This window comes from Calliopsis andreniformis, chromosome 1, assembly GCF_051401765.1.
Source record: "Calliopsis andreniformis isolate RMS-2024a chromosome 1, iyCalAndr_principal, whole genome shotgun sequence".
NCBI classification, from domain to species: Eukaryota; Metazoa; Arthropoda; class Insecta; order Hymenoptera; family Andrenidae; genus Calliopsis; species Calliopsis andreniformis.
In genome coordinates, this window is record NC_135062.1 from 10,105,576 (window position 1) to 10,682,291 (window position 576,716).

Below are 576,716 nucleotides of genomic sequence, written 5' to 3' on the forward strand. Positions count from 1 at the left end.
GTTCGCTCTTCGCCGAGCACGATATAAATTAAAGCTATCTGCCAGATGGATTTCGATTTCTTTCAAGCGCGGAGCGATTTCTGCGCTGGAAAAAATGGGACGCTCAACTTTGCCTGAACTTCGTTCAAGTATTTCCAGGGGACGAAAGTAATCTGGAAGAATTTTACGATGCTTGACGAAAATTTAAGGGTTGCTAAGCATGATCGACGACGATTTTCGTGGACTGGATTCTGAAGAGTAATTGACTGTTAGTACTTTAAACTGGCGAGTGTTTGTTTAAGTGCCGTGTTAATTAATGGGAAATTTTTGCAGGAAGTTTTCTAGTTTTCAAGCTTTTAACTTTGCAGATTTTTGGTATTTCAAATATTCAATATTCAGATACTCAAATTTTTAAATTTTCAAATATTCAAGTGTTCAAAATATTTTAAGTATTTAAAATATTCAAATGTTCAAACATGCAACGTTTTCAAATTGACTAATTTCTCATTCTTCAAATTTTCAAACTTTTAATTCTTCATTTTTCAAATTTTCAAATATTCCAAATTTTTGTCCTCTGAAACTATACTTCATCCAAGAGTCAATCTATCACATTAACCTCACCCTTCCTATTTCTAACACGATCCCCCTTCCTCCCCCTTGTAACGACAAGACTACGTCCAAGAAACGACGACTCTTTCGCTATAGCAGAGGCGAGAATTCCATCAACCTACGCAGTGCAGATCGATAGCCAGACAGCGAGCGGAAGACGCGTTGTCGGAACGATGACGAGACGAAATTTCCGAAAGGGTCGTCGGTAGAGAAAGAGAGAGAGAGAGAGAGTAATAGTAGAAGAGGGTGGCGAAGGAGCGCGTGGAGGCGGAGAGGAGAACAGCTGGCGCCTCGTTGCACTTTCGTCGAATCGACCGTACGCGGCTTTGTACGCGTGCACAAAAATTCAATACCCTCGCAGGCGTTCGTGGAGGAGACAAACACCGAATAAAGATACGTACAGTGTTCCTCGATGTAGGCTCGCTTAGAGAATTAGGTACAACGAGGGATGTGTTTCTTGAAGTTATAAGCTAATGGAGTGTTAGTGACATAATGAGAGTTTAAAATTCGTTGTTGTATCGTCATTGGACGAGACTGTGTGTTTCGCTGTAAGCTTGTTGCTTATAGGTATTCAGTGATTATGAAAAAATTATTTTATGGAGACGAGGTTTTGTTTGAGGACTCAGCTTGAATTGCTGATAAGAATAAAGTAGAGTTCTAATAGACGAGTTTATAATTTTTGGGAGAAAGTTTCTAGCTTTAGACTCACTGTAGACTAGTGAGCTGTGAGTCTATAACAAGAACTCTTGAATCTTTAATACGAGAGTACTAGACTTCCAGTACCTGAATTGTCAGGAAAGCAGCCTTCATTATGGACTCATTAATAAGTTATGAATCTATAGCGAAAAACCACTTGCATCTCTGATAGGATTAAAGTAGAGTTGCAGGACTCAAGGTTCCAGAAAAATAGGTATTGTATACCTGAAGTTTTTAAAGAACTGTGAGCCTACAACGAGAAAACACTTGCATCTTTAATATGAGAAAAATGAGACTTCTAGTAATCAAATCCTCAAGAAAGTACACAGTCCTGACTATATAGACTCGTCAATTAACTGTGACTCTATAGCGAGGGGCCACTTGCATCTCTGATAAAATGAAAATAAAGTTCCAATACTCAAGTTCCCAGAAAAGTAGGTACTGCCTGCTATACCTAGAGTCTTTAAAAAACTGTGAGCCTATAACGAGAAAACCCTTCCATGTTTAACACAAGGGACATTAGACTTCCAGCACCCGAATTCTCTATATACTCGTTCTCTCAGCATATACCCTGAATTCTAGTCTCCTCTATAGACTCGTCAACGAATCGTGGGCCTAAAACCCATCAATACCTGCATCTTTTTAATTCTAAGTGACACCACGTCTAAGAACCGCCTCGAAGGTCGCCCAATCGCGCGCTGGCTAATCACCGCGCGGTCGAATTGGCGGTCGCCCAACTGATCTGGAAATCGATTGTCTCGAAAAGGAAGGCTCGCTGGAGAAAAATGTATCGCGGCAGTTTCGGCCTATTTCTGGACGAGGAATCGGCTGGTCCGCGCGCCACCGTGTATATCCCGACCCCGAGAATATTCTGGCGGCGCGGCGGCGCAGGTTTCGTTAGCTCTCGCTTCTCCGTTTTTTTCGATGGGCCGCGGCTCTCGTCGCCGTCTAATATTAATTCCAAGCGCGCGGAATCTCCGATCTCTTTCTGTTGGCCAGCTGGGCCTCGCACAAGCCTTCTGGGAACCTGCGTCCTCATCAACCAAAGAATCCGACCACGGGTGTACGCCACTCCTTCGGTATAAGCTCGTTGCTAGGTTCACTACATCCCGTCCCATCCCCCCTCTACCCATTCCACGCTACTCCAAAGGGGTTGAAACTTCTTCGGAAACCAGGAAGACGTACTTCTTGGGAAAGTGATGAGAAAATTTCTATCTGCAAAATTTTTTATTATAACTACTTCGGTGTATTAGTATGAAATATGGAGTGCTGTACAGGGTGTTCGAAATTCATGGAATTAGTTGGGTCAGGGAGATTCTACTGCTCAATATACGACGAAAATTATGAAGAATGAATTTACATGGGAGGCTTCGTTTTTAAGTATTTATTTGAGAATTAGTCGAGTACGAATGCAGCTAACTGTTTAATAACTGGTGTTATGGGTTTCACTGTAGACTGTTACTGTGACTGATTTGATACAAGCATGCTTATTTATGATTAGGATACTGTTACTGCTGACTGGTCTCGATCAAAGCACCTGTCTAGAGTGAAATTTGAAATAGCAGTTATTAAGTACTCGACTAATTTTCAAGTACATTTTTCTTGAACACGAAGCCTCTCGTGCAATTTCGGTATACTATATTTTAGCCTTATTTTGCGCCATAGAATCTCGCTAACCCAATTTGTACAATGAACTTCGAAACACCCTATGTATCTAAAATTTACTAAAAAATGTAAGGTCCAATCCCTTGCATTCAGAGATTCACGATTTCGCCATCTTAACGCTGCCTCAGAAACGACAGTCGCAAAAATAATGCTAATACGTATAATAACAAATACTTTACATAATCGAATATAAATTGAGAGGTTTTTACTCCTCACAATTTCCTCAAGTTTTCCAAGAAATCGCGTGGCCGTTATCGCGTGTTCTCTCTCGTCTTCGTTCCTCCACTCGTCCAAGCAATAAGAAACGCCCTGTATATTGAAAGGGAGGGATAATTGCTGGCGACACGTTAGTCGGTATCTCGGATGCGTGGCGCTTCTTTTTTCGTTTCTTTTCCGAATGAGAAACGACGCCGCGGAATTCTGCGCGTCTCGATTCGTTATTATCGCGAACCTGTATCGAGCAGTCACGGCTGGCTCGAACTCCTTTGTTTCACTCGAGTTCAGCGTCGCGGCGTATTATCGTCGCGCGGGGGAATTTCGTGTCGACGGTTTTGCACGCGGTGCGCGTAGAATCGTTCGCCTCCGTCGCCACGTTTTTAACGCGTCGACGACGCGATCGTTGCCTCGCGTTTTTGGGGAATAAGGGCACAATATTTTGGATCTGAACGAAAAAAGAAGTGACGCTAAAGTGGTACTTTAAAGTGGTACTTTACTTTAAATTGGTCTTTAAAGAGGTCTTCGAAGAGGGACGAGAAAATTGGAGCGAAATTATTGAAGAGAAATCGAGAAAATTTGATGAGAAATTCGAGTGCTGATTGACGTCGACGTGGAGTTCCCTAATGACATTTTGCAGTCACTCTTGGAACATGCAAGATTTTTGTGAAAGAAATATTTGGTGGCTGGTAGAGACGTATGAATGAGTGTCTAGAAGAAGGATGTATGTTAGAAACTTTTGGAAATTAGTATTTTCGTGAAATGAGACGCGTACAAATTTGTGCTTGCAAGTATTAAAGTAGATACTGGTTGAATTGTTATTTAATTTTCACAGTAGAAGAGGGGCTTCTGTTGTACCAGCTGCTTCTTAATTACTACAGTGAGCAATGGGTTGTGTTTATGGTTTCTTGCAAATTTCCGTAAATTACGAAATGCAATATATGCCCTTCTTCCAGACAGCCATTTATTGTTTGTACCTATATAACACAAAGATGTCTCAAAGACATCCAGATCCAGTAGAATCCTAAAGACGTCTTTGAGACGTCCGAAGTTACAAATCAGTACATCTTTAGGACGTTTCAAAAAACATTCATAACACGTCTATAAGACATACATTGTGGAATGACATCAAAACACCCAAATTATGTCACAATACATAAGACGTTCAGACATAAAATGGACATAAAACAGACATCTTCAAGACGTCATATGCTACCTGCTTGTACAATACTAATATATACGTATATTGTAATAATATTCACGCAATAACTCAGCATTCACAAACCAACATTACCAGAGGAAAAATACACTCGAGTGTTTGAACACATACGAGGAGAAAACCTCTAGCCTCGAAACCTCCCAAACACTTCAACACCCAGAACCATCTCAATCTCGATGCAGACCGAACCCCCCATAGAACTCTCCTCAAACAAAGGCAAACAATAGCCAAGAGATCCACGGTCGCCTAAAACCATGGACACTTTTTCGTGCAGCGAAACGGAGGCCTGGCCGCTCAGGAGGCGGGAAAAAAGAAAGAGAAACCGAGCGCAGTCGGCGGGTGGAGGGCACGATTATTATTCGGGGCCCGGTTCCGCTTATCGTCGTTTCCGCAGCGGTAAATCCCGCGATAAGGCCTGTTTTTCGCGGCGCGTCGGCTCGCGCTAATTCCGGCATTGCGCCGCGGCAAAAATGGCGGTGGACGGGCCGCTACCTCGAAAAAAGGAAACGCGTAAGGAAGGGAAAAAAAAAAAAACGAGGAGCGGTGGCTCGCGAGTCGGCTCCGAGCAAAAAAGCTCCGGGTACACTTTCGCCGACCTCGTGGTGGCGAGCGAGTGCGCGCACCCGCGCCCGCTTCGACTCTCGCGGCGACAAAGGCTGCTTGATTCAAGGTCCCACGCGCACACACGCGACCATTCGCCGGATCTCTGTGCACGTATAGAGGAGACCGCGCGCGCGAACACAAATGCACACGCTCGTACGAGCGCATGCCGACATCGGCGTGACCTAACCTCCGGGCGCCCTGCACCTTGCGCCTTGGATTTTGGGGGATTTTTAGCACTGACGGAGCCTCGAATTTCGAGTTCGAAGAGATTTATGTACGAAGATTCGAGCTGCTTTCAGGATGTTTCGATCGTGGGGATTCGAATCGCTTTGAAGATGATTCGATTATGGAGATTCGAGACACTTTGAGGATGATTCGATTGTGAAGATTCGAATCGCTTTGAAGGTGATTGATTCGATTGTGAAAATTCAGATCAATTCGAGGACGATTCGATTAGGAAGATTTGAATCGCTTCGAAGATGATTTGACTGTGATGATTCGAGTCACTTCAAAGATGTTTCGACTATGAATATTTGAATCACTTTGAAGAAGTAATGATTGTAAAAATGGGGCCTTAATTATTGAATAAGAATAAATAAGATGATTCGATTATGAAGATTCGAATCACTTCGAAATGTTTCAGTTGCCATTGCTATATACTTTGAAGGGCTTTGGTGGGTAAATTGATAAAGGGAGGATACAGTTCTCATTGTATCACCAATTAGACGAACTTTTACTTAATGAATCTTTGCCGAAAATAAGTTAACACGTGTTCGAGCGTTTATTCGAATGAGCCTTAATAATTAAGACATTTGCACGTAGGATTTGAATGACAGAGCGTGGGATGTTTGAGAGAACTGAGGTGTGGAATTGGAGTCCTGGAAATATGAGGTATTTTATAGATAACAATGTTAAACCTTTCAAATATCTTTTTCCTAACACGTGAAGAATTTGAAGACCTACACCATATCGCTTACAAATAACTCCTTGTAAGTACAAGAATCACAAATCAAAATACAAAAAGAAAGAGTCTCGAATCCCCTCAACCCGTCTCAGAATCATGCTAATGAGTTACTACCAAAACAGAATCTGGAGCATATTTACCACTCTCGGGAGTACGAGAATGAAACGCAGATCGAAAGCTGAAACAGTAGCACCAAAGTCACGCAACGTCTCGATATCACGCAAGAGGAACTCCACTCGAATCGAATCAACCTCAAACATCACCTCAACGATCCTCGAACGAAACCTTCTCCACGAGCTCCGTGAAAAGATCCCCGCGGCCCCAGAGCTCACGATTCGAAAAAACCGAAAGGGGAAAGAACTGTGAGAATTATTCTCCGCGTAGGCTACCGTGGAATAGGTCCCGCTCATCGGTGAAACGGTATTTACTCCCTCGTTAAGTATCGATAAATAGCAAAGAAAGAGGCCGAGATAACTGACGTCATCCACTTACTCGAGTCATAACAATACTGTTTTTGTAGCAGCCGATTACTAGCATCGCCTGCCGACTATAACTTATTCATCCGCTGAAAGCTACAGCCTCGCATACTACGCCATTGATAACCTCTCTTTGATGCGAGTGCAGTCGCTGTCGGGAACACCGTTACGAGCACCGCGAGCCGCCGTTCCGCCGATTATCGATCCACGCGATTCGTCGACGGAAACGAGCACCAAGGGAACCGGTTCGACGTACGGTTCGCCCTAAACCGCTTCTCTAAACACGTTGTCGATCCTTCTCGCACGAGAGCCAGATGATAATATAATGAAAACTGGATAAAAAGGTAATGAAAGTATAAAGAGAGGCGAGACTGGATGGCGGAGTGGATTCTTTCAGATGCTCACTTGTTGCTACTGTCGGGGCTAACCCTTTGAAGAGGACATTTTCTTTTCTGAGGGCAAATAGAATAAATCGGCGGTTTTAAGAAAGGACAAGTCTGAAAGCACGATAAGAGTTCGTAGAAGGAGATAGTTCTGTACGTCAGAGGGAGACTGATTCAAGTCTATTTCTTTTTTTAAATTTAGTTTCTAGAGGATCTTATTGCTTTTACTAATGTATTGTATTTTTGAATTTTATTTTGTAAGTGTGTTTATTTAACCCATTCTCGAGATGCGTATTTTATAGATATTGTGTGTAAGATGTGTTGAGAGATTTTCTGCGATATTGAGACTCTGTGGCGTGGAAGTGAATTAATGAAAACTTAAAGACAGAGTGATTTATTAGGTTATTGTTACGATAGGCTTCAGGGGGTTTTTAGTCTTCAAACTAAATTAAAAAGTCGTGCACGATTTTATCTCGTTATTCTGCGCGAATGGGTTAAGATATAAGATAAGAAACAATAGGGGAATTTCCTAGGAGAATTTCTTGTATCTACTTCGAAGATATTTAACAAGAAAAACTAAAGCTGCACGTACCCATGTGCCACTTTCCTTCAAGACGATAAACAATGATATTAAAATGAGATGCAAGTCCTTATATGTATAGAATTAAGATTCAAAGCTTATAGAGTGAGTATCTTGAAAATATACCTCTTTTCTTCAAAAGCTTAAAAAATGAGGTTAGAATAAAATGCAAGTTCCTTATATCCACAGAATTAAGATTCAAAGCTTAGAGAGCGAGTATCTTAAAAAAATACCAATTTCCTTCAAAAGACTAAAGAACGACATTACACTAAAATGCAAATTCCTTATACAAGGTGATCAGTTTAACCAGAAACTTGACAGCACTCAATGCTAACAGCATTCAGAATAAATGTTGCCAACACTCGAAGGGTTGCCAGTCAAACAGATCACCCTGTATCTATAGAATTAAGATTCAAAGCCGAGAGTATCTTGAAAATATACCACTTTTCTTCAAAACCTTAAAAAATGAGATTAGAATAAAATTGCAGTTTCTTATATCTACAGAATTAAGATTCAAAGCTTAGAGAGCGAGTATCTTAAAAAAATACCAGTTTCCTTCAAAAGATTAAACAACGACATTACACTAAAATGCAAATTCCTTATACAAGGTGATCAGTTTAACCAGAAACTTGACAGCACACAATGCTAACAGCATTCAGAATAAATGTTGCCAATACTTGGAGGGTTCCCAGTCAAACAGATCACCCTGTATCTATAGAATTAAGATTCAAAGCTTAGAGAGCAAGTATCTTAAAAAAATACCAGTTTCCTTCAAAAGATTAAACAACGACATTACACTAAAATGCAAATTCCTTATACAAAGTGATCAGTTTAACCAGAAACTTGACAGCACACAATGCTAACAGCATTCAGAATAAATGTTGCCAACACTCGGAGGGTTCCCAGTCGAACAGATCACCCTGTATGTATAGAATTAAGATTCAAAGCTTATTGAGTGAGTATTTCGATATTGTAAATGCGTGACTTATACTATTTCGCCTTACAAGCAGAGATACAAAGACAGTCGATGGCAGAGCAGGTTTTCCCAGGTAGCAATCCAGGGAGCTCACTTGTTGCTGCGTACCGGCGTCGAAATCGCTCGGACGGGACGCGGGTCCCGCGTATCGGTCGACGCGACGCTTTTACGGCACTGCGTACCGGTGTCCGCGCGGCAGCCGTAGTAAACGAACGCGCTCGAGTGCGCACTGATTCGCGCGCTAGCGCATACGTGTACGAGCGCTCGCGCACACAGCCGCCGCGTCGTCGTAAAACGGACCACAGCTGGTGTGCTGCGCGACGCTACTCGTCGTGCACCGGGTGTCCCGTTTGGAAAGGGCTCGGGGAAGTTGAACCTTAACCCTGGGGACACTGAGAGGGCACATCGACTCCACAGCTCGAACTATGGAATTTGAGATGTACCTTTTGCACGAAAAAGGCTCAAACTGAGTCTCTACTGCATGTTATATGACGAATCCACAACTCGAACTATGTTTAATTTGAGATGTACCTTTGGAAGGAAAATTCTCAAGCTAAGTCTGTACTACATGTTATATGACGAATCCACAACTCGAACTATGTTTAATTTAAGATGTACATTTTGTACGAAAAATTCTCAAGCTGAGACTATAATACGTGTTATATGACGAATCCACAACTCGAACTATGTTTAATTTGAGATGTACCTTTTGTACGAAAAATTCTCAAGCTGAGACTATACTACATGTTATATGACGAATCCACAACTCGAACTATGTTTAATTTGAGATGTACCTTTAGAAGGAAAATTCTCAAGCTGAGACTATACTACGTGTTATATGACGAATCCACAACTCGAACTATGTTTAATTTGAGATGTACCTTTGGAAGTGAAACTCTCAAGCTGTGTGTACTACATGTTATATGATGAATTCACAACTCGAACTATGTTTAATTTGAGATGTACATTTTGTACGAAAAATTCTCAAGCTGAGTCTGTACTACGTGTTATATGACGAATCCACAACTCGAACTATGTTTAATTTGAGATGTACATTTTGTACGAAAAATTCTCAAGCTAAGTCTGTACTGCATGTTATATGGCGAATCCACAACTCGAACTATGCTTAATTTCCTTAGTCAAAGACGATTATTGAGTATAATTCTGTGGTTGTAAAGCAACACGATCTAAATCGCATGTTTCTGTTTTTGAGACATTAGCGTTTAAAGTTCTCGGCTTCAATACTGTTTCGAACTCGTGTCTTCTCGAACCCTTATTTCGAGACGAAAAAATTCTTTCTTCTTTCCAAAAATATCAATTCTATACTCTAAATATCAGTTACCATTTTACTGCCACTTTAAATTCATTAAAAATTCAGCGATTCTACCTTCAGAAAGAATTCTTCTTAATACATTTTCAATATTTTTACCCCTTATTTTAAAGTATTTCTCCTCATCTACTAAATATCCCTAAAATTCTGTATATTACTATCATTCATAACTGCATAACTTATTATTACTCCAAATTATATAAAAATCACCCACATATGATCGACATATCAGTCAACGTGCCAAGAAGTTAACTCGAGTTCGAAAATGCGACACAGGCTTTGCCTCACAACCCCAGAATTACGTACCACCCCGTATACGACCAGTACCCCAGGTATCCCCAAATGCACGCACGTGCGCGAGCACGAAGGCCCGTACTGCGCCTGCGCCCGTGCGTTTTCACGCGACATACCGCAAGCGAGTACGTCGTCGACGCGTACTCGCGCGCATCGGCCGATTGCAAGCGACGACCGCGACCGAAAGCATCGTCAACGGTCTCAGAGAAACGGGGAGAAGTCGAGGGACGATCGACTGCGACGTCGATGACGTCGACGACGTCTACGAAGAAGACGCGTATCGAGAAACGGCGTCGGTGTATCCTCGTCGAGGTGCGTAACGGTTCGAGGTGGTGGAGCGAGTTGGTGGGGGTAAGGGGGGCGGGCGCAGTGTTAAACCCACCCACACAAGCACATGATATCGGAAATGATATAAAATTGCGTCGAGCGCGCCGCTGATATTTAAATTGGTTCGCTAAACCACGGATTAATGCGCGCAACGACGTCCGACAGCCCACGCAGCGGGCTTCGAAAAAGGGCGCGTCGGTGAGGGGAGAAAAAAAAATACGCGGCCCGCTGAAAAATGCTCGAGTCGAGCTCAAAGGAGGAGCAAAAAAAAAAAAAGAAAATGAAGGATAAGCGCGCACTCGGGGATCGTTTGTTTCGAATGTTATGCAGCGGTGGATTCGCGAGAGCTAAGCGAACGCTCAATTACTGAGATTCTCTTTTAACTGGGTGATTGCCGTGGAGCTTTCTCGCTTCTTACTGATCTGCTCGTTTAGGATGAAAATGTGGACTCGTCGAGGAGTGGATAAACCATAGTTGCAACGTATGAACAGATTATTAACCTTGGAATGGTACACTGGGGACTCATGACCTCGGGAAAATTTACTGATTCTTGTTACTGTGCTGCAATGTAATTGAGAATACAAATGTCCTGTGATTTTGTTTAGTATTTGAATTTGATAACCTTAAACTATGTACGCTTGGAAGTACTTCGGCGAGTTTTTACGGAATTTTTTGCATATTCAAATTGTGTGAAAATTGTGCCATGCTTGAAGAACCCAATGTGCCATATGGGAGTCCGAAAAAACAGTGTGCCACTCCAGGGTTAATAATCCAAAGCTTCCACGTATAATTTTCCCTCCTATATCGATTGTAAGTTTGGCGACACGTAGCAATGTTTGCTCTGTACCAATATTGCGACATAAATTGTCATCACGAATGTGACTCATAAGACACGAGGTTAACGAAAAATTGTGAGTAAACAGTCCTATAAGATTGACCGTAGAATGAAGCATACCCTACACACTTTCCTCCTCCAATTAGTATCTAAACAACGAGGACATAAACAACCGCGAAGTAATTACGATGACCACACAGCGGGGATATTAAAAATATCTTACAATTAGAGCGTTTGAAAATTCTGTACCCAGAAAAGTTGAAAAATATGCCTAGGTTGTATTTTAGAGGAACCTTGCCTAAATATTTGACTGTTTTTCTGACCGAACATGTGTCGAAAGGAATGGAGGACACAAGTCGTTCACGAAGGTAACATCTTGTTAACAAGACCATTTCGTAAGTTGGAAACAAACGATTTTGGAACCCACGTTTATTAGCACCTTTTGCTGTCTTTTTACAGAGTATCACGACGTTTCTGAAGCTCCCTAATGTTTTTTAACACCCTGTATACGATGCCCGATTGGAGTAGATCGCTGGAAACGCTCGTCGATACCTGTTCCTGGACGCTGGACAGGTGTTCGCGTGGTCTGCACGGCTGCGAGCACCGTGTATTCCGTTTCTTTATCGCCGCCGACTCGAAACCCTAACGATACTTCGCCTAGCGATAGGACTCGAGATACCTCGAGGAATTTCGAAACACTTTGAATATTATTGGAGTCTCAATCATTTTTAAATTGATGGTCGAAGTGAGTTACAGATATGTGTTTTCTATTGTTTACTTGGTGTCCTGCGAGTATGGGTAATTATTCAAATTTTTGAAATTCGATTGATATTTGTGGTAATTTAAAAATGCGAGATTCTGAAGTCAAAAAATTGTTAAGGATAACTTTGTCTCAGAATTTCCCACCCCTTTCATTGTTTTTTTCTCTTTTTCTAATGTATCGTAGTGAATTAGGGATTCAAGTGTATTTGGAGTATGATGTTTTTTCGTTATAAGGTCAGGACTTGCTGACTTTCTACTGTTTATAATGATCGACAGTTCGTAACTGAAATACTTAGGATTAGAACTCTCGCCTTCCTGCGATTTTCAAGTCTCAACTATCAAATTAGTGAAATAGTAAATAAGATAAAACGATTGAGAACACTGAATATTATGTCAAATATTAAAACTGTGCTCAAACTTCTGTAAAAAAGAATTAAAAACAGTATTGACTAAATTTGCACTACTAATACACAGTATTTTAATTCAACCGCATCTGCTTTATAACTCCAAACTCCAATAAGCACAGAACTGAGCTTATATCGAGAAAACCATATCACTCAATGATACAGAAGCTACAACCGCTACACTCCTCTTAACCACTTCCCTAATTAGAACAGTCAAAACTGAATCCTCCAGACATTGAACTCACAAACCCAAAGAATCCTTCACGAGCAAGCTCGCGAGCCTCCACGTAGCAAACGTTTCACAGAACCTCGCGCATGCACTGCAACCCACTCGCGACTAATTGTAAATAACAACCACACTCACACATCCTCAATCGCCCGTGTTATCTCCTGTCTCCATTGAACAACAATATCACGAGAATTTAGGCGCGAATCGAACTGCGCACACTCTGTTCTACGCGTCTCGGATCGGCAAGGAGAAACGTAAGGCAAACGAAATAGATTAACCACTCTAATAGATTCCCGTATCGGGGGTCGCATACTAATACGTGTTTATCAATCGACGAGCACAGAGAAAAATACCCGATAAAGTAGCCGCCCGCTGTACTCCGTACACGAGGAAAACAACAAACGATCGTTTCTCGAACGTTCCCTCGCGATCGACCTTCGACTGTCGCGGGGCCCAACACCGTCCTCGGGCCCAGATCTATCGAGAACGATTCGCGTCCAACATCCACGGGCAACCCTTTCGTACCATCGCCGACCCATCTACGCGCGTTTTCGACAGCTATGACCGAGCCGAGCCGACCGACGAAAGAGAGGCTCGCACGGGAACGAAGGAGAGCGAAAAAGAAACGAATCGAAAGGAGCGGGTAAAAGGGATACTGTGCGTGCCCGTAAATCTCTTGGCGCCCGTTGTTCTCGCGGTCCAGGACGTCGGTTCCTTGTCCGTTCCGATCCGTTCCGCCGTTCCGTGGCCCGAGTAGGCCGAAATTCGCCTCCCCCTCCGGGCCCCCTCCCAGCCGCCGTCTAGCGCGCCGTCACAAAAAAGAAGGTACACCCACAGGAAAGGGAACCGAGGGAAAAAGGAAGGAGAGAGGCGCGGAGAGAGAGCGAAAGAGAAAGGGGAATTGATCGCGTTCGCGACGGCGAAACAGAGAGCACAGGACTGCGTGTTTCGTTGGAATCGAAGGACTCGTCGATTGAAAATGTTTCGCGGATTAGCGTATCTAGAGACGCTCGAGCTAGAAGGAGAGATGATAGATGGGTCCTCAGTCTACACGTGAAAATCCCCCATTGTTCCCCAACGCTCGCCGTGTTCGATCGCGTGCACACGTTGACTTCATCCCGTAAACTGGAAATTGGCCGTGATTACGGGCCGTTTTCCCTTCGTGCACAAACCACGCGCACAATAGCCCTGGTGCGCGTGTATACGAGGGTCGAATCGCCGCGTACGTTATCCTCGCGTCGTGCTCGAGCCGTGGCCACACAATATCCCACTTCCGATGCCACTGTAGCGTGCTCGGGCCGGCGAGTTTCGACCGTGGAGCTACTCGAAATTTGGAAACCAGCCACGCGGCTGTGTCGCACCTCTCGAGGAACACACGCGCGAACACACGTACGATTCCCTTCTTACTCCGTTTTCTTCACCAGACACATTGGGGGCCCAGAGAGCTCTGTACACCTCCGAATGGCACACTGCGGTCACGGAGCCGATAAATGGTATTTACCAGCGCGGCTGGCGGGTCAGGTCTCACGGGCGATCGAGGCGAGAAAGCAAAATAAAAGGACCTCTCTCCGTGGTTCGGTCTCGCGTGTGCTCCTATTGTAGGCTCTACGATCGCGTTTATATAGAAGAGAGAGAATGGAGCGTTTAAGAACCTGTTTCCCATACACTACGCGTGGTATCGGCTTGGCAAGCGTCCGTCCGAGCCTCGAAAACACACCGGGAACCTCCAAGGGATGCAACACTTTGGCGCGTCACTCCTCGTCTCTCACCGACGACACAACGCGTTTTTGTCTGACGCACCGCGCGAGACTCGTCAAGCATTCGCAGCACGATGCGTGCACGCCGTGCTCGAGGACACTACCGTGCATCGCCGCCGGCTAGCAGGAGGCGTTGACGGCAATGGTAGTGGTGGCAGCGGTGGTAGTGGTGCCGCTGGTGGTGGTGGCGGCCGCGAGACGCTGCCGGTGGTGGTGGTAATGGTGATGGTGGTGGTGATGGTGGTGGTGGTGGTGGTGGTGGTGAGATTGTGGTAGAGGTGGTGGCCGATGGTGATGGCGGTGGTGATGATCGGACGCGGCCAAGGAGGCCAGGACGACGGAAACGTTGCTGGCTACTTCCGCGTGCCCGTTTTCACCTAAACCCTAGCCCCTGCTTTCCATCCTGTCCCTCTTTCCCTCTCGCTTTCGTTCGTTCGCTCTACACGTGCCAGCGCGCAGCGTTACGAGCGTCACGAGCGCTACGACCATGGCGACGATAACGGGGCACTGGTAATTGGAACGTATCGGGGCATCCTCCACGCATCGCTACATCCACGGAAACGTTAACTCGCGGGACTTACCCTTCTCCTCGGCTCCTTCGGTTGGCCCCACTGTCCCCGTCTCTCCTCGACCGCCGACCGTGTCTCTGCTCTTCCCCCGACTGCTCTCTCGCTCCCGTCTGTCCCCTTCCCTCTCCTTCTGACCGACTCGAACGACGGAAAAAGGAGGGAAGCAGAGAGTGAGAAAGAGAGGGAGTGAAAGAGGGTGAAAGGGAGGGATAGCCGAACGAAAGCGAGAGTGATCCCTCTCCCTCTCGCCGCACAACTCCGCCCGTCGCCGCGCTCGCTGTCGCCGCACTACCGTTGCCGTTCCGCCGCCGTTGCGTTCGAAATTTCAATCGGGGCGGGAAGATTCGCCCGCGAAGAAGACCCACAGGACCCCTCTGCCGCTGTCTCTCTACCGTACACGAGCCTCTGCTCACCTCCACCGAGCCTCGATCCAGTACCATAGGCGTACAGGGTTATACGCGCGTATAACCCCCGGGGTCAGCTGTCCCTACGTCCCCGCGTTGCACGTGGGTCGTGATCGCGTCCTCCCTCGATCAGCCACTAATCGTCGCGCGTCGATCCGAGAAAATTCGCGGGCGTCGTGTCCCTCGACTTGCTCGTGCCTCTAGTCACACGTATACACCCACACGCGCACGCTCTCTCTATCTTTCTCTCTCTCTCTCTCTTTCACTCTCAACGATTCACTCACACGTCTGCTCCTCGGTCCCTCGCGCTCGCAACGGGCCTCGTTCGTGAGAGGAGCTTCTGAATAAAGCGGAGCACTGCTCGCGACGGGATCCCGGGGGCGAGGTGTGCGCGCTAAACGTGGCGCGCTACGAGCAGCAGACGAACCGACGACATCAAAACACTGTACCTTTGGTTCGACGGACTGTCCCGTGGTGAGTGTGCTCGCCGCGCGGTGACTGTACGCTCCGAGAGTATTCTTTGTCCGTCCGGAGTCGCAGCTGCCCGCGTTTCGGCTGTCGTGCGCTGCTCGGGCCCGCTCGGCAAGCCTCGGGTGTCATCCCGTTCGCCATGGCGGGAACCCAGGATATACCCAGGACCATCGGTGGAAAGGGAAAGGGAAAGGGAAAAGGGAAAAGGGAAAGGGGAGGTCGAGCGTACGCGAGTCTACACGTGTCTCTCTCTGCTTCCTTCTCTCTCCCTTTCTCTCTACCTCTCTCTTTCCACCTCTTTTATTTCTGTCCCCGTTGCTCTTTCGGGAGAATGGAGGAGAGAGAGACGGGGGACGGTGAAAGAAAAGGAGAGGCGAGTTAGTTGACCGAGCACAAGACGGAGTACGAAAGATTTCGATAGGACTCTCGGGTGGGGGCAGACCGTCGTGGCGGGGAGGTCAGAGGGTGCGCAGGCGCACTTCGACGGGCTGCAACCCCTCGCGCGATGCCTAAGCAACAAGGGGATGCTGCGAACCTGCTTCCAACGCGAAGCTTTCGCCTCCTTTCTTTTGATTTTTCTCTTTTAGCCGACGGCCCGCTCCTGGCGCAGTTGCGCTGGTACTCTGGCAAATTGGAATGGGTGTTTATTGGGATAAATATCCATCGGGTTTGCGAGGAAATAGCGAGTAATAAATGTGGTCGGTTGGGAAAGTAACCGGTTGCATGGTGGAATGGGAGGAACTCCTTGTGTATAGAACACAGGGCGGAATACTTTGATACACACTTAAATAATATATACTTGAACACAGAATGAATGATAGGAACAAGAATGAAGTGGATTAATGAGATGAATATTCCTGGATTTTCCTTAACGCGTACACTGTATAGTCTCTCACTTTCTATATACTCTTTCAACATGGTCTGTCTCGCATTTTCTCTTCATCAACTCACTCTCCTCAACACTAATACACTTTCAAAACACAAATATTTCATTCTCTAGATAGGACAGTCACATATAACATTTACACTATAAACTATATAATATCACTCTAGACAAAGGACTCTCACTCATTTCAATTCATTCATACTCCCACACGCATAAAATCGACACTCACACTTCTGTTGCTCGTTTGTGGTAATGTAGGAATCAACACTGCATATGGAATTCTAGTTTACAAATCTTTGAATCTTTAGATTCTCAAGTCTACAAATTTTCCAGTACTCAAATCTTTAACTCTCAAATTTTTTAAGTGCTTTATGGCATTCCTTGAATTTCAAAAGTGAGATAAATATCTCAATACAAGCTCTCGTTTATTTAAGTTTAACCCACCCTACAAAATCACCAGCAATTCACCCACTATACTGTTGGTTATCACTATCTCACACAAGGTTTCCAAGAGCAACGTAGCAAAGTTAACCCTCCGTACAGACATTAGGACCATCTTCGCAATGAAATTCAATTCTTTTGTAACCTGCTTCCGAATTTCTATTTTTCCCAATCAATCCTATAAACACTTGACTCAAGTTCCAATAGTACTTCAAAATACAGCCTTCAATAAGTACCCCAGAATTTTTTTAGATTTATTAAAAGCTTAGAAGAGAAAAATGGAGTCGCGAGAAAAATGGACCCAATGCTCCCACGAAAGGTGTGAAAACCAAGTGTGCTCGCGTAGGGTTAAAAAAGAGGGAAAAAACAAAAAGTTACTAGCTATGGGATCAGCAACGTGTCGGTTCCTCACGCTCGAGCAGGTCACCTTCGCAGCCGCCGCGCGAAGGGTTAATCAGGTTCAGTAACCCAAATTTCAGAATGAACGCCCAGCCACAAAGCGGGCAGAAATGACAGAGGCAGTTTCCCGCGTGTCGCCTGACGAAACGCTTTCCGTCGCCTTCCCGTGATCTCGAGCGAGGAGCGAGGAAGGGTTGCGGGTCGCCTCCAGGCCCGAAAAGTCGTTGATATCGAATCCGAGAGGCTCGTCGAAATAAATCGTTAGCGACAGGACGAAGGGGGAAACAGAGGAAGAGCCGTCGTATCTCGGCCACGCGGATTGGTTGACACGGGCCACGGGGAGGCGAGGCCACGTTTTACGAGCTTTCTTTTACGAGTCCCGGAAAAGACACTCGGTAGCTCGCAAATTGAAGCCTAATGCCGCGGGAAACGGGCCGATCGCGACTTGCGCGGAACGAGGGACACGAGGCTCCTGGGGGTGAAGGTCGATCTGGGATGCTTGAACTGCTCGGAGTTTTGAGACTTGGGAAGATGAAATTGGCGGGCAGAATATACGCGAAAGAAAATTGGCAAATGTGATGAACATGAGAAATGGAATCTAACTTGGAATGAATAGAGTGAACTTAAAAATTATTAAGCTGGGTCTACGTTACATCTTATGTAATAAAATTATCTAACTTTTTAGAAAATGAAAAAAAGATACGTGGATAACATCTAACTTGTCTGTTTTCTTAAAAGTTATATAAGTTTGTTATGTGACATGAGGTGTAGACACAGCTTTAGACTTTTCTGTTTCGTTTTAGGAGATTCGTCAGAAGAAAGAAAGATATAGATGGAACATTTCCTTGTTTCGACCTATTTTTTTAGGATAATTTGTGCAAGATCAGTCTTACAAATTTTATTAAAACTGGATTTATATTAGATTTGATTTGATTTATTAAAAGAAGGCTGAAATTGTGAACACCCACTATGTTAATCTTGCACACATTTCCTCAGAAAAAACTGCAAATACTTCCTCCATATCTTTCTCTTCTTCAAAGTTAAAAGACTCTCATAAGTCACAAATTTTCAATCTTTATTTAATTTAATTAAAGTTGAACCACCTTTCATATTTTCTAACCCTATTTTAGACCTTCTAGGATTAGGAGCACAAGTTCTTTTGTGAAAAACAATATGACATTGAAATTTAAAAATTCAACAAGAAAGAATTTTCTAGTCAATCGAAGATTAAACATTAATCGAAGATTCCTAAGACACTACCCCTGTTAAGAAATGCATGAGGGTATCCCTTGGTGCTAGTACTCAGACGTTTATCCAAGGTGTCCACGCAGTGTGCACCGCAGATAGGGGCTGACTTTTTTTTTTAAATAAAACCCTTGTTACTTGTGATGGGTGCGGGTACATTCAACTTTTCAATTTTTTCAACTCTCCGCTTAAGACAGATGTCAGCTGAGATGTAGCGCCAAATACTTTGCTTTCCACAGCTCTGAGCCCTGATAATGAACCTTAGTCAAGAACTTTCAAAGCTTTCTGTGAATAGGATCACAGTTTCTAGCTTATCAGAAGTAGAACACTATAGGGTTTTTTATCGCGATAGCCTCGTCACTCGTTACTAACAACAATAAAAAAGAGTTTATAAAGTATAATAGTGGCCTTTCCAATCCCTCATTAGTCAAGCCAAAGCATTTATACCAATTGATGTGTTATTAATGTGTTAAAAAGTTAAAAAGTTTTTAGCTTTTAATACAAAAAGCACAAAAAGATTAAAAAATTTGTCTATACAATTTTCTTTACAATTATGAATAATTTTTTTATAAAGAACTAGCGTATTATGCTATGTAATATTGACATCATAGAAACTGATGGTTAGTTCCTGTAATATCGATTTCTAAAATTGAAAGAAGCTGACAGTAATAATACGACGCAAACAGAAGAAATGAGTCAATGAATTCATCGACGAGCTTACATCGAGTGAAGGCTGATACAAATATCACAGAACATCTCAGAAACTACTTCTCTAGGCGAAAACCTTCGCTTCTCATCTGACCAATAAACCTGTCGCGCGACAGCAATCAGCTCGAGTCGCACGCTTAATTACCCAACTCATCCCTTCGAGAGCAGAGACGAAACTCCGCGTCGAAGCTCAAAGGGTTCAGAAAGAACTTGTAGCACCGTATAAACTTCCCCCGCGGAGTCTCTTTGAAAAAAAAAAAAAAAAAAAAAAACAAGTGAAAAGCGAAGATATGTAGAAAGGGGGAAAAGAGGAGCACCATTTATCCCGAGCATCGCTGCGAAACGATGCGAGGCTTCGCTGACAATCAGTGGAAGGTCCTCTCTCAGCTGATTTTCCCATGTGCACGACATTATATAGACGTCGAGGGCTCGTTTGATCGAGGACGCGAAAAAATCGTGCGGTCGATGGTGGCGGAGCATCCCGTCCGATTAACATAATAATGGCCCGCGGTGTGCACTGATATAAATTAATGCGTATTCTTCTAGGAAGAGGGTCGACGACACCATCGCTACCCTTAACTGTGCACAGTGAGTCGAAAAAATATTCGCACAGTCTAATCTCTTCGGGAACACTGTCATTGCATGTGAACGTTCGGATTTGCAAGTTGAAAAGAAAATTATAGAAACATTTATTATGAATCTTTCTAATTTTCTTTAATTAAAAGATTCTAAATAAAGAATTGTTAGCATAGGACATAAAGAAAGGTTATTAATAAAATCACCTATATCGACCAGCCAGAAAAGGGACAAAGTGGTTAAAGAGAAATATAAGTGAAATGTGTAATAGAATCTTCTTTAAAGAGAAACTAATAGGTATAACTATTTGAATGTAAAGATTGTCTAAGCTGATGCAGGCCACTTAAGTATCTCCTCTGTTTCTAGTAATACCAAAATCTAACAAATTAAAAAAATAACTCTACGCAAGAGATCTTCTGACAGCTTCCTTGACGTTCCCACGTTTATCGATTTACTTGAAACTCTGTATGGTATGATATACACCATGGTATACAGCAATTAATGTATACTTCAAGGCAAGGAAAAATTAAATTGAACATTGCATTACATTGAACATTTTAAGATCTTTTTAAGGTCTCTTTCTTACATTCGTTCAAGACTCAGTATGAGCACACTGTATACGCTGAACAAGAGCTACTATATATTTTCTCCTTGACACCAAAGGACTTACGTCCGTTAATAAAGCCTGATTGTTATTAATATTTATTCATAAATATTAAAAATATCGAATATGAAAAAACCCCAACAGTTCCAGACTCGCGAGGCGCGGCCAGCCCAAGGAGCTCTCGCTCCTCGCAGTGGCCGTCAACGTCAAGCAACAACAGCGTCGTCGTGCAGAGCCCATTGTGTCGCGGCAAGTGCTCGAATATGTTTTATTACCATGGTACAAGACTCTCCAGGGTTTCCTCCCCTCCCTCCCTTGTGCTCGCGAGAGGCAGGGAATCGAAGAAGTGGAGCACTCGGAGGCGATCGCGCGATCCGCTGGACGAGGATCGAGGTAAAGGATCTTGTTATTGTTATTTATGATACGATCGCGCGGAGGGGGGGAAAAAGGAGGGCATCGGTGGCGATATCGCGAGGAAACGCTGGGAGGAGGGAGAGGGCATGCGGTGTATATTTCATAGCGCGTCGAGAGATTTCGCCAACGGCGGATCCCCAGACTTCTCCGCCACGAAATTCGCTGGAACAGATGCGACTACGGCCTTACGTACAATGACGTCGAAATAAATCAGTTTATCGAGACCAGGTAGGTGGGAACCGTGTGCCTACAGTGGTCCGCGCTGGGCATTGTGTCGCGCTCGATCAGTGACTCTCAATCGTCGTGGTGGATGGCGGCTTTGACGGGCGACAAATGCTGGCGCATCTTGGAAGAGCCCCTCTGCGGCGAGCACTCGCGAGATTCCGTCCCGACGAGAGTTCACGGGGGAACGCGACGAGGAAAGCTTTTGTTTCCTTCGCGGATCCTGCGCTGCGCTAAAGGGAGCGTGATGAACGCTCTTCTTGCGATGAGCTGGGTACATGTTGGTGATTTCTGGGCTATCTATTCGCTGGTATTGCTTTTTGCTTGTTAGGGGTAGCTAGGTGGAGACGTTTTGATGACGAAGTGATCTACTTCTGAAAGTACAGGAAACGGGGCAAGTGTAATAATGAGGGGGAGGATAGTGTCGGAGTCTCTAATGATGTGTTTTAAAATTATTCTTCGTGTAAAGCAGGTAAATGGTGTGATTAGATTTTGGATTTTTATGTAAAATCAAACTTCTACAGATATCCATGTTTTAAGAAACAGTATTTGGATAAAAGTCTGGGTTAGGTTCTTTGTGCACCATGATATCTACTTTGATATTTTATATACCTAAGTAGTTTTGTAGATAGTGTGCATTTTGTATATTCTACTCTTCTATTCTATAAAAGCATACAAATCCGCAACCTAGGTGTCATACATGATGCAGTGAATTATTTACGAGAAGATCAGTTTTCTTAAAAATTCCTCAGATATTCTCTTCTTCATTGAAATTTTAAAATTTGTTAAAATGGCTTCAAAAGTAAGCACTGTGTGACATCCACTAACTTACAATATTATTTAACAATACAACTAATTATGCAGGCACATTTTTCTATTTTAAGCGAGATATAAACCTTCTGAGTGGATCAATTTCAGTTTCTTCGAATCAAGTATTCAATTCTTGAAACACTCTTTTCCCTCTTCTGTTATCATTTCAGTAAACAGTGAAACCTTCTTCAGCTCTTCCCCAGTAATACCTGATTAACAATATTAACATCAGTCACAGTCGCTAACAATTCCAGTTAGCTCATAATTGGATCGACGATCCTCAAAAAGCAGGAAAGGCTCCTGCAAAGAGAAACCCTGGCGCGAGGCTCGTTCCCCGTCTACCTGACATTTAGCTTCGGCCATCCCGACGTATTTGCCATAGGACAAAATCCGCCAGAGAGATTTTATCTGTCCCTTGGATTCTTTCCAATATCGATCGGGACTGGGTCGTGATGTAGCAGCTGCCGAGCTGCTCGCAAACTTCATTAAGATCGAGTATCATTTAATAAGTTCCGTAGAAGTACAATCACCGCGTATTTCCTTCGAGCTTGAACGAACCTCCGCTGATATTAATTTCCACGCCGAGCAGCGTCTGGGCCTGGGTAGAGCAGAACGAGTTCTGAATCGATCTCGAATCCTCCACGAGTCATCCTCGCCATTTCGCTGTGCATTATCCGAGTCCACCCAGTTCCACGGAACGAAATCACCGTAGCCGCGGAGGCATCGAAATCTCCCGAGAGTTTCGAGTCGAGAAAATTCTCCCCTTGTGAAAATCTGGCCGATCTCGGTCTCGATTCGCCGCTGGGAAGCTGGCTGGCTTCGATTCTTGCGAGGCGCGGTCACGCACGACGTCGCAGCCCCGCGTGCCATGTGCACGGGACAAACACAGTGGCGAAAGCAGCTGCAACATCGTGACACGCGTCTATTGTCGCTGCTCCGTGGCATCGAGAAATGAAAAATCGACCCCCTCCCCTCCGCTGCAGACCGATTCACCCCCTGACAGTAACCCCGTGGGCCTGCCCTCTTCGTCTGGCCCGCGAGGATCACCTGGACCACGGGAGACTCTTTTTGGGAAAATACGGGCCTCGAGGACGGGAAAATGTGAAATCTCTTCGCATTGTGTCCCGTTTCTGTGTGAACTCTGCTTGTGTCGATTTCTGAGGTTCAGCCTGGATCGTTAAAAGTTGTTTAAAATAGATTGTCGAAGAGGAAATAGTACATCTACTATTTCTAAGAGTACGTCGATTTCTGAGGTTCGTCCTAATTCGTTAAAAGTTATCTAAAGTAGAGTGTCCTACAGTGACTCAAACAGCTTCATGATAGTAAGGCTGTGGTTACAGTGGATGCATTTTCTGAGAAATATGTCTGAATTTGTCTTGCTCATATGATATATTGTTAGGACATATTCCTCAGAAAACACATGCACTGTAACCACAGCCTTACTCAAAAAGTTGTGTCACTTTTAGAATAACTACTTGTGCTAATTGTGAAGACTGCAATAGTGTATTTTTTCTATTATTTATCTAGTTTCTAGTTTTTATGTTTGAAGCCTTATTCAGTTCTATTAAACTGAAAAAATCAAATCTTTATAGAATTTGAGTGTGTAAAAAGTTACAAAATTCACATAATATTCAAAAGCATAGAAAATATTTAAAAAGTAGTAAAAAATTGTAGCTTTATATTCAGGTTCCTTTTCTCGAAGTACGTTTATAAAAATACAAAATTACACAAAAATCTGTATTTTATTTCAAGAAGCATTATTACGAGTCGTCTGGCCTCACGCCAGTGATCAGGTCAAAGTTCATCTCCTCCAATTGACAGAGTATAGTTACTCCATGGATAAGCTCTCAGGATGAAACTCGATAAGTGGAGGCGAATCGATGACGCAAGACGAGCGAAGGAACGACAGGGCCGAGCGTTTCACCTCTAACCCTCGGTTGATTTTCCACCGCAAAGGGGGCGGTCAACGCCTCGACGATGGAAGAAAAGAGCATTTAACCCCTTTCCGATGGGGCACCGCGGTAATTCAGAGGCAGGCTACTCTAGTGAAGAGGGCACGCGCTGGCTATCCGTAGCCGCGGGACCCTCGATTCGGCTGCGCACCTAAAGCAACCCCTGCACCCTCGCATCGGGGCCACTCCGTCGGCGAATTCACTGACTTTCCAGCGGCTGCGACACCCTCGTTCACCCCTTGGCGCAAGGTGCCTCTACTCGACGTCCTGACCTCCGATCACTTGTCACTATTGTGTAGGGAATCATGTAATTCACTCGACTGATACGCGATATTTTGGTCTGCTTTATCAGCGATGCACCGAGGGCATTTAACGCCCTATATGGGGTCAGTGCTATGACAGAAATTGCTGGGATCATTGGTATTGCTTACAATGGTATCAAATCCATGACTTTTAAATCTTCCATTCATCATTTGGTAAATTTGGTAATGATATGACTCTTCATCGATTTCGACGATTTTATATGTTATGAATCCTTTAGACATTTAGGAACACTGTAAAGCGCTTTAAACATTAACATGGCGAGCTTGTAGCTAGCTGCCTTAATTTCCAATAGAATGCAAGACATTTTCTGACTGCATGCATGTCCACGTATAATAAGGATCAAAAGAAGTCTAATGCATTGCTCTCTTTGTAATGATAACCTGTCCAAGATAACAGCTTCTCCTTTCGCTACCGGTGTCACGGGCTCAACTTTTTGAATCTGAGAACGTTGCATTTCAGGTTACAATTAGAACCAGCGGTCCAAAGTATCAGGATCAATATTTTCTCATACTTAGGCAGGCTCATCGTTCCTCAGAAACATCTGTCGTCCCATAGGTACAGGGCACGCGTACCTCGTCCAGCTACTGGGACAACTACTGTGTATTGTACCACCTTCCACTGACATTCGCCTTCGCCACCGTTCTATCCTTCGTCAAGATCCAAATCGGTGACTTCAGGAGTGATCTCTACCAGTTTTCGTTAAGAGTTGTACCTATCAGCAAGTAGGTATCTCGGACAAACCTTTGCTAGGAACATTAGTGTGGAGAATGGTACTATAATAACCATATCAGATTTGAATACTGGGTTACAGAGATGATGTGAGTTTATTGTGGTGTTTTTATATTTACAATTCTTTAAGTAATTGTTCTTGAGGTTTCATTATTCATGTCTGATTGTAATTTTCGATTTTATGTACTGTACAGTTATTATATGTTTTCTTATTAAAATAGTGAAACTTTTAAATCTTTGAATTGTGAAATATTTGAATGCTTAATTTTTCAAATTTTCGAATTTTTAAAGTTTTAAACTTTTGAATCTTCATTTCTTCAGATTTTTCGTCAAAGTTTCAATTTAAAAAATTTCAAATTCTTCCATTTTCAAAACGTCAACTTTGAAAGTTCAAATTTTTACAATAGACTTTCGAATCCTTAAACTTTCAAATTTTCAAATTGTGTAATTTACAAAGCCTTAATTTTTGTTCAATTCCTCCATGAAACATTACAATTGCAGTTTAAAGATGCTAACCTGAATAACTCACACTCCTTTGCTTGCAAATATTTTACATAGTTCTTCTTATAACTAACCAACTAATTACAAATAATTATCAACAACAAAGACGAATCTATGGAGATCACGAAAAATCTCACCATGACAATTTCCCACTGAATTTCCAAAATCTGCCAAACAGTAACTAAAATCCAATAATCACCTATTTAGTGACTGATGAATAAATTCGATGTTCTTAATCACAAGCCAGCATTGAAACGAAAACGTTCTCAGCAATAAATTTACCAACTTCCTCGCATCTGCGCGTTTCCTATCGAAACAAGCCTCACCCATGATCCTATGATCCTTCGATCCAATAACCGATGTGCCTCATGCAGGCGCTGCGAGTCTCCAGATGTCACGCTCGTCGAATAGGAAACGCAGCTTTGATCCCCGTGCTGCTCGCCACGGAGAGAAACCGATCGAGGAGCAAGAAGACGAAGGGGAGGAAAGTCGAAGATCCCAAGGAAGGAACGAGGATTACTTCTTTTCTGTGGGTCAGTTTTTGCAGGACGAGGCGCGTGCCCGATCGAACAGGGGGAGGCGCGCTAGGCGGGAAAAATCAGAGGGCAGAAAGCTAAAGGAAGACGGAAATTTAGAACAGCTGTTGACACACTCTGGCCCAGGGAACCCTGAAAAAATCGTCGACCCCGAATCGCTAGCCAGCTAATTTCTTGGGGTACCTGCGCGACCCAGTGGCGCGTGAAATATGGATGGAACTGCTTTGGACGAACCTTTTTGGGCATCGAGACACAGTGAACTATTCTCTGGAACATGCCTCCACATGGAGGTATACGTGGTGTTAAAGAAAGAATGTTTAAGACTTTAAGGGCTTATTTTAGCTGCTCACTGAGAAGAATAAAAAATGTCTAATCGATGTAGGTCCTAAGGTTGTATCGACAACTTTGAATGTACTTCTGAATCATTCCTTTACTTACATCCTATGTATCGTGGAGACGAGACACTGATAGTGAATCTTTTCTATCTGCGTATTCCTGGACATACTAGAAGGTTTCTTAACTCGTATAAATAAAGAAATAAATTAATAAATATTCATAGATAATAAAAGTCGATTTTTCGTCGAAAGGATTGACTTCAACACCTATGTATGTTAATTACACACTTTTTACTCTTCTCAATGAATACTATAAACCCTCAAAGTCTTGAACCTTTTTCTTCTAACATCCTGTATACAGTTAACTACGATTTTTTGGACACTAGGGAAATATTCGCGAAGAGGCAGGGAATTCTGTTCCAGGAATTGGAACTTAAAAATTCAAAAGCAGGAAAAATAAAGGGACTTTGAAAATTAGATCTCGAGAGCTAGAAAAATTAGATCTGAGCTACAGTTAATAGGTTAAAAATGTAGACACTTTAGAAAATGATTAGCTCTGCCAGGGTAAGTTACGTAGACGTTTTAAATTTTACGCAATTTTGTGGTGAACTGCGTGCTTAAATTTAACGGATACCGTGGCCCAGTAAATCCCATATGGGGTGGAAATCGACACAAGACTTTCCACCTCTATTCACTCCCCTGCCCATTTCCGTGACATATAGATATTAACTTTCCGCGGTCCACTGAATGTTTCCCATTTCAGGAAATCGGGATAAATTAAACGGCAGAAACGTTTTTGTCCCCGTAAACGCGCTCGCCCTTTGGCTGTAAGCAACCCACGATAATGTTCTTCGAAATTTTTAACGAATCGAAACACAATTGAGACGTATATTTAGATTGTTTAGTCCTTTACGCTTGAACAGTGGCTGGCCTCGAAGAACCGAAAGTTTCGCCTGAACAGGCAGCCAAATCGACGATGCTTGATTCGCAGTGGATGTAAACAAAAATTTCAGGGGACACAAATAAACTGTTCGAGGGGATCGAAACTCTGAAAATATCGTGTGAGTTCGGTTCAGTTTGTTGTATGTAGCTCTGCGAGCTGGACTGGAAATTTGTGTACGAAACCTGTTCGAATTAATCTGTACAGGACCACAAACATCGTATCCCAAAGCCGACGACTGGCGTCCGTGACATCAGTCACAGAAGACGGAGCAGGGTAAAGGGTGAACGAGGTGAAAGAGAGCCAAGAATCATGGGCATAGTAGCTAAACTGGTTAATTGAACTTGATGGACACGTGGAGAATGTGGTGGGGATATGATAAAAAATTTGTTGGGAATAATGGCTCTGGGAATTTTTTTAGCACGAATATTTCTGCGGTCTTTTGAAAATTGTTCAACGCCATAAAAACTTATGATTTCGAGGTTCTAAATATTCGAAGTTTTCAACTTCTGAAATATTCAAATTCTAAAATGTGCAATTATCTTGACTTCTAAATCTCTGAATATTTATTAAAATTTGGAAATACTCAACAATTCTAACTTCCAAATTTTTAGATTTCTTAAACTTAACTCTCAAATCTTAATCAAATTGCCAAATCATGTGATAAAGATACAACAGTAGAGTCTAAAAAATTCTCAACCAAACGAACTCAAATATTCTACAAGAAAGTTTCCCAAAGTAGACACCATATCATCCTTTCGCATGCTTTCTATAACTTAGAATGTAGGTGGACATTAAGTATTAAGGGTTCGACGCGGTGGTGGAAAAGGCCAAGCGTATCTCCAAATGTACACGTTGGAATAATAAAATGTAAATTACTTTCCACTTTCTACTGCTTTACTTAAACCTACCAATCCCAAACTTCCATTAATTTCAATCTCAGATAACAAATACGTCACATATTCCATAATTCCCCCCGAAGCCCCCAGAAACTAAAAATAGAATAATTCCTACACCTCAGTCCCCAGCTCAAAAACCTTCCAAGGCACATTATTCTACAAACCCACGTAAAAATTGAGATCCCTCAAAGGCCACTCAAATCCAGCCCACGTAGAATCCTCCAGCCCAAGAATAATCATGTCACGTTAGGCCCAGAAGGAGGACGTAGGCAAGAGGCGGCGAGAGGGAGGCAAAAGTCGCGAGCAACGGTAGTCTCGGCTAGTCGCTCTCTCACAATCATCCCCAAGCGGGCTACCTCTTTCCTGTGCGTGCGTGCGCTCGCGCGCGCCGTGGCTACGTCCCTTCTTCTCCGTCAGGAGGTTCGTCTCTACGCACTCGACTCGACGCACCGTCGAGCGGGAGTCTGCGATCAATGCGTGGCACTGGCATCGGTCGTCATGGTAACGGTGCGCGCCACGCACAGCGAACGAACGATCCGCCTCGATCGTGCGTAAGTGCGTGCTCGCGTAGCCCCGCTGCCGTCGCGACGCTCTGTGTGCGTGCCCCGCGACCGTGTGTGCGTGGACGAGCGTACGCGTGCCTCTCTGCACGCAGGAGCCACGCTACGCGTCGCGCTCTACTACTTGCTTGATCCTCTAGCTAAGGATCCCAGCTTGAATTTTTAGAAACCTAGAAAACGAGGGCGAGGATCCTTCAGGAGGATTAACCATTTGCGCTCGCAATTTTTTTCTTCAATTTCCTTCCCAGGAACTGCTTTGATGTTATTTTAACCCTTTGCATCCCCAATTTTTTGTCAATTTTTCTTTCTGGAAACTCTGTATTGTTTTAACTCTGTAATTTTCAATTTTTTTCAGGTTTCTTTTGGAAAACTTCTTAGGTATTCTTTTAACCCTTAGCGATTCCAATTTTATTTTCAAAAATTATTTAAGTATTTTGAATCTTCTAGCGTTTTAAGTCAATCTAAAATTAGTTGTCAAATATGACTCGATAGAGGAGTACCTGTGAAGAAAACTAATATCGAGAATTTTTGGAAAGAAAATTGAAATTGCTAAGCAATTTTCTTCCCAGGAACTGCTTTGATGTTATTTTAACCCTTTGCATCCCCAATTTTTTGTCAATTTTTCTTTCTGGAAACTCTGTATTGTATTAACTCTGTAATTTTCAATTTTTTTCAGGTTTCTTTTGGAAAACTTCTTAGGTATTCTTTTAACCCTTAGCGATTTCAATTTTATTTTCAAAAATTATTTAAGTATTTTGAATCTTCTAGTGTTTTAAGTCAATCTAAAATTAGTTGTCAACTATGACTCGATAGAGGAGTACCTGTGAAGAAAACTAATATCGAGAATTTTTAGAGTATTTCTCTAGAGCAATTTAAAATTTATTAAATACTTTCTCTAAGCTAACCTGAAGTTAACGTGGATGTGAACTCGCGAGAAAAAAGAGAGTAAACACTATTACGTTACTGTAACTTATGTATGAATTTCACATGTGACTGATATTTTGAAAATTTACTCGAGATTTAGATCCTGCAAAATATTACAATTTTAAGTTGTTCAAATCTCTAAGAACAAGGATCTAGTTTCTCCCACTAATAGCAAAAAATCAAGAAAAAGTGATTCAACTGTCCCAGCTTAGAACTCTGTACCCACAAAGAGAGGTCACGACCTGGACAGTCGCTTGGATGATCTCAGACTTAAAACACGATGTTCACGAGATAAAAATAAATAATCCCACATTAATCAACAATTCCACCAAAAAGAAACAAAACTCAAAATGACCAGCTTTCGTTTTAAATACGAATGCAAACCTTCTAAATCAACTACTCTTAAAGTACACCTCTACTTCCTCCAATACTTGAGAAGTCCTACCAACCTACCAGTCCCAAAACCCTAAATCTTCCCATAAATAACAAAACCCAAGGACTCCCAAAGATCCCACCCACGTCCCCATTAATATCCCAAAACTAATCTCCCATAAATCCAAATCTACCAAAAAATTCTCCCCAGAAAACAATTCCCTGTTCCAACCTGAACCCCCGAAACCTTCGATTCATCCTTAAGCAGCCTCCTTGTCTCTCCATCTCTCGTTTCATCGTTTCTTAAACGGTTGCTCGACGCATGGCAACGTACTAAAAATAAAAAAAAAAAAAAATTCCTCGATTTTTCGCGCGTATATGTGCACGAACACGCAGAAACGATAGGATTGTAGGCGTTACACGTGCGTAAGCACGGTTGCCGCGAGCGCAAGCGTGCGAGACACGCACACAGAAGATCCTGCGAGCCGCGAGGAAAGTCGCATAGAACCGCGTGTACGGAGAGCCGAGGGAACGATCGATGCCCTGCAAGCTTCGAGCGCGGCAACGAGCACGTGGCACTTGTGTACGTTCCTATATACATTGCCCCTGCGTACACACCTCCACGCGGCCGAGGAAAAAACCGGAGGAGAGAAGGCGAGGCGTTGGTTGTTCGGCTTCCGGGATGCTGCCCTTATCGAGCAAGGAATACGTGAAACTGAATTTTCTACGATAACGCGTACAGAGACACCTTGGAACTATTTTGGCATTTGCAAAATTGACATTCTTCATTAAAGTTGAAGATTAGAAAAATCTGTATCAGTGGTGAAGCTTGCAAACGTAAGCTAAAAATAGAGGACTTCATTTTATTGTAGCTTGATTTATCTTTGAGTAAATCTACTTGCTTTGGTTTTGGTCAGAGTACAAGTGTACCACAGTGCAATTACAGTTTAGGTATATTAAACTGGAAGAATTCCCCTCGTATCTACTTACATCTCAGTCCCCTAAACTTGCACCTAGTGAAATGTTAGAATTGATATTCCTCAACAAAATTGAAGATTTTAAAAATTTGTATTAGTGTACCTCGGTACGCTTGCGCCTAGTTAAAATTTCAAAATTGCATCTCAATTTTCTTGAAAATAACACAGAAAATAAATGGTCATACAAATCTTGCAGAAGTCTCCTGAATAGATTTAAGTAGAATAGACTTTTGTAGGATCTGTTATAGACCTTTGTAGAATTAACAAAGGTAGCTTGATTGTAGTAAGAGTGTTGAATTCCCGTATGATTATACTTTACAATATGACATAATTCGGTAAAATTTCTATTTATAACACTGATTACGACTAAATATTAAGCTAATCGATATAACAACTCGTAGTAAGTGCAACTGGCGTACACGACTGTGGTATAGTCTATGTAATAGCGTATCCTTGGACATTCTTAGACATTATACTAGACTGCACTACACTTTATTCTAACTCTCAGATCAAATTCAGACTCATCTATAGTATAGATGATATATGATGTAGTATATGATGATAGATTTGTAGTACAGATGAGTCTGAGTTTGATCTGAGAGTTAAAGGAAAGTGTAGTACAGTCTAATATAATGTCTAAGAATGTCCAAGGATACGTTCTTATATAAACTATTGAATATAGTGGGGAGAGGATGACTAAACTCCTTAGATAACTATGAGTAAGCTTGACAAATTTATACTTTGATATAAAAAGTGAAAACAGGAGTGACTAGTGTGTTTGTCTATGACACAGGGCTAACAGAAGGTTGGTCATCCAACAAGAGCAGCAGTGTTAAATTTTCTCTTATTGATTTTGTTAAACTCAGGCCTATTAGAATATTTTTTTAATTTTGTGAGAGACTTCAGTAAATTCAGTTTAGCATTTTTGTCCGTGTGTTTAAGGCTCGAAACTTGGGGACTTGTAATGCACACCTGCAGAGAAATGCAGTATATACTGAAAACATTTTACTGTTATTCTGCACTAAAGCAAGCGCAAAATGGTCAAAATTATCTGAAGATGCAAAAAACTCATTTTCATATTTTTGTGGAGTTACTGACTTTCTCCATAGTTGGACAGTATAGGTACAACAAGCCTTGTCAATTCTGACGATTTTGTTAGAGAGTTCTCTGCCACTTGATGTTCTTCTAAATATCTTCTTCCTATTTATTTTAATATTCTAATTTCACCTAAAGAATAACTCTCCTTAAAAACTCAAAAACTATTACTCACAGAGAGTCTACAGATCTCCTAGGTTCACGGAAGTCAAAGTTCACTGTTTAGTGAAGCGTTCGTTGACAATTGGAGGGATCAGAGCGACCACATTTGCGTCTTGACGACGATGGTCGAAACATTGATGCAGACGATGGTATTTGCAGGGTGAGACCGAAATGGCATACAGCGGAAGGGTCTCTGGCAGAGGGCGAAGAGTGGAGGCGTGTAACAAGAGGAAGAGGACCCTACCTAAAGCAAAACACAAGACCGCGGGATATTTCGGCTAAGCGGAAAGGGTTTATGGAGAATTGGGGTATCTCGTAAACTTGACCTATCTGACCACGCGCTTAGGACACTTTGCACGGGCGTCAGAGAAGCGGAAGTGGGTCAAATTAAGTATTAACGAAACCCTAGCGGAACCTGTGAACGACGGGGCCCTGTTTTCATCAACTGGAAAATGTATGCCACCATAGACTGCTGCAAACAGGTGGGAACTGAATAGGTAATAGGTATCTGGAATGAAGGCATGTGTTACGAATTTTCGAAATTCGTTTTATTAAGGAACTGTGGTCAGTATGATCTGACAATAAGCAATAGGTTAGCAACGTTTTTTGTACAGTGATAAAAAAATGGAAGAAGGGCGTATGTGACCAAAGTCACTGATTGTGAGTAGTGACTTGTGATTGGTTGCATCCTGTTTCGTATTTTATTTTTTAAAATGGAAAAAGGACGTATGTAACAAAACTGTTCCTTCACTTGCGTGGAATGAATGATTCTTCTTTAAGATTTATGAAATGCAACATACGCTCTTGTTCTAGACATCTATGCAACTATTAGCAACTGGAACTGAATAAAATATCTATATGTAAGTCAAAAAATAGAGAAGTCAAAGGAAGAATAAAAAACAGAGTCAAAAAATAGAGGATTTCGTTTTGTTGCACTCTGACTTATTCTTGAGTTTTACTTCCTTTGATTTAGTCACAGTACACGTGCACCAAAGTGCAATTACAGTTTATGTATATTAAATTGGAAGCATTCCCCTCGTATCTATGTACGCTTCAGTCCCCTAAACCTATGCCTCAGTGCACTTGCACCTATGTAATTACAATTTCAAAATTGCATGTCAACTTTCTCGAAAACGACACGGAAAAATGGTTGTACAGACCTTGAAAAAATCTCAAGTAGATTTAAACAGAATAGATATTTATAGAATCTGTTATAGACCTCCATAAAATTCACAAAGGTAGCTCAACTACAGTAAGAACAGCTTCGTTAAATCTCCAAAATCTACTCTTACAGGTTCTACTAAACTCAATCCATTTAGAGTACATCTGTAAATTCTACACGAGACTTCAATAACTTCAGCTCAACAATTTTTCCCCAAAACCATCAAACAAAAAATTCCATTCCACCTTCGTTTCATTTTTCAACACAGAACCATCACCCTCGAAACCACCCCCTCCCCACCCCCAGCATAAATAATCCCGAACTCTAAAGACTCGCTCACACGCTTCCACCCCCGCGTTCCTCGCGAGCTCGCCTCTCGTTTCGTCCTCGAAAATCGATCGTCCGAATACTTTTTCCAGGAAAATCCGTTCGAAGGCAATAAAGCCGCGCGTCGACGCGCCTGCAGAAGCGGCAATGGACGAGCGAAAGGGTTAGCTCCGAGATTAAAAGGAAGTCAGCCCCTCCGCCCCTCCCTGGCCCCCTTCTCGTCTCTCCATCAATCACAATTATATCCTCTCTCTCCCCTGCTATCGTTCATAATTACTGCTCGTGACTTTATCCCGACGCTCGACGTCGCTGCCGCGCTGGACCATTCCGCTCCGCTCCGCTACGAGCGAAACACGCCGATAAACGGGGGACCAGCTGATACGAGCGAGAGAAAACGCTAAAGGGACGGTGCTCCAAGGGGGAGAAGGTGTCGAGGCGACTTTAGGCCTTTTTAGAAACCGTCCCCGCGAAATTGAGCCGCGGGAGCGACACGGGGCGAGAATTTTTGAAGTGGGGTGGAGGGGAAAAGGAAAGTTCGCGGGAACCGTCCGAAAGAAGGAAGAAAAAGTTTCATTCGCTTCAGGGCGCGAGGAATCGTTCCAGCGTCCCTTCGATGGCGAAGAATTCTTGGCTGACTTGGAAGGGGTGAGGCTCCTGAGCGAGTATGTCAGTGGAGTTCGGAAGTCGGAGAATTTGTCGAGGATGTTCGTTAGAGGAATCGGTGACAGCCGAGAGAAAACTGTTTCTTCCTTTTTTTAGGGTGCGGCAGGAAGTCGAAGAAGAATTCCTTTGTGAGGTGCTAGGGGATCTTGTATCTACTGATTTTGCTTCATGTTTTGCCATTAGTTTTGGGTCTGGGACTGAGAGTACTTGAAAAGGGTACTTGACCATATTTGTTTTTTGCACATTCTGGGGGCATAGTGTGTCCATTTTGTCTGCAACTATTTTTTTCACTGTTTTAAGCTGAAAATATTCTGAAATATCTATTGAAGTCTCTATTTTAATGCATCACTGTTACTTGAGTAAAATCTTTATAGGATTAATTAGGAAGAATACCAATTCCCTTTAAAGATATTCAGGAGTAAAGATTCACTGCAGACAAAATGGACCCAGTGTGCCCACAAAGGATTAAGATACTTTTGTTTTATTATCTAGAAAAAGTTTGAATAAAATCGCTGATTCTACCACTGTGCCCTTTCCTCGTAAGGTTCCAAGTTTTTTAGAATATCTAAATTTAGTTAAGCTCTCTGACCCAAAGCTTGATCACTGTTCCTAATGTGTAAGGGTTTCCGCGATCGGGGTCGCGAAATTCGGGGAACGACAAGAGGGAACGTGGAGGTCGTTCAATAAGAGTCCACCGTTACGAGTTTCCCGGAAGTTCGGCTATAAAAGTGGTTACGATAGAATTTCCGGCGTACAGAGTTTAATATGGCGCAGTTTTATTCCCTGACAGCGGCGGTCGTTCCTGAAAATAACTGTATATGTTACTTTCGCTGGGACTTCGTTGGCATAATCAAGACTGGAAAGGAGAAGGGACCTCTGGTTGCGTTTTATGGAAAAAGAAAGAACACGAAAATCGCGTTTCAGATAGTCGCGAGATTTTTTCGTTTCCCTGAGTCTTCGGCAACGATGAGGTAGTAAGAAATAAAAGAGAGCAATAAGTAGAAGATGGGAAGAAATGGCACGACAAACTTTATCCTGCATAATACAGCGGACATTGAATCTGTAGAAAATGGGGTGATAGGATGGAAACTGAACCTTGGAGGAAAAATATTCTGTGCTTTTAGGCTTCGTTCAATGTTAAATAAGAAGGTGCTAAAAATATTGTAGGGACTATTGCATTTCGATTTTTGTAATCGAGGTTTAGAATATTTTCTAGAGAATCTTTTCTTTCCAATTTTTTGGATCTTAGTGTTTTCAATCCTTCAAGTTTATAAATTTTCAAATCTTCAAAAGGATTCAAATATTATTTTCTAATTTTTTAGGTTTCAAATCTTTGAATTTTTAAATTCTTAAATGTTACACTCTTAAAATTTTCACTACCCTTTTTCACCTACAGCTTTTTATATCTAAGTAGGTGTTTTCTACTGTACTATGTTATCCAAATGGAATGATAACGAAAATAATAGCGAAAAGTAAGTACAATCCCAAGCAGAATTTCACAAAACAAGAATTTAAAAATTTTCAAACTTTCATTAACTTTCTCCATTTGTAAAACTCTCGAAGCTACTTTTCACAGAGCTAATGGGTTATCCTATCCAATCAGTGAGATCAAAAATTTAATCTTGAGTCTTAGGAGTCTTGGAAGTATTGGTGTCTTGAAAGTCTTAATAGTTTTAGAAGTTTTGAGAAATTTAATAGATCTTAAGAGCTAAGCAATAATTCAGTATCTTGGAAACATTTCCAATACGTATTTTTGCTTAAGTAGTACCTACTAGATATTAACCCATTAAGGCACAAAGTTACATAAATGCAACACTTCTTATCTCAGACAATTATATCTGCAGTTGTAAGACAAAATGACCTAAGTCACATATTTGTGTTTCCAAGATATTGGTATTTAAAGTTTTCAACTTCAATGCTGTCTTATTCATAAGTGAAAAAATTCTAATGTCCCTTCTTCCCAAAAATACAAATCTCAACTTAGGCCTTAACTCGAATTTCTTGAAAACGTGACACGTCATTTCATCTTACAGCCCCAGATCTACGGTTTACAAATACCGATGAGAATAACTCAAACTCTGACATTACTTAATCTAAATAAAAAAATGTAGGTATTTCATGCGTCTCCAATAATGTCAAAGTGTCTTCCATTAAAAGTAGCTTCAATTCCACGCGTTCTGTGCGCAGCTCCCGACCCCAAGCCGAGCAAAGGTGGCGCGTAAACTCACGCCATCCTCCAAGATGAATCGTGAACCAGAAACTCGCGTTGGAAACTCGTCGTTTCCCGCTCGTGACCGCTTCTCGAGCAGCGAAAACCTCTGCACCGCGCAGGATAATTGCGTGCGCTGATATACGGTTGGCCTATTACCACGAGAGAATGTAATATATACCTTCCTCTAGGAGCCGACCTCACCCCCTCGCTCTCTGTCCTCGTCCGTCGCCGAGGGCAAGCCTCGCTCCTCCTCCATCGCTCGCCCTTCTGGGGGTGCGTGCGCGGCCGCGCGCGCCCTTCGACGCGGGGTGCGTGCGCGCATATAAATGGAAACCCTTCAAGTAGCCTCGGTACCCGCGTTGCCATCCACCTCGTGCACGCGTACCCCCTCTGTACGCGCTCTTGGATTACCATGGAGCAGGACAGAGGGGTCGGCGGGTCGAGGGGTGCTTCGGCGACGATAGTGCTCGCTGTAGCGATGGGCATTCGATTCCACCTCGCGCGAGTTCGCGAGCAATTATTGGTAGAGTCGATCTTGTTTTGAGGTAGTATTGGGTCAACATAAGCGTCTCATATTTTTACTATGGATGTTTATGGAAATTTCTATTTTCGTAAATACTGTTTCTTGCATGGTATTTCTGTGTCTGATTTTTTTACTATGGATATTTATGCAAATTCCTATTTTTAGAAACAATGTTTCTTGTTTGATATTTTTATTGTGGATGTTTAGGCAGATTCTTATTTTTATAAGCGTTATTTCTCGTCGAATATTTCTATAGCTACTATTTTTAGTATGAAAATTTATATAAATTCTTAGTTTTATAAACACTATTTTTTACCTAATAGTTCTGTATCTATGTCTATATCTATAGATAGTCTATAGAATATCGATCTATAGATAGATATGTTAAATATCTACAGATATTCACCAAACTCTTCACTGAGCATATAAACTTAAACTGAACTTAAAAAAAAAGGAAACTTTAGGACATCTTACGCGAAAAATCAAATTCCTCAACTTTCAATACCAATCCCGCTGAATTAAAACTAAAAACCCTCTCACCAAAATCCTCAGAATTTCCCACTGCCTCATCCACCGCAAATTCTTCTTCCTTTACACGTTTCCCTATTCTCTGAGCAGTCAATACCTCCAGCTCGTTTCGAAATGACGCCGTCGCAGGGAGGAAAGGACTCGCGTCGCCTTGAGGCCATCACTAGAGGCAGCCAGGACGAGGGTGGGAAGCGCGTAGAGCACAAGTGCACGCAGATAGTCGATGTAGGTGCGTTGCACGAGCGCTTACGTGCCTAGAAATTCACCCCTTTTTTCTGCTCTCTCTCTGGCAGGTGGCGGGAGAGGAGGGTTGCCGAGGGGGGGTTGTCGAGGCAGGGAGGGAGGGCCTCGAGAGTGAATACGGCACACGGAGCGGCACGCACAAGTACACCGTTTCGCAGAGTGGAACGAAATCTATAGCACGCACTTACGCGGCCGTATATGCGTGTACGCGTACGCGGCCGCCGCACCCCGAGGACACCAGCGGAGAGCTTTCAATTTTTCCTGCTGCCTTCGCGACCAGCCGGAAGCCGAGATTCTCGCGGAAGAATACGCGCCATGGGCGTAGACTAGCTCTGCCCCTGAAGCCTTGTTCAGATTAGTCAAGTTACTTGGATTCGAACAGCTTGATGTCAGGCTTGCGTTCACGCAAGTCAAGTTACTTGGATTCAAGCGGTTGGAATTCGAAAGTAACTTGGATTTAAGCTGCCAAGTAAAAATAATAAAAATGGCGTCGAAAGAGGTGGTACAGCCTGGTCATTTGGTTATGTATTTTTCAAACGAGATAATATGCACTTTTGACAGCTTCTTTGAGGCTCACATATTTGTCGATTTTACCCTGTGTGGTACAGTATACACCATGGCATACATCAATCAATGTGTATTTCAAGGCAAGGAAAAGTTAGAAGGACGTCAACTTTATTTGAAGCTTGAAAGGATATTTCAAGTTAAGAACTATAACATGTTGACATTGTATTGCTTTGAATCACTTGCATTTAAATCTCTTGAATTCAACTAACTGGACTAATCTGAACAAGGCTTTACGCACTATACTGTGCAGAGCTAGTAGGTTGCATCCGAGATACATTTTAACACCATAATTTTGTGTCATAATTGGACAAAATATTTAGACAGTCTTATGTAAGGGAACCACTTTGCCTTGTTTTTTTGCATGAGCAAAGGTATGTGAAAAATGCAGAAAAATTATTTACCAGTGTAGATATTAATTAACACTCACAGGACCATCGATCAAAAAATTACGCAGACAATCACCAATGGGACTCTTTTTAGACTCCAACCCTTCTATACTAATATTTACATATAAATGCTTATTCACTATTTTTATTTCTGAATAATTAACTGAAGCATACATTATAATATTTTAAAAAAATTTTCATTCAAAATATTGAATTAAAAATCTTTAATTCCTGGGTCTAAAAAGTCCTAGCAGTGTCTCTGTGAGTGTTAACAAGCTCCCAAGGATCCAGTTGGCACCAGGGCAAAAGGCGAACCTCGGAATCCGCGGAGGGTTGAAAACTCGAGCGATCGTAAAAGCCGCGCAAAAGGGTGTGCGTGGCCTCGCGGCGAGAAAATTCCGCGCATCCTGCGCGTGTCTGACCTCCTGCCAGTTATCCTCCGTCCCCCTTTCTCCTTCCTCCCAAGTTTCTCTTTCTCTCTCCCTCCCTCCCTGCGCTGGTCCTTTTGATCCTTTTTGTGCCAGTCGCGACGCGAATCCAGATACTTTTATTTGGCCGCTGCGTAAGGTCGTATTCGCGTCTCGATGTACACTGGTTAACCTATATATCTCGCTCCGTCCTTGATAACCAGTTACGCTCTCCCGTGAATCGCTTCCCGTTTTGCGCGATATTCTTTCACCGTTGAATGTGGATCGTTTGTAAATCGGCCCTCGACTCGGCCAACGAGTTTCGCCTCTTACGAGCGAGCGGAAGTCGAGCGTTCGAGCTTTACTGCTTTACTGCGTTTCTATGAAAAGCATCCTTCCTTGTTTGAGGAATGGGGAATTTTTGAGTTAATGAATGAAATGATGTTTTTCTTTTTTTTGTGTGTGGGAGGGTAGTTGGAACGATTCTAGGGATTATTTCATTCTTAAGCACTATATGAGCTGTTTATTATGAAAACTCAGTTTTCTTTATCGATTAGATATTTAAGATTTTGTGGTATAGATGATTGAATAAAAGCCTAATCAATTTCAAATAAATTTTTTTTCTTTTGAGAATGGAGTTGCTCTGCTTTCATAAACAGTTCTTACGATCAATGGTGGTCACTTAGTAGCTTGGTACGAAGTGTACATACGCATAAGTGCAATAATAAGTAATATTGCGTATTAGTAGTCCTAAGGCATGAGTTTTTATTTTACTTCATGGCACGAAACGTGTTAAAAAAAGGTAAGAATGTTGAGACGCAAATATCGACCTCCAGGTAATGACGTCGAATGCTTTTCGACGAGAAGAGCAATTTTAAGTTTGGACTGTGGTCGATGGTAAATGAGTTTGTGGATCACTTTGCAATTTCATGAAGATAAATTAATATTTATCTCGTGATTAGCTTCGATTACACTAAGGCAAGTGTACCTAATACTTGAAAGCACCTAATACTGGACATTAGCTATCTCCTTCAATTAAATGAAATGCAACAAAGTTGCCAAACTGCAAAGTTGATAGCAGGGAATATCCTCTTTACTTTTGCGGCTTGGTTGCTTTGTTGCGTTTCATTTTTAACAGATATAATTAATGTCCAGTATTAGATACATTTACCCTAATTGATCATATAAGTATCACCCCGAAAGAAAGGGAAAATAAAAGGTGCTTTTCTACTATGTGTTGATGTACGATTTTAGGAAACGCGGTTTGTGGTGTTCTAAGAATGAAGATTTAAATTTCTGGGTACATAGCGACATCTAACGACAAAGAGTGGTAAGAATTTTTGTACCTATAGTTGATAAATAAACGTCCTTTAGATGTTCTTATGTTTTTTTTTAAATAATTTTCAACAAAAGCTAATAATCTTATGTTACATGCTTAGGCTTATTATTAGGTGTGATTTTATGTTACACCTTCAGAAAAAATTCGTTAGTCTCTTTGCCATTTTAGTGTCACGTCCTATGTTACCTATGGTAGATGTGAGAATTACACATTCGCGGGAATATTTGAAATTTGAATCGATTTTAGGAATTTCAAAACATGTGACATGTAACACAACCTTGGATAAAATGATAAGGCTGTTGTATATATCACCTGTGTTTCGAAATACGAGAAATGTTATCAATTCTACGCATGCTTGTCTATATTATCTACACTAGAGTTTATACGGCAGTGCTTTAATGGTAAGTACAAAATTATTTAAAACTACTGATTCTCATAAATATTTAAGTCTACTTAAAACCAATCAATAGAAATAATAAAAATCTACACTACATAAAACACAGATCTACAATAAAAAAAAATAGTTGAATGAAAAAACAAAAGTCACTCAAGTATTAAGTAAAAGTTTAGTTAAAATAATTACTCAAAATCCACCGACGATTTCAGTTTAAAAACTGATTCTCCTCCAACGCTCCTCTAAAAATCTTCGACCTTTCAACTTTTTCATGCACCCACGAATAATCATCATAATCAACGTATCATGAAATATCTGTTCCCCATCTGTCTTTCGAGAACTTCATAATACTGTGTAAAGCGAAGGTCATCCTCGACTGAAATTCTTTCTCGTATCGCCATTTTTCACCCCTCAGCACAGTTCATGTCGAATAATTCGCTATAATCTGGCAAGAGCAGCCGTGTGGAAGCCAAAATATGTCCGTATAGAGTTGGTTCCCGCTTCCTTCCAGCGCGATTAATCTCTTCTGAACGTATTGCTGCTGGCACCTGCTGGTGTAGCCCGCTGGAACCGAGCAGATACCATTGCACACGTTCGTTCTGCAGAAAAAGGAATTTCAATAACTGTATCCAAAGAGATCGAAATGCAAAAATAAAATATAGCGTGGCGAGACTGACGTGCATCTTTCGCTCCTCACAGTCTGTGTGTACTTTCGATTTTGGTCCTGAAGGTTCACCACGTACATCCAGTTCCCTTGATTGTTTAAGGCGGCTCTAGGTGTGATGAACTGGGCCTCGGTTGGACAAAGAGGAATGGCATCGAGGTCAGATTGTCTCTTCCTACGAATCTTCTCTAATTTTCCGTATTTTAGTAATGGGTTCTCGTATACTGTACGTCGCTCAGGTTTGCTATCCCTTGCGTACCTAGAAGTGGAAATTAAGAACGATATATTCAGAATCGATTGAAATTAAAAACGTGGAAGAGTCAGAAATATATAAGTTCTAATGCAGTTAGGGACTATTCGTCATTCTAAGAATTTTATGCAAGTGGAATTACTAAGTTCCTCAAAAAAAAATGGTAACAAGTTACCATTACTGATACCACATTAGTTGAGGGTTGAAGACACCTAATACCTAATACACGAAGGACTTTGGAACCATCACTTATAATAGCTCCAGTACTTTGGAACCAAATATCATAAAATTGGGTGAATAGAAACAAAACTAATAATATTATTTAAATACTATTAATACTATTTTAGTAGTACCTATTTACTGTTCCCTAGAATTATGTTTCTATTCACCCCATTTTAACCTGCTCAACAAACGCTCCCTACATTAAACTCCACTAAAAATAAAGTTTTCCTTTTCCCACTCAGAGGTTCATTCTCGCCCACTTCCTCCACTTCTCGATTTCCCAACGCAAAGCCCCATCAAAGTCGTTCGTTATCCTTGAACCGCGGGTGGAACAATGAAAAGACCAGCAATGTAGAGCGTGGTAACGTTAAAGAGTATTATCAGAACGAACGTCCAACGCGTCTGAATAATCACCTGTTTGCCCACCATGTTTGACCCTGTCCAAACGAGTTCAAGGATTGCCGCTGAGGATAGAAGGGTTGATTAGTGGGCGAGCGTTGGTTGCCAGGATGGACAGGATACTTGACAGACGGCGTTCCGCCAGACAGAAATGGATTACTCTGCGGCTGAGCAGGCGTCGTGTATCTGTAACTGTGATTAAGAACGAGAGGTTACGGTAGCCTGGATGGCTTCGGCGTGGATAACGACTCGGGGAAGATTAGCATTCAAATTACCCATTCTGGTCCGTGTCGTTAGACGGAGGCCCATAAATTAAAGTCGGCTGTCCTCTCAGAGGATACTGCGGCGGCAGAAGTGGTAACACTTGCGAGTGCAATTCTGGCTGGGCTTGCGGGGTGTAATCATAACCTTCGGTGTAATCTGGGACCGACCTTGAACAGAATTTAACCTTCAGCGATTTTGGGGGACGTGGATTGACGATGATTTGCAGATTTTTTTGGTAGTACGGATATTTTAAGTTGTCAAGTTCCCAAGTTCTCAAGTTCTCAAGTTCTCAAGTTCTCAAGGTCTCAAGGTTTCAAGTTCTCAAGTTCTCAAGTTCTCAAGTTCTCAAGTTCTCAAGGTCTCAAGGTCTCAAGGTCTCAAGGTCTAAGATTCTCAAGGTGTCAAATTCTGAAGTTCTCGAGTTCATAAGTTCTCAAGTTCTTCAGCTTTCTGATTCTCACGTTCTTAGTTACACTCAAACTCTCAAACTCTCAAACTCTCAAACTCTCAAACTCTCAAACTCTCAAACTCTCAAACTCTCAAACTCTCAAACTCTCAATGTCTCAAAGTCACAAAGTGTCACAAACTGTCAAACTGTCGTAGTGTCGAACTCTCGAATTGTCAAACTGTCAAACTCTCAAGTTCTTAAATTCTCAAACTCTCAAACTCTTAAGCTTTTTTAAGCTCTGAAGTTCTCAATCTCTCAAACTCTTAAGCTTTTAAGCTCTGAAGTTTTCAATCTCTCAAACTCTTAAGCTTTTAAGCTCTGAAGTTCTCAATCTCTCAAACTCTTAAGCTTTTAAGCTCTGAAGTTCTCAATCTCTCAAACTCTTAAGCTTTTAAGCTCTGAAGTTCTCAAACTCTTAAATATTCAAATTATCTAATATAAACTTCTACATTTTTACATTTATTAATTTTCAGAGTCTCCATTTCTTTGCAAAAAAGATTATTCAACTGGGACAAGTTACAATTTTTTTTTCAATTTACATTAACCTACTGCCTATCAATCGAACGACCAATAGCAATAAACGTAATATTTTTTATTTCATTAATGACATACGTGTGAATGTTGAAGTCGTCCTCGCTCTCGTCTCTCAGCGCAGAACTGAAATCGAAGCTGCATTTGTCCACGAGAAATTTAATTAGCCGCCTGTAACAAAGAGAAAACGACTGCTGATAGGGATTAATGTAAATCGAGGTGATGTGACAATAGCGATAAAAAAATAGGACAGTGTTAGTTTTTTTTATGCATTCTCGAGACGATCTCTGACCCAAGATGCAAATCAGCTTCGACATTTGTCACAATGTTGAGCCTACTTGGTACTCGTAATTTCTTGGTCAAACTTTAATAGAATCATTCTACAGGGAAATAAAAAATTGTTTATCTTTCTCATATATTATTCATGAATTCACGGAATACAGGTTCTACGACCTATCGAGGCTTCACTCAGTTCGTTTTGTAACCATTCTTTGGGTACAGTGATCGAAACTGAATTCCATTGAAAATATTCTACTTTGACTATAGAAAAGATGATGTAAGAGTAAAATTATTGTTTTGCAAAGTTTGGAAATCGAAAATTTTTCAATTTTCTTTAAAAGAACACAAATAATATACATGCTTAAAGAAAAGATACCTAACGCTCAACGCGTTGATTGCCATGTCACCCATATGTGGGAAACAATTTTTACATGATTGCAAATAACAAGAAGTTACACAATTATGAATGATAGTAATATACAGAATTTTAGCAATAGTTAGTAAAAAGGAAGAAGCCCTTTAAAATAATTATGAAAATGAATGAAATATTTTTTTTTAAATGTGTCATCACTGCCAAAGTAATAGAATTTTTAATAAATTTAAACTGTCAGTTAACATGTTAGGAAAGGTAAGAAAACCACTGACATGTACGTAAGTTATTATCAGCAATCGTTAATTCCGCGCACAAACACGGCTCGACAAGTTAAAATTTCGTAAGGGAACATGTTAAGCGTTCACGCAAACATATCAACGAATTTCGAGCGCGTTGACCACGCAGCACAAACCCCGGAACTTTCTCCGCAGTGAAACACAGCTTAGAGATGTGTCTCGATGTTTAATTCATGGTCTGCGCCTAAAAGCTGATTTCTCGCAGACCGACTCTATTCAACCGTCGTCCTGCTCACAGGCTGCATCTCGATCGAGCTGCTTCCTGTGGACACGGTTGGCCGACTTTCGAATAAACGTAGTTTGTCAATGGACGGAAATCAGGGGCAGCCGTATTACCATCGAATCCCAAAACACATCCATTTGCTCTAAAGATCCTGTCTGATTAACATATTCAGAGTCCTGTGACCCATATGTGGGTCATGTGATTCAATTTTCTGTAGGTACTAGAAATGTCTACAGAAATTTTATATCTTTTAGATTTCAGTCAAGGTATAAATTGAATTCTTTGTTTTTAATGTAAGACTTACGTGGGCTTGTTAAAAACAGTCACGAAATGTATAAGAACATTTTGGACTAATGGTTCTAGGGTAAGTGTCGAGGGATTCACCACAGCCCTTTTACTAAAAGACATAGCCTTCCCCACTTCGTAGCCAGATCATCCAGCAACAATATTCTCACTCTTTAGTAATGTGACATCAGGTCACTTGGCTTTTGCAAACGCTCGATCTTCTGTTAAACAGTTATACGACACTTGGTAGCTAAAAGACCCAATGTAGCCAGTAGCCATTGATCGACAACAGGACTGTTTAGTCTCATTCTTCTTCTTTCATGACCCCACACCCTGAGTCCTTATCATAAACCCCTCAAGGCTAGCCATCGTTCGGTCATCCTTTCTCATGGATGACCAAGGGTGAAGAACGTCTACGTGATTGTAGGATCCCGAAGTTTCGAAATAACCGGAAAACAACGACAATAGGGGGTATTAGCGTTTCCTGTTATGCATTCTGCGACGCCACGTGTCTCCATGCAATTGCATCGTGGAAGCAATGCCAGGAACTCGTTCATCAACGATGAATGCTCGCAATCAGCTCATTAATTGTCGTCATTTCCTTAAGTCTGCTCCAATCCTTCAAGGACGAGCGTAAATAATAATTAATAATTATTATTTGAATAATTATTATTGAATAATTATTATTCCAATAATTACTAATTATTATTCGATCGTCTGAAACGAGCCATCGATACAAATATTAAAAGAAAAGTAGTGTTGCCATTTCTGAGTGAGTTTATATTTATAAATATTCCATCAAGTTCCTCTGTCCAAGATTTATATGCGCAGGAATAACTTTCTCATGGTTAGCATCGCTGTTTCATTTCACGAGCTATGCGGAAACGGAGGTAGAATTTGATTGTGGTATGAGAAACTAGCTCTGACTGCGAACAGACGATCGATTTAATGGTAAGTCTTATTGCATAGACGAAACGACTCATTCGATTCCGATTAAAGACAGACAGGATGCATAATAAATGAAGTGTACGTAAAGAGAAGTTACTTATATTTATATACATATGTGCTAAGCTCTAGAAATGTTAAAATTTTCAGAATCCTCTCGCTTATAATTAGTTGAATTTCTACAATACATTAGTCAGCATTTAACGATATCATAAGATTCTTATTCCCCGCCATATTATCGCAAAAAGAGAAGTTACTTATATTTATATATGTGCTAAGCTCTAGAAATGTTAAAATTTTCAGAATCCTCTCGCTTATAATTAGTTGAATTTCTACAATACATTAGTCAGCATTTAACGATATCATAAGATTCTTATTCCCCGCCATATTATCGTATAGCGCTGGTAGATTACACGCTCCTTTGCAAAGTTGGCACGTACCCAAATGAGGGTGACTTCTTGCTCCCGTGCATATTAAACCAGAATCAAGTGAGGCGTCTCTATGTACATACTACCTTTACGCATTGATAGAACACCGAATCGCAGGAGTGTCGGCTCGTAACGGTCCCGATAATTATCTAGCAGGGTATGACCGCGTCAAGGCCACGGTCACGCTACGATGATCAAGGAATTTAAACGTGTCGAGACGGACGTAACGATCTTATTTTATTACGTATCTCCTTTTACGTAACCATTGGTAGCTTTCAGATCGGACAGCATTCGATGCAGGAAGAAATATGTGGAGCTAGACACGACAACAATCATTTTTCTGAAGAACCAAACGACATCAGAATTATTTCATTTACGTATAGAATAATCGATTAAGAAAGAATTTAGTTCCTAGTTAATGGTAAAATGAAAGTACAGTATAAATTGTGAATAATACAGTACACTGTTTAAAGACTAAAATTGATCTCACGAATTATCATAGTACTGTGGAATATTCTTATTCTCTAAAAACATGGAAAGAGACACATTCCATTGTGGAAGTGCAAATATAAAATATTCATAGAAAGTTGAGAAAACAGAAGACCCAATGGAAGAATAACAGTCACGAGAGATCTCAAGGCGTTCGCCAGTCGATTCTTCGCGCCACTTCCGGTACCAGGAAACTCTTTCTCTCTCCACGAAACTCTTTCGAATGTGAAACAAAGTGATGCAAGCAAATGACGATTTTGAAGGAATGGAAGCGATTTCGCGTTCACTACCCCTGGACTTTCCCTGCCCAGAATTCCTCTCGATACACGCGGTCAACTAATTCGTATGCGAAAATGGGAATCAGAGCGCGGTCAGGAATAACAATGGTTCTACGTTGAACTGTATTTTTGCGAATTTCTGCACGAACCAAGGCTTTTTTTAAAATGCATGAAACATTGAATGATCGAATTATTTTGTGGAAATATTCGATTTTGAGAAGACTAAAAAAGGAATTTTAGTGATTTATTTGGGAACTTCAGAATTTTTTGAAAATACAGACAACCCTCTTGATTAACAAGAAGGATCTCTCTAGGGGTTGAAAATTTCAAGATTTAAGAATTCAGAATTTTTGAGCTTCAAAATGTTGAAATTTTGGACTTTTGATACTTTGAAAGTTTGAAACCTTGAGACCTTGTAACCTTGGAACCTTGAAACCCTTGGGAGCTCCTTGGAAACTCTTGGAAAACCCTTGGCAACCCTTTAGAACCCTTGAGAACACCTTGAGAACCCTTTAGAACCCTTGAGAACGCCTTGAGAACGCCTTGAGAACCCCTTAGAACCCCTTGGAATCTCTAGGAACTCCTTGGAACCACTTGGGATCCTTGGAAATCCCTTGAAACCACTTGGGATCCTTGGAAATCCCTTGAAACCCCTTGGAATCCTTGAAAACTCCATGAAAATCCCTTGAAACCTCTTAGAACCTTGGCATCTTGGCACCTCCAAGCCTTGGAACCTTCAAACTTTGGAACTTTAAAATCTTGAAATTGTAGAACCTCAAAAATTTGATACTTCACAAATTTTAGATTACTATTAACTATCGAAAAATTTCCAACTACTTAAATCTCTTCTCCTCCTTAATTTGCCACTAAATCTCGATAAACAGTTTCAGTAGCCAACAAATGATCTCATTCCATCGATTGCTTCGAGCGATCACTTGATCCGAGAATGAACAGTGCGCGACCGATACCTTGAAACGATAATGTCCCGTTCTTACGCAGCTGTTAACAGCCTGTATTATCATGCAAATGCGATAATAGGCCTGACATCATAGATCTGCGATGCGGTACCCACGGGCATTGTTCACGCGTAAGTGGCACACGATGGATCTTTTTCCGAAACCTTGCAAAAACGCGTCCGGTAGCTCTTACATCATTGCTACCGTTCTGTTTTTGATTTATCGCCGCCGTCCGAGCGAGGCTATCTATCAGAATCTATCTTAAGATTCCAAAGAGACTCGATGGAAAATCTTTCCATCGTTCCTTTTTGTGATTTAATAGAATGCTGACGCAGTCGAGTTCGAATCCTATTGAACGAGATCAATTCGTCATTAGAGTAAAATATGGTCGATCCAACTCTGACGAATGTTGCATGCAAATGAGACTGTACTGAACATTCTGATAATATCGAATAGGTTTCTTAGATACAATCCCTTGACTGAAGCCTACTTAAATATGATTTTATCATTGACTGGAAATTTTATTATTATTTTGTGTTGCTAGTGACACACTATCCATAAAATAGATTTTAATTTAGGAAATGAGTTTACATTTCGACTGAATAGTAGATCAGTTTTTGCTCAGCGGAACACCATAATTAAATGATGCAACAAGGTTCTTGCAACCTGGAGATTAGTTTTTCTTGCCACTCGTTTAAATCAGTCCAACTTACCGAGGATAGTGATCGGGACTTTCACAGAACGTCTGTCCTGGCTTTGCGCAATTGGGAGTGTGCCCTGGAGGTGCAGGAACAAAAGGTTCATAGTGAGGTTGACCAGGACATCCGTACTCGAGGCAGGGAGTGGTGTGAGCGTTCACCAAAGACACCTGAAATCAAGTCGATAACTGTATCAAAATAATAGACCAAAATAATATTTTTCCTATATATTTAAATGAACAGAAAAATAATGTTACAGTGAAATTATTGAAGTCTCTTGTAGAATTTACAAAAGTACTCTAATAGGCCTCAGCTTATTAAAACAAAGGACTATAACAAATCCTACAAAAGTCTGCCTTGCTTACATCTACTTAGGAGACTTTTGTAAGATCTGTATGACCATTCTTTCCGTGTGCAATTAATATTCCTCAAATCTGGTTGCAAGAATACTCCAAAAGGGAGTTCTCGGTTGGGAAACATCTTCAGGAAAAAGTGCTATGTGGAGAGAAAAGTGATAATTGCTTGAAAATAAGAGGTTCTATGCGCTTAATAAAGGTATAGTTTGCATAAAATACCGATCGAGAGAGATTGCAGCGGCTGATGTAATCAGAGCGTTATTTCTATTAAATTTTTATAGGGGGTATTAGGAGAAATCTTGAGTTGGTTGCGATATCCGGGTGAATCATGCTTCTTTCAAGTGGCTTCATCGCCCAGTAGCATAGTATAAACGTAATGAGTACAAGTACAGTACATAATGAGGTAATTTTACTTTTCGAGAAGTAACGAAGCTTGCAACTGTTCCCATATCACTAATATTGCATCCACATGAAACTCTTAATTAGTTATTTACTTTTGTATCTTAAAAAAAATCAAGCAGCAATTTTATTCTCACATTTACGAAAAATAAAACATCGTAAATATAATTAAGAAAATAGAAACTCATTATTTAAGTACTAAAACTATTTTTATAAGCAAAACCGAAGAACTTAACTTTGTTTGAATTTCTAAATATTACTGTACCGTGTGTCTACTCTGAATATACATTTTGCCATTTTGCATATTTTTGCATTTTATGTGCAACATCTACACCATCGCAAATTTAAATTTTCCATAAATGCATGAAAATCAGCAATCCAGGGATAAGGATCGCAAAAGTGCAGGAAACTCCGTAATGTATTATCAAGATAATCGCAAAATACACAACAGAAGCTACCATTCATAAATCTGTTTCCATCGGCCTATTTTTGGGTTCGAAATTTCGAAATAGCTGGCGCTATCTGATGCAGCCATTAACACGGATTTAAGCCTGACGTAATATCCTTGTGCAGCAGCGTTTAAGAGCTTTCTTATGCCACTTTCAATTGACTCACCATATGACACAGCACTGTTTTTCAGCGATCCCAACATCGTGGAGGCACTTTCGTATCGACGACAAAAGATAGTCGAATTATGAAATTGAGTGACAAAAAGATAATATTAATAAGAGAAATGGCACTCGATCGATGTTCCTTTCTTTTAGAACAGGAATAAAATACCTAAGATGAAGACTTAACAATTTTTAAATTAAGAAGATCACTTCTTTCAATTCCAAATTGAGGAATATTTTCAGAGAATTTTATAAAATTGATTTGTAAAGGTTGTCAGGCTTAATAGAGGATATTTATGCATTTATTGGACAATTTAAGAGAACTCATAATAAACTGTTTTAATCACTTAAAAACATCTCTATAATCTCCTAATACCAACTTTATTGAACATGTACCTATAGAAGCATTGAAACTACTTTAACCTGCTGTAAAAAATACTAAATTTCAAATGAAAATGATTTTAAAAAAATTCACTAATAGAAGATAAAAATATCACAAACAATTCATAATTAGTAGATTACGGATCTGTATGCATTTATAGGAAATTTCAATATGCAAAAGAGTGCAGTATGCACATAATATACAAAACTACACAAAATATCGAAAATTAAATACATTTTACAATATCTGAAGATCGAAACAAATTCTCAATTAAACTTCACTTCTCTAATCGCGTTTATGATGACAAGAATTTGCATAGACATCCGTAGTCTACTAATTACATTTAAAAACAATATATGAAACTTTTACTTACAATTATCAAGACATCCAGAAACCGTCTCATCTTCGCTCCAAAGCTGTGCCCACCAAACGTCGGCCACTGTAACAAGTTCCACTTGAAGACGCTCCTCCAGGCTTCGAACGATCCTCCAATCCTGGCGCCGCTTCTCAATCTCACCCTCTTCGATCACGATCCAGGTATTACGCCTCTGCCTCGACGCCAGTGGCAACGTAACTCACATAACTGGTGTCGCGCAGGTCCCACGAAGAAAGGAGTCACCGTGGCAAGATAAGCGAGCCGTTCGTGGAAATGCGCGCCGGTGTCCGCGAAAGGATGCACCTCGCAAGCTAGACGGATCACGGAAACGTCGCTGCGTAATCATCGAGTCACTCGCGGCGCGATTCTTGACAGGTATTGTCGCCCGCGCGAGAAGATAATAATAGATCCCGTCGCGCGTGCGATTAATTGTCTGACAGCGACGCGATTTCACGACAATTGCACTTCTGTGAGAACTGGGAGGAGAATACAGGATTTCTGTGTTACGAACTCACTGTTTGACAAGAACTTTGGACGAGAAGTTAGGGCTAAGTAGAATCCTGGAACTTAGGATTAAGTGGAGTTACATGGTAATCGACACTGAGACAGTCATTGACAAGTTTTGTGAATTTCAGTTAAAATTGAGGGTCTATAGCAGAGGGTGTTTGAAGACGGGAGTTAGAAATTTTAAAAGGTGATTCTACATGTTAAAATAGGAAGAAAGCGAGAGTGATGAAATTGTACTTGAGGTAACGTTTCAAAGTTGTTAATTGTTCTAAAAATAGCTATAATTCTAGTGAAACATGTCTGACTTGGGACTTATTCTACTGCTTGGGTGCATTGGTCAAGTCAGATGTGGAGTTAGTAGAATAAACTCCGAGTCAGACACAGTGAATTTAGTAGAATAAGTCCCGAAACTCATACAAATTAGTAGAATAGGCTGTGAGTCAGACACAGAGAAAGCTGTAAATCAAGCACAGACAAATTAGTAAAATAAGTTTGGAGTCAGACACATAAAAGTCAGTAGAATAAACCCCAAGCCGCAAGCAGCTTTTTTTACAATCAATAACTGGAAAATGAAACCTAAAACGCAATTTCGTCTAATTACATTTTCGCCTTATTTTAACATATAGAGTCATCCCTTCTAATGCCTGTCGTTAAACATCATTTATACTACTGTATGCTTCCTATAATATACTATGAATTATTTATGCAGCAAATAATTTACTAAATCCTGTTCAAAGTGTCGATTACTGAATACTTTCTTTTTTTAACAAAATAATTGTACCGAGTAGGTATATCAAATTTTTCAAACACTGTGTTAAAAAAACATTGACCCTTTTTAAAATGACGTCTATTTTGAGTCAAAAACGTGGAGTCAAAAACGATATTCCTTGCTCATATTTTTCTGAGATCAATCTATATCATATGGTACATCACTTTTTTTTAATCAAACAAAAAAGTGTGAAAAAATTGAAAGTGACTTCAAGACACAAGGAGAATACGAAGGAGCTTCTTAACAAGAAAATGCTGTAAACTGTAAACATACACACACCTGAATTTCGTCGCAAACACAATTCAACAAAACTGTTCGTCTATACTTTACAAAATCCCAAGTCACAAATCTTAAGAAACCGCAACACAGAACCACCAGTGACAAAAATGACAATAACTTCCCCACGTGGGAGTACAATTACAAATTACAAACACCACTGACTACTAACAGCCATTAGCCCACTTCTACTTGGTCACTTGTACAATGCACCTATGGTTGCCAGGCAAAACGACACAACTCGTATAACCATCTCCAATATCCACTTCAAACTTCCAAATACCTTAATTCTGTGCAATCTACTCTCATTTCTTTTTTCCTTAACTGAATCTTCTTCCACCAAAAACAGCATTAGAGTTCTACTTCACAGGCTTCGATTAAGTCATACACTCCAGTTGGCGACAGTGACTCATGTCCTTTTGCCTGGCAGCCCCAGATATGTCCGCGTATCTCGTTTCGCGTGGACCAGTCGCTATTCGTCCGTGATTTGACGCGCGGCGATAGCTCGTATTGAAATGCGGATAAGTCGGTGTATCTATACCCATGCCCACGATGGTACCCCTTCCTCGGCACGTGCACAGGTCCCAAGCGCATGGGTACGTGGCCCAGGGTGGGGTCCACGGGTGATACATATACTTTCACTGACGTACGCGGTCGTCGCCGCGCTACGACCAACTGACCTTATACGTTGACGAGAGGCCGCCTGTTCTTTTCCTGAAAGGTGTCGTCGGAACGAGATCAATGAAATCGTGTCAGCGGGAAGGACGACGACTTGTCATTTTCTTCCTTCGTTTGTTTACGGGGGGCAGGGTGTGGATTCAAGATTGAACATTGCGTTATGAGTACGCGTGGTTGTGAGACACAACGAGCATAAGTCATTTATGTGTTTCTGTCGAGATAATTACCATCGAAGTCTTGAATATTAATTCTGTTTTATGGAGTTGTTTTGTTGTCGTGTGATGTAGTATTAGTATTCTTTATTAGAAGCTTTGAAGGTTTCAAGGTTCTTCTGTTGGTTTGATTTTCTTCTGACTGAAAATGTACAGATCTTGGGTGAGAGATGGAGCAACATTTTTGGAGATTGTGACTTATGATCGTCTTGTCTTATTACTGTAGATGTGGATGTTGTTGTGAGGACCCTGACGTGAACTGGTTTTTAGTAGACTATTCTTTATGTCTGTTACAGTGACTGATAATGTTGTATAAGGAATGTTCTCTATCTCTGTTCGCCTTCACTTAGGCTTGCAATAATATTCTTATTTTTGGAACATTTATTATTTACAAGTTGAACTTACAAATAGAATACTATAAGCAAGTTATAGGTATTTAGAGACATCACAGTCTCTTTGGTATCTCTATTTCAGTAAATAGTTACTAGCTACTCGTTATTCATGAATAGAGGGTGTTAAAAGCAGTCTTCAAGTTTTTCCACTTTATCTTGTGGACTTTTGTGTCTGACGACTGCATTACCGATCTAAAGATTTGAGGTCTGAGTCACAGACGATTATACAGACATTAACGAAATATATGAATTCATATACATCCTCGATGATGCCAGTGACTATAGATGCTTTTAAGCTCCCCATCTTCGTGTTTTCGAGGGGTCATGAATCTATGCTTGGAGAACAAGCGCCATCTGATCCATTTCAGTATAAAAGAATGAAACACTTCGCACTGTAGCAATCGAATATAGCTTGACAGTAAAAGAAGACTGCCTGTTTTATCAGTCCATCTTTTACCTTTGTGTGCAGAAAAACTACATTATTCGCTCTGGTGAAGAAGTATATATATAGCCACAGTAGAGTATACAGGATAGACTGGACTTTCAATGGACTTCCGTGCCTTACGTTCTGAAATACCGACGGTTTGAGAAATCACTGGCTTTCGAGCGTCCTCTGCGATTTTTTAGCGGTGGATGTAGGAAATGTATTCTTTTCACGCTGAGAGTGCAGGCAAACGAGAAAATATTCCTACCATACCACCCAATGTATAAGGTGTCCCATTAAACTATGCTGCTTATTTATCCCTATAATTTCAATAATAAGCGAAAATGCTATTTACAAAAAATATGTTGTTGCAGAAAATATATACCAGAGTAATGATATTTATTCTAAATAAGATGCTTATTTTTTTATCGCTAAATTCAGTGGAGTAAGGAATTTTATGTAAAAGTACTAAGAAGCATTCACTGATTCCGAAATAGTTGTATCTATGTTATAGTAATCAAGATATGCTTTGGATTACTTGGTACACCCAAAAAATACGAAATTCCAGCAAAGAATACGAATGGCTTAATAAAAGTGGTAAAGAAAAATGATTGAAAACTTTAAAGGTAGGTAGTACACGAACCACGGAGGCTCATGGGGAGATAGACGAAATTGAGGGTCCATCAATCTTCATTCGCAAAAATCTTGAGGTCTGAAATCTAAACTGGTAAGCCAAAGACATCTGATCAACGGTCAAGCTGTTAGTGGACAGAGTGGTTGAGAGTAACCCAAGGTAGTCCATGACAATCCAGGAAGTTCTTCCAGAGGATCGCCAGGACGATTCACACCCGCTGGAAACTCCGAAGTGACTGACCAAAACATTGTTATCCCTCGGACAGTAGATTGTTTTACATTCACATACAGAGCCAGCGGTCTCAGGGTCACTTTTGACCCAGAATTTGCCGTCCGAGGGTTAATAACAATCGTAAGCAGTGACTGGTGCAAGTTATTAACATTTATAATTGCTAGGTAAAGAAATATTAAGAAGTTTTCAAGAGTACGATAAATAATATACGAAAAGTTAATAATTTCCACATTTGTTAACTAAAAAGACACAAATGCACACTGTGTGTGATTGTTATTAACAACATGTGTGCCAGAAATTGTTGCTCGGGTGAGTATTTTATGAAAAATATCAATTTCATGCCAAATATTGTTCGTTAGATCGGTCTCGAAATTCTAATCAGCCGAAGAACTTCTCTGATTGGTTTCTCATCTTCCTCGAGACAGCATAAATACCCCTGCAGGAGCACGAGTGTCTCACTCGCCGCGGGTCCTCCGGCGGGTGAGGACCTCCCTGGGGACCCTGGAGGGACTCCTGGGCCTTGGACCACCCTGGACCTCGGACCACCCTGGACCCCTGGACACCCCTGACCACTGGTCATCGGTCAACTGGCCACTGGTCATCTTGGACAACCGGTGAGTTTTTGCTCAAATTTTGAAATTATTTCTACTGTTGCCCCTCTTTTCTGGTTCCTCCTTTTTTTTATGTACCCCGCCCCCTGCCGGGTGAAGTGTTGCGCTTTATCTATATATTAGTGTTAAATTTTGGATTCAATGGAATCCAGCTACTATTTCTACTTCTTATACTTGTCTTTCAATCATCTCTTTGGCTTACTAGTCATAAGTTTGAATTTTTAAATTTTTGTAAAGGGAGATCGATGGAACTTTGATTCCCTCTGTGATTTTTCTGTATGGGTCTCCAGCACAGCAACCTCCTCGTGGTGAGACCCGGGCCGGTTCTGTCCGGGCCAATGGCTGTGCCATCGTTGGGGTATTTTTGGGGAGGCTCCCCCAGTCATTCAAATTAACTTGAAGCTTGAAGAACGAAGACGTCGCATCCGCCGAGGGATTTCATTTCCATTTCTAATTTTTAACATTTCAGGGTTTAGCTAAACATTGAACGAAAGTATTAAAGGAAGAATTAAATGCCAACGTCGTTCAGTTTTGTTTTTTGTTTAAATATGTTCTGTCTTGATTCGGGGTTCGAGTTGTGTCGATCATTTCTCATGTCTGTGATATTCCTAAGAAGATTCAGTAGATTATTCAATTATATTTTCTCCTATTTCTTGCAATGAAATTTTTCATTCTCTTCGAAGGCTATGGATCCTCCGATCTATCCTCTATCATTCTGTAAAAGGCATTCAGCACCCATTGCTGATCCTAATGTTCATTACTTTAGCGATCTTTCAATTTTATTACTTTCTAGGATTTAGGTGAACATAATATCTACGTTAAACGAAGACACAGCATCCGCCGAGGGACATCATTACTTCTATTTTGTAAAGGTTTGCCTACATTCTATTGCCTTTGGGGAGGCTCCCCCGTTATTGATATACTTCTCTTGATTTTCTTTTACTTGTATGCTGGTTTACGCTTTCCTTCTTATGCAAATAACACTCAACGAACGAAAAAATCGCATCCACCGAGGGATTCCATCGCCTCTTGTTTTGACACCTATTTAAAATTTAGATTCTAAGATTTTTGTAAAGGGAGATCGATGGAATTTCGATTCCATCCATCTCTCTATGGGTCTCCAGCACAGCAACCTCCTCGTGGTGAGACCCGGGCCGGTTCTGTCCGGGCCAATGGCTGTGCCAACGTTGGGGTATTCTTGGGGAGGCTCCCCCAAGTATTGATATATTACTCTACATACTTTTCTTTCGCTAGTTCTTTCTTTACTCTTTACTTGAAGATTGAAGAACGAAGACGTCATATCCGTCGAGGGATTCACCGCTTCTAGTATATAAGTCTCAATCGCATAGAATATTTTTAAGACCCTAGTTCTAAGTTTCCATTGTAAAGTCACTGTAACACTGCCAAGTTGTCATTTCTTAGCTCTCTTTGCTCGGTTACTTCCTCCTCACCTTCTGTGAGGAGGTCATCTGCTTCTCTTAGTAGAAGCAAATGTCCAACTGTGGAATCGGCGGTCGATGGAGCTTGCTCTTCTTCCCTTGGGGGTTTGTGCTAACGAGAGACGATGTGGACACTCGATGGTGTGTGGTATGACACACTTGAAGGTGGAAACCCCACAGTGCAGTCAGGCAACTGACTGGGCTGTGAGGTGCCAGTCGCCTTCTCCTAGTACCCGCCTTCAAGGTGGAAGGACTCGCACCACCGATTGTCTATTTCATGGTTGCCTTACGCGGTAGACTCTAAATATTCTCAATCTCCCCTCAATGATTACTTGGCACTTCTCTACTTTAAGGTCCAAGCTAAAGATATGGATGGAACTTGACTTCCATTTATGCCTTTGGCTTGTTAGTTTAAGATTTTTGTAAAGGGAGATCGATGGAACTTTGATTCCATCTATCTCCCTGTGGGTCTCCAGCACAGCAACCTCCTCGTGGTGAGACCTGGGGCGGCTCTGTCCGTGCTAATGGCTGTGCATCTTGTATTAGATATAAGTGTAGTTAGTTAGGGGTGGTTCCGCTCATGTTTCTACGATCATTGATATGCTTCTATAATTCGTCCCTTCTCTCTTTCCTGCATGTCTCTCTATTCTCTTGTAAATTTTATCACTGGTTATAATTATCATTCCTATTTCATTTACATAAAAATCACTCATCGAACGAAGACATCGTATCCCCCGAGGGACTTTATTTGCACTTCTAATTTTTAACATTTCAGAGTATAGAAGAACACTGAAGAAGAATTCAATGAAATGCTACCGTCGTTCCATTCTGTTTCCTGTTTAAATATGTTCTGTCTTAATTCAGAGTACGGATTGTTCTGTCAATCCTTTCTTATTTCTGTGATTAACATATGGGTCTCCAGCACAGCAACCTCCTCGTGGTGAGACCCGGGCCGGTTCTGTCCGGGCCAATGGCTGTGCCATCGTTGGGGTATTTTTGGGGAGGCTCCCCCAATCGTTCATATTAACATGAAGATTGAAGAACGAAGACGTCGCATCCGCCGAGGGATTCACCGCTTCTAGTATATAAGTCTCAATCGCATAAAATATTTTTAAGACCCTAGTTCTAAGTTTCCATTGTAAAGTCACTGTAACACTGCCAAGTTGTCATTTCTTAGCTCTCTTTGCTCGGTTACTTCCTCCTCACCTTCTGTGAGGAGGTCATCTGCTTCTCTTAGTAGAAGCAAATGTCCAACTGTGGAATCGGCGGTCGATGGAGCTTGCTCTTCTTCCCTTGGGGGTTTGTGCTAACGAGAGACGATGTGGACACTCGATGGTGTGTGGTATGACACACTTGAAGGTGGAAACCCCACAGTGCAGTCAGGCAACTGACTGGGCTGTGAGGTGCCAGTCGCCTTCTCCTAGTACCCGCCTTCAAGGTGGAAGGACTCGCACCACCGATTGTCTATTTCATGGTTGCCTTACGCGGTAGACTCTAAATATTCTCAATCTCCCCTCAATGATTACTTGGCACTTCTCCACTTTGAGGTCCAAGGAAAAGGCGTGGATGGAACGTGGCTTCCATCCATGTCTTTGCCTCTCTAGTTTATATTCACTGTACAATTGTCGAGTTGTCATTTCTTAACTTCCTTTTTTGATACTTGTTCCTCATCTTTGGTGAGGAAGTCACCGCTGCTTCTCTTGGTAGAAGCATGTGACCAACCGTGGAATCGTCGGTCGGTGGAGCGTGTTCTCCCCTTGGGGGTCTGTACTAGGAGTGACGCCACAGACACAGTAGGGTGTGTGGAAAGACACACTCGACTGTGGAAACTACACGATTCCGCCTTTTGCACATTCTCTTTACCAGCCTGTCGGAATCAGGTCTACTTCGGTAGCTCCTGTGTGGCAGCAGGGAGCAATGGTCAATTGACTGAATCGTGTAGTGCCGTACGCCTCTCCGACATACCGGCCTTCAAGGTCGTAGAGCTCGCACTATCGCTCGTCTATTTCACGGTTGCATTAGCTGTAGAGTCTAATTTAATCAAACCATTCCTAATGATAACTCGACAATGTCCTACTCTAAGGTCCAAGCTAAAGGCATGCATGGAACTTAGCTTCCATTCATGTCTTTGGCTTGTTAGTTTAAGATTTTTGTAAAGGGAGATCGATGGAACTTTGACTCCATCTATCTCCCTGTGGGTCTCCAGCACAGCAACCTCCTCGTGGTGAGACCTGGGGCGGCTCTGTCCGTGCTAATGGCTGTGTATTTTGTACTAGATCTAAAGATAAGCCTAGTGTTGTAACTTGTTTCTTTTGTTGGTGGTCTATCATTTTTTGTTAGTTTTTGGGAAAGCTCCCTGAATTATTGATTGTATTTCTCTTGATAGTCTTGGGATTCTTCGATGGTTTTCTTTTTACTCTTTAGCTGAAGATCGCTGATCGCATCCGCATCGCAATCCACTGAATTGCATCCGCCGAGGGATATCAGTGCTTCCTTCTTAGAAGATTTTTTTAATATGTTTTTAAAGGGAGATCTGTGGAATATTGATTTCATCTATTTCTCTGTGTACCTGCTCTCGTAGTAACTTCCTTCTGGTAAAACCACTGACCAGATAATAATTATCTAGTCGGTGGATATATATATAAGTTTCTTCACCACATTGGATAATGTAGTTGCGTTCTCAAGATGAATCATAAAACAGGCATGTCTGTCGATATCGCAGTTTTCTGTGGATAGAGACCTACCTTTACACGGAGGTCTCTAGGACCCTCGAAAACAGGCAGTTTTCATCATCAGTAGTCACTGATGATGCAGAATAATTTCGTGTCGGTATTATAATTTGAAGTCTTGCCACTGATAGCGCTGTACTCTTATTTTACACACAGTCGCTAACGTTGAGCATGACACAAAATGATAATGGTACAGAGAAAGCATTGCTTGTCCAATCTGTCCTTTGTACTTATCTATGACTCAAGTAATGATATTAGGCTCAGAGAATGTAGATGTATAAGTATATGTGAATTACAACTTACAAAACTACAGCTTTTAAGATAAAAAAGAAAGTATTTCTTCAATATATCTACTTGGGAAAAGCTAGAAATTAGTATGTTTAGTTCATATATTTCCTAGTGTACTTCTTCATTAAATATTCCCACGATGTAATCTGAAATAAGAATTGAAATAGTATTAAATCAAATTTCACTATGTTTCACTTTTCCAAAAAATCGAAATCTAAATGTAACTTTTAATAAATTTCCTTTACATGTAACAAACGCTCCATTTCCTGTAACAGAAACTTATGTATTTGATTAATCTATGACACATGTATACTCGACTTCAGAACACAACTGGCCAAATTAAACTGCTACTACTACCACCACTATTATACTACTACTACTATTACAAAACTAAAGCGAGCACAGTGACAAAGTAGTAACAAAAATGACTCCCCATCCTCGGAATGGCAAGCCATTAGTAGTTTCCCTTTTCTTATAGCAAATATGCTGGGACTCTTCGGCTTGTAGCCACTTCTTTCTTCGAGCGGTCCGCCCACCTGTAACTTAAGCCTAAGTGCTCGAGATTTACCACCAAAACGAGAACAAATTAATGTTCTCAAACTTGGCTGCAGCACGAAAACAGGACCATCAGTTGCATGGTAGCCTAAGCTTCCCAGGAAATCTTTGTTCCTGTTATCGTGCAGAATCTCGATCGCAACGTTCGAGCCTATCCTTCCGACCGCGGCTCAGCGACCCTAGTGCAATGTCGCTGAATTTGAAAAGTCGAGAGCAAATCTGAGGCCATGGCATGCTCCAATCGCGCCAGCTCCACTCTCAATTCTCCAAATGGATTTAACCCCAGAGACAAGTCATCACGCGAGAACGCGCCTACCCGATCGAAGGAACTGTGATGACCTGCCCTGGCCCTACCTACTTACATCTAACATTCACACCAGAAGGTAAACTACCTACCTATCTAATTGATGCTTCAATTCTATACTTAAGAAATGGCAAAACAAGACATTCACACCAATCGCGATCACGCTTCTCCCCCCCACCCACGACTCTTTCACTCCACGGTTCTCACACATGATACTCGAGTGCAAGAGCCTAAACTAGGGAGGACGTCCCGGGACGCCTCCGTCACCCGAGCTTGGCACAGAACAAATCACACTCTAAAGTACGTACCATTTTCCTGAAATCGACTGGCAAAGGCTAACGACCATTGCGTGTGTACGTAAACTACAAGAAAGGTAGATAATTGATTTATGATGTAATGACTTGAATTGATAGCTACCATAAAATGTAACTTAAAATAGTTTATAGTATCATGAAATTGTGTATTATATTATGGATATGATATGTAGCTGTGTTATTAAAATTTAATGCACATATTCCATATAGTGTTTACTATGGCATTAAAGATCAGAAAAGAATATGTACACATAAACACTATTCAGAAAAAAGTCCGACGTAATTCCACGGCCTAACCACACAGATACACACAAGTGGAAATTACGTCGTGCACGATACATTAGCACAGTGCCAGTCGCTGAAGAATATTATTAAGATCTTATGACTAGGTCATCGTGCCCCATCGCCTCCACCCACCCAAGTAGCACCTGGGCACGTGAATGAGTCGAAGGCAATGGGTACGGGATTGGTACCTGAAAATCCTGTACTAAAAGGAGTGATTAATATAAAGAATCTAGCGATTTACTATTATCTAACACTTTCAGTTCAAGTGATTTAATTTTATTAAGTTTCTTTAGTGAGACAGATAACTCTACTTTTTATTGAATTTAGCAAAAAAGAGACTCTACTCAAAATTCTCTTTACTAAAAAAATGACTCTATTAAAAAAAGATTATTCTATGTATATTGTGATCAAAATTTTATTTTAAAAATGTTCAGAATGTTAAATTAATTTCAAGTGATTTCGTAGTCAAAGTAAAATTTCTAATTAAAAAAGAAGAAAAATTGTTTTTCATGCTTATTACTTGACAACGAAATCTACCTGTCGCGAAATGTCTTCTTGTACATATATAAAATGGAATGCATTTCGGTATCAAACGATCGAATCTTTATGAAAAAGAATAATGCTGTAGCATGCCTTTGAAAACTTTAAATTAAATAATTGTACATCTATTTAATAGACATTCGTTCTTATTAATATGAAAAAGTTACTTATACAATAATCACTACATTATGATTGCATTTGTATATGTATCTTGTTTCATATTAATCTACTAATATACTTCAGTATTCTTTCAGTCATAGATAGTTATAAATCAACATTTATACTATTTTAATCTTATTACTATCTCAATGAAAAACAAAATGTACAAGACGACCCTAGCCTGAGCTAATAAATACACAAAAAAAAGTTACTACTCACGAGTATAAATATACCCGCGGTCACTATGCTCGCAACAAATAAATACAACCAGTCACCCGTGCCGTTTCGGACCTTTGCGTCCTACGACATGATTGAGTGACCAGAGGAATCATAAACATGCGTTACCTTAACACCCACAGGATGAAGGCAGCTCGCTGAATTGCTCAGGGGGTGTCTGCTGAGTCTGGAACAAAAGAAACAAGAAATATTGTATAGCAAATTGTTTCTCAAATTTTTTAACTCTAACCTATACATTTATAACTTTAATTTTTAACATTCATTTAAACTTTTATTAAGAAAAAATAACACTTACATTTTTCTTCTCGTTTTGTCACCCGAACTCGCCACACGCAGGAACTAGTTGAAATAGAATCTTGCCAACTCAGGAACTCGTTTTTTATTCGTTAGATGAAGAACTGAAAGTAATTTGCATATTAATAAATATAGGTAACTCAATCCACAAACATGATAGGCAAAAATATTTGTTAAAATATATAATATTGTTTACTCACATTGGTTTTCTTTATTCAACCCATTAGCCAGTAAATACGTATGTTGTATTTATGAAAATCCCCTGGAAATTCTATTTCCTGAATGCAAATAGTAGAGACAGATCCGCCTTTCGCTTTTTATTCCCTTTCTTTCACCTGAGCATTACAAATATTATATATTACATTTTTAATACATTTATCTTTACTTAATGTGCACATAAATAAATTTCCTCGATCAAAAATCTTAAAACATTAATTGAAGTCGACAAGAAAACGATTACGATGTAAGGAACACAAAAATAATAGTAAAATAAAAGGTAACAATTCTACACATCATCAACGTCGACTATACAAAATCGAATTGTCGAGATTTACCAAGTTCTCACTTAGTTGCATTATTCCACGTGAATTTAAATGTCAAAATATCAACACTGCTATTCTCTATTGTATAAAACTACATACAACGAGAATAACTAAATTTGGTACACTTAAATATCTTTACCAGTAGGATGCGTGTGAGAAATTTACAGAACACGAAACTACAGTTACGCTCACGTACCTCTATTTCCTTATTTCAGAGTCTTCTTCATCGCACAATTACATAGAAACACAAAAAACTGAAATATTGAAACTACACAAATCAAAACTGAACAAAATGAGAAAGAATTAAACGTTTTTTCTATAGAAAAATATAGGAAAACTGAGAAACGATCTTTAACTTCTGAAAAGACGCGAAGAAACAGGCAAGAACGTGCTTCCGCATGCGTACTAGCAGTGATGGGACTACGCATGCGCAGTTGAAATCACGTGATTACTGCTGCATTTGCGCGTAACTGTGCAATCACGATTAAAATATCTAATACCAAACCTCAATAATTGGTACATTTCACAGATATATCGAAAGTCACACGTAATTTTATTACATAGTAACTGAAATGCCCTATATATTCCCGAAATATACAAATATCTGACAAATTCGCCAACAATACTAGAGAAAGCTGTAAAAGACTTACCTTTACGATGAGCTCTGTGCTGCGACATCATCCAGCTTGAAGTGACCTGCGCACGCAGCTTCCAGAATCCAAAGAACAGTATCATCCATTATGAGGAATTCTCAAAGCGAATTACTATCACCATCTATGCCGACTGTATAAAGCAAAATATAAAGATTTTCTTAATTTTCGCTTTGTCGCGTTACTGAATATAAAAATACATATTTAGTAATGTATATTCAAGTATACAAAACTATATTTAAGACTAAAAATCGCGAGCATTACTGATTACTTGTACAACTGAGAGACGAGAAGGCGTCACAAATTTTTCAATCACAAATTGAATGTCGAAATCATCAATATTAAGTTATCTTTTTTGATAAATGCGTAGTAATATCTTCAAAATAAAGACACGTACCTTTCACAGCTGTCAGGAACCACCAGAAATAGGATTAAACACTTTTAGCATCAAAAAAGGTACACACGTCTCACCCACAATGCGACCATGAACGGAATGCCGGCGCGCGCAATTTGAACACGAAGATGGCTACCGAACTGTCGACAATAATGGCGGGATAAAGCATTTATTTGAATGCAAAACTGATGTTGAACATCTTTCTCATAACGAAAATATGTAACATATTTTAATATAACGAAATTATTAGTTTATCTATTAACATATTTAAATGTTGACAATATATTCTGAAGATAATTGCATGATAATTGGTGATAATCCTATAGTGTATTCTTAATATTAGAAAATAGGGATTTTATAGCTATAAAATAGGGCTAGACGAAGCCCTAGATCAAGGGCAGAACAAAAGGCTAAACAAAAAATCATACAGCTAGAAAATGGGACTAGATAAAGAGCTAGACGAAGGGCAAATCTTTGTGAAAATGAACGACTGAAGTGTCGCTTCGATTGAAATATGGTATTTCATTATCTACTGATTTTGATTTTATAACAATTATTCCTCTATTATAAAATTATTATTTTTAATGTCATTAATTTTAAATTAATATCTTATTGTACAAAATGTACATGAAATAAGAATACTCAAAATTTTAAAGAATTATCGCCACCTTTAGTAGTATAACTAATACAACTAAATACCTAAGGTAGATGCAACTTAAAACATTTCATTGAGGTGTCAAATTATTACTGAAATATTATAAATCATTTAATTGATACGATTTCTTCTTTTGTACCTCTGACCCTGCTTTTATTTCTACTGCTACTTTTATTTCAACGTCTGCCTAAATCACCAAAAAATTTAATATCTTCTCATACATTTCGTTTATGGCTATATCTAAAATCCTCCTAAAACCTGAATTTTCGCTAAAATTAAACATCCCAAAAGTACCTAACATTAATCTCTAATATTAAACTATCGTTCAAGTAGACGTAATCGATGAATTTCTATTAAATGCACCTGTGAATTATATTCCCGATATCATTTCACTAGAACATATCTATGTTTGTCATTAAGTCAGAGAAGTCGGGTCATCGAGCATCGACCTGGATATCCGGCGATTGTAAGCGTAAGTCCACGTAGATCTTCTTTTCCCACGGAATATTATCTGACGAAAACACGAATCGCCATCGTGAAAATATGCTGTTACGTAGCTGCATCACTTCCGGAATTCGATGCAAATATTGTGTCACAAGCTACACAATGTTAGTCAATGTCGTTCGGAATTTTTTAAATATCATACCTCAATGAATTTCCACCCTTCTTAAATAACTAAAGCACGAATACAGGAATGGCAATTCGTCTGAACAAAGCGGGAGTCAGTTCTTGCATTACATAAAAGGATGATTTCGAGGAAGTTGAAATTTTTGAAAGAGAAATGAATTTTTGGTAATTCATCAAATTAATTAAACCTCTGCACAATATGGTCCAATTTTAAAAGTTCACGTAATTATCGCGGGATGTTAATTACGAATTAGTACGGAAATGACCATTTCCGCACGGCAGACGTAAATGCAAAACGGGATGGCAAGTGATAGGTGACTGGGTCAAGGCAGAAGTAGTTCTGCGTCTGCGATGACTCGTAACAATTTTTTCTTTCTTCCTGCTTTGGATACTAACAAAATTTACTATTATTTGGTGCATTATTCGATACAAATATAGCTACTGATATATGATACCTTTTCCATCTCTAACATGTATTTTATTCCACATTCAAAGCAAAATTATGCGAAATATTTCTTAAAAAAACATTCCTCCCTTTTCTTGCCCAAATAAATGCAGAAAAATATTATTTCCATTGATTCTGAATCTCTGAATGTCCAATAGCTATTTGAATAGGATTTATATTATTAGACTCAGCTAACGAAAACTTTCTCAAACCTCTGCATCACTTTCTTTCTGCCATGCATCAATGAACAATGATCTCTTTTGCTACTCAGTAACAATTGAATGGCCACTGAACAATATTTTAGATTATATAATACCTTGGATTATCCACTTTTAATGGTACAATAGTATGGTATGGTGCCGTTTAAAAAAATGGTACAACATTTAGAAAAATGGTACAACAGGGTCTCAAGAGTCATTTTAGTCAATGAATCATACGAATCTCGGACAAAATTCAAAGAATTGAAAAATTCGGGAAAGACGATCGGACGAGACATAAGCGGCATAATCAATGATAATTATCTATTCTAATAGAAGCGTGGGGCAGCTATTAATTAGTGTCGTGAACTTCTACCTCAAGTAGGGGTAGACGTAGAAAGGCCTGGTTATAAAAGAGATCGCGCAGCAACTTGGCCAACCAGTTCGGTGGTGGTTCATCGGACAAGAAAGTCGACGTGTGAGTGGTGCAGAAAGGTGGGTGCCAGTAATTTCCTCATTTTTCTTCCCAGTGCAAACTAAACTTCGCCGTGCTATCACTTACCCTTCGGGACCTTGTGCTGTGACGTCGACAAGTGACCATTAATCCTGTGTGGAATCGTGATTTACTCATTCGAAAAATTTATTCTTTGTTTGAGAACCACCTGAGGAGAACATTTTAGAGATCCAAGTATCGAAGAATTCATAAAAATTAGAAATATTTGAAAACCTATGTAATTTTAATTGGATTCTTTCTTTCTAGTCCTTATCTCTTACTTATTACTTTTGTTTATCAGGGTTCAGCACATTTTGATTCCACTTGTCGTTTAAGTTTTCTATTCTCTTCTGAGTCCATAAAAGAGAAAGTCCTTTGGACCTATACTTCGTCTTCATGCATCAATAGAATACATCTTGCTTTCAGATAAAATCAGACATGTCTACAGCTGGACCAGAAGTAGTCACCGGATCTGTGGCCGCCACTGCGGCCGCAGGATTTTCGGCAACCACAGTCTTCCTGTCGCTGCTCATCCCAGCTCTCGTTCTCTATTACATTTACTTCAGGATCTCCAGGCGCCACATGATTGAACTTGCTGAAAAAATTCCCGGACCCGCTGGCTTACCCCTTATTGGAAACGCTGCTGAGCTTATTGGCAGCTCTGACAGTAGGTTCTCAATTGATCATAACCCAATGTATATTCAAAACTCTAAAGAAATTTGTTAAGGAACTCTAAAGAAATTTTACAAAGATTTTAAAACAAAAGCTTGGAACAATGCTAAAAAAATTCAGAATAAATTCTAAATCTATTTTGACAAAATTCAAGAAAAATTCTCACAGAACTTTAAAAGATAATTTGGAAATAATTTGAAAGAAACTCAAAAAAAATTCTAAGAAAAAGCTCTGAAAGAATTCTAAAAGAAAGTTGTAACTCTAAAGAAAGCTAACAACTGGAAGTTTGCAAGAATTCTAAAAGAAACCTAAAAGCATTTTATAAGAAAGCTATAACTCTATGTAGAAGAAATCTTATTTAGTATAAATTGAAGTGACAAGGGATGTCGATTACTATTAACATTAAATTTTGTTGCATTGCAGCCATCTTCCAAACTGTGTACCAGAAGTCCTTCGAGTATGATTCAGTTATCAAGCTATGGGTTGGTCCTAAATTGGTGATCTTCTTGACCGACCCAAGGGACGTTGAGGTGATTCTCTCTAGTCACGTGTACATCGACAAATCTGCGGAGTACGCTTTCTTTAGACCATGGCTTGGCAATGGACTTCTCATTTCCACTGGTGAGTTCTTCCTGAATAATCAGCAATTCCTCTACTATGGAAAAAATATCAAGAATTCCTAGACCTCGAGGAATAACACGATTACAGGCACCCTTTATCTTTAAAAAGAATAAAAATATTAGGTTCTGCCCGATTTCTGCATCTTTTTTTACTCAAAATAGGACAGAATTCTCTGGCAGGTTTAATAACACCGTCATTATTCACAAGAACCATTTAGTTAACAATTTTAGACAGTAGACACAAGTTTAGCAGATACATTTAGCTCACAAGAACCATCTACACATATTCTCCCTGAACCAGTCAGTCAAAAAGGAAGAAACTTAGTGTTGTGTCACTGTTGCAATAAGTGAACGACATGTGATATAATATGTTGCGGATGTTTACCAAGTATCCATCGAATTTCACCTATAGCAAGTGAAATTACATAGGCGAGCAAAGAGGAAAACGAGAAAACAGAGGCGCTGAGGAGAAAGAGGTGTCTCTCGCGAACCCTGGATGCAGTTTCACTAATCGCATGCGCTGTTATCGTAACTTTCTAGTTTCCGTCATGATAGTCGTTTTTTCAACTAATGACACTCTCTCGATCATTCACTCGCCCAACGTAACAGAGCATACCGATACGTAACCATTCTTGCATGCACCACCACCTAAATTGAGCATCGCATTGGCGTAGACCTTCCCCTGCACCCTTTCCTATTTTCTGAAACAGGTCTTCGAACTATGGGACCAACTTTCGGAACAGTTGTTTATGGATATTCATACCTTGTCTCATTTGGGAGGCACATCCATCGCTAAAGTGTACTTTTAAATTCTATATCATAATTAAAATGATAGGCACCTCTAGATGCCAGCAGGAGCCAAAACTTTGTAATATTTAGATTCCTTATATCTGTGATTGCAAAGCAAAAAATTCATATACTATACGTGCTGTTTAAATACTGTACTATAAATTTTTGGTGAGCAAATGGTTTCCCAAATTTTATTCAAGGTGTCTAACACTATCTACTTCACCCTATTACGCTATATTTGATCAAGCTCTATTAACCTTTGAAAGTAATTATACATTCACGAAGTTGTAGCGCCGTTACGGCAATGCGATTCACGTGAAGTGCAGTTTATCCGTGAAAGTGTAGGAAGGAAACCCAGCTACAGTGTCAGCCTCTCACTCTTACCTTATATACCCCTGTGTATCTAGTATCCAGTAATATCTCGCTAAAAGCTGTTACTTAATCGACCCTTCCACTTTCTTCTTCGCTAAACGTATTTTCTCCATCGACTAATTAAAGAAGTACCCACATTTTCGCTGTGTTATACAATCCTCGATTCACCTCCTATTTCATTCGAATCATAAAAACACGAGGATTCAAATTTCCAGGACAAAAATGGCGCAACCACCGTAAACTGATCGCCCCGACCTTCCACCTGAACGTGCTCAAGAGCTTCATCGACCTGTTCAATGCCAACTCCCGTGCTGTTGTGGAGAAGATGCGCCAGGAGGGCGAGAAGGAGTTCGATTGCCATAATTACATGTCTGAGCTTACTGTAGAGATCCTCTTGGAGACCGCCATGGGCGTCTCGAAGGCTACGCAGAGTAGCGGCTTCGAATATGCCATGGCCGTGATGAAGTATGTGTTTACGCTTTTCCTAGCTCTTCCGCGAACGCTTTCTTTCCTCCTCTTGTGGGAAAGTTATATGAGCTAATAATTGCGTCTTATGTGCTGTTGCGCAAGAATTAGAAAACGGAGTCATTCATCGAAAACTTTCTACTCAAAGGAAGATTTTAGAGGATTCGGGTGGTTTTCGTTGTAGCCTCGCGATTTAATATTAGCAATAGGTTAATAAGAATCTAAAGAGACAGAATACCATTTCGTGGATTGATCAACACATTCACTACTGAAAGATGTCACAATAACGAAAAGAATAATAGAAAATGCGATAAGTGCAGTGTCTCCTCGTTAAACGCTCTCTTCTCTGATCCCAATAAGATACTATAACTGGTATTGCGTCTCGAAGGTTCTCTGAACAAAAACCATACCTTTAAACGTTAAACCGAATAGCAATTAATTTTTCCTAACTGATTTCTAGGATGTGTGACATTCTTCACCTGCGTCACACGAAACTCTGGCTCAGGCCCGACTGGCTGTTCAACCTGACGAAGTACGGCAAAGACCAGATCAAACTCCTGGAAATCATCCACGGACTGACGAAGAGGGTCATCCAGCGCAAGAAGGAGGAATACAAGAGCGGAAAGCGTAACATCATCAACACCAGTGAACAGAAAGGTGACAGCAAGGTAATGTCCCAAAAAACGAAAACAAAAGGAACATTCTGCTCCCCGTTTCATTTTCACTTCACTGAACTTTCAATTTCAGAACACCACCGTCGTAGAGGGTGTCTCTTTCGGTCAGTCTGTTGGTCTGAAGGACGATCTCGACGTGGACGATGACATCGGCGAGAAGAAGAGGCAAGCCTTCCTCGACCTCTTGATCGAGGCTGGACAAAGCGGAGCCGTACTCAGCGAGCAGGAAGTTAAAGATCAAGTTAGCACGATCATGTTCGAGGTAAGATTTCAATGATGTCTATTATTCAGATGGTCTTCTAGAACAGAGCAAATGTGAGAAACTGTATCGTTTACCAGGGACACGACACGACCGCCTCTGGATCCAGTTTCTTCCTTTCCATGATGGGCTGCCACCCAGACATCCAAGAGAAAGTCATCCAAGAGCTGGATGAGATCTTTGGAGACAGCGACAGACCCGCCACTTTCCAGGACACTTTGCAGATGAAGTACCTCGAGCGGTGCTTGCTGGAGACACTCCGAATGTACCCACCTGTGCCTATCATTGCACGTGACATTAAGACAGACTTGAAATTGGGTTAGTACATTATGATACATTATACGGAAGGAATCACAAAGTTTAGCTTAATATCTTTTTCCTTATTAGTTCTACTTTCTAATTCAGATTCTTCTAATCTATTCTGACTTTAATGAGTTAGCCAAGGTTTCACTGCAATGAAACACTGTATTAACATATCCCATAAATAATGCTCCTGAAAATTATTTATTTTTATTTTTAATAACAGCTCTGACGAATATTATACAGAGAGTCCAAGCTCTAGCAAACAACCTAAATATCTTCTCTGTTTTTAATAACACAAAATGTTAAAAAACTACACAAAAGATTATTCATTTATGATATTTCACCTTCGAAGTCTTTAAAATCATGACGAACGATTTTCGTGTCATTAGAAACAGAGGAAATATTTAAGTGGCTTGCTTCATCATGGACACTCTCTATTGTACCTATTAGAGCATTTCCTACCTACGAGACAATCTTCGAGTCTCTTCTTTAAACGATTCCTAACTTTCTAAATCAAAATATAAAACAGGAAGCAATATTACTTATGGAATGACCATGAGAAACGTTCTAATATTTGCAACTAAATTCCAAAATCTTCCAGCAAGCGGAGACTACGTCGTCCCAGCCGGTTGCACAGTGGTCGTCGCGACGTTCAAACTGCACCGTCAGCCCCACATCTACCCCAACCCCGACGTCTTCAACCCCGACAACTTCCTCCCCGAGAACACCGCGAACCGTCACTACTACGCGTTCGTCCCATTCTCCGCTGGTCCCCGATCCTGCGTGGGCCGCAAATACGCGATGCTCAAGCTGAAGATCGTCCTGTCGACAATCCTGAGGAACTTCCGCGTGAAGTCGGAGATCAAGGAGCCTGACTTCAGGCTGCAGGCCGACATCATCCTGAAGAGGGCCGAAGGGTTCAAGATCAGGCTGGAGCCTAGGAAACCAATGGTAGCCGCGACCGCTTAAGACGTGACGTAGGGGATTCGACTGTAAAAAATGTCCTGAATGAAAATGAAGGACGATTGGCGGGTATTTGACGAGTGGCAGACGCGCGTGCGCACACTCCAGTCTCGCTCGGTCATTAGGATTGTATGTAAATGTTGTATATTGAACGACGACTGTGTAACGCGTATAGTTATATATAATATGTTTACTTACGTTGATATTTATCGTATGCAATAAATTATGCAGCCTTTGCGCTGCGAAATCTGAATACAGTCGTTTTTTTGTTTCGCCAGACCCGTCAGCCTGCCCTCTCACCTGTGCTTATTGTTACGATTCCGAGTCGTTTTATGTATATAGCGATTTGCATGAGGTCGTGCTTAGTAATCGGTGAATTGTCTGCGACGTAATAACGTACGGTTGTCGAGCAGTCGGTCGAAAGAGCAATAACCGCTGTAAGAGCGAAGTCCTTATGTAACGCGGAGGAAAGTAGGAAGGAAGGCTGATTTAAAACGGTTGTTCAACGTCATCGCTGCGGAAGACACAGAAATTATTCGGCATCATGACCACGCGATATGATAACAGGCAACAGTATGACGTAGTGGAATTTTTAAAGAAGAGTGATTACAAGGAATCGTCCAGCGGCTCGGAGAGCAGGAAAAGCGAACGAGGAATGTGTCGACTGATGAAACTGAAGACTCTGCCGCAAGCTCAATGGCACGAGATGGACAAGGTTATGGCCGATTTAAAGGACACCCTCCCGGATATCAGTCGCAAGGAAGTGAGAAGGTCCTCCTCCTTGACACGCCAGCTCGAGGAAAGCTCCCTTTTTCGGGGGATGAGCGATACTTTGTGAAATATTAGCAGTTGTATGTACCCTGTATGCTCATGGAAATATGTAGTTTCTTGAACAATTTGAAAATTTGAATATTTTTATGTTTCAATATTTGAATATTTGAGAACTTGAACATCTTTAAATTTGAATAGTTGAATATTTGGGAGCTTGAAAATTTTTAAACTTGAGTATTTGAATATTTAAGAATTTGAAAAATTCTTAAATTTAAGTATTCGAATATTTGAGAACTTGAAAATTAAAAAATTTGAATATTTTAATATTTGAGAACATGAAAACTTTTAAATATTTGAAAATTCGAAACTTATCGAGTTTGGAAATTTCTAAATTTCACTAGCTGAAGATTCAAATATTTAAATATTTGAAAACATGGAAATTTAAATCTTTAAAAACTTGGTAACAAGAGTATTTGAAAATTTGAAAATTTTCAGATGTGGAGCTCTCCTCGTTAATAAAAGAAAAAAGGCTACGAAGCTTGCTAAAAATTCCTTTTCGATTCAATTTCGACTTATTTTTCGACTGAAACAGATTTTACAGGCCCTATCACGAAGCAATCCTCTTAGAACTCGAGGAAGAGGAATACGAAGAAGCAGGCTACCACATGAAAGAGCTGCTGCGGCTCGACGAAGGGATCAATAAAAAATCGTCAGATGTGATAACATTGCAGAAACCATTTTTAAAGGACCAGAAGGATTTCATAGATCGACTGAAAGAGGGACTAGTCAAATTTGAAGAAGCCAGGAGGAGGGGTATCGAAACCAACGAATTCTTTCGGTATTAACATTACACTCATAATTTATATCGATCAAACGAATGAATTACTTTTCCAGGAGATGACGTAACACGAGCAATGTCTCTTTTAGACACTGCTGTGTTTTTCCAGTTGAAGACCTGGGAATGGTGGTGGCTGGCCGAACGTCTCTACCAAGCTGCTCTCTTCGCCGCCGAAAATATCGAGAATGATAACAATTATACTGTCAGCATGACGCGTTATCTATACGGTCGATTTCTGTTTCAACAATGTTGGTTGCGAATCTCTCAAAAAACTGCTACAGGACAATTCCCAAACACGAAATTAATTTTTTAAAAATTTGGACAGAAATATAAAATATTTTAATCATTAGGTACATTTTTTAAGTAAAATTTAGAGTTTCTTTACATGTATAAGTACGTGAAAACTGTATATTTTTTATATATTTCTTTCCAAATTTAAAAAAAATTAATTCAGAAATTGATACTGGGAAACTGGGTCCTTTATCCTACGTTTCACTTAGTGAATCTCTTAGACTGAGAAAACTATATAATTAAAAATCAGTACAGAATCCGCAAGAAGCTCTAGACTACTTGGACAAGGCTCGCCTAGCATCAGAGAGGAAACCATGGAATGCTTCAAAAAAATTAGGAGAAAAACAGGCTTCCGTCCACATAGAATGCAACATCCTTCTATATAAAGCTCTCTTGATCCTCGTTCGGAAGGAGCGACCCAATGATCCTCACTCGGCTTTGAAATCCTGTATCGAAGCTTTAGAAAGAGCCACAGACAGTAAATTCCAAATTTTTCAACTTGAGATTAAATACAGAATGTTCTACGTAGATGGGAGAAATTTTAAAGTAAAATAAAAAATATGAACATCTGCTACTGAACGTCCTATCGATCCACCCCCTCATAACAATAAATCCAATAATAATAAAAAATAAAATTCGTCTAAACTTATACAGGTGGCAGTAGCGAGTACGTAAACGGGGCTTTATACGAGCTGGGAAAATCCTACGTCGCAGTGAAGGATATCAAACGAGCCTTGCAAAGTTTCTCCAAGTTGCTAGCCCTCGCCAAGAGGATACCAGATGTTGAAGGAATCTGCAACGCCCACATGGAACTAGCCTTTGCCTACAAAGTAAATTACTTGAATTCCACCCATCGATAGTTCTCACAAAATTTGTCTACATTTTCACCATATAAGGTGTCCTACTTTAATTTTCCAGGGCACATGTCTCAAAAAATACTTTGTTTTAAAAATTCTTAATTGACTTCTGTAGGCTTTTCCAAAGTCGTGGCAAAGTCAAATAAATGACAGCATATGTCCCCCTCGAAACCATACAACTTTTGTCTAAACCATTTTTTCATACCTTTCGTATTTTTTATGATATTTACCCTGAGAAATTAAAACGGGATACCCTGTATATCTGCAGCAATTGGACGACAACGATCACACAGAGAAACATTTGCGCATGTTTCGAGAGGTGGCCGAGAAGTTCGACCTGTTCCAAAGACTCGCCGACGCCCACTATTACAGTGGCGAGCATTATTTGAGTCAGGTACATAAAAAGAAATAAATCGACCACAGCGAGTACTTTTCTAACTTATTTACGATAACTACGATAGTACAAAGGCAACTTAAATATAGGTTACAGCGGTGAGGGTGTATAAAGAAGCGGTACAAATAATAATCGCTATTTGATTGGTGTCTTAAATGGTTAAATCATATAATATCCTCGCCTCGTAAAGAGGAGATAAAAATGAAGGGGGTAATTGAAGGGTTTGCGACAGTAGGGAGGTAGCTTCACTTTTTATACAATTTTTGTCATTTATCTTATCCTTTTATGGTGCAATAAATAGGCAGCTCATATCTTGCACCTCACTCTTGATCCAAAGCTTACAAGAACTCAGTGCCATTAAAATTTGCAAAGTTTAAGGACGTAAAAAGATGACATCTAGTTTCACGATAGACTGAAACCAGATGATTCTGGTTGACGTACAAACTTTAAAAAGAATTTGAAAATGCTTTCACCTTATAAAGTTACATTTCATTACACCATTAGAATTATAGTGTTATTACTTCTAAAAACATTATGAATCATATTAATTGCAATCAATCTAGTCGCTCTTTAGTGAGTACATTATTCTTCCCTCTTTGGCACAAAAAGGAGGCAGCTCCGGTGTGTAAATTATATTTATTGGAAGGGAAAGAAAAGTGTCAATTTTGTATTACTCGGTACAAAATTCTAGAGATATTAGTCGACCGATGAGCTTATCGTAGTCCTTGATTTTGAAATAATTTTCCTCGATCCAAGTCATCGAAACGTGGAGCTCCCTCCTGATTGCAGCATCCCTTCAACTACTAAACGCTAATATTCACTCGCTTAGAACAAACTGGACCTGTCCACCGCGCATTTAGAGAGTGCTTTGGCTCTGTACAACAGGCTCAATTTGTCGCGTGAAGCTGACCGCGCTAGAAGCATCGCGGGGATCTCTAAAGGTGACCTTATCTCCGACATCTTTCTCGAGTGATAAAACTGTGAAACAGATGAATTGTACGAAATGTATTCGGTCCGGGAGCTGAATAAATAGTTTCTACTTAATGTAACAGATCTATCGTAACAACTTATCAAACTGATTTGCTAAAGTTGTTTTATAAAAATCGCTCTGGTATATACATGCTTCATACGCAACATTTTTTCGCCCTGGAAAATACACTTCTTGCAGAGAACGCAAAATGATAACATTCGTCAAGCGAATACATTTCATACAGCAGGTGCTCAGCGAAACGGAGCTATTTTAGAAACGTGGTCTATCCTTTTATTAATAATTTACATAGCTAACAAACGTGTATACGCCGTGTCACGCGAGCACAGTGCCTCCCCGATATAAGCTCGCTGCTCGGCGAGTTTATCGTGTGGAACATTCTCTAGATCAATTTACGCTTTTAGAGTCCCACTTATCACATATGAAATTCTGTGCAACAGCGCACAAATGGAAAACTGTTTCTACATAATTTTAGGGTGTAGCAAGTGCAACGAGATTATAGCGAGGGAGTGCTGTGTCGCGTCATGCAGACACTTTGCTGTCTTAAAAATACAAATAGACGTAGAAATACAATCGTTTCAGTACGCATCTGTCGCGTATGGTCAATTTAAAAGAGATAGAAGGCTCTTAAAGACTTCTTCCGCGCAGGGCAAGAGAGAATCGAGGAGTATTTTAAGATGATCACGCGCTGCGGCGAATACGATCAAGAGGCGACGATAAAGCTGTGCAAGTGGAAGAGTTCTAGGCAGATCTTTTGGGCCCTGGAGGCAGACGGTAAAATACAATTTTGCACCCTTTCACGACAGAGACGCTCCTCCATTCGCCAATCATCACGCACTCATCTACGTTATGTACACGTTTCGATAATCCTCTGATCGATTCACGATTACATGGCACACTCATTAATAGTATTTTTAATGCTTATTTTTTGTTAGACTTTCCATTATATGGGATTATATATATGTACATCAACTGTCTTGGAATTGCTATCTTCCAAGTGGCGTAAAAAATTCGTTTGGGGGACAAAAAGTGTCCGATCGCTTCGATAGGGCGAATTGTATCTACTCTTCTGATCGATGACTCAGTTTTAACACGAACTTATGTTTCAGATGAGAAGTCGGAGTTAGAAGTACCGTGCGAAAAGTCAGAGGATACGATCTCAATCCAGTCGTTTTTGAAGGACTGAGTTTCAGAGTTTAAAGAAATCTTATGATATTGACCTTAATGCTACAGGTATTTTTGTTTTGTATTTATAACGCAAACTATTAGCGGCTGTGTCTTCTTTTTGCCATTTTCTAGTCTTTTCTCGAAGATAGACGCTGTATCTTTCGTGACGCAGGGATAAGTGAAATTTGAAATTTTTTATATCAAAAGGGTGGTAAAGAGATCAATTTTTAATTACCAATTTTTATGAATCCTCTGAATTAATGTTTTAAACCTTTTTCAATTATTAGTGGATCATAATACATTTTCTCAAATAAATCTTTGCAACCCTTAAATACTGAATGCTGTTCGCTGCAACTCTGACTCGAGAAAAGCTTAGACAATTACATGAAACATGAATAAATGGTCCGACACTAAGTAATACTTGGAACATATAACGATGGACGCTCATTATGTCATTAATGCACTCGACATTCTTCGTTAAAATAACGATATTGTTCGTGATACACGTCAAATTCATACATTTGGTTCGCTTATTTCAATTTTTAATCCTTAACATCGAATTTAGGATTGTACTTATAATGAATACCTCGTGCAACCCTCTCTATATAACAATGCAATTCCTAAGAGGTAATTAATAAAAATTCAAGAGGACTGGGAAACGCAAATATTGCAGGATTAAAAATTAAGCGACAAAACGACAAAACGAGCCTCGAATAATTTTCAAGAATACATTGCACACGAACGATTGTACAATTCTAAAATATCTTAGATTAAATATATAACGGTAATACATAATACATAATTTTCCATCGACATCTTCGTTTATCAGAATGAGTCACAATTCATGTTGAAAACAATTTGTATGTAATTATTACTAATCTTATTACATCCTAAGTCTCTCACACAATCTAGACAATAGATAAACAAATGAATGGGTCTTTTTAAAAAATGAGAGTTCCTAAGTAGAAATACTACTAGGAAAATAAATTGCTAAAAACCGAGGACAATGAAGACAACACAGAATAATTGACAGTTAAATTTACATGTTTTATATTGTATTCAGTATGCAAAGGTAAATTCCTTTGCTACCTTTACTTTTTCTACGTTAACTTTTTACAGTTCTATATTTATTTATTTAAAAAATATACACTGTAAGCAATGAGACGATAATCAATCGCTAAATGTAGCGAGTGCTAAAATTCATTTGAGAAAAACTCATTCACTGAAACGAATTGTAGTCAATTTAAAAGCAATTATCCTAAAAATATACGTACTGATACTCTTAAGGATTTATCGTACATTAAATTCTATTCTACAATTATGAATACTATGACAACTGAATCTCTTTTCCCATTTATGATTTTATTATCTTTATGATTCTCTAGGCAAAAAACAAGAAAAGTAGTAAATGAGAATTTTTTTTTTTAATAAAGTACTTTCTCTTTATAATATCATGTTATATTCCTTTTTGATTTTTATTCTCAATATTTCCCACAATTTCATAAGAAGAAACAATAATCATAAACAAGATCTTTTACCAAAAAGTTTGTTGCCAATTTATAGCAAATGATGTTTCTTCCATTATATATGCCTTAAAAATCATACAGAATACTACGATCTACACATTTTATAAAAATTGTTCGATTAAGATAAACTACACTTTGTACAATAGATCGCGTGCATGCCAATTCTATTATTCGTGTTTTTACACACGCATATATCAAACACCACTTCCTAAAAAGAAACTACGAAAGGAGAAAAAACACTCGTATTCTAAAATAAGATGAAGAATATATAACTATGTACTTTATATATGACAATTAAACTATTCAATAAATGATAACGAAATTAGCAATTTTGGGTAACGGAAGCAGCTAGAACTGAAAATCTGTGTGTAAATAAAAGATAATAAAGAATTATACCCTATGTTTATGGACCAAAATGTGATGAATAGGCTGGTAAAAATTAATCCGAATCATTCTCATTCCCCACAGTAGTACTGTCAATTTTTAAAGACGGCATGTCAACGCTATTTTGTATCTCACGCGAAATATTCTCCAAAGTTTCTGCCTCAGCGGCTTCGCTGTCAGCAGCCGCGTCTGCGACGTCTTGTCGATTTTGCACTTCGGCGCTTGCCAAGTCGAGGACCTCTTGCAAGACTTCCGCTGCCACATTAGCGGAGTCGCTGGTCGATTGTTTTCGTTTCGAGGTGTTCAACTTGCAGGCATCCTCCTCGATTACTTCGACACCATCCTTACCATGGTCTACATCCTCTGCCAAGTCTACCTCTTCAACTACTGGCTCTGACTCCATAGAGTTGTCGCCATTTACTTGACTAATTTGAGTATCGTTATTGTCGCAGCATTCCACGTCTTCTACAGTTTCAATCGCTGTTATTTCCATTACATCCTCTTTATCGTTATTAGCGATCACCTCCATTTCGATCTCAACGTCCTTCTGCTCGGTTTCGTTCTGTTCATTAGACTTATGTTCGTCCACATCTTCTATTTCTATAACACTACTGGTGTCTTTACTAGATTGAGATTTATTTGCGTGTTCCTTGTCAACTGATTCACTGATCTCTTCTACACAAATCGTTTCCTCTTTGCTCTCGCTTTCCTTTTCTTCTGTATTTTCCTCTGTTTCTTTGTCGGCTTCCTGCACTCTGGTTTCCTCCTCGGCTTCTTTTTCTCGTTTTTCTTCTTCGTCTTCATGTTTTTCTTCTGTTTTTTCCTCCTCCTCTACTGTTTCTTTTCCAAGTCTTTTTTCTACTTCATCCACCGTTTCTTCTTCAGTCCTTTTCTTCTTTTCATCTACCTTTTCTTCTTCCTCTACTTTTTCTTCGTTCTCTCCCTTTTCTTTATCCACACTCTTTTCCTTCTCCTTCTTTTCCTTTTCCTTTCCCTTTTTCTTTTCCTCTGCCTTTTCTTCTTTTTCTACATCCTCAGTTTGACTAAGTGAAATATCCTCATTTTCATCAGATTTTGCAGTACTTTCTTCCGCAGCTTCGCCAGCACTTCCATCGTCAACTTTATCGCTTTTTCTTTTACCCCGTTTAGTACTATACTTTCTTGAACTACTCTTCCGCGGCCGACCTCTGCGACCTGGCGACTTGGCTACCTGTTTTGGACTTTCGACTTTTTGTGGTTCCTTTGCTTCCGCTTCCTTTGCTTCCGCTTCCTTTGCTTCCGCTTCCTTTGCTTCCGCTTCCTTTGCTTCCGCTTCCTTTGCTTCCACTTCCTTTGCTTCCGCTTCCTTTGCTTCCACTTCCTTTGCTTCCATTTCCTTTGCTTCCGCTTCCTTTGCTTCCACTTCCAGTGCTTCCGTTTCCTCTGCTTCCACTTCCTTTGCTTCTGTTTCCTTTGCTTCCACTTCCTCTGCTTCCGCTTCCTTTGCTTCCGCTTCTTTTACTTCCACTTCCTTCGCTTCCGCGTCCTGTTCTTTCGCTTCCTTCTCAACTTCCTGACTCTGGTCATCGTCGGTCTCTTTAATTACAAGTTCTACATCAACAAGTTCTTCACCTATATCTTTCTCAGAAGGAACCTTATCTTCTTTCTCAGAACTGATCGTTACGCGCTCGTTTTCATTAGAAGTACTCGCCTCAGGCATTGTCTCGTCTTCGTCGTCGTCTACCCTGATCGCTATGGTTTCAGACTGATCTTCGGATTGATCGTCAGCTGTCTCGTTCGACTCCGATGTTTCTTTTGTCGCACTTTCGATTACGACTCTCTCCAATTCCAATTGTAGCTGTTTGTAATGAGTTAATTCGTGCGTCAAGCCCAGAAGTTTGTTTGCGTAGGTAATTTGACATTCTTTACAAGTATACACTTTACTTTCTTCTTCTACAGAATCTTTATCATCAGGCTCAGGGGATTGCAATTTTGGCGATGGTTTTGATTCCACTGGAGACTTTGATACCTTTCTCGCCAATCTTTTTCTTCGCGACCCGCTTTTGCTACTGCTGTCAGTATCGCTGCCTTTAACGGCTGTTAAATCGATCGTAACGGGCGAAGCACTTGAAAATCTTATCTTCTTTTTCTGCACAGGCTCTTCGTTTGATGACGATTCCTCGCTTATGCTAATATTTTTTAAAGCAGTATTACCCGCTAAAATTGTCTTTAATTTGCTACGATTACGTTTACCATCAATATCTGCGTCGGATAAGGACGATTCTATCGTTCGTTTAGATCTAGTTGCACGTCCATCGTTTATCTTAACAGGATCCGAATCAGAAGTTTGGCTAGTAGTAACCGTAGTAGCTTTTCGATCTCTTGATCTCAACACAGGCGCACCCTCTTTTTTATCCAAAGACACTTCTGTCTTTGGATCGGACTGCTTGGAATCTGTATCGTCTGATTTTGCAATAGTTTTCAGTTTTTTACTTAGCTTATCCTTGGCCTGTATATTTTCAGATCGTGCACTTCTTATAGGACGCTTCTGACCTTGCCTAGTCACACTGACTTCAGTGTCGCTGACTGCTTTGCGAGATTTACTTTCCTCTGTTGAATTTGTCTCTTTAACTGCTTGTGGTTTTTTAGTTTGAACTTTTTCTTCGACTTTTTGAAGCTTTTGCTCTTTCAGTGCTGTGTCTTTTAATACATCTTTTAGGAAAACTTTACAGGACCTGGTTTCTGTAATATTTTGCTGTTTCTCAACTTCTTCTACTTTATTTATTTTCGACCAACAGCTTTTACATATAGTTTTTCCTGTTTTTCGAACTTTATGTGTATCCTTATCAGCTTCAATCAAAGTATTGCATTCGTCACAGGTTTGAGATTTATTGTTCTGAGGTTTTGATTGTTTCGCACTCAGTTGTTTGCTGCTTACTTTGTTTTTCTGAGATCTTGTTCGCGTCATTTTTCCTGATGTATGATCTGAATCTTCTGATGTATTTGAAATTATTTTAGCAGATTCAGTGGTAGTAGTTTTACGACTTACTACAGCGGTTTTTATCTGTAATTACACAAATAATATATATTACACAAAACTCATTTAAATTTAATATTCGACATCATCTATAAAAAAAATTACCTTGGGAAAAGTTGAATAATCTATCCCTTCAGTGATTACATCATTCAATTTGGTCGCAATTTCTTGAGATACATTTTTCAAATCTAGCAGTACATCCACTTTGTAACGACAAGACAAACATATAAATTTGTAGTCATCTTCCTCAATCTATTAAATTAATTCAAATATTTTACTTTTCATTGTTTTAATTCTGAGATGTTGCATTAACTATTTGAATACTATATAATTATAGTAAATTTCTATATAACATGATAAAAACGAATTACGTCCAGGGAATCTACAATACTACTAAATAATACACTATTCATAACACTTATTAATAACTCCAAAAAAATTGTTTAATAAGTTTAAAAAATCACAAGAAACTGAGTATTCAGATAGTTAATAGCATGTTTAATATTGACGTTAATATATGACATATCTTACATCATTGCTGAAAGCTTTTTGTATTTTGTCAAATGAACTGTGTTTTGAATTCTTATCTTTATGTAGGTCAAAAATATATTCTTTTTTTGGGGATTCAAAACACAAACTACAGCACTGCTTGCGTTTGGTCGTCCTTTCTTTTATAGTATCTTTATATCTTTCTACAAATATACTACACTGATTTAATTCGTACACACATTTGTGACATAATTTTGTTGGTAATTGATCTACGGTTGGTACCTATATAAAGAAACACTAATTATTTATTGTTGATATTATATAAATCAGATACAAAAATAATTTTACAAAACAGTAAACATAAGGATAATATTATGTGCAACTGAAAATAGGAGTTACAACATATTCCAAATAAATAATATAAATACATGTGAAGCAGAATATATTTCAATTCATTGCTCTGTATCACATTTAAGAACAAGTTCATCTCTACTTCTCACGCTTGTTTTGTTTTAAATAATAAAAACAAGTCTATTAAAAAGCATTAAAATATTTTCATTACAATTATATTTGCACTGTCCAAAACAATCAAAATGTATATTCAAATATAAAAATTCAATAAACAAAAAAAATGACAAATGAAATGAAAGCAAGTATCAAGAGTACTTACAAAAATCAATTTGGTGTATACTTAAGCCCTTAAGGTTAGTATTGAGAGGTTAACCTACAGAATATTAAAATTAAACATACATTCTTGTACTCTGTAACAAACGGACTCATTGATATCGTCAAACATTTCAACAATACTATAATTAAGTAATTTCTCCTCTATGAATAACATAATACGTGCAAATTGCTCGAACAAATATTTACGATACACCTAATTGAACTAGATAACCTATTACAAACTAAAGATAGCGAACTTGTTCTTTTTAGAATTAAGATACAGAACGATCAAATCAATAACATCTTGTTAAATGTAAAATTTACTGTTCTACATGTGATAACTACCGATAAACGTTTAAACATTAATCAAGCTGAGAATTAATCGGAGTTAGTATGCTCCACCATAGAGACGATTCGCGAGAGTACATAAACAGTAGGTGTAAATATATAATGCACATACCTTAACTAGCGAGCAAGTCTCGAACTGTTTGTGAAATACTTGTTTATTATCGGTTGTAATGTCCAAAAAGACGCCTTCATCACTCGCACAGAGAAAACAGAATTGACTGGGCATACTGATGGCCGAGATTGAATAAACGAAAATATAAAACTATCATAAGAAACCTGTACACATTCGACTTTAGAAAAACTACCGTAAATTCTCAAAAAACCGTTATGCGTTTTTTGGCGGTTAAAGCGAAGACGCGAACGTTACAACGTAGTATATTGGCGGTATTTGTAAACCGTCATGGCGTCCTTACAGTATCGATATATCGCGGAAGCATCCGGAACGACTCTCATATCGATAAAAACCGTTTTAAATTTGAAATGTGAACGTTACCTTCCAGACATGAATTTTCTTAGAATTTATCTTTCTTTACTTAGGTCTGCTGAAAAATAAATGGCAATTGATCGTTTCTTTAGAGTATATTTTTTTTCTTTTTTTTTTTTTATTAAAACGATCGTAAAACATGCACAATATTTGTGATAGCATCCGTTTAAATCCCTTTGGAAGGTCTTCTAGTCTAGACCTTCGAAAAAATCGATTTTTTAAAGTATCTTTTTAAGTGTTTGAAGCCTTGGAAATATTAAAAATTTAATATTTCTTGAAGTCTCTTTAATAAAAAGTCCCCTTTTGATCAACTTTCGGTATTTTTTTTCTTCTGTGGTCCCGGCCATAGCTATATCCATATTTGGCATGAATATAATTAGTGTCTTCGTTCAAATTAATCAACATATTAATATAAAACAGAGGCGATAACTTTTTTTTAATTGTTAACTCCACTTCTGAAACAAGCTTCTAAGTAACACAATTTTTTGATGTTCTAGACTAGGGGACTTCCTCAGTTTGAATGCATTTAAAAACATGAATCTATAAAAAAAAAACATCTGTACTTTTGCGCTTCTAGTTTACTGTTCACGCTGAGTCCATTTTTCTATAGAGAACAGATCGAGTATAGATTCTTTTTGCTCTCGAAATTGTTCAATTCGGGCTTTTAAGTCTTCTATAAACAACCTGAGAAATAGACGTAAAACCGTTATTTAACAATTAAAAATGAACAACTTTCAATCTAAAACAGCTAAATCGATTGTACGCCCCATCACCTGAGAGACTCAGCCATGTCCCTGGAGAAATCGAGAATGCTTTGCATGGATTGGATTTGGAAATCCGCAATTCCCAATTTAATCACAGCATTGTTTTGATTTTCTGGCTTTACCTCCTCCACTTTCTTTGGTGGCTCGGTGGGGTCTTTAACACCAGTCATTGTACTTATTTGCTAAACAAGAAAAGAACTTCAATAAAATCTGCACATTAGCCAGAAGCTTGCTTCCAAATAAACTGGAATAAAACAAATCACAGTAAAGTCGCATTGACAGAAAATCGAAGTTTCATGCGGCACTTGTCTCTGCAGACTGACCCGAGAACTGAGAGCAAAAATTTCATACTATGACGTATTCAAATTTGCCGCGCCAGTTAGTACGCACGAAGGTTGTTAGAGGTTGACGCGAGGTGAAGGGTGGAGGGCACATTTTCGTTCGTGCCACCTTGGGGCCAAGGTTCTCTAAATTCAGTCAATATTGAAAAATAGTTATTTTTGTACACTTATTGATCCCTGCGACGCAGATATAAATAATATACATAAATTCGTAAACAGTCCTTATAAGCTCGTGTCAGACTAGTACAATAAAAAATCATCGAGAAAATAGAATAGATTTATCCAACTCGAATATTTCTTTCGATGTTTCTCCCTTTTTTCCCGTCAAGCTGACACGTTCGCCGATTGATCCTGAACGTGTGTCACACGCACACAGAATTTTCCTCAAGCGATACTGTCAAGTGCGAACACTACTGCGATAAGAGCTCATCTTGGTCGTTCGTTTCCATGAATACGCACACGATACGCGATGCACACGATAGCCGAGGGCCTCTCGGTGTCGTTTTGTAGAGGGGACATATTTTGATGGTCTGAATCACCGGAGAGCCGACCGTCACCGTGTAACTGCGACGAAAGCCGACTAAAAACGCAGCAACAACGTCTCCTGTTGTGCTTTGCAACAGCTTTGCAATTTCTATATTTAGCGACTGCTTCTGTACAAATTATTGTTTTCGTCCTTCTACTCGGCTCAACATTGGGACTATCTATCGAACTCCGAGGGTTCGGCCAGTTTCTGCGCCTTCGCGGTTTCACGCACTTGCGCGTGCAATCACCGCGGGAAAATCACAACGTTTCGAACGTAGATAGTCGACGTCCACGAAAGGGCAAGCTATTCTCCTTGTTCTGTTTCAAACAGAGCTTGAAATTATGTACTAACAAGCGTAATAAAGTAATTTCTATTGTTTGAGTGTATGATTTAGAAATAACGATGGATTATAAATATTGATCTTAAACGCTGGACTCGTATATGACGATTTGAACAATTGGTTTCTTCTTTGGTTGCGCATTGTTCGCGGTGGCAGCGATATCACGAAGTACTGCCTCCACTGCCTCCTCCCACTCTTGGTCCTTTGAGTCTCCACGACTGAGCGAAGCTGACCACTTCAGACGCGGCATTGATATCACTGTCAATACTTTCCTGAAATTAATAGATTTGGTCTTCTTGTGCTTCTAATTTTACTGTAAACGAGGTAATAATTGCCTGAGATCTGAATGGAAAGCGGACATATCACCGCCAGCCTGTTCGCCCAGCTTCCGAATGGCTTCAGCCAAAGGTCCGCTGAGCCTCTGCAATCTTCTCCAGGACTGCGTGTACTGTCGTCTAACCAGCTCGATGATAGTGCTGGTCAACGCCAGACCGACCAGAATGTAAAGTGTGCACAGTAACGTGTATTTCGGCTTCTCTGCGTACGATCGACGATACGAAGCGTAGCTATAATAAATGTATAAACACGCACTGCGCGGACACAAACATCATTGTACCATTTACCGAGGCTCCATGTGTACAATAAAGTATAGTTATCGCGCTACGATGTTTATGTTTCATGTACATACTCACACTGTCCTCGACAGTTCTAGGAATGAATGACGGTTGTAGTAATGTTTGTTACTTACTCGGCACTAGATCACCGAATCCTATAGTAGTCATGGTCACGAAACAAAAATAAAAGCCGTCGAAGAAATTCCAGTCTTCCTCCCACAACATAAACATTCCCGCTCCGCAAGCGAGGTACAAAAACAAGAGAAGGATCGCTGCTACTGCGCCTGCGGGGAAAATATAACAAATAAAAAATTGATAATATACAGGGGTCCCAGAAATAGGTGGCCAAACTTTGAAATTGTTTTTTGAAATACACCAGAACTTTTTGAGCATCTTCGACAGCGTCTGAAGCGTCGATTTCAAGCGCGTATTATTCCATAAGGAAATCATTCCCAGAAATTTTGTTAGATAAGTTCTTTGGATAAGTGTTTTTAAAATATTTTCTCACAAACAAAAGCTGTTTTTATCTCGAAGAGGAAGAGTTTGTGGACCTATGTCTACATGACCTCTTTCATCCTTAGGAAGTGTAGAATACGATGTCATGGCCACATACTTTAGGGATATACTGCATCAGTTTTGCAATAAGAGAATTATGTGATATTAAAAGGGTGTCTCGGTTTTCTTAAAATTACCAAGGGATCGCCTTCCAGTAGAATTCGATGGCACACAAGAGAAAGAAATACGAAACGGAAGCTTTGATTTGATGCCTAGAGCGACTTTAACCACAGCTGCAGCGAATAATTTTCCCCAGTCGGCAATCACTATCAATGTTAGTGGTATGCCAACGAAAGCAAAGAAGATGCAGAATATTCGGCCCCAGTTGGTTGAAGGTACAACATTTCCATACCCTAAAATGCATTCAAACAATTGATCTTGTGTATTATATAGTTACATAATTCCTCATTATTACAGAAGATGTTTCCCAAATCATAGTGGAACTGAAAAATAAATACAAATGAATATCTGAATATCTGAAAATATTACTTTAGAAAAAATATCTCTTCCACCATAATTTCGGGAGCATCCTATAGAATCCTAATTCTATTCATTTGAATGAATTATATTACCAATCGTAGTCAAGACAGTGCTTGCAAAAAAGACTGCTTGAAGAACGCTCCATCTTTCAGTGACAATCGGCGGGAGATCCGATAAGCTTCGATCTTCTCGATCAATAGTATCTGCTACAAAACTTACCAGAAGACCGCCTTGTGCTGCTTCCTGAACAGCTTCTTCGTAAGCACGTAATTTTATGCTCACCTACAAATATCCTTCAATAAGATAATTTCTAATACTATTCTTACTTTATCAATAGTTTGTATCTTTCATTAATAACAAGCTTACTAAAGTTCGCAAGTTTGAAACATCAGTATTGTTCGAAATAGAGTCAACGAACAAGTGTCTCTGCATTCGTAAATTCGCGCGCAAATTTTCCAGGCGCGTTAATTCCGCCGGAAGCTCGATGTGTCGGAAGACCTGAGAACAAATATAAGAATGACTTATGGATAAGAAAGATTATACAATTTTCTGCTATATCAGTTATGCTTAAGGTGCGTTAATGTGTGTCATCTACAATATGTATTAGCAGTTCTGCCAGTGAATAACGAAACGCGCCCTTATAGTGATACGATTTATTTAAAAAGTTTCAGGTAGAAGAAGTATTTAAAAATTATTTTTTTCTCAGCTCGCCATCTAACGGTGATAATAACGAACTAAAAGGCAAAAAGGAAGTAGGTATAAAAATTGTGTATTTGTGAACCCTCCCTAGTGCAGCAGGTGTTTTAGTTCACAGATATTGCCACTAGATGGCTCGTGTTGTAAAGAATAGATTTTGAGGAATTAAAAAATTTTTTAAAATTCAGTTCGTGAATAGATTCGATCTCATTAAAGATATGAGGACGTCATATTCTGTAGAATACCTCCTTACTATGTAATACTGACAATATAATACTAATAGTATATCTTTAGCTTAGCCAAGATAAGCATGCAGTTTTCGAACGTAATTTTTCTGAAAGACGTCTAACTAATCTGGATTAAATACTTAAACTGATTACAGAAAGAATAAACTAAATATTAAGTCCTATAAATATTTTTCCTAAGAGATCTATTAAAACAAATATTTAACGATATCAGCGCAATCTCTAAGACGACTTTTCAACCCTCTTGAATCTCAAGTATTTGACAATTAAATATCGTTTGTCGTCGATACTTGAACTGTTCAGATTAAATTTCAACGCGATCATTAATCACCTTCCATTCTTTCCAAGACCTAAAGAATTATATTATAACATTAAAACTAACATTCGTAAACGTTCGTCAGAGGAAGTTTGTGATAATCTCGTCGGACCGTGCGATTGGCCCATTGCTAAAAATAAAGATATCCACTGGAAGTCCAAACTACTGTTATCTCTAAAAATATGGCGAACCGCGTAAACTTTCGTAAGTAAACAATCGAGAAAATTCGTGCATTCGTTAGACATTATAATAGAAATAGAGTGGCCGTGCATAAAATTCCTTTTGCAAATTTTTAATTCTGCAAAAGTTAAAATGACATAAAGATGAGGACACTTTTAGTTAAAGGAAGATATAGTCAAATACAAGGAAAAGAATATTTAAAATTATATTAATATTTAAAATGACAAAAATATGACGTACCAAACCACCAACCGCTGTATACAGCATAAGAGCAATTAAAAGCCCAACATGACCAGCGATTGACTTCATTTTTTGTACATGTTCTTCTCGCAAGATTCTTTTCTTCTCCACTTTTTCGTCTACTTTATCGTCTCCTTGGACAAACTCCACAGATAGATCCCCAGTTTTTGTCGTCATTTCTATGCGCGCTGCGTGCAGAATAACGTAACCACCTCAGACTCCCAACGAGAACTGATCAGATCCACTCGAACCTCCTCCAATAGCTGTAGTTATTTCCGTATTGAAGAACGACCGAAGAGTAAACTTAAATCTCTCACTGATGTACTATCTTTTTATATCACGCGTTTAAAACGCGAATGGCCACACATCACACGCCATTACGCCTCTGATTTCTTAATTCATTGCTTTTCTACTCTAAATTCTGCATCTTCTGCGTTTTAATTCAGTCAGCTTTTAACTGATATTAATTTAAAAATGTAAAAGCTGTAGAATTAGTAGCAAGCTTATAGAGAAGAAATACGTTTTGGCGCCAATATTCGAAAATATATAATCATGAACTATGTATTAACATTGATGAAACCTATACTGATAATTCCTTTAGCGTCATATTATTTATACAGGGTGACTCAAAGCCACTGACACGAACAAAAGAGCCGCGATTTTAATTTAAGTAACAAGAACAGTACAAAATATGAGGTAAAATATGTTTTATTTCAGGTTTCATTTTCGATAAAATTCACAAAATTCATAAAATTCTCAAACACCCAGAACGTTCTTCATATCATTTATTTTAGGACACCTTGTATAACCTTGACTTCAGGAGCGTATCGCTTGGAATTAGAGCCCCTCGGTAGTAATTTAAAAAATATACGTTAATAAATAATGAATTAATAATATCGTCGCGTACTATTGAATTAACTGATACGAAATGAGTATAGAATTCTATTTTTCTCCACGATATAGGTTTCAAAACAATATATTGTTGCATTTGATGCATATTCGATAATGCAGTACTACGAAAGGATTCTGATCGTTACGATCGAGAAAAATCCATTAAGGCCGAAGAGCGTGAAATTTCAAAGGAAAACAGAAACAATCACCAGATAATTGAAACGAAATATACAATGTTAATTGGATATTAAAGCTGTGACCAGGTTTAACGGATAAGTTTTGTAAGTTTGACGCAATTTACTCTTGATAGGTTACAGATTGTTATTGATGAAAGTGAAGTTTCGAAATGATCGAATAACTGTTAAAAGATTACAAATAATACTGCTGCAATTTACACATGATATCAACAAATAAAAAATAATACGATTTTGACAAAATTGTCAAGCCTACATGTATGAACTCTATTTACTCCAATCTGTTTATAAACATTGAATTAATAATATTTACTTTCTCTGTTTATAGTAACTTGCTAATATAAAGTATTTTATTTTAATAAATAGTTATGTAAATTAAAGGCTGTAGCAAGTCTTCTATTTGTTTGTATTTTTATTATTGTTTATATTTTCAGATCATGACAGCTATAAGAATCCATGGTGGAATTGACATCTTAAGACTTCCTGTTAACCAGGAAGAACATGTCTTTCCACCGTGGCACATTAAATACACACAATCACACATATTACATTCTAAATGCTCAGTAAATGAAGATGGCTGTGAAGACAAAGATGGTGACCCTTGCCAATTCTGCCAGTATGATAAATGTGATTTATTAATTATAGGACCATAGAAGATTTGTATTCTATGATCAGTTTTATAGTTTCAGTCGTACTTTAGAACTACCACATATGCCAGACATGGTATTTCCAAATAATATACTCACTTTAAAACATCAAGATGGTGCTACTATACAGTTCAACGCCTTGGACGCTTTAAAAACTGTCTCAAATGGGAAAATTAATGTGCAGCTGGCTTGTGCAGAAGCTTGGAGAGAGTCTAGGTAAAAACACTTACGATTTACTATTATTCTTTATATTTCATTATTCTTTTAAATAAATATGATTCTAAAATAGAGCAGAGAGCAAGAAATATCTGGAAGAGAAACTAAAGCCATTTGATTGGACGTTCACAACTCCTTACTCCGGTACAATATCTAATTTCAAAATTGAAGAAACTAATGAAAGAATCGATGTCGATAAACTAAGAAGAAGGGACAAAATTTTGTTTTACCATGATCTAACTCTATTTGAAGATGAACTTCATGATAATGGCATTGCTGTTTGTTCTGTAAAGATCGTAAGTTGATATTCCCTTTAATAAAATGATAAGAGAAAATAACTTATTAGATTTTTTATAATCTTTCTTATTAACTTGGACAGCGTGTTATGCCAGCTAGCTTTTTCATTTTGTTAAGATATTTTCTAAGAATTGATGGTGTAATGTTAAGAATAAACGATACTCGCATTTATCATGAATTTGGACAAGACTATTTATTGCGAGAATATACATCGAGAGAAGCTAAGGTTGAAGAAATACGAGTAAGTGCTTGTATATATTTAGCATCGATATTAATTGAACTCCATTTTTTAATTACTCAATTTTGCGTAGGTACCACCATCCCTCTTTACAGAACCAAGTGAAATAGCTCCACATTTGCCCTTAACAAAAAGCTGCTATCATAAATTAATCATTGATTCAAATAAAGCAAAATCTAACGAAATTAATGAAGTGAGTAATAAAACAGGAGCAGATGATAACGCTGTTAGTAGCAGTACAAGTAAAATCGATAATTCCGTTACTTAAAACCAGCATGTACGTGTAAAATATCGGTGACCACTATAAATAATCGAGCATCTACACATAAAATTAAAGATCCTTGTGATTCAAAGCATAGAACGATCTAAAACTTATGTGATATATAAGAACATTATGAAAGCTCTGATATTCAAAATTCTGTAATGAAATAATAGTGGAGAAAATTATTGAAATTACTAGAAGGTGTATAACACATAAGTAAAATATACTCGTTCTGTTTTATTATGGAATGCTAAATAAAGGCCTTTTGAATAATGTACATGTATTTTCTCAATCTTTTCCTTTATTAAACTTCCATATTTCATAAATAAAATCATTAAAAAACAGTATAATTGTATCACATACTTAAGGCACATGTTTGTTTCTTCCATATCTATGATTTGACCAGTATTTCTATGTCTTAAAACTTTCATCGTATCTTTTTCGGACCACAGTATTCAGCCATGAATACAATTTTGCATTATATTTATGTTCATCTATACAAGTCACTTTATTTGCAAGAAAATTTAATTTTGAATTAGACAAATGGCTGAATGTAATTTCCTCTTGTGGCCTACCGCCAAGCATAAAATCAAGAGTACAATATCCTATAGCATGCACATAATCACAGCGTCTTACATATTTACCCAATAAACCATTGTTTGTTTCCATTGCCCAATTATGTTCAAAGATCTATATAAGAATTGAATAAAATAAAAAATCTTTATACTTGTACACACTATCTGAAAACATTTACTTACTGCCATATCACGTATACTTGTGCCACAAGGATAATTGAACCTTGGTCGTGGATTTAGAAACCGTTTAGGACATTCTTTATTTTTCAACAAATTGATATCTATTGTTTTTGCATTTTTTCTATATTTTTCATCAATCTTCATTCTCATCTGATTAGTTACCGCAAAACTTTTCTTTTCATAAAAAATAGTAATAGTCCCTGTTCCATCATCGACTGCAAGCATGTTTCATAAAGCATGTTTTACTAATCCATCAATGTCTTTATTGCTTAAAAATTTATTGACTGAATTTACCCTGATACTCATAGTATCTAGCATCTTCAGAAACCCCCATCACAAATCCCAATATTTCAATTTTTCCTATCTTAATATTAGGCATATTGAGGGGATGGAATTTTATTAAATTATCCTCTAAGAAAGGCACAAATCTGTTTAGCTCCATTATCAAGAAAGGTTCGGAAATTGTTATTCTACCTAAAATGTTTATTATAAAGTTTATTAACATAAATGTAAATCAAGCTTGAAACCAGGTGCATCGAATAACGAATATTTGTCTGTTATAAAACCTTTGGTATTTTCGAAGTTTTTGAAGTTAATCCATTCTTTTTTCTCGGAAAGGTACAAGGGATAATCGTAGTCCCCACTATAAGAAACGAAATCTGGGTCCATTCCATTTGGCAGGTTTGTCCACTCATTTATATCCGACATTTTTAAGCTATGCTTTTTTACGAACTAAACTGTCGAGATATTAACCCTTTAAGGAACTTCACACTGTATCAACAATAGTCAATGAATACAACGTAATAAATTAAATACAACAAACAACAAGTAATGTCAGAAAAATGGCGGGAAAATGTACGCGCAATAGAAAGCCATTCAAAAGACTCCAAACATCGTTCTTAACTCGGTTAAACTTCCCATGTCGATACCAGAGTGCGCTGTCAGTTCAATTGTAAAACCTAGCTGCAGGTTGGCTTTAAATAAACGATAAAGGTAAGTTTGAAAATCCATTTAAATATAATTAGAACTAAATTCTAAAACATTAATGAACTGTAAACTATATTAACTGCGTTAAAATTGATTTATTAAAGCAAAATGAATTACAAGTTATGAAAATACATTTGCTTGATTAATTAATACAAAAGAATTGTTGCAACATAACTTCCATTCATTGAGACTATCGTTCACTGTAATCGTAATACGCTAGTAGCCATATCATATCGCGTGCACTAACATGGGATCAAATCTCGTGTGCATTGTTCCTTCACATACCGTTTGACCTTGGGAAGGTCACGTCTGTTACACGCACCTTGCATTCCTTGGATCCCCCGCGTTCCACTCTTTGTGGACACAAGCCTACTTCGATAAGCAATAACGTTTCATTCTCCCGCGAGTCAGCTAATAATCCATGTGCCTCTCGTAAATTAAACTCTACGCGCCATCTGTTATCTACTGCAGTCAACGACTTCATTTTAAAAATTATTTAAGTTCGCCGTCTTATTCCATTCTCTTCTAGCACGAGCTTCAAAGTACGATGAGGTAAAGAAACATAGGTAATGTGAAATAAAATATAAGTAATATAAAGTTAAAATTCTTGACTATATTAGAAATTGATTGCTACATAGTTTGTGTAGTGTGATACAAGAAACTTTGCTCCAGAAGAAATACATTATATTACGTATTAGAAAGGAAAAGGTCATCTTCTGAATGTTTCAGCGTGTGAGTGAAACGAAGAAAGAAGATGGCGCTGCATTCGATTCCCTTCCCGCGAGGAATTTGAAATTTTTCAGCGATCATCGTAAGTTTCATAATCATAACATTTTACTTTCATTTTTCACGTAGCATTAACTTTTTGTCTCGATAACTTTTATGTGAGTAAAATTATGAATGATCAAACTTAAGTTATGCCTCTGGTCTTCAAAATAAGACGAAAATCAAAGATAACCTAAATTGTGTTCGAGTCTTCATTTTTTAATAATTTAAGTCCTATATTCACTAAAAATTCTACCATATGGGCAGTAATTTTAACTTTAAAACATAATTTTTAATTACTTCATGTATTCCTTATGAGCGTTTAAAGAAAGTAGTAACTATCATAGTCATTAACTTAAGGGGTTAGGGTTAGACTACTGTGACATTCTCAAAAACAGTGGAGCCTTTGGAAATTAATTGTGGAAAAACTAAAAATGCATGTCACATATCACGAGGTTTGCATTAATAATGGTGTCATTCGGTTTGCTAAGTTACAGATGCATTTTACCCCTTTTTAATCGCTAATAATTAACACATTCAGACTTAGTTCTACAATTTTGTAATTTTTTACAGTGATTCCTAGAACCAGGGCGAATTAAAATTTTTATTTCTCTATACTATTATATTTTTGGGGTTCTGCAATGAAAGAAAAGGGTGTGGAAAAGGGGGATCGTATGTATTACCCTTTAAATTTCCTCCCACCGATGACCGAATTACTAATAGAATATTGCCTCGAAAATTGACCGAGACTAGGGACCCTATCTGGTCAATTTTTAAGGGTAGTAGATCTAAGAAATCGCAAGTACTTATATTTTTCCTCCATTGAGTCCAAATAAGATAGAGATATTTTACGCAAGATAGGGAGATCCCACAATAGTTTGTCAAAACAAACCTCTTTCTATATAAGATAATGGACCTTGAATACATTTTTTATATCTTGGATTGTATCTCCAAATATAAATCCTACATTTCAGATCTCAATTGAAGCCTTAACTCGAGTCTCTCCAAAATACGACACAAGTCGCTTCGTCTTACACAGCCACAGGTCTATCTCACGCAAATAACACTACAGACTCGCTCCACGAAGTCAGTCCCAAAAACTGACGTCAACAGCGACGGTCGATTTCGAAAACATAATCCCGAACTAATTTCCAAAGCATCACCGTATCCTTGAACATATACACATTGTTCACGAGCGGTTCGTTTCTATCGCTGGTGTCGCTACCTCGCACGCTACCACGATGCGTAGGTGTTTCCGGCCGGTTGAAGCACGGGCATCTGCTCGGTCTCTCGCGCGCAAGAACGTGTGTGTATGTGAGAGAGAGAGAGAGAGAGAGAGAGAGAGAGAGAGAGAGAGAGAGAGAGAGAACATGACAAGAGGAAGGGAGAAGGAGGAGAAACCGAGGGAAAAGGAGAGAAGGAGAGGAGTAAGATACACGGAGAGCCCGTAGCGAGAGAGAAGCGAGAGAATAAGGGAGGCAGGCGAGGCAAAGCGAGAAAAATAGAGCCCGACAGCGGGCGAGCGAGTGGGAAAAGCAGGATGCGAGAGGGAAGAATGGCGAACGAAGGGAGCGAGAGAGAGTGGGCGCGCGAGTGGCGAGGGTGACGGAGAGGGGGAAGGCTCGGCCGGAAGCAGTTACTCGTGCGATGTAACGAAAATATCAGGCGTCCGTTTCGCAATCGGCCTACCCGCGTTCGTCGAGTTTAATATAGAACACTCGCACGCCCTTTCGCGAAAACATCACGCTAACGTCGCCCGAGCGCGCGCTGCCATCGCGTTTATCGTATTAGAGCGAAAATTACTCCTCGTACTGCTTCGATCGCCCTTAAGCCTCGTCGGTAGGGTACCTGCTTCTGTCGTATGGTAATTTTCGGGTAACTTCGGGTAACCGTGGCTTGCACCGTTGCAGACGAATTTCCTCGCGTTGGCGGGACGGGAGTAGACTGTCGATCTTCATGCATTCAGGGGAAATTTCAGTAGGTAAAATTGTAAGGGGTCTTTAGAGGGTATTTGGCGATGTGTCTGTGCCTTCGAATTAAAATCGTTTATTAGAAACTGTATTTTTATGGGGAATTTTAGGATTCTTTTTTAGTTGTTTGTTTGTTAAGATGCAAGATGAAAAAAAGTATTACGGTTTTGGTGGAGGTTCTTGATTTGATGAATGATTTGAAGCAGAGGGCACAGGATATGGACAAGTAACCTAGTGTGCAAAAGTGTACTAAATGGGAGAGGTTAGGTGTATTTTGTGGCAGTGTTTCTCAACCTTTTTTAAGTTACTTGCAAAGTGAAAAAGTCTTGAATTAGATTTCATTCCTTTCTAATTATATTTACCAAAATAGGAATTTGCATAGATATTCATTACTCGATATTCGAGGATTTATGTGATTCATTCAAAAATTAGATAGAAAAGAGAAGTTAAATAGCTTTGAAAGGTACTGAACTATGAAAAGCTGAATTCATTAATTATTTTGTGCATCAATGTTACATTAGACACAAAATAAGTGATAAATTCAACTTTTTAAATCTTCGACTCAGACCACTTTCATAATTACCAACACGTATTTTATTCCACCGAGCTCAGAGGACTCACCCTTGAGCCCCAGTAGACTAATCGATCACATCCCATCGAAAGCAGCCGCCCCCAAGCTTCTTCGCGTCCCTTCGAACCTCTCGGTTGACGTTCCGTGACCTCGCTCATTCAAATCCCTTTCTCTCTCTTTCACGCCGATAAATAACCGCGCAACGTGTAACCGTGCAACGTGGCTTAATCTGCCCTGCACGATCGTAAATCATATTTACCGCGGGCATGCCCGCTGCCATTCTCCCGGTGGATCTCCCTCGCCCTGTGACCTTGCCTCCTCCGCGATCTTGACGCGACGATTAATTCACGCGACGGATCCCTGCGTACACATAAAATCCTCGTCCCGCCGTTTAATTCGTCCTCTCGATGAGACTCGCGGACCGTGAACGCATCCGGATGCCGCGGATGCCACGGTCGCTCGAGTGCCTCCAAAGTCCACTGTTTCCTCGCTATAGGCTCACTGTTCTTTGGAAGAGCCTCCGTAGCCAGGGACACGTTTCTGGAGCCGACCGTGGCAGAGGAAATGGTAGCCATTCCTATGAGTAGACTGCAGATATTTATGCAAATTTTCGTAAATACCTACACCTCTACGATCTTATTCAGGTTTCTATTATATTATTATATGAGAGGTATTCAAAAAGTTCCTTAGATTTTGTCAGAGAAGCGTTTATTAATCTACGAGTATTAATCTGTTCACCTTTGACTCAATTTGTTTGCGTTCGTATTTGATTTTATATTTGAAGGCGTTTTTGAAGATTTTTGAAGACTTGTAGACGTAATTTGAACGCCTTTAAGACGTCTTATGAATGTCTTTTGTGACGTCCTAAAGGCATACTAATTTGTAATTTATTTTCAGACGTTTCAAAGACGTCTTTTGTATCTTTTTATACTATCTCTAAGATGTTTTTAAGACATCTCTGCTATATAGGATTATTCTTCCAATCCAGATATGGAATTAATTCTGTAGTTGTAAGGCGAAATGACCTATGTCACATTTTCGAAAAGCCTTAATTAACACTTAGAATATAGAATTTATATTTCCAGAAAGAGAAAAAGACATTAAAAGAATATTTTCATCTAAAAATAAAAGGTTCAAGAAGACACAAGTCCATGAGACAGTGCTGAAGCTGAAAACTTTAAACGCCAATATCTCTAAACCAAAAACATGAGTCAGGTCGTGTTGCCTTATAACCATAGAATTCACTCTTCACTCCCAAATTCCGCAGAGGATCGACGCTCGCGGATTTCCTCGACGGTTTATCGGCGTCTCGCGAGGAGGATTTGCGTCCGTCCTCGTCTCACCTACCGGCGCGAAACGATTCAATAGGGCAGGTTCGCGGAACGAGACACTGGAAATATCGTGCGATTCCCGGAACACCAGGGGCATTCCGTGAACATCGTATCAATCTCGCGATACTTCTCTCGGGTCCACGCGTTATTGGATCGGTATTTTTGCGTCGCCGGGACGATGCACTTTGACGAGTGTTGGCACAATAGCTGGAATCTAGTAGATTAGGGAACATGGGAATGTTGCTTTCGATGCTTCCATCGGGCATTCGAAGATTGATAGAATTTCGTAGAATTTTTTGAGAAATATAGAAACCCTCTGAAGGTGCCAAAAGGAAATACACTACTGTGCATAAGTATCCAGACAGCACACGACGTCTTGAAGACGTCTATTTTACGTCTATTTTATACTTGAATGTGTTACGACATAATTTGGACGTCAAAAATATCCAACAACGTAAAATTTAAAGATTTGTGAAATTTACATTAGACGTCTTAAAGGAATACAGAGAAGGCACACTCTACATAATTTTATAATTTTGGGAATTTAAATATCAGCTATACAAGAAAGTTTTATCGCTCTTGAAACTACAGTAAAATGGCTTGTATTTTCTAAATAAAATAATTTTGTTTCACAATTCACAGTAAGTCACCCTCTTCTACTAAAAACATAATCTACTAACCTCATTTTTATAAAACTCAGAGTTTTTATTACAATACAAGCGATCTTTTAACTTCAAAAACTAGAAAACTATCTTCGTCACCTAATAAATTAGTAATTTACATCGCAGAGCGAAAGTTCATTAAAAGTGATAGGTTAAATGGACACTATTAAGTGTCCATTTAATTTACATTAGACGTCTATTAAGTGTCCATTTAATTTACCAAGGTGTACATACTTATATATTCTGATTCTTTTAGTTTAAAACAGTTCACTAGATTATTACCAAAGACTTTCTCTCCTCGTCGAAGAAAAATCACACGAGTAAAATCGAATCGAAGGTGATCGCAATTTCGTTCTTCGGACGTTAAGCGTTCCCACTGATGGGAGACTTCCGGTGCTTCCTGTGCTCGGGACGCAAGGGAAACCGTGGCGAGCTAAGATCGGATTTAGGCCAGATTCGCTCGACGTTCCAGCCTCACAATTGGCCCTTTGTGGCCCCTCTGTTTATAGTCGTTGCCCGTGTAGCGTGACAAGCTGCCTCTCCTTCGCGACACCGTGTCACGCACGACTTTATCTCCACGCTTTTACGACTGTTCTTCCATTAACGATCGTATCATTATCGGGATATATCGGAACGTTAAAGCATGCCACCGAGGATCGTTGAAGGAAAATGTTTCACGACTATACATTTTGTTCACTTTAAAGTGAATAATAAAATCGTGGAGTGTATGCACGCTTTTTTTATATGGAGTACCATCGAATGGAAAATTTGACAAGTGTTGCTGTCCCATAAAATAATGGTAATTCTAAGATCAGATGGGAAAATCTAATGTGTCATGATTTTTTAATTTTTTAATTAAGTTACCACCTTGCTTTTTTCTCAAATTACGTGGGATCTAGACGTGGGAAACTACAAGATGATCAGTTTAACTGGAAACTCTGTAATGGGTACTTACAACGCTAACAGCATTTAGAATAAATGCTGCCAACACTGAGAGGGTTTCCAGATAAACTGATCACCTTGTATATGATATATAAATGTCATATTTTGCAAGCTTATAAATCTTACTTAAGTACACACGGAAGAATGGATATCTGGATTTTGGAAAAAAGTCATATATGAGGCATTGAGAGCAACAACAGATTAAGCCCACTATGTACTCGAAAAAAATCGGGAAAATAGGTGATCTAAATTATGGAGTGTCTTTGTAACAAATGAATGCTACTAATTTAATTTTGAAAAGAATATGGCTTAATCCATTTCTGCACTCAATGTCTCATATCAGGTTTTACCATCTGACTACAGAATTAAAAATGCAAGGGGAATATTTCTATCTTCTCCTTCTACTTCTAATAAATAGGAAGAATATCAAGAAACTTATAGCGAGTATTTGCTTGCTGTCCCCTCCCCTCCCCCATTGTTTTTCTCCTGTTTCCTCTGTTCGAATCCTTCGACAGTGACGACAAGACGAGCTATCAAGCGTATCATCCGCGAGTTAATTTGCAGCAGGGAATTATCATCGTTTGCACGTATGTATGTACATTGTACGTTAGGGGAGAAAACTAGTTTGAGGCGGGAAGAAAGGGTTAAAGGACGCGTCCGGTAGCGTTGACTTCTCTGAACGCGGCTCAACGAGTCGTCCGTGGCAAGGCAAAGCAAGGCAAAAGCGAGCCAGGCCAATCTTCCCTCGTTGATGCGTTCGCTCGAGCGAGGAGGGAGGGATAAGTAACCGGAGGCAGCGATGGCCTCGAGACGCTTCGGATCCTCTCGAACTAACGAAACAGCTACGAGATTACATCGAACTTCACCTTTAGACATTTTTGTGAATTTAGTATCTTCAAAGGCCGCTGAAAAAGGGACACGATATAAATCTTATGGACTGCAAAATTATGAGATGTGTTAGGATTCTGAAAATTATTGTTGAAATCTGCGGAAGATTCTTTTGGCAGAGGGTTGATAAGAATCTGTTGAAAATATCGTCAGGAATTATTGTTAACTCTTCGTGGACGATCCAGGTCCTTAGTGGCTCAAGTGATACTATGTGTTTTTCAGAATTTGCTCTGAATTTTTATTTTTATTGGAAACAAATTTTACACATTTAATATAGTAGAGACTTTGAAAACTATTTTTGAATTATTACAGACTCTTTTAAAGACCATAACAGTGAAAAAATCAGGCTTGGAAAGTACCTAGTTTTAGGGAATTTAAACTAAAACTACTAGTTTAGGAAAGTAAAACTAAAATTACTAGTTTTAGGGAACTAAAACAAAAACTAGGATGGAAAAATGATCTAAAAGTAGGTTAAAGAAGTACCATTCAAAGTCCCTACTATATTAATAATAGGGGCCGAGGAAAAGCTTGTTAGGTTAAATTTGTAAAATTTGTTTTCAATAAAAATAAAAAGGAATACTTATCCGAATATTAGCAGTTTCTCAAGCTCAAATTCAAATAGAAATTTCTAAACAAGCACCATTAAAATCGTGCCAGATAAAACATAAATCAGTGCAAGAGCCTCGCATATTTATTCTTCATATCTCGATAGTTAATTACTGACCGATATTTCAAGAAATGCGCCAACACCTGGCTTTCTCCTTGTGGAGAAATAATTCAAATAACGCTCAGCTCTCCTTCAATGCTCGGCGTGCATCCGAGTCCTGATACATCCTGGTAAATACTTTAAGAGACACATCGCGCGATGAGATCATCACCTTGAAGCAACGTGCCGCGTCTTGCTATTACGTCGATGATTTTGCGATCATAAAAAGCAAGAAAGTATGAAAAATATGAGGGAACTTCCGTAGTGTTACCGTAAAACAGGGGAAGAGGGAATGTGAATGGTAGATACTGCCCACATAACACAGGACGTCTATTTTATGTCCATTCTAGGCCTGAACGTCTTATGACATAATTTGGATGTATTAAAAACATCCAACAGTAGGACTTAGAAACTTGTGAAACTTGTGAAAATGTCTGAACGTGTCATAGACGTAATTTGGACATTGTTAAGACGTCTCATGAATGTCTTTTAAGATGTCGTATGAATGTCTTTTAAGACGACCTACAGACATACTAATTTGTAACTTCAGAAGTCTCAAAGACGTTTCTTGAATATTTTTAAGACTTTATTGGATGTCTTTAAGGCGTTCTTAAGACGTCTATATAGGTGTAGATAGGATCACCTGATTTCATATGAATTTTCGATCTTAGCCAAAGTGGTCATAACTACTAACTGAATCGACGTATCTCCTATACAGCTTGAGTCACGCAACTATATCACTTGAATTTCCTTTAACCTACTCGTTACATGAAAAAATCTTTCACACAAAAATTTATTAGTGTCGAGGGTATGCTCCCTTTTGATATATTTCTCTTGACACCAAACAATTTTCGTTTGAAACACTCTGTCCTGTGAGAAATAGTTTACAAGAAAATCTAGGTGATAGAGTTGCGAGGTCCACCCTGTATAGAAAAAAAAATACTACTATGTCAACGCGTGTCTCAGGTGCAACTTCACCAGCTCTGCACGGTGCAAATACAATAGGGAATTTCTATGGAGTCGAGGATCCGTGGCGACGTTCGAAGCGAGTCGAGGCTGATTCGAGCCCCTTCGTACGGCTGAATCGTCTCGAAAACTCGCAACGGAGGGAATTGAATGGCCATCGCTAACCGGATGAAGCCGCAGGAAGAGGGAAGAAGGGGATCGTGTACAGGTCTCGGCATCGAAGGTGGAGCCGAAGGGGTGGGGAAGAGGCCACTTCCGGTCACGTGACGACACTGGACCAGCCAGCCTACCACTTTGCTCTCTTCTTATTTTCGGCTCGTCATCCCTCCCCTCCCTCTTTCTCTCCCTCTGCCCTCATCTACCGCGTCCCCTTCTCCCGGCGTCATCATCGTCGTCTTCTTCTTTTTCCTCTTGATTAACTCGAACCGTCACGAATCGGTCACGAACAAGTGAAACAGATGGTGAAACCTATTTCCCTTCATTGGAGCCCTCCTTCTTTCTTTCACTCTTCCGTGGTACCGTATTTCCTCGCTGTAGGCTCGTTTGTATATTTCCTGTTGTTTGAGATTGCTTAGTGGAGTTTTATTTGAGAACAATGTTACTTGCAACTTTGGGGAGATTAAAAGAGGGTGAATGGCAAGAAAATCATCGAATGTAAGTAACGCATAACTATTTTCCAGAGCAATTATTCGAGGAAGAATAATTAACTTTCATTAAGTAAAATTACTTTTTATGTCTGTATCATGTATTTAGTGATTAATCTTCGCCTAAACTCATAAGCAGTTTTTTTGCTTCTCCTGGAAAACAATCTTTTTTAAGTTGTGTCACTTTTGAAGTACATGTGCTATAATATTGTTCTTATGAATCTATATCGAGGAAGCACCGAATATGATATGATGAGTAGTATAAGCTTCACAGTTTCTTTTAAACTCTTCGAGGTTCCCAAATTATCCAAATGATATTAATTTTGACTTTTGTTGAACAATATAGACAATAAAATTAAACTGCTACTGTGATAATCGATCAGAAGAATTTATTGAAACTGAAGTAATCCGAATAAAAATTCGTCTTAATGATGCTAATATAACGGGTGGTCAAGAAAAAATGAATTTATATATTACATGTATTTACACTCATAGGGTGATCTTGAATGTATTGCAATAATCCCAATCGACCAAACAATATCTTGAATTCTAATTCATATGCATCGCCCATTTTACAAATCCCATATTAGAACCAATTATAGACTCAATTAAAAATCGTATTACTTGCTAAAAAATAGTAATACACTGAAACACAAGATATTTTTCAGTCGATCGCTAACGAAAAGGTACATAAAAAAAGATAAATCATACTGCCAGAAATATTTGCTTACTAACTTTATTAACAATTTGCCGGTATAAACCTGAATCTACTAACAATTAGATAACAACATGTGCGTCAACGCATTCCTATGGACGTAAACGAATTCGCATCAACCGAAAATGAAATGGAATTTCTGACTTCTGTTTCGTTCCTTTTTTTCTCCCCCTTCATCCGCCACTTCTTCACCTCTCTCTCTCTCTCTCTCTCTCTCTCTCTCTCTCTCTCTCTCTCTCTCTCTCTCTCTCTCTCTCTCTCTCTCTCTCTCTCTCTCGAGTTCTCGTCGTCGCTGATACATATACACGTATATAATAATATTATCATTACCATTAGCGTTATCAAACGTAGGGACGTGTTCAGTTTGAGGCGAATTTGTATCGATCGTCCATGAGGGGTTTGGGGCGGGTTTCTGAGGGGTTGGAGGAGAGGTTAATACACCGAATCTGGGTACGTTTTCTCGCTTTCTTTATACACCGCTTGCTCTTTCTCTGTCCCCCTTTCTTTCGAGTTTTCTTTTCTCTTTTTTTCCTATTTTCAGCGATTGTACGTCCGTGAACACGTGATATTTGTATATGATATTTAGTATCGTATTTATATATCGATATTGGGCACTCCACGTGACTAGGATTTCGTGACATTTTGGACCTTGGAGATCCTCCAATTTAGTGACTACTATACATGTATTATCACGTATTAATTAGCGTTTTAACTTCTGATCGCGGAAAAAATTCTATTTTCATTAAGTGGAGTATAAGAAAATGAACTGGTCAAAAGTTCCTTCGATTCCAAATTTGAACTTGTATATCATTGTCCTAAGTGTGAATTACGAATTAAAGTATAATCGAGTATCAAAATTGGCATTCTACATCGTCACGAGAGTGTTCCAACACCGACGAGCGACAGAAAAGAAAAGAAAAAGAAAAAGAGCTGACAAATGAGTAAACATGTGTGTGTCCTTAGCCTCTTCACATTTTCAGACAATTCTATAAATCGATATTAGGATCGAATCGACGCAAAAGACGCAATCTTGGCCGTTCCTCGAAAGCTACTGTCATCCAATAATGTTAAACAGAAAATGCATAAATATATATATATATATACGTATGTATGTATGAATGTATGCATGTATATATAATATTTATATATATGTATATATATATTTACAAGACATATACAGAGCGTAATAGAGTTAATATTAATAAAAACTTGCGTTCGCTTGGCGAGACACGCACGCATGGGCGCGCGCGCACACACACACCACACACGCATACCCTGCACACCACTCGCACATATGACACATCCATAGGCATGCACAAAACACGTAAACGGGGATTAAGCCGAGCATAATCCCCCATTAAGCATTTTGGCGATCGTTTCTTCGTGGACCTCGACGAACATCCACTTCCGGTTCTCCATCGTCAATGTCCTATCCTTCTACAAGCTTAATTTCCTTTCCGTAAATGAAGTAAATATACTCTACACTTTTACTTGCACTTTTTCTTTCATTAGTTGCAGTTTTAGAAAATTAATTGAAATCTTCATTTGAATTCTTAAAGAAAAATTGTTCACGGAGATTGGAAGGAAGTTAGAATAACTAACTTTCGCGGATGTTGTCGGGATCCACGTCAGTTAGACGTTACTCCCCCTCCTTTGCCAAGAATATTCCTCTCGGTTCGTGAAAAGGCCATTCGATCGACGAGCACACCTCGAGGCGAGTTGATAGTCGTCTCGCGGCGCCTTCCGCGTGTTCCTCAACCGGAAACGCCTGAACGTGGACACAACGGGCGAGGATCGATCGTCGAAACGCTTCGCGACTATCCGACGCGTTCTCGTTGCCACGCAGCTCGCGGCCGAGCGGTACACGTGGCAACGAGCACACGCCAACGCTCCGTTTCTTCGCGCTTCTCGCTGCCCTCTTCGCGAAGGACGAAGTCGAGCGAGCCACCGGAAGAAAACCCCTCCCGTCACGTTTCCGAGCGGATACCTCTTTAAACACAAAGCCACGGACCTTCTGACTCGCTGTACAGTACTCCCTCGCTATAAGCTCGTTGCTACGTTAGTCGTTGAATTTCAACGAATTTTGCTTGCTTGGATTTCTGGGGAGAATAAAGTGAGGTATCTTGAAGATGAGTTAATGTGATGCTAAGACAGTGTATTCTCTGTAAGATCGTGGACACTGAGTCTATATCGAGAGGATATGCCAGTTTGAGGGTAGATCTCGCAATAGTCTCGCTCACTATAAGCTTGTCAATTATTCTTGAGACTATTTCGAGGCAATGCAGTACGAACAAACGAATAAACAGAACAGTGCCTCTCGTTATAACCTCATGAGTGTACTGTGAGTCTATACCAAGAGAGCACTACCCTGATATGTATGTGTGTATATATATGTGTATAAGAATACCTCAAAATAATTTTCTTTGCCATGAATTCATTCCTCAGCCACGAGCCTATATCGAGAGAAACCTGTACGCTTTCCCCATCGCTAATGCACGGTATTCGCTGAAATCTCGAGAGCAACTCGATCGTTTCCCTGTCACGACCAAAGGTTCCCCGCGACTTGCACGAGTATTTCGCTATCCAAGGGCGGAGGATAGCTGGAATCGAAGCTGGGAGAACGAGCGAGCGGCGGAAAGTAAACGTGCACACCTTCTCGCGTGGGAAGCGTTGTTGCCGTGTAATTAAACGCCGCGCCTGCCTGCGGCGGCCTCGAGGCCTTTGGCTAATTATTCCAAAAATTCCGCCCCGAGAAGGCAATCGTCGAAGCGACGAGGAAAATGATCAGCAGTTCCTTCCACTTCCGTTGACTTCTACGCAATATTAACTCCCTCCCTCCCCCCTTGTCCCCTCTCTTACCATCGAATATTAAGGACGCCCACACGACTAGATAATACTGGAAAACTGAAAAGAATCGACTACTGTTAAGCGTACGCGCGAGTAGGACGACAGAGGGATAGAGGGTCAACTTGGCACGTGGGATCACTACTCGCTATAGTCTCGTGACTCACCAGGAGTGATCTCATGGAAGAGTACTATACGAGGGGTCTAAGAAATTGAATATAAATAAGCCTCTTCTTTTAGAATTTTCACATTCCCTCGCTTTTGAAAATATATATTACTAGAATTTAGAATGTTTCATAATTTAATGATTTCATCATAATTTAATGATAATTTAATGTCATTAAAATTGTAATTTTGTTAAGTGTCTTTTTATAGATGTCTTATGTCCTATTAGAGACGAAACTACAAGAAAATGGAAGTAATCTTGAGCTGGGTTCTCTGAGAGTACTACCGAGCTTATAGCGAGAGTCTTGTATGTAGACCGAATATGAATGATTTTTCAATGGAAGAATTACGAACAATCGTCTTAAAACAAGTCGAAGAGTTGACACACCACATCAGAGCTTAAATTCTGTTTCCCCTTCCTCTCTCCTTCCTCTCCCCCTCCTTCCTACTATCAAAACATCCCACTATCATACTAAGCGAGCAAATTTCACGCACGTTCCCCAAAATCCTTCCCAACTCCCCCCCGAAATATGTTTCCACCTGTCCCCCGTTTCTCGTTATACGCTCGCCCACGCGTCGCGCGCTCGCGCACGCGGCTCCCCTCCGTTTCTCCCCGTTTTCATTCTTTATTACACACGAACGCCCTGTCGCTCTCACGCAGAGCCGAATACGCGTGCATTATCTCGATATCTCGATGCCTCGGTGCCGCTAATGCTCGATACATGCTCGAGCGTTAACGAGTATGAAAGCGTGTGTATGTATCCAGCGTGATCGTGGAAGAGGAAAACGCTCGGAAATGACGGACAATGCTTCTTTTCAGAGCACCCTCTCCCTTGCTCCCTCTTGTGTCTGCTCCCCCCCTTTCCCCTCCTCCACCCCTTTCACTCCCACTCTTTTACTCTCTCATTCACTCGCGCAGTCATTCTCTGTCTCTCTTGTGCGATCTTTCTTATCGTTCCTCGATTCTTGCGCCTTTTTTGTTTCCATACGAAGCGTTAGGCGACCGGAAAATGGTTACCGAGGTGATCGACTCGAACTCGTTTGGAAAATGGCGTGCTCGAATTTTCATTTTTCTTTTTTTTTCTTCGCTCATCTCGGATCGAACAACCTCGCCCTTCTCCCTCCGCACGGTTAGTCTCTATAGTTTACTCGGCGACGCAGCCACGAATAAATTAATCGTAGAAAAGTTTCCTCTTTATACAAATGTAATATACAATATACATGTCTATAGCCTAGGCGCGTGCGCGGACTGCTCACGTGGGCGCTGCCCAATGGAACGGTCCCCCGGAATTGGCGCGGTTCTTTTTGAATTCGAATTCCCTGCTAGAGTGTAATTACGTTCGAAGTCACATGAGATAGAAAAACAGTGCTTTGTATGTTTTCGGGAAGCTTGATCAGCCATTTTTGAATCGCTACCAATGCTTCTAGAAATTCCTCTATTTTTACACACTAGATTTGGTAACTAAATTCGAGTCCCCCATCTACTATCTCTTTTTATTTCTTCGTTTTTAATAAGAATTCTGTGAAGATGTTTGAGACAATATGAAGATCGCGAACTTAGTTGCCAGATTAGTGTCTCGTATTAATTAGAGTGCTCATGTGAGTTCGAACACCATCACAGGTTGAGTACAAACACGTATCTACGTATTAAAATAGAAAATATTCTTTCTAAAGAAGTAGTAAAAAGTGTCTCGCTCGAGAGGGGATCATTTTGGCGACGCCAACGCGAGCACCCCGTGCACGTCTACGCACACACGCTCACGCAGAGTAGACGAGTGCACGCGTACATATATACGTGGTCAAATTGAATATACTCCGGACGCTCCCCGTATTCAGCTCCTCTCATTCTCTGAACCATTCATCCCCGTCCCGTTCGTTCACCGTGTGCGCGCGTACTATTTATGTTTAACCGTGTACAGACCTATCTATACGTAAGTGGTATGTCTCTGTGCGTGACGCGCACGCTCGCGTACCTTTCATCGTCACCTTTCTCGCCCGTTCCCCTCCTCCCTCTCCTCTTTCCTCCTCCCACACACGTCCTCTTCCTCGCACACAGCCACACACCCTCTCACGCTCTGCACGGAACGTGCGCGCGCATGGAAGAGAAAATAATAAATAAAACACTCGCGACACGTCAGACGTACAAACACTTGAACGTCCTCGCACTTTACGCGAACAACCGTGCGTTCGATCGACTTAAATGCAACTGCTTGTACTTGATTCTCTCCCCATCTCAGCGTCCCTCCATCAGAACCACCCTTTATCTCTATACAGTCACCCTCGAGGCTCCCACATTTCGATCAGTCTATCAGAGTTCAGGAGTGACGGGGTCGAGCAACCTCTTCTCCGGGTCCCTCGAGTCCCCGATGTCGTTGGCGATGGGGTGGTGCCTGCCCCCAGCGTTGTTCCCAAGGGTGCTGGGGTTGCACCTGCACCCCTGAGCGGCGTGCCGAGCGTAGCAGAGCTCGCAGAGCGCGACGCAGCCCTTGAACGGCCAGTAGCAGAGGAGACAGGGCATGACGAGGGTCAGGGCGGTCAGGCAGGCCCACCTAGAGGCCTTTCTGTTGCCTGTACACGAACAGGGCTCGTCGGCGCAGCTACCCGCCGCCTCCCCGTCGATTCCTCCCGCGCCACCCCCGTCCACGCAATGGTAAAACAGTCCCTTGACGCAGCACAGGCAGGACGCGTAGTCTAGGATCGTGTCCGCAGAGCAGAAGCACTTATTATCGCACAACCACTTGCTGGGCAAGGGGGGTGGCTCGCGGCACGACTCGCACCTGCACCTGCCGCAGAAATTGCACATGATCGACAGGCCCGCGGGGTCGTAGGTCCTCGAAGCTAAACTACTCGCCGGCTCCTTGGTGAACGAGACTGGCTGCTTCGTCACCGCGTTCGTCGAGACGCTGTTCGCCGTGGAGGCAGCAGCGTTCGCCGCTGGGACGTTGGACCCAGCACGAAACGCCTGGTGGGCCCTCGAGGCGTGCAGACGATGGTGCGTGCCTGCGACGTCCAGGCCCTTCTGTCGTTGATGCCTTCGATCGAGCTTCGGGCAATCCCCGCTGCGCTTTTCATCGTCGAGACGTCGGTCCTGGGCCCAGCAGTGCTTGAAAGGGGCCTCTACGTACTCGTTGATGGTCCTCTCGCCGTCTGGTCGAGGTACAGTCAGGCTCACCTCGCCGATGGGACTCCTGGGAGGCGTGTCGTTGGATAGGAACGGTCTGGGACTCGTCTCAGCGTCCGTGTTCCTGGGCCTGCTTCTGAAGGTGCTCGATAGGGGACTGAGTGGCGCTGTAACCGGGGTCCTAGGGTTCGAAGGTGGCGTCTGGGTCACCGTGGTCGACAACGTCGACGAGTTGACGAGCTGGGGCGAGGCGACGTGCACCGTAGGCAATCGTGGCGGTGGAAAGGGTCGGTTGTGGTCGTGGACTCGGGTCGGCTGGGCGACCTGGTGGACAGCGTGCTCGTCGTCGACGGCGTCCGCGTCGAGGATATTCTCAGCGATTCCGCTGGTCTGCGAGGAGGGTGGCCGCGAGAGCGGCTGTATCGCATTGTTCTGCGACATCGGCCGACCGGGTCTCAGTTCAAGATGCTCGGCTTGGTAACGCGCCGCTGCGTCCACCACGCGACGCATCCGTCTCTCCTCCTTCTCCTTCGCCTCCAGCTCTTCCTCCCCCTGCCAATTGTTCGGAATATGGACACCAGCAGCGGTCTCTGCTCCTCCTCGTCCACTTTCCCCTCTGCCGCCGCCGACTCCTCCGAGCCGAGTATCTGACGGGACGATCCTTGCTGATCCTGTTTCCGTTGCTCTTGCTGCTGATGGGTCTGATGACGGCGATGTGGAACCGCGAACCGATAGAGACGGTGCCCGCTCGCTAGCCCATTGTTCGAGGGACCTCGGTGTGCCTGGACTCGATGCGTGGAGATGCTGCTGATGCTTCCGCTGATGCTGCTGCTGATGCTGCTGACGATGAGTTCCTTGATTTGGGGTAGTGACTGTCGCCTCGTTGATCCGCACTGCCCAGCCCGCGCGAGGTGGTGGCACTCTCGACAAGGGCGTTCCATTAGCGAGGATGGTGCTCGGTAATGCTCCGCGTCCGCTTCCTCTCGCCCTCGCGACACGCGCTTCATCCCCACCTGGAATTAGAAACAGTCTTTCGTTAGTACAATATCCTTCTATTTCTGTTCTCAAGTTTAGCCATAATTTAGGTAGGTATCTACTTGTACTTCCAATCCAAGTGGCAATACTTAGTAAAACTTGAGTTAAAATTAGGGAAATCAACATCGAGCAATATTAGACAATTGGTCGCTTTTATTAAAATCGTTTGCTTTGCACTGCCAGGGCTACTTTCCATTGTTTTTTTTTATCAAGATTCAAAACCTGGAACTTCAATATCTTGAAAATAGAAATCTGCAACCTAGGCCACTTTTCCTTACAATATCAGATAATTATTTGTAAGATTTACAGATCCTACTTCTTCTCCTACTTAGATCGAATACCTATCCTACTGTAATCTATTACAACTGTCTAATAAATGTCTTTGGGGAAAAATTATTCTACTCCATCTCCTCCTAATACCACTAATATAATAAAGTGTACTCGGCGAGGTAAGAATGATAATGAGATAACAGTGGGTAAGAGGTCTCCGTTAGAATTGAATAGGAAAAGTCGAAAGCGATATTCGGCACGAATCGCGAAGGATGTCGTGAACGAGGCACGCTACCTACGTGCCAGCTTCGAGGTAGGTTCGCTCTGCGTGTACGTGGGCGCGAAACGTTCGGCGCGAGTGGGCGCTCGCGGCCTGCGTGCACTGGGCCCTCTTGATTCAGTGGTCACCGGCCCACTCGAAGCGCCCACAGTTGTGTGGAAGAGCCGAGCGTTTTGTTCGGGCCCGAGATCGTGTCCTCCACGCATACGTGCCAGTACTGTGCTTGCATAGCACCAGATCCAACATTTTTCTACACTTTTGTTTAGAAAAATTGGGGAAAAGGTTCGAACTCTCAATTTTCGAATTTCCAGATTTCGCGTAGGTTGTATTTCTTGGGAGTTCTAGGGTGAAGGGAAATGAATTTCATTGGGTCTGGATTGCGTAGATTCTTCTGGGGTCTCATGGTATATACTTTGCGACACTTTCGTGCAGAAATGTGGTTGATCATCAATTCGAATGGTATGGTAGGTAGTATGTGGTATTAAATATAGCTATTTGTAGTGATTTGAATATTGAAATGGCGAATATTTGAATATTTGAGTTTGCAGCAGTTGAGAGTTTTCAAGACTTCAGAGTTTTTAGTATTAGAGAATTTTTGATTGTGGGGAGAATTTAACATTTGGGAATATTCAATATTTAGGAGTATTCAACATCTGAGAATTCTAAATTTAGAAATTGGGATATTTAAAAATTTCCAAATTTGTCACTCAAAATACCCATCTAAAATCTATAAAAATGAATTCAGTACACGTACTACCTCCACCAAAAAGTGTTCAATCCAACGCAACAGTACGAAATTACTCAAAATGATTGTACTTTATGAAACGTAAAATGTATTGCATAGTATGAATACAATACATGCAGGAATATTAGAAAGATTTGGTAAGCTAGTATTTTCCATTCTCAAACACTACAATATTTTTGAATAATTTCATATCGTTGCGTTTGGTCGAAAACTTTTCCCAGGGGTAGTAGAGAGCTGGGACCAAATTCGCGGGTCTTTTTAGCGAGGGCGGAGATCTCTGTGGCCAGCAGCAAGATAGGAACGACGCGTATGTATTCATGGTGGATGGTAGAGTAATTGGACAGGCAACGAAGGCACGGAAACCCGATGACATTAAATCTGCCTGGTAATCCGTTCGGCGCGGTTCGACCCACTCTCTCGCGAGGTCTACAGAACTGGAAGAAACGACGTTTATTCGCACAAGACCGATCGCGCGTCCTACACGCATCCGTTGTGTAGGTAACCAGGCCTGTAACGACTTCGTCGGCGCCCTGGACCTTACGAAACCCTATTAAACTTCCTTATACCTTGCTATTCAATTCTCCCTATTTGGAAGGCGAAACTGTCCTCATTTACATCGTTAACATGTTCCTTCTTCCTCCTTTGGCTATTTTAAGAAATATACAACACTCACTATGTCGACTCTTTATAAGCTTTCTTACCACCTTTGCATGTGTATCTTTGATTCTCATTGAAGATGAGAATTCATTTATGTTTAGAGCTTCTTAATTTCGGTTCTACTGTAGTAGCAGATAAGAATTTAATAAAAGTGAAACGAAATATTATATACAGTCTTCACTCGTTAGAGGCTTGTCAAGCTTATATGAGATAGTATATAGATATGCTTCTCTGAGATCAATTACTGAGTGGATTGCTCATATTCATTTCTCGAGAAACTTACTGCCGAAAAATGGCATCAGTATCTATAAAAAACTGATAAAAGTAGAGAGAAACGTCCTTATAACGAGTACCTGCTCCAATTTCAGACACAGTGATTATACAGGTAAGAAATACGAACTAAATACCATGAATAATCAAGGAACAGTGGAACCAAAACTATCTATCTTCAATACCATTTGACTCTGAAAACGTATCTCGTTATAAGCTCCGAGCCTATATCAAGAAGACCCTGCTCTATATCTACCAAGCAAAATTTAACTTCTTCAAAATAGTATCAAGCTCCAGTGAATACAGCACCGAGCTTATATCAAAGAAAATCTACATCCTAATACACCACTAATTGTAAAGGTGGTCCAAGTGAAAAATCCAAAAATGTTGAATTTATCGCTGACTTGCTGTAGAAAATATACATGTGATAAATGAAGGTTTCTCAGATTTTCGACTATTTTCACAATTGCCTGGGCATTTAAGTGCACGAGGGTCTCGTGGCACTCGCACGCGAATCCACGCAGAAGAGGGACGCGTGGCAGATACGGGAGTACGATCAAGCGAGCATCGAATCCACGGAGGCGACTGCACACGGGCGTGTTCGTGAAGAAACAGGCGGCCCATTCAGAGAGAGAGTGCATTCGGAGAGGAATGCGCGAGCTATCGCCCCGACCGACTGCCATAGGTCAGAGCTTTTAGTCGCTCTCTACGGACGAGCGTAGATAAGAGGAGCGTTCTGTGAGTTTGTGCAGCCGGTGTACGTCCACCGAATCTCTCTCGCTCTTTATCTTCTCCAGAGACAACACGCTCCCCTTTTATCATCGCCGTATTGTTGTTCAATGATACAGATCCGCTCGCTAATGGCTTTCTGAAAGCTTCGAGCTCGAGACTTCGGAAGTCTGTGATTGCACCGTAAAATTAATCGTGCTCCTACTATTCTGTTAATTACGTGGACAGTTGGACGTACACTGTCAAATGGAATCAATGGAATTGTTCTTCGAATTGACGCTTCGAGTGCTAAGAGAAGCTCGTTGCAGAGTCTCTCGAACACAGGGTAATTTCTGGTTTCTTTTAAATCCCATTATTTGGCTTTCCGTGGCACCTAGTAATTCACAAAAATGGTTCTGATCCTCTTTTTTATAACAATTATATCTCTGATTTTTGTCTTCTTTTTTATTTTTCCGTTGACAATGTTTCATGTCTTCTGATTTTATTTCTCCTATTTTTTTTAGAACCTGTTTTCTTATAATTATATTAATTATATATTTCTTATAATTTTCTAGATCTCTTCCTCTTTTTTAAGTACTCCTTAGCTACCTGGAGCATACAGTAATTATGACTTTGAATAAAAGTAACTCATTTGTACACCTATTTAATTTGTTATGCAACCTTTCATCCAGTAGCTCTTCTCATTATTCCCCGTCAATATCATTCATCATTGTGTAAATTAATGGTATTTGTAATCGTATATAAATAGTCATCCATATATTGGGTGACGTGGCACACAAAGTGCTGAACAGAATATGGGTTAGGTACTTTATTAAATACGTAATATAAGTAACAGTAGACAATTACATGTAAGATTCATCTATTGCAATATCTTGCAACTATTTATTGCTATAGAACTATAAAACTACTCTGGAAAGTGTACTACGCCTACTCTAAAGATGCAATACACCCATCAAACTTTATGCAAACTCTAAATCCTAAACTTCTGTTAAGCTTAATACAAAGACACATCAAATTTATCTCCCACGAAAAAATTATGAATATTAAATTCATTCTATACACTCATACCATACCACTTAACAGTATCACAAAATTCCCAGAAGCATTACGAATTTCTAAGGATATCTACCATTCAGTAGAATAATGAAAGCAGAAATTTTCATCGAAACGGGTAGAGTCAAAGGCGAAAGGAAGTGGCTCATGCACGCAAGGAATTCGTATTGTCACGGTAGAAATGATATTTGCGCGTAAGTTGGTCGGTGAATGAGCGTGCCTTCCGAGTAACGATAAGGTAAGTCACGAATCAATTTGTGAATCACGCCGCTGGCATATGGAACGGGCACGGTTTCGTAGAAAATTACCAATCACGTAATTGTGACACGATGATCGTTCCTCGCCAATACCCGCGTCGGCGACGATGACAACGACAAAGGCGAGGATGACGGCGATGATGATTCGCTAGTTTCAAGTTCGTTCGGCGTTCCTTTATTGTTTTGTCGCGTGCGAAATGATAACGAGAAACGATTTCACTGTTTGTATACCGCGGCGTGCACGATAAAATATTTCAAGAAAAAAAAGGGAGATAATTGAGGCGAATGAGAGCTGCTTCTTGATGTGAAATTAGTGTAGGTTTTTTTGAGTATAAATTTGTGAAAAAGGAAGCATTCGATGAGCTGGATTAACGCTTGTTTACAGAATACAAATTCGTTGCAGCCTCGCGATTGGTTTGGTGGGAGAAAATTGTCAACGATTTGGAGAAAGGGAAGGACATAAATATTTCAAGCATAGATAATGAACAGTCTGTTGAACATAGGAATATCTTTTTGTTGCATTTGAATGTAAATTTAATCAGTGTAGATACTAGCTATTTTAGAACAAAAGATTATTTACATCTCCGACAGGATGTTCCAAATAAAGTTTGACTGGCTGTCATCTGTACGAAAAACGATAATAATTTTTAAACTACGTTCCGGTACTGATTACGGCTTAATTCGCGACGGAAGTGCTCGCGATAAGACCGGACGTGCATCCGTTCGGTTGAGTTATCTGCAACTGCGGTTTAAACGATACCACATCTCGAAGAACCCAGATTTCACATACTGTAATAACCAACTTTATTCAGTTTCCAATCTCAGTTACTTTAATTTTATTGAAATACTTTTTTAAGAAGTGTGTAACGCGTTTGCTAGAAGCTTTGGATGTGCAGAAGGCTGTATTATATAATCACGTGTAGAAATGAAGGAATTAAAGAATGAAGAGATGAAGAAATTAAAGACATTGAAGGAATGAAGAAATTGTAGAGCTGAAGAAATGAAGAACTGAAGAGATGAAGAAATTAAGAGATGAAGAAATGAAGAAATTGAAGAACTGAAGAGATGAAGAAATTGAAGAACTGAAGAGATGAAGAAATTAAGAGATGAAGAGATTGAAAAGATTGAAGAGATTGAAAAGATTGAAGAGCTTGAAGAGATGAAGAGATTGAAGAATTGGAAGAGATTGAAGAGCTTGAAGAGATGAAGCGATTGAAGAGATGAAGAAATTGAAGAGATGGGAGAGATGAAGAGATGAAGAAATGGAGAAATGAAGAAATGAAAAAATGAAGAGATGAAAATGACGAAATGAAAAAATAAATAAAAACAAAAAGATGAAGAAATTTAAGAGATGAAATATTAGGGAAACAATGAGAGTAAAAAATGAAGACACAGAAAAATAAAAAGACGAAAAATAAATGAATGAAGTGCATTCTCTATCCAACAACCACACACATCCACGACCAACCACATCTACTTAATACCACCAGAACTAGTTTTTCCCAAACCTCCCTTTCAACGAACTCCGAAACCCCTCAAAACCTCCAAAACCACAAACCAACTTTTCCCCCAGACCTATCGCTCGCGAGATAAAATTCGAATTCCCGCGGTACAGTGGTAATCTCCAACGTCACTCGAGTGCCTCCCCTAACCTCTTTCTTGAAACGCTCGCTCCAACCGCCCGTCGATCCCAAATCTTAATCTACGCAGGGCACCGAAACAAACGGATCGAAGACTTACTGAAAATTCATGGGACTAACGAAAATCCAGAAAAGAACGTGGGCTCGCCCACGCCGGGGCCGACGTGATCCCTCTGTGGAGGCGTGTCTGGCCGTTCTCGCAGCGCGCACGCGCACTCAGCGACCGCGACAGAGCTCCAGAACGACGATTCCGTTCCAACGGATCTAGGTACGTCCTCGAATTCCACCGGACGGCAGCTGCTCGTCGCCCTCGTCTCGCCGCCCTCCCGCTCTCATTTCCCGTCTGCCAAATACTTCCTGGGGACTGGACACTGTGCCCCGCTATGCACCCTCTCACACGTCACGCGCGCACCGTCCATGCACGGTACAACTCGAGTTTCCGCTGAGTCCGCGACACACGCGTGCCGCCGGCTACCATGCTTCCGCCGGAAGTCTTTCGATCTCCCCTTGGAGAGGGTACACGCGTGCCAACTGTTCCCACTTCGCGTATCTGGTTGCGTTCCAGGAGCTCTGGGGCAGAGGCTACCTCTGGAAAAGCCACTTTTCCTTGGCGAGATCGCGTGGATAGGTAGCACGCGACCACGACACGCGAGAGTATGAATGGGCAGGCGATCGATGCGATGGAAACGTCAAAGACCGAAGCGAACGCGACGGTGGCTGACGAACGACTGACAACGGGCCAGCCGCGAGCGAGTCGAGGCTGCCGAGAGGGGGCACTGTGGTGGGGACAGCGCGAGTGCCATTGGCCGAGGCGACAGCGCCAGAGGAGTGGGGCGTGCAGCGGGACGCAGGACGTGGGTGAGGAGGGGGGGAAAGGGAACGACCGAGAGGCAGTAGGACGTAGCGGGCGGAGAGGGAGGGAAAGCAGGAAGAGAGAAGGTGGGAAGGAAGCCATGAATGGCGACAGTCGGCCGTGGGGACGCGGGAGGAGAAAAAGTGGAGACAACGGCGAGAAGGAGAGAGCGAAGGTAGCGACGGGAGAGGGACAGAGAGAACGGGGGAGGGACGAGGCGAGGGGACGGTCGAGTTCCGTGCACGGTATGCCATCTGGCGATATCGTGGCCAACGACTCGTTCGCAACACGAAGCTTTTTATGAATGGGCGGAAGCTATCATTGAAGCTTTAGATTGAATGAAAACATTACCTATGTCGTCACACCGTGTATACCGTCCGACAGCGTCGCCGCGGCGACACTGACGCCCGACGGACGTCGGGCCATCGAGTCGACGATGCTTGTGCCACGATTTTCGCCTCTTCTTTTTTCTTTCTTTTTTTTTTTTCTGACGAGCTCGGAAACGTGTTATCGCGCGTTACGCGGAGAGAGATAGCGTTTTTCTTTGCGGAGACGAACTTGAGAGATGAATATGATGGGATGAGTGATTATACGGTTGAGGAGGCTGGATGTTATTCTGCTTCTATTTTTGCGCATTCCTGGCCATCCTCGACGCGCTTAGATGGAGGCGTAGAATTGAACGCCTGAAGGCGAGCTAACGATAAATGGATGAATACAGATGTACCGTTACGGTTGCTAACGCTACCATTCTCGAACCGAGGATCTCTGTGGCTTATTAAATAATCGGGTTGCATCTTTCGGCGAATCTACTTAGGCTGACCACGCTCGTCCATTCCACTGAGCGAAAGCACTTGGACGCTTATGGTGATCGTTAGGTTAAACGGAATCTCGATATGAAGTGTGTCAGTATTGTTCTGCGAATATTTCAAATTGTCGATTGGTACCGTTAATTTTGTATCGCTCACGTACTTATCTATTAAGTGTTTGTTAGTATGATTTTTGTCACGGCTAATTAACTCTATATGATTATAAGAATCTCAGAGATACTTGAGTTTGAGATTGCAATTTTAGAATAGATACTAACTCTTTATCACCTACGTGGTGTCTCAATGAATTTTTACTCCATTTTTGGGTATTTGAAATTTAATTCTCCATTCTCTCTGCGCTAGTAATTCATCGACTCGAGTATTGGAATACTTCACAAATTTTTCTTTTTTGTCCTGAATGAGTTTACTCATTTTATTGTTCCATTATAGTTTCTAGCGCGGAAGGAAAAGCTGTGAAAGTTGGACGGTTCGCGGTGCATATAAGAGACTCTGTAAAAATTTCATATTCCAAAGAGGGTGAGCGCGTTTCAAGAGGAAACAAAGCAGGTTCACATTCCCTTCTGTGGTAACCATGCTATGCAAACAATATCACCTATGTTCTCGATCGGTTTCACAATTGTCAGGCTACTTGGGATTCTCATGCATACACGATTATGGAAGAGCACAGACTTAACTCGCTTTACTGTTGCAAATAGTCACATGAGCTTACAGAGTGCGCAACATACTGTTTTGAGGTTAGTTTGTGGTATAAACGAGTCGTACTGGTTTCATCAGAAGAACAAGAATTGTAGAGATATGGATGAGCTTATAACGAGTATCAATTTTAATTATCGAGAAAGTTAATGTAGACCTTCAAATAAATCATGAAAATAATTGATAAATATTTTTCGTCGGACTCGAATGTATACTGTTCACACAGCAATATTTATTCCTTATAGACTCACTGTTATCTCAACTATTTCTCAGAAATATCGATGCACGTCTTAAAAGCAGACCTCCAGCAAAGAATACACTGACTTGACAAGAACACAGTCCGTACACTCTATAATCTCGCTGCTGGACTCACGAGCTCATAACGCGTAAACCCTATAATTTCCTAATACTAAAAATGCAAGACAAACATTGAAACCTCAAATCCCCTACACATTATCCACTCCCTATAATCTCACGACTCCACCAATAACGAGCTTATACAGCGCAGTAACCTCATCCCTACGAAAACCTCATGTCTCTTCACTGATACACATTCACCTCAAGGACGAAAGTGAAGCAGAGAACAAAAATAATCCCGCGAACGAAAGAAATCAGCTACGAGCCTATAACGAGTGGAACGCTCCGCCAGGATCATGGCTGAATGAATCGACCTACGATGCTATCGAGGAGCCTGGCATGTTCACGGTGCAGCGTCGATTCAGCGTGAACAGCGTGAACGGTAAGCGTGCGGCGTACTACGACGCCGAGGAATCCTTTCGTTCCGTTCGGCTCGGTTTTGCATCGAGGCCCACCTCTACGAGCGGGTCGTTCGATCGTGCAAGGCGAGTCGAAGTGGCCGAGCGAACGAAAGGACGAGAGAGGGCGCGGATAGAAAACGGAAGGAGAGGAAGGGATAGGTCGTCTCGTTCTGCCGCGTTACGCGCTTCTATATTTATCCCACTCATTAATTCTGTCCTCGTCGTGCACCGTTCATTCATTCGATCGTCTGTCCCTCTCCCTCTCGACTATCGCGCACCGTCGATCGTCGTCGTGGTCGCGTCTCTCTCTCCCGCCACCGCGTACGCACGTTCATTCATCTCCCTCTCTGTCTGACCGTGCCACCTTCCGTCTGTCTCGCTTCGCCGCCTGGCATCCCTCTCCCTCGCTCCCGTCTCGCCACGCCACCTTTCCCTCGCCGTCCTTCTCTGTCCTTACCCTCGCTCCCCCCTCCCATCGGACCTAGGAAAGACTGTCTCTTTTCTTGCCTCTCTGTCGCAGCGTGCCCCGTCCTGCTCGCGCACAGGCGTTCTGGTTCGTTCACTCAGTCGCGCAACTAGTCACGTCGCTCCCACTCACCCGTACCCCCACCACCGACACACATCCGCACGACAGATGCCAGTAGCGTAGCTACAAAGCTCGTGGGGAATTTCGGGGGAAATCGAGATGGGGAGTTTCAGGGTTGATTCTTTTGGGGACATTGCTGGGGAATTGGGATATTACCAGACGAGAAGGCTATCAGATGTTGCAAGTAGAAAATTGTGTTTTTTGAAGAGAAGGAAATATTTGTGGTTTACTTTTCTAGGTTTCATTTCAAGTAGAATTTTTCATTTTCTATGTTGTTTTCGAGCTGTGACTGAGATGTTTGTGAGTGGAAAACGGAGTGCATAGGTTAGTAGAGAACCGAGTGATGTGTTCTAGGTACAGTTAAGCCAGGGTCCAGCGAATTATGCTGCTAATTATCTATTCATCGCGCGGGTCTCGTCGATCGTGTGTCAACGATAGATCCCACAGGGTTGCGTAACACCGCAGTTCCGGGTCGCGGTCCTCGCGTTGCCATACGAAAACTAAATAGTGCAGATAAACGGCAGCTATCGCGTTCGAAGTGTAATATTTCTTTCGGTGTATCTCGCGCGTCGCATCGACAGCGATACCGTGTCCGAACTGCATATACTATATCGCCTGCTTATCGCTGACAATTGCCTTCAGACACGCGGAACGATCTTCGTGCGCGAATTCGAGCGTCTTTACCTTCCATCAAAGACACCTATTCCTTATTCATATAGTGCCTACAGGAGTCTGAATGATCAATATCCTCTATACACTGAACGACCATAAACGTTACTAGAATAAGATTAAAAAATAGGGATACTTTGCGTATCCAAAGTGTCTGAAAAAAAGCTTAACCTCAAAACCTGAAATAGGCACATCTTCCTCCAGCGCTGGATTAACCTAATTAACAGCAAAACTTAAAGTAACCCAGTCTAAGGAATCGCTAAATAGGTCGAAGATACTGAAATACAGTTCACTTAAAAGTGTGTTCATATTTCGAGCAGGGCACCCAGGGCTCCTCGCCACGCTACTGAAGCGTGGAAAGACAAGCGCGCAGGAACGCTAAGCGAGGCGAGCGAGCGAACAGCCGAGTAAACTTTGACGAGGGCTTGGCTCGCCTCCGAGCAAACATCTGCGCGCTAAGAAGTTTCTGTATAAAATCAATTCTAATCCGCGGCCGCGATACTAAAAGAAGAATGATCGATCGTTGGCGAGGCGTCGTTGAAAGTTCACCCATCGAGGACGTGGTTCCCAACAAAGAGTCTCTTGTCAACGGTACGAGCACATAACGGGGGCAAGCAAAATGGACAGCGAAACGTCGAGGCGCGAGGAGCATTAGGAGCGAATGGGTGCCGACGCGGTCGACTTAATACAGCGAGGGACGTCTCGCGAGAACGAATGGCGTGTACGCGCGTCAAAGCGGCTAGTTTATTTCGAGCGTTTCCGATTCTCGAGGGAGTGGACGAGAACGGCTTCGGGCGAATTTGAATCGAGACGATTATAGACACTACTCGATATAGACTCGCGGCGTGTTAGTAATATGGAGCTTACAGAGTGTCATAGATATGGGTTGACTGCTGTCTTTACTTGACATAGAGTCACGAGTTTTTACCAGCAAATAGCTTATAGCGTGTAGCTGAATTGTAGACAATATTCGATATAGTCTCGTCATTTCTAGCTAACAAGAAACTTGTACAGTCTAATAGATATGAAATGATATAGTCACGTGGCTTCTAACTGTCAAAGAGCTTATAAAGCGTAACACGTGTCACTTGAACTTTCAAATTACTGTTCAATATAGTCTCATAACTTGTTACCCGCATGAGGATTGCAGAGTGCAATGAATATGAATTAACTGTAGTCACTAATCGAAACAGTTCTGTGAACTCTTACTATTGAGGAGCTTATAACGCGTAGTCAACAGATATCTGACATCAGTTTATGCAATAGCGATTGGAGTCAATTTTCTCGAAACTGAGACTGAAGAAAAGAAAAACATTCCAAGAAACAATCCTCAGAACTAGTAACGAGCGTATAGCGAATATAAACACCGTAGAACACCACACGGAGGAGAACTGATCCACCGAATAATTCGTTTCTTGAGGATGAATCGAGCCATTCTTACTTCGAAACGGAATTGCCGCGAAAATGAGAAAAGTGAGCGTGGTGGGACAGTGGGAAAGAGAAAGTTGACAGCGATCCAAAATATTTTTCTTTCAACGGGCCGTGTCGCGCGAAGCTCGTCCACGCGAGCGGGATAAAATTAGAGACGCTCCGTGAAGTTATTTTAATGAGAATTCTGCTTCTCGCTGTGTCAAGATCGCGCGGCTCCGAGCGGGGACTGCTATAGTGGTCTCACGATGCGCCGCGAGCTCACCGCGTTGCTATCTTTCGAACGGGGACTCTATTTCGCGACAAAGTCAAGGCTCTAACGCCGTGCCGTCGATAAACCTTCATTTAACGTACCATTCATTGATATCCCCGCTCTCGAATCCATCTATCAACGATTCGATTCCGCGAACCGCTTCGCCGAACGGAAGCGCACGGTATCGACTCGCTATTGACTCGCGCGAATCACGTGCTCTACGGTCAATTGAAAAATTCAATCGTCACGAAGAGACGCCGCAGGCCCCATTGAACGTGGCTCCATTCATTAACATCTGTTATGAACGAGCCGATGCTGAGCGAATCGTCTCGACCGAGGAATCATTTTCGTAGGTAGAGAGGCAGGGAGGAGGAGGGGGATGGCGACTGCGAAATAACAGGCGACTACGTGGCAGCGACAATAAGGAAATGAAGAAGCATATTCGCGGCGTCGTTTTCCAGGATGTTGCGGCTTTTTGTCACGTCCGACAGGGAACGCGCGCGCCCCACGCAGCGAGAACCGAGAACGTCGCGACAGATGTTTCTCGGGCTACGGTGTTCGACTTCCCTGCTGCAAGCGAGTGTACTCGGAAGCTGCTCTCACTGCCAACAGTCTCGATACAAGCTCGACGCTTGGAATCAATTTGGAGGTCAGAAAATATGAGAAACTTCTTCTGAGGTTCGTTCAGGTGGCAGCAATTTCGATTTACCTTCTCTCAGAGGAGGATCAGAGGTAAAGTGAAAGAATACCTAGTTTTAAGAAAATCGTTCAGCTCATATCGAGGCTATGATTCATTTATTTACGGGAGTACACTCTTTGGTATACATAAATTAATAATTATCGAGGGTGAATGAGGTAACGAGCTGTTACGCATTAAGCCTAGAGTCAACTAACTCGTGACTGGTGTTATATAACTGTGATATAATAACGAGAATAACAGACATAGTAACAATGCAGACATTAGAGAGTAGTAGATAAAAGTTTGATAAGATCAGACCTAAACTTGGATGAGAGAGAAAAAAGTGAAGCGATCCTGAACGATTATTAACATTCATAATTAACCTATTGATAGAGTTAAATCGACCATACAATGTTCCATATGGCTCTCCACGAAGAATAATATGACATCTCCTAGATGTCTATTTATTTCTTATTTATAAATGGGATAAATCCTTTACAAATAGTAAATTTGTATGAAGACTACAAATCAATAGAAAGTAAAATTTAGTCAAAGAACAATGAATAAAGAATCTGACGCTTAAAACTACCGAACGATGAAAGAATATCCAAAAATTTACAGAGCTTCTTAACATTCACAAAAATTCTATTAACACCATTGCGTTTCCCGCAAGGCGTATAATGATATTCCCGTAACAGAAGTGTATGATGTCTAGTGGACGCGATGGAAGTGCAGAAATGGAATAAATAAAATAACTAATACAACCAAAATAGAATGAATTCCCAGAATACCGTTCCTTTCCTCTCTTGTAACAAGTATCTCTTGTAACGAATAGCGTAAACGACTCGCAAGGCGTTTCCGCGCGGGCTGCGAAGCCCCTCGAGGAGACACGGTCGTTTACGATGACACCGAGTCGCAGGGAAGAAATTTCGAGGAACCCCCGAGGTAGAGGCGAGTCATTTCCTCACAAAAGCGAGGGAAGGAGGGAAGACAATGGGAGACGGACGGATCCCATGCCTTCTCGCGTCCCGTTCGAAGTTTTCTGCCACCTTACGTTACCTGTTCCCGTACCTGCAACACCAGCTCGCTTCGCCTTTATCCCCCGGCATCGGTTTCAAATTTAGAGCGCAATAAAATCATTCGGAGGGGTATCGTATCTTCGGAGGGAAAGAATGGCTGGCTTTGCATGATTTACGACAGCGATTAACCTCACCGAGCACCTTCCTGATCGCTTTAAGAAGATAACCAATCGTTTATTTGCCGCACGCCTTCCGCTATCGCTCCCGCAATTATCGCTGGTTCCTCCTTTATATTGTCACTTGCGTATCGTTTACAATATCGCTTTCGGCCCGCGCGAGAACGGGATACCTTACGCTCGTAAATAAATTATGGTACCCTCGGGGTCACCTCGGAGCTAGGGTACAGTGGAGTTGCTGTTTATACTCGATGTAGACTCGTCGCTATTTCGATTTACTTTTTAGGTTACCTTCTACTGTGGGCTAGGAATCTTTCATCTGTTACATGAATAATGATAATAGAACTTAGTATTAAAATAGAGACAACTCATTCACCTCGAGGAAAATTGATTTATGTATCTATTCGAATGTTATCATTCCTAACCTCTTTATGTACAATTTTCTTCTGTAATGTTGTCACCTTCGCTGCCGACTTGAAAGGGGTGACTATCCCAAACTGCCAACTACAGAGCTCCCATTGAGCCAACATAGACCCCTCACGCGATGGTGCGTGATCGGTTACTTGCGGAGAATTCGCATCACACGTCACCGCGTAATCGGCAGCGAAGATATTCTCAAGATCACGAGTCACACTCGTCAAAGTATGGCAAAGGGTTGGCAGTATTCTTTAAACAATTTTTATAGCAACGTACAGCGTGATCAGTTTAACTGGAAACCTTCTAATAGTTGGCTGCACTTACAGTACTAACAGTACTTAGAATAAGCGTTGTCAACACTCAGAAGGTTTCTGATCACCCTGTATATAATCACTATTCTAAACAGTACTCTTCATCCAAAATAAAGAAGACTAAAAAGCCATTCACAGGGACGCCATATCTGCTATCACTTACAATCATATAGTCAATAACTAACACCCTCAACCAATTTTCATAATATTCCTCGTCCCCACCTAGCCTCTTTCTCATCCTCTCGTCCATCGTTCAAGCAAAGACCACGTCTCTCGGACACTCTGCACAGTATTTCTGCGCAAGCCAGTGATTTCACGTAACGCGAATGTGGTAACACCGGCTATAAATTTTCATTCTGCGAGTCCCGCGCGCAATTACGCTGGAATCGTTAACGAACTTTTCTCGTGAGATCGGCGGGGCAGGAGCGTCTCGTAAAACGTCTCGTCGACGAGAGGCACCGAGCACGACGACGAGTGGGTGGTTGGGCGAAGATATCCTCGGCCATATGGTGTCCACATTCCATCTCTCGTGTGCCAGCTCTGCCTGCCAGCCAGTGAACCTCCCGCCTCGCGTAACGCGTGTAATTCTGCGTCTACGCGACGAAAAAAGCATCCTTGCTTTGACAGGAGCCTCTCCCCTTCCCCTGGCCACCCCTGGCCCAACCTCTTGCACGATCCCATCGTCGGCGTGGAGGTTTTTGCCGAGAACCCTGTCGATTTCTCGTCGAGCCCACGGGTCATCCGATACACTGCCGCCGACAAAAACGATTTCGTCGAAAGAATCTGACACCGATTGAACTTCCTCTTTACGGGGAAGTTCAATCATTCTGAGAAAGTTTCAACCTTCCTGCTAGCGATTGCTGAGAAGCGCGTTTGGTGGCAGGAAACGAGGGACCAGGTGAGAATTTCTTTGGGGAAGGGATACAAGGGCTCACTCGATGTAAGCTCGTGAGTATTGAATATTTGAATTCTATTTTGGGGAGGTTTCTAGGGATTTTCTTTGAGATATGCTTTTTGTGGGAGTGTTCGGTATGCTATTAGTGATTAGTAAGAGTGTCAGTATTGTACTGAGTAGTATTTATTGTATAAAATAAGGTGCAAGAGGTGATCAATGTCAAAGTGATAAGGGTAAGAAAGAGCTCAGTGATTACTAAAGATAAGGAAGTTCTTTTTAAACCAAATAAAGTGACTATTTTCCCTCGTGGAAAATAAGGAAAAAAGAAAATTCAAAAGCCAATAGGAGTGTCTTCGAGTCTACATCAAGGGACTCGACCAAGAAACTTCTACATCAACCTCAACATAAATGTAAATCCTACAATATAACTAAAAACCACAGAAGCAAAAGGAAAGAAATATCCACGCAATCTCAAATCCACCACTACTCGCTATAATCTCATCCCTCCACAAAACAAATTCACCACCTCGACACATAAATTGCCTCGACGCTCAGAAAACGTTAAATACGTCATACAAGCTCGTACCCAATCCAACTCACGAGACCACAACGAACAGTGTTTGCACGAAGTAAATAGAATACATATCGAAGGTTTCGTGGCCGACTGGGAGCTGATTATCCAACGCGAAGAGGTCCGTATTATCAAATGCGCGGTCGTGTACGCGCGTGAATACGTAAACTCACGCTTACAGATAAATACGAGCCCACGCAGCCGCGCGACCCACACGCTCCTTCCTCGCCGTGGCACATGTGTGCCTCTGGCCCTCGTGCACTGTTGAAAAACTATTTTCGACGCGCGAGCATTATGCGTGTACGCGCGACTGCCGCGCCGGAAACCTCCGTTTTACGCGCGTAAACATATTGCCACGGCCTGCGTAAGCCACACGCGATATTCAGACGACGCAACGAGAAACTTTCTCGCGTTAACAGTTCAAAAGTAGGGTAGGCACCCTTAAACCATGTAGACTTATAGACACGGTGTGAACAACTTCCCTAAAGCAAAGATGAAATATCCACGTGACGTCACATGTGGACAAGATGTATAAGCTATGCTAGTACGATATAACCTACCTATGCAGTTTCAAATGAGCGATGTACTAATGTTTCAAGCGTGAAACTATTTTAACCTTTGACTTGAATGTGTTGTTCATTTTTGTAAGAAATAAATATATGTATATGTATATATTTTTTAAAGGATGTAATATAGGATATAAAGTATGTTTAAATAAAGTATGTTTAATATATACAAATAAGTATGTTAATGCATTTCTAATTCTTCTATCTGATGTAGGAAAACTAAATTAATAGGGTATGTTTTATTCTTCAAATTTTAATTCATAACATGATTCTTTGATCTGCATAATGCTTCTAAAATCTTACTTTTTAATTGTACTTTGTAGTCAGTGCAAGTGCAAACCTCGACAGTTTTCCTCGACACTGAAATTACAGCCTACTTTGACCCCATTTTTCTGGACTCAAATCTCAAATTTTCCGAATGAATGGCACTCGTATAACTTTACAGGAGGAGTGACACTATAACTTCTAACCATTAATTTTTCTAAACTAATCATCCATCTGGGCAGCTTCCATTGTAAATGTCAAAGATCGATGAAAATCCAGCTCGAATAATCGACGCTCTACTGTGGTCGAAGAAATAACCGAGTGTGCACAGTTAAACTGGCCACGCTGTGCGTAGTAGCGCGTCAGTGTGAAACGACAGCCCCGCCACAGTGTTGGTGTTTGCTCCGTGTTCTGCAGCATCATTCCTCATCCGGTATATATCAACGTCGATCTCGCTGGCATCGCATTCTGAATGAAACCACGTTCGAACGACCGTACGTACGAGCGAGCGGACGGTCGGGGCGGATGGACAGGCAGACAGATGGACGGTCGAGGGGGTCAACGTTCCGTTCCCTTCGCTTCAAGGACGGCCAGAGAAAAGTCAAAGAACGGTCGAGCGTAGGAGCGTTGACGAGCCGCGACAAGGGAAAAGGGAGGCGAACGATCGAGCTTTTATTTCGGGGATAAAGCCTTTAGGGGACTGAAAGCGATATGGCCTCTGTAATGGATACGGATACCTTCGGGGATATTGGCACTTTTGACCTCTGACGGGGGAAGGTCGCCGAATATCTTCATTTTTAGTGTACGCGAAAGCTCTGAAGATTCTTGTAGATGAATAAAGCTTGATTGCAGACTGGGATGCAATCGCTGAGACAACAATTACTTTTTCTAATCCTGATGGATGAGACTTAGGGAAAAGAAAAATGGAAAGGAACATTTCTTTGCTTAGATCTAGTTTTGTTTAAGGATAATTTGTGCAAGATCAGTTCTTCCAAGTTATTAACTCTTTAAGGAAGTTTGGCGAGTATACTTATCATGTGTAGGAATACTTGCCATTTTATTATAATTAATTCAAAGGGATAAAAAGACAGACGATATTTTGATCAAACTCGATCATTAATCTAACTCAATTTTTTTACACAACTTTCATAATTATTGGCACATTTGTAAAGTATAGAAAACCTAAATAACTTTCCTTAGAAAAAAACTCTAAAACATGTGAACTTCTTCCTTTTCCTTCAAAAATGTGAATAATTTAACTCTACTTCTCTATGAGCTCTCTACAAATTCAGCACCTTTAAACCTATACCTCAATCCGAGTCGTGCAACTACAACAACCAGGACAAGAGTGCCAATTATTTAATTCCATTTAAAAAAAGAAAAAAACAACAATAAAAATAGATTCTTAATCTAACAATACATCTTGCTACACGTAAAAATAAAAGGGAGGTCAGAGTATTAATGAATCAACACGCAAGAATAATCGGTACCCTTACCCCACTTGCTGGTCACTGAAGGGCAGCCTTCAGGGTCCTCGTCAAGGAACCAGCAACGCCCGAGAGAAAAATGAAATAGAAATGTACGTCCGATGACGTGTATCGAACGAGTTTCGAAAAGCTCACGAAGAACGGATCGCCCCGTTCGTCGACCACGTGTAGGCCAAGAATCGAGAAGAAAAGGAAAGGGGACGAGACGCAGGAGGGAGAGGGGTGGTCGACGAGGCGAGGGGGCGAAAGGGAAACGGCGAAACGCGTGGTTCTCGTTCTCGACTCGGCGCAGAGGTCGCGCACCTCGATTCCCCGGCCATGTATCGCTGTCATAGCCGCGGTCTGGCCTTTATCGCGGCAATTCGTAAAAGTGTTCTGAGCGATAAAGACTGCGCCGTTCCGCGCGATAGAGGAACGCAGCCATGTGGGCCAGGCCGGGGAACAGAGCGCAGAAAAAGCGGTTTCGAAACCTCCACCGACGGAATCGCCTCCTTTGCCCTCTCTTTTTAAATGCCTCTTCGTCGAGATAAACGGCCACCGAATACGCGACGCTGCTCGATCGAGAGATCGATAGATCGAGTTTCCAGCGATGCAGCGCGATAGAGAGAAAATTTGAAAATTAATCAAGCAGATACGATGGACTGACCGAATAAAAAAATTGGAGTGCTTCTTGTCTTTGTATAATTTACTCTATTCGCGTCGGACGTCTCGATATAAGCTCGCAGTTATTCTAAACATTCCTTATCTTATCTTCGATAAATCGAAAAGAAGTTATCCCAAGCGAGAATTACTAGTATCATGGTGTAGAAAATTATCTCTTGTTTATGTTTACAATATTACTTCTTACGAAGTCGCGTCTAGTTATTTTGACGATTCTACTTCGTGAAGACTTTTTCTACTCCTGTTTCGATTCTGATAACACAGAAAGTGTTATAGTTGTCGACACTTAGTTTGGCCTTCGGAAATTATTACTTATTCCTTATAAGCTGGCTAGCTTATGTTCGTTTTAGTTAAATATAACAAGTCAATGTTATTATCCATAACGAGTCACTAGGCATTATTTATGTATTTATTTATTTCATTATTAACGAGATATAATACAATCCTTCGATTCACATATTAGAGTGTACAAGTAGGAGAAATATTGATGCAACAGTACATATACCTACAGAGATCCTACACTAAAATAAATTTCCAGAAATATTTGAGAACAAAAATTATTTTCGGTTTATTAATGGTTTTCTTCACACCTACTATGAAACTTAGGAGATTACTTTCGTCCAAGAATTGGAAATAGTTATTAATAGGAATATTTTACTACAGCATCCCCCCTCTCCGCGTTGCCCAGCACAGGGCCTCGCAAAACTTGAATCCGCCCCTGGGAGTCACTGGCTTATATCAAAGCCACTGACTATGTACTTGTTTCGATGGATTTTTCTGATTCGTTGAAATTTATGCACCTAAGCTCGGGTTAACGAATCGAGGATGTACCATCGAGGAAGTCGCGGCTCGCGCGGTGAAATATCTCTTTATCGTCGCCTTACGTAACCGATCGTTTTACGGTTCGTTTATGAGCGCATCATTCGTGGCCGCAATAAAGGTATCGCGGCATCAGTGGCTTCAGCGACAGTGGCAATAAATTGATTCGCCGGGAGGCTGAGATTCGTTGAACCATAAACCGAAGCGAGTCCTCTCCGCTGCTTTTCCCTCCCTTTCGTCCTCACCGCTCGACTTCCGGTCGATCTTCGATCCGGACACGACCACGACACACGATATCCTCTTGGCAATAAACCAGCCCCGATGTACGACTCTCGCGTGGAACACTTGCAGCGAGAAGACTCGGCAATAGTTAGCGTTTGCTCATTAATTACCTATTGGCTATAGTTATTCAGGAGCTTGTGTCACGTAGGGCTTTCACTATCCCTGGCAGCTTGGCTTTGGTGAAAGGGGAATTAGTCATCGATAAATAAATTGGAGTCAGAAAGAGGATTTCTAATTTTCTACGTTTCCACGAGAAGTCTCCTGAAAGGCATTGTTTCTAATGCTTTTCAGGGGACTTCTTAATTTTTCATGATACTATAGCTTCAACTTACTTGGGCAAAAATTGTTTAGTTTAATCCTCGTACGAGGAATGCAGGGTCACTTTGAAATACAGTACACAGTACAGTATAATAAATTCATTTGTAAGGTAAATGTCTCACTACCTGGACAACCTTTTCAGCTATTTTTATACACTTCCAGATACTTGAAATGCATCTCAGTAACTGAATATACATACTATTTTATGATACTACTTCTTGTTCTTTTATTAGGTACATTAAAATTCAAGCTCAGAATGAAATAAGATTAGCATTTTTGTTCAGGTACTAGGACACTTACCTTAAGAACCATATAAAAAATACATTTCTCGCATGTATCAGGTGTACAACAAACTAAAAAGAAATAAAGTACCTAATACTCAAAATTTCTATATAATTCCTTCCCAAAACTAATTTCGAATAAAAATTCTATTCCTAATTCTATTTCGACTCAAAATGGTCCTGGCATTAGACTTTAAATTAGAAGGAACAAACTCCACTTAAGCATTCTCCACCTCATCAGCACAAACCGAAACATTTACCCATTTCAATTTCTTCCATCCTCAATTCCACATCCCTCGAACGAATTATTCCAGCGTCGTCTGAAACACGAACGAAAAGAAACAGAACTCGAAACGCAGAAGAAAGTTAACGACGATGATTGTCGAGTTGACGGCACGATCGACGAGTCAACGAGCCAGGGAGAAGAGATCCAGCGGAGAGGAGAGTCGGGATCGAGAGGAGGAAAGGATAGACGGGCAGCGATCGGTCGGACCGGATATGACGCGACAGCGCATAACGATGATCGTAGATTGCGTTCGGTGGTCGAGCAGGAGCGAGTTGATGAAACGATGACGGACAGGGAGGGTAGAATACGAGCGACAGAAAGAACGCTGTGCCGCAGAGAGAGATAGGGGACGTGAAGAGGCTAAAGAGAAGCACGAAGAGAGCAAGAGGGGAGATCAAAGACGGAGGAACTGAGAGATAACGGGGTTGGCAAACACCAAGATAGCATAACGGCGGTGTTCTTCTGTTAAGAGGAAACTGGGAGGGGAGAGAGAGGCTTGCTCCGTCAAAGGACGCGATCGGAGTGTCCGGAATAGAGCTGGGATTATTCGAATAATTCAGTATTTGAATACAGAATTTCCTTGGTATCACGTTTCTTAAAGATTGAAATTATTTGGGGCGAAGGAGCCTCGTCACTCAGAATTTTTTGGAAGACCAAAGTGGGATGCAATGAGCATGAGCTGACCTCTGAAACATGACCAATAGTATTTAAATAAATTTTGTTAATGGAGGAAAGAATCTATGTCGAGGAAACATTTTATTTTAGGAGCATTTGAATATTAAGATATCCAAAAATGTAAGTTTTTAAGACATCCATGTAGTGAAGCTTTAAGATGTCTTATGAACATAAATTTGGCAAGTCTTTAAGACGTTCAGGCATAAAGTAGACATAAAATAGACGTCTTCAAGACGTCGTGTGCTATCTGGGACAGCAATCCAAAAGAGAATCGAATTACAGTGTTTCCACGTCTCCCACCCCCCGAGTTTACATCCAGCGACACGTTCCTAAAGTCAACTCATATACATATTAACCCAGTCTCTTATCAAAAAACACGAGTACAGATAGAGCACGTAAGCCTCGTCTCTAAATAATTTCAAGGTTCAGCGCATAGGTACTGATCGCGTTGAACTCGAGTGAATACCGTACTTCACGGAAGTCCCGAGCCACGTTTCCCATTAGAGATTCAAATACGTCTCCAGAAGCATCGTGAAGTATCGCGGCAGTGGGATAGGTCGCCGAGCAGCTCGAATCGAGATTACCATATTATGGATATTTCCTGCTCGAGTCTAGGGGCTCTGACAGAATGCCCCAACGACGAAGAACGGGTGGAAAGCGCATGGAAGGCGCACCATTTAGAAACGTCTCGATGCATCAAGCTCGATGACCGTACTATCGCTGCATAGCAACGACGAGTGGCTGGCGGATGATTTAAGCTGGCTACGACACACCGACCACTCCTTTTACGACTTTGCACGTGTTCCCTCGATTCGTTATTCCGGGCACGTGTCGCTCAAGGACACCGGGCGTCTTCGACGATCATCGCCGGTGCAATCGGCGGCAGCGCTTGTTCGTCGAGCTGCGCCGCGTTACATAAGAACAAAACAGATCCACCGACCACTCGAAAACGGAGCCTCAAAGATCGACGACTGAAGATTGCGAGATGTGGGCACAAGAGAGGCGGTGTTCGCGAGGAGCGTGCACGACTAGAATTTTTAAGCCTGCAACCATTCATGCGTCGGCTGCCGCGGTTTTCGTTGCTTCAGACGGGGGGTGGAAGCAAAAGGGGGAACAGCGAAGAGCGAGGAGTTAGTAGTTCGTGCCGAGCAGCGTTTCAAAGCAACAGTATCCCCTCTCGGTCGTCGCGGGGAGAGAGTTCGGTTTTCACATTTTTCTAGACGCTGCAGGCGCATTTTATCGATGTTTATCGTCGGTTCTATCGTTATCGAGCTCGAAAGGAAAACAAGACACGTTGGTTTCCAACAATACGAGGTATCTTCGCGATAGAATGAATATCGCCGTCGCGTATCTCGAACGTAGCTCGAATTATTCAGCGAGCGATACGTTCCACCGAGAATGTCGGAAAATCACGTTTCGCATCGTGTTTTACGTCACTGGCTTCACCTCGTCCCTTAGGAGGAAATCACGTACGCGAACCGAATGACAATGCACCGACAACCACCGACGAACCGTAGTCTTTGTCGTTCTCGTCGATCGTATGTGCATACTTTTCCAGCGATTCATAATCGTCGTGCCAAGTATGATCGATTTCGATTGTAGTCTACTTTCTCGTGACTAGGACACCCCTGGAGAGGGAAACGAAACATTTCTGGCGTTGTTATACTCAACTATGGTTAACTATACTGTTCTCGACTATACTCAACTATAATGTTCTATACTGTTTCTAATTATAATAGACTGTACTTAACTATACTCAACTATATTACCAACAATTATAATTAACTATACTTTCATTAACTATACTCAACAATATTCTCAACAACTACGATTAATAACACTCTCATCCATTGTGTTCAACTATATTGTCAACAGTAAATGTTAACTATACTCTTCTCTACTATACTTAACTATATCGTCGCCAACTATAGTTAACTATACTGTCGTCAACTATATAACCAAAAACTATAGTTAATTCCAGGGGTGGACAATTATACTTAATAATGTTCATTTATATCATAGGCAACTATAATTGACGCTATAACTATATTATATTATATTCATATAATATCAATCAATCAAACAAATCAAAATTCATATAATATCAATCAATCAAACAAATCAAAATTCATATAATATCAATCAATATAATATTATATTCATATAATATAATATACTATAATATAATATAGTGTATATAATATACACTATAATATAATATACTATAATATAATATAGTGTATATAATATACACTATAATATAATATAGTTGTATAATATATAACTTATATAATATATAACTATATTATATTAACTATATTATATTGAAGTATGCTCAACTGTGGTCTACTATGTTTAAACATATTCCACACCTCGGGTCGATGATTCGCTTCAGCTTTTAAAACCAATTTCAAGGCTTTACAAATAGAAGGATCGATAATGATATCAGTCCTCCCTGATTATCGCGGAGAATGTTAATGAATGAGGATTCTTATCGATTCACCATCATTGAATCGGAATCACCTAATCAGGCCGAGTCACCTTTCGATATCGCATATTTCAAGGCTCCGTCTGATATGGATAGCGAATCGCAAATGCGTCGACCAACGCGAAAAAGAAAGAAGGAAAACGGAAAAGTTTAGGTTAACTGACATAACAGGAGGTGGCCACTTCGATCCATAAACATTTAAAATTGCGATAACACTCGAACGGTACGATACACGCGATTCAGGAATTCGATAACGAAATTCGCTTTTTTCATTCAGCTTCTCGAGGATGATGTCAAGACTACCACGCACGCTTTCATAACTCTGTATTTATTACGAGATAGCGTACGATCCTTCTGTGTTTCGTATCTTGATGAGAAACGTCTACAAGACTTGTGCAAAATTGTTCGAAGCATTTTGCATTTTAGAGTACCTACGACGAGCTCTCTCTTTTCGATTGTGGTAGTACTGATCCTGGAATATTTCTAAATAAATCTAGCCTCTCTTTGAGCCCTAGTTCCGAAAACCTGAAAAGAATACCTAAATTCCTAGATATCTAAATATTTAGAATATCTAGAAATTTGAGCATGATTTGACAATGTAGAAATGTGAATAGCTAAAAATTGAAAATAATTTCCAAGAGAGTATTTAAATTTTTGATTATTATTATTAAATAATTCCCGAGAATGTGGTTAGCAACACCAGCATGGTTCGCTCTGTAGAATTGGGATCACGGAAGACCAGGTTGAACCTTAATCTTTGTGATCGTTGAGCCAAGCATAGCGCCAGTCAAGTCACTTACCTATGCGCCACGCGTGGAAATCATGGTTTCATTCATGCCAGACCGAGACTAACGTACACGTACGCGTGTGTGCGATCATAGACGCGTGTATCTGTGTCACGACGCGCGTCATCGCGTCGATATCTTGCCTCGCAAGTTGCCGTGCAAATCGCCTTATACAAGTTGGCTCGAAAGTATGCTCGAGGATTATACAAGGTGCTCCAAAAAAAAAAGATTAGCACCTACATTGCAAAATTCCCTAACAAAAAAGTGACAACAGCGACTGTGAATAAGCAGAGACTCTTTATAAAACACAATACTCGCTATAGTCTCATCTCTGATTATCTATAACGAGCTTATATAGCGTAAACCCTTCGAAAGGTCGATAAAAGAAAACAGCAGTGATTTTTAAAAAAAGATTGTAATAGTAAGAACTGACGAATGAGCACATAGCGAGTAATACTCTACAGGTTACATACTCTAAAACAAGTGTCACTGTTTTCTCAGGGCACCTTATATCTCGATCCCCGTCTCAAGGTTTCCCAATCAAAAATTCAATCTTTCCTGTCCTCCTCGGCTTATCTCGTCCACGACTGGTCAGCTCGGAATTAAAAACGCGCCACACGGTCCCTATCGCGTGTATCTAATCGACAATTACCTATAATCAAAGCAACGCGTCACATCTCGTTTCCTGGTACACGGAGTGACTCGGCTACAACTCGAAACGATCGAAGTCTCTCCCATTCAGATATCGACGCTCTCGATTCATCGCTTCGTTTCATTATGGCTACACGCTCGACCTTTCCGCGTTTCGCGAGGGGAGAGAAAAAGAAGGAAACGTTCGACGGAATTCGAGCGAGCGGCACCGTGAATCGGCCCACATTTCCAACGTGAGAAAGAGAGAAGGAGAGCTTCTTACGTGACGCATCCACGCAAACGCGCGGACGCATGCGCGGTGAAGTCGTCCAGGTACGTCAAACCACACCGAATGGCATTCATTGCTATTACCGTCGAAGCGAATGGACGCGCTGGTGTTGGTGAGCGAGTCTCGCGCGTGCGCATGCGCCCTCCGCTTACCTCGAACGGAGAACGACTACTCGTGGGACAGATTCGATTACTCGATGAAAAGTTTCGCTTGAATTTAGGTTTCAGGCACTGTGAAAAGGATAGGAAGTATTGGAATACTCAACGAAGATAGATAGACAGTGTTTTTTAGAATTCTAGACGAGGGAAGAGCGACATATTCATGCAAAAATTAATTTTGAACAGCTGTTTTCATTATAAATTATATTGCAGTGGAATCTCGAAGTTCGAGTTTTAATTCAAATGTCGAACAAAACATTCGAGAGCGATGCTGCTTTGAAACTTGAACAGAAAGTCGTAGAGTCATATATCTCTTTCAGTGGTGGAAATGTTGCTTAATAATAGTGTAATAAAATAGATATTAACGAACCACAGCCCACCACTAGTGCATTCCACGCTAAAACTATTAATTAAATAATCATAATATGTACACCATTTTTTATGTACATACTATTACAAATGAAAATATAATTATCTACTGAACCTGTTTCATAAATATGCATTTACCGATATATAATCTTCGATCTGAAATAATCACTTAGTATATTTCCTATAGTGTCAAGTTTCAGCGCCTGCAACGAATTAATTTAATTTACATCATTTCAAATAGGGAAAATTTCACTCGAAAGTCGAACCATATCCTGGCACACCTTATATTGGAGCTTAGAACTGAATATAACGAAGATTCTATTTCGAGAGAATACGTACTATACTATACACATTTTTCATCTTGCACTTGTTCATATACTTGGCATAATTTCGTTACTTTTTCTAAGCTTCCTTATAGCAATAATAAACACAGCGAATAGTCTATCTAGAAAGAATACTATACTATATATATTTTCCTTCTTGCTCTTGTTCACGCACTTGGCGAGATTTTGTTACTTTCTTGATAATTATTTTACGGCGACAGTGAATGTATCCAAGAGTCTATCTCGAGAGAATACTACACGAAACGAAATCTCCCGAAGCCTGATTTACCCCGAACGAAAACTTCGCTGGCAACTAATTCTTAAGCAACAACTCCAGCGAATACCATTCACGCCCAGCGCATTCGTAAGCAGCCACGATAAGCGAATGCTTTCCGCGAAACTATAGGCAAGCCGCCTACGAGGTCACCGTTCCCGTCGAAGGAAAGCGACGAGCGTCGCTCGGAGGAGGATGGAAGGAACGCGGCTTACGTCGAACGAACGTGTGGGCCTCGCGAACGAAAAGACGACGACGGGGCGACTTTCTCGCGAACTTTCTACACCGGTAAATTTCATTCACTAGTTCCTCCCCGCTCCTCCCGACCCTCCCCTTTCGACTCGCCCTCTTTCTCTCTCTTTCTCTCTCTCTCTCTCTCTCTCTGTTTCTCTTTTGCTCTATGAAAGCGTAGTGTGACTCAATACGTGGCGAGTCACGCTCGTCGATGAAGTTGGCACGAAGAGATCGTTCTGACCTCCCGTACACGCTCCGAATCGTCCTGCACGAGGCTCGTGCACGCGTTCGAGCCGAGACTAGATCGAGAACTCGAGCTGCACGAAGCTGACGATGTGTTACCGCCATTTGCGTCTACGCGAGAAGGTTCATTCATGATATCCTATTAAGCCCTTCCTTCTCGCGATTAGACTATTTAACGACTAATAGAAATGTCTATTTATGTTTGGAGCTCTCTGCATGTGGCTAATAATTAATCAATTCTTCGTGAAAACACTCAAATACTTTCAAAACAGTGGTACTTCTTAAAGCACTAACGCATACAGAATTTAAATTAGATTTTGATCCTGTGTGATGTGTAGATATGTGGTTGGGTGAGGAAAGAAAGGGTGATTTCTCGATATAGGCTCACGAGGCAGAAACGAGTTTGTCGTGAAGAGTTTCTGAGAGAGTCAATTTCTGTGTGTATTCTGATTGTTAGGAAGACACATTTTCGCAGACGAATTATGTTTTAGGGACATGAATGGTTTGCGCGATTTTTGCTACGCCGTCTACGTATACAGTATACTATACGCCCTGAAATTGCGAAACCTTTTGTAAATAGGCTTGCCTCGACCGGTCGACAAGGGTATTAGATTCCAGCCGGGACAATGGGAGGAGGAAACAGGAAGCGACGAAGTGGGCATCGATTCATGAGAAATTGGAGGACCGCTGGAGGAGGATATCCTGCATTCGAGGGGCAGAGTGAGAGATATAGTTCAGTTATGTGAGAGAGAATGAGAAAATTGCAAAAATACGGAGTGCTGCACTTTACTAGTAAAATTCGGTCGATACTTTATTGCAATTTGATTGATTTAACGAAGGAAAGTGATCCTACAGAACAAGGTTATGTCATACTATTCTTATAAAAAATTAGCGAAGGAGTTGGAGTGAAATTGCAAAAAATGAATTTAATAGAAGATCGATAGAAACAGTACCTACTCGTTATAATCTCGTAATGAGCTTACATAACCCAATATCAACGTTATAAAAGAAATGCACTGCTAAGTAGTAACATAACCCCTTAAAAAGTGGTTCGAGAAATTCTTTTAAAATAATTGAATTTCTCACTTATTTCCTACATCTTCCTACTAAAACTAAAAGTATTCTCGCTTCGTGCACGTGCAATTTTTAAGCAGCGAAGTCGTAGAAGTTCGCTGGAAATCGCGTCGACCGTAACCGCAGCCTAAAGTCTCGTTCCCATTAATCAAATTACTTAACCTCAGCTCCCTTGAATTTAAGTAACTCGAAACTACTTCACCAATATGAACCTGTTACTTTATCCTTCCAGCTTTCAAGTTTCAAGTCAACTAAATACTAAATTCACACTAGCAAATTACCTCCAAGTTTCCTTTTCAAAATCGAGTGACTTAAAAACTAACCTAACCTAGATCTAAGCAATCTAAAACTATATATCCAATGAAGCAACAAGGAGGAAGTTTTTGTTCCCCTCAGAAAAAGTCGCCACTTGTCGGCAACAAATGTCGCCTTGAAATTGAAGCAAACCACAAATGTTCTTGAGATTATGCTGTTTCTATAAGTTGGAGTTGATGCAAAACATTTTGAAGCTTGAAGCATATAGTAATAAGAGGCAAGAAGATGTTCCTCACTATTGTTTCAGTGGAGACATAGCTTAACTCTTGATTGGTATGGTGTCAGTATTATAACACAATGCAATAGAATCACTGCCATTTCATTATCAATAATAATTAATAATAGATTATTTCAGAAACTTCACAGTTTTTCAGGTCACTATTATCGATGAGTAATTCACTGATATTTTACACAGCAAATACAGTAGGAACTCGATTATTCTAAGTACCACGAGATTACAAAATTTAACCCTGAAGCATTCTTTTGATAATTAGCTTTATTTTCTGCATCAAATTACTATTACTTCAATATCTAAATCTTAACCTATAACCTACTCTACACTCTTACTATTACAATGCGCAACAGAATAACAGTAGTTTAAAATATTCGAGCCTCTATTAATCGAGGTTCCACTGCAGATAATAACCCTTTCAACATCTCACAAATTATCCAGGTATGCGCTACCCAGAAATACCTCGAAAACTATTCGTATTCACAGATACTAATCAAAACCACCATACTTTCCTAAACTCATTAAAACACACATTCCTCCTCAATGTACGTACTCTCCACTATACAAACTTATTTCCTAAAACCAAAGCTCCATCACACGTGCCTAAATTCTACTAAAACCAAACCCAAAATATCTCCCCAATCTATCGTAGACCTATTTCCCTCGAACTCCACGAAACCGATACATCAGCCTCGAGATATACCAAAGAAATGAAAAGTGAGTACACCTCTCTTAACCCTACCATAACCACCATACTCAATGGTCACTTTCCACGCAGGAGGCTAAGAACCAAGGAAAAAAAGAATACACCACTCACCGTTTCGACTAGGGGGCCGTGGGGGCGCAGGATACTGGGGCGGCGTCAAGGGTGGCGGCTGCGGCGACACTCGCGCAGACGATGAGGTCGTTGAGCCTCTGGACGCCGGTGGTAGAAGCGTCGTCGACGTGGTAGTCGTCGTAGCCGCCGTCGCTGTCAGCGGGTACGTGGTGGCGGTGGTGGCTGCGTTTGCGGAGGCGTCGCGGGTGCGGTGGCCGAGTTCGCTCGAGGCGGTGCTGCTCGTGCTGTTGGACGGCCAGGCGGGCCGCCGCGGTGGCACCACCGGGGGCGGCTCGTAGTCCAAGGTATCCACACTTTCGGCACTTCCGTTTCACCTGACCCTTTCACCGCGAGCCGTCTCTCTCCTCTACTCTCCCGAAATCCTCACTTCGCGCACAAACTCATTCAAGCCGGGCTCCTCTTCCCTCGATCTCTCGACTGTTGTCCCCTTCACTGTTTTCCCCCTTCGCACACACTGGCCGCGGTCGGCGGCAACGGCGGGGCGGGCACGAGGCAGAGAGGAACGGGAGACGCTCGAGAAACGGGTCGAAATTCCTTGCTTCCTTCCTCCTTCGCTTCCTGCTCGATTCTCTTCACTTCTTCCTTCACTGGCACCACGTCACAACACGCATAAACACATACCTCTCCCCTTCTTCTCTCTCTCTCTCTCTCTATCTCTTTCTCTCGAGTATTTCGTAGGTGCGAGATCGAGAGGAGTGTATCACCGGCGGACGCGAGGACAGGAATAAACTCGCGAGGCTAATATCCTGAGGTTGGGCCGCCGAGTTTTCCTATTAATCGGTTACAGAAGATATCTCTCTCTCTTTCTCTATCTCTCTCTCGTTTTTCTACACCGAAGAGCACGACTCCGACTCTCCGGGCACCGATGAACGGGAAAAGAAAGACGGGGACCGGCACACACGGTGGCTCGAGACGACAACGACGGACGACGACGGTCGCTCGAGAAAAACACGGCAGGCAACGAGGAGAGACGAGGCGACACGATGCGGCACGAGACGAGACGAGTCGAGCCTCGGGACAGAAGGACAAGATCGGGGGCCCCGAACACACACCGCGGCTTCCTCTCGCGCACTGGCCACACACACGGCAGGGCTGGCTGGCTGACTGAGCTGGTCGCTTGACTGGCTGACTGGGGGGCTCTCTCTCTCTCGCGGCAACGATGCTGCGTTGCTCCGCTCCCTCCGTCTCTCTCTTTCCTTTCTCTCTCTCTGTCCCTCTCCGTTCGCCGCCACGGGGACGCGTTTCTCGCGCGCGAGCGAGACAGAGAGAGAGGGACGAGGGATCGCGCGGGCGCGGGAGCGAGACAGGCCTGTCCTGCCTGGCGAAGGGTGGGGGAGGGCGAAGGGGAGGGAACGGACGGAGGGGAGAGAGATAGAGAAAGAGAGAGGGAGAGAGGCAAGAGGGCGCGCGAGCGCGCCGCGGCCCAGAGAGAGAAAGAGAGCCGAGTGAATCTCGCGTAGGCCGTCTGCCAGTAAACAGGCTCCTTCATTCACTGCTTATTTTATACGGGCGGCCCCCTATATGCTCCACAGAAATAGCCACTTCTCGCTCTGTCCTTGTCGCGCGCGCATGCCACGGCCGGATACGTGCCCTCGCCGCCGTCGCTGTTTCGTCGGGAGATTCTTCCTCCTCTTTCGCCTTCCCTCTTTCTCCGTTTCACCGCCTCCTCGTTCCTGTCTCCCCTTTCTCTCGCGCACTCGCATTCGTGTCACGCGGCTCGCACCTCGGACAAGAGTACTGCCCTCCGTGGAAAAGCGACGAGCAGAGCGGGGCCTCGCTCGGTGATCTGCTTCACGAGCATCCCTTCCCCCGCGCAACGCCGACGAGCGCCCTCTGCGATCGACGAGCTGCCCCTATTTCCTCCCGATACCCTCCCGTGGATCGTCTATTATTCCACCCCTCGCTGCCTCCGCGCGTCGACAGACCGCCCGACAGGTGCGTGACAACCGTCGAGCGTCGCCCCCGCGATCGATCGCCGACTTCGATCCTTCCCTCGACGCTTCCCTCGGCGCTCCTCGGCTCTTCTCGCCGTTTCTCGTCGCTCCCCTCTCGCTCTTTCTCTCTTTCTCGTTCCAATCGGGTCCACGTAGTATCCACCGCCCGCGACACTCGCCACTGGCTCCTTCCTCCTCGCCCCCGTGTTTTCGACCGATCGACCGTGTCGATTCGATCGATTATCGCACCGTCTCCAACGGATCGCAACGGGCCACTCCTACGAGCGGTGCGCCGCGGTTGCCAGCGTTCACTGGTTTTCTCGAATGGCAATCCTCCGCGCTCGATTTCCCCGCGATAGCTTGGCGAACCGTGCGCTGGCGCGCGCGCTCGCTCCGCTCACATCACGCGTCGAGCGTGAGCGCGTATACAGACGCGCTCGCGCGTATACAGACGCGCTCGCGCGTATACAGACGCGCTCGCGCGTATACAGACGCGCTCGCGCGCGCGCGCGAGTGGCAGGGTATATTCGTGGAGCACGGTCTCCTCTCTCGCGTGTTGGGCAGAAAGAGAGTCGGAACGAGTCGGCTGGAGGCAGGAAAAAAGAGACGACGAGACGGTTGACTGAGGGGGGGGAGAGAGAGAGGATGAGGAGGAGGACGAGGGGAGGCAAGCAGTGGCAGTGAAGGAAGACTGCAGAGGAAGGAAAGAAAGGAGGGAGGAAGAGGGTGGGAGCAACGATCGTCGTGCGCGAGAAAGAGAGAGGGTGGGAGAGAAAGAGAGAGATGGAGAAAGAGAGAGAGAGAGGAGAAAAAGTTCAGCTGGCCTCGGCGGCCATGCCGCTGTTGATCGCGCGAGCGCAGCCCAGGCGCGTACTCTCCGATCCGCGGAGCCACCAGTCGACTCGCCTTCTCTCTTCGACCGTTTTCCTCTTCCTCGCTCTCCTGCGTCTTGTTTTTCGCTCCCCTTTCGCCTCCTCGTTAATATATTCCGAACAGGAGCCACCGATAGCACGTACACACGGCCACGGTCCCCTCGATTCTTCCTCGTCGTTTCTAACCTCTCTCCCCGTCGCTCTTTTATTTCTCTCCTTTCACGCTCTCGTCCCTGTGCCGGTCGACGATCGGATCAATCTCCTGGCGTCGTATCCATCGATAGGTCGCTGCCGATCGCACCCACTAGCGTCGACGAGCACACATCACGAGCGTGTCCCTCTGTGTGCGTGTACCGCGGCGCACCAAAACGTGAGACGCGAACGAGCCAAGTTCGACGCCGTCGTCGGACGTCGGGGCCGGAAGGGGGCCCCTTTTCGAATTTCACGCGGCAAGAACGGGCACGTTCGCTCAGGTGAACCGGAAGCAACGCTTATATGCGCACTCGCGACTCCTCTCGGTCGGGCTCGCTCTGTTTTTCCCCCCTTCCGCCGCGCGGCGCTCGTCTACTGCTTCTGTTTTTGTTACTCGATATACCGTTCGTTTTCGCAGGCAAGAACGGTGACGTATCTCTCGGTTTTGAGCCGAGGCCGGCTGCGCTCGACGCTGCTGTGGCGTTCTAGCCCCTCAGCTCGTTACAAACAGCCGAGAGCCAGCGGCCCGTCGTTCCCCGTGGGTGGGGTGCGCGTCGAGCGCATGCGCGCTCGATCCCTCGACGCACACCACCACGGGCTGCATAGCGCGACTCGGGATCGTACACGACCACTGTTGCGCTCTGTGCACGTGTACGACGTGGCGAGCGCGCGCGCGGGAGTACCAGCGAGCGCACACGGCGTCGACGCGACTTCACCGCGCCACGAAAGCACCGTGACGCCTGCGATCGCCTGCCCTCTCGCCCCTCGACCCCCGTCCCGAAGCCTTTGATGCTCTTCGTAGCTTCGTGGCCCCGTCGCGTATACCGTACCCCGCGAGCCAGACGCGATACTTCATTCATGCTCGTATTGTGCGACCAGGGCCGCTCCTGCTGCGCGCGGGCCCCTCGCGCTTTTCAACTTTCGCGCGGGTTGGGTGAAGGCTTCTGCGGGCCAGCGCGAATTTTTCGCGACGACAGTGAATTCGTGGCGAATTCAGAAACAGATGTAGGAATTAGCATGAACAGATAGTAACAACTGATCGTGGCTCTGCAAGAGGCTGATGCTTTTATCTTCCGATATTCCTGTCATTTCATTCGTACCTTAAACATATTTATTTTACTGTTTCATCAGTTTTACGACCACGCTATATTTCTGGACCAACTATGCACGTTTACGGACGCAACACCCACACAAGGGAGGTTTCGCTTTCGAATTCTGCACACGCCTGGGGGCACTCGATTGCATACCAAAAGTTACTTAACTCTTTGAGAACTGAATTCTTTTAACTCCACTAAAAGTAAATATATTGCATTATGTTAAACCCATTTTTAAGAATAACATATATACGTAACAATGGACATCGAACATTTTTAAATACAAAAGAAAAGGAATCACAAAAATTGCAGATTAATTATAATTTCAATAATGATACAGCACCAAGACTACAGACAGTAATGCTAAAAAAAATAAATATTCTATTATTCATAAATTTAAATAAGTTAATATTACGTGCAAAAAACGTGATTCTCGGTAATCGTTTGTTAGAGTATAAACTCTGCTAAAAGATTCGTAGTTAAATAAATATTGTGGTGGTCTAAGTATTAAGGGATGTTTAATAAGTCGTAATAGAGCATTAAAAATTAAAATTAACGCAAGATCTCATTGAAGAATATTATGAATGGGCCTTCTTACATAGACACAAATGGCGGTGAAAGAGTCAGTATTAAATTATATATTTAGCACTTCGACTACCATTACTGCAATCAATATGCCGTTAATTGTACTACAGCACATCTGTTACGAATTGTTATAACGAAGGTCGTAATAAAGCCATTCATTATCATCGACTGTCATTATGAATGGTAATCATCTTCGTCGATTCTTGGAGATACATGAGAAGAAAAAGGAAACAGAGTGAGAAATTATACATATGGTACTTATCCATATTTCTGTGCCTTTAACTTAAAATCATTTTTTAAGAAAAGAACTTTTATTAAAAGTGTAAGTAGTACTCTTTTTTCAATCATACATGCTAATAATAATATGGTACTTCAATGGCCTTTATTCAGAAATATAGATTCAGGATGTCAATTAAAAATTTAACTCGAATTTTCTGAAAATGTGACGTAACTCGTTTCGCCTTACAACCACAGATATGCTGTATACAGTATCTTATCTGCACACTATTGGGACTCATCCAAATAAGTAAATAACCTGAAATAAAAACCTAATTCCACAGCTTATGCGTAAAAGTTCTTTTTCACATACAATTTTAATTTTTAATCCAAAACCACAGACGCATGGAAAGGTACCCCACCTTCGCCTCGCTCAAAGAATTCAGTTGCACAGAGTGTTACTGGCCCGTTTATCTATCTGGTGATTAATACGTTGACGTTTTCGTTCATTGAAAGACGGACGGTTCTCCGCTCCACGCGCTCGAAAATCTTCGTTCAGGTGATCGAACGTCGTAAAACCGATACCCCTCTCTGCGTGTGTACTACGAGGCTCTCCCACATGGGTCGGCGGGGCTCGGTTCTCTTCGTAAACGTACGCCGACTACATCCTCTTTCGTCCTCGTCGTTCCCCCTTTACAACCCGTACGCTCGTCCTTCTCCTCCTCATCTCGTCTCGCTCGGTTCGCGCGTTTTACACGTAAGTCGTACCGTAACTCCGCGCCTCTGTGTGCACACGCGCGGTTATTTATGCGATGGTGTGCCTGTGTGGCTCCATGGAGTACGCGCGCGCGCGCGTACCTCGTCCCTCTCCGCGCCTCGCGCGAAACAGCGCGAGCATAAAGCGTCTCTGTCCTTCTTGGTTACAGGATGGTCTCTCTTCCGTCCTCAATCAGTTCGATTATCAATCGAGCACGCAAGTCCTCGAGTCAGGAATATCGCCAAAGACAATTTGGCGAGACTCCTGTAAATGTAATCATTGTGTGGACGTTGCGTCATGACATTGCTATGGACAAACGTTGCTCTGTGAGATTCTGGATGTTGAATGTAAAGTGTGGTTTGTAGAGGAGTGGCTTGTTGATGGGTTTATGGATAGGATTGCAGTTTTTGGGTGAACTTGTGGAGCAATAGCACAGCGTGGGGTAATTCGAAGTATGATTTGGCGAAGCTTATTTGGTGAGTTAGAGTCTGCTACTGCTAGGATAAGAGAGTTGTGAATTTTAAGGACTTCGATAATTATATAGACCTCGATACTTGCACCCATATTCAGTCCACATATCTCCAATAACCAAAGTTCCACTGTATTCTTCATCAGAGTACTTAGTACCATTTTTCTTCAAGCCAGAGGCGAATTAAAATGCAGAAAATATCCTTCGCGATGAATTATAAGCAGCAATATGTGACGCGGTAAAGAAGGATCAATTTAAAGGACGAAAATGGGAAAGACGACCGATGACGCCATAAGAAGCAACGAAACATGATCTAGAAAGCTAGAAACGAGACCGGTCAAACTCGTCGTCTAATAACGTTGCACCGGTCTCTCTGCAAATCATGCTCTCTACGTACGCGCATAAACGACCAGCTGAGAAGACTCAAGGTTTTCACGGAATGTTCGTTCACTTCATAGCGTCTGCTGCTCGTGGGTTCATCCGATACACCGACTGCAAGCACAAGTGTGAAGCCATTATTCGCGATTAACGGTTGCTGTCTCGAAGGTTCGCGATCTGCTTGCGTTCTTTCCATACAGATTAAAATTGGAGCTAAAAAAAGTGGAGTAAATAGCTGACTGTACTAATAAGAAGATTAAACAGGTGTTAAAATAAATATCTTCTGATCAATTCTTGTCTGATGCGATGGGATCACAGCATTTACACTAACTCGAATTTTTATTTTTGGTATGAGAAATGTTTATAGGCGACTTGCAGAGATTATAGACTGCGAATTTTGATGCAATTTCATGTTTTTGTAAACGCAGTTGAAAGAATGGAAGCTAACAAAAATTTGCTTCGTCTTTTGAGTATTATAATTTGCATTCTATTTTTCGCAGTTCCTATGTTTTTGAATATTATATGCCTTCTGTGACTTTTTACGTATTTCTGTTTTCGTAAATACATACAAATCCCTGACGTATTAATGAGATGTAAATTTGTAAATTTCCTGTGTTTTACATACTTACATACTAGGATATTAAATGCTGCCTGAGTAGGAGGCGTAATTAGTTTAAACAAACCATAGAACGGAGCATAAAGCAAAAATCGTGGTTAATGAGACGTAAAACGCAAGTCCAATTAAGGCGCCGTTGACGTAGCAGCCAGTCTCTGGTTCTCGTTTCCTCCCGCGCTACCTCGCATTGTTATCTACCTAATGGAAACCACGAATTTCTAATATAAATACACAGTAGGCGGGCGTGGCGATGCGAATCGCGTGCACCACTTCCTCTCAGGAGGATATCCGGCATGGAAACGCTACGTCCCACCTCTCTTCTCTCCTTTCCACTCAATTTAACGCTCTCTTCTTTCCTTCTATGATCACTGATCACCTTTCGTAGCGTAGCAATATCACAAGTCCATCCCATTCATTTTGCAAATGGAAATCTCCTAACAGAGTTTTCAAAAAATTTTCTTTTGGAGATGACGCTTTGGAGACCCATAGTGAAATGAGTGTCTCATCTTACTAGAATATACAGGGTGTAATGAATATAACCTTCGATATTTTAAGGGGTGGCAGGAGATCCAAATGCATTACTATTACATTTTGAAGGGAAATTGGACACTACGTTGTAAATTATTTTGTGCTATAATTTGGATCTTCTACCACCACTTAACCTTAAAATATCAAAAGCTGCATTTGTTACACTTTATGTATTCTCTCGTTATTAGTTTGTTGGTATATTCAGTGTATAGAGATTCTCAGTAATGGTTGGCAGACATTTTCAAGCTTTCAAATATTCAAATTTTGAAGTATTCAGGTTTTCAAATTTTCAAACTTTCAAGTACCCAAGTTTTCAAGGTTTTAAGTATTTAAATCTTCAAATTTTCACATAAGTATAGTATAAGTATTCGAATTAATCAATTTTTACAATTTCCAAAGTCCTTTTATTTATCTCAATTTCCCAACTGAAGTTCCTAGAACAAATGTCCCCATCTCTTCTCGACACTGTGAAACGAGCCTATATCGAAGAAACGCTGTGCGTGCCAATCGTCACATCCAGCACATCATCAAGATTGCGAAACAGATTGGGGCCCGAGGACATACGAAGAAAACGGGAAGACGCTCTAAGACTTATACGCGGTTTTCTACGCCATCGGTTTCAGCGGTTGCAGAGGTTAATTGCCTAATTAACGTAAGGCGTTCAGGGAATACGAACCGAGCAGCGGCAATGCAATACTCTCGTGGCGACGATGGCGAAAGTTACCCTCGTTTCCCGCAACTTTGTCCTCCCCCGTTTCCTTTACTCTGCACATTGTTGTTCAGCTCCTGTTCCCTATCTCGTAACACTTTGTCGCTGTCCTGTTCCGTTCCCCTTAGCAATCGTTCCGTTGCGACCGCGTAAATTCGAGCAGCAGAACCTCTGGAGGCAGCCCCATTCCATCACGTGAAGCCGCGGCGAAAACCGTGAGCGTTTCCGCGAACTCGTCGCTAACGAGTCTCCTCGAAAGGGATGAAGAACGTCGTCGCCTTTGAAGACTAAATTCAGAATTGACCCGGGGACCACGCATCTGGATCCAATGGGTGTTGGCCCTTTCTGTTTTTTGGCACGACTCGTCTTGAGGGATAGGAGGTGGGTCGAGGTTCGAATGGGAGGAAAATCTGGGCTTGAAAGAAGGATGTCGTAATGTGATTTGATGGTGGATCGTTTGGGTGAAGAGTGGAGGAAGGAAGACTTCTATGTTTCAATTTTTAACACTTGGTATTTTCTTATATGAAGATAGGGTCTGAGTTTGAGTACAGGTTTCTGAGAATTGGAGATGAGGAGACTGGAAGAAGTGGACGAGAAGACTTTGAGGAATGGATGCGAGAATGAGTTATGAATTGGCTGATTTTTAGGATAGATGGATAATATATGGTGCTTGAAGATTTTTAAGATACTTAGAAAGTATGTTAGGACAATTTTTGTGTCTGAATAGTAGAATATTGGAATATTCGAATATCTGAAGATTTGAGGACTTGGAGATTTGAAAATTTGTAGAATTGAAAATTTAATCATTTGAGGGCTTAAGAGCTTGAGGACCTGAAGAAACTAGTACAAAGATCCCTGAGCAACCCCACCTAGGTACACCACTCGTAACAGCTAGCCATTCACTATTTAACTAATAAAAAGAATCCATATCGAGCCATTATTCCAACAAACCTCACCCAAACAATACTCGAACAGTTTGACCTAAGGCGACAGAGTCAGCCATGATGACAGGGGGGCGAGCTCGTCTTATTCTCACGATATCATTTACACACGGGGGCATCGTCAAGATATAGCCATGACGCAAAACGTCTTGGCCGATCTTAAATAGGCTGTATTAAGCTTGTTGGATGGCTGAGAAACACTGGTTTAGCCTATATTTAAAACGGGCGGCACGCCGCGCGTATCTCAAGCGCGCGTTCATTAATGCGCTTAAGTGTGCTACACCCATTTAACCTTACGCCTGTTTACAGTTCCCTGCCTCCTCCCTCGCCCGTCCAGTCCACTCTCGGGACGATTTGTAACCTACGACATGCTAAGACACATTTCTGCCTTTCTGCCATCGCGACTGACCATGGAGCTGGCCTTGATTGAGCCGCTCGTCGGAAAGAATGCCGCTACTGAAAGCGCCACCGCTCCTCGGGCTCCTTATTACACATTTTCATCGAAAGTTTGCGATTAAATGATCTGCAGTGGCCTTTGGCGGGGATTCTTTGGGTACACGACTGTGGAGCCGCGGAGCAAACATCGATAACGAATTTACATTGGCACGGGAGGATGATAATATTGATACTGTGGGGGCAAACAAGGATCCAAGCCTTGCGACTGTTTGATCGGGAGATGAAGACGTGATTGGGTGGTTTTGTGTAATGTGTGAATGTGAGACTTTGTTTGGCGAGAGAAGAATGTGCGCGGTGGCGGATGGATTATGTTATGTTGGATGGGGAAATCTGTTGCTGGTTGGGAAGAGAGTTAATTGTATGATCAGTTGTATTATTCTTTTGTGTAGGCTTCGTTGGGGGTAATTAAGTTTGACTGTGGAAGTTTGAGAGGTGGCCAGTGGTACCTGAAAGGGACTTGAGATTGTGGGATATTTGATCGCAGTTTGGAGACTGATATGTCTATAATTAATAACATTGAGCATATATATATTATTATATTCTCTATTTTAGTTAATTTTACACAATTTTCTCAGTTCCCAATTTTACCCAATTCCTCTAGTTTCCAATTTTACTCAATTCTCTCAGTCTTAAATTTGATTCAATTGCTTCAGTTCCCACTTTACCAAATCTTCTTATTTCCCATCATGTTACCCAAAGTTACAATTTTAAACTCCTCAATCAATATTTCCCAATCCAAGAACATAAATATCCTCCAAGCGAAAATATCGGTATTCAAAATTATATGTAATAAATGATATGTTCAATCGGAGCTCACGGTGGAAAAAGATCCAAGGAAAACAGATTACATAATACTTTCCTCAAACGACACGCAACAGCACTATTACAGCTATCGACAGGCCAGTAACGCCACTGAATCAATATCGTGGTGGCTGGCAAGGCCAAACAACCACGGGAAAGGCTCGTTCAGATTAGTCAAGTTAGTTGAATTCGAGTCACTTCTATTCAAGCAGCATTATATCAAGTTTTAACATAAGTTAAATTACTTGAATTTAAGTGAAATACTAGATACGTCAGTGACAGTAGAATCTTCTTTAGATAATAATATTTCTTTATGAAAATTTAGAATAATATGGACATCTATAAATTTGACTCCTGATTTTATTAAACTCAGGCCTGTTAAAAGCTGGATACACTAGCGAACAGTTCACAAACTTTTATCAGACTTATTCGATTTTTCCAGAAACACTAGGAATAGTATGCACACAGATACGCTAAAAGACAATTTCTAGAAAATGGAATGTCCTTACTGTTCTTGGTGTTCACAGAAAAACCGAGTAAAGGTGACAAAAAGTTCTCGAATTCTTTGCAAACGCTAGTTGTGCGCTGGTGTAGACCCAGCTTTAGAGTACTTTTATAAATCCTACAAAAGACTTCAATAACTTCAGCGTAATATTTTCTTCGTACATGAAGATAGTTGATCAGATACCTACATATTAAAATCCAACACATAAATACAACATTAAATATTCTACTTCATGCAGGGTTCTACTATAAGATAAATGTCCCAATACCTGCACGCTTAAGATATCAAATATCCCAGTAAGTAAACAACCTAAAACTGTATATCCCAATACTTCACTCATAAGGTCCCAGAAATGGAGGGTACCATTTCATAACACTAATCTTTATTTTTAACCAGGTTACCTAACACATTAGAATCTAAGCCCAAATTTAAATAAAATAAACATTAGTGTTTAGATACTGGAACATGATCAACTAGACATTTACCTTACCTGCATTCAAGTCACTCAAATTCAAGTCGCCAGACTAATCTGAACAAGCCTGAATATTCGATTTCGCGAATCGGGAATCGCTCGATGACGGGTCGCGTTCATAGGTGATCGACGAGGCGACAGCGTTTTTCATGAATAGCGCCGATAGACCGTGGCTGCGAGGTCATCATTCCCATCGCTGAGCACGCACAGCGTGTGTGGTGGCGCGGGCACGCACGCACGCACGCACGCACGCACACGCGGCCACGTGTGTTGCGTATGGACGGCTCGCGCGAGGACAACCTGCAGATGCATGAATGACTCGAAATGACGTGTGTTCATTGAGCGCGGCTTGGCGTGCCGACTTGGTGCTCTCGGTTGCTCCCAGCAAGGACACGACATATTTTCTGGTTCCGAGTAGGAAAAGATTTGAACTGGACTCGATGACAGCCGTTTCGTTCATTCTTTGGGTCTGTTGTCGGGTGGCGAAAACTGATGTACTATGATTTTCTGATTTTGCAGCGAGGCTGTTTTAAAGGTGGGTAGTTTAATAGGTACAGACGTGTCATGAGTTGCCACTTTGATATGGATTAATTCATGAATTTACAGCAGGAAGTGAGTTTCTGAAGTCAACCCATCTTCATGGTAGACCAGTTTGCAGGTATGCAAAGAAAACGACTTTATGTAATATAGGAACATAAAGAATTCTATGCTAGTAGTTAAAGGTTCAATGTTCGAAATAAATGAATCAGAGTAAAGGAACTTCTTGATTAAAATAGTTAGAATAAGGTGCTTGTCTCTATTTCTGTGCCTTCGAATTAGAGCCATTTATAAAAAAAGAATTTTCTAAATCTTAAATGTTACTACTGTTAAACTTAAATAATAAAAATTATTCCTGCATCTATTTCATACTTCCTCTAGAGCTCTTTTTCTCATAAATGACTTTAAAGACACAAAAATAGGGACAAGTGTACAAGTACCCCAGATAAATATAATAAGATGCAAATCTATAATATAGAATTACCTAAAAAACACATAATATATGACTCATAATTTTCCTCACAATCACAAATACCTAAAGCAAAAAGCTTATACCGAGTGAACACACTTGTTCACAGCGACAGCTCGTTTCTACCCTGTAACTAACTAACATAATCATATAACGAGAAGTATCGATGACGCTGCGATACTGGTATCAATAAGCGAAACGAGAGATCAGGGAAGAGCGTTTGAAGGAGAGAGCAAGAGAAGGCATCAAAGGAAACGAGCGCGTAGTAAATGAGCATAAACTCAAAGCTGCGTTGGATAAACCGATTAATCGCCTTACATAAGTCCCAGTTCGAGTGCTGAAGAGAACACGTACGTGTTCCTTCGACACAGTCGATGTCGGAGGATCGCCGCGCAGGCTGCAGCGGAAGGAGAAAAGGAACACGAACGCGACCGCTGCGGATGCGTTTCCTGTTTCCTCTGCGGCTGTGTGAGCTCGCGCGAGCATACCACACACGATAGCCTCGTTTCGTGCTCCTCCTTCGCTAATTATGTTTCAAATTTACCGATCTACTGGCGAGGAGGAAACGGAACAGTTATACCTACCATTAAAAAGTTAATGAGACATGGTATCTCTCTCCTCGCTGGAATCTTAAGCATTCCGGATTCGGCGGTCTTACTTCGCTTGCCTTCCGGTATTCTGTCGCTGGAGCCTGCGCTGTTAGACCTCGTTAAAACCTTCCCTATCTTCCTTGGGAATTCTGGAACCTTCGGGCTAAGAAATCTCTGTGAAAAGAAAATGGCACGGCTCTGTGAGAGGATGGACTTTATGAGAGAAGGGAATATCGAGATGTTGAGCACCCTTGAGGTTTTTCTAGGAATCTGTTTTTTTACAAAAAAAAGGGAAAACAGAGAGGCAGCAAAATTCTCGGGAAACTGAAGAGCTCATAAGAAGAACAACTATTGTTAAATCTTAACATTTCTTTAACACGTTCATTGCCAAGTGAAATTCACTAACCATTCTATCACTTTGGCAGCGCTTATCAACTTGAAAAGAAATTATTTTTCATTCATTTTTGTATACATTCTACAGTGTTCTTCTTTTTTTTAATTTTGTACTTTAATGTTACTCACACTGTTTTAAAAATTATCATCTTTACATGGACTATGTGTCAGTCAATGCGTAAATAAAAATATGTACATTTTAATGGTCAGAAATGAGGTTCAAAATATATTGGAACCATGTGTGCTATGCTGAATATTTTGTTAAAAGGAACATAAAACAGTTGAACAAGAATGAAAAATGACAGTATTTTTTTGTCCTACCTTCGAAAAAGACAAAAGTTGACATGGGTTCTTTCTTATTATGTGTAGACTGGATTTTTATGTAATTTCATACTCCCATAAATACAGTTAAAAAAATGGAACCTGAATATAAATTTACTTCATCTTTTAAATACTACAACAATATACAGTAATATAGTAACTCTACAAATTCCAAATTTTTATAAATGCGTAAGAATTCACATATGAGCTCTTCAATTGTTTACATAAGAAACTGCTCTTTGCAAATGCAAGGAAAGCTGCTGAGTACTCAATTTTCCTCAAAAAAGTCAGCCATTAAAAATACTTCTTCCCCTGCATTACTGGCAATAATTAAAATAAAAGAACATCGAAGTTTGTATAGCAGCATCTGCTTCAATATTCGGACGACAATTCGCATCTCGACAATGGCTCGAGGCCTTCAAAGTGCTCGAAGCAGTGCAGAGATCTAAACATATCGCAATTACGCATACTGTAAAATGTTTGACTAATCCCGAAGCGTCGAGGAGCGAGTGAAGAGTTCAGGAGCGTCGTGGACGGGTAAGAAGCGCGATGGAATGCCGATCGGATGGTCGATCGTGCCTGTTATTTCATCTGGAGAACCTCGTGACACCGTGCGCTCCGAGTGGCGAAAACAAAAACAGGAAGAAGGTTACGCTGATACACTCGAGTGCAAGTGTCTGGTCAGTCGATTTTTTCTTTTCTTGTGAAACTTGTGTAGTCTTTATTTTCATCGCGATAATATTCGCTCCATTATCTCTTATACAAAGTGAGTACATATACAAAACACTTGAGGCTCTCCATACATATATATATATATATATGCTATATATGTTATATATATATATAATCAGGAATATATATATATGTATATTCGTTTTCTCCCTCTATTCGTATGTTATAGAATTCTACAGATTTCGTGTATGCGTTTGACTCTCCTCTCTCGCTCTTCCTTTCTCCCTACCATACTCTCTTTCTCTCTTTACTTATCTCTATCTCTCTTTCTCTCACTCCCATACACACATTCATCCACTCGCTATCTCTCTTCTATTCCCTTATCTACACCTACACCCCTTTCTGTCTCTCTTTCTCGCCTCCTCCTCCTCCTCCTCCTCCTCCTCCTCATCGTGCGCGCGCGCGCGCGTTCTCGTGAACGACGAAACCGGAAACACGTCGGGGACTTTATGCGATACACGCTTCTGCTTCCACGAATCGATCGTGAGCACCGAGCGACAGTCAGACGAGTTGTGACCTCGGCGAATTCGTCGACAGTAATTATTACCGTTTTTTCGCTTTTCCTGTTTATCATTTCGCCGTCTACGCGCACTATGTCAACGTCACTGGCGGACTCGGGACAGGCCTGCCTTGTCATGGTCTCCTGCTAGTTTTTTTTCCTTTCTAAACGTCGATTATAGTCGCCGCGCTCAGCGCTCCTTCGATATAGGCTCGGGGCCGCTAGCTGTGGGCGTTTAGAGCGAGGAATGTGTTTCTTTAATTTACGTTACTGTGTAGAAGCGCTTGGACAGTTTCGTATTATTGGAAATGCAGAAAATACACTTCGAGTAGAATTGTGTGATGCAGTTTTGGCTAGAGAGCTTATCTTAAGTGAGTTTTGTATGAGATTTAAGTAAACATTGTGTGAGGTTTACGAGTAGCGATGAGTATAACATTTGATATCGATTAGTATAAAAAAGAAGTGTATTTTATGCATACAGTTTGAATAACGTGGATGTGTTCAAACACCTGTACACGGTAGCGTGGATTAAAGGAACCTCAATAATTGTATAGACCTCGATAATTGTATAGACCTCGATAATTGCACTCATTTTCGGTCTGCATATCTCTGATAACCGATGTTTCACTGTATTCTTTATGAGACTACTTGTTTCCTTTCTTTTTAAGGTCAAAGGCAAATTAAAATCGAGAGAAAATTATTTATGATAAATTATAACTAGGAAAATGTCACGCAAAAGGGGCTCCTTTGATGGAATGAATTTTAAATTGTGGAGAATACAACAAAGAGCTTATAAAGAGAGAATATTAATATTGCACTAACTTATTTGTTGGCCACAAAAGTAACTCAGTTATAGAAACGAATGTATTATTAAATGACACACGTTTGAGATCCACAGAAATGAGTTTTCTATGAATTATAGTACCACCTCGCTATAGACTCGTCAGTCACTCTTCCCCTTACTTAAAATCCCCTTTTTAAAAATCAATTACCAATACATGATCTGACCTTAATAACTGCCTCATTCTTCATAAGCTTGTCTCTGATGATCACAAGATGGTATTCAACTCTTCAAACACTAGCCACAGCGACGAGCCTATATCGAACAAAAACTCTACATCGTTACCATAAAGAGGAGTGAATAGAAACTGTGGGGTGAATAAAAATCGTAACTCTAGGTGACAGTAAATGCCATTTAAATAGTAGCACTACTAAAATTAGCGTTATACTTAATAGCATAGAAACATAACTCTAGGTGACAGTAAATACTACTTAAACAGTAGCTATTAATACTATTAAACATAACACTAATTTAGTAGTATTTACCATCACCTATTACTGCCAGTAAATTAGTATTATCATTAATTGTATCGACACGAATTAGGTAGTATTAACACCTACTATTTAAGTAGTATTTACTGTCACCCAGAGTTATGTTCCCATTCACCTCATTTTACGATAACTCTCGAATCCAAACCTTGAAAACTCTCACCTTCGACTCCCATTACTCTACACCTTCGTCTCACCTTGTCCACTATCCCCGTCACTACCAACACTATCAACTGCCATACCAAAACAAGACAACCTTTCCATCCTCGAGTCCCCCTACAAATTTTCTCCCCCTCTCCTACAACCCTGATGAAAATTTTCTCCCCTAGAATCTAGGGCCCAGGTAATTTTCTTACCATCCTAGGTCTCATGCAACCCAAGAACATAAGGGAAATATTGCACGAACAGCTCGTCTGTCACCAGCGAATAAAACGAAGCGTCTGACGCAAGATCGATACGTAAAAACGTGGGAGGAGGGGGGGCAATCGTTGCGGTCGAAACCACGAGAGGAGGAAGAGAAAGAAAGAAGGCGGAAGTGTCCCCTCATTCGTCGACGTCTTGATTCGTCGAAGGAGCCGAGATGGCAGGAAACTAGGAAACGCTGAGGACTTCCTTTGCTCTGCAGGGGCGCAGACTCATGAAACCGATCCCAAGGCCCTGTTTTCGCTTCCTCCTGAACGGTTGCTCGGGCAAGACTCTGGATCCTAAACTAAACATGCGCAAACACCGACAAGCTGTCTTATTCTACTCTATCTAACCTTCTCGTATCATGAAAATAATCGGAACTTTTTGCGCGATCCACCTCCCTGTTTGAGCTAGCTTCTGTCTAAGACAGGACTACTCGGTTGAATGTACATATTTAGGTAAATTCGACTGGTCTGTGTGGTTCTATTCCCTTCGTTAAGTACTGAGAGATTCTAGGTTACTTCTGTCTAGTGATAGCTTGGCAATGGACACTGTACACGTTACTCGTGGCAAATGGTCACGTCTAACTCTGGTTAGGCTCGTACGACTTTCGATTTCGCCTGTGCTGCTGAACCCAAAGGGACTGTACACGGTTCGAGAATTTAGACATGCTTTTGTGACTGAACCCCGCGGCGATTCGCGGTTTTGAGGGGATGTCGGTTTGGGAGCTCGAAGCGATCGAAGGAATCACAGGATGAAGCAAGGCGTGCCGCGGTTATTTGCGTAATATCAAAGAGAACGACACAGAGAGATCGAGAAGTTCGACGTGTATATTACAAATCGAGAGATAAACGATCGACAACGGTGATCTGATGCGGATCCACGGAGATGCACGGGCTTGTTGTCGATCGAGGGCCACGCCCCGCTAGCTGTCGGTCCATGGAGCCAGCGATGGATCCTCAACGTTTCCGACATCACGTTCAGCAAATCCTAGAGTATCTGGAAGAGCTTCTTCAGTTCCACCATCAGCTGCCAATCAGTTTTCACCAGGTCGTCTCTGAAGTACTCTTTGCAGGCGTCTATACTCTGTCTGCTTATCTGTAACAGAAAGGAAAAGGCCATTTTCAAGTCAGAATTTTGATACTCTATATAGAAGAATATAAATAAAAAATCATTTGAAATTTCGGGGAAGAGGAATTTTAAGTCTGAGGTTTCTTGAAGAAGCTACAGTATTCTAGCTTCATTTTAGTTGAAAAATTTCAGTTCACATTTAAAATTTGAAAGAGAATCAAAAAAGTTAATAGATCCGCTGTAATTATATACTAAAATAAAAATTCTGTTTATTCTATTAAACTAATCATAGTTCTATGAAATTCCTGTTTCAATAAAACAGATGATGTCTTAAGACAAAAACCAAGAGGTACTCAGCTTAAAACAATTTTACATACTCCTATAACATGAAAGTGTCCAAATACATATGCACAATAGAAAATCCTGAATAAACTAGAAAAGTAGAAAATTTTCAGAACAACTGAAAAACGATTAAAAAAGAAATTCTCCTAAACAGCCCCAAGGCAGTGTCTGCCGCATGCCACACGTTGCCCAAAAATGTTTCATCAATGGGATCGCGCCTTAAGGCCACTGTGCCTCCTAACCACATCTAAAACACGAAAAATATAGTATCGAGCGCGTAAGGGGAGCGGGGAAATTGTCAGTGCGCCAAGTCGTTAGGAAGACCGCTCTCCGGCATCGATCGTTCTCTCTCCTCGTCTAGGAATAATTTCCTTGAATCGGTTTTCGCGAGGACAGGCGCATGCTCGCGCACACACAGGTCCATTCACTAACGTAACGCTTTACAACTGTTTCCGCCCCCACTCCCGGCCGGAAGTCCCGTTTCATTCATGGATCGGTCACAATGGTGGTTTTACGCGGCTATTGAGGACGCCTGCCTCCCGCCACGCCCCTGCTACTTCTCCCCTCTCCCTCTCATTCTCACCACCCTCCCCCATCCCTTCCTCCTCCCTTCCTTCCTCCCTCTCTTTCTTTCACGCGTGCACACACATACACCGCAGCTCTTCCTCCGTGTATAATTCTTTGCCTTTCCTCCTCTGCCTCCTCCTGCCTCTGTCTCTTTGTCAACGCACACGCACACACGTGGCACAGTCTCACTCTCTCTCTCTCTCTTTCTCTCTCTCTCTCGGTCTGTCTCTCTCTCTCTCTGTCTGTCTGTCACTCTCTTCGTGCGTCTGGGTACAGCTGTGTGCATTATCAGTGGAGGGTCCTCGTCTATGGATCTTTGCAGATGCTTCGATATGGACGGTTAACAGAAGAGTTCGATAGCTTGGTGACTGATGGGACATTCGGCGAGGTAAATGTACCGACACCTGGGCGCTTGAGATGTCGAATGTACAATGACGAAAAGTAAGTGGACAACATTTTTAGGTAATTTTGTGCACGTTCTAATTACGCACCAGTAACTGAATATACTACTTTAGGAGACTATTTTTCTGTTTCTTTGCTAGGTACTATTCGTGTCCCATGAGAAGTCTCCTGGAATGCATTGCTCCTAATGTGTTTCAGCGGACATCTCGTGGAACATGAATGGTACATTAGAATTCAAGCTTAAAATTAAATAAAATTAGCATTAGTGTTCCAATAGCGGGACACGGTCTGCTCTTTGGACATTTATTTTACGTAAGTGTGAAGTGTTCGCTATAGGCTCGGTGACGGGTTTGAGGCGAGGGATATGTTTCTGGGGTTGCTGAAAGTTGTGTGCTGATCGTGTGAGAGTGGGTTTGTTAGAGAGTTGGAGATTGTAGTAATTAATTACGAGATACGGTGAATATAGCGATGTGATTACTTATAACGAGGGAATAGAGTACCACCACATTGCACTCATTTGCTGTGTAAGCATTATTTATTACTAAAAATCGTGATTTTATGAGAAATAGTGTAATGTCGTTATTTGGTGCAAAAAATGCACCTGATTAAAAATGTACTCAATTAATTTAAGATATCTACCTACACACAAGAAAAAGAAATTTCAAATTAACTCCTTGTCTGCAACCTAGATTCTTAATTTTTTAAAAACCATTTTGTTTATGAATTTTCTCCTGTTTTGTTTAAAAAAATCAAGGTAACATATAACAATAAAAACTACTGAATGATACTCTAGCAACTTGGTGGAGTATTCTCAAGAATTCTCAAGAATAGTTTGCAGATGACATAAATAAAAATAAGTCTGCACAAGAAGAATTTAATAGTAAACTGAAGTCCTCATTACTTAAATGAAAGTCTGACAAGAGAATTCTAATAATTAAATGAAAATAATAATACTAAACAATTTGCAATCTGAAAAGAATCACAGAAAAATACAAAACTGAAAATTCTGCTTCAGCTAAATGACCATCCCAAAATTGTCAGTTTTTATCTGTCCCCTTTCTATTCGCTTGAAAATTGGCAGCTGAACCCAGCGAGTACGTGCCACGAAGGCAAATTACGCGCGCAAAATCGACGGCCGACGAATCGTCGTGGGAACAAGGTGATTCCGTGGAATCGATTCTAGGAAGCGAACGGTAACGACGACTTCCGCTCGCCTTGGAACAGCAGAGAAAGACGTCGAAGCCAGAACGGGCCTGTGCACGCGTGAAACATTCGTATAGCTGTGCTCGGGCGCGCGTGCACAACCGGAAAACGCAGACAGAGTAGGAGGAAAGAAGAGTTGACAATGTGGAGCAGCGAGCATGCTCGAGAGTCTATGGCTACGACGTTTCTCTGTGGGCGGACAGTGGCCCACTGTCGATGGAACGAGGAGCCTTATCAAAATTCAGTTTTCAAGCTGAGGCATCCAGTATTGCATTCGTGTGTCCATTATTGTTGTGAATATAAATGATGGCGTTGCCTCGAAGCAGAAACTTGTAATATTGCGTCTGGGCGTGCAATATTATTACTGCACGTTCTAGAGTCTCCTGTTTTAATAAAAATAATAATATTACTCGTGCAATAATAATAATAATAGTATTGCATGTGCTAAAAGAAATAATATTATTATTATTTCAACACAGAAGTTTCCCATATTTCATATGCACGTTCAATATTTAAGTAGTTTTAACTCAAGTTCTTAATCGACATGCACAACACAGAAATTACATTTCCAAAAAGAAGAAAGAGCATTAAAAGACTTGTTTCGCCTAAAAATAAGAATTCAAGAAGACCCAAGCACATAAGACAGTCTTGAGGCAGAAAACATTAAACGCCACTGTCTCGATAACAGAATCAAACGACTTAAGTCGTTTTACCTTACAACCACAGAATACAGCTCCTGCCGACTTGTGACATAATTTCAAGAAGCAGAGGTGAATCAGCGACGACTCTGCAATGAGTGGAAAATACAGAACGAGCTGTCGAAAACAAAATCAAACTTTTTTTTTCACAAATTTGTTTTTTCGAAAACAGAATCAAACGACTTAAGTCGTTTTACCTTACAACCACAGAATACAGCTTCTGTCTAGTTGTGACATAATTTCAAGAAGCAGAGGTGAATCAGCGACGACTCTGCAATGAGTGGAAAATACAGAACGAGCTGTCGAAAACAAAATTAAATTTTTTTTTTCTTCACAAATTTGTTTTTTCGAAAACAAAATCAAACGACTTAAGTCGTTTTACCTTACAACCACAGAATACAGCTTCTGTCGACTTGTGACATAATTTCAAGAAGCAGAGGTGAATCAGCGACGAGTCTGCAATGAGTGGAAAATACAGAACGAGCGCATTCGATTCGGTTCTCTCACTCCACTCCGATAAAGTCGAGCCTATCAGACGAGGTATTCCCTCGCCTCCGTTAAAGTATGCTGCTCGTCGATTCGCAGCCGACATCCAAAGCGGAAGGTCGAAAAGAAGGAGGCGAGGGAGGGCAGGAAGAAAGGAACGGAGGTTCTGCGAAGAGCGGAAGTCGACGGTGGACGGGCCCGATCGCTGCCGGATGTGCATCTTCCTTTTTCGACCGGAGCCTCGCATACTGATGAGGATCGTTTCCGTCTCGCTCGGCCGCTGATTTTGATGAAACTGCAAAGCTATGCGAATCGCCGGCCAGAGGGGCAAGCGAGAGGAGGGGCAGAGGGCGAAACGTTCGTTCCCTAGCTGAATTTTATCGGGCAGACCACCTGTCGATCGAATTCCTTTCGAGGCAGCTGCCCATCGAAAACGCTGAAACGTTCGCTTTTCGAATCGTTTACTTTCGGATGGGACAGGCACTGATGACGAATCGATGCTGCTCCTTCGTTTAAGCTACGTTTACATTAGGCAGCTTTGGGTCGGCCGATTGTGTCGTTCAGAAATAGGAAAATGGGTTCAGACAGTTGACCCAGTAGTCGATCAGTTAATTTACTTTTCGCGGGAAAAGCCTTCATCGTGTGACTAAGGAAGTCTAATTGGATTCTGCGCTAGTTTGGATCATAGAATCAATGAATTTTGGTTACTAATTTGTAATGAATAAAGAAAGAAATATTGTAGTTCTGTGAGAAGCAAACTTCGATGATAGTAATTTCTTTTTTAAGAGGCTAGGCTTACCTTGCTGACGACAAAGTCCTTCTCATCGAAATGACGGCCAAACATTTTCGGCGCCTCCCCAGGTATCGGTTCGATTTTCACGCAGACCTCTTGACCTTTCCTCGCCGACTCCACGGGTTTGTGATTGTACTCTATGCTCGTGACCATTCCCAATTCCACGAACTGAAAAATAGAAACCATTCTCTCTTTAATACCATTAGAAGACCACTACTTATTTGGTAACTCTAATTTTACGGGCTTCTATTGAATAAAATAATAATACAGTATTTCAAGTAAAAGACCCAGTTTTCTAAACTAAATCAACTAAATTAATTTTTGTTAAATTTGGAAAGAAATATGTACAAACTACAGTCTTTATATTCACACGTAAAGCAAGTCTTAAATTACATTTAAAGAACTGTACTTCATACTAGTTTCTTTCCAAATTCTTAAAAAAATTAATTTAAGTAGCACCCAGAAACTGGGATGGGCATGGAAACTGAGTCCTCCACGAAGCAGAGCCCAATTTCTTATTTCTTCCAGCATCAACGCATTCTCGATCTCAAATGCATTTAAAATCCTCTCCAACTCCTCCCATTTTATTTAAAAAAAAAATTTCGAAAGCCATCTCGAGTTTTTCACGCCGCAGCCTTTCCTCTCGATCCACGGCGCGATCGGTGTGTCTCGTTGCGTGGGCACAGCTCCGCCTATGCATTCCATTCCGCGGCCGGAAGTCGAGAGAAAACCGAGTACCTGAGCATTGCGCGTCGTCAGGGCCGCCACGTAGGTACGCTTGCGTTTCGCTGTTGAATACCGTCGAGGATCGATGGACCGAGTAGGCAGATATATGTATACGCGAGCACGTAGGCTGCTGGATGTTGTGGGTCGATGTACACGGTGTGGCCTCCAACTTTTTCCAACATTTTCATGCCTCTAGCCCGAAGGAGGCCTTTTGGTAGAGGAGTTTCCTCGAAACGAGGAATCTTTCGAAAGACAGACATTGCATTGCTTAAAATCACGACGAGGAGTCGCTTTAGGAGCTTAGAGGATCGAGATATGAGAAACCCATTCTTCTGAAATCAGTCTAGGTACCAAGGACTTCGATATGCTTGCTCTGAATTGTGAATTATGTGAAATGAAAAAATAGTTCATAACCTAGAGTCACTCAGAGCCTCAGAAGATTGAGATATGAGGAACTCATTTTTCTGAAATCAGCTTAGTTACCAAAGACATAAATCTGGTTGCTTTGAACCCTGGACCAGGTGAAAAGAAAGAATAATTCCAAGAGAATTTGAGTATACCATCAAGCTTCTATCGAGACAATACTGTATAAAGAAGATTCAGACTGTGAACGAGTTCAGGCAACAGTGTCTCGAAATTCACGATCACCCTATAGTCACAGCCGAGGCGACATGGCTCGAGCATGTCGTTTAGAGTCTCGTTATTGCGGTAACACACCTGCAGCCGCAAGAACACCAAGTAGGCGACAAACCCGGACGCAAGTTTGCTCAGAGACACGCACAGATTACCGCCTGTGTTTTGAAACGACCCACGATTAGGGGCGATTAGCGGCTGAATAGCTTAGGGGAGTCAGAAACCAGCAGGTTTCGCTTAAACGTGTGTAAAAGTAATTCTCGCTTTGAAAATCCTCGCGTTTCCATGGTATTGTGGGTAGACGAAGCAAGAGTCGATCGATGGATCGTCCTCGTGCGTTTCGACAGAAGAGGAGCAGCCTACAAGTTCGTCCCCTTACAACGTTCACTCCCATATTCTTCTCGGTTCGGTTGCTCTCTGCCTTCTTTACTTTTATGGTGCTGCGATCGTCCGATTTTCGACACTCCAGCCACCTACCAGTCAACATTACCATATATACATAATTGCGAGCGCAATGCTCTCCGAGAAAGTGTCCGAGGAGTCTTTGGGTACCGAGTTCTGTTACACCAGACTGCTTCTTATGGGCCAATATTGGCGTTCAGGCCCTTTTATTGTGGTTTTGAGACGAAATTTATCTTTATGTATCTTTTTAGAGTTCATATAATGGACCAGGCTAAATACCTAAACTCTCAAAATGTCAAATGTCTTAGTAAAGCTACGTTTATATTAGACAATTTTTCTCTCTTTATCCTCTCCAAGGATATCGAAAAAAATGATAGCATGCTATTTAAAAAAATATAACCTCAAATTCTCGCGATAAAATAACCTTGGAAAAGTAACCTTCAACAGGTAACATAATGCCAAATTGACTATAACTAGGCTATTGGACTATCACATACTCATTTGAACGCCATTTAGAAAAACAGAAGTACCATTCACATGTCTTCACATGAACATGACCACACGACAACTCCCTTAACACCAAAAAATGTTTATCCAAAAAATGTGTCCATTACTCCTACAGTTCAAAAGATAACCACCGTAACAATTTTTACTGGGACACCCTGTACGTGCAGACGCTAATCAAGAATTGAGTTCTGATCAGCAACTGGGTCCTCGACTACTTACGACGCGGTAGCGTGCATGCGTCTTCCTTAACGAAAGGGTGAAGCGCGCTCCCAAATCGAATCGAAAAGGTAACACGGTCCATCATGCCCCGTAACTCGATTCCCTTGTTTACGATGCCGAGCAACGCGCCACGAAACGCCCTCGTCCGCGCGTGTACCCAATTCGAGGCGAGCCATTCTGAATGGATCTAAGTTTAGTAAAGCGACTCGAAGGCAATGGCAGCCGATGTGCTCGAAGAATGCGTATCACGGTCCAGCGGATAGAAACGTGAACCCCGTGGGTCGTGCGACGAGATGGACAGACGCACAGTGCTCCCGGATGGCGCACAAAGAGGAGAGAGAGAGGGAGAGGGAGAGGGGGAGAGGCACGACGGAAATTTATGTTGAGCTAATAGCACGGACTTTATAGTAATTACCTACGATCCTTCTCCCGGTCACTGTGCATCGTCCTCAGAGCGGAGGCGCGCAAGCGATTAACCTCGAACGCCATCGACTCGATTAAGCCTCGATACGTACGCGAGATCCCTGAAGAAGTTATCCCGATCTGGTTCAGTTATCGCGATCAGTTTATCGAACGAAGGGGAAAAACTAATTTACCATCGACGAGCGATTCCTCCTTGCACGTGCGCAACAGTCATCTACTTGCACACGCGACGGAACGATTTTCGATTGGCCGATGCTTCTTTATCGCCCCTCGGGAATTAGCTTTTTGTTGGTATTGATTTACGGGGAAATTGGTAGCGCGGGTTTTCGAGATACAGAGATTACGGTCGGAGGTAAGTTAATGGTGGCATAATTTAAATAGGCAACACACGCGAAGAGAGAGATGATCCTTTTTCGAGCGGTTTCTTCTGGTTTCATTCGATTTACTTGTGGGAGATCGTACTGAGATTGTGTTAGGGTACGTGCTCACCTGAGAGTAGATACGATTATGGTGAGCTGATAGAGAGAGTTGAATTTTAGTAGCACAGAGTATTGAGTAGTTGTGGAGAGTAACTATGTACTAGGGAAGACTATAATCATATAAAGTGAGAGTACACTCTGACGCAGCTGTTATAGAAAACTTTCCAGTGGGCACGTACGAACTTTTATGTCTCAATGTTCATTTCTGTGATTGTAAAGCAAAACGATCAAAGTCACATGTTTTTGTTTTCGAGAATAGACGTTCAAAGTTTTTAGTTTCAATACTGCCTTGTGGACTTGGGTCTTCTTGGATTCTTATTTTTAAATAAAAACGATCATTTAATTTTCCAAGACACTTTCCAAGTTGAAATTGAAATTCTCTTTGTTTAAGTTATTATAAATAAAAAGAATAAAATTCTTATTTTTAAATTATTAAAAATCATGAACTCTGTAAGTCGAATTTTCGTATGTTAAATCTCTCTTGCTCGAAAACTTCGATAAGTCGAAGCCTCTGTAACTCGAAAATTTTCTCTCTTCCCTTGACATTCGAGTTATCGAGGTTCGACTGTATTCAAATACAGTAATATTTGTATTCACCTCATTTTACAGAGCCACCTATCCACCATTCACAAGGCAAGACAGACAAATGATGAGGCAAATATCACCGAGCCGAATGATAAGATGTCGAAGGGGAGGTGCTTATTCGCAGAGGGACGATGATTTCTACGTTTCCCCTGTTCGCCTGAATTTCCGTGAAACGACGCCGAGAGGAAAGGGGATAGCAAGGGTGGGGCGTTGGCGTACTCGGTAGCAGACGTGGCGAGCACCGTGCGAGACGGGAACCGGAAGTCTATTTTCGTGTGCCGCACCGATTTAGAAAGCTTTATAGTTCGTACGAGCCTGAGCGGCTAACAGCCAACCCGTCGTCGACGTGGCTCGCTGCTTTGAGCGCACGCACAAATTGAGATTTGTGCTTCGTTCCATTTCCCCTCCCTCGTTGCCACCCCTTCGTTTCCTCTGTGTAATCGTAAAAGCTCGCGAGATATCGATCCCCACGTGGCCACTCGAATTCCTTGGGAAACAAGGACGATGGTGCTCGATAGAGGCTCAGACCTTGCTGACGAGTTCATATCGAGAATCACATTTCAATGGTCAACTTGTGCTCGTAGTAGCACACTGAAAGACATAAATGACAGTAAGTGTTGACCTAAACAACACTTTTGTGCTCCAAATAATATCAAGCTACAGTATGTAAGTGCTCGTTGTAAACTCGATACAAGTAGCGCAATTATATCTCATCAAGGGTGGAGGTGAATGAAAATTCTGAGTAAGAGTGAATAGTAATAAACAGAAAGAAGAATAAAATGAAATCAAGCTACAGTATCCAAGCTCTTACTGTGAGCTCGCGATTCGATGCAAGCAACGCAGTTGGATCTCATCAAGGGTGGAAGTGAAAGGAAACTCTGAGCAAGAGTGACAATAATTAACACAAACAGGAATAAAAAGAAACCCAGTAATGGGCTAATATTAATGAATTCCTTTCTATAATCTCCTGACTCATTATCAAGAACAAACTCGTACACCGTAAACATGTACCTCTGAAATCATCCAATGTATGAACTAAGCCAGGTTTTTAATAACACCAATTCCAAGAAACCGATAAAAATCTACAAGATAAAAGCAAGCTTACAGCAAACAAGACTAGCTTACTGATCGCCTCGAGAATCTACCAGCCTACTATCGCCAGCTTTTCCATTCACGGAAACCTGAATGAATCAAGGCAGGAAGAAGTGGGGGAGTCATTCCAACGCGATATTCGGGAGCGGAAGTAGCGTTGTCGTATCGCGAACGCGGCGATAAGCGTTTCTTCCCTCGTAGCGCGAGGATTTCCGCGTGGCGTCGGTTTCGTCGACGGAGCGATTATCGTCGTTGTTCGTCGTTAGCAAAATTAATCGCGAGCCCTGGGTAAAACGATCTACTCGACATTGGAAACTCGACATCCGGCCAATCCCCTCTTCTCACTCTCTCTCTTTCTTCACTCCAACACATTTATCTCTCCTCCACCTTCAGCTTCTCTCTTTCCCAAGCTATTTCTCCTTTTTCCCCTCTCCTCGTCCGCTACAATAGCAACGTTAACCAGCTGCCTACTTAGAGGAGCACAGTGGCCGAGAGAAGGAGAGAGACGTTAGAACGAGGCAGAATACTCGCACACAAGCGCGTCGACGCCACTTACTCACCAACCACATCCCGTCTTTCGGCCTTCCGGCTTGCTTGTAACTTTCGTGGAAACGCCTCTGGCTTCCTTCCGGTCGTTTATCACTCGCTAGACGGTCTAAACGAAGATACGCTGTCGCGCGTATGCTCGTTTAACCCCCCCCAACCTTCTGCCACTCGACACCCTTTACTCTTTCGCTCGCTACACCCTTTACCCTCTCCCGTCAAACTTTTTCCCTTGCTTTTTAGCTTCTTTTCATTCCTACGCAAGAGATCTCCGGGACATCTCCTCCGCTTGGCGTGCCCTTCTTCTACAGATCTCGACCTTTTCTCTAATTTTAGACGGAGATCGGCCCGTTTTCGCGGGATTCACACGTCTACTCTACCCTTCTGGGGATTCAGAAGACTGTGGGGGGTTACAGGAGGAAGGATGCAAAGGAAAACTGGTGAATGAGTTTTAGATGTCGGTTTTCGTTTGGAATTGTGGAAGATTTAGGTAAGTGTATGGTAGGATGTCAATAGACTGGTTTAACTCAAAGTTACGTAAACGCAACATTTCATTCGCCATTTTTTTTTTAAAGAAATTTACGTTATTACTACGTGCTACCTACTATATTTTGTTTTGCTGTATGTTTAGTATTTATTTATAACTGTATGTTAATTGGGATTCCTGTGTATATAAATAAAAATAGAATAAAATTATTGAATTCTGCTCTCTTGTGTTATTGTTATGTTGCGTTTACACAAGTTTGGGTTTTAATGGATTAATAGAGGAGGCAAATGTGAACTATCCACCCTACCATACTTAATTTTGAAACGTGAATTCTTTACTTTCACGTCCCTAAGTAGACTTTTCTTTAAAAAATTGTAGAAATTTAAACGATTCCGATTTCCTCTAAAAATTTTTTTGCAATTACAATTATGTAGTTGAAGAATAAAGCCTCACATTTACAGAAACCTTGGCACAACTTCATGTCCAATTTTTTATTAACGAGTTATTCCACTTTGAATGAAGTGTGTTACTTGAAATATCAAGAATACAAATTAACTTCGACTACTCTACTTCATTCAAAATGAAATAACGTGGCAATAAAAAATCGTACACGAATTTTTATCAATGTTTTTGTAAACGTGAGACTTCAATCTTCAAAAAGGTAGTGATTTCGACAGCAAAAAAAAATTGTTAAGGAAACTAGAGCCGCTTGAATTGTCACAATTTCTTAGGAAAGAAAACTATCTTCACCTTTTTACCTGCTTTTTAGCATACAAACTTCTCGATAAAAATTCAACTTAGGGACATGAAACTACAGAATTTGTCCATCAAAATGACTCCAAGAAAATCAGTCCACATCTTTCCACGAAATTACAGTTACTTAAAAGCTGACAATATTTTTCTCCAATTTATTACTTTCTACACTCACTGTACAATCTTCCCAGAGACCATCAAGCCCATACCGAATAAAACACTGCAAGAAGACTTCGCGAGTGGCTCGAAAGCCCGCGAAAGGATGAAATGTAATTCTCGATACCGGAACCATGAATATCGCGCTCCGTTCGCGTGCTCATTAATTAATTAACCCTGCATCGTTCCCGCTCGATGGATCCTTCTCCTCCTCTCGGCGCTTTAATTTTCTACTATCAGCGGATTCACCAACGCGCTCTGTGCCGTTCGACGCGGAGAGAAGCGAAGAGGGAGGGAGAGGGAGATCGCAGAGATCCGAGAGAGCCGAGAAATAGAAGGAAGAAGAGAGATCGGGAGGAAAATAGAAGGAGAGGGAAAAGGAAGAACGTTACGAATGGCCTTCCGCCGGAAGGGGACTCACACAACGCCACGGAGTTTCTAGTTCCTGTCGCTACGACCGCGGGACGGGAATATAATTCGCGGCGGCTCGAAAATTTCCTTCGCGTTTCCTTGATATAATTATCGTCGTACGTCGAACCAACGACCGAGCCGACAGGAAGTCGCGTTTAAATTTGTAACGCCGCTGGTTCCGCTAATTATGTCCCAGCCATTATCGTATTAAAATAATACGCGCTGGAACGATTGTTGTCACTCGACGGAGGCTCGCGTCGATTTGGCAGTCGGTGACAACGATGTTCGTGTCGAGGGAATATTTATTTGGTTTGAGGTGGCACTCGATAGAGGCTCGCGATGCGTGGGGTTGGTTTTTATCGTTTGAGGTTAGGTTATCTATGTGTCGATTCGTATTTAGTTTAGTCGAGATGGGGCTGATGAGAAATAAGAGTGGGTAAAGAGTGGAGGAAAGTGGGAGAGATTATAGAGAGAGTGTTAATTCATTTTTGCAAGAAATATTCACAAAGGGTGGAATTCCTGATGAGGAAATTTTCTAGTATTCTATCTAAAATTAGATTAGTCTTCTCTCTTGTATTATAGGTACTCGATATAGTCTCGTGGGGTTATAAACAAAGTATAGGATACTTTAGACCACAATTCATGAGGAGAAAATTTTCCACTATTCCATCTCAAACCAGCTTAGTCTTCTCTTTACAAATGCTACTCGCTATAGTCTCGCGAGCCTCTAACCACCACCACACAAGAATTCTGAAATAAACCTATCTATCAACAATTTGCATTTATTTGACCAAAACTGAGACTCAAATAAAAGAAAAGTAACTCGAAGAAAAACAATAGGAATCGTCGCTGAATACAATATAACTTGGCAAGGAGTGTTCGCAAAGTTGGAACGCCCATTTCGACGAAACCCATTTCTTACGAGCGTTCGAAAGAGCAATGTAATTTTAATCCCAGTCTAACGTAATGGTGAGCAAGGGTTATCTAACCAGTTAATACGTGCAGTAAATTGGGGGGACGTTTTTGCGAACGAAAAAGGTATCGGAAAGCGTAAGATCGGGAGCATAGACGAGCGACGAGCGTGGAACACGAGCCAGACGGCCGCTAGAAAAAGAGGAAATGAGACAAGGCGAAGAAAAAGGAATGGTAGAACGGCAAGAAAACGGCAGGCTAAAAGAATCCGCCGGATTTCCGCTCGACGTTAAAGCAGCTATCGAGGCCATTGCGCAATCAGCGTACACGCCCGATAACGACGGAGGCCCGAGGAAACGCCTTCGATCACGTTCACGGGTTTTATCTTGGATGACCGATCGACAAATTTCGATTAATTAGAGCGATAACTAGCCGCTGATGAAAATTTGTTAAACCTGCAATAGTATCTTCAATACAATATAACAGATAATAATAGGTATTGTGAGAATAATTATTATTACTCTAATCGGATTGACTCGAAGTCACTAGTCACTAATTATTCTGAGAGATATAATCGCGAACTTCTTTAGAGTAATTACTCGCTATAAACTCGATGGAATATCATAATATTTACGATCTTTCATTTTTCCTCTGGATTACTTGCACTTTATTTTAATGTCAGCTTGGATAAAATAAGTAAGAAGTATAGTATTTAGTTATATTATGGTAGGTGTGTATTTAAATTTAATTCGTTTTTATCACAGATTTTGGGACTTGAGAAACTCACAAAATATCAGGCCAGAATGGTTAACCCTTTGAGAATTTGTTTTGAAAATATCGATAAAAATAAAATAAAGTATGTTTCTTTAAAGAATTTAAAAAAATCATTTTTTTACCAAAATTTGCAATTTTATTCAGCTGTTAATGGGTTAACCTTCTGTGGACGCATGTCTCCACTCAATATAGACTCACCAAAAACCATTCAAAACTGAATACTCGTATCCCCAAAAGGCTAAATTAAAGTTCAACCCTTAAAACTGATACATAAGCTCCCAAAATCGATAACAGCTGTTTTAAACTTCCTGAGCCATCTCGTGTAAGCTCACAGCAGCAGCTGATCACGAGCTTCTACCATGGACAGTGTCTCCTAATTACAGACACTAAAACTGAAAGCTCCAGATCTTTTTATGTATCTTTGAAACACTTCGGGGCAGAAAAGATCGACTGCAAACAGAACCATTACAAATGGTAATCGGATTTTAGTGAATTTCGACCGTCTGTCGGGTCTGAGAATCGGGGCACAGATTCTTGGATGAATTCCGAGGACAGCCGATGGCCCAGCAGCGCATGGAACGAACGAAATTCGCGCGATGCTTGCGGAATCACGTACGGGGGCGTGCACGCGAGCCTCTCGTCTTTCTTTCACGATCCTATCTCGTTCTTCTGTTCGCCGCGATGTCGCAGACCCATCGGCGGTTCGTGCGCGGTACACGGACCTGACCTAAGCCAACTTGGCTCCGTGATGTCCCAACATCCGGCTCGTATTAACGTTCGCCAAATAAAAAGTGTTGCAACGACGAATCGTCGGAGACACTGGCTCCATTCAATACATGCGCGATTCTTTATCGCGCAGACGTGGAGCACGTATCGAGGTTGAAACGGATTAACACGTTCACTGCCGTGTCGTCCATGTATGAGCTGATCGCTGGACAAAGTGATTAACTTTACTTTCTGAATTTTTTAGAATTTTAGTGCCAAGCCTTGATTTCTTAAATTTCAAATAAATGTAAATCTTCTTGTTTGGTGGAGTTAATTCTGCGGTTGTAAGGCAAAATTACTTTCTGTTTTTGAGATATTAATGTTTAAAGTATTGAGCTTCGGTATTATTTTATGCACGTATGTCTTCTTGAACCCTTATTTTTAGTTAAAGATTCTTTTAATGCTCTTTTTTCTTTCTACAAATATAAATATTTTATTTTTAAATTGGGATTGCTATTAATGTAACAGAATTTTTAGTGATCATGGCAGTCAATGTTTTAAAGTGAAGGGGCCCAGTATGATAAGTACCTGTTATTGTAAGGGAAATGACGTAATAGTCGACCATGTCCTGTTACCTGAATATCAACGATAATTTTATTTATCTGTGCCTGAGAGCTAACATAAATTAAGTCCTTTTTTATTATTTTTCACGAGAGCCGAACAACAAATGCATCTACCCATTTCTTAACATAGTATTTGAAGTACTTTGTACCATTAAATTTCCTCCACTTATAACATACCTTAACTAAATTCCAATTATTCTAATAAAATAAAGAGAAAGCAATAAGATCCTATAAAAAACTTAATTTTGAAAAAAATGTACTTCACTTAGCCTGGCTCTCAAGTACAATAATCTCAAGCCTGAATTCTAGTATAACTAGAAACAGAAAATGGTGTGCTAAGCTACTAGGGCGTCACAACTTAAGTACATATCAGAACATGCATTCTCAGATTGTTCACTTATTGACACATCTATCTCACAGGTGTCATACCATAAGCATGAAAGCAATATCACAGTCCACCTATCGAAAAAATAGCATCGTCTTAGAAAGAACATTGCTCCAATTGCACAGTGCATTCGCCAGATGCGGTTTGATAGCCCCGACAAAAATATCCCCCTTGATCGAGGACTTTCTACCGTAGGAATTTCAGTTGAATTTAAAAGAAAGGCCGAAATGCGTCGAAGAAGCAGGGTAGGGCCGAAAGAAGTGTACGGTTTGGCGTGGACGCGTGGGCCAGCGACGTGGTCGGAGCTGCTTTCTACGCGCGGGCGAGAAATGCTCGTTGCACATGCAGCCGGACACGCGGATACCCCTGCAACGCGGCTCGATACGAATTTTACCGCGTTTGCTATCACCCACATACGCTTCGATATTATTGAATCGCATAATTTATGCGGCATTTGCATTCGGAACGCGCATAACACCACCGACACTGACGACTCGTCGTCCCTTGCCTTTTTTCCCTTCGGCCAATTTTCAGCGGACACGCCGGATTTCACACTTTGCATGTGGTATCCTTTGAGGCAGAATATGTCAGTTATATATCAGCATTACGCTCGGGCATGAGGGTCTTTATGTCACAACGTGTAAAAGTAAATTGAAATTGGCTGCTCGGTGGCGGTTTGGGAACAGCAATCGAATCAAGAGGAAATCAATCGTCGCCGAAAGGTTGAAGTATGACGTTGAATGTGTGATGAGAATTAGAAAGAGAGGACAGTGGTGTAAATTCTTCTGGTTTTAGTAGATTTGTCCCTGGAGAGACTAATCAATAAACTTGTACTTTCTTCAAATTGTTATTATACCTATAGTAACGCTCAGAAGTATTAAAACAATTTCAGTAGTTTGGAAAATTGCAGATTTATTGGTAGCAACTGATATTTATTGCTTAGACTAAGCATTAATTACTATTGCATAGAGTAACCGTTAATTACTATTGCTTAGACTAACCAGCAATTATTATTATACATTTAATTTTAAGATGCAATAGAAATACAAAACAAATGTAAAAAATAAACATCAGTTACTACAAAGAAACCTGTATTTTTCTCAACATATGACACCGCAGGAATACTTATGAGTAAACTGCGGATATTTATGCAAATTCAAATTTTTCAAAACTGAACATAGTGTATCTACGTGAAAAATAAATCAACAGGTCTTAATGGCGAAGATTTCAGCATCTAAAGTTTAGCAATAATATTTCGATAACATTTCTGTAATATTTCAGTAGCATTTCGATAACATTAAAACTAACAGAAACTTACCAAAAAGTCAAAATAATTAATAGAGTTAGAAAATGCGATAAAAATTTTCATCGACTTTATTAATTATTTCAGCTTCTATATAAGTTTCTACTGGCTTTAATATATATCGAAGTGTTAAGTATTATTGCTAAACTTTTGATGCTAAAATCTTCACTATTAACCCCTAGACGTACAATTTTCTTTCCTAATATTATCACCTTTGCTGCCGATCTGGAACGTGTAACTATCTTAAACTGCCAACAGTAGAACTCCTATTGAGCTAACATAGACGTCTCACGCGATGGCGCGTGATCGGTTACTTGCGAAATCTCCTCATCACGCATTACCGCGTAATCGGCAGCGAAGGTATTGTAAAAAGTACACGAGCCAGACTCGTCAAAGTACAGCGGTTAAGACCCATTCGATAAAACGCTCGGACACGTGTCGATTTATTTTCCACGCAGATACACTACGTTCAGTTTCATCGAAATCGGTTATTGTCTCACGGTGCATTCTCCTCGTGAGATATTGTCACCAATCGCGAGCGTTCTTCGAGCAAACGCCGTGCCACGCAGGAAACTCTTGAACGATCTTACGCAAATAAAGGCCGACTATTCGGAGGCGAACCTTTTGCCTGGTAAATCATTTCGGGGCCCGGCACCGTGGGCGTCGGCTCGCGAGAATATACATGGAATTTTTGTTTACGGGGAATTCGCGGGCCGCTAATGGCATCGCGACGCCTACGGGACCGAAGGCTAGGCAACCTGTAGCGTTCTCGTGCTACCGCGTAAGGCGAGGCTGCGAAGAACTACTGCCCACTTCACTCCTACGGGAGAAAGAGAAGGAAACCGGCTGCCGATGGGACACCGACTCGGCCGATCCCTTCCAATTTTCGAAAAAGGGGGAAAAAACGAGGGAAGGTACGTCACGCGTCGAGACTTACACTTGCTCGTAAATCGCAAGTGTTTCTCATGCGCGATAACAATCGTAATGGGTCTAACGGTGGTCCTGCTTTCCTGTGGATCTGTTGCGTCAAATGGGCATGGTGCTAGCGATACACGAGGTGTTTCGAGTACCTGTGGTTATAAAGGTGCAGCTCCACTGAGGCAACGACGAGCAACATTCTGTCGCTTATTGTTGATGCAAGTTTCAGGAGGCTTGCAAGCAACTGTGGCTTATGGAAAGCTGGAGCTACAGAATCCAGGGAAGGTTTGAATTTTGTAGGCTGCGTTTGTTGTCTATAAGTTGTCCATGTATGTACGTATAGAGAGAGTTCGTTTCAATGTATAAAATTGGACGACAAAATGTATGGATTGAAGAAACACTTCGTTGTGTTGCAAAGGGGAAGAAACATGAGTGACAACATTGTTACCAGTAGCTGAAACATGAAGGAATTACGGGAACAAGGTGACTTTTTCGAGAAACACGAAAGAGCAACAAAATGTTGCTACTTGTCTCAGTGGAGCTGCACCTTATGGCATGGTTTATGTCACAGCTTACGTTGGAGCTAGCCATGCTGAACGAAAAGCAGCAACAATATGAGAGTCTGGTTTTGCAGTTAATAAAAAGAGAGCACGCAGCATTGTGTCTCTGTATCCTTCTTACACCTACATTCAAAACTGAACCAAGTGTCCACCTGTACACAATGTTTCCTCAATATATGCTCACTACTCCACCGGCTGGTTTATACTGTTGGACACGTTTTCGAGGCCAACTCATAGCCATTGTATCCCACCTTGGTCTTCCAAAAAATTCTGAACGAAAAGGCTCGTAAATAAACCCCTTTAGCTCTAAACAATTCGAGTCTATAGTAAATGTAACAGCGAGTCTACATCCAGGGGCTACTGTATTTTCCAAACACCCTGTAGCATGGTATCAGAGTATCAAATAGGAAACGCGTGACGGTCGAAAAATCGCGAGCCAGAGGATATCGGTCGAGTCGGTCACCGTTCACACCTACGAAGAAAGAGAAAGAAACCCGAGGAAACCGCGGTGTTTTATACGCATTCGGGGCGATCGATCGACCGACCAACTGGATCGGCGTTATTTCCCTCGAACGAACGGGTTCACCTACGCTCGCGAGCGTTCAGGTCTCTGAGAGCAGCCCCCTTAAGGATTCGACTCGAATTCGTGGCTAATCGTATTCCAAGTCGCGGGGACAGGCAGATCACGTGTCGTGACGGGACTCCCGATCGACTCCCTGCGCGTTTCCACCTTTTCCCTCTCGCGCGACGCAATTACTTGAGTTGCTCGGAGACTGGGCCCCCTTCGATTTCGTATTCCTCGTCCGCGGTGATAGGACGACGGGAGTGATAACGCGAGAGGCATTCGAGGCTTCAGGGAAAAATAGAAAAATACTCACGTCTTTGCTGGGCACGCAGAGAGGAGTTCCCTCTTTGACGATCCCTGCCTCCACCATCACGCCCATCACGATAGGATCTCGGGAGTTGAAGATGTACTGAAATAGAAATCACAGGACCATTCAGAGCGGGATCATGTCGACTCAGAAAACGGAAGCTCTAACCCTTTAACCCTTTCGTGACTGAATTCTTTTGGGATGAGAGAGAAGCTTTTTTTATTAGATATTAATAGACTGTGGGACTTTAGACGTTTATGGGAATTTTCGATGTTCCAAAAAATACAGAATCCATAGAATATACGAAAATATTGTAATGGTTGTGGAAATAGACTGATAAATCCATATTAAAGAGGGGAATAATTTGATAAGTCAATGAGAAGCTCAAAGTTATTGAATATGTAGTTTTATGGCACAACTTTGGCTACACCAGATTTCTTTTTGTGAGATTGATTTAGAATACTTCAAACTTTAAAATTACTATCTATAAAATCTAGGAAATGTGACTTATCAAATTTTCTTTTTAAAGAGTTGATTGATTTAATCCTAGAAACTTAGAAACCTATTTAACATGCACTTCGAAGTAACTTAAAAATTCTTTTTTTTGCTGTAACCAGAAATCAGGCCATGCAACTACCTTCCCTTAGGATGCCCAAAGAATGGAAAAAGAATTTTTCGAACATAATAAATATTATTTTAAATATTAAGATTTTTTAGGCGCTTGCAACCCTATACAGTTTCCAAAAGAATATACACCTATATACTGTGCATAAAATATAATATAATGACTCACCTGTGGCAAAATACGAAGTTTGCAAGGGAAGACAGCAATGTGTTTGTTTTCATCTCGTTTGCGCTGCTTCAGCTCTTCCCTGTAAGCAGTAAATTTGTCGAAGAGGTGGTAGATGATGTCCGCCTGGAAAATTTTGACCCCGAGAGAGTCGGCTAATTCCTGAGCGTCTTTTTCAATTTTCACATCGAAGGCGAGGATAGTGGCGTATCTGTAATAAAAAAGACGCGTTCACCAAACGATTCTCTATAAACTGGATGGATCGTTGATATCAAGTGGAGCCTGCAAGCACTCTGAACTGATTACTTTATTTTTACTTACTGACTGTCGTGCTCCAACATAATGGAAGCCTTCATGACGTCCTTTTTGACGACTGGACCGATACGAATTCCTGCGTACTGTAACAGAAACAGAGGATATTGAAGATTCAGGATTGATCAGAATAATTCTGAATTTAGAATAAGATAGGTGACCACAATTTCGCCATGCTAATGATTGAAGCGTTTTACAGTGTTTTTAAATACCTATGTAGTAAAATTATCAACTGCTTCATGAGACATTTGATAATTTGATATTAGAATAGACTGAGAATTTTTATGCAATTTCATATTTTCATAAACACAGTTTAAGAAATGGAACCTAAATAAAAATACTTATTATAATTTGTTACTCCATTTTTCGAATGTTCTATATTTTAAAAATGGGCAGTCTACTCATAAAGTTTAGGGTCTTAGGCCTAACTTCCTGACTTTTAGGCCCTAATACTTCATAAATTTCTCATGAATGGAGGATTTAAAAGCACTAGCGAAATTGTGCTCACCCATCTCATTTATTTCTCCAAAAATTCGTGAAAAAAGAATGTGGAAAGTTGTTCCTGCATGGGAACTCTGTATTAGAGGGCAAGCAGAGTTCCGTGCGTGGAAGGGAAACAAAATATTAAGGTAAAACATAAACCACTGTCGCCGTAACGTAAATACGGCGGAACGGTGCGCGTGCAGCAAACGTGCGTCTGTTTGGACGCAAAAATAGCTATTCAGTGACGCATGCTGCACGGATTCGGCTGGTCGGTGCGACGAGACGAGACGCGACACGTAGAAATAAACGCATCCACCCACAGGACACACGCAATCCATCTCGCGGATTCCGATCGCGAAAAACAGAGTGATTGCATGTACCGAAAGCAAAAGGGATGAAAAATGAATAGAAAAAGTACCAGAGCGGCCAAATGATCAGTACAATTATCAATATTGATACAACTGGTACAATATGAATATTCTTTATGAATATTCTATTCTGTAAATATATTTACTTTTGCTCGTTTATGTTAAAAAAAAGACTAGAGAAGTATACAGGATTTTTATATTAAAATGTATACTCAAACTTAAATGTAAACGATTTTACAGAACACTCTGTATAATTGATCATTATTCCTATCTTCCTATAAATGATATTTTGTCAGAGATTGTAATTTTAGCACTTCGATAAAAACGGACATATGTCAGCATTAGCCTCTGTTTTAGCGTTAAACACGAAGAATTTACATATCTGACACGATCCACAGATGGACCCCACAGGTGTGTTTGAAGATATAAGAATAGAAGAAATGCAATCTAAAATAAAATTCCGTGTAGTGTTCAAGTCCCACGAGAAGTCCCTTGGAAACCATTAGGGGTAATACTTTCCAGGAGACTTCTCACAGAACACGTATAATACCTAAGTTTGCCCAAAACGCTCGAACTACTTTAATCTATCGAAATCTGCACAAGTGTCTCACGAGAAGCCAAAATGCGATTTCTATCGACTCACATCCTTCACTCGACGCTCTGTGCCCCTTAAATTTCATGGGACAGCGGGCACAGAGTCAGCGAAATCGAAGACCTTTGCGTAATGAACGGAACGGCGATGACCGAGGTTGGAGCGTGGGAGGGAAGAGGGTGAGGAAAAATGCGAGCCAATTAAAAGGCGTTGCCAGCCGATAAATGAGTCTGCTCACCGAAACGCCGATAGCTAGTCATGTTTCATTGATGAACGGTGAATCGCGGCACCGTCTGTTGGGAAAAAGGTGAAAGAACCGGTGCCACGGCCGGAGGAATGAATGAAAAAGAGTGAACGGAAAAAGGAAGCGTGTAGCGTAGAAAATGGTGGTCAATGAGAACGGGAGGCGTTGCTGGGAGACGCAATTAATCACGCGTCGACAAATATCAACTTTCATACGTGTCTGAGGGATTCGCTTATGAACGTGCACTTCTCGTCACAATAATTACTATCATCATCATTATTATTATAATTAAGATGGCCTTTATCACAATCGTATGCTAAATACAGCAGACTCGACAGTGTCTTATTTACACGTTTCTGTGGCCATAAAGGGAGGCGATCTAAGTCTTTTTAAATATTTGAAAAAGTTTCTACCTATATCAAAGTCTACTGGTATGTACAGACTAGGATACAGTTGTTTATAGAGATTATAGAAGAACGAGATTAAAATTTTTTACATTTTTTTGGGGTTTAATCTAGAGAAAATAGTTCACTCTTTTTAGAATTATTTTTTTTTAAGAAAGATTTCTATGGTTTTTGAGTTTATAAATAAGGACTGAACTAAGCAAACCACATTGGTGAATTTACTCGATGAGTTTCTACACTTCTTAGGTCTTTTCTCGATTAGGTAGAAAAAGGATTGTTATTGTCATCATATGTCTACAGCAATGATTGTATCCCAGTCTCTATCAGTCTTATGAGATGGAATTTGAATTTCTAAAAGAAGACTATGGAAAAAAAGAACCTTTCCTTTCCAGAAAAAGACAAGAATATAACTAAATATTGAATACAATTCCATAATATAGAGCTCAAGTTCAAAACTAGGAGCATCAGTATCTCCTCATCATAGACTCATTATTATTCCCCTTATTCCTTAAAAACAATGATGCACGATGCGCTTAGTTTCCCTCCCCATTCAATGAATCAATAACACAAAAATGAATCGCAATTGCAGAAATGGCCACACTTCCCCCTCGAATTCCTACAAACCTGTTACTGGTAACGAGCCACAATATTATAAAAAATAATACATAAAAGACGATCTTTCTGCGAGAAGAATAAAAGTCCGATAGTCGTCGGGAGGGATCGAGAGAGGACGTCGAACTCGTTCGCGACGATTCGGCAATAGGCTCGTTCGAGCGGAACAGATGCTGTATCGAGGATGAAAAAAGGGTAAGAAGAAGGGAAATAGAAGGGAACAAAAAGGGAGGAAGAAAAGGGTGACGAAAGGGCGAGGGGTAAGGTGGAGGGGAGGAGGAGAAAGCGGAGAGAAAGAGACGGCGTTCCATGGAGAAAAGACGGACGACAGATGTTGCCAGCGAAAGAAATGCTGGCACAAATGGGAGGAAGTCGAGAGGAAGAGAGAGAAAGAGGAACAGAGGGGCCCGTCGGAGAAAGAGGGACGCTTCCGGCATTAAAAACCGGCCAGCAGGGCACGGATCCTCTTCAGCTTCTCGTCACGACTCGCGGAACGCTTCCCGAAGGAGACTCCAATCAATTTAGCAGAATTATGCTCTAAATATTACATTTATCCAGAAATACTATCAGATTTTACTGCTGATTTTACTGCTGGCAGGGCTATTAATTATTGGGGCTGCTTGATGATCGTAAAAGACGATCGCTAGAGACTATGGTATATGAATTTATCTCCGATAGATCCAGGAGTAAATTAATTTTATGCGTATTCGAGGATCTGAAGATTTGAAAAGCAGAAATCGCTCGACTTAAAAAGACGAAAGAAGTTACTCTAGGGCAAACCACTTCAAGGGGTATTCTGATCTAGAAACTTAAAAATGAATGTATAAAATTAATTCTGTGATGGAAACGCCTTGATAACCTGATGCTCCTAAAGAAATATATATTTAAAAACACTAAATATGTAGCCATGTACTATATCTACCTCTAATATTAAAACAAAAAAATATTTTCAAATTATCCACGTTATTCGATGCTAAAAGGAAGTGAACCGAAACAAGAACAAGATGATTTGAGAAAATTAAAATCCTAAGTTCATCTCTCCATAAATTATTGACTAAAGAAAAAGAGAATACAATAAGGATTAGAAACAGAAAAAGACGAGGAATATGTGTCCAATTTCTACAGAAACCGATGAGGAAAACTGGATCCAGGGTTCAAGCTTCGAAAAATGAGCATACGAGGCTTGTACTGATAGCCCCAAATGCTCTGATAACTACATTTGTGACCGCTACAAATTATACTGAAGCTGATCTGAGTCACGTCGCAACATTCTACTGTGTCCAGTGCTAGATACCCTTAACAATATATCAGAATTCTGTACCAAAGTTTAACTAATACAATAATACTAATTATTCTGTTGCTTTATCCTAAACTATGATATCGTCAACTTATAAATAAAACAGCATACAAAGCACAGAATATTATTCTTTTTCTTTTCATTTATTTAATAAAAAGTTTAAGTGTCTGGTACTAGAGAAACAGCCTATGAAAACATTAAGTGTCTAGTACTAGGGAAATTTCCTCTATAAAGATTCGAAGCGATTTGAAACGATTCGAAGCGATTCGAAGCTCCTGTTGCTATCACCACCTGCCGAAGCGGGTTCCCTACGAACGTGAAAACGGCAGCCAGGATTCGTAGGATGCCGGTAGACGGCCGACAGAGCGTGCACTCGCGTGTCCGCGCTCCGCATATCCGCTCCCATGTCCCGGTATAGCTGCTTATGTACCGCGGTTAAAAACAATGCGAGGAAACGAGCCATCTTTTCCTGCTGCAGAAGAGAACCGAGCTGCACCTCCGTCCGCACGTCCGTTCGTTTGTCCGTTCTCGTCACGAGCCGCGGATGCAACAGAACTAACCGTGCCAGCCGAGACTCCATGGACGCGCGAAAAAAATCGACGCGTTCCACTTTTATCTTGGCCGTCTTCCCGCCGTACATTTTTACCTAGCCGCCTCTATCTGCTCGTAGAATCTTGCTTCCCTTCGAGGAATCCTCGCGGAGGCTCCAGCTAACGTGTATGACTGGGTACTTGAGAGAAAACGCAGCAGAGGTTCTTGTGGAACAGTATTCTCTTGCTGCTGGCTTGGGATTTATTAGCAAGAAGGTTAAGGAAGAAAGATATCTGCTTTGGGAAATAATTGCTGGGTTGGTGGATTGCTTTTGGATTATTATAAGTGAGGATGATATAGGAAAATTGAGGAATTGAGAGTGTAGGTAGTTTGAGAAGAATCCAAGAAATTGTGGATTGATTGTGAGCTTATATCAGGAGAGACTCCAGCTCATGTGTATGACCGGGTACTTGAGAGAAAACGCAGCAGAGGTTCTTGTGGAACAGTATTCTCTTGTTGCTGGCTTGGGATTTATTAGCAAGAAGGTTAAGGAAGAAAGATATCTGCTTTGGGAAATAATTGCTGGGTTGGTGGATTGCTTTTGGATTATTATAAGTGAGGATGATATAGGAAAATTGAGGAATTGAGAGTGTAGGTAGTTTGAGAAGAATCCAAGAAATTGTGGATTAATTGTGAGCTTATATCGAGAGAGACTCCAGCTCATGTGTACGACTGGGTACTTGAGAGAAAATGCAGCAGAGGTTCTTGTGGAACAGTATCCTCTTGTTGCTGGCTTGGGATTTATTAGCAAGAAGGTTAAGGAAAAAAGATATCTGCTTTGGGAAATAATTACTGGGTTGGTGGATTGCTTTTGGATTATTATAAGTGAGGATGATATAGGAAAATTGAGGAATTGAGAGTGTAGGTAGTTTGAGAAGAATCCAAGAAATTGTGGATTAATTGTGAGCTTATATCGAGAGAGACTCCAGTTCATGTGAACGACTGGGTACTTGAGAGAAAATGCAGCAGAGGTTCTTGTGGAACAGTATTCTCTTGTTGCTGGCTTGGGATTTATTAGCAAGAAGCTTGAAGAAGAAAGATGGTGGGTTGCTTTTGGCTTGTCGTAAATGAGGATGATTAGAAAGACTAAGAAATTGAGAGTGTAGGTAGTTTGAGAAGAATTCGAGACATTGTGGGTTGACAGTGAATTTACATCGAGAGATTCAATATTTCAGAGAATGAGTCGATGAGTCGAAGAACAATACGTGCAAATCCAGAGTTAGCCATTTTCAAATATTCTCGAAACTATATCTAGAAACTGGATCCCAGGATACAGAAGATAAGTGGACTTAATATATTCTAATTTTGTGGTCCAGATATATGCACAGAACTACTAGTCGAGATCAAATATCTCAAACTCTGGTTTCTAGACTTGTACTGTTCTTCAACTCATCGATTTATGTAATCTTAAGGAAACATTCTGTCCACGTGTCAGGATAAAATCCCACTGCTGCTCTCAAATCCCAACTATTTTCTTCTTAATATACACTCCACATATACCCACTAATAATTTCTAAAACATCTCGACTTGAAAACATTCCAAGATCCATCATCAATCATCTCGATCTGAAACTTTCACTCATCTAAATATTGGCTTCATTCAGAGCCGAAAAACATGATTTTCCACGTGGCTGTTCTATTGTATAAACGACAGTAGATAATTATTAATCAATACGCGTTGTCCATCGTTCCAAGAAGAACAGCGCGTGTTCCGGTTAAACTATTTATTCGATCCTGCTCGCCTAAACAGGACGAGGACAGGAAGACGCTCGGCAAGAATCTTCAATTCGCCAACGCCATCATAATCGGGCGGATATGCGTACGTATGCGCTCAAAGCTGAGGCAAAGTGGCTCGCTTTACAAATACGCTTTCGCCTTGCAAAATCAACAGCTTGCGTCAAAACTCAATAATCTAAAGAGTACTCATAAAAGAAAATGTAGCTTCTAAAGATGATTCGGAATTTCGAAAGCTATTACGTATTAGCAAACATTTATATCTCATTATCGAACGATTGCTACTTTGCATTTACACTTTATGTATAATTTGAAGTGTATCAAGAGTTTTTAATTTTTTAATATTATTCTTTTTATTACTAGCAAGTTCAAATAAAAACAAATATTAATAAACACGCGTGTATACTACTCGTTTCAGATCCTATCTAATGATAATTAGGTTTTAATAATTAATTAACTCTCGAATTTTAAACGAATTAGGTTGTATCGTACTTATAACCTACTATCCTTATATCTAAACAATTATTTTAACGAATAATATTAGTCATTATCCTAAAAAAATTGTCAGAATAACTCATGTTAATTAAATTAAAGCTAATGATTTGTGGGTTAATACACCAATGCAAAACTATGCAATTGAATGACACACCATACATTTTGTAATAATAATTATTTATATTTTCTAGCGTTTTTTTCAAAGTTACGTTATACTTTACTTATAAACCACTATTTTTATATTCAAACCCCTATTGTAATGAATAATATTACAAAATATTATTATTTTGTACATCTTCTAAACTATACCTCGTTTCAAAAAATGTTTTAAATAAAACGTCCACCTAGAGAAAATTTGTGATCATAAAAATATCTCCCCCGAAACAGGGGTTAGTTTTATTTAAAATACTTTTTAAAACCACCTATAGTGTATCAGATAATTACGCGCGAAGCTTCAAATGGGTCACCCTGTACATATTATTTAAAAAAATAAAAAAAATATAAAACTCGATTGCTCAAAACTAATTACTTGGAGAACAGGGTCTAATTGTACCACCTAATTCAGTGTCACCCTGTACAGAGTGATCAATTTCCCTGGAAACCCTCCAAGTACTTGCAGCACTTACTCCAAATACTATTAGCATTGTAAGTGCTGCCAACACCCATTAAAGGGTTTCCAGTTAAACAGATCCCCCTGTGTACCCTCACCCCTCAGCCATCGCCAAAGAAGCAACAGGCAAATTTTCATCCGTGCAAAGCGTTCCTGGCCCAGTGCACGGTCCTCTTTACCTCCTCTCTGTTCCAACGCTTTACGAATCGACCGACAGTCCAGGACATACAGACGCACGGACAGACACACAGGGTTACGATTCTCGAGTCGTACACGTCCGCCCGTTCGTTAGTCGATCCGTCCACCCACGGTGCTTTTGCTCCGAGTGTGGGCAGTTTCCTGTACGTTGGTCACGTATTCCTTTTTCCAGCCCACACGCGTCCGTGTCCCTCTATCTCTGTGTGCTGGCACGCGAGAGGGAGAAAGAGAGGTCCCGAGAGAATCTCCATACACACCGTGTGACCATTATCCTCCTTCTCCTCGAGTGGCCAAAGGGCAGGGGAGACGGAGAGGGACAGAATCGATAGGGCAGATAGGCGAATAGACGTGGTCGTCAGGCGAGGAGCGCAAGAGATGGACAAAGGTGGCAGAGGTATGAAGACGCGCGGCGGGCAAAAAGAAATGGTGGTAGAAAAGTCGAAGGTAGGCAGAGATAAAGGCAAAGGACAGGCCTCTCGGAGGGAGAGGGAATTCGCGAGAGAGAACGGGATAGCCCCCGCTCCGTGGCGCATGTAAAAGTGCATACAGGCGCATTGCGAGCGAAGTGACGAACGGAGCGTAGCTGCGTGCGTGTGTCGCGTATGCCAGCGATAATGCGTGACGTCACGGGCCACGTGATCACGTACGATACGGTGGGGGAAGCCCATTCATAATCCGAGGAAGGACAGGCTTAAGGCCGTTTCGGACGTTACCTCGAGCCGAACGTCGTACAGACTTTTTCTCCTTCTTTCTCGTCGCTTTCTGCTCCTTTTTCTTTGCTGCATTATCGTGTACGAATCATGGTCGACGTATCGGTGGTAGGGAACACGGGAGCTAGGGATCTCGACTGCCCCTCCCTCGGCTCTTCCCGTCTCATCAGCCTCTCTCGCTCTTTCCTCATATTGTTCTGAACGAATTAATAATACTGCGAATTCGTGCTGGCAGCCACGTCAGCTGCGATTTCGCGGGCATGCTTGAATGAGGAAAGTCCGCTATCACGTAACGGGGACATCTTCCTCTCGCGCGAATAAAAAGGCTACGCGGTTGCTTTTCTCGGAACTCGCGCGCGCGAAATGTTCCTAAGGAGTTTAGGAATTCGTTCGATTTCTTGGGTGAATGGTGGGAGGTTCCCAGGGAAATTAAGAAATATGTGGAATTCTGGGGAACTTGCGTGGATGAATTGTGTACGCACAGATTTCGTTCGTTGGAAATTCTCGTGAAGTACAAAAACTCAGCTTCTGGAGATTATGTCATGTATCAGTAACTGATATTTGCTTTGTGAGTAGAATGAAAGAAAATGGGAGACTTGCTCAAGAGAAAGTAGTAGCTAACAGAGATAATTGAGAATTTTGGTGTACTTGCATCAAGATTGAAAAATCTGAGGCTTTAATACGTCGAATTTGCTCTCTTTAGTAAATGGTAATAGCTTTGACTGAAATGAGGACTTTCCTCAATAAGAATTAGGAGATATTTGGAACTCTGAGGAATAAGCATAGCTACATTGAGTATATACAGATTTCACTCGTTATAAGCTCTCATAAAATGCAAAATATCCTGCTTCTGAAGATTATTCCATGTATTAATAACTGATATTTCTTCTAGCTCAGAAGAAAGTAAAGAGTAATAGAAGTAATTGAATTTTTAGGGTTTTTTGGAGTTGCTTGCACTAACATGGAAATATTCGAGGTTCTATACGTGAATTCTGCATTTGAAATGCAAACGAAGTCTGAAACGAAGTTCAGAAATGACGATAATATCATGTAACATGCAAGACACCCTGTGGAAGCTTATAAGGCGTGCCCACGGATGCTCAACACGGCTGATAGCACGATGGATCACAACCACAAGCACCGTATGCGACCAATGAGTCGTATCCTGCTAAACTGTTAAGAAGGAAGTGGTTCGTTGCTGCTCTTCTCTCTCTTTCTCCCTCCATCTCACCCCTCTCCCTCTCGTCGTCTTTTTCCCTCTTATCCGCTCGCAAACTCACCTCTCTGTTTGCTCTAACATCTATCTTTCTGCTCTGATCGCGTCGCTCGTTCCCGCGGTTACGCTTTTGCTCGATGCTTCGCGGTTCCATCATTGAACACGAAGATCGCGCAAAAGAAGTAGATTAAAGGGAGACACCCTGAGGCGTCAAAAAATGAGCAACGATTTTAGACATTTTTTTCATAAATAAATAACCAATAAAAAATTTAGTCTTTTGGGACAATATAAATGTAAGTACTAGGTTTATTTTTCAATTTTTTAAAAGTAAAAGTATGACAAAATGGCGAAGTTATTCGCTGTTCTCTTCGGGTAAAATGCTAGACAAGAATTGAGAGATCTAAAATAAAAACCTTCTGCTGATTGACAAACTAGAAATTATTATTTGACTTTCTATAAACGATTAAAGGTGATTTTTTGGAATAATAACCATTGTTTTTTACTACAAACTACAATCTTTTCGACAATTATTAAAATTTTTGAACAATTGTATGTTACATTGTAGACAATAGTTTCTAGCGTATGAATCAATAACAATCTTGCATTTCAGACCTCCCAGTTTTTATATAATATAAAGGTTTCAGGAACAGCAAATAACTCCGCCATTTTGTAATATTTTTACTTCAAAAAAATTGAAGAATAAAACTGAAATTTACATTTATATTCTCAAAGAAAGACTACACTTTTCATTTAGTATTTACATATGAAAAAAATTCTAAAAGATTACATATTTTTTGACAACTCAGGATGATATTTCCTCTTAAATGCGTAAAGATAATTCTCCCAGAAAAATTCGTTTTCTATCTTACTAAAAACTATCAACACCCTAGACGCCAGTTTCAGATGTTTTTAGCGCATATGCCTTCAGAAATTTCTATTCTAATTACGAGGTATAATTGCTAATATGTTTCGGATTGAAGTATGAAAATTAATTATGGACTTAAGTTGACGCGATTACAGTCTTAATAGTCATTTCTCGCTTTGAACAATTAATTTCTAATTAAATACTAAATACTATAACGTAAGTTAGACTTACCGGGATCTTGCTGGTCCTAAGGAAGTCCAGTAACGCCTCCAGCGCTCCTAATGTTGAAGCCTGTACATAAACACCACGTTCAGCGAGCTTAATGTTCCCGAGAGCACTGGATAATTCCTTCGCGATTTCTTCCTTGAAAAAGTCCACTTCATCTGGCTTCTGGGCCACTTGAAGATTCAGTCCTGTAGGTTACAAAATACTTACATTTATATCCTCAACATTATCCTAATGACATGTAATTTCTTATTTTGCGCATTTGAAGAGCAAAATATTTCTGAACTTCTTTTACCTGCGATTGCTTTTTCCAAGTCTTTTGCAGCTATTTTTACTCCTTGTGCAGCTTTGACCTCACGATGCTCAATATACGCGTTCTGTGAGTAATAAAAAAATAAATGTTATGAAGTAGAATATTACGAAACTGTTATGATTAAAAGTATTTCTGTTCCCTCACCTTAACTCTCAATTCCTTTAGAGGTTGTGGCATGAGAAGCGAACGTATTTGGGTGACTATGGGACCGTCAGTACCAGCAACAATCATTGTGTCACCTTCTCTTAGCATTCCATTGACTAGAATACAATCTATCGTAGTTCCAAGGCCGGGTAATGCTTTCACTTCTAAAACTGTAGCTTGAAGCTCCTCGCTGTACATGAGTCTTTTGGCTAGCGGACCCTGGCAAGCGTCGACAATTAGGGCCAACAGATTGCCCATACCTTCACCTAGACATAAACATTAATTTTATGTAACATATTAACTTATCTCAAAACCACTTAGGAAATGAATCTGTCGATATTACCTGTAATAGCGCTAGTGGGGACAAGGGAAACGTAACTTCTTGGGTCAGGATTTTCGTAAAACAACGCGGCGTTTAAACCCTGTTCGGCGAATTGCACAATCACGTCTTTTGAACGTCTTTCAAACTCTCGCTGCGTGTTAATGGCTTGACTTTTTACAATGTCGTGGATATCTTTTCGGTTCATCGTTTGCCAGTCGTATAATCTGTAAAAATCATGAGAACAATATTTTATGATCGTTTAAATTAATTTATAAATTATATAATTAAAGTTGATACCGAATAGCTCACCTGTCGATTTTATTTAAAGCTACGATGAAAGGACATTTCTTCGTTTTTAGTAAATTAATACTTTCTATAGTTTGTGGCTCCAAACCGTGCATAATGTCTACTACTAATATTGCTATATCACAAAGAGAGGATCCTCTGTTTCTTAAATTACTAAAGGACTCGTGACCAGGAGTGTCTATGATTAAGAGCCCTGGAATCTTGAATTTCTTTTCGGCAAACTAAACAAGATAAGACGATTATTTTTGTCACTGCTGACTTAAGAAAAAAAGTACACTAAAATAGAGATAAATATACTATAACTTACTCCTTTGACGTGTCTTGTTGATTCTTGAATGGCTTCGATAGGTACATTTGTTGCACCAATTTGTTGAGTGATACCACCTGCTTCACCATCTTGCACATTTGTCCTTCTTAATTTATCGAGAATTTTGGTTTTTCCAGTATCTACATGACCTAAGACACAAACTACCGCCGCTCTGAGATTATCCAGCGACTTCTTCTTATCTGCTTCTATCCTTCGAAGCTGTATTCGTTCTTTGACTTTTTCCTGTTTCCTAGCTGGTAACTTATCTTCTAACCCACTATCATCGCTTTCCTCAGTGTCCGATTCACTGCCACTGTCACCACTCTCAGATTCACTTTCCGAAGATTCTTTTGCAGCGATTTCGGTCTGTGATTGCTTTGGTTTTTCTGGTGGAAGAATTGTTTCCTTAACCTTTTCAGGAGTTTTTGGCACATCGTCTGATTTGTCTGCCAAAATATTTTCGATTAAAGTAAATTTTGTTAAAAAGTATTCTTGACAACGTAATTATGTACAAACAATACCTTCTTCTTGTTCGTCTTCGCTAGTTTCAGCATCCCAAGAATCTTTAACATCGTCCTTTTCTTCGGCTTCTTTTGGCTGCTGATCAACGATTTCCACTTCAACTTTCTCCGCTTCCGTTACACCGTCACCCGCCTTATCGTCTTCTTTTTCATCGACGCTGACCTGTTGCTTCATTTTGTGTGGTCTTACCCGTGTCCCTGAATCCACACATCATTTCTCAATGATTGTAATACTTGTTTAGATGTTTTTTAAAGAGCTGATTTGTAATTACCTGGTCTGGGTTTCTTTTCCCCTACGTCTGGTAAATCTATACCTTGGGCTTTAAGTGCATTGATCATAGCTTGAGCTCTTGCTCTATCCTGTTTCTGTTTTGTTGTTAAAAGCTTTCCTTCTGCTTTTAACCTCTCTTTCCTCTGTTTTTCTTTGAGTTTCTTTTTCTCTTTACGTTCCTGTTCTAGTCGAAGCTGCTCCAAACGCGCTTGCTCCCGTAGTTCTTCCTGTCGTAACCTTTCCTCTTCTTCTCGCTTCAACCTCTCTTCCTCTTCTTTTACTTTCTTTAGCGCTTCTTGCATAGCAGCAATCATCTTCTTTCCAGGACCTTTGCCTATTGTACATATCTAATTATACTAAATGTGGACATCAATTAATGTTATATCCTAATAAATACAATTCATGACAAATTTACTATGTTAAAGCAAGGCTACTGAACTACTTTTTACCTTTCTCCTTCTCTTTCTCTTTTGGCTCCTCCTTTGCTGCTTTCTTCTTTTTCTTCTTCCCATCTTCAGCTTCAGGTGCAGCAGTATCTGCTTTTTTAACTTCTGCTACCTTCGCTTCTGGCTGCTTTTTCTTAGTCTCCTGCTCTGCAGGTACTGCTTCTGGGCTTTCTGTTTCGTCATCCTCTGTCTTTTTAGCCATTTCCTACCACAGTAATATAAAACATAAATTATATTATTTATGACTAAATAAAAAATAATAAGTTAAAACACTTGTTACATACTGCTTTCTTTTGGGCAAGCTTCTTCTGCTTCTCTCTCTCTTTCTTTTCCTTCTTTTTCTGTGCAGCAGTTTTTACAGTGCCACTTTCAAATTCATCATCAAAGTCATTTTCTTCAAGAAGTGCATTAGTCTTCAACTCTTCTTTAATGTCAATTATGTCACCCTTATCCTTTTTCTTACCACCCTTCTTTTCTTTCTTCTTCTTGTCCTCATCTTCTGCTTTTTGCTGAACAGGCTCATCTTTAACTTCTGTTTTCTGTCCAGAATACTCCAGTTCCAACTCAGCCAATACCTTTTCGATGTCATCATCGCTATCATTGCGCTTTCTTCTGGCTAGTTATAAATAAGAATTTATAAATCATCTCCTCATTTCCTTCTAATCATCTTAATATATTATATAACAAAAAGTTATCAAATATACACATAATCTATGTAAAATTTGCTTCATAAGACTTCAATAAAATACAGTAGATACAAATCAACATTGCAAAAGAATTGAAACTCTACAGATATCAAACTTTCTACACATTTGTTTCTACTATGCTGCACTAAAAATTGGTCTGCTCTCAAATTGTCAAATACAAGATTTATTCATTTACCATCAAACTGTTATGTAATTAAAATATCACAAACATATATGTACAAGATAATCAAATGTCATAGTTTCCTCATAGAAAAATTCTAGACCAAATTTTACGCAAATCACGAGAACACCTCCTGCCATTCATACTTTCACTACTCCATTTAAAACTGTGCAACTTTCACTTTCGACGATTTTCGACAATCGATATACTCACCCAATGATTTAAATAAAGTGATGTTCGACGCGTTAACCACACATCATCCATAACGAATTTACATTTATCGGAAGAAAGCGCTGACTTATCTAACGTTACCTTCGAACGGTTATAAAATATGCATCTCAAAACCAGCATTACGATTTTCAAATAGTGTCAAAAATGTTGATTACCTGTTACTACTTTGGAGCAAAGCGAATGCACCGAGGTTCGATCTGTCAAGCTATTGGCGCAACGAGAGAACTAAAAATACGTTATTATTCTTTCCGTATGTAACGAGGAAATTGGTTAAGTTGAGGTTAACTTAAAGCAGACGACACCTCTCCTCTAAGAACGAAACGCTGCCCGTTTGGTAAAAAATTCCGAACGAACATATGGATTCGAAGAGCCGCTATTTCGATGATTAGTCCACGATACGCGTGAACGAAACGCACGTCTATTTTCTTACCTTTCTTGCCTTTCTTCGGCTGAGATTCCTGCATCTTAATCCAGTACCAAGACTTTCTTTGTGTACGTTCAGTTTACCACGGGCTTTCCGACCGGCGCTCCAGCGAAATTCTTTTCGCGATGAAAATCGAATTTCGTCTTTGAACGTGCGACAGCTCGAAACGGCCACAAATAACTCATACGAAATCGGCAAATCCCTCTTTCTTCCTTCAACCCGGTTTGCACGGCTGTGTGCACAAGTTAACCATTGTCATGCAATTCTGTGAGATGCACAAACTTTAAGAAGCTTCAAGCTTATTCTCCATCAGCGACAAATTGAGACGTAATTAAGTTGCATAGTTATTGATTAAAAATTTATTCATTTAGATCTTAGAAACGGATTTTTGACTTTTATTTTAGAAAATGTTATTATAGTAAATGCATATGTGACATCTTTTATGGTAAAAATGATAAAATATTAGGGAACGTAAAGACTAATTTTTATGAAAGGAATGGCAGCTCTTAAAATTTTCTGGAAATTTTTTGATGTCAATAAGAGTTTGTTTTTAATAGAAATTTATGAACTGAATTAAATTATATATTTAAATAATAATAGTAATGATGGTACTGGATCTTTTCTTAAATTTGTACGTAAAAAGCGAATATCCTCCTCGGTACTTTTAATACTACGTAGTTCATGATTAAATGATAGTGAATCACGCATGCGCTGTTGAAGTAAAAGCTGACAACTTCCGCAATCAGGTTGGGTCTTTTTCTTTCATACCACGACCAAGATGGTGAGTGAGTGGTGTTTAAATTATTTTTCCGTAATCTGATATTACCGAAGGCATCTTACGATGAATGAAATATTAAAAATGATTACGACTTCATTGAATATTCAAAGAATTATTATCTAGATTTATTATTTTCCTTCCGAAGTAAATAATTTCATATTGATTGTGAACACTAGCCGTGTGTCGTGTAGCGATAGATTCCAAACATAACCTTCGCGATGAAAATAATCACACAGTTTCACAAGTTTCTCTACTTATTAAGTCGTGTTTATTTATTATCTTTCTTTTAATTAATAGTCCACACACAAGAAGAAGACCAGGAAGCTTCGTGGTCACGTCAGCCACGGTCATGGTCGCGTAGGTAAGACAATGTGTAACACGAAGAAATAACAGAATTTTGTTTATGTGGTTATTAATATTACAAAAGTCAATGTTTTAATATCAAATTACGGTATTCTATTTTAGGCAAGCACAGGAAACACCCTGGTGGACGTGGTAATGCTGGTGGTCTTCACCATCACCGTATCAACTTTGACAAGTACCATCCTGGTTACTTTGGAAAGGTAAGCACACCTAGTTCTTTCGATTTTTTTTTTCATAAAAAGCCTACAGCATGTTAAATGATGATTTTTAATAATATTATATTTCACCGGCGAACTGAATTACTTTGAATGCACTGTATATTCTGACAACATGGATAACTGTTAGGCATATAGTTTATAGGAATAATTATTCTTTTTTACATTCCTGGTATTTGATTTTCTAGCTTGGTATGAGAAATTACCACTTGAGACGTAACACGAAATGGTGCCCCACCATGAATTTGGACAAGTTATGGACGTTAGTGTCAGAGCAAAGGAGACTTAAATATAAAGACTCACAGAAGAAAGTACCAGTAATTAATATTGTCAAAGCGGTAAGTTTTTAGATGTGTATTTGATGTGTTTTTAGATATGCATTTGAATTTGCATATTTTTATATATTCATCTTGATTTGAATTTATACTTATGGTTTTGAATTTTATTTTTCTTCAGGGATACTACAAACTTCTAGGAAAAGGCCGCCTTCCTAAACAACCAGTCATAGTTAAAGCCAAATTTTTCAGCAAATTGGCTGAAGACAAAATCAAGGCAGTTGGAGGTGCATGTGTCCTCTGTGCTTAAATATGCAGGTATTTTACTTATTTAAATCATTGTAAAACATACAGAATAATTTTCTAAATTCTTTTTTGTTCCAGGAACAGAGACCTTGTCAAATCAACCTGCTGTACATTTCACAATATTTATATTCTTAATAAAATTCCAACCACAGAAAAAAACAAATTTCATAAGATTGTTTCTTTTACTTTGTATGTCTGATGATGTATGTTAATAAAATAGAGAACTTACATTTTTTGTAATGGGATTATAACAGAGTATGGGTATATTAACACACAATTCTTTTTTATGTTTTTATACACAAAATGTGCAGTGAAATATTTAGTACACAAATGACTGATATTTGTACATTTCAAGAAGAATGTATAATTTAGATGCATTCTCGAGTCTCGTAATTTCTTAAAAAATAATTATGCTATGTGTGGAGGTGGTGGAGGTATTTGCATGCCTGTAGCTAATAGTGCAGGTGGTGGAGGTACTGGATTGAACATAGGAGGTCTGGGTGGTGGTGGTACTGGTACCATAGGTGGCCCTAAACCAGGTCTTATTAGAGGAACTGGAGGTGGTGGTACTTTGCCTACTGATGGTTTTTCGTTCTTAAATGCAAACTGTAGAAAGAACTGTTTAGTATCTTTGTTCCAATGTGTCCAAAACTTTCCTTCAGCCTTTTCAACTTCTCTACTAGGAACCTGAAATATAACATTACATTTTAGAAGACATTGCTCACTATGCTTTTACAAATATAACATTCATAATTTACCTTGAAGGCTATAGTTTCATAAGGTTCTGCAGCAAACAATAAATACTGCCATTTACGGTCAGGTGGTTCTACTCTTTGTTCATACGCTGACATGAACCTGTGACGTGGAATAACATTGTCTGCAACTTCTGGGTAATCAACTTGAAACAATAAACTTTGTTGTCCAGATTCTGGATCACGTTGTTTAGTTACTCTGTATCCTGGTCTTCCGATTTTCACAAACTTCTTTGGTTCTACTCGAGGTTTTTCAGGAGCAAGTGTTTGGGGTGCTTCCTTTGCTTCTTTAGCAGCTCTCCTAGCCAAATTAGCCTGATGCTTTTTGCCCTGAGTATGGGCCAAATAGCTGCCTTCGTTATTATGAAGCGTCAAACATAATTTGCATTCGTAAGAGCCTAAATGATTTTTCATAAAATATGGATCTTTATTTAGATCGATAGTTTCTAATGCGAGTTGTCGTAAACGTTCTCTTCTATCTCGATTGCTCTCAGACCAAGAAGCAACACCTCCGCCTCCTGTTTTGCCTCCTGGACGATTTTGAAAATCCATTTTGGATTTTTAATTTATCTTGTACACTCAAGTCACTTGAAAACAATATTTACTATTTTTTCGTATCTAATAAACAACATACAACGTATCTTTGTGATACAACTAGGTTAATGCAAGGATAGTAACTTTTATTTTTTACTCAGATAGTGAAGCTCAATGGATTATGTTAACAGGTATGTACAGAACCCTCTATTGAGATAAAGTTAAACTAAAACACCACAGGCGGTAAATTTGAAACATGTATTTGTTTAAATCCTCAACGACACTTTAAATATATAAATTAGAAATTTTACGATAAAAATATTAAAATATGACAATGTGTGGTCAATTTTCGAATAATTCTTATTTCGTCAAAAAAATTTGAGAGTAGTGGTTTTTGAAAATACAGTAGACGAAAGTTTACTATACACACGATCGAAATACTGAAATTTTTATTACAAAATAATTTTAGACGTACAATACATTAATATTTTTGACAATGTCATGTATAATCTGTTAATATGATTGTCATAATTAAACAATTTACACAAGTTAAATAAACATTCAGAAGAACAAGTACTTTATGGCACATTTTATTTGTAATTAACTTTTATATAATCGCTTCATTTATTATCTTTGTTGGAAGCACAAGTTTTGTATTTTATTATAAAGTTGGCGCGAAAATTATGTGTGATACACGTATTGCCACCTTCAACGTCATAATGAGTACACAAACTTCAATTATTTACATTGTTTTTAGAAGGTATAAAAATATAGTTTTGTGAAAATGTATAAATATCTTAATCTTATAACTATTTACAATATTATAGAACAAGGAATGAATTATAATACTTAATGTAGTAGACCCCTGTTGAATATTTCAAAGTAATCCAATATATTATTTTAGCGACATATCCGAAAGAAACATTTTTGTAATCGTTTCATAAACTTCTTTCACTGTCTAAAGGTTTTATAAACTCCACTAAATCAACTGGAATGCTTTCCTTCACAACTCTGTACAGAACGTTATGTACATAGAATATAAATGCAAAAAACTTAATACTTTCACAAAGCAGGACAAAGTAAAAGAAAATGGAATAATTGAAACCTGAACGCACAAATTTTAAGTGCTAGATATGCAAAATATAAAGCAATTACTTTTTCTCAATTATTAATATTTCAATGTTTCTAATTTAATACTTTATGTTTACATAAATACTGTCACTATTATCGATTAATGTTCACGAATAAGTAAATTATAGAAATTCCATCAATTTAGATACTCTTGAAAGAAAGCTTTGAATTAACATAATAGTTTCACGTCAAAAATGTAAAAGAAATGAGGTCCTCACAGGTTTACATTCTTCTCCAAATTCAACTGCTGATTGGAGTACATTAAAGTGTACCTTTGATTTATTGTTTCTTGTAAAGAATCAATGGGTTTCAAAACACACGTAGCCTGTGCTTCTTCTAATTCCTTTACTTTGCTTTCTAGGTCTTTTATTCGCCGACACCGTGAACGACATAGATCTTTCAACAGTGTCTTTTCTTTCTCCAATTTTACTAGTTGCACGTGACCCTATGAAATTATTATTATAATTAATATTGATAAACACCAGTAGGCCTTTCTGCATGTTTACTTACATCGACTATTTCTTTATGGCTGGATACTGTTTGACAACCTTGATCTCTTCTATTTATTCGCCACCTTCTACATATATCGCACTCCCACGCGTTGATATCGTTCATAGCCCTCTGAAGTTTTCTTACTTCAGAACTAAGCTCTGCATTCTATGAAAAATGAAGTGATAAATTATGTTTTTAATTAATTCGTCTGAATACAAATTTAGAAAACAACTATTTTACATACCTTTTTACGATATGTTAATAGAAGCTCCTCGAGTTCCTTGCATTTTTGTTGGTAAGGGAAGTTTTCACTTTGGATTTGTATTTCCAATGTTGCAATTTGACCATTCTTTGATACTAATTGTAGCTCCAAGTCCTGAATTTTCTTCCTCAATATTTGACAAGTTTCTTGGTTTTCATTTACGTCTGTCTCAATCATCATATTTTCTAAGTGTCTTTTTTGATTGAATATTTCATTCCGACTATGCCTCCTTCTGTTAACTTCGATCGCTGGACTTACTGATCTCGAACTGCTGCTGTTGCTTTTTACTTCTAATTTATTCTCGTATTCGTTAAGCTTCGCCTGTAATTCTAAATTCTCTTTTCTCAACGTAGCTAAAACTTTTTCGTTGTGCAATTTTATGTTTTCTGCTTGTTTTGTATCAATCTCTGTTCTTGCCTTAAATGCTTCAAGTTGGTCATGAAGTTTCTTATTTTTTGCTTTTAGAGATGTTAGCTTTTCCTCTAATTCATTAACTAATTTATTTTCTATTTGATGAACATACAGTTTATCTTTCAGACACGATATTTCTTGATCACGTTTGCAGATAATTGTAACGTGCTCTTCTAATTGACTATTCAATTCTTTATTTTTAATAGATATGTCTTTTAGTTGACTTATATATTCTTTAATCTCTTTATCTCTTTGGTTTAATAATATTTTAGTGCTCTCTAATTCTAGTGCAACCTTATTCTTCTCTTGAAGAATTGTCTCATGTGTATAACATGGAACGTTTTGCCTAGATTTGTAAGATGATAATGTTTTCTGTAGTTCAATATTCTCTTGGGATAATAATTCGTATTGACCTTTCACATTAACTAATTCTTTCAGAATTTTATTTTTACTGTCCTGAAGTTCCGCTATCCGATTACTCGCTCCCTCTAAGTTACTTTGCAATCTTTTGTTTAAATCTCGTAGATCCTCCATCTCTGCTTCTGCTTTTACTTTACTCGTACTATTCCTAATCTTCTTTTCTAATTTTGTATTTACGTGCTGCAAATTTTCATACTTTTCCTTCAAAGTATCCAATTCCTCTACTAAAGCTATGTTTTTATTGTTTAATTCATTCAACTGTTTATTCAATCCGTGATTTTTTATTTCTTCAGAATTTAATTTATCTTTAATAATTTCAATCTGTTCTTCTTTCTCCATTTTTAATTTTTCTATTTCTTCTTTATATCGCTCTATACTTACCTTTCGCTCCTTAACTTGGTCCCTCAACATTTCATAATCTGGCATAATAGTTTCAAATTTAGTTTTATATTCAGACAGCATGTCACATTTGCTTTTCAAAAGTGTCGTGATTTCCTCGATCCGTGAAGTTTTGTGTTCTAATTCACGATTCACTTCATTGTAAGCTTGGGTAAGTTGCTCGAAGTCAACATTTATTTTATGTATAGTTTGATTATTCGTCTTTAACTCGATTGCATTTGCTTCAATAATATTTTTCAGCTGCTTCTCATTCGCTTCAAGACCTTCCATATTACTCCTTAATTCCATATTTTTTGTTTTATAGGTTTCTATCGCACCAAGCAGATCTTCTATTCTTTTCTCATATAATTCTTTTTCAGATTTTAGTTTAAGCTGAAGTTCGATTTCCTTATTCTTGAAAGCTTCTTGTAGTTCCTTCTCCCTTTTTTGAGCAACAATAATTGCTTCTTCCTGTCGAACGTCCACTTTGTATTGTTTGTCGAATTCAGCTTGCAAATTATGGTAGTCAGTTTCAAGTGCCTCCATTTTTTCTTTAAGTATTTCCTTCTCATATTTGCATTCCCTTAACAAATGTTCTAACTGGTAAATCTTATCTTGCTGTACTCTATACATATCCTCTCGTTTTGTTAGATCTCCTTGCAGCTTCTCGATTTCTGTTTCTAATTCTTTAGACCATATCGTTACACGTTTCTCAGCATCAGCACTTTGTCGCTTCTCATCTTCTAGTTTCTGTTTATCTCTCTCAAACGATGCTCTCATGGTTTTAATTACCTCTTCTTCCTTTGACATAAGCGTCTGTAAGAAAATGATAAAAATTTCATTGGCGTTCTTATTTAAAAAGTTCATAGAATTTACTTTGTATTTGAGTGACGCCAACTCTTTAATCATCGATTCTTTAATGGTATCTAACTCTTCTTTTAACTTTTTGTTATCGTTAATGAAGGTTTCTTCTTTATTAAAGGAATGCTTATTATCTTCTTTCATTTCATTGAATGCGGACTCAATTTTTTGCAACTTTACAATTTCTTGTGTCAAATTATTATTTTCTTCTATATATTTGTTAACTGTTTCATTAATCTTCTTCAATTTTATTTCAGTCTCTTTTGTATACTCTTCAAATTTCTTGGTAATGGACTCAAATTCACTTTTACTTTCAATTATCAAATTATCTTTGGACTCAGTTACTTGATCTTCTAGCTCTTGCAGTTTCTGCTTCAACACTTCTTTCTCATTTTCACTTTCTCGTAAAAGGTTTTCTAATTGACTAACTTTCCCTTGTACTTCTTTGTATAGGTTTTCTTGTTTGATCAAATCCGTCTGAAGTTTTTCTATGTCTGATTTTAATTCGTGAGTCTTCTGTATCGCGCGGTTCTCTGCTTCTGTGATTTGCTTCTTCTCGATTTCCAATTGCATATATTGCTTCTGCAATAACGCTAATTCATCCGCATGCTTGCGTTCGCTGCTCTCTGTAGAGATGGCTAATTCATTTTTCTGACTTGTAATCGAATCCAATTCTTCCTTTAAAGACGAAATACAATCGTTGAGGTCATCGATTGTCTGATGTAATTTAACGATTTGTACATCTTTGTTTTGTTTCTCGACTTTTAGGTCCTCTATTTCTAGCTCCAGTGTTAATCTTTCACTCTTCATTTCTTTCTCTCTTTTAGAGAACTCCTCGACCTCTTTACTCATATTTGACAAATCATTCTCAAGAATTTGCGCTTTTTCCATTGCTGTAGCTGCTGACATCTCGCTGCTCGACACCTTCTGTTGTAGTTCTTCGTTAATTATTTTTAATGCATTTATTTCCTCCAATAAACTTATTTTTTCTGTTCTGAATTTAGTAAGCATCGAAGTAAAGTTGGTACTGTTTTTTTTCAACTCGTCTATATCGTCCCTAACTTGATCGATATCCTTTTGAATTTTCTCAATTTTACATTCATTTTTACTTGTATGCTTTTTTGATTTCGAGTCTTCATCGGTGACTTCGTCATGAAGCTTTTCAAGTTCGTCACACTTCTCTTTATACAACATTGACAATTTATCACGATCATCTTTTAATACTTGCAATTCGTTATTCAAGCACTGAACCTTTTCTTCCACGAAACTCACATCCATTCCGTTTGCGAAGCTAGCATTTAAATCAACAAAGCTTAAATTTAGATCTTGATTAACTTTTATTTTCAGTGCTTCAGTATCTGCACACTTACGATCGAATTTTCTTTGCAAGTCCTCCAATTTATGATTCAAAATTTTTGCTTCCAGTTTTAGGGCTCTACGACTGTCGTTCAAATTCTTCAGATGGGAGCATCGGCTGCAGGAAGATAACTTTAAGTCGCTCAGTTTTTTATTCAGACGGGTCAAATGATCAACGTTGCTTTGCAATTCTATTATTTTGTTTACTAACGCTTCATGGTCTTTTTCTTGCAATTCTTTTTTCGTATTTTCATTTGCCTTTGTAATATCATCGGACACGATCGATGAAAGTGATTTTTCACTTCGTGAGTTATCCAAATCATCTATAGTCTCGAATAAATTATTCGAAAATGTTGTATTTTCGTTTGACAACGTCGTTACTCTCATTTTCAATTCTACAATCTCAGCTTTCAAAAAATTATTCTCAGTTCTTAGTCGTTCTACATCGTCTTCTTCAGAATTCACATTATTCATCAGAGACATTTTATTTTTCAGAACGTCACACTCTTCTCTTAACATGTCGTTTTCTTCAATTTTATCCATCAAATCAGTAGAAAGTTCACTGTTTTCTGCTACTAAGCACTCATGTTTCTCTGTAAGCAATGCAAGCTTTTCTTTATAAATACATTCATGATTAAACAAAAGTGACTTACTTTCTTTGATACTTTCCAGTTCCTTATTTTTCTCTTCGATTATGGCAGATAATTCAATATTTTCTGTTTTCAATTTCTCAATTTTCTCTTGATATTTAACAAGCAATGGCTCGTCACTTATTGTTTCAGCCGTTTTTGAAGATATCAATTGCAACCGATCATTTAAAGTCATCAAATCACTTTCTAAATTAATTTTCTCGTCTGTAATTTTCGAGATGCGGGCGTAAAGTTCATCGATCGTTTTTTGAAGAGTTACTTCAGCTTGTTTCGAACGTTCTTTTTCCACAGATAACTTAGTAGACATATCCATGTTTTCATTTGTCAATAAGTAAATAGTATTTTGCAATTTTTCTACGTCTGATTTGAGGGCTAGTACATCATTCTTTATTTCATCTACTTCTTGAATTTTTATCGTTAACTCATCGGCTAACTTAGCTTTGTCTTCTTCTAACTGTTTTACTAAGTCAGCAAAATGCGTGTCCATTTCGTTATCAATAGAATTAGATGAAATACATTCTCTTTTGGATTGGTCCTGCCAAAAAATATAAGATTACATAACGTAAAAATATATACAGATATGTTATAACTAAAGATAAATACACTTACAAATGCATTACAGTGATTTTCTTCACAGATCAATTGTTTCTCTAAAGTTGTAAACTCACGAAGTTCGATAAGATCTTTGGCCAAATCCGAGATATATTGTCGTAAAACATTCTTCGGTGTAGAAGGAGAAGTATAATAACTGTTACAAGCAAAAAAGTATACCAAAACAATACAGAATAACGAAGATTTAATTTTTAAACAATAAAATACCTCAAAGTTTGTACACATGAATCTTGTTTCACAGGAGTTATACAAGAACTATCACTCTTAGGAATATCATTCGTGAAATCAATATCCTTCTCTTCAATACTGTTTCCATTTTCTTTAATTTCACTACCTGATTCAGACTCAATTAGATCCAACTCGAAATCTGCGAAAGCTGTTTGGAATGCTGAAAATGAAACAATAAACTAATGACACACAAATACATTAATGAGAAAGGCTGCGTAATATAATAAAATTACTTTGATTCATGCTTTTTGTACGTGGTTTTTCAGGTGACATTTCTTTTATAGTAGGTAGACTATATCTAGGTTGAAATACAGGAATATGCTGTTTGGACGTCACAGAATTAGGCTTCGGTTGTCTCTTTCTTGATTTACATTTGAAAGATTCTTCAAAATTTACATTACATCCAGAAACAATTTGATTTTTTAATAACCTTATACGTTCTTCCAGTAAATAGTTAATTTGATATTTTTCTTGCAATTTCGGCTCTGTGTTTTCTAGTTGTTTAGATGAATTCGCATTTTTTCCCTTCTAGTAAAACAATTTAAAAGTATTAAGATGTGCGTTATTCTTATAAAAATAATTTAATACAAGAATTCGGTAATTAATAATATAGACCTGTAATTCTGTTTGAAGCTTAATTAACTGTTTTGTATAACGATTCAGTAACGATTTATTAGATGTGTCCTCATTATAATGTGGATTAGTTTTAATATTCCTTACTTGAAGTGCAAACCTAAAAAAGTATAAAAAAAAAGAAAAGAAAATACTTGAGTTAATGATGGCATTGGGTTATAAATGGCATTATAGTAATTAAGTACTTACAATAAAGTGTGATATGTCTCCTCCAAAGCAACAGGAATTACTGTACATATCATTACAGCCAAAGTATTGCCAGCTATTGCAGAGTGCAGCAGTTCTGTTAACTTGCTCTTATGACAGTCAATGTCCTTTTGATCACTGTGAGATTTACTAAGTTGTACTATTATAGATTCTAACGTGAATAGAGATGTGTTAATTTCATCTTTTTCCACAGCATCCATTTGATGCGGTCTTTCAAAACCAGCAAGATCTATTAAATCTAATTGTGATATTTGTACAATATTGTTAGAATTTCCACTAACTTCTTGACTCTCAATTGTCTAAAATGAATGAAAACTAATTGTACTGATAGAAGAAGATTTGGGACATTAAGTATTTTACACAATCTTACAATTCGAAATATGTTATGACCACTAATAGGTCTATTCCTATTAGTTTGTCTTATCTTTCCATTCTTGAGTCCTTTTTTCATTACAGATAACATACTGCCCAAAGAATTTGTGACTTCTTCTTTGCAATGAACAGTTACACGTTCATTATCATCCTTATGTAATTCTAAGTTATTTCCATTTAGATTCAGTAGATCATTTACCTTTTCATCATGGATTTCTAGATAAGATACCCTAAAACGATTAAATATCTTTATATTTGAATTATTAAATATTAAATTGAATTATTAAACGTTGATCAGAGATTAAGACACACACAAACCTTAGTAAAAATTCACGTTCAGTATTGCTAGCAATAATGTCAAAGATATAATTAATACTGAGAAATATAATTCCTGGTTCTTCTTCAGCACCCACCATTGTATAAGTTTTACCAGAATTAAACTGACCATATGAGAATATTGTTCCATTAATACCATTTATAGCAGCATTAACAATTGGTTTTACAATAATGTCAAATATAGTAGAATTGGTTGCATCCACATCAAAAACATTATCTAAAAATACAATATTAAAACATTCAAAATTCACATTCATTTGATTTTGTTCATAGAATATTTCTACAGTACATATACAAAGTCTTAAATGAATATAATCCAACACCATTTAATTATGCTGACACACATTTTTTATTAAGATTAATTCGGCAAAAAAAAAAGTCACAAATGATGAAATAAGTTTACTGAATATGATATGCATATTTACTTATAACCACATGAATATTAATGCCATTCAGTAAATTATAAAAATGGTTTCCAAAGTACTGTAATAAATAAAAACAGTTGTTTTTTGATTGACTAACTTAATTGAATAACAATTTATATTTTTCTATAAGAAAATCAGGTAGATTTCCTGTTTCAACACTTTTTAGGATTTCATTAAAAATCTAAAACTTTGCAAAAACAGAAAACGTGTTAAATATTTGTCTCTTTAATTTACACTTCCTCAGAAGATACGTCACATGATAAAGACGATAAATAGGTTATATCTCGATGCGATAAAATACTTGTAACAAAACGAGTATTTTATATTGTAGAATACTGTAGATCGATTCTAGACCTACCAAAGTGAAATTTATTATCCTCTCGTTCTCTCATATCCGGATCTAAAGAAACAACAGAATTTTCTCTTGCGACCCATTGTATCGGCAGATTTTCGTCTTTCTCGCATTTATTCAAAGGCCTTAACCTAATTGCCACTTTAACATTTTCCGACATTATTTCTACAATATTTTGAACGAAGCAGCATGAAATATTCGACAATTAGCCACTTCGTTCTTTAATAAATTCTGCGTAATTCAATCATCACATACTGCTCGACGGATCGCAACTGCCATTTGAAATGACTGCTGCATTCACATTTAAATTCAAATTTTTCGTCACACGATTGGCTCATTTGGGCATACATTATGATAAACTAGAACGTGATCAGAATAATAAAATTGAATTCGAGAGGATTATTTTTAATAATCACAATTGTTTATATTTTCGAAATTTCCCATCAAAAGTTAACAGAGTTGAATACAATTCTTGAAAATTGTATAGAAATTTCTTTATTTGAAATATTTTTAAATTTAAGGTCCATCCTATTTATCAATCGACTGTCGATTCGATAGTCTCGAAATCTCACAAGAACGATACCGACAGCGGTGTCTGCTACTGTTGACTGATAACGTTCTGTTTGAAAACTTTAATTTATTGACACCGAAAAATATTATTACCTCTGCATTTTTAATCACGACAAATTTATTTACAGACCTTATGCCATTAGCAATGTATAATATTAGGAACACGTTCTGGAAGAGTACTTTCTGGAAATTGACCTTTTAAATGCTGAATAGGTTAGTTCATTATAGAGATCATTCTTGATTCTGTACTTGATGACACCCATTTAAAGAACTGTTTTTGGAAAAAGCTTCAATCGAAGTTTAAAATTATTATATGGGAAATTTTAAATTGAAATAATTGCAAATATTCTTATTTTGGGAATTTAGGAGGCATAAATGTGATAATGGATCGTAGCAAAGCAGGAATTGGTAGGGGTGCAAAGAGTAAAATAGCTCAACACCCCTCTGATTTATTTGCACTTGGATCCAAGGGCTCACGAAATGAAAATTCTGATGCTAAGAGGCCAGGCGTTATTCATTCTAAGCCAAGTAGTAGTGCAACGACTTCTGGTAAAGACAAGCTTCATTTTGATATAGTTAATAAGAAATAAGATATTTTGCTACTTCTTAGTCGTATGAAATTATATAGGTAATGATAGGAAAAAGGAAGCTCCATCAGGATCACTTCAATCTCTTCAATATATTCCTCAAAAGAAGCTTAAGCTAACGACACATGTCACCCATCCACGACCACCATTTTCAAGTGCAGAAGCTTGGGAATTGGTAGCCATAGATAGTGACCCAGCAGATTTTGTTCCAATGGTTTTGGAAGCTAATGACAATGATGAGGGTGACAAAGTAATAGGCATAATTTGTGGAGCTGTTAAAGTACTTAAAAATCAAAAATGGAAGCCTGATACATTAATTTACATGGGATTATTGTATTTAGCGAAAATTCGTCCATCTATTTTTTCAAATGATTGTATATTACATGCATTGTCTTCACTGTTGAAGAGGGATCAAGCATATAATTTTAAAACTAAGGGAAACCCATTGGTTCCTGTACTTGCAGCCAATTTATTAATGAAAGGATTTCATGACAAGAGAAATTGGCCAGAAATTTTTGTGAAGGTAATTTACATTGAAGCTTTATATATTTTCATTATGCATAACTTTCTACTTTATTTCTTTTTCTTGCAGTTGTACATTGAAGATGCATTGGGAGAGAGGGTATGGGTTGATCACGAAGAATGTAAAGGTTTTGTTGATAATATTTTAACTGGATTTAATACACGACATCCACCGAAAAGTGTTTTACAACCAGAATTATCTGTTCTGACGCCACGCGATTGTCACAGCCCATCTACGGTGGATGAAGAAGACCCAGGATCTTCGTCTGTACAATTTTCTGGGGATAAGGAGAAAATAGAATTTCCTGTGACTCCTAGATACGCTCATTGTATAGAGAATATAGAATTTATTGTACTCGAAGCTATAAAGGAACAACTGAATAGACGGCAGCCAGAGTCAATTACAAAAAACTTTTTAAAGTTACTGTCTTCAGCCTGTGGTTTCGTAGAAATTAGAAACATCGCGGTTCCAAGACTAGAGGTGTGGTTACACAATCCCAAATTGATGAGACCTGCTCAAGAATTGCTAAGCTACATCTGCTACAACTGTACTTCTCATACACAAAGGGATGTCGAAGTGATAAGTCAATTAGTGAAGATGAGATTGAAAACCAAAGCAGTGATTAATCTGTATCTGAACGGCGTGAAAGAACTAATTGGCTTGCATCCTGAAAACTTAGCCACTATTCTAAAACACACGATTTATAACGAATTATCCAACGCACGACATCCATACAATATGCCAATGCTGGGTGTGATGTTTCAAACTTTACCAGAACAGTCGGCAAAATTACTTGCCGAAATATTTCAGGATTTATTAATGAACAGGGAAGATTATCTTAGACCTTTGCGTGCCTTGCTCAGAGAAATAGTGCGTGTCTGTCGACACGATATTAATCTACTTACCTTTGCGCGCACATTAATGGCTGAGAGACAAGATATAGCACAGCAGTTGCTGAATTTTGAATTCAAAGAACGAGTTTTTATATCTATCGCAGATTTATTGTGCTTATGCATGTTATTGGCTATCAGTCCACAAGTTAAGGAAGCAGCAGCGTTGGCGCAAAGAGGCGACAAAAAAGAAATAGCGTTGCTGCATCAATTTCAGAATATGGTGGCAACAACACAGAATGAAGCAGTATTGTGGTTACAGAATTCAGCACCTCAAATGTATGGTATTGGTAGAAATGAACTCCTTCATGCCTTGCATAAAATCTTATTACTTGAATCACCGGAACAGTACTACAAGTTGGATAACTGGCCTCCTGAATCGGATAGAGTGCTCTATTTGCGTCTTGTTTCTGATGTTCCACTATTGCAGAACACATTATTGCGGCTATTGTTACTTGGTTATTCAAAAAAAGTATGCATTTCATTGATTTTTGTTTTGTATGCGCTTCATTTCTATATAATTGAGGATTTCACGTGCTATGTGTCTAGGAAAATGGTATTACTCATTCAGAGACATTAGATTTGGTGGACCAATTAATAAGACGAGCAGCAGCTAATTCTACAGAGAGTTTTCCAACGTTACAAGCGGATAAATTAGATATAATTGAACTGATTTTCAATCTTTGTATTTATCAACCACCGGGGACGATAAATATACCGTCAAAGTATGTAAAACTATTTATTTTTGCATACCATAAATGTAATAAAGTACTCAATGCATTTCATTCTGTTTAGTTATGTGCCACCGACTTTGGCGATATCTAACTTATATTGGAAGGGATGGATAATGTTGTTAATATTGGCTGCTCATAATCCATCAACTATAGGTGCTGTCGCTTGGAAACGATATCCTATCCTACGAACTCTTATGGAAATGTGTATTACTAAGTATGTTCTAAATTTTATATAACTTTTGCATTTTTTTTAACTGTTATAATACTAAAACATTTTTCAATCTGAATTTATTTTAACGAGATGTTGTATTCTAGCCATTTCCAATATCCTCCACCAACGATGGCATTACCAGAGGTCATAGAACAAGAACGTACAAAAGAGTTACAAGTTGAAGCTATTGAAAAACAAGAAATACTTGAATACGAATCGCACTTAGCAGCTGCATCCACTAGGATACAAATATCCGAACAAAACAGTCTACTATTATCACAACTAATCACTATGGAACCGACTGGAATTGCTAGAAGACCACCTCCAGCGGTACTAGAACAGATACAAACACTGAATGTGTCTCACAGGTTGGGACACTTCCTCTGTCGGTCTCGAAAGCCAGATTTCCTTTTGGATATTATACAAAGACAGCAACAAGGCTCATCTCAGAGCATGCCTTGGCTGGCAGATCTTGTGCAAAACAGCGAGGGCTCGCTCAGTCAATTACCTGTACAGTGTCTCTGTGAATTTTTGTTATCTACTAGCACACAAGCAGTAGAAAAACAGCCGAGGCAACAACAATTACTAGCTCACCTTCAAATGCTACTAACTGATCCAGAACAAGATAGACAACACGCTTACGAGGTGCTAGAATACTTCCTAAGAAGGTTGAGTAGTCAACAAACTAATAGTCGTCTTCAGGCGATCACTGGATTAAAAATGGTCCTGGGCTCGATACCCACCGAGGAAGAGTCTATGGATATTGATGGAGAAAATGAAAAGTAAGTTAGAAAATTAACCTTTCATAGACTTATCGTAGATTGAAAGCTAAAGTGAACTTTCTTTGCAGGGAGCTCTGGCTGATTCGCAAGTTACCATCTATACCTCACTTCATGTCGGTAAGATCACTAGTTTCCACTGCCCTCCGTGGTGCCTGCCAGGTGGAGAACAATCCAGACCTCGTCCACGCTTACATATCATACCTTGCTGCTCATACGACAGACGATGAACTACCTGATTTAACCGATTTAGCAAACGAGATATCTCAGTTAGTGGTGGAACGGAGCACAATCATAGCAGCTATTTTACCACAGCCAGATTGCGATAATTCGCAAGCTAAGCAAACGCTCCACGCTTTCATGGCGATCTTCTGTAATTATTTAGAGAAGGCTCGATCCCCTCGAGGAGAAGAATATACCTGGTCCGAAAGTCAAGATCAAATACTAGTACAATGGAGTACAGGAGAGGAATGTACTATGCACATTCTGGTAGTCCATGCTATGATAATTCTTTTAACGTACGATTCGTCTGACGATGATGTACTTTTTAATGTCCTGCTCGAAACGTGGTTTCCATTGAACGCAGAACCACCGAAGGCTTTCCTTGTCGATACCAGCGAGGAAGCTTTACTCATACCAGATTGGTTGAAGCTGAGGATGATCAGAAGCAACGTGCCACGTTTAGTGGACGCAGCTCTTAAGGACTTGGAACCACAGCAGTTAGTTCTTTTCATTCAGAGTTTCGGTATTCCTGTACCTTCGATGAGCAAGTTGCTTCACACTTTGGACGCTGGGGTACAAATCGATCCCGATTCAGTGGGCGAAGCGGTTCTGGATAAGACATACATGGCGCAATTAGTTGAAGTTCAACATAGAAGAGGCGCTACAGGGGGATTAGTTTTCGTGCAAATTCTGCAATTGATGGAACCACAATTGCCTGATGAAAATCCAGTGAGCATTGGACAATTGCAAGAACCATTACCTCCCAGCGCTATGGTTCAAAAGCAGTCGGTCATACAATGCTCTGTTAAAACAGACGTTCCACATTTGATCAACAGACTGTTTATCGAGAATATACCTATGAATCAAAAAGTCGATGCGTATCGTCGACTACACAAAACTTTGGCGAAAGACTTGCAGAAATCTTCTAAGGAAAGCAGTGCAGTTGTTCTGGCTATACAACACATATGCAGTGTGTTGAGTTCGATGCAAGTGAAACAGTTTCTGGCTTCTCTAGTCCACATGCCACAATATTCGTGCACTTTGATGAGGATAATATTGTTGCCTTTGAAGAAGACGTCCACTTCGAAACAGGTAGTCGAGTTGGCGCGCAATATGTGCGTCAATTTGATACAATTAATAGGTGAGGTGAAAGCACCAGTTCTATCAATTTTAAGGGACTTTGCGAACGTGCAATTAACTAAAACGCCAAAGAGCATGGAGTTGTCGATTTTAATGCAAAATCGAGATCCTGGATCTATTTTGGAGAGTGCAGATCCAGTGAGTCTTGAAGTGGTGGGTCGTAAATTGCTAGATATTTGTCTCAAACAACAGAAGACTGATGTTCTCGTCGAAGCAATGGCTAGATTATTAGTAAACGATAGCAACGAAGGTGTTCTAAAGCCACGAACGGGTTTATTAATAGACTGGCTTGCTTCTGTGGAACCAGAGTTGATTGGCACATGCCCTAATTTGCAAATGAAGCTTCTGTTTGGAAAAACAAAAATACAAATGAAAATTGATAATAATGTTATAAGCTCGCATTCTTTTAGACCGTATTTATTAACTTTACTAACGCACAGAGCAAGTTGGGCAACTTTGTACAAATGTATCAAGCACTTGTTAGATAAGTGTGACGAAGGGTAAGTGAGAAATAATTAATTACATGCAATTATTATGATATGCATTTCCAACTCCTACTGCTAAAAATAATAGAATATTATTATTACAGGTACGATCCAACAGCTGTTTTGGACTTCCTATGGGCCTTAACTTGCAATCCAAAGCTTTGGCAAGGCAGAGATAAATTTACACCAAAACACTACGTTCCAGAAAATATTTTACTTTTAAATGAAAAACAGTTGTTAACGCTTGTAGCATACATTGTTGCGGAAGCTGTAATCGTATGTAATTGCCAAACTCGAAACTCTGCGCTATCTCGAATGGATTCGCGACTTGACTTGTTATTGCATTGTATCTCCACGGATGATCATTTCGTATCTAGTGTTGTAAAATATTTGGCAGATCGTATGATGAATGATTCAGAGTAAGCTATTAGTTAACTCTGATACAATATGTTGCAGTTTTCTATGGTTCTTAATATTTTAATATTTTTGTTCTTAGCGTGGATTCTGATATGGCACACCAGTTTTTATTACACATGTACATGAAAATGCCCAAAGTGATCTGTTACTTGGATACTTTCCAAACGAAAAAATTTGTTGGTGGAGCAAAAATTACAGAATGGACGGGTTCTGTGCTGGATTGCATGAGCCACTCTTTGATAACTGCTCTAGCAGCAACGCCAAGGCAGAAATCATGGAATTCGAAGTCCCAAGATTTCGAGCTATGCGCCAGAAAAATGGCTGCAGTGCATCCAATTTTAATGTTACGACAACTCCCAATGTTAGCGTCTTCTTTGATGGGAAGATGTTACTTGGACTTCGGTCAATTTAGATCTGGACACCATTTGAATCTTTTTCAACAAATCCTGGGATTGTTGGAATTATTGCAACCACATTTGTTCAGCGAAGAGCATCAAGTTGCTTTGGAAGATACTTTGGAAAATTACTTCCAATGCTTTCAAGTACGTTGAACAATTAAAACATTTAATAATTTTTAATAAACTTGATACTATCTATTTATTCTGTTTTCAGAACTATGCACCGATAAAGGAATTTATACCACTCTTGAACAGGTTTGTTACATTACTGCAAGCGTACATTTCTTACGATCCACAGCGGGCATTGAAGTATCTGCAGAAGCATGCTCATATTCTTCAGTAAGTAATGCCTTTGGTCTCCTCTAATGAATTTCAGATATCAGCTTACACTTACATGTAGTGAATTGCAGGTACACTATCCAAATTTAGTTACGCTTAGGACACTCGTATCAGGCATTCCAGTGCCAAAGGAAGGAGGTGACGTGGAAGAGGTTTTAATTACTATACCTCCTACACCACCCCCTTCGGAATCGATTATTCCACAACATTGGCCGTCATTGTTGTCTACTCTGTTGAAACTCCATGGTGAAGGTATAGTTGAGTCATATTTTTTATAAGAATTCTACTGTCAATTTTTACTTATACTGTTTAGTAATTCAATTTTGTTCGTTTCAGATGTATTTAATGCTCTTCAAGAGATTGAACACTTATCATCTCGAAAGCCTTCGGTCTTAGAACCCATAACAGACAATATAGCGGAACTGCTCGTGTCTCCGCAGGGTAATATAAGGTCCCTTGCTCATACTTTATTAGCGAGAGCCTTGAAACATCGTCCTGCATCAAATGCAAATATATTATCCGCATTCCAGAGATGCCTGGATAGTCCTAGAGCCGATGTATTAATGTCGGCTTTAGAAAAGTTGCCAGAGATCGTACTTTGTATGCAAGGTGAGTCTTCCTTTTTGTTAATTTTATTTTGCTTCATGAATTATCGCATATTCTAACGAATTGTATCTTATTATAGAACATGCATTACCATTGATGCAGAAGGTATTTGAATTAGGAGTAAATTCCAATGTGAATACTATACCATATATAAATAAAACCATTGCTTTGTTAAATATGCAGCAAGGTTGTTAATATCATAAAAACTGTAATTTTTTATTTTGTATAAAATAAGATTAAAGATTTTTTATAAGAAAAAGGCAGGGTCGTTGCATTTGTTTTATTTCCTTGAACTATTGCTACATTCTTGCTCAAAAGTTTATCAAATTACGGTATATACATTTAGTATGATATATACATTTGTATATTAACAGAGTTGTCTTATTATAAAATAATGTTACAAATATGTACATGTGTATATCAAAGAAAAGCTTCTGGTGGTACATTGTTAACTGTGTACATGTTCATAAATGTTGTAATAGCAGATCTTATATCCCAGTTAGCTTCCTCAAGATACTGATAACAGAACTTCATGTTCATTGTAGTTAATTCATGTAGAAATGTTAATAGTTGTTCTTTTTCAGAAACACTAAACACAGTTGGAATAAACTTTGGTGCACCTTTAGTATCAAATCTCATTTCACTATTTCCTGCCAAGTTAATGTTAGCTGGTGTTCCATCCAAATAACACTGATCATTAGTTATGCAATATTCATTATCTTCTTTTCTTATAATAATAAAAGTCCGATTGAAAAACATTGGTGGACATGGGATTTCTCTAAACGAGAACAATCCTTGCACAGAGATTGCTAGATAGTTCTGTCCATCACACAATAAATCCACATGAAATGATTTGAAATTGTGTATTGTAGGTGGTTGAGTTTTTAGTGCAGAGATGATTTTCTCTGGGCCCCTTAATAAAAAATCTTGACACTTAGCATAATCAACAAATTTAAGTAAATTTCTATTTGTGACAAATGTCTTGGTTATTTGTTTGTGGACATAATTTGTAACTGGGCCTAATGTCATAGAATACAGTGCATCTCTGTCATACAAGCCATTCATCACTTGTCTATCATCTTGATCATATAATGTAAAATAATGTTTCACAAACTGTTTAATGAGGCAAGTTTTTATACCATCTCTTAGATAATTACTTTGAAAATTAGGAACAAATTTTTGTTCTGTATCTATTACAATTCCATCTAACTTTTGCAAATGAGGAAACACATTCTTCACTGCTTGTACATAATCCTGGCACTTATTATATTTTGAGCATAATGGATTTCCATCTAGCCAAAGTTCACTTATCTTAAATTCACTGAAGTATCGTAAATATTCTACATCACCAATTTCATTGTGTCTCAGATCTAACTTAGTCAAATGATAATTGAAAAACTTTTCAAAAAGGATAATGGCTGTGATTTTGTTATATCTTAAACTTAACTCACGAACAGGTAATCTTGAATCACGATTACTACTTAAGATTCCTACTTTAGTGCATCTTAATACAAAATGCAATACTTTTGGTAAAGATATGGGACAAAATATAGAGCCCAATGACTTTTCATTCTCAAAATCGTCGAGATTTAGTACCTTTTTTGTAGGTTCATATCTGTAATATAGTGCTTGCGATATTACTCTATTTGGATTTAATAGAAACGTATGGGAATCTAAAAAACCCAAAATAATATCAAAGTGTAACTCTTGTCCATTAGGAAGAGTTACACACAAACCTTGTTTTACTAAATTTTCTATAGCATTAGAACTACATTTTGCCAAGAAAGTCCTTTTATTTGGACTTTCTTCTTTACAAGCGACAGGCAGTATGACTTCAGATTCACAGGCTATAACAATACTTCTCAATACTTCTTTCAGTTTGCATTTTCCTCCTCCAAAAAGAATAAATTTATGCCACAGGTCCTGACGAGATGCTAAAGTTGATTCTTGACTGTTAAAAGTCGGCTTCAGATGCGTCAATCGTATCGGCTCCCAATCTTTCTTGCTTTCAGGCACTTCTTTAGTTGTCATTGTTGCCGCAAAATTTACGCGTTTGTAACAAATAGCAGCTAAAGTAATTAGCCGATCATGAAATTAAAATACTATGGAACTATCTGACTTACAAAATTGATTTACAAACGAAACAATTTTGAAGTGTCAGAGTGTAATCATAGCAAAATAATTCTACATAACTATAAGATATTTAAACGCTGATTCTATATGTTTAGTGGAACACATAACAATGCAAGATTTACTTGGCTGAAAAATTCAGCTCAAAGCAAATGTTTTTAAGGGAAAATACATTACATATTTTCGATCAAATTTTCTGTTAAATGTTTATTAACATATATTTTCTAAACATAAATGATGGAGCTTATAGATAGGTACCTATACTGATTTTATTGAGAGATTTTTGCAGCGCCATAGATGATATGTATTAGAAATCAATTTTGGACAATTATTTAAGTTGAATTATGATTTGCAAAAACTAGTGATATTATTTTTAATTGAAAAAAATATAAATACAAATCGACCAAACATTTATTGCTAATAGATGATTTCCTTATTCAAAATTTTGGCGCTAAAACTATTTACAATGAAATTTGTTCTAACTGAAGTTAGATCGGTATTGCAGACATTATGACACGAAATCCCATAAAGTGATCCATCTACTCTATACTTTGTTTATGGTTATATTTCCAAGAATTAAACATGTGGAATACGTTGTGGGGAGCATATGAAATCTCAGATGTCAGCACTGGTATGATTCATAAGTGGGATGGGCGTAGAGAATGTTTTTCTACGTGCTGTGTAATCAATTATAATAAAATAATTTATTTTTTATTATTCAAAAAGCTGTTTTTGACTACATAACAAAATGACAAACATATTGCACACATTTCTGTTTATTCTATGTCTCATATCGCAAGGTAAGTTGGAATCAAAATTTTAAATTACTTACGATTGTTTATAGTGTATAGATCTTTGTTTAAAATTGAATTTTTCTCGTTCATCTGTTCTTGAAAATAGATATTAGTGTAAACACAAATAGATTTTAGTGTAATACACAATTTAAAGTATAATTAATAAATTAATATTATTTCAGTAAAGTACGTGATACAGTGTTAACATGATTTTAATGTAACATTTCTTTCGTAATTTATAATGTATGAATAAATCGTATTTTTATAAACATCTGCATATGTATCTTCTAGGAAAATATTCTCTACAAGACTCTTCGTGTCAGATTCCTCTAGTCATTAGAGGATCATGGTTTTCATGGGAGAATGGCAGGAATACTTTAACAGAAATAAATGCTGAAACAATGACAGGCCGTGGTTATTGTGTAAATATGTTAGAAGAATATCACGTTAATTATACATTCGTATTTAACAATAACGTATGCTATCATTGTGTTAAATTAATTGTTAGAACAGTAAATGTCTTGGAAAAACTGGAAGGTAAGAACTTATAATAGATTAAACTAAAACAGTGATAAATGTTTGCAAATTATTATTAATATTCATGGTTCCATGTTTCAGCATCTTGTGTGAATTTGCCGAATGGTGTTGAACCAACTGTAGAAAATGTGTGCAAGGGATTACGACCTGATCAACAGTTAATAACATTATTTTCAGAGAACTATGTACCTGTGAATTGTAGATCATCACTAGAAGGTGTTTGGCAATTTGCATACCAGGTAAATATTTGAAATAGCAAAATCATAGAACATCCACCTTATATTTTTAGAAGAGACTAATTCTCCTTTATCATTACAGAATCGATTCAGATTCACAGGAGAATGTAATCATCCAGATGCACAAATTCGGTCATGTCAAACTGCAGGAACACAGTTTCTAATAACTAATCAGAAGTTCAATATAACATACAAACAATGTGCTGGCATGAAAGATACATTTGATGGAGGTAATATTTTCATTACTTAACTAGATTCTTCATCATAAAATTTTTGTGACAATGTTTCACAATCTTCATAAATTTTTCAGTGGTTGAATACAGCTGCTTGGGAGATTGGTTTGTAGATAAGAATCATTTCTTTGCTGTTGCGAATACAAAAGAATCTAGGAAGGACGAAAAATATCGATGTTTCCTTAAAAATCGTGATGACGATCTTTATATTGGTGTATCCATTACTGCAGAATGTAATACATTGAAAACGGTAGAGAAAAGTCCTGAACGTTTGAGAGTAACACCTGTTAAAGCTGAGGTAGTAGAACCAGGATGCAGACTGCCAGAAGATATGAGTGGACAATGGATAAATACTGCTAACATCGATGCAGATATTTTCATTAATGAAACACATATAATTGAAACGTGGTATCCAGATGAAGGTCGTTACAGACGTACAATTTACGTTTGTCGCGAAGCAAGAGATACGAGAGTGATGATGGCTAGACTGACTGTCGATGGCTGGTATGTTCAATATCAGTAACAAACTTATATTTTACTATACTTTAATAATCGAATTTATCATATTTTCAGTCAAAAAGATTATGTTTGTTTCGATTTCGTACGCCGTCATCATAACATTATTAGATATCGACGAGGTATCGCGGTTATTAAAGATGATTTCCATACTGTTTGCTCCTGGGTACAGTTCCCCAATAAAGAAGCTTGGAAATATGACTTATTCTTAGGTTGGTATAATTTTAAGGAAATATAGTTCTAAGTATTAACTTTATTCAAATTTTGTGTGACTTTAGCAAGTGATCCAGTCCCTGTACGCTGTCCCGTGGCTGGTAAATACATGTTCAATCAGAAAGGAGATGTTCTTTTTGAAACTAGAATATTGGGAGGCGTTACGTTATCTCCTCGACCAAATATCTACTGCAAACAAAATATTTCAGATTTCTCTGTATGTGACACTGATCAGAAAGAAATCGCTATTGATGAGACCTACTGTTTATCGGTAGATCACTTGGGAAGACCTGTAGATATCTACAGTAAGTTTAAATTATCAGTTTTAAATTAATGAACCGTGTAATTTATTTTAGATTTAATATATTAAATTTACTTGTAATATTTAGGTCTGCCGGATTATAAAATGAAATGTATCGGGTTTTGGAAGGAAAATCTGAAGTCGTACTTGATAACGTATGACGAATTAGATCCTTTCAGTAAATACCGTTGTTGGGTTTATCAAAGGGCTGATTTAAACAAAGTTCTTATGTCTCAAGCCATTGGGCCATTCTGTGATCTTAAACAAGATGTTACGAGTAGTAATTATACAGAAGGAGCTGCAGTTGCATTAGAACTACAGGTAACTAAAAACATTTGTCGTCTTTAAATAATATTTTAATTATTCTACAATACGAATTTTTTAATTTAGGAATACGAAAGAGAACGTGATCAGTGCCCAATGTACTTTGATGATGGCACTAACCCTTGGGTAGTTTCAGAAAATTATATTAAAATATTCCATTATGGTAGCGCAGCTACCAAGATTTCATTTTCATATGTCTCTCTGAGTTTAGTAATTAGTGTAATGATCCGTCCATTTCATTTAATTGATGCATAGGATTCTAGTAACTCTATGGTTTAAGTGCATCCGTCCATATAAGAGTATTAGCAAAAGTTTTAGACAACTAGATATTCAATGCGAGTCAACGATTTTTATACTGTTAACTAATTCCGTCCATTTCTTGTATATAGATTTTATATATACTATTTCATGTTTTACAATGCACTTATGTAATGTGCATTACACGTCACGAATATATTTTTTTTATATATTTTAAGAAAATATGTTTAATGCATGTTACAATATTAAAGTTAAATAGTTTTAAACAATACGTGAATCAAAGTTAATCATGAATTTTAGAATTTTATTCATGCTTAGACATATCTTACAGAGATCTGTAACCTAACAAATATTCTTATGAATATTTTTTTTTATGAACATTTACAATAAAGTACAATTTTATATAGGATTAAATGTTACATTAACGTTATCTTAGATGTTTAAATCTATCTTATCTATGTCTAAATAAAACATAAAATAAAAAGTATATGAAGAATTTATTTCGTCCAGCTGACTTTTGGTATGTCAAAGTGTTCTGTTAAACTATCCAAGTGTCTATTAAATTCTTCTACCCGTTGTTTGTGTGTCATTGAGGCTTTTTGTTTTATCCGTTCAGTTTGCTGCAAATAAAGTTATGTAATCAAGTATACTGACGTTAAAAGACTAACTTCTAAGGGAATTAAATAATTACCATTTTTTCTTGCATTTTTTGGAAAGCAATTTCAGCTTTTGTTCGTTTGATTTCTGTAGTCTTGGGTTTTTCTTCTTCTATGATTTTTGTCATTTCTACCAATTTCTTCTTTTTTCCTTCCTTACTCTTTTTCCTAATTAAACAAATAAGCAATTACTGAGTTGTTTAAATAAAAGAATAATCTATAATACCATTCAAAACTCGATAGTTGTCAAATTAAACATAACCTACATTACAAACAGAATCTGTCAACTACGTACTTTTTACTTATGCCTTGATCATTCTTAAGTTTCAAAAGTCCTTTCGCTGCATGTGCATAAGGATCGTTGTCTGTCGTTGGCGACATCGTTCTTTCTTAAAGAAATATTCACTTGCCAAATACTTTTGCTATGTTTTTAGTTACGCAAAATATAGTTACACTCCCATTGACTCCCATCAACTAACATACAACGCAAGACGATAAGCATAGACGATACATACATGAGATTCGATATCGAATATATCTTTGTGCAACATGAATGTATGCATACATTTTATAATTTCATAAATGCTCTCATAATAATGGATAGAGTCATAATCTTACTTATATCTCCACTTTGAATAGAAGTATTATAAAAAGGCAACGACTTTAATTCTAGACATTTTTAGAGGTGACGACTTTGGACTTAGAAGTTTTTAGTGGCGTCCCCTATGGGCTTCTGCTACACAGTTTATCGGCAAGGGGTGCGTGGGTGGAAACTAAACAAGGCATTTGCTAGATGGCGCCACTAGAACCAAAACATCAGGACCATATTATTAAAGGTCAGTGCATTAATCCTTTTAATATCCATATAACAGAAGTATCTCAATAAAAGCCGATACATCTGCTAAGAGGTAATAAATAAACGAATTAGTATTATTATTATTAAACTTTGGAATTGGAAGACAATAAACTGGCTAATTTTCTTAATCAGTACACAATATTCATATGCACATCTCGCACCAGCAAGAAAAGTAACACAGTTCGAAAATTTCGAAATCGTTCAATTTTATCTGATTTAAGAAATATTAATAATTGACTGATAGTAACAAAGGACGAGTATCAAAGAATATAAATATAAAATTACGAACTTGAATTTGGCTATTGTTTCCTAAAATTTAATTTTCCGAGCAATATTATTTTGTCTAACAATTAATTCTGTTTACTGCGCACAAACAGTCACTTCTGTCGTGAATATGTGATATGTACATCTCTTCTAACTGTTGACTGCATAATCATAAAATGCATTAGCGTTCATGGTAAGGGAATGAGAGTCAGGCATATAGTATAAATTTAAATAAGTATATTAATTTAATCACATTACAGTTACAATCACACATGTTTCTTTACATTACATACGCAGAACTTTCTACTTCTCGAAATAGAAAAGGAAAGGAAATTAGCTGTCTACAGGACAAGAATTACAAGTAAATCGAAGAAACCGGATACGATCATCTAAATCTCATTTCCGGGACTAGGAGACTGAAAAGGTTTTGACATGCACCAAATCGTTGCCATTCATGTTCCATGTCCTTTTACGTGGATTTTACGAGTTTTCGTGTAAACCCACAAATAGAAATGCATAAATTATAAGCAATGCAATTTTAGTTTCACGCTGAGCGGAATCGTGTTGAAGGGTAACAAAAAATTGCGATGTGGCCTCTTCATGACGAAACAGCAACGGTTTTTTTGGCTGCAGCTGTGTTACCATCTTTTTCTTTATTTCTTCAATCGCGATTGCTCTTAGGTTTGTTTCGGTCTTACGTTCTTCCTTCGAACATAAACATAAAATACATAAACTAAAATATCGTTTTTTTAGAATACTTTGAAATTCCCTCTTCGTACATATCCTACAAATACTGTCAGTAAGGGGCAGAGAAATGAAAAACAAATTAAATGAAAAACAAATTGAATGAATCTCCGTATCAAGGTCAAAACCAGGTATGAAATGGACAGGTGTCATAAACTTCTTTTACGAAGTTAACGAGTTCAGTTTACTTTCAGAGGCCACATTCTTCGCCCGAAATTAAGCTTTCGGTGGATTCGCTTCCACTGGCTTTTCCACTTCTATGATCTCCGTGGGTGGCGGCAGGGTTGGGATTTCCGGGTATTCAAGTTTTGCGCCTTTCTCGCACTCAAAGATGGGACAGCAGTCGGGGAAAGGAGCAGTCTTGTTCGTCTTCTCCGAGAGTTTGCATTTTGGATTCGCCTTTGGCAGTGGTCCACAATCCTCGACGAGTTCGAATAAGCGACCAGAGTCATCGTCGGCTGGTACGCAAGTGGATCGACCACAGAAGGGCGTCAGGTCCCAGGATTTAGTTGGTTCGATAGTGGCACATTTCGTCGAGGCGAAACACATACCAGGGAAATCTGTAAAAATATTCTTCGTTTTATTTTTTTGCACTTTTTGTAATCAGTAAAATAATTATATTCTAGGGCGATTTATGATCTTGAAGAGCCATTAACATCGCAATGGTGATAGTCTGAGCGGTCGTGTGAGTTCCTGAATTACGTAAATTATATTATATAAACCAGATATCGAATTGATACGTTGCATCAACTGGAACAGTAGATTTTGTTACGTAACGTGGTAGTTATGTATGCGACGACTGTCGTAAATCTTTTCTTTCTGAAGAAAGGTATCAAAGTCTACACGAAACGTCCTGCGAATTATTTGTGAATTTTCGAAGAACAGGAAATATGATACCAATTAGTCTATTAGTTGATGGGATATCTGTCTAATTAAGAAGTAGTTACGTTCAACCATAACCACAGACCAAATTTCGAATATAGAAATTACAACCTGTCGTTTCTGCGTTTGAAATTTGGTCACTGGTTGTCGATCGATTGTGATGGTTGAATGTGATCGTTCCCTTAATAGACTACAAATTTCTATGCATTTACGAGAATTTGAATTATCTAAAAAGTTACAGTATTTACAAAAGTTTACACTTGCATAAAAATGCGCAGTCTAGCGATTAATTTCGCCGCGCGTAATAGGTATTTCCCGTGGAAAGTACATCGTAACATCCTTCTGTTGATGCAAATTATTCAACGTGCACAGTATCTAATTAATTTCTCCTGAAACTCGTTCCAACTGAACTATCGTTGGATTTTCACTGTCTATCGCGATGATGTAAAAGTAAAATCTCATCCTACATGGGCAGCGACTTGTGCAGATTGCATTTCGTCCATTATTCCGTTGCCGCTGTGCATACTGCGTGGACGAATGAATTATTTGAATGGCTACCTGTACATCAAGGCGTCATTTTCTAACATGCATGTGCATCGAAGCCAAACTGTCTTAATGAGCGTCGTCATGCCTTGTAACATGTATAATGAATACAAAGACACGGCAAAGGAAAGGCGTACTATTGTTGTGCTTTTTTTGTGTGCAGGGTGATTCAGAAAATTAGGAGGCCTCCTTAGTATAGGCAACCGGCTGCGTCAAGGTTTAGGTTTTAGAAGGCTCTAGAACTGGCACGATTTAGGACCTAAATCGTTTGTGTATCTTGATGTGTCGAAGACGTTTCATTCGGCGACCAATCGCGATAGACACTTCAAGGAGAAACACTTTCGCTGTCACACGCCTCTTATGCAATTATCGCCAGCTCTGACTGAGTCGGTCTGTTACACTTCGCCTCTTTTTTTACGTTCACTTTAGAATTGGTGAAGATGTGAGAAAGCGTGAATTTGAGAAATTTTGTTTCTACAGAGACGTTTGAGAATGTCTTACATTCGGTATTATTTGCACAATTATGTGTTATTAAATCTTCTGTGTTAAATTAGAGAAAACACATAAAAGAAGAGAAGAGAGGGAAGAGAAGACACAGAAGGAATGGAGAACACCTAGTTGTCCACCGTCTGCTCATTACCTTCTAAGAGCCGCAATTTATTCAAACAATGACGTGTCTGTTACCGTTTTCTCAATGCCATCGTTACACCTAAGGCTTCATCCAATGGGTGTCCACACCAACGCCAAGAATTGCTCACGTTTTTTATGGCACTGGTTCTCGTGGGACACCTGGGCGATAAAAAGCAGCTCTCGAAGCTCTGACAAATTATGAAAATGTGACTTCAAGTCGCATGCACAATTGCAAAAGACGACCGAACCATTGCGAAAGTGAGATATAAGTATGTAATTTCAGTTTCTCCTCTATGGGGTATACTTTTTCTTCCACCTTCCAAAGACTTGGATTATCGAATGCAATCGATATTAATTAATTCGTAAAAACACGATTTGGCTTCACGGTTCGCCGTACAATTTCACCAATAACATTATAAACCTAAATACTTCCGCAAGAAACTTTAATTTGAACGCTATTAGCGTGGATATGAGGTAGTTAACTCAAAATCACTGCGATAATTTACTGAATTCGCTTACTTTTTGCGCTCCGTTGTATCGACAGCGTACATTTGAAAGGAAGTCGTAGATCGATCAGTAATTCGCGCGTGAATAACTGCATCACCAGGAAGAGTACCACAGATTTTAAGGAAGTGACAAAGATGTGATTTATAGTGGACATCCCGAGACTTTCACTGACATTATGATTAATCTACTCAGTAGTTTCAACTTTCATGTTCAAATCTAAGTTTTGCTTTTAATCTACGATGCCTACAATAAACTTAAAAAACCAGGTAAATTATAAATGCCATGAACATTTTTTCTTTTAAAAATACAAAGGCTTATTAGTAAATATAGTAACAGAAATATTGAACACAGTATAATTGCAATTTCTAACAAAAAAATTCAATTGCAGATGTCTACTGAAGATGGTTAGCATTTCGCATGGTTCTCGAGTATCAGTCTGCATCGCTTTTCACCTTGCAACCACAAATCCATCTTAATAATGTTAATTAAGTAGTAGCAGCTCGCGATAAGACGTAATTATGCCACTCATCGTTTATCTATTCGATTGAGAAATTCACTGATCATTTTGATAGATACATGATATTTTCTCTTAATAACATATAATTTCTCTCGTCGCTGCTCAGTCGTGCGTGTCCCGCTGAGGGAAATAAAGTAACCGCAAACGTTAGTCCTGTAATCACGTGCGAACTACTCGACACGAGGAACTGCGATCGAAGGGTGAACGCTTCTCGAAAGTTCGACGGTAAAGGGGAACGTGTGCATTCGGCTTCCTTCACGAATTTTTTGTAGCGTCCCACTTTCATCGACGATCTGGCTCACAGTCATGGTCCTACTTTAAATGATCATTCTGCTTCGAAACTGTTAAGCTGAAGTTATTCATGACCGAAAAACTTAAGTTCTCTGATTTTATTCCATTTTATTTAATTTAAGATTTATTATTCTAAAAAGTGTTACAAAATAGAAGTCTGTGTACACCATCGTGCATAAGTATTTGGACACTTTCATGTTATTGGAAATTCATGAAATACTTATACTTCTTTATTTTAACTAACAAAAAAAAGAAATATTCAGAGGCATACGTGATCATAAATATTCCCGAGGTCACAAATTAATTGCAAAACAAAGAGTACCAGTCTCCTCTTTTGCCGAAATTTCGCAACGCGCTCTATTCTCGTTATCCTTATTCCACGCGCGTATAAATGACCTGTGTCCTCAGTATCTGAGCAACACCTGGGACACGCGACACAGCGTACATAAAAGTACGTAACACCGTGTGCGGCCTGAGGCAAGCTATTCGATTATTCATCGGAATCTAGGTCTGGAGCGAAAAATACGGGCAATCTGGGCCATGGCGTGTCGCGTGAACCAGACAAAACAAGGACATTCTGGAGAACCATTTTTGCTAAACCAGATCAGTATCAAATAATGGAAAGGCATTAAGAGTTGAAATAGATAAGCTTCTTTGATTTACTTTTTATCTCGTCACGCATACGTACACGAGTTACATGATTCATCGATCATTCGCACCGCTAATTTCCATTTCCTTTTTTTCAGGGTTGCGGTTTTGCAGCGTGAATCCTGATCATAAGAATTGATATCAATTTGTATCGCATAATCGACACGAAAGACGCCGTTTAGCACCTCGTAGCGTAATTAATTCCAGGGTCGCGATCGAGGATTTCATAAAAGATGATTTACCTTGAAATAGTCCGCGGCCATATAAAGGAGAAACCGAGAAGAACCAAATGAATCGGGTTTTCGCGGAACATGGCTAAGAAGAACTGGAGTTACAAGTGTGAAAGTTTCACGCGTGATCTTAAATCAACTACCGTTTCCTAGTTTTCTTGTCGCGTGACAGGACAGTACAGGATCGTACAGTACTGCTCAAGTTGTCCAATTATGGAGGAAAGCAGTATCTACTAAAAATATTTTACTACAATTTTGCACTAAAACAATACGTAAAATGTTGAAAATTATTCGAAAATAGGAAAAAAGTCAATTTCACATTAGTCTGTAGTTACTGCCTTTCTCTATAGTTGGGCAGAGTAGACAAGGAGTGATTATGTTTATATAATAAGTAGTCACGTCTATTGTGATGGATATAATCGTCTGTTTTTAACACTTGGATTCCCGCGTCGTTCACACGTGGGTGACAGTATTTATATGACTATGAATGATAATGGACACAATGAGAGAATAGATTAACACAATGACAGAGTGAAAAAAGTGGAAAATTCTTTGGAAAGTCAAAAAGTAAAAAAGAAAATTGAACTATCAGATTGATCTATTAGACTGATATGTTTTTTAAGCAATAATAATCATGTAGCATTCTTAAAGACATTTCACGTTTCGAGTGGGTTATTCTTAAGAAAGCTGAATGTCTTCAGACAAGAAACCTAAAGTGGTCAAAATCGTCCTACTTTCTGATCCACGATTCTCTCGAATGAGCGGGACCCATTCACCTTGACATTCGTTTGAAAGGAAATTTCCATACGATCACAAATACCATCGAATGCGAATTAATGCAAAGAGCATAGTTGCAAGAAGAAAGTGGGAAGCGGAAAGCGGGAAGTCCGCTTAATTTCGAATGCGACACTGATTAACATGTTGATCGAACAAGGCTATGCGTCTAACTGGTTCGAAAATTCTAGTTTTTCCATTCGAAAGGTGGGAAAATCCGTCGAGCCTTTGCAGGAACATCGACTTTTCACTAATTTCTATTTTGTAAATATAAGTTCGTGCAACCACGTGGCATCAAGCTATAGCCTGCCACAGAATCGTGTTGTTCTTCAGTTAATACATTTTTTAATAACTATGAAATACTATGTTTGTCATAAATAAGTTAAAGCATAGGAGAGACAATAAATTCGCAGGTTTCTTGATATAACAATCTAACCAACAAACTAACAGATTAAATAACCTATTCTACTGCTTTACACGATTAAATAATATGGTGTTTGATCACACCGAAATGATCACCCTCTACTATAGAGTACATAGTCGAATTTAGTGAAATGAGAATTATTTTAAAACTAGTACAGATTTATTGCATTTCAGATCTCATGCAGCTCTTAATTTTTTCTTCTCTTCAAAAAATCATACAATACCATGATTCATTGTTCACCAGCTGATGCGAGAAACTGCTAACAGTGTTAACGAGATCTCCAGTTAAAGAAGATATCCGTTATTCATAAAATTGTTTTTTTAGGGAAGAGAGAAAGAGAGACTCACCGCGAAGAACGTCTGCAGGAATGAGCCTTCTAAATGTTTTAGGACGTTCTTCCTCCTTCTCTTCGGCGGCGAAGACGACCGCGACAACAAGCAACAGGATCGGAACGAGCTTCATGATCTTAGGGATGATACGGAGGAGAGGAAGGAGAGCAAGTACCGAGAGTCTGTAAACGTGGGAAGGTGAGAAAAAAGGGCCTTCGTGTACCGATTAAGACTGGTTGGGCCTGATTTCCGTGCAGGCGTTTTATAGTCGTCCACGAGGCGGGGTCCCTGTTGTCCCACCACTAGACATTATGGTCTCTCTGTCTCTCACCTCATGAACCACCAGTCACCAAAGAATCGTTCACGATCGAAGGCAGGATCGTTGGTGAGCTCCTCCACGACGATCACACAAGTGTACCTCGTCTGTATGTACTGACTATGTCTAGAATAGACATAGTCTATTCTATGCCTAGACGGTTCTCCACGCATGAACATACTTATACTAACGAAATATGTTAATCGAATTAAGATTCATGATAAATGCATCCCACCTCACTTGGCGAAGTGGGCTACAATTCGATTTACAGGTTTTTTTCCATCCAGTTTTCGGTTCTCTCTTGGCCCCCGCCTCCTGGGATACATATCTTCACTGCTTAATTAAATTAAATTTATTCTCTCATTTGAATCAAATAAATAATACATGTCGCTTGAGGTTTATTCAAATACTTAAGCTTGGAGGTAACAGTGTCAACGACGGAACTGGAGTTTTTGACTAAAAAGGAGTAAACAATTACGAAGTCAACTGGTGCTGTAAAAACTGTTGAGTAAACCCTGGGGTTTACTAGTAGACCTGAATAAAATCCACGAGCTGTGAAAACAGAATACTTGAAAAGAGAAAAGTAGTTGTATCACTCCAGGAAACACATGGAATCCTAGAAAATAAGGATATTTATGCTGTTGTGCATTAAGAGGACTTAAGTTATCAAGAAAATCATATGTGTATATATTTCTTGTAGATTCTAGATGTATTGACTTTGTCATGGCGAACAAAGCCAACATTTATCATTCATATGGACAAGATGTTGCGTGAGGAAAGCGAGCATGGGCGAACTTGTTTTCTTCTCATTCATCACTTTTTACACGTGACGACTGTAACATTCTCCTGACAAGCGCAACTGAATTTCTCATCGCGATTACGATGCTCACAAAGTGTATCGCGAGTAACGAGGACTTGGCATGGAAGCTTCTAGGGCTGAACCACTTTCGCCATTTTCTTAAAATAACTCATAACTCATAACTAGTGTAAAAAGTTAGAGAATGTATATAATACTAGAAAGAGTTAAAAATATGAAAATCAGAGCAAATTATAATATTTGAAAGATCAAGTTTTTATTTGCGTCTCATTCCTTTAATTGTACTTATAAAAATATGAAATTGCATAAAACTCCGCAGTCTACTCATAATAATCGCCAATTAACGGCTTTGTATTTTGCACGTAGTAATCCCTGAGCGAGTTAAAAAGCAAGAAAACCGCAATTAGACCACAGCACCGAGCACAGACTTCTTTTTCCAAGCATTTGAAGCAACAAATAAGGAGAAATAAGGATCGATCGAGCTTACAATTATTAATAACGCTTACATAATGAGCTTGACCGATGTTGTAATCGGATGAATAAGAAACTAGTGATACACCTGTTGCTTCAGATCGGTAGCAACGGTCGATAAGTTGGCAACGCTCGTTAGAGCATATTTTATTCATCTAATTTGTAATTAAAAAGATATTATCGCCAAACATGGCTGTGATCATAAAATCATACGGCAGGAAAGTGAAGAAGAAAGGGAAAGTTGCCTACTGGCATCCTTGCTCCAAGTGAGGAGGCTGTAACCTTCTGAATCACCGTCTTGGAGCAAGTTCGTGGTATTTCAAACGTTGAAGACTCCTTTTCGCAAATAGGCACGTGTCGGCGTAAACAATCGTCTTCCTTTCCTGGAAACGAGATTCGAGGGTTACAATAGCAAATATTTATACCGGTATTTCCTCGAATCGTTGCGTTTCTCACATATTTCCAAAATGACCAGGTTTTAGTTCGCAGTATCCTTTCGACCGCAAGGAGAGACAAGTCAACACTCTGGTAGGGCAAAGAGAAAGGTACGAGGAAGAAAAGGTAGACATGCATTCGTTTACTGCAACAGTTTAATGTCATCTTTAAGAGGTTTATTTGTTTGTAATTGCTTTTCTTATCTTGTATAGTCTGAAATAACTGTCTCTTTCATTTTAGTATGTTCATTAACTAGAAGGAGTATCTCTTTACAGCATCTTGTTTATTACCAATTACCTTTCTTCAATTTTAACAAGGTACATACCTCCTTATGTGTCTTTTATGTGTTTCAAAGTTTTAGAGTAAGTATCTGTATAATTATCTAGAACAAGAATACGTGTTTTTAAATATGGACTAAAATCACTGTGTTTTGGTAGGCAAAAAAAGATTATGATAATCTCTATAGGCGTGCCTCGGTCTCCACCTTCGTTTTCACGTCTCCAGAGCAGCCTCTCCTACTTTGGCCTTGGCCTCCACTGGCGTGGTAACCAGAACTCTAGATCCAGCTTCCATCGAGCTGCAACTTCCGCTCAAGCTTCGCTCAATGTTCGCAATTTTCAGGTAGAAACTTAAAAACTAACAAGCTTTCGTTTCGTTTTTTTTAGATATCATCTTCGCAGTTTCCTCATTCGTCTCGCCGACCGTTTCCGTTCCAATCTCCTGTTCAGATTTCACCGCCAAGAATGCTTTTACCTTCGCCTCGCTGGAGCTTCCTCCAAAGCTCCTCCTCTCACTTGCATTCGAAGCACTCACTTTCTCTTCCGACGACTCTCCTCCAACACCGAGTTTCTCGCCAAACCAACGAAAACGCCACATACGTCTCTACGACTTTAGACCTTGTTCATCTGAAAGAGAAGAAATTCGTGGATGAATGTGTTGTATACTGGCAGCCCTTGTAAGTTTCAGCAAAGAGTTTCTCCTTCTCAGAATTCTAAAAACTCTAGGATCTTACCCTGAAGGTTCTAAACCACTGATTTGTAGCGACACACTTTCTGATAGTGAGATAAAGCTCCTTGTTATGAGTCACAATTTAGGACAACCGGATATCCTCGTGTCATTGCTAGATATCTTTGGTATTTCTTTTATTTTATCAGCAGTAAATATTGATCTTTGTTTTATTTTTAAAGTTGGAAAAATTTGTGTCACTTTTTACTATTTTTACAGAGAACGACAATAGCTCTTCATCTCTACGAAAAAGGACAAGACGGACACTCCGAGTCGCTGACAATATTGTTGCAGGTCTGGAATATCAGCTTCGACATAAATTACGGCCAGTTACCTTGTGTGACAGGTTTGACTACATTAATGAGAAGTTTCCAGGTTCTCTAGATAAGTACTGTCAATTTCATTTTATACAATAGAGGTGAAAAAGGTACTAAACTTAGAATACTTATAGAATAGTAGTATCAATTGATAAAAAAGTATTCAAATTTTTTATTTCTTTTTCATTTTCAGGATTATTTCTCTTGTTTTAATTTTTAGAGCAGTTTCAGAGCAGTAATCTGAAAAGCTTAATTGCAAATTAGAATCTTTATAATATTTTTTTGACAGACTAGTTAAAACTTAAAATCAGTGTATTATCACTAATCAAGCGCGCTTAAAATACGGTTTATCGTTGATTTAGTGAAAGGGAATGCCGCACGTGATTTATAATGTGTATAGTCTCGAATTAATGCAAATTTTTTATGTCAACGTCGGAGGACTCGTCCAATCCAATATTATTCTTCGTGAGCGATAACAGGCTTGTTGTCGAGCGAATATTTTTAACTAAATAAACCAAGAGAAGCATTTGAAGGGTGGGGGAACAGAGAATGTCCACTTTTAGTGATTAACGTTACATCAAACTTACTTAAATAAAATACAAGCAAATTAAAATTGACTTATTGACTAATACCGTGTTATGAATAATATAATTAAATTCATTGAACTTTATATTATTTACTGGTGAATTAAGTTACTATACATTAATTTTCACAAAGAGCTATCTTAGGGCATTTCTTATTTTTCCCTTTACCTTTCATTGCAAATTTTCTTCTTCGTTCTTAATTGCAATAGTCGGATACTTGCAAAATATAAAAAAGAGAATACAATAGAATTTACTGTCGACAGGTCAGGAAAGTCCCACGAATCTTATAAAAGATACTCGCATTTGCAAGTGATCTCAAGTGAGCAAACTCAGCGCGATCGCGATGCAATTAATCTAATCAGCGAGAAGCGTACGTGAGAGGGAGATCCAACGAATCATCGAACGAAACGGAGTAGAGATCGTATTACCGAATACGACGATCTTATCGTCGGCCGCTGGTTTAGAAACTGGGACAACTGCTATAGATTATCCAGCTAGACGAGTAGATAAGACTAGTCTTCTAAAAGCTTTATCTTCTGTCATGGAATTTCACGTGTCTGCGTCATACGAAACTCGTTCTGAACTTCTAGTCATTCCGCTGCTTCGCTCCGTCGTCGATCGCGAAAAAGTGAAAGCAGATCGCGTGGAATAATCCCTGAATAGTCATGACGATTCTTTTTATTCTTCTCTTCGTTACGATCAACAGACACAAAGGCGCCACGCAGAGCGCCACGCGTTCACTATCCACGATTTATCATTTAATCGTCGGACGCTTTCAGACAATAAATTTCACTACCCTTTTGCGCGATCTTTCAAGATTCTATCTTGATTTGATATCATTAACTGTTATTACAGTATCTTCACAGTTGCAATTACTGGCAATTAAGGTAATTGAGCTGCAGAGTAGCTAGTGGCTAGACTGGCTACTCTCCAGCCACGGGATATAATTCTATGTTCTTATGTTCGTACGATCCACGGTTCTCATAATAGATAGGACTGTCGATTTGTCAACCATGTGTCAACAATGCTACGCGTTGAATCGTGACACGCAAGTTGCAGCAACGATTGTAAAACTGCTTCTATTGCGCCAGCCATCCAGTTCGAATTCTGCCCATCCTCTTCCGGTCTGACTCTTCTTGTCCTTTCGTTGTACATACTTTCGGCACATTTCCACCGATGAGTCATCGCTACAATACGTTGCCCTCTTGTCGTCGCTTCATGCAACTGTGCATCTCGATTGCTTCATTAAATAATATAAGACCTTTTCACTTAATCTCCGCTGGACTGAAGTCCACGTGAGTCATGTAATAGCTCGCGGAAAAGAATTCTAGTAAACGTAGGTGTTTCTCTGGATATAATTAAGGCGGAAGCAATGAGAGGCTTCATTAAGAATAATACGATATGTTTCAAGCGTGCATGTTGATCTGATTGTGAATAAAATATGTGCAAACGTGAGCGGTTTTCCACAGAATAGAATAGGTGGCAGTGAAACTTTCCCACGAGATGTTTTTCCGAGCTTCAATGTCAGAGACGCAATAATTGGAGGCTGGAGTGGTTCTGTTTCATTTTTCTTTTGTGCCAAGGCTACTTTAGCGTTATGAATCAGGAACTTATAATTGAATCGATGAGTTGAAATATATGAGACAGTATAAGTCCAAAAATCACATTTTCAGATATTTCATACCGCAAATGGCTGATTTTGGACTTGTTCTGGCTTTCAACTCACCGATTCAATTATATGGACTTTCTTTGCAAAATTCTTTGCTAAGAGTCACCTTGAAGAAACGCTTTTCTAAAAGAAAGGAAGATTTAATTGCACCATCTCGATTAGCCTGTAAAATCACTACAGCATTATTAGAAATCACTGTATTTATTCTGTTGGAACGACACGGTGTTGTGTTGACTGAATATTGTTCTTCCAAATGAATCCACAGATGCACAATTAAGGAGTAGCCTCCGTAACTGCAATGTTACTTTTCTGACCACCAATCAACCACTTTACAATCATGTAACTTGCCCTTGGCATAATTTGAATTGTATTATTACTTCATTGTTAAGTTCTGAGAAACTTCTCAAGTTACTCATGACAGAGAAATTAATACTGTCAGAATAGTTCACAGGTACCCCATTCTTCTATCATAAATATATGAGATTAACGACGTTCGTGTAACGTCAGAAAAGCGCGCATCCAAGTGTATAACTCATACATTCAAAATTGCAAGGTGTAACGATTAGTATTTAACTTTCTACTATGCTGTTAATTCAATAGAAATATTTGACTATTAAATTCATGAATCAAAGCAAAATATATTATGCTATCTTTGACAGAAATTAGTCTTACTATAAATATATTATAGGTATTTAAATTAAATAACGACAGAATGTTTTATAGACCATTACAAAAGAAATAAACTTGTTTATTCAATCAGTTATATACATATATTGTTTACTTTATATCTTAAATACATGCATAATATTATTCTAATTTTCAAAATATGGCCTAATTAAAATTAAAGAAATTTAACTGCAAATGAACGTTCTCTAAATTTGTTGTATACAATGGAAATAAAAAAAATCTGTATTAGAAGTGGAAAAGCCGTTAAATAATAACAAATTCAATTATGATAATTCACGTTTTATCATACATTTATATTAACAGTTATGTTATGTACACATATGAATCATTCGAGTTATAAATACATATTATATACAGTAAGCTTGCATTATAATGAGATTTGTAAAATATTGAAGTTTGTATAAAATGAGCCCAAATAAAAGCAAAATTTATTTATTTGAATGATTGCTAAATAGAATGCTTGACATTCATTTAAAATAGATCCACGTGTAAATTGGGTTTTGATGTAAACATTTTATTTATTTATCTACCTACATATACCTACTTATTTTAATGCGACTAAAAATTAATTTTTCAATTATACTAACACATGCCATTCTATATCTCGCTTAAAACTGAATATAAATTCATGTTCTTACATGATAATAAACCTTAGTCTCGATTCTACTATTCTATTTATTGTAATCACATCTTTTAATGTAACACATACACAGAGTGAAACATTTTTCCAAGTTTTAAGTTAATTTTAATTAAAAGTTTCCGTTGACGTTGGAACAGTAGTTTTATACTACACAAATGTAACAATTTTCAAGTCAAATATCCTAACAAGGAACTCCTCAAATGAAAGATAAAATCATCAAATGTATAGTCAATCGAATTGATGCAATTGTTAAAAGCATTGGTATTCGTTATGTTTGGAGTGATTGAAAGTGATGTAAATATTTTGTTATTCAATAAGAATATTTCTTGTTTTATATTAAAAGCGCCAAGCTAATGCAACAGTTAGGCATACCATATGAACAATATAAACTCGCTCTAAGGATAAAGCAAACAATTCCTGTCTGCTTATTTTGATTTCTAATTGTACAATATGAATATAAAGAGGGGCTCATTTACATTGTTTCATATAAAACCTAACATACACTGCACATAATGGAATTGTTACAAATTATGATTCAAATTGATTCATTTGAAAATGCATGTATCTCAGAATCTATTTTGCTATTGAAAATGTGTAGTGGAAAGATTCCAATTTTATTACAGAAAGATTTCTTGAAAGAAGAGATGACGACATATACAGAAACAGAGAAATATGAATAATGAATATCCTCCGGTAAATGTTTTTCAATGTATCAGAAAAGATTGATAAGTTACATGTATTTAATGACTAGTGGTTTAATAACTTGTCTACATTTCGTACCTTATATAATGTAACAAGGGATAATTTAATTAAAAATATATATGTATATACTACTTACATATATATAATATTTATATCTATATTTATATACACTTATACTACAAGAATATTAAACCGATTTTGTGTATATATCTTTAATAGAGAATATTTCCGAAAAATAATAGTAGAAAATGTTTTCCCGTTACTTAAATTTGCATTGCGTTTTTAATATTATCTTATTTATAATGTTACACAATATTCGAATGAAATTAGGTGATAGAATCTACGTACTTCAAGCTCATTTAATAAAACTTTATCAAAATTGTTAAGTTCATTATAATTATTAAAAAATATTTCACCATGCTATAATCGAATCTATCACCTAACATAATTCGGATAATACATAAAATAAGCCTCAGCATTTTTAGAATTTTTATAGATAATGAAATAGCCATGGGAGTGAATCTACTATCTATATCTTTCATATACTTGTATTAAAAACAAATATTTAACGTGCAACGAACAATACCGTAGTATAAACAGCAAAACAAGACTGATTCACACTACAGTAATGAAAAGTGATATACTTCAAAACAGATGTTCTATGCTATTTATTCACAGCCTATTTTGTCATTCTGGAAGACTTATTATACATATTCCCTTTTACTGTAAAGCGTCATCTCTTCTATCATGTAGGATTTATGATTAACTCTCAGCAATAGAATTACCTTAAGACGATAAACGTAAATTTTATTCGATGTGTGCAAATCGTTCCTGCCAAATGTGAGTTCTGTGTTGACTGGTTAATATTGGATTAAGAACACGTTCTATACAATTAATGCGACCTCTAAACCGTTCTCTGTCTCTAGCCATTTCCTCCCATGGACCTCTTCGAGCAGCTCGGTAAGCATAATCCCATTGCACCATTACGTGAACAACTGGATTTAAATTGAATTTAACCTATAAAGAAATATCATATTGTTTATTATCTTGAACCCAAAACAAGCATTTCCAAATCGTAAATGACTAATTACTTTTGGAGCTGGAGATTTTCTATTTTCGCGTTCATCTTCCTCTTCGTCTTCACTGACTTGATCTGTATCGCTTTCATCAGAATCATCATAATCACTTTTGTAAGCTGCTTCAGAGCCAGTTTCGAAAACTATACAGTAACTGTCTTCCGAATCGATAGAACTTTCGGACATTAAACGTGGACGAAACATGCTTCTCTGCATATTGTACTTATTTTCAAAACAATCATCGTAATATGTACTTGACCTTTCTGTACATTTAGGTATGTGTTTCTTACGCGAAGAAAATTTAGGTATTCTCTGATCACCATGGTTGCGTGCTTTTAACTTCTGGACATTTGGCTCTACATCAGCGATTGTGAACATTATGTGTGTAACTGGTTCTGTACATCCATCTACCGTATCTTCGTCTAAACTATAGTAGTCTTCTAATTGTTTATTTCCTTGCGTACAATATATCTCCGATTCTTGCCAATTTCTAAAGTCGTTTTGTATATCTGCTTCAAGCTCGTGTTTAATGCGCTCTTTTCTATGCCTGGTTTGACTTACTCCAGAGCGTCTCAGCTGTGATTTCGCTCGACCTCGACCTCTACCTTTTGCCACTGTATTCATTTTTCTTCTTTGCTTCGGAGAGAGCGACGATCGTTTAATTGTTACATCTGATTCAATCGAATCTGTTTTGTAGAATCGATTCGTTACACTGTCACGAACTCTCTGCCACATGTTTGTTAACATATTTGATGTTGTAACTTGTACTGGTTGCATACTTAATGTATTTGAATCAGATTTCGAGAGAAGAGGTTCTTCATTTATGATTACCGTATTATTTATAGTATCGTCAATGCTATTGGGTATTTCATCCTTGTTGGAAGTAAGCTTGTCAGAAGTTTCTTCATAATTACCAACATTTTCTATGCGTGTTTCATGTCTATCGTCTGAACAAATATGGTCGAATAGCTTTGTACTTTTTTCACTTGAATCTTCAATTGGTAATAAATAGTTACTATTAATTGTTTCGTTTTTATCGTTCTGTGTGCTAATTGATTCTTTTTTATCAAATCTTGTTATGCTTTCGTGTGTATGATCAATGTAATTATAACTGAACAATAAATTTTCTTTTGAATTTTGGTTAAAAATTGTATTTACATATGGTTTATTTTCATCTAATATTTCACGAGGAATATGTTCAAGTATGTTTAGAGACTCCTTTATAGGGGAATTGTGAATAAATATATTATCGGTACTTAACATTTCCCTTTTGGATGTAAAATTTTCGAAAAGTTCGTGCGAAATTAATCCTTCATTGTGTACAACTGTTACTGATAATGGATAATTAATGCTTGCTAGGACAGAGGTAGACATTTTGGAGATTTGTCCACAAAGTACATTCCACGCATTAAACACACTGTGTAACATATTCTCCTTCTTTGGGGCTGACATGTTACCTTGTCTTTTCAATGTCTCGTTCATCGAATACATTTCTTCTGTTGCCATTTTTGAAGGATAATACTCTACAAAATGAAAAGCCATGTTAAAACATACAATATTATTGTACTAAAACTGTTAATCATTTTTAGAAACTACACATATATGTATAACTGAATTCCATACCTTATTCAACGCACTGGAACACCTCTACCACCTCTTTTAATTCTCATAAATCTCCTTTGTTGCACTAAAACAAAATCAATACATTAATAACAATTGGTTTTGAAATAGTCTAATTAATAGTAAGAAAACTGTACAAGATATTCCAAAAATAAAATATCTAATTTTTAATTACTGATATCTCAAACAAGCAACTGCAGATTACAAAACACTAAAAACTTCCTCATAATACAAGGAAATTTCTTGTGTGATATATTCTAAACTCAAATATTTATAAAATATCTATAGAAAAGATCAATGTGTTTGTAATACAAATTAACTAGACTTGCTAAACTGAATTCTGCGGAAATGATCATTTGAACTAAATCTGGAGGACTAAATATATGATCTCACTGGTAAAATTACTTTGACAGTTAATTTGAAAATACATCATGTTACAATATTAACATTTTCAAATCTAATAATCTCAGAATGATAAAACTTGCATTTTACCATTCTTGGAAACATCACATGAATCGATATATGTATAGTATACAACGATGCGGTCACGCCGTGGATTTATCGCGCACATTCCAGAGGAAGGCATTAGTTAAATATTGAAGCTTGCTTAACGACGGAATTAGTGAACTTTCGAGAGTTCGACCCTGTTAAAAGATAATGATACGAAGAGTTCGATGATATTAAACGCGAGAACGTAACTGTTCTACTATGATAATAGTTTTTCACGCATACATACAACAAAGATAGCCACCACAGTTGTGACAACCACAATCGCGTAGAAAACCTTGCTCGCAATATGACAATTGATTCTTGGATGTACCACACTTGTTGCCTTTAAATAAACAATTGTCGATGAACGCTGTTACTTCGGGCACGATGCTTCGCTGTGATTTCTCGATAATTTCAAAGGATTCCATTGTAAACTGACACGTTATAGGAGCACACATTTCAACGATAACTTTCAAGCGGCCATTTTCAACTGGTTGATACGCAGAGCTCTCGTGAATCACGCGTGGAGGGGCGCTGTTCAGCGCTGTTGTAACGACAATCTGCACGTAGCTATCGTCGAATTGATGATAAAATTGCCGAGTCAATATTAAAGAATATAAAATTAAACAATCGCGTTGCTTTCCGAAAACGACTTGCAAATTTAGTTTACTATAATTTGACTGTACATTTGGGGTAGATTAATTGATGAGAAATGAATGTCAAATACAGAACAGATGAAAATTAAATTACATAATTGTTTAGAGGTATTAAATGGGTTGATTCATACGCTTACTGATGAAACTTTTCATTTTTTAGCAGAAATCCATTTGATATTGCGACTGATGAAAACCGACGAATATATTTGCACACATTTATTTTAGTTTAAATTTGAGTGAACGTGAGTTATACGGAGATTGGAAAGAAAACTATACAAAAAGAAGAACATCAGATACTTAAACAATTTGTACTAGCCTTTATTTTAAACGTTTCGTTAAACGAATACTTTTAATAACATTTAAGCGCATAGTTTTGGCAGAATAAATTTACAATATAAGATGATTTATTTGTCAATACAAATCAGGGACATAAAAAATAATACAATTTGTAGAATTTACTACTCCAAAACAGAAAATATGTTTACAAGTACTGCAGACCAATGCCAAATTGGAATTGTTGCAGTATATCGCTTCTTAGGAATAACAATGGCATAACTAAGTTTAGTTCGATTCTTGCGGCGTTTCCAAGTTTCATTGCAATACCACCACCGACTGAACACCGAACGTTTTCCGTGAAGATCTTCATGTTTTCCTTGTAATCGTTAGCTGAAAATAATCCAAGTTTTTATTTGTCTTCTCGCATTCCTTATATGATCATCTTCTCTTTTTAATATATTAAGGAACTAATTATACATCAGAAAATTGCTTACTGAATTTGAATGTAAAATTGGAAACATTTCCACCGTTGATGAAACCATGTAACCTGAATAAATCACCAAGGCCGTGGCGACCAGGTCTGAATGGCAGTGGCGTGTACAAATGAAATGCAGCCGCCCAATATGCATCGCCACCTATCGAATTACCCTCTGAACGAGGTCCACAGCCTCTCATATCGAATCCTCTCAAATTCATTGGTCCACCCAAAAAGAACTGATCGATAATGTTTATTTTCATATCGTTGCTAATCCCTCGAAGCAATCCAGATTGAAGACCCAGCTGGAAGGTCTGATGAAATCTTCATAATAATATGATTTGTAATTATAATTAAGAAGCCTAATTTGATTTTTGAATTGAATGATACTTGCAAGATATTCGTGGGGTGTCCAATTAGTTTGCATAATAAGTTCATTTTTCACAAAGCCGATATCTCCACCGAGGCCAGCCACTTCCGTTGAAAACTGTACAAGGCTTCCCGTAGTGGGGAATATTAACGAATTTCTTTTATCGATAGAACAGATGTGTTTTAGTGCGGATTTCAAACTTGGACCGCACTGTTCGCGAACGAAGAAAGACGTTTGTTTGGTAAAACTAATTTTCCTACATGTAGCTTCATACTGTAGATTATGCTTCAATATACCTGCCCCATCTGGATTAAGTGCAATATCTATTAAGAAACCTTGGTCACGTTGATTGTAACCAGACCATGGGAAATCGCTGGATGTATTGAACACACTGCCAGTTACACTATGGAGAAAATAAAAAATGTAAGTAATAAATTCGCTAAATTGTGGAAATAGAAAAGAATTTACATACACTGTGTGAAGCCAGCTGTCAACAAAGGGTTTAACAGCAGATATATTTATATTAGTGGAGCTTTTTGTACCATGCGAGTATTCCATTTGAAGACGTTCTCCTCGTCCAAATAAATTGGGTGCTTTAGCTCCAATAGTAACAGAGCCTTCATTGTTTCCAACCATAGTATTAATATGACCTGTTAGACGTCTCATTTCACGTACAGTAAAGGTAACCTGAACAAAAAAAGAGTATAATTGAATGTTTCTTAGAGGAACATCCTGTTAATTTTTCAATAAAGTGTATGTCAATGAACTGAAAGGAATTAAACCTGAGAAATTATTTATTTTTTGTTGAATTAGTGTGTAATTATATAGACCCACTTCAACACCATCAGGAGTGGCATGAGGCCCTTGACTGGTATCAATGTAAATTCCAATACTCCTGAAGCATCCTATAGACTCTAGCTTTCCCTTTACTTTATAGGCACGTATGATAACATCATGATAATCCTGAGCCTTGAAGAGATCTTGCACCTGGGCTTTTACAATATCATCTTTTGTTCTTATGAGCCCATCTATATGGATTTTATCCACTCTTACCTACATAAAATAAGTATTCTTTTAAAATCTATTTCACAAATGATTCAAATTTGTTATACTTATTTAAATCATAATTTACCTTTAATGCTTGCAAATTGATGGATTTAATATCTGTAGGCTCATCTTTTTGAAATAAATCTCTGTTCTTATTAAAAGATGAAGGCTGAAAGTAAAAAAAATTGAATGATCACGATTTAGGAAAATGTAATGCTTTTAACTGTAAAATATATAATTCATTTACAGTGTCACTGTTCATTGTAGGTTCATATCCTTCCTTAGGAATGTTTTCATTTAAACCTTGATTTACGTTTCGAAATGTATTCGCTTCCTAAAAAAAAATAAAACATGTAAGAAGTTATTAAAAAGTACATGATAAGTAAAGAAGACTAAGTCATGGAAAATGTACAATATACATAAACTGACGTGTTAAAAGATCAGAGCCAAAAAACAGAAACTTAATATAACTTCTAAGTAAAGGAGAACAGTATAACGAATTATTATTAGAAATTACTCATGCAGTAAATTAATAGTCTTATTTCTAGGTTATACCATGCTTCCTAATAATAAGTGCTTACCTTTGCGTAAACCGTTCCCATTTTTATCGTAATTAATTTTGGTCACTATAACAAGGAATTACATTAAAATATTGTACCAAATTTTGTCAAGAATCTTCAATATTTGTCAATTGAAAAAAATGTAAATTTTTCAAATCAAATATTCGGGATGATTGGGGACTGTGACAAGCGGTTCGGCATTGCCATCACCGGTGCAGCGACAATGCCCTCTGCGGTGCTGCGCTTTTGTTAATGTAACGTAATTTAGTTTTTGTTAGCACTGGTACGTAATAGTACGTAACAATTCAAAAATGCATTTGTACTATTGAACGTAAGAACAGCCAAAGATTCAGATTTTCACCTAACCCGGGCCGTTTTCGTGAAAAATGTGCGTTGATTTTCCATCCTTTTTTAAATATACAATTCAAATTTTATCACCTTATCTTTAAAATTTATGAAAGAAATAAAAAATTAGATGAGGTAGATCTTGCATATTTTGATTTTTTTTGAAACAATCAATCAGTGTTGAGTAACTTTTACAACATATTAATATTACAGCTATAAGTTTTATTTCGCAGTATACATATAACTTTCTTATAATTTATATTATAAAACATAACATTTGATAAAACATACAAATAGAATAAATATACATTAATTGCATACATTGCATGTTATCACTGTCAATTGGACTTTGTAGCAGAATACACCAAAATGTATTCCTTTGCTGTAAATATTTGAAAATGTATAATATATTTTGCAAAAATCATACAGTAGAAACTTTCATAGTTTATGTGTAATAGAGGTAGATTATGCTATGAGCAGAAATATATATTACTATGATATAAAAGAAAGAGAATAATTAGATTTTGTCTTAGTAATAGTCCATAGAGGAATATAATCCATTAAGTTCACCTTTGAGAAACAGTCCCGTATAATAACATTATTACTTACAGGAACTTTAAAAAGAGGAAGACTTATAAATCTATTCATACAATTAAACTTTCAATCAATATAGTAAATTTACACTATAGAAGAGTATATATAAATAATATAATTTATATATGTATATAATTGTAACAATAATAATAATAATCTTCAGTTTTCTATTTTTTATGAGAACTTAGTTTCTACAATTGATAGAAAATGCAATAATTTTCACATGAATGTTTTCGTATAGGCACATATATTCTTTCCATTTAAATTATTTGACATATCTTGTTGCATCTTTTCATTCTGACTTATTTAAGGGATATCATATGATTCATATAGTCTTCTGTCATGAAAGATTAAAGCTTTGTAGAATGAGAATACTTCCTCCTTTTTAAATATATAATCTTGGTCAATTAGCGACACTAACACAAACAAAATTGATTAATGCTGTCTTTTTTATTTTTTTTGTTGTTAGTACTACTGTTAATAGTGCTTAACTTTTCTCACACTTTTCAAATGAGTTCTTCAATTATACTTTGATAGAGAATTAATAATAATTGACACATATTTTTGTGACTAGCATCACAGTTTCCGAGCCCATATACATATTATATCCATTAAACGATATTATTTTGCGTTTGTCACGACGCAGGTGGACCAACTCGTGAGTGTGTATTAGAGGGGGACACAGGGCTTCCATGGATCTCTAAATCAAATTCAGAATTCGATAAACTATTCCTCATGACTCTGTTCCAACGATTTGTACTTTCGTTATAATGTTCATGGACTTCTATTTCGCCAGTAGGCCTCCCACAAGCGCGAAGCGCTTCTTGTTGGATAATTATTTCATTAGTTATATACGCTTCACGCCGAATTCTATCACGTAACTTTGGATTCATATCGGGAATGCACCATCGCACGAGTATCATTACCAGAGCAACGATATTCTCAAATACGACAATAAAAGCTAGTCTAGCAGCTAATACGTGCCAAAACATGATCGTGTATTGGTATTTATTCGGCGAATCAGGAGGTTCCCTGTAATCTGGGTATCTACATATTTCTACTTGTTCGTGTAACGGCTGAGTACCATTTTTTAGATCGCTTGTATTAAATTTCGAAAGAGAGTGCTCTAGGAAACCTTCCAGAGAATAATTGTCAGAGACCGTTATCCTATAAACTAATCTTGGTATGAAATTTGACGTAAAAGCTATGATGAATGCATTAGTTATGACAGATAGTTTAGAAATGGAATCGAGAATACGATACCATATACCTATATCTATAACACGTTGTCCAACTGGCCTTCGGTACATTATTAATAATTTTTTTGCATCCAGTCGCATTTCAAAGACGTTATTCAACAATGCAAAAAAGGGCGCTAATGGAAATGCAGCAACGAATATAGTAACAAATCCGTATTGTAATATCATTTCTAAATACTCTGGAAACAAACTTCTTGGGCCCCATTCCACCAATTTGTAATCTTTAATCCATTGGAGATATTTTCTAGTAGTGGCTTTCTTTTTTCCATCTTCGGTTTGCATTCCAACGTGTACTTTCAAAGTATTTAACCACTTATAAAATAACGGGAAGAGCATTTCTAATATTGTATTCATGGCTTGTTTTCCAACCATGATAATACTTAATTGTATACACAATTCCATGAGACAGCCACCAGGACCACATTCTTCTTGACGGTATTCAAAGAAACGTTTATAATTTCCTGGATAGCCAACAAACTTTCCCTTGAAAAATGCTATGTAAAATATGGACGCATAGTAGTTCACAAATTCGAGTAGATAAATTTTTAATGTTAAACTATCATCGAATTCGGTTTGAGTTCGCTGAAGTTCGATTTCTGTCAAATATTCAGCCAACCAAACGTAGATCCAATTGAATACAATAATGCAGCATAAATTAATACTAGCTGCAGTGGCTGTAGTAAAAAGTATCGCGTAGCTTGTTACCATAGGATGACCATAAACGCTTAATGCGGTTAAAACGGACATCCTATAGAGAACAACGCCTAACACAGCGGCCATTGCAATTGCGATCTGTAACGTGAAATGCAATTAAAGGACACTATGGTTATGATTTAATTCTCATGCTGCTCATACTTAAAATAAACGTACCAATAATAAAACAACAGAAAAGCTGAGAATCGTGGCAGGTACCCTCATTTTCCAGAACGGAACCTTTGGTTCTTCTGTATTTGTTATGATGTTAAGAGATTTCTTTTTTATGTGCGCTAAGCGTGCTAAGTACTGGGGCCGAGGATGTTCCTCTTGAGCATCTAAACCAGTCAAGTCCCATCTGTGAGTTATTTCTGCTGAATATCTTTTCCATAATTCCAAAAATAATGTTGCTAGCGAAAGAAATTTATCGTTAGTAATTTATCCTAATTCCTATTACGCTATATTTGTTATAGAGTTATCATTGTTCATATTACGTACCCCATAACGACATAAATATAGAAAAAAATACAGTAGACGGATTATCAAATAAATAAGTAATTCTCGCGTGTAAGCATGTTTCCTTCAGATCCCAATATCCACAGATATGATCACACAACGGGCACATGTTAATGGTACCGTTACCATTGCAAATATCTTCGCTTGGTTCGTTAGAGTACAAAGTTGCGCAACTATATATGAAACACAAAAGGCCAACTACACTGGCCGGTATCAGCATATGCGTGTAAAAACCTAGCCAGGCGAAGTAAAGACCGATTTTTACTCCAAAGTATTCTTTAATGTAATCCAAGGGCTGATAATGTAGACATTTCTTCAAGCTTGCCCATTCAGTGTATAAAAGGTATCTCATACAATCTGGTGTTTGTAGATCACCCTAAAAATAAACAAGAAGAAATATTATATTCAAAAATAGGTTCTTATAAATTTGAATGTTAATAATTGTTAAAGTGTTTAAGTAATGGTATTTCCTTTCGGTTAGTTTAATTGTTAAATTTGTAAATGATGATTTAAAGCGTTGAAATACTGTTTTCTCAGCTTTAAGTTTTATGCCTAAAACAAATTTAAACCCTTTGCCATAAAATTAAAATGATAGTATATTAACAATACGCCTTGCTATATAACCATTCAGGTATAGAGGGCATGAGGAATATTAAGAGGGTTTGGACACAATGCAAAGGATGGCTTACGAAGGCGCGAGCTTATTGCTCTATTTAAACCATTCCAAACAACCCCTAAAAGAAGGGAATCACTTTTATGACACTCTTTCTTCGTGGTAAATAATAAGGCGGAGTAATTAAGGGGGAAGATTTTTCTTGCTGATAACGATAAATATGTACACAGTGACTATAGGCATAATGTACAATGTTTTATGTGATACTAAAATTAATGGTTTTCAAGTTATGTTTCAAATAATTCCTTAGGACCTTCTTGAGGTATAAAGAACTCTAAAATAATATATAAGTAAGCGTGTAAGAATGTAGATAAGACAATTCTTAAAGATGTTAATTTTTATAACTTTATGCCTGTAAAACAGGGTGAATTTAAGGAAAGATTACATGTCCAGGTAAAGTATTATTGTCATCCGTATCTGTAATACAGGACTTTCGAAAGGGGGCAATAAAAGCCCGGGTGGCCATATTGAATAGCCATACCTGAGTATTTTGGGTTGATAACTGTCCCCTTCTTATCTCAATAGATAGTCGAAAGCGGATTAGGGCATGACACGAAAATCCTATAAGCTGTGTTTTGTTCAATGCGAAGTCAAGCAAGGTGGTTATATTCGAAGTGGAGAGGCAAGGCGGTGCTAAATTATTATATATCCTCCTACGAAAACGCACAATAGATAATCAGCTGTTTGGAGGGTGTGAGCAAAGGTATACGATGGGAAAACGGAAAGCAATGGTATAGTTTCAGGCGCATCCCTGTCCCTTAATAACCATGAGAACCTTTTCCATGAATATAGCCTTGTGCATAATTTAAAACGAAAATGCAGATACTAGTAGAAAATTGTACACATTTCGTGAAATTTTATCTTTAGTTAACAGTAAAATAAAAATTTTTTATTAAAATCATATTTGAGTTAAAAAATGTTGAAAAAAGCAAAATGCGGCTTACATCGTGAAGTGGATATGCGGCAATATAAGCTCTGTCTGATATCAATCTTTCTATTCCAAATGCAAAATCGTCGTTCTGAGATTCAGTAAATCTGGTTCTATCTAAGATGAACTGTACAATTCTGGCACGTGTTGCGGCAGTGAAAAAATTGGGCGACTCTAAGTCAAACAAATATTCCTTATCACGGCTGTAAACTGCCGTGAAATTGTGTTTCAATGTTGGAAAAATGGTTTGGTCAACATAATATTTTTTCATAATTCTTTTAAACATCGAATTAACTTCATTGATTAACGTGTTGCTACGATTTTCGGGAATTATTAGACCAGGTAATTCTTTCATTGGTAGTCTGAGTTTCAATATTTCAGCGTACCGTCTTAGTACTTCTCGTGGAGCATGAATCTTTATAAAATGTAGACCATTTGGTTCAGCTTGCTCATATTCTAATTCTAAACCTTCTTTTTCCAAATTCTTTTCAAACACCTACAAAGTGAAAAATATTATTAAACAGAACAAAATCACTTAATTATAGACTTACTTACACGTCTATATTCAGTGCTACGGTATGTTTGTGCTCCTGCATCATATTCATCCCAGACAATGATAAAGTCAATTGTACGAATTTCATCTCGAAAATATAAACTGAACGCTGTTCCATAATTTGATGCCTATGGGAAAACGTAATTAATAATGTGTAATCAATAGTATCATATTATTCAAAATCATTTTATATAATTAAACTTACAGATCTTGAACCTCTTCTATTTTGTCTCAAATCTGTACAACTGCCATCAATGACTGTTTCAGTGGTAGCATTAATGGTTGACAGATCATCGCTGCTTCTCTGCTGAATATCTTCCATAGAGATTGCACTATGCATACTGTTTAAGCTACTCATACTTTCGACATTGTTGTACAATGTATTACGAACACTTTGATACAATGTTTGTGCGGAACCAGAGTTCAAATGACTTTGTACTGATTGATAACGGCTTGGTTTAGGTGTTTCACTTTTACACCTTCGTATCCAAGGTACAGAAACCTCTTCATCGTCCTCTTCCATTTCGAATTCAATTGATCAGACTCAAATTCAAATCCTACTTATTTAAATTAAACATGTACAGCATGCAACTAGCAAGCCAGATAAAAGAAACTCATGTACTTATGCCAAATACTGTAGCATAAATATCTTCTACAAATACATTTTAACCAATACTCTACGCTATAGTTTCTTAAAAAACAAGTAATACAATAAAACAACTATTCAACAATCATAGTCATACTATTATCAAAGAAGGTAAATGAAACAGCAACTTTAAGCGTGAAATAAAATTAAATAATAAGATCAATATTTCGTTTTGTAATTTTTTACATGGAACCACAATTTTTATTAAATTGATTACATTGGAAGCGATAATTAAAATGTGCAATATTCTTACAGAATTCTCGTAACATTTCCATCGAGGTTTTTTCAGTTCCGGATGCTGTTAAGATATGGAGCAGGAAATTGTGCATCTGCGGCGATATGTAATTCCATCGTGCACACGGATTTAACCTTTCTCTTTTTACACAATGTTTGTTGTGTGTTTAATTAACTCATTTAATTTACAATATTTTTAAGCACATGACGTATGCTACCATACTAAGTTCATAGTGCAAGCAAAGAAATGTGTAATACTACGGATACGTCATGTATGCATGAGTCGCGTTGCTATACAAAGAGCCCAATAATGTGCTAAACCATCACGCGGTCAATATAAATTGGCACTATAATAGAAGTGTTCACTTGTGACACAAACAGTTTCAACAAGTAATAAAGAACACTTTACATCTAGTAAATAAATATTAAACAGTTTTGTAAGATAAAAAATTATTATGAAATATAAACTGTTCGTTTAAAGGGGTTATACCACCCTATCGGTTTTGAAATATTTTTTCTAGACCACCAAAGTGGTGTACTCCCTTAAAGCTATTTAAAAAAAGGTATTTACGTATATCTGGCTTCACAGTGAACGTATTAGTACCCTTTTATTGGCATAAGTAAAATCAATGTTAACATTTCAATGTTTTAATTTTTTATTACAGGTTTGAATTTATTTCATATGGAGTATAAAATTTTTCTTTGGTGTTATGAGACAGATTTCGCAACATTAAGATCTTTTTACTCTAAAATATACATGAAAATTAGTATTATATTTATTATTCTTATATACTAGTAATAAATTGTATCTTACAAAGATCTCAATGAAAATTCATATAAACAGAATATATTACATTATTTATACATTATATAAAACTTTGATTGCATTTTTTGCAAGAGTCTTTATATTTTTTTTAGTTATTATATCATATATTTTCTATTATGTCCAATTATTCCAGTCAGATCATACTTCTTGCATGACCAGAGAATTGAGTTCATCTTCTCCTGGGCAGAGTACAGAGTCAATATTGTAGAAAGCTGCATGTAGAGTAATTAGAAACCATGATACTCCTGAAAATAAAAGTTGTACTATGTAGTATGCCAATATTTTAGAATGCAAACAAAATTTTTAATACTATTGTATTTCTTTTATTTACCAAGTACCCAGAAGAGAGCTGCACCAGCACCTACTAGATAAAATATTGGCAGAGAACAGATTCCAACTAAAGAATACACTTGAGCTAATGTCAGTTTATGGTTCAAGAGCATGAGCTCCTGTTTTGCATGACGCTGTGAAACTTTATAACAAGTTCCCAGGGAAGCACCAACGGCAATCAACAACAGAGGTGACGTAATCCTATTATTTAATCAACGTTATTATACAAGTAAAATTACTTCATGTTTATAAAAAGAAAGAGTAATAGAATTCTTACAAACAATATATAACTAGTCCAATAAATACAAATAAATAGTTGCTCTGGAAGTATTCAATGTTTCTCACAACCCTTTTACTTAATCTTGGTAAACTGGGTGGAGGTCTAATATTGCTTGTATTGAGAAACAAAGACCAAGGTCTAATATTAGCTTTTCTGTGTTCAATCCATTCGTGAGCTTGTGGATACCCTATATGACTCAATGAAAGTTGAGGTATCTGTAGAAATTCAAGCCTAAATAATAAAATATGTTTATTATAAAAAAAATGTAGACTTATTCCTTTCCCTTGGCTTATACTATAAGATCCTATAACATTTACTACTTTTTGAGACTATTATTTGCTATAATAGTCCCTCATATAACAATTAATGAGCAAAATCTGCTCAAAGAACAACGAAAAATCAAGACCTGCTTTTCTTAACACATTAATAACCTTTTAGACATTTTCCATATGTCCTGAATACAAAATGTCTTGTTGACAAGTGCACAGGAAATAGAAACTGTGACAGCAAATAAAATTAGGATTCCAGATGTGATGACAGTTTTAGGAGCTATTGACAAGCCAAAGAAAAGGAGACATTTTCCATCATTAACAATATCAGGCAAGGCAAGACTATCATGACTTTTCTTTATAAATTAGGCAATAACTGCATGAAGTTTTGTTTTCGACTATTAAATTCATGTTTCGTCATTTACCCATTGCCAGATTTTTGCTTTTGCTGTGGCGTTTGTATATCGCCGTCAACCTCAATCTCCACTTGTGCCATTGTTAATACTGTCCTCGAGATTTCGGGAAACGATATTTTTGCAACAAGGAAACGACTATCTTTCGGATTTGCTTTCTCTTTTCACGCGGAGCCTCGTGTCTCTACCGCGAGGCGTTCGCAACCTCGTTTTAGAAAAAACCCGTCGTAGGCAGTCAAATTCCCATCATATCGCGCATCAAACTACTATGTTACCCCCACCATCGAGGCAGCTGACACTAACACAAGCGAACGCTCGCGTGCACGAACGCTACAGGTTGCAGCTGCTCGATAAAAATTCTTCCGCTGCCTTCTACGTGAAACTTCTTTCACGAAAAGGGCTCTTTGTTCGGTCAAGGTAAAGAGGCGAAAGATTTTTCTAGCTTCGCGTAAACTCGGCCGAATTCTTTTTAACAGATGTAAAGAAACTTCTCATCGCTATATTCCTCCTTGGTGCGTAACAATATATTCACTGCATGCTATTCATCGCGTTTTTAATCGAATATTTCATCAAATTCGACGATCATCGGGAAATCAGAGTACAGATTATCTTGTCTGAATTTCCCGATCCCTGCGATTTTCAAAGCGAACGTATTTCATGAAAATTTCAATTTTTCGTTTAATCCTCGTCGTACCAAAGTCGACGTAATTTGTTCAAACTAATACAAATGCGAATTCTGGGAAATATTTAAAGAACTCTTTCGAAATAGCTCGTAATCTGAAAAGCATTCGTATTCCCTTCAGTTTTTCCATTCATTTCATATAAAGCCTATAATTAAATTACAAAGAATAATAACGAGGCATGGTTTTTACAGAAAGCATGGGATTTTGCTGCATGAGGTCATCGATGTAAAAGGGGATTTGTTTTCATCGACAGTCTATCGGTAGATCGGCCCGTTTCAAAGCGTCCTTCGATTTCTGCCGAAATCGCCGAGAGATCGGGCGTGATACAAAATTTTTAGAATTTCACTGCGAATGCTCTCACCCTTGGAAAGCGTGCGCAGATGACGCTACTATGTACGACCATTGTGAACAGGGACAGCCAATAGGAGAGCGTGTTACATCGAATTGAATAGTCCTCGGTTCTTAAGGGAGCTTCTGATTAGTCGGGAGGAATTTCCCAGGAAACATCGGGCCACCCGCCATAACGAACGTAGCGTGGTACGAGCGATTGTTTGAATGAACGTGTTCAAACTTAATTGACAGGATTCTCTAATTAGTAGCAGTTCTAGCTTTGGCATACGCGGCGTACACGGGACGTTTGTATGCACGGCTACTCACGGTGACAGTTCAGGAGCCATGGAAGTCGTGCAGAAGTTGCATTTCGAGGCGTGCGATATTCAGGACGAGGAGTTGAATATCAGCTGTCGCACGAACAGCTCTGGTTGCGATGTCGACGATATTTTAGACTCGTCGGCGGAGGACCTTGGATGTTCACCGCCGTTGCAGCCGAGGAAGTTGTCTTTCAGCAACACGATGGATTGTAGTGACAGTGAGAACAATCAAACGGTGCAAATTGATAATAGCAAAACTCCGATCGGTAGCGTGACAGGTTAGTACGAATTTGAATTTTTGGCCCCCGCGTGGTGCTGTTTCTTACAGATATCTGGATTGCGATGTGTTTCTAGAGGTATTGTTTATTGTCACGTGGATTTTGTTTGTGAAAATATTTTGATTCGGAGTTGGAAATTAGTCTCCAAGACCGTGATGATGATTTGAGTATCCACATTGCATGTCACCTAGTTTTTGAATATTTAGACTGTTTTCTAGTATTAATTCTTACTTTTTATATTGTTTTATTCTAGCTGTGAGATCTTTTGAAGCATCCGTGTGAGTTATATCATGTTTGGGTATCCTGTTTTGGATTCTATGTTTACTCACATGCTGGTGCAAACAATAGTTTTAAGAGTTCTTTGTGTATTGGTATTGATATTTAGGGTGGTGGAAGAGTTATGCATGGTGTTAGAAAATTGATATTGTTTTTAGACAATTGTTTTGCATCATGCATATATGAGAGAATAATTGAGAAGTAGTCAGTAAACATAATGGAACTGTGTACTGATCTTATCTCAGATTCTGTTTACTTTTGTATTAATAAAGACATTAACATTGATATATATAATTCTATGAATTTAAGATTAAAATAACAATAATGGAAAAAGTATTTTGGCAAAATTTGTATGATATTTCATACTTATTGACTTATACTGATTTAACAAACATCATACTTTAGATAACACTTATTAACAAACTAACTAGAATGAAGTATTATATTCTTTTTATTTTTTATGTAAAATTACTTTTTTACATATTTTATTTTAGATATAGAGTTTTCAATATGAAGAAACATGGATCTGATTGCATCTGATTGCATCTGATGCTTTGTTAAAAGAACACTTTAATTTGAAAATTAATTCTATTTCAGTCACTTTATTTTATTAAATAATTAAAAGATATTAAAACAAACATATATTTTAACCCTGTTTCAATGTCAGTCCTTAATAGTTATTAAATTTTGTTACCTTAAAAGCAACTTTTTGTAAAATAACAGCTTCATTGAAGAAAGATAACTAGTACTTTTAAATTCCAAAACAGATAAGAGAATAGTTTACAGAAGTACATATAAATTAGGAGCTGTAGAAAGTATAAAAAACATAATGTAATATTTCTTAAATACAGAAATAATCAGAATGTGAAAATAAGATTGAGGTTTAGACATTAAAGGCTTGAATATTGATGTATTTTTAAATTTCTGTTACATAGAGTGTTGTATTGTCTAAGAAGTAATATGGTAATTATTTGTGATAATATTTATTACAGGGACATCAAGAATCAGGATTCCCTCTCGTGAGAATGTCTGTACACAAAAGATGTCTATGGCATGTAGTCCGCCATATAAGCGTGTTAGAGCTTTACGCTTATTTGATTCTCCTGCTACACCTAAAACTTTAATGGAAAAAAGCACAATGCCTCCATTCCCTTCTAAATGTACTAGATTGTTTTCATTAGATAAACCAAGATCCTGTAATTACCAGAACAAAACGGACAAACCTGCTGCAAATGTAAATCCTTTTACCCCAAATGGAATGTTATTAACTGCAAGGAAACGTACTAGATCTAAACGTAGTCTCAATGGGTAAGTGAAACCATGTATATGAATAGAATCAAGTAATTGTCATATTTTACGTAATATCTCTTTTTCAATGTCAGTTCACCTGATATACAAATTCCACCCTTCGATTTGGCCGATTCGGACGATTCGGATAATGAAATAGAACAAGCGACGAAACGTGTAGCATTGCAAGATTCTAATATTCCAAGATACCATCAAGAGTTCCACGAGCTCGGATTAATTGGCACAGGTGAATTCGGTTCCGTTTATAAGTGCATTAATCGATTAGATGGTTGCACATATGCCATTAAAAAGAGTATTAAGCCTGTTGCTGGGAGTATTAACGAAAAAAATGCGTTAAACGAAGTATACGCGCATGCTGTACTTGGTAAACATCAACACGTTGTACGATATTATTCAGCTTGGGCAGAAGACAATCATATGATTATCCAGAATGAATACTGTAATGGTGGTAGTTTAGCAGACGCTATCGTGAATTTAGAAAAGGAAAACAAGCATTTCACCGAAGCGGAAATGCGGCAACTTTTATTACACGTCGCTGAAGGTTTAAGATACATTCATAGTATGCAACTAGTGCACATGGACATTAAGCCTGGAAATATTTTTATTTCGAAAGAGAAGAGGCTACTTGCAGTTAACTACGATTCAGCGGATGACGGTTTCGACGAAGAAGAAACGATTGAAGAAGAAATTACATATAAAATAGGCGATTTAGGTCATGTTACGTCGGTTAATAATCCTCAAGTGGAAGAAGGAGATTGTAGATATTTACCAACAGAAATTTTGCGCGACGATTTTAGTCATTTACCGAAAGCTGACATTTTTGCTTTGGGACTAACCGTTTATGAAGCAGGTGGTGGAGGTCCATTACCTAAAAACGGACCCGAATGGCACGATATTAGAAATGGAAATTTAAAGGAGTTACCGCATTATAGTCGTGACCTTAACGAACTACTAAAAGTAAGTGTTTTTTTCATCATTACAGAATAAGTATTATTTTGATTCAATTTTATCAAGGTCAAAGCTGGATAAAATTTATAGAAAAAATATTTCACATAACATTTTAAATAATTGTCATTGAAATATTTTATTTTCAAAACTATATGTACAGTCTAAAACAAAATAGATTATTTTCTATTTACTATTTGAAATAACATTTTACCCAGCTCTGATCAAGGTTTCTAGTAAAAATATCTGAAAATTTTGAGGTTTGTGAAAACTTGTACTTTAGTCTCATGAATGTACTTATTTTGATTATAGTTAATGATTCATCCAAACCCTGAAATGAGACCTTCAGCGGTATGTCTAATACAACATAGAGTGTTATGTCCTTTTGGAAATAAAACGAAGGCTCAACTTCGACGGGAATTGAACGCGGAAAAGCTAAAGAATGAAATATTATCGAAACAACTACAAGAGGCGGCTAAATGTTTAAAAACCATTGCTCCGAATGTAGCAGCCATAAACAGTACAATGAACGCGGGGGGCTATAAGCTGAGACCAACGCCAACCAGAACGTCATCTCGGGTAGTGGGTAAAAAGGTCAATCGAAGCAATAGCACTACAAACTTCTGAATCTTCTCTGTGTTATATTTGTGTCGAACTAAAGGAGGGGGAGTAAAGGTGCTTAAGGAATAAATGATTCTTTTAAGTGCCTTGACATTGTGATATGAATATAAACTCTAGTTTATAAGTTAAAAAAGTATGATCGATATTTGATAATATGAGAACGGAAGAATGGTATGCAGAGTGAAATTGCATGATAATCAATTGCTAGCGATGAAGATATAACATCATGTTGTTAAAATTATCATCAACTATAGATAAATATTTCAAACAGGTAATATCTTAAATATTTATGTCTTACAATTTCATCGCCACTTAAATTCTGTGTAGATGGGTAATACAGTAATTGGATACTGTTAATCTATGTATATTGCCTTTAATTTTTGTATGTAAGATATAAAGTTAGATACATAAGCTTTGTTATCAGTGTTCATCATTATTTTACAAAGTATGTAAAATGTAACGGAATCTGTCTATACGAAGAACAAAAATAATTTTATTGCATAATTCACTATGTGCCTTTAATGGTTTTCTTGTTACAACGATTTTTACTTTCTCACTTTGTACATTCATGATATACATTCATTATTTTACAACATTACGTTCTGTTTTAGTCCAATTCCCAGTATTATTGAAAGAGAAATAGTAAAAAAAGGAAAAAAAAAGTTTTAGTATGAGTTACTAGTTAATGTTTTGACATATCATTGTGTGATAAACTTCCGTTCCCTTTCATTCTTTGTTTGAAGATTACAGTAGTAATGGACAGAAATACTAACAGTAAACTGTGACAATTTGTTACAAATGCATTGTATTTTTATAGATAGATGTTTACTTGTAATAATAGATCAATGTTGTATATCGTCTAGTGTTTTACTACTCATACTAATGTCTGTATTATCCATCATTTGTTAATATCAGGTTCTTGTCGAATTGTTTGATTTACTGTTTTCTTTTTCTTTATTAATTGAACTTTTCATACTCACAGATAAAAGACTGCTGCTTTGAACATAGTGAACTGATTAATTTTTATACTTCTTCATATGTATTCAATAGTTCTTAAGGGTATGTATATTTTTTAATCTAATAACGAAACATTTATATTATTCAACACCTGTTCACATATATTTTTGACGACATAGGAGAATGTTCGTCTCTTTTTTTCTTTTTTTTTTTTAATAGAACTGATCATTGGCATCCTAGAACTTCATCCATGTATACTTCCTCGCCTTAGAACTTACAATTTCACTCTGTATATAGTTTATACAATAGAGTAGCTCTTAAAAATCACATGTGATTGAGAGAATAACTCTTCGAACGTAAAAAGTTTTAAGTTTAAATTATTTTTATATTATTTTTTGTAGTCCTATTGTCTTTGGCATGCTCTGGTATTATACAATTGGTATTATACAATTTTCTCTCGTGTTTTTATTATATATATATACACATATTGAATGAGTACTGGTGTATAATAATCCGCGTTTCTAGCGTAGATGGTACTATCAATTAGGTGTTTCTTATTTTATTCACTAATATAAAATTCGCAAAAAAGCCAATTACTTCGTTATCAAATATATGTTCAATTTAAAAGTATTACAACAAATTTTTCACATTTGCCAGATTATTATTGAACTTTTCTACTTCACTTTTTGTTTTGCAACATGTTCTCGATCAGGAATGACTAGGAATAATGGTTTATTACAATGTAGTGAATCTAAAGTTCTGTATCATATGAATACATTAAATGAAATATCGTTTTTCGTCGGGTTGCTAATAAAAAAGATCAAAGACATTGTACCTTAATATAACATTCTCGTGTCACTGAGCATGCTAATATGTGATCTTTTTATACCTACGTTACTCGAGACATTTCAATATTTATATTAAAGAGGGTATTATAGCATGTATGTAATGCTTTGCATTACTATTTATACAAATTGAAAGAAAGATTTGGTGTTAAAAAGAGAGATCTGTTTTCATATCATTAAACATTTTCATTGTAGTTTGCGTTACAAACTACTTGTCCCTTTTTACTTGCCATATAGATTCGATCTTTAGAGAAGGTCCACTGAAAATTGTCTGTTAACGTTGCCGAAAAGTGTTGAAGGTAATGCGATCGAATGTTAATTCTTTCGAGTCTTGTAACTTATGTGTAACTTCGTTTACAAACCAATGTTATGTATTTAGTCATAGTCCGCGCTATATGTATAAAAGTTACGAAGTTTTGTAAGAAAAGAAGATGTGAATAATTGATAAAAGGAGCAGTTTAAGCTCCTAAATGTGTTTGCCAGGGAGGGTGGACCCCGACTTATGGCAGCAAGGTGTGTGGTAATGTGCCACATTTACAAGCACTGTGAACTGTTGTTTCATTAATCTTATTATTAATATTATTATATTATATTATTAATATTATTATAATAAATGATAATTAACAAACTGACTTTCTTTAATTCATTTTCACATTTTTCAGGAAACGCATATGTAGAAGATCTAAATAGCCAAGCATAAAGTTCTATCAATAGGACTTGAACAGTGTAATAATTAATTTCAATATTTGGCTCAACTTATTTATATCTGAGTTCTAATTCCAAATTTTAAGAAAGAGTATGAAAATTATTTATATTGATAATTCTGCTATCTTAAAGAGTATAATTTTATGAAAATCTCGTAGGGAATTTAATATCTTAAAGACTTTATTAAATATCTGTTTATATCTTCATAAACGAAAATCTATAAATGCATATGGCCACGTTAGAAGGATCACCCTATATAGAAGTACAATGCAGTAAAGCACGACGCGTTGCTCGTATCTTGTATCTAAACACTTGAGCATCAAATGCAACAGTCTTTGAAACAGTCGACAATTTGTATACGATAGCTAATTGTTCTTCATATGTTTGAAACATTTTCGAAAAAATGTTGATAAATTGTGACGAAAGTGAAACCATTTATTTTTCATAAAATTTTCAAAATTGAACATCAATTAGTGTACATGAGAACGTGTAAATACATATACATGTAATAATTAAATTTTAACACATGCAGTTATATTCGATTTGCACAAGGCACTGTTCTTAATAAAATCACAAAAAAGTGTTGATTTTAATTTCACTTGTTTGTGATTAGTGATAAGGCTGAGTAATAATTCTATTTGAACACATGCAATTTTATACATTATAAATTATAATGTTAGATATTTTTCACATCTTATCACATTAAGAATTTTATAAGCAAGGCTTCAACTTAGATGCATTTTTCCTTGGATTGATATTTAATTTTTTTCTACGACTATTAAATAACATACTCTTACAAATTATAGCAGCAAGCTATTATAGAATAGAATAGTTTCTATGAGAATGATTCTAGGTACTCACGAATCTCATTATAGTATCATAGATATTAAGATATGCTTGTTTTACGTAATTACATATTTATACATTTTAAGCATGTTGAAATAGGAGTATTTAGATATATAGTATTTCATCCAAGCGTGCACGCACAAAATGTTTTAAAGGAGACAATGCATGAAACTTTCCTACAGAAGAGCCAGAAAAAAATGCTACATTGGCTGTCTTTGCTCATAGGCAGATACACTCTAAGTTTCAGAAAAATGGTTCGAACCTTCTTTACTATTATTAATACTTTTTCATTGTATAAATCAAATCTTCTTTCTATTTACATTGTTATTTAAATTCCAATATTATTGCTTTTGAAGTAGCTTCAATTTTATAAGTAATATTTTAATTATTACAGACATGCATTAAACTAAATAATAATGTATCTAAAATATATACCAGAGGTTCAACGAAAAAAAAAGCAAAATGAACTTTTATATAGATATGGGTATTTTTTAATAATGCTCCTATGCATGGTATTTGCAACTGTTAAACCACACCTGGGTAAAACAAATGGTATTTGTAACAAAATGATGCTTCTGTAATTACATTTCCACTTCTTTTTGAATTTTACTAATTTAATATTCTATATTGCAGGCCTTTTAAATGGAAATATCATCATTCGATATTTTGCTGTGCCTTTAACATATTTAGAAGCAGGGTTATTATGTGATCCAAAGACATTATATTCTACATTAAGCAATGGCTACTTGCTAGTATTTACAATGACTTTTATATATATATTAATGCCTTTTCTGATGAGAGTTGGAGTATGTTTGCTGACTTATGCAAATGTCAACGTATGGCTGTTAAAAGGAATGGAAGTAAGCAAAGATAAACATGCTTTCAACCCAGTAAAACTATAAATTATAAGTATTTCTATTCATTCTTCTCTTTAAGGTACTTTACTGCATGCCACCACCATTCAATACAAGTATTGTTCTATGTCGATTGGCACAAGCAGATTTATCAACCAGCATTGTCATAACTTTAGTTTCTCATTTTGGAGGACTATTTATATCTCCTATATTACTCTACTTTGTGGTAAATAATATGTTTCTGTAATATTACAAACATTCTTTACATACATCTGTTACTTTGTTTTTGTTAACAGTTAGGTGCATCTACACCTCCTCTGGTTGGTGTAAATGTTAAAGAAACGATTTACAGTACAATTATACCATTACTCATTGGTATTGCGATTCAAACTTACATTCTAAAGTATGACTTTTGCTTTAAAATTAAGTCACCATGGTTTTCTCAAGGATTATTATTAGCCACAGCGTATCACTGGTTCTGCGATGCTGTCTCAGTAGATGCATCATCTTTGCAGGCCACTGATATATTATTATGTGTATTAATTGGTAAGTGTTTCATTATTGTCCTATGTAACTAACTAAATGTTAAAGTCACGTCTGAACGTCTATATGGCAATATTATTGCACATATGTGTTTAAGTGTGTCGAAGGATTAGTATGCGCATGGTTCTTCTCAATGGTATTAGTATTTTTTATGTTCAAGCTTGCGTGGGACAACTGTTTGTTAGCTGCTTATGTTGGATTTTGTGCTCTCGGTGGTTCCCTCGGAACATCTTACTAGCTGCACTTTTTACAAGTACTCACAAGTCAGTTGGTCTTGGCAGCTGGGTTTTACGTGGTGCTTATCATGGTTCAGCTCATGGTCCAGCAGTGAATTTACCATTGTCCATCTTACCAGTCGCACAAGTACTTTTAGGTAGTTTATTAGCTAGTTGGCTGTCTCCATAATGGTGTTATATGGACAATTCAAACACAATTGTATGTATTTGAGATTATTTTCGGCTTTTAATTGCATGTACGTTTTACATGATTTTTATTTAATATGAATTATTTTCTTTATGTACATGAGTGTTGTTGAAAAGTGACATCAAAAATGTATTATTTGTTAAAATAACAATAGCTCTAAAATATTGTACAATGTTTCAGTAAATGTGATCAATATTTTAGTAAACAAATTATTCAAGTATACTTAAAACTTTGATAAAAAATATACTGAAATATATTGATATTTCTTGAATTTTATTTATTAAAGTAATATTGAAATATATAACAAAAAATTAGTATAGTGTATTAGCTTTTTCTAAGATACATTTCGCTTACGTGACACTCAAATTCGATATTTTCGAAATTTTGTACACTATAATACAGTTGCCTTAGTACCTTAGTGTTCAAATTAAAAAGTAAAAAAGATTTCTTAATCTAATACAAGATTTAGACTGCAATTTGCATAGCAAATTATTGTAAATAATTTATAACAGTTCATAAGGATTGGAATACTTAACGAAATATTGGGTAGGAGTTTACTCAAAATTAATTTCAAAATGTATCAAATAAGTTTATTCATGTTATAACGAAATGCCAAAGGCGTTGAAACATAGTCTGAGATTTTCTTTTTTCTAATATTCGCGTTAAATGTATACGAGTTTTCATTTTTTTTTTTATTGCAGAATTTAATACTTACCTTGAAAACTAATCTTAAGAAGATTTATATAACAATTATATATTATTTTTTCTTTCAGTATATATTGAAACAACTATGTAAAATTATGCACGAATAAGATTTTTTCGATTCTAAATCAACTTAATTTCATTGACATTTGATAAAAGGAAATCATCATGACAATTATACATTACACTGTACATCATTACAGGAACAATCTTTAAATAGTACATCAAGTGAAAGTAAAAAAAGAAAGAAAAACCAATTACACTACTTCGAAGCGTTATACGCTATAATCTTATGTAGTAATTATATAATAAATTGTATTTGTATCTTACAAGTTATAAATATAGTTTCCTCACTTTCGATTGTAAAATTTCTGAAAATTATAAGTATCTACTTATTCTAAAAGTCAGCCTACTGTTTATATCAATAGGTATATCTCGAATGAAATAACAAGAGACGACGAATTCACAGTTCTACACACGAAAGAAAAGGACTTTGATGAATTCAGAATAAGATAGTTTCCCATACAAAACATAGCGATTTTATTCTACAAATAATGGGATAGATTTGGTTAGTTTTTTTTTTGTTGCTGGAAACTTGCATATCAGTTTTCTATATTTCTGTGACGCGCGAATTTCGCACGGTATATAATGCTTTTTTATACCGTCATAATGCGCACACGCATATATTTAATAATATTAACAAATAGTGTAACACTCATGATAACGTGACCGAGCTCGTAACCTGATTCTTTCGTGAAAATCATGGCATTTGATGCATCAAACGACGGTGCAGCAGTGGCGCAGGTGCTGAGCCTATATTGATTCGCCCAGATCATCACACAGTCATTGTAGTAGTAGCTGGTACCGAATTTTTGTCACGAGTAACGCTTGCGCTGCTATCGCCGCCAGCTACGTGATTCACCATCCTCGTCTTCCTCTTCTTCATTTTCTTCGAGCAGTAGTGCTTCTGCGTTGCCCTGTTACAAATTAATTTCATTGCATATAGAAGAGAAAAAACTTTATCTACTTCGAATGAAGTAACATGTAGACAGTTCTATAAATGGAGATTTCCTAATTAACTTACATTTTAATTAATTAAATATTTGAATGATAACTCACTTCTAAATCAATTTCTTCATCAGTAGTGGTCGGTGCTTGTTCGGAACGCGAAGAAAGTTGCATAGAGGCATTTGTGTTACTACCACCACCGCCACGGTGTAAGTGATGTCCAGAAACCCATGTTATAGATAATAATCTATCTTGAAATGTGCGTCCCTTTACTAAAGCCACCTCAGCCTCTTTCCTGGATTTAAAATTAATCACAATCGAAGGCGTAGCATCATCTACTATTTGATTTACTATTTCTCCAAATTGCTAAAATTAAATATGTGAATTAATTTTAACAAGTAATACAAAGATATATACAAGAAGAAATATACGTATCTGTAGATTCTTACTTGAAAATGCGCTAAAACTTCAGCCTTTTCTTCAGTTTCGTAACCAGAGACTAGAAGACTCGTCGGTCTGTGATCCACCGAGACATGGGCAAAACTACCTCTACCACGGCCTCTATATGATAATGCATGGGTGCCTCGTACAACTCTACTGGATCTTGTACCTCTACCAACGGTCGGACCTGCATTTAAACCCAATGCAGCAGCCTGAGCTCGTAACTCGTTTAATCTCTTTTGTAACTCTCCAGCATCTTGTCCCTCCTGTTGTGCAGTCATTAAATCTAATTCTGCGTCTAAAATCTCTTTCTGAGTTTGTTCTCTAGATTTCGTTTGCGATTTATTTCCACCGATTTGTCCATTTGCAGCCAGATCCTTGCGCAAATTGTCAATAGATTGTTGCAAATTTTTTATCGTCGCCATTATCGCATCCTTCTGTTCAGGATTCTTCTCCGCCTTCTCGATCAAAGCTCGAATTTCTATTAAATGCTTGTCCAATAGCTCTTGTTTCCTCTTGCGTAAGTCGGCGGTTAATTTTATCGCCTCTTTACGCTTCTCCTCTTGTTTCTTTTTTAACGTTTCCTTAGCAGCTAATATCTCTTGTGTCTTTTTTATTGCGAGAACTTTATCCTCTCGTGTAGGAACGGTCGTGGTAGTGGTGGTAGTTGTCGTGGTAGTGGTGGTTTTTGGCGATGTTGGGACCACACTTTGCGTAACTTGCTCTTCGGTGGAACGACGAGTTGGAATATATTCGTTTTCCTCGGTTTTCGCTGGTGTAGTAATAGCGGCTCCCAATCGTTCTTTTACAGAAGGACGACATCCTGAATACAATGAAGCATTAAATAAAGTATTTAACTTTTACTAAAATAACTTACTAATATTATAAATACTAATTTAATCCTCTGTGGACACACTAGGTTAATTTTGCCTGCAGTGAACTATGATTTTTTTGTAAACTTCTTCTGAATTTTTATTTTTCCTAATTAATCCTACAAACATTTGACTCAAGTAGCGATTGTACATTAAAAAAGACTTTGATTTTTTGAAAGCTTAGAACAGTAAAAATCTAGTCGCGGACAAAATGGACCCAGCGTACCCACGAAAGTTGTGAAAATCAAGTGCGCTCATGAAGTGTTAATACACAACTTACCAGGAGGTACGTTTTCAATAGCACCACCAGCTGCATTATTGTTAACATTATGCCAAAACACTTTGATAAATCTATTATTCAACACAGCCTCTGTACTTCTGTATGCAGCCTTTGCTTCAGCTGGTAGCTGGAAGGTAACCAACGCTCCCTCAGGGTCTCCGCCGAAGTTCACTTGGATATTTACAATTTTACCAAATTTCGAAAAGTGATTATTCAATTGCGTTATGTTGTTCAGGCTACGTGGAACCTTTTTCAGTTCCAGAGAACAATTCGCTGGATTATGTACGACTCGTTGCTTTGGTCCAAGACGGTTAAAGTCAAACGCTTGTTTGCGTTTCAGTGGATTCGTTTGCGTATGTGTTATTTCAGATGAATTTGTATGAGGAATTACTGGCACACTAATGAGTTCTCTTTGACCCCTCCCGTAAAGTCCAGGCCCAGGTGGAGGGTGTCTTCCCCATGGCATTCGGGGCTCCATGCTCGGTGCGTCTGGGTTATACTCAGCGAAAGCATCTGTAAACATTCGTTAGATATTCAGATATCTATTTCATACTGCTTTTTACAATATAAAAAAGTCTAAATTTCTATATAACACTTACCCATGTTAGAATGATGTTGATTTCGTAAATGGGGTGGAGGTAAACTTGCTAAAGGAAGGTGTTGCGGTGGGGCATTTCCATTAGGTCCTGGAGGAGGCTCCGGTACTGCGGATACAGGTACAGTTCCTGGTGCTTGAGCACTATGGGGACCAAAGGTCAAAACGCGACTTAAAGCTACATCTTCTAATACGACTGGGTCCGTGCCGTGGTCGTAAGGGCACAGATCACCTCTCATGCAATACCCTTTTTCTGTAATCACAAAATTTCATCTTAGAAATCTAGAAATTTCTAATTCTAAAGCTATGTCTACACCATGGTTGCCAGCTGGTAATCTAGGTCTACACTGAGGCAATTACGAGCAACTTTTTACTGTTGTTCCATGTAGCTTGAAAAGTCGTCGCTTTTTCCCAAGTGTTTCCCTAGGTTTTTCGTGTTTCTGTTGCCAGCAACAAATGTTGCCGCTTGTTGCCCGTTTCCAATCGGTGAACAAAATGTTTCTATAAGTTGCTGTTCCTTGGAAACATTGTACAACATGCAGCAACAAGAGGCGACAAAATGTTTCTCGTTGTTGTCGCCGTGTAGACATAGCTTAACAAGTGAAGAGGTAATTATTTGAAAAATACAAACCATCGAAATCTCTGCACCTTCTTTTTGCTTGGAAACCTGGTTGGTTATTTGGAACACTAGAAGCAACAGCCACTACGCTCTGAATTGATTGACTAGTAGTAGATAACCTCATGTCTACGTCTCCGTGATTACTATCCTGCGTCGGAGTACCACCACCAGGACTTCCTTCGATTCTGTCTGTTCTGTCTACCTCCATCCTTTCGGAACGATCTACCTTCTTACGATCTAATGATCTTGATCTCGATCTCGACCGAAGAGGCGTCGGAGATCTGTTCCTAAATCGAGCTCTGTGGTCTCGATTATCAGGACCATCTCGTATTCTTGGTCGTATCGGTGACGTGCTACGACTTCTGCTCCGCCTGTACAAAAGATAACAATTTTTAAGTAAAAATAGAAAGTTAATGAATCGAAATACTCGATGATTAAACACAGAATTTTTTATGTACCTTCTATCATGCCGTCTTGTATTTGGTGGCGACTCATTTCTCCATGGTCGACTCCTATCACGTTCTCGATCACGGCGAATATGTTCCCTGCTCCTGGACCTACGCCTGTCTCTTTCCCATGAACGTGAACGTGACCTTGTTCTAGACCTCATTCGACCACTTCTAAAATATATAAAGATTGCATATTAAAAAAGTGTAATAAGAAGGTATTCTACTCACTTCACAAATTTCAATAAACTTACCGACTTCGGGAACGTTTCTCTTTTTCTTTGTCCACTTTTTCAGAATCTGATTTCCTAGTTTCGCGCTTACCAATTGCCATAGGCGCAGATCCATTTATCTGAAGAGGAGCAGGAGGATTTGTGTTTATAGTAGTAATTGGAATTGTACTTTCTGTTACTTTTTCTGGCGCTAATGCAGGCGGTGGTGGATTTACACCTGGTGGTGTCCCACCACCATCTGGATCACTTTTTGCAGGTGGAAGTATATATTCTTGAGTCTCTAACGTTTTGAATAGTAGTTCCACAAAATTTTTTGTTTCTATAAAAAAAGTAAGATTAAAGAGTTAATTTATAGCCTGTGCAATCAACATTATTTTGGAGAGGAATTTAAGAATACCTTGTTGCAAAAATACATCAAGCTGTTCAACCATTCCACCTCTTAATTCTTCCAGGGTTTTGTCTTTCTTAACGAGAGCGTATACATATTTTGCTAATGCAGCAGGATCTGCGTCGCAGCTATAAAAATAAATAAACAAATATTGTATTAACAATTATAAAATTAGTTTAGAAATTTATGTCGTTTCTCATTGTATCCATCACCAGATTACAATAAAATTACACAAGTATTTAATGTCTTGCACCAAAGACTGTAATTTATTTTTTGATCATATATACATACATAAAAAATTTTAATAAGCTCCTAATGCTCAAAATAATAATGTATTAAAGCATGCAATGATTATTCTCTGTTACTTAATTGAAGGTACAAAAATAAACATACTCAATGAAATCAACACAAATAAAAATGTGCTCAGAATCAATAAAAAAAACAATACATATAAGTTTCAACAGGAGGGTATACAATATTTTCATACATTTCCATTTATTTGGTGCACGTTTCCTTTACGCATATTCAGCAACAGACATTAAACTGTTTACATGGGAGTTTCTCATTAAACAAGACTCATTATGCAATATAATTCTTTAACAGAGAAAAGAAGATTTGCCTTCAATTAACCATAACTGTCAACAAATCACTATACAATCAACTATCATATTCTCAAGTTATCTGTGCAGGAGGGGTATCAAATGAGCCACAACATTCTATTGTGATATTCAACGAGATCATGACTGAATCAAACGTTACGAAACATAATGCGGCAAGCTCAAATATTCTATCGCTCAATTATGCCGAATGCATTCCCTGCAATTATATACGAGAAAATACATCGTGAGATGGTCGGCATATTGTTGTTTCGTTGGTTGTTAGCGAGAAGCATGATAAATCCGGCAAATCGGTACCGTCTCCGCGACGATCTATCGTGGATCATTGGAAGGCAGAGGAGGCTGATATACGTAAATATAAATCTGCATGGGGTGTAAAGCATAGCACATGTACGGCCATTTACAACATCAAATGCATACACATACACCTAAAACTGTGGTCGGGCAAGCTGGCCTACTTACAGTGGCTCCAAGACGGCCGTGAGCCACGCCTTGAATTGATCTGGATTCTCTATAATCATTTTCAGTGAGTACGCGACGAAAAACACATGGAACTGTTCAAAGACACGCGTTAATTGCACGATTCCTGGGCGGGAATAAGTACTCTCCTAAGTAAAGACAGTCGCCATTCTGAAATCTCACTCCTATACAAGCAGCGTTCACATAGATAGACACCACGTTTCTAGAAAATGTCACGGGAGTCGCTGCAGGAGGATATCAGAAAAGTTAGGTTACGGTCTTACAATAAAGATTATATAGAGAGAACATCTTTTGTTTTCCAGGACTTTTATCGGTAAAAATTTATGCAAATCAACATGGCGGCTCTAATAATGGCATTGTTTAAAGGTTTTTCATCCAGGCTTATTTGTAAGAACGTTATAAACGAATATATTTTATTTACTGCATTTATCATTTATGAAGACTCATTTTAAAAGCTAAAGGAAATCTTGGAAACTTTGGGAAAACTAACCTACAAAAAATATACTACAGTTGGCCTGTAAGCCTGTCTCAATCAAGATAATTAAGAAAACGATTTGAATTGATTGAATTGCAACGGAAATAAAATAATCACGTTTTCTATTCTGTATATGTTTTAGTTCAAGATCATGCTGCAATGCAGTGAACATAGCCGCAAGTCCGCAGTTTTGTGAACTCTCCTTAAGGGTAAGAATTTGAATGAGTTTAAGAACACTTGAGAAATGGTTATATTAATTTTTTCAGTTGTCAGTATATCGAAATCTAAGTTTCACAGACTGTTCATTGCCAGTTTAAATTTTTTCAATATTATAAGTGTTCGCGCCATGGAGTAATGCATTTTGTGGAGTGCAGCTTGTAATTACTTGGAGTTTAATAAATTTGCTGAAGTGAGAAGGAGTTTTATCTGCAAACGTGAGTAATTTAATATCTATTCTTTATTATTATATGCAACGCGTGTAATGATTTTCGTTATTGTTTGAATTTGAATGAATTAAAGGAATGATACTTAATTTAACGTATCACATCTGCAATTCTCGAAGTTAATCTTATTTCTTCTGGTATAAAATTCTGTTCATTTTTTTCGTCATAATGAGCTATTATACCAGCACCTAGCGCGTCAGCTATAATGTTCATAGTGGTTCGAAAACGATCTCTGAAAAGTAATAACATATTAAATTAGTTGGAATATTAGATTCCTTTTTGTGACACTGTGTATTAGTACTCGTAATTTCGAGCGTTTCTAATAAATATGCTAATAGATACGTACACAAACCAGTCAATAGCAATAATCAATGAGACATCTTCTGCTGGGATTCCCACAGAATTCAACACCATTATTAACATTACGTAGCCACCACTGGGTAAACCAGCTGCACCAATGCATGACACAGTGCATGTAATGCTATCAATTTTTGCATAATATAAATATAGATTCATAATAGTAAATTATAAACAAATTTAGATAGATAAAGTTTGTTATAAGACAGACCTAATTATTATGATCCTAAATAATGAAAAATTCAGACCATGTAATTGAATTATAAAGATTGCACCTACGCTTTCGTACAGTGCTATACCATCCATATTTATTGTAGCTCCAATTGGGACAATAAATTTAGTTATCTTAGAAGGAATTCCAATGCGTTCCAAGCATGAAATTGTTACTGGAACTGTAGCTGTACTGAAGTATAAATTTTGTATGTTTCAAGAAGTCTAATTTAAGTTGTATATTCTTTTTATCAATTACCTGGATGATGTACCAAATGCAGTGGCAAATGCTGGTCCCAGTTTTAACATAACTTTATATGGTGATTTGCGGGTGCATATATAATATACCAGAGGAAGTAATATGAAACCTTGTATAATTAAACCACTGAATACAGTTAAAACATAGATTCCCAATCGTTTCATTATACCACTAAAGTCTTCTACCTCCATAATTTTGGCAGAAATAAGAAACAATACACTTACTGGTACTATCCTGCATGATACAAATAATTGTCAAACTAAATTCATTAATTTTCTTCCACATGTTTAATGTGTTATACTTACATTATTACCCAACTCATGATTTTCATTACTGCTTCTGACAGAGAATGAAAGAAGTTTTTTAGTGGCTCTCCTTTTACACCTAGATTTCCTATTGCTAAACCCAGAGTTAAACTAAAAATTACTAAGCCTAAGACATTTGTTCCGGGTGAATTTGTATGATCTATTTCCCACATATGTATTGGTACTAAAAGAAAAAAATGTTAATTTATTGTATTCATCATTAAATTTATTCTGTTACTGTTCTAACTTACTTGATTCATTCTCTGGGTTTTTTAATACAGTCTGATACTAAAACAGTGTTTTACACATTCTTCTTATTGTTTGAATACGAATTCTAACTGTTATCGAGTGTAAAGTATAAGAATAGAGATAGAAACAATTTTGTTACCTGATTTAAGCATGCATTTATAATGTTCTCAGGTATTAAATTGCTAGTATTTAAAAAAAGAAAGAGGATCAGTTAGTATAATTTCGAAGTAAGCTTTTATTAATAATGCATCTATATATTATGAATAAAATACCGAAGTAGGTCTAATGTTGTATCTACTGTCATAAAATATTTGGTTGTATTATGTGATACAACATTTTCAGTTTTGAGTAATTCTCCAGGTTTTATTGTTTGGACAAGTATAACACTTAATATTATTCCAAGAGTTGTTGTTGTTGCATAATAATACAGTGCCATTAATCCAATATGACCTATAGATCCAAAGATACAAAACTAAATAGGTAGAAATTATTATTGAGTATTTTCAATTGTTTTGACTTTACCTGATTTTTGCAAATTGCAAGTTGCACTCACAATGCTAGATGTTACTAAAGGTAATATTAAACAGTTTACCAGTCTCATAAATAGTTCTCCAGGAAATTTGAGATACATTATATTTCGTTCGCTCCATGGTTGACTAGTAGTAGTTTTAAGAATGAAACCCACTATAATTCCAGCACATACACCAATAATTGTTCCTACTATTACTTTTTGTTTTAAGATATTTCTGAATACATTCATGGTGTATTGATTTAATAATTTTTGTTGCAATTAAAAGTAAAATGTTTTATATACAACAAAAGTAAATATACTGTAGACTCTGTTTATCTTCTTATGCACATAGGTAGGAGTTGCGCAAAATTTCAGTGTATTTTATAGATATAATAGATAAGAATTCTTATCTTACAGATTGATAAAAGATAGAACACTATATTTTCTTAGATTTTTCTTTTCTTTGTATATATTTGCATAAATTCTTAAGAAAGACATCTCCCTCTGAAGTGTAACATCTTGCTCTAAATATCAGGAAGTAGTTCATTACTTGTTACCTTGAAGAATATATCTTATGACAGTAGATATATTTATGATCTTTCATAGCAGTGATTTAATATATGAAAGATACTGTTGAAAAATATTATTAAAGTAAAAAGGGTAGACAGAGAAATAAACAAATAACGTTCATATTTTGCTTTTTATTTATTTTGCACCTATTACAATATAATAAATATGATCGTGCACAATACATGAAGGATGTGTATTTACACACGTTTTTAATTTTCAGGCCATAATTTTACGTATTTGTAACTGAGTTTGCATTATCATGCTATATATTTTTTTTTCTTTTAATCATTCAATATAATTTATACATATCTTTACAATTCTGCATTATCTTTTCTCGATTTAATCGTTAAAACATCACATTATGCATTTCATTTGCATCCAGTCTTCAGAAGAAAAAAAATCTCATAATTATTCTTCTGTTAAAATCATGACTATTAAATCCTTAAGGTTCCAATAATAATTAGTTCATCGTCGTTTATATGAAGTATTAGTGAGATCAGTAAAGAATTTTTATTAACATTACATTTATACAAAGTCATGTTTCATAAAGTTTACATATCTAGATCTACATATCTTCCTATGCTGTTTAATATTTGGTTTTTTTGTTGTATTAATACGCGATTTTCATTTGCATTTGCTTAATCAGGATTTTTATAAACCTTATATTTTTTCCGTTCACTTTTTCATGTGAGGTAATTTGATTTTGCTCAAATAAAAGGAGAAAAATTTGTTTATTGACTTTCGCTTTTTGGTGATTACGATTCGCCAACCGCAATAACGGATTCCAGTGTCTTGCTGATGAGGTCTTTCTGTCAATACAACCTATATCACAGAAAGTAAAACCGTAATTAATCTCTGATTTATTTTCCGCAAGATGCGCCGATTAATTATTAAGAATATAAATAAACTCGACACAACACAACACACTTAAACGTGGATTAGTGAGACCAGTTACTCTGAAAAGATTAGAACATTAAAACTTTTAAAACTCATGTTTGCTAAAGTAAACTATCTTTTTTATCGCAAAATCTAATGTTATACATAGTTATTCTTGACCATGCACAATTGATAAGTTATGATATTTAGTAAGAGGAGTACAAAAAAGATCTACTGATACCACTTCCAAAATTGGACACTGTGATTACAGTGCATAAGGATTGGCTACTTCTATTTCTCATAAATCGTGTAATTATTTGAATACTGTAATATATTGTTTTACAAAACTATAACTAAATTTTCAAAACAGAAAAGAAGTCTAAGAAACTTATCATTCAATAACTTTCAAACCAAAATTGTGAATTGAATCAAATGAACGTTCAAGGGATGAAAATATTTAAATTCTAAGTCTAAGTGTATGATTCAATGGAAATTGTTGGTCGTACATAATCATGAAGCATAACGAAATTATACAGTGCATTATAGGAATTACAACAAGTACATTGTTCTAATTGTTTGTACAATAACTTGTATATGTCGACAACAGTTTATTCTTTCTTTACGTTTATTTCAAATATATGATCTAGGGAATACGTTCGCTTTTACAACCAGAGATGTTCTCTGCGTTCCTCAATAGTAAAACTGTGTCAATACCTGTCCCTACAAAGGTGTTTCCTTTCGTGCCTCTGCTTTCCACTGAAATCCATTTACTCGGGTTGTAATAGGTTTATTCCTATTAGTTGCATTCTCAATTCCATTTCTAACGCCCGCTACTAATCTCATGGCTGGGTTGGACACCAAGCCATTGCGCTTTGGTTTCGCATTACTTGCACTGAAACGATTTATATTATTTAACAACTAGAAAAACAAATCTTCAAGTACTCAACCATGTTATTACCTGGGGGGTGTGTGATCAGAAGCGTGTTTCACGCTCCTACCAACGCCAGCTCCGCTATTCCCTAATATTATCCTCATGTGAGTGTCCCTAGTGAAATGTGTGTCCGCCGAGTTCCTCTTCTCATCCAGCCCGTTCTTCTTCTCCTTCCCGACGTTCAAACCTAGCATTTCGTTCGTCAATTCGAAAGGCTTGTTAACGTCGTTTTTGTCGATGATCTCGGTCTTTATGTTTATCGGCTCGTAAATAGCTGGCGTGTGATTGTAGCCACCGAACTGCGCTTTGTACGGCACGTTCTGGCTCCCAGCTAACAGCGACACCCCCAGCTGACTCTGTATTACGCTCGCTGCTGTTTGAGCACTCGGTGGACTCGTGTTCGTGGGCGAGTAAGGTATGAGGCTGTCGCTTAATGGTGAGTGTGGTGGCGACGCGTAAATCGGACTCTGCGGTTCGCTTTTCAGAGGCGATAAGAGTTTGCTGAGTGGTCGACTCTTCGCCCCCCTCGAACATTGTTGGAGTTGTTGCGTGAAAGATAATGGTGTCTAAAATTATAGGAGTTGGATAACAACAGATTCTCGTGTCGAATGGGACGAAGCGTGTATAGATCGAGATGGTTTCTATGCTACCGAGCGTTTCGGCTCGGTGTCTTAAAAGTATGTCTAGATGAGGGTTGAAGTGATCATACAGAAGAGAAATGAATATTGTTTGTGAGGGGAAGAAAACGATCTGTACACGAGTGCATAAGAACAGAATGAACAAAACATGCAGCGGTCAATGAAACGTGATGGATGAACTGATTGGAAGTGGTATCGGAATTGAAAGATCAACAATACAGTTACGAGTTAATGGAAAAGCATTAGAAACATCGTTGTTACCTACTTTTATTACCTGATTCACCATCGAGTTCTGGTTGAATTTCCCTTGATCGCTTTTTGTGCTGCCTGTCAAATTACTACTGGATTTGCTATTACTAGAGTTATTGCCTAGGGACACGCAGCTTCTCCTCTTCGTCGAGTCTGGGGATTCTGCTGGGCTGTACTGAGTCGAGAGAGGATTCAGAATCGCCGACGATGGTTTCGTTTCTGCCGTTGAATTCGAGGTCACTGAAGTAGCACTACTACTTCCACCTAAAATTTATACAAACATTAGAAGACTATTAATTATTGCATAATTTTGCATAGAGCAGACGAACCTCCATTAATGCCAGGTCTCAAACTTCGTTGATTAGCAGAATGTTCTTCGAGTAGCCTAACCACAGTGTCATGGCCACTTTTTGCAGCCACTTTGATGGCGTTCCGTCCACAATGATCAGAGTGACTGGGATCAGCACCGTGATTCAGGAGTGCTCGCACACAGTGTTCGTGTCCTTCTTGTGCAGCAATGCCTGATTCATATTTATGATGATATCACAATGTTCATTTTGGTGTCTACTACACATCTAGATATTCATAACTTACCTAGAGCCGTTGCGCCTTGATTGCAAGTGTGATCAGGAGTAGCTCCATGTTCCAAGAGCAGTCTGACAATAGCTGCGTGGCCTTGCCACGCTGCAGAGTGTAGCGGAGTTCTGTTTTCGTTGTCGCAGGCATTCACATTGGCTGCACCTTCTGTTAGTAATAAAGCTACCATCTCGACGTGTCCTTGCCAAGCACTCACGTGTAGAGGAGTTCTACCCTGTGGGTGTGTAATGTAGTAAAACCTCTCATTCTATTGATGGTTACTATGTTATTAGAAAATCGATGTAATCTTGCTTACTTCTGAATCTCTGCTTTCCACATCAGCGCGCGCATGTTCCAACAGAAATCGTGCCATTGCTAGTCTGTTTTCCAAAGCGAGGATGTAGAGAGTGCTTCTGCCATCTGCATCCTTCGCATTCACATCAGCATTGTGAGATAGTAGCACTCTGACAGTATCGTAGTGTCCTTCCAGAGCTGCAAGTCTAATAATTTGTTATTGACAAAGATGCACCTTTTGATATTATAATAAGTGAATTAAGTAGCAAATTTGGGAAGGTACCTCAAGGCAGTTTTCCCATCATGAGCATGTTGATCAATCGGTGCACCATGTTGCTCGAGTAGCCTCTCAACTAAGGTAGCGTGTCCCTCTTGTGCAGCGAGCATCAAAGCTCCTTTCCCATCGTTGTCAGTTTCGTCAATTTTGGCACCAGCTTCCAACAATGCCTCGCAAACGTCTATATGACCCTCAAATGCTGCGTAGTGCAAAGGTGTCCAGCCGGAATTGTCTCTGTGTTGCTCGTCCAAACCTAAATCATCATATGGTTATATCCCACGCTTGACTGCAAAATATTTCTAATATTTTCCCAAAGGGATTGCGAAAAAGATGCACCTCTGTTCAGCAGTTGCTTCACCACATCCGTACCACCTTGTGCAGCAGCCACGCTCAGAACAGTCCTACCCTCGTTGTCAATGCTGTCTACGTAACATCCCCAGAATAGCAAAAGTGCAACGACAGATCCGTGGCCCATGCTGGCAGCTGCCCACAAAGGTGTGCGACCCGTGGCATCACAGTGATCCACGTCTGCCTCATATTCCAAGAGCAACTCACAGACGTCTCTATGCCCCTCGAACGCAGCAACTAACAAAGGTGTCATGCCATCTTTGTCTTGGTGATCAACGGCGGCACCTCTCTCTAGGAGTATTGTAACCACCTGTGCGATACATGACAGAGTTTCATTAGCCAGAGCTGAATTCTCGGAAAATTCAAGATTATGCAAGACTTTAGTGAAGTGCTTGGGCCTCAGTGATTAAAATTAGCACGTACAGACGCCTGGACACGCAATCACAAATGCATGCTAGCGAAGACAACCAGGATTCGTTCTACATAGATCCTTTCTGTGACTAGCTAAGCAATGTCTCTATTCGTTTATAGTCACGTGTACCGAATCGTCATGTCAAAGAGGAAGCAAAACTAACTTTTGCATAGCCATGATTCGAGGGAACACACAGAGCAGCGACGCTGAGAGCAGTCCTCCCGTCGCTATCGGCGTGATTGATCTCCGCGCCGAAGTCTAGAAGGTGTTCAACGATCTCGCTGTGACCCATGTAGGCAGCGGCAATTAAAGCGGTTCTGCCCTCGTCATCCGTTCTGTTGACGTCGGCGCCGTGCTGCAGAAGTGCTTTAACGATGTCTTCGTGGCCACCCCACGCGGCCGCTCTCAGCGCAGTTCGTTGATCCCAGTCGGCGCAATCCACCAATGCCCCGTGCTTCAACAGCATTTCGACCACCTGCGTATTTCCATGTTAGTACATTACACGCTATCATCGCCACTCACGGTTTGCAATCCTCTCTGAACATCGAAATATGAGACTGTTATTTTTTACTATTCGTCAGAACGCAATTCTAACTAGACTGGCCCAAGTACATTCATTTCTAATGATTCCTCTCTCTTTTTGAATTGAATGATATGACAGTGATGATATCTATCGATGCTTGACTTTATTGGAAGAAATAACTGAGTGTGAAGAAATTAATGTCCTTCTGCTATGTTATGTCAGCTGTTCCTTATGTTGGTTCGTTATCATGAAATGATTACCTGAGTGTGCCCGCCCCAGGCAGCAGCTCTGAGGGCGGTCCAACCGTCGCAGTCAGCATGGTCTGCACAGGCTCCAGCAGCTAGGAGTACACGAACCACGTCCGCGTAACCGTGTCTGGCTGCTAAGTTCAAGGGTGTCTGACCATGACGGTCAGTAGCTTCCAGTTTCGCCTGTGGGATTAGGACATCTCAGCAAGTTGCACAAAAGAGAATTGAACTGTTTGTATCTGTTCTGAACAGTTTAACTTGCCATAGCAAGTACCGCAAGCATTTTGGACCCGCAAGCTTACCTGAGGACAAGTGGCTAGAGCAAGCTCTAGCAGGGATGCATTGCCATCCGCAGCAAGCGTGTGCAGCACTGTTCGCCCGCAAGAATCAGCTTGATTGATGTCCCCGCTCTCGCCGAGGAGTTCCGTTAATGGTTCACTAGGAGATTCATCCATAGGACTTACGTCTTGCGAGACCTGTTGCAAAAGGAAGTCAATTGTTATGCAGATCTTGGCGTTTAGAAGAAACAAAACTTAGTGAGGGATACAAAGAACTGTTTGCCATATATTGGGTCCATGACTTTATTTGAGGACTCAAGCTATATGATAATATCTTAATAAATGATTTGTCTGACCAAGTCTCCTAATTATCACTGTTCTAAGAAACTATCCTAAATCAAGGAATCTTTTCTCCACTCTATGAAGATCAATTACAACTACCTGACTAGAAGAAATAGCATCCTTGCTGGCATCATCTTCCACGACCTTCTCCGATGGTTTAGCCCCAGCATCAATGAGTAATCTCAACAGTTTGATCTCCTGCCTGGGCCAGAGGATACACTCGGAGCTATCTAAGTAGCAATTCTCGATCGGTGCTCCGCTGCCGATCATCCAGAGTACCTGAAGACTGTGCACGTCCAAATTGCAGTTAGTAGTGGCCACATTGGTGATAACTCGCTGCAGATGTTGCCCCAGCACACAGATTTCATCAGGGTTCAAGTCTGGCCCGCGAAGGGTGTAATACGCGGCCAGCATGGCGTGACCCTCGACAGCGAAGCACAGATACTTCTGTGTACAGTGTTTAACGTCGAGTAGCCATTCGGCGAAACTGTGATGGAACAGCATCAGCGCGCCAGCGCGGGAAACCGAGATCACTCTGCGAAGAAGGTGCAGACGTCGATTGAAGTCGTCGAGGGTGATGCTCGCGCTGGCTGTTTTCACGCATTTGTAGAGAATCTCTGGAGTGATGGGCAGCTTGGCTGCCAGGATCACGTTTAACAGCGGCTGGACTTTGGCAAACTGCTTCCTGCTGAAGAGTCTCTGGCACAGCCATAGGTAGAGGCCGTTCAGGGTGCCTGGAATCTCTCGCACCTCTCGCAAGACGATGAAGTTCTCGGCCACCCCGTCGAGAACCTTCTCCAGGTACAGAAAACAGCCATTGCTCTTGATGTGCAGCTGGTTCAGCATCTCGGCCGTGTCGTTCGAGATGTGCTGTCTGATGGAACAGAGAATCGTCTGTTTAGACCTGTTTTGTTGTTGGAGGACGAAAATGTTCGCAATTAGGATCAGATGAGTTTGGAGTCGAAGAGTTGGAGACTTACCTGAGAGCATCTTCTTGATCCAACCGCGCAAGGATGTACTGCTGAACATCCCTCACCACCTGGGGCTTCCTCAGATCATCCAACGCGATCTTTCGGAACCCAGTGAACATCCTGGAGATAGTTTTGCTCTGACGTCGAGCAGTACAGACTAGCAACAGCCACTGAGGGAACAAGTGGTGATGGTTGGCTAACAGTTCAGCGATAGTTCTACTGACATTGTCGTTCTCCCTTCTCGAGTCTCTGGTACCAGTTTGCGGCGGGTTCAGGGTCTGCCCCTCGTCGATGGAATCGACCAACAGGAACAGACAACTCTTTGGTGGCTCGACCTCCAGCAAGGGGAACAGTAGAGCCTTCTTTAAAGCGTCATCGGGGTCTCTATCTAGGACGTCTGGCTGCAGCGCAGCTTGTATCTCAGGATCTGTCCTAAGCTTCTCGGCGTAAGCCTCAGCCACAGCTTCCCTAGAGGTTAAAGGGATCGTTGTGGTGTTTGTAGTCGTTGTCGTGGTGCTACCAGGAGTCGGGGAGCTTGGCGACGCTCTAAGAAGGAAATCATCTTTAGAACTTCAAGAAGGATTTGAGTCGTTATGGACTTCTGAGGAGACTGAGAATATTCTAGATGTTCAAGTCAGATTGGTGTCTTCTATCAAAAACTCAAAGAAACAATCTACAATTTTTCCATTTGGCTGAATCCAGGTACTCCAGCTATTTGGATCAATCTTCCATAACTCCCACTCTAAAATACCCATTAACTGGAAGGCCTAGATAGCTACCAGGATCAATCTCCTTGACTAGAAAACTCATATGGTCAACAGTATTAACCCACTAATTAGAAGACCTAGATAGCTACCAGGATCAATCCCAACAGATATCCCACCTCAAAATACTCATTAACTAGAAGACAGAACTACGATCAATCCCAACAGACTCCCACTCCAATATACTCATCGCTCAGAAGGCATACTGACACCCACTCACCTATGAATCCCATCGGAGCTAGCCTGTAGCAGCTGAGCGACCAAGGACCTAACAAACTGCGCCGGCGACAAGGAAGCCTCGCTCCTGGCTTGACAAAAGTGTCTAGCGAGTAGTCTCCGATTCAAGGACCTCTGGTGTCTAGCATTAGCGCCAGCTGAGGGCCAGGCCAGCTCGGCGCATAGAGCAGTCTTACCGCTTCCTGGACCGCCGACAATTAGTGCCCCGCATGTCTTGGACGCTGGCCTCTGCTCCAAGCAGCGGGACAGTTTCATAAACGCCCATTCGCGGCAGAAGAACCGCTTCTTCTCGATCACTGGCGCTGCCATCTTGGTGTCTTCAGCGTCTAGCTCGAACCGTGAAGACCTACACCAATACTCAAGCCTCGTTGCTTCTTGGAACTGTACGCTGATGCGCGATCGACTTCAGATTCGAGGCGGTCCAGTGACATATTAGTCGACTCTCTGGCTCGAGATGGGTCGTGGGTCGGGAGGAATGGAGGTCAGGAGGCCGTCTGTAAGGGGCACGCTCGGCGGGTTGCGTTTCCTAGGCTGACGCGTGCTGCTTCGACGGGGGTGGTTCGATCGGTTCGTTGGTCGACGATAAATGATCTCGATTCACCCCTCGTGCGCTATCCTGTAGATTACGGGGAACTGCTGGGTCCAGATTGGCTGGCAAGTGGCACGATTACGGCTGATCTCGGTGCGCTCTGACGAGAGGAACGTCGGTCGGAGCCCCAGGGGGCTCTGAAGCTTCCTCGGCCTCCATTCAGCCTTCTCATCGCCTCGTTGCGGACCACCACCGCGTTTCGTATCGCCGCATTCTACCTGAAATAGCAAAAGGGGGCTCGTTTAGTGCGCGTTGCAGATTTTCCCCATTTCGAGAGACTTTCATGGGTCTAGCTTGTCTCGCGTTTACCCAGAGGTAATTAAAGGGAATTTCGTCACCTCCCTGGGCGCTTGTTCGTATGCAAATTGTACTGTTTCAGGACCTCTGAATTTTTCGTTGACCTTTTTTCGGCTCGTTCTGATGAGGATTTTAAGATGAACTTTAGGCACTTGGGTTTAGTGAGTAGATTCTAGTATAATGGATGTGGGATTACTAGACTGTGGATCTTTATGCATTTTTGGGAATTGTAGATGGAAATACAATTTGAAACATTAAAAAAAGGAAAATATAAATTATTCAAGAAATATCTTAAGATCTCCATCTTTTTCTAGGTTTTCCTGAATTTTTTGTTTTTCTTAGACAACTCCATTTTACGAACCATATTATTTTAACTCTTATCATACTAAGGTAGGATCACTCAGAGTTCAAGTAAAGATTTCCATGAATTGGAATTCAGATAATTGAAATAAAAATATATAACAAGACTTAAAACATGTGCTAAGGGAATAATATTGAGATTACCTAATTTTAGTATACTAAAAATTAACTATTTCCACCCAGCTCACTATGATTCGCTATTTTTGCAGTTCTAGAAAAGATAGACAGGATAATTTTGGATCTGAGGGAAGCTTTAAATCCCGAATTCTTGAGAAACTTCTAGCAAGTCTGAATGATCTAAAATTCGTATTAAACTGCCGTAATAATTCCCTGTTCGCGGGAGACGCGAAGAGGGATGAAATTACGTGGGGAAGAGGGACGATGACAAACTAGTTCCACTAATGAGTAGGAGATATGCAAATATCTCAGCTCGTTGGACTTTTCTAATTATCATTGCTGTGTTTGGCTCGTCGAGAGCTCGTAGGATCCGTGTAGAATCAAACTCTCGCTGACTCTCATAATCAGCGAAACTAACCTACACTTTCTCGAAGTGAATTTTTGTATAGCCAAGCTAAACGAATTGAGTGACTCTAGAAGCTACGTACGTCGAAATAATTAACAAATGGCTGTCCCAGAAAACTACAAGAATTAACTGATTCTAGAAATGACATGTACCGAAATAATTAACAAACGACTGCCCTAAAAAGCTAGAGTCCTCACATACGACTCTAAAAGCGTCACTCTTCTTATTTAGACATTACCCAAACTAGAGTTTTTGTCTCTCACTGAATAACCCTCGCAGATAAAACGCTCTGTACCTCGTAAACAATTCTCTGCAAAAACGATTCAGAGAAGCACACCCCGAGCAATCTCCCCAAACAAAACTAGCCCTCTTGAACCAAATTCAGGGTACGAAAGCGACGTCATTGTAGGATCAGCATTGTAGGATCAGCATTGTAGGATCGACGTCGGAAAACAACGCGAACAGGGGCAATTAAAGTGTTACGATTACAAGAAGCGTTCAATTGACGCGGGGGTGGCAAGGTTCGAGCGAACGAGGGATGTTCCTCGAGCATTTCGGTCGCTCGAGCTTCTCCTCGCGGAAGGCCGAGTAATTAGGTGACCCCCCTCGAGCGGCGATGTCATTATCCGCGCGCGAATCGAGAAAAAGGAGGGGGAACGAGTCTCACGCGAGTAGCGCGATTCATAATTATCGCGGGGACCCGTTCTTTCCTCCCGTCACCTCCCACGCGGCTGCTCGTGAATTAACTAGACTCCCGCGTAATTAAAGCAATTTGTCAGGGCAACACCGACGATGCAAATTACGCCCGGACGGGTTTCAAGATGACTGTCGCCCCGCCTCGCTTGTTGCGACAACGCGCCGCGAGATTTTTGTTAGTAACAAAGAGGCTGCTTCAGAATACGCTCCGTAGCGTTGCAATTAGAGGTTCTGTGGGGTTGGTTTTGCCCTTGTGATCGAGATCTTCTGTAATCGAGATCTTCTGTGTTAACTTAAGGAGGAGTTTGGGTAATTCTGCAGCTTAATGCAGGGATCGAAATAAACAGTTTTTCTTCTTAGAAATATTTCATTTGGTCTCATTTTGTTTAAAAAAATATCTTGCTATGGAATTTTTGTGAAAGGAATTTATGGAACTGTTGACATTAGAAACCTTTTTTAAAAAGATATTGTGGAATAAATGTTTTAGAATTTGTGTAGTAAAAGTTTCATAGAAGCAAGATCTGTTAGAAAGTTTATTAAGAAAGGTTCCATGAGATAAGTAATACTATTGAACTATTAGGTACTGATTTTATTTAGAGAAATTTACACTCACACTATTCACAGAATAGTATTCAGTATTTGTTACGATGACTAAGAACTTTCTTAATACTATTGAATAAAATAGTTTCCTGTTCCAGAACAATTTTTATTTTTATGTTTTATAAGAACTATTTTAGACTAAGACTTTTATCATCAAGAACTTTTTTATCTGTTTTCATCGAAATTTATAATGCGAGAACTTTTCCTGAAAAAGTCCTGCCTAGAACTTATAAAAAAATTCCATAACTATTTCGGTCCTTGGTTTAATGACTTCTCTTAATTTTGGCTATTTCACTCCAGTTTTTTGTCGGAGCTTTATTTCACCACTAAAAGAATAAATTAATCGAGGCAGCTCTGAGAACTACTGTGTGTGTTTGGTGACCTCGAAATAAAGTGGTGTGGGTAACGCTGGTCTGTAAACTGCAGAATTACTTACTAATTAATTACGTGACGTTCATGTGATCGGTGATAAGGTACTTATTCGCTGTGAGCTTGCCCCAATTTCTACCATTTCTTTTGCTTTCTTTTTTCTTCATTTCAGCAGTATAAAAGTGGTTCAAGTGTGAATTAATTTTAGAATTCAGATCCCTATACTCTGTAAGCTAATTACTGGTAACAAGTCGAGCACATGGTGTAAAGATAGTAATTGTGTCTATGCTCCAGACGTTATACAGACGTTTTGACGGTGACGCAAATCTATGAAAGATATAGCCTCGTTTTACGTCCCCCAGGCGGAAGTCTGCTCAACGTTAAGAACCACCACGGCAGCAACAATGAGAATTCCTTTCGACTACATTTTCCGTTCGGATATTAAATTTTCCAGAGCTCTGCACCCTGATTACAAACGACGACTCCGAGCAGCGGTTTAATATTAAAACGAACACCAGGGCACCTAAAATTAAGATTCATTAGAGGATCTATCAAATTATCGTTCATTATCAATCTCTAAAACATCCTACTAGAGACCCCATATCTTTGGGTTAATGGGAAGATACTGTCTTCTGTTACTGGAAGAAGACAAGAATGAAAAAGTGAGGCAGACAAAGTAGACAATAATGGACCAAAGTTGTTTTACTAAAGATTGCAAACTATTTTATAATTTTTATGCTTCGACTAATATTTTGGGATTAATTGGTTACGTGTGGTGTGACTGACTATTTTAAACAGAGAATTCAGTTTTAATATTTTTAAATTTTGCTCCTATTGGTCAGTATTAACAAAAAAAGATCATAATTCTTTTAAAGATTAAAATCATTATAAGGAGTAACTGTATTAACTAATTGTATTAAATCATCTGAAATTTGCTATAGAATGTTCAAGTAACGCGGTGCAAGTTGAGCAAATTTGAAACGTCTATTTAGAAGTTGGGCCCAATTTTCATAAACACTAATCTAATCAATTTGTAATCAATTTCTACGTAGACCCTTGCTCCCAAGTTCCAAGTAGATTACAGTAGCCCCAAGTTATGGCAGGTCGAAATTTACGTCAGATGCGAAGGTAATGCGCCGTGTTAGACAAGTTAATACACCTTGGACAACTCTGAAGTTTGGATACGATTAATCTTCGAATGCGAGATCCGAGGTGTTCGAAGTTCTGTAATGCTTCCGTCTTCCCTGCGATGAAATTCGTAACCACTTTGTTTAACTGGACGCAGCGAGGATCTTATTTGGTCATTTGGAACTATCCAGGGAGACATTCCGTGGGAATAGGGTCTAGATTTCAGCGACCATTTCAACGAAGCCCATTCGAATCCTCCGACGGAAGATTCTAGCGTCTGTGGACGAGCTTCCTCGAGATTCATGCGTTTTAATTGCCGCAAATCTGTCCCACGTCGGGAGCGAGAGCCTCGAGAAAACGTGAAAGCAGGGTTTCCCTTGGCACCGACTCGTCACGACTCTGCCGACGATCGATTGTTCGAGCCGTCGACCTTCAGGAATACGCCCAGGAAGTGCAATTAGAGCGCATTAATAATGGGAATCTTCACTTTCTCTGAAGACACTTCTCAGAATTCAGGTCGTTGGCTCTTCAAACCGAATCTTAAAGCTGGATAGCCTGAAGCTGTAGACTGGATCAGTTTTCTTTAAACATCTTGGAATCTCAAAATTGCATCTTTTAAAATTAAATTTCTGAAGACTGGCTTAGAATCCAGGTTCCCTTTTCTTCACAGTAATTCTAGTAGTTCTCTTATTTATCTAATCCATACCCAAGAATTAGATTCTCTAAAATTAGGTCACTCAAGATTGAGTTATCTCCAAGGAAGATCTCTTTGTTCTCCAAACCCCTAAGAGACTTCATCACCGAAGTCCAGCGCTCCAAAAATCCTCTCCCAAAATTCGCAGAAGCCTCTCTGCTCCAAATGACAGATAAGCCAGAACCACCCACGTGACCCAGATAGAGCGCACTAAATTTTGAATAGTTCTTCAAGCGTGCGCGCACCAGGAGACATGATTCACGGAGTGCATCGTACATTTCACGTAAGACGACGCAATCACGAAGAGTCTTGTCCCCTTATCTCCGTTCTGGTTTAGTAATAACACCGCACTGCGTCTTCCTCTGGCGTTTTACTGAAACTTTAGGCTCGCCTTCCTGTCGCGGAGATCGTTCAATCTCCATGGGATGCGCATCGAAGGATGCTGCTGGAACGTCGCTCGAGGCATTCGCGTTAGACGCGATAAGTTTGCATGTGTCGATGGGATGCGACGTCCCCGAGGTCGTGAATTTAATGAAGGGAGGCTAGACGCGCTGGCGTCCAAATAGGGAGCCACTGTTCGCCGTAGCTGCCTCAAGTGGGTCAAGTCTGCCTTGACTTCGCTTTGTATGAATTTTAAGCAGCGCGCGGCTGGATCATGCTGCCTCCATGAAGCTTGGCCAAGGAGCTCGCGGGTAGGTTGTGAAGACTTTTGGGTAATTGTTTTCTAACCCTTTGAGTGACTAGAGGTGATAGTGGGCAGTGAGTTTTCTTTGAACAGTGCTTTGGGGTTGATACTACTTATGGTGATTTTTGTTTCATGTTTTGGGAGAAAGTAGTACTATAGTAACTTCTATTTAATTTTTTAATACGATGGTCAAACTGACAAATCTCTTGTTTTCTAACCCTTTGAGTGACTAGAGGTGATAGTGAGTAGTGGGTTTTCTTTGGGCAGTGCTTTGGGGTTGATACTACTTATGGTGATGTTTGTTTCATGTTTTGGGACAAAGTAGTACTATAGTAACTTCTATTTAATTTTTTAATACGATGGTCAAACTGACAAATCTCTTGTTTTCTAACCCTTTGAGTGACTAGAGGTGATAGTGAGTAGTGGGTTTTCTTTGGGTAGTGCTTTGGGATTGATACTACTTATGGTGATTTTTGTTTCATGTTTTGGGACAAAGCAGTACTATAGTAGCTTCTATTTAATTTTTTAATACGATGGTCAAACTGACAAATCTCTTGTTTTCTAACCCTTTGAGTGACTAGAGGTGATAGTGAGTAGTGGGTTTTCTTTGGGCAGTGCTTTGGGGTTGATACTACTTATGGTGATTTTTGTTTCATGTTTTGGGACAAAGTAGTACTATAGTAGCTTCTATTTAATTTTTTAATACGATGATCAAACTGACAAATCTCTTCTAGGTACCTAGAGTGGCTCCTAGGTTCTGAGTCAGTATTCAAATTACAGTACTGTCTCGATACAAGCTCACAACTTGGAACTAATTAGGTGTCTCGAGACTGTCAGGAACTAGATTCTGAGATCAGTGATAGCTTCAGTGATAGCTTCTGTGATAGCTTCGGCCACAGTTCTCCGATACTTAAAGGATTATCTTATGCTTCAATGGACCATAATACTGATGACAATGAACCAGTGCTTGACATAGCTCTTGAACTTAGTCACTGATGCTGATCAGCTGCTAGAGCTTATATTCTCCAAGAGGACTCAAGATGCGACGAAATGAGAAAAAAAGGAAGATACTCAACGGAGCAACGACCGCAGAAGAAGAGGTGCATCTGGAAGGATGAGATTCAAACCTCCAGCGACGAGGGAAATCGAGTCGAAGTTAGTTTGGTGGAATGACAATGCTCGTTCCACTTCGTCGCGAATTTGGTACTTAATAAAGCGCTCACCTGGTCTGCGAGGCGGCTGACGAAGACGCAAATTGAGATGTCTCACCTGAATGGGAACCAGGAGACCAGCCTGAGGGCTTCTCCTCGCCATTATCGCTCCACAGGGAAGGTACAATTTTACAGTGGACTGACGGGAATTCGATTTCACAGCGGATTGTCTCAGCTGCCGTCGACGACGCGCGCTATGTTTAGGAATTGCTGAGAAGATGGTAACCGGATGCCAGTGATCAATATCTGAGCCTTCGATGATCAGACAATCTTTACAGATGAAATTAAGAAGCTAACAGTCCTCTTAATTATCTGAGAAAATTATTATTTCGTAAGATAGATACTCAAAACACTATATTTTTATTCACAGAATATTCAAATGTTCTTTAAATATTTAATATTTCGTTCACTGAATATTCACATTATTTAAATCTCTTTCTTCTAATCCAGAATAATTAGTAAAACAGTCCCATGTCCCAGATTTTTTTACAGTAACATAGTATTTCATTCACAATATACTCAAACTCTTTAAATCTCTTTTTCCTAATTCAGAATAATTAACAAAACAGTCCCATGTCCCAGATTTTTTTACAATAACATAGTATTCTATTCACAGAATATTCAAATTCTTGAAATCTTTTTTTAATCCAGAATAATTAGCAAAACAGTCCCATATCCCAGATTTTGTTACAATAAGATAGTACCCAATAACCTCGTTACCCTCTGCAATAATAACAGTATAACTCAAGGTTAATAAATACCAATAAGTATCTCAAATCTTCAAAATCGGTTTCCTCCAGAAGCTGTCCAAACAAACACTCCTCGTTACCTCGAAAGCTGCAATCCCATCTAGATAATCGAGGCGCTATTTATCTCTTGACCGAACTTTCTACCCCCTCTGCCGAACGCGTGAACTCGAGGAAGCCGATCGACGCCCTTAACGAGAAAACTTATCAGTTGGTACAGCCAGCGATTTGGCAGAGCGATCTCGCTAATGTATACGCATCTATCGGCCTCATAAACGGAAGGGTCCATTCGAGGGAACAAAGAGAAAGGCCCGATGCAAGACTGTCCAATTAAGGGAGGGACAATTAACGACAACACCTTTCGCGGTTGATCGGTCCGCTGCTAATTAATGGCTCTGCAACAAAGGGGAGCTCGGTGCGCGATCCTATAACGAGTAAACGTCAAAATTCCATTGAACGAGGAGAAACCGATCCTGATCTTGTTAGAATCGAAGCGTGCAGGATCGTTAAAGCGTGTGCTGCGCCGTATTTGGTTGATTGAGCAACGGCCTCGTTCCAGACAGGTCGAGACATCGGCCCCAGGTCGGCCGAGCAAGCTTGTACGTACTTGATTCCCCCTCGTGTTTCCGATGCTCTGCCTTAATCGGCCGTCTTGTCGTCCGTGTCGGCCAATTTAATTAGTATGGGAAATTGAAACGTTTACCAAGGATTTTGAGGGAGATGGATGTTGGCTAATATCGGGGTAGAAGAAATACAATGAGTAAGTTTCTTGAATAAACGCTATTTTAAGCAAAACCAACAGGAGACATGGGAACTTACAGAATCCATTTTTCGCGAGTTTCGGTATTTCTTCCTTCCTCTGATAGCTAAAATTAAACACTGGTAGGACTATCATACAATTTTGCTTCTGCTTAGGACTATTAGACAATCCTACTACCCTATATTTAAGAGACCAACAGAGGTTCAATTTTCAAAATTAAGTATTATACAGTTTCCTACTGTTTAAAATTATCTCTTCATTTTAAGTCACATCATAAATCAAACAAATTCAGTAGTATAAAGTATAATAAACTACTTCAGATACTATGTTAAGAAATGGGTGATCCCATTTATTTTTCTGCTCTCCAGAAAGATAACAAAAAAGGACTCAGGTCAGGTTGGCTCACAGATACGCCAAGTACCTATTGTCAAATGATATTTGTCTACTCGTAAAGTCTCCAGATGTCACAGTATTCGAATGATCTCGAAGTTTCTATTCGAAACACAGACACGGCTCAGAAGCTCGCGAACTTCTGAACAGCGTCGAGTCGTCGCACGTCTGAACGATCTTTATCGTCGCTAACCGCAGCTGAAAGCTGGCTCTGAAATATTTATAAGCTATACATCCTCGTAAATTACGGCGGATTTCCAGAGGAAGCTTTTCCACGGATATCATGTTCGGCGGTTCAATGCTTCGTGGACACGGGGACAGGCGAGGAGGTCCAGAGGACGTTAACTAAAAGCGTGATTAGAATTTTATCGGGGATTTTGGGCTGGCTTCTTCGTTTGATTCTGGCCCTCATTATACGGGGTTCCATTGCCTTTCAGAAACTGTGGACTTTTGAAGAAAGGCGGAGTCTTGCGAGATACTGCTCTAGAATGAATAGCCTGAAGAAAAACTGGGGTTCCTGGGCTCGGGACTCGAGCTTGTTCAGCTATTTTCTTCAGTATCTTCAAGTCAGTTTTTGAGAAGTTTTCAGAAGAAAACCTTGTTCTATATTTTTGGTTAATTTATCTTTTTCTACGTACATCAGTATCACTAATTTTGGAACACCTTGTAAGGTAAATGGCCATACTTTCATTATGTGTGGTATGTAAAGAATTTTACAATGTTTCTAAATATTATCTATTTCGTGAAATTATCAGATGTATCATAAAATTTAGACTCTAAACTCTAGAATCTTATCTGACACTTAGAACACTAATGTTATTTCCTACTTTTAATTATTAGTTCATGGATGTTTCATCCAAATTTGAGAGCACTGATGAAATCGTGATTACCTATCTTGTGTACACTTAATTATAGCCAAAACCAACACCCCTTTATTTTCCTATTATCTGAACATACCAATTGCGTTAGGTATCTGCATGAAATATCCCTCCAACGCCACGATTATCTCTCGACGAAGCTGTTCACCTCATACAATCGAACATTCGAAATCGGTTAACGCGTTGAATAGATATTCTCCCATGGTCGTTGTTCCGCGCAGTAATCGCCATATTATTGTCGCTGCTAAGCTCGATAATAAAATTTATCGTCGAGAAAAAGCTGTTCTGACCCTGCAGCGATTTACCGACGTTATCGATACGCCACGTACAGAGGGCTAAGAGTAACAGATTATTTTCCGCAAGGATAATGCTCCCCGATGATAGAGACCGCAAGACCAGCAAAGGATTACCGTTCGGACGTTAATTTCCAATTATAATTAATACCAGTGCGATTAATGAGCGGGTCAGGGACCAGCGTGCTGGAGCACGATAATTAATGGAGGATGAGAAACGCCAGCGTTTGCGTGTTCCCTAATTAACAAATTGATTCGATGGTGTTTTACGATAACCACAGGGCGGCGTTTATATTTCTGTAGGCCCTAGAGGTTTCAGAAGAACAAGTGTATTTTAGTTAATTAAATTGATACCCATTTTTTGCAAGTTTATGGAGAATCGAAATCGACATTTTCATGATAACTCGTTTTAACGAAATAAATATAACACTGGTGTGTATATTTATGTTAAAAGAAACAGTATACAAATTAATGGATTCAAATTTGAATTAGAAGAAAAAAGTGATAGGTTAAAGTAAAGTAAATTGCTCAGGGTTAAAGTAAACACAAGTATCGTAGCAAGAGGCTGGGGTAATCAGATTTATTTTAAGGAATCTTGCTACACTAAGCTGTTCTTTATATTGTTCTTTGCGAGAAGTAAGGTTTCGAAATATGGCCCTAGAAAGAATTAGGCCCCAGTTTATTTCTAATACGATCCTGGATAACTGAACTCTAAGTTGGTTGATTAAAGGACAGAGTTGGCTGATTTATCGTGAAAATATTTCATTCTTCTTTCGTCGTGAGAAGTTATATTAATAGCAAGGATTCTGTGTGAGAATTATTGTATGTATTTTGATAATGATCATTTGAATACGCATTGAATATATTCATGAATATACAGGGCTTCCCAGAACCGCTAGTATAAATAAGGATGAATTTTATATGCACATGGAAACATAAAAGCTATAAATGTAATTATGAAAGTAATTATAAAAGTTGCTTATAAACCAAGACTTTAAAAAAACTAAATTCATTACTTATTTAGTATAGTAGTAATTTCTACAGATTTTTCGATTGTGATGAAACTTGGTACATGAGTAGTACATCGAAAAATACTAGACACGTATTTCTTTTTAGCTGCTGATATTCATGTTTAGGGAGTGAAAGCTACCCCAAAATTGAGGTGGAAAATATGTACATTTTCATAAATATCTCGAATTTCACTTAGGTCATCTTATTGCTCACAAAAAAAACACACATTTTGTATATTCACCATGTTTTCCTACCTGCATTAGTTTTCAAGATATTTATGAAACTGTATTTTCCACCCCAATTTTGAGGATGATTTTTATTCCCTACACATAAATATCTACAGCTAAAAAAATACGTGTCTAATATTTCCAATTCTCTACTCGTATACAATTTCAAAATCATCTGACGCTAAAGTAATGTTCCTCGTTAAGCCACTTTCGTACTAACCAGCACGAATGTGAGTTGCAAATTTAAAATTCTGAATACTTCAATGTTTAACAATTTGAAATCGTCCGTGCTTCAGATCTGAAGTAGACACAAAAACGAAAGCGATTTTCGAAAAATCGTAGAGGAGAAGCTTCTCATTGTTCACGATCTTAACGATTCGAAACGCAGACATCAATTAGTCAGAAACACTTGCAGCCTCCAATGGAAAACAATGCCGCGAAACGAGAGGCTCTGAAGTGGCATTGATTCGAATCAGGGCCGCTTCAGCGTCAGCGTTCCAAACAGGGCTCAATTCAATTTTCACGAGCACGCGTCCGATCGATTGGTCCCACGTTTAACCCCGCTGATCCACGTCGAGCTAGCCGGCGCAATTAAGCCCCGTTGAAAAATTATTCCGCTGTCATAACCCTCGTGCCTCTTCTGTTCCTCGCCTGCTCGACGGGAAACAAAAGCTAGCCAGCGGAGCCTGGGCTAGACGGTGCCATGCCTAGTCGCGAAAACGAACGCGTTGTATTCAATTACCCCCACCCCTACAACCCCCTGCCCACTCCAATCAGTCTAATACGTGGAAACTCGTTAATTAAGCGCACTTCCTCAGTCCTCGTCCCTCTGCCTCCATCTTGGTCCACGATTTACGCACGTCCAGGGATTTAATAGCGCAAACGCGAGTCCCACGACGATGAGCATTATGGAAATTTCTTAATAACTCCTACTGTCTGCCCTGACCCAGCAGGCGATGAATTCTTTGGACTCAGGGTTCGGTGAATCCTTAACGAATGATAGAATGTTTTTTTCTGAAGGATTGTTTTAGAATTTCGTGTCTGAAGATTTTTGGTTCTGTAATAATGGAGTATTTAAGAGGAGAAGAGTTGGAAACACTAGTATGTGAATTATAGCAAGTGATCTTTATGAGAGGAAGACTTTAAATGAGATCAACAACCCGCTAGAAATCTAGTAAAGCGTAATTGAGCGTGGGAGCAGGCTGCTTCCACTTGCGTTGGAGTTTCATGCAGATTTGTCGCTGATGCAACAGCTGCAGCTTCAGCAACCTTAGTCAATATCGAGGACAATTTCTGGGATACAGTTCCTTCTTGATGAGAAGGCAGCGGTCGGTGATTTTGTAACGATGCTGCTGCGATGAGAAGTGTGAGATCGCAGAATGGATTGCATTGGGGGTTCCTTCTGCAGGATTAATGAACGCGATCCTTGATTAACCGGTTTCTGTTCGATAAATTTTAAATCCACGGGGTGATGTTCGCGGGCATGTCAAATATTTACTGTGCACCTGTTGAAAATCCGTTTTTATTAGCGAACGTTCATTAGCTCCTCGCGCGTAATTCTGTCAGCCAGTTGTGCGGTAATCGATGCTGACGATTTCAAGAGCCGAATGGCGGATCGGTGATGACTTATGGGATCACGGTCCACTGTAATTTTTTATCTCGGATTTATGCATGTCTGGTTCAATGTGGTTTCGATGTGCAGAAGTATCTGGTTATAGTTATAGATTTTGAAACTGCATGTAGAAGTGTTTCGGGGATTTGCGGATTGCATAATTAAATTGAAAAATAGATAGAAAGGCTGAGGATTTGAAAGATTCTAATATTTAAATATTTGTGTGTTTTAAAAGTTGAACATCTGAACAGTGGAGCACCTGAACACCTGAACACCTTAACACCTGAACACCTGAACACCTGAACACCTGAACATCTGAACAGTGGAGCACCTGAGCACCTGAACATCTGAACACCTGAACACCTGAACACCTGAACACCTGAACACCTGAACATCTGAACAGTGGAGCACCTGAGCACCTGAACATCTGAACAGTGGAGCACCTGAACACCTTAACTTCTGAACAGTGGAGCACCTGAACACCTTAACACCTGAACACCTGAATATCTTAACGCTTGAACAGTGGAGTACCTGAACATTTGAACACCTGGACATCTGAACAGTGGAACACCTGAACACCTTAACACCTGAACATCTGAATATCTTAACGTTTGAACAGTGGAGTACCTGAATACCTTAACACCTGAACATCTGAACACCTGCATATCTGACTATTTGAAAATTTGAACACTTACGTATCTGACTATTTGAAAATCTGAAGATTTTAAAATTTGAATATATTAAATTTGAAACTTCTAACAAAATCTGAAATTGCTTATCGAGAAAAGCAGAAGAGAAACTGTTTTAAAGAAACTTTAATCCTTACATTAATTGCAGCTAACAGCAGCTAGCAGCAGAATGATTCTGCTGGGTTATGAAATAGGTTTATAAAATACCCAGGTTATTTTCATCAATCACTTCAGTCGTTCCATTTTCATCGCGGCCCAAACTCTCAAGACACTCTCCACGTTCACAGCATATAAAGTAATTACGATATCAGGTGTGGAGCACTTGAAGCGTCGCTAACACCTCTGAACAAAGTCCAGACACGCTGCCTGACGTTCCTATTACTTAACACTGTGGCCAGCCTCGAGTACAGTTAATGGAGCCCGACGCAACGGCAGATAAATTGCCGAATCCGAGGGTCAGAACGCGATCAACTTAGCGGTCGGCTTACATGTGTCATCTTTAAAAAATGACCAGGATTTATGTGTCACGCGTCTGCATTTGTCTTTCGGAGCACGCGTGCTATTTCATCTCGCTGGTTAGGTCAAGCTAGTGGAATGCGCACAGTTAACTGAGCCCCAGATTTTGGCTACCAGCTTCAGTCCTATATTGCCTTTGCTGCTCTCTGTTCAGTCCCTAGTTTCTCGGATCGTGGATTTTACTTGGGCCAATATCACATACCTTATTTTAATATTCTCTGACAGAGGGAGAATTGACTGATAAGACGAAGATGGAGAAGTATAATTCGTGATCTGAGAAAGTCTTAATTGGGTCGTAAGATGGACTTCGTGGAAGCACCCTTCGTGGAACTTCCATAGAGATATTGATTACAGAGTGAACCAGCTCAGACGCAGAATCATCTAGATTTAGTTGGCTCTGCTCCTCCTGACAGTGTCGATGTCTCCGTGCCATCTCAATTAAAAGTTCAGATACAGCAGTCCCGTCTAGCGAACCAATGTAACTCGGGGCATGGAATACTAAAACCTTTCGATCAAACTACCTTGTTACAACGGGCAGCATCAAACTTTAGGGCTCTGGTACATTGGAACTCTGTCTGCCTGCTTTGAAAGTCAATTATCGATTCGGTGGGGCATCCGTTTGCCATCGTCTGGTTAAAACAGTTGTTACATGTCGCCATTTCATGTAGACAGCTTCAAAAACTGTCGTGGTTTTATGAAGACAGTTTCAAAAACTATCGTCACTTCATGAGGACAGTTCTAAAAATTGTCGAGGATTTTGTGAGGCATATATACATATTTTGTTTTTATTTAAACACAGTTTCAACTTCCAGGAGGAAAGTATTCTGTAAGAATTATTGTGAGCTATATCATAAGACATTATTATATTTGTAGAAGTTTGAATCAATGTTCCATTGCATTCTAATTGCAATGGCCCTGAATAATAGTAAATCTGAATAAAAAAGAAATCTGTGAGTAACTGAGTCCTGGTTAGTAATAAAAGATCTACTGTATGCAATGGCTCTGAATAATAGTAAATCTGAATAAAAAAAGAAACCTGTGAACAATTGAGTCCTTGTTAATAATAAAAGTTCTACTGTGTTTTGTATTCAAAATTATGTAAAACTGGAGTAGCTGATTTTTATTCTCACTGTTCGCAGCAGTGCCTCAAAAAGAGTTCATAGTTTAGGACAAACGATGGACCAGTTTCAAGGTTCACTTTAAAGCTGATCCATCAGCGCCTCAGTTTCTTCGATTCTTGTCTGTATTTCGTAAGTAGGGCAGCCTCTTCTCACAGACCGCGCAGCTTTCCTTCTCAGCATTGTTCCATCGCTATCTGAATTTAATCGTTATTTCTCTCACGAATAATTATGCTACTCGAATTTCATTTGCGCAGCGAGGCTACGCACAAAGGCGCTTGCATGGGAATTCGGGGAGCTTCGTTAATCCTACGCTCATTGAATTTCGTCGACTTAACTCTCATCGCGAAAGTCTGAATCATTTGTGATCATAACTATGTACTTCATTGTGCACGTTCTTCAGCTATTTTTAATCCTGTTCTGTGGATGCATTTTACCTCCAATTTCCAATCAATTCTAATTCCCTCCAACTTGTTCCAATTTTCTCAAATTTGCCAGACATGTATCTCGAAAGACTAAGTGGAAATCCAAAAATTTGTTTAAGGTTAAGGAGATTAAAAATGTGTAAAGTACACATTATTATTATAGGATATAATGATATAAGGATACATTATTATTATTCTTGGAGGGATTCTTTGAATCTGTCGCTACAAGTGACACAAAAATTGAAAAAACGATGCCAAAATTAATTTAAGGGATAAGTAGACTCCACTATAATCATAATTTCATTGCTGACCGCAATAGTGAAAGTCGGCAGAATATTACAGGAGCGCAGAAAAAGCTGGCCACCGTTAATCGCCATCATGGTTTCGCGGGGACATTCTCAGCAATCGGTGGTATGCTAATTAGATTGCTATTACTTCCCCGTCCCTCTAATTTCTCCTTTTTTATTCCAGCCGCGTTGGGCGTCGGCGTTCACCCTCTCAGCCATAAATTTGTTTATCGCGACGGAGGGTAGCGCTGTTCGTTTTTGTCCCAGGGGGTGGTTAACGCTGCTCAGCACACCGACGATTACGATTATGTGAGATCTCGTTTGAATAAAAGGACCGTGCGCCTTTTGCCAGCTCGTTTCGTTACATTTTCCTGGGTCTTTTCCCTCTGGCATTAAGGGGCGAAGGAGTAAACGCGACAGAAAGGAGAAAAGGTGTCTTCAACTTGATAGCCGAATTTAAATAAATTGTGTCGCTCGATTTTATTATGTGTTCGAGGAGCTAATTAGGAAAAGAAATTGCATTTTATTCGAGAGAAACATGGGATAGTAATACCCAATATATCAAAGCGAAAATTAAGTCGCTAACTTACTAGACAGTTAATGTGGTCGAATATTCGTGTGACTATCTGTATACATATATGAGCTTGTAAACTTAGTCTAAAGCTGGATTTACACTATATATTATATAACAAAGTTATGTATATTATAGTTAAATATACTGCAGCTGTCCCATGAGTAGTCTCTTAGAAGGAATGCGAGTCCTATTGGTCAGAATGGAAAGAGCACGCCTCGTCTCACACTCATTCTCAGCTGTAACGTATTATTGGCCAAAATGGTCACGCATACTAACTGCATTCAGGAACAGGCGGAGCGAACGAGAGACTCCTCTTACCTCTGTGTCGTCTCGAGGGACTACTCATGGAACAGCTACAGTATATAAATTACACACAACTTTGTTATATAACCTGTAGCGTAGACCCAGCTTTACACTTCATTATTTTTCTCTAAATCCATGAATATTTCTTAACAAACCTTTCCTGTGAAACAAGGAAAATGGACCATATTAGGTACCTTCGCTCCACCATTCAGTAATCGAAGCCCATTCGATCGATCTGCAATCCGTACGAATCAGGAGAGATACATCGCGTCCAGGGATAGAAATCGGCGCAATTAGAGAAATAATTGGCAATTAATCAGAGGCACATTGCCCGTGCAAAAATCCAAGAGGCAGCGTGCCTGCGCCGGCGATTCTAAATTCCTACGGATCTCATTGGCTCGTTATCACGCAACTTCGGCAATTACACGAATGACGTCTCATTAAACCGCGTTACAGCTCGACGGTCAGATAATTAACTGACGCAATCGTTCCGCGCTTCGAGTTCGCCTTGTTGACGGTAACGAGCACGAAATCGACGGAGAAAAGGAAACTGACGGACGCAGACTGGGGGTGGTCGGTGAGGTCGAACCGAAGGGAATCGACTTGGACGTCGTCGGTCGAGTTTCCGTGAGAGAATGATTTCAATAAGGGATCCCAGGGTTCAGAGTTCGCGTGAACTCGAGCTTGGCTGAGAATATTGAGTCCTGTGGAATTACGGTGCATCGATTCCATCTGCACGGTTCGAAATTTTTATTTCAGACGTGTTTTGGAGTGACTCGATATTTTCTCAGAATAGTTTATTCTAAAGGCAACAATTTAGGAGATAATGGTAGAATATTACATAAGTAATATTATTTTAGAAGATAAAAAAGGATTATGAGCGGTTTTGTAGCTTATGTGGAGGAATTAAGGAAGAAAATGTATATGTAATATTGTAAATGTGTAGGAAGATAAAGTGCATGAAGTGCATAAAGTGCATAAAGTGCTGTACTTGAGTTCATATACCCTGTAAGAAATGTTTTAGTGGTCCAAATTGGGCAGACCTGTTCTTTATTTTTGACTTGGTTTGACAAGTTTCTAAAATAAAATCTATGGGCAAAATTTGAAGATGTCCTGTGTTAAGGTATGTTCTTAAAAAAAGGGAGATGTTTCTTTTAGAACGAGGTTTTTTTAATAGGAATACTTCCTTAATGGAGAGAACGGAGCAGACTTTCGGCTTTAACGGGAGCTTCCTGAATGAACTGTGCGCTGTTCCTTTCGACGAGGGGCGCACCCTTCTGTCACAGCCGACAGAATTTCCAATAATAAATGATAAAGCGCTTGGCCGAATGCGATATCGCTCGCGAACGCGATAAATCTATTCCGCCGTTTCCCTGCCGCCTGTGAATTATTTGTCTCGTCGAGCTCGGCGTCGATGGCCTTTCGACAAGCTTCCTTGCCATTCAGTGCTTGTTCAGTATAACATTCTGTTAATGAAGAATTGACATTTTTACTAAGTTACACGATGAGAATAGAAAGTTTGTAGAAACTTGACAGAAATGTCTTCACTTAAGGAGAGTTTAGATCTTCATTTCTTATTCTTCAATTCTAAATTCATAATGTTTTGAAAATAGTTTTCTCTTGTAAGTCTCTAAAGGATTCATTTGTTAAAAAAAGAATTTCTGTATAATCAACTGAGGAATGATTATTTTTCTATTTGAGTTTACTTATCGAAATATAAAATTAGAAAAAAGTATTACACTTCCAATAAAAATTCTATTATGTAACAGAAACATGCAGGAGTACCCTACTTCCAAGCTGCTCTTAAGTAAATGTGGTCCGTCAGCAGAAATTTCACAGGGAAGTCAGGTTCAAAAATCAACTGCGAACGTATGAGACAAACTTTCCAAGCTTTCGTCACGAGCCACTTTGCATGGTCACGCGCAGGTCGTTTAGAAAGAACAAACGTGTCCCCGTTTCGCGAGAAAGGGTAAAAGTTCTTCAAGGCGTATCCACTTCGACAGGCTGAGGAACGATACATCGGACACGGGACTGCACTCTGCTTGAAAATTGAAAAAGTTGAATGAACGGAACTTGAAACTTCCACTGCGTCGCTCTTACTTCCCTCCACGGCCAATTTCCCTAAATTTCATTAGCCCTGGCCCACTCGACCCTCGTCCTCTCGCTGCCTCGCTTTATCAATCTCTAAATACGACCTAGGAAATTTAAGAGGCTAAACCGCTGGCAACACGAATCCAGAAAATTTGCTGCCCCTCTGAGAGCCTTGAAATAATAGCCCACGATATCGACGAAAGTTATTTCCCATCAATGGGAAACGTCACTGCCAACATTCCGACGTCTTCCTCGGATAACAACCCTCGACAAGGGTGCTAAAGTTACCGTCATCCGTCAATGTCGGGGACTGAACTAGCTGAAGAACTCAGGGAACGAAGACGTTACCTTCCTTCGAATGCATCGATCAGAGGCGAATGGAACGCACAGGGCTGGACGAAGCAACCCTTTGAAGATACTTCTTTGCTTACTTGTAGTGAGCAGTAACCTTTAACTACTACACCTATTAAAACTTACGTAATCAGTATTAGGGATCTATGAAACCGCTATTGCGTTATTATAAATATTAGTTATTATAAATGTATTTAAGAAATTAAGTATTAATATTATTAACATTAGAGTGGCAAACAAAAAATAGAAATCAATTGTTCCTGAGAGGCCCGTAATTCAAGCAGGGAAGGAAATAGATATAAATAAGTAATTGGTAGAGTGGCCATTAGGTGAAATTGTGTCACAGTGGAATGATCATGTATGCTGTCAGCCAAGTAGAATAACAGCTCTACCAAAAAGAAGTACAGTATATTGCTCCGTTATAATTTCACCGATATATTTTTTATACTTTTAAATTATTTAGAATAGGAGAGTTGTATTTGCTTGCTCTGTTATTCACAGTTCTTCATAAAACCAAAGTGTAACCCAACGAGCATCGGTTGACTTCGAGAGAGATGTTTCACTCTGTAAGATCGCTAGCGAGCAGTGAGCCTATATCGAGGAAACACTGTAATTAGTTTTATCCACGAGAAATTACACTTACTCTATCCTGGATAAACGAATAGAGGACCATCTCGATGTCAGTCGACCCTCTGCAAGGGTGTACAATAAGATCTGGAAGAATTCGCTGGCAGGAATCACTGGGCGACTTTATTGCGTTCCTCCGACAATCAGAGCTGTTCCCGACGTACAGAAACATCAATTTCTCCTCGTTGCGGCTCGGGAATACTGCTCGACCAATTTCCTCCGCTCTCCCCGGGACTCCACCGATAATTATCTTTTTTTTTCCCCTCTTCGTGCCCCCTCTCGCGAGGCAGGGACGAGCGGGGGCGAGAGGCAGAGGATAAGGGAGGAAAGGGGAGAGAGAGAAGGGTAACGTTTGGTCAGATGGGGGTTCGACTCTTGCCAAGCTCGAGGCCGCATTGCGGATGCACGTGCAGCCTCTATACGGATTTTCGATTTCATTTAGTTTGTTCTCGCTGAACCCCTGCGGCCTGGGAAACACCGAGGAAGCTTTAGGCGGTTCAGCCAATGGGTGTTCCCCTTTCCAGAGATATGGAAACGAATCTGATCCGCTGGAATTCTTGGAGAGATTCTTCTGGAATTATGGAGAATTTTTTGAGGGGACTTTTGGAAATTCAAGTTTGGTGGTTGGTGTTCTCTTCTTATTAAGTTTGTATTGTTACCAGCACTATTCTTGGGGATTGAGGGGTGAACACACTACTAGCTTGTTATGTGAACTTATGTTACATACTATAGCAAAGCTATAGTGTTAATCGTGGGTTTTCCTTTGTTCTAGACTCAGTTTGTTACGATATGAAATAAATTTGTTGTAATATGTAACGTGAGTTCACGTGCTGTGATAGGAAAGGTGCGAACACACTATTATTACGTCACGTACTATAGCAAGTTTGATTCATATTATAGCAAAATAGGTCTAAAACAAGGGAAAAATCTCAGCTCACGTTATGGATTTGCTATAATATATGGAGTGATTTTACTTAAAGTGACAGTAACGTGTTCGTACCTTTAGAAACTACAGCATTTCTGAAGTCAATGAAAGTGACATACACGTCTCATGAGAAGTCCTCTGAAAAACTGTCCTTAATGTTTTCCAGAGATCTTCTCATGGGACACGAATAACACTGACGACATGTGTTTACTAATTAAGCTCTTAATCTACAGAGAATGAGATAAAATATAGAAAACGCCTATTAGAAAAAGAAGAAAAAGGAAGCCATAAAATTCAGTCTTCAAATAAAAATTACTTAAGTATTTGAATACTCCCCACAGAGCCACTCGTCGCAGAAATAGCCAACACACGAGTGCCTGAAAACGATAACCCAGCCAATTCCCGCGCGTTAAAAATCATTTGGATTCCTCGTCGCGGCGTTTCCATTTGTCTTCTCCGTTCCAATTTCCATTTGCTTTATTTGTTGTCGCGTTCCAATTTTCATTTGTCTCATCCCCCCCGCGAAAGACGAGCGGGGAGAAAAGAGGGTGATCGACCATCACAACCCTCCCCTCGCCCTCCCCACCTCCCTGGACGCAAGCAGCGACACGAGCATCCTCGAACGCCGTTATTTCCGATACGGCGATCGTGTCACTGCAGATTAACGATTCAGCCTGGCGACACGTGCATGACCTATCGGCTTCCTGCCGACGATGACTTTATGTCACGAGACGACCACGGATGCGTCGTTAATTAATTTCCCAAGGACAAGACGGCTGCACCAGCATCTACCATAAATACAGCGGGGATTTGGTGGGGACCTCGATTGTCGCGCACGAGTTACCTTTACTTCGTATCTTTGGCGGAAAACTACTTTGTGCTTTGAGAAAGTGATTTGTCTGTTTGACTAATTGCACGTCTGGAAATATAGCTCTAAATACCTTAATATTTTGAGGGAGATTAGCACATGTGTGTTTAGTTTCTTTTTATGTAGAATTGCTAAAAATATGATAACAATTCTTGGGGATAAATATTCCCTAGAAAATTCCCTAGTGTTTGCTGTTTTTGGTTTAGTTTAATATATTTTGAATGAATAGATTTACAGAATTAAATACAATTATTTTATTTATTTGGTGTTAAGTTCCTTCTTTAATGTTTCTTCTTTATGAGGTTAAAGGTATTTGACTCCAGAAATCCTAACCTCACTTAGCTCCAAAGATCCTAGAAGAACTTATTGCACTATGAATTTTAAATTTCTAAGTGCCTCGTTCATTGAACAGTTGCATTTCATGTTCCCAGCGCGCTTCAATTCATGTTTCACAGAGGAGCCGAAGCCTAGGGAGTGAGACGACAGGAGTACGAGGCGAGAAATACCGCGATTAATTAATATCTTGGGGCCAGTGAGTCATTCACTTGACTGAGTCAATGAAAGGCTTGTGCGATTGTAAATTAAGAGGTCGACTAAGGAATTCGTTCGTGGATCCCTCTTATCTCGCCAACATCCTCGAGCAAACTCAGGCTCATCGTTAGTATTCTTATGAAACAAGAGAAAGAGTTCTCTGCTATAAAATTCCTCGCCGTTTTACTCTGCAAAGGGCATCTTTGACTTATATGGACTCATAGTTCAGATTTACACGTTTGCATAGGCGATTAAGTCGAGGAATCTGGGTCGTGCGTGTTCGTTGATTCACCAAAGCGGAGGCTGTTTTTTTTTTTTTGGAAACGTGATTCACGCCAGGGGAAAGGTATTCGCCTAATTTACGATAGTTACTCTCTCTATTCCAGAGTGATTTCGTACTACGCCGATGCGAGTCAGTGCCAGGCGTGCTCGCGACGCTAGCTACCGTCTCGGTAAATCCTGAAATACGTGCCAAAGGAAACAACGAGCGCTGCGAGTAAACGTGAAATTGTCTTGGGAGGAGAAGAAAGCGAGAGACTATTCTGAACACTCTTTAATTGCTTTTTCTTCTCTACTTTGCTCGTATAAATTGATTTCTATTAGCTCTCTTAACGTCGGTTTTATTAGCTCATATAAATTCGAGTGAAATTCTTTATAGTTACGGGAGAACTATAAATGGACACCTGTTCTGGTGACGCTGAGATATCTCTGCAGAATGTCATTTGCTTCTTTTTAGAGAATTACCTGAAAGCTTCGAAGATTTGAAAATTGTCAAATATTAAGAAAAGGTGAACCTGCAGATTAGTCAGACCACCGTCTTTGGATATACTGTAGACGACGAGATTTTTAACTTTTACTTTAATTCTCAAATCTCTCAAGAATACGAATGCACGAAAGGCAATTTCAAACATACATATTTCACAAATTATGACCCAAATGCTTATAAAATTGTACTGCTCTGTCATCTTAAAAAATATCTCCCTCCAGACCACAGTAATACCACCGAAATTCTCTTCGCGACTGAAACGTCCCTTATCTTCTCTACCATCGAAATTCATAGCCCAGCTGCCAATCGCAGGCCACGGAGTGAAACACTCACGTCATTCGAGCGAATGCCCCAAGATGCAAACTTCAACCGCGGTCGTTCGCAAACGTTTCCACGGAGAGAACAAGTAGCACGATTGCAGCTCTCTCGTGGCCAATGTGCCCAAAATACGAGCATTTGGTTAGCTCGTAAAGGCGCCTAACGCGTCGAGCGAGTTCCCTGCGAAGAGCGAAACAACACCTGGACCGAGCTGGTCCGAGCTGGTAGCTTCGTGGCCAGAAGAAGAGGCGAAATTCTGGAAACACGATGTCATAATCGAAGATATATCGCCGTGAAGAATTCAAGACTGCTGGGGTTTATTACCTTAATATTAAACTTGGCCATTCTATCTTCTTCCTCTGTTGGCCCCGCGGAGCAGAAATAAGGAGAGCCTTCTGCGCGGAAATCTTTACCCGCGCGAAAGCCACTTCAAAGATTTACAACTTACGGTGGCCTCCGTCGGCGAGTATTACCATGGACTGCAACTCGGAGGAAATATTCGACTTTATTCGAAAATTATGCGAGAACTTTTCCATGGGACAGTGATGTATGCGCGTGTAAGTGATCGCTACGCGCCACGGGAATCTCTGTCATCCAGGGTTAATGTAATTCGCTGTATGACATAGACGGAGCCCTGTCCCCTGTAACGCAACCGCGTTACACAAAGCTAATGAGTTATTCCTCTCGTTGTCATGTGAACGTGCCACGCGCGGTCGCCCCCCTGTCTGTCGATGGGACTATGCCAATGAAATCGCTGTTCTACCCAAGTATAGAGGAAGCCAGTACCTACAGAAAAACGTGAGATTGAGTTTTTTTGCAGTCTTGGATAGTTTTGAATATTTTATGTCCTGCTTTAGTGCGAAATAGTAGTAAAATATTTTTAGTGGATACTGCTTCTTTTTATAGTTGAGCAGTATTGGCGTTTAGAAAAATGGAAATGTGTACTAAATACAGAGACAATGGCTGAGGGGTTAATGTGGAGTATTATGAGCAGCGAGTTTATTAAGTGTAGAGGCCACTTTACAGGAGACCATAAATTGTAGAGGACACTCTTGAATTGGTCACTGAGTTCTATTATCATCATAAATGAGAGTGAAAAAGCAAGAGGAATGGTCAAACTAGAATCCACTTTATAGCATAAAGACACAATCTTTAACGCCATAAGCTTGTTAATACAATCTCTACTTTCTTTCGAAAAATTCCTTTTAATTTTTAGCAAGCTTCATCCCCTTTCAAGAAAACAGGAATTATGAACGCATGAATTATCCCGAAAACCGTGGCTCTTACACTTTATAAGCTCGTTGGTAGCATGGAGAGAATTGTGGCTAAAGTAGTTGGCATTCCACCGTGCCGCAGTAAAACACAAGGGGAGTTATATCCGCTTGGACACGTAGAGAATTCGGGGTTGTAATTTTCGAGGGAAACCAGCGTCAGTCAAAGGGAGAAATACGAATTTCCTGGTACGCCCTGGACAAAATATGGAACTCTTTGTACCGAATGCAAATCTAAAATCTACGTGAATCGTTTTGTTGATGTATCAACTGACTGGTAGCGAAGAGGGTTTGTGATCGATGCGCGGCAGTATTGACTATTGGCGCAACTGGTAACTAGCCAATTTGCTGCGTCGGTCAGACATCTGATTACTAACAGTAATTAGCGGGGGATTGGTGTACCTGTGTTGACTGTCACTGGACGAGCAAACTTTGTCCCCCATGGCGCATAAATATGCGTGAACGATTGAAATTTCGGCTACCACGAATTTTATGTAATTTCGAATTTGATAGAGCATTCCACTCTAACTATTACTCGCTATAAACTCACGACTCTCTCAGTTATTCTAGACTTAAGATCCCACTTCTGATAGAATAACGAAACTAAAAATTCTTAACGAATGAAATGAACTCACAGAACTAGCCAGCTACACTCTATAAACTTCCACTTAAGATACCACCTTTGGTAAAACAACAGAAGTAAAAATTTTTAACGAATTAAACGAACTCATAAAAGTAAACAGCTACGCTCTATAAATTTCCACTTAAGATACCACTTCTGATAAAACAACAGAAGCAAAAGTTTTTAACGAATTAAAAGAACTCACAAAAGTAGCCAGCTACAGTCTATAAACTCCTGCATAAAATACCACTTCTGATAAAACAACAGAAGCAAAAATTCTTAACGAATTAAATGCATTCACAGAAATAGCCAGCTGGGCTCTATGCAATCGCAGCTTGCGGTGAATCACGAGTTTACATCGAGTGAAAGAAAGCGATAATGGATATTTGTTAGAGATCGGATCTCGAAACTACTGCCACAGATTTATTTATGTTACGACCGATCCACATCCAAGCATTTCACTGTTCTAACCTACAATCGAAGCCGTTTCGCTTAATTAGAAGTTAACTGGCCTTGTAGCAATCAGGTTGTTCTGTACTTCTTGCGACTTATTCGTCCTTATACGTTCTTCCACGTTGCCTGCCAGCCGGAACGAATTGGTTTTTTACGAGGCCTCTCAGCTACCGTGCTGTTTACGTTCGCTTGGAGATCGAATCCGACTTGGATTTACGTTTTCGGCTTCCTAGTAGCTTATCCCTGATTCGCTCTTCGGGATTCGCTTGGAAACGACCTCCACCCAGCTCATGATAGAAAATATCTTCTTATATGACGGTAACAGCGTTTCGTGAAAACAGAATACAGTGACTTTTGCTCGGTTCCTAGGGAGCTATTCCATCATCTTTTGGGACTAGATAATTTAGGTGGATATTATCTTATAACACGAATCTTAGAAAATAGTCCTGTGTATTCCAGTAACCAAATCCAAATTAAAATATCAATTTTCTGAGAAGTATAGCAAGTTCTACCTAAGAAACGTATTATAAGATAATATCCACCTAAATTATCTAGTCCCAAAAGATGACGAAATAGCCCTACGAATTAAACAAAAGTCACTTTATTACAATTTCTGGCCTATTTTGATCTTGTACTTCATTTTCCAACCTTTTTTAAGCAAATGTCCACTCTTTGGACCCAGCATGCGAAAAGAACGTAACAGTTAGGACTCGTTTTATTTACTTCAAGAATTGTATTCATCGCTACACTCGTTTTAACATCAATTCTTGGGACACTACTCCTGATACTGGTCCTGATAAAATCTTCAACCTATCGTTAAGCAGGTACCATTGTATCTCGCATTTAGAATTTTTCCACTAACAACGCTACGTGTTGAATTTGCGCATGTGCAACGCAGTACCTACATCCCCCTAATGTGGCGAGAGATTTCCTGGCGTTTCTTTCTGGCGACTAGTATGGTGTTGCACCAACTGGAATTGAGAAGTAACGATCTCACGGTAGTGCGCTAATGCGGGGAGTAAAATGTGTTCAGTGCTTGCAACCGGTTCGCAGAGACGTAACCGTATCATGTTTTCCCGGGGAAAAATTGGAGACATTAGCGGAGGCAGTATCAATAATGTCCGCTGTTCGATATAAAACAGATAAATAAAGTGAGCTATCCGAGTTTCGTAATTACGGTCAATTATTACCGTTTAGTAATGGGGGATCGCGCCGAGAACAGCGTTGCAGCTTTTAGCTAGCGGAGAATATTAATCTTTGTCGTTGACGTGATAACGCGAACGCGATAGAATGCATTTAACCTGAAACAAGCGCGCGGTCGCCACTAATTATTTTTTATACGCTGCGAAACGGTGTTTTCGACATTAATTCAGCGAAAAAAATTAAATCCCGCGCACGTACCCATGAAAGTCGAACGCGTTCACGTAAAAGCTTCCATTATTTTCGAACGCGCTGCAGCAACATTGAATTTTCGAGGCGAGTTGGGAACCTGCTCCCGAATAAAGCACCATCTCTTTGCCAATTTTCACGATGACGTTACATTTCACGTCTAAAAGCATCGAGGCTCCATACAGTTTACATCTGAAAAGAAATCGGCACGTTAATATACACGCGATGCTCGATGCAGCCGCTAAGCTTCCATTAAGATTCTATTAAAACGAAACGGGGCCTCGCAGATTTCGTGGTTAGATTAAATTTACTGGTGACCTTATCGCCCTGACCCTCTCTAGCTAGTTAATTTTCCCCTATCCAACGTTCATCTATTGGCCCTTAATTAAGAGCTTCGCGTCCCTGAATCAAAATTGGGATTAAAGTTCTTAAGTGGATTAGACTTGAGGTATTAGTATATCCATTACGCCGTGAATCGAAGAATAAATAGAATTTAGGAAAAATACTGAACTAGATTATTAAGGGACAGAGGGACACTTTAGTCACTAGGACTTTAAAGAAAACCTAATTTATGTGAACCAATGGATGACAAAATAAGTGCCTTTACCCGCCAAGGGTCGACCAATAGGAATCCCGAGGATCGAGGGACTTACAATTTGTTTCGATTCAATTTTCGCGCCAGAAGGTATCAAGAAGTTTACGAAAGATCGCGTTGGAGTTTGGTACGTGCACGGATACAGCTTTCGCATCGAAAGCATTTCAATTAAATTCTACACGTGGGTTACACTGGGGATTTTCAGATTTCGCAGGCAGATTACATCAGCGACTTCCCTTATCGCGTGGGGGCAACTTTACTGGAGCACGATAATCTGCAAGCATTTATCGATTAAAGGCTCCCTTGGACCCACCGCTATCCGTGCGCTAAAATAGAGTGTTGAGAGCCTTCGACCGCGGCTCTGGAATGCCGCCGGCGATGCAAATAAGCTCTACGCGGGTTGCAATATGCAAGGGGGCGTGATTATTTTCATTCAGTGTCATTATCGATAATTTAATGTTTCGATATGATTTATCACGCTCCCTCATCCTTCAGTTTAAACACTTGAACACGTTTACTGCTGTTTGAGTGATGAAATCGGCTCAACTACCTATATAATTATGAACTAAGTATTTAAGTATTATTACAATATTTGCTTTTACTAAAGCATTTATAGTTGTTAATTTATAGTTGTAATTCAAAAATCACTTTTTTTAGTTCTGTCGTTTTTGTAGTACATGTTTAATATGTATATTTTCAAAACAATTGTGCAAGGTTTAAAATCATTGTCATAATTTATTAAAAATCTAACAATAATATGTAGTTTGTTAAGAACGCTCGTTTCACGGTGGAATTCTGTTATTTTTCAGTGTATAGGAATTCTTACATTAATTTAGTTTGCCCAGTACGTGGGTGTTCGACTAATAACACGGTATTACTGCGTCGATATTGCCTATGTATGAAATAACGTGTATTAAATAATCACAGACAAATTAAACACCAGCGACAGATCGTTAATTTGGCCATACCCGTTCGAATAATTTCTCAGTCCTTATAATTACCCCAGCAGGTCCCTGCCCATTGGACGTTTTAACGGCGCTTTATTTTATATCGAGCTACCAATAAATTAATAATTAATAGATAAACACACCGGTGCACCGAGATTATGTTCTAATCCCAAGCTAGTTTGGGATAATGGCAACGGGTCTCGTGATGATTTAATCGAAGACTTTTAATAAGGATTTAATAATAATTGAATTTTAGCAAAGACCAAATTTGAAAAAATAGGGATTAATTACAGAATACTAAATATTTAGTAAGGTACTCTAGTAGATCTTTCAAATTTATAAGAATTCTTATTTTTGTTTAATTATTGAAAGTAAAGTAAAGAACCCAGGAATCGACCATGTCCTGATACTTGGACACTATCCCTAATTTTATTTAATTTTAAACTTAAATTCTAATGTATTTAATAAAGAAAAATGAAAAATAGTATAAAATAGTATATTCACTTACTAGAATGCAATTCAAGTGTTTGGACATGCATGTTTAGGTTATTCACTTACTGGATCATATGATATCTTAAGCTGGGTCTACACTACACGTTATATAACAAAGTTATATAACTTTTTAGAAAATAAAAAAGAGACATACGTATAACATTTCTTTTTCCCCTTTTCTGAAAAATTATACATAATGTTTGTTATATATAATGTAGTGTAGACCCAGCTTAAAGTATTAGGGTATTGAGTCATTCACCTTGCATACCTTAAAAAGTTTCCAAATTTCGTGCGTCTAGCCCACTGTTCCCCTTTAGAGGCACCTCACAAGTGCATTAAAAAATTTGCTGCCATATTCCTAACACGATTCCGAAATTTCATCACAGAAGCTCAAGCAATCCTGGGGCTCCTCGAACCGCGATCTGAACGATCATGGTCGATGGTATCGCGTTACAAGGCACCGAGCAAATCGAACGAGTCGAACTCGATGAAATTATCGGTAAAGCAAAAACAGCGAGGGTGGGGGGCAACGTGCAATTGCGAATGCGAGGCTCGCGTGCGCTGTAGCAGCGTCGACGACAATCGTTCGGCGTTCGAGCGAGCCGCACGTGACTGGATCGGGAATTCTATCGATGGACTCGGCTGGCGTTCGCTTACACGATTATTTCGGGGCACGTACCCCGCACATCGGGCTTTTAACCGCGGCTCGGGAACGCTGGAGAATGTTTCGTGGACGGAGGGCCGCGGGACAAACGAAAACACTGCTCGTTCGGTGCTCGTTGTACAGGGAGTTCCAGTTCGTGAGTGGTTCCAGGGTAAAGTGATGTATTGGGTTGGAGACTATTGCTGAGGCTGAACCTATTACTGTGCTTTACGTAGATTTTGTATGGAATGCACAATAATAGGTTCAGGCACAGTAATAGTCCTTTACCCTGTTGGGTAATGGAAAAGAGAAAGGGAAAAATTAGATTGAGGTTTTGGGTCTTGATGTGTGGTTGTAGAGCAGTGAGCTGTGAGCAAATGAGCTCTCTGGGATCTCCTATTCTTATTTTCGTTGTCAGGGAAACTATGTGACGTTATGAAGATTGATATGATATGTTATGTGTTCCTACAGGTTATATAACAAAGTTGTATAACATAACTAAAGCTGGGTCTACGCTACAGGTTATATGACAAAGTTATATAACATAGTTAAAGGTGGATCTACGCTACAAGTTATATGATAAAACTATATAACATAACTAAAGGTGGGTTTACACTACAGGTTATATGACAGTTAAATAACATAACTAAAGCTGGGTCTACGCTACAAGTTATATGATAAAACCATATAACATAACTAAAGATGGGTTTACACTACAGGTTATATAACATAGTTAAATAACATAACTAAAGCTGGGTCTACGCTACAGGTTATATGACCAAGTTATATAACATAACTAAAGGTGGGTCTACGCTACAGGTTATATGACAGAGTTATATAACATAGCTAAAGGTGGATCTATGCTACAAGTTATATGATAAAACTATATAACATAACTAAAGATGGGTTTACACTACAGGTTATATAACATAGTTAAATAACATAACTAAAGATGGGCTTACACTACAGGTTATATAACATAGTTAAATAACATAACTAAAGCTGGGTCTACGCTACAGGTTATATGCCAAAGTTATATAACATAGCTAAAGGTGGATCTACGCTACAAGTTATATGCTAAAACTAAATAATATAACTAAAGGTGGGTCTACACTACATGCTACATAACCTTGTCATAGCGTAGCGTAGACCCACCTTTACCTTCACGTGTTACAAAATTGCACAACATAGCAGTAGTCCAACGACTTTGCGACAACATCTGAACCGTATCGCGATCTTCCAAGCTCTCCTTGGATCCTCCGCGGATCCCAAAAGAAAGATCAATAAAGACCTCGTTTGAGCTGGCAGTCGGACAGACAGTTCCAAGAGCTTCTTTGTCTCCTCCGTTCGCAGCCGAGCTAATATTGAAATTCCCCGTGTTCACCACCGTCTGGAGCGTCCCGAAGCGCTTTTCCACGTCGAGCGCGGCCAGTCGCCGCGGATTTTTCCGCTCTTTCTTCGATTCGAGCCGCAATTAGCCGGCCAGGCGGCTCGACTAATTGATTCGTCGGCCGCTAATCTTCGCGGAGACGGCGCCCCTCTGAAGGCTGGCCGCGGCGACTTTAATCATCCCTCGCCCTCCCCGACTTCCAACAATTTCCGAGCGCCCACGGGCTACGACGTCCGCGTTCCCTCGCGTGCGCCCCCGCGCCGACGCGATATTACTTAAGACGAGGGACTTCCGTTTAGCGCGGGGGATTAGTACGCCGGCCACAATTTCGGTAATTAATATTCACGCGACGGGGTGAATTTACCTCCTCGCCCTCTCGACCCTCTCCGCGCTTCTGCCTGCCACAGACGCGTTTATTAGCTGAGGAGGAGCGACGGGGAGAAGGGGTACTGTCTTGCTTCTAATTTATTCTTTTTCACGGTTCCACTGGGCGGGCGGCTAAGTTGCCTTTGGGGTTGGCTTTACTGCGCAATCGAAAACGCTGATTTGACGTTAATCTGGGCGCTTTTTCTTTATCGTCTGCTGGAGAATTAAATAAGTGTGAGATTGGTTTGGGAAAGGGTTCTTTGAGAATTTTGGGACTTGTTTCGAGGGAAAGTTATGATACTAGGTAAATGTTTTAATACTTGGACGCTTAATATATGCATATAGTGTGATCAGTTTAACTGGAAACCCTCTAATGAGTGTTGGTAGCAGTTACAATGCTGACAGCGTTTACAGTAAATTTACAGGTAAGAAGTATTGCAAGATACAAGTGCGTTTACAAGGAAATTTACAATAAATATTTTTACTACAGATTATCTTATACGTCCCAAGAAGTAAACAATCTAAAGATGCATGAACTGTTTAAAAAATAATGGATTTAGTTCCTAAAAATCCCCCGAATATTTCCTCTACACAGATTCTTCTGAAGTTTTTATTTTAAGAACAAATATATTTTAAAAATTCCAGTCTATACAAATATGTAAGAAAAAAGATCGATTTCTTTCAAACTTTCAAACAGTTATTTCCCTGGAACGATCTTCGTACAGACCCATGTCTCGCAATGAATGCGCCAATCTCCTGCTCGCAGCAAGTCGAATAAGAAATCTCGTACATGGTGTGATCATTCTTAATCGTGTCCCGCGAGCCTTACAGAGCCCTCGAGCGGATCGAAAATAATTAATTACGTTCGACAAGCGGCACGTTGATTGACCGGTCTCGGTATCACCAGAGCACAAGTGTAATCTGGTATCTTGCTCGACGTTCCACGGCCTTGAATGACGCGATAATTTATTCAGTGCCATTAGCTGCACTCCTCGCTTCCCGCCAGTTCGTAAATGAGCTTTCACATTAAAATAGCCTCGTACAGTCTTTCTCCTCTCCCTCCCCTTTTTATAGCCACAGCTTGCCAGAACAGCGAATCCGTGGCTCTCTGTTTTAGAGGCGATGCTCGGCTCGCCGCGGCCACCATCAATTCTGAAACGCGGTTTCGAGCGTGCCGAGATATCGCGAGGCAACGCACGCAAGAATTTTTCCTCCTCGCTGTGAAATCACTTTACAGCGGTTTTATTTATCAGGATTTCATGCTTCCGTGGCTGGTTCCAGAGATTTGTATTTATTAACCCCTTAGTTCGTTTCTGATTTTATTTTGGTGGCGAGCGTGGGACTAGGGAAAAATGCGCGATAGAGTATCTAGTAAAGAGGTCATTTAGTTTGATTTATTGAACTGGGTATACAGGCTCGTTTATGAAATATAATGAATTTTCTGTTTTAGTTATCTTTATAGAAGATGATTAAGATGACCACCTTGCATTTGAAGACAAACCTTCACTTGCATTATTATTGATCTGGTTACTCTCCCTGTCATTCCTAGTGTTTCTCGAATTTGTTGAAAGCCTTGCTCTATTCTGTTTCGTAGTATCGATGTTGCGTTTACAATAGATTTTAAATGTCCCCACAACTACTTTGTACTTTGTGCCTGTTAGCTTCCCATCAAGAAAAAAAGATCCAATTAAAAATCTTGCTTACGAACTATTGTGGTCTATAAAAAGAAAGATCAAACAGAGAGCTTGCTCGGCTTATAAAATTCATTACATCTCATAATCGAAGACAGACACACGTGTTTGTACGACTTTTTTTCATTGTTTTTAGCAATACAATTAATTCTCGAAGTGGGTTCGACATGTTATGAAACACTTTGTATGTGTATTTGAAAGAAAAAATTGATGAATAAATATTGAAGGGGGATTGTAGATGACCTTGAGAGTTCAATGAAACTCGTATGCTTATCTTCAGGCTGATATCGAAACTTTCACGGTTCACGTATCCCATTCACGCCTAGCATCCAAGGTCCGTGAACCCTCTGTGAGCGCAGGCTCTCCACGACGAAATCGCGACACTTTCGCGACGCTTCCATTAAGGAGGAACCAAGTTAACGACACTCCCGTGCGCCGACTAATTACCAATTATTCAGCAAGTCAATGAACAGGGTCGTAATATATAAGGGCCAGGGGGTAAATCCAGCGACTGGGACAGGTTCGTCGAAGCTGCTCCGGCTACCTTCCCCGAACATCCTCGGCGTTAATGTACGAATCCACTTAGGCGCACCCTGGCGCGTCTGATTAGATTAATTTTAAGGAGCGCTACCAGCGACCTGTACTCGTACCTTTCAACTCGTGCCAAATATACACATATCATCCTATGATTCTTCATTGATTTTAACTCTTTTAAAGTTTTAAATTTAATTTTTCAGAATAAAACTGTCACGAGTTGTTCTCCAGTGTACACTCAGACAGTGAATCTGAGTTACTCTCAACGCAGTGTCAGATCATGAATATACATTCTAAGAGTACCCTCAACAGTGACTCGAGATAACTTTACTCTCAAGCGCAGGCGTATCCTTAGATACTGAGAAATCAGTAGAATAAGTCTCAAGTCAGACACAGAGAAGTCAGTAGAATAACTCCTAAAGCAGGACAAGAGAAGTCAGTAAAAAATGTCCAAAGTCAGACACGAAGAGATTGGTACAATAAGTTCCAAGTCATGCACAGACAAATCAGTAGAGTAAGTCCAGAGTCAGACACACGGAAAACTTAGTAGAATAAGTTTTAAATCATACACAGAGAAATGAGTAGATTAAGTCACCAGTTGAACACAGAAAAATGAGTAGAACAAGTTTAAAGTTAGAAACAGAAAAATGAGTAGAATAAGCCCGAAATCAGACACACAGAAATCAGTAGAATAAGTCTCGAGTCAGACCTAGAAAAATCAGTAGAATAAGTCCCAAGCTAGAGTCAGTAGAATAAATCCAAAGTCAGACACATTTCACGCAAATATAAAGCACTTTCTCAGTAATTAATAACTTCAAAACGAATCCTAAAACCCAGTTACATCATTCTTGACTGTCATTGTATTTTATTGCACATTGCAAGAGATGCACCATATTGTCCACTAAAACGTGCCACAAGGACTGCCCGCGAATTGCGCGTAATTCACCACGGTCGTTGACTTCGTTATTGCATAGTATCCAATATATCGAAGAAATTGCATAATGCAATGTGATCGCGATAACAATGGCGCTGTTTGATACTACGCAGACGACGCCGTGCCACGTTTCAAAAATTGATTTTACTGGGAAAAATAGAAGCGCCGCAGCTGGCTCCCCGTGCGAATTACAATCGCGATCCTGGTCATGGCACGATCTTTATAGTCGGCGCCAATTTCCCTAAGAAAGTCACCAGCGTGCGCCAGGCGAAATGGTAAATGGCGGACACGTGGTCCGACTGGTGGAACACGAACGTGCCACGTAACGATGAAATCTGAACGGCCAGCCTTGGATTAAAACTGTCCCAAATGCAATTCGACGGTGCCACGAACCCGCAGCCACCTCTTCCATTTATCAGACCGCTGGTTTCGTTGGCTCAGCGATACCGCGAAACCGCACGATTTCCTTATTCCTCTCTTTCGACGTTGGCTTCCAAGCAAAAATTTCATCATACCATTTTGCTCTGAATCGTTACACGCAGACATGAAATATTTATGTGGAACTCGAGACGGACAAAGCTTAGTTATAGTTTCTTCGGAAATATAGTGTGGTGAATTGAAGCATCGAAAAGTAGTACAAAATATAAACAGATGATGATAATTGATTGTGGTTCTGCAAGAGGCTGATGTTCTCAGCTTTTAATATTTTTCTGTCACCTCATTTGTCCCACTTTCTCAACGTACATATTTATTTTAGAATTTGATTAATTTTCTAACCACGCTATATTTCTGGATTACTATACTTATGGTATCCATTTTTGGTGTTACTGATGGGGTGAATCCTCAACTAATGACGTGATGTCAAATTGACTCCACGTAACCATGCTTACAGTATCATAATTCCAAATTAATGTACGTGTAGTTTACATTTAGTGTCAACTTGACGTGTGGTCAAGTGATACTACAAAATGACATCACCAGTTGAAGATTACGAAAAATTTAGAGACTTTTATTTACTATTTTATCTACTCTAAATAACTCAGCTTTCACTAACACATCTCTCGAACTTCCTACCATTTCCTCCCACACGCCACCCCATTGAAATCCATCAGCCTAGCCCATGCAAACATCGCGAAACTGAGTTTCGCAGAATGTCAGGAACTGTTACGCCATCGCTTTAACAGTTTGAAAACGAATACTGTTCATTTTCAGAACAGTAAGGGCTCACGGACCAAGTAGAAACAATCGTCTGCACTCTTCGATTTCCCGTCAGCCTCTGAACCCGAGCCCCGCGGAATGCTTAGTAATTAGTAGCCATTTCAGTGGCTCTTCTTCCGAAGCAAGAGCCAGCGATGAATCGCTGTGTAATTCGGAAGGCGCGCGGCGGCGCGAGGGCGTTTGCAATTCATGACGTCCTCCTGTTCTCGTATTCGGTTTATAAAGCAACCGAATGTATACGGACACGCGTTCACGCCGCTGTTTATTCTACGCGGGCTAGGAAAACCGTTTCTCTCCGAGCGTCGCAGAATAGGATACTAATTCGAGAACCATGACTGGCGCTGGGAAGGCAAGCTAGAGGATGGCGTTCAGAAGAGCCAATGGGAGAATGGTATGCCAAGAGGAATTGAAACTAGTTTTCGCGATATATTTTTGTTGGATAATCTTATTTGCTGCTGTGTGGAAGCATTCGTTGCTGTATTTCATTTTTATGGAGGAAAAAGGGGAAGGGTTTTTTGTAGGGGAAGTGTGATCACTTAAATGGGGAAATTATGGGTTCTGGAGATTCTTGGATGAATTATTTATTTAATAATTAGGATAGTTTAATCAACAGCATGGGGCCTCGATATTTAATAACCTAGATATCTCTGTTCTTATTTCGTTTATCACTTATCCAGAGATTCGAGGTTTCTAGATATTCCTAGGTTTTCCATTGAATCATTAGACCAAGTATTAGGACAATTTAATCACCAAAATGGGACCTCGATTCTGAATACTCTAGGTATCTATTCTCACTTCGTTTCTCACTTAACAGAGGATTTGAGGCTTCTAGAGACCCTTAAAACCTTTTTCATGGAACTATCAGCTCCCTAATCAAAATAGAATTTCAATTTAAAAAAATGTATTCTTATCTTGCCCATCACTTAACCAGGGCGTCAAGATTCTCGTATCTCGACTATTCTCTTAAATATCCAGGTCACCCAGTATACTGTTCTCTCCATCGTTGCACGTACACTGGCCTTACCCGTTTCAGACGAGTGTCCTAAAACAAGCAGCGTTCCGTGTCGCGTTCACGGACCAATTAATTCAGGGACTCGGGGTCCGTTCACCTGACGGCGCGTGCAATGGAGCGCGGAGATATATCTGGAAACGTAATTCGTACGCGTAATATTCCAGCCACTTCCAGGCAAGTGTATTCAGCGTTATCGCGCCAGCCGAGAATTGCCACGGAGATAGATATACTACCTGCAATTATTACCTCGACGCAAAGTAACTCGCCATGCCTCTCGACCAGATCGATCCTGGCTCCTTGACCAGCGAATACCTAAGCAATTGCGTTCCAGTTCCTTTTCCACGTTGATTAATTACGCGGATAAAATCTGCTGGCCATGAGGTCAACAAATGGCGCTAACCCTGCTATACCAATGGACCATTCCGCTAGTTTCTCAGTGGTCTCTAGGTACGAAGCTACCATTCCCATTTTGGTAGCAGAAGAGATGCAACCTGAGGAGTGCCGTGAACAGAGCAGGCTTGTATACTCGCAGAACGTGTTTCTGTGTAACGTATAGCTACTCTCAAGCGGGGAACAAGGTAGCAAGCAGATACAGTTCTTCGTATCCCATATGCTGATACGTTCTCGTTTATCTTCAACAGTGTTCCTCTCGACGCAGGAGTGATTACAGTGTCAGTCTAGAAAGAGTATTTCAAATATGAGAAATCAGGACGGGCTTCGAATTCAAACGCTGGAGCATCACAGAGAGCGGTAGCAACCGCGCCGAGGCAAAGACGCGAACCCTCTGTTGTTTTTCTTTTTTTCGGAAGAGAGATAAAAACTGCTATCCGAGAATCGAAGGCAGGGATGATGGATCCCGACAATCACCGAAAACAGAAAACCTCCGAGTGGATAAAAGCGATCCTTTTCATCGAGACGCAGTCAATCCTCTGTGACGGCTAAGCGCGGAGGTATTCCACTCCGGATTCCAGCCAATTAATCTCTCCTCGAAATCCTCGAAACGGGGCAGAACGTCAAAAGCACCGTCCAATGTTCCTGTTGCTCGCGACGTGGCCCGCGACGGCGTGACCCGTGAGTATCGATCCTCTCTTGACACAAATACGGTACTACCATTAACAGTAGGCGTCCACCGAGGAACCGATAAAAAGTCCTGGGACTATTCGCCCCGAACGAGCGGCCACGAGCAACGACGTTATCCGATACAAAGTCTATCCGTAACTGACTAACGAATACCCCTGTCTCTTCCCTCGCTCATCATCGTTCTCTTAATTAAGCGCTATAGACGGGCGTGAGGCTCGCGAATTTTCCTTTGATCCAGGCGTAATTGGATTCCTTTCCCAATCCAGACCTCGATCATTTTCTCCCTGCCCTTTTAAATGTCGCCGCGTACGTATGCACGTGATGCACCTCGCTTCGTTGCACGCACAATAACACGTAGAATGTGCATACTCTCGGCTACCTCTGCCCACCTGGTTTAATTCAGTCCCTGGCACGGGATCACTCTAGTATTTCACGTTGCCCGAGTGGTACACGCGAATAGGAAGCGGCGTCGTACCATCCATCCAGCCCGTATCTCGGGCCACTTTGTAGGCGAACGCCCCCGCCAGGCCGCGATGAAACACGAGTCGAGGTGAATTACAGCCTTGTCTCGGGCATGGAAGCCACCTTGTGATACATATTGGTCCGCCGCCAAGGTGCTCTACGACGTGCACAACCTCCGTGGCGAGCGAGAGTTACGAGGGGACCCAGCGACCAGGCTTGGGGATAAAGGGAGATCGAGGGGAGATCGGTTCCTTATTCATAAAGTGGAGCTCAAAGAGCCGGAAGTGGTCGAGGCTGCGAAGAAGTTTCGCTTGGGATAATAGGAGAATGCTGAATTAGGACTCTGTTGAGGAGTTTTCGAGAGCTTCGGGGGATAGTACTGGAGATATGGGACGGGTACAGAGGGTGGTTCTAGGGGAGATTGTGGAATGTCTTGTCATGGGTTTCGGGGAATGTTCTTGTGGCTGAGAGCGAAACGATGTAGGTTGTGTTTTTGGAAATTTGTTTGGGCACTTTTTGATGTTAGTGTTTAGGGAGTTATAGACGAGGAATATTTGAATTTAGTGATATTTAGAAATTTCATATTTTATTATTTTAACTGAATTCCAGGAAAATGATAGAATTCCTATAAAGTGGTGGCATTCCAGAAGAATTCCTATTATAGAATAAAGAAATTCTGACAGAATTCTTATTATATAATGTGAGAATTGTAGCAAAAGTCCTGCTATAGAAAGATGGAATTCTGGCAGAATTCATAATATAGAATGGTAGAATTTCAGCAGGACTCCCCTAGAGTGACAGAATTCCAGTAGAATTCCTACAGAATGATCAAATTTGAGTAAATTTTCTACAGAATTGTGGAATTTCAATGAAATTCCTAGAGAATCGTGGAATCTCAGTGGAATTCCTATTCCTTAATATTTGAATATTTAAATTTTCACAACGTAAGCTCTTGCAAATATGAATATTTTAGAAGTCAAATCTACTTAAAAATTTGAGTACTACAAACCCAAATATTTGCATAAGACACGATCACATCTCATTTAATCACACTGAGTGTCCTGGAAACAGGCTCAACCCGACACTCAAGCTTCCCACAATCTACATCACATCCCAACAATACCCATCGCAATCCCACCTGCCTCCACGTTCCGTCTACCCAGATTACAATACATGCACTGTCAATACCACTCAGCAAAGTTCCCAAGACCTGCAGCCCACACCAGGATCCAAAGATCCCGCGAGTCTCTATTCGAGAGCCACATTATCGGCACGAAAATAACGAGAAAGCGAAGCAAGAGAAAGAGTAGGAGAGAAAACAGAGTAGAATACCCCGAAGGTGTGCCGTTAACCAGCGCGAAGAGGAGCTTAATCTGACCACAGGCTGTTTCATTAGCGGTCGCGTCGCTGTTAATCCCAAACAGAGGAGAGACGGGGAAGTTGAAACAGACAGGCAGTTTCAGGTGCAGGAGAAACAGGGATGCGCGGAGGAGACTCGTGGTAAAAGGACAGACGGTATATCGCGGCTCACTGGGGGAACAAAGCTTCCTCTATATCAGTTTGCGTTACCTGAGATGAAATTGCTTTGGCCCGTCCCGGCCGCGGCTAACCCCTCGAACCAGCCCCCTTAACAAAACGAGAAAATAAATTCCCGCCGTTTGTCGAGACCTCGAAAGTTCGCCGTTACATTTTCTGCTGCTTATTCCCGGTCGTTTGTCGTGGCTGTATGAAGAGAGAAATTACGTCCGCGAGAACTTTCGACTGCTTTCGACGTTTTAACGGCGGCATAATTACCTTTACCTCGAGGGAGAATTACGATTCTGTCCGCGAAAGCACTGGACACAGCTTTTTCGTGCTCACTTGCAATTATAGAGCAAGTTCAGGAGCAAGTAGGATACATTATACTCGATTCGAGTCGCGAATATTTGCCTTACTGAGGTTTGTAGTTTGTAGATAATTTGGGAGGAGATTATCTTTGGCGGTACTGACAAGAACTCGCGAGCGTGGAAATCGCTTTTTGAATACGACTGGGTGTAGTTTGTAGTATACACATACATATTGTAACAAAATCCTCATACATATACATAATCGTAATGGAAAGTGTAATAAAAAGGATTTTATATTCATAAATTGCATTGCAAACTGAATGTTCATCAAAATTCCTAAGTGTATTAATATCTCTGAGAGAAGCTGTACATTTCCAAAGATAATGTACTCCTCTATTATCTCCAAATATACAGTTTCTTTGATAACCCAGGTAGCACCTAGTACTACGTTTCCCCAGATCGCGTTTCTCCACGTTCTTGTTAAACCTCGCGTCTAAGCGCAAGCTTCGCCGACACAGGCCACAGCATCAGGGATTATATACGGCAGTTGCCTCGAAACTCAGCGAGAAGCAATTTTCTTGCCCTTCAAGATCCATCGTGGTGCAGAAGAAAGGTGTTACTCGACCAACTCCGTGTCCCGCGTAACTCACGCGGTGACGAACGAGGCCAGAGTCCACGAGACTGGGCAGAGTTTCAAATTCCTGCCTCGCGTACTTCCTTGGCCGAAATTTAAGTCAAGGAACCGACTCGAGAGTTCGTAACAGACGCGTCCCTTACTTCGCCCTCTAGGGACTTCTTCAGGGTGCAACTTACGTGGATCGCTGTGATTTTTCTAAAAGTTCCTCCCTTCTCCAGCGACGATGGATCTATACAGAGCGGGAGCAGGGAAGAAACGAACCCTCGTTAAAAATTTATTTCCAGCTGGTGCACTGTTATCAACTATGCGGGAAACACGGTGGAAATTGATCGTCCAACGTCTCCCTGCGACTCGAGTCGCCTGGTCATCGCCTGCCGCGTAATCGGGGGAAGGGGAAGTTATTAAACTCGCTCAAAGGCGAAAGAGGCTCTCCGCGGCTCTATTTCACCGGAACCGCGACTGATTGTCTCCCTTATAGGACAGATAAACGTGAATTTATCGCGCCAGTTTCGCTGGAGTTGGATTTGCGGTCTTTCGCACCTATATTATCAGAGGAATAGGGTCGATCTTTAGCTGGGCCCCTCACGGAAATTTATCGCGTCGCCTACGCGACAGTTGGATCTGTGGGTTTCAGCGGAATGGCTAGCCCCGCCACGTTTTCTCATTCAACGACTGGTTACTGGGATCGTCACGGTTCGGATGATCCCGCCGCTGATAACTGCTGGGGAAACCTGCGAAACTGTCGAGACGGTTTTGATCGGGCGTTATCGAGGGCATAAAAGGACGGCGCCATAGGGTAGCGGAATTCGATCAGACCGTGGCTCGCACGTGGATCGAGGATCAAAGAGAATGTACTTAGAAGGGCTTCGAGGGACGTGGTGCAACGTTGAGATTCGAGGGACACGTGGTGCTATGTGATTGGAAAGCCAAGAGAACGAAGTGGAACGTGATTTCAAGGGTCAGGGTGCGTAGTACAGTGGTTCCTTTAAGAATATTCGCAGCTTGGACGACGATTTTTCATCGTGACGGGGATACCACTTTTGAGGTTCTTTCGTTTGCTCGGTGTCACTTGTTCTGAGGATTTGTAACATATGATGGGGACAGCGGTGAGACTTCATCGTAATGTGAAAACTGAGTGTTGAGAGGTAAGATATAGTAGATGATACGAGGAAGATTTTTTAAAATGGAAGAACTAGAGCGATATCTTGCTGGAGTTCTAAGTGTATTATAGAATCTTACTAGAATTCTAAAGAAATTTTGTAGAAATGATGGAATTCAAGCAGGCTTTTACAAAAATGATAGAGTTCCTAGACAGTGGTGGAATTTCAGCAGAATTCCTTTTATAGAACGATGGAATTCCGAAAGAACTTCCTTGGATTGGTGGAATTCCAATAAAATTCCTATAGAGTAATGGAATTCCAGCAGAAGTACAATAGAGTAATAACATTCCAGCAGAATTCCTTTTATAGAATGAAGGAATTGTCGAAGAATCTTTTCAGACTGTTGGAATTCCAACAGAATTCCTATAGAAAAATGGAATTCCACTCGAATTCCTATACAATGACGAAATTCCAGCAGAATTCCTTGTGCAGAATGATAGAATTCCCAAAAACCTTCTTCAGAGTGATGGAATTCCAATAGAATTATAATGTAATTCTAAAAAAATAACAAGACTCCAATGACATACCAAAAGAGCAGTGAAACTTCGACTTTCCAACAGAATAATGAAATCTCTCGAAGTTCTACAAACTTGTAGAAGAACCACACATCGATATAAAAAAGAACCTGTTCCATACACACTACGTTCAAGTCCTAATACAACGTGCCTCTCGAAACCCACGAACCATTCGTCCCTCATCGACCGTCTCACATCCTTCAATCGTTCCTCTTTAAGATCGAAATCGCGGTGCCGTCGTTATTCAATTCCCCCGAGAGAGGCAACGACACAGTGGTTGGCCAACCATGAAAGGCGTAACAGAAGGACGTCTTGGCGCGAAGTTAGAAACTGTGCCGATTCCTGAGAGCATTCATTCGGCCTGCCACGTGTCACGGCTCGGACAGCTCGAGGATGGGGCCAGGCATTATGCAAACGGTAGCGAAGTGGTCGTGGGCGCATCGTGTATGCACAACCGTACTCAACGTTCGATACATCGCCGGAGATGCCAGCGCGGCCGACCCATTTTCCAACAATGGTCGACCCGTTTATTATTAGATGCAGAGGCTCAGATACAGCCTGTCGACCGACCGAGCCGGAATAGAGACGACACACGAGAGCCCCCTGTCGCTCGTTCAACGCCCGCGCGCTCTTGCCCCGCAACGACACCACCCGCAGATGCTGCGGATCGCGTTCACCGTCTGCCCGGTTTCAATGATGCAGGAACCGCTTCCGCTGCAAGCCTCCGAGCCATTCGTTTTCTGATTCGATTCCCGATTAGAAACTGCCTCGTCTCTAACATTCAATGGAAACAGCTGGCTTCATTTGGAGCTGCTTTCCAGCTTCCGAGGGGATTCGAAAATGTGAGAAATTCTCGGGCTCACATATGTACTCCAATTTCTAAATTCTCGTGTTCTATATAAGGCGCTCTAGATTTTAGCAATGAGCTTTATCAGTGTATTTCGTGGATATATAATAGAGAGAAACATGCTATATAAATTTAGGTTGCTTATAGCATAGCTTCTAGGTGAGCTTGATGAGTCTTACATTTCTATGCATCGATTTTTGATAATTGTCTCAACGTCTCTTGGCAAATTGATAAGGACATTTTTCGCTTCTTGGGTGACCCTCGAAATCAGGTCTAGCTAATTGATACATGCAGCTCTTCTCCCCACTATTCAGCATCAGACATCACTCACACTTACACTGTCGCTCATTGAGTAGTAGTGGTTAGGAACCCAAGTAGTGGGGAAGAAGAAGGACTGATGGTGTGAGCATGTGTCTCGCGAACGAAAGAAAGAAAAGTTAGCCAGACCTGCTCTAAACAGCCCTGCCTGAAACTTTCATTTCCAGGTGGTGCCAGAAATGACCATTTCCCCCTATCCTCCTTTCTCTTGTATTTAGCAACGAATAAAAATTGAGAAATAGTGTGTTCACGAGGTAATTCGTCAAACGTGTCAGAAGTTCGCGAGCAAATTCGCTGGTGGAACGGGGCTAAGCGTCTTTCCCAGCATTATGCATCGCGAAAAAGCGCAGCGGCGTGCACCGAGCGGATTTCCAGGACCTGTTTACCGAAGACGGATGCGAATTGGAGGGAATAAGCCGTCGCGCAAACGCGTTCAGTCGACGAAAAAGTATGTCATAAGCGAAATTCCGTTTGAGTTTGTTAGGCGCCCTTCTCAGGGAGACACGCGCTCCCTTCTGAGCTGAAATTCTTAAAATGCACGGTACAGTGCGCTTACCCTCGACGCTCTGCACCTGCTCTTTAGCTTTTCCTCTTTGACTACCCGCCGCCCGCCTTGAGATCCCGCTGAACGGTTCTGGAACAAACGAGAACGTGGTTAACGACGAACCTCGATGTTACTTTGACGAATTCTGCGATTAACGCGGTCACTGCTCAGCAATTTTTTTCTTATATTTTTCGGGCTGATGCATTTTTGTAAATATTATGAAACGTTGGTATATGGTAATTAGACTGTGGATTTTTATGCATATTCTGGTGAACCTGCAGATTAGGCAGCAGTCACGCGCCATCCATTGACTAGCACCGACTACCACCGATTGTCATTGACTATGGGTCAACTTAGACCCAACTGAGTCTTTATAAGGTGGTATTATGAAGGTACTTATAAGTTAGGTTGCCTTGGGGACTTTTTTTTCTTGGATTTGTGTACTGGGTTAATTTATTCACACCACCATGGATTTCGACTCTTGCTTATAACTTTAAAACTAAGGCTGACTGCTCCATTATGTTGTTGAAGCCCCATTATAGAAAAAAATTGTTCAAACTCTCATGTTCCATAATGTATCCCAAGATCATCGAAATCGACCGTGATATGACTAATCTGCAGGTTCACCCACACTTTATATCTTCATAACCACCATGCCTTCTTTTTAAATATCTTTACTTAATTTCCACTCTATTTCTCATATTTTCTATGTCTTTCAATATCCCATACATTATATAACTTTCTGCACAGTTCATGTTTGCATAAATATAGCAGAATCCTCTCTAAATCTGATCTTAACTATGTTATCCTAGCCCCCAAAGAATAGAATGTCTTCACTCTTATCGCAATCAAAAGTGACAGTGTCCAAGAGCAGCGTCAGGCTCTCCAAACTACAAAAGGGCGGTTTCCACGCAGCAGAAGCAGATCCCACTCGAACCCTGGCCAAAATGGCATGCAAAGAGGGGAGCGAATGAACTTGAACCGAGCCAGTGGTCAGAGAAGGCCTGTCCCCGATGTCGGTCCTCGTGACGAAACAATTGCCTCCAATTTCACCATCGAACGAATTCACGTCGTCATAGATCACGAGCAGACAAACGCAGCGTGGAGTGTTCGAGGGGGATGAATGGGCTGAGAGAGGGCGGAGAAGGAGAAGGTTGGATCCTACGGTCGGAATCCTCGCGGGGCCTCTTGCGCGACGCCGACGATCGGCGTCGCTCGTCGAGTCCACGGGTTCAACGAGCTGGCTAATCGAAACCGCTTCCCGAGCTAACCACTTGACTCGTGAGAGAGCCGACGGCCGAGAGGAGGCCTATCATCTGCCCTCGTTTTCTCCGTTCGCGCCTCTCCACGCTCACCCTTCGGCCATTATTCTTTTGGAAGGACAGAGTGTCCTTCCAATGACGCGTTGCGATAATGACGTGGCGATAATGACCTCGACTCGGTGGAGATGACCTAACCCAGGGGTCGTCCTCTGTTTTGGGGGACTCTTATCTGTGGAGGGAATTTCTAAAATATGAAAGTTTTGAAAAGTTTGAGTTCTTAGCAGGGAAGTGTAAAAGCTTTGAGTTCCAAAAATTAGAAAGTCTACAAAGCTTGAATTCTTAAAGCAGGGAAGCTCGTAAAGTTTGAATTTTTAAAGCAGGGAAGCCTACAATTTGAATTTCCAAAGGAGTGTTGCTTCAACATTTGAATTTCCAGAATATGGAGAAGCCTACAAAATTTGGATCTTGAAAACAGGAAAGTTTAAAATATTCAAATTCCTAAAGTAGTTCTACTACTCAAAAATTTTAATTCCTGAAGTAAATAGAGGCCTAAAAACTTGACCTCCTAAACTAAAGAAGCCTAAAAATTTCCTACTCCTGAAATACAAAGGCTTAAAAAGTAGTGATCCCTAAAAACCAAGATTCTCGAAACTTAAAGAAACACGATCATAAATTTCCTTCCACTCGAATACTGTACATTCACCAGAAGAAAGGATTATCCCCAATTACCCCTAAAGTAATGTGCACGCATTAAAAATGTAGAAATACGAAAAATCAGCCCATTATATTCCACATTTTCTCCCAAGTAATGACACTCGTTCCCGCTTAATGATTTTCAGTCGACAAGCGCCGTGTCGAACACGCATTTTATGTTCGCCGGTTATTAATTAAGGGTGGGCGGAGAAAGTCCGATTCGGCATAAAAAATGGGTCACTTCCCCCTTCTTTCAGAGCTGGAACTTGAAACTCGTCGGACCGTGACTGTGAACGGCTGCACGCTCCAATGAGAATCGTATCGAGGGAGACAAGACCTTTTTACGCAGGGGACGAGAACGAATTTAATGGCGGCGCCTCCCCCCCCAGCCACCCCTCCGTGCATCCCTTTCCGTTCCTTCAATTTCCTACGTTTTCAAGAATGCAAGAGAGTCTAACATAATTGCGCAAGCGTAACGAGGTTGAGCGACACTTGTGCCTGTTTTCCTGTTTAATGAATACGTTTCTCGATAAGTTGTTGGGTTCCTCAGTACTCGGTTGTGTTATGCATGTCCCTTCGATCGTCGTGGCGCTGTAACGATTGCAATCATTTTTACATATCATTTTTTAGATGCCACCTGGGGATCGACAATATATAATTCAGGAATACTGGAGAAATTTTATTAGAATTTCGATGGAATTTCAACCTGGAGCGTAATTTTTCGTAAGTTTGTAATTCTAGGGCGATTTTTGTATGTCCATCAAATTTTCTTATTAGTTTAGGATGAAATATAAGTATATGCCTATTCATAAAAATAATAGTGAACAGGATTGACGCGAACATCGTGTTCAACGTCGCTGAAACTCGCGTGACAATAAAACCGTCTCGCGCGTTTTTTATCCGCTTGATGGATTATTACATGAAGTGATGTATTAGCTGCTTTTTCCTGATAGTTACATCTATTTACAGTGATCCGATAAACAAATGAGAAAGAATGGGAGTAGCATCAATCATTTTTTTTTGCTATCACTCTGTGTTCAATTTGAAGACATAGTAGAGTGGAAGAAAAATTTTGATATTATACAGGGTGTTCGACAATAGGTGTCAGAAATATTATGGGGTGAGTTTATAAGGTAAAATGAGATGAAGATTATGAAATTTCAGAGTTGACTGTTGCAAAGACGCTTAAAATAATTGCGTGAAATATGTCTGACTTGGGACTTATTCTACTGTCGATGGATATTAGCCAGATTAGACACAGAGAAATCAGTAGAATGAGTCTCAAATCAGACACAGAAAAATCAGTAGAATAAGGCCAAATCACACACAGAAAAATCAGTAGAATAAGTCTCAAATCAGACACAGAAGAATCAGTAGATTAAGCTGCAAGTCAAGCACAGTAAAATCAGTGGAATACGACCTAAGTTAGACACAGAAAAATCAGTAGAATGAGTCCCTAAATCAGACACAGAAAAATCAGTAGTATAAGTCTCAAACCAGACACACCAAAATCAGTAGAATAAGTCAGATATTTTTTACACAAATTTCAAACATATCTCCAACAACTGAGAAATCTGAAGCGAAGTTTAAAACCCAATTTTATCATTCTTAATTCTCATCTTATTTTGATAAGTAAAGTCACCCATAAAATTTTTGACACCTGTTGTTGAACATTTCGTATAATGCAGTTTAACTACCAAACGCTCCCTAAATCTTCCACTCCACCACTATACTTAGCTTTCTCACATCATAGAATCCTTTCCCTCATGACTTGCAGCAAAACATTGACTCCAAAGAGTCATCCACCTTTATTCTAACCACATATTGCCTTCATTCTCATCAAAAAAAAGCAGATGTTAAATCTTTTTTCTCACTCAAAATCAAAGTCCCTACCACCCAGAAAATTTGAAACTTTACACGACGTGGAGGCAATACCAAGCGTTTCCTTAAATTCAAACCGTCTCCCTTGCAAGGCAGCAAAGAATACGCTTGCACCGCTTTGCAATTCAAAACAGGCCCGTAATCTCAGCTGCATAATACCAGCGGATTAACGACGTTAATAGTGAAAATTCAGACCTACCAGTTTCATTCAGCGCAGCGACGTCTGCGGGCAAAGATAGGGGGTAACAGGAGTACAGCAGTATCGCTGCCCCTCTTATCGCCGCGATCCAAGTTTTCGATCAATGCCACTCTCGCGTACCCCGGCGACTCGTTGAGTCGTAACGTGTTAATTCAGAAACATGCTCGCGTGTCACGCTTTCGTGACACACGATCTGATAGGGCATCTATTTACCAGGTCGCTTATCCGGCTGGTTAAACGACCATTCCAAGTGGTGAAAGCCAAAGTGCGCTAATTTTCACGGCGATCGTGGATTATTGTGCCCGCGCGTGCTCGCGAGAGACTGTTCACTGCCGAATGGCGACGGTGATTCATTTTCTCGCTAACCGTGGGCTGCTTTCTCGCGATGCACACGAGCCAACCGTCTAACGTTCCCTCGAACGCTTCGATTACCATTCGTTACGCTGAAGAGCGCAACCAGGAACAGTTTCGCGATCTTCGGATGGAGGAGATCCATCACGGGACAGCGAGGTCGTATTTCAGTTTTAACGCCGCGAGTTCACTTCGCGTTTTTTGTCCCGGGGGCTGAGTGTGACCTACTTAATGGGACCGAGCGCGAGTGCACGGGCTGAACTCGTCTGGGCACAGAGATTTCTTAAACTCCGCGAAACTTGGGCACACACTCGAAGGCATGCATAGAGCACATGTGCCTCTTCGCACGATACGGTTACCTATTAATTATTCTAAGCTGTAGACGGACGAGTTTACCCAAGTATGCTGGCAAGGTGGCTGATATCTTGGTCCCAGCAAGCGCCCCTGGCGGTTTCTGCTAACTCAGATAATTCAGCGACACGAGTTTCCTAGAGCCGCGTGCGCTTTAGTGGCACCGAGGAAGCAGCTTGTGCCTCCGTCACGTTGTGTCCACCTACTTTCAGTGCCCGTCGGATAAACTCGTCGTCTGGGCCACTTTTACGAGCGTTCCTCGCGGCGCCAGGGCACATCGTAGCACCGCGTGTATTATGGAAAATTCACTCTTCTTTTTCTTTTTCGAGAGAGAGTTAGAGCTTGGATCTCGCATGAGGATGTTATGGAGGGTTCGTTAAGTGGCAAATAGAGACGCTACGACTGAATAATAATGCGAGGCGAAGAGTTGCGCAATGGACTGCACCTGACGCTTTCTTTTCGAACCGTGTAAGTGGATCATTGGATTTTTCCTTTTATACAGAAAGTTGTGTGGAACACGGATTTGTACCAGTTTAGGGAAATTTTGAGAGGATTCTGAAGAAGAGGGGAACACAGTTTGTGTGGAATCTCGATGGAATTCAATGTGGGTGTTGGAATTCCAGCAGAATATCAGCAAAATTGTGTGAGAATGGTGGAATTCTAGCAATATACCAGCAGAATTGTGTTAGAATGGTGGAATTCTAGGAGAACATGAGCGGAATTCTACGAAAATGATGGAATTCCAGCAGTTCATGAAGGGGGTTTCATGAAAATGATGGAATTACAACAGAATATGGACGGAATTCCACGAGAATGATGGAATTCCAGCATAATATGAGTGGAATTCCACGAGAATGAGTAAGTTCTGGCTCAATATGAGTGAGATTCTACGAAAAAGATAAAATTCTAACATAGTATTAATGGAATTTTATAAGAATGATGAAGTTACAGTCGAATAGGAATGGAATTCCTAATCGGATTTAAAATTCCAAAAAATCCTAAAGAAAGTCCACGACGATTCTGGAATTCCAATACAATACTAATGGAATTCTGTGAGAATGATAAAATACCGAGCCAGAACGAATGGAATTCCACAAGAACGATGTTCCATCATTCTAAAACTACTGGAATTCCACAGAAATAATGAAATTCCGACAAAAGTCATATACTAAATTCTACCAAAATTTAAACATATCCTTCTATCGTTAGCATCACCTAAATCTATCGCAAGAAACACATCGTATCTCTGCAAGGTAATAGATTATTCTACGGATTTTTTCGTGGAACGTTCAGACTATCGTCGCGTCGTTCTAAGAAAAGAGAGAATCCTTGAGATTCATGAATGAGAAATGTCTTTCGAGGGTTCAAGCAGGCCGAGAATCGCGTATCTTGTTGAACCCAAGGGAAGCCTGTCGATGTTTCCTTTCCCACGTCACGCTTTTCCCTTTCTCGTATCTACTCGATCGATTTCCATACTCCCTCACACCGCTCTGTGCGTCTTTCGAGGAGCCCCGAACAAGAATGCGAAATTTATGGGCATCGAGCGAGGAGTTCCATGGAATTCAATCAACTTGATATCGCTGTCATGCTTCGACGTGCGTCGACGAAAAAAAAAATAAACGGGGGAACACATTAGAGGGGAATAGAGAAGATCAGGGTGGAGGGAACCTGACCAATTCTGGCTGTCGTAACGCTATCGCGCAGCGACGTTCGCCAGTGGAATTCACCGGAAATGAAGAGTATCTGGCCGCTTCCGAGCGTATTTCTTCGAACAGAAAGCAACATATTTCCAGCGATTTATCCGACGACGCAGAATCCCCCGCCGTTTTCCTTCCTCGCCGCGGCTATTCCGACTGCTCGCCGTATTTATTAGGCCTCGATCCCAGACTCTGATTGCGCGCTATACATTTTTATGGGCATTTTTATCGTGGTAGTGGGCAGGTGTGCGGAAGACGCTTAAAATTGGAATTTTTCTTTAGGCAGGACGATAGGGGAGATCGAAGCTGTCCCGCGGAGAATAATGAGATTTATGGTAAAGAGATTCCCGTTGATGTCGATTGTTTCGCTGAGCAAATGTAAAATGGAAATGTCGTGACATTTACGGCGCAGAGGTATATTCAGATATTTGAAATTCGATAGCTCAGCGAATCAATATTCCGCGGAGTGTTATTTAAAAAGGAATATACTTATTTTCTATGTTGCGAGAGATTTCATGCTGTGAGATTACGTCGACCATGTCCCGTTGTGAACGCCGCAAGATAGCGCGAGGAAGACGACGCAACAATACGATTCCCATGTTAAATAATCGTATTTCGATATAAACGCGGCGGCGTCCTCCGTTCCCTGTGCATAATGCCCGCCTGGAAAAGAAGACACTTTCTATATCCTTTCCTCATCCGGGAAGAACTCGTTTTCTCTGCCCTGGTAAATACGCCGCGGCTGTCTTGGGAAACGGTACCGAAGCTTCCGCGTCGTGGAACTTTATTATTTATCAACTTTACTCGGCGAGATTCGAACGTGCCTTTGATCGAATATTCTTTGAGAATGTAAATAGTAATTCTTATTTCTCCCGATAGAAAGGCATTAGCTTCCATTCTGCGGAATCACAACGGCCATTCATCATGGAATATTTCAGGAACCTTCTACTCGGATCCGCAAAATTCATATTTCAACGCCTTGGAAAGTTTCATCTTGGATACCATCCTAGAAAGGATAATGATGAAAACACTTTGCTGTATCCTTCTCTTCGCGGTCTGAGGAGCCATTCCATTCTGAAATGTCTAAAAATGAATGATATTTGGACATTCTTTTCATAAATAATTACAGTACCTATTATCCGAACTGAATTTTCCTTGTTATTCAGAATTTTCGGTATTTAGAGTACTAACGATGAAACTATGCAAGGACCTCAAGTAAACTTCAAATTATAAGTTAGTAATAGTTTATCCAAAGTAGAAAAAAAATTGACAGTGAATGTTGAAGTTAGTGTTAATTTCTATAATCAACGTCCTACTGTACTAAATGTAATGTTATAGAATCGAATCTTCGAAGAACTGAGGAACAATGGGGATAGACTCAGTAAGGGTTAGGTGCAGATATGTACGGATCAACAGTACGGCTTGATGAAGTTAAGTGGACGGTCCGTGCCAGCCTAATTAAGTTAGTTAGTTTGGAGGTTAATGCAGGAACCTGTACTAACTTGCTGAACGTTCGGGATGTGGGAAATGTTATTTATGACACTTTGATGCCACCACCCACTGGTCGACCTTTAAACATGATCAAACCGTTGGAAGTGACTTTGCGCGTTCAGTGCTCCAATGATCAATAATGAACCAACCAGCATTAGAAAGCTCTTGCACATCATTTCTAAGACGGTACAGCTGGATATGATTGGATACAAACCTAGAAGTATTATATCTCTTTGCAAGAATAGGGTCAAAAGATTCTTATCAGTTTCATTGCTATTGGAGGAGATGGAGTAATATAGGAGATTAAATGATAAAAACAGACTATGCATATAAATCCTATAAATGTCAATAAATGCAATTAGGAGGTAGGTTTATAGGGTTTTTGCTTATAACGATGAATTTAACATGAATCAAGGAGTGCTGGAATAGAACTGATAGAGTTCCACAGAATTAATGGAATTCTACACTAGAGATGGAATTCCAGCACATAATCAATGGAATTCCAGTCTAAAACCGATGGAATTCTACGCTGGCGATGGAATTCCAGTCTAAAATCGATAGAATTCCACACTAGAGATGGAATTCCAGCACAAAATCGATAGAATTCCACAGTAGAGGTGGAATTCCGCACAAAATCGACGAAATTCCACACTAAAGGCGGAATTTCAGCATAGAACCGATGGAATATCACACTATTGATGGAATTCCAACGCAGAAACGGCAGAATTCCACACTAGTAATGGAATTTCAGTTTAGAACCGACGGAATTCCATACAATTGATCAAATTCTAGTACATATCCGATTGAATTCTACACTAAAGATGGAATCACACACCAATGATGGAATTTTAGCATAGAACCCATAGAATTCAAACACAGATCCCATGGAATTCCGTACGAAAGATGAATTTCTAACTCGACATTGCTATTGGCACTTGTAGGTACCTTGGAAAAAAGACTCCTTGCGACAAGTATCAAAGAGCATCAGTAAATACGATTAAAGTTCCTAACTTCAAGAGATTGTGTTCTAGAACACAGTGCTACAGGATTTCCAGCACAGTAAGTCCAAAGAACTCAAAGTACCACGCTCAGTATGAAATTAAGAGTTACGACTCTTGCATAATTCCAACTCTTTCGCGTCTCTAAATATTCCCCTAGATAAGAAGATGACAGAACACCAGGGAGAGAGCCACGCTCAAGTTACATTCTCAGATATCGCGGCACGCTCTATAACTCTATTCTCCAACTTTCCGCAGTGCACTTTTCATCCCTTTGATCGTGCCTGCCAGTCTGCTCTCGCTGACTCCTTTCAACGCCCTCAACACCTTAGGGCCCATTCACACGTTCGCGGACACGTCCGCGTCTTTAAACCGTAATTTCGTCGGACGAGTCATCAGCGAGTCCACTTTCCTGCTCCGCAGTTGCTCTCGTCAAACTTACCTTTCCCCTCCCCACCCCGAGAACTTTGTCCTCGCAAGAACAGCCACTTGATGCCTTTCACGCCGCTCCTCGCCTATTCAGCCCCAAGATGCGTGTTCCACAAACACGCCAGCCTGGCGATATAATAACGACGCCCGCGCGCCGCGGCGCGACTTGAATCGAGGGGGATGGGCCAGGACAAAAACCGTCGAGGTTTCGTTAAACGAGCACACGCGTGGCTCGCATGAAAGCCGCCCACGGTGACGCGATCCGCGATTTACGAGTGCCCCAGCCACGACCTTACCAGCGCAAGGATGGGCACACGCGCCGTCGGACACGACCCCTAAAGGCTGCTTCAATTTAGCCCCCGCCCCATCCTGTCGTCCGCTTTTTAATTTCTCTCGACGGCTGCCGCGCCCGAATGCACTCGCGCGCGAGCACGCGTGCACCCGCGCGTGACGACTCGCGATGCGGCAGAAATCTCTTAGCGCGGGCTTGGGAACTATTTTCGCGTTGCCGTGGAAGCGGCGGGTGTCTCGAGCGGAAAAGAAACGTAAGAAAGAATGCCTGGGGCGCTCGGAGCGCTGGGACAGGGCACGGTTAGACTTCTGCTCTTTAGACACAATGCTGAGGTACACGCGAACCTACTACCACCAATTTAATAAATCTTCACGACGTAACTGTCTCAGCGCTTCGTTTAGGGAGCGCGACATTGTGACGTATTTCGAATTTTAGGAGGAAAATTACGTAAACTTGTACTGACTTTTATCCACTCGATGAGATATATATTGAAATTCATTTTCTTTAAGACCTTATCATTTTGAAATTCTCTGGGTGGCATACCTGTCTCTAGAGATATGCGTCAATTTGACGCAATAGTAAAATAAGCATTGATGCTAGTAGATTGGCTTCACTCAGTAAATCATTACTGCTCGCCAAAAAAGCTAGAAAGCATCGAGCCTTCTCAATGAGCAGACGTTCTCCACCTAGTACACTGAATACTAGCGAGCATACACGTATCACGAATAAAAGATACTTCTAGTTCTCATTTTTCTTCCTGTATATCACCTCAAATACTCTCATTTGGAAATATGCACCAGAAACACCCTCAACTCGTGCTACTGTTGCGCAAACAGTAGCACATATAGCTGTTCGTTTACTTAACATTGGAATAGAGTCCTACCTGAACATCGTAGACAACCTAGAAATTAAAATTATCCTTACGATATAGACTCATTGCATAATTCATAAACGAAGGCCCATATATTCAATAGAGCCTCTACGTCTCAAAAACTTAGCATGCTCAAAGTGTTGATCCCCTTTAACTCATCTCAAACAATTTCCACAGAATCTGCCTCCATCTTCATCCTTTCCATCCCATTAAATTGCCCAGCGCGCATCTGACCGCTTGCCAGTCCCTCCCAGGCTGTCTGCTCATTTGCTTCAGCCTTATCGCGGGATCTAGGCTCGAACCGCGAAATGGCTTCGACACCTAACCGTTTCCTGTTATCCTTGTTGATGGAACGGGCCTATCAGACCAGTCCCTCGGTTCATCAGGGTCAGCGGATTCCATTCGTGGCGGAAGCGCCGCGGCTGACGAGGCTAATCAATGCAGGCGCGCGGATGCTAACGCAACGATTTGGCGGGCGCGTATGCATGCCCGCGGCAGGATGCGTTTCACTCGCTGGGAAAAAATCCATCAGGGGCTCTGCTCCGTGGTAACTGTACTCGTCGCGGTTGTATCGCGGGATTGAGTTCGTAGCCAGAGGTCACCGAATTTTCTCCGCGGTTGGAGCACGTTCCTGCGCGGGGACGAGGATCAACGCGCGGCGCAACCTTTGAATTTTCCGCGCAAAGAAGCTTAATGCCCGCTGCAAACGGGGGTCGTAAGGTCCTACTTCTAACGTGATTACGCGCGCTTGGTTTCCACGATCTGCCAGCGGGGACCTTTGGATGAAGCTCTGGCGACTAATATACAGTATGTCCCACGAAATCCTGGACAGTCGATTATTTGCTAACCTATTAAAGATACGAAAAAAGTTTTTATATGAAATTGAATGGCAAGAGGGGGCTGATTTATTGGCCGTAACAATTTTTTTTTTATCATTATTGTTTACAGAGATATGAAAGTTAAGTTTGATTTTTTAAATGGGATTATATATATATTTTTTTATCAATAGATAGTACGTTTCAAGACGAATTCAGCAAACATTAATGTATACACCTTTTTTCAAATAGTTTTTGAGATATTCCTACCACAGTCTCTTCGTATCAGTTTCAAGAGGCACGGTTTAACACGTTGCGTGCGGGGGTAAAAAAATGGTCGAAAAAGGTTTGTCCGTTTGTATGCTAGCGCGCGGCAGCACCGCCGGGTCAATACTTCTCCGGGGAAACGGGCTCAACTCGATAGATCTACCCTGTCGCGCGTCAAACGTGTTAACCCGTAGCATCTTAAGTGTGGTCGAGAGTCGAGACTCCCTACTGTGCTTCCTGGTCTCGCAGATTTTCTTCCACCGAAAATCAGTAAACTTTTACGCGTAATATCTTAAAAACTATTTGAAAAAAGGTGTATACATTAATGTTTGCTGAATTCGTCTTGAAACGTACTATCTATTAATCAAAAAATATGTATGTAATCCCATTTAAAAAACCAAACTTAACTTTCATATCTCTGTAAACAATAATGATAAAAAAAAATTGTTACGGCCAATAAATCAGCCCCCTCTTGCCATTCAATTTCATATAAAAACTTTTTTATATCTTTAATAGGTTACCAAATAATCGACTGTCCAGGATTTCGTGGGACATACTGTAGGTGTTTGAGGGGGGAGCTTTTTCAAGATTAAATGAAAATATTGTGTTTCATTTTGTAAATGTAACTACGTAGAATTTATTTAAAGAAGTCATGGAATCCTCGTAGAGAATTTTCTAGGGAGTATTTATCGTGCTCCGCTGACAGGAAGAAAAATTGTTTTATGTTGTGAAGCTATTTGGTTAAAATATATTCTAACAATCTACATAAGGAAATTTCTAGGGAATATATATTGTGCTCTGTTGACAAGAGTCCTGGGACTAATAGATCTACATTGCTGTCAGGACTCTTCTTGCAAGGGAAGCATGATACATATTCCCTAGGAAAGTATCTAATCCATATTGACTCCAGTCTTTGATTTGCTAGAATATATCTTAAATAAATACATTTACAAAATAAAATACAATTTTTCTATTTGATCTTCAACAAAATATCTCGAGAGAATAAATTTATCTGTACCTCAGAGAATTTTCTTTATATTTTATATAGATATTCATGTATTAAAAAAAAATTAAATTTATACATGTGCTAATAGCCTCCTTCAAGAGGTGAATGCGTTGCTTATTATAAAATTAGTCCTGGATTTGTGCTAAAATTTTCCAGTTTCGGAGATCCAACGCAGAAAATCTTCAGATCTTGAAGTCTCAAAAATAAAGTTTTGAAGATTCCATAAGTCTGAGAAATCTCGAAAGCTTCAGAATAGCAGGATATGAAAATATCCTCATAAGACTTGTCAGTATCAGGATTCCCAGTTTGAATACATAACATGCCAGGAATTCTGGCGCTCAATTGCAGCAAAATGAGGAGCAAGAAATAGAGTAGGCCGAAGAATGATACAGCAAAAGAACGAGGAAGGTGTGGCGTTATGTCCGAGGCTTGTTACTTAAACCAGTCAGTACGGCTACCAGGCGATTCCATACATTACATTTATGGACGTTCAAGTTTCAATCTCTGGACTCGAGCTTCGACTATTTAGACCTCATAAATACATCCTCCTAAGAGTTCATAAAACTAAATCACCTTGTACATGTTTCAATATTTAATGCACTGTCGACCACTAATTAAAGCAGAAGAAAATTTACAAAGTCCACTCCACCGTCCCCGTGCATGTTCAAAGGCAGACATAATGTTCAGAACTCTCGTTTGTTAGTCTACAAGCGATCTACTCCACCCTAGACACGCCAAGGGAACGAGGCTCGCACGAACCAAACAAAGGCAGGCGTTGCGTCTGCTCGTCAGTTTATAGACGCTCTACTCCTCCCTGCATTCGAGGAACAACTGGGCTGCAACGTGCATAGACAAAGGGCTAACCCCTGCGTCCTGAATTTTTGCTGATCTATGGCCGATTTAGGTGTACTCGTGCTCTTCGAGCGACTTGGTCACGTAACGTAAATGAACTTCTTTTGGAAAGATCTCCTCTCTTACGTGTGATCGGTAGATGACCTGATTCTCAGGGTAAACTGATGGAGGATCCTAGTATTGAGTCTACATAGCGTTCTGGAGGTAGTTGTGAAGGGGATTTGTTCATTTTGGAAATACTGAACTCATAAATTGAACTCTGAGATGAAGTACAGGATGTTCAGCTTACCTGGAAACCCTCTGACTGTTGAACAGCATCTATTGTAAATGCTGTTAGCATTGAGAGCTGTTAGCACTAGGGGGTTTCCAGTTAAACTGATTAGCCTGTAGAAGAGACCTCACAGTAAGAGATTTAAAGATTTCGCTCTGAAGCAGATTAGAAAAATTTTAATAAAGAGGAATTGAAGATGCTGGAGGGTTTATACACTCTCTCAGAAAAAGACAAAAATTGTCAAGATGTCAGTTTTGACAAAATTTCTCTCAATTCAATACATGAAGATCACAAGTCATGCAAGATGGGGAATAGAGACGAATAAAAATCAGAAGCAGTCTCATAGGTGTACAATACTAGTCAAGGATTAAACTCCAAAAAAAGCCTCTCAATTCTTTTCACTCGTTACCAGCGAAGACCAACAGGCAGCGTTTAACACGGCCACGCAACGTCGAGATTATCCCTGTGAGCACTTGAAAATGCATTTTCAGCGGTGCCAATAAATCTGGCTGCTCTCTGGCGTGCCCGCGTGGACATCCAGTTGACAGAGGCTGTGTCGTACACGTGGGCTGGGACCAGACGGCTACACGATGTCGAATGAAATAGCGCCTAGCCCAGTGAACCCTCCCCAAAAAAAATCGCTTCACCCTGGACAACGCTGTCTGCGATCTCTGTCTAACCAGACACTTCGCCAGCCACCGAAAACTGTCGTAAACTGAATCTGAAATTCACGATGGCAGTTCGCTCGTGATTTAATTCAACGAATAACGCTGGGGACCAGGATTATCTCGTACGTTGGCGATTTCACTTCGCGAAAGCAGGCGATATCGCACATTCCAATTACAATGGGAGTGTTCATCCGTGCGTCTTACCGCTCATTCATTACGTTCGCCATGTTTATGGCTTGGTACTAATACGGAATCAATTACGAGTTCCGCCAATTCATTGGTCAATGGTATTACTCCTAGCACATGGATGATCGTATAATGAGTACAATGGACGCTAATGGAATTAGGACTCGCTGGACAGTTCATATGAAATATTCTAAATCTATTAACTCGGATTTATTGGTATCAATGGGATTGGAGTTTGCGTTGTGATTGGGTGGCGGCAATGGTAATATTATGAAAGTGGATATTATTAACATGAATTATGATAAGCGCGGTTGTGTAGAATTATGTTGCTCCCCTGGGAGCTTACAATTAGCGAGGGAGGGATTATTGTGTTTGTGATTTTTTGACAAATGTTTTAAGGAAATTTGTCCTCTCACTAATTGGACACATGGTGCACAATTAACGCGAGGGGAATTTTTGTTCTCTTAATAAAAATCGATTTCTTTAAGATTTGTTTGTTAATGAGACTGTATATTAAATTATTTCTAGTCTTCCTGTATGTTTCTAATATACAAGGCGTTTCATAAGGACTTATTTTGGGAGTTAATTGCATGCGAAAAAATTTCCACCTTAAATTATTCAAAATTTTCTAACCCTCTTTGCTTAACTCTTTCACGAGACATATATACGTCTACGTTTCCCTTATTTTTTCTACTATCATGCCTAGAATGACGTTGAAAGCCTAACTAAAAAAAAAAGAAGTTCAAAAAAATCACTCGGTCACAAATTGCTTAAACAGCCCTGAAAATAATATCACAGAAGAAAGAGACTGAGGATTATCAATCACAGTATGACAATTATACACCCAACCCTCGCACTCATACACCCAACCTTCTCCATAACAGTTCCAGGATGACAGGGATACGCTCCAGCCCCGAGGACTCCGCGCGTCCGATTTTAAATCAATTTGATCGTAATTGCACAGAAGCCGCGGGCACAGTTTGATCGCGGAAGGAAGGGCCAGTGGAAATTATCTGTCGGTGGGTTTGGCCGTGAACACCACCCCTGACGATTCCAATTCCGACCCTTTCTCGCCGCTTCCTGCTGCTTGTCGGCCTCATTTGCGTTACATTCAACCTATGCTCGCGAGACAGCGCCGTAACCGCGTGCTTACCCTTATTCCTTTCATTAAATCGGTAACCCACTGGTCCATCCTCGGGGAACCTCTTCCAGGGCTTTCCAATTTAACGAAACACCCCCCTCCCCATCATCCCTGTGTCACAATTCGGCTAACGCTCGCGTTTCACTGGCACTGAGGAGAGGCAACTGCCGAGGAACCCTCTGAGATCGTCTTTTTAAGGTTTGCGGTATCGCTTGAGTCTTTGAACCATTCAACCGCGGTAGAATCTTCTGTTTCGGGGTTCCTCGGCTCCTCGGGAAGCCTCGTTGATTATATTCGCGGAAAACGTGGTTGAAAAGTTAGAGAACAGCTTTCGTGGTGCTGTAGGTTATTGGATAAAGCTTCCTTAGGTATAGTTACATCGAACAGCTTCGTGGCTTTGAGTTATTCTCGGGGAGCTCTGACCTAGAAAATTCTGCTGAATTATTTATGAAAATATTCTCAATTATAGCTTGGGCAAGTGGGGTAGAGATGGTGAAGAGTGCTTGTTTCTGGAAAGGAAAGTATTGCATTGATTTCACAGGCTGAAAGGAGGATGAAAGAAAGAACAGAGCTGAGTAGTGGGAAAGGAGCATAGATGGTATTTTTAACTTGGAATTGAGAAGTTGATAAATTTTAATTAGCAAAAAGTTTGACATGTCGAAGTAGGTTTGCTGTCTCTGAGAATGATCGTGATTGTTGATACTAGTTATAAAGGAAAAGGCAAGGCAGACGCAGCGATGGTGTATCAGTTTTCAGAGACTTTCCATAAATTAAGGAGGAAGAATTCTATCACCTTGCGAACACTCGAAGGTTTGTTGCTCGCGAAACGTGAGAAACAGTACGATGCGTTAGAATGACCGTGAATGTGCAGACCAAACACGTCTAGTGTAATTTAACTCACATCTGATTCAACATACAGGGTGTTTCCACAATGGATCTTCTATCTTAACGAAAAAATTAAAATATGAATCCCTGAATTTTTCTCGAAATCACACACACCAGAAATCACATTCCCCTATTATTCAACTCACCATAACAAAATACTAAAAAATTATTCTCTCCATTAAAACGAATTATAGTTTCATAGAAAAAAAAGGATTCCCCCAGATTCAACGTGTAGTACCACTTAAAAATTAAAAATTCAGAATTAATATGATATCAATGGTCCCAAACCTCCTAACATTAAACTCTCTAACACCAGAACGGACTCGCCGAGTTTGAACTGAAGCTCGCAACTTTCCCTCAGCGAAATTTCACCAGAAGCCTCAGCTTTGAGTTTCAAGCGCCAGGTACACCTTGTAGACGCTTGTCCCTTTTCTCTCCGCGAAAATCCGCAGATAGAATAGAGATTGCGGTCGCAGCTTGGATAGCAGGCTCCTCCGTAACGCGATCCTCTATACACGCGTCTGTATGCATGCAAACTGGATGGCACCGCTGCCAAAGAAGGCGTGAAAGTGACACCTGCTCCGTGTACCTGTGCATTTTGTTCGAGCAAGCGTTTCATCGACCCACACTCTACCCCCCACGTGGGTCGGTGAACGCCGAGAACGGGAATCGATAATAAATTAGCGTTATCGATATACAGGGTTCCGTAATACGTTTACTGGACGAAAAACCAGTCGACGTCGCGGATTTAGACGTAAACGCTAAATTATGATCGAACGGTCGAGCTGACGAGGAAACTCGACTGGGTTTGGTGACTCTGGCTAGCGTAAGAAATTTCAGTTATTTTCTTGGTGGGCGACTGTTTCTGCTCTCTGTGAATGGATGATTGATGAAGAATTTGATGTTAGAAGACGTGATACTTTGAGTAACAATTTGAGATGTATTTGTAGGGATTGTAGTGCAGGTCTTGAGTTCTCGTTGGAATTTCATTGCACGTGAGGATACAGTTGTTTATAGAATTGATGGGATTGCATAGAAGTGATGGAATTCTACAGAGACTATGGAATTCCAGCGCAGGATTAATGGGATTCTACATGGACTGTGGAATTCCAGTACAGAACCGATGGAATTCTAGCATAGAACCGATAGAATTCTACCTGGACTATGGAATTCCAGCACAATACCCATGAATTTTCACAAAAGCAATGGAATTCCAACAGAGAATTGATGGCTGCTTAGTCATCTGAGGAAAATAGGCCCCCACCATCTGAGTTCGTTTAAGTACTGTCTTTATATAAATATATTCAGTTGCAGGTGAAGGCAAACACTTACAATTAATAATATGAAGGCCCAATGCAATTTCTTTATTCTTGGTTTACTTAAATTGTCCACCCCCTCTACTAGAACTCCCTAAATATAATTCAACTTAGTAGATGAATCCTCCAATAACCAGATCAACCAAAACTCGACATCTCCATTAAACACTTACAACTACACACTTACAACTTCTCTGTAGAAGTGAAAGGATGCAGTTTTCTCAACTTTCTACCGTTAAATGATCACATACACGTACGTCTCATCCATGTTCCCGCGTTCCTGAATACTCGCGTGCACGATCCCCTCGACCTGTTATCGACGATCCCCGATCGAATTCCGTGCATTCGGCTTTATTCAGTCGCGACAGGCGAACAGACGTTCTACGACGAGGGAAACGATTTTCTTAATTAGTCTCGGCACGGTCAGGTGCAAACCAGGAAGCGAACGCCGAGGACGTACGACTTTCTTGTGATCGTTCGGGAGATTCATAGTCGCGACTGTACACACCGACTGTAATGGAAGGCAGATCGACCTCACAGATACACGAGCCATTCCTCTGGACTCTCGATTGCGCCGCTCTTTATTCCGCGTACATGCTCTAGGAAGAGCCATCCATAAAGCTGGAAAATTCAATCCTAAAGCCTTTTCAGATTAGGCGAGTTACTTGAACTCAAGTGGCTTGAATGCAAGTGATTTGAAGTGTTGTTTTAAGTGACTCAAAACATCCCTTCAAGCTTCTATTTTCTCTAGGGACATTCCGATTAGTCAAGTTACTTAAATTCAAGTGTCTCCAATTTATATTATTCGGTGCAAAATGACCAATCTGAACGTGTTATATTACCTAACTTAAAATATCTTTTCAAGCTTCAAGTGAAGTTGACGTCATTTCAACTTTATACCTCACCTACGTCACCTATTGTAGACTGTTAGTCGTCAATGAGCCTCTTTGGGTCCTTGAGAATAAGATAGACGTTAGACCCTCGTTGGGGTACAGAGTATGTATATTTTAGAAAGCGTGTCCAATTCGACCATCCCTGCGTGGGCACGTACCCTTAAGTGGACCCTGACTTTCTTTGCCTTCGGCCCATGTTTTCGCGAGGCAGTTGGAATCCAGGCGTCTTAGCAGACACATCAAATAAAGTTTCTACTATTTACCCGTACCAACGAGTTATTCAGTCTACCCTCCTACACTATATACCCCAAAATTTCTAGCGACTCTAACCCACCCTGCACCAGTCTACACACAACACAAGAACCCAAACATGTTCACCAATAACCACCCCCTCATGAACCCAGACCGCCGAGGAGCCTTTCCAAAGCAGCCAGGTCATCGGTTAGACCCTTTCCAGCAGTGTCCAGCGATCGTCGAGAGAAAAATTGGCGCAATTAATGCGAGTGACTTTTGTAGCAGCAGCGTGTCGACAACGGAGCGTGCATAAATTCCCCAACGCCGCGGCGTCCTAAGTCTCGCGCACTTAGAACCGGTTTCCAGTGGCATTTAGTGCCTGCGAACCTGCGCGCGTTGTCACATCGGGCGCGGATAAGTTACAACAAATTAACAGGTCGTTTATCGGCCTCTCCCCCCTGCCCCTGTGCCAGCCCGAGGAAATAATCGGGTCGAAAGCCGCAAATAATGGCCCCGCGACGTTGTAGACAATAAACTTGCTCGCGGCCCCGCGCGCTAAACCGATCGTAAATAAATTCGACGGCGTGTTACACATGCGATCGTCGCGCCTTTTTCCGTGTCCGCGAGCAGGCTGCCGCGTTTCGCGCCGATATCAGCCGGGGGGGTCGATAACGCTCCCCCGAGGGAGTTGTCGTTGCTTCATTTTTAGCTGTACAACCGACACCGCAGCGAAATGTATTGCCTACCCCGGGGCTGCCTCGTTAACGTTCTTTGGAGAGCTTGTTCGGAGGACGACGCTTGGGAATCACTTGCGTACGCATGGGCAGACCCTAAAATACAGGCGAAAATTAAGAATGACGAAATTGGGGTTAAGATTTCGTTTCTGAGTTGTTGATTAGAAAAAATATGGCGAAAATGAGGGAGAATGGTTTATGTCTGACTTGGGACTTGTTCTACTGGCGAAGTGTGGTTGGTAGTTCAGACACAGGGTGGTTAGTGGAATGAGACGAGGTAGATATATTTCGTGCAAATGAGTACAAATCTTTAACAGATAATAAGTCTCTAATGTGTGTGGCTTGGGATTAATTCTGTTGATTTCTATGTATTTAATTTTGGACTTATTCTACTGGTTTCTCTGTGTCTGACTTGAGATTTATTCTACTGGTTTCTCTGTGTTTGATTTGGGACTTATTCTATTGGTTTCTCTGTGTCTGACTTGAGATTTATTCTACTGATTTCTCTGCGTTTGATTTGGGACTTATTCTACTGCTGACATACATTTGGTAGGTCAGACACAGTATAGTCAGTAGAATAAGACAAGTCAGACACATTTCAAGCGTTAAACAGAGTTTCGATATTCTTGATTTTCCTTTTATTTTAGTATATTTTAGAGGAAAGAAAAATACAGAGGAAAGAAAAATACATTTGCAATTTTTTTAGAGAAATACGTGGAAGCTCAATATGACGGTTTGTTGACTATTTTAGCATTATTTCTATAAATATATACGAGGGAATTTGTCAAAAAACTGAGAGGTTAAATTGGCTGTTTGAATTAGTATGTTTATATATACACATATCAGCACTGTACAAATTGAGTTTTAATAAGTTGATAGAATTGATCATGTCTAAATTGTAAAAGAAAAAATTGAAAGAAGAAAATGTTCCCTTTATATCTTTCTTTCCTCTAACGTTAGACGATTTAGCGTTCCCCATGCGTGCATGGTTTTGAATAAATGAATGAATAAATTTTTCTGAGGGGAAACTGTGGATGATGGAACTGGAAGAAAAAGAGCTTTCGACGGTGTACTGCATGAATCGTTTTCTCGAGCTGCGTTGAGACTAGAAATACTAAGGGGAATGTTCCTCGAGCTAACAATTCGAAAAATGTTGAATTTGAGCTGTTTTATTTTTGTAAAAATTTTTAGAAGTTTCTAGGAATTTTAAAGAGGGATTCTATATGTTAAGATAAAAGGAAAATTAAGAATATTGAAATTGCATTTGAGTGAAATTTGCGTGAAGTGTATGTTTAACGTGAAACTTATTCTACTGACTTCGCTGTGTCTGACTTAGGACTTATTCTACTAATTTCGATATATCTGACTTGAGATTTATTCTACTGCTGGCGTGCATTAGTCAAGTCAGATGCAATGAAATCAGTAGAATAAGATATGTCAGACACACGAATTTTTGTCAACTAATAACCCCACTAATGACCAAAGAATAAAATTCTGTATCTAACTTGGGACTTATTCTACTGATTTATTCTGTAATTTCTTTCTGTCTGGATTGTTACTTATTCCATTAATTTTGTTGCGTCTGACTTGAGACTTATGCTACTGACAACTCCCTACTTGACGTGGCTAATGCACACCGACAGTAGAATGAGTCCTAAAAGCCAGACACAGTTCCCATTTCTGAAACGAACCCTCATTCCCACTTATCAACCCTCCAAATAACTATTACACAAAACAAACTCCTAAATTGAAATAAAAATAAACACAATCCCTTTACTAACAAAAATATGACAAGAATTCAGACCTTGCTTCACACAATTAATAATTCAGCAAACCATAATGCAGTCATTATAACCTTCAATGCTCCCATAGTTCTACCAGCACCCCTTCACCTTTCAAAATGAGCAACCCATACAGCAAGTGGAGACCAGAACCCCTAAAACTCTCGCCATTCGTCCCCTTCCACCCTCCAAAACGAAAGTAAACCCTCCACTCGTGAATAACCTGTGCCTACAATAAAATTTTCAGGGTCGAAATACCGAGCTCTATCAAACCAATCGAAATAAGAGGATTGAGGGCTGCGGGCCACGATTATGAGCAGCGCACGTCACTTTGTAGGCGTAGTGGGTACACGTGTACCTATGGGCATTAGAGGATTTCCCCAGATGCATCCCGTGTCGTTTCCCACGTTTTCGCCAAGCTGGGGTGTAAAGTAATTCCCCCAGCTTTCCTCGGCTTCTTGCTGGGGCACACGCGCGGGATTTCATATCCAGGATCTCTTACGCGAGGGGAACGCTCCGAATTCCATTCGAATAGGAAATGCAAATGTTCCTTCTCCTCGAAGGCGCCGCGCGTTTTGTCCAGACTCCCGTTCCACTTATTATCCGCCCTTTAATTTAACCACTGTCGGCGGAGCCATAGAAACGAATATAGGTGCACGTGTTCAACACTTACCAAATTGGATGCGTTGTGTTCTCGCGAATACGCTTCGTTTCCTCGTTTCTTTGGACCCTGAAAGCAAAGAATAGACGCTGTTTTAGATAAGTGGGAAAATTGGAGTAACTTTCGGGGTAATGAAGGTTTCCTAAGGCGAGAGTGTCTGTCGAGAGGTGGACATTTTTCACTGGCAAGAGTAATCTAGATTTACACAGGTTGTAATTTTAATCGATAAATGTGAATTACTCGTAGACTATTCGGGAAATGGAAAAATGGGTCAAATAAGAAATGAATGGTTGTGAAGAAGATATAAAAAGGTGTAATTATTTTTTTCTGTGGGTGGACGGGTGTAGGTCGTATAAAGGTCAACTTTAGTTAATATTCAAAGCAGTAGGTATACGAATAATTCAGATTAAAATCAGCTAAACTGTTCGTCTTTTTATATGGATATCAATATACGTCTCAGGTGCAATTTTATCATCTCTGAAGAGTACTATACGTGTCACGCGAGAAGCATTGCTTCTGATGTTTTCCAGAGGACTTCTCATGGTACACAAACAGTAACTCAGGGCGATTTTTCTCTGATCTTTCAACACACCAATAGGATAACTGTGTCCTTCAGATTGAGGTTCGCGATAAGAGAGTCTCCTAGAATTCTGTTTCGTTTGCCTGGGGCCACGAAAGAGATCGCCTTCGATTTCCCCGCGAAATCACTTCTAGGGTGATTTTTCTTCAGTGAGAGTGGAAGAGTTCTTGCAAGGGAAAGAAATAATGTTTTCAATGATAATAGTATTGCTTCTGATTCAATTTTGCTGCTTTTATACATTGAAGCTCGTATCTTTGGGGAGGCCAGTCGTGGATACTTTGCAACTACGGTCGCAGGAATGGTGACTTGAAGAATCTGACGCTTTCGAGGTTTAGTTTAGAGATTATCACACACAAGTGTATTAAGACAAGAATATTATATTTCTTGCTCCAGAGAATAGGAAATATGCAACTGACAACAATTTGTGCGCAGATGAAAGACTTGAATATTCAAAGAATTAAAATCCTAAGAAATTTGGAATTTTGTATACTATTATAGATAATTAAAGCTAGTTATTTCTATGTAGGTACTTTTATTACTTTTAACGTGGATAGTATTTTCAATATTTTTTCCCTAGTAGAAGGTACAGTAAACCCTCTTATAGCGCAGTGCTCTTAAAACTCGTATAATATGTACTCTTTTACGATTGAAATTAATGAGGAATCCTCTTCTGTTCTATATGTATAACATGATACGAATAATTCTGATTTCCACTAATTCCAAGTTTCTTATAACGCAGTTTCCATATAGGAAGATTGACTGTCTAGCTGTTACTCATTATCAATCTGCAAATATTGGATCGCCAGCTCAGAGCCTCCGCCACATCAAGTAAATATAAAAATTCCCCAGTGTGTACTTTCGAAGACACACCTGTTTGCCAGCATCCAGCGGCCGCACTCATAATTGGACGCCTCGTACATTTGAAACGTCGCGAAAACACGTGGCGAGTCCAGCCGAAAATCTCTCAAATAAATTCCGACCAGGGACAAGGGAACAGTTAAACCAGCGATAATTAAACAGAGAAGAACAAAGGGCAGAACGGTTCGCGACTTATTCACGCGTTCTCGCGCTTCCATAAAGAGGGCCGCCGCCGTTCCAAAAAATATTACACGGCTCGTCCGTCAGATCCGCGGCGAGCCATGAATTAAAACGTAATTTCGCGAGGAGCCGAGCGTGCTCGCGAGACTGAAGAAAGGAGAGGCTCGACGCGGCAGCAGAAAATCCAGCGAAACGAGGAGCCGTCGTAAAACGAAACCATTATACATACAAATAGGCGGCGTTAATAGACGTGCCCTCGCGGACCGAGTTCCACCGCGGCGGGAAATGTCGCTATGGTCCCAGTTATCCAAATGTTTGCCCCCTTTCTGCCTTAATGGGAACGAAACGCTTTTATTTGCCCGCGAACAACGGCGTTCCGCGAGTTTTACGGGGGAATACTTCTTCGTTAATCCCAGGCGTCGCGGCGCATCAACGCTCCTGGCCCTCCTCTCCCGTACGTCTCGTACCGAATATCCAGCCAGGAAATTTTCACCCCCGTTGCCTTTTTACCTCGTACTCGCGTTACCGCGTTATTCATTCGCCGTTTCGCCGCCGCGCGCATTTACGTTATTTTAATTCCATCTGCTGACTACGTGGCCATTGAGGACGTTAATGAAAAGCGGGATAACGAGGGATAACGCGATTGATTCCGTGATTGCTTCCGATCCTGGATTCTGTTTCATTTTTCAACGGTTATGTGGTTATTCAAGCGAAATACGCGGCGGTGGTTGCGTTTCATTTATATGCATTGCTGATTTTTCGGTGATTAATGGTTTTGCATTTATGCGAATTTGTGTTTGCAGAGACGAGCAGGAGAGGAGAGATGAAATTTAAATAGGGATTTATTTTATCTTGTGAATATTGCACGTTATGTATACAGGGTGCTAAAAAAAGAGTTTCAAGACTTTAAGGATTTATAATACAGTGGCTTCGGGTTAGTTGACCGAAATTTCCTCTGGCTGGCTAATGCATGAAAGCAGTAGAATAAGTTTAGAGTCAGACATAGATTATTCTCGTGGATCTGTCAAAATGACTGACAGTACCCAATGATGATTCCTTGTACACATTTTATTCTTTACAAATTTTACTTTATCCCCATTTAAATGTTATTTCTGTAAATGACATACCTTTTCAAACATTTGTAATTGTAGCACATCGTTAAAAATAGAAACATAGATTAATCACAATAATTCTAGTGTTAACTTTTTGACTTGGATTACTCTCATAATAGCCTTACTCATATTATGTATATACAGGGTGGGTGAACAGCCAGGGGATAATTCAACCCAAAAAAATAAGGAAAAAAGATGATACACAGTTTTTTCATCCGAGTCTTCGCTTTCGAGAAAATCGAATTTCAAGTTTATTACTTTCATTCTAATTTATTCCTTTACCAGTACTGCCCACTGTACTACGATTTTCCACCCACCCTGTATACATTATCATCGAACACCCTGTACATTATTATTGCCTTATTATTTTTTAAAGACGTTTTACATTTTCCTGCCCCCCTAAATTTCCCATAAGTGCAAAAAAGGCCGCTGTTTAAGTAGAACCTGATATACACGCAGCTCTCAAGATCTTAAGCCGAAGAACAAGTTTGGAAGAAGCTTTTACCATTAAATGTGAGATAATGGGTTCCACGTGGATCCACGGGAGGCCCCAGCATCCACAGCCTCGCTCCCCCGTGTCCAGAAAACGCTTCCCCGATGCAAAAAGCGGCCATCGTGGGAGTCGTGTCGCGAGGCGAGGTTCGAGATGAGAATCTCCCTGTTAAATCGTCGCTACTACGAGGGGCGAAGAGGGGGAATCGAGAGAGCCAGCCGTTAGGTGTTTTTCAGAGCCTTTTTGCATTGCAACACCTTCACCCCTTTCCCCTGGTCCCCTGGGCGGAAGTTTTTCCGCCAGTCTCTTCTCGGCTTGAGCGCACTTCTGCGTCCAAAAATTGCCTCCGTGAGTCTGTAGGATAATCGTCTTTTTTTGGGGGCGCAAACTTTCGCGAGGCGATTAAGCAGGAGATTCTAAGTGGAGTGTGCTTTTTCGGCGTCGCTAATTAGCGGAATTATGCTATCAGTGGAATCTCTGGATGAAACGAAAACGGTGGAAGTTTTTAAAGAATTTCTCAATGCTCAAGAAATCGAGGACCAGTTGTCTATATGAGAGTGGATGATCTGTGTGATGGACTCTGTGGCCTGTGAATTTGGAGCAGAAAATATTTCAATGGAGTAGAGTGATTATTAATTTCGACTCAGATTACCCAGATTAAATAATTATCTTTGGCACGTGAAAAACATTGGATGTTCAAAGGTATAGTTCAGGTTATAAAAGACGTGCCGAGGATTTGTAAAAAAATATAGTTTCTAGAAAATCGCGTTTAAAGTGTACCTAATACCACACAACGTAGCGTCGTAAGTTCGAAATAAACGCTTCTAACTTCATTAACTTTGCAAATCCAGCAGTATCCATTGGCCGAAATATTGTGGAGGGCGTATATTTTCCGAAAATGAGATTAAAAAACCTCGACTGTTTAAAGTTTCCAGACCAGAATGCCCTCTTAAGACTCAAACGACCGCAGCAAACAGAATTCACAAAACCTCGAACGCAGAAGACTGCATTTCCAGGCCGAGGTTCGCCACATGTTCGCAAAGAGACCTCGCTGTTTCCAGCTTCGCTGTATCCTGGCCACATTCCCACCTAAATTAGCACGGCTGCCTGGCGTCCAGGGAATCGCTCGCCAGATAAATCTCCATTCCCCACGTGATCCCAGCTCGGACCGCGCAGAGGTACAAGGCCTTCTTGTCGCGTCTTTCCGCGTCAGGGCGTCGCCATCGCTTTCTTGCACGCACCTGTGGCAGCAGCACAGCGCTGCACCCGTGGCGCAGGGTGATTCGCGCCGCGACGCCTCGACGCCCCGTAATTCTCCTCGTTGCCTCGAGTTTTTCTTTTCCAGGGTTTAACGAGGGGGACACTGTTGTGTGTGTTTTCTATCTTATGAGATAGATGAACTTACACTTCGCACGCCGAATTGACCTTGTGCGAATACTTTTAGTTCGATAGTGGACTGTATAAATTGTTGTTGTAGCGATTCAAAGCCTTTTCTCTAATGAACTTTATTCTGGTTTGTCGGACAAATACGAAGCAAAAATCACCAATTCTTGCGGCAGTCTTCATATTTATACGTTAGGTTGTGCTGTTTCAAATTAAGCGTACATCTCATTGGTCCTTGTAAAAAAGAGGGGGTAACAAGAAAACAGAGTTCAAACGGAGTGGGGTTGACAGAATTAAGCTAGAAGTGGGAATTTCTGGATTTTTCCAACGGTCATCGGAAGTTACCGACTGCATCCCCGATGACCCACGCCGCTAATCCGACTAATGATTTATAGCTAGCAATAAAAAAACCAAGGAGCACCTCGACTTGGAGTGAACATATGGAAAACATAAAAATTATGACTAAATTCAAACCCTGGTACAACGTGTCGACAGCTAATACACTAAATTTTGGCAAGTAACGGTTCCTTGGATATTTACTGCTGCTACGACAAATAATGTAAGAGGGTTCGCTACGCGACAGACACAGCCTCGACAGTGGCCACAGTATTGCGTCGTAACGATTGTAATACGTTAATTATACGCGTCATGAGTGCCTCACTGGCGCGACCATTAAGGGAGGGAAGAGACAGAGATCCCCCGAGTGAAATTGATTGCGGCAAGAAAGGAAGTAATTCTCGGTATCCTGGGGATGTAAATGCCCAAGATAGAAATCTTACGGGCCGCTCGCGAGCTCTCGTTTCTTGCCACTCAACCTGACGAGCGAATAACGACCGAACGCTTTCAGAAAACCGTCGCCGGTCGTTTCTCGAACTAACAGCGATTCCATGTTTCACAGCGAAAGCTCCCTTTTTTTATGGCCCCGCTAACTCTCCCGCTCCTATGACTGGCTTTGTTTTTCAGCGAACAGCGGAGGGAGACAGGCATCAGCCAGCTGGAATTTACGCGGGGGTATCATCGAACTGATGGGTTTCATCGAACAGGATTTTGTCCTTAGGACTGACCTGAGGAACGTGCTTTTTAATGCAAACTTGCTGAGCAGTTTTGATTGAGCGAGGAAGCACTTTAATGGAGCGTTTAGAAGCAATCTGTTCTTGGAACTGGAATCTGTGTAATGAGAAAATATGGTTTGGAGAATTTGTTAAGTTGAATAGATACTTGAATAGTTGATTATTTGAATATTTAAGAACTTGAAACTTTGAATATCTGTAATCTGGAATATTTGATGTTTTGAAAGTTTGGATCTTTAAATATTACTGATTTTTATGTGTCTGACTTATGGCTTATTCTGTTGAGTTAAATGTGTCTGCCTTGAGGCTTATTCTACTGATTTTTCTGAGTCTGACTTATTTTACTGCCAACATGTATTCGTCTGTTCAAACACAGCAAAGTCAGTAGAATAAGACAAGTTAGACAAATTTCATGTACCTTTTGGCTATAGCCTTTAGTAGCTAATAACTCCATTAATAATCAACGAATAAAATTTGGGTGTAATGTGTCTGCCTTCAGACTTATTCTACTAATTTCGATGTGTCTGGCTGAGAAATAGTTGTACTGACTTCACTGTATTTCATTTGTGACTTATTCTACTGATTGCTACGTGTCTGACTTGAGGCTTATTCTACTGATTCTTCTGTGTCCGACTTGGGATTTGTTCTACTGATTTCTATATGTGTAACTTGAAACTTATTCTACTTAGTTTTATATGTTTGACTTGAAGCTTATTCTTCCGACTTTGGTGTGTCTGGCTTGAGACATATTCTACTGATTTCTCTGTATCTAACTTGGGACTTATTCTACTGATTTTCCTGTGGATGACTCAGGGCTCATTTTACCGATTTCTCTGTGTTTGATCTGACTACTGCAGACTAGTAGTAGAATAAGTCCCAAGTCAGACAGAATTCACTCACATTTTAAGCGTTTCCTCAACAATTAATAACGCGAAAAGGACGCCTAAACGCAATTTCAACATTCTCAATTATCCTCTTTATTTTATCACACAGAATCACTTCTCAGAACTTCTTTATGTCACTATATCGCAAGCACAGTAACAGCGACCTTAATACACAATCCACGTAATGGATTACCTAATTTCCCCAATCCCCTTGTCTCACCCTCCTCCCCCGCATTTCGATTTTGCATTTTCAGGGCACGCAACGTTGAAATCGTTTTAAATTCAAATGGACTCGGAACTCGTCCCCCCCTCTCGCCGCTCCCCTGTATCGACTTTCGATTTTCCATTTCAACAGAACGAAAACGAAAATCTGGTTCACAGAGGAGCCGAGCAGTCGGTAACCGTTCAATTTCGTCTAATAACCTTTTAACGAACCTCATTGCCACGCTTTCCCCGACGGAACTCGTTTCCCTCTCGTCGTTCGATTCTATTGTCAGGCAGGCGCAATTTTTGGCAATAGCGTGTCTGGGACCGATGGCAGACGGCGTCCTGCATCGAATATACGCGATACTGTCCGCGGCAACTTCGAGCATTAGGCTCCTTCGAACGCTCCGTGCATCGACGCCGAGTTTTCCGATACGTTCCCCCCTGCTAATGGCACCGACCATTTTCGCTAGAATTTCCTGATCGTCGTTTGCTCGGCGGTAGCGGTTACCAAGGGACCATTAGTATACGCTGCGCAGTGCTCGCTTTGGATCTCTGCTTCCGCTGAGACCGCCGAACCGACTGCAGGCGACAGAGGATTGATACTTTTCTTTAATAAGCTGCCCATACGGGCTCCACTCGTAACGGGCGTCGTTTTATGCACCCGCTGATACGACGAGTCGAACGATTCCCGATCGATGAAGTTGATCTGCACTTGGCTGCGTCGTTCGGGGCATTATGTTCGAGGTTGTATGAAAGACTGGTCGAAGGAGATTTTCTATGGATGAGGGTATCTTTGGTCATTTTGAGAGCAGGGTATATTGGGTTAGAAAAATTTGAAAATTTGAATGATTCATTACTTTAGTAATCGAAATTTGAATATTGAAATGTTTGCAAATTTGAAAATTTGAATACTGGAATATTTGAAACTTTGAATACTGGAATATTTGAAAATCTGAATACTGAAATATTTGAAACTTTGAATACTGAAATATTTGAAACTTTGAATACTGGAATATTTGAAAATTTTTAAATTTAAATGCTGAAATATTTGAAAATTTAAATACTAAAATATTTGGAAATTTGAATAGTACAACATTTGAATATTTGAAATTTTGTGTCTTCCAATATTCTTCCCAATGTAAAAGCTATACAATTACCTAATTATTAAAATACATGGAGTGGAATTTTTCACACTTGACCCTCATTTAAATTAAATAATTCCATCTCAAGACTTCACTTCAGTCCCAGAAACAAGGGCACACATTTCGTCACTTTGGTGTCCAGATGACGTGCTACTGTAAAAGATCCCTGTCAATGGTGATAAAATAATTTCTAGGTCATAGTATACGACGTTCGTCTCCCTCGATACAAGACACGTGTAAATGTCTAAGCGAAACGAGATCTTCCACTCGTTCTAGATGAAAACGAGCCTAAGTTGGACGAGTCCAGTGAAAAAACGAGGCCTCGCATTAGGAAGTCGAACGTCGCAACTGGAGAGATCCCTCGGGGACGATGATATTTATTCGAGAGCTCTCCGTGACTCGAAATTCGCGTTACCCTGGATGGTAATTAACTTAGCCTCGAATTCCATTAAAAATCAGAGCCATCCAGCTGGGGAATCAATCGCGAATCCTCGCTGGAATCCCGCGCCAGATTTTCAAACTTAACTTTTCCAGGAAACAGACAATCTCTAGCTTCATTCCATATCTACATCTCTAATCCTATTGGGAACTGATCAGTTGTGACTGGAATAATACCATTTTTCTCTATGTTTCTCCCCACCTATATTCAACAGTAGCTCGCATACTGATAGGAATAATCAGGTTCAAAAGTGTACTTCCACGAAGAATCTTCCGCTGACACAGGTGCCATTTCCTAGGTCCACTTATTCCTTTCACCCTGCTCTGCGTATTTCCAACAAACAGAAACGATAACGACGAGTGTTCATCGTGACGCGAGGGTCAATCGTTCAACGAAGGGGCATCGCACATCTCTGACCTATATACCCCCGAGGAACACATTTTTCTTTCCCAGACGTCGCGACAAAGGCAACAGAGAGTCCTTTCTCGAGGATAATGGCGCAACGATATCAAGACTCAGCGACTGGGCACACACGTCGAAGACGCTAATAGACGCTGTCGGCGTCGTCGAGGCGGACAAAAGGGCCAGGAGGACACCTGAATTCTGGTGGAAACGTTCCTGGGTCCATTAGCCGCGAAACGTATCGGGAAGAGTTTGTGACAGCGTACGTGGTCGTAGATAGCGACGTAATTCTCCTCGTAACTGTACCAAACGGAAGCGCGGAGCCAGCGACACCGGAAATACGTGTGTCGTGGAAGGAGCGTGTGTGTCTGTGTGTGCACGTGTCACTCGCCGTGGACCGGAAATACGAAACTGGAACGAGGGAACCGTATCGGATGGCGAGAAGCAGGAACGATGCCCTCTCCCTTCCATGGCTGACGCCTGTCTTTCGCGAGAGAAATTACTGATTCTTCGAGGACACTTTTCTTCTTGAATTCACGCGAATAGAGGACTCTCTTAGAGAATCGATTGTGAGTGAAGGTCTTGGGTACATTTCGACGTGATCTTTTGCTCGATGTTTATGTAAGATACTCTGTGGCAGAGATTTTAAATAGTAATTCTACTATTTACTAAATTTGAGAATGATAAATACTAAAATTGAGAATGGCGAAATTGTGCTTGGTGATTTGTTTCAGAATTTATTAACTCATTAAAGCTCAGAGTTGAGTCCATGTAATGTTATTGAAGAAGACTAATGTATGCTTTCTATATATTATAGAGGGTGATCAGTTTGATTGGAAACATTCTAATGAGTATTGGTAGCAGTTACAAAGCTAACAGGAGTTACAATAAATGCTGTCAATACTCAAAGGGTTTCCAGTTAATACATTACATTATATTTGTATAATATATATTTGAAGTATTTTAATAATCAGGTACTTAGGTCACTGATGACTACCATGACATAAACATGGTCATTGGTCACATGACCAATGTTGGTCACGTGACCAACGTGGTGGTCAAGGTACCAAAAAAGAATTCCTCACTATTTAGTAAATTTGTACATCACCTTATGAATGCTCCCATGTTCCCCACTGTACTGTCCATGTAACTAATGTATTTTCACCCGTTTCAAATTAAAATCATAAAATAAAATAACAAACCCAAGTAAAAAACTCCATTTCCCACGGAACCACGGACCATTTCCAGGCGGATCTCCATTATTAAGAAGCATGTTTTCAGCGAAAGGAACAAGCGTGCAGGAGTGACAATAAAAGCCCGACAACACGGTGTTGCGTAACAGAGCGCCACGCGGAACCGCGGCGCTGCAATTACGGTCATCGTGTCGTCATTGAATCGCAACAATGGCCACGGTAAAAAGCGATGCGCGTAATCAGCGTGACGGAACGACGCGACTCGTCCGACAGAGTAAAACGCCACAGTGAAATAGTCCCCTATAAACGAATACCACAGAATCTCGACCAGTATCGACCGAAACGAGATAACAGTGATAGATCGTAGACAGCAATTTCCGATATCATTGCGAATATTCGTAGCTCGAGTATCGTAGCCCCGTAACGAAGAATCTGTCGAGGAAATGTTCGATTATGCCTCTAGAGACAAAAGGGCCATCGATCAAACGGTACTTGGATTAATCCTCCATCGAGATTATCAACGAGGAACGAGTGTTTGATAATCCTTGTGAAACTGCGAGGACGTCTTGTCGATAACGATCGTCATCGTTAATTAATGTCGAGCTTGAAAGATTTTCGCGGATGACGATGGCTAGTCTCCAGTGCTCAATGGGATTCCATTCATTGAACGAGGAATTAATTGATTGATATCGATAGCACAGTATTTATGGGGCTTGAAAGTAACTCGTCAAATGATTATCGGTATTCATCTTTCGCTGATAACGTCAATTTCTCAGGCTTCTGCGCGTAGAGCGTTGAAAAGTAAAGCGAAAACATTTCGAGAGATTATATTCTGTTGAAAGGATGAGAGAAGTGTCGTATCACACTTTTTGGACGAAAATTTTGTAGGGATTGAAGGTCTGTTAAGTGTAAAGGCGAACTTAGACTTTTCACTTTGGATGATTATCATTGATGATTCTTTTCTAGTAAAAATGTAAAGGCAAATTTAGACTTTTCACTTTGGATGATTATCACAGATGATTTACTTTTAGTGAAAAATGTTCAGGTGTTTTTAAACTTTTCACTTTGGATGATTATTACAGATTATTTATTTCTAGTGAAAAATGTAAAGGCGAATTTAGACTTTTTATTTCGGATAAAATGTAGATGATAGCAACGTTTACATTTTTCACTGTGAAGGATTTATCTGCGATGATCACCCAAAGTGGAACCTCTAAATTCGCCTTAACATGAAACAGAAAATTAGGCAAAGTTTGTCTCTCGTTTTTAGAAACGAGGCAATGTTTCTGAAAATCCTTTTACGTGCATGCAGTGAGTGGACGCTTTCTAAAAGGCGGCCGCTATTATTCAAATGCGTTAGCCCAATTGCATAATGACCGCCAGCACGAACTCCTTTGGTCAACAGAAGGTTACGCAATTTCAAGGCGAACCGATTCAGCGGACCTCCAGTGAATTACATGTGTTCCTCTGAAGAAAAATTCTCAATTAAAGCTGATTTTACGATTATGCCCCATGTCAGACGTCGATTAATTTTTAATGATTTAACAGGGATCGAAAAAACTTCGCTGCGAGGAATTTTAAATTCCTTGGAATCATATGAAAATCCAAGTCCTTGTTAATAAAATTGTCTATTAACTCTCAACTATAGGTAGCTGGGTTAGAGGTTGAATTTATCACTCACTTCATATTGCATCGACTTACAATTTAATTTACATGATGAAATACGTGAAAAATTAAACTTCTTAACTTGGATCACTTTCACAATTAGCAGAACATATTCACAACTTTTATTAACACTCACAGAGCGGTCGCCGAGTCTTTTCCGACCCAGGAATTAAAACAGTGTCACCTAATTAATTTCTAATAAATACTTGTAATATAAAATTTTTAAAAAATGGTATGCTTCAGAATATTCCAATGTATATCTCAGAAATGAAGAAGTAAGTAAGCATTTTTTACGTAAATACCAGCAGAGAAAAAACCAGCGTCTAAAAACACTCTTTTTTCTACCAATAACCCTGTACAATATAAACTCTTTCCTATATAAGCGAGAGCAATAATAAAAATTATATCACGAGTCTACCAGACTCCACATCACTACTCAAAGATTAAGCCAACAGTGACCATTAAATTTCCCTCGCAGAATCGTCAACAGCCATCGCAGAGAAATTGAAAACTGAGTCTCTCTAGCATCCCCACAATCTAGCAAAAAGAAAAATTCAAACTATTTCACATAGCAGGAGTAAGAGTGCCATTTCGGTGGATCAGTCTCATTGTCCAGTACGATATAGCAGCAAGCGAGGGGGTGCAGCCGCGAAATCCTGAAAAAATGGCTCGGTCGGTCGAATTGGCCGCGTCGCGTTCGAGCCCGAATACATTATCGATACCGCAGATATATGGGGCCGATCTCGTATCACGGCCGTTGCTCGAACGATCCGATAAGTTTCGCAGTCGAATCTACGAAGTTAAGCGGATTGGAGAGCTGGGAAAGGATTGCTGCGTGCTCGCGCGCGTACCCAACTTTCGGGCCCATCCAGCTCAATCTGTAATCCGATATCGACTGAATTCCCCTACGTTTCGATTTTTTTCCCCTTTCCGAGCCTTTTTACCATCCGCTCCCTTTTTTCTCTCTCCTCTGGCTCGCGCAGTTGAACGAACCCTCCAGAGCGTACGCTCGGTGCACGGAACGTGGCTCGACAGGTGCTCCTTCCCGATGGAATCGAATCGCCAGATCGATGCTGGACACGAGAGTGCCGCGAATTAATCGACAGTCAGAGTTTTTCGGGTTTCGGGTAATGAAATGATGAAGATGGATGGAAGTGGAGAGGATGTTTTTTTGGGCGTGATTGATTGGCGCGATTGGAAGGTGGGATGTGTTTGGGAATATGCAGGTATCAATGTAGTAATGGAGGGATTCTCTTTTTATGAGAGGTGTCTCTGTAACGAGATGGCGAAACCTGATACGTCTGGATTTTTGATTTTTTTTTTAGTACAGCTATTTTAAGATTTGATACACCTTGTTTTCTTGATTAAACTTGGTATACTATATAGAGATATCATCTTTTGCAGACTAGTAGATGTTATCTGAATGTACAGGGTGAGTCTCGCAACTGTATTACATGGAGATTCTTTAGATTATTTGTTGCGTGAAAAAATGTTTCAAGTAGAAGTTATTTGGTGTTGATATACACTCCTTTTTAGTATGCTTCTCGCTTCTATTGATACTAAAGAAATAGTAACGTGTAACAAATAGTTGGTTTAAAAAAGAAAATTTAGATGCTGCAGTTGTGAGAATCACTCTGTGCAGGGTGATTGATTTAACTAAAATCCCTTCGTTAGCATTGTAAGTACTGCCAACACTCATTAGAAGGCTTCCAATTAAACTGATCACCTGAACTATATGTAGGTATATGGAAGAGTACTCATCTCTATTTTGTAAAAAAGTGACGTATCAAGTTTTGCCATTTGACTCCATATCTATAGTCTCTCTATGAAAATTTTGAAAATTGTCTACACTCTTCTGCCACCAAAAGATTGGCAAGCCATGGATCTAGTAGTACTAGTAGTATTAGTAGCTTGCCAATTTCAGTACAGTATTCTTTCATTCTGATTAGCGTCCAGCAGGCATCTAATGGATAGGTCACTAGCATCAGAAAGGCTTGGATTATCCTAAGATTTCTCGGACAAAAACCTGAGGCGTCTTAACGCCTTATCGCGATACGGTCAAACCAAGCGTAGCCTCGGTATGCAGATTCGCATCTCGGATGCAAGACAATCATCCAAGACGATTCAAGCCGAGAACCTTCTTACCAATTACAACGAGCTTGTGCCTTCTGCGTTGTAATCCACCGTTTCCCATCGCGTTGGGAATGTTTGAGGACGTAAAGCAGGGTACACAATTGCGTACAGCTTCTGTAATAATTTTGTTTCAGAAGATATTTAATGTTTGGCTAAAGTACATAATTTTTTATTTTTTTGTTACTTTGATATCTAGAATTTTGAATAAAATTACCCTTAGCATACCTATGTGAGGGTTTCTTATGACCACATACCCTTTAATGTATCAAAGGGGGTTCCCTCACGATCCCATACCCTCGACATATAAAATGTCATTTGTGTTTTATTTATAAAAATCATACAATAAAAACATTAATTTGTATTCGAGACAATGAAACTTCATAAATATACATCTTTTTCTTTCCTACTATCTCTCTGCTTTCTTTTCTCGTCTTGTAGTTTATTCTTTAATTTCGTACTACTGTATTCAAGTTATTTGAGTTTACCTTCTTTCATTGGAATATAAAAATGGCAAAGAAAAAAGAAGTACCAGAACTGAAAAGAACTCGTTTACTCAATATCTTTCAAGACAAAATCTGATTAAAAAATGTTTCATACAAAAGTTTGTCCTTTTTCGCATAGAATAAAAATCTGTAAATAAAAATATAAGTTTCCCTTCAAATAACCTTAAAATCGTTCAACAAGAAAAAATGGATTAAAATAGTTATATTTCCCCTCTGAAACCGAGTAACATTCGTATTTAAAAAACAGTTTGAAACAGTTAATTTCGAAACAGCTGAAACCCTGGTGTTCAGTTACTGGGACACGGTCAGCTGCTGGGACATTTATCTTAATGTTATAATGTCCACTGGTATTTACAGAAGCCACGAGGTTCCGGTGCGCGTAAATTCCGCGAAGACCGGAAGCTACCGGTCGTTTCTTCCCGTCGGTTGTCGGACGAGTTCATTACGGTTGCAACGTGGCTAACAGGATTTCAACCCTGCCTGTCGTAACGAGCTCTCTCGAGTCGTAATTCAAAAGTTGATTCGAGCAGCTCCAATTTATTGCCCCGGGCGGGCTGGCGAGACTTTTTCCCCGCGGGAGGCCGCTGGACCTAACCAGGGGAGATAAGGTCGCTGGAAATTGCATTAAACATCGTAGGCACGTGCCGGGTCGAAGAAAGGAGTTCCACGACGAAAATGCGGGCTCGGGGCACGGGAACCCCAGCGATTCCACTCGGGGTGGCTCTCCTTTTTGTCGGATTTCCGCCTCCCTGCGTCCAAACGGCCGCCAGTAATTGCGGCGGGTGTCGATGACAAGTATTAAGGAATCTGACAGGCACAGGCCTCCTGGAAAATTCGGGGACCTCGATGGAGACGGTGGACGAACAGGAAGGAGTTGAAATTGTGAGTTATGGGAACTGTGTCGTAATTGGGGAGAAGTGGTGGAGATCACAGAAAAGAAAGGGAGGGAAAAAAGTTGTTTATATAGGTAGACCAGTAGTTAGTAGCCATTTCTTAAATTGAGGAAAAAGGAGATTATTGTTTTAAATATATAATCTAGGTACGGATGAAGAATTTTGTTAACCCCTTGACCTATAACAACGAGTCAGACTCGTGCACTTTGTACTGTATCTTCGCTGCCGATTACGCGATAACGCGTGATGAGGATGTTTTACACGTAACCGATCACGCATTATCGCGTGAGGAGTCTATGTTGGCTTAATGGGTGCTCTGCAGTTGGCAGTTTAGGATAGATATCCGTTTCAGATCGGCAGTGAAGGTGATAAAATTACGAAAGAAAATCGTAGGTCAAGGGGTTAATACAAATGAGCCTGAATTTTTATCTGAATGGAGATCATATAATATGAAGCATCCTAGAGAAAATTAGAATCATTTTTTAAATCAAAGAAAATGAAGACTATAGTTTTAAATACACTCTCTAGGTAGCTGGAAGAAATTTTATTAACCCAATTGAGCTTGAATTGTTTCCTAAATACAGGTCCATGTATTATGGAGCATATTATAGAAAATTGAAAATACTTTTAGTTTCAACCACATGAAATTCCCTCAACCGATCTCATATTATCGTTCATTTAGTTCACATCGACTATTCCATTGTAGCCTCTTATTTGCCCAGCTTATTCAGAGTCGACGGACCTTAAAACTTCCCCAGGAAGTTGAGAAACTTTCTTTTTCACAGGGATCCCTCAAACGAGCAGCAACGCCGCGAGGAAATTTTTCAAAGAAACATTGACGTAACAAAGACTAATTTCGTCGGGGCAACTTTCCGCCTGGCAAACTGATTACTTTTCAATTTACAACTCCTAGAAGAATATTACGAACTTCATGCTCGAACAATTTTTTCCCCTCGAAGTATCGCATTGAACTCGGATATCAGAGGCTCCTGAAGTGGTCTCATCGGTGAAATGATAAGACGAAGAGGAACAATAAACGTCGACACTATTTGTCCTTGAATGAAAAAGAAACGAAGAGGCTGGACGATGTTTCCGAGGGATCGTTCACGGTTTCGATTATTCAGCGTCGATGAGGACCACGAGGCTGAAACGGAGAATTCGAGCTATTAATGGCGCCGCGACGTCGTCGTAAACGAGAACCCCTTGACTTCAAGGGGGAATCAATCGGAAGGAAATTGCCGCTGGTGAAAGCGAACCGTAAAACAATTTACTGTCATAAAACCGAGGATTCGTCTTGTTTATCCTCGAAATCAAACGCTGCCACGAGCACTGCTTTTACTACCCTTTGCTTGCGGAGGAAAGCGCGAAACTTTTTGCTCTGGGAACGATTTGTTCAGAACGAATAATTCAGAGAGGAGGGAATATTACTTTCAGTATGGTGTGAGATAGTAGAATGTGAACTTAGGGGTGTGTTCTTAGGCAGACAAACTCGAAATATAAATATCTGTTTATCTTTGAGTGTTTTCTTAAAGGGAGGTCAAGGTGGTTTGTATGGTATTAGATGTTTTTACAGGGAGAAATGGGAGACGTTAGCATAGGTACTGTATGTGTGTTTTTATTATCTTTATAGTTATTGAAAAAAGTGATTGAAACTCTAGTAGATCCATGTTTTAATAAGAATAAGTTTACAGGGTGTTCGACAACAGGTGTCAGAAAATTTAAGGGATGATTCTATGTCTCAAAATAGGACGAAAATCAGGAATGATAAAATTGTATTTAAAGCTTCGTTTCAGAGTTATTAATTATTGAGGAAACGCTTAAAATTCGTGAAAGCTGTGTCTGACTTGAGACTTATTCTACTGACTCAGTTGTTCCTAACATGACCAACGGAAGTGGACAGAATAAATTCCAAATCAGACCCATTTCGCGCGAATTTTAGACATTTTTGCAAGAATAATTAGTATCTAAAACTAATCCTTAAAATCTCTGACACCTGTTGCCAAATACCTAATAAATATAATAAATAACTACGATTTTCTAATTCGTCACGTTTTCTCAAGGACAAAAATTACCCACATATTACCATAATTGAATTTTGAATAAAAAAGTAAAAAAATACAGACTTTCACTCGCATATTATTATGTTCTACCATTAAATTAGATAACATTAGCCACTAATCATCATGCTGAAGAACAGTTTCCCTAGTAGAAGTCGAAAAAAAAACTAATCTCTTTTTCCCGCAAGCTTTTTAATAATATAAATTGTACAATCCCCAAAATCTGCTTCCAAAATTAAATTTCATTAATACAGCACCCACTGTCACGTATTAATCCATCGCGTCACAATTAACCACTCACATCAGAAATCATTAGCAAACACTCCGCCTCTGCGGACAGGGCAATAGCTGCAAGGTGTAGCGGGCGGTGCATTATTGGCTTTTCATTCTATCGGAGCGTTGAACGCATCGCGCAGTCCAACTGCCCCGCGTGATAACTCAATTTCCTCTGCGCTACTTTTCGCACTCTCGACCCATTTTGCACCGATTGACCGCTTTCAATTTCTACGCTGCTCCGCCCACGCTGGCCACGCAGGCTGAGCGGAAGTTACGACATCGGAATCCTCATTCATTTTTAAATCTCACGTCGGAAATTCTGACAACCGAAAAAACATGAAGCACAAAAAGCAAACTCACCGCGGGAGAAAAATGGCGATTATTTCACTCGCTAATCGCTTTAGAGGCTTCCTGAAAATAAATGGCAGGATGGGACAGAGATTCTTTTGTATCACTAGCTACGTATAATTCATGAGAAATTCCTTTTAATAGATATTGATATTTGAATGATTAAAACTCGTGAAATTATTGCACTCGTGGAACAGTTTTTCTGAGGTGTCACAAGGCAGTTAGAAATTATAAACTTCATCGATTTTGTTAATTATTTTTATTTACGTTACACCGTAAATTGCAAAGGAAATTAAATAAAAATTTGGAAAATCATAAACATATCTCGAAGATTGTCATATTTTAACAAGACCCTGTTTCAGCTGACTTAATCAATCCCCAAGCCCAAAGAAAATATTTCCCTCATTAGAAAACAGTACTACCCTCAATTTTTTCGTCTAACTCAATCACCCAAACACCCTTAAAAAAAAAAAAATAAGAAGATCAGCACGATACAAGAGGGTGAAAAAAAATAACGAGAAAACAGTATAAGGAAGCGGCTGGAAGGAAAATGGAAGAGCAAGGAAGCAGGGGTTACGCCAAATAAGAGAACGAGAGAGGAACCAGGATAGAGGCAGGGTTAGAGAGAAGTTGTTCGAACCACGGCACTGATGGGGGTGACATTTAAACAGGCGCGTGGTGTGTGAATGGTACAGAGCGCATCTAACAGGGTTTTACGAGTTCGAGGGGGTTCCAGGGGCGGCAAGGAAAGAGGGTACACGTCGGTGCGTCTCGAAATAAAGCGTTTCCCCTGCTGTCCCCTCACCCTCCCATCTAAGCTACACCCGCTCTCTCGTTTTTGTCGTCGCTAAAAACTTTGATACCCTTTTTAAGGGGGAGGTATTGTTTCCAGGTCGGGGTAAGGGAGAGAATTGTCGGGCAAAGAGGGTTTCGCACCGGCGAGATAAGCCAAAGGGGTGGAAAACGACCAACGCCACGGCACGGATGCCGATAAGAGCAATCCTGAGGGTGCGTTCACACCAAACTTAGGCTTAGTCACGAAGACAACGGGGGATCGGTAAATTTCGAGCCCGATTGCCATCGACGCGGATAGGAATAAGAATTTCACGTTATCTTCGACGATATCGCGGCTAGTTTACGACCACTTAGGAACCCTTAGGTTAGCAGAAGCTGCGGGCGTCGATCGCGCAATCGATCGCGTGCTACCTCGTCATTCCTACGCTTAATGACGAGTTCAACGCTCGCGAGCGATACTAGATGCCCAGACTGTACCGTGAGTCATTCATCCTGGCTCTCTTTTGTGGACGATGATGGCACAGACGGATTCTACAGAGGCGAAACTCGGGCTTTGTGGATTTTCCAATTTTTCCCTACGCGTGTGTTTCTGAGTGGGGAGTATATTTTGCATGTGGATCCAGTACTTTGCGATATTCATAGTAAAGCAGAATGATGTTCGTGTAATTGTGGACATTTTTTTGTATCCCTGTGGCAAAATAATGAGTGAGTAGTTGACAGGTAAATTTGAGTTGAAATGCATCTTAAAAGTAGATACTTAAAAAGTACAGCATTATTATTGAGAAATTTCAATGTTTGAATATTTGAAAATTCAAATATTTGAATATTTGAAAATTCAAATGTTTGAATATTTGGACATTTAAAATTTTTAAACTGAAATATTAGAATTTGAATAACCAAGAATATGAACATTTGAATATTTGATTTTTCGAGTCAATTCAATTTGAGTAAAAATCATTTATGCATTTCATCAAAACTAGTGATCATCTCTACCTATTAAATTCAATATTCATTTTGAATCAAATTAAGGCGAAAATAATCCTTCAATCTTTCACAGTGAATAAATTATCCTCCACACACACCCAAAGTATAAAGTCTAAATTCGCGTTTACATCATTTCACGCAACAGAAACGAATTGAATTACACTTGGACGAGATAGTTACTTGGATAACGTACTTCCATCGGTTAATGTGAGGGTCCTGGAGGGTGGTTCCTCCGAATAGAACAAAGAACCGATGACAGGGGAACCGACGAAACGGGCAAACGCGTACTCGATAAACATCAACAGGGCCGAGAAGACAAATATGGCTCGTTATCTTCCCTCCGATCAGGGTGAATCGCGATTCTTCTACCGAAGGGAGCCTCGGCGAGGTTATTAGCGGGTTTGACCACTTTTACCTTGCGCAAAGTACCCTTCTGAAAGGAGCCTCGAAGTTTCTGACACCGGAGGGCCCCGAAGACTGATAGAGTTTAAAAAGCAATTTACAAAGGAATACAGCCAACGAGGAGAGCCGAGTTAAATGATGGTTTATGGGGTCGGACGTTTTAATTTGAATTTAAAGACTCCGCGGCGAGAAAGGAGTGATGGAGGTCGAGATATTGATAAATCCCAAGGGCTACGTTTTCAAGATAAATCCAAGTGTTCCGGGAAGTCTTGCAGATAATCGAAAGCAATTACTCAGTCGAGTGGCCGATGATCCTCCATTTGTCGGAGAAGTCACGGTGTATAAATTTCGTAGTACAGATCGCGCGATCCAACGATCCTGCACTGAGTCAAGTAATTCGAGGAGGAAGCCTCGCCCTGGAACCCGTAATTTCCGCTAACTTCACTCGCTCGCGTTCCACGTCCAAACTAATTTGGGATTAACTTGGACGCCCGATTTATATGCCATTCAAATTGTCGAATAGCTCGGGTTAACTTTGCTCCGTTACCGTAATCAGCTAAATTGAAGACTGCCCACTAAAGCTCTAAAGAGCAACATTCTTTATCACTAGATTCTATTAGAAGCCAGAGAAGTTGGAACGAGGAAATAATTCACTTGACTACGACTTCTATGTACAGGGCGTTTAATAACAGGAGTTAGGAATTTTAAGGAGTGATTCTATATGGCAAGATACAGAGGAAAATTAAGAATTACGATAATTGACTTTACGATTTCGTTTCTGTGTTATTATTTGTGAAAAATATATCTAATATTTGAGAGAATTACCTATGTCTGGCTTAAGACTTATTTTTATATACAGGGTGCTCTATGATACATGGACACAACTTTACTGAGATCAGGACTCCTGTCTGCCCAAAAAGTAAATTCCATAACCAAACATGAAACTACTGCTTATTGAATTACTTATTATAAAATTCATAATATCTTGAAGTAGTGCTTTTCATCATTTCAATGTAAGCGAATTTAACAGAGAATCCTCTGCACCTACAAAACGCAATGCTACAAATAATATCACAAATTCATTAACCCAAGTAGTTCAAGAAACCTAGCAAAATGATCTCCCTTTCGAGATCAAAATTGCTCAAATAAAAAAGAGAAAAAGTTCAAGAAACCCCAGTCACAGATCTCTCTCAAACGATCCTCTCCACCGTATCGCATTCGCGAAGAAATCGCCATCACTCGAGACGCTCCTGTCTTTCACTGATCGTCCGCAAAGCCGCAAGACAACTCTCGAATTACCTCCATTATTAACAACGGGGTCAAGCCTCGATCAGGCCCAGGGTCCCATTATCCCCGTCCTTGGGCCTGCAGAAGGGGTCGCCCGAGTTCCACCTTCCCCGACTGACTTTCGAAACGATCGCAGAAACGATGCCCCTCGGCTTGTTCAGGGGCAAAGCGACGATTGAATGGGAGCCTGGCCGAGGCTCCGCGGAGCCAGGGAAAACGAGGGTCGCGAGACAGAGGCGAGAGGGCGGTGGGCTCGCAGAGCAGAGGACACGACGGAAAGCGCGGTATCGGCGCGACAGATGGAAAAAGAGGAGCCAAGAAAGGCAAAGGGGAGGCGGAGAGAGCGTGGACCGCGACAGACGGATAAAGATGGGCGTTGAAACGGAGACAAAGGGCGGAGAAGTAGCGAGTGAGGGGGCGAAAGGGGACAGAGAGAGAGGCTGTTGATGGAGGGGGGCAGGGAGAGGAAAGAAATGAAAACGAGCCGCGGAGATAGATGACTAGATAGAAGCTACGAGGAGCAGAGGAGGGAGAAGACTCGGAGGAACGAGGAGAACCGCGGCGAAATGGAGGCGAAACTCTTGGGGGGACCAGAGGGAGGGGGTAGGAGGGAAGGAAAGTTCGGGGAGAGAAGGATCGCAGATGATATCGAAGCAGGGTTCGCGCAGCAGAAATACAAACAGGGTTGCATTGTAGTCGGCCAGCATTGTCTGCGGGCGTGCGGAGACCTACGCGCCCCCCCTACCCTTCCCTGGTCCCCCGCTTAAAACAAAGCCTCTCTAACAGGGCTGCCAACAGGGGAATGCACAATTACATACACGGCCGCCTACTCCAGACTATCCTAAGAAGCTTTAATTAACGGAGGCTTGCGGCCTCCGCGTGCGCGTGCAACAACGTCGGTTAAAAGTGAGCACACGCGTGCACAGACAGTCGAGGGAGGCAGAAGTGGGCGACCTTCTTCTTCTCCTTCTGTTTGTTAGGTTCTTGTTAGATATCGGAGACCTAATTTATTGACTAATAGATCGATGTTCAGTGACCGAATCGCGACATCTTCCTTAGAAATAGGGAACGATGTACATTCTCACTCGTAAGTCTTAGGTCACTTGCGGTTTTTAATAAATCGTTAATATTTTGTGTGGATTGTGGACTTTTAGCTAGATTAACAATGTTGACTGCCATGTCACCCATATGTGGGTGACAATTTTTACATGATTATGAATGAGTAATAGTAATATATAGAATTTTAGCGACAGTTGGTAAAAGAGGAAGAACACTTTAAAGTAATCATGAAAAGGAATTAAAAACAATTTTCTTTAACGGTGGAATCACTGCCAAAGTGATAGAATTTTGAATGAAGTTAAAGTAGCAGTCAACGTGTGAATCACATACTATAAGTGTATAAATATGTTCAACGTTTGTTATACGATATAAATATCACGAAATTAATCAATTAATTATCTGAATTATATAAAAATGTATTCGCACTCCTTTATAGCATGCCTTGTAAGCTTATATGATGAAGATCGCATTCTTCTGGCGTGAAGCCTGTTCATGTATAGTATACATAAACACTTTGGTCCTTAAAAACACTTAGAGCATAACCCAGAGCTTTATGTAATTAAAAAACGTGGCGGATACTTCGATGAGAAGAAAACAAATATTTTCTATTTTCTGATACGAATTTTAATACATGAACCTAGTATTTCTAGTGATACTAGTATTTCTTCCTTAACGTATAAACTTTTAAATAAGATGAAATTCATTCATATCTATCAATGATTACTTCGCTTTCTTCAGACTTGAATGCAAATATAACAACTGTCCTAAGACATACTAGTGGGAGTGTGTGTATGGCTTCTGTATTGTGTGATGAGTCATGCGCGAGGTACTGGGGACTCACTCTGTAATAACACGTGCGATAAGATCTTTGTTAGTTGAGTATTGCAAAGTGTATCGTTGAAGTGGAAATATACGTAGACAATTATAATGGCTCGCAGCCCTGCACTGATCAATTAACCAACAGCTCTCCCTTTACGGGAACCACGCAACAACTTTACGATCGACTTCCGCGTCACCAGTTCCGCGCCAGGCCTTTTTCGCCTCCCCGAATCGACGATCGACCGCAATTATTCGGAGCGCCAGCCCGCCTGAAAACCCTTTTCTTTCGAGCCCCCGACACGCTGATGCATGGAACCGTGCCCCTTCAATCTTCACTCGATTACTTCGAGTGAAATTGATTTCGAGGCGGCTGAGCGGGGGAGCGCGGGGAGGCGTGAAAAGGTCCAAGAAAATGTCTCTTAGGACCGTTTTTCTTGCTTTCAGTGGCTGGTAATGGTAGGGAAATTTGTCAGCAATCGGTGCTGCGGCTGAGGGCGTTCTGAACCCTTTGTGGATGATGTGTGGGTGGGCTTAGGTTCTTGGCGGGGCTGGACCTTCTAGGAAGGCGTCGGGGAACGAGAATTAACGTTTTATTTTACGATTTTATGAGTGAACGATAATATAGAGCGTTATTTTTGAGAATGTAAGTTTGAGTATTTCTGTACCTCAGAGCCAGAGTAATCTAAATCCATTGTTTTTAAGATTAAGTTTTTTATAGGATCTTATTGCTCTTTGTTTTATTAGAATAGGAATTTAAGTAAGTTACGTTGTAAGTGGAGGAAATTTAATAGTATACACTACTTCGAATACTGTATTAATAAATGGCTGGTTGCATTTATTTTTTGGCTCTTCTGGAAAGTAACAAAAAAGAACTTGGATTACTCTGGCTCTGAGCTAGAGATTTAAAAACTCCAATATTTCAAAATATTTCAAAATTTGAAACTTTGAAAATTCAAATATTTGAAAACTTGAAAATTCAAATATTTGGATATTTGAGTATCTAAAAATTTGAAAATTTGAAAATTCAAATATTTGGATATTTGAATATCTAAAAATGTGGAAATTTGAAAATTTAAATATTTCAATAACTGAATGTTTGGAAATTTAAATGCTTGAATATCGAACTGCTTGCACATTTAAAAATTTTTTAATTTAAAAAACATGAAAATTTCTAGATCTCTAAATAACCTAAGAAAACCAGACACAATGCATCGTTAATCGTTAACACCTCATAAACCATTACCTATATAATCTTCAAAAGGAGTTCCCGAACCCCTCCCAAACACTCCCTAAAAACCAAAGCGTTACACTTGGCGAGTTCTTCCCAAGAATGAAACACAGACACCGCGACTACGAACACCGCCGACTCGCCGAGTTTCCACAACTGAAACCGCCTCGGTCGTCTGACCACGAACGGAACCATCCTCCTTGTGACCGCACTAAGAACTCTTCGAGAGCCGCTTATTAGAGTTCTCGACATAACCTAGCATTAAGATTGCCAGGTTGACGGGCAGGATCCATAAAAAAAGGGGTTCTACTTACAGCACTCCCTAGAACCTGAACCTGTGTTCTTCGATCCAAACGAGCGTGCTCGGCCACTGCACCACGCGGAAACTCCTCCCAGTGTCCTGAGACTCTGCAGCACGGAACTCGAAACTATACTCAGCCACCACATGTGTATAATCTCGTGTCCTGATAATTCTAAATTTTAGCTCCACGTAAATCAGCCTTACCGACTCTACTAAATTTCTCTCACAACATAATCTGGCGAACCTGCAGATTAGTCACACCACCATCGATTTCGATGAACTTCGGATACGTTAAGCTCATCATTCTAAACAACTTTTTCCTGTACATATAATAAGCGGTTGATTTTAGTTTCTGAGATATATTCAAAAAACTATTGCTACTATTGCATTGAATTCTGGTTACACTAACGATGGCCAATTTTTCATTTTTTAAACCACTGTTTTTACAAATATAGCACAGGCCCTACAATCAATATTATCAGAAGTGAACGATTTAATTTTAACTATCGAACTCGAGCACTGTTTTCGAAACCTTTAGTTATTGGAATAAGTTGAAAGATCATCGAAATCAGCGGTGACTAATCGATACTAAACGATGGTGTGACTAATCTGCAGGTTCACCCACAATCTACTACCACTTGCTACTCACCTGTCTCCCACAGCCTCAACACCGAGTCCTAAACTGACCCACTTCCAAGCTCCCCCAGGGTAACCTTCCCAAAGTCGCTACTTTCGGCCCGCGGAGAATGCTTTATCGGCTCGAGAGCAAGCACCAGATAGCATCAAGGATTCCAGTCGCAGCGAGTAACTCGATAACATCCCGAGTAATCGCGATAGCGTTATCGCGACAGGGTCTACATCGTACCTCTGTCAGTAACAGCGCTTGATTCGCATCGATTCGCCGCTCGAACGAGTCGCGGTGCTCGCTGGTAACGAGGCCTGGCGTGAATCATCTCGCCCGTGTACACACGTACGCGAGCTGGCAGGGTCGATCGGTAAGGTACACCCGGAAACAGGTGTCGATGGTGACAGTCTGTGCTGCCAGGGAAGTCTCTAAAGCGCAGCGAATTTTCGTCGTCCCAGGATGGGGATAAATTGAGGTGGAGGAATTGAGAAAATTTACGATACAATATTTATACATATTTTGTACAAATATTGGGTAATAGTAAGGTTTGCGCAAAACATACAGGGTGAGTTACTTTTATACATATTTTATACAAATATTGGATAATAGTAAGTTTTGCGCAAAACATACAGGGTGAGTTACTTTTATACATATTTCATACAAATATTGGATAATAGTAAGTTTTGCGCAAAACATGCAGGGTGAGTAACCTTTATACATATTTCATACAAATATTGGATAATAGTAAGTTTTGCGCAAAATATACAGGCTGAGTCACCTAACGTTTGCACTTCAAATATCTGTGGTTTTAAAGATAAGTCAAATGTCTTGAGGACGAAGTTGAATGATTCAGTGGAGCTCACACAATGCCAAGATTTTTTTTCTTTTAGGAATAATGAAGATCACTTCTATTTTTTTAAATGGAACCACTTCTTTTTAAACACCTACAATGATAGTTCACTCCATTATGAATTTAATGGCAGCATTGGTGCCATTCGCGAGCGCTGGTCACGTGGTCGCTGAGTATCCACCGCGAGGGTCGCGAAAGGGAAATTAAGATATCCTTGGCGGGGGATTCTCGCGCGAATTCCCGCGAATTTGATATACATCACGCGAAATATCCATTACCGCCTACCTGGAAAGATTGTGTTCCCGTGAACGACCGCGTCGAGGAAGTTTCGTGTCTCGAATCGCGATGAACAGGAGTTCCGATGGTGTTACGCTTAGCTGAGGAATCGTTGTTTGAATGAGAAATTTTCTATTAGCGTGTTATCTCGTTTCCAGGAACAGGTGAACCTTTCTGCTTTGATTAGGGGAAGGTGTGTCGCGGTAGTTTGTGTTTATTGCGTCACTATTAACATAAGAATGGCAAATAAAGAGTGAAAATTAATTGCTCTTGCTTTGCACATCAGTAATGAAGGAAGAAATTGCGTCTCAGTAACTGAATATACTAGTTTATGAAGATACTTTTTATTTTTTATTAGTAGTATTGCTTTTTGATTAGAATTGAAGCTAGAAATAAAATAAAATTAGCGTTAATGTCCAAGTACCCTAACATGGCCCATTATTTGGAATCAAGAAAAGCTAAAAAGAACCTCTACAACCTCAACATCACTCGAACCCCTGAAAAAATATCCCCAGAAAAGTAGCCCACAGACACCTATAACCAAACTGTTTCCAAATCACTCGAATTGAAGCAACTGGCCAAATCTGAGCGATGCATAAAGCACAACAGCCTCAAAAATCCGTGTCTGAGCGTTCTCCTTGGAAACACCGAGTCTCTCAAGCGGCGTAATCTCCCTCGTGCGATCCCGTTTGGCCTGGCAGAACAAGAGGCTCCGAGGTGTCGAGCCCCTCTCGTTTCCCGAGCTTGGTATTCCGCAAACGCTATCACACGTGTGAATTCGTCGATGGTGCCGAGTGTCAAGCGCGCGTCTTCAGTGTCGTACGTGCATCCACTGTGGAATCGTTCCGCCAGGGCTGTCCGAGGGCCGTGTCTGTTGTTTCGTCACGTTCGACCTTTCCCTGGACAGCAGGCGACGTCAGGGACCCACGATTTTCCACGTCCGCGTTCCTGGACGACGGAGGAGCTTTCAGCGTATCGCTCTCCCCTGATAAAGATCACCCCCGATAGCTGGGAGACCTCTCGTAATGCAGAACACATTGGGCGCCATTTTTCCGCCCCGAGGACGCTACGTGGCAATCAAGGTGGGCCACGTGACGCGGCGTCGCAAAGAGGACGAGCTGGATGAATCAAAAGGGCGGAGGACTCGGGGCTAACCGCTGCTCGGGAATAATCGGCCAATTTATTTGCGACCTTTTTGTATTTCGATTTCGGCGAACTCTCGGGCTACCGTGGAATCCAGGGGATAGAGATACCGACGACTCGAGCGTTTTATCGCGGTCGTTCGTTTGTAAACGACCTCGATGGAGGCACGAGGAGGGGAGTCGTACGCAAGAATTGAATTTCCTCGATGGGATGCTCTCTCTTCGGGCCTGTTCTTTATTAGTCGCGTGTACGGAGGTATTGAACGGCGGTGGGGTCGCGGGCCAGCGAAATTATGGGGCAGATTGAATTTATTTGGATTTGTTATTTTTTGGGGGGCAGTTGTTGCTGATTCGATCGCGATGCGACGTGCGGCGGATAGGCAAAAGGGGGAGTGAAATAAAAGGGCTCGTGAGAAGTGACGCGGCAGGAACAGAGGAAATAACGAGCGAACCGTGAATAACCGGCGATTTATTTACGACTCGTTTCACCTTACGTTTGTACAGTTTTTATTTTTCGTCTAGACCAGACCGCGATATTGATTCGCCACGCTGATTCAACGTGGGAATGCTGGCCCAGTGGTTTCGCGTCTGATGTACTGTTGTGTCTTGAGGTCAGGGCAGTCCTCTGATAGAGGGTGACTAAAGTGATTTGGCAGAATTTTTTTTTTGTGACAATTGGAAACCACAGGGGAAGAATTTGATAAGACAGATTTCTTAAATTTTAGAGGAGGGCAATTTTAATTCTTGAAACAGGACAGTACAAACTATCACAAATTGTAATCAGTGCAGCCAACATTTTTTAATAAAATTATTAGAACCTGCTTAGTAATTTTGAGTATCTGTTTTATTTATGAAATTATTCTCTTGTTTCACGTAGACTTGTCAAATTATTTCCCTGTACATACATTATACAAATGGTCATATCTTATCCTAGGACTAACCAAGATTTTCACCTTTTCAACAGTGATATGTAAAAAAAAGAGAAACATGATAAAAGTGAACTGTTTTATTCTTCCCTAACTGTATCCAATTGTAACAAATATAAAAATTATTTGTAAAGTTAATCTCAGTGAAAATATTGAAGACTGATTTATTTTAAAATTGAAATGGAGTATAGAGAGAAGTCCTGATGAGTCATTATGACACCACCCTACTAGATATATTACAGAAATTGTACTTTACTGATAGAGAGTACAATTTCATACGACTTGAGAAGAATATAGCACTACGTGTCTCGAATTCTCGATGTTATCGAGCTTAAAAGACAATACATCAATAGAAGGCTACGAAACCTAATTTCGTTCAATATTTCACGCGAATAGTAGGCACGTCTAAGAAGTACACGACGGTCGCTTATCGCCTCTACTATTTTCTCTACTTTATATTTTACAGTGTAAATAAATTCTAAAAAACCACCTACACTACAATTTTCCAAAAAAATTGAGTTATAGCCTTAATTAAGGTCCAGAGTATACAATTTATATTCACAGAAAAAAGAAAGGATATTTTTCGAGTTGCTGGTGGGGACAACAGTGGACCCCAAAGTGGGCAGAAAACCGAACGCTAATGAGGGAAATACTGTACCTATTTTTGAGTCGAGTAATTATCATTCCAAGTTATCTGGGTGAATTTTGTCAAGGGGGTTTCTATATTCGTACAGCACGTACAGGATCATAATTCAAGAGCAAACGAGAAGTGTATCGGACACGCCGATAAATCGCGTTCCCCTGGTCGAAAGTCGGTCGTACGTTCCACTTAAACTTAATCTCGTTTACGGGCGCCATACAATGTCTGTGAGCGCCATTTTTCCACCTGCTTTAAAACGACGTTAATATTTCAAACTTACTGACCCGGTCTGTATCTACTCGAAACATGCAGCCAACACCCTCACCATGATGTAAACCGAGATTCTTATGACATCGTAGAAGAATTTCCATCGAAAAGCAAAACAAAAAGTTTATAAAATGAAGCTAAATATTTTTTCTCCAAAACAGAATATTCAAAATTACAAAATTTCTTTGAAATACCGCCATCAATAATAAGAGCCTTTGAAGTGTCCAAAACGAAGTGTCTTCACTTTGAGAATCCCTGCCCTAAACTCAAAATTAGAGGGATACTCCACTTAAGGGGAGGTTTCGAGCTAGGAGGCGCCAAAAAAGGTTATTTTTAGGATTCTGTCTATAAGAAACTAAAAAGATGATGACCTGTAATTTCTGATATTTCATTGCGTATATTTTGAGCATCCAAAAAATTGTATACTTTTTTATCTCATTGAAGTTGAACCTAAAAAATCGAATATATTCTTAAACAATATTTTTCCAAAGCAATAAATGTACGAAAGTGAAAAGAAGTCTTATTATTTTCTGACACCTTAAGATCAAAAACCATTTTCTATGTCAAACATTTTGAATGATTATCTTTTGCTCAATGTGACGTCACACTCGAGCAGTTACCTCTGCTCAGCCTAGCTCCTGAATTTTCAATACACTCACTATATACATGCCATGTCTAGTGGCATCGTCTAAGGGTAGCCCGAATTTCGTCCTCAGTCTGTTCGCTCTTTCCCATCCCCTCCAACCCCAACCGATCGTGTGTCTTCGAACTCCAGCCTGAATACGCGTAAGAATAGGTGGAAGTAACCCCTTGGAGGCAAAGCACCGACTTGGGAGCGAGGGCCTAGGGTCGTGCAGCGAATTCCGTGTACAGCTCGAGTCCCCAAGCTCGGCTGCGAGTTCGCCGACACAGAGAGCCCAGAGTTGTCTCTGAAAAGCTATCAGAAGAGCCATCTAATATTTGCACCGATACACGGGGCCGCGCGTAAGCGTGGCGCGCATAAAGAAGAATTCTATTCGGGACGCCCTCGGGACTCTCGGCCGATTCCTAAGAAAGGGAAAACTTATAAGTGGATTACACGGCTGGGGGACCTGAATGGAAGTTTGTACGGCTTTCCAGGGCGATTTTTTCGGGGCGGAATTCGCCGAGAGGAACACAGGGCCGCGCTATCCCTGGCCTGGCATAAATTTCCCCCGGTTGGATATTGAAAATTCCCGACCCAGGCCCCCTGTTTCGCAGCCTTTTGACAACTGTTTCCGTGGAAACAGGCTCAATAAGGCTTCACGAGAGCCGACTGCCTGACGTTGATTCCCGCTCGCTTGAAAGTTCGAGCAGAACACGGACCCGCGTCGCAGCATGGAATGCTTCTGTTCGCTGCGCGTAAATTATGCACGACGATATTTTATGTGGTTCGCTATACGTGAAAGAGGACTGAAGGAGTTCCTAATGGGAGAGATCTTGGGGAGGGAAGTGTACAGGCCTTTATGATCGCGTGAAATAGGAGAAATTCTTAGTTGTAGGGTTCCGTGGAGGCAAGTATTATATATACTATGATTTATGCTTCATGATCTCGGGAATATGGATTACGTTGGGCTGTGCTTGTAAAGAATTTGTCTAGATACGAGTAACAAGTGTCTTGCTTTATGAATTGTGAATGCTGATTTTTTCCTTGACTCGCAGGGCTTAGAAATGGAGCGTGAACCATAAATAGATGAAATTCCTTCTATTATACAGGGTGTTTCAGAAAATCGCTTAATGAATATGTTACAATAGTTGGAAACTTAAAATAGAGGGTGTTCAATTTTAATCGATAAATGAGAATTACTCGTAGTTTACACTAAAGTTGATCTTCGTATGATCTACAAAAACTCGTCGACAAAAAATCGTCCATCAATTTTTAAGAGGTTATTACAGAAGAGAAGCTTTCGCCTTTAAACTTACTATAAAATGAACCCAGAAAAAAATTTGTGAAGCTCACTAAAATCGTTTTAATTTGGAATATTTTCGGGCGAAGAAAACCTTCATTTTCTCACCCTCCATCAGGATAGAAAATCTTTCATGAAAATTCAACGAAGTCATAAGAAAATATAAGTTTTACACTTCAAAATGAGCCTAAGAACACCATTCTACAATTTTTGCTCACAAAATTACAATTGCTCAATAATCGACAATTTCTCATCCCAAAATTAGTGATCCTTTATTTTTCCTGGCAAGCGTATTAAGTCATCAAATACTCTTGCGGCCATCTGTAGCTCTGAATCACGTAATACTACGTTCCCCTGAATCACGTACTACAATATTCCTTCGGATCACGTAATACCATCGTTCGACCCAAGACAGTTTCGCCAACATTTTCGATAATTCCTAATCCCGATCGCCCACTGAATGTATCTTTGCGTACTACTAGTCCCTGCCTCGCCGCGAGCAGGTTCCTAAAGGAGCGTAGCCCACGCGGCCAATTTTTTCCCTAAAGTTAATTACTTTCAAAGGCATCGACAGATTACAGTTACGTTTCCTCGAGCGTAGCACGCGAGGCAGGCGAGAAAAAGGCAAATGCGTGTCGTTGGCCGGAGTTTCGCGAGAGAGTTTCTCCAGTGGGTGTTAGACTAATAGGATTCAGCAAATTACTTACGAACAACTTCCACGGTGTACTCCAATTCCCCTAGGATCTTGTGACCTGGGAAAAAGAATGATAAATTAGCAAGTTTCGCTGGTGCCTTGATAGAGTTTGATTAGATAAGCAGTAGTACACAGGGAGACAATTATTGTATTAAATAACTAAGATTAGTATCTACTAGATCGTCACATAGAGAGTGATCAGATTAACTAGAGCTATCAGTTGCTTGACTATAATGCGAGTACACCTGATAATTAACTCAGTCCGCGAGATAATTTCTAGGAAACGAACCCTCGTCAAAATCCTCCGATTCCAAGGGTCCCAACAATCGCGTTAGCCAATCGAACCTAATTATCCAATTTTCGGATCCTCCAACAAAACGGATCTTCCCTGGGAACTTCGCGAGTTTGACTTCTCCACTCGAGCAAATCTTTCGAGCAAGCCCTAAGAAAAATAAAGCACGGAACGAACTTAGATAAACCAGAGGAAAGGCCGCGCACGTACAGCTACGTGGAGCGAAGTAATTAACGCTGCTGAGCTGCCTTCCTGCTTCGCAACGAAAACGAAGTTCATCGATCATCGCCCATATGCTCGTTTCGTCTATGGGATCGCGTCAACGTTTTTCCACGGCCTGCTGAAATTAATGATCGACATGCTCGAACATCGTTAGCACCCGAAGCGTTTGAACGGTGCACTCTGTAATTGACTCCGCGACGTGGACGAGTCTGTCGCGAGTTTGTGTGCTATACGTGTCTTGTAAGAAGTCCCTTGGAAAGCATTGCTTCTAATGCTTTCCAGGTGACTTCTCATGGGACGCGAATAGTATGTATACGCTGTTGGGCAAAAGTATGAAACCACCTGACTTGTTATTGCTTTCTATTTTGTTGACCAATGTGAACTAATCTTTTTAGTCTCTATCTGCTTGCATTATTTGTGCTGGTAATTATGAATAGTCTATGTAAAAAAATTTAAGAAAATCATTTTATTAATTAAATTGTATGGAAATGAGCTTGTACATGAAAAGAGAGGAAAATATGAATTTTAGAGAAAATGTTTCACTTAGATCACCATCATAATCACTGGCATATTTAATATTATGGTTATTTTTACTTTTCTTTCTTTCTTGTTACGTGTTCAATTTCCAGCAAGTAGTTTGTACTCTTTTAATAAGTGTATGGGTGTGGTTTCACACTTTTAGATGACAGTACATGTACAGAGTTCACATGCAGTGTATTCTGTTACACTTTATGGTAATTTCATTGATGTCTCTGATATCTGATGAGCGATACGCGAATATAGCAAGAGTAATAGCGCAGGTGTTTTCACCCTTCGAGGAAATATTGTATTTCCTTTTCACCGCGCATATTAATTACGTCCAATCGTTTTCAAATACTTGAATATCAAATTCTCGTTTAATTAGTGATAACAACAGCCATGTCCACGAGCGTGGCGCCGACGCCAACCGCGACCACAAACGGCGATATTTTCGTCCGCGACCACGATCGCCGCTAATTTCATTCGCGACGCCACTTGGTGTTAGTTTCCCTCGCGAGCGAGGCATCCACCCCGCAGGAAATGTCACCCTCAACACTGAACAGCGTTAATTTTACCGAGGAACACTCTCAGATCTTTGGCGAGCTGTCACCATAGGCTCGTCTTGGAGTGTACGTTAATTTTGTCCTGGTCCTCCAGTGACAATCTACATGTCATCTGTCAGGTTGGTCTTTTCGACGAAAGTATCGCTAATTTTGCTCATGACTGGGAGTTGTTGCTGTGCTTGCTGACGACCTCGGTTTTTTTTTTGTGAGAGGCAGTATATCTTGTAGAATCTGTCTCTTGGTGTTAACGTGGGATTTCTGGTGAGTTATTGTGTTATGATGGCAAATGGGAGTGTCTAACTTTGTGTGAGATCTGGGCCACCCACGCTGTGCTCTCAATAGCAGCAACAGGGGCTTAATGTACTTTCAGAATTATGTATAATGAGTTTAGAAACCAAATTTTCAAATTTTTCAAATTCCCAAGTATTAAAATTTTCAGATAATTCAAATATTCGAATACAAAAGTTTTTCCATTTTTGTAGTCTCAAATGCTCAAAAAATCGAATTTTCACAAATTTAAATAATATTAAATTCCCAAATTCTCAAATTGGAACACTTACAAATCCTCAAATTGGTACATTTTCAAATTCTCAAATTTTCAGATAACTCAAACATTCAGTTACAGAAATTTAAAAATTTTTGAATTTTCAAATTTTCAAATTTTTGAAATTTCAAATATTGAAAAAATCTAATTTCACAAATTTGAACAGTTATAAGCCACAGTTAAAAATTTGAAAATTCAAAAATTGCATAATGTAAGAAACCCAATTTTTGAATATCCATAAATTAAAAAATGTTACAACCTGTAATCTTCAGAATAAAAATATTTGAAAATTAGAACCTTAAGAAACACGAACTCTGAAAATTCATCCTTGAAAACACCACTATCAGTCCAAAGCGTATTTCATAGTGTGTAGAAGGTTCCCCAGGAACAGATAGGTCACAGGTATTCCTGCTGCATCGAAGGGCTCCCCGATTCCCGAAAACACGAAACAATTAGAGGGCGTAGGGTCAGAGTGCACGCGTAATACGAGTCGTAATGCGTCCACGGAGGGAGATCCGTCCAGGCCCTCTAAAAACCATTTCGGAACTTTATGATACACCGGCAGCATATAACGGCGGATTAAGTCACGGCCGCCTGTTCGCCGTTTCGCCCCTAGTACGAAACTCCTGTACTGCGCCTTAGGGACTTTTCGCGTTACGTAGGGCCGAACAGCTCGTATAAAAACACCATTATCAAACGTCTAGACGGGCAGGCCGCTTTCGAGGCAGCCACCTCGGATTCAATACGCTCTGCTCGAGGCTCGATAGCCCCCGACACGCCAAAATATTTATAAGTGAACCTACCACCCTCTTTCTGACGATTTTCCCCCTGTTCTTTTCCTTGCGCCACCTTGAAGGTTGGATGACGATATTGATGGTCTTTAGAGGGAAGAATAAATTCTACTTAATAGATACACTGTTATGTCTTGTGTATGTGGGTGACAATTTTTACAGGATTGTGAATAATAATTAATTACACAGTTATGAATGATAGTAATGTACAGAATTTTAGCGACGGGTAGTAAAAGAGAAAAAACAGTTTAAGATGATTATGAGAATGAATTAAAGGTTATATGTTTTAATGGTGGAATCACTGACGAGGTGATGGAATTTTAAATGAATTTAAGGTTCGTTCTTTTCCTTCAGTATAAATCTATTTTTTCATTACAAGAATCGACGTTTCTTACTACGTGATGGACTACTGGATCAGCTGCCTTATTGAAAAATTTATATTGTAATTGTGTTCAGATTGTATAACAGTAGAAATTTAGTTGAGAGTCTGTCGAGTTTTCTATTCAATTTGCAGTACTTTATTCTTTAACTTCACAGGGTTGTTTCATTCTTCTCCAGTAGATTGATGAATTGTTTTACACCGTGAAGTATCTACTTCCTTTTCCCCTGGCACTTTAATTTTCCAAGTAGCACAACTGTTCCATGCCACTCTTCGCCGATTCATTTATCAATCTTTTAACTGTTCAAAGTATCGAAGGAACATCTAGGTTCCTCGTTGATCTTGTCTTCGTTCGAGTCATCTGCATTGCTAACTTCGCTAAAATTAGTTCAAGGAAGTGGAATTTATCCCGTGAATAGTAATAACTCCTCTGTTCTTCGCGAAGCATATGCCCAAGAAATTTGTAATTTGAAGACAAAAGTCGCGCTCAGAACCATGGAATACATAATTCACCCAAGAGCTTCAATGGTAATGATTCCCTTGATGTTCGAATTAACGAAGTAAAATGCGAAAAAGAGCTCGCGCTTGGCACTGTTTCATAAAGGCAATTTCACTCGTTCAGGTATTCAGCGAACCGTGTCGCGAAACAGTAAATCCACTACAATGGATATCAAAGTGTTAAGATTTCCATTTACGAGCTATCGCAGGCAAATGTGACTGATTCAGCGAACGAGACTCAGTCGACATTTTCGCGGCTGGTCGGCCAATGCAGGGCCATTTTTCGAGCCACTCGATGAAATTAAACCGTTAATTGCAGCAGCACGCGCAAAGTGCACCAACGAAATGGCAATTACGCGCTGCATCGGCCGACGAAACGTTTCGAGTTTCCAATTTTTTCCCCTTTCTTCTCCCTTCCCCCCATTTTTCCCCCAGTTTTCGCGTTTCTGTCTCAAAAGCCGCGTTTTGCACGCCGCCTGTCGCCACCTTGTTCCTCCCTTTGTTCCTGCTATTTCGAGACTCTTTTGCGCGACCAGCGAGAGAGGGAATCGATTCGCGGATGCACGAGAGAAGCGAGCGACACGATAGAAAGGAGAAAAGGGTTGCTGCAGCACCCCCGCTGTCCGACTGGAAACAAAACACGCTCGCGGATTCCCGCGGCCACGCTGATTTATTATTTTAATTGGACCGTTTAATTGGCGATCTGATTATTCGCGGGCAGACGTGCAGTTCGAGAGCAACAGCGAAACAGTTCGAACGTTCGAATCGATATGCTGTCGCCGCGGATGCTAGTCGCGTCGAGGGCACGCTTGCGTGGTTCACGGTTCGATGCACGTGCACATTCGTGGATTTACACCGCGAATTTTCGAGCGCGCACAAATCTCACCGCGCCGCTGGAGAAAGGGAAAAATTCGTACGGCGGATTTATGATGCGCACGCTTCGAATGGTGTTGTCGCGAGGGGCGAAAACGTAGCGACGAATCGAAGGATGAAAATTGTAGTCGACGTTGCGTGATGAACATCGAAAATGGTTTTTTATCGTCGAAAGGACGATAGTTGTACTGTTTTCAGATCTTTGTGCCGCGTTTTCTGGCGCAAGTAAGAGAATGTGCGCTATGGAGTGAGGAGCGCACGTAACCAGGCATCGATCAGTCGAAGGGATCAATAATAACTGATATTAAAGCGGGTAGACATCGGGGCAGCTGGAAATGCGCATCAAAGTTCTTCATCGAACCAATTTCGAGATCAATCGACTGAAAGGTTCATTTCGGCCCATCAGACGCCGGCTGAAATCTGGATTAAACGTCCGGGTTATCGAATTCAATCGGCGGCTAGCACGCCATCACGTACTCGCTCCTGTAGTCTATACATCGGCCTATATTAATCCCCTGACGTTTCGAACGCGGAGCACGAATTAATTCGTCGCTTAAAAATGCCCGTGTATCGCGCGTGCAGCGAATTAACTTATTCGGGAAAAGCCTGAGTAATTAACGCGAGTTGATTCAGCGGTGGAAAAGTACAAACGCATGGGACGAATTAACTCGACGTGTGGGGAAGAAATTTATTCTAATAATGATGAGATAGATCGACAGGTGAAAATTTGGTTTGAGTAACGTGTCGAGTTAATTCGTCAGTTGAGAATTGTTGAGGAATACTGAGGCGAGATAATTCGTTGACTGAAGAGAGATACGTTGATTGAAATTTTCTTATAGGTACCATGACGTATTAATTCGTCCACTGTGCTTTTCTTAAGAATATTGTGAAGGGATAATTCGTCGATTGAAATTTGTTCACGAATACTTTGACGAGTTAATTCGTCCAGAGTCCTTACGAATATTGTGACGAGTTAATACGTCGAAAGGAATTTGTTTACAAAAATTAGAACCAGTTAATTCGTCGCCTAAAATTTCTTTATGAATACCATGACGAGTTAATTCGTCCAGTGCAGTTTCCTTAAAAATATTGTGACGAGTTAATACGTCGAAAGGAATTTATTTACAAAACTTAGAACCAGTTAATTCATCGCCTAAAATTTCCTTATGAATACCATGACGAGTTAATTCGTCAATTGAACATTTTTTTACCAACACGAATTAACTCGTCGTCTGAAAATTTCCTACAAACAACCTAACAAATTAATTCCGCAATAGAAATATTCTCCACCAGTATCGACTACCTACATAATTCGTCCCAACTGTCACAACGAATTAACTCGTCACACAGCAGTACCCTCATAAAGCATACAACAATCTCGTCCAACAGAAAACCTCCATCATCTCTTCCTGCTGGCTATTGTAACTACCATCGCAACCTTTCCAGCTCAAAGATGCGTCGTGACGCGAACCCACGCGACGACGATGGCTACTCGCGCTAATTTTATCCAGAACCGCGAGTAGCCATCGACCCATGCCATCCACATCCTTCGTTTCGCTGCAGACTTTTCCGTGCCTGGGATCGCGAGCAGCGACGCCCACGCGGGGATCGTTAACGAACAAAGAAGCCGAGCACGGTCACGCCGCGCGCGAAATGTTAAGACCTTCCCAGAAAACGGCGCTATCGATCGTCAGATAAACGAGTAAGCAGCGAAAATGGTTCGCCAGTCGGACAGGCGTTCGTGGTAACCGCGGCGCGGAAAGAAAACCATGGTCAGCGATACGAGGGAAGCGAGAATGCTTCCCTAACGAGTTCCCTGTCGAGCTGCTTCCGCGTCGAGGAAGTCGATCCTCGAGCAAGGTCGCTGTGAGAGATTAATTATCGTCCGTGCGTATATGGCTGTGTATGTTGGCAACAGCTTATTTTCGAAGAGTTTCGAAGGCAGTTAGCTAAGACCATTTTACATTAGAGGGTTTTGTGATACTCAGGGTGTGTGGCCATGGAAGAGGGTGAATGAGACTGAACAGTCCCCTAGGCGACTGATGATCTGTGGCTATGTTAAGCATCCCAGCTATTGTTTGAAACAGTATAGTTTCAAAGAGTATTCAAAAAGAATTTCTGACATGCAAGACTGTGGAATAAATTAGAGAATTTAAGGTATGATCTGAACAGTGCAACGCGTATGGTCCACGAGTTAGAGGGTCCTCGCTCCCACCACGAGCATATGTAAACGCGTGACACCGCGGAGGAGAAGGTGTCACGCTAGAATGTACGACCAGTGTGTCGACATCGCGTGACAGCACGCGAAACGAGCAGAAGGGCTTCGACTTTCCGGCTGACGACGGAAGAAGGCCACGTTGTTCACACTGCTGTTGATTAATGACGCTTTGAAAACGGACCAACCGATTGAGGGAAGTTCGGTCGCAAACAGTTCCTGGGTGACTGACTCTCTTGATTAATTGCGAGTGTCTGACTTGGACCGAACGAGGGTCAGTGTTCTCCCACTCAGATTCTGTGGTCCTTGGTTGGGCGTAGATTTGGAGACACTGACAGAGCAATCCTTCTCGACAGTTTTTGTAATACCTAGACACTTGCTTAGACTCTAGGACCTCGGTTTAGACTCTAAATTTTAGAGGGTTACTAGGTGAAGGTTTATATTCCCAGTAACGAAACGGAGAGAATTCAAGGATGTAGTTTACTGTATAAAATTGAACAAGTTTTTATGCCAGCCTTCCCTTAGTAGCATCTTGTATTCAGTTGAATTACGGGAACATGAAATACTCGAGGGATTGGTTTGAATAGCAGCGGCAACGAGGAGCTATTGAATAAGCAATCGCCTTCGGCTGGCTTGAGCTGCCGATCGATTTTGAAAACTCGTTATCCCTGTAATGGAATCCCAAAATTGCCAGAATATCGCGTCTCTCCGCAGAACGCTTTGTGCGCAGAGACCGTCCACAAAATACCGTGCACAGGGTTTAGCCATAGCATTGGCCAAATGCTATGTTATTCAGCAAACAGTTTCCTCTATTTACCACCCTGTAAATCGCAGCTAAAACACAGACATGCCCTTACAGCCGATCCTCAGTGACTCATGTCCACAATTTTTAGGCAACTGGACCTGGACCCTTCCTCTGACAGCGCGCATAATATTCTCATAACCGGAGATCACAAGCTCCCATAAGGGAAGATTACAATTTCCTGCGCCAGAAGATTACAACGCTCCCTTCTAAACCATCCCCTCGCCGCCCCTGTTATACGTAAGTTTGCAGTTGGGCTATTCGAAATGGAAGCTCGCGTCGTTAGCAAAGCAACATCTCGTGGCATAAATCAGTCGACCGTTTCGTAGGTCAATAAAGGAAGGCGTGGTCGAAGGACTATACAACCCACGAGACTCGTAGAACTTGGAGACTAGATTATAGAAGTCTCTTACTGTAGGCTTGCTTCTATAGTCGTCGTATTTTTAGAATCTATTATTATTTAAAATCGAAGTTTAAATCGTGTGGTAAGATACAAGTGAACTAGCATTACGTGAGCTAACCTCGTAAGAGCTGATCCCCGTTTAAAGGTCCTTGGACTAATTGTGGAGGAAATTAGGTTAAGTTTGATGATTTTTAGATATATTGTAGATTATGTGCTGGATAAATATACTATAAGGTAAATGTACCACTAGTTGAACATATTCAAATACCTGGATATTAATGCTAGTTTTAAAACTAGTATTATTAATAAAAGACGAAGAATATTTTCATAAAATAGTATGTTCAGTTAGTGGGACACAATTCAAGTGCTGAGATATGTGCATTTATTGGTTGTCCATGTACTGAGACATTCGACATCTTAAGCGCCCAAGTATTGGAACATTTACCTTATACTATCTATACCCAAAGCTCGAGTTTTTCCAGGAATGTAAGTAAAAATAATAAAACTAAACTGTGATCCAGTTTTCCCAAGGATCCTTTATAGTCGAGACAAACCTACATTTCCTAGCTCTCCTAGAAAACCTCAAAAACAATCTTAGACTTCGACAGTATCCTCACTATCTCCATGCACATAAGATTGCCACCACGACCCTATATCAAAACAAACCTGTATTTCCCTGCTCTTCCACAAAACCCCAAACCTGTACTGAATCTTCGACAAAATCCCTTGATTCAACACCTCTCGCCCCAAGAACCCCCGTTCCCCTCCCTCTCTCGTCAACCCCTCGCACATTTCTCGCAGCAGGCTCCATCTCCTGGACAGCGCGCAATTTGCCCTCGCGGTCCACTCTAAATTGCAGCAGGCCTGAGATCGCGCGCTTGGAGTCGGCTCGAGGCCTCGTCGTATGGCTTTGGCAACACCTAGCAGCGCATAAGCCGGTTAACGCGAGGGAACGGCGCCGATGATGGAGCATGTTGCGCGCACATGGCGCTCCTAAGGCCCTGCCATGTAGAGACAAGGAGCACCGTAATGACGCACGCACGCATGCACGCGACGTGAGCGTGACAGTGTGCGCGTGGGTGCGAAACGCACGGGGGCACACGCACACATCGGACGCTTTCGTCGGGGACATCGTGCGCAGCCCGAGACATCCGGTACAATACCCTCCGGTTATAATGGGCCGCTAGTTCCTCGCATTGTTCGAAGCCTGCATTATAGACCCTCCACCGACACAGAGTAACGTGTACGACGCGAGTCGAGAGACCCCGCGCCCACCCTGCTCGCGCTATTATACGCGCGACGCGTACCCGTGTTGATATTATATGCGCGTAATATTGGCCATCTCCGCGGTGCTGTATCGCGATGCTCGGCTCGGCCAGGAACATGTCACGAGGACTCGATTTATGGTTGCTGAAAGGGTCTTGGAATGGTGGCTGTTGGGAATGGTACCCCTTTTCGTGAATTAGAATATTGTTTTTGTGGTCTTTAATGGGTTACTCTAAAGACCTGGTAATGTTGGGTCTGGATAAAATTTGGGTCCATCTGGATGTGGAGCTGTTTGGTTATGGGAGATAGGATTGCCTTTCGTAGGCACTTTCAGACGTGGTCTGTTATTGGCTAAAGTAATTATAGCTACTAATTGAATTGATGTGGTTTTTAATGTACTATGTTAAAATGTGTCTTGGGTGCAACCTTACCTGCTCTGTACAGTATGTTTTTAGAATTCTGTGTTCTGTGATTTTCTTCTGCGAGTGGTGACAATTAATTGGGGAAGATTGAATCTGATGGAAATGAATCTGAAGCAGTCTTAGAAGACTAAATTACTATACATGTTATAAGGGAGGGTATTTGATCTGAAGATTCTGATTATAATGAAAGTTCGTGTGCATGTAGAGTGGAACAGATTAAGTATGTACATATAATGGAATTTTCTTTTTTTTAATAAGATGAGGTTTAATCGTTCATGCATTTAAGAAGTGCTTTAATCCTAAATCCAGTGATTAATAAATACAAATTAATTACCATTCACACTGATTTAATGTATGTCATACTTGAGATCATTTTCTTTCAAAAAACTTGTCTACTTTTAATAATACTTTCAATAAAATCCGATCGAGCTTATAAAAATTACGATTAAAGCTGCTAAATAATGCTTCTCTGATCCAACTTCTAAAAGCTCAATTCCTAGAATAAAAACGCTACGTTGCTCCCCAAGTAAACTTAAGTCTAACCCACGCAAAAACGTAATACGAGGAAATATCCACCCACATAATACTTCGCAACGAGACGTCTGAACCCTCATATAAATTGCATTTCCAGGCGGACAGTGCAGTATCGATTCCGTGCAAGCGAATGCAAGTGCAGGTCGCGAAGGACTAGCGAAGCCACAAGTTGGTAACGTTTGCGTAAAGTTAGGAAGACGCGAGGGTTGGGGCAGTTCCCTCTCTGACACTTTGGACAAGCGAGGAATAGACAAATAGCCATGTATTCATATCACAGAACTAGAGGGGGCATAATAATGCCACGCAACAGCTTCTGAACACGCCAGAACAATTATTAGTTTTGCCGCTGGCTCCAGCTGAGTGTGAAGGAAACCAGCGAGCCTAAAGCTTTGTTCAGACTGGTCGAGTTACTTGAATTCAAGTCACTTGAATTCAAGTCACTTGCATTCAAGTAGCTCAATGTCAAGTTTGTGAAAGAGGTTGATAGTAACAATTAGATCAACAAGTAGGTTTCTGTTTATGAACCAAAGCTTGCTACATCAACTTCACTTGAAGCTTGAAAGGATTTTTCAAGTCAAATAATGCAACACGTTTATATTGCTCATATTGCCCTGAATCCCTTGCATTCAAGCCACCTGAATTCAAGTAACTTGACTCATCTAAACGTGCCTCGACAACATAGCAACTTAAAGGCATATCCTAAGTCCAAGTCGCTTAAACTGACACCTTCACGTTGGTCAAACTGCCTCAAATCACTTGAATCACATTCAAACCTCTGGAACACAAGGAACTTGACTAATCTGAACAAGACTTAACTATTGCTAATTCACCCTGCAGACATTGCTCTCTACTATTTACAACATTGTCCCCCTTCTAAGATGCCTCACAAAAATTCATAGAATCGTGATACAGTTTAGCAGTTCTCTCTAAAGTCGCCTCAGCTCTGTCCAAGCGAGATGGAAAGCCGTTTCGAGTCCCAGGAGGCTCGTCGCGCGAATTGCCGAGCAGCCAGAGACACAAGCCTAACGCAAACGATCAATTTATGTTAAACAGGTAAACTCGGGGCGGTCGATGTGCAAACTCAGTGCAACTTCGGGAAGGGCGGAGCGTGACGGAATGAAGTTCACCATCGCCACGCGAGCACCGTTAAATAAGGAAGTTCATCGTCGGGAGTTAACGACGTATTATGACGACAATAGCAGGGGTGTGTGTGCCCGCTCTTCTCTGACAAGGAACGAAAGTCGAAGACCGTGACACGGCATGGGAAAAAGGGGCAACCGTTTCCTCCGTGAGCCCGACTTTCACGTCGCTTCCGCCGCGGAGTAAGTTGTCTTTCTTTGTGATTAACAAGGTCACGTCCAACGGGCTGCAAGATTAATTATTGGCCTCGCGAAACTGCGAAGCGCGACGCTGGCGTAAAACGAGCCGCGGAGGAGTTTGGAATATCAATTGCTTCCGACAAAATGCTGCACCTATTCTAGGGGAGAGGACGCCCTCTGAATTATTTTGAAATTGAAATAGCGTGTCAGTTGAGTACCTATGTTTCTGGGCTTAAACAAAGGTGTTATAAAATTTGGAATTGTTCTCTCTTTTTTTTGTAAAGTGTTGCTCCTAGGTTGATTAGATTGAGCTAAGTAGGATACGAGAATTATTGAATTAATAATGCAAGTAGGTCTGTGTCTCTCACAATTTGAAAACAATTGAAGATTTAAAAATTTTCAAATTGTCGAAGTCTATATTCTTGTTGACTTTCAAGAGGTTTAAAAATTGAAATTTTAAATGTTGAAACATTTGAAGATTTGTAGATTTAAAAGTTTTAATATGTGAATACTTAAAAGTTAAAAAATTTTGACATTTAAAATTTTGAATGCTTGAAAATTTGAATATTCGAAAATTTGAAAATTCAAGTATTTGAATACTTGAAAATTTAAATACTTGAAAATTTGAAGATTTGAATATTTGAAGATTTAAATATTTGAATACTTGAAAATTTGAATATTTGAATATTTGAAGATTTGAATATTTGAATACTTGAAAATTTGAATATTTGAATATTCGAAAATTCGAATATTGGAAAATTGGAGATATTTGAAATTTGGGGTATCTGGAATTTGGAATATTAGAGACTACCCGTAATTCGGAGTTCCTGAAATTTGAAACGTTTGAACACTTGGAACATTTAAAACATTTAAAACATTTGAAACATTTAGACATACTTAAGAATTAAAAATTTGGAATTAAAACTGTTCCAGATACTTGCATCCGAGGACCTCTCCAAAACAGTAACCTATCCCAAACCACGCACACACAACAAAATCCTTTATTATCCTCAATATTCTATCTCCATTTCTCAAAATCCTCTCACGATACACCTACCCAAAAAATCTCTCTACGAACCAAGAAGCCTCGCCTCAGTTGATCGAGCCATTATCGACACGCCTCGGAAAACAGCCCCCACAGGTGAACGTGCCGCAGGAAGGAAAGCTTCGGCTCCCGAAGCGCATTTAAATCGCGCGAACGTCTGACGGAACTGAAAGCAGCCTTTTAACGTAGTAATTCACCGACAGGGCTTTCGCCCGCAGACCGAGGGAGACAGGCAGAGGGAGACAGTCAGAGGGCAGGGGACGGGAAGCCCCGCATAGGGGATTAATTATCGCGTGTGTACAGCGCAAAGTATAATAGAGAAGCGGGGAATAAACGTCTGTAGGAACTCGGATCGCTCGCGCGCCAGAATCACCGTCGTCGCGCAAAGCGGAACCACGGTAATGAACCTTCCGGCGAACGCGATACCGTGCACTGCGCTCGTAATGAAAAGGTCCAGATGGTGCCACGCGCTTTCTCCGTCTCTGGCCCCTTCCTGCCTCCCCTCGTGGAAGCTCGTGGCAGCCAGCGATGGCAGCTCGGATCTCAACTTCGGAGTATGTACTGCTGGATTCCCAGGAATAACTTCTACATTATTTGTGAAATGCTTTGTTACTGCCACTAAAGTACTGCAGTATGTTCGGTTCAACTGGAAGAAACCAACTTTGCTCGTACAATTTTAAAGGGAGACACCGAGTGTCAAATAATCTCGCAATGATTCGGAGTAAATTCTTCTGTGACATTAAAGAGAAAGTTAGATCTTAGAAAGGAGATATATAGTATTCTTAATGGCGATTATAATTGCATTGATAGAATAGTTAGGTATGTTAATAGATTCGGTTGACTGTTTCTCTCCGCTGTGCACTTTTGGGTAACAATTTTCTAATATTCTATTAATCGTCTGTTTGTGATTTTTCTGTGTATATGTTTTTCTAAAGGGTATTTACAGATTAATAAATAAATAAAAAGAAACTTAACTGAAATTTGTTTCTCTCTACATAAAGCGAGTAAGGGTTACCCTTGAGAGGGTAGATGGTGGTGGAAACCCTGTAAGCCTCTTCTATTGAATTTATGGGGTTTTTCTTATGGAAGGAAAAGCAAGGTTCTTTCCCTACTTACTAAGCTGAGAAATGCTAGGTTTCTAGGTGAATTCTTATTTCTCAAAATAATTTCTCGAAAATATAGACATGCACCCTGTACAGATTCAAAACGATTCTAAGTGTTTCAGTTACCATCGCCATTGACATCCCTTCCACGACAGGGTCTACGTCTACAATCGTAAAGTGCAACGGTTCTTGTGATCAGCTGCACCCCTGCAGCGTCTATTCTCCCGTGCAGGACCTAAAGAGAGAAGGGGAAGGGGCGAACTACCCCAAGAGGGAAAGAGAAGACAGGGAGATAAAAGCTCGCGGAGGGAATGGATAGCGATTTTCCGCGGCGTAATGCCCGGAATATTCATCAGACGCGATTTGTCTTCCGGTGTAACGAAAAATCGCGCCTAGCCGACGGTAAATTATTCCCTGGGATATTTATGATTTTTACGAGCGAGCGGCGCGATAAAATTCCAGGGTCTTAAGCGGCGCCGCTCTAAACTACGCTGTCGGGAGGAGCGGCCAGCGAGATCGACCAATTAAATCCTAGACTTTATTGCCCCTGATAGGGCGCCGCTTTTCGAACCTGCGTGATCGCGATTATTGGAACGAATGGGGGCGAAATGGTCGCGACTGGATCGCGATGCAGAGGTCACGTTGCGGAGGAATATGAATTCCCAGTTGATTGAAATCGAATGGGGCATTCGATGGAGGTCGTATAAGTCTGAATGTTAGGATACGTGTCCACTTCAGAGTGAAACTGTCGCGAGTCGCTCTCGAGAGTACTCTCAGGTAGTGTGTTTATTGTCGGACACTAGGTTTAGAGAAACTGAGAATTAGTGTGCAGAATGGGTACGCTATCTGAGAGTACTTTGGAGAGCGACTTGGGATAGTCTTGCTCTGAAATGGACACGTACCTTTAAGAAGATATTTACTGTAGGGAGCTCAGATGTCAGTGAGTCTGATTTACTCCATAAAGATGGCACACCTATTGCTATTATTTGCAGAGAGTCGAGTATGTCTTTTGATCTTGTGATTTTTCTTCAAATAAATTCTTATTTAAATGAAACTAGTCAAATTCTTCTTCTTTAGCTCGTCGATGGATTTCCAATTAAAATGCCCCAATATTAGAAAGTTTGTCAGAGTTCAAACATCCCAGTAAACGAACACCAAAAAACACCACGCCCCGAAACTTGAATTGCGTTCCAGTAGCTAAATATACCAAGGCACGTAAGCAGAATTTCGCAAGTGCTTTATTTTGCAACCGTAAAATAACGTGAATGTTCTAGGCGTTACACGAGGCCCTAGACTTTACGAGGCATTTGATAATTTCGCTAAATAGACAGACACCTATTACCTATTTAGAAACATTGTGAAACACTTGGAACGATAGCATAGCGAAAGTGTGGTTACCTATCTTACTTTATGACACTCGTTCTAGTTTTTTATTAGGTACTTACGCTAGAACTTAAGCTCCGCATTAAATAAAATTAGCGCAAGTGTCGAAGTACCGTGACAGGGTCGTCTACTGGTACATTTACCTTAGCTCCGCGATACTCGTAACGATACGCGATTTTACGTCGGCCTAATCTCCGTGTATGAATGAGCCAACTGTTATCGAGGCTCCCCGGCAATTACTATCGAACGATATTTATTGATCTGGAACAGCCGAGTCAGACACACCTCTGACGAGCCACGCGGCTCGTTTTTATCTGCGTTGTCCCGCGATTCGGTGCCTGCGCTGCCATTGATTTGTGACCGTAGATAGGGTACGTGTCCATGGGACATGACGTACTACACGGGTTTTTCCACTTCCGTGAGCCCATCCCTCGACTCTCGATGCTCGCGAATCGAGTTGCCTCTTGTCCCGAGCCAGGCGAAATTTTTGGCTCCACGCAATGCAAATATTTGGAGAATTCACGCGGATGCAACTTAATTGCCCGCGGTAACGTACGCTCCACTGATAGGACTTTGTTCTTCGATATGGAATACACATTTCATTCGTTTGTGATTTTTTATATGCAGGGTGATTCTGGTAACAGAGACAGAATTTATATAGCTGATCCTTTTACTTGGAGAATCAAAGACAGAGTCGCCACAAAAACATCGCAGCGAAAAGATCTATACTTCGTTCACTGGGAGAACGCAGTTGTCGGTTGACGAGTTTTCGTACCCTTTGCGCAGTTCACGCCTACGCTAATTAGTTATTGGCTCTGTCACTCCCGAGCACATCCCTACCCATGGACCCCTTGTTGGGCCCTTGGAGGTCCTACCATTTCTAAAGAAAGTCACTTCTTCAAGTGTTAGCGCATAAACGGTGTGAAAGAAGTTTTGAGCAAGCAAACGATATTCTTTTAGATTTTAGTTTTCTCCGAAAGTATTAATGCGGCTCTGTTAGCAAATAAAAATCTTCTTGAATATCGTCTCTGTCGACCGAAAACGTACTGGTACTAGTCAGAATTCTTACTGCGTTGCAATACCATAAACGACCCTAGATTTCCCGTGTCATAAACTACCTGGTCGCATCGAACATTTTGTACGAAATCCAGGAAACAGTTCTACCGTTGCTGTTTCTTTATAATCAAATAAGCTGTGGATTCTTATACATTGATATCTCAATAAATATTGTTTCTTAATAGATAGAAACATTTGTTTCATTTGGACACTAGATATACAGAGTAGAAAGAAGCAAGGCGTGTCCTTTTAGGCTCTTGAATCCTTCACCAATCTCAGTGGAAAAGTGAGTCGGGGCAATGGAAGCCATCTGCTTGAAACGACTGCGTTCTCTCAGTGAACGCAGTATAGTTACATGTAGAATCTGTGATGATGATTTTCAATCAGACACTGTATTCTACCATGCAGGAAATTCAGGTTACCCTAATTTTGAGTTACATCATCTGCAATGGTTTTCACGAGATATTTTCCCAGTTAAAAATTCCCCTCTGAAACTTCGATAACAACTGTCCAGTCGTTCGTCTCTCAAAGGACGATAACCTACGTACGTCGAAAAAGGAGCAATTTGCTCCCCCGCAGGTAAAGTTTCAATCGCCCACGATTTTGCCTGCATTGAACTGAAAATTGGCTGGCCAAAAAAGGAGCACGAGTTCGATTTCCAAGAGAGAAGCCTCGCACCGCGTAACTTTTGATGCAGCATGCGTAAAGTTGGTGAATCGCAGAGGCTGTTAACTTCGCGTTTCGAAGACTCGACGGCTGCCTTCGCTCCGAGGGTATCCTGGATATATTTAGTACCAGTCTAGTCCCTCGCCTCCGAGTTTTATTGCTCCTGGGGGAGAGCGATGAAAAACTGCCCTGCGCTGCGTGTGAATTACAGAAAGGTCTTCTTCTCGCGCAACAGTTACGCCAGTGTAACCAGCGAGAAGAGGAAATAAAGAAGAATTCTCGCGATACCGTGGTTCCCCTTGAACACCTCTAACGATTCGTCCAATTGTTGACCTACATGTGAAGAGTACTAGAGCATAACTATACATTTCAATCTTACAAAAGTGACGGTGCCATTTTGTGTCGATATTCTCAAATATTGTCATCCCCAGTTTTCGACAGCGCTATTTTGTGTTGCTTAAATTATATTTATCATAGAATACACGCGATCGTGAAATCTATAACTTAGATATAGTGGGAATATTTATCATTTTTGTCGTACAAAAAATTTTTTTCGTGATCAATATTGTGGTTTGTCGATAGCTTCAGGTGACTCTGTCAAACTGTCGATCATTTTATTTACTATAAACTATTAATAATTGTATGCTCGTCTGTTCAAACGACAACAAGCAAAGATAAGATTTCTTTCTATAGGTAATTTACAAAAAGTAAAGAAATAAAAAGTCATTGAATATATTTTTAGAAAGAAGAAAGTATATTAAATGAATTTTTTAAACTAAAAGTGGGGGTTTAAGAAGACACTAGTTTATAGAACAGTATTAAAGTTAGAAACTCTAAATGTCAATACCTCGAAAATGGAAACATGTGACATAGGTCATTTTCCTTACCACCAGAGATACGTGACTTTTAGGCTCTGAAGGCTTCAACGTCCAATGATGTCTCTATATGCACTTGCCGATGACATTTCAATCTGGGACACCCATATTATATTTGACTTTCGTTGTTGCCAAGTGACATTACTGAGACTATTTCCAGCGATCTCAGATCGAGCTTTCTCGGGTGGAATAAAAATAATATCGATACTAAAACCGTGAGAAACGAGCAATCCGCGATTAATTTAGAGCCAGAGCTGACCCGATGCGATGGAGTTCGCTCGGTTCAACCTGGCTTTGAACAACAGAGAAATCACAGCGAAAATGCTTCGAAAAGAGAGTGGAGAAAAATCGAATCTGAAGTTCTATGGGAAAAACAGCGCGAATTCATTCGACACACAATGGAATTCGAACACGCGCCAGAGACGAGCGTCGAATCGAGCCGTTATTTCGGCATTTCCGCGGAAATATTGTAAAGCTTAATAGCCGCGTATTCCACGCTCGGCTCCGACAGATTTTCGATGAACTCTGCAATATCAGGTCGCGTGTATGCGCGAGAGAGGCCGCTACGCACGCGCCCGTATGTTTAATTCATGACGATGCATTACTCATTCATTCATGCGATCATGCAGAAGGCACTTCCGAGAAGAATGCCGTAACAAGTTTCTGGAAGAGAGGCTCCTCTTTCTTTCGCTCTGCCTAGCCACGGATTTCGCCGCTGCTCGAGGCCTGGAAATCGTGTAAGAGGAGAAAAATCGTCGTTGTACCTCGGCAGACAAAATGGAAGCGCGAGAAGTTGCTGTGAATGTATGCAGAGGCATGAATTGTGTTGAGGAATATGGTTGATTTTGTTAGGTGGAAGTTTAGAGTTCAGCTGTTCTTCCTTTGGATGATAGACGTTGGAGTGGTTAGTGTAGGTAGGTATCTATTTCTTTGTGGCAGCTGTGTATGGGAGTAATTCGATGAGAAACGAGTTCTCGAAATGGGGATTGAAACAGGTTCGCGTGGGAAGGGTTCAAAATGATGTGATAGATTGATTAATGATTGCTATTCGTTCCCTCCACTCATTCTATTGTTCTGCATTTTTGGAAATATGTAATGATGGGCTTCAGTGTGTACCTAATAGATAATGTGTACAGCAAAGTCCATGTGTACCGGAGTTCATGTGTACTGAAGTGCAATTAGATTAAGTGTATGTGTATTTGAATATACAAGAACTTAGGTATATGTGTCTTCAAGTGTATGTGTATTAAAAGCACGTGTACTTGAATATACACGAACTTAGGTATAAATGTCCTCAAGTACATAGATCTAGGTGCATCTTCGTCCTCAAGCAAACATGAACTTAGGTACACGTGCACTGAAACTCACATCGCATAGTATGACATTTAACCCCCCACATCCTCTGACCTAAGGTCCAATAGTTCCTCATCGTGTTACATACGGCTCGCACTATTACAGGTCAAATGGCTCCCCCGTGAAACCGATCACAGAACACTCGAACGTTGGATCTCCAGCATCAATCGCATTCCGCTGCAAGAATGCAATTGCACCGCATCTGGATATCGAGACGCGTGCCAATCGAGGCGACGCCACAGCAGCCGAATTCTGTCGGTCCAATCTGATCCTTCAGAGGCACCTGCTTCCCTTGCGCAGAGAAAAATCGACAAAATAGAGCAACGTGGAATGTCCACTATTCTCTGATACCAATTACATCGTGCGCCAGTTAGGAATTGTGGAAAGGTTGCCATCTTGGCAACATCATCGAAGAACTGGCAGTAACAAAAAAACCACGACTCAGTGTACTAGACTCAAAGATACTGAGTAGTAAATTGCATAAGTATTTTATTATTTATCTTAATTTTTGCTGATTTTTTTGTAACGTAGAGCAATTTGTCGAAACGGTTGAAATCCTCGTTCAGGATCCTCCTGTTGAGGGATATTTAACCTCTATATTTAACTTAATTTCTTAAGCTGGCTCGAGCCAAGCGACCTTTGGTCTCTTTTAATGGTCTTATAAATTTCGGTCCGTTTTGATTTTATTACGTAACCGTGACGCTTACACTCTGCGGGCAACACTTTACAAGGCAAGCGATGCATACTATAACTTCTTTCGCGCAGAGGGAAAGAGACATTACGATGCACAGCGTTACGTGGCGTCTCTTGGATGTTTAAGAAAGTGGGACGCTTTTCAGCGGAGAACGCTCAGATTGAACGATCTCCGACGTAATACTGCGTTTGTAATTAAATTCGGTTACAATCTTGCATAATGAAGAGTCTTTAAATTCGATGGGATTGGAATCTTAATGAGGTTGCGGTACACTGCAACTTGGCTAATTTGGTACCTGTTTATCCTGTTAATGCGATTCGAGCGATTGGTTAAACATATCTGCGATATTTTCAATATTCTACAGATTCATCATTGACACTTTTGGTACACTATTCTCTGGTTAAACTATTTAAAGTGAACTGGTATTGCTGATATACTGTTATTCATAACTATGGTGAGACCAGATTTGGCTACCTGTTTACTGATTCTACGGTCGCGCGAATGGTGAGCTGAGAATCTCTCGCCTTCAAAGTTTAATTTATGTAGACTATTTCAAAACAACTGCATCAAAGTCAAAGATTACTAATTCTTTAACATATTACCACCAATTGTCTACAATAAACAATAGTAGATCAAATATAAGAGATTCTACAGTCCCACGAATGGTCAGCTGAGAGTCTCTCGCTTCCAAAGTTTAATTTACCAACACTACACCACCAAGACTACATTGAAATCCAAGATTACTGTTCCCTAGCATATTACAAAATTACCACCAATTATCCATACTTAATGGCAACAGATCAAATATAAGAGGAATCTGACACGCGTCCATTAAAAGATAAATCTTCCAGTGTTCGGTACTCAACGCCTCTCGCTTCTGCAGAGCTGCTCGCAAACGATAGCGTATTCATTGCGCTGTTCTTCGCTAGAGAACAAGGAAGGCCCAGCATCTCGACGAAATAAAGAGGCAGCTCGACGCGGAGGCTCGTGAACTGAATAATTCTTGAGTAGCCTAGTCTGGCCGAACGAGAGGATGTCGCAGATGTTGCGGATCGATACTTTCTTTCTGGGCTCGGCGTGCCTCGTGCTCAAAGACCGGCTTGTCGGACCGACTCGACGCGAGATACGATCTGATTCGGTCGGGGTTCCACGTCGAGCGAGGAATACCCTCGACCTGCTGGCTCGCTCCACGGAAATCGTGCGAACGCCTCGTGCTGCAACTAATTAAAGGAAAATATTGGTCGACACGTCCAGCCGCGATCGAAAGCGCTTCCTCGATCGGCTTCCCTGAGGAAATGAACATTTGCTGCTGGGAAGAAGAGAGGATCGAGATAGGAGAGGATGTCTTTCGATGGGAATCAGGAAATTGTTAATACACCTAGCTGGAAACATGAGGTCTTTGTGTATCTGTATCAATGAGCAGACGATGGATGCGTACATTTTTATAGTTTTTCGTGTAGGTAGCCTTTTGTGTGTCTGAGGAGAACGTGGGTGTGATGAAAATAATGACCAGCGCATAACAAGTAGACGCTGTATTAATTCCTATCTGGTGTGGAACCAGTATTGTAATGTTATATGATACAATTGCTGTTATTCCATTACCAAAAATGATTAATAATAGTGAAGAGAATTCACAATTCTTCATTTGCTATTATTATCTATTTTTTTACACACGTAATATTGAAAGTCAAGTAGTACAAATGCTGTGACTCCCTCATAAAGATAGTTGACCCAGCAGCCGATCACTTAGTAAAGACGTCGTTTTTTTAAATAAAAAAGCTAAGTTATAGCTGAAGAAAAAGGAAGGACTTTCTTAATATTCAATTTACATCATTTGAATTAACGATATTTACTAACGAAGAAGAACTTAACAACTATACCTAAAGCTGGGTCTACGCTACGTGTTTCATAACAAAGTTACATAACTTTATAGACAACAGAAAAGAGGAATATTATACATGTCTTTTTTCTGTCTTCTAAAAAGTTACATAACTCTATTATATAACACATAGTGTAGACCTAGCTTAAGATATTTGACTCGATACTCAATCAATACCCAGTAGTTGGTCACTTCAATAAATAATAATTCCAAAGCACTTATTAATTTATTTATTACATAATATAATGAGACGTCTAAGCTTATCATATGATCAATTCAAAAAAGTTCAATCTATCTCGTTATTCATTAAAGTGATCGATTGCTACTCATCAAGTATCGCGTTAACTACCTTACCAGTGAAGGGTTGTTAACGTTTCAAAGCCCACTGTTACTTTCCTCCAGCCTACAACTCTTTCTTTCCGTCTCCTGGAAACACTTCTGCCGCGAGTACACGAGGACAAGCAAAGTTTGGATGTAAAGAGTTAGGTCGATGTACCGCGTTCTTCCGCGACGAGATAGTCTAGCGGTTCTGGCCGGAAGCGTCATTTCCTCCGCCGCGGGCCGTTTCATAAATAAGGACGATAAAGCGTGGTTAAGAAACGGGTCGGGGTCGGGACGAGAGCCTGGCGAACGCGGAATCGACGTGACCGTCTTAATATCGCTATAAATCATGGGCTCGCGATCGATTAGGTGAAAGTATCTCGTTGGGCAGAATGCGAAAGCGAGATCGATCCTCGGGAAATCACTCGTGGGAGAGAATACTAGTTTCAGGAAAGAACAATTGTTCACGACTGTCTCTGAGAACAGAACGCTGTGTTCTAAAAAGCATATAGAGGAATTTGATTAAATTCCATCTGATATTTTTAGGTTAGTTTGTTTCTCTTACTTTTTTTCATTTTTTGTGTTTTTAGAGGATTTCTGAAATGGAATTTTCTGAGTTCTCTTTTTCTATGTGTTATAGTTGATAGTTTTGCTATTATTTTTAGGCTATGCATCATGAGCTCCAGGGGATTTCTCGAATTCCATTATCTGAGTTCTCTCCATCCATGCGTCATAGGTGATAGATCTGCTATTATTTTTAGAAGATAAATTGTAGGTTTTGATGGATTTCTAAAATACAATTTTTTGAGTATTCTCTTCCTCTGCGTTATAGCTAATATTTGCTATTATGTTTAGAGTATAAGTCCCGAGTTGCAGTGAATTTTTAAGATCCAATTTACTGAGTTTTCTTTTCCTCTGCGTTATAGCTGATTTGCTATTATTTTTAGAGTATAAATTGTGGGTTTCGATGGGTTCCTGAAATCCAATTTTCTGGGTTCCCTCTTTCTCTCCTATCTAACTGACAGTTCTAGTACTATTTTTAGAGCATAAATCGTGCTGCATTGCAATGTTTGCTACAAGAACGAGCGACTTCGTGACGAGAGATTCCAGAGAGGGTGGAATATTTCAGCAACGGCGCAGGAAGTGTTGCTTATTATTGCAAGATCAAAAGCCGCGATCGTTAGACGTAACAAGATGAAACTCGCGATCGCGATAGCGAGGGGAAAAGTGTCGCAATCGCGGGGAAAACTTCCTTCTAGGGTCGCTACCAATGCAATTGCGAACACAGTATTCCCTGATAGGAATAACTATTTTTCTTGAACCACGCACAAAGTTACTTCTCGCCTTCCACTTTCCTTCACCAATTTTAAGCTTGCAACAAACTTGCGTCTTAAAGTCTCGGATGAAGTTTTGAGGAAACTGTTATTCTAACAGTGCTTAAAGAAGCAACACTGAACATTTGGATCCATTTTGTAGAAAAATATTCAATTTCCAAATTTATTTATTCTGCAAACTAAAGAAGGAGAATTTAGATTGCAATAGAAAAGAAGAAAAGAAGACGAATTTAGATTGCAAAAAAAGAGAAAAATAGTACAGATAAAACGAAAGAAAAAAGAAAAAAATCCACAGATTGTATAAAGTACAGCGTGCCTAGGATTTGAATGTGTTCACAAATCCACAAAAGAAGTCAAACTGGCAGACTTAACACTGTAACACTCCATAAAAAGAATAGCAAAATTCGAATTTAAGAAAAGAATACTTCACTAATCAACAATTCACGTTTTCATCTCGAAAACAGTTCCCCCATTCCTCTCAGAACAGTTTTGAACAACGAGACGCCTCATCGCCGTCGCGACAGATACAGAACAGCGATATCGAAGAATCGATAGGGACGATCATAAAGGGGCCCTCGATTCGTACATCACACAGAGCGTGACTGTTATCTATGCAGATGTTTCCGCGGCTCTATCTGGAACGCGCATACCAGCAGCGAGCGCTCACGGCGCGTATTCATCCGTAAAGTGGGCCATCGCGTTGTTTTTGCAATTGCGCTCGCTGAAGCGCCGAAACTTGTAGATAAAAAGTTTATTACTCCGAGTTTCCCGTGGATTCGACGCCCCCTCGTACCCCCGACGTTACGCCGTCCTCCTGGAAACGTTTCCCCTTTTGTGCGACACCGTTCCATCCCTCCCACGCCCCAGCGAAGACCAGGAGTCCCTTTGTTGGCGAAGGTAATTTTTTCGAAGAGGACTTTTCCGAGCCGAGCCACGTTATCTCGTCTCCTCGCTTGTTATTGTGAAGCTTGTTTAAAATCTGCTTTCAAGAAGACTCTGAATCTCGGATTTCCCCGCTCGTTGGACGGAAATTCAAGTCCCATCGTTCGATTATAGCGCCAGAGTTCGCGATATCGCGTTCTTGTCGTTTCAAACTCGCTGCTTTTGCATCGAACAACCTACGAACTGCGGATTCGTGAGCTCCTCGATGACGTGTGAGCTTCAGCTCGCGATTAACCCTTTCCCTTACAATTTTCTTTCGTAATATTATCACCTTTGCTGCCGATCTGAAACGTGAATCTACCTTAAACTGCCAACAGTAAAGCTCCCGTTGAGCTAACATAGATATCTCACGCGATGGTGCGTGATCGGTTACTTGCGAAATATCCTCATCACGCATTACCGCGTAATCGGCAGCGAAGATATTTTAAAAAGTACACGAGCCAGACTCGTCAAAGTAAGGCAAGGGGTTCAATATCTTTTTGTTTCGAAATTTGAACCCCCGATTTGATGCCTCAAATAATCCCAAGTAGTCTCAAATAATTTCTAATCTTAGTAATTTATAAACAGAGCTTCAAGATGTTTTAATAATGTCAGTACTCTAAATATCCTTTTATTTTTTGTTTTCAACGTTATTTAATAGATCTGTTGGAGAGAACTCAGTACCGATTTTGTGTTTGGTATCCTTCAGTCTAGGCCAGGCCTGCAGAAAGTTTCAACTTTACGCTATACTTTCAGGAGTATGGTCTACTGCTGCTCGCCACTCGAATCGTTTCGCAGTAAGGTAAATGTCCCAATGCCTGGACACTTAAGAGTCAAATGTCTCAGTACTTGTAAATCAGAAGACTTTTTCTTATTCTTTTACACTTTTGAACGCTGTCTGCGCGGTACCTTAGGCTGCCATTTTATCTCGTTTTCTGACGAATCTGTTCGACTTATCATATGAGCGAGGCAAGTTCAGAGATATTGTAACCACAGCCTTACTCACCAATTAATTGTTACTCTGTTTGTATGCCAAAGGGTTTGCACCCGTCAATTATAAATAAACAAATAAATTTATCCTTTGAGGATTCGACGTGTCTTTACTTTCAACTGGATTGTTTGGTACGATCAAGACTAGGAATCAGAGATACGTTCCCATCGAGAATTTGAAATCCCTGGCGTGTCTTCGTGAAAAAGTTGCAGCAAAAGTTCAGTTGAGCAAGATAAGTTTCAACTGGAAATTTCTGCTGCAGCTCCAAAATAAAAGTCTCGAATGGGAGGAAAGTAATTCCATTGCGGGTCGCCAAGAAAGTACTCCAATTTCAAATTTGCTGCAGGAAAGTTTCTTTAATTCTTAATTAAGTCCGTGTGCCTGGAGTGCTGCGTCGAATCAAGCGGAGGCAAGAAACTGCGATCATTGGTTGTCTGAGTATAGTCAAGGTAAAAGGCAGCGGGCCACTGAGAAATTGAGAATTGCTGTTACCAGTGTACTGCTCTACTTTTTACTGGTCGCTACTAATCAAACAGAATTGTACTAGATCATTGTATCTTTGCTGAATTCTTAATTAAAATATACGTAGACCTTGTTGACAATGACTAACACAAAAAAAGAAAACGAAATTAAATGAATTTAACAGAAATAATAGTGAGAGTAATTTTTGTGTATACAATTGCAAAAAATGGCTTGGATGAAGATTGAAAACAATGTACCAAACATGGTGGATGAAATTTTTAGCTTCTCCATTGTTAGTTAAAATGAAAGATAATATGTTCTATACTGTATACAGTTTCACCCATTTTTATGGGGCAAAACCTGAAATGATAGACGTTCAATTTAATTCCTAAAATAAGTAGTATACCTAATTAAGAATACCTCCAACAGATAAGACTTGAATTTTACATTTGGATTTACATATTAAGAAGTTATCGACCCAGAAAATGAAGTATATGATTTTACCCCATCTTCCCCTGCTTCTACAGAATCTTATTTCTCTGGAAACGAATCTTCTCTAACGATCATTTGATTTACCTCGACTGTACCCTCGTCAATGCATCGATATCGTCTCGCTCACGCAAAAAGGAGTCGCTCGAAAAACGCGACTCGGATGCGTAGCGAAGGCTCATTAATCCCCAGCGTGTTCTCGGTTCCATGGCCGCGAGTTGTCTCAACTGTGGCGTCCCGTGTGGACAAGTCGACAGAGAGGCGAATGGGAAAAGGGAAGCTGGAGGACAAAGAGCAAGCAAACGTAGCTCTGTACCTCAGACTTCGACGTCGAGATAGTTTAACTAGTTCGTTAGCCCTTTGACCTTTCACCCGACCACTTTTTCCCCTCGCCGTCGTTGTTCTTTCTTATCAAGACGCCGACGAATTCGCGTGGAAGACGGTTCCTTGGACTTCTGCCAAAAATATTCGCTCTTCGTGTAGATCGTGTACGAAACGTGTTTACACGTACGAGGCAGCGATGTTGATAAATATTGCGGGCGTTTTGTGGAGGATCGATTGCGGTTCTGGTTTTGCTGGCTTTTTTAGAGGACGAGGGAGAAATTGTAGGGGAATCGGAGAAGCGAGAGTTTGTGAGAGAAACTGAAGAGCACAGTACATATAACGATTTTTTTCTTTTCCCCCTTGTAAATAAAAGAGTACTGAAAGGGTGTTCTCCTTCTTGAACGAGTGGATATTGCTGACACAGCATATTGATATTAAGCGCTTAAAGGAAGACGACGTTCGTTACAGTAGTGCTACCTTCTGGGTTCGGTAAATCGAGAGATGGAGCTTCAATGACATACATTTTTCTTGAATTATGGACATGGACAAAGACCACTGGGATACTATCCCCTTTTGCAGAAAAAGTTCCAAGTCACTGACATGATAGCACACATTTCCAATGAATAAAAATTGAGGACCTGTGACGTGTACTTTTTCCAAACCCTTAGCATGTGAAATAAAGATATTTTTGTGTGATACGAAAGCAGAGATATTCAGTAACCCATATTGAAAAGGATATTCGACGAACCATCGTCTATTAAAAGGGAATAATGATCTTTAATTATAGACTTGGACGAAGACTACTAGGCGGTTACTCGTTCTGCAGAAAAGACTACGAGTAATTGACATGCTAACACACATTTCCAATGATAAAAATTGAGAACCTTTCACATATATTTCTCTCTACGCCCTTAGCATGTGAAATAAAGATATTTTTGTATGATACGAAAGCAGAGATATTCAGGAACCCGTATTGAAGAACATGTTCAACGAGCCATCGTCTATTAAAAAGGAATAGTACAAATGTATTTTACGAGAAGAGAAGGAAGTGTAGTACGTGGGAAAAGCTCGCATAAAAGCAACCGTGACTCAAGTACACCCTCTATTTTCAGAATAGGAGCATCCCTCGAAAAGGCTATTTCGATTCTACTGGGTATAATAATATGTAAAGAGATTCGGTGGGCCGCGGTAACCGCGATTTCCTTCTAAAGTGCTGCGTCGATTTAGGAACCGCGAAAACACGGCTCCAGCCCTATCGAAAACGAGTAAATTATGCACGAATTATTCCCGTCTCGCTGACTTTATATACGGGAGCCCCGTTCGTTATTTATTGCGACTCTTATCCATAATTATAGCCCTAGGATCGTAAGTGCCGTACCAGTGGTATATTACAGGATTTCATGGGGAAAAAGAAAGCTTTTCATACGCGCAATCTCAATAAAGTTCAATATTATTCATAAATTATACTTATCTACCGATCTTTCATTAAAAAAGAGAAAAGATAGGGTCTGGGGAATAGCAAATGGAGTCACTCTGAGGGAGCAAAATTACTTCCATGTATGGTCAAATTAATCCTTTCACTGTGAATGATGCATACATAGAGGTTCTTTCAAAGAAGAGTACTGACTACTTTTTAATTCCCTAATAGTACCTCAAAATTTAGATATCTTTATTAAAATGAATTTTTAAAATTCTCTGAAGTCACTAAAATAAATAAAATTTCTAAAATCCTCAACTCACATTATTAAATCGCCTACAAAATTAGACGAAGTATTTCACGAACTAATTACTCTCACGACTGTATTTATACCTACACAACTTGTACTTAGAGACTGTTTGTTTCTGAAACTTCTCAGCTCATATAAACTACTACTGTCAATTTAAAACTCTACCTATGAATTATTTCCCAAAACCACGCACGTTCACTAAAACCATGGTCACTTTGACTCCCAACTAGCCTAAATACGACTCAAACTATTTCAGCTTGCTCATACAAAACAGTATCAACTCAATTCTCTCCATGTACGCATGCATTCCAAGAAAATCGTTCGCTGGCAAAACCAATCAAAAAAAAAAAAAAAAAAAAAGTCGAAAGCTTGCGAAAGCCAGGAAAATCCATCAGATAACATCGCCCACAGCGGATAAAATATTCAGTCCCCGACACCGTAACAGCACAATGATGCCAAACGCCGCGGCGGCGATCGTTTCGCAAGTGAGCCTCGTTCTGAATATGTATTCGCGGCGGCACTTCCGTTCGGGCACATCGGCGTGCAGGTAGGGGAGCTGATCGAGCGATCGGGCCTGTTGTCTCTCTGTACGATCGTTAGGCGGGCTGGCCGGCTGCTGCACGCCTCTGCCCGCTGCAATGGCAATAAATAAAACGATATTATGACCAGCGGCAACTGGTTTGCAATGCTTTCACCGGTATCTAGCGCAAAGTACTTAAGAGGCACACGCTGCAGGCGCGCGTATTATCCGGGTGCAACGTGCACGTCCCCAAAGCGTGCGCGATATTTCACGCAAGCCTCGGGCGACTCCCTGCCGAGCACGCGAATTTTCGCCCTTCCGTCCCTCTGCGAGCTAATTACTCTATGCGCGAGACCGCCTCCGATGGCGAACTTTATCTTCGACGCTTGCCACGGTCTGCTTGACGCTTTGACTGCCACCACTGATTAGCTACGGGTCGTAGTCGACCACTTTGGGGACCTGGCCGGTGCGTGGGATTTCGAGGCGTTGGTTTTAATTAAAGGTTATTAGAGTATGGTTGAGAATTCGGAGTAGAGTGGGTACACCTTCTTTGGATACTTGGATCTCGAGTGTGATATTATTGAGAGGGGTGATTTGAGGATTAGGAATTGGAAAAGTATATTCAAGGGTTTGTTATCTGTTGGAATTTTAGAATTTTTATTTATGTATAAATGTTTGGGTATTGAAATAGTGTGTTGGGAAAAATTGAATAAAGAAGCTGATACAGATTTATAGGTATATCTGAATATGTGAAAATCTGATTGTTTGAAAATTTGAATATTTGAAAATTGGAACATTTGAATATTTGTAGGTTTGAAAGTTTTAATATGTGAATACTTGAAAGTTTAAAAATTTGGAATACTTCAAAATTTAAGCAATTGAAAATTTCAATATTTGAATTTGAATATTTGAAAATTCAAATATATGAATATTTGAAAATTCAAATATTTGATTATTTGAAAATTCAAATATTTGATTATTTGAAAATTCAAATATTTGAATATTCGAAAAATTGAAAATTCAAATATTTGAATAACTGAAAATTTGAAAATTCAAATATTTGAATATTCGAAAAATTGAAAATTCAATTATTTCAATATTTGAAATTTTGAAAATTCAAATATTTGAATATTCGAAAATTTGAAAATTCAAATATTTGAATATCTGAAAATTTGAAAGTTTGAAAATTCAAATATTCGAATATTTGAAAATTTAAATATTTGGGATATTTGTAAATTTCGCATATATGAAATTTGAGGCGATTTTCTGAAATGTAGGATATCTGAAACTTGAGGTAGGTACCTAAAATTTAAGGTACCTACAATTTGGGGTATTTGAAATTTGAAATATCTGACAATATTCTAAATTTGGAATATCTGAAATTTACAGTATCTGCTAACAATCAAAATCCAGAGTTATCTCCCACCGTGAAACTTTAGAAACATTCTATTCTCAATCTCCGAATCACTAAGACACTACACCAAATAAGCCACGATACTAACCCAAACCATAACCCTGACCCTGAGCCTCAACCAGCACACTAATCAGCTCGCCGCAGTCCAATACAATTACCAATTACAATTCAATACCTCAGTTCCATCGAAGTCCTCCCCCGCAGATTAAAGGAGCCACTTTGAGCTCGATTAACACAGCGGCTCCGTGACAGTGGCTCGAAGCGGCATTCAATGCCCCGCGAACAACGGTTAATGAGACCGTGTGGTCGGCGCGCAATCAGCGGGGAACGTTGAACACACCAAGGGAAATTAGGCTCGCGAACGGCGAGAGAAATGACCAGGTTCGCGAGCGTCGTTGCGCCGCGAGTCCTGTCGCTCGTGACAGGAGCCACGGCTGCTGGCACAACGTACCGTAACCATACCGTTACCGACTCGCCAGCGCAAATCGAGCTTCGACATCGCCGATTCCTGCGACCTTAATAAAACCTGCGAGCGTCGATCTGTGTAATCCTTCGCGCGTGATAAACGAACCGCGGGAAGACGTTAACGCGAATAACTCAATTTCCCCTGGACCTTTCGTTCGTCGTTTGCCATCCTGCTCGAATGCCAGGGGGACTGGCGTGGAATACCAAGCTGGCGAGGTTTGGGTGCAGTGGGTGAAGTGAAAGACGCGCCACGTCAGAGACCCATAAATTCTGAAGACCTATGAAGTTTCTAGGTGCCTGGCTTTCTCGAGTTTCAGCGGGTTGAGAGAGGAGTCGAGTGTTAACGCGCATGCTGGGTTCAGTGGAGAATTGTCAGGTGTCTGTAGACAGAATTGCTAATTACGGGGACTCACGATTTTGCGCGCGGACTGTTGCACACCACAACAGTCTGCATAATTAATTATCCTTCTGAAGAACGTGTGAATGAATCTGCGACTGTGGATAGGTGCACGATAGTACGTAGGCACTTGTGCAAGAAAAATGAACTGTCTGATAGGGAAGACAAATGAGAATAGTGTGAAAGTAATTAAGGCGACCCTTTGTCATCGAGAACTTTTTGCATCGGAATTCTAATAATAATCGTATATTTTTCTTCACTTTTCCAATTACAAACAACGAAGACAGACATACGATCGCAACTGAATCGTATGTCAGAATATCTCTCGTGTGCATCAGGTCTAAAACTGTAAAGAATACGACGCGATCCTCTGCACAACTCGATAAATAATTTTCTCTAGCCCGTCCCAGAGAGTACAGCGACGAGCTTCTAGAAAAAGACTACTACATAATTCAGCAACCCTCCAGCTGCGAAAAATGTAAGAATCATTTCCATTATGAGAAATTCTTTCCTCGAGTCCCTTCGAAAAATTCGCGAAACACGGTGTCGTTTCTCGGGTCACAGAGTGAAACGGTTTCGCGTGGCGCGGCGGGACAACGAGCTTGAAAAATTCATAAATCTTATCGTTAACATCTGGCCGTGACACCTCCGCGCTCGTTCGTCTTAGCCCGTCTCCGTTCCTTTTATTTCTCCACTCGACCTCGCATTTCTCCCGAAGTCAGTTACGGACGTTCCCTTGCGCCGAGAGAAAATGAGAGATTACAATAAAAGGTTTACGCTCGCGAAGACAGCAGGTGCAAACGGGCCTCTGCAACTCGCAATGAAATTTCATGGTGAAATTCTGTCTCGCGACAGAAAATGTACATTAATGATGAAATAAAACTTGGCACCTTAGACTGGAGAGCAAATTATTGACTACAATGGAGTATAGTGTTTCATATACACATATAAAAGTTGTTTCAAATCAACCCCCGAATCACCCCTTTTAAGGAACTCCAACATTTTTGGGACACCCTGTATATAGTTTTTCGAATGAAGTTTCTTGTAATTCAAATTAGTATTACACAGAATGGAAACGAAGTCTTCAATTTCTGCGAGTAACTAAGAACTACTTCCATAAAAGTTCTTGCTTAATAAATGGTGCTAATTCGAAGGCACAGAAACAAGGACAATTTTCTCGTCAGAATTGCCAAAAATTTCCGCAATTTCCAATGACAGAATTAACACAGAGGGTCTTTTTAGACCCTCTAAAACTTCAAACATTTCCTCTGCTCATAACGGATTCACAGTGACCATAAAATTTGTCCTCTCAATTTCCCCTAGAAGTACAGGTGATTCCCCAGTAAAAATAGCCGCCTCTATTGGCCATGTTTCACAGGGTTACACACAAATCAGGCGGATACGCGAAACTCGAGACACCGCGGTGTATACTTTACGGAAATAAACAGAATTTACAGCGGCCGCTGTGTAACGCTTTATAAAGTCCTCGAGGAAAAAAGTTTCCACGGGCTGGCGGTCGATTTATTTTCGCGAGGCAACAGCGGCTTTTCGTCAGACCAGCGCTCGAGGACCGCGCGCGAATCAGAATAAAACGAAACAGAGGCCAGCCAGCTTGTGTGTACGTGTATCTTTGGCCCCGATGACATAACACACCCGACTACCACATGGTCCACGACCTTTTTTTAAACGTCCGCTCGAGCCGCGATCAGCCGAGTGTTAACGTTATTCCACTCGAAGCGGGGGTGACGTCGCTGATGGTCTGGGTCCTCGCTGATCTCGATGATTTTTAAATATGTTATAAATACTGTCGTTTTGAACAACCTTTTCCTTAGGCAAAATTGCCAGTTGATTTTAGTTTCAGAGATATTCGCGAAAGATTTGTTTGGTCTAGGTTAGGTTTGTTTGGTTTGGATTAGGTCTGAGTAGGTATGTAGTACTAAAACTAGCGTGTTCTATTAGTATCCTGTAATTAGGTTTACATCACGCGAGCCACTCGTTATATGCAGACGATTTAGCTGAATAAAATTCGAAATAAAAGATTTTGTAGTACCTCTTCGTTTTAACATTTAAATTTGCATGAAATATGAATGATAATTGAGGTTTTGTAAAAATTAGACTTTTTTTCACTTGTAAACTAGATTTTAGTTTATTTGATTGAAGGAAATTTACCGAATCGCGTCTGATCGATCTATCCTGATCTACTTTGCGTCGACTACCAACCGAGAAATTTTTCCGCGGCAAACAGCGGATCGCTGGAGTAAGAGGATTTGTCGCTGAACTGATGCCAGAGGAACGTTAATGTAAAGTCTGACGGGATCTTTGAAGGCTGAGAACTTGTTGCTACTGGAGCTTTTAGTGGGTTATGTTTGTGTTATTTTGAGAGAAATATTTGTCTGGCGGAGGGAAATTTGAATATTAATCTGGCAGTCTGTTTACGAGCTTCAAAAGAGTTGGGAGAGTTGGAATTGGATTTCAAACGAGATGTTTAAACTGGAGTTTTAAGTAGACCTTTTTTAAGACTCAGTGAAGAAATTTGTGTTTTTGAGTGACTACCAAATTTGATTGCAGAAATCATATTAGATTCTTGTCAGTTTTCTAATTAAACCTTGTTTAATTATGCAAAGTGTCGTTTAAGTCTTTTAGATAAATTTACTTGTAAACTATATACTGTGTAAGAAAATGTTTCGAATGAAAGCTGTTTGGTATGGAGTAGAAAGAGGAACATATCGTACAATAATTCTTTTTTTACTAGTTCATTTTTTTATCAATATATGGTGGTATATCTCAGTAATTGTTAATTTTTTACCCCATGTGCCTTAATAGTTTTTTATTCTGTATTTAATAGACATTCGAATGGCATGATTATATGTTGTACATTATGATTAAATAATTCAAGGATAACCTTTATATCGTAGTGAAAAAGTGAAATAGCAAAGAACTAATTATTACACTGTATGCGTCTCTTTATAAAAAACAACTTCTGTCTAAAACATTTTTTTTAAAGGCATATACATGTAGATTACAAGAAAATAGTGAATATACAATATTCTGTTCAAATTGGCTTCCCAAATATGCTGGCAAATTTTATCAATTTTTATCTGCCACACCTCGTAAGTATATTTCTGAGAATTCTCAGTTTACATAAACTACGACTACCAACAATATAAAAATCCACCTAAGAATTATTCCAAAAATCACTTACCTTCACCAGAAGCGCGATCACTCTGCTTCTCCCAATTCCCAGACACGTAATCCAGATAAATAAATCAGCAGCAATATTGCACTCTGCAACAGAAGAACGAAAATCAACATTAATCACCGTCGAACCCAAATATTCGCGCATCTACTTACAAAATAAATACAACTTCTCGAGGGCAAATATTTGGTAAATATTAATATCGTCGGCAATGTGAAAAAAGAAAATATTAAAAAGCAGCCGAGTTCAACGCTCCCAGCGCGCCAAATTGCACCCCCTCCCTCGAAACAGACGACAAGAAACCGTGGAAAATATTTTCTCCGCGGAAAGCAGGAAATTTACATTCGCCAGCGATTTTTTGCCCGCTAACTACCCCGTCTGGTCCAATTAACGGGTTACAGAGTCGCCAATTTGCAAAGTGTTTTCGTCGGGGACCGTATCGTTCGCTCTAGTGTCGCGCGTCCGCCCAGCGTTTGAGGCAGCCTCGCAAATATGGTTCAGTGGCACGTCGTAACAAGGACATTAAAATTACGCGGTTAGCATTGAATAAATTGGCGGCTTTATGGCTCGAGGCGGCGGTTAAATTACATCACGCGCTGGGCCTTTCTCTGTACGCGATAATTCATAAGGTCCGAGTGTCGATGCCGCGGTACGTGCTGCTCAAGCATTTTAATGGCCACTGCGTCGAGCGTCCTCGCGGAAATCGATATCGCAGGCGATTAAATCGAAACGAACCTGGTAACACGGGGCTCGAGTACTTTTTCAGTGATCGAGACGTGAAATACGAGGATCGAAAGGAAAAACGGGCTTCGAGGCGTGTTAAATTATGGGGTGGACGATTAGCTGCCATTTTTTAGGCGAGTGTCTCAATTAGAGGTGTTTGATGTGATTCTTGAAATTCTTGAAATACGTGGCTGATGTTTCTGGCTTAAAAGAAAAGAAGGCAAGAGTAAGAAGATAGGGGTTGATATACAGAGTGTCTTACATTCTGACGACCTAACTTTGTCAGTGTATTCATAATTCTAAAGAGACAAAGATTTAAGGGATGAGGGACACTTACAAATATTTTCTTTAAGAGGCGTTCAATTTCGTTTCGAAGGTCGTCGACACATGTTACAGTCAGACTATCGACAACGTTCGTGACACTATTTCGACTCGAATTCGAACTTCTCGACCGTGAAAAGTGGCAGGTTCGAGTCGAGGAAGTCCAGCAGTCGAAATTTCCCACTCGACCCATGACCAAGCGAAGAGAGAAATTAACCCAGTTTCGACTTTCAACGCGGTTCTCCAGTATCCAGAGAAACTTAATTAGTCGAGCTTGCAGGGGCTCTGGCGATTTTCTATCGAGCGAGGGCTAGCCCCTGCGTTGTCCGCAAATATTTGTACCCTGACGACCAGTTAGTTCATTAATTTGCTCGCGACGGAGCGAAGGATAATTGAATTGTCTATTTCCGACCGCCTCGTAGTCCTTCCGATCGTTAACGTCGAGATCCTTTCGAAAGGCTATAAATAGTTGATTTTATTATAAACAAATCTGTAGCTGAGAGGGAGATAGGTATTTTTTATCACTTTTCAGAAGAGTCGAGAAATAAATGGGATTACACGTTTCTTAAAATAGTATTTGAAGTAATTTATGATATTAAATTTTCTTCCCTTATAACGTAATTTAAGTTTCTATTATTCTTATAAAATGAAGAGAAAGTAATAAGATCCTGTAAAAAATTTAATTTTTGAAAAGGGACTTGAGTTAGTCGAGCTCTGAGGTACAGAAATATTCCATTGCTCTCTTTGGAACTACAGAATATTGGCACAGTAATTCTCATGATCATATTTTAGTGTACCATGTGTAGCTTCTGGAATTGCTAATTATCTGAAGATTTTTAAATATTCTCAGATTAAAGTATCACTAATCGTTGAATTTTTACAAAACTGTAGGACTAAAAATGTACCTAATATTTCTGTAATAATCTAGCAAGTGGTTTTCATCCCCTTAACACGAATATCAGCAACTAAGAAAAAAGCTGTCTAATATTTTCTGATGCTCGTTTCTCACACCAAGTTTCATCAAAATCAGAAAAATGACACTAAAGTGATATTCCTTGTAATAATAAAATCGCTATGAAAACCTAGAAAATCATAACATATCAGGTTTCACCATCTGCCTCCAGATCTCATCTAAAAAATATCTTCTGCCTGAAACCAACTCTACGGTTCATAATAACTGAATACGAATAAAGTGGATCTGAAAATTTCTGGTCGATCGGTGATAATGCACGAATGTCGGATTCGCTGGGATTATCCTCGAACAGTTTTACAGCGGGACATATCCCAAAATATACGATGAGAATAAAACGATTATCCCTGTTGAAATTCCGTGAACGACGCGCGCGACGAGTTGGCCTCTATTAGAAGGGGCTGTTTCGCGATCGACAGAATCGGAAAATCCATTCAACGTACCAATTACTCTCTAATTACAGACTGTCCCAGGTCCCCCTGTCCCTTATCCAGTGGCTGGTACACACACAGAGGAACACACACACGTACACAGTCGTCACGCGGATTTAGGACGCGAGATCGAGCGATTTGGGCTGGCTCGCGGAACAGATGATTAACCCAGTTTTGGGAAAAGTAAGTTTCACGAGGTTGATAGCTTCGGGGCTGATAAGAGGACTAGAGCACGTATTAATCTCGCGACGGATTGGGATGATTAACGTCGCGATCCCTCCCCACCCCCGATGGAACTTCTTCTCTCCACGGTCTCTTCCCTCTTAATTCTTCGCGATTTTCGCGGCGACATAATTACAGCGTGAAAAATTCCCACCGACCCTCTCGGAGGACGCAAGAAACTCTTGAATGTTATTTTGAGATCGCGCGAGATCCGACTACGCGAGGTGTGAAGAACTAGTTCGTGAAATTAAAAAAAGAAATTAATTAAGGAGATTCGCGAGTGCATGTCGCACGCGATATGCATGGGGAAGATACTTTGGAGTGTGTCACTGAGATGAGATGAGGGATATGATGAATATTTGGATATTATTTGAAAATTTGATACTTTGAGTCTTCAAATATTTGAATATTATTTGAAATTTTGAATCATTGAATCTTTGAATCTTTGGATCCTTGAATACTTGGATAATTGAATCTTTGGATCCTTGAATACTTGGATAATTGAATCTTTGAATCTTTGAATACTTGGATAATTGAATCTTTGAATCTCTGAATATTTGAATATTACTTGAAATTTTAAATCTTTGAATCTTTGAATACTTGGATAATTGAATCTTTGAATCTCTGAATATTTGAATATTACTTGAAATTTTAAATCTTTGAATCTTTATATCTCTGGATCATTGAATCTTTGAATACTTGGATATTTGGATATTTGGATACTTGGATACTTGGATACTTGGATACTTGGATACTTGGATACTTGGATACTTGGATACTTGGATACTTGGATACTTGGATACTTGGATACTTGGATACTTGGATACTTGGATACTTGGATACTTGGATACTTGGATACTTGGATACTTGGATACTTGGATACTTGGATACTTGGATACTTGGATACTTGGATACTTGGATCTTTGCATCTCTGAATATTATTTGAAAGTTTTAATCTTTGGATCTTTGGATCGTGGTATCTTTGAATCCTTGGGTCTTTGAACCCTTGGATTCTTGAATACTTGGATACCTAAACCTATTGCATCTTTGGATTTTTGAATCTTTGGTTCTACAGGTATTTGAGACTTTGGGTACTTTGGGTTCTCTGGGTTTTTGAGTCTTTGAATTTCTGAATCTCTGACTATCTGAACCTCTGCCTCTCTCAATCTCTAAATCTTTGAATCTTTGAATTTCCAAATGACTGTATCTCAGAATCTTTAAAACTTCGAATATTTGAAGTTTCGAATATTCAAACCAAGGCAAAACGAAAGAAATCCTCCTACTTTCTATCGTTCTTTCATCTCTATTTATCCTACCTGAATCTGAGCTTCCAGAGTGACACGAAACGTGTTAAAACCTAGAAATTACACGAGTCTCGAGGCTTGATTTTTCCCGAGTTTCCGACGGTCTCGAATTTCCACGCGGAAAACTGTCGAATCGAGACGTGCCGCGAACGTGCAGGTGTCAGCTGCAGGAACGGAATCGTTTATCGTGTTTCCCGTGAAAGCGAGTGCAACCGCGGCCGATAATGACGCACGACCGCGATAAAGCGACACGAAACACGAACGATTTCTTCTTCCCGTAGCCGGTTAAGCGGACATCAGCGAACCAGCAAGGTGTTAATTAGTGCTAATTAATTCGAGGGAATGCTAATCACTGCTAATTGATTCTATGCTAATTAAGCCTTTTCCCACAACGATAGGACCAGCCGCGACGGCCGCTGAAAGCCTCGAGAACGCAACGCTTAGATCGATATTGTGTATCGCTCGGTGTTTCATGCGCGATCGTGGAAAAAAATAGCGAACGATGGCAAAAAATAAAGCCGACCTGTAGATTCTTGTGCCCTCGACGACGTTGTTGAACTCTAAGTGGACTGAGGCTGAGACGGCGAGGAGTTTTAGGAAGACTTCTCGAAATTCTTTGAACACTTTTTGTGGATCAATTTTATGGGGGAACACGTCAAAATAAAATCCAATTTAAATATACTGGGTATTTCAGAAATATATGTCAATACTATAGAAGGTGAATCTACAGACTAAAATAATCAAAAATATCATGTGTTGTGTTCGTTCCATCGAATACAGTGCAGAAAACAAAAACAATGTTTATTATTCGGTTCAACAATCTTAATACGACTCTTTGGCTAACTAAAACACAGATAAAAGAACCTCAAATAAAAGAAATTTATTTTTTAACACACTTATACTTTCTTTATACTATCTTTCTCTCCCTCTCACTGGCCTAGATCATTCTGCTACTCATTCCCCCCATCATCACTCATCCATACTATTCAATCCCTCCCTGGATGACACAGATACAATTATTCATCAACCACGTCGAAAAGACACAAGTCCATAAGACAGGATTGAGGTTGAAAAGTTTGAACGTCAATATCTCGAAAATAGAAACATGCGACTTACAATTAGATCGTGCTGCTTTGCAACCAGAGAATTTCAAGAGGCAAGAAGACTAGCGGAGAGTCTATAGCGACTGTACACTGTGTTGCATAGAATCACGGAAGGCGTTCACGCAACGGAAACACGACTTGCGTTAAATTACCGAGTGGAGCCATTACGCGTCGTCGTTCTGAGAAATGTTCCCCGTTAATGAATTTTTATAACAATTTACGTCGCCTTGTTATCTGTGCCAACCGCCGCGACCGCCTCGAGGAATGCTCCTCGTTAATTAATTCGCGTAATTTAGCTTTCTTCGCGGCCACGCGAGGATCTTGGTGAAACGAGATATACTATCGCGCGGAATTGCGGGGAAATAACGAGGCACATATCTCCTTTCCAAAACCTCAACGACGATATGCCTACTCATAATTCTGTCAGAAGTAACTTCCCTAGTAGCGAGGAGCATGGAAAAAGAAATTGAATATCCTACTTCCAGCTCGAAGAACTCATAGGATGGTAACGATACGATAAATCGCAGGAAAAAATAAGGAAAAGGAATCCTCAGATTCGAATCTCGTGGTACTTCGAATAATCGAGGCCCTATTATACATACGTGGAAACTTGAAAAGCTTGTTCACTATAGTACTTCCTTCTTCCCTAATGCCACAATTGAAATAAAAATTCCCCATAAAATATATGAAACACCGAGTCGAGTACTTTTGTGACAGGCTGCACATTTGCATAAGTGAAAGGCCCTGAACAATATAGAAAAATTGCTAGCTGGTAAACGTGTTAAACAGGAAACCATCGTTCCCTTCCAATGTAACGTAATAACACAACAAAGTATTCGAAACAGAACGTGAAAATATTTCTCGCTGCAAGTGCGAAAGGATCCTCGAAACGAAACCGCTGTCCCAAACGTAGATAATGAAATTCGCAAGCATCGGTGCTCGACTCCCACGCACTCGCTGCCAGGGCGACACAATATCGTAACAATTTACCATCCAGAATTCACGACGATTGTATGGGATTCCCGCGGTCGACGTAGCCTCGGGTCCCGTCAACAGCGAGGGATAAAATTCGCGCGACGACCGACAAACAATTCGCTATAAAACTCCAGGACTGCGTCATTGTTCGAGCGGTTGCAGGGGGAGTTCATAAAAGGCCAATTCAGGGGAATAAATAAATTTCGCCATACGGTCGCTGCGAAATTTCTATATAAAAACGAAGAAAAAAGAAAGGGAAAAGAAAAACGAGGAAGAGGGAAAAGAGCGGTACTGGCTGGGACAACTTCCCTCGAAACTCTAATAACAATTTACAGCGTCGTTCGACCTCGTACTCGCCCCGAGCTCGCGTTCTCGCGCGACGCTATCGAACAGAGCGACGATAACAATGATCCACGCGCATCGTCGATATAAAACTTTCAATTCGTCGACGTGCGCGAAAATTTCACGACTTTATTGAATGATTACCGCAAACAATGAATAAAAAAGAGAACACGAGGGGGAGTATGCAGGAGAGAAAAATTTCATGTCCAAGCGATTTCGAGAGTCGTCCGCGATATTCACGGGATCGTTCGGTGCACGTGTGATCCTCTCTTTTTCTCTTTGTTCGGGGACGCTCGCGGACAAACGAATCAGCGGTCGAGGCCTGGGCGAATTTGGATACGCAAATTGGCATCGTTCCTGCGAGGGGAGGCTTTCGCTTTCGAATTATGCATAACGAACGGGGGACTGAATTTTCACGGAGACGGCTCGAATTTCACGGAATGCCCACCCTCGGGGCAGAGGGCACACTCGATCCTGCGGCTGATCGATGAAATGGATATTTCACTTAGTCTTGCAACAAACTGCTGCACGGTGGAATTGTGGGGTGAAGGGGTGTACTGATTAAACGGCCATTTTTAAGTCCTGATTGTGAGGTTTTCTGTATGTTGGAGAAGGTTAGTTTCATGCAACTGATATTGTAGAAATTGAAACGATATGAGTATGTATACCTGAAAAATATTTGAGTATTCAAGAATTTGAAGATTTAGGTATTTGAAATTTTAATCATATGAAAATTTGAATATCTGAAAATTCGAATATCTGATAATTCAAATATCTGAACATGTGAATATTTGAAAATTGGAATATCTGATAATTCAAATATCTCAAAATGCAAATGTCTGAAAATTCGGGTGTTTGAAAATTCAAAAATTTGAATATTTGAAAATTCGAATATCTGATAATTCAAATGTCTGAAAATGCGAATATTTGAAAATTCGAGTATTTGAAAATTCGAGTATTTGAAAATTCGAGTATTTGAAAATTCGAATATTTGAAAATTCGAATATTTGAAAATTCGAATATTTAAAAATTCGAATATTTGAAAATTCGAATATTTGAAAATTCAAATATCTGAAAATTCGGGTGTTTGAAAATTCAAAAATTTGAATATCTGATAATTCAAATATCTGAAAATACGAATATTTGAAAATTCGAGTATTTGAAAATTCAAATACCTGAAAATTCGAATGTTCAAAATTTGAGACTTTAAGATCTTGAAACTCTGAAGCTTACAGATTGTGGAGCTTAAAAAATTTCAAACTGTAGAGCTTTAGTGCTTAAAAATTTTGAGCCTCGTGAAATGAAACTAGATATTTAAGCACCCGAAAATTTCAAGCCCCTTACACTGAGAAACCAGGAAAAATTAAGCTGTCACGTAAACTACAATTCAGATAAAAAATCCTGCCTGACATCAAACACCTGTATATTGATCCTACCCACCATCAGAAGACACGACTGAGGGTCTCACACACGACTGCCTCCAGAAAGCCACGTGGAACCTTTCATGGTCAATAATTACCGCAACCCATTTGCGGCATAACTAACTGATCAAGAACGTTACAAGCAAACCAGACCTGCATAGCGAACCTCCAGGAAACGAGAAATCCTCAGCTAAAGCCTCGACTCCTCTCCTCTCCTCGCGCGGAGGATTCACCTAGAGCAGAACGCGAGGCTGCAGCGAACGAAGACTGGATGGAATTCCTTCTCGCTCGGGCAACGTAATTTTCAGTAATTACGATGACGTCACGGGCGAGTTGAGCGAACGACAAGCGAGAAAGGCCTCGGATAAGCCTGCTCTTTGTGCGATACACGCGCTGCTGGAGATACGCCGCGGAGATGACCTCGAGAGAAAGTCGCGAAGTCTGGGGATCGCGAAAGAGCGACGATTCGCCTCGCAAGTCTTCGGCGGAATACAAATCGGCCGTGATTAATCTCCGCCATGGCTGCGTTTACGTATTCCCGACGGTCCGCGATTCTCGCGCGCATTTTATCGAGCGAACATTATCGTCCCGATGCCATCGATCGTTGGAGAGGACGACGCGAGGTTTAATCGATGCTTCGTCTCACGTTTCGACCATCGCGAATGTCCACCGAAATTATCACTGTCTGCTGATTTGTTGCACCATTAACCTGCGTTATGGGCGCAGAGAATCTGATTCTGCTCGAATCACCTCCAGTTTTTGGGCGTGTGAGGAATTCTGACATCGCGATTCTGAGAGGAAACGGAATGGGATAGACTTCTTGTCTTGTGGTGTTGGTGTTTTCGTAGGAAATACTGTATTTCAGATATCGAGGTAGTCAAGCTTGACCTTTTATGGTTTAAGATGTGAAAATGGAAAAATATGGTAGATACGAATTCAGTTTCTTAAATTTACAATACTTTGCTTAAGTATTTGGACACTGATATTATTGGAAACGTATAAAGTAGCTACACTTTTTCTGTATTCTAATTGATATCAGATGTCATTTTCATCGATATTTCTGTACCTTAGAGCTAGACTAATCCAAGTCCACTTTTTTCAAAATTAAGATATTTACAGGATCTTACTACCTTCTCTTCATTTAATTACAATAATCAAATTTAATTAAGTTACGTTATAAGTGGAGGAAATTTAATAGCATAAACTATTTCAAATACTATTTTAATTAATATAAAACATAGGACATATATTCATGTGACATTTATTGCTTATTTTAGCGTCTAGATTCAGCTTCTGAAGTATTGACATGTGTTTCTGAAACACCCTGTATCATGGAATTTTACATAACATATTTCAATGATGTGAAAGTGTCGAAATACATATGCACGGTAGTGTATTTCCTTCAACACGTAATAAGCTATGAAAATGTGGCTTAAGTCTGAGACCACAACGCCACAAAGGCTTAAGGCGCAAGTCTTAAAAAAGTCTGTAAGGTAAGTAGATTAACACGCTACTGAAAGTAAGAGGGAATTTCGAAAAAGTCAGGGGCCTAGCTGGCGTGGAATATTTAAGAATGTTATTCGAGTAAGAGGATCAGCGACAGCAGTTTTCCCTCGTCTTTTGAAGAAATATTTAAGAAAGTCTACAGATTGTAGAGACAGTCGAGTAGCTCTCGGGAATCTAGTGCAAAACGGCGGGACGAAGAAAAGGGAATCAATAATAAACTGGCGTAGTGCCACAGACTGTAATGCGGATGTATCTTCGCTGGCGGAGCACAATTCTGAAACGTTCTATTGAAGAAACCTCGTCCCACCTTCGATGCTCCGAATTCGTCCATTCAACGTTAATGAGAAACTAAGACTTTTTTTGTAACCAGCGACTCGCGAAGAATTCAATAAAAATTGAATATGAACCATATCTAGACTGATTTTTGCTTTTTAAATCCTATTAAACCTTTAACTTTTATCCTTTTTTAATCTCAATTTCCTCAATCTTCAAATTAAAATTTTCTGTATAAGCAGAGTTAAAGCATAGTAGTACACGTTCAAAAACTACATTTTAAGATAACGTGTAGTTCCCTAAATTTTACATATTGCACATGTACTTCAAAAATGGTACAAAATAACTATCATTAAGTAAAACTACTCTCTATATTGATATTATCCAAGTGACTTAAATTCAAGTAGCTTCACAAATCTGAACGAAGCTTAAGCCACTTTTTCGAAATTATCTTAATATCATCAATTTATTACAAAGAAGCCCTGTAATATATCTCAAATCTGCCACTTTTCAAATTTCGCAAATACTAACTTCAATTTAAGTAGCTTGTCAAATCTAAACGAGGCTTAAGCCAAATTTCTTCAAAATCAATGTAACACCAATTTATCCCAAAGAAGCCCTGCAATATATTCTACATCGTTCATTTTCCCAATTTTTCCGAGTAGCGAGGTCAGTCTACTGCCTCAATATCAATCGTCAGCAGTTCTCCTTCGCCAGAGCCGCACGATTTCCTCCGCGAAACGGATCCGACTCTCCTGAATCGATGATCACGGAGTCGTAGTCGGGCACACGTCCGCGATACGTCCGTCATCGTTCGAAGGAAGGCGGACGCGGGTTATTGACATTGAAGGAAGCGAATCGATACACGAAGCGCCTGGACGTCTAGTCACGGAAGTGGAATACTGATTGCCAGCGTAAGCCTATTGTGTCGGAGCCGGGGCTCGCTTAAATATAGAGTGTCGAAGCCAGAGAGTTGGCCGTCGCTCGTGCCTTGGCCGCGCCTAATGCAGCCCGAAGGTGCCTAAAGCGCCGAGAGCTTTGAGCCGACAGTAGACGCACGAGTCCCTCGTTATCGACGATAGTCTACTACTCCTCCTGGCCCCTCTCGCCAGCAGGGAAGTCGATGGAGCCTGGAAGCCGCAATTGCCTCTCAAACTGAATTTTCCCTGTCTGGTTTCACCTGTCCGCGACCGAGGCGAACGAGACAGGGTAGATCATCGTTCCTGTCGTTGGAATTTATTGAAATCTACTCGACGACGTAGCAGAAGGAATTACCCTTCCCTGATTTCCCCCCTCGCGAAGGGGAAGGATTGGGAGGAAATCGTTAGCTCGGCTGAATTGAAATACTAATGATATTCTATGGTCCCTCTGCACGGATTCGTCTTTCATCTGCTGGCGTTTGGGAAATTGTGGATACTGTACTACTGTAGCTTGAAATGTTACGAATAAAGAAAGAGGGATAAGAAAGATTGAGCAGGTCGTTGAGTTGCCAGAAAATCGAAGATATTAAAATGTATGGAGAGTTTAATAAAGCAGAGTTCCCGAGAGATATTAGGATGAAATTCAGATTTTCTACCTAATTTTATTCGTAGAGGAACGTCCCAGGGAGTCTTCCAGTTCGTCTAGGGAAAAATATTGACTGGCCCGATCGAAATGATCGACAGTGGACGCGGCTGGCTCGGATAATGGATAATAAAGGTAAACCTTTACTGAGCACACACCGTCCCGTGTGTAAATTGTACACAGAGGCGTGTAGGATGCAGCCTGGCTCGATTTCTGCGTGGCACCAGCCAACGATAACGGGACTCGTGTCAACGTCACTTACGGCCTCTAATAATGACTTTCAATTTTTCGAATAGCGGCTGCACCCTAACTTTCCCATTCCCCTTGCTACATATGTTCTTCGATATATTACCGTGTTGAGCGATCAATTTCAGTCTTGTCTGCACGAATAATAGAATATTTTGACGTTTCGTTGCGGGAGAATGCAGGCACTATAAACGACCCTCGGTTGTGTTAAATCATAGGACACGGGATGTTCTTTGCTATTGGGAAACATGAAAATATATCTTCCGTAACTTGACGTGGAAATAAATCCAGTCTGATAAATGAGCAAATTTTCTACAGGTGTACGATACAAAAATCGAAAATAATAATCTAGTAATACATATTAAAATGATTACAAAACATGTATTATTTTCATAACTAGGATCCTATAATATTTACTTATAATAAACTTCCTCGCCCCTCATTTGCAAAACTGTATAATTTCCCTCTACATTACCCAATCTCAATTTTCTCAACCATATTGAGAAAATGATGAAAAAATTAAGTTAACCCAGCAGCAATCCTAAAAGCTAAATCGATCCACGTGCTCCAGACAGATAAAACGACAAACCAAAGCTCTCCAACATGAGATATTATGTACCACAGATAGTGATGTTGGACGATTCGTCGATGAAACAGCGCACGCAGTAGATGCTCGCGATATTTATTGCGTAAAAAGGTGAACAGCGTTATCAGGGCTCCGATAATAAATCCCCGTGGCTCCCGTCGATGACGAGCCGCGAAGCGTCGCGTTTTCCGACGCGAGACGCCGCCCGACGGAATTATTGCTTCCGCGAAAGGAAACCGCGTCGTTACCGCCGCGAGCCGTGAAGCATCGCGATGTACACGGCTGCGCGCGTTTATCACGCGGGAACAAAGGCGAGGCCAGGTTGAAGGAAAAACTGGCTCGAATAAACCGTAAGCTAGTGGCTGTTGCGCGAAGGGAAGGACGAAGGAGGAAAAAAAAAATCGAGGGGGAGGACTTTTATAATTCCTCGCGACAGGAGTTGCCGCCCACGTGTACGCGTGGCGTTTCGCGGAAGAAGGAAGCTTTATGCGAACAAATCTCGACGATTTATTGGAAAGTTTTTGTTGAGGGAAATGGGGATCGCTTGAAAATGCAAAGCGGGGTCTATGAGTATATACTGCAGACTGGAGACTATAGATAGTATTTCCTCGCTGTCTCTAGTATATCCACTTTTTCTCTCGGCATTATTCTCGTGTTCTTTCAGTCCCCGCTTTGATAAGGTAGATACTACGGGGTGTCGGAAGTTTTGAGAGATGATTCTACGTGCTGAAATATGAGGTAAATGAAGATAAACGAAATTGCGTTTCGAGCTTTGTTTCCGAGTTATTAATTGCGAAAAATATGCTGGAATTGTGTCTGACTTGAGACTTATTCCACTGCTGGTGTGCGTGGGGCAGGTCAGCGTTGCGATGTTAGTGGAATGAGATTCCAGGTCAGACACGTTTCACAGCATTTTAGGCGTCCTTTTTACAGCAACTGGTAACTTGAAAACGAAGCTTCAAACACAATTTCTACATTCTTGAGTTTTCTCTTATTTTGGTGTAGGTTAAGTGTATCTAAAATTGGACAGTAGCTATATATTTCAAAAATGAAACGGAACAACGCAGCCAAGCTGTAAAAATGATAGCAGGGAATCCTCTTCTTATTTTTCCAGTTTAACATTTCTCATTTTTTAAGAATGCAGTTAATGTCCAGTATCAGAATATAGTAGTAGAATAAGTCTCAGGTCAGACACTTGCAATAATTAATAACTCGAAAACGAAGCCTCAAACATAATTTGGTCATATTTTAACACATAGAATCACCTCTTAAAATTTCAGACACCTGTTGTGGAACACTCTGTATAAAATAAATTAATTTTCTCCACCTAAACAAACAATTCTTTCAAATCTTAGTCTACCAACATCCACAGCATAAAATGACACAAACTTTAAATTACTTCAAGCAAATAAGTTACGTTCACACACTGTCACTCGTAGCCTCGACAGGAATAAAGTAGAGTATCATGTACATAAACTCTCTCTCTATAAACTCGTCAACGAGGCAAGTGTGTAATAAGAAACCATAATATCTCTCGAAACATAAGGAAAATTCAGCTCCTCGAAGCGGTCAAAACAGGCTCATTAAGATCGATGCCCTTATTAAGCCAAACTCACCGACAGGCTCCAGCCTCGTTCGTGGAAGTAAGCTGGTGAAAGATGTCTCCCAGTATTATGTTAATGGGGGAGTTTGTTGCAAACGCGAGAAAAGTCCCGGTGTCGCGGTTTATGGCACAATTAAAGGCGAGGGCTCCTCGAAGTTTTCGAAATGATGGCGCAACTTTTCGTAATCCTGGATTTAACCGTCGACTTTAACGTGTTACAACCTCGGCACATGACGCTGGTACAAATTCCCATGCCACCCCCTCGTCTTTATCTCGCGATACAGTGTACTGCTTTGTCTTTGCTTCCGTGACTCCGGTACTAAACGAAAATTACTCTCGTATCTTTCAAACGGCTCGTCTTAAACAACCATCTCAACTTTTCTGCTACCATTTCCTAGGTTCTGTCGGAAATAATTAATTGCCCCTTCTTGATTTATCGCGAGCTTACGGAAATAAAGAACGGTGTTCCTGGAAGATCTTAAAAGCGCTCAATAAAATAAAGGGAAGGAAGAAGAAAGAGGAACTCTATTAATAATTCGACTCGAACTTTCTTCATAAGTTACTCTAAAAAGCAGACGATCTTGAACAAAAAGACAGAATAGCGTCGTTTATTTGCTGCAGTAATGATGCAACTTAGAAATCATCATTTTCTGGGAAATAATGGAGTAACTTCGTTTCATGCAAGATTGCTTTCTTTTATACTAATAACTCTTAAGTAGTTATTCTTCAAGTTACGTCATTATTGCAGCAAATAGGTAATGAATACTTCTGACCATTTACCAGATCTAAGTTTGATGAAATAAAAAATACCGTAGAGCATAAAATAGAAAATTTATATTCGTCCACTCCCACCCATTCACTCGCTCACTCCCACAAGAAATCGTTTTCTATGTAGCTTCCCATTCGAGCTACCCGATGTTTAGTGATAATATTAAACACCTGTGTCACTAAACGCGTGATCAAATACTTTTGATCGGTACATTATTTCTCTCCTGTCTTCCTTACTACAGACGCTATATTCCATTACATAGAAAACTCTCCAAGCGCTCCACAATCCGCCAGATAATGCAGACGATCAAAATAGAAGCACCATAAAGCACAGAAGCTCAATCGTCCATCACCATTCCGCGTTTCCACTATGAAAAACGTCCAGACACTGGATAGTCCATCGTTCAATGGTTTTCCCTGTTCCACAGAGTGAGTCAATCGCGCCTGAATATCTCGCGATCTCTCCCTCGGTACCGGAAGTGTCGGTGACGCTCAAGCCTCGACTGACAGACGTATAATGTGAATTCACGCGCAAAAGTAAAAAAAAAAAAAAAGAAAAAAAGAACGAAATCGATCGAGCGCGGCTCGCGAGAAGGTTCCAAGGCTCGTGGAGCCCATTTCCCTTGGAAATTTCCTCGGCATCGATCCCCGCGAAACTTCTTCATACGTCTCACACTCTTTTTCGAGAAAAAGTGGCCGTCTCGAGGCGGGGTGAACGGAAAGGAAAGGGTATTCATATTTCACGGGCATGAAATTTGCAGAACTTCTCTCCTTATTGTGAACAAGAATAAATGGTATTCGTCGCGATAAAACTTTTACGACAACGGAATTTCTTTCCCTCCCTCGGCCTCTCCCTCAGTCAACCTCTGTCTTCCTGCTTCGGGGAAGCGTTGCCTCCAGGAGGAAAGTTCGCGGGAAAATCCGTGGAATTCGGCTGGAGCTCGCGAAGAGGTGGGTATGCTCGTCCAACGATTCCTCGAAGCCGCTTTGACGCGCGAAAATCCTCGGGACGATGTAGCGAATCGATCCCATGGAATATTAAACGAGATAAAAACTGCACCGCTATCGGCGAGGATCGAGGAAGCGTGGAACGATGGATGAAAGAAAGGGGGAGGGAAACTATCGCGATGCGTGGGGGAGGTCAGAAATATGGAGGGTGAAACGAGCAGTCAGCTCGAGGAGGAATGGTCGAATAAAGGATCCCCTCGAAGAAGATGCACGTCACTTGATCGCGGACGTATTTCACCGCGCTGATTAAAATTCGACGCGTGCATCGCGCGCTGCATCCCCGAGACTCGCGGCGCAGATGCATCAAGCGTATTCCTGGGGCTGGGAATCAATTAAACTGTGCTCGAGCACGCTCGAGGAAACGACGTTGTGCATCGACATAGCGATCCCGTCGGGAAACGCATCCCCTAGGTCGGGGAGACAGAAAGGGGTTCTGCACGCGTGAAGCGAGGCGCAAGACGACTCAGACTTCTTTATTTCCTGTGGTACGGAAAGGGAATGTGTTGCGTGGGAGGGCGAGTTAATGAAAACTAATTTCTGAGAGACTTTAAGGGGGCTGTGTTTATTATTTAACACAGTACTTGTATTACTTAACACAAATAAATATTATTTAACACAGTATTTGTATTACTTAACACAAATAAATATTATTTAACACAGTACTTGTATTACTTAACACAAATAAATATTATTTAACACAGTACTTGTATTACTTAACACAAATACTGTGTTAAATAATATATACGTTAAATCATTATGTTAAATAACACAGATACTGTGTTAAATCATCAGACATGGGCTGTTCTTTGTGATTGGGAAATATATTTTCCCTAACTTGATGTGAAAATAAATTCAATCTGATTAATGATTAAATTTTATACAGGTATTTAATAGAGACTCGAGGTTTAATATAAATAGTCTGCTTATGGAAAATAAGATGTATCTTTGTGGGATGATCGTGTTTCAAAGAAAAAATGACAAGCATCTAATAAATAAAAACGAGTCCATTCTTGTCTACAAAAATCGTCATATTGAAATAAATATTTAACCAAAAGAGTAAAAAATGATAATCCTCATGGGTCCCTCAGACTCAAATCGTACACTTGAGGGTTAATATAGCTCATATAATTGAACTTTATTCGAACCACAGCAATGTATAACAAAACATATTATGTTCCATTGAAAATGGAATTGAAGTCATTTGAAATTCTGTAATTTTGCTTTAGAATAACCAATTCGCTCCACCGAATAATGCTCGTTCTGCTTCCTGTAATTTCGCCTCTTCTGGTATTAAAAATAGAGTTAAACTGCCAGGATTCACTCTGTCCATTGGAGCGCATTGTCGTTTTCCAGAGCCACGGGCGCAGCTGCATAGACACTGCGTATTCTCCAATGGAGCTACGTATTCGTGTCAATATTAAATTCAAGCGAATCCATGCGTGAAACTCTAGGAATGCACGGGAAAAACATTCCAGCGGGTCGGCCAGGGCCAGAGGCTGCTTGTTCCCTGATCCTGGTTGGAATTTTCGTAGGGACCGGCATTTTTATGCGTGGTTTCATCGCCACGGAAACAATCGCGGTATTCGCTGATTAACAGATATAATGGGGGAGGAATTCAAATTCCATTGCTATGAGTTCATCAAGCTCTGTAGGTTCGAACTCGTGAATTTAGTGACCAAAATTTTAAGCACTACTATTTGTTCTTTAAATATACCCCAGATTTGTCAAGCTTTTTAAAAGATTGAGAAAATCTATCCTTGAACTTAAAAAGTGTGTGAGGAAATTGAAATTATATTGGAATGGGCTCATAAAATTCTTCAGATTGAAATATGTGAATTTAGAGACGAAAACCTTAACCACTATTATTTTTACAACCTATTTTCTTTTTAGATTCACTCTAAGTCCATAAATCCATTGAAAAAGTTTAAAAAACCGATTCTCGAACCCAAAAAAGCGTGTGAAGAAACTCTTTTCTGGCGCACTTCTCAAGTATAATTTTACGGTCGCACGAATGATGAGATGAGAATCTAACGCCTTCTCGAGTTACTCTATCGAGGCTATAGCACCATCACTACATTAAAATTAAGCTTATCGATCCACACACTTGTTTCTGAACACTTACACGCTTCTTATAGCTATGTCTACACTGAGACAACAACGAGTAACATTTTATCGCTTCTTGTTATTTATGGCATGTGACAGAAAGAACTATGCACTTTTGAGCATGTATGCATTTGAACTTTCCATTATCTTACGTCTAGAATATATACAGGAAGGGGTACGAGTATGAAATACAAATAAAAAAATGTTTAAAAATGATGAAATATAATTTTGCCTAACAGCCAATAACTATAGTAACCAAGTTTACTTTTTTACTAGTCAATATTTTTAAATCTCAACTATATAGGTACCTAACCGATTAGTGTATAATAGTCTTATATTCCTGTCGATTTTCTTTATATGTTTCTTGTCGCTCACCTTTATTGAATTTTTTCTTTCACAAACTGGCCTTTAAAAATAAATTTTAAAGAATTTCACGTGACGTGTTGCATACGAACACAAACATTACAAATCTTACACAGCATTTGAATATTCCATTTTTCCTAAATTATGGCGAAATCGTATCTCTCATGAAATACTACTGCAATCTTCCTAACATTTAATTTCCAATAATTATTAAAGATTTCAATATCGTGTACTGTTCAGAATCTTAGTGTCTCACGTTTCCACTCCATTTCATATTCCCACCTCTTCCTCTGCCCCAGATCCTCTACTCTAAGTACTGCCCTACGATTTTCTTATTTCTTGCCCAACAGGCGACAAAATGTTGCTCGTCGTTGCCTCGTTGTAAACGTAGCTCACCAAACAGCAAGCATAAATAAATCCACGACTCATCGTCGCGAAGTCTAAACATTGTGAAACTTTCCTCGCAGTTTTATTTCATCGCGAAAGGGATCCCCGTCAAAGAAAACGCCGTCGAAGTACACTCGTCTAGGAAGTACGTACTCCGGTTCAGCACGTGTCGTACAAACGCAGGAAAGTAGTCGGCCACGAAGCGAAGCAGACATCACAATCCCAGCGCACGGGTAATAACTTCGTGTAACCGAGCAGTAGTTTGCATATCGTGCCGTCCCCGAGCACAGCTGCGTTCGTGTGTCGGCGGAATACTTTGCGGGGGAAAAGCAGGGTCAACGACGCGAAAGAGCCGTGTCTTTTCTTGCCGAGGCGAGCCCTGTCTCCGAACGAAATTCCGGGGAATTCCATTGTAACGGCAAAAACATCCTGCAACGTCAATCGACCGAGGGACGAGCGTCGTTGGATCCGAGGAGGCTGAGCTTGCTCCGTCAAAAAATCGAGAGAAAACGATGTTTGGAGACGTGAGACGTATTTGGGGAACGCGAGGTGAATTTTAACGCACGGCGAAATTAAGAGAGGAAGGTTTCCTGCTGGCGACGAATTTCTGACGGTTCTGCCTTGGTATTTTGGTGGAAGGCAGAGTGGTTTGTGACTGAATGACAGATAATTATTAAATAATTTAGTAATTAGTCGAACTGTTTTCTTAGTTACGTCATTATTGCAGCGAATAGATTATATATATTTCTGACCATTTACCACGTCTTCGATAAAACAAAAAATACTGTTGAGCAGAAAATAGAAAATTTGTGGTTTGTATCAAATTAAAGGACTTGTTTCTTATTATACAGGGTTTGCAAGCTGAAGCAGGTCGTGTACATAGACACGTCTATCTTTTTATGTTAAGATTGTACGAAAAGGCTACAGCTCGTTTATTAATAAATTACAGTAATAATAATAATAATGGAGAAGCAGAAAATATCCCAAAATGGCTCTATTATGAAAAACACTTTATGAAAGCTTGTTGCATGAGTAAACATATGAGAATTAATGAATTTAATGTATTGTTCGTAATATGTAGTACCTGCATATTAAATATAAAATGTATGCAGAGGGAATAGAGAGTGCTTGTTTTTCCTCTCACTCTTCAAGTGAGTTTACAGTGCAAGTATTTAATATTGAATGTTAATATGTTTGGTGTATACTGATTGTGCGGAAAATTTGAACTAAATTGGTGACACCAGTATTGCGCAATCCCCTTGAGAGCCAAGAACGCGCGTGCTCCCAGCTGACTTCATCATCGATTTTCTCCAAAATGGAACCGTGAACCAAAAAATTTGACAGCGCATTTTCAGATCATATTTAATAATGTTCAAAACTAAGCGAAGTCTCTATATCAAAGTATATAAATCAGTAACTATAGGCATGCTTATCTAAAGCTGACCCTTTACTAGCAAATTAGCAGCATGAATTTAAAACACAAGTTCAATCATTCGAAAACTTAGTTATAAAACTATTAAAAATCTTTGAAAGAATATTTCCCATAATATCTAAATAAATAAAGTTAACCAAAATTCCCTCCACTCATTTCAAAATAAAAAGAATTAATGTGTTGATTGCCGTGTCAACCATATGTAAATGACAATTTTTAGTACATGACTGTGAACAACAATATGTTGTGGTGCATTTAAATCAAGCGAACAGATGCTCATTCTTCTCCCACCTTTAGCAAAATTCAATTATTAAGAATGAATAAAATCGAAAAGAATGCTCACGTCACTAGAATTTTGCTGAAATAGGAAACGAACCAGCGTTCATTTGGTTTAAAGCATTCCACAATTATAACCAACAGCAACAAAAAGAATTGTAGCGACAGTTAATAGAAGAGGGAGAACATTTTAAAAGAAACATAAAAATAAATTAAGAACAGCTTTTTAAAAGCGTATTCACAGTCAAAGTGCCAGAATTCTTACTAAATTCACTGAGACAGTCAGCGTGTCAAATACGATAACCACATGAAATATCTTACATCAAAACGTAGCAGTGCTTCAAAAAATCCACATCTAAGGCAGAAATATCACGACAGTCCATAAACCTTTCAAACGTCCCAGACAATAAACGCGAAACCACACAATCAGCTGCAGCGTAAACTCCCTCAGGAAGAAACCTGCCACGAGAAACAATAAAACCCCGTTCCACTGTATCGCCCCAGTTCGCGAGGAATCACCTTACGTCCACTGGCGCACCTGTCACGGTACGCTCGGCGGTCGAGCCGATAGAGCACGCGTGCGGCGCGATAGCATACGAGCGACGATGAGGCCGCGGTGCAGAAAGACGGAGGCGAAAGACGAGCAGTTGGGTCAATGACGTCAAACGGCGTCTTTGCACCGAGTTGCATGGATCCCCGCGGAGCGAGGTCGTCCATCCCTTAGAGACCGTGTATACACTCGAACCTCGACAGACAACTCGAGAACCTCCATAAGACGAAAATTTTGTTCATTCCCTTGTTTCAACTACAAAAACCTCTATAAATCGAAATGTTACGTCGTGTAGCACAAATTTTGCGTGTAATGTACTGACAGCTAATGTACTGACGACTGTTAGCCAGATGTAGCCCCTGGTGTGGGGGCTGACCTCATGCATCTGTGGTTGCAAGACAAAACGACTCAAGTCACGTATCTTTGCTCTCGAGATAATGGTGTTTAAAGTTTTAAGCTTCGGTACTGTCTTCAAAATAATGAAGAATATTTTTCTTTTATACCACATTACAGAATTATCGAAATCAGAGTTAGAGCCTTTATAACAGGCCCTCTATTTTCCCTTTATTACCCTCTATTTTATTACACTATGTGTGTACTACAAATTATACCTACTCTTATTCTAAAAATTTCCATCTCTCCTTGCAAGGTCCATCCCCAAAGGAGTCTCTTGGAGGACAGTTTCGCGTTTCCATCGAACCACCACCGACCATCTTTCCCATTTACAACGTGTCGTGATGAATTCGGCGCGACACGAGGCCAGAATGAATCGACCAGAGGGAGGGGACGAAGCGTGCAAGCCGGATGGACAAGGATATATTTGCATGGGCGAATTGGGGCACACCTGGAGATACGTGGCCGAGGAGAGAAATTGCACGGAACAACGTCCCTCTTCCTCGACGCTGGTTAATTCGAGGAAACTGCCTGGCTAATCTACCGTGCGATTTTCTGGAATAGAACCGACGCCACGAGGACTCTGCGCGTTTTCGTGCCACGGCGAAATAGCTCTCGTTAGGATAATACTTCTATCGCGAGAAGTCCTGGAAGAGGGAATTTTAGGGGAGCTTCGCGGGGAATTGCGGCCCGATGGAACGATCGTATGATTTCGTGGATAATCTTCCGTGATCTCGAGGATTTCTTAGAGTTCGGGATTTCTGATGGGGATAGTGGATCGACTTTGTGGAAGTATTCTCTCGTTATAAGATCGTCGGTATAGGTCTGTGTAACTTGGAGGCAGAGGGAACGAGTGTCCACAAAATTGGGCCAGGTTGTATTTGTCTTATAAGGAAACACTGTGGAGCGACTTTTCTTTATGAACTTTCAAGTTTTCTCATTTTCCCAGATCGTTCCTTCGTTTTCCCTAATGAAGTGAAAACAGGCTCGAGAAAAACGTTTCATGAATTCTCTACGAGCTCCCCAGTTGCGCTGAACTAGCAAACTTATAGCGAGTGATTACTGTAATACTAAACTGTTCTTAAGCGAATTGAAATTGAATCGGTGGGTGAAGAGGACAAGTCCAAAATTAGCCATTTTCAAGTAGCCTCGGAATTATATCTGGAACCCAGAGTCAAAGTATATTAAGTCCACTTGTTTTCTGTGTGACTTAATACACTTTGACTCTGGGTTCCAGATATATGATAGTTCCAGATATATATTGACTATGGATCTCAGAGTCAAAGTATATTAAGTCCACTTGTTTTCTGTGTGACTTAATACACTTTGACTCTGAGATCCATAGTCAACACCTGCAGTGACTACAGAATTTTTCTGGGTGCATAAAAACTAGGTACAAATACAGGACGTTCACTTTAACTGGAAACCCTCTAATGAGTGCTGGCAGTAATTATTCTAAATGCTGTTAGCATTCTAAGTGCTTCCAACACTCATCACAGGGTTTCTAGATAAACTAATCGCCCACTATTAGCTAACCAATTTTCACTATACCTACACTTAGAAAGTTAACCCCTTGCCATACTTCGACTCCAACTCGTGCCCTCTTTACAGTACCTTCGCTGCCGATTACGCGGCAACGCGTGATAAGAACTTTCGCCCAAGTAACCGATCACGCACCATCGCGTGCGGCGTCTATGCTCATTCAACGAGAACTCTGTTGCTGGCAGTTTGGGATACTTTCGCGTTTCAGATCGGCAACGAAGGTAACGTTACGAAAGAAAATTGTACCGGAAGGAATTAACATTAAAAGAGTTACAGCACCCACGATACCTCTAAACACGTAATGGGGTTAAAACCTTGCACAGTGCTTAACGAAGAGGCAGAGGAAACGCGCAGGTAGAGGCGTGCACCACCGATGGGCTCGCGTGCACACACGTCGGGCACAAAAGCGAAGCAGCTGGGGCCGATGACGTCACTACCTGTCCTACAGCTCTCTGCTAGCACCCCGGGGTATGGGTCAGTCTTGGACGGAATATGCGAGCTTCGACCAACTATTCGAGACGGCGGAACTTCATTTCCAAGGCGGAGCTCTGCATTTTCCGAGGGGGCGACACGCTGGACAGAGCGCGAACTTTCTTCGAGGTATTTAACGAAACTCGCGCGCACCCCGTGTCGGGGAAACGTCTAGCTGCCTTCGTTGTGTGGTACATAACGTAAGAACGTAAGAGGATGATGAAACGCCTCTTCCGTTTGTAAATTCGTAAGCTGTAAATGGGTACTGGAGACTCCCATTTGAAGATGGCTTGTCTTCGAGAGTTCATAATGCACTGTGCAAGGGAAAGGTATCGAATGAAGCCCATGTTCCATGGACATTGTAACATCTGAACTAAGCACTAAATTGATACTTTTGATACTTTTTACTGAATTAGTATGTACTTAACGCTAAGCTTGCGGAACGAGTCATTTTGAGAATGAATTTAATGTTGTATAATGTTAAATATTAGACATTTTTATATGGATATATAATATCACATCGATTCATTCTGTCGAATTGTTACTTTTAAAGAAAATGAGAAACCTAGCGACATATTAGGTACTTTTACCTTATCTACAGATGGGTGTAGAAGCGTTTGACTATTTCATATTCGGATTTTATGTAATATTATCTGAGATATTAGGAAAATTTGAGAATTTGAATGTTTACATAAGGTGTATAAAAATGTATGAGATTTGCACTCTGAAATATCCTTGTCAGTCACGTCAAAAACGCCTCGGCGCATGTGTAATCTATTTAATAACAGGCAAACTACATCTCTAGAATAACAAATCAACGGTAACCGATGGTAATCGATTTGTCATTCAACTGAACGTCGATAAGGAACATCTTACGCAACCTGACGTGTTGTGCCACAAACTACAATTAATATTCCAAATATATCTCCATCCATAAAGTAAACACAGGAAATCATTTTCCAGCTCCAATTAATGCATTGAAAAAAAAAACAACGATCCATTTGTGAAAATCCTGCGCAAACGATAGTAAAAATAAATTGAAACCTATACGTAATCCAAGATACCAGTTACAGTATTTCCTCGTTATAAACTTCTCTTTAAATTTCTTTCACTCACCCCTAATAAGAGAGAAATGAATTAACCATGCACAGATTTATATTCCTATTCCCAAGGAACTCGTTACTATCGCCGAGGCCCAAGATAATATCACCCAACTACTAAACACACTCGATTTTCTAATTCCCAATATTTATTATTTCCTGGCTGGCATTGCGAGTCACCACAACGCAACGAAAAAGTGCACAGCGATCTTTGAAAAATGCCCCACGGTGGAAGTGTTATTCTAATCCGAGAAGCGATATAAGCTCTGGCAAAAGGACGGAAGCAACGTTTCATCGGCGAGGAACGAAACACGTCCGCGAATGGATTAAAATGAGTCACGGAAGAGAAAAGTTAATTAAAACTGCTTTATGATCCTGTCGTTCGAAGCTCGGCTAAGGCTTTAACGCTTTTTCTATCGATGGCGTTTCTCCTCAGACGTCCTCTCTAGTAACAAATATCCGTCGGTAATTCGAGTAGTTCTCGCGAGAGAAGAGCGCGACGAATTAAAAATCGGGAAGCGTTCGAGAGCCCCGCGACTAATTAGCTGACCATAAATTCGCGTTACGATCTCGTCCTGGTATCGAGTCGTCAGAAGATCGATTAACGCGCGACACCGAACCAGTCGCCAACAGGCGATTCCTTCAGTTTTTCGCAACTATTATCGCCTTGCGTAAACAAACCGATCGTGAGTCAGAACCTTCTCGTGTCACCTACACCCAACACAGTGAGTTCGAGTTATAGAGGCAGCGATGAATAAAAGTTGGACTCATAAAAAAGTTATTCTAAATTCGAGTTCTAGGGCTAAAAAATGCACCTAAGTACGCGTATACAGAATAAACAATTCGATAAAATAAAGTTTCATTTCGATTTATAGAGGTCTTCGAGTTAAAGAGGCTCGAGTTGTCGAGGTTCGACTCTATTAGCGAAAATACTTCGCAAACCAAAAGAAGGAAAAATTGTAGGTTACTCAGGAAAAAACTGGAATGGCTCAAAAAGCACTTCTATGAAAGCTTCCATTAAGGGGGGTAAACTTTCTGGAAATTTTCGAAAGTTTAATGGACGAGGAACGCTGGGAATATGGAGGCCGTTTGTGACAGTGTTGAATGGAGCGTTATGTGAATAGAACATCTGGCCGAAGGAAAACCGGCAGATTTTTCTGTCCACCGAGGATCCTTGGTTTCCAGCCACGAACGCTAATTCCTTTCCCAGGAGTCTTTCGCAACGCGTAAGTTATTCCACTGTCTTGGATTAGTTGCTTCGCTTCGCTACAGATCACGCGAGCATGCATCGCGTGGCGCTCGATGGAGCATTGAAATCTAAGTTTATGTAAGTTCTGAATACTTCTATTGCATGTACAGTGACTGGTAATTAAAACCAACTGCGTACAGTATTCCCAGCTGGGTTTGGGAGACGATATGTATCATTCATAGCGACAATGAGATAATTAATTCTAGGACTCCTAACGAAGGGTTCTTCGAGCTCATAAGAAAGGACTTTGAACCAGACTGATTTCCTTTGAGTTAAACACTCTCTAAAAATTAGTTATTGTATACACATTTTGAGTACGATATTCTGAAGTCCTTGCTGCTATATGTTGAAGTTAAAAACACTGTGCACGAGAAAAAGAAAATGTTCTACACGTTTGTTTAAAGCTAGAGTTCTAAGATTTATACTAAGTGTTTATGTAAATCTAAATTTTGAGAAATATTGTATCTACTATTAAGATAATAGAAATTAAGTAAAATTCGATTCAGTGCCTTATAATGCAAATTTTATAGTAAATGAATGATAGGAGTTCAGACGCTTCCAAGGAAGCAAAGTTTAGTATAAATGACTATATTTACTGTATTATTCGCTATGAGCTCACAATTTAGTGAGTTATAACCACAGATATAAATAAGTACATAAAACAATGAAAACTCTTTTTCTCTAGACAATCTCAAAATACAGTGACTGTAACAATGAGCTCATAACGAAGAGAATGCAGTAGGTACGTACACCTGATCGAGGAAACTACTGCTGTCGATCGAAGACTCCCTGAATAACATGCACCTATAGAGAAGGGATTTCTTCACACGATTAATCGCGTTGAAAAAACAATAAAAGAAATAAGCGCAATAGATCACATACACTGTCATACACAGTGAAGAACCTACTGTGCTCCAGTCGAATATGTGCTGATATTTATGCAAGTGGTCTAACAATAAGTAAAGAATCTAAAGAAGTTAAATTTATTACTTATTTTGTAACATAATTCGAGGCAATACTATATTAGTGATAAATTTCTTTAGGTCTGACTTAGACCACTTTCATTTCAAAAAATTCCATTTTACTTCACTAACACGATCATGCAAGCAGAAGCCAGTGAATTTAAAAAGAAGTATTTAAAACGCTCAGTATCCTGCGTCTCGAAAGGCTCTAGCGAACCAGTCCACAACAGAAGCTTGCGTTAAGTAAAGAATGTAAAGTTGAATTTATTACTTATTTTGTAACATAATTCCAGGCAGTACTATATAAGTGATAAATGAAATTTCTTTAGGTCTGACTTAGACTACTTCCATTTTAAAAAGATCCACTCCTCCGCCACGATCAAGCAAGAAGTGCTTTAAAAAGAATCACACATTTAAAACGCTCAGTGTCCAGTGTCTCGAAAGGCTCCATCGAACCAATCCAGAACACAAGCTTGCATTAAGTAAAGAATCTAAAGTTAAATTTATTACTTATTTTGTAACATAATTCCAGGCAGTACTATATAAGTGATAAATGAAATTTCTTTAGGTCTGACTTAGACTACTTCCATTTTAAAAAGATCCACTCCTCCGCCACGATCAAGCAAGAAGTGCTTCAAAAAGAATCACACATTTAAAACGCTCAGTGTCGTGTCTCGAAAGGCTCCATCGAGCCAGTCCACAACACAAGCTTACGTGTCCCCCGAATGAATCTCCGTGTCGGACGCGTTCATTTCACGCGTCGTGGACGCGTCCGCGCGAGCCCCCGTCGATCATTACCCGCTAAGAGCAAAATTCATCGACTTACGTCAACTGCGGGCTCCCCTCTCGATCGATACACGCCGATATCACTCCGTCCCTCTCCTCGTCCGCTGGCTCAGGTCCCTTTGTTCCCTGGCGCTGTCCCGCCTGGCACCATACAGAGCAAAGCACCCAAAAACAGAACTGAACCGAGGGCAACGCGAGGAGATAAGCCGCGACTGGATCCTCTCTCGCCGCCGAGGGAAAGGCCAGGGAAAGGCCAGGGGAAAAAGCGAAAATAAGAGGAGCGTCGAACACAAACACACGCGGTCGCGGCACACAGCTGGTGGAAGGCGTCGAGTGTATACAGCCGAGCACTCGAGACGGTTCCCCAAGGGCAAGGCTAGCCCTGGTCGTGGAAGCGGCGCGGCATGATCGCGGGACGAACGCGCGATGGGACAGGCGATCCCTCTGCAGCCGCTCTGCGATCCGATTCCTCGCGAAAATAAAACGGAGCGGGCTTTGTTCCGCGACGGATGAGGGGACCGCGATCGCCACGAACCGACTCGCTCGGTGGACGCGACGATACTGAGGCGCCGGCGTGTTTATGGCCCCCACCGCTGCCCCTCCGACAGTCCATCCCTTCCCCTGCCGTCGTTCGTCTCTAACCATGCTGGAATCCCTCTCCCATCCCTCTCCCAGCCCTCCTCAACCCCACCACGCGGTTCGACCCTCTTCCACCTTCGTCCCGGGTCTCAGCTGTCCGTACGGGTGTTCCGCTTCAACGTCTTCGATCCTCCTCGCTCCCGCGATTTTATCCCCCTCGCTCTTGATCCCTTTCTCCGCGGGCTCTGCTCTTCGCTCACCCCTGCTCCCACGCCGTCCTTGTTCGATGTTTTCACGGCTGGTGCCCTCTCCCTCGCGCCGCCGCTGCGAGCATCGGTGCTCCCTTCTCCCTCGCGGGTGAATTGGAAACATAAACTGGGTCGTTACGTCCGACGACGTCGCGCGCGGTGTTTCGAGGGGTTTTTCGGGTTCGACTGGGTTCTCGCGGGGGTGAAGATTTTTGGAGAGGTAATCGGGTTTTTGAGTTGGTGGCGATGGGAAGATGAAACGTTGAACTGTGAGAAAGTGGGGTGAACTTGAGGAAGTTTTGGACAGTTGAGCTGCGTGATTTTTTAGTATGGTACTCATGGGGATATTTTGTGCAATTTTTGTCTTTGCACCTCAATCAGGTCTGTTTTAGTTTCTGAGATATTAAGGAAAATGTATTTGTACACAGAATGTATTTGTAGACAGAATAATATTATTTAAAAAATTAAATTTCAGGAAGGCAATCGAGGTCAAATAAATTGGTACAGCTAATTCCATTTGTACGTGAAATCAAATTTTCTTACATGTGATTCTACGTAACAAAAACTGTTAAAGAAATTGTTTTTTTTTTTTTTTTTTTTAATAAAAAGAGAAGATTGTATTTTTTGAAAAAAGAATCTATTCAACTTTATGTGGTAAAATTCGATTCATAATAAAATCGACTATCGAAATATCAATACGAAAGATCTATACAAAAAATCGATTCACTACTCCACATAAATCGACCCTTTGAAAAATGGATTTGAGATCAGTGTCCCTTGATTCTCGCGACGAGGACGCTCGCGGGACCTATGAGAGAACAGCGATTGGAAGAGAACGGGGCTGACAATGGGGAGCTGAAAACCGACGAAGGATTAGCCAGTGAGATCTGCCGAGCCGAAAGCTGAGAGATTCACCCCTTGCATGGGGAAGGGTGCTTCGGTGACGATGCAAATGGGGGGTAAGGGGTGAAGTTGTATGAGAAACGGGGGATGGTAGAATGTGAGGGATGGTGTAAATGAAAGTTTCAGATTAAATATTGGACAGATATGGAAGATATTTTTGAGACGTTCGGAGTCTTGTATCGTATGTGGATTAGAGTGATTATTTTTAATAATGTTTTTGTCATCGTGGATAATGAATACATTCTTTTTATTTTTTTTATCTGGTGTTTTTAAACATTTGGCATTTAGGTCGAGTTTCTAAATGTGGAGGTGTATTAGTAGCCTCTTATGAACTTAACACAAAAAGAATAAGAATAAAAGATGTTCAAAAAAATCATTCTATTACGAAAGGTTTAATTCCTCCCTATATAAAAAAGAATTGAATCTTCCACGCACCAGAAGATACAAAACTCACTTTCAACATCAAACAGCTCAAGATTGCATAAAGAACACAAGTTAATCCGCCCCCAGCAGGACTCAGCGACTCAGCTCGGTATAAAAATAATATTGTGCAATTATCAGAACGTTTATTCGTTTTTGAGATGCATTTAAACCAGCAGACCTGACCTCTTCTTATTGCCAGCGACGCCGCGGCCATTCATTACGGTATTCATTTATTAAGACCACCTGGGATGCACGCTATAATTATGCGTGCGGCTGACCGCGTGAAACCAGTTCGACAGTGTACACGGCGATAAGTAAGGACAGCCTTATGCGTGTACTGATCACTATTATTTTTTTTTTTTATTTTACAATTGTGGAATTGCGGCAATTGAAGGCCCCTTGTGGCGAAACTTGACAAATTCACTGCGTTTTTCCTCCGTCTTTGTCTTCTCTCGATTTCTATTACTAATTCAATTGTTCACTGACTTGTTACTTTGTTACCCCTTGCTTTGGTGTTAGTGATGGGATCAATATCGATACTATTGATAGTATTCAAGCAATTCGATATAAACGTGGCAATTCTTCGTCTCGGTATATGCATGTAGGCATTCATCAATTTTCAATAATTAATAAAATAACATTCTATTCCCAACCACGCTCCAATATGCTGCATTATCTAACAATAAATAAATGGACTTTGGTATTATCTATAGCTGCCTTTTGATATCGTATCGATATCCTCGAAAGTTATCAATATTTTCGTGGAAGTATCAAACTGGTAAAGATACTTCTAATCAAGTATCGATGTAGTAGCAATTCTTTTCGCTAGTTACGTGTTTCATATATCTGTGATTGTAAAGCAAAACGACTTATGTTACATTTTCAGAAAATTCGAGATAAATTCTTCATAGATTTTTCAATTTTTTCACCTGAAAATAAGGGTTCAAGAAGGCACAAGTATATAAGACAGTACTGAAGCTGAAAACTTTAAACTTTAGGTCGTTTTGCCTTACAACCACAGATACATCGATACTGGATCGAAATTTATAAACTGGTATCGATAGAATCGATACTAGTATCAGCCCTAACACTTATTGGTATTTTTCAATCCATCACGCGCTCTCGAGACGATGCCCGACCTCTCGTTCGCTTTTTCTCGAATTATCCTCTGGTTTTATCGTTCCACGGTTTTCCATTTTGTCGCTTTCGCTTTTATCGCGCCATTCCATCCGGTGTTTCGTTATTCATTATCACTTCGGGTACTTAGCGTTTCCTGCTTCATTGCTCCGTCCCTATCTGTGCTTTTATTTTACGGCAGATTAGTCTCGCGCTCCTGCTACTCGCCGCTTCGCCATTTTACAACTTTCTCGCGGTAATGATAACGCGAGCGTTCGTTTGTTGCCGCACAGTGACTCTAAATATTTACTGACGTACACGTCGATATCCTCCCTGTCATTCAACTTGTCCAGTGGTCATTCAATGACGCTGGCCGAGTTGCAACAGGGCAAGGAGATCGGAGTTGCTTTTTCTTCGATTTCTGTTTTATGACGAGGACGATGAGTCGCTGGCGATTTCTTGCATTTCAGTGGTCGTCGATCGTTAGTCAGTTCGTTCGTCGATGATCGCATCGCCGTGAAATTGTGCCGATGACAGCATTCGCTGTTGGGTCTCCTTCTTCGTGAGGAGATTGGAGAGAACGATACGCGCGAATTATTCAAAATTCGCCAAACCAGAACCTGTTCGTGACTCATCGCTGGCGATGAGAGATAATGTTGCGCTTCTCTATCCGTGGAGGCAAAGAGAATTAGAATGCGCTACGCGTCGCGACGACGCTCTTACCTTCGCAATTGTTTCCGGAACGAGTTATAATTTAGTGGCCTGTACAGTTTTGCGCTTGAACTGGAGAAGTACTATAATAGCAGTAGTGTCTACAGATGGTACTTGATGATTCATTTTAGAGTTGCAACCAACAGGTTTAGTGAATCGATTTTATTTATCATGGAGAAGAATTGAGAAATATATTTTTTGTTATTCAAAATTGCCACGATGCATGTTCATTAGAAATTTAATAAGAAATATTGATCGACTTATGATTTTTTAATATTCTAAGATCCAGAAGATTTGAAGTAGTATACTATAGATCATGACGGCATAAAACCATTCTATCCTATACAGTAATAAAAATCTAAATATTTTAATCTTGAGATTTCTGAAGATTTAGAGTTTTTAGATGATTATGATTTTTTAATATTCTAAGATCCAGAAGATTTGGAGTAGTATACTACAGTTCACGAAGGCATAGAATTACTCTACCCTATACAGTGATCAAAATCTAGAGATTCTAATAGCGAGATTTCTGAAGATCTAGAGCGTTTAGATGGTTATGATTTTTTAACATTTTAAGATCCAGAAGATTTGAAGTGATATACTAGAGACCACGAGGGCATAAAATCACTCTACCCTATCCAGTAGTAAAGATCTAGAGATACTAATCGTGAGATCTCTAAAGACCCAGGGTTTTTAGTATTCCACTGATGCCTCAATTAGTGACTCCAATGTGGTCCCACTGTGCCTTTCAATCATTTTCACACTGAACTAAATCTATACCCCTAAAAGTGAGAGTTCTGTGTATGGAAACTGCTGTAGCTTGGAATTCAAATAAATAGCAAGATATCACAACCTACAGTCTCCAATAAAAGTACTTTAACTTACGATTATAGCCCTGCGTTTTCAACAAAGTTAGAGCTTGCACGCTTTGCTCAAGATTAAGATCAGCCAAGATATCAGATCTATCTATGACTAAAATCGAGAGTGTACAGTTTCCTCGAGGCATTTGAATTACATTAGCAGTTCAGTCACGGTACAGTCATGGTCCGTTCAAACGTTATTCAATGGTTTTAGGCGTGACTGAGGCGTGAACATTCAAGGAAGAACATAAAGTCTGGCTCACGTAACCGGAACGGTCTCGAGAACTTCATAAACACCAGTTTTACCGACCATTAATTTAAAAAATATTTTGTGCAAAGAGGTCTATACACATACACGGTGTGACAAATATAGCCTTCGATATTTTGAGGAGTGATAGAGGATCTAAATTGGGCTGCAAAGTGTTCGATCCTCCTTCATAATACCTTACAGTTAAAATACTCATGTGCTAAATTAACAATTACAGAATTCTGCAATATTACAATAGTTACAAATCTTATAGACTACTATAGGCACTCAACTACTCCATCATCAGTCGTTCAAACACAATACAGAAACATTTTCCAACTCAAATATCAGAGTACCTAAGCACTGCTCCAACACAAACGCAAAAATTCGAGAACCAGCCTCACTCAGAAGCCAGAATATTGCTCCCAGCTCTGCCAAAATTCCGTCTACATATTCCACTGAACTGCAGCCGAATTCAATGCACCTATATTACACTAAACCCTCGATACTCGCATCCCCTATACCCTCCCCAGTGCACTCAGCCAGCCAGACAGGAAGCAGAGCGCCTCGACCAGCCGTCGCGAATCGAGCCGCAGCGTCGCCAGCGACGTAAACAACTCCTCATCAAGGCCTGGTCGTCGGAGGGCGGCATGGAAGCGGCGTGTCGGTCTCGTCTTTGAACCAGCGAGCGTGCTCGCGCGTTTATTACTCCCACAACAGGTCCGTGAGTCGTCGCGCGCCACGGTCCCGTGCATTTAACGCTCATTGCCAGGAACCGTGACTGTGGTCAGTGAATGTTCGCGGGGCCACTTCCGCGGAACGATTCACTCGCGGCACGCACGCACAGGTCTCTCTCCTCTTCGTCAGGTCTCTCTTCGTCGTTTCGGCGTCGCTGGAAAAGCTGACGGTCACGTCGCGGGATTTCCTTCGCTCGGGCAGCGCCCACGCGTGCAATTTCTTTCGCGAACCGCCGCGATACGTAATTTCGCCCAATTTATCGCGACGCTCGCCGCGAGTTACAGACGCGATACAGAAAGGGGAATATTGCTCCCTGCAACGCACGCGATCTTGCTCGTCCCGCACGTGTGTGGAGCTGGTACCAGCGAGCTGTTACGCGACGAGGCTGTTATAAATTTCTGGATACTCTGAGCGAGATCGTAAGTTCCGACGAGCGTTTTTCCAATCCTGGCCTGAAGAAATTTCACCGCCAAATGAGGGGAATTGTAGACCTCTTGGTAAATAGTGATGGGAGTTCGAAGCTTAGTTTTGAAGGGATTCGAAGTTTTAGAGGCGATGAAGATTTGAATCACTTTGAAGCTGTTGGAAGTCTTGAAAGGCAACTCGAACTTATCAAACTCTCTGTAATATTTTATGTTAGTAGTACTGCTTGGTTAAAGATACAGTAGCTGATGAAAGTATTCGAACAGTTGGTCAAAACGTTGTCGATTTTGAAATGATTGTAACTTGGTTAAAAGAAGTCGTGCGATAATCATTTTAATAGCGAAATCATCCATTTTGGGATTCTTAAGTTCAATTTTCTCACACATTTTGTCACAGCAAGATGCAAGCGTGGAAATTTTGATGGTTTTTTTGAAAAAAATTCTTTAAATTCAAACTACTCTTATTTGTTTGACAAATATTAGGCGAGTTTGAGCTATCTGGATAATATATTGGCTTTGTTACTCTCTTCAAGTTCTTCCTAGAAACTAAAAAGAAACTAAGTCCAGATATACATGATCTACAATTTCGTCGGTTCTAAACCACGATTACAGATCTAAAATTGTACATATCAACTGTCTTACTGTCTTCCTGTCCTCCAAACAAGAAGAAATCACGCAAGTCTTCTCGATCATAGCCACGCAATCTCAACCTTCGAATCTTCAACTATGACTATCATTAACCAGTCAACTACAGTTGCATCTATTACAGAAACAACGAAGATATTCAGGGTGGTCGAGTCAAAAGACACTGCAGGCCTCCGCCGATAACGTACGACTCGTTGCATCACGATTCTACGGCCATTTAGAGCGTTTTTATTCGAGGAACCACGTCGCGGTAGCGTTTCTGCTTATCTACGTAACGGTCCCTCAGATTTTATTGGTCCCAGCTGTCCTATGGGATCCCCCCCGTCGACCAACGACCTCTCCAACTTTGTACACGCGGTGAGATATTAACGCAGCTGAGAAACACATCGGCGATGATGGCGCGTTTAAAGTCCTGTCGAATGATTTAATGAATCCACGACGAGGAGGAGGGAGGCGAGGGGTAGCCAGTCCCGTTTTGCAACCATCCAGCGCGTCATTAAACACGGCGATTTATCATAATTTATATCTCGCTCACCGAGCTCAACGCGACGGTCATCCGATTATGTTATTACAAGCGTGGGTGTCGTTTTGATGTACGTCCTCCCCGCGATCTTCCGACTCCTAAAATATGCGCACGCCGTACGCGACGCCGTTGATGTCCCCCCCTCTGCTCCTGGCGTGCTCGTCTAACCCCTCGAAATGTAAATTTATGCATATAAGACCTGAGCTCGTGCCTCACGGTTGCTCATTAATCGTTTAATCGAGTAATTATTCTTGGGGGAGAAACGGGGGCTCCTGATCCGCCGCTTTTTGTGCAGGAATCGATACCGACGCGATTCGTTTAGCGAATTGTTGTCCAAGAGACGCGGCGGAAGCCCCCCTGAGCTCGCTTTTCATGATGGATGGCCGCGCAGAGTCATCGCAAGGTTGCGATGCGAGAAGACAAGAACTGGAGTCCTGGAGACTCGTGGCGACTGGGGGAAGAAGGCAACGTTGATAAATTGATTTTCGATTTGAACCGATTGTTGCCTGGATGCGGAGGATTGAGAGCTCTGGAGTCAACGGGAGTTATTTTTGATGGGATATCAATAGAATCTGAGGAGAGTTTGATAGAAATCTATCTGTTTGTGCAGATACTCGATCCTAGTTGAAATTGAAACGAAAAATTGAGACGTATTAAAAGAAATCAAAATTTGAAAGTTTGAATATTTAAAGATTTGAAAATTCGAATATTTGAAAATTTGAATATTTGACAATTTGAATACGAATTTAATAATTAAAAGTTTCTCCAACTCATTACCCAAACATTATCGAATCCAAGTATCTTCAATAAATTCATCCCTAGAGAATCCCCAACACTCGCAAAAAATATTCGTTACATACAGCCTCGTGATTATCATAATTAACGCTCAAAAAACGAGCGCCAAAAAAGGCAGGTTCCAGGATCCAGCGGAGGAAAAAAAGCAGCGACTGTTTTTCGCTGATAATACGCAGAGAATTGTATTCATACGATATTAGATGGACAGGGGAAACATTTTTTCGGCCACACTGCCATCGTTCCGCGTAATCTCCCTAAGTACCTATGGTTAAATACTTTCGAAGCAGCCCACCCTGAAATCGCCATATCCATCGGTCTAATCGTTCGTGAGTATTAATTTTCGAAATAGTTTCAAGTATAGTGGAGGCGTAGCTCTCGAGAGACATTATTGCACAGTTTTCGTCGGCGAATGGGATAATACGAATTTCGTGAGCGCGGGAATCGTCCGAATGGAAAAATAATAACGTTTGATTGCCTTCCATTATGGCGATAGGAGCTGTTCATGGCGCTGAGAGCGGTGGCGCAATGTTGCAAAAGCAGGATGACATCGTGGTGAAGAAGAACCGAGTTAAATTAAAGTAAACAGGGAAAGAGTAAACGTAACGAGTTATATGTCGCGATGTACGCGAGTTAGACAGCGAAGTAGTACTGAGGATGTACATTCTCTGTTATCTTAACACGTTTGGTGCACTGGTTTCATTGAATTTCAGTTAGCAGGTGGTACTGGTTACTATCTCTCGTGAGAGATGGTTAACAGACTTCTGTAAATCTCTGGCAAGTGGAGAACTTTTTATTTCAATTATTTGAAGTACTCATCACTGGCTGTAGTGCAGCGAACGCTAACAGACCAGTCCACGCATCTTCCTGTTGCAGTGTGAATGGAGCTCAAGACGCAATCTAGCGAGCAGCTTTTAAACACGTTACGTAATCTCATTTTAGAAAGTGGTTCCACGGTATTTGTGCTGTACAAATTTCAGAGGGAGTTTAATCGATTTTAACACATCTGCCCCACCTGTTCCGAAATTAAAAGTGCTGACCGCGTTTCGCATAATCATCGGAAGTTTAACGCTGACGCGTGGCTAGGAGAGTAAAATTTCATTTTGTCGACGGTGAAACTATAGATTCCACGAACACTCGTTCTATTCTCAGAAAAAACTTTGCATCGAATGAAATATAAAAAGAAAATAAAATAGACTTAAAATTTTTGTCGAAGGGAATATGATTACTAGAAAGCTTAATTTCAAGAGGAACTTCTTTTTAAATAGATTATCATGTGTAAGACTTTGACATATTTTCTGTATATATGTGTTTTCATGTTGGATTTATATTCTACAATTTCTTTGGTTAATAATATTTTATCATAATTGAGATATCGCAAGATTTATCGGACCATATCTTCTAAGTGTTCTAGTGGGAACACCTTCTTAACCTTTTAGCTACACGCCCTGGGGAAACAATCACTCATTCCTGAAAGGCATATACAGGGTGCTACAATATTTATGGGGTCTCAGAATAAACACTAAAATGATGATAGAAGATTTCGTATTATTTACTTTTTCATTCTATTTTATATTTTCTATAATACTGACCTAAAGTTTCGTCTCAAAAAATATTGCAAATATTATAAAATAATATCAATAAACGCCGTACATATGTATAGTATTACCTTACTATAAATCAAATATTTATAGTAGAAATAAGTGCATGTATAAAAGAAACTTGTAAGTGAAAAAAGACAGTATCTATAAAGACAGTATAGAAGGTACTCGACAAAAAATATCAGAAATTCTAAAGGATGATTCTACATGTCAAAACAGTATGAAAATCAAGAATAACGAAATTGCGTCTGAGGCTTCGTTTCAGAGTTATTAATTGTTGCAAAAACGTCTAAATTCCCGTGAAATGTGTCTGACACAAGACTTATTCTACTGCCGCGACGGCGGGCATTAGTCAGGTCAGAAATAGCGAAGTCAGTAGAATAAGTCCTAAGTCAGACACATTTCATGCATATTTTATCAAGTTAAAATATGGGAGTCTTGATCCTATTCACCACATAGTGGGTTTTGTTAATGATTTTACTGGTTGGATTGATATCTTCTTGGGAACAATTTCATCGCTAAAGAATTAATTCAGTCTCTTTAATTTTGAACAATTCATTTATATACTATAAGTCTTTCTTATTCTGTACCTATTGGAAAATGTTCATTAATAAACTACAACTATAACTATAATTATAACTATATTTTAGGTATTTCCTCAACAATTAATAACTCAAAAGTCTGAAGCCTGAAACACAATTTCATCCTTATCGTTGTCTTATTTGAGCATACAAAATCACTTTTAAAAATTTCTGACACCAATTGTTAAACACCCTGTACACACTGATATTCCCAGATGACAAAGTTAAGTAAGAAATTTCGTCTCCCTAGTTTTCCTCAAAGCTCGATTCCCCAAGTTCCCGTGTTTGGGGTTGGCAAGCAGAGTCGTGTGACGCGGAGATGAAAGAAAGGTAGCAGTTAACTCCGCGTCCAGAGAGGCCATGCATTTTCCCCGCGCGACGCGTAACAAGATTTCCCACCTATCAAAGCGTTCGCCACGCTTTTACTCTTTGGCTTGCGGACGCTTGGAGGCCGCGAGACCTCAGCAAACCCGCGATCCTCGTGGCCCGTCGAACTCTTAACCGAGTGAAAGCGAGCTCGGCCCGCCTCAAATCCATTTACAGCCAGCCCTTGTCTAAACTCGCCATCTACGAGATCCCTGGTCGAAGATTACTCGCGCCCAGGCCACCAGTGTAGGAAATCTCTCCATGGTGTATCCCACGAACAATCCTGACATTATACGTAATTCTAGTGCACTAAATAGAATTTTATTTGAACTCGGTGGGAAAAGGATTGAGAAGCACAAAATAAAGAAAATAGTAGGATAACAGAAGAATAAACTAGAAGATTCTCAAAGTAAGAACTACGGTATCAGCGGTGACCGTAGGTTTTACTTTGAGAATTTCTCGAGTTCATTCTGCAATTATCCATAATTCTAGTACATCAAATACAATTATAAAATGCTTCTTCGATTGCGTTGGCTATTAAAAACATAAATTCACAAATACCAAACTCACTTATGTCTTAAGCCAATCTCAAATCCATTTACAGTCAGCCCTTGTCTAAGCTCGCCATCTACGAGATCCCTTGTCGAAGATTACTGGTGCTCAGGCCAGCCTCCGTGCAGGGAACCTCTCCATCCTCTATCCCACGAATAATGTAATAATTTGTTCGATTACACGGCCCCGTCCGCGGCACGCATCGCGCGTTTCTCACTGGCCCTGCCATTAATAGTTCACCCCTAGATGGTTATCCGTGATTCAGAAGACCCGAACGCGCTCGCTGGGGCCCCACCAACAATACGGCGCCGTAATATTATCAGCGGAGGATTGCATGGAGCGGGACTGAAAGCGATACTGGCCGCGGGCGGTGGCACAATAAGCTCGCGCGACGAAAAATGCCCACGTGGGTGTCGACTCCCATCTTTGTTCCCCTATCTATGGCTATGTGACCGAATGGCGAGATGAATGGCGGCGTTTGGCCGTTCTTGGAGCTGTGTTCGCGATAGGATTGACTGGATTTTGACAAATAGGTGAGGGGATCTCGGTTTGTTTGATCGTGGGGAATGTGGAAGCGAGGCATGCCTAGTGTTTGTTTGTTCTATGCTGGGTTTTCGGGGCGTAGACAATGCTACTCACACGAGTTTAGGGAAACTACTGTGTTTGGGTGGTATTTGATTCCCTTAGTGTGATGTCTATTTTTTTTTTACATTTAAATATTTGAATGTTTGGATATTCTATTTTAACAGTGGTTTTTAGAAACTAGTCACATTTGATTCAACTTTCTTTCACTGCCTAGTCCCTTTCCCTTCTTGGTATTAAGTATCTAAATTAGATAAAGAGAAGAGCAGTTGACATATCATCCAATTAGTACCACTTTCTAATCTTCATAGATAATGCCACAGGCCACACTCCTATGAGATCTGCTCCACTAACAGCTAACGTGAACTCTCGCGTTTGCTTGCTGGAGCTTAGCAGTTCGTTAAAAATGCCGTTTGCCAAGCTTTGAGCTACTCCAACGTTAGGTCAAACCGAACTGGTGAATCAAAGTTCAACTCTGATACGTGTGTTCGTCAAATGAGAATCTATGATGGAGCTTTATCAAGTGATCTCTTTGACAGGATTCTGAAGCTGTTATCTCATTTCTGGTCAGCCGTTCTATTGTTAAGTGAGTTGGAGAAGAGTTTCAGGTCAGTGGAATTCAATTTAGGAATAAAAATGGCTGATATTTTTCTTAAATGTGCTAAACTGACACACTGGTAAGTAGAACTGGTTTTAATCTTGTTTTTAGAGAGCTGGATTTGGAAACGAGGAAATCAGAGGCACAAAATAGCCAGTCGAGATAAGTTGAGAGCGTTCTAACTGTTTATTTTACTTCTAGGTATTTCCGTACCGTCCAGTGGAAAATGCGATGAATTTCGTTCCGAGAAAATTCGTTTTGTAAATGAAGTCGGTCTACATACTCCTACTTCACCTTCAACTATTATTACACCACAGTCATAGCAAAATAACTACATCTCGAATATCAACAAATTTCACAGACAATAAATTTTCTAAAGCTGTACAATAATAAAACTGATACTGTTAATGCATACTTCAGTGTTCTCAGGGACATGCTAGGAGTGCAAAGATTAAATGTCACTATTCTCTTCGAACAATTAAACCTGACACTGTTTTGCAACGCAGCTGCGCCTATTTCACAGCAATCATGTCAAAGAGTCGAGGAAGGAAAGAGCAGAACGACGAACAGATAGATCACGTTCGAGCGTTTGGCGAATTATTCCTCTCAGTGGCGTTGAGAATCGCCAAGAAAGGAGTTTCGACGCGGAAAACGAGCCAGATGATTGACAGATAGGTCACGGTGCGACTTCCAACCTGTTACGAATCGCGCACAAAGGAAGCGTCTAAGGTCTACGAGCTTAACGAGATCTCCTGGCCCTGGATTAATTTGTAGCCGAGGATAGCGACTCCTCTTAAGGTGATTGCGGAAGAAACAAAACGAATGGAAGCGCGTGGATCACGTTTTGACATTCAACCCGCCGCAAATTACTCTCTCTGAGTGAAACGTTAGACGTGATTTACGCTAATGGCGCATTTGCTGTTCGTTTCAATATTATTAAACGTCTATTGAACGAGCTAACAAACGGTAGTAGCCTGTATATAATTAAGAATCATTGGGAGTTTTTGAATATAAACCATTTAGTTACACAATTGATACAGTTTAAAATAAATATGTAGTATTGTGACTTACGTTGTTTTCCATAATTCAATTCACTGCGCAATGTTGTGTATAAAAATTTCTCTAAGACTTCTCTTAATAGAAAATGGTGGGAAGTATCAGCTTTTTATTTCTCTATCACTTGTTAGAACCTGGACAAAAAAGATACAATGCATTAGATACTAAATATTTTTTAGTTTACTTAGCATATACATAAATCATTTTTTTCTGAGAAATTAAGTTTTTAGGATTCTTAAGAGTTTATTAAACTCGGTAGGTTGGAGGTTGCGAGACCCAGAACCTAAAAATAATAACATAACAGAAGAATAAACCAGAAGATTCTCATAGCAAGAACTACGGTGAGCGCTGATGGTGACCATAGTTTTCACTTTGAGAATTTCTCGACTTCAGTACACCAAATGCAGTCATAGAACACTCCTTCAATTCTACTGACTATTAAACACATAAATTCACAAATACCAAACTCATTTACGTCTTAATCCCACCTCGCAATGTATCTACTCCCACCTTTATCTACAGCATTCGAACACCGTCATCATCTCTATTTCCCTCCGCTATAGAACGCACAAACAATATTCCTCTCGATTTACCAACAAACTCTACCATCCCCTGACATCCAATAATCCAGAAGATCGGATTTGTTCGATCAGCCCGTCGCAAGCACCCCCACGAATGAGCGCAGTATCGTCGTCGTCAGGAGCGAACGTCGAAGGTGAAGGGGCAACGAGCACGCAGCTAATTTCGTTTCGGTCCGATCGTAAAAAGAACGGCACGCGGGAGTCGAGCAAAACGGGCGGGAATAGTTGACAGGTAGGTCACGCTCCGTGTCACGTCAGTCCAGTAATACCTCGGGCGCCTTGGGGACGGGTCAGGGGTTCCCTCGAAAACGCTTCGAGGAGGAAGCGGCGGTACGGGCAGAAAAGATCGTGGAGAGGCGGAAGATGCACGGAAAAGGGGGGGCCGCGGAGATGGAGGGGGGACAGTTCTTGGCCGTTCGAACAAAGCAGCCAATCTAGCGGGCTTGAACTCTCAAACCTTTCTGCGGGCGGACAACCACCTCAGCACCACTTGGGTCGGTTTCGCGAACGTGGCCGAGACAGGTGCCAACGCGAGTCGACGCCACCGTCGTCCACGGGATTCAAACGACGTGGCAACGTGGAAAACCACCGGGGAGGGTCGCCCTTTATGAGCCCGCCTCGCTATCTGCAATCTTGGTCGCGGGAAATTTGCAGTCCCGCCGTGTCCTGATTTTATGGACAGCCCGACCTTCTGCTGCTGATCGCGTTGTTGGCTTCATTTGGACGGTATGGTCGATGTTCGGGGAATACGAAACGCGAGGATTCCTCGTTTTTGAATCTGCAGAAACGATTGGCGTCGATGCACGGGGTATGCAAATTAGGAGGTTTGACTGGGGCGCTGGTAGCTGGTAACCTGGAGAATGGTTCAGGTTTTCGATGTGGGTAGAAATAATTCTGCAAAAGGTGTATAATACGATTAAATACAAACTGTACTATAGTAGGTATTTGTATTGTGATATGTGAGCAAGGTGGTATGCTTGTCGATAAGAATGATTGTTACTAGATGAACGATTTCCGTGAGCGAGGTGCGAATGAAATGTGTTTAGGTGGTTGTCGAAGAGTTTCGTGTAACTGTTTAGACTGAGTGTCAAGTGTCAGAGGTTTCGAAGAATGCCTGGCCTAGTTTAGAGCCAGGGATGCAAGGCGTGGGTGTGTGACGATGGTGTGAATCTTTAAGAGAATGAAGAGCGCATGGGCTGGGGATCAGTTGTTGAATGCCTGTAGTCGAGTGTAGCTTATAAACTTGTCGTACTCCTATTTTTATATATTAAATATTCTTTAACTATAAAGCATCATACACTTGTTTATTTCCTCTACAATATTGATACCAATATTGATTTGTATTTCTATTCATATTAACAACAATACCACAGTGTTATCACATTATGCACTCCAGGGACCTGCTCCAAATAATGAAATAAGTATTATAATTCAATATACCAGGATCAATATCGCACTTCTCTTTTCAATCGAGCTGCAATCTGTAGCACTCGAGAGAATAGTAACGTTTCAATAGTACAAGCACTCATTATCGTCCTTACTGTATTTTAGCATTGTTTCTCGTCTACGTCGATGGATCAAAGCCTGCATGGGTCGCTCAATGTTATCTCGTGGCAAAGGGTCTGACAATTCCCTTTTCTCGGTCGTCTCGTTACAGATTCGCAGTGGTTGCTCCCTCACCCCCCTGACTGCGTGCCACTGACGACAGTTGAAGGGGGTCGCGTGACAAAAGTTTTTCGGCGCGACGCGGGAACTTTTCTACGTCATGGTATAATGACGTTTCCCGACCGTTCTTTCTTCCGTTCCACCCTTCCAACCTTCTACTTCCACGCTGGGAGCTTTAATAAAGACGACGTATCTCGGCGATGGGTTGTCGGTCGATCGAGTCTGCTGGATTATTCGAGAGTTGGTGAGTGCTTTCTCATTTATTTGCGTAGGTGTACACGATTATGTAGATATATATTTTTATCGAGGAAACAAGTGTTTTTTTTTTAGTATATTTGTTACACATTTACCTTACTTGGAGCACAATTCCCTAATAATTAAAATAAACTTACTTTATTAAATTTTAGAAGAATAAAGTTACCTATGCAATATGAGATTTTCTATTATCTAAAATTTCGTGCTTCGAAGAGTTAATTTCAATATTTGTTACGTGAGCCACTCTATACGAGGGATGATAAAATTTCTTCACTGCTTCTCACTCCTCTGAGTGACACATTATTGTAGAACGTCCCACTGTACCTCCTTTTCGTAATTCGTACCAGGAAAATCGTGAAAGTCGAAGTGTAGGTAACCATGTACCGCGTGGTACGTGACCGTTTTACGTTACGCTGCATAATTATCCACGTCAGGTGCCTGGTACTTTAATCAAATCATTATCGATGCTAGTCGAGATTCTACCAGCATATCTTAACTTTTCTCTACTTTAGTCTAATCGACAGCCGTGTATACATGGCTGTCCACGTTTTCGAGGTGAGAGGGGCTGACTGGAGAGTTTGAAGTTCCTCAGTTAGCTCTTAAAGGAAGACCCGTCACCAATTAACTGCTGGAAAGAGCTTGCAGCTGGGATCAGAGGGCTGAGAATTCGAGGAACTTTTTCCTCCTCCGGCATACGGAATCGCGACAACGATTCTCGATTCAATCGAGACGGCAGGAAAAGTTCATCTAACTGTCGCGTCTCAGGACTGTTTTCTACGGCTGGCTATTGATCCCTCGTTTCGTTTGGCTGTAGTTCGACCGCAGCGATTGGAGACTCACTAGTTGGGAAGGATTTGTTAGCTTTTTCAAACTAGCTGTAGCTTTCAGTTTCCACTGATGATCTTTGTTTCCTTTGCTATTCTTTTTATCAATGGCTTGGCTCCAGCCGAGCTTCAAATCTATACATATCACTGATCTCTAGATAACACTGGATAGGACATAGGTTCAGCTTGGTGATCTCATTTCAACGTCGCCATACGGCCACATGGAGTTAATTGAGTGGGACACTTTTAACTCTACCATGCTTCAAAGAGTTAAAGTAATAGTTTTCCACATGTTGTATAATATCATAATCCAGCTGACTTGTTACCTTCCAAACTGGAAATCACATAGCTGAAAACTCGATTACTAACAATACTTTTAGAAGAATAAACACCAGAAAACAGTAGGAGAAAACATCAGAACAAATTCCCCTAGAACCAGCAGTTTTTCTCCCGAATAAAACCGTCCGTACTAAAACTTTAACAGAGTCGGTCTAATTGTCCGACCAATTCCAATAAGGAACACAAACTGAACTCCGGGAGGACGTGGAAGGTCCCCAGTGCATTTGTCAGATTAAACGAGGCGTCGTGAAGCATTCGCCGAGTTAAATCGCGTATGTACGGCGAAACGAGTTGTCCCGCGTCCGTGATGGCGCCAGTCGCAAAAGCAGTCGCGGGGCTTTCCGAAGCCAGGCAATCGAGACGACGAGGAGACAGGAGAGTCCATGACGGGAGTACGTGGCCGAGATCGAGGCGTTTATCTTCGCCGCTTAAAGCTAACCAGATTCGAGGAGTTCAGCGGCAGCGCGACTTTCGTTGGCCTGGAACTCACGGGGTGCGTTGACCGCGACGAAAAGCGGAGGGTTCTCTGATTTCGACGCGGATAAAAGGGCGATAAGGGATAAGCGGGGAGTCGGGCAGGATGATAATAGGGAAGGATAGCGGTAGGTAGAAAACGCTCGCGAAAGATAGCATCACGCGTGGCTGCGTTCCTCTGCGATTGCTGTTGCTGAATGGACGTGTCGTGACGTTCTGAGCTCGATTAAGGTGGACTGGGTAGGAGGAATACATGGGAACGTGGAAACTGGGGGCACGTTTTGGGTGGCTGGATTTTCACGCTGCGTGAAGACACTGAAAGGAGCGTGTATGTCATTCGTCCCTGTTTTCCTTTTCTTCCGGGGTTTGGAGGGATTACAGAGCAGGCGTGTGCATATCGCTGCTCCTTGTGTTAGAGCAATAGAGTAACAAACTGCTAGATTAGTACTAAAATTTATTCCTCGTAATCTGGCAAATAATTTTTCCCTCGTCAAAGAGATAACAAAAGTATAATTCCAAGACGTTTTTAAGATGTTTCTGTGCTATATAGGATGAGACCATGGGAAAATTCCAACATCTGCAAATATGGGTACTTGGAAATGTAGAATAGTGACAGTCTTTAACACGAGCTCTGGCTTATTCTTGTGCCAGAGAGGTTTATGGCGACTATGTCTAAATGTCTGACCAATAAATCGTCACCGAATATACCTAATTGTCTCTTCCTGAGCGTTAACAAAACTTATAAAATTCCATCGAAGGATAGAACGTAAGGCGTATCTAGCAGCTCAGAAAATCCAGTTTCCTACCCCAGACAAAAGTGCCCCGCACCCTGGAAATAGGTTCCCAGCCAGAGCCGATCGCTTTATCATCGCAACTTGTTGCAACTAGCATCAGCCAGGAAGATCAGTCGACCAGCCAGCGAATTCCCGGCTCGTAGCGATCGCAGAGTGCTCGCGGCCAGTTTACAAAGTGCGCTCTTCGAGTCAAAGTTTCCTGGAGGATCGTGGAACGGTCCCTCCACGCGCCCTTGGCCCTCGGTAAACGACCGAAGTTCCCCGATGCCAGCGGCCAAGTAAAAGAAACGACAAAAGCGCCGACCGATCGGAGAGCGTTTCCCTAATCTCATCGATTCGGCCCCAGCAGCCGCTCTCGGCGTCCAAGTTACACGCTTAACAGCCGCGTTGCCGATTGAACCTCCACGCCGCGAGGGTTGCTAGCCCCATCTTCCATTCTTCCGTCGTCCCGTCTACAATGCGGCAGCCATCGACCGCGGACGTCGGACTCTAAAGCCGAGGAACACGTCAGCAATATCCTGTCCAGCGATCTCCTTCAGCCGAGATTGTCGAGGGAGCCGCGTGCAATGGGATATGAATAGGTTGCGCGCCGCGAGACATTTCTCCCCGTGAGAAGAAAAATGCGACAGCCATGCTACCATCTTCGTAGAAAGGGTGAACGATCATCGACTAGACCCTGACAGCCTTACCCTTCTGTGGTTTCTTTTGGCTCTGATGGGCCTCAAGCGTGGAGAACGTGGATGCAATTTTTGTGATGAGAAAGGATGAACTGGTAGGACTTGCTGGTTCGAGTTTCTCGTTCATATTAGATCCTGACATTAAGGTGTTTATTCATTGGTCAGTACCCAAATAGCACAGGACGTCTTGAAGACGACTGTTTTGTGTCAATTTTATGCCTCAACGTCTTATGACGTAATTTGGGCGTCTTAAAAACATCCAACAGCGTATATCCTAAAAATTTGTGAAATTGACATCCATAAGATGTTTTAAAGACGCACTACGTGGACGTCTCAAAGACGTGTATTTTTTGTTTGAGTATCTTATAGACGTAAAATGTCTTTAAGATGTTTTATGAAGACTTTTAAGACGTACTGAAGACATATTGATTTGTAATATCGAATGTCTCAGAGACATCTTTTGCAATTTCATTTTAAAGGGAAAATAGTAATTTAATGGAAGCAGAACTATTGACATTTTTTCCACGTGCCTGGATGTGCTAATTACTATGGTCTCGTGGCAGAGCACAGGACAAAAGGGAGGAACTTTTTGCTCAGTTACGAGGCGGAGATCGAGGGGCACAGAGTGCGCAATCAACCCTTGATTTCTCTAACAAAGCACGATCAGAAGGACTTTCCTGTGTTTGCTAATAATACGTAATTCCGTAGCAGAAAGTTCACCGTATGGAATATCGCCGTCGTCGACCAACCTCAACTTTTATTCCGATTACGCCGCGAACGCAAAGGGGTTAATTGCGAAGCTATCCCGCAAAGCATGAAATAAAGTTCATAATTGCATTCCCCTCTGCCCCTCCCCTGCTATTAGACCGCGCTTCATTTCTTTAATTTCTACAACTTTGGAAGCCTCTACCCTCGCGAAGGAAACTGAATCTTCCTGTGTCGTCGAGTCCTTTCTACCTTCCCTTTCAACGAATCATATCTGTCAGCACATTTGAACTTGCTAATACACTGTCCACATGTACCTTCAACCATCTAAAAGTATCTCCACTGCGTCACATCTACTATGTCTTTCAGAGTCCCGAAGCGAATTCTATTTTCCAAAATCGACTCTACCTTTTATTCCTCAAGCAATCGAGGTATCTGACCTTCCTCATGAATACCAACGTTTCCTTCATCCACGTTCCAGTCTCCGACTTATAACTCTTCGTCGCGAGTTCCTCCGTTAAGTTCATCGTAACCCCTCCAGGTGAGTGCCTATTTCGACTCTGATGGCGCGCGTTCCCCCAAGACGAAACGTAAAAAAGGCGAACAGAGGACCCTGGAATGGCCCCGATTGGCAGCCGCGATCGTAAATAAGAATTTCAGCCAGTGCTCGCGCGAAGTACGGTCGGGATGTTCTACTCCGTGAGTAACGTTTGTAACTACACATTGGCCGAAGGAAATTCCTGTCGGTGCAATAACGATCCTCGAAGGCGGAGGCGCGTGGAATACTGTAACACTTCGTGGAGGAGGGTACTGAATAGACCATAACGGTAACCGTTATCGTTACCCAACGCTGTTGGGTCCGATACGCCCAATCAAACGGTACCTGTTCCTACGCCACACTTCTTACGTACAGACGACTCATTTGAGCCATGCTCTGCGTGTGCTCCAATAGGGCGTAGGAAGTAATGGGCACATTTGTCTTCCGTTGGTCTCGTCAAGGTAGAAACTGTTCCATCAAATGCTGATTTCATGATTACGCCGTGGCGTCAAAAGTTTGCTACGCTTCCTAGAACCATAACTTCAAGGTTCTTTGGTTTAAGAGAGCTGAAGACATGGGAGGGACCTCATCCATTTCCTTGGTTTACTGGTTCTCAGTTCTAAGTTGTAAGTTGAATGTAAGGGAGATTCAAGAAACCCTAGTTTTACCTCTGTTGTTATTCACAGCATCCCTTAAATAATGAAATTTGAATAATTAGAGATTACTCTTGTTCTGGATAGTAAATTTATAACGCAGAAGTGAGATAGGAGAATAGGTGGAACTCGGTATATTTCAACGAGAAGGAGAGATAAGGTAAATGTACCAGTAGTCGACCATGTCCTGGTACCTAAACGCTAACTCTAATTTTGAAGTTCTAATGTATCCAATAGAAAATAGAAAATATATTTAAAAGTATCAAATAGTAAGTATATTCAGGTACTGGGATAAAATTCAAATGTCAGATCATGGAATTTTAGGTTGTCCACTTACTGGGACATGTAACGTCTGAAGTGTTCAGGTACTGGGTCATTTACCTTACTAATCTCGAAATTTTTCAGAGTCCCTGTAAGATGGAAGAGCGTTTAACCTTCCTCTGGCCGAACGGGAAATTAAATCTGCCAGTGGTAATAAATTCTCGAATCCTATAAGAAGTAGCCTTCTCTTCGCCTCTCGAACCAGTTCCGCACTCAACAGAGCTATACACAGCCTCGTAGCCGATGCCTTATGGAAGCATTCGTATCTTCGGCTGGTCCCCTGGTTACGCTTCAAATGGCACGTGAGGTTATAGGTAAAATTGTGATTCCAGCGTTGAAGGCACCGAAGGGTCCGGTAGATTCTCGCCACAGAAGCCTTGGGAGCCTGCTACGCGTATACTGATACAGGGGGGCGTATACAGCATGAGCCATTCGTATCGATCGCTTGAAATATCTTCATGTTCATCCACGAGGGAATGTTGAGGAAGCATCTCCTGAGAAATGGTTCCAGTTTGGGAGAAGAGGACTCGAGTGAAATTCGAAGCAGAGTCAATCTTTGCAGATCGAAAAATATATTCTTGTCCTTTATATTATTTTATTCTATTTTGTGAGATGAATATAGGATAAAGTGTTCAGGCAAGAACTCGAGAACGAGAAAAAGATGTAATGGAGTATTCTTAGAGGTATTATCTCTCTCTGTTTCATTATCATAATGTAACCTTGCACACACGCATTCTTCCATACAAGGGGAGCAAACATGAGTAAACTGTACTCTCGTGATGTTCTTAATTCGAAGAAACTGACATGTATTATTGCACGATACAATTATCCCTGTAGAAGAAGATACAAATGCATTTACATACATGTGTACGTTCTTACAATTGTATCTTCTGAGCTGTCAGTGGTCAGAGGCTAGATTTTAAAACAATTCGAAATTTGAACCCTCCTACTTAACGGCTGACTGTAATTCGTCCAATTAGCCTGGCATAAAGTACGCCGCAGCCGCGTTGTTATTTGCGAAACTGCAAGAAAGTGGAAGAGAAAACAAACACAATGAGTCACGAGCTGTCTCGAGAGCTGGTAGCTGGCCGCTGTATCCCTCTTTCTAAGCAATCCCTTTATTATGTCATACAACAATGGTTTATATTCCACCGAGTGTAATGTCCGGTTTCATTTTCACGCTTCTTACGTTACAGAGAAACGCGATACCCTGGTGGACCTGGGCCGCTTATGGCACGACATCCGCGTCGTGGTATGCACGGGGTGAAACACGAGAATCCAAGCTGTCCATTAAGTGTCGAAACACGCGTGGACAAATCGCATGCCTCTCGACCGAGAACTCCTCCCGACCTGTCGAACTTCCCTGTCCCGAACGAGGAGGAGACTAAAGTCGACAGGAGTACAAATGGATGTGAAGTCGACGCCTTTAGAGACCACGATCGATTGTCCCTCTCTACACTTGCAAGCCAGAACGTTAATGTGTTAAACCAGTGGATAAGCAGAGATGATGAATGAGTAGAGGAATAGTAAATTGTTGGATCTGTAGTGACCATTGCTTGGCTACTATTAGACTACTACTAGGATACTATTATATTTACCTGATACTTGATTACTAAAATATTTGAGTACTACCTGAGTACTATATGACTGCTATTTAACTAGTATTAAAGTTTAGTGTTACTTTATTATAGGTGAGTACTACTTGAGTACTATTATACTTTACTACTGATTTCATTAATATTATACTTGACTACAATTTTATTATCATTATACCTGACTGCTATTTGACTGTTATACTTGACTATTATGCGACTAGTACTTGCCTGTTTCATTACTCGACTTAAGTATTACACTTGTAGAATAATAATGTACTAGACTAGTAGTAAAAAAAGAACTGATAGTGCATCAAAATCTCCCTCCATCAACTAAATCCACGATTCCTTAAAGCCCTCTTCATCATACTTTCCTCCAAACTCTTTGCACCTAGTCGACCCCTCTAACGCATCCCATAAACCTTCCAAACACTCCCTACAACGACGTAGTATCTCAAGAGCAGGCTCGATAGAGTACCACGCTAAGTGCAGCGGATCGAAGTGTCAGGGAAACTGCGAAACGGACGTAGAAAAGGCGCGATTTAAAAAAGAACGATGCAGTTTTCGTCGTTCACGATATCTTTGGAGCCTTACGAGGTGGTTAAGTGGCAGCAAGGGGCGGGTCAGCCGCTGTTCGTCGTTCGGTGCACCGCAATTTTCGGCCCCTCTGATTTTACGTTTTTCGTCAAGGCTGGCCCGACTCTCGCTCGTGCAGACTATCGTGCCCAACTCGCCCGTGAAATATCCTTTGCATACGTTTCACGTCCGTGTAATTATCCTGTCCGTCGTGCGGCTACACGCACCGATTATTTTCTCCCTTGCGCAACAGGATACTCTTCTGCCGTCTCTAGCGAGTAAGAAATCACAATTATCTAGGTAGACACGGGACGATTGACCATGCTCAAAATCGTGCAATCCTAAGGAAGCATTGCCATACTCGTGAGCCCTCGTAAATCACGATTCCCGATGTGAAGTAATTAAAATTTCCCATTAAGCAGAGGTACGTGATGTAATCTCGAGACAACGCGCTGCTACGTGACCTAAATCTCCCTTATCCAAGAGAAATGTAGAACCACGTGAATTACGATCGCTACCTGCTGGAATTCTGATAATTAGAATTCTTTACGAACATGAAGACCAGCAAGAAAACCGCTGATCCGTTTGTCATCCCAATAATAAAGGGAATCGCTCGGGTATGGATTCAAGATTTAATCGAGCCCAGCGAGAACTCGGGAACAGATTTTCGTTATGCGCCCTCATGGCTCGGTTCATTTCGCAGAAGTCGGGGCGTGTTTGCCTTTTAAACGATTTCAGCTCGTTAAATCGCGTAAGCACGCTGGATCACATGGATTTTCAATTAACACGCGCGGCAAAGTCGCGGCACGCAAAGAAGATTAAAAGATTAACTTAACGGTGAGGGGGATCAATTTGCATACCGCGTTCCTTGCTTTTTTCAGGTCGCGTAAAAATATACCACTGTCAACTCTCGGGGGGGCTCGATCCGTCAACAGTGGAAGCGGAATGCGCAAGGTCAAAGTCGAACTAAAAACGGACATTTATTTCCAGCCCAGAAAGCCACGCGTAGACAGGCCGACCCATCGCTCTGCTGCCAATAATCGATGCTAGAAAAAGACGGGGGGGGGAACCTTTGCTTTCGGGTCAGCTCGACGAAACCTCGGGGAGCGTGAAAGGTAGCGTCTGCCTTCGATCGAATGCAAACGAGGCGGCTCACCGTTCGCCAGCGTGGTAAATACTGTAAATTTCCTCCGGAAGTTCCGCGCCAGCACCTGCTTTCCTGCAGATTTAGAGCCACCCCCCATTGCTTTCCTGATTCTCTTATCCCGCGCGGCTACGCTCGTTCTATCAGGGATTTGTAGACCCCTTGTCAAGATCCTCGCCATTAAATGGACAAACGACGCCTCTTTTTTCTAATCAATACGCATCTCCAACGATTTATTTCTATCATGATTCTCCCCTGGAAATATTTAGTGGAGCCTGGACGAATCTCGCGGTCCCTATTTTGGATGAAAATATTTTCATATTGCTTCCCTTCATTGTAAGGGATAGAGTGTGAGAATAGAATCTTTAAAATTATCCCCTTAATCACAAAAATTAATCATCTTTGCAAATTTGTGACTAATTTTTTCTCTCTTTCTAATCATCAATGGGCACCAAGAAGAAGGTGTAGTGGATATCTCGTGTCACCTCACTTCGATCTGCCAAGGATTAAGAAGTTACCAAGCTCCACTTAGCACACGCCTCCCTCTAGTTATCCTCCCCTCTTATCTCGTCTCATCGGAAGATTTGACGATGACTAGCAGAAGGTACAACAACTTAACGAAGTATAAATAGATGGAAGTTTCTTCAGATTTCGTTTACGTCTTTAATCTAAACTTCGCAGACTGTTCCTCCGACCTTAAATCAAGTCGAATCATTCAAATTACCGGTTCGTTTAGAGCACGATAGCTGTGCTCCATCACGGAAGAAGTTTGTAGAATAACACGGCCGTGTAGTCGCGGAAAGAGGTACAGTGAAGCCGTAAATTGAGGAAGGCGTGAAGTAAGGTGCATGGAGAGCGAGAAGAGACCAGGGAGGATAGAAACAATGAGACGAAGGAGAGTAGAGTTTCTTTCGTTCTTTTTCTTTATTTCTTTGTTAGGCTGTGCTTAGGAGTAAAAGACCGCTGCAAGCGAGCAGTGAATGCGGAAGATGCACGCGGTGAGGTCTGAATAATCTAAGTAGCACTTTTAGCGGATAAGTTGGGGAAGCAGATAGAGATAAAGATGAATAAAGTGTTACTTTTAACGCTGCTTTCGAGCGAGGACTCGCTTTCCCCGAACATCTCAGAGTCCCGATGTTCCACTTCTTGGACACGTATTAATACGTTTCATTCGTCTTCGCGGGAACTGCGAACCAGTTCGCAACTGCGCCGATTATTCTTATAGAAGTCTCTAATCGGTTTGATGGATTTATAGTCGGGCAAGATTGTACGCTGCGACGCTCGTCGTGCACGTAGTAATACGTTCCATTCGTTTTCGAGATGGATACGAAGAAACTTGTAATTCTCATAATGCAGCTCTCAAGAGATCGCAAGATAGATTCGTTTGCTATGCAGATTGCGCACATGTGTCGCACCTTCGGCGCACGTAGTAATATGTTCGTACGTTTCCAAGGTACCCCGAGTGAATTTGCAATTCTAGTGATGCATCTAGCACAATTTTTTAATATTGTTTAATCTTCGACAAAGATTACATGTTGCAACATTCTACGGTCCTCGTCACGTATTACTATGTTCAGTCATCGTCCAAGTAACTATGAGTTCGCTCGTATAATGCTATCAATAACTTCCTGTAGAACTTCTTCATTTTTTACTATGGAGGATGCATTCAATTATGAGCATTGATAAAGTACTAAAATATAGCCCTAGTAAAATTAACCCTTGTAACTTATTAAAAAATAAGTGATAAATTCAACTGTATAGAATTTTTTATTTAGACTATTTTCATATATTCAGAGCCAGAGTAATCCAAGTCCATTTTTTTCAAAATCAAGTTCTTCATAGGATCGTATTACTTTCTCTTCATTTTATTACAGAATTACTGTCACAAGTCACGACTGCAATATCGCTGAAAAAACACTTTGCAGTCCCCTTTGGGTTGAGAATTCAGGGTTCAAGCGCTCCTCAAACTCATAGCTATCGATACGTCCTCCAATTGAAAGAGGGCACAGAGAAGTCTTATCGCAATTGCGTCAACGATTTTCGCGAAGAACATTTCCCAAGGCTAGATTTCTATAAAGGGATGAACAGTGGCGGGGGAACTCGCCAGTCCCATTGAATAAATGATAAACGCGGTAAACAGGGTCCCTTCGTCTCCTCCCCCATTTCTCGTCGGCTGAATAGCGGAAGAGCGGGCGCCAGCGCGCGCGACCCGTGGATTCGATGGAGCTTTTTTTCCCCCGACGCTCGACGTCGGGTGTTTTCAGTCTACACGGATAAATAGAAATTTTTCACGGTGAAAGGGATGGACCTGCCGCTGGCATTCAGACTCGGAAACCGTTTAATGTAACGCCCGAGGAATGCGTGGAAATTGCACGCCGCCTCCCCCCACCCCTTAAGGATTAAGATCAGGATAATTACGTGGCGAGCGGGAAACGTACGACTCGGTGACGCGACGCTTTCGCCATAAACTTCCTGTCGTCGCGTTTGTCACGAAATTTGAATATTTCGTCTGGCCCGTCTGTCCTTTAGACGCACGCTTATAGACATGGCTTCAGATAACTTCCTTTAGGCAAAGATAAAATCTGCGTGACGTCACACTTGGGCAGTTACCTTTGCTTAGTTGAGCTCGTGGATTTTCTATACACGCACTATGTACATGCCGTGTCTAGTAGTATACATGGTCTAAGGTCTGTCCTGCATAATAAAAGGCACGGTTTGTTTTAGAACGTGTCCTGTTCTTTTTATTTCGACTACAAAAAGGAAGATGGAAGCTCAATTCCATTCTTTATAGTTTTCTCGAAATTGACAGCCCCTATTCGCTCGAATTCCGATTTCGCCACGCTTAAAGCCGTCTTCGAAGTTTACCACCGCGACATCTGTTCACTGAAATCGCTTCGCTACCCCTTTCATCACAGTCGCTCCATATAAATTCCATCCTCTGGTATCAATTTCCGTTTCCCTGCTCGAATTCGTTTCAACTTTGGCGGCTCGGCGAGTTCGCGGCGAGGGACTCGACGAAGTTCGAGCGGGGCGACGAAGACGATGAAGTGAATCGCTGGTGGCAGAGGTTCATTCGGGGAAAGTTTGGTATATGGAAGGGTGGTATTTGACAATACCATGTAGTCACTGTACTTCGTTCTCAGGCTATAATTTTGTGGCGGTTTTGTGTACAATCAAAGCTGATTGTTTCTTAACGCTAGAAAACTACTAGAAGGATTAAAATGACACATATACTTATTTTTTACATATACCCGTGTTTAAAAATATTATGATACTTAGTATCTCCAATGAATTTTTAATTTATGATGTGAATCGTCAAAGATCAGAAATTTTTAGGAGTGATTTTAGATGCTAAAGTCAGAAGAGATTTCTATGTATCTGATTTAGGAGTTATTCTACTGATTCTGGGTGTCTGACTTGAGACCTATTCTACTGATTTCTCTGTGTCTGACTTAAGCCTTATTCTACTGATTTCGTGTGTCTGACTTAAGTCTCATTCTACTGATTTCGTATGTCTGACTTAAGTCTCATTCTACTGATTTCGTATGTCTGACTTGGGACCTATTCTACTGATTCCTCTGTGTCTGACTTAAATCTGATTCCGCTGATTTCCATGTGTCTGGGATATATTCTACTGATTTCTCTGTGTCTGACTTAAGCCTCATTCTACTGATTTCGTGTGTCTGACTTGGGACCTATTCTACTGATTCCTCTGTGTCTGACTTAAGACCTATTCTACTGATTCCTCTGTGTCTGACTTAAATCTGATTCTACTGATTTCCATGTGTCTGGGATATATTCTACTGATTTCTCTGTTTTAATTAATTTTGCTATGCCGAACACGGGACTTACTCTACTAGTCACAATGTGTCTGACTCTCGACATCTCGAGCCATAATGAACTAAAAAATCCCAACATTAAAATTAAGCTCACCCTGCGACTTAAACCGAACAAAACCATATCAATACACGTATCAAAACTGGTAGGTTGTAATTTCCGAGCTCTGTTCAGGTCCATTCCCTAACGACGGACTTATTACGAGCTTTTCTACTCGAAGGACAATGATTCAAGAAATTTCTTTCGTTTCCTCTTATCGCAGCCGTTAAACGAGCAATGGGGAAGGGAAGCACGCAGCCCGAAGCTCGCTTGCCTTACATAATATCTTTTTGCTGGCAAGGGTCTTCAGCATAAACTGAAAAGGGAACGTTTCGCGTGATATTGCTTCCGATGCGATGTATAAACTGTCGCAACCGGTAGCGCCTGTTCCCCGCGGATGAATTGGACTGCAAAATAATTACGATGAGCTGAATGCGCGACGTTTCTTCCATCCCTTGAAAAAAAAAATTCCACGCCCCTTCTCCCGTTTCCCTCCCCAACTCGGCTGGCGGAAATTCTCTTACCAGGCGAAGGGAAACGTGCTCGAGGAACAAACCCGTTCCAACACGCATGAATATGCACCGCGCCTGTCTTTTCGATATTAGTGAACGTTCAATGCGGGCCGAATAAGTCGCGGAAATTAATGTGAAAACCGCAGACGTGCATTTAAGCGTTTTGATAGGGAGAAAAGGTTTCGATGGTCGGGCTGGAAGCAATGCTTCTTAGGACCTTTTTGGCGATCAAATCGGTTTTATGGTATAATTCTTGGACTCTGTTCTTATTATTATTGTTATCGAAATATGTATTGAGACCTTTTTATGAAAAGTAATGTGAGTGCCAAAATTGAAGAATTTTGATACTTAAAGTGGGTCTACGTTATATGTTATGTAACAACGTTATATGTATATATTTTAGAAAAGGGAAAAGAAGAATGTTATACATATGTCTGTTTTGTATTTTCTAAAATGTTAGGCTGGGTCTATATCAAATGTTATACGAAGTGTTTATTTTATCCTGTACATTGAAATATCTTCCACAAACATGCTTCAGTTATGTATGAATAAACATTAACATGAAATTGTCTTGGACATTAAATTGTTTGAAAGCAATCAAGAATTTCATAAACACCCACAATCTAATGATAATATAGGTACAATCGATAATTAAAGTTTGCAATTTTTTCTCTTCCTTAAAATAGTATTTCCATTAAATGGTTTAAATGGGTTCGTTAATTTATTCTGCCTCGTATCTCGGCACCTAAACAGCCGATATTCCGATACCACCCTGGCTCAGTTTGCACGAGGCTCGAGCAGAGCTCAGTTCAAGATGTATCGCAGTGGCCACGAACTTAATGAGACCATCGAGCTCGTTACCAGACCGATAATTAGATACGAGACTGCCTTTGATTACAGCCGTCACCTTGTTTCAGAATTTCCTCGACACCTTTGAGAACAACCCCGCAAACAGGACTATTTCGATCGATATTCTTATGAGAGAATAACCAGCGTGAAAATGGAGGTTAAAATTGATATCTTTGGACTCAGAAATTTATATTCACACTATTCATTAATAACTGAGGTGAAAGAATATGTGACACACAGAGGCATAAATAGCTAAGTAGATGGATATAAATATTTATACAGAATGGATGAGAAAATTTAAAAAAAGATTGAGTAGCTGAACACTCAACAATTTGAATGTTAAAGTGCTTGAATATTTGAATGTTTGAATGTTTGAATATTTGAATGTTTGAATGTTTGAATGTTTGAATGTTTGAATATTTGAAAATTTAAAGATTTGAATATTTGAAAATTTAAAGATTTGAATATTTGAATATTTGAAAATTTAAAGATTTAAAAATTTGAAAGTTTGAAAAGTTAAAAGTCTCAATGCTTGAGTCTACGAAAATTCAAACACTTCACAGCTCCTCTCACAACTAAAACTCAAACTCGAAGCACACCTGCATCTTCAATTTATATACACCTAACCGCCTTCCTCTCAACCTTCTCGAAAGCAACCCCCTTCCCCCTCCGCCAGGAGGCTTCCCCAAAACCGAGCAATGCAATTATCTTCGAATCGTCTAGGTTCTGTGTTGAACGTTTCACGCATCTCGGCCGAAATTCGTCGAGGGGGTGGTGATTTCGTGATTTGAGTAGCGGAAGAAAGGGGAAGCGGAACAAGAGTAAGGGGACGCGCGCACAAACGCATAATCGGGCGCTCACGCGTGCACATAAACACGCAGAGTGTACGGGGGACAGGGGCGCGTAGTTGAAGGGGTTGCTCGCGTGGTCCATGGAAGCGAAGGCAGCCCCAAGAGCTCTCGTCGTAAAGACGGTAGGCTGGGAATATCACGTGCGAAGCTAACATGTCCTCGGGGAGCCAGAAGGGTGTCTCCTATGTGTACATAGCCGGTATCCAGGGACGCGAACGCGCCACTGTTCCTTGCCACCCACACTGGCAGACGACCCTGCACGCTGTCTGCTCGCGTAAGCTACCCCCCAACAACGTCGGTCATTCTTCCTCGACTTTAAATGTCGCAGGACACACCACTCGACCAAATACCGCGTTTTTTGTCGACTTTGGATGCATAGGGGTGCCTTTGTGTCACTGAATTTTGAAATTCAATTTTAATTTTTTTTTTTTTTTGGAAAAAAAATTACCCACGAATAATTATCTTCATAAAATAGAATATACGCCAGTCTCCAGAAGTATTAGGACACTTGCTTGGTCACATCATATGTATTTGGGAACAATTCTAAAATCAGTAATGAATTGCACTTAGAACGCCTGAAACTTGTGCGAAATGTGTCTGATTTGTTCTAGTAATATTAAGGAATTATTATTGCAAAATGAAAGCAGATTAGATACTATGTTATAGGATATTTTGTGATCCAATTTGGATCTTCTATCTTTTCTTAAAATATCGAAGACTATATTTGTTACGTCCTTTAGAAAAATATAGAACTACCCCTGGCAAAAGCTTTTCAACTACACGCAACAATATGAAGTTATTAAAAAATATTGTAGTTTTTCAAATATAAAATATATGAAAATATTAGATGAGTGTGTATTTTTAAATAATTTCGTATTGTTACATACGGTAGAAAACAAAAAAATCTTAAAAATTTGTACTTTTTAATAACGAGTACTGCTAAACATGTGCATAAAGTGTATACATAAAATATAGTCGAGACCGTGCCGCCTTTTAATTAATATTTCAGAAAGATCGATAGCGACCTACTTAATTTTTAATTAAAATTTTCACCCCCGACGAAGGGTATGAAAGTTTCATCATATAATTCGGTCAATTTCGAGTCCCCGATTTCAGCGAGCGATTTAAAAACGATCGCGATTTTTGCTGCGTTTATTCCCCCTGTTTCTCTCGCTCGTGAAATCTTAATTGGGAAAAGGATAACGAACAAAACCGGATGTGACACAAAAGCGGAAAACGAAGAAGAATAATGCGCATTGTCGACCGTTATAACAATGAAAAATTCGTCGCGCCGTATATTTTATCTCGCTCGAACGGAAGAATCAGAAGTTAGTTGTCCCCATTCATTCTATTCTAAACAGAAAGTGGACGATAAAAAACGTGAACCAACTTTGCGAGGAGACATTTCAGTCAGTGAAACAATCGCCCCGATACAGACCGTTTTTCCGCCATCCTTTTCCCTTTTTTATTTTCCTCGAAACTTTTCCTCCTCATCGAACGTGGTTATTATCAATCGTTATCGCGATTCGTTGTTCCTTCGCGTATTGACGAGCAACAGAGTGTCGATAAAGAGTTCCAGCATTTCGTAACAGAATTTAATTCATAACGACTCAGACTAATTCATTCTTGAATATTTTCAATGACACCAACTATAGCGTTATATTTTTGAAGAGATTGTCGATAACCGTATCAAATTTCTCAAAATTTCTCCAAATAATCCAAGAAATTATTATTAATTCTATACTACCGTGTATAAGTATTTAAACACTTCCACGTTATTGGAAATTTATGAAATACCTACATTTTTTATTTATACTAACTGCTATCGAATGTCACTCTCATTAATATTTCTGTGCCTCAGAGCCAGAGTAACTCAATTCCTTCAAAAGAAGTGCCACGTGAAGTACAAGTGATTCAAAAGAAGTACCACGAAAGCGAGCAATTTTTATAAAAAGATATCTACCTAAAGTCACGTCGAACGCCAAAAAAGAGGATACTCTATGAAAGAAAATTGAAAAGAAAGAGAAACGATGTCGTCCCATAGAATTCAAATGCGGTGGAGAGATGAATAAAGCGAAGTCTCTATTCGATCTTTGTGTGGTCGTTTCTCGAACGAAAACGGCTCCCGTCGGACAGAGGATTGTATAAAATCGCGCATAAGTTACCCCGAATCTCGTGCCATACAAACAAACGATGCCTACAACGCGCCGCCATAATGATACGGTTCAGGGAATACAACAGTGAAACTGCTTTAGAAGCTAGTTCGCGGAACTCGCCGTGATACACCTATCGCGGTCTATTCCCATCGGTCCGCAGTTTGAACTGCAGACGGTGTCGCATTTTCGACAACGAAGAAATATCGCCCTGTGCTCGACGACGCGAAGAGGAACGAAGGTGGCGGAGGCAAGGTCTGAGGGTGGATTAAAACGAACGAGAACTCTGTGAGTCCTCGGTTGAAGGATACCTTCGACTGGTCGAACGAGTAAGTGGGATTTTTACGATCTGGAACTTCGAAAGGGAGTAGTTATCTCAAATCTGAAGAAAGTTTCAGAATTAGGAAATAGAGATAGTAGAGAAAATAAAGAGTTTTTGTTGTTTTCTCGTGTGAAGTAGAGAGTCTAATTTTACTTCCAGTCTATTATGAGATAAATAAGCTTAGAGAATGGTTTTTATAGTTTATTGAATGATGTAATAATAATATGTGAACGAGCAACAAGGATCTCTAAACGTACGTCACTAAAGTAATAACAGAACTATGGAATTAAGATTGAGAGGATAGTCATCGAGGGCAAGTTTAAGGGTAGCAATTATTTTTGTAACGAGAAAGCGAAACCATGGTTTTTGGTAAAAATTTTCCTGATCACCAAATCAACCCAAAGAATCTGTGACACGTGTAACATATAAATCTCTATCGACCACCTTTTAGAGCAATGTTTTAAATATTACGAGAAAGAAAATGATAAAATATAGCGAATTCCATAAATATGCTGCAAGAATTTTTCATTTCACATAAAACTTAAATGTGCTACACTAAATGTGGTCACTAAGAACCATAGAAGGTGCATGCTATGTTAAACATATAATTAAAAAAAGAAAAAGAAAGAAAATAATAACTGAAGTAAGAACCTTTAGTTTCTAATCTATTATGAGATACCTGCATAAATTTAAGCCAGTTTTTGTAATCTATTGGACATAATAATAGTAAATGAAGTAAATCCCCTAATTAAATGTCTAATCTACCATGAGATAAATAAGCTCAGGGAATGGTTTCTATAGTCTACTGCATGTAATAGTAGATAATAACTGAAGTAAAAACGATCTGATTTAGTGTCTGACCAGTCACGAGATAAATAAATTTAGGTGGTTTTTACAGTCTATTGCTATTGCATATAGAAATAATATCCATTACTTAAAGTCACTTAGCCATAGCAAGACCACTTTAAGCCCCTGCTGCAATTAGCCGAGAAGAATAGGGACAGAAAGTGCCGTGCGTGGATTTCGTGGATGCAACTCGCGAATTCAGGGCTGGCTATCGATCCGTCCGTGGTTCGGGGTTCCTTGGCTCTCGTGATCGAAGATTAAACGTCGTTGCCAACCGCAATTTCAGTCTCCACCCTCCTCTCTTCCCCGTGCGTCGGTACACACTCGAGTTGGGAAAAAACTGTTCCTCAGCACAATGCACCGTGTGTTCACGGTCACCGTGGCTTTTTTCCACGACTCCCCGAGACCGCCATTAGCGAGCTATCTAACAGGCATCCGCGGAATTTACAATCTCGCTCTAATTAACGTTTAACAATGTTGAACTATGCGAAACTCCCCCCTACGTCGCGACACTCGATAAAACCAGGCGGAAGAGCCTCGACCTCCAAGTGGTTTTCCTTCATAGAGGCCTGTGTCTGACACGTCCGACGAGCACAGACTCTTTCCACTTTGCTCGAGCCTTTTAATCGCGGACCGTGCATTCGCCTCGATCTAGACCAGGTTGTCACGATGTCAGAGAAATTCATATTACATGCGACGAATTGATGATTCAGAGTGAGAATCTTCGACACTTCTACTGTTACATTCGTGGGTTTCAAATTTTAATGATTTTAATTCAGTCTTTTATTCTTTAATGAGTCTCCTTTAGGTTATGTAATATTGAATCATTAATATTCAATGCTGGTGACGAAGAATTCAATTGAATACATATGTGTAGTGTGAATCATTGAACTATAATTTACTGTTTATCATTTTGTGCTAGTAATTCCATCATTTTGTTTCTACAGTTATTTTTCCAAGAAGTTGAATCTGTGTCTCCAAGAAAAGGCAACGATGTTATCCTGACATTAGAGTGGAACGCAAAAGGCGTGCTCCGTTTTCGCAATAAAACGCCGACTCGATTTAGTCGATACACTCGAGGTACGAACATAACGAAGCACTCTCGATTCCACTTGCATCCCAGTGAACCTCAGAAATGCCTCGTTGCAGCATTCTCGCTCGAACGTACGCCGAATTTTCGGAAGGGAATTCCACGTTCTGGGTCAAATAATACGAGAGTGAGCCAATATGTTCCTGAGATGACAATTTGAAAGAAAAGAAAACAGTGCCAAGAATATTTCAATGAGAATTCGCCAAAGAGAAGACTGCCGCCAGTTCCGTCGCGTTTCCCTCCAAAAAATTTCGCGACCTTTCCAAAGGTTCTGTTCCTCGTCGACTTCTTGAAATCTTCTCCACGACTGCTTAAAAAAGTCCAAGTCGCAGAGGGAAGGACGGGAGCTTTTGAGCTGCGCTGGAGCCTGGGGTCGAAGAGCGTCGGGGAAGAGAGCATAAAACGAATGGGAAACAATAACGATACAGCGCTCCATAATGCATATCAACGGCTGCTGGGCTCCCATTTCCCGCCACGTTTTACTCCGCTCGCCCCTCTTGTCTCGCTGGTCGGTACATCATTAAGCTAGCGACGCGGCCTCCTCCACCTCCGACGTTCTGGGCTTCGGATACACCCTACACCATGTGCAGACGCGCTACGTGTGCACTGAACCCCTGCGCGACCCTCAGCCGATGCACCAGAGCGTCTACACGGTGGGTCTAACATTTGTCATTTTTCCTCCCATTTCTTGTCCGTCTTGCTGAAGTATTCCGTGTTATAGTTTCTATTGGCTGGATTGTGATTGATATCAATTTTGAACCTATAGTGCGCTGGGATGTTGTAGATACGCATACAAGTTTTCTTTTTTTTAACTAGGGTGGTCCTAGAGGTATCCTGGAAGGGTCCTAGAAGTGTCCAAAAAAAGGAGTCTCCCAAAATAGGAGTGTCTCAAAGTAGTGTTGAGAGCTGGTAAGCTTGCACCCAGGAGAACACAGAAGCAAGGGGTCCCTCGCTCGTAATAGTAACAAAACGCTTAACCATTATACATTTACAATAACTAACATCTCACATCACATGCTCTCGAACTCATCACTGCACTAGATAACGTAACTAGACACTTCTGTGCCTTGTAGCACCCATATTATAAATATGTGTGTTCGATACCTTACACAGAACTTTTCTCTTTAATTTTCACTCAGAATTTCAAACATCTTCCCAAAATCAAAAATCTCTACTTTGCAAACGCATCAGTCACTGTAAAAGGCGAATCAGATTCTTCATCAAGCCAGTAAAATCGAGTTCCCTAAGACCCTGCCCTTTCGCCCCTTTAATTCCTCGCTCGAAACGACAATAGGGATTCAATCGGTTTCCGTCTCGCGGTCGTTCAAGAGTCGCAATTTCCTTCATGGGGAACGGCAGCGGGAGCGTCGTAAAACGGCAGTGGATCCTTTTTATTCCCCGACCGATGGTATGACGGATTTAGTGACCACGGATTGACCTCAGTATCCCATCTGGCTCGACATCCACCAGATCAAGTCATTAAACTCTACGTGCTTTTAACTTCTTTCACGGACAACGTATAAACTCGAAGCGGGGTCGCAACACGCCTCTTGGGTATACAGGGTGTCCCGTAATAAGTGGGCAATGCTTCAGGCGCTGATTCTGCATCGACAAATGAAGAAGAATGTTCATAGGAACATATGTCCTATTTGAGCCTGTTTACGAGATATAGCGAGCTTTGTGTTCAGTCATTTAGTATCTGATCACCTTCGTACGAGATGCTCAAAATGACTACCTTGCATTACAAAGCATATCTGGAAACACTTCGTCGTGATGTGTCTAGTCTTCCAATACTCCTCGATGCTCCCTGAACTCGTTCAAACTCTTGTTCAATTTTGTATCAGAGTATTCCAACACTTTTAATCCCCTCACTTTTTTTGACGAGTCTAGCTCGTGCACTTGTTACAATATTTTCGCTGTCCATCACGCGTCAAGGCATGAAGAAGCTTTTTCGTAAATAACCTGTCACGCGCCTTCGCGTGATGCATTCGTATAGAATTAACGGAAGCTCTGTGATCGGCAGTTTGAAGTAGTTTGTCCTTTCAGATAGGCAACAAAGGCAATAATACTACGAAAAAATATCGTAGGTGAAGAGGCTACCAAGTCTTGCATACATTAGAGATTTCAATTATCCTTGCATATCTTCTACACAAGGTCAAATAGGATATATGTCTATATGATCTTTCTTCATTACTTTTAGCTTCAGAATCAGTTCCTGAAGTGTTGTCCTTTCAGCTAAGCAACAAAGGCAATATCACTACGAAAAAAGATCGTAGGTGAAGAGGCTACCAAGTCTTGCGTAGATTAAGGATTTCAAGTATCTTTGCATATCTTCTACACAAGGTCAAATAGGACATATGTCTATATGATCTTTCTTCATTATTTTTATCCTCAGAATCAGTTCCTGAAGTGTTGCCCACTTACCACGGGACACCCTGTATTTCCCATCGTCGTGAAAAGACAATCAGGAAAATACAGACTGCGACGATGGTCCAATCGACGACGTCACGCGACCGAGGAATTACGATATCGCCTCGTACGACGGACATCCGTGGCCACTGGCGTCTGAAAGTTCACAGTAACCGTCTCAGGAATGCAGCAATGCCGCTCATTATTCGACGTCCTGCGTCGTTTACATGAACGTAACTTCGCCGAGCACGTGATTCGATTTTCGTCCCCGCGGTTTCTTCTCGTATTCCGACTGCGCGCAGTTTTTTTTAGCTAGAGTCTCTTTCGAGAAATCGGACGACGGGCCATGACGAGTTTAAGTCTGGTTTTTGACGGAGTTCGACGACCCTACGATCGAGTTGATCAGGGAGATCCGATTACCGAGTTGCGAGTCGTGGCTGCGTCAGGACTCGAAGTGCTCGGTTTATGGGCGCACTTTGGACACTCATTGGGGGCCTTACGATCATGGGGTGGAATTGTGTATGCAGGAGGTAGAAGATCGTGAAGAAGATTGCAGAATAGCATTGCTAATTTTATTACAGAGAATGTTTTACTAACTCAAAAATTCTAAAGGCGAATTAAGACTTCATTTTGGACGATCATCTGCAGTGAAAGTGAATCTGCAATACTAAATGTAAACTTAATATTTCTAATATTTTGCGATATTTTTCTACAAGGAAGACAGTTAAGACAGATTTAGACTTTTTAGTTTGGGTGATCATCGTGGATGATTCGCCCACAATGAAGAATGTGAAGATTATTTTCATCTCCATTTCATGCAAAGTGAGCGTTGAAAGTGAACAGTAAAGGAAATTGAGCCTCGCTCTACTTTTGATAAAACGAATGGATGATTCATTCATAATGAAGCTGCATATGCTGCGTAGCTGCAATGTAATCATAATATTTCTAATATTTTGCGATATTCTTTTACAAGAATTAAAGTTATAAATTCAATTCTAACATTCAATATTCCACTCGCCAACATACTGAAAACTAATGAAGTGAATTCAATCACGTCCCATAAAATATCCAAACAAAGTTCAAGCACTAAAATCTAGTCACTCTGTACACTTTCATCACAAAACCATGTAACATTATTATAGCAAAATATAATCCTTTTTATATACGAAATAAAAAAAGTTACACCCACTTTCGTTCAGTATTCCCATCTGACCCCAATTTCCCCTACATAAATCCAACTTCACCTCCCGACCCACCACAAGCTCCACAATTAAAATCACCAGCTTCGCCATTCCTGACAAACAGTTTACTCGTGTCCCAGGGAAGCTGACTTTCGATCTCTGTCCCCCTATGAGCGTCGATATCATATCCGAGGGGTGCGTGGCAGCCACGACGACACGAGCGTGAAATAAAATTTACCGGCAATCAGTCGAGTCGCCGCACAGTGCTCCCTCTTTGTGTCTTTTTGCGCGGTAGATCGAGGAATCCCGTCGACGTCGATTCCCTTCAAAGGACCAAACGAAATTTCGTCGGCTGCCTCGGCTGTCGGTCAGATAAGAGGGTCGATTGCTCGTCTTTCGGCGAACGCGATACTCTCCTCTTTGTCCCGACCCTCCGAGAGCTGCTCGACCTTCCAGGTTAATCTCGTCTTCGAAATCGGTTCCAATTTCCGCGCCAACAGCGGAGGGAGGAGGAACGAGGCTGAACGAGGGGCGGAAGAGGAGAGGGTGACACGCGTACGCGTGTACGGCACTGTCGCGGCATTCAGGGGAGCGGATTTTAATCAGCCGATGGCTCATGCGAATTAGAATGGGCTAAGGGCGGATCGATTTTTAATCTCTGTAAGAGACTCGAGGGAGCAAGCGTTACATTCGTGTCTCGCGTTACGTGCTCCCTGGTTAATGGCCGTCTACGTGTACGAACGTCTCTTAGACTCCTTAGGATGGGAGCTCGATGTATTTATGACGCTTTAATTGTTTTTTACGGTGGAGAGGTCGATGGGATTTTACGAGACTGTTGCAAAATGTATCGCATGCGTCTTTAACTATTGATTGCTCGTGGAGAATTCTGATCATCGTTTACTGGACTGTTTCAACTTAATTCTTAAATGTTTGTAATGAAACATTTTGCTAGCTCGTAGATTATTTTGTGTATTAATAAATGCTACATATTAAAATTCATTATATGGAACTGCTGGGAACAAGTTTTCGACCAAATGTAAAAATACGAATTTATTTGAAAATATTGTAGTTTCTGAAATATGAATCATCATGTGAATGTATAATGTGTGAGAATATTAGATAGATTTGATAACAGATGTATTGTATTGCTGCGTTTGGTCGAAAATTGTGTGCCAGGAGTAGTATAAGTATACAAAATTTGTAATTTATATGTGCATGTACTTAAAAGTTAAAAAATGAAATAGGTAACTCAAGATAAGCTTTTTTCAAGTTAGGACAAACAAATAATTTAGTACAAGTTATGTGTTTATACTTTCATATTTAGTAAAGCTTATGCATTATTATTAACTCTGGAATGGTACACTGGGGTCTTTTATGGACCCAACAAAATATTAATTTCTGTTACTGGACTACAAAACAATTGCAAAGAAAAAGTGTTCTGCAATTTTTTTTAAATTTGAATTTTGTAACCTTAAATTATACAGCTGAAGCTATTTCAGTGAAATTTTACAGACTGTTTTACATATTTAAAATCTTTGAAAAACACGCTAAATCTGAAAGACCCAGTATGCCATGTGGCAGTTTAAAACAACAGTGTATCATTCCAGTGTTAACAGATTACGTATTTATATAACCAAGAAAACAAACTAAAATTCCTACCTTAACTGCAACAATGCAAAATTGTTGAAACCCAAGCCATGGCTCACCAATCTATCGATCTAGACTGTCAATTGTAGGCGTATGTAGCTTTGACATCAATGAGAAATCCACGATAATCCATGACATCGAACTAGAACACATATTACACTACACGATAATGGAAAAGTTCGATCACTCAACGTCAGAATATTCATTCAAAAAACGGAAACAAATTCGCGAAGTAAAAATATTTTCATTTGTCAAGGACGCTACCAAATCGACTATGTAAATATCACGCCATAAACATGTTACTGACGCGACGCGCGGAAGAAAACTGAGGATTCTAAGCCTGGAGCGTCTTATTTATAAGATTCAGGTCAAAGGACATCAAAACAAAACGATTTACAGTACCTTTTCGTTCAAAATATAGGAGACTGCACGAGGAGCGTCTGCGTCTGTCACGCGCACAACACTATGGCGAACGTTTCGATTATCGAAATTTAATCGCAGCGCATCGATGAGAATCGATATTAGCTGCGCGCGCATCTTACCCCGCGCCATATACAAATCTAATATAAACATTTATGACAGCATTATTGGTATACCAGGCAAGCTTCATTTCATGTACAAATAAAATAAAACTAAAAACGTAGAAGAATAAAAGAAATAGTATTTCTTCCTCTGCATTACATTTTCTCTTTAATCTATCTCATTTCCAATTATTATATTTCATATTTCCCAGACACCTTAATTTCATCACATTGTTAACCAAAGAACTTCGTAATTACAAGTTAATATAAGTTAGAATACGTCTTAGATTAAGTACACAAATTTATACTCACGTACAATTAACGTATTCTAAAACATGCTGAATAAATATATTTACATACCTTAATTTCATTACAAAGATATAATTTGTACGCAAAGATTCAATAATCTTCTCTGAATAAATTCATGAGTGACAGCAAATAAAAACAGAACAAGCGTTCAATTTGAACGCGACAATCAATCTCGTCGAAGCTTCCCAGTCGAGAAAAAGGTACGCAATTTTAATAAACCTTCGTTCCCGATCGTCTCAAACGCTCCTTATCATTTCACGAAACCGGTGCCAGTTTATCGTCGAACTTGGACCCAACCCCAGGGTGCTCGTTCCTTTAATAACCGAAAGACTCGATGGAAATTGTTAACGAAGGAGAGAGGGCAGGAAGGGAAAGAGGAGGGAGAGGAAAAAAAAAACAAATTTCAAGCATCGACCGTACTTCCGTAAGCAGCTGATGCCTGAGAACAGGCGCCGCGGCGTCTAGACGCTGGGGCGGGAAAACCACCCCTTTCGCCATCCCCCGTCCAGGCTCGAACGGCCTGGTGAAAATAAAGCAGCTTCGGCTACATTCAGACATTCAATGGCCAACGAGTACGAATAACGAGTGAACTTCCTTTTCTCCTCCTTCCCTGTCCTCGAGTGGTCGACGACGAATTTTCTCGCGAGCCACCGCGGAGAATTGAATTAATAACGAGACGCGGCTGTGGGAAGCGTGGGGACAGCGGAAACACGACGAACGATGATAATTAGCTCGCTGCAACGAGTTCTGTACACTCTGTGTTTGGAATATCGAAATTTGTGTCTGTATGGACGATGGAAGAATGTGGAACACAAACTTGTTGTTCTGAAAAATAATGAGTCTATATTTGATTAAACCTGTCTTATCATTGAAATGTAGGCAGAAGATGTAGAATATGGAGGAAAGGGTGGTAATATGGAACCTGCTGGTAGTATAGAACCCTCCAATAAAATAAATATTACACTACCACTTGTGTCGTAACAGCGGAATATGTCTATAGAGAGAAAAAAATAATATAAGAATAAAAGCAAAGGAATTTCAATGCTATTTACTTTTGTACAATAATTGAAGTATTTTCGTGAGATTGAAAAGTCTTTTGCTAATTTCTTCCACACCAGTTTCTTTTTATTTCTTAAGCTATTAGCGATTGCTGTGGCGTGTTTAAGGTAATTTGATGGTTTATTCATTTATTGCAACGAGAGGTTGCATGACATTGTTTAACTATTTATGAATACTGGCAAAAATTTAAAACTTTGGCTTACTGCTAATATGAAACTTCGTTTCGTTAATGTCTAGTTCATATTAGTTGAATAAACGACTACTTTTAATTTCTTAAATATATTTAGGCATGTCTTAAAGCATCTTACTATCTCTAATAAAATATAAAAGATCATGGGGTACGAATTATACGATCAGGGCCCTTGCAGCAATAAAAGCAAAGAAACTGGGTCCAAATAAACCTGTCAAACTATTTTCTATATTTAAAACCATATTACAAAGATTTGTGAACAATAATATACATCTCAGTACGTCTATGCCTTCCCTTGCAGAAAACTAAGGTTCCACATTACCCACGCAGGAACTCTTGAATGGAAAAGTACACTTTACCAAATGAAGTTAAAATTTCTTAAGTAAAAGTTTTAATTTCTATTTAACGTTCTTAAATATAAGAGAGGACTCTATGACGATTAAATTAAAGTCAAATGTAATCGTTTAATGCATTAATTGAGAAAAATCGTCAAAAAACAAACTGAGATTTCATATTACCACCCTCTCCTTTAATACTCCAGTTTTTATAAAAAATTCAGTTCACTTCATATTTTACAATACAACTACTGCCATATTTCATTGTGTAAATTCTACGTGCTTATACGTCCAACTCCTCCTACGGGAAAAACGATATTAAAACCTCGCTCGAGTTGATGTATTCTCTGTGTAAATATTTTATTAAAATACCGTTCGATGTAGAGAAGCCACGTTAAAATTAACGGAAAATATTAAGCGGAGGATAGATAGCGGTGCAAATTATAGATATCGAGGCAGAAAACCAAGCCCGCATATTGGATTTTAATTAGTGCGAACAGAAATCGTTAGCTGCTAAAGTGGAACATCGATTAATAACGTTTTCTTTTTTTTTACCCTAATAAACGATTCCCCATTCTCCCCCTTGATATACATTGCAATAAATTATCAGCGGTTTGGCACATGGCCCCCACGGGTTCCCTCTTTCACGCGTTTCGCGGCCAAATCGGAGTAATCTATTCCATCGTCGAGAAAAAAATTATCTCCGATTACTCTCACCGTGTTCTTTAACTGTATTTCAATATTTTCTCATTTCTAAACTGAAAACGAAGATTTTTATCGATTATCTTTATCATTACAGATCAATTCTTTCCAGAAAAGTGTATTCGTAACTGCAAAATAAATGATCGAAGATTCAGTTGAAAAATTATTTTAGAAAAATTCTAAACTAAACCATAGCGTGGTGTATTTTGTAATGTATAAACAATTTGCACTGTATGATTACTTGCCATACACTGTATAGCAGCATATATTACTTATGTACCAATTGTAAGTTAGTTAATGCAACAACACTATCGTACAGTAAACAAATGCAGGCTGTTATAACAACTGAGAATCTAATATTTTAGCATTCGAGTGTAAGTTCTCTAATTTTTCTAGAATAAAGTATAAATAACAACATTTTTTCCGCCATCTGTTAAATATTAAAAATACTTTACCACCAGCATACAGTAAAAAATATGTTAATGGTCCAAATTCGGCAACCTTTCTTTACATGAAAAAATCAAAGTCTGCGTTATAGATGGCTTGTCTCCGAAGGGTTAAAAAATATCCTTCGAACCTTAATAATCTTGCCAATAAGATGGTTAGGAAGGAATCCCACAGGGAATCGTACGACGGCGAGGCAGCTAAATTATCGCGATGTAAACACGATCCGAGCAGAATGGTAATGCCTTGGACCTCTGTGAACACGCACGTTCCACGCTTCCGAACTTATTGCCCGTGCTCGAATTGGCACCAGCCATTAACACTAGGCGGATTTCACGGTATTACCCCGTTTATCCATCCAATTTATTGCCTGATACCAAGAACGCTAAACAGTGGTAAAGCAGCTTGAATTACTCGACGCTAATGAAAGAGGAACACGAGTGGAATTCCGTACGAAGGAATTGCCTGGCAACTCGTGGGGAACGAGAGCTAATTCCGCGATTTTGGATGGTCCAAATCGGCCGGGATCACGTGGAGGAAAATGGGAACTCGAGTGTGGTGCCTTCTATTAAAAGATGGGATTTGTTTCGCGCGAGGGTCAGATTCCCTTTATGAAATTCGATTTAATTAGATCGAACTGATAAAGGACATCTGGCCTGATCGTAACTGAATGATCGATCGTAATCGTGGGATGATTAGGCAATCAGAGACCTCTTCTAGGGAGAAACAGGAGACAGTCATCGTTGGCTGAGGGGGATGAGCAATGAGCATGCCAAGAGTTAAAATGTCAGAGGGTGAGGCACGTGCGTACGTCGATAGCCTTAATAACGTTGTTATTGCATTACTGCTGCCATCCTGTCAGCGTAGGAAACTCTTCTGCTGGGCTAATAGAGGCTACAGACGAGGGAATCGAACGACCAGTGGTCAACGAGATAAACTAGTTTATTTCAATGACCACGACGCTGCCTCCTGGCGTCTCCGCTTGTTTAAGTATTCAGAGGGGAGCTGGGGATAATCTTTCTTCGAACGTCGAAGCATTACTGAAACTGATTGTTTCTTTAGGATTTACCGAGCTGCTTCACCCTTTCTTTCTTAAGATGTTTAACAACAAAATATTCATATCTTGAGTACTTTGCATGTTAAATATTTGTGATTCTAAAGCAGAATGACGTAGGTCACATATTTTTGTTTCATTGAGATATTGGCGCTTAAAGTTTTCAACTTCAGTAGTGTCTTATGAAACTGTGTGAAAAGATTCTGTTAATGTCCCTTCTACTTTCTAAAAATATATGCTACATGAAAATATTCTAACATTTTCAAAACACTGAAGTCCTCCTTCCATTTACTATCAAGTAAAGAACTTAGCATTGCTGAAATAAGCAAATCTAAGTAACTCTAAAGCCTTCTTCAGATTACTCAATTTACTGGAATTCATGCAGCTTGAATGCAAGTGATCTGAAGCAACTCGACCAATGTGAACCTGTTATTTTACTTGACTTGAAACACTCAAGTGGCTTGAATTGAAATAACTTGACTAATCTAAACAAAGCTTAGTGCCTCTACTTATTTATTCAATTGTACCAGAATAAAGGACATTAAAGGATCAACCAGAAATTAAAGGAAACTTGAACAAACTCTGCAGCCGCAGAACCTCACGGAGAGTTAACTTCGTCCTCCCACGTGGAAACTTTGATCAGCGTATGCAGACAGTGGCCTTCACTTTGCGTCGAAAACGTTGATCGGGAAAATGAATTACAACACTGGCAGACTATTCTACAAGCATCGACACAAGCCACGCGACGCTACAATTAAATATCATGAACCGACTCGCGTCCGATTTGTCGGCCGGACGCGGTCTGCGCGAGTGCAATTTTCATCCCCCTCCTTCGAACGCGAGCGAAATCCGCGCTGGCACAGCTTCGATTCCCGCGTCTCGCCGGGAAATGAACGACCAAACTCGAGAGCTAACTTTCTAAACACGTATACGCCGATGACCAAATCCGAATATACAGACCAAACTTTGGAAATTTCATATTCTCGATCGCGAATTGCTTTCTGTTGGGGAATGACGAAGGATCGAATGAGGGGACGAAGAAATCAGGAATAGTTTGCACGAGTTCCACGACAGGGGAAATTGATAATTAACCCCCTGTCTGCAACCTTAGTTTCACTGATGTCATCTGCAAACTGAATCCATAGTGTTTCTTTATATTTTTGTGTTTTAAAAAGTTCTCAACCCCTCAACGTGGGAGCAGATGACAAAAAATAGTTACGTACAAAATGGACCCACGAAAGGTACGAAAATCGAGTGTACCCACGAAGGCTTAATATCTATTCAAAATCTACATCTAAAAGTTTCAGTTCTCTAAAATTGGTATATTGGAATTTTCATAAAACTAAATAAATTCCAAATAAAAAACGAGGTATCTGATGAATTTCAAGAATTTTTAATACAACAAAAAATTTCAATATCATGGTAGAATTCAAATTAAATTTATGAAAACTGGACTTCGCAATATGAGTTTTTCATCACGCATCAAAGTTTGGCCAAACTGTTTCCCGACGCTTTCTCTATGAGATAAATAAGAAATGTTTCTTTTATTTACATTAATTATTCCCTATCTAGAAATACGACGGTAGAGGAAGTTGAGGCGCGTTCGCTATCGCGCAAAGTCTGCTGGAAAAATTCACGGGACGAGCGATATTCATGGCTGAAAGTTAATTCGTGGAGAGCGACGGGAACTTGCACGAAACACCCCGTTGAAACCTCCAGCGTAACGCGTACGGCCGACTGCACACTCGGCATTTTTAATTGAAAAAATTAATACCAGCCCCACAGGCTGTCGAGTCGCGGAGCTCGGCGGTGCGCGCAGGATTTCCCCCTCGAAAAAATAGAATTATGTACAATTTCTTCGGAAATGTGAACGAAATGATACCTTCGTTCCAGAACAAAGTTATTCAGTTAATGTGAGCGTATTAAAGGAAAACAGAATTTCAATTTACTTTTAATAATCACCGAAAATCCATCAAACTCCAAAAAATTAAATACACTACCGTGCATAAGGATCTGGACTCCTTCACATTATTGGAAAATTATGAAATGCCTACTAATAAAATAAAAGAATAAAAAAATTTCAATTTTCCAATTTTACCCTTAGAACCCATACATATCCACCCTCTTGATCACCAATTTTAGGAAGACCCTATACCTCAAAGACACATTCAGCCAAAAATTCGCGGTGCCTGTAACGCGTGGGGGCAATTTACTTTTAATAGTCACCGAAATTCCATCAAACTCCAAAAAATTAAATACACTACCGTGCATAAGGATCTGGACTCCTTCACATTATTGGAAAATTATGAAATGCTTATTAATAGAATAAAAGAATAAAAAAATTTCAATTTTCCCATGTTACCCTTAGGACCCATACATATCCACCCTCTTGATCACCAATTTTAGGAAGACCCTATACCTCAAAGACACATTCAGCCAAAATATTCGCGGTGCCTGTAACGCGTGGGGGCAATTTACTTTTAATAGTCACCGAAAATCCATCAAACTCCAAAAAATTAAATACACTACCATGCATAAGGATCTGGACTCCTTCACATTATTGGAAAATTATGAAATGCCTATTAATAAAATAAAAGAATAAAAAAATTTCAATTTTCCAATTTTACCCTTAGGACCCATACATATCCACCCTTTCTTGATCACCAATTTTAGGAAGACCCTATACCTCAAAGACACATTCAGCCAAAAATTCGCGGTGCCTGTAACGCGTGGGGGCAATTTACTTTTAATAATCACCGAAAATCCATCAAACTCCAAAAAATTAAATACACTATCGTGTATAAGGATCTGGACTCCTTCACATTATTGGAAAATTATGAAATGCCTACTAATAAAATAAAAGAATAAAAAAATTTCAATTTTCCAATTTTACCCTTAGGACTCATACATATCCACCCTCTTGATCACCAATTTTAGGAAGACCCTATACCTCAAAGACTTCAGCCAAAAATTCGCGGTGCCTGTAACGCGTGGGGGCAATTGTGCCAGCTCTGGCCCACGCTTCTCGATGCAACTTCCGGAATTACGCAAGCGGCGTGCAAGCAAGTCGCGTTGTCGCTGGTCGCCTCGAAGTCTGTCGTTCGTTCGCCAGTCTAGTCACACCGGCCAGAGGTCGAAGTTACGAAGTAGTTACGAGGGGTGTGGGGAAAAAGGGAATGGAGAAAAAAAGAAATAGTTTCCCGTGCTACGCCACTGGACGGAATATTGATCGACGGGGTGCAAAGAGACTCTTACACTCGACGCCAGCCGCGAGCCAACCCTTACGTAGGCCCTCGCACATTCGCGCTCCACCTTGCGAGTCTCGCAATGGAATCGCTCTGGAACGTTAATTTCCCTTCGACATTTCACCCTGTCTGACCGCCTTTGTCGATCTAGCCGGAGGTAATGGATCGTGGGACGACTCAGCGTGGGGGATATGTGAAGAGAGTAGCAGGCTGGGGACAATGATCTCAAAGATGAAACGCGAAACGACATGGTGCAAAAGTTCATTTAAAAAATGGAGAGGACTGTTGCTTTGTGGACTCGATAATGGGGTATAAAGAAAATGGGGTGAGCGTAAAAATGTAGAATAAGAGAATGAAATATTAGGAATGAAGTTGAGTCGGCGAGTTAGAGAATAGAGTCCAGAAACCACATTTGGAGATATTTGAGCTTAACCTATAGTTCTGTGCATTTCACATAGGTAACCACTTGGACTTCAGAACCACTGTGCTAAGTCCACTTGTCTTTTATGAGGCTTATTACACATTGGCTCTAGGGTCCAGACATAATTTTGAGATTACTCGAAACTGGTTAAGTTTAGACCTACACTGTTCTTCATCTCACCAATTCAATTGAATTTCGCAAATTTTCTTCTGCTTTCGAAATACCCTAAATCAATTCATCAAACATTTATAAACTATTTCACTGTTTGAAAGAATAGTCCTAAATTTCTCAAAAGAAGGAAATGGACAATGTTATTCTCTTCTCTATCCCATAACCGTGATCTGCGTCCCCAGCGGTTCCTGCAAGTAGAAGACAAGACTCACCTGTTCCCTCGCGAATAGTCTTAAATAAAAGAGCCAAGGTAAAAAGGACAAATAAGGATGTCAAGCTGGCAAGATCGACTTAGACGTGCAATCTCGTCATGTCGAACGGCGTCCGAGGAGGACGAAACGCGAGGGCGATTTAATATTTCAGCAGCGGCTTGCGTGCGAGATACAGGCGGGTGGAGGGCTAACAAGACGCAGAACTATACGCGGCGTAGAGGTAAACCGAGTTCGTTTCAATTGTACATATTTGAGGCGGGACAAACAAGGCCCAATGTTGGTTCACGTCCAATACTCATACACACGCCCCTGGTGCGGATATTATGCATCACGCGTAGATATTCTATTCGAAATGGCCGCCATGAATATGTAGGATCTTGGCCTCGTCCTCTGTCCCCCCTCGATCGTGCCAAAAGACTGCCACCGAGTCGCAGTTATCGAAACAACTTTAGTCCTGCGACTATAGGATTCACCCTCGATAATAAAATATAAAGGGCGATTTTCTGTAGGGATACTGTGGGATATCCCAGTTATCACGTTTGTTCTTTTTAAGTTGTGAGAGTAGTGGCATGAGTGGGGGTAGATGACTCTCTCAAGTGGAGAAGAAAAACTAAATTTAATTAGGGAGCATAAGATTGCCTCGCAAATTCATCACTTGTAATCAGTTACACGTACAAGTTATGTAAGAAACTCGTTCCTAATTGTAAGATAAGCTTACTACGTAGCAGTTTGAATTTGCCTTCTCGAACTGGGGGACAAGGTAAACTGCAAGAATAGTTTCAAGGCATTTTGAGTGTCCATGGATCTTGAGAGTGTCTATGTACCTCAAGTGCCCATGGACCTCGTTATACAGTTACTACACTCTACAATGTTTGTCCCACGAGTTGACCTGACTTGATATAGACTGTGAAGCAAGAACCATCAATGCTCACGAAAAGACCAAACAAATGCAGGTAGAAACAAGAAACTATAACCGTTTCACAGATAACAAACACGTTCTTGAAGCACATAAAAAGAGGAACAGCGACGCAGCATGCATCAACTCCATACACACAGAAACGCAACCTAAAGGTAAACACGAACGTCGATTGAATCGGAACAGCGCAATCCAGCAGCATGAACTAAAAATCGTAGGACTGAAGGATCGATAGTGCCTCTAAAGGTGATAAAACACGAGGGGTTGCGAGAGGTGACTCGAATCGAAAGGCGTGGCGCATTCGGAAGACATATTTCCGGCATGGGGAGGCTCTTCCGCGTTGTTCGTGCCCAAGCATCATCGTCGTTCCTCCATGGAGCGAGGGACGTCTACTACTATGCCAGAGGTTACTTAATTTCGGTCGCGACTCATAGAAGGCTCGGTGATCCAATTATCGCGGTGCACCACGAACGTGAAGCACGGCTGACGCGGGGGCGGAGAGGGGACAGTAACCCTCCAACGTGTCCCTTGTCGAAGGGGAAAAACCAGTGGGTACCTGAAGCGGTAACGATCCTCAAAAGCGAACGGATGGTGTCTCGCCCTGGGCGCCCACGGATTCCATTCGACTGACGGATATCAATTCATTTCCTTCGAAAGGTTGTAATCGGCGCGTTAAATCGCAGCATCCAGGGAAGGAATATTCTTTCTTGCGATTGCTTTTACGAAGTTACGATAGTTTCTTACCTACGCTCTATTTTTTAGATAATGGACACTTGACAGTCAGCCTAAGCGATCACACGAAATTCCTCGTGTAGGCTAACAAGAGGACACAGATATAAACCAATTTAGACGAACCTTTTCTTGGTGAATCTTTGTCGAAATAAGTTGCCACGTGTTGGAGCGTTTAGACGAATAACTTTAATAATCGAGATATTTACATGTAAAATTTTCAATATTTAAAATGAATATAAAGGAGAAACAACTTTTTAGATATACGGAGAATCGAACTCAGGATTATTAAAGTTTATTTGAATAAACACTCAAACACGTGTCAACTTCTTTCGACAGAGATTCACTAGGAAAAGGTTCGTTAACACTGATGTCTACCTCACTGTGTCCTCCCCTTACGAGTGTCACAAATAAAGACATATTTTTGCTATCAATGTACTGATAAAAAGAATTAAAGAATTGTGGAAAATTTCTGAGGAAACCTGTCCTTCGCCATAAACTCTTCGGTGAACCATGAAACTATATCAAGGTAACACTACGACACGTTTATGTGCAGTTTAGCAGAAAGAAAATAGCGTGTAATACAGGATCGACCACAGGTCACAGTCTAAAAATTGTCAATATTCCAACTTTACGCAATTTTTATATGGCACAATAAATTTTCATATCAAAGAAATTTGTGTATTCCGTTTTTTATTAAGGCGTACATCGCCTAAGTTCGCTGCCAATATCGAAACAGAGTGGGCCAAGAAACCATTTCCGTATTTATAGGCGTCGAGGGGAGATATTTCTTCGAGTAATATAAATATTATATCTTGTTAGGAGGCCATTGCGCGAACCCCCGAGCTTCGGAAGGACTTAAGCCGTCGAAATGGCAGGGTGGCAAGGAAAGCACGGGGTCCGGAAAAAGCTTTTTCAGTAGGAGAGTGCTTTGTATGGGACGCGGGGGTGGCGACACAACCAACTGGTGGCGGGCAATTTGTACTGTGCACGAGTCCCGCGTTATCACTCGTATCTCTACTTATTTTAAGGTGATACGTGATTATGGCGGGAGATATACGATGACGACGCCGTAAAAGACGACGTTATGTCGGGGAATGAGTCAACGAAAACTCCTTGACAAACTTGTACGTATATGCTGCAGTCTGAATCTCATGAATCGTGTGCCAATATTTCCAAATTTTTGAAACTTTAAATATTCAAATATTTTACAGTTGAAATATTTAAACTTTCGAAAGCTTCAATGTTCAAATTTTTGAAACTTTAAATATTCAAATTTTTGACAGTTTAAATAGTTAAACTTTTGAAAGCTTAAATATTCAAATTTTTGAAACTTTAAATATTCAAACTTTCAAATATTATTAAACGTGTAAATATAATATAACATGTCATAAATATAGAATTGAAGTGACAAATTATAGAGTCTAAAACCGAGTCTCAGCATCTTGCTCTATTCTTGCACCATTTCTTCCAGAAAAATCGTAACCTTATGACAGTCGCAGAACTCGTCCTCTAAATGCATACGCACCTTAAGAATATTCTCATCTGTCGATGGGACTGACTGAGCCGATCGATATTCTTGGTTGAAATTAATCAACGTCGCGGGCAGGACTCGCGTTCGTCGCAGCGACTGGAAATAAAGTCGGCCCGCTCCTATTCAGAGCGGCACGGAACGCAGCAATTGATTTCCTTCAACCAATCGGATAAATCAGAGTGCGGTAGGCGGAATCGGGAATACACCGTCGCTAGACGTATATTCGATGCGACACAGAACGCCGCCTCTCGAATGTATCTTCGATAGAAAATAGAGAGCTCGCTTACACGCCCGAGGTGAAACGATCTAGAAAACTAGGAGCTAGACGCGATAAGGAGGAAATCGTTTCTACGTGACCGACGACTCCTCCGTCGCCTGCCCCCCTGCCTCGCGCAATTGTCAAGGAAAATTATTATAATCTTCGTGGAACGCTTCCGATACTCGGGCTCCGAGGTAAATAACATAACGCGAGATTGGTAGGGGCAGAGGTAAATGCATTACGCTCGATAAAATAAGGATTCAGCTTTCTACTTATTCCTAGGCTTGATAAGCAAGATGGATGCGCGAACTTTCATCAGGCAACTTCGAAGCAGAGGTGTGCGTCGAATGAGAATTTGTTTCTACGAATTTTTTCGTTGGCTCCTGCCTGGCTACACACTCGTCGGACAAAGTTACGCGGCGTCGTGAATTTTTATGGGGGTCTCAGGACGCTGCTTCGGGAAAGGACTTTGAAGACATTTGATATGTGTATTGCTGGGAGAGAACGAATGTGGACGAGAGTACTTCCACTATGCTGATTTCTCTTGCGTGTTATAATGTCATGCGAATTGCATGGAGAAAGGAGTACGTACAATGATTCCTCGCTATTCAATTATCGTTGAGAGTGTAAGAATATTTCTGTAACTCACTGTGTACTAGTATTATGCTTTAAATAGCATGCTATACAAAGGGTTTAATATTAGGTATCAGAAATTCTAAGGGATGATTCTACATCCTAAAATAAATTTGTACCACTTCTTATTTTTTGTAGAAAGTTTGCAACTCATTCTACTTCCAGCGTGCATCACTTAGGTTAGACACGATGAAGTCAGTAGAATAAGTTCTGAGTCAGACATATATATCAGGCATTTTCTCAATAATTAAGAACTTAGAAATGAAGCTTAAAACACAATTCCATCTGGAGTACGTATCCCTATTTCTGTGCCCTCAGATTAAAACGATTTATAAAGAAAGAACTTTTCTACACAAATCGAGGAATTATTTTGTTCTTTAAATTCACTTATCAAAAGTTCCTTTTTCATAAATGATCCTGACCTGCAGACTAGGAACTGGAACAAATATCCCATCTTCTTTCGTCTTATTTTATCATGTAGAATCACCCCTTAAAGTTTCTCACCCCCGTCGTCGAACACCCTGCACACTGAATTGCAAAGTACAGTAACATCCCCAATATTCCAACCGAAAATTCCCTTTCATTTCCTTGCCCCAAGTGAGGCCATAAAAAAAAGTATCTGAAATCCGAATCCCGAAACAATGAAAGAAACATCCCCTTCAGTGTCTCAAATAATACCCCACGACTCAATACCTACTTCATCTCCTCGCATCGGGACACCCCGTATATCTCACGGTCCCCGCGCGTCGCTGGTATCGCGTGCCAGCACCCACGCGTTCGAATTTCAGAACAAGCGACAGTTGCTCATTCCAAAAAAATACGCGCATGTATTAGCACAGAGTTATCGAAACCGCGTGTATCGATTTCCCGCTCGCGGAATATCGAATATCGATTTAAACGCGTCAGCCGAACCTTGGCATTGAATCTCCCTCCGCCTGCGTCGGTCGCTCTTTCCCTTTCGATATCTTCCCTTTATTTTCTGGTCGCGCTTTTCATGCGTCCCGCTTTTTCTCCTCTTTTCAGCCGCGCCATTGTCGGAGTAGACGCTCTGAAACTACTTTTCACCCGAGGCTGCACCTACCGCGCTCACCCTCGCAATATCTGCCTGTATTTTGTCGTTACGGCATTGTGACCGCCACCCTGCCCCGCAACAACACACGCTACCAGTCCCTTGTTTCCTCCGCTTCGAAGGATCACGGCTGTCCTTAAATATTATGGTGGTCTACCCGCCAGGGATTTTATCGTTCCCAGTAGTACGAACCGATTTTAACGCAACCGTCCCAGATGGCTTGACCAATCGCGATTCTATTGAGATGATGTAAGCGTTCGTCCCGTGGATCGGTTCTTTAGCCAGGAGCTTGAGATCTTCTATGAACGTGGGACTATGCAGCTACCAAAGATGGAGAAAAATCATCGAAGAGAATGACACATGTTATATTAATTAGATGCAATTTTTAGTAAATTTTTTTTGAAGTCTTGTCAAAGTGGAACGAACCCCATTGGCACTGCAGGGAACGAAAGAGCAGAGAACCTGGTAAACTCAACTAATTTCAACCACTACAACAGCCTACCAGCAAAAACCACACTCTACTTATTTATAAAAAGAAATAAATGATAACTGGAGCAAAATCTGGAAATCCTCATCCAAACTACGGCTAACAATAATTAAGAAGAGCATCGTCTGCACCTTACGATACTATATAGAGGAAACTAATTTTATCATCTTATGTTCCCTTCGAAACCATTGAATATCTTTTAGAAATATTTGTTTTATAGATTGAGTAGCTAACAAAAAATTTTCGTTTATAGATTAAAATCTAACACCCTGTACGTCTCTCGAAAAGGAATATAAAATATCTCAGTTTACTCCTCTTAAAGCATCAAGAAATATAGCAATCTCAAGACAAAGTAACAAACGAAAAGAAAACAGGAGCAGTTCTTAAGATAGACCGAATGGAACTCACTTGACGTTGAAGGGTTTCGTCTCGTGCAAAATTAATCCTCGATTCGGTCGAGAGACAACGGAAGCTTAGGTTGCCGATTGGAGTACTGGGCAGATTGCTTGCTAAAACTTTCAACAGGGACCAAGAAACAGAATCCTCTCTCTTTTTGGAAAATAATCCTGTCTACAGGGATACAATAACGAAATAAAGCCATGGAGCGTGGATGTGTTCCCCCAGCTGAGTCTCCCATTTGTATACGTGTCTAGGCTACACGCTCTACGTGCTCTTTCGTCAAGGTATGTACTACTCGCATCTGTGGAACGTTTCCAGGCTCCGTGACCATTGTTCGGTGTACACAAGGGGCCACGTTCTGGCGCGTATCTCGCGTGTTCCCTTCCGCGACTTGTCCATCGATGAATCAAAGCAGCTCTCATGACTTCGAAGCTCTTCGAGATCTTTAAACATGGATACATTAAAGTCGAAGTATTTTACATAAAAGTGAATACATAAAACCAGATTTTCTTACATGTAATTCGATGTAAAACCAAACACTGTTAAATGATTTTTTTGAATTCAAAAAAGAAGAAAATTGTGGTTTCTTTAAATTGATCCAATTCCACGATAAAAAATCATTTCGTCATAAAATCCGCCGAAGAGAGATCAATACATAATATAGATCCATTGTTATAAAATAAATCGATGTTTTGAAAGATCAATTTAAGATTGGCATCTCTACAACAAAGGCTATGGCTTTTGAGTATTTATGATAGGCGAAATATAGCTCCTGTCATGGTAGACTTTGGCCACCAGTAAATAGAGCTAAGGCGAACCCTGGATCCAAGTTTCCATGAAGAAAAAAAAATCGTGGAAATCTCTCTTGGGCGCTATCAGTGAACGCAGTTAGCGCCAACTAGCCTCGCGTCGCCTTTAAATATTTAACGAATTCAATCTTCTGTTGGTCGTGGTCGTCGGTACACGTTGGCGACATGCCAACACGCGTATTACTTTCTCGCGTGCTCTGATCCTCGCCCGCCGCGATAACGCGCCCGTGATCCTGTATAGGCAACTGAATTTCGTACTTTAGAGTTAGGGAGTCTCTTTCTTGGGAAACTATAGTTGTTTTGTTTGAGAGCCTGTAGCGCTACCCGAGGGAGTAGTTCTAAGGAAGTTTCGTTTATTTTAAGTTACTTTGATTATAGGAAGACTAAGTTGTTAAACACGTGGAACTCAGTCACTAATTCTAACAAAAAAGGACTGTCAGAAGCTCAGAAGTCGTCAATGGGACTGACTGGTTCCGCGGAAAAAGATAAAGATGGCATACACACATTTTTCTTAATGGAGGAATTAGTAATAGACATTAAACTCTATTAGAAGCACAGACTTCTATGTAATACACTGGATTGCTAAGTTAATATAGTATTTGAAGTAGTTTACACTATTAAATTTCCTTCACTTATAATGTAATTTAACTAAATTCCTATTATTCTAATAAAACAAAGAGAAAGTAATAAGATCCTATAAGAAACTTAATTTTGAAAAAAATGGACTCGTGTTAGTCTAGCTCTGAGGTGCAGATTTTATGCTCCTATTTGACTCTCCTACCACCTCTCAAAATATCGAAGACTATTTATTACAGGCGTTACAACATCTCTGAGCACGTATAGAAGTGTCATTAGAAGCCGCTCATACAGGTTGTCGGCTTCTTTTGTTCCGAGTAAAATGGTAAAGCAGCAACGATTCGTCAACGTTATCCAATGGATCATCTCTGACTCACCATATCGGGATCTGATGACCGCGTTACTTTCACCGCTATCAGTGGCTCGACGTCCACAGGATGCAGGTGAGTCCAGAATATTGCAGTCGATGCTGCGGGCGAGCCATTGTCTGACGAGAGGAGCGTCTGACGGGAGATCCCAGACAGGGAGAAAGAAAAAGTAGCGGGAGAAACTATGCAGACTCGTCGCCTGTGAAAAGACCGAGGGGTTAGTCTCAATCCTTGGTTAATGCATCCTGTGGCAAGGAATATTGTAAATAATACTCTCTACTCTGTATTAATGATGAGTTGTAGTAATGGTCCACTACTCATTGTAAAAATTCTACTAAGTAGGCTTCGAGATTGTAGAGTTTATTCCAAAAATTCTTCAAATACAAATTAGAAATTATTTAAATACGTTGTTCAAAAAAATTATAGCAGAAACAAATTTTGGGCAAAAATTGGCAAATTTTTCAGAATTATTCAAGCAAAAAATAGTTGCGAAACAGCTACAAAATCAACACTTTAAACATCCATTCAGTTTGTAAGAATAAATAATATACTTTTTCTTTACCTATATATAACCTTCATTCCCAATGCCATCTTCAATGACATGTCCTTGAGTTTATTCGAAAACTGCTCTTATATACGCCAAAAACATACGAAATTCTTTTCAAAAGAATTTAGAGTCACTTTAAGCTCTTGCTACCTGCAGGTACGAGAACAAACAAAATCATATTTGAAAATGTATCTTTGAAACAGTTTAGAAATACATAAAAATGTTTTGTAACTACAGTATTTTATATATCTAGTAAATGTATTCAACCATTATTCTTACGACTAGTAAGGAAAGAAAAAATTCGATGTACTAAACATTATGCAAAAGCATAATGGCGGACATACACATCTGGTAAAAAAGAATTCTAGAATTCTGAATGATCAGATATATATGTTAAGCAATTTAGATATCATATTGTAAGTATTCATAAATCCCAACGCAATAAAAAGCTAAAGCAAAAGTTTGAATTTCTTAACTGATACTAAAGCAGTAATTTAAAAGAAATCGATGATTATTTTTCGTTGCAGCATTCAATGCGGAGCAACATTTGACCCTCGAATATAGCCTCGACTTCCTACCTCGCAAACAAACACTGCGAGACGTGATCAGAATTCATCTATAGAAGTTTCCAGCTTACCGAACAAATTCTGCACCTTCTGGAACTGTTGTCCCATTTATTACGATGTAGCTGCATTCAAAATTTCCACGATTTTAACAAATATTTTCACAAGCAATATTCACTGAACCATCAATCTCAAAACGTAATTTCGAACTGCAACGATTCTCGAATCAATATGATTCTCGTTTGGAAACATCGATAGTATCGATGCGACTCGATAAGGTTAGCTTTAAATAAAATCACTATTCTAAGCATCTACTGCATTTTTCAATTATAACACATTAAATTTATAAAAGAAGATATTTCAAAATGTTTGAAATGAATATTACATATGTTGTCGAGCAAAATTTAACGTCAAATTAACTTAACACGTCGATAACGTTTCGTAACGAGTAAAATCGATATTCCACATTCCGAAATCAATGAAATCGATTCCGTTCCGTTCCATTCCCTCGTTCACTGAATGAAATCACCGCGGTAAATTTGAAATAGTTTTCAAATATTGGTAACTTACTAAGTTAATCACTGATGTCACGCAGTCACAACACTTCCGTTTGCACCTACGCCGCTCAGTGAACTGTTACTAAATGACGCGTTCCCACTTCGCAGCTCCAATATATAAACGGGAGTATTAAAAAAAATTAAGGCTTGGAAGGTCAGGAAGGTAAGAAATAAGTAAACAATAGACGAGTGACAGGTAGTTTACTGTGGCTTATTAGGTAGCGAAATAAACAAAAGAGAAAAGAAATTGAAAAGGAAGGCACTGTTACCAAACAAAATTATTTTTGAAAAATGTTCCTGTTTTAATGTTAATTTTTTTCTTGTCGACATGAATCTGTGAAGGAATTCCTCCCAAGCGCACTCTTGTTTATTATCGCATACAAAGAAAGACTTTTCAGGTAGTCGAAATCAACAAACACGTGTACAGATCCCAGTACATTATTCGTAGAAATAATTAATTCCAGGTCGATACATGTCAATGAAGAAGGATAATTTATTGTTAATCGTTATCTCACGCCTTGTGGTGTGTGAAATATGCAAATACTAGAGTTCGACGTATAATGTGCCCTGCACATTATATTTATTCATGGGATTCAAAGAGGATCCTTAATCTACTCTGCGAAAACATTAAACTATGCATTATATAACTTCATATGAGAAATGTATCAAATCGTACAGAAAAGTCATAAATAATATATCTTCGTGTTTCAATATTTAGCTAGTCTCGTATACAAAAATATATAATTTATTTTCCAGTTGTTTAGAGTAAAACTAAATATGCCCTTATACACCGTGTAAAGACACGCATAGAAGTACATTAGAAAACATTAATTAATTCTAAACTAATCCTATTCCGATTGACTTCCACCGTAAGTACTTTCACTTCTACGCGCTGACCTATCGAAACTGTTAAATTTTTCATCCATTTGGTTGCTATGAGACCATCTCTGCCCACTCCTACGTCCACAAATACTCCGAAATGAGTAATGTTCCGTACTGCGCCAGTTAATATCGTCCCAACATTGATGTCTTTAATACTAAGCATAGTGTTACGAAATAGAGGCTGCTTTGCCTCCTTCAACCTTATATCCTCGTCTTTTTTCATTGACAAGCCTTTGACTATTACTTCCATCGTCGTCTCGTCTGTATTGAATTTCTTGGCTAAAGTATCACATCCTTCGTTTGCAAATGAGTTTATTCTCTCGATAAATGCTGTTGTTCCAAGATTTTCTAAGTTACAATTACAATGTTCTAAAAATCTTTGAGCTATCTTGTACGACTCAGGATGGATCCACGTTTGATCCAATAAACTGGGAGCTTGCTTAGAATTTTTAGCGCTGCTCTTTTTTTCTGAGTTATCAACCATCGAGGTCTCTGGCAGTATTCTAATAAACCCAGCACACTGTTCAAACGTTTTGTTTCCAATTCCCCTTACACTTAGGAGCTGTTGTCTGTTTTTGAATGCACCATGTTCAGTTCGCCATTCTATAATATTGTTTGCTCTGGTCGCGTTTAAACCAGCAACTCTCCTTAAAAGGCACTGAGATGCAGTGTTTACATCGACTCCCACGAAGCTTACAGCTTCAGAAACAACCTGAAATCAGTTTTATTATCAACTAAGTCGATTAATTATTTTATTAAGCTTACGCTTACAAAATTTGAAGTTTACCTCATTCAATGCTTCTAGTAATTGTTTTTCTGGTACATCGTGCTGATACATTCCAACACCTAAATGCTTCGGTTCTACTTTAACCAGTTCTGCAAGTGGGTCTTGCAGTCGCCTTGCTATAGAAATAGCGGAAATTACATTTGTATCAAGGTCGGGAAATTCAGATTTTGCTTCTGGGCTGCAACTATAAATCGATGCCCCTGATTCGTCGACTATTGTGTATACGACATCTATAGAGCCAAATGCTTTAGATTTAATCAATTGATTTATGAATACTTCAGTCTCCCTACACGCTGTAGCATTTCCCAATGCTAAGATTGTAGACTTGTGCTTCTTGACTAGACTTACCAAAACATTAGCAGACTCTTTATAAGAATTTTCTGCTTTCTTATGAGGATATATTACACTTGTTTCAAGTACATTTCCATGTTCAGATATCACTGCAAGCTTACAGCCATGAAAAAAACCTGGGTCAATGCCAAGTATGATTTTTCCACGCACAGGAGGAGTAAGAAGCAATTGCTTAACATTTCTTACAAAAACTTCTATGGATGCTGTCTCTGCTTTTTGTTTCATTTCATTTCGAACACGACGTACTATGAATGGCTTAGTAAATTTCGAATAAGCATAGTCAATACTATCATTCAAAAGTACAGCATGAAATTTAGATGCTAATATAGATTTATTATATTGTGAGGTACAGTGTGCTTTAAACTGTCTTAAGAGAAAATCAGGCAAAATAATCTTCACATTAAGAACCTTTTGTGCCTCTCCTCTATTAATAGCTAATATTTGGTGAGGCCTAATAGTCCTAGTAGTTGCATTAAAATTGTAATACATTTCATATTTCCTGTCAACATCTTTCTCTTTAGTTTTCTCAGTTTTATTAGTTTTACATTCTGTAGTCTCTATTTTAATAATAGATTCATTTTGAAGCTCTCTAACTCTTTCAAATACTGATTTATCTTTATTTATTGTGTCTGCTATTATATGTATAATACCATCTTTGATTTGTTGTTCAGTTTTTAAACCTTCCTTTTCAGGATTAACAAGAGATTTTAAGTGAGGTAATGATTGACCTTGTAATACAGCATTACTTATAGGTTCTAAACCTAATTCCTTTGCCTTTTCTGCCAAGTTCCGCTTAGATGGTATCTTAAAGATAGAATATATATGTTCTAAATCATCCATAGACTTAGCAGATACAATAGCAGCATGTATATTAGGGGACCATTTTCCTAATTTATCAATAGCTTTTATTATAGTATTAGCTTTTTGTTTGATCAAATTGGCACGGTCAAAACTTTCTTTCAATGCTCGTAACTTATCTGGTTCCATACCACCAGTCATATTCTTCCTGTATCTTGCAATAAATGGAATTGTATTGTCTTCTTTGAAGAGCTTAATAACATTCTTAGTTATATGTTTTTCAACATTATTGACCTCGCTTACATAGTCTACTTCAGTCCAGTCTTTACATTCTATGGAAGTAAGGTCTAATTGACGCCCATCTTTTAGAATATATTTTGCATTTTCTTTGCCTACATCTTCTTTTTCACTTTTCTTATCTATTTCCCCTTCCTGAGAGACTATTAATTCCTTAATATCTGTATTAATAATTCCTATTTTACTATTTGTACTTTTAAGCTCTGTTACCTTTTGCCTATTTCTTTTAGGTAATGAAAGGGTATTAGCTTTTTTCTTACTAATTTTAGTACTCCCCTCATCCTTTACTGTTTGTGCCTTTTTTCGTGTCTGACTTACTTTGACAATCTTTTCAGGAATATAATCATCATCACTATTGGATTCATCCTCAGCCTCATTGTACTGAATTGTCGTTTGACACGCTCTACGTAACGTTCTTTTCATTATGTATACTTCTTAGAAACGTAACATGAAAGTAATACACAAATTACTAATATTCAGATTAATGAATCAAGCACATTACACAAAATAATTCATTAATAACATCATCAGCTCTTACAGACGAATGACAAGAACCCGCCAACTGGAACACCTAACCAAACCTTACTATATTTTATAATCATGGAAACGTGTCTTTAATCGTAGAATCTTTGGACACTAACTACGTAAAAAGTTCAATTATGTTATTGTAAAACGATTGAAAAAAAGATTATTGTAATTATCTCGATAAAGTATTCTTGAGAAGTAAATGTAAAATTTATTGAACATTCTATTTCGTATAGAATTGGTGAAGTAAAGTTCCTTGTATTTACAAATCGCCCTGTCTATCATGAGTTATTTTCATACATATATCACTTTAATCGGTAATATCTCTTGAAAGATGTTTACAGATCGTGATATAGAATAAATATATAATTAATTAGTATGATAAGATAGAATAGTTTTCGAATCTTTCACTTGCATGTAATTCCAATTCTTGCCTGCTTACAATGGCAGAAAAAATTCGGTCTTTGATGAAAATTGTAGCCAGTGAAATAAATAAACACCGGTTATTTAATAATGCATCACTAACAATCAGTAATGCAACTGGAAAAGCTCAAGAAAAATTGAATAATATGCAAAATGCAGTTGCATCTAAATATGATATTATTGCAAAGGTGATTTAATTATATTCTGCAAATATAAACAAACTAATATAATTTTAATTTTAATTTATTTTATTTATTGCAGCAAATCAGTAATAATACAACATTAATTCAAAATTTAAATGCAACACAGTTGCAACCTAGTCCATTGCCAAATAAAGTTGTAAAGTGGTGGCAATGGTATCAACAAATAACAGGCTTAGATACAGTTGAGTTAGCCAAGCATCAAGTGATTTCTGCACAAGACAAATTATTCAAGTGTCAAGATGAAAGGAGGCATCTTAATCGCCAAGCAGCAATAGTAACTGATAAACTGAAGGAAGTATATTCAGAACTCATAAATACTAAGCGGGATGATCCAAAATATGTTCAATTGACAATGATAGAAAACAAAAATTTGCAAGATCAAGCCAAGATTGTATCACAACTTAATTTGTTAGAGAAAGAAGAAAAGGAACACTTTACCCTGTTAGCAACTGCTATTAAAGAATATCATGATAGTCAAACAATGAATGCACAGAAGTACAAGTATTTGTCCATTCTTGCATCTGCTGTATTAGCAATTGTATCTCTAACTGGATCAATGATATATAACAATAAGAGAATAACGGATGTCCGAAATGTGATAGCAGAAGCTCAACAAAAAAATGAAAGTGTATTTCAAAATAAATTAATCGCTACAGAGAATAACATAGAGACAAACTTTAAAGTACTTTTGGAAAAATTAGAATATAACATAAACACAAAATATACAGCACTTGTTGAAACATTGGAAAATAACAGCAAGCAAGATGCAACTTTGTATCATTACACAAAAGAAGTAGAAACAGATAAATTCAGAAAAGTCTGTATTGTATTAGGTATATGTACTGTTGGTATATACATGTTTAGAGCATTAGTGGGTTGAGAAAGAGGTAATAATAGTCACTGGTATATAATAGATGCTCAATGGAATAACATCTAGTAATTTATATTATTTAAACTGCTTTTTTCACAAAAGCATTTATTATACAAAAAATTAAATTGTATTAAATGTATATAAAAAAAGATTATAGTCTGTCAAAAAAATATTCATATATATTTAATAAACTGGACAAATACAACATAAAAGTCTTGTAATAAACTTGTAACTGTGTGATATACAGAACAGATTATTCATATAATAATATGAATTACATTTTAGTATTTTAAATATTTGTGAAATAATTTTTTTGCAAATCAAATGAAAATATGTTGTTATAATAGATTTAAATATCACTTACATTCATTATTATATGTAACCGTGATATACACAACAGATTATTCTTAGTGTAACATTATGAATTACATTTTAATATTTTAAATATTTATGAAATAATTTTATTGCAAATAAAATGAAATTATATTGTTAAATACTAGTCGATTTAAATATCAGTTATATTAATTAATTTACGAATTCCAAGGTTTCCATTCCAAGCCATCTGGTGATTTCATTTCAACTTTTCCTTTACCTACTTCTGACCAATTGGTACTTAGGACTGTACCACCAGACTCTTGCTATATTGTAAAATAATACAATATTCCCATTTTATATTTAAATCTGATTTCCATCAAATCTGCTTGAAAAAAGAAATACTTACAAATGATTTATTCATTGCACGCCTAACTTCATCAGATCCGGTACCATAAATATGTTGGAACAAAGCATTCAATGCAGCTTCCCCTTCAGGCTGTTCTTCTGCTTCTTGCTTTTCGATCTCTTTCCTTACCTTATCCCAATCTCGTGATTTCTTAGAAGAACTAGGATATTTTGGTGGTCGATTTTCAGCTTGCAGAATTTCTAAACGAATTCCAAGCCTTTTTATAATTTATATGAAGTACTAGAAGAATGTAATTTTTAATACCATTTTGTAATTTGTAATTCAAAATACCTTGGGGTATAGGTTGTGCTGTGTTTTGTGCAACAGGGTTTCCTTCTAAAACATTCCATCTGATTCCCTCTTGCTTTTTTAATTTAATTTCTACTTTAGATGGAAATACTTTGTGCGAGCATTGATCTGGCACTACAGGATGAGCCAGATCTAACTCCAAGCTGTAATCACTTCCTGATGGTAACAAAGCTGACACACTTAACTACAAGCAAAGAAAGGATCATTAAACTTCTTACATTTTAATAATCAATAAAAACTTAGAATAGACTTGTTGATAGCACAATTGTCCAATGTTATCAAACATGAAACAATGAATATTCTTACCGTGGTTTTGTCATACACAATTTTAACGTTTTCCACATTTTTTGCAAGAATTGTGATTGTAACATGAGTCTCTGTCTGATACCAATCGTGCCTTATTTTTGGAATTGGCATCTGTAAAAATACGATATTTTTATTTGACGTTAGAACACCACTAATATTTCTTGTCTTAAATAATAATTTTTACTTCATTATTATCCACAGCTGTCGGAGTTTCTTCGCTAGCCATTGTGTTGTTTATTTAAAAATTATCACTTAAATCAATGACAAATTTGATAGCAAATTCGCGTGCATATACTACATTTCTCGAAAGTTCATATCAGTTCGTACAGAATGTCAGGAGCGTAACAAGTGATGCTAACATGTTGATACAATAACAAGCTACAAATTCTCTTTAATCTCTATAAAGATGATAATTCTCAACATATTTTGAAAACCCTCGGGCAAGATTGCTTATCAAAGTTGTTTATTTGTTCATCTGCATGATAGTATTTTTAAAAAAAGTTGCTCAATTTTAGGAGAGCAGAGACACTAGTCATCTGTAGCCATCTAACGGGAAAATAATGAATACCTTATTTGAAATTGATCATTCTCTATTTGGATTTTTATGTTGATTCAGATTTTTATAAACGGAAACTAAGCACGAATTTCTTGAACATGTACTTTACTTAACTTATTTTATAAATTTGCATATTACTATCGACGAACTAATAGGGATAAATCTATAATGATAAACGATAGACCATGGATAGATCTTGGATCTGTCATCTAATATATTTTTGTATCACACCACCGACGAAGTGTAGCAGTTAGATTATATAGAGTACATTTTATGGAATTTGATGGGATTCAAAAATATCAATGATTTCTCACGAAGTCGGTATTTCAGAGCATGATATAAAATCCTATAAAATGATAGGCCTGTCCTATACCTCATCAATGGTATAGTATACACATAAGCCGAATCAACTTCCGGAGGCGCTTCATTGTTTTCCAAGAGCATTTCAAATTTCGGAAAGGCTAACTTAAATGTGGTGAAACAAACAAATTTAGCAACAATTGATCCCATAAACGATGAAACGACCGATTGAAGCAGTCATTGAAGAAGTGATCACAGAACCATCGAAAGTCCAACCTATCATTGGTACTGAACGCATACATCCATTTGAAAATTATTATTTTCTTTAATTCCTTTCGATTTAAAATAGAAAAAGGTTTTAATATTTCAAGATAGTGCCTTTTTCGAACGATTTTTCTGAGTTTTTTTATCGCGGTTGTCAGCTGTTTCTACGAATTTATTTCTAAAGTGGAAAAACAACTTCGTAAATTGTCTACGCCGTCATGTCACGTGCGATTCGCATTCTTTTTTGAGAATATTTATGAATGTTTATATTACAGTTAATTTTCAAAATGGCGAGCTTAAGGATGAGGAAGCCAAAAGGATGTCTTGTGGTTTGTTTTACGATGGGAAGAAACGGAAGACGTTATTGGCTTTGTCAAACGGGCAGATTGTTTACAGAGGTTATAAGCCTGACACGAGCCAAGACTTGATGTCTACTATGCTTGTGCTTCATAACAAAAGGACAGGCAAAGTAAGATTGGTCCAAGCGGAACGTTGGCAAGTGACTCCAGTTTTGGATAAGCCAGGAATAGATAATAATAAAAGCAACGATGATGACAAGATTGCTATGTTGAATAAGCAGTTCGGTTCAAAGAAGGTGAAGCGTAGAACAGAACAGCATGAGAAGTTAAAAGTAAATGTAGAGTCTGTTAAAGAGCAATTGGAAGAGACTGTATCAAGTAAGAGTTTGTTATTTTTTGGGGGGGAAAGTTGGATGAATAATTATGATTCAGTATCCTTTTATGGATTAATTATTGTGTTATTGCAGATGTTGAAATTGATAGAATGGATTTGTCTATACAGTTACCAGAAAATGAATATATTACAAATACTGCTTTACCAGAATGTAATAGGGATGCTACTAATGTGAATGATGTATATAATATATATGACATTATACCTGAAAATAAATTACAAGCTCTGTACGACACGGCTACAGAAATTTTGAGTGAAGAGAATGATAGTACAGAGGGGTATGTTTGTTTTCAAAGATTAATGTTTCTATTTGAAAATTGCTACTAGTTATAACTTTATAAATTAATTTCTTTTTTATTTTTTGTTAAGGAAAACGAAATTCTTTAATAGAACATTGAAGTATTTAAAATCTGATCCAGACAATGTTAAAAAGACTGCATTATTACTTTACATAGAAGGGGTTGTAACATGGTTAAATATGCCAATGAAAGATGCTAAGAAACGTGGGATTGAAGTTTGTTCAATATCTCAAGAGGTGAATTCACATATAATAAACACGTACAGTGTTCAAAGCACCCATGGAAGGTATGTACAAATAAACGTAATTAATATCTTATAAACTGTCTTCTATAACTAATCTTAATTAATTTCCAGGTTGAGACCAAACAGTACAAAAGATAAAGGAGTTATACATTGCATGATTCTGGCTTTAATCATTTGTAACTTTACATTAGACCTGGAATTATTCGCAACAATATTCAATCATCGTATGAGTTTGAAAAAGTTAACAAATCTTGCTAGGATTATAGGTGCTTTACCCAACAAAGAAGACAAGAAGGTTATCACTTTGAAAGTTCCATTGCCAGCACCACTGTCTGTTATAAAAAAGGGAAAAAAGAAATAGTTATAAGAGCAGAATTTTTAATAGTATATTGTTATATAAATAAATTGTATATTTAAATGACTTATTACCTTTTAACGTCGTAAGGATTTATATAATGAACAACGTATTTTTAAGCAAATGAATGTTATTCTTATAACTGCCATTCATTGCACTTACTGAAGTAAGAATTAATGGTAATGCTTCCAATATATTTCTACATACATGTACATAATCTACACATTTGTATTGTCTCATAAATTTGTATTTTCCTTCGTAGCGACGTGGCAGAACAATAAGATATTAAGAAGTACTTTTTCATACATAAGTAATCGAAGTTTAGTTTCTTTCTAACTACAGTGAGGATACAGAAAATAAGAAGAAAAAACAACATTCGCGGAACTTAAAAGGACAGTATTGTTTCAAAAACTTTCTATCTCATTGTAGTAACTTATACTTCTGTAAAGCATTCAAAGAAGAACAAAATTCATGGTTACATATGCTGATATGAATCTTCTGTTTAAGTTAAATAAGCAAGTAACGATTGCATAAAAGCGAAGAGAAAAGCAATAATAGGTGTAAGTCGAGGAAGAGGCAAAAGAAAGGCGATAGTTGTATCTATGTGATGATCTAGGCGCCTCGGAAAACGAAAAGGTAAAAGAGGGGATTCGAATCGGCGATTAAGCAATTTTTATTTGATCCTAGAGCGTCTATTCAGTTTAACGGAGGGTAAGGTCGAAGAAACTGGCACGTTGGCCGGCCCTGTGCGACTCCCTGGCAATGTGGGTCGTCGTCTAACTGTTCCGCGTACCGTTCCGCCGACTCTGCGCTGTCCATTAGTCAGATCCAACTCCTCTCTTTCTCTCTTTCACCTCCACCACTGTGGCGGTCGAGAAACGGTGGAGTGTCTTGCCTCTCTTCATTCTTCCTCATTCTATCGACAGCTACGATGTCCTGAGGAATCTTTTCTAATCGATACGTGCTGAGAAAACCTTAGAAAGTTTGTCCCTGTTCCTTTGACGTGTACACATTTGAGGAAAAGAAATGATCGTGTCCGCAAATAATGTTGACATTGAAGGACATGCAGGACTGGAGAGATGTCATTAAGAGAATCTATTGAAATAAATAACAGTTCTGTCTCGATAGAAAAACATAGGCATTTGAAAAGTCTTTCCTAGAAAGAATAACAAGGAGGACGCAACTCTATAAATTAAAATTTCTTCAATATTCAATTCATTTACCATTACACTATCTTTAGTTGCTAATTGAAGAAATTTTTAGTTTCTTGCTATTTTCTTTCAAAATTGAATATCTTACAAATTTGCATTCTGATAACACTGATCAGTAGAATGATGCACGTTACACGTTGGAATCTTTTCGTTATGAATTAAAATTGTCGCTATCAAATTCCTTCATTCCGAGTAAAGTGACGTAGCGTAGACGTAAGAGAATCTGTGAGCAATCTTTTTCTTTCTTCAGACTTTCCTCTTGCTGTTGTACCATTTCGCTTGGAGGTCCTCCCGCTTTCCACCTCTTCATATGTTCTTACCACTACCTCATCGTCTTCCTTCTACCACCTGATCGTCGGGGCACCTCAGTCGACGTGTGACCTTCTGCCAGAGCTACCGCGAACACGTCGTACGTTCAATTGCCTTCGTCGTGGTCACGGTTCTTCCTCGTGGAAAACAAAACCGAGAGTGACGAGGGTTCACCTACATGGAGCTGTGAGTGATCAGGGAAGTCTGGAGATCAGCTCGCGTTTTGGGGCAACTGGAGAACATTCAAGTTGGTCTAGCCCTTCAGTTACGGTAATTTATTATTACACTAAAACCTCTTTCACCCTTAAACTCTTATTTTCTTCACTATGTTTAATATTCTTTGCTTTCTTTATAATCCTTAACTTTTCATTTTCTGCTCTAATCCAGTTTCTTCAGTAATGAATCGTTTTGGAGTAGGAAAACGAGTACACTTATCTTTTAGGGATGTCGAAATGGTTTGTGAAAGGCTTTAGAAAGTCGAGCTTTTATAAATAACATAAAGTGATGTAATATATGATCCATTTTCATAAAACAGCAACTGATAAACTAAAACTGCTTACCTTCACAATTAATGTGTTGACAGGATATTGAAATGGAGCACCAGTTCTCAGGCTATGCTTTTAATTGAAGAAGAAATTATTCTTAGAAAGGGAAATTGAGCTCATTTATTCTTAACGAAGGTAGAGGTTTAGCTTATTATTGATACACTAATGCAAAAGTGAGAAATCGCTACTTGCTGTACAGTGCTATAATAGTTATACTTCTTTTTAAAGATTGTCCTTTATCACAGAGAAATAATTTCCAGGTGTAGAAATTAAAGAGAGTGGTGTAACAAGTTCTCAAAATTGGTCACATAAATTTCATAACAAAATGGGAAATAACAGTAACACTTCTCCATGGATTTCGTGCGGGTATCTTATAATTAGAATATTCTGCAATCATGGTACCGTTATAATTAGGCCGAGTTTACGCGGCATTAAAAGTCTCGGACCGTTCTGACGGGGAAGCGTAAAAACACGTGCGATAAGTACCGTGTTCCAATGCGTTAAAAATTGAATCTCAGAACCGGTTGCTTGCTCTAATTTGCATCGACGATCCCCATAGAATCGATCAATGGAAAAACTCAGAGAGAAATGAAAAGCAACGAGGAATAAACTCTGAGTTCCTATTCAGTAAGCTGATATCTTCTTTTGCCAACCTTCTCTCAGGAATAATTTCAACCTTTCGTCCTAATATGCAAAACGAGGTCGTCAAAGAATCCTCACGCGGTCGAAGGTCCTCCATTATCATTACGGTCCACTTCCGTGGTATTGGTCGCAGAACAGCAGATGATTCACGAGCTAACTCTGCCTCCCGAGGACGAAGCCCCGAAACCTGCTGTCGAAGTAGGTCATCCTGATCAACAGTTCGGTTTCGTGTACCCAGTCACCGAGTTAGGAAATGCCGAGAGCCTGTCACGGTCACGAACACACGAGCCAACCATCGGAATATCATGGTCACGGACCGCGGAAGACCTTGGACTCCAAAGGCCTCCAGCCTCTGAAGAGGGTCGTTGATTCGATTCCCTTTTCTTCGTCATTCACCTGAACACCGGTTCATTTGCCTCTGTGACACTTTTGACCACCTCAACGCTCTCGTATGAGGGTCAACATTCTTCCATAACGAGTCAGCTTTCTTTGCGCAAAAACTACGTTGTTAATACGAAAGTATGATTGTCTCGTCAACGACAGCAAACTTATTAAATGTTAACTAGATCATTAGACAGTGTTTTCGTTACTGTAAGAATGATCGAAGCACATGGATCCTAGAAATGTCTTCGTAGAACCGTTTCCCAGTGACGAGGCGGAATTTCCTCCAGGACATCTGTCTCGTTTAATGTGACAACGAAAGCTCGCTCGAAAGTGCGAGTAACGAAATGCTAATGCCAAATACAGCGATCGGGATCGTGGCTCGACAAAAGCTAATACGGAATGCTGTTGAGCGCGGGGACGGGCTGAGAAGAGAACGTGAGGAAGAGAGAAAGAGGAACGGGAAACCCGTTACGCATTGGAACGCGATTCCGCTGGACGAAAGATGTAGCAGCTTGTTCTTGTTTATCATTCCATTGTGGGGATGACTCTCCTTGCTCAGATTACCCGTTAATTGATGGTCAACCAAAAGATAGATGTACCTTGGGAACAGAGAAAGGGAAGGAAGTTATGGTTCTTCTGCTCTAATCCTATTAGTCGTCTTTATATTGAGAACTTCTTACTCCAGTTTAACACTCGCAGGGCCATCAGTAATATACTTACATATAATTAACTGAGATATACATTTTAATATTCTGAAACGCCATTTTGTTTAATTTTTGCATTACAAATATCTATTAAGAAAGAATTAGGTGACATAATTATAATACCTGGGTCCAAAGAGACCCACCAATGGCTCTGTGAGTGATAACATTACTTTATTAAAGTAAAAATAGGGTTGAACACTTCATAACTAGATTCACTTAATGACTTTTTGTCTATTCTATTATCTAGAGCAGCAATATACTCCTGTTTCTTCTGATTCTTCACTGCTATTAAATTGGTCTTTCGTTCAGGTACATCTGGGATTGATTTTACATGGTGGATCTAAATCATGTTAAGAGAGTCATGTAAAAATTGATTTAAAAATTACAACTTGTCACTTTACTACTTGTAAATCAAATTTTACACCTTTTATATCCACCGTGTAAAATGAGTCCCAGGTGTACTCAGTTCTACAACCATTTAATCACATGTAACAAGTTCACAGTAACAGGAAAGATTACTTTTATTTTGACGAGGCGTGTAAAATACGATATTATCTCCGTTCACATTAGTTTGAGATAGTTTCATTCAGCACAGATTACATTCCAGACGCGCGCTGACGCGTTTACAGTAACTCAGCCAACGTTACAATGCGACAAACGGTGGGCGTACCATGAATCGCGCACGTATCCCGCATGCACGTTCGTGACTATGTCTAGATATATTAAATGTGGGACACAAGGGACGGAACTCCTTTCCGGCCTCGTTTGCTTGTCCATATGACAAGCTTGTAGCCCAGAAAGAGACACGTCTCGTGGCGATATGCATCAGTGCATCTGGAGTGATTGCATTGAACACATTATACCGTCTTTACTTCTGATATTTGATTTATGTTCTTAAATTGCTAGGAAAAGAAGAATGAAATTATTAGAAATAAATAGAGAAATAATTTTATCAATATATAATATATTGCTCTCAAAGTGTATTTGAATATCTTCTTTTCTTCTGTGCATGTTAAACGTATGCTTTTTGTAGCATCAAGTTTTGACAATAGAACAGCTAAATAGGGAAACACAGATTTACTAGTTAAAAGTATTCTATTTTATAATATAAACAATATATTTACCATATGTAACTAATATTTCGTTGGACCACCTTTCTTTTTTATTATTTTCCCTATTTAGCTACTCGCCAAGAATGATATCACCTACACAATTGAAGCTCTATATCGAGTTATACATTGACAAAAGTCTTTCCCTATTTATATGCTTGACACTGTTGTACTTCATTCTTATGTTCTTGAAATCGACAAAGAGTTTGCTATCAGTACCAAATGTTTTCAGACATGGCGAGAACAGTACATCTTGGCCCATGGATGGTCGCCCTGTTCTGCGTAGCAGGTGCATCCTCGGAGTACCTAATGGGCGGCCACATAGATAACAATTCGCCAAAGTCCCTATTGGAGGAAATGGAATCCTCTCCAACTTTGGCAAGGACGGCGCAACTGGATGACCTTGACCTAGATCTCGACGCAGAAGAGAGCACCATCGCCCCTTCAGCGTCGAACGACGAGGAAGCGTTGCGTTATCACCTTCCGTATCCTTTCGCCTTCAACGGCGGTAGACCATTCTCCTTGGAGAAAGATCCCATTACTGGGAAGATCGACTTCGAGAAAGCTCCGCCTGTAAAAGCTCTGAACTACACCAGTCGCTATCAAGAGCACGAGAACGACGACGAGGTCGCCCACAACATCGAATTGCCCAAAGAGAATACTTCTCACTTGACGAAGAAAAAACTGGCGAGCAAGGAGGTTGACGTTAGTCCTAACGAGATCAATCCCTATTCGCCTAATTTCCACGATTTTCTCAATCTTCCAGTTCATTATTCCTCTGACAAGTATGGCAAAGACAAGTATCCTCTAATATCTAGTTCTTACGCAAACACGAAGGTGCAGAGTGGCTCGAACAGCTATAGCACGTACAATCACAAGCCTTATCATGGTGAAGCTGTTCTCTATTATCCTACGAGAAAGCCGTATGTACCTAAAATAACTACCACTACAGCAACTCCTATTATAACGACACCAAGTACTACAACTACTACCACCACTACGACGACGCCTAGACCTACCACTGTGACTACAACCACGACCACGACTACGACCACCACGACTCCTTCGACGACTACTACTAGCACGTCTACAAAGGCTCCTATTATAACTACTTGGAAACCTCCGACGACCACCTCCAAACGGTTCATCGATTATTTAGATGAATACGAGGATATTCTTCCAATCGAGAAGCTCCAAGCTTCTATGTTCAACAATAATCATCAAGAGCCGAACCATGTGGTTCAGCCTCAGCAGCCTCCTGTAAGCCACAACGAGTACATGGATGGTTACGAAGAGTACGATATGAACGAGGGAGAAGACATGAAAGATTCTGTTCCAGTAAAAGAGTCAACCAATGAGATTGTTAAAACCAGCACACTGCCTACCACAACATCAAGTGTTCCTAATATAACAACGACAGTTGGGAAACAGGACACTACCACAACCACTACCATGACGACTTCAACTGTTCCACCGTCATCGATGACTCCTCTCTCGTCAACTCCTCAGGAAAACGTTTACCAAACTAATGTGTTACCATATCGAGGACAACCTCAGCATCCAGTAACTTCCATGCCTCTGGATACCAATCCTAGGCTACCATCGGGTTTCGAGATCGATAATAGAAGACACGGTGTGGCAGATAATGTTATCATTAATCAGGGCTATCGTCCAAACCCAATCATCAATCAGAGGCCAAGTGGAATGGGTGGAGGAATTTTAGTGGAGAGTACCAGTAACATTGTAATTCCACCTGATCAGGACACAGTGTCCTTCGTTCTTGGCAATAGACAGAATGTCGAAGGCGGCTATTATTCATTAGGGACAGCTATTGGGGAAAACCCTTATGGCTCGACTGGAATTGACGCATCCTTTAGACCCCTGTACGGTGTAGCATCCGATAAAGGTAGCTACGAACCTCAGACTGATAATCGAGGAACTGTTAGCTTACCTTCGGTAACCGTTTTGGATAATAATCCCAGTTACGCTGCTCAGACATGGCGACAGCCTAATCCTTCTGCAACCCAGAAGCTGGCCAACGAGATAGACCCATCCAGGACTCAAAACACTTTCGTGAAAGGCACTGTGCTCCTGGATCAAACGGACGATAAGAAAGACGAAAAGGACGTGAACTATGTAGTATTTCCTAAAGATGAACCCAAGCAACCTGTTGAAGAGCACATTGTCGTTGTGAACGAAGCTGATGGCACTGTACACGAGATTACCCCTTCTCCCACAACGACGAAGCCAGTGAGGGTAGATCCTCTTGTCTCGAATGAAGAACACTTTCCACAGCTCTCGGAAAATTTAACTCCACCTGCTGAACGACCTCGACCACCTCCACAATTTTATTATCATTATCATCACGGTGGAACAGTGAGACCTGACCACCCTAGGCCACAGAGATTACCTTTACCACCTCGTGGAAAGCAGCCTATGCCTCCTCTGCCTCCCTCAGAGGTTGGGATAAGAAGACGTCCTTATCCTCCTGATTCTAATCTGCCGAATATTCTGCCACAGTTTCGACCAAATGCTAAGACTTCTCACGGGCACCGTGGTCCAGAGAGTATAGGCACGATTCCAGCTCCTCAAGCTTATCCCACGAGAGTCAGACAACCAGTGCAGTCTCACCCTCCCACGAGAAGACCCATGCCTCCGCCTCCTCCATCGTATCTGCAGAGACTGAACCCTCCTCCGCCACCAATCCACGCGCTGAGGGTAGCGGGAGCAGCTTCAACGAAGACTGAGAACGTGGTGCCACCCAGAGAGGCGGAAGTCAAAAGGTTTCGTGTCTCACCAGCTGCCTCTAGGGTCGAGGAGGATATCAAATCGTCGCTCAGGCTATCCAATCAGAAACTGCGGCTGGATGAGGAAGAGAGGGTGGATCGCTACTCGGAGGAACCACCTCAGGTGCCACCGAGGCCTCCCATTTTTCCTAAACGAAGAACCGCCGATTCCCCTCATGTAGCGACTCTTCAGATGATCCAGCAACGCGGGGAATTCGAGGAGGACAACACAGAATCGAATCCATCTTCCACTGGTGCTAACGAAGAATCAGAGAGGATTGTCACTGAACAAGATGCAGACAGGAGGAAGTTCGACAACCGAGAATCGATGGCTGAGTCGCCTGTTTATGTTGTTTATCCTGTAAACACAGCGGTCAATATACACCCTGATGACTCTAGAGAGAAAGACGAGAGCGTGGTAGTAGGAACGCGAGGTCCTCATCGACCTCTGCCGCCAGAGGTTCTGCAGGACAATGAGGACGAAGACATGGGTGACGAGCATATTCCTCCTGTCCATAACATATTCAGTGGACGACCAGTTGCCTCTGACTTTCCTTATCCTCTAGAACGTCCTGATCCTTCTATCCTCACCACAGAAGTAAAGGAAACTCCTTTGTTGGTGCCTAGTGATCAGCGAGAGGAGGAGGAGGCTGTGAGAGAAAACGATGAAGAAAAGGATGAGAAAGATTCCAGTGTGAATGTTATACCTTACCTGCAAGACTTCGTGCCGTTCCCTGCAAGGAAGAACGAGCCCATCTCGGCGACTCTTCATCGGCTACCATCTCTGCCATCTTCCACGCCGATTGCTTATGTTTACACTCCAACCGCGCAGGCGTCTCATCGTGTCGATGTTGATGTAAGGGACGAGGAAAATTCTAAGATTGACAACAGTGGCGACCAAAAGCCTGTTTTATTACCCTCGCAACAACCTTCGAGTTCTTCGAGCTCTGCACCCTCTCCACAAAACTTCATGGCACCTTTTGTTGCCAGTGTGAGCGCAGAAGCTCCCTCCAAGAACGGCTGGAGCGTTGTTGTTGTAGAGCCCACTATTAATAGGAAATCAGATGACGATCGTGATTCATCCGAGGATAACTCGAATGTTGAAGAGACTCAGACAGAGAAGAACGAATTTGATCCTGAAAACTTTAAGCCGCAGTTGTTTGGAGGGTTCAAGCCAATCTATGAATTTCCTACGCAGGATGTTGATAGGGCAGAACGAAGGGAGTCTACTAATGTAAATTCAGAGGCGGCTACGCATTCTCAGGAGTCGCCTGAACCGACTGTTTGATGAAGGAATATATTTATTGTATAGAAAATATGGTATTTAAATGAGAATAGTTTTGGTTTCGAATATTTTGTTGATGATTGTTATATTTCTTTTAGCATTACTTACTTGATTTCTACGAATTATGAAATATGATACTTAGAGAGTAATGCTGATTGAAATGTTCTTGTAAAAGAAAAACTAAATATCTTGAAACGTGTGCATTGGTGATTGGGACGATTTGTCTTCGTAGAAAGATCGAAGTTATGTATAAGTCTGAATATTCAAGCAATTTTCGTTATACATCAAATTCATTGAAGCAAAGGGTTTAATGCAACGAGGTGCAAGTGATATATTTATAATTAAATGGTTCTGGAAGCACTCTCGCAAAATTGTACAAAAGATACTTGCACTACTTTGCATTTAATCCTCTTAGATACATTTGGAAAGGCTGCGAATGCTTGAAACATTTTTTATATTAAAATATCTATATTAATTTATATTAGTTTATCTATTTTTATTGATAGGGTAATTTATAAAATCTCATTCATAGAATACACATTATCCTACTTTGTACATGTGAATCCATATTTAAATATTATGCATTTTTATGCACGAGTCAACGCGAATAATGTATACTACGTTATTAATTGTATCCTAGAACAGTTAACAAACTTAAGAGTATCGCTATCATTAATAACTTCACTTATATAATTTATGCAATAAATCATTCTTAAATTATTTATTATATGCTCGTTTTATTCATATTAATGCCCTTTGAATTGCTCCATATTTTTTATAACATATATTCGATATAAAAAATAAGATTCTTACATTACATACTACGAATGTCATTATAACAATATATGTATCTTTGAGATAACAAATATCGCATTTTTATATCTATATCACCTGAAACTTTCGCTCGTTTGTTATATAATACTGTATGACAAGAATTTAAATAACTACTTCTACAGAAGACTAATGATTATTGGAATTCCTTAAATCTTGATATGTAAATTATGGAAAATGACGAAAGTACTTTTTCTTATAAATTGACTCCCAAAATTGCATTAGATACCAGACCCATACAATAAAAAAATATATTAAATAATACTTATTATAAATTCTAACAAAATATAATAAATATTTTTGTATAAAAAATTGTGTCTTTACTGTTCTGCTTGATTACTAAAGTTACTTAAATATTTTAAGGCAAGCGAGCTTAACTTCTTGTACATAATATTGTATTAATAGTAATGGAAGTCTTATTGGCAGTAATGGTTGTAGCTATTTACCTGTAAACGATACATGTTTTTATCTGTTACCAAACAGTCGCAGGTCCAATTTCAACACGACGGTGCCTTTTTCAACTTCGTGTAACTGAATACGTTTCTGGATTGGTCCACACGAATCTCTACTATCCCTCATTATATCAGCCACTCTTATTTCTGCTCGGCCAAGAAATTCTACAGAAAAAATTCAATGAAATTGAAAAGTAAAATTTTCACCGATTTCAATCAAGCAATTATCACAGATACTCTCATAGTAAAATTATAAATATAAGTTTACCATCAGGACTATAATAGCCTTTATCGAACACTGTAATACATAGAGTGTCTTCGAGTAAGTCCTTCACTTGAAACTGCATCGATGCATCCCACAAAGGACAGTCTGTACCTGACACAACACCTGTTCTCTCTTCTTGCGAACCCATGCTAACTTTACAAAATGTATTGCACTTGCCTATAATGATTATTCTCTTTATTTATTTTTGTTATTACATAGTACCATGCATTAAAAGTAAAACTAGTATTACTACGTAGTAATAGCTTCATTATACTTATTATTAATGAGTGCATAAGTAATTGCAATTGCAAGAAATCGCTGAAATGTTGTTAAATTTAAAGCCAGTGTGCAGTGTTAATGTTACTATACGCTACCATCATCTACAATTTAACTATAATCTATGATAGAAGAGTGTTCTGTATGTTGCGTGTCTTGGTCATTCTTTAAACGTTTCAGTTCGATAAAAAGTACATGCAAGCAGAAAATTTTACCTTTCTTAGGTATAATAAGATCTTCAGCTTCCACTACTACTAACCGAAGTCTACCCTCAGGACGCCTTCTGCGAACTATAATCATGCCAGAATTTTGTTAGTGAAATGCTCATGCAATTAGATGATGAAATTGTAAGAACAGCGTTCCTCCATATTTTGTTGCTCCTTATTGGTGATTTCCTGCATCTTCTTAGTATATTCTTGTATGTACAGAAAAGAATAGAAGATACCAAGCAACCATTAAGCAAGCACCATAAGCAAGCAAAAAGCGCATGCACGAAGAAGAAAGCTAGCACCTCGCTTACCAGGTAATGTCTTTAAATTGAAACCTTCAAGCACTGTAACAAGTATTCTGCCGCACGCTCCGAACTGCGCCTGCTCTGTTTACTCACACATATTACGTATTATTATGGGAAAATATTTACTGTAATTCATTACTAGACTGCGGATATTTATGCAAATTCCTATCTTCATGAACACAACTAGACAAGTGGAATTTAATTAAGAATTAGTTTCGACCTTCAAATATTATAAAGTGTATCTAACTTTCGATATTATGTGCATTTTTGCATACTATATACATATTAAAATTTCATCCGCAGTCTATTAATTACAGACAAATAAAACATAATCATATTCTCGTAGTTGATAACAATAGGAGGTCAAAATTTATCAAGTAAATCATAATTGAGCAAAGAGTGCACTGAAACTCACTCGATTTCTGTCTTTGTAAACGAGTCTTCTCGTTTTCCAAGAACTTTCTTCTTGCTTCTGTGATTCTTCTGACCCATAGAGAACATTCACTTGGAGAAGGTGCCAGTAATATTATTGGCTTCTTTAGATCCCTCAATCGTAGGATTTTTGTCGAATTCTCTGTATTCTCACCCCAATTAGAATTAATGTTTCCATTTGTATCGGAATCTCCTAATAGAGATAATTCGTTTAAAAATATTGGCTGTAAAGTAGGAACATTTCAATTAGTATATTTGTATTGTTACTTATGCATCAAATGATTGCTATGTACCTTTCTATACATCTTAAACTTTTGATGTTCGTTCCGCTCGAATGAAAATTGCTGTCCGCTGAGTAAAAATTTTTTCGTGAGTAGTGGTTGAGCAAATAATAGAAAATCGTTTGTGAGAAAACCAACAAGTTCCTTGCCACTTTTTGCCTAGGGGTACATACAGAAATCGTGTAAAAGTCAAACATAGATTTAATAATTTAAAAATATATTCTTTTTGCTTTAAAATACCTTATGGAGTATACCGAAGTGAAGAAGCTTTCTTGGCCCTAAAGAATTCGTTAAAGAATTAAAAATAAGTTGTTCCTCGAGACCATCACAAGCTACATGGGTTTGCAACCATTCTAATCGATCACTGTTTTCTTTCTCCCTAACTCCTTCATTTACCTATGTTTAAAGTAAGTAACATATTTATCGTATAAGATTCACGTTTTACAGAGCATCTCCATGTTATAAAATTACCTGTGTACAAAATTCTTCTGCTTTAGCCAATGCCTCTTGAAGATACTGTCTGTCAGGATGATCAACTGGAGTGTGTTCTAAAATCTAAAATTATTATGATAGATGCACGCAACATAAAACATAAAAGAATTAACAATAATAGAAATATACCTTGCCAATAATAAGAGGATATTTCGTTATCCTTTGCATTGGTTTGATTAAAAATGAACTTAAAGGCATTCCTTTTGTGCGTGGGTCTTGCTGGCATGCTTGAGCAACTTTGACAAATTCTGGTACAGTCTCAGTCAATCGTTGAAGATAAACAGCAGCAGATATTTGACAACTGCAGAATCTAATGTATGCTGACATCCTAGGTATCTAAAATATATAAAATAAATCATGTAAAAAATATATGCATAGCATTATAATATAAAAAACATAATAGCTTACGTTTTCGCATAAAATATCTCCAATCATTCTCACAATTCCCCCTTCACTATTATCTCGTCGTATTCGTAAGGTCCTAAAAAATATCAATTAAATGATCACTTCTGAAAAATATCAATAATACTATAAAATCATGTTGTATAAAACAGTTACCTTAGAAAGTTATCGTTGCAAGCAATAATATCTCTCCAATTAACAAAAATTTTGTCTACCTCGTCTACAGTTAAAACTAAACTTTCAAGAAGAGGCTTCTCAAAAACCTGTAAGAAGATTTTCATTCTATTGTTATTAAAATACAAATTGAAGTGTATACTACGAAAAATTATATTGTAAAAATTGTAAATACCTCATGAACGAGTCTCATATCTTCTATGTATGCTTGCTCAGTCGTAATAAGTTCTTTGATGTACTCTTGTCGTTTTTTCTCCATTGAATCCAATCCAATCATTAGGTCAGCTGTCATCTCATTAGCTACACATAAAATTTATGTAACCAGTTTTTTTTTATTTTGTTTGTGAAACAGGATAAAACATAAGAATACTTTTTAAAATGATATTGTAAATACTTATACTTGTTGCTGGGTTGTACTAAATAATACAAAATTTTCATACACGATATTCTTTACAACAGACAGATACTTTATTTTAATCAGCAGTTTTGCGAACACGTCTGTATATGTATATGGATATGTGTACATATGTATACGAACGGCGTGTATATGCATGTGAAAAGATTTAGAGAAGACATGAAGTGTGAACAGAAATCTGTAATAAATACACAACGATCTGACTTTGTTCACACCCGTACAGTGTCCTTTACTCAAAAAGTACACCACATACAGTTGAGATTCATAATGAGATTCGACGTTACAACAAACAAACATTATGGATATTCTGCAAATAGTAACAATCTTATAAGGATGTAGCACTACACAAGTATTTCATCTAAGAATAACCAGTTGCATAACTTGCTTTACACATTATCAACATGTTTAGATAAAGATTACAAGATTATGGGCGCATCTAGAATATTTTAATATTAAGCACACAATATTTCATTCCAAGACCAAACATATTTATACACTTTTCTAGCAAAGAGTATAGAACGTGTAAAAGGACCGACAAGTATATAAATATGTTGGTCTAGTGTGCGCTTCGTTTTTTGTAGTTATTTAAAACTAGTTATTCCATCAAGTTCCTGATATTTTCATAATTCCTTAATCCATTCAAATAAATATTTCATACCATGCAACATTTTTATCAAAACGTTCAACGACTATAAAAACTGAGTATTCAGAAAAAATTACTTTAACAAAAATAGTAAATTACTTTAAAGGTAATCGGTTAAACAATAACACAGTATTTAAGTATCTCCATTGAGATTCATAAAATTGTTACAGTAATAAATATAAATAACAAAATGAAAAGGGAGTCAGCTATTAAACACAACACACTTGGATAATGTTTAAGTATCCTATTTCTATATATATGTATATATATGTATATAAATTGATGGAATAACTGGTTTATTATAATATAACATTACTTAACAAATCATTCCCACCAGTGGTAATAATATTTATCTATAACTTTATGATTGTTATTACTGATATTTTTAGTGATGATTTAGGCTCTATAATAAAAGGCTGTGAAGAAGGAGCACATCATCTTTTATCATATATTACTATATGATTAATAAAAAACAAATAACTATACATACAATAAATAAATAGGAACAATAGACTTGGTTAAACATAATGAATTTAAAAGAGAGCACTTGTTATCCTCTTCACGAAGGTATAATAAAATTTTTAATCTAAATAAAAATATAAACCATTATAAAACCACTCGAATTTCGAAACAAGATTAATATTTTTCCTTGATGCATTATAATAAACTCTGCATTTGTTTGCACAGTGAAGTAAAAATTTAAATGGGACATTCAGTTAGTAATCGAACAACTCCTTCTCCCTTTACATTAGAGGCAAGCAGAAAAATGATGTTCACTTGCTCATATTTTTGCCGTGAAATTTTTGCACTAGGCCTTGGCGCAGTATGAAAACTGTACAAACCATCTGTATTGCGCACCAAATGGTATGCTAAAGTGCTTATAAAAAAAAAAAAAAAACAAAAGCAGCAATTAAAACATTTAACGCTAGACTTTCTTCTAAGAACACTAATTAGGAAAATTTAGAATTATTATTAACAGCCTGCTTACTTGCTTTTTATTATAGCCTAACACTTTAAGCCCGATATTAATTACTTTTATGAACAATACATTTTTATTGCAAATTTTGTTTGTTCGTGTTTTTATTTACATAGAAAGCTGCTCAAATGCTTTTTAAATATATAGATATACATGCATGTTTCACAGATAGCTGAGTCAATATTTATTGTCTTTGCTCCTAGCTTTAATACTATTATAGGTACATTATTAAGCATAATCATTTTTATATAAGTGCCGTTTTCATCAATGTTATAAGCGTGAAACAAAGTGTCGGGCTGAAAGTGGTAGTACAAATAAAAAATGCATTTCACCTTTTTACAAATAGTGTCTTAAATAATATTACACTTGATCAACACACTAAACATTGGAGATGCTAGGTATTATTCTAAATGGACAATGAAATCATATTTATCAACTTTTAAGTTCTATCTTGGATTAAAATAGAGAGTTGAGGTAGAATTTGGTGCACATGTCAGGTGGTCGTAACAATACTTACGATATAATTTGTTATTAAATATTTAGCGTCCTTCTGCACGCATATGTTTATAAATACTGCGCAATAATATTCGCGTCGAAACCATACATGAAGATTCAATAGCATGAAGGGTAATGGTCGATAAGACGCATGGTAACAATTTCAATGACAATGAGAACAAGGTAACGAGTAGAACCCCGTACCAGAAAAGAAAGGCTTGCGTTATTCAGAGTGATATAGAAACGAAGAACCAGCCCTGAGTCTTTCTTTCTCTTTAATATTTTTCTCATTTCTATGCTCACTGTGTCTCCACCGATGAGACTTGTTCGTTGTAACACGTCGTGGCGAGAGAGTCTGCTATCATTCTTATTGCACATCAGATGATTTTATTTTAGCCTGCAATGCTGCGGTGCTGCTCTGCTATCCTTTATGCTGCATGTTAAGCAGAGGCGAAAGATAACAATTAGTAAAAAGGGTTCATTGATTCCAGACATTGTATCGAATAATAGATGTTTAAATTGCTTGAAGTAGCTATTTCATTCTGTAATAATAATCTTAAGATTATAATATATTGCTCTGTGTAACGACTTCATAAACAAACAGGTAAACAACTATAATAGGGAAAGCCAATTAAGGCTGTATTAATCAATAAAATAATACACTACTTAAGTTTCATTACGAAGTACATGATTTTCCTATAATGCTAATAGTAGAATACTTTAAGATATGAATGACTAATGTAAGTATAAATAATCCACATGATAATATACTACACAATATGTTTGATTATGAAACATTAAAGATATGAATTAATGTATATTTTTCTTAAAATGTGTGCAATAAAATTTCAAACTAGAACGAAGCAGCTACCTCAAACGGACAGACGGACGGACAGGCAGGCATGCAGGCAGACAGGCAGGCTATATGACAGAGAAAGTATTCTTCTCTAGTATTTTACCCAACAAACTACCAGTTATAAATAGTTCAGAAATCAAGTAACGATTACTGTATATTAAGAGATGTACCGCTTTCCAAGCCAAAGTGCTGATTTGAATGCAGTCATATCAGAGCAGAAAGCACACGCAACACCCATTGGAGCTAATCGATTCATTTCAAAAGACGTTCTGCTTTTTACATAACTGTCACCAATTAAGATAGTACTAATGTACCTTTATATCTAAAGTGGGCTCTACATAATGAGACTTGCCTCGTGGCATGCCTCGTGACAATCGATGGGTTTGAAGTCACATGGAATTATTTCGAATCTCTTTGCCCCTTCGATGATTCAATAAAAGAGTCGGAATGATTCGATGTGGCCTGGTCCTATCGCTTGTCGCGAGGCGTGCCTCGAGGCATGTCTCATCGTGTAGAGCCCGCTTGACGTAATAGATATCAACAGTCTATATTAATGTGTCTGATATTAACACTCCTACTTATGCCTGTAACCTATGGCTAATTTTAAATAAATTCCATAAATGATCACGAATATATTGCAAATATGACTAATACGTTTATGATAACAATAAATCTAAAAATAACTATTTACTAATATAGATTAATATGATAATTGTGTAAGCAAATATAAAATATACAAATACAGTTTATTGAAAATTATTTTTCATAGTGTTTAGAAGATTGATGTTTTTTTTTTTGGTCCTACTAAACGACCGTCGCAAAAAAATTGTAAATCATATTCTAGAAAAATTCTAATATTTCACTCTATTATATTATAAATTGCAAATAAAACCTGACGGTCGTCCGTCTATCCGTGTATCAAAGATTGAAATATATTATAGTAATAGCATTTTGTAATTTTATACAATTTCTAAAGCACTACTTTTCTATATGAATGATTTCAAATTATGTTCAGTAAACACTTATGATGGATAATTTGTTAAAATATGTATATTCTCTAAAAACAAGTTATTTGTGAAATTCTGGAAGTTAAATATAAGACTATAAAAGAGAAGAAAATACTTACACATTGGGGATACGTAATTACTGGGAAATACGCCAGTCATTCCATTTAATTCGCCTTTCCACCATGCTGCTTCGTCTTTTGCAAGCACAATTATAACATCACCTTTCTCGAAACTCAATTCGTCTTCATTTTGTGCCTGATATGGGTACAGTGCCATAACGCGCTCTATATCAATAAAATAAATTAGTTTCTTGGATTTTACGATATTCAATAGACATAGAATAATTAGAGAATTAAATATCACTTACCAACATTTGGATCTGTTGGGGAATCTTGATATCCATGGGAAACAGGTGTACTTCGGTTGCTACTACTAGTTAAGGGTTTCACATAAGATGCTGGGAACCAACCGATCTGCCTCTTCTTACCACGTGCCTATAAAATCATGTATGATTTAATAACTACCACAATAAATTTTACACTGCTATAAAGATGAAATTCAGAGGAAAACTTTGTACCTGTAATTCTCCTTCCCACCAACCACTATCTGTCTTTTTACGTATCATTATTAATTGTCCCCTTTGTAAGTCTAATTGCTCAGCACTTGTTGCTTGATACGGAGCGATAACTTGTACAATTTCAGGTTTCCTTCCTCGCTGTAGATCGAAATATATTATGTAATTATTATATTCATAAAACAACATGTCGTTAAGTAAAATTGCTTTTTACAAAGCTATACAATACGAAATATTACGAAGAAACTTAATAACTAATTGACAAATATATTTTTCTAAAAGGTGAAGTACCTTAACATACTGCAATAACAGGATGCCAGCAACGGGAACAAGGGAATATATAAATTTGATTGAATAATGAATATTATACCATATACTCTGAGATTGCATATACACGGGACAAGCGAATTAATTACCTGTTGTGCAGCCATCGCTGCAAAATCTGGCAACTCTGCTCGGTCTTCTGCAGCTGCTCTTTCATCTTCAAGCTGTTCAGCAGTTTTTTCTGTTTGCTAAACATGGATATGTGCGTATCTAGCTTACTGCATATTTTACAGTCTAATTATTATTATGCTTACAAAGTCAAATGTGTTAATTATTTTATAGCACATAATTTTTTACAATACAAAACAATGAATACTTTTTAAGTAACTACAAAGAGGGAATATTACAAATAAAATATTACAAACCAATGCTGTTTGAGCGACTGAAGTACTCGTTTCATGATTACTCGTCGTTGTGTCTGCAGTTGTCGTAGTTGTCGTAATTGTTTCTGAGACGTTAGTAGGTACAGGGGCATCCTGATTGATATTATGTATGATGTTAGCACACACATTAAAATGAAACTCACAAACTTCAAGCTTTACAGAAATTTCTATTTATTCGAAAATTAAAATAATTACCTGTTCTGGAGGATCACACTTCTCTACATAATTAGCAGGGAAGATTCCACTTCTGTCTCCTATGGTGCCTGTCCACCAATCACCCTCCTTTTTAATGACAAGTATAACTTCTCCTTGATTGAAAGTTAAATCTCCAGCTTCAGTAGAAACATATGGATACAAAGCCATGTAATACTCATTGAGACCCTCAACTACTCCAACTTGATTAGCAGTGATTTCTTTCACGTATGATTTAGGGAACCAACCACTGGTTTCAATGCTAGATGTACCATACCACCAATCGCCCTGATTAAATAGGTAATAGAATCGTATAATTACGTGTGTAATTCAATGCAAAATCAGTATTGCTATTTAACCCTTACTCTATAAACAGGGCTCATTTTTGGCCTGGAATTTTTTAAAAGATCGCGTATTTCCTGAACAAATCACTATCGAACCTTTAGTTCTCTTCGTAATGAGGGAAATGAGGGAACCGAAGAAACGTTTACAGAGTACGGGTCAGTGTTACTCTTGCAATACTATTTTATGAATTAGTATTTGAACTACTAACTTGCTGTTCAATAACTTTAATAATATCTCCCTTCTCAAAAGTAAGATGCTGTTCTGTCGTAGGATGGTACTGGAACAACGCTGTTACTTGCACATCACATGCTACACCCAGTCCAAGGGTAGGTATGACTGGCTCGACAACAGGAGGTTCACCACCCAATGAACCAGCATCAGACACATTTTCAGGAACTTCAGCGATTCCTCTGCAAGTAGGTACATGTAACATATGAGTAGGTACATGTAACAACAAGTTTGCAATAATAAAGTGAACATTGAATTTAATCGACTAACTCTAATGTTCTCTTTTCGACACTATCCTGTTGTACGAAAGCATTATCGCTTCCGCTTACAGCATCCACAGGCTCTACATAAGACTCGGGGAACCAACCAGTATGGCCTCGAATTTCTCCAGCCATCCACCCTGGCTCTGCGTTTTGAACAGGTGGTACCTATTTAAAGCATGAAGTTCCATTTAGTTCCTGATATTAATACAGGGTGATCGTCTCGCTTGGAGACACAAAGACAGTGCCATCACAAAAACATTGCAGTGAGAACACCGTGTGTAAATAAGATCTGTTAATTTTCAGTTAAAAAATGCATAAGAACACTGTGGACCTCTTAGGTTACAATCAATAGAGTCCTGCTGCGGTTTGAGTCTCCTAACGAGAGGATCACCCTGTATTTTAGATTCATGTACACGTTCAAAACCAAATTACCAGAATAATATCGCCAGGTTGAAATGATATCTCGTCTTGATTTCTGGCAACGAATTCGTACAGAGCTCTGTATTTCATAACACCTGGAGTAGTTTCTTCTACTGTTGCAGCAACAGTAGTGTCACTGACGGGCCAAGCGTTATCGTTAGCCGTCGCTGTGGTATCATTCCACGCGCTATCACCCCATGCGGATGTGTAATCAGTAGCAACAGCAGTACCACCGCTTGCTCTCAGTTCTAGGACTTTCAATTTCTTATCCTCGAACGAGACGTATAGATTTTTACAGTCAGCCACTAAATCCTGCATCTGAGTTTTGATATCTTGCAGCTGGCCATTGTTGTTTTCTATATCAGCCATTTTAGCTTCGATCTACCAATTTAGAGATCATAATGTAAAATTACAGTTTTTTTAAACCCTAAAGAAAATTTATATTAATACGCTTGTACGTACCTGCTGCTGCAAATCAGCAATTTTATCCCTCATCTGTTTAAGAGTAATTTGTTTATTGTCGAAAGCCATTTTAATAGCTTCTTGTCCCGCAGATTCCATGGCAGAATTCATCTTGTTCTTCGCTTCGATACGAGCCTTCTCTTGGCTCAAAGCTAGTAATCTTTGGTTCTGTTCTCGGAGTTTGTTCTTCAAGGCTGCCATCTCTTGCAGCTGCGAATCGCGCGTCGATCGCATACCATCAATTGTCGTTTTCACGCCAGAAACGCCCACTCGAGTGTCACAGATTTTTTGCGACAACTCCTTTACTTTGTCGTTCTGTATAAATTACATAAAGAAATTAAGAAAAATTTAGTTGTCTCATAATTAATTCTTGTGATACTTACGAGTGTTCCAAGTTCAATAGTCAAAGTTTGATTTTTAGCTTTCAATTTAAGTAAAACGTCTTGTTCCTTTTGTCTCTGAGCTTGAAGTTCCTGCGATTTTTGTTTTTCCCATTCTAATTGCCGCTGTCTCTCCATTTCTCTATAATATAAATGAACTTTTAATATTTTATCATTAATAATGTTAAATTTTCATGGAAAATTTAGCTTACTTTCGCGCTGCTTCCCTCTGTTCTTGAGCCCGTTTCCGCTGTTCTTCTTTCTCTTGTTCGATCTCCTTTTGCCTTTGCATTTGTTTCTCAATTTCTGCTTGCCTGCGTCTCTCTTGTTCCAACCTGTATAAAAAATTATTCATTAATATACAATATAAACTTTGATGCAATGAGTATTTACTTTCCTAATTTTTTCTTGTTTCTCCGCCTCCTCTCTCTCTTTTCGTTCGCGTTCTTCTTGCTCCTTTCGCTGAATTTCTAACAGAGCTTTACGTCTACGTTCCAGCTCAGCTTGACCTTTCTCAAAGTTTTCTTTACGTTTATCTTCGAAGGACGTTTGTGGCATGCCAGCTGATGGATCTACGTTCTCTGTTCCACCTTGTGACAGCGTTAAACTACTTTGTCGTTGGCGTCTGAACGCAGGTGGGATAAGTTCTATTGGAAGAACAGTCGGTATCTTTTCACCAGCCTTAGCTAAGTCACATAAATGCATCGCCAACACAAATTCGTCGCAACTTAAACGACCATCCGAATCCATATCTGCTAGTGCCCATATTTGAGCTAATATTTGTTGAGGCAATTGAGACTGCACCATAATATTCCGAGCTTGAGGACCAGACAGAAACCCAGTTCGTGTTCGATCCCAAGTATTGAATAATTGAGTGTATTTTAATTTTGTTTGGTGAGGCACAGCCCACTCTATTTGCGGGGAGCCTACTGAATGCTGACTATGTTGAGAATCGACAGAACCAACTCTGTCTATACTTGGTGGACGTGCTGTTGTGCTTAATGGTGTACTTGTGGATACTGGCGTTTGAGCGATCACACCATTTACTAATGTCCCGCTTGCTGTAGTTGATGCCACCAGTGGCAAACCTACAACTGGAGGAGCTGATACAACACCAGTACCTGAAAGAATATGTAATTATCATAAAAAAGTAAATAAGAAAGTAAACTTATATTAGAAATAGTTTGTACCAGTTGGCATTGCTGCAACAGATGGTATCATAGAGCCTGTAATTGGAGCAACCATACTCGTGCACAATGGTTGCATTGGCATCGTTTGTCCCATACCAAAAGCAGCAATTGGTGTAGGGTTTGTATTTAAAGGTGCAATTGGAGCAACTGCTGGCATACCTATTTTTAAAAAAGGGTTCGTATAATTACTTTTAATTCGTTTAAAGTTAATCGTTTGTAGTTACAGTAAAACAAAATAATATTAGCAATTATATAAGTTTGAAGTTAGTGACTTCGTGACTAAACCAATTAAGGAAATTACATCATGTCATTACTTAAAGTAATTAAGTAAAATACAGTTTTCTACTCATGTTAGGTATATCTATTAATATTATAAAGCAACACACAATTTCATAAAACATGTATATTATATTTTCAAGCCAGGGATAATACCCTAAAAAATGTAATTTTTATTACGCGATAAGCAAAGGCATGTACAAGATAGCACTATATTCTCTATAAAACTCATTTCTTAGCCTAATAAATATACCTGGTAACTCAAGATCAAGTAAATCTGTAACGAAAGAATAAAATATGATTGACAACTTAGTGGACCTACAATTTCAATGTCTCTGTAGAATAGAGAATTAAAACTGAACAATAACAAATTAAATTAAATAAAAAATAATAGAAAAAATGTAGCTTTACCTATAGCAGAGGTGGTCATTGATGGTATTGGTTGAACTGGAGGAATAACTGCTGCAACAGGTGCAGGTGGTACTTTCACTGGTGACATTCCAGCTGCAACAGGACTATTAGGAAACGATGGCGGTGCTGGTTTCGGCGGTGGACCAGTGGTAACAGGTGAAAAATTTGCTCCTGAAATTGCACAGTATTAATAATTACTTATACACACTATACATAATATTTCACAAAATACTGTACAAAATGACTGAAAAAATAATAAGGCTGAAAATAGAAGTAACAATAATAACATATAAAGAATGTTAACATAAATTCAAGCAACATTTATTAAGAAGCATTGCAAAAAAATGCAAAACAAATTTATAATAATTACACATATGTATACATGTAATGCATTGGAATGATTCTTTTCAACAAAAAGTGTTTATGATGTAGACTACAAAAAGGAATCATTTCTTTGATTTAAGATTTACTTCTAGAAATATAATAAACTAGTATTCAAATTTACATGCTGGATTTCTCTATTGTATTCATAGGGGGATGATATCTATCTTTCTGAATCTCCTTTGCTCTCTCAAACATACCAATGTTTGTGGGTGGTGCAGGTCTTTGAGGAGGAGCACCACTAGGAGTAGTAGTAGTGGAAGTTGTGGTAGTAGTGGTAGTACTTGTAGAAGGCACGATTCCTTTTTTCGCAGCACAAATATCATATTATTGTATATATGATGTACATGTGTAAGTGAATACATAAGAGAAATAGTAGAGTAGAGTAGAATAGAGATATGTATGCATTGATACATGTGTGGTAAACGAAGCCGTTGCGACACTGATTATATAAAAATGCATACTTTTAAATAAAGACATACATATATAACAGTAATAAGTTCATATCGTTAAGTGAACATACAAACATAAAGCATGAAAGTATAAATATAATGGTATGTGTTTGTGCAAAGAGGAACATCATTTTATCCTATGCATTTATATTAAGAACCTTATTATGTCGTACTTGTCATAAATTGTTACAGATTCTTTCAGGTACCATTAATTTATAACTTTATAGTAAAGTTAAATGAAGTATAATACAATAAAAATGATTAGTTAAGATACAGTAATATCTCATGCAAAAATGAATTTTTGCGTTCAAAATAATAAGGCATATATCATAGCATATCATTGTATTGTACCACTGATGAAATCATTCAATTAAATAAATCATATTTCAAGAGATCCTTATGATATTTGAATAAGCTTTAAATAAAAGATAACATAAAAAGAGACCCAGACATAGTCATTCGTACACGAACATCCAGTTCTTGTAACATACCCACAGAGGGTGGTGCAGGTCGAGCGGGTGGCTTTGACGCTGTGTGAGTTGTGGCATGTGTAGTGGCAGCCACATTCTGTCTACTTTGTCGTGATGCTGTGTAGTATGATGCATAAGTAAAATAATGCTAAATAACGCTGCTCGTTAGTTAACATGTTTTTCAATTGGAGTAACCACTGAGGGCAATGAGAATAGCTGAAGTAGAGATAGGAACAATGATAGAAGGATTTGATCCAATTCTAAATGAAATATTTAATTCTCATGGAATGTACCATTTGAATTCACAGTCAATTCAGATACGATTATAACTGTTATAAAATCTAGTTAAGCCTAGCATTAGTGTAAGAGTTTAGATGAATCCTATGAAAATTCATTCTTTTCACAATAGTCACTCATTTATTTGCACACTTCAATTAGTCAATTACGAAGATCTGAATTTGAATACCTGGTAAAGTCATTGGCGAGGCAGGTCTAATTCCATGTCCAGGTAACGGCCCATTTGATGATGGAGGACCTATCAAAGGGCGTGGAACTGCTCCAGCCATGGGTATCCCACCGATCAAGGGTTGCACTGGCACAGGGGATGGACCAGTTAAATTTACTAAGGAAGCAACATTATTTGGTTGTGAAACATTGGCAGCTCCATTTGTTAAGTTTGCCGCACTACTGTCACCTAAATATACATCAACATCAAACAATAGAAGTTTCTATCCCTCATTAAAGAAACTTTCATCCTAAATTGTCTTTTCTTCATACTCACCAGCAGAGAGTAACTTTAAACTCTGCACCAAAGCTGGAGGTAGTACCTTGGGAATCTCAAAACCACGTAACTTTAAGTTAATTAGTTTACATGCAATACTGAATTCATTTATATCCATTTTGCCATCTGCATCTGTATCCGACAAAGCCCTGCACACAAATAGACACATTATAAACATAGTCCCCACAGAGAAAATAAATATCAAAGTATTGTGACAATATGTTAATACCATATCTGTCCCAGGATGACAGGTGGAAGTTGAGACTTAAGCAGAAACTGTTTTGCTTGTTCTCCTGTGACAACTCCATTGATAGGTTTCAAGGAATCAAACTGTTCCCTATACCTTGCACGTTCCCTGGGTTGGATCACCCAGTGATCTATACCTACAAGAATGAACATTTTCACCTTCACTTTGCAATAATGCTGAACAAATCACTTTTTCTGAATGAAAGTAACTTTCTTCGTAAGGCTGCTAATTATCTGATCACTAAAATACATGAAATCGGAAACCATTAACATCTAACAGCTTTCTCTACAATTCAGCTACTGTCAACATGACAGATCAATTTAAACTTGGCTGTGAAGTTTCTTATCAGAGAATTTAAACAAAACAAAAAAATACTTACCGGGAGTTGGAGGGGTGGCCATCTCTGTTCACCCGTAGGTGACCACCAGATTGGATCTATAAGAAAAAGAAAGCGCGTAACTTTCGATACAGAGTTTCCCGAGAAGGCGGTGGTGAAAATCCGTCATTTCAAGGTTAGGTCACGGTGATCGATCCTAACAGGAGTGACCTAAGATAACATACCTCACGGGAGAAGAATTGTCGAAACGCTATCAATTTAGCGTGTATTCAATCACGAAATAAATCTAATTAACTGAATAAGCGCGGGGTCGTGAACTTGAAGATTGATCGGGGACCTAACGCACACGTATAGAGAGGGCAGGAATTCTATTCACGTCAGTTTAGACGAGAACACGCGACAGTGCGCCGCTTCCCTTGTTCGTGAATCCTCCTACAACTTTACTAAAGGAAATTCATGATTGCATGTCGCGACGTTAGCGATCCCTTCCCGAGAGAACGAGTTCGAAGAATCTCAGAACCGTGCCGATGATACGCGGTTCGGCCCACACTGACTGACGTACATACGTCACTTTCACGACCTCGGATATTTCCGGAAATCTTCGGCAAGAATCGATAGCTCGCCCGAAACCGTTTCGTTGATCTTCGGTAGAGATCGCCACTTCCGCAACCCCTTGATTCAAATTCTTTACACTTCATACATGCGCGATTAAAAATATTTTACAATCATCTGTTATTCACCATGCTATCGTAAAAGATACTGTGCTATGCATATTATATTATTTTTAAGTCATTGTAATATGTCTTAGCTTTTAAAAACAACAATAATGAATTGTTCTGATTTTTTAGGAATTGTCACATTTTCAGAATAAATATTTTAATGCGCTTCTGTAAAGAAAAATCCACTTGTATCAAATATACTGAAATTTATATGATACTTATATGTTCGTAAACATAACCCCTTCATTTAGTGCATTTTTCGTTCGCAAATGCTATTCTACAAATTTCAATTACTTTTTTATGATCCACAGAGTTTCGTATCAGTTATATATCACATTAACCAATGACTCATTTTTTTCATTAGAGATTGGTATCATGTCCAAGATGATCTTTGAACTATCGTGGGTCGTAATGAAAATTAAAGAATAAATTCGCCTAATAGGGTAATGAGGTAGGATCATATTTATACTTTGACCAATGAGAAAGATCAAAAACGGTCGAATAAAAGCGACTTAGAAATGTATCAAATAGTTACAATAGTAGAATTGTGTCAATAATTCTTATTATACCAATATTAAGTCCGAAAAACTAATGCACTTGGTTATAAAATCGAATCGTGCGTCATACGCGAGACAAGTATGTAAGATACTCAAGTATCAATGAACTTATTGGAATTTCGAGCATTGAAGGGATGACCTACTGAAATAATGTCGGTCTATTGATTAATCGATATCCACAAGAAAGAAATCACCTATCGAAGGGCTGTAGCAGCGACGCCACGTGTTACAATTGAAACGTACTACTTTTATACAGAAAACTATTGATTCGAGCCAGCTATTCTCAAAATTCGCAATTATATTCTTCAGCAATACTGTCTATAACAAGTTCGATCAAAACAGATAGATAAGCCTGTACATTATTAAAGAAAAACGACTATAAATAAATTTCTAACCTCCCCGTATCCCAAATATTGCATAAATCTTGTGCTCTTTGACTGCCCTACCATTTCTTAAGTAATTTCGAAATACCTTATTCGAAAGATGTTTATTACATGCTACACTAAAATATACGACATAATATTTAAGAAAATCGAATAAGTAATCGTTAAATGAAAATATTTTGAACATTGAGGCACTGATATGAACATAGTAATCGATTCCTGCAACATCTCCAATCCAGACAACTTCCGGTTTCCCATGCGTTCCCGAGCTAGGCGAGTGTCCAAACACCTGAGCACTAATAACCCCAATGACCAGCTCTGCAAATTATACAAAATTACGAGTAGCCTGTGTTTGACATGTCCTTGGTCAGTATCTGTTCCATGCCCACTATATATAGGTGCATACGACCTGGAAATTACAAAGCTCCATTTCATTGTCAGTTAAGCGCGTGCGAACGTTCGGACAGGAACGACCCGCGAACGAATCGACTTAAATGTGCAAAAAACGTTCTGGGAAGGGCATGGAGCGTGGTGTTTCGTGGAACGAACGAGCTTTCCCGACCTCAGTGTTCCTCAAGTCCTTGAGGGAAATAAAGGGTCGTAGTTTGTGAACAGTCAACGAAAAGTGGCGCGATAACGATCTTATGTGTTTCTTGATCGATAACGTACGGTGTGCAACAGTCAGATATCGTTATCCTTTCGTATACCGTAGACCGATAGTATAAAACGCGTGCAAGCAAGCATCAATGCTCGAAATGATTTTTGGATGATGTGGTGAATCAAATTTCAAGAACTTCTCGGAGAATGTCGAAGCTGCATGAAGCGATACAATGATCGATCACGACATGGCTGTGTATGATCGGTGACGATTTTACGACAAACCATCGAAATTTCATCGGAGTGGCTACACATTTAGGTGAGCATTATAATCTACTTAAAACTATTTTTTATACTCGCTAGCGAAGTGTTTGAAAATTCTTGAAGAAATTGGAACAATCATGTATTCTTTTTTGTATCATATTTATTTTCGAGAAATTGGGTGGTAATAAGAATACTTGTTGCAGTCGAGTAGTAGACTACTACGCCATTTTTAAGAAAATCGAATATTGATGGATTTTTCAGGCGTCCTATAAAACACTTGTCAAGTTCAATCGTGGACATTTTAAGCTCCATTTAAAAGCAATCGCAAAATCATAATGTAACTGATTGATCGATGTTTCTGTATTTGACGTCTTATTCTTTTGAACTTGAGATTCATAGATGAGCTGTCACAGTATAATTGATTCAGTTATCGACGAGCTAACATGAGAACATAATCTCCGATCAATTCGTCAGCTTTTCGCTACTGCCACCAGGTGATTTCAAGTTTAATCTTCGCACCAGTATATCAGTATCTGTTTGTATTTTCATTTCCGCTTACGAGGTAGTTAAACTTTACTGCACGAAAAGCATATCGCTATCAAATATTTACCCATTATTAGTCCTCTCAGGTGGTTCGCTAACAGAAGAAAACAGTCGCGATTAAAAAATTCTATTTTCGGTGCCGCTTTAATCCTTTTATGACTAAATGACTTCTTTGAGCATCTTTTATTTATTAGTTAGACTCCCAACAACATTCTAGGCGCAATAGCAAAAAAAAAAAAAAAATAATCATGGAAGACTTACAAATATCGAAAATCAAAGACTCGATTATCTTCTGAAATGACCTTTATACATAAATAGATAATACGTGAACTTAAAAGTCCTACGTTGACGCCTACGTTTGACGAAAATATCACTTTGGTCGAACGAAGTTGAAGTAACTGTAGTACTGACACTTCTTTGCTACTGACTACACATGTATAATACGATACGTTCAACGATTCTGTCGCGATGTTGTCGCCCAACCAGACTCTGTAGTCCCATTCAGTTCATGCACTGTTAATGCGAGGCGATTACGCGTTTGTCACTAGTCAATGCCAATCGTTTCGAGTGGTGCCGGTAGAGTTTCACGTTAAGGCATTAAGGGTACGAATTACGTTGACGAATCTACGCGAGGATACTTGGCGCGCTAACCTATACGAAAGAAAGGGAAGGAGCACGTGTTCCTCGCGATGGGTCGCGACTGCGAAGCGATTCCAAATATGTAAATGCCATTCCTCGCCAATTTTGTATTCGTATCGATCGTGCCTTGGAAATAAAAAGCGTACCATTGTCAATGCCAAAACGTTTCGTTTTATTTCAACTCGTCGACTGGAGCTATACAATTACGTTATGATAAAAAAAATTATTACTGTGTTTTATCTATAGCATAAATAGTGTACTTTAGATATTTTATATATTGTGGTAAATTATGTGTATTCTGTACTATTTTGTAGACTTGAATTCTTTATAAATGCATAAATATTCGTAGTCTATTCATTTACGTATTTTTTCGAGATATATTACCCTATATAACACAGAGATGTTTTAAAAACGTCTTAAAGACGTCTAAATTACGTCTGCAAGATATTCAGACAAAAAATAAGTGTCTTTAAGACGTCTTCTCGAATATTTCTAAAGTGTCCAAATTGTCGTAAGACGTTCAGGCATAAAATGGACATAAAATAGACGTCGTCAAGATGTGTTATCTGGGACTAGCACAGAAGTCAGGTGGCACCATACTTTTCTCCGATAATGTATGCAAATATTCGTACTACAAATATGCAAAATACAGTGTATACATATTATTAGCGAGGGATACATTTGTAAGGTCAACTTATGTGCTAAAAGTACCAGCTTATAAATATAATTTAATTAAAAAGTGAAATTAAAAATGCGCTGTTGTTTTATCATAAATAATATAATGTATATATGACACTGTATGTCGTCAACGATGCATCAATTGTAATGAAAGTCATTTTGAATATTCATAATATTACGATATCTAATGATAATGTAACATCTGTCCATTTAATTTATTAAACTACACGTTAAATGATATGGAAAATATATTACGTGTATATATGTGTTGTGACACTGTAATTATGCTGACACGGTTTACGACTAGGCGACTGTATGAACTAGAATCGGGAACAGAATTGTATGCACTATATTGAGCGCGTTTCTAGTTTATATGCAGAAATGCGAGAATGAAAAGAAGCATTGCACACGATTGTAACGTTACTGGCGTCCTTAACATTTAGAAAACATTAGTATGATACAAACATGTACTATTTCGAAGTTAGAAAATTTGTATCATTGTATCCTTTATCTAGTTCCATTTTAATTTTAGATTCGATTAGTCGAATAAGTCAAATAGACGTTATAAAGCATAGATTGGAGCCTGCATTTCTCTGAACGCTATCAAACGATATCATCTGTACGAATCAATAATCAACCGCGGGAGCATGAAACTTGACAAGAGGTCAAGTGCAAGCGTACAGGGTGAACCATGCAAGTTGCCCTCCTTGATTATTGTCGTTACTCGACGATCTGAAATTGTCTCTATTCCGAATAATTCGATCTATATAGCTCAGTTAAAAGGGCGACGATACATGTATATTCACCACTGAAAATTCTAGTACCCTAGATTATCTTCAAAAATTTATCTCAAACTTAAATTATTAAAAAAAAAGGAGTCCAATTCCAACCATAAACGATTCAAATAGAAAAAAATGACTAGATCATATGGATCGTCCTATACAACTCACATCATGCCACAATAGATTACAATAGATCACAAATCATCGTTTTATTAAGTGATTTATAATGCTCGTAGGCTATCTGCGCGAGCGTTTTCATGCGATTCGATGGGTAAACATTTTCAAGGGCAGAGAAACGCTATAAAAAAGAGAAAAACCAGGGAATCATCGAGCTCAGGAAGAATGTATTTCCTCTTCTACAAAAAGAGAAAATACAGGCTAGTGTTCCGTGCAAAGTTCAAGGAGCATTCTAATTGTGTTAAAGTTACGGTATTATAAATCGACGGATGCTTGACAATCTGTGAATCGCACGGAGTGCCATCTCCCGATGGGCTCAGAAACTATTCAGTGTCGCAGGGTCTTCGACCTGTCCCTCTTCACGCTCGCAGTGCCGCGTTTTTGACGTTTTAATGTGTGTACTCTGAACCCCAGACGAGCCTGCGAGCCGAATCATCGAAGGGATCCGCGATTTCGTGACAGAAACAGGCAGGTACAAGTAGCTAACGCGAGTTTCGCGAGCGATTCGGTCGACAGGTAATCCCACCTGTCGCGAATTGGAGTTTTTTCAGTTCGTTAAGCATTATCGATTAACTGTTTGTACACGGCCGGCCGGCGGCGACTAGTCGCCGGGTCAACTGAGCGACCAATAAGACGCTTATTCAAATCGTCGTTTCCATAATCGTCGTATGCACGGCGGGTCGTGTTCGCGTGTACAGCATAGCAGGAAGTAACGTCGACGATCGATATCGCGGTAAACTGGTAATTATATCATTGATCATTTCTGTTAAATAATCTGGGTCACTGGCACGTGAATGTTGCTCGAGTGTCTGCTTGGCGTGGCCCGTAACGCGCGTGCGTGAAATACGAAATATGCGCGGGAGAATATCGCGCGAGGAATATAGAGGAAATATTCGGTTTTAAATCATTTCAAACTGCGGATTTAATAGGGTTATTGATTTTTTGGGGTTATAGATGAGTGAGAGTATGCTAGTGGCAGAGTTGAAGCTATGGTTTTAATGATTTAGTTTTGTTCCTTTTTGGTCGGTGAAACCTGCTTTTTCTTTCTTTCAGCGAACGTTGTGCAAATAAAGAATGAATGTAATGTATGCGTTTGAGTACTAATGACGCGTGTGTGGAAACGGAGACATGCTAATGAGAAACTAACATTTCGTAAAAGTCAATTTTGAACCTCTCGGTATTATTTGTGAAGAGCTTCGCTTTGTACATTTCTGATATTTTAATTTTTTACGTAAGAACTTATGTGTTGCTCACCTTGACTTCTTAACGCTAGATTCTATTTAAAGTTCAGCTTAATGTGATACCATAATTATTAACGATTTATTGTTCGTAGCAATGGCGCCAGAGATATCGAAAATTAGAATTTTAATTAGCGATTATATTATTCTGGGTTTCTAGGAACACGTATGTAATGAAGATGGATTTCCTTGTATGCGTCAATTATAATCATACATTTATGATCTTTACTCACGACGAGGCAGAGTTTTAATTAACGGAAAAAAATTCGTAGAAGAGAAGCGATTAATCTTCGCATCACTGATTGAACATAGAATCGTAATCTACGTACAATATTGTACTTCTTTTATATCTCTCATGCTTTGGAATAATAGGACTGGCTAGCAGTCTTCTTTTCAGAACACTATACAGGGTGTTTCAGAAGTAGTATTCCAAAATTTAATAGTTACTTTCCTTCAAGCTGAAGTAAACATAGCAACGTCACCTTATTATTATTTTTTGTTATCCATATCAATGTTTCTTTCTATGTATAAAGGGTAATTACACATGTATGTGCAAGGGTGAGCAAAATTCGTATAGATGCATCGAAAAGTTTTGTCATACTTTTAGAAACAAAACAGTCTTGCATAATGAAGCCATGCGCAATTAACTTTCTAATACGATTCGGCGGAAACAACTGCCTTAAGACTGCAGTTACAGTGGATGCGTTTTCTGATGAACTAATATTCCGACGAATATGTCTGAACTTGTTTCCCGTGCACGATAAATAGTTCAAATATATTCGTTAGAACATTAATTCGCTAGAAAACACATCCACTGTAGCTGCATAGCATTCAAGTAACCTGTCTAATCTGAATGTACCCACACAAACTACAAACTCAAAGGGATGTTTCAAATCAGGTACAATAATAACACCTTCACACTGGTGTCAAGCTGCTTCAAATCACTTGAATTCAAGTAACCAGTCTAACCTGACCGTGCTTAGACAAACTCCAAATTCAAAGGGATGTTTCAAGTCAAGTACAATAATAAAACCTTCCCATATATCAAGCTGCTTCGATTCCCTTGCATTGAAGTAACCTGACGAATCCGACCAAGGCTTTAATAAGAACCAGCGACTGAGCAAGTCGAACACCATCTATCATTAGTCGGTAAATCAGAGGGGAAGTGCTCGTTGCGCTCGTTCGTAGGCCTGCGCCGAGCATTAGCGCGCGAGAGCCGGTCCTTCGGTCAGTATTTCTGTCGTGAAATCCTATCGCAGAGGGGGATGCGAATGCCTTTGGCCTTCTCGCCTCCTCGGGCGGGTGTAGTTCACGGGAGCGCCCTTGCAAGGACAGCGGCCTTCTCAGGGCTTTCAGGCCTTTCGGGGCGAGCGCTTCAAACGAGGCGGCTGAGAGTCAAGGGACGCAGCAGCGCGGTCCCCGAGGATCGTCGCTTCTTCCCCTCTACCTCCGCCGCCCGTCCGCTTCATTCTTCCCTCCCTTTCATTTATCTCTTCCGTTCCCCCCGTTCCTCACCCTCCCATCCCCCTCGTCCATCCCTCCGTGTCGAAGCGTTCGCCAGCCGCTTCCCTTCTTTTCTTTCGTTCGTTTCTTCGTTCCTCCTCGTCTGCGGCGGCTCGCAGGAAACCAGTCGCGATTTTTCACGCGGTGGGAACTAGAAGCCGCTCCCTACTATAAATAGCCTTCGAGTTCGCTCTCGAGCCTCTCGGTCTCGGCCTCCAACGGCGATGGGAGTAGCTAAAAGGGGGTAGCCGTCCATGGGCGCCGACGCACTGACGTTTCGCCATTATTTTTTATCACCCGCGACTCGCGACTCCTTCTAATTTTACATTCCCCGCGTATAAGGACGCGCGGCTTTCGTTTATTCCCCCCTTGGCCCTTCGCCATCGACGCCCTGCGTCGATCGTACCTCCGACGGGACGATCCCACGGTGCCAGTTTTCAGGTGGAGAAAAAAAGGGAGAGAATTAGGGTCGAGGCACACTATCGATACGATTCGTTTATACTCTGCTCTCGATTCGATCGAATATTATTTTATTGGATTTCATCGGTTTTTGATGTACCTTCGAGGACCCTGTTCCTGATTGCTTAAGAGTAGGAAGCATGGTTTTCCTAGCGTATTCACGAAAATTCGCCAAAATTTAACAAATTCGTTAAATTTTTTGTTGTTCATGTAAATTTATATCATCTTCAATTTGTTATTGAAGAAAGTGGGAAAATAAAGTTAGCAATATCTGATATCTTAAATTATGTCTCACTATCAGGTATTAAATTTCACGTATAAATATCAAAATAGGTAACAATTATTTACTAATTTTTTGAGACAAATTTTTATCAAAATAAATTAAGAATTTGGTCCTTGATGGTTTGTGTTCACATTATGAGTAACGCTTCAACCATTCACGATTATTTTCGAGACTACATTGTCGTTGAATCTCGACCACACTTCAATCTCGATTCAACCCTGTGTTAGTAGAGTATAGCGCCAAGAATTGAGGCTAACCTGACTATGAGAGTATGGATATTGTGGTTCGACCCTTAGACGGGACGCAGACCATCATTCTCTGCGCGATTATCGCAACCCCGATGGCACTGGGGTAGTTAACACGTTCGCTGCCACTGTCGAAACATTGTCGACGTAGCATGTACTGTTCCTTGTACCAGGCGTCGACACTGCGTCGATAGAGTATCGGTTAGTCTCCCAATGCCACGTTTAGGGTACATGTCCACTTGAGAGTAAAACTATTGGAAGTTGCTCTCGATAATATCTTCAGATAGTGTATTCACTATCTCGAGAGCAACTCGTGATAGTTTTACTTTCAAGTGGACAGGTACTCTATACTACAACAGAAATTTTTAATAAATTTCGAAGTTCGATTAATCTACCTTCTAGTGTTGTTGAGAAGATATCAACTATCTTAGTAAATCTACGTTTATATTAGGCGATTAAGCAACTTTTGATCGGACTACAGAGTTGCTCAACCTAGTTGATCAAAGTCAATTAAAGTTGATCAAAGTTCTCCATGTAAACCCAATTTCAATCAAGTTGAAACGAACATTTTGATCGAATTTAGGTCGATCAACTCGGTTGTCTGCCTAACAGTTGCCTAATGTAAACGTAGCAAAGAGGTAGGAATTTGTGGTACAGAGCACATTGATGGCTCACTAACATTTTCCTGATGGTAGTAAACGCTGAGCACATGGAACATCACATGCTACGATTGCTACGTCGACAATGCTTCGACAATGGCAGCGAACGTGTTAATGGAACGTTCTGGCTTGTGGGCCGTTGTTACCCTGGATTTTAGAGCCCCCTGAGTGGCTAGTTGAGTTATCGGAAGTAGGAGCTCTTGCGGTGCTTTTGCTCAGAGAAAAATGCCCATAGAGATCTTGCAAAAGTCTCTTAAGCAGATTTAAATAGGGCAGACTTTTATAGGATTTATTATAGACCTTTGTAAAATTAACAAAGGTCGCTTGACTATAGTAAGAGCAGCTTTGTTCAATCTACAAAGTCGACTCTTACTGATTCTGTTAAAGTTAAGCCTGTTAGAGTACTTTTATAAATTCTACAAGAGACTTCAATAACTGCAGCTTAACATTTTTCTCCGTGTGAAATATGTTAATTGAGACATCTGGCTTTCATGGACTTTGAGGTTTTTAGGTTAAAATTAAATAATTTTGGGATCTCAGTTTTGAGGCAATTAAGCGACAATATATTTCAAAAATAATCACAGCGTAGATTAGAAGGCAGGAGGTCGATTTGTATAGGATGTTTCAAAATATGTGGACGTTGCCAAAATATAGTTTTGTAATTTAATTTCCACTATTTTAACGTTTGATATAGCGGTACGAAAATATTTAAAATTCAAGTATTCTAATTTGGCAAAATTTATGCAAAAATTTTGTCTTTCTTTAATTTAGACTAGCGCGAAAAATTTGTTCCCCCCCTCCCTGAATAAAATCCTATCGACGCCCATGTAAGTCACGACTTTGTACGCGCGACAGGGAACGAGAGGGGATGAGCGTTGGAATTTTTATGGAAGAAAAAAAAGAGGAAAGCTCCGTGTGTTCGCGACCAATCGAAAAGGCGAACGATGAACGCGAGGATAGTCACTAGAGGGAATGATAAAGACAGTTAATTTGAAGAGCGATTGTATAGTTTTACCAACGTATAACACGTTTGACCAAATATTTCGGATCGTTCTTTAAATCAGCTAAATTAAGCGAACAATTCTATTTTAGTACCTATAAACGTTCTATCAAATTTAATGAGAATCGTTAAGTGATTCCAATCTTTCTAGAAGCCAGCATTAAGAGTTTCGAATATTGAGACCATTCTTGTTGGGATAATAGGAAATATATTGAGCCGTAAAAGCTCAGCGGATGTATCAGCCACATTCACGATACAATAATCTTATCACTAACAGTGATATTAGCCATCTCTACGGGCACAATGTGGGCTTCGCCCGCAGCTTTCTATAATTTCTATCGTTCACCTTCGCGAGTCATTTAATTAAAATGGAGCTAAATAGTCTTTTAGGGACTTAGGTGTTTCTTCTATGTTAATGAAACTTGCATCAAAAACAGCAGCTTTAAACCTTTTCTATGAAAGAAAACACTAAATAATATATACCACAACGATTGTACTAATCACAATTAGATTGTACTAAGCTAATTAATTTTAAAATTAGAGAAATATACAGCTCCAATTAAAAATGTTATAAAGGAAAAAAGATACAATTTAAATTAATAGGTATTATTAAACTTCTTAGTTTTAGAATTAGAATAAATATTATTAAAATTCTTCGTTTTAAAATTAAAATTAGTATTATCGAGTTTCTCAGTGTCAAAATTAAAACTGAAACTTCTGCAACGTCGGTGACATTATTTTATTAAAGCATCCTAGACAAATCGGCGCAGAACGCGAATGACAAATAAGTCGAAGCGCGCGTCGTCTTTAGTTGACGCCAATTAAGATGCCGATACAGCGTTCATCAAGCCATTGAATCTCGATCGGCTTAATTGACAACGTTTAATGTTCGTTACCTTTTTTCCCCCCCGCTACGTAACCACTCGACCAGCTAATCGCGACAGACTGATCGTAATTACTCCGGGGACAACTCGCGACCAGACACTCTCGCGGATTAAGCGAGAGATCATCAGCTTTTACGCGCGAGAACGTCCCGTCTGCTTTGATCTTTGAAATCATCGATGGACGCGCGTCCAGAGGGATCTATCAATGTTGTCGGCACGCTCAATTAAGTTACAACTAGCGTCGCCTCGTTGACACGACGTTCCTCGTTCAAGGATTATTCTTGTATCGTTTGTTATTCCGAGAAGGCATTTCGAGAATTCGCTCCGAGTTTTGCAAATACCTTCTGCTACTCACAGAACTACAATCGAGGCGAACCTGTGCCTCACAATATTTAAAAGATTTACTTGTTCATTGTAGGAACTAATTCTGTAACATTAATGTTTCAAAGAGAAACTTCAAGAATCTATTTCGAATTTCGCGAATATGTACTGTGACGAGTATAGTATTGTCTCGAAATAAGCTCGCGACTTGGAGCCAATTAGAAGCTTAGAGTATGTTAGAAATTTGTTTCTGACAAAGGAAGCAGTCCAAGTTCTCGACTTCAATTTTAATGTGCTTTTGCAGAGTGATAGTATGTAGATTGTTAATGTAGTTATTAGATTGTTTTGTAACTAAAGTAGCTTTTTCGAGCGAAATAAAAAGGAACAAGTGCAAGTGTGCTAAGGAATCATTTATTGCCAGGTTGTGATACAAATAAAAAAAATAAAAAGAAACAAAAAACGGTAGATAATTGGGATTCGATCGCATTAATATTGCAGTCGACAATTTAGGGTTCTCCCCTTGTAAGATCGATTCTCGCAGCAGCGTCTAGAATTCAAATTCTTTAAGCCAAGGATCACGTGAAATGAAAGAATTAATGCCAAGAAAAATTGAGCCTACCTTCGAGCTTCTATCGAAACAACACTATATTAGTCACTCTAATTACTATACAGTAGATTTTTATGCAATTTCATATTTTCCTAAACACAGTTAAAGAAATGAAACCTAAATAAAAATTTGCTTCATCTTTCAAGTACCACAACTTGCATTCTATTCTTCCTATTTTTTATTCTTGAATATTGTATGCATTCTGTAACTTCTCACACACGTCAAATTTTCATCAATCCTTAAAGACCCGAAGTCTACTAACTTTAACAAGCACCACTAAAAAGAACTATCATCCCCTTGTTGCATCTCAGAGTGACTTTAAAATTCTTCCTCTAATTACCGCAAGAAGAGCATAAAAATTCTTATCGACAGTCGTTCCTCTCACAGACATTGAACTCGATTAAGAACCACTGGCGTGCCGCTAAATTCGCCAGAGGTAAAAAAAAAAAAGAGGATAATTAAGGGAAGAAGATGTCGTTCGAGTTCGCGATACAGAGAACGATAGAGTCACGAATCGCGGGGCGATCGCGTTGGAAACCGGTTGCCTCGCATAATGTGTTTTTCAAATCAATTTGCAGTTGCCGGGAAATGCACCTGTACCCTGAAGTTCTCCCTTTCACAACGGCCTTACTCGCGCATAAACGCGCTCGCCACGCTCGCACACGCTATTTATAGATAGCGTAAGGCTGATTATTTCTTTCACGGATAGCCGCGACCCGTCTTGAGTTCCACTATAGACGCGTATAATGGGAGAACTGTAAAGCAAACCGTTGCCGCGGAGGGTGGAGCTTAGAAAACGAGTGATAATTGCTGGAGGAGGAAACCTCGAAAAGGGAATCTCATTCGCTGAAGTTGCAAACTGATTCGTCCCTGTCAGCCTTCGATGAGCGTAGATAAGATATAAGAGTGGACTTACGCGGGCCAAGTAGACTGCTTTACAAATTTAGACATCCCGACTAATTGTAGTATTTTTAGCCTAATCGAATTCAGAAAAGATAGAGAAGCGTTCGGTTGTAGTTGCGTCGAGGCTGCATGCGGGACTATTCTCGGGGTGGCGATTCTACTCCAGGGATTGGGAAAGGAAAGTGAACATCCAGATCGACAGTAAATGGAACAGAATAGTAGATATCGTTTTTGTTAATAATTAGACATGCCTGTGATTAGAATTAGTATTTAGCTCTGTGTTCTAACGGTGAAGCTTTCTGAATTTCGTGTACTATTTTTATTGTAGCCTGCTGGGAATTATTTTGGTTACTAATAATAGGTCTACTGTATAAAATAATTAACTTAATTTCGTTAAAGGATCGTCGTACAAAGATTCTCCAATAGTAGATGGTATTTTAGATAGAAGGAGTTCTACTGCACACGCACGGTTTCAAAGGAGTTGTTGATCCCAGCTTCTTGACAGTGAAGAGTAAATAAATCGAGAAAAAAAATTGCAGAGAAATGTAAATGATGCGGGGCGCAAGGCAGCGAAAAACAAGAGGGACGAGATCTTGTAAATTGCGATGATCCATGCGATCTGTTGAAGGACGAGTACAAAGGAGGTCGAAGAGATGTAATTTGCGACTGGTTTGTTCGTGGAAGGACATCGACCGGTATGACTGAGGCGTGCATCTGGCGCTAACATTATATCCCCCTAATATTAAACGTTATAATACTTAATCTCAAAACACGTTTAACAACATTTCAAAAATACTTCAAGATTCGTCGATAGTTGTTCCAATTCTTCGTAAATTACTTCCCAGAATAAAACAACAGTAGAAGCGTATCGAAACTTGGAAGCATATCTCGCTGAAATTGGCAGGATCCTGAAGAGTACCGAAATAGGAATTAGCAGGAAGACCACTCTTGTGTATTCAAGTTCACAGACCCCAGGAATCTCATAAAAAGTCGACGAGTTCGTGGACCCCGATTAAAGAATCCCTGGACCGACTACCTAGACCCCCCTCGGTACCAGAGACTAACGCCAGGATCAGTACCTCTTCAGAGGGTTTCAGGAGAGGACAGTCAAGTTCCATAACTCGAGGGAAGAACGTGCAAACGAGTAAGGCCCCGATCGAGCGCGTCCTCAAGAGATCATAAATATCCAGAAAGACCCGTAGAGCATTCTCGAAGGATCCTAAAGTCTTTGAGGCGCATTCTCGACCGATCCTGAGCCCCCTAGGAGAACCGTAAGGATTTGGTGGCACACGCGACAGGAGAACGCGGCTGGTATATCGCGATCGCAAGCTGGCAGCTCATGGATCTGTATAATATAACACTGGATAGGGCATGGTCCCAATTCAGAACCAGCCTTGATAGCCAATATTGAGAGTTTGTGCCAACTTCTAGCGGGAAATTTAAATCCGCCAAAATTTCCTTTAAAAAATTTGAACAAATTTAGAAATCTCAAAAATGTGATTCGGAATGAAAGGTTCTGTGCTTCAGTTTATGGCATGAATAATCACGGTTTTGAAATACCAAAGAGGAGGTTTGTATAGGTAATTAAAAATGTTGTCTTCCAGATTCTAGATTATGGAACATTCTTTATTGTACAATTAGATGTGGATTTATTTTATTATATGTATTATTATTGCTTGGAAATCTGTTAAAATATTGAAATTTGGATATTTTGTGCAAACATTGCCTAGTAAATAATTGAATATATATTTACTTATTTATGCACCCTTTTCGTAACAAAACCTATTACACGTTTTTAATAAAGCCACTTCAAAGAAAGAAAATGAGATAATATCTGTATAAATTACAACAAATGTCAGAAAACGTTCAAACAACTACCATTCCCATAGCTTGGCCTGTGTCCCCATATGGAGTTGGCACAAATCACAAATCCTCAATTTACTGTGTTACGTCTCGTTTAAAATGGGCCATCAAGCAGGGTTGCCGCACAAATTCCCTCTTTGGATACAGTGGGAGAAATTCAGAGATAGAGAAAGAAATAACGAGTGGCTTATTGTATCATGCTGCTAAGATCTCACTCAGACCTAGTGCCTACACCCATACTGTCCAACTATGAAAAATTCAGTAATTACAGAAAAATATAAACTTAAGTTTTTTGAACTTCTGAATAATTTTGGACACTTTGCCTCTCTTTTCCCTAACTGGGCAGTGTACCAAAAGGACACCCGTTATTTCTTCCCCCGCTATACCCAAGAACGGAATTCGCGCGACAACCCCGACACCAAGTTGTGCCCATGTCCTATCCAGTGTCACATGGAGATCAGTGGGGCAGCTTTTATCTTGTCATCGTTTTATCGTGCTAAGCGTTTGCGATCGATTCGCTGACTCGTCGTGCCATCAACGCGATCCGTTCGAGAAGCTGGCGTGATTCAACGCCGCGTAATTGCGATGCCTCTTTCAGTAGCGTGCATCCGCGTTTATGATAGCCACCACGTTTCTCTTCCTTTTCTTCCACCTCGACGACGCCCATTCTGCTTGCCACTGTTCCTCCATCGGCAATTACACTCCGCCAGGCCCCGTTATCGTTAGATCCGTTAGAACAAGCAGCAGAGACGTACAATTAATCGTTCCTGTAATTTCTTCGGCGACTAGGAGTAGAGGGGAACAGTGCTGGCGCCTGCCGCGAACATTCTCTAAGACTTTTTCCTTCTTCACGACATTTTCCTTCTTCACGGAAAGTTGAGAGATTCTATATTTAGTGATGTGTTTATACGCGGCTATTTATAGGCATTCTTCGAGCTTATTAAGGAATCGATTAATTTGACTGGATTTCCAGGAGTATTTGTCCTGGAGCGAAGATTTTCGGTGTTGATGTATTCGTATGAGTCTCTTTATACTTTGAACTTAATGAAGTGCGAGAAGCTTGCAGTAAATTTCTATTTTAGTTGCAAGAGACGTTAGGCAATCTGAAGATTCCGATTTCTTTTTAATTTGGGGTGCTTGTTGAGGACCTCAAGAGAAGTATCGGGCAATTTTTTTTTATTTGATTTTTCGAGATGAAAACAACCCTCATCCTTTTATATGTCTTTAAAACTACAGTAGGTACAAAAAAGTAGTTGGAATAGTTCTTTGTTTCTTCAAATAAAAAAATTGTTCACTAGTGTCGTCACAAGTTTTTACTACTTTAATAGTATAATTTTAAGAAGCATAAGAAGCTACTAAATATTCATTCCAACCATTTTTATACTTACTACAGTTTTATTTTATTTATTTAAAGATAAATAAGAAAACACTTGAATACATACAAATGATGCTTTACCCCCAAGAACCAAATTATAGCTGATAAAGAAGTAGTTCAATACTTTTCATGAGGTCCTCAACCTCCACAAGGCTTAAAAAGAGGTTGGAATTTTTCAGCTGCCTAATGTCCCTTGTTAAATTCTTCTCTGCACTATCCACTTAGCATTGAGAAGTGGTGTTGGTTGACACTGCCAAAAAAGTCGGTTCCACGCGTGAAGAAGAATCTAGCCAGCGTTCTCCAGTGGCGTGTCCGCTGCCGATTCACCCCATTCGCCCTCTCCACTTCGGCAAGATGAACCTGGCAGAATCGCTTGATCCATCAGGGAGCAACAGGTTTGCTGGGCAACCGAAGGGAGCCATAGAGGCGAGGGAGAGGAGCAAAGGTAGAATCCTCAGCCACTAAAGTCGCCGGTATTCGAGACACCTATTTAGGATGTGTGAGGGTAAAAGCACGCTGGTGGGAGTCATGGTCGTCAGCGATGCTGATGACCGTGACGGTATACCGGGTGCCAACGACTTTGCCTCTCAGAGACGCGGGGACTCGGTGCATAATAATCGTCACTTTGTTTATTTCTTGGCTCCCTGCGTCGACTGCCATTCATCATACTGGAAATTCAGATCCAATTACTGGTGCTACTGATTAGGGGATGATTCCTGTGAAACTATAAAATGGTATCACCACTGACACCCCTTTTACCAAAAATAGTATCACGCTGCAAAGGTGTTAATTAAAGGTGGGATAAAATATGGCTTATGAGAATTAAACAGAGGTTCAAGAAAGGGATAGATAACACAGAAGGTGAAGCTTCTTTTTCAGATACAGGACTTTTTGCAGATTGAATCTGTTCTTTATTCTAAAAATAGTTATTCCTGCTCCAAGTAGAATATCTGTAGCTGGAAGACAAAATGATCTATGTTACATCTTTGCAAAATTCGAGTTAATTGGCCTTAATTGGCTCTTATTCGGAACGAAGAAAGAGCATCAAAAGAATTCCTTCACTTAAAAATAAGGGTCCAAGAAGGCGCAAATCTATAAGACAGTACTGAAATTGAAGACTTCAAACGAAACTTTGAAATTTGAAGCTGAAACATATGACTCAGGTCATTTTACCTTACAACCACAGAATGGAGACCAAGAATACTGAATTTCCATTTGCAGAAAGAAGAAAGGGCATCAAAAGAATTCTTTCACTTAAAACGAAGGATTTAAGAAAACACAAATCCATAAGACAGTATTAAAGTAAAAAACTTTAAGCGCCAGTATCTCAAAAACAAAAAAGTGTGACTCAGGTCCTTTTGCCTTACAAACACAGGACTAAGATCTAGAACACAGAATTTTCATTTGCAGAAAGAAGAAAGGGTATCAAAAGGATTCTTTCACTTAAAATAAGGGTTTAAGAAGATACAAATTTATAAAACAGTACTGAAACTGAAGACTTCAAACGAAACTTTGAAATTTGAAGCTGAAGCATGTGACTTAGGTCATTTTGCCATACAACCACAGGATATAACTTAGCAATTAATGGTCACTGAAAGCTGTGTGTACTCGTGGCTAAGTGACGCTCGTAGTCAGCGCCTGTTACCACGAGACGAAGAGGAAAGAAGAGAAAACCGAGGGTGGGAGGAGGGTAGGAGTGGATGGATGGTGGTGGCTGCGGCGCCACTGCCACCTCCGAAGAAACGATCGTGTACTCGTGTTCCTCGGCGTATTGCTGGGCAAAGCAAGCTGGTGCCGGCAGTCGTCGTCCGTCTTTCGTGCGCGCAGCTCCGTTTCCATCCACCCAGCGGTCCCGGAATTCTTTGACAAGTGTGAGATCACGCGACCCCAGTGAACTGCACGACAAAGGGCACTTCCTTTTCCTGGGAGAAACTCCGTGTACGATTCCCTTTTCTGGCTCTCCCGTATATTTCATTCTGGGCTTCTCAAGCATTTTGTGTGTCGAAGTAGGAACCTGGGGTGTGAGAGGAAGGGTGTATGTGTGAGGGTTGGAACAAGTGTTTAGGGGTAACTGCGTTGCAGTTTCTTGAGGAGTAAACACTTCTAGGGATTTCGAGTCTGTGGAAGGGAATTCTTTAGAGTTTTGATTTAGGCTTAGAGTTCAATTTGTGTAGAGCAATAATGCTTCTTTTTGAGAATTCTTTAGAATTTTGATTTAGTCTTAGAGCAGACTTTGTGTAGAGCATTGTTCTTCGAGAATTCTTCAGAAGTTTTATGTAGTCTTGGAGTCAAATTTGTGTAAAGTATTGCTTCTTTAGGGGAAACTCTGTGTAGGATTTTAATTTCAATATTACTGTAATAAAACGTTGAAGATCTAGAGTAGGAACATGCAATGTCCATAAGTAAGTGCCTTATTCTTTGGAATATTCTCAAAGTCGTGTGTGTTATATTCACTCGAAGTGCAATTAATCTTATTCAGAGTACTCAGCTACCACCCCATGACTTGCACAATTAAACACCCTGTTTCTTAAGATTTCGAGAGAGATTTCCTTTATACTCTCTCAGAACTTGATGTATCATGGTCGAAAGAAAAATCAAGCAGCAATGATATGCACGATTTAATCAATCTTGAGAATCTTATGAATAGTACTCCAACTATTTACATTGAATTTAATGACTCAATAATTAAAAAACAAACAGCACGTGATATTCTCGTGCAAACAGTCTGCTCTTTGAAATTTGTACTCAACTTTCTCTCTTTTCTTTTATCTCTAGTCGATGGTGTAACCCCAATCAATCGAGTAGTGGAATTTGAACGTGAAGTAGACGAGTAGACAGAGTCTGAGCTTGTCTGTAACTACAACATTAATGAACAGACCAGACGAGGAAGCATAGGTTTCGTACGGTATTCGTAGGATCCCTGGACTCAGGCTATTGACACGAGTGTGTCGTAGCCTTGAACTGTTTAACGAAACCTTGTAGCTAATTAATTTCAATGAAGGGTACTTCTTCGAGGCACAAAGGGTTCACTAAGCAAAAATATGTCTCTTTAAACACCGCGCACTTTATGTGGCTCTCCTCTTCATTCATCTCTAATGCAAAGTGTAATTCATCTTAATAACTAAATATACTTTGTATAGTAACGAAATTTATAAATAAAATGTGGTTTTCCAGTTAAGAAGAAGAGAAAGTTTTTCAGTTACAAGACATAAATTCCTCAGAAAAAAAAGAAAGAACAGTTGCGTTTCATTCAATGAACTCTGTGGATGGTCAGACTATTGTTGTTAGTCACTCATCGTACGCAACAGCATGTATTTTCTTTGGGAACTATAAATGAAATTGCATAAGAGGTTCGCGAAGCGTGTACATGACGCCTACGACACCAGACAGTTGTGTTGTTCCTGTGGAGTCGTATACACTTTCGCATCGAATATGTTAGGACTAGGATTGGGACTGTTTATCAGATATTTGAAGCATTGAGGAAAATTGTTAGCAAAGTAGAATGTGGTCATACAGGAGAAAGTCGTAACATGGAACCTCAGTTTGCTTTTTCACAAGCTAGTGCATCCAATGATTTAAATTTGGCTTTAATTTAATCCTTATATATTCTTTATTTATATTTAAGAATGTTAAATAAAACAGAAAATTTTGATTTTATTTCACATAGTGTACTTTTTCACTCAAGATTTAAGTTTTTGTGCAGGTAATATGGAACTCTGATTTCCTTGAAACATTAATGTTTCTTATAAAAAGTTGGTTTTCATTTAGGGCATTTTCCAAGTGCATCGATACTTTTTTTTAGAGATTTTAATATGCTTCTTTCCTCTTCTTCTTGTTTATCGCAATTCGAAGAATGTTTCTGTACCATTCAAGGAAACGTTTGTCTTTTGGTCAGGTTCACTCAAAACCGGTAAAAATGATTGTGGCTTAATTCATTTGCATTATTAAAGAGTTGATAACACGTACATTGTGTCGCAATATTTGTCGCGTCGTGTAGTATACAAGGTATCTCTAGTGAATGAGATTCCTCTGTTAACTACAAATGATGTTCGATAAGGAATCGATTTCTTTAAGATTTTTTATTGAAGGAACTACATGGTGAATTATTTTCAATCTTTCTGTATGTATTTATTACATGTTCAAGTAGTTGTAGAAAATTCTATTACACGTTCTAACTATATTTCTGCTCAATAAAAAATCTTAAAGAAATCAATTTTTTACTAAGAGAAAAAGAAACTTCCCCCCTTAACTGAAGAATGATACTTTCGTTGTTACTGATTTGCTTAGAGTCAATATTGTGTGGTTTTATCCTTTCGCTGATTACAAAATTTACATATCATAAAGGGATAAAATCGTTAAAGAAAAAATTACACATACCTTTGAACTTTGATGTGACTCTTTTTAACTAAGCTTCGTTGTTTTACCATTGGTAAAAAGTCTTAAATTATAAAGAATCAACTTAACTACTCTTCTCAACGATCTTCCAATTAACCAACAAATTTTTTACTTTTAGATCGAAAGAGGGAAATCTGCGTCAGAATTCGAGCCAGCACGTTCAGTCGTCGAACCCAAATCACGTGCACGAATCGAAGAACTTCACTATACTCCACATTCCAGAATTTCTTGCCTCCAATGACTGTCTCACAACCAGCCACTCTTTTATCAAAAATGACATAAACTATCAAAGAATCTCGACTTGCATACAAATTAGAACCATAATAACAACATTAAAAAGGCACAGAATTTCAATAAGCCATCTGAAAGGAAAGAAAAGGAATTCCTTGTAGTGAGAGATAGACGAGAAGACATTTTTTAAGGGAAGAAAGGGGAGGAAGAGCTCGTTAAATTTTACATTCGGTAATTCGATTTTCGTGGAGAGTATAGGTCCGAGGACCTAGTCAAGGCAGGAAATCATTATCTCTATCGAGACGGATTCGACGACAGGAAGAAATTGTCTTAGGAACGTATCCCCGAGCGAAAAGACCACGGGGACTCGAAGACGCAAACGAAGAAGAATAAGGGGCATCAAGGAAAAGAAATGGCGTACGACGACGTTATCCTGCGGATGGGCGAGTTTGGCCGCTACCAACGTAGGATCTACCTCTTGCTCTGTCTTCCTGCTATATCATGCGCCTTCCACAAGATCGCTGGTGTCTTCCTTGGCGCGAAAATGAGCACCAGGTCTGTGCCGCTTACAGTGTGAAAAAATATATGTTAATTGTTTGATGAATTTTAATGCTCTTTAATTCTCTGTTAATTAGAGGATTATCCACTTGAAGGATTTTATTGTCTAACTGATATTTCAAAGCTTTCGACACGATAAATGAATTAGACACTCTGTAAAAAGATCCTGATGCTCTAAATAATTAGCAAATCCTGCGTCGACTGAATGGTACAAATATCAGTAGAAAAAAAAAAAAATAATTGTACAGGCTGACTCACTGTGTAGTAGCGTCTTGAATAACTTCCTTATTTTGGATCTTATAAAGATGCGGCGTGACATATTTTTTTATTATTCCACGTAGACAATGGTGTGAAGAAGTATTAACAAATACTTTCTATTTATCGTTGGAATTATTAGGTTGTAAGCTAAGTTTCAGCACTATTGTGGATATCTATGTAAGTATTTGTGAAAAGAGGGACAAACACAGATATACTTAGAAACATTTTAGTCAGAGTATCCTGTATGAGATTCAATCAATTTTTGACAGTGTTTTCAGAGCAGACAGTGATCCACGAATTTCTTCGTTTTCCAAATTTCTGCTCAATGGAAACTGTCAAATCTTCACGTATGAACCTTGAGTACCATTCAAACAGTACACACTTGTTACTAGTATTAGCCAGGACTAGGCTCATGAGCTCTATTAATATTCACACAGGCTTTTTCAGCCTTTACACCCTTCAAAAACTCGTAACACAATAATTTACGAGCGTCAGTTCGTGACAGTTCCATCTTGTAGACAATAAACACATATAGGGTGTTGGACTACAGGTGTCAACAATATTTAAGGGTGATTCTACGCGCTAAAGTAAGACAAAAATCAAGAATAATAAAATGCATTTGAGGCCTCGTTTCAGAGTCATTAATTGCTGAAAAAATACTTAAGATTCACGTGAAATGTGTCTGATTTAGGGCTTATTCTACTGGCGGCACTGTATCTGACCTGACTAGTGCTCACTGGCAGTAGAATAAGTCTAATAACAGTGCCTAATAACTGTGAAACAAAGCATCAAACGCATGTTCATCATTTTTTATTTTAGTGCATAGAATCATCCCTAAAAACTTCTGTCAGCGCTCATTCAACACCCTGCAAAATACGTTAAAATAACCACCAGACACTTTAGCACGCATAAGAGATGACTGAATAGCGATAAAAATAACAGAGTTATACGTCGTAGTGCTGAAATTCAGTTTACAACCTAATATTTGTAGTTTTACGCTGAAATTAATGATTCTTGTTTTAGGTGTGTACTACCACATGAGAATATAGAGAACGCTACATACTTTTTACCACAGAATGTGATAAACGCGAGTTATCCATGGGACTACGAGCTGAAGGGATGGTCCCAGTGTTACATACGAGAGGTTCCTCTGAACCAGACAACGATCGATAGGTACGTCGATACGTCGGCTGGCGATGCACCCATCCAAAAACCTGTCTCTCCAAATGGTTTCAACACGCCAGGATTGAAGCCGTGCGAAGGATACGTCTATGACAGGAGCAAATACAAAAGTACCACTACTTCTGAGGTACATTTGGCCTGCTTTCTTTATTTATTCTTCGTTCATTGCTGTGTGATAGCTGGGTGAGGTCTGTTGGTTGTATTATTCTCAAGTATCATGTAAGAGCGAGAATAACGTGACTTAATTGTAAGATCAACTCTGTGGTTGTAAAGCAAAACGAACTATGTCATATTTTCAAGAAAATTCGAGTACAGGCCTTCATTGACATCTATAATATAGAATTTATACTTTTAGAAAGAAGGAAGGACACTAACAGAATTGTTTTATCTAAAAATTAAGGATCAAGAAGATACAAGTACGTAAGACAGATAACTTTAAACCCTAATATCTCAAAAATAGAAATATGTGACTTAGATCGTTTTAGCTTACAACCACAGAACTTATTGAGAGAAATGTTTAAAGTATGGTACATGATAAAATATATGATAAAAATGCAAGTATATTCATTTTCTTTTTCTTTCCTTTTTAGTGGAACTTAGTTTGCGACAAGGCATGGTTGAGAGCTACGGGGGATTCTTTGTTTATGGTAGGAGTCATGCTTGGCTCGATGATATTCGGTGGTTTGTCCGATAAATTTGGACGTAGACCAATTTTCTTCCTGTCTTTAGTCATACAGCTGGTCGGTGGTATACTAGTCGCGGTTGCACCCGAGTTTATTTCCTACGTTATCTTCAGATTAATAGTCGGATCGACCACCAGCGGAGTCTTCTTGGTTGCCTACGTTATAGGTAAATCATCATGGATGCAATTTAACGCTCGCAGAGTCCCTTGGCGAGTCTTTTTAAACCCAAGAATTAAAGTTTTGTCACCCAACTCTTTTCTAATAATTTTAATGTAAAATTTAAAAAGGAAAATGTGCTTCAGAACATTACAACACGTATCTCACAATTAATTATTCAGGAATGAAAAAGTAAATAAATATTTTTACGTAGATATTAGCATAGAAAGATTAGGACCTAATCAAGGTTTTATGTTTGTTAGTGAGACAATCTGACAGGAGTTTCTAATTTAGTTTTCAACTCTGTCGACTGTGTTTTAAATTTCTAAAATAAAACACATTTAGAAAACTAATGACATGAAATCAGTCTAAAAAGACTCTTTCTACCTATGGCCCTGCGTGTGTTAGAGAAACCTCTACTAGGCTGAGTAACAGTTGAATTTATTGTAACTTTAACATTGATTATGATAGTATAATTGTGTCATATTGAGAATAATATCGTATTTCAGCATTGGAAATGGTAGGTCCAAGAAAGCGCCTAGTAGCTGGAGTTGGTTGCCAACTCTTCTTTACTACTGGATACATCCTCACTGCTGGTTTTGCATACTTCATAACTGATTGGAGAATGCTGCAGGTTGCAATCACTGTGCCAAGTATTGCGTTTCTTCTTTACTGGTGGTGAGACAAATATTTTCTTCCTTTAACGCTTTTAAATCAAACTACAGTTTCTTAAGTGATACACGAGTAATATTTTACAGGTTCATTCCTGAATCTGCGCGTTGGTTGTTAACTAAAGGACGCACGCAGGAAGCAAAGGACCTCCTTCAAAGTGCTTCCTTGGAGAACGGCGTCGAAATGCCAAGAGAAGCGTTAGACGCGCTACTTAGTAATAACAGCGACGAGAGTGCACCAGACTACAAGAAGCCATCACTCTTCGACCTTTTCCGATATCCAAATTTGAGAAGGAAAAGCATTTTGCTATTCTTTAATTGGTAGTATTTGCTTTTCAATGCATTTTGACTTCTCACAAGGAAAGATTACAGCAATCAAATTATTAACTTGGATTAACATTATTTTTCTAGTAATTAAAAAAAAAGACAGAAGAAAGATGTACACGAAAGTACTCGACATCAAGAGTTTACCAAAGTACTGTAATCTCTCATTGTCAGTAATCATCACTTTTCAATCTACAGGGTGTCTGTTTTGTGGAATATTTCAGAAAGAACTAAAGATATAAAAAAATATACTTAACGTTGTTTATTGATACTCAAGGTGATAAAAAATTATTATGAAAAAATTCTCAGGGCTTTATAAGAAAAGAATAAACCGCTTTTGTCTCTCGCAATTTTTGTTTAAAATTGATAGTAGTCAAGTTAAAAATGATTGAAAAATCACTAATTTTATACTCGTTTCTCCAAGTGTCTTTCAAAATAGAGGTCATAGAAATAAATATTTTAGACATATTTCCGAAATAAAAAATATAGGTCTCCATTAAAAGAAACGTTAGCCTTGAAATCTAGCTTATTCCTTCACTGACAAGAAAGATATTTATATCTCCATACCAAACGAGTTTTATAATAGCATTTTCTTTTATATCCTTAATCTTTTCTGAAATATTTCATCGAGTCCAGATAAAACAGACACCTTGTATGACTATCGCTTCGATTTGAATAATAATTATACGATTTCTTAATCGTTCTTTGCAGGCTTGTAAATAGCGGTACCTATTACGGACTGTCCTGGCATGTGTCCAATCTCGGTGGTAACGATTATATCAATTTCCTTATTTCCGGGTTAGTGGAAATACCCGCGTACACGTTTCTAATTTTCACCTTGAACCGCTGGGGCAGAAAAATCATCCTATGTGGCTGTATGTTAATATCAGGAATAGCATTGCTAGGCATCTTATTTGTACCTACTGGTTAGTGAAGAAAATTCAATTCTTAAATTGACTAAATAATTTTCTATGCAACTATTACATCGATAAATATTTCAGACGCTCAGTGGCTCGTTGTATGCCTCGCAATGATTGGTAAATTGACGATCACATCATCCTATGGTGCTATTTATGTTTTTACTGCCGAACAATTTCCTACGGTTATTCGAAACGTCGGCCTTGGCGCGAGCTCGACTTTCGCTCGAATCGGTGGTGTGATCGCTCCATACGTCATTCATTTGGTAAATAATTTCTGTTTGTAATAAATTACTAATCATAGTTCAAGGTAGTTAAAAAAGTCTGGAAGGAATAATAGTCTATGTCGAACAATGTTGTCTCTTGTCAGCGGGTGATATTTGAATTACTTTGAACATTGTAGATACTATCATGCCATGTATTCACATGTTGCGAAATCAAGTACAAACGTATAACGTAGTAAAAGATTGATCACTGTTTTCGTAACTCTAATTATGTTCTAAATCTCTAACATGCTATTCCACAGTCTGAAATCTGGATGCCTCTGCCTTTCGTTATTTTTGGATCGTGTGTGCTCTTTGGCGGAGTAATGTCATTGCTCCTTCCAGAGACGCTGAACAAGAAGCTCCCAGAAACCATACAGGATGGTGAATTATTTGGAATGTACGTTTGATTATGATGTTTATTGGTTAATTTAACACTCCTTCGATTTTTACCTTCATTGTGTTTCTCTTTCAAAGGAAACCGAAGAAGAAGAAGAAACCACAGTTAGACATAGAGCAGTTGAATGAAATTGACGTGATAAAGCCATTGAAGCCACAAGAGAACGGTGTTCATGAAAAACAAAACGGATGACGTTGATAAAACGTCGACTAAGCTCAAAATATGTATCTGAATCCCGTCTGACTGTATTTTAGGCACCCCTTTTGTGTACGTGCTTCGCGTATACGAATCTCAACGTGCCCATCACGAAAGTGCACTGACAATTTGTATCGGACATTCAAGCTGCATGACTAATGATGTAGGTTGCTTCTGACCGAAACAAAGCTCAGAAACTATCGAACTAAGGGACTACAAAAACCTACATTGATTACTTCGGCTTGTCTTTAAACAATTGACAGCGAGAAGGTAGCGACTACCTTGTATTTATACGTACATGAACACACAGTTTTTGCAATTCAATAGCACACAAAGAATTCTGCCAATGAACATATCATTTACTCCGATTTCTGAGTGTTATTTACATGTTAAGTGCCCTTGAAGTGTAAATTTGTGTAAAAGCTTGTTTTCCAAAATCGCGCGGGAAACAGTTCCGCGCCACAGCTGCGAAATAAAAAGACTTTGACATTTTAAGGATTTTGTAATTGCGCGATATCAAATTTAGCACCGCTCGTTTCCTTTCCTTTTCTTTTTACTGTTGAGGTGTTAGAGCTCTCATCATCGACGAAGTATAGAATAGAAAAACAAAATATTTCTAAAGAGAAAAGTTATTCCAAAATTACAAGGTTGCAAATTTCTTTATATTTCGTTAACTAACAATGTTAATAACTGCAGGAACCACTGCGTGTAATTGTTATTAACAATACGCATAGCAGAAACTGTTGCTACGATGTTTAGTTTATGGGAAGTATTTCGCAAGTTATTCGTTCGATTAATTTTTCAGTTCCCACTACGAGTTTTATTGGTTCTATTTCCAAAACGTATTTTATTGGTTGCCCCACTTCTGCTCTGGAAGGTATACATACCCTTGGAGGACCACGAGTTCCTCACTCGCTGTGAAGTCTTCGGTGGGTGCAGATCCTCCACTTCTGAAGGATCTTCTAAAAGGATTTCCTGGACTACCCTCTTAGCCAGACTACCCTAGGGGATAGTCAGGGATGTGGTCCAGGGAATCTCTCCAGAGGATCTCCACGATGACCCATCCTCATCAGTGGTTCCTGAGCTACTCAAGTGGACTAGTCCTTCAACTATCTCTTAGTCATCTTTGATCGCTGGTCATCCTTGACTGAAATAAATTGCTCAAGATTCCATAGATTCTGGAGGAAAGGAATATAGTGATATACAAGGATAAGGTACTAAACACACAGTATACAGTCATTAACAGCTAAGTATCTTCTAATAGTATATTTTTATTATATTGCTCTCTGAAGAATATATAATATTCTAACATATATCATAACTTTCGCAGTAAATTTAAAATTAAAATACAAATAATTATACAATCCTAATACACGTAAAGTTTATCTGAAAAATTAATGCAATAGCCAATGTAAGAAAATAAATTTTTTTGTCAACATAATATCAGTTAATCTCTGATTTATCCGTTAAATAAACATTTTAAATGGCGTCCTTACTGCTCTACTTACATAATCACACTTTATTACAGAATCTCTTTCTATATATGAGAATCAAATCTTTAAATAAATAAATCTATGTACGTATTCAATTATTTGCGCGTATATTAAATCTAATCTGACAACGATTACACGTATCTATCGTGTTTCATTAATTAACATTCATGCTGGAAGGAAGAAGTGTTTGTTTTTTATAATTGTACTTTCTTCTAATAATTATTTTCTATTCCATTATCTCTTTTTATTTATACCATGCTTACTGTCGGTGTAACACATAGTAAGTTTTTTTTTGTTTGCAACATTAGTTCGTGTTATAGCATGTGAGATTGTTTGATATACTAGTAAATATCATATTCAGATTGGCAAGTAAAAGAAATTAATATTATGATCATTAGTAAGTTGTACTTTTTGTTAATATTAAATTAAATTCGTTAAGTTCAATCTATACTATACTAAAACAATGATTAAACGTTATAATGAAGAATACAATAAATAAATTTTGTTTGGTAATATCATAAATTTTATGTTATATTTTCATATCTTTGTATTGCAAGTATATAATACAGAATATGAGTTGAGTTATGTCCTTCATTGTTTTTTTTCTTTTTTAGTACGATATCTTATGTGTTGTAAGACTTTTTATAAACATGTTTCGAAAAACAAACAGACAAATAAATTTATAGTTTCTGTAAAATTCAGTGATACATTTTTAAATAAATGTAAATACAATTGTACAATATTACTATACAATTTTTTAGTCTTTATATTCCACTTTTCTTTACAATTTAGAAAAATTATTAGAAAAAGAAAGAAATAATATTTTTTCCCTTCGAAAATATAAATACAATTTATAAGAATATCCTAAAATTTTGTAATTAATTATGCAATTTTCTTTTATATTTTTAATTTGAATCCAACTCCTAGTTGTCTGTCAGTTATAACTGAGTTATAAATGAGTGCTGATTTCACAAAATTTTTGAAGAATACAGGTTCCTGTAACTAATTATATCTTGCACATAATATTAAAGTTGATTTGTTTAATAAATTATCATTCAAATGTCAGCTAATTGATTATCAGTCCTTAATATCATTATTACCACTATCCTTATCACATTGTATACCACACACAAAAAATGTTTATTATACTTTACTTTTCTATTTCTCTGATAGATGAAAAATGCTTATGTTTCAACTGTGGAAGTTTAGTTTTCAAATGCCTTCATAAATACATTTAAAAAGGTACACAATGTGTTGAACGAAGTTCTAAAAAATTTTAATTAAAATTCGAAAAATCTGTTTTTAGTTTAATAGATGGTGTAGAGACTTTAATCTGTGGTTTTACAAGATCTACAGGGCGACTATGTCTTTGTGCTTGTTGGTGAGACGATCTCACAGCATTTTCTAATTTAGTTTTCAACTCTGTGGACTGTGACATCAGTGTTTTAAATTCCTAAAATAAAATATATTTAGAAAACTAATGACATATGAAATCAATCATCTAAATGATATATGAATATACCTGAGGATATTTTGGTCCTATTTTGTTAAGCCATTGGAAACTCTGTTGATGGAGATTTAACTGATATTTGGAAGCATTTTGTAGTTGATCCCCCTCCAATAAATAGTTGATCAGTATTGGCACAAGTAAAGTCAGCATCTGTATACCTGGTTATTCATAATTAACGAATTAGATTACAATTTAAGAAAAAAAAAAGAACTAATTACACGACCAGAAAAGTAAAAGTACGTGTATTCTATTATTAACAATTTTAGATATACTGTTTACTCTTTACACACCTTGCAAAAGGTCTCCTGAATGGCATGTAAAACAGTTTTTGTCAAAATATCGTTCTAATTTCAGTAACCTATCAAAAAAGTACCAAATATACGTACGATGAGAGAGATCAGCAAGTCCTATGAGAGCTTCAACAGTGCTAATGCATTCCAATGTGAAAGACAGTTCCAAATCGCTTGTAACTTGTTTACTTTTATCACTATAGAGATATTCCACTAATCTTGGAGCTAATGCGTGAATATAAGGTATACTTATTATTCGTTCTGGGTGCAAAAATATTGTTCGCAATGTTTGGACACACTTTAGTCTGACCTAAAAAGTTCAAAAAATAAGATGAATCAAATTATAAATATTATTTAACACATCGCTAGAACATTACAAAATTTACCATTGTATTTGCTGACTGGAATGCATGTCGAAAATGATTGATACAAGGAAACTGTAGATTTGGTGCGCTTACAACTTCTGGGGAAGCGTGAAGAACAAACACCGCAATGCCTAATATCATTGCTACTTCATCCATTTTTGTTTCATCGTTCCCTGCAAATATATTTTTTATAACAAAAAACTCCACTACTATATGCCAGCTTTTATAAGGAACTTAAATGTTATCCTAAATCTAAGCACCTGTTTTCGCAAGATCGATGATCTTAGCAAGAGCACTTTGCAAAAGACTTGTCCATTGCTCTTGACTCCTGTGATCTTTTGCGTATTTGTTTGTAGTAAGATTCTTCATGCAATGTAGAGCTGCGTGAACTGGTATGTCTGATCTAGTTCTGTTACATTCAGCATCCATGCGTATCGCAGTTTCTCTTATCACTCCAGTTGATAGATACAATAACGTTGGTAAAATTGCCACAGCCCCTAAAATATGTGTACAATTTATATATTTATTTTCATTCTTAAATATTTATACTGAGTTATATACCTTGCGGAGAGCAAAGGGTAGGAAGAGACTCCATTATATTGAGCGCAGCCGCTATAAGTTTTCCACTTTCTTCGGATGGCATGTACCCTCTTTGGGACAGAATTGCTGTTGTACCTTCAGGATTAGGATTTAACGCTGGTATTTGACGAACCAGAAGACACAAACACACTTCTAGAATGGCAAACACTAATGATTTGCCTGGCACAAGCTCGCCACTTTCTTCACCTTCGCCCAACAGATCTACTTCTTGAGTTTCGTTAGTTTCTTCTTTCGCTGGTGACATTTCTTTTAAAGTATATATTCATAAATTATTACACGTTTCGTACACATGTCACAGAAAAAACCTTATCATTTACCTTTCAATTTACTTTTCTTCTTCTCTGCTAAATCTTCTTGTGCTGCTTTCATTACTTGTTTCAAAACCTCCATTACTATCATTTGAATGACATAACTTTCTCTTGTTAATAACATCCTACAATTAAAAATGTGGAATAAATAGACATTTATGTTTACATATCAGTTTACATTTACGTGCATTTCAGTAGAACAATTACCTATGAAGGACATTGCACAACTCAATTGGCAATGAACGATCAGCAATTAATACTTTGCGAGCCCATGAAGAATCTAATAAAGTATACAACGCATTTAAACACGTTTCTATATTTTGAATAGACTCTGAAGAACGTGGACTGCATAGAGCTTCCATACATATACCTAGAATACATTGTAAAATAAGATTTATAATCACAATATTTGTACAATTGTTATCACAAAATAATAATTTGAACAGAATATTCACCAAACAGTAAATGAAAACGTTCGACATTAGTATTCGTTTTAGTAGAAACATCATTGTTGTTGTTGTTGTTATTGCTAGTGTTCGATGCTTTCACTTCATCTTTCGTTTCTTCTAATCCAAAACCTTTCGCGTTAAGCCAAAGCGTCGCAGCATGAAGAATCGGTGCCCATGATTCCACATAATGTGGTCGTGCAGATTCCATTGTGTCTGTTGTGTAAAATGCTCCGCCATCGTGTGGTAATTGGCTGGAAAATTCTGCAACCAATAGAAAGATATAGTTTAATAGTGACAAAAATTATTATCAATTTAAAAAATTGCACATGGAAGAATATCTGTACCTGGAGGCAATGAAAGCAAAGCATGATCCCTTAAAGCAGCTAACCAGTACTGACTCAAGCTTAACAATTCTGGTTGTACTAAACTTAACAAACTTTCAGTTTGAAATTCAAATTTTCCAAAATCTTCGTCATTTTCGTCAGCTTGATTCGAGTTTTGATTGAATGTATCTTTGCTGTTTAGCGCAGCACCGTCCCTTATCATAGCAACTACGTATACCTAAAATAACATATACATTAAATGAAAGAAAACTTAATAATATGCCATTTATTACTGTGCATTTATAATCTGACCTCAGCCCAGGCTTTCAAGATTGCTAATCTTTCGAGGGTTAATAAGCTCTCGTTGTAAAGTTGCGGTCGTGTGTGTCCCTCTCTTAATTTCTCTAAAGAAGACACGAGTAACTGATGCACTCTACGAAGATCATTGAGATCTCTAGCAACACCACTTCCAATCCAAGCGCTGCATGCCTGGCAAGCTGCGGCCGTGACATGTGACGCCGTTTCTGCAGAAAATGCAGGTCTCAGAGCAGCTCCAACCTACAATATTCAATTATTCAATATTATACGATTCTTGTTAAAAGTCAATAATCTAATATTCAAAATTTATGAATTACTTGTGCTTGGAACTGTTCAAGTAACAAATGTCCAGGAAACTCTGGCTCAGGAACTTTGGCAAACTTATCTATAATCTCCTGTAATGTTTTCAGTCCTTCGAGTCGTAAAGGATCACAGTCACTAGTTGCAGCCATAAATGCCATTCGTACCAAATCAGAAAGATGCAATACTAAGAAGTCGTCTGAAATTAATAGAAAGTAATAAAAGCTAAAAATAAGAGAGATTATTAATAATATTTAACAAAAACGTACTTTTCCCTTTGGACATCTGCATCTCCTTGGCCAAAGCAAGATCAAAATGTGCTTGCTTGTTATTTACACAAGCAGCTACTATTCTTCTAACACACTGCGCTGCGAAAACTCTAGTCGGCCATCGTGGAGTAATGGTTGGTCTCTGTTTCGAGGATTCATCAGCATGAAATTCTGCTTGGTCATCATCTCCTTCTGCATCTGCATTATCGTTATCTGTAGCGCTGTCTTCAACGTTGACAGTGTTTACTTCCTCATTGGTGCATGTTTCTGTACATAACGACAGGAGTATTCTTTAATCTCATTTCACTTAACATTCACATAATTTGATTAAGCTCTGTTTATACCTGAAGCTATTGTAAGGACATCTTTGCATAAAGATAGCCACTGAGATAAATTATCTGCTGCCAGAATTTGCAGCATACTAGTCAACGTATCGTGAATATCCTTGATCAGTTTACTATCAGTTTCTGTATCCAACATGCTAAACAAAACACCAGGGAGACCAGTTTCTGTTATAACTAAGCCTTCCACTATGTTAGTATCTCGACTTTCGTTGGCTAATGTCATCGCATGTTCGCACACTTCTTTTGCTTCTCGCTGAGCAAGCTGTCGAAGGCAAGATATTGCAGCCTTACGCAAAAGCAAGTGATTGCTTGATAATGTTCGCTGTAAATAAAAATGAATGAAATAAGAAAAGATTACAATCTTTACTGTCTACTTTACGTGGTGTAAATCTTACGCATAATGTAGGAACAAGAGAAGACAAATTAACGTGTCTGGGTGCAAATAAATGTAGTTGTTGGAGACATCCTGTTGCTTCTGCTTGCACCAGTGGATCCTGATGGTCTTGCATAATAGCACAAGCACACAAAAATGACGAACGTGCCATACAAATTGTCGAGGTATTACCTAAAAATATAATTCTAATTAAAACTATAGTAAGAATAAAGTATGAGATTTTTAAAAAATTTTTTACTTAAATTCTAGTTTTCGTAAATGTTTCGTAAGGAGATTATTAACCTTGTAATTCTGGTCCTATCGTCGTAATAAGTGCTGACAATACTTTTCCTATACATTGATGTACATCGATATAAGAATGAGGAACATTCAGTAGAAGAGTTAATGCTAAAGACAATGTAGGTTCAACGTAGCCTCGAAACATTGGTCCACCAGAGTCAGCTATAAGTGCAAGAGCATGTAATGCCCATACCTAGATGACATAATACTATTAGATCATTTCTTCCTTAAATTTAGGATAATTATGTGTGAAAGAGAAACAATTCTACGTAATCTTACTTGTACCACAGGAGAGGAATTATCTTGAGCAAGTGCAAGTAAAATACTGACACTTGTGTTGAGATGTTGACTAGATCCCATCCCACCCACATATTTATGGAGACACCCTAATGCTAAAGAGTGCCCAGTCCTACTCGCAACATCACGAGCAGATTTTAAACGATCAAAACTTGTCTGCGCTAATTCTGCTGTGAATTTAGGATCAGAAATAACTTGAGCCATTCTTCCGACAGCTTCGCCTGCTGCCCACCTTAATATTGAATTGCTGCTTACTAAAGCACTCTGCAACGTATTTAACAATATTAAATAGTATTTAATTTAAAAAAATATAATAAATTCTAGATAAAAAACAAATAAAATGAAATTATTCTTACGATAATAAGATTGGTAGCAGATTTCTTTACATCTTCTTGACCAAATCCAGTTTTAGCTTCATTGAGACCTTTCAAACCACTAAGCACAGCCGTAAAAACGTTCATCTGTATTGCCTCTTGCCTACCAGATTTTGTATGTTTTATACATTCACTAAAATGATCTAACATTTGTAGTCTGTGTTTGTTCGCTACACGTGGAAAAATTTGACCAAATAATGACACCGATAAATCGATAACAGCAACTCCCAAAGGTAAAGGACCAGGAATTATTTCATCCTAAAATAATATAAGTAGTATTGTACTATACTTTTGCATTTTAGTGTCATTAATGTAATTCTTAAATATTTACTTGTGGCACTGGTCTGTAAAGACAACATGGATTATGTTCTAAGGCTCCAGACCCTGCAGCACTATTTGGTTGCAACTACAGCGAAGAAAAACAAAATTAAATTTCTGTAAGATACATGTTACATTCACAAAGCAGAGAAATATACGTACATTCGTTTATTATAATCTATACACAAATTGTCAATTAAAATGATAGCTTCAAATCGCATGAATAAAAGCAAAGCAAAACATAATGTAATGAGCATATAGTAAATTAAAGGATAAATTAAAATCCTAAAACTTAACTACTTTAAAAATAAATTGATAAATATTAACCCAAAATGAAAAGAAATGAATTTTTCTATGTAAAGATATTTACTAAATAAAGGTAACTAATAATATTAAGAAACTACTGAAAGGCTTCATAGAACATTACTCACATGTTCCAAATCCGCCCTTCTATTTGGTTCCATCTAGACACGATTACAAATATTGTATGTTAATTTTTAATAATGTAACATATATTTATGTTGAAGTGCACTCTTTACAATACGTCTGCTTTATTTGATTAAATTCATATATTAGTAAATGTTAATGTCAGTTATTAATTTTGCAAGCTTTAAGATACTTACTTGATCTTCGATTGTACGATGATCTGTTTCTTGCAACCATGTGCCAAGAATTACAGAATCATTAGCATGACAAACTGCACGTAGTAACGATGTAGTAGTATTTCCAGGATTTTCAGTTAACGTAAATTCTGATACCAACATTCTCAAAAGATGTGTATAAGAACCTATTCAATTAATTAAATATTTATTTCTTTTTCAGTTCCAACAATAAAAAATAATTATAATTACCTTCAAAAGTCTGAGGTGGTAATAGTAATAATGTTTCGTATAAACGCAAGCGAACCATGGCAGCTGGGGCCTTAAGCTGCTGTCCATAATTTTTCAAAACAGGTGACAAACTAAAATTTTATATTAAAATAGATATTACATGATTTACTGACCAATGTAAAAGTAAACAATAGCGACTAACGTACTTCGTTAACATTGCCAGCGCAGATTCGATCGGCGTTAAAAGTCGTCGTGTAATATCATCGTTTAGAAGTTCTGGACAGTGCAACAGAAAACTGTGCATTGCAGATAATGCACCAGCTCGGCCTTCCAGAGTTACTTGCCAAGTAAAAGCATCACCCCTGGCTTTTTCACTTTCCAGTTCTTTGTTCGAACGAGGGAAAGAATTTCTCCATAATAGTAACATTCTAGGCAGTAATCCTTTTACTACTGCTGTGCCTGTATAATTCAAAACAATTATAGCGTTCATGATTTTACAGTATTTGATAAATTCAAATTATTGTCATCGTACCAAGAGTCATTATAGCTCCTATTAAAAGCCATCCTGCATGTGTTCTATTCAATGACAGACGGCTGTTTTGACTTGCGCTTCTTAAAAGTTCTTCTGCGGTATTGAAAATGATCTACAAAGACAAAAAGGTAATTTCTGCCTTATAATGTGATGAAATTATTAAGGAGAATAAAAGAAACAGAAAATATTACTTTTCCTTTTGTATGAGGAACTCCAAGAGGTGATAATCGGACGCTACCGAGAACAGCAGCTAAAGCACTGCTGTATCCTGCTATAGCTTCTGGTGAGCTGCGCATATTTTCAATTCCATCCACACAGCGATCAATTAGAGGTGTTATTTGACTGGGTACTGCTACACAAATGCAACGTAAACACCAAGAGGCTGCAAGTCTAGCAGCTTGACATGGGTGAACCAAAACAGCCATGATAGTATCAATTAAACCTGAAAAATGTAATATAAATTATAAGAATTCCTTCTAAAAGGAAACAAGTATATATAAATGAGTTTTAAACAAGTACGTACTTAAGGATTGATCAGACAACAAATTACAAGCAGTTGTGCCCAATCCTAAGATTAAATTTCCCATTTCTTGTAATGCACAAACTAACAAATGTTGGCTAAATAATGTTTCCTGATTACAGTCTTTAGCATTTTCTGGACTAAAATCTAAAAAGTGAAATATCGAATGTAATAATTGTAACTCATTGAAATATAATTCTAAAAGAATTAAGAATTTTACCAATAGAATTCATCTGTTTCAGAATAATGTGCGATATTTCTTTACACGCAGCAGCTTGAGCTCCTTCGCCCAATAATTTTCCAATAGTACCATGTAATATGAAATTAACACATTTTCTAGAATAAACGGCGTCAACATGTGAACTAGCAGCTTTTGGATTAGTCACAAGATCGAGTACATGTGCAACTAATGCACCAACATTGCGTTCGAGCCAAGAACCTCCTAACATTTGAACAAAACCTACGTATGCCTGTAAAATATTGATAAAGCGGATTCATAATCATAGAATTAAAACAATTATGCATACTAGAATTTATCTTACATGTGTCACTCCAACTCGAACCTCCCTGTTTACACTAGAGCTTCCTTTTATTATTTCTCCAGTACCTTTTAAAAAACCTACACCTCCTCTTAAAAATCCAGACATTAAAATATTTAATACTTCATCAAGTGAAATCTGTTTATAGCTTTTGTTTTGAGTCACTAAAAAAAGCAATTATTGTTATTAATATTTCTTTTTTGGGTAGTAAAATATATTTACTGTAAGTACCTGAAGGATTTTTTCCTTTCGGGGCTGGAAGTTGTGTCATTGCCACTAATGTACCTAGTAGTTTTGCTACAGCGCATCTAACTTCATAATTTGACCCCTCAAATGCTCGAAAACAGAGTGTAGCAACACTCTCTATTTCAGTTGTGTACAAAAATGGAGCGTGATTTAACATTTCTAGTAAACACTAAAAACATATATGTTTAAAGCAGTGTATGTGCAAAATGTAATGAAAATAAACATTGAAATACCTTTGCAGCAGCACACCTTACAGCCATTATTCTATCAGTGAGATAGTGTCTAGAAACTTTGTATATTTCTTTATGGACATTTGTAATTGCAGATCCCATTCCAGCGCAAACCTAACAAATCAAATGTACACAAGATGTAAGAAATAATGATGCTATTTTTGTGATAAACGCATAAGTAAACACATAAACACATACCTTTTCAAGGGTATGCATAATTTCTATTCGAGTTTGTGATTCTGCAGAACGTAAAGATTTGATCAGAATCTGTACAGTCTCTTCGTATGATCTCCCCATCATCCTTCCCAACTTTTCGTACATACATCCTACACAGCATATGGCAGCTCTGTAAGTAGTTAAAAATTTAATATGTTAGATGTTACATAAAGATTACTAAATAAAAATAAATGAATAAAATGACTACTTACAACTTTGTTGGGAGAAAACTAGGAGAATCATCTTTATTTCTGAGAATATCATTGCATTTATTGACAGTATCAAAAAGCAAAAATGTATCACCAACACTAAACAAAGTAGCAAGACATCTTGCAATGAGTCGTCGTGTAGGAGGACCAGGAGCTCCTTGCATGTGTTTTGTTAACTGTTCCACTAGCTTTTGCTGGCATCCTTTAATATCACTCTGTAAACATTAAGAGTATTGTAATATGCAACATGTGAAAGAAAAATGTGGTGCTACATAATAAAGCCCTATTTGTTTCAAAATCACAACATGACCCAAACTTTTGAACACTAATGTACAAATTCTTATTTGCTTAAATACCTTTTGTGCGGCAACTAGAACCTTATCCAAAAAGCGTAACCATTCGAATATAAAAACTGGTCTTTTAGCCTCTGGGATTTGATTAAGTGCATCCTCATTGAGGGTCAAACTATGACTCAACTCCATCATCATTTCAATAAGTTATAGTTTACGCAGTTTTATTCTTTTTCACTGCTGATCTGTAATAAATTTACACTTTAATACTAACAAAATTGTTGAACATCATGCAGTAGCTAATTTATGATATTAGAGTTAACTGAAGTTCCAATAACTAAAATAAACTGATATCTTACAGTACATAATTTTACGATTGTTTCTTAGCCTTCAGTAAATGAATAAATGATAACAAAATATAAGAAAAATATGTTACTAAATACCAGAAAGGTTTTCAATGTAATCAGTTCGTGGGAGGTAACATAATTTTTTTCTTCTCTTTTTTAATACGATTCGTACGAAATCACTCCATTTCACTAGCGTAAAACCGTATAAATAGTCCTATTTATTTACATTTCATATCAAGAAATTGCACGATATAAAATAAACCACTTTACAACGAGAGTGTCATCGTTTCCTAATATTTTTTAATGGTACCATAAACTACTAAAATAACCGTCTATTTTTCCACGTAATTGACAAACCTTAACTCGCTTTAGGTTAGGATAGATCGGTAATCATCTGGATGAGAAACGTTGACAACGAATTACTGAGATTGCTAACTCGCTGTGATTTTATTGCACCCACAATAACTCAATCCTTAAGCGTACTTGAGTACCTTCCATGTACCTCTGAGTACTCAAGTATTCGTATTTAAAAACAATTTCTGTCTTCGTTTTGTAATATAACAAATCTCTGCTATATAAAAATCTTCTAAGAAGATATAATCATTGGATGGATCATCTTTATTTTAACAAAATTAATTTTCATATTAGTAGTACTAAAACGCGTTTTAAGAATTAAAAAAAATATGCACTGAATCACATAGATAGCTAATTTACATATTTATATTGAAAAAGTGTTTGCTACACATGCCATAGTCAATAAAAAAAAAAAAAAAAAAACGTAAATGTCTTCTAGTTTTATAAGATCCGAATGAATCCGGAAGACACACATAATACTTAATTGAAACGGATCAAGCAACAAGGAAAATTTCTTTCTTTCTTTTTATATCGTACAACTCGTTTGAGAGTCGCCGCGGAAGGGAAGATTTCTCAGAATTACTTACTATTCAAGATTACGAACTTGATCTGTCAGTTTAGTAGGTGTGTATAAGTTTGTTTGAATTACCGGTGATTAACATATTCGAATTAATGATTTCATCTACATGTAAAGTTTATCAAGGAGTGCTTAGTTTCTTTATTTATTTAAACAAAACAACACGGAAAAAAACAGATACAGTTTTGAGAAAAAAGGAAATTCAGTGTCAACACTATTTTCTTTTTTCTACTTAATTACCTAATTAAACAATTTTTTCCCACACTATTGGGTTTAAAATGAGGAAAAATATTATTCAAAAAATTGAATTAGAAAAAATATCATCATCTAAGGTACTAGATTTTGTATCATTAATAAAACAGTGACTTTACGTTATAAAAAAGGACTAAATGGCGTCAAAACTGGTTTACAAATTTCAAATGTATATCTTCATTACTTATTATAAATGAAGCGTATCACTAAATAAAGCTACGCAAATTTATACCAACCTTTGTAAGCTTATCATTAATCAATTAACATAGTTTTGAACGTATATACACTCTTTTTTACTTGACTGATGCAAATATCTAGGCTCGTAAAAAAGTGTTTATTATTGCAAATGGATACTCAGAATCCATGTCATGATCGAATTCTGATCACGTGCCTTCCAAAAATCAAAGCCCTTATACTTTTTACGATTCTTACGTTAAAAACTGGTTCTACCGCTTCTTTTTAATTTATGCCTTATTTTTCTCTTCGATCTGTGGTCAAAAAAATGAAGAAAACAGAAATGATATTCTGTTGTAAACAAACACTGGAGGACAACATATTGAAGGCAAGTGCACGCCTGTCCTTATCGTCTTTTTATTGTCCTATCCATGTTGTATCGACCATTCCCTGAAAGAAACATCCTTTTTACTGCTGCTGTTCCAAATTCATCCTTAAATAGGTCTCGGTGATTGTTGATACGAACGTTTTATCCTCTGAACCAGGAAGTTCGAGATGACTTTCAGCTTACTGAAACTGGTACGCACGAACATGAATTTCTTAACGTTTTATTAATGTACCGTTAAACTCGGTGTAAAACATATTTATTTATACGTATTAATCTCTTAAATTGTATCTATTATATAACATTAGGAGAATTAAACTATTTATGAATATCTGATGTAAGGATACTTCTGACGGTTGTGATTCTTTGTAATTAATGTATTAGCTGTATGTTAGACATTGTAACTAATGATACATGTACGATAATTACTAATAATGAAGACTGGGAATTTCGAGTGATTCATCAATAATTTACAGAAATAAAAAGTACTGTACTTCAAACATCTAATGACGGAAGTGTCTAAGTAAAAGTGGTAGAATAATTAAATATGACCGATTGTAATTACGAAATACTAGATAATAACTATCAATAAGAAATAATAAGACATTTTCTAAAAAGCGGAAGACCTAAGGTAAGAAACAAAGGAACTGTGGGATTCTTTCAGATGGTATGATAGAAAACAAATGTCAGTGCGATCAAAATTAGAGTTAATTAAATATATTTGAAATGTAACACACCAGCAATCGTACTTATAACCTAATGATAATCTACCAACAACGCGACAAAAATGGCCTTTCGCCCAATAAAACGTGGTTGTTCCTCCTTTCGAGGTTTTCGGTCAACTGCCCCACGCTTTGCGTTCTTTTTGGCCTCTTGAGTGGGTTTTCCAAACCTAACGATATTTCCCCATCTGGTCGAGGAAAAATGCCTTGCGCCGTTCGCTTCGCCAGGCCTGCAGTCCTTTAACGTGCGACGCGACCCAGTCGTAAATTATCATACCTAACAATAAGCTTAAAACTAAACGTGTCTAACATCCTACAGAACTATGTTGCTCTTGACCTAAAAAAGAAAGACAATTTATGGTGGAATGCAATTAGATTGCATGCAAATGCATAATCTCTGCGCTAGAAGAATTAAGCACTGATTTTAGAAATACATAAAATGCAGCTATTTCTGTACGTGGTCAAGGCATCCATTTTTCCATAACTTTCTTAAGAATAGCTAAATATTCAAACTCGGATAAAAAAATGTTAAAATATGTATCCTTGAGAGGAAATTGTCATATTCCGAAATTTGTAATTTTAATTTGATTACGTGGAACAATAGGTAGATAGATTTACCATTATTTTTACTTTTTAAATATAAACTTTTAAATAAATTCTAATTAACGTATAAGTATCTATTCTATAACGCGATTTACCAAACAAAAATTTTCTTCTAGTGTCGTCAAAAATTTCATTCTTTCAATTTATACCTAAGTAAAAATTTTTTCGTGGATCTTCAATACAATAGTTGAAAAGTTATTCAATTTTTAAATAATAAAGCTACTTATGAACCACCCTAGGACATGTCTCTGGTTACAGTTCTTTCATCCAACATTACTCATCTAAACTTTCTCAAGATATCCTTATCACTCTTTTTGGTTCCCTCAATGCACAAGGTGATTAATGCTTGATTTCACGTAATTTCAAGTAATTTTCACCTATTGCGTATCGTCACGTAAACTTTAGTAATAGCTAAGTAAAAAATCTAGATGATGAATGTCGGAAGCATTAATTGTTGGCAAGAAACTGTTATAAATATTAATGAGTTGACATTGATCATCTTCAATGCCCCATGTCCTCTGAATAATCATAGAGTTTCAGCGAGAAGAAACTTGCTTCGGGGTGATGTAGTTGTAAAATTAATTGTACGGCGACACTTTTCATGTAATATCATGCCACAAGTAGGATTAACACATTGTTTTGCCTGTGAAACAAGAGGACTATGTGATTTGTTTAATCGTAAATACTATGTGCATATAAACTACTTAGAAAAAGTATGATGCTTTACTTCCTGAATGTTTAATTTACGCAAATAACGAACATTTGCCACATTTTATTCTCTTTTTGTCGTTAATTTTTTCTGTTCACTCCATATGGAGCTAAATAGCCATGACTGAATGAATTTTCAACTTAACATTCTCGTAACTTATGAAGATATTTGTAAGATATTTATAAGTTACATAAGTAGCAAAATGTGATTCGATCTTATTTACAGGAATATACTGAATATTTTAAAATATGATTTCACTTTTGTCGCTAGATTTACATTTTACAATCCTATCAATGTCGAACGACTTCTTGTGAATTGAAATTTTTATTATCTCTGTTTTGCTTTTTGTAATTATACATTCTTCTGTCATCGTCTCCATTCTGTAGGATACTTTCTGTTCCATCTAGTCCCATCTACATACATTCGAAATATGTAATGCGTAATTTATATTTGAACCGAGAAACCAGTTTCTTCGACTGGCAAAATGAAAAGTAAAACAGAAAAAGAAAGCTTTTCGCGGGAATGTGTTCTGTTCTAGCACTAGGGAACAGGTGAACGCGACGAATAGGAAAGAAAGTAAGTATACATATAAACGATCGCTCCTTTTCTCACAGTTTCAATTCGAATATCACGAAATCGTTCGACCGCGACTCATAACTGCTACACTTGTAATTGTGATACGGTAAATCAGCAGACCCTCCAACTAAATCGTTCGAAAGTGACTTCGTGCTTTTTAGATCGTTTAAACAGTCCCATGAGAATAATCGTGATCGACCACTCTGATTATAAGGCAGGTTCATTTTATTACCGAATAAGATCGAAAAAACAAATCTAATAACGTCTATTACGGAATCCCTCTGAACTATGATACAACTAAGCTAAAAGTAAGACCAAAAGTCCAACAAGTGAAATTAGTCATAATCAGAATATCCCAACTATTACGCCATTTCCTTCTGACATATATTGAATCTCTTAGAGTCAAGCAGTTAGCGGGTTTAACCCGGTTTTCATCGGTCATAGTTTATGCAACAGTCTATAGGAGGTATTACAACTTTTCACCTAACTAATTATCCTTTTAGCACTGTGCAGACATGACTCTTGCTTACGAATTATTTTTCCACAAAATTGTTTTAATAATGCGAAACGAAAGGAACAATTGTGGACACTCGAGATAGAACCTCGATTCTAAATTTTAATCGAACCTTTGAATATTCCAAATTTTTGTTATTTAAGGTTGCGACCTTTGAGTGCAATAACAGTAAAAGCACAGCAGGGCATCGATTAAGATTTAAACAGTGAAGTAATAGTAGATTGCTAAAGAAAATAAAGCTGGCTGCCAAGAGAATGCTTCAGGTTTGAATCTTGTGGTATTTCGAATAATCGAGATCCTACTGTATGCACTGTGACCTGGCTAAGATTTGTTGCAAGCAGAAGTATTAGCAAATGTATTATAATTAGAACAAAGAAGCTTTAAAACATTATATTTAATAATTTTTCTAATATAGGTTTATTTGCACTGGGTTATATATACATATGTGGCTAGCTGTGATGTTCCTAGTTGTGCTTCG

At 39.6% G+C, this 576,716-nt stretch overlaps 37 protein-coding genes and 3 long non-coding RNA genes across 71 annotated transcripts; 14 read left to right on the forward strand and 26 right to left on the reverse strand.

Moving 5' to 3' along the window:
* Positions 1 to 40,779: 40,779 nt before the first annotated feature.
* Spz5 (spatzle 5 Toll-1 receptor) lies at positions 40,780 to 51,412 on the reverse strand. Of its 2 annotated transcripts, XM_076392365.1 has the most exons (7): positions 51,257 to 51,412; positions 49,151 to 49,305; positions 43,967 to 44,056; positions 42,918 to 43,073; positions 42,658 to 42,834; positions 41,785 to 42,030; positions 40,781 to 41,706 (listed from the first exon to the last, which is right to left on the reverse strand). In XM_076392365.1, exons 1-7 carry the CDS (start codon positions 51,284 to 51,286, stop codon positions 41,529 to 41,531), a joined length of 1,032 nt encoding a protein of 343 aa, XP_076248480.1. In that variant the 5' UTR covers positions 51,287 to 51,412; the 3' UTR covers positions 40,781 to 41,528. The 2 variants fall into 2 exon arrangements, with proteins under 2 accessions (XP_076248489.1, XP_076248480.1); XM_076392374.1 differs by lacking the exon at positions 43,967 to 44,056 and having other exon boundaries at positions 40,780 to 41,706.
* Positions 51,413 to 67,123: 15,711 nt separating this feature from the next.
* On the forward strand, positions 67,124 to 72,510 carry Cyp4g15 (Cytochrome P450 4g15). The gene is made up of 8 exons (XM_076382151.1): positions 67,124 to 67,142; positions 67,567 to 67,807; positions 68,236 to 68,433; positions 69,809 to 70,058; positions 70,519 to 70,726; positions 70,806 to 70,994; positions 71,072 to 71,309; positions 71,896 to 72,510. Exons 2-8 carry the CDS (start codon positions 67,579 to 67,581, stop codon positions 72,261 to 72,263), a joined length of 1,680 nt encoding a protein of 559 aa, XP_076238266.1. The 5' UTR covers positions 67,124 to 67,142; positions 67,567 to 67,578; the 3' UTR covers positions 72,264 to 72,510.
* A 291-nt stretch (positions 72,511 to 72,801) lies between these two features.
* On the forward strand, positions 72,802 to 78,188 carry LOC143182813 (uncharacterized). The gene is made up of 10 exons (XM_076384060.1): positions 72,802 to 73,028; positions 73,621 to 73,841; positions 73,923 to 74,114; positions 74,408 to 74,635; positions 74,812 to 74,987; positions 75,283 to 75,408; positions 76,238 to 76,349; positions 77,045 to 77,170; positions 77,506 to 77,629; positions 78,129 to 78,188. Exons 1-9 carry the CDS (start codon positions 72,802 to 72,804, stop codon positions 77,580 to 77,582), a joined length of 1,485 nt encoding a protein of 494 aa, XP_076240175.1. The 3' UTR covers positions 77,583 to 77,629; positions 78,129 to 78,188.
* On the reverse strand, positions 75,442 to 84,421 carry LOC143181157 (uncharacterized). The gene is made up of 4 exons (XM_076381431.1): positions 84,105 to 84,421; positions 83,021 to 83,260; positions 82,595 to 82,741; positions 75,442 to 82,516 (listed from the first exon to the last, which is right to left on the reverse strand). The coding sequence occupies exons 1-4, from the start codon at positions 84,216 to 84,218 to the stop codon at positions 79,529 to 79,531; spliced, it is 3,489 nt and encodes a 1,162-aa protein (XP_076237546.1). The 5' UTR covers positions 84,219 to 84,421; the 3' UTR covers positions 75,442 to 79,528.
* Positions 84,422 to 84,556: 135 nt separating this feature from the next.
* Positions 84,557 to 86,276, reverse strand: LOC143181170 (uncharacterized). Its single transcript, XM_076381453.1, has 3 exons — positions 86,041 to 86,276; positions 85,250 to 85,422; positions 84,557 to 85,160 (listed from the first exon to the last, which is right to left on the reverse strand). Exons 1-3 carry the CDS (start codon positions 86,098 to 86,100, stop codon positions 85,055 to 85,057), a joined length of 339 nt encoding a protein of 112 aa, XP_076237568.1. The 5' UTR covers positions 86,101 to 86,276; the 3' UTR covers positions 84,557 to 85,054.
* Positions 86,277 to 86,396: 120 nt separating this feature from the next.
* Positions 86,397 to 89,950, reverse strand: LOC143182819 (TWiK family of potassium channels protein 7). The gene is made up of 7 exons (XM_076384073.1): positions 89,774 to 89,950; positions 88,463 to 88,594; positions 88,189 to 88,378; positions 87,754 to 87,969; positions 87,196 to 87,345; positions 86,783 to 86,984; positions 86,397 to 86,719 (listed from the first exon to the last, which is right to left on the reverse strand). Exons 1-7 carry the CDS (start codon positions 89,948 to 89,950, stop codon positions 86,530 to 86,532), a joined length of 1,257 nt encoding a protein of 418 aa, XP_076240188.1. The 3' UTR covers positions 86,397 to 86,529.
* An 854-nt stretch (positions 89,951 to 90,804) lies between these two features.
* Positions 90,805 to 92,795, forward strand: LOC143181164 (TIP41-like protein). Its single transcript, XM_076381439.1, has 6 exons — positions 90,805 to 90,945; positions 91,293 to 91,474; positions 91,542 to 91,721; positions 91,795 to 92,017; positions 92,101 to 92,259; positions 92,330 to 92,795. Exons 2-6 carry the CDS (start codon positions 91,296 to 91,298, stop codon positions 92,522 to 92,524), a joined length of 936 nt encoding a protein of 311 aa, XP_076237554.1. The 5' UTR covers positions 90,805 to 90,945; positions 91,293 to 91,295; the 3' UTR covers positions 92,525 to 92,795.
* A 63-nt stretch (positions 92,796 to 92,858) lies between these two features.
* On the reverse strand, positions 92,859 to 93,981 carry LOC143182825 (uncharacterized). The gene is made up of 4 exons (XM_076384087.1): positions 93,840 to 93,981; positions 93,568 to 93,747; positions 93,277 to 93,488; positions 92,859 to 93,208 (listed from the first exon to the last, which is right to left on the reverse strand). Exons 1-4 carry the CDS (start codon positions 93,979 to 93,981, stop codon positions 92,930 to 92,932), a joined length of 813 nt encoding a protein of 270 aa, XP_076240202.1. The 3' UTR covers positions 92,859 to 92,929.
* Positions 93,982 to 94,991: 1,010 nt separating this feature from the next.
* LOC143180154 (uncharacterized) lies at positions 94,992 to 120,009 on the forward strand. Its single transcript, XR_013002084.1, has 2 exons — positions 94,992 to 95,071; positions 119,596 to 120,009. It is a non-coding gene; the product is annotated as an uncharacterized LOC143180154 (long non-coding RNA).
* On the reverse strand, positions 109,591 to 141,821 carry Sty (sprouty signaling antagonist; the record flags this gene model as incomplete). Its single annotated transcript, XM_076384101.1, has 2 exons — positions 109,591 to 111,563; positions 141,491 to 141,821. Coding segments are annotated over 2 exons (2,157 nt in total), but the record flags the coding sequence as incomplete, so codon positions are not given.
* Positions 141,822 to 147,184: 5,363 nt separating this feature from the next.
* Positions 147,185 to 155,017, reverse strand: LOC143182836 (uncharacterized). Its single transcript, XM_076384114.1, has 3 exons — positions 155,012 to 155,017; positions 154,627 to 154,956; positions 147,185 to 147,425 (listed from the first exon to the last, which is right to left on the reverse strand). Exons 1-3 carry the CDS (start codon positions 155,015 to 155,017, stop codon positions 147,366 to 147,368), a joined length of 396 nt encoding a protein of 131 aa, XP_076240229.1. The 3' UTR covers positions 147,185 to 147,365.
* Positions 155,018 to 159,125: 4,108 nt separating this feature from the next.
* Eif5b (eukaryotic translation initiation factor 5B) lies at positions 159,126 to 194,484 on the reverse strand. Of its 2 annotated transcripts, XM_076380481.1 has the most exons (16): positions 194,246 to 194,484; positions 193,002 to 193,333; positions 192,721 to 192,922; positions 192,273 to 192,605; positions 192,001 to 192,198; positions 191,480 to 191,925; positions 191,176 to 191,393; positions 190,888 to 191,090; positions 190,545 to 190,810; positions 190,383 to 190,464; positions 190,094 to 190,275; positions 179,453 to 179,529; positions 179,135 to 179,342; positions 178,348 to 178,443; positions 163,880 to 164,041; positions 159,126 to 159,409 (listed from the first exon to the last, which is right to left on the reverse strand). In XM_076380481.1, exons 1-16 carry the CDS (start codon positions 194,277 to 194,279, stop codon positions 159,302 to 159,304), a joined length of 3,147 nt encoding a protein of 1,048 aa, XP_076236596.1. In that variant the 5' UTR covers positions 194,280 to 194,484; the 3' UTR covers positions 159,126 to 159,301. The 2 variants fall into 2 exon arrangements, with proteins under 2 accessions (XP_076236596.1, XP_076236605.1); XM_076380490.1 differs by lacking the exons at positions 193,002 to 193,333; positions 194,246 to 194,484 and having other exon boundaries at positions 192,273 to 192,627; positions 192,721 to 192,840.
* LOC143180645 (uncharacterized) lies at positions 169,914 to 189,225 on the forward strand. Its single transcript, XR_013002162.1, has 2 exons — positions 169,914 to 169,972; positions 188,717 to 189,225. It is a non-coding gene; the product is annotated as an uncharacterized LOC143180645 (long non-coding RNA).
* Positions 194,485 to 195,001: 517 nt separating the features above from the next.
* Positions 195,002 to 196,404, forward strand: Rpl27a (ribosomal protein L27A). The gene is made up of 6 exons (XM_076380515.1): positions 195,002 to 195,020; positions 195,315 to 195,378; positions 195,483 to 195,580; positions 195,784 to 195,933; positions 196,052 to 196,188; positions 196,255 to 196,404. Exons 1-5 carry the CDS (start codon positions 195,018 to 195,020, stop codon positions 196,178 to 196,180), a joined length of 444 nt encoding a protein of 147 aa, XP_076236630.1. The 5' UTR covers positions 195,002 to 195,017; the 3' UTR covers positions 196,181 to 196,188; positions 196,255 to 196,404.
* On the reverse strand, positions 195,586 to 197,591 carry Sf3a2 (splicing factor 3A subunit 2). Its single transcript, XM_076380502.1, has 2 exons — positions 196,935 to 197,591; positions 195,586 to 196,863 (listed from the first exon to the last, which is right to left on the reverse strand). Exons 1-2 carry the CDS (start codon positions 197,478 to 197,480, stop codon positions 196,585 to 196,587), a joined length of 825 nt encoding a protein of 274 aa, XP_076236617.1. The 5' UTR covers positions 197,481 to 197,591; the 3' UTR covers positions 195,586 to 196,584.
* A 394-nt stretch (positions 197,592 to 197,985) lies between these two features.
* Positions 197,986 to 206,781, reverse strand: LOC143180609 (uncharacterized). The gene is made up of 12 exons (XM_076380469.1): positions 206,595 to 206,781; positions 205,794 to 206,028; positions 205,474 to 205,705; positions 205,086 to 205,402; positions 204,879 to 204,996; positions 204,476 to 204,791; positions 204,243 to 204,423; positions 204,033 to 204,171; positions 201,729 to 203,958; positions 199,330 to 201,524; positions 199,104 to 199,250; positions 197,986 to 199,038 (listed from the first exon to the last, which is right to left on the reverse strand). Exons 1-12 carry the CDS (start codon positions 206,746 to 206,748, stop codon positions 198,808 to 198,810), a joined length of 6,495 nt encoding a protein of 2,164 aa, XP_076236584.1. The 5' UTR covers positions 206,749 to 206,781; the 3' UTR covers positions 197,986 to 198,807.
* A 479-nt stretch (positions 206,782 to 207,260) lies between these two features.
* Ints1 (integrator complex subunit 1) lies at positions 207,261 to 214,795 on the forward strand. 4 transcript variants are annotated; one of them, XM_076383105.1, is made up of 14 exons: positions 207,261 to 207,371; positions 207,525 to 207,707; positions 207,787 to 208,268; positions 208,338 to 209,630; positions 209,708 to 209,883; positions 209,954 to 210,106; positions 210,208 to 210,885; positions 210,954 to 212,744; positions 212,834 to 213,148; positions 213,226 to 213,688; positions 213,759 to 213,883; positions 213,945 to 214,135; positions 214,220 to 214,492; positions 214,569 to 214,794. In XM_076383105.1, the coding sequence occupies exons 2-14, from the start codon at positions 207,542 to 207,544 to the stop codon at positions 214,682 to 214,684; spliced, it is 6,222 nt and encodes a 2,073-aa protein (XP_076239220.1). In that variant the 5' UTR covers positions 207,261 to 207,371; positions 207,525 to 207,541; the 3' UTR covers positions 214,685 to 214,794. The 4 variants fall into 4 exon arrangements, with proteins under 4 accessions (XP_076239220.1, XP_076239229.1, XP_076239211.1 ...); XM_076383114.1 differs by having other exon boundaries at positions 207,787 to 209,630; positions 214,220 to 214,334; positions 214,414 to 214,492; positions 214,569 to 214,707; XM_076383096.1 differs by having other exon boundaries at positions 207,787 to 209,630; positions 214,569 to 214,795.
* On the reverse strand, positions 214,756 to 216,671 carry LOC143182246 (nuclear RNA export factor 2). The gene has a single exon (XM_076383142.1). The coding sequence runs from the start codon at positions 216,518 to 216,520 to the stop codon at positions 214,910 to 214,912; it is 1,611 nt and encodes a 536-aa protein (XP_076239257.1). The 5' UTR covers positions 216,521 to 216,671; the 3' UTR covers positions 214,756 to 214,909.
* A 668-nt stretch (positions 216,672 to 217,339) lies between these two features.
* On the forward strand, positions 217,340 to 220,327 carry Udt (protein undicht). Its single transcript, XM_076383129.1, has 9 exons — positions 217,340 to 217,419; positions 217,705 to 217,950; positions 218,032 to 218,189; positions 218,269 to 218,416; positions 218,497 to 218,923; positions 218,993 to 219,147; positions 219,214 to 219,453; positions 219,538 to 219,770; positions 219,840 to 220,327. Exons 1-9 carry the CDS (start codon positions 217,368 to 217,370, stop codon positions 220,026 to 220,028), a joined length of 1,848 nt encoding a protein of 615 aa, XP_076239244.1. The 5' UTR covers positions 217,340 to 217,367; the 3' UTR covers positions 220,029 to 220,327.
* LOC143182263 (protein FAM32A) lies at positions 220,315 to 221,159 on the reverse strand. The gene is made up of 3 exons (XM_076383167.1): positions 220,983 to 221,159; positions 220,723 to 220,855; positions 220,315 to 220,651 (listed from the first exon to the last, which is right to left on the reverse strand). Exons 1-3 carry the CDS (start codon positions 221,066 to 221,068, stop codon positions 220,529 to 220,531), a joined length of 342 nt encoding a protein of 113 aa, XP_076239282.1. The 5' UTR covers positions 221,069 to 221,159; the 3' UTR covers positions 220,315 to 220,528.
* Positions 221,160 to 222,372: 1,213 nt separating this feature from the next.
* Positions 222,373 to 228,544, reverse strand: LOC143182256 (uncharacterized). The gene is made up of 3 exons (XM_076383154.1): positions 228,345 to 228,544; positions 222,740 to 223,111; positions 222,373 to 222,512 (listed from the first exon to the last, which is right to left on the reverse strand). The coding sequence occupies exons 1-2, from the start codon at positions 228,457 to 228,459 to the stop codon at positions 222,768 to 222,770; spliced, it is 459 nt and encodes a 152-aa protein (XP_076239269.1). The 5' UTR covers positions 228,460 to 228,544; the 3' UTR covers positions 222,373 to 222,512; positions 222,740 to 222,767.
* Positions 228,545 to 231,134: 2,590 nt separating this feature from the next.
* On the reverse strand, positions 231,135 to 239,477 carry Ppp1r15 (Protein phosphatase 1 regulatory subunit 15). 3 transcript variants are annotated; one of them, XM_076375660.1, is made up of 5 exons: positions 239,402 to 239,477; positions 238,669 to 238,732; positions 237,061 to 238,568; positions 236,755 to 236,986; positions 231,135 to 231,270 (listed from the first exon to the last, which is right to left on the reverse strand). In XM_076375660.1, the coding sequence occupies exons 3-4, from the start codon at positions 238,549 to 238,551 to the stop codon at positions 236,777 to 236,779; spliced, it is 1,701 nt and encodes a 566-aa protein (XP_076231775.1). In that variant the 5' UTR covers positions 238,552 to 238,568; positions 238,669 to 238,732; positions 239,402 to 239,477; the 3' UTR covers positions 231,135 to 231,270; positions 236,755 to 236,776. The 3 variants fall into 3 exon arrangements, with proteins under 3 accessions (XP_076231775.1, XP_076231760.1, XP_076231767.1); XM_076375645.1 differs by lacking the exon at positions 231,135 to 231,270 and having other exon boundaries at positions 236,528 to 236,986; XM_076375652.1 differs by lacking the exons at positions 231,135 to 231,270; positions 239,402 to 239,477 and adding an exon at positions 239,158 to 239,233 and having other exon boundaries at positions 236,528 to 236,986.
* A 627-nt stretch (positions 239,478 to 240,104) lies between these two features.
* LOC143188176 (sorting and assembly machinery component 50 homolog B) lies at positions 240,105 to 242,736 on the reverse strand. Of its 2 annotated transcripts, none has more exons than XM_076392277.1 (8): positions 242,560 to 242,736; positions 242,226 to 242,312; positions 242,064 to 242,129; positions 241,766 to 241,984; positions 241,404 to 241,618; positions 240,956 to 241,334; positions 240,581 to 240,875; positions 240,105 to 240,476 (listed from the first exon to the last, which is right to left on the reverse strand). In XM_076392277.1, the coding sequence occupies exons 1-8, from the start codon at positions 242,578 to 242,580 to the stop codon at positions 240,292 to 240,294; spliced, it is 1,467 nt and encodes a 488-aa protein (XP_076248392.1). In that variant the 5' UTR covers positions 242,581 to 242,736; the 3' UTR covers positions 240,105 to 240,291. The 2 variants fall into 2 exon arrangements, with proteins under 2 accessions (XP_076248392.1, XP_076248382.1); XM_076392267.1 differs by having other exon boundaries at positions 242,064 to 242,147.
* An 815-nt stretch (positions 242,737 to 243,551) lies between these two features.
* Positions 243,552 to 249,518, reverse strand: Subdued (anoctamin 1). Its single transcript, XM_076377279.1, has 7 exons — positions 248,999 to 249,518; positions 248,305 to 248,656; positions 248,102 to 248,227; positions 247,563 to 248,042; positions 245,928 to 246,321; positions 245,607 to 245,839; positions 243,552 to 245,528 (listed from the first exon to the last, which is right to left on the reverse strand). The coding sequence occupies exons 2-7, from the start codon at positions 248,620 to 248,622 to the stop codon at positions 244,113 to 244,115; spliced, it is 2,967 nt and encodes a 988-aa protein (XP_076233394.1). The 5' UTR covers positions 248,623 to 248,656; positions 248,999 to 249,518; the 3' UTR covers positions 243,552 to 244,112.
* A 269-nt stretch (positions 249,519 to 249,787) lies between these two features.
* LOC143178560 (prenylated Rab acceptor protein 1-like) lies at positions 249,788 to 251,355 on the reverse strand. The gene is made up of 4 exons (XM_076377291.1): positions 251,110 to 251,355; positions 250,413 to 250,646; positions 250,137 to 250,336; positions 249,788 to 250,050 (listed from the first exon to the last, which is right to left on the reverse strand). The coding sequence occupies exons 1-4, from the start codon at positions 251,178 to 251,180 to the stop codon at positions 249,944 to 249,946; spliced, it is 612 nt and encodes a 203-aa protein (XP_076233406.1). The 5' UTR covers positions 251,181 to 251,355; the 3' UTR covers positions 249,788 to 249,943.
* A 774-nt stretch (positions 251,356 to 252,129) lies between these two features.
* On the forward strand, positions 252,130 to 256,274 carry LOC143179822 (wee1-like protein kinase 2). Of its 2 annotated transcripts, none has more exons than XM_076379206.1 (5): positions 252,130 to 252,317; positions 252,383 to 252,708; positions 253,977 to 254,292; positions 254,367 to 255,249; positions 255,550 to 256,274. In XM_076379206.1, the coding sequence occupies exons 2-5, from the start codon at positions 252,456 to 252,458 to the stop codon at positions 255,862 to 255,864; spliced, it is 1,767 nt and encodes a 588-aa protein (XP_076235321.1). In that variant the 5' UTR covers positions 252,130 to 252,317; positions 252,383 to 252,455; the 3' UTR covers positions 255,865 to 256,274. The 2 variants fall into 2 exon arrangements, with proteins under 2 accessions (XP_076235321.1, XP_076235330.1); XM_076379215.1 differs by having other exon boundaries at positions 252,389 to 252,708.
* A 2,376-nt stretch (positions 256,275 to 258,650) lies between these two features.
* LOC143178217 (sodium/bile acid cotransporter 7) lies at positions 258,651 to 261,944 on the forward strand. 3 transcript variants are annotated; one of them, XM_076376758.1, is made up of 7 exons: positions 258,651 to 258,854; positions 259,606 to 259,763; positions 259,845 to 260,071; positions 260,148 to 260,291; positions 260,362 to 260,611; positions 260,769 to 261,043; positions 261,805 to 261,944. In XM_076376758.1, exons 2-6 carry the CDS (start codon positions 259,628 to 259,630, stop codon positions 261,011 to 261,013), a joined length of 1,002 nt encoding a protein of 333 aa, XP_076232873.1. In that variant the 5' UTR covers positions 258,651 to 258,854; positions 259,606 to 259,627; the 3' UTR covers positions 261,014 to 261,043; positions 261,805 to 261,944. The 3 variants fall into 3 exon arrangements, with proteins under 3 accessions (XP_076232873.1, XP_076232868.1, XP_076232880.1); XM_076376753.1 differs by lacking the exon at positions 258,651 to 258,854 and adding an exon at positions 259,329 to 259,465; XM_076376765.1 differs by lacking the exons at positions 258,651 to 258,854; positions 260,148 to 260,291 and adding an exon at positions 259,329 to 259,465.
* A 627-nt stretch (positions 261,945 to 262,571) lies between these two features.
* On the reverse strand, positions 262,572 to 267,862 carry Swm (Zinc finger protein swm). Of its 2 annotated transcripts, none has more exons than XM_076376738.1 (10): positions 267,695 to 267,862; positions 266,625 to 266,743; positions 266,249 to 266,546; positions 266,007 to 266,168; positions 265,561 to 265,919; positions 264,934 to 265,182; positions 264,335 to 264,847; positions 263,191 to 264,005; positions 262,853 to 263,107; positions 262,572 to 262,710 (listed from the first exon to the last, which is right to left on the reverse strand). In XM_076376738.1, the coding sequence occupies exons 1-10, from the start codon at positions 267,751 to 267,753 to the stop codon at positions 262,630 to 262,632; spliced, it is 2,910 nt and encodes a 969-aa protein (XP_076232853.1). In that variant the 5' UTR covers positions 267,754 to 267,862; the 3' UTR covers positions 262,572 to 262,629. The 2 variants fall into 2 exon arrangements, with proteins under 2 accessions (XP_076232853.1, XP_076232859.1); XM_076376744.1 differs by having other exon boundaries at positions 262,580 to 262,710; positions 262,818 to 263,107.
* An 804-nt stretch (positions 267,863 to 268,666) lies between these two features.
* LOC143177337 (excitatory amino acid transporter 3) lies at positions 268,667 to 270,770 on the reverse strand. Its single transcript, XM_076375215.1, has 9 exons — positions 270,533 to 270,770; positions 270,283 to 270,460; positions 270,150 to 270,192; positions 270,013 to 270,049; positions 269,762 to 269,945; positions 269,457 to 269,690; positions 269,199 to 269,390; positions 268,977 to 269,111; positions 268,667 to 268,862 (listed from the first exon to the last, which is right to left on the reverse strand). The coding sequence occupies exons 1-9, from the start codon at positions 270,768 to 270,770 to the stop codon at positions 268,721 to 268,723; spliced, it is 1,383 nt and encodes a 460-aa protein (XP_076231330.1). The 3' UTR covers positions 268,667 to 268,720.
* A 432-nt stretch (positions 270,771 to 271,202) lies between these two features.
* LOC143177275 (uncharacterized) lies at positions 271,203 to 279,623 on the reverse strand. 9 transcript variants are annotated; one of them, XM_076375158.1, is made up of 15 exons: positions 279,039 to 279,620; positions 278,064 to 278,600; positions 277,180 to 277,987; positions 276,766 to 276,939; positions 276,476 to 276,646; positions 275,856 to 276,167; positions 275,269 to 275,590; positions 274,939 to 275,185; positions 274,678 to 274,861; positions 274,380 to 274,596; positions 274,115 to 274,306; positions 273,811 to 274,049; positions 272,926 to 273,464; positions 272,682 to 272,859; positions 271,775 to 271,913 (listed from the first exon to the last, which is right to left on the reverse strand). In XM_076375158.1, the coding sequence occupies exons 1-14, from the start codon at positions 279,362 to 279,364 to the stop codon at positions 272,688 to 272,690; spliced, it is 4,440 nt and encodes a 1,479-aa protein (XP_076231273.1). In that variant the 5' UTR covers positions 279,365 to 279,620; the 3' UTR covers positions 271,775 to 271,913; positions 272,682 to 272,687. The 9 variants fall into 9 exon arrangements, with proteins under 9 accessions (XP_076231312.1, XP_076231304.1, XP_076231273.1 ...); XM_076375181.1 differs by having other exon boundaries at positions 273,802 to 274,049; positions 278,064 to 278,522; positions 279,039 to 279,619; XM_076375204.1 differs by having other exon boundaries at positions 277,180 to 277,957; positions 279,039 to 279,619.
* Positions 279,624 to 298,959: 19,336 nt separating this feature from the next.
* On the reverse strand, positions 298,960 to 299,501 carry LOC143180162 (uncharacterized). Its single transcript, XM_076379703.1, has 3 exons — positions 299,400 to 299,501; positions 299,149 to 299,355; positions 298,960 to 299,069 (listed from the first exon to the last, which is right to left on the reverse strand). The coding sequence occupies exons 1-3, from the start codon at positions 299,499 to 299,501 to the stop codon at positions 298,974 to 298,976; spliced, it is 405 nt and encodes a 134-aa protein (XP_076235818.1). The 3' UTR covers positions 298,960 to 298,973.
* A 2,902-nt stretch (positions 299,502 to 302,403) lies between these two features.
* Positions 302,404 to 302,978, reverse strand: LOC143181014 (uncharacterized). The gene is made up of 2 exons (XR_013002212.1): positions 302,838 to 302,978; positions 302,404 to 302,769 (listed from the first exon to the last, which is right to left on the reverse strand). It is a non-coding gene; the product is annotated as an uncharacterized LOC143181014 (long non-coding RNA).
* A 194,718-nt stretch (positions 302,979 to 497,696) lies between these two features.
* On the reverse strand, positions 497,697 to 501,142 carry LOC143189047 (S1 RNA-binding domain-containing protein 1). Its single transcript, XM_076393675.1, has 2 exons — positions 499,154 to 501,142; positions 497,697 to 499,078 (listed from the first exon to the last, which is right to left on the reverse strand). The coding sequence occupies exons 1-2, from the start codon at positions 501,020 to 501,022 to the stop codon at positions 498,302 to 498,304; spliced, it is 2,646 nt and encodes an 881-aa protein (XP_076249790.1). The 5' UTR covers positions 501,023 to 501,142; the 3' UTR covers positions 497,697 to 498,301.
* A 203-nt stretch (positions 501,143 to 501,345) lies between these two features.
* On the forward strand, positions 501,346 to 502,884 carry LOC143187490 (uncharacterized). Its single transcript, XM_076391725.1, has 2 exons — positions 501,346 to 501,735; positions 501,809 to 502,884. Exons 1-2 carry the CDS (start codon positions 501,568 to 501,570, stop codon positions 502,628 to 502,630), a joined length of 990 nt encoding a protein of 329 aa, XP_076247840.1. The 5' UTR covers positions 501,346 to 501,567; the 3' UTR covers positions 502,631 to 502,884.
* A 235-nt stretch (positions 502,885 to 503,119) lies between these two features.
* Positions 503,120 to 504,400, reverse strand: Sgt1 (suppressor of G2 allele of skp1). Its single transcript, XM_076391803.1, has 5 exons — positions 504,142 to 504,400; positions 503,958 to 504,068; positions 503,634 to 503,835; positions 503,343 to 503,542; positions 503,120 to 503,259 (listed from the first exon to the last, which is right to left on the reverse strand). The coding sequence occupies exons 1-5, from the start codon at positions 504,181 to 504,183 to the stop codon at positions 503,152 to 503,154; spliced, it is 663 nt and encodes a 220-aa protein (XP_076247918.1). The 5' UTR covers positions 504,184 to 504,400; the 3' UTR covers positions 503,120 to 503,151.
* Positions 504,401 to 504,932: 532 nt separating this feature from the next.
* LOC143187418 (DNA-directed RNA polymerase I subunit RPA49) lies at positions 504,933 to 506,850 on the forward strand. Its single transcript, XM_076391664.1, has 5 exons — positions 504,933 to 505,098; positions 505,353 to 505,754; positions 505,844 to 506,048; positions 506,140 to 506,355; positions 506,425 to 506,850. The coding sequence occupies exons 1-5, from the start codon at positions 505,029 to 505,031 to the stop codon at positions 506,672 to 506,674; spliced, it is 1,143 nt and encodes a 380-aa protein (XP_076247779.1). The 5' UTR covers positions 504,933 to 505,028; the 3' UTR covers positions 506,675 to 506,850.
* Positions 506,851 to 508,333: 1,483 nt separating this feature from the next.
* On the forward strand, positions 508,334 to 516,358 carry LOC143187360 (uncharacterized). The gene is made up of 2 exons (XM_076391563.1): positions 508,334 to 508,458; positions 511,805 to 516,358. Exon 2 carries the CDS (start codon positions 511,807 to 511,809, stop codon positions 515,644 to 515,646), a length of 3,840 nt encoding a protein of 1,279 aa, XP_076247678.1. The 5' UTR covers positions 508,334 to 508,458; positions 511,805 to 511,806; the 3' UTR covers positions 515,647 to 516,358.
* Positions 516,359 to 516,518: 160 nt separating this feature from the next.
* Dap160 (dynamin associated protein 160) lies at positions 516,519 to 532,801 on the reverse strand. Of its 2 annotated transcripts, XM_076390058.1 has the most exons (33): positions 532,495 to 532,801; positions 532,313 to 532,368; positions 531,916 to 532,069; positions 531,687 to 531,835; positions 531,372 to 531,599; positions 530,927 to 531,022; positions 529,603 to 529,773; positions 529,445 to 529,468; positions 528,916 to 529,074; positions 528,122 to 528,846; positions 527,938 to 528,059; positions 527,729 to 527,867; positions 527,346 to 527,660; positions 526,896 to 527,264; positions 526,471 to 526,628; positions 526,181 to 526,382; positions 525,631 to 525,915; positions 525,418 to 525,528; positions 525,145 to 525,240; positions 524,732 to 524,869; positions 524,522 to 524,648; positions 524,274 to 524,438; positions 519,938 to 520,062; positions 519,745 to 519,851; positions 519,595 to 519,667; positions 519,316 to 519,522; positions 519,166 to 519,249; positions 518,935 to 519,090; positions 518,707 to 518,853; positions 518,397 to 518,637; positions 517,988 to 518,062; positions 517,195 to 517,368; positions 516,519 to 517,091 (listed from the first exon to the last, which is right to left on the reverse strand). In XM_076390058.1, the coding sequence occupies exons 2-33, from the start codon at positions 532,332 to 532,334 to the stop codon at positions 516,940 to 516,942; spliced, it is 5,496 nt and encodes a 1,831-aa protein (XP_076246173.1). In that variant the 5' UTR covers positions 532,335 to 532,368; positions 532,495 to 532,801; the 3' UTR covers positions 516,519 to 516,939. The 2 variants fall into 2 exon arrangements, with proteins under 2 accessions (XP_076246173.1, XP_076246231.1); XM_076390116.1 differs by lacking the exon at positions 529,445 to 529,468.
* A 1,594-nt stretch (positions 532,802 to 534,395) lies between these two features.
* Positions 534,396 to 559,680, forward strand: Orct (Organic cation transporter). 8 transcript variants are annotated; one of them, XM_076387914.1, is made up of 11 exons: positions 545,812 to 545,929; positions 546,251 to 546,406; positions 553,463 to 554,130; positions 555,415 to 555,700; positions 556,164 to 556,422; positions 556,922 to 557,090; positions 557,171 to 557,404; positions 558,119 to 558,333; positions 558,409 to 558,590; positions 558,851 to 558,987; positions 559,065 to 559,680. In XM_076387914.1, exons 3-11 carry the CDS (start codon positions 553,988 to 553,990, stop codon positions 559,177 to 559,179), a joined length of 1,740 nt encoding a protein of 579 aa, XP_076244029.1. In that variant the 5' UTR covers positions 545,812 to 545,929; positions 546,251 to 546,406; positions 553,463 to 553,987; the 3' UTR covers positions 559,180 to 559,680. The 8 variants fall into 8 exon arrangements, with proteins under 8 accessions (XP_076242399.1, XP_076247778.1, XP_076244857.1 ...); XM_076387124.1 differs by having other exon boundaries at positions 545,825 to 545,929; positions 546,153 to 546,406; XM_076386284.1 differs by lacking the exons at positions 545,812 to 545,929; positions 546,251 to 546,406 and adding an exon at positions 534,396 to 534,845.
* A 1,954-nt stretch (positions 559,681 to 561,634) lies between these two features.
* On the reverse strand, positions 561,635 to 571,743 carry LOC143187882 (HEAT repeat-containing protein 5B). Of its 4 annotated transcripts, none has more exons than XM_076392144.1 (35): positions 571,469 to 571,743; positions 571,092 to 571,270; positions 570,739 to 570,950; positions 570,509 to 570,656; positions 570,314 to 570,424; positions 570,066 to 570,249; positions 569,838 to 569,998; positions 569,516 to 569,765; positions 569,299 to 569,442; positions 568,967 to 569,217; positions 568,776 to 568,887; positions 568,450 to 568,702; positions 568,265 to 568,374; positions 568,037 to 568,200; positions 567,845 to 567,877; positions 567,427 to 567,501; positions 567,078 to 567,353; positions 566,704 to 566,985; positions 566,428 to 566,617; positions 566,147 to 566,316; positions 565,752 to 566,073; positions 565,408 to 565,674; positions 565,156 to 565,325; positions 564,833 to 565,078; positions 564,542 to 564,758; positions 564,204 to 564,458; positions 563,956 to 564,118; positions 563,758 to 563,873; positions 563,402 to 563,686; positions 563,101 to 563,337; positions 562,862 to 563,013; positions 562,572 to 562,785; positions 562,476 to 562,490; positions 562,198 to 562,343; positions 561,635 to 562,128 (listed from the first exon to the last, which is right to left on the reverse strand). In XM_076392144.1, the coding sequence occupies exons 2-35, from the start codon at positions 571,221 to 571,223 to the stop codon at positions 561,952 to 561,954; spliced, it is 6,240 nt and encodes a 2,079-aa protein (XP_076248259.1). In that variant the 5' UTR covers positions 571,224 to 571,270; positions 571,469 to 571,743; the 3' UTR covers positions 561,635 to 561,951. The 4 variants fall into 4 exon arrangements, with proteins under 4 accessions (XP_076248259.1, XP_076248192.1, XP_076248411.1 ...); XM_076392077.1 differs by having other exon boundaries at positions 565,156 to 565,337; XM_076392296.1 differs by lacking the exon at positions 567,845 to 567,877 and having other exon boundaries at positions 565,156 to 565,337.
* Between the last annotated feature and the right edge of the window lie 4,973 nt (positions 571,744 to 576,716).

Coding starts and splice junctions, on each gene's coding strand:
- LOC143187882 (XM_076392077.1), bottom strand. CDS start 571,223: ATGATGATGGAGTTGAGTCATAGTTTGACCCTCAATGAGGATGCACTT. Junction 564,459..564,541: donor TTTGCTTTCATTGCCTCCAG/GTACAGATATTC, acceptor TATTGGTTGCAG/AATTTTCCAGCCAATTACCA. Junction 563,687..563,757: donor GAAGAAAAGTAAATTGAAAG/GTAAATGATAAG, acceptor ATACTTTAAAAG/AAATGTCACCAGCGAAAGAA.
- LOC143182256 (XM_076383154.1), bottom strand. CDS start 228,459: ATGAAGCTCGTTCCGATCCTGTTGCTTGTTGTCGCGGTCGTCTTCGCC. Junction 223,112..228,344: donor TCCTGCAGACGTTCTTCGCG/GTGAGTCTCTCT, acceptor ATATTTTTACAG/ATTTCCCTGGTATGTGTTTC.
- LOC143188176 (XM_076392267.1), bottom strand. CDS start 242,580: ATGGGAACGGTTTACGCAAAG. Junction 241,335..241,403: donor GACAGCTGGCTTCACACAGT/GTATGTAAATTC, acceptor TTTTCTCCATAG/TGTAACTGGCAGTGTGTTCA. Junction 240,477..240,580: donor CAATTTTACATTCAAATTCA/GTAAGCAATTTT, acceptor GATTATTTTCAG/CTAACGATTACAAGGAAAAC.
- LOC143177337 (XM_076375215.1), bottom strand. CDS start 270,770: ATGAATGTATTCAGAAATATCTTAAAACAAAAAGTAATAGTAGGAACA. Junction 269,946..270,012: donor AAACCCAGAGAATGAATCAA/GTAAGTTAGAAC, acceptor TTTTTCTTTTAG/TACCAATACATATGTGGGAA. Junction 269,112..269,198: donor TTTAGGATCATAATAATTAG/GTCTGTCTTATA, acceptor AAAAATTGATAG/CATTACATGCACTGTGTCAT.
- LOC143180609 (XM_076380469.1), bottom strand. CDS start 206,748: ATGTCGGAAAATGTTAAAGTGGCAATTAGGTTAAGGCCTTTGAATAAA. Junction 204,424..204,475: donor TAATTTTATTATATTACGCA/GCCTTTCTCATT, acceptor TTTCATTTTCAG/CATTCCAAACAGCTTTCGCA. Junction 199,039..199,103: donor GCCATAAAGAAATAGTCGAT/GTAAGTAAACAT, acceptor ATAATTTCATAG/GGTCACGTGCAACTAGTAAA.
- LOC143181170 (XM_076381453.1), bottom strand. CDS start 86,100: ATGTCCCCTCTACAAAACGACACCGAGAGGCCCTCGGCTATCGTGTGC. Junction 85,423..86,040: donor TCGTGTGCATCGCGTATCGT/GTGCGTATTCAT, acceptor TTTCTTGTTTAG/CAAATAAGTACAATGACTGG. Junction 85,161..85,249: donor GACATGGCTGAGTCTCTCAG/GTGATGGGGCGT, acceptor TCTATTTCTCAG/GTTGTTTATAGAAGACTTAA.
- LOC143178560 (XM_076377291.1), bottom strand. CDS start 251,180: ATGGCACAAGTGGAGATTGAGGTTGACGGCGATATACAAACGCCACAG. Junction 250,647..251,109: donor AAGCAAAAATCTGGCAATGG/GTAAATGACGAA, acceptor TTTATTATTTAG/GCTTGAATTTCTACAGATAC. Junction 250,051..250,136: donor AGCTCTCTTCTGGGTACTTG/GTAAATAAAAGA, acceptor TTTTATTTTCAG/GAGTATCATGGTTTCTAATT.
- Orct (XM_076386284.1), top strand. CDS start 553,988: ATGGCGTACGACGACGTTATCCTGCGGATGGGCGAGTTTGGCCGCTAC. Junction 554,131..555,414: donor GGCGCGAAAATGAGCACCAG/GTCTGTGCCGCT, acceptor TTCTTGTTTTAG/GTGTGTACTACCACATGAGA. Junction 558,591..558,850: donor CTCCATACGTCATTCATTTG/GTAAATAATTTC, acceptor GCTATTCCACAG/TCTGAAATCTGGATGCCTCT.
- Rpl27a (XM_076380515.1), top strand. Junction 195,581..195,783: donor ATCCTGGTTACTTTGGAAAG/GTAAGCACACCT, acceptor TTGATTTTCTAG/CTTGGTATGAGAAATTACCA. Junction 195,934..196,051: donor TAATTAATATTGTCAAAGCG/GTAAGTTTTTAG, acceptor ATTTTTCTTCAG/GGATACTACAAACTTCTAGG.
- LOC143179822 (XM_076379206.1), top strand. CDS start 252,456: ATGGAAGTCGTGCAGAAGTTGCATTTCGAGGCGTGCGATATTCAGGAC. Junction 252,709..253,976: donor TCCGATCGGTAGCGTGACAG/GTTAGTACGAAT, acceptor TATTTATTACAG/GGACATCAAGAATCAGGATT. Junction 254,293..254,366: donor TCTAAACGTAGTCTCAATGG/GTAAGTGAAACC, acceptor TTTCAATGTCAG/TTCACCTGATATACAAATTC.
- LOC143182813 (XM_076384060.1), top strand. CDS start 72,802: ATGACCACGCGATATGATAACAGGCAACAGTATGACGTAGTGGAATTT. Junction 74,636..74,811: donor TTTAGAAAGAGCCACAGACA/GTAAATTCCAAA, acceptor AAACTTATACAG/GTGGCAGTAGCGAGTACGTA. Junction 74,988..75,282: donor AACTAGCCTTTGCCTACAAA/GTAAATTACTTG, acceptor GTATATCTGCAG/CAATTGGACGACAACGATCA.
- LOC143182825 (XM_076384087.1), bottom strand. CDS start 93,981: ATGTCGGATATAAATGAGTGGACAAACCTGCCAAATGGAATGGACCCA. Junction 93,748..93,839: donor AAACTTCGAAAATACCAAAG/GTTTTATAACAG, acceptor TAAACATTTTAG/GTAGAATAACAATTTCCGAA. Junction 93,209..93,276: donor CAAGTATACGTGATATGGCA/GTAAGTAAATGT, acceptor ATTCTTATATAG/ATCTTTGAACATAATTGGGC.
- LOC143181157 (XM_076381431.1), bottom strand. CDS start 84,218: ATGCCCAGTCAATTCTGTTTTCTCTGTGCGAGTGATGAAGGCGTCTTT. Junction 83,261..84,104: donor AGACTTGCTCGCTAGTTAAG/GTATGTGCATTA, acceptor TTCTTTATATAG/GTACCAACCGTAGATCAATT. Junction 82,742..83,020: donor AAAAAGCTTTCAGCAATGAT/GTAAGATATGTC, acceptor TTAATTTAATAG/ATTGAGGAAGATGACTACAA.
- LOC143177275 (XM_076375143.1), bottom strand. CDS start 279,364: ATGGCAGCGCCAGTGATCGAGAAGAAGCGGTTCTTCTGCCGCGAATGG. Junction 274,050..274,114: donor GAGACCTGGCATTAATGGAG/GTTCGTCTGCTC, acceptor TATAAATTTTAG/GTGGAAGTAGTAGTGCTACT. Junction 272,860..272,925: donor TCTGATCACACACCCCCCAG/GTAATAACATGG, acceptor AAATCGTTTCAG/TGCAAGTAATGCGAAACCAA.
- Ppp1r15 (XM_076375660.1), bottom strand. CDS start 238,551: ATGGCAACAGAAGAAATGTATTCGATGAACGAGACATTGAAAAGACAA. Junction 236,987..237,060: donor GAAAATCTCCAGCTCCAAAA/GTAATTAGTCAT, acceptor ATTTCTTTATAG/GTTAAATTCAATTTAAATCC.
- Spz5 (XM_076392365.1), bottom strand. CDS start 51,286: ATGAGACGGTTTCTGGATGTCTTGATAATT. Junction 42,031..42,657: donor CAAACATGGTGGGCAAACAG/GTGATTATTCAG, acceptor TTCCACTTCTAG/GTACGCAAGGGATAGCAAAC. Junction 41,707..41,784: donor GTGAGGAGCGAAAGATGCAC/GTCAGTCTCGCC, acceptor CTTTTTCTGCAG/AACGAACGTGTGCAATGGTA.
- Eif5b (XM_076380481.1), bottom strand. CDS start 194,279: ATGCAGGAATCTCAGCCGAAGAAAGGCAAGAAAG. Junction 192,606..192,720: donor AGAGAAAGAGAAGGAGAAAG/GTAAAAAGTAGT, acceptor TATGTACAATAG/GCAAAGGTCCTGGAAAGAAG. Junction 190,465..190,544: donor TAAAGGAATTGAGAGTTAAG/GTGAGGGAACAG, acceptor TATTACTCACAG/AACGCGTATATTGAGCATCG.
- LOC143182819 (XM_076384073.1), bottom strand. CDS start 89,950: ATGACGACAAAAACTGGGGATCTATCTGTGGAGTTTGTCCAAGGAGAC. Junction 88,379..88,462: donor TTTCAAACTTGCGAACTTTA/GTAAGCTTGTTA, acceptor GGATATTTGTAG/GTGAGCATAAAATTACGTGC. Junction 87,970..88,188: donor CACTGTCTTGACTACGATTG/GTAATATAATTC, acceptor AATGCATTTTAG/GGTATGGAAATGTTGTACCT.
- LOC143187490 (XM_076391725.1), top strand. CDS start 501,568: ATGGCAGAAAAAATTCGGTCTTTGATGAAAATTGTAGCCAGTGAAATA. Junction 501,736..501,808: donor AATATGATATTATTGCAAAG/GTGATTTAATTA, acceptor TATTTATTGCAG/CAAATCAGTAATAATACAAC.
- Ints1 (XM_076383096.1), top strand. CDS start 207,542: ATGGATCGTAGCAAAGCAGGAATTGGTAGGGGTGCAAAGAGTAAAATA. Junction 212,745..212,833: donor TTAGATAAGTGTGACGAAGG/GTAAGTGAGAAA, acceptor TTATTATTACAG/GTACGATCCAACAGCTGTTT. Junction 213,149..213,225: donor CGTATGATGAATGATTCAGA/GTAAGCTATTAG, acceptor TTTTGTTCTTAG/CGTGGATTCTGATATGGCAC.
- Sf3a2 (XM_076380502.1), bottom strand. CDS start 197,480: ATGGATTTTCAAAATCGTCCAGGAGGCAAAACAGGAGGCGGAGGTGTT. Junction 196,864..196,934: donor ATGAAACTATAGCCTTCAAG/GTAAATTATGAA, acceptor GTTATATTTCAG/GTTCCTAGTAGAGAAGTTGA.
- LOC143189047 (XM_076393675.1), bottom strand. CDS start 501,022: ATGAAAAGAACGTTACGTAGAGCGTGTCAAACGACAATTCAGTACAAT. Junction 499,079..499,153: donor TACTAGAAGCATTGAATGAG/GTAAACTTCAAA, acceptor AACTGATTTCAG/GTTGTTTCTGAAGCTGTAAG.
- LOC143181164 (XM_076381439.1), top strand. CDS start 91,296: ATGACAGCTATAAGAATCCATGGTGGAATTGACATCTTAAGACTTCCT. Junction 91,475..91,541: donor GACCCTTGCCAATTCTGCCA/GTATGATAAATG, acceptor TCAGTTTTATAG/TTTCAGTCGTACTTTAGAAC. Junction 92,260..92,329: donor CTAAGGTTGAAGAAATACGA/GTAAGTGCTTGT, acceptor AATTTTGCGTAG/GTACCACCATCCCTCTTTAC.
- LOC143187418 (XM_076391664.1), top strand. CDS start 505,029: ATGAAACGACCGATTGAAGCAGTCATTGAAGAAGTGATCACAGAACCA. Junction 505,755..505,843: donor ATTGGAAGAGACTGTATCAA/GTAAGAGTTTGT, acceptor GTGTTATTGCAG/ATGTTGAAATTGATAGAATG. Junction 506,356..506,424: donor GTTCAAAGCACCCATGGAAG/GTATGTACAAAT, acceptor ATTAATTTCCAG/GTTGAGACCAAACAGTACAA.
- Dap160 (XM_076390058.1), bottom strand. CDS start 532,334: ATGGCCACCCCTCCAACTCCCG. Junction 527,265..527,345: donor TTGCTGATTTGCAGCAGCAG/GTACGTACAAGC, acceptor CTAAATTGGTAG/ATCGAAGCTAAAATGGCTGA. Junction 526,629..526,895: donor AACCTGGCGATATTATTCTG/GTAATTTGGTTT, acceptor TGCTTTAAATAG/GTACCACCTGTTCAAAACGC.
- Udt (XM_076383129.1), top strand. CDS start 217,368: ATGACAAACATATTGCACACATTTCTGTTTATTCTATGTCTCATATCG. Junction 218,190..218,268: donor TTTGGCAATTTGCATACCAG/GTAAATATTTGA, acceptor TTATCATTACAG/AATCGATTCAGATTCACAGG. Junction 218,924..218,992: donor AGACTGACTGTCGATGGCTG/GTATGTTCAATA, acceptor TCATATTTTCAG/TCAAAAAGATTATGTTTGTT.
- LOC143178217 (XM_076376758.1), top strand. CDS start 259,628: ATGTATCTAAAATATATACCAGAGGTTCAACGAAAAAAAAAGCAAAAT. Junction 260,072..260,147: donor GGCTGTTAAAAGGAATGGAA/GTAAGCAAAGAT, acceptor CTTCTCTTTAAG/GTACTTTACTGCATGCCACC. Junction 260,612..260,768: donor ATTATTATGTGTATTAATTG/GTAAGTGTTTCA, acceptor TTTATGTTCAAG/CTTGCGTGGGACAACTGTTT.
- LOC143182836 (XM_076384114.1), bottom strand. Junction 147,426..154,626: donor GTCTCATTAACTTTTTAATG/GTAGGTATAACT, acceptor TTACATTTACAG/GAGTCTCGCCAAATTGTCTT.
- Cyp4g15 (XM_076382151.1), top strand. CDS start 67,579: ATGTCTACAGCTGGACCAGAAGTAGTCACCGGATCTGTGGCCGCCACT. Junction 67,808..68,235: donor GCTTATTGGCAGCTCTGACA/GTAGGTTCTCAA, acceptor GTTGCATTGCAG/CCATCTTCCAAACTGTGTAC. Junction 70,059..70,518: donor TATGCCATGGCCGTGATGAA/GTATGTGTTTAC, acceptor ACTGATTTCTAG/GATGTGTGACATTCTTCACC.
- Subdued (XM_076377279.1), bottom strand. CDS start 248,622: ATGGAAGAGGACGATGAAGAGGTTTCTGTACCTTGGATACGAAGGTGT. Junction 246,322..247,562: donor CCGCATATCCACTTCACGAT/GTAAGCCGCATT, acceptor GTTTATTTTTAG/GGTGATCTACAAACACCAGA. Junction 245,840..245,927: donor TATATTTATGTCGTTATGGG/GTACGTAATATG, acceptor TTCTTTCGCTAG/CAACATTATTTTTGGAATTA.
- Swm (XM_076376738.1), bottom strand. CDS start 267,753: ATGATTATAGAGAATCCAGATCAATTCAAGGCGTGGCTCACGGCCGTC. Junction 264,006..264,334: donor TATTGAAAACGTACCTCCTG/GTAAGTTGTGTA, acceptor CATTGTATTCAG/GATGTCGTCCTTCTGTAAAA. Junction 262,711..262,852: donor ATGAAGAAATTGATTTAGAA/GTGAGTTATCAT, acceptor AATTTGTAACAG/GGCAACGCAGAAGCACTACT.
- Sgt1 (XM_076391803.1), bottom strand. CDS start 504,183: ATGGCTAGCGAAGAAACTCCGACAGCTGTGGATAATAATGAA. Junction 503,836..503,957: donor TTGTGTATGACAAAACCACG/GTAAGAATATTC, acceptor CTTTGCTTGTAG/TTAAGTGTGTCAGCTTTGTT. Junction 503,543..503,633: donor AGCACAACCTATACCCCAAG/GTATTTTGAATT, acceptor GAATTCGTTTAG/AAATTCTGCAAGCTGAAAAT.
- LOC143180162 (XM_076379703.1), bottom strand. CDS start 299,501: ATGCGGCCTCGAGCTTGGCAAGAGTCGAACCCCCATCTGACCAAACGT. Junction 299,356..299,399: donor TCTGCCTCTCGCCCCCGCTC/GTCCCTGCCTCG, acceptor GGAAAAAAAAAG/ATAATTATCGGTGGAGTCCC. Junction 299,070..299,148: donor GGTCGACTGACATCGAGATG/GTCCTCTATTCG, acceptor TCCTCGATATAG/GCTCACTGCTCGCTAGCGAT.
- LOC143182263 (XM_076383167.1), bottom strand. CDS start 221,068: ATGTCGCCAACGACAGACAACGATCCTTATGCACATGCAGCGAAAGGA. Junction 220,856..220,982: donor GATCAAGGCATAAGTAAAAA/GTACGTAGTTGA, acceptor TTGTTTAATTAG/GAAAAAGAGTAAGGAAGGAA. Junction 220,652..220,722: donor AAAAAATGCAAGAAAAAATG/GTAATTATTTAA, acceptor CTTTATTTGCAG/CAAACTGAACGGATAAAACA.
- LOC143182246 (XM_076383142.1), bottom strand. CDS start 216,520: ATGACAACTAAAGAAGTGCCTGAAAGCAAGAAAGATTGGGAGCCGATA.
- LOC143187360 (XM_076391563.1), top strand. CDS start 511,807: ATGGCGAGAACAGTACATCTTGGCCCATGGATGGTCGCCCTGTTCTGC.